The 576,716-nt window shown below is 35.1% G+C and overlaps 1 protein-coding gene, 1 long non-coding RNA gene and 1 other non-coding gene across 3 annotated transcripts; 1 reads left to right on the top strand and 2 right to left on the bottom strand.

Moving 5' to 3' along the window:
* Nucleotides 1-16,006: 16,006 nt before the first annotated feature.
* On the bottom strand, nt 16,007-295,290 carry LOC145673188 (uncharacterized). Its single transcript, XM_081742657.1, has 10 exons — nt 294,872-295,290; nt 123,597-123,702; nt 104,630-104,763; nt 75,451-75,563; nt 61,348-61,457; nt 49,068-49,146; nt 27,000-27,136; nt 25,461-25,613; nt 23,172-23,391; nt 16,007-19,299 (listed from the first exon to the last, which is right to left on the bottom strand). Exons 1-10 carry the CDS (start codon nt 294,956-294,958, stop codon nt 19,101-19,103), a joined length of 1,338 nt encoding a protein of 445 aa, XP_081598783.1. The 5' UTR covers nt 294,959-295,290; the 3' UTR covers nt 16,007-19,100.
* LOC145673189 (uncharacterized) lies at nt 216,719-226,459 on the top strand. Its single transcript, XR_014128729.1, has 2 exons — nt 216,719-221,065; nt 226,312-226,459. It is a non-coding gene; the product is annotated as an uncharacterized LOC145673189 (long non-coding RNA).
* Nucleotides 295,291-354,292: 59,002 nt separating the features above from the next.
* TRNAF-GAA (transfer RNA phenylalanine (anticodon GAA)) lies at nt 354,293-354,365 on the bottom strand. The gene has a single exon. It is a non-coding gene; the product is annotated as a tRNA-Phe (tRNA).
* Nucleotides 354,366-576,716: the final 222,351 nt, after the last annotated feature.

The following is a 576,716-nucleotide window of genomic DNA, read 5'->3' on the forward strand; positions in this document are numbered from 1 at the left end:
CCACATAATATAAGCACAAAACAATATGCAAATAAGAATTAATACAGTCAAAGTTGCCCAATATCCTTTGCTGTACTTCGTATACGTATAACTGATCAAGTGTTTTGAAGCAAGAAAGCCAATATACGGGCCTAAGGCCATGATAGGAAATAAGACAAAAAACGTAATTAAATCTAAGATAAGATTTCGTCGTTCTTCGTGATTTTCTGGGTTCATCACCCAAATACACACTGACTTCATACGACTGTATTTCGGTACTCTCACCGTTACATATTTGTAACCACATAACTCACAGGAGCTTCTTTTCGACTCTTCTAACCATTGTTCCAGACAAGTTATGTGCATTAAACCTACTGTTCCTTTACAATTACACGTGATAGCAAGCTGACCTTCTCCATCTTGACAAATTCTACAGATATTGCCTAGAGATGAAGTAAAAGAAGGTTGTATATTTGCCAATGTATTTACAACAATTGGCGATGGGGAGGGGATATTTTTAACGGAAGTAGTAATGATTTCAACAATCTCTTGGCGACTGTCCAAGGGAATGAGCTGTATGTAGTTAGGCTCCATCGCTTTACACTCCAAAGTAAGAATGCTACTTGTAGATATACCTCCGAGACTTTCATCATCTGAATCGTCAGTACCTTTGATGCACCACATTGCTGAAAAAGATTTTCAATGTAATAATTCTAAATAAATATCAAATCAAATATTTCTTTTACTGAACTGTAACGTGATACAAAACATGAAAGTGGAAATGAATATCCTGATACCATACAGTACAAGTACAAACAATCAATATATAAATTCTGTATTACACAAGGCTACTAAAAAGTTTCAACAAACTGCTATTGACAGTGGCTCTAATATATTAGGAAAAAAAAAAAAAAAAAAACAGTGGTGAATTTATTGTTAACAAAAACGTTCACAGGTACAACACAAAAAGTAAAGAAGACATTCATTTGCATGCACATAGAACAAATATATACAATAAATGTTACTCACAAAGATACTCTATTATACAATCTGATTTCATCATGTATAAAAAAATCAGATCTCTGCAAATACCTTTAGAATCAAACTTAAAAAGTACTTGATAGAACAATACTTTTACTCTGTTGAATAATATGTGCAAAATAATTTGTATACATAAAATTAAATGTATAAGTAAATTAATGAATTTATAAGAATCCATATGTAATAATAATATGTATGTTCATGTATACCGGTATATATATAACTGACATGTCCAGTTTCGTTGTATGATAATGAACAGATGCAATAAATTATGATTATGATTGTTCCAATATTAAAATAATCAAAATAATAGATCTTTCTTAGTTCAAATTATCTTTGTTTGTTTCTTTAAGTCTATTCGTTTATTTTTCACAGCAGTGTAAAGAAATCTCTAAGCAAGCATTGTTCATAATGTGTCAACAGCTGTTTCAGGCGACACAAATCGTTCACATATACCTTATTATTTTTCATGTGTAGAAGCAAAAGGAAGTCATTAGGTTTTAAATTAAGCTAGTACGGATAATGAATTTTGACATTTGTACTGAGAAAAATCAAAAGTCTGGTGTGCTGAGTAGAAACTAGTGTTGTTGTAGTAGTGAAGAATGATGCGACGATTTGGATTTACTTTACGTAATTCATTGATGATGTCTGGCAAACAAATTGTTGTTTATTACTCAGCGTTTACAGTCTGTTGATCTTCTAAAGATACAGTTGCCTCATGTCTGGTGTAATCGCCTCATGTCTGGTGTAATCTGCCTCATGTCTGGTGTAACAGCAATCTTTTGCTTGGCGGCATCCCTCGAACAAACAACTTTTGATGGTTTCGGTTCACTTTGAAACACGCAAATAGTGGATTGCTGTTTAGTTTTGGGTTTGTATGAATAACCTAATGTGACTTATCTAGGTTGAGTTTTTTTTTTTTTTTTTTTTTTTTTAAAATCATTTCTTTACTAATTGACACGAGCCTGTTTTTGAGTTTCAGTTAACTTATATGAGATCCAACGGCATGAAAATGTCCGTACGTTCAGGTAACCATGAAAATCGTATGTATTGCTTTCAAGTTAATGACCAAGAATGTCTGAATCTCACGGTCTGTGGCATACAGATCTCTCTCAATCATTTCACACACAGCATCAACAGTACTGGTAACAGTAGACGTAGATGGACAACCTTCACGAAATTTATCACTAAGAAATATGGAACCACTCTGGAGCTTGGAAAATCAGTTGTACACAGTCCTGTTAGATGGATGCTTCATCCCCAAAAGCCAAATGAAGTATCTTGGTGGGTTGTTTCGGTGGCAAAATACATTTCCATTTCTCACACAAAACTACTTCTGCAAACTGCTGTGAGATATAAACGAATGGGATTAAACAAACAATCAAAGATAGTTTAAATGTAATAAAGTCAATTTTTGCGAATTTTATAATAGCGGAACAGTAGCGCCACTGTAAGTAGTAGTTTGCAGAATCTTTTCCAGCAACCCTCGTATTATTATCCTAGCCTATCTTCGAAACAGTTTATTTCACAAACATTTCAATGTTATAAAATTATACTTCGGCACTTTGCTCCAGATACTGGCATGCTTTTTAAGTACTATTTGAGAATAACGTTTCTGATTTTTCTTAAAGCGTAGCGATTTTTTTTAACGCATTTTGAAGGTCTGCTCGAATGTTATGAATAGTGATTGAAACTATTTTCTGAGGTCCACATGGTTACGCAAAATATGCGAAAATGTTAGGAAAGACGGATTATGTTTGTTTATTGAGGATTATCACCAAGGCTATATAAGACATGGACCTACAGTTTAAGGTTGAATCCGAATCACCATAATGCATTCAATGCTCTCACTTGGTAATCATATCCGGGACTAGTGCACCAAAAACATACACTAAGAATTAGACCAACATGAAGGGGATAAGGTAATTTTTAATTTGATGATAATTGGTTCTGATTGTTCGGAGATAATTGATGGTCATACTATGTATACAGAGTTCCTTACGTGAGGTGATATTATATTCGGTTCTCATTATTGTACTATTGGCAATTTTGTTGTTGTTGTTTTGTTTACTGTAATGCATATTAAAACTCTTTTGTGGCTAAGCGCGGGTTCGATCCCATCCCCCGCGAAGTGAACTTTGTGGTGGACAAACACCGTGTGCGTGGGTTTCCTCGGGGTTCTCCCGTTTCCTCACACATTCTTCATTCCACCATTTCCTTCATTTATCATCATCACCGTCTCATTTAGCCTAACCGGCATAACTGTGGGACGTAAAACTCAAAAGATTTCACTTTTGTGGCTAAGCGGTTGGCGTATGTGCCTTTAACGTGGGAGATCCGTGTTCGATTCCCGGCTGGAGCTTATGTGGTTCGCATTCCATGTTAATTAGTAGGCCCATGTCTTATATAGTTTCGCTGCTGAAAGGGATGCTAAAATTAACTCAAACTAATGCATAGTAAGCATAGTAAAAATATATACAGAAGGTTATTTACTATGATTAAAGAGGTATTCAATGTACTTATTTGCACCGTTATTTCAATTATTTAGCAAAATTGACAACAATAAATTGAAAGGACCTATCATGAGAAAATGTTTTTTTCTGATTGATTTTGAGGTTTTCGATAAATAATCAGGAGGCATTAGGTCACATATTTTGAATGATATGAACTTACGAGATTTCCTATAGCATTAAGAACATGTTAGATTTCATGTATATATTTTACGATTATACAATTTATTCTCTTCGGCCATGAAAATATTACAATTCTTTAATATAAGCCGCAGAAGAAGAAGAAAAGATAATATTTAGTTTAAAAATGAAGTAAACGTTTTCTTACGTTTATATGTTATCGTTATTATTGCAAGAAATGAGCACACATCTTATATTATATATGAAAGATTATGGTATCATAATTTATCATATGTTGATATTTTTAAATAAATAAAGAAAATGATAAAATAGAGATTGAATTAAAAGCAATCGTGATATATATATATATATATATATATATATATATATATATATATAAAGAAAATATTTATTATACCAAGAATATGAATATTACAGATGCAAATAGCTATATTGCGCATGAATACTTCATGTACTTACGTAATATATTTAGAAAATAATATTCAAGATTGAGTAACTCATTTACCATGAACTGTTATACAAGATTCAATTGATATGTTAGAGCATAGTGATCTAAGTATTAAGTAGTGTGTTACTAACGTTACGTAAATTTCAGAATCCTTTGTACGAGGGAGAATCAAATGAAAACCTCAAATATTTTTTCACACTATTTTACTGCAGAGAGAAATGTTTGCTTGTATATTATTTTTCTACATAGTCCTCTCCAAGTTCAATGAACTTATATAATCGGATATCGTGTAGAAAAAATTGTTTTGGTTGATGCTGTAGCCGTTGAACTTCTGTCCTCTAAGCTGCTCCTTTAATGGATCAAAGATATGGAAATCTGGCGAATATAGCAGATGTTGGAGGCACTTTAAGCGTAGGTTGTCGATGATTGCACGAAAAGAATGAGAAAGAACGTTATTACGTTGAAGCATAACATCTGCACACAGCAATCTCCTTCGTTTTGTGTGTATTGCTGGCTTCGAATGGTCTTGAAAAGGTCAGCGTAGATGGCATTAGTCAATGTAGTACATGGGGTGTGTGTAGTGTTTCAGAATAGGACCTTTCTTATCCTAGAATTAAGTCAACATGACTTTCCCTGCAGAGGACTGGTTGCAGCTTCACCCCATTCAAGTCGAATAACTCTATGCTGCTCCTTCTTTGTGCAACTGCGTAGTGGTGTCGCCACATTGAATTAGCTGTCACTCAGATCCAACCTATCTACCGGCACGGCTTTGTACTACCAGCTCGAAAAGACGTCGAGGACTCTGTAAATTTCAAACGCCTAGAAAACAAAACAGATTTTTAATGGCATTTTTGTTGTTTTCATTCGATTCTCCCTTGTGCAAATTATATTTTGTAATCTAGCTTAAGATTTTAATAATACGCGTTAGTTCGGGAGCTATATACAGCAATACAATGTATACTGCTTGGACATAAATTTTATAATTTTTAACACAAACCGCAATATGAAAAAGGGACCAAAGGTAATATTAAGTTTTAAAAATAACAGAAAATAATTTATTTTTTCTCTCGTTATCGTTGCCATATGAGAATATATTTGATAATTAGTGAATCTATATGTCGTAGGAGATGTAGAGTGGGTTCAAAGTCTCTCAACAGTGGATTGTTGATACTTATGTTACTATAAGAAAAATATTAAAACATACACCTTTGTTTATGTGTATGTATATGTCATGTTATGCGAATGAACAAAGCTAGACTTCAATCTTCAACTCAACAGAAACCTATTGTGCAATAAAAACCGCATGTTAAATTGTAGCCGGAGTTTCCATGTATCTCTTTGTCATAATCCACTATAGAGAGCAGTGGCGTCGGAAGTATTTTTCAGCTGGGGGGCAAACTGCTGTCTTGAAAATAGACTTGGAAATGTCACATAGGTAAGATAATACGAATATATGTTCGTAATGTAACAATAATTGGATTTGGTTGAATATAATAATAATAATAATAATAATAATAATAATAATAATAATAATAATAATAATATAATGCAACTATAAACAGTCTCATAAGGTAAAATTTCCATGTACGAGAAGCATCTTGGTTTACATCTTTTAATCCAGTGCCAGTTTTGTGCTGGGTTTTGGTAGGATGCAGAAATTTTCAACCACTCAAATCACAGTTAAAAATGTTCAAAATAGTAAAAATTGTAGTACTTACAATGGCTTTTTGAAAATACAATTTTTTAACATTTTATATATATATAAACTTGTTGGAAATGGCCATACGGACACTATTCAAGAGTCTTGAAGCTAATTAAATCACTTGGAAAAGAAGAAATTAAAATTATATCTTTAAAAATCCACTTCTGGTGTTGCAGTACACTGTAATATGAAATTCCTATCAGAACTACAAACTTTGTAGTACTCTGTAGTGCAAAGTAGTGTAAACATTATAAACAGCCTACATAATCAAGTAATATTTTTTTTCTACTTACTTGACTTCGTGCCAGAAATGGGAAGATAGAATTTTCACCAAAAACTTTATAAAACTTATGTTTTATTGCACTAATTATCCAGAGCTACATGTACATTTTGTTACTACACTCACTTCAGTATGTCTAATTAATTATTACATTCACCTCTTCCTCATGTCATTATATTCACTTCACTTCACACTAATAAAGTACGACACAATTGATAAGGAATAATTCAAATTTATATTGAATTTTAAGTGCTAGTTTGCAATATAAAGAATTGGTTATAAAGCGCTTAACATTTTCACTTACTTGATTCTAGATATATTTCTTTAAAAAATTGGCCAAAACTGGCTTTCCTTTCGCTTGTCTCTGTGTAAATTTTCTTACAATGATGTTTAAATCTAACTTTGAAGCCTGGTCGTTATGTACATACAACAACAGCAGATAAGATATTCTTTTCTGCATCATGGACCTCCTCAAATATATCTTTAGACGACGCAAAGAGCTGAATGATCTTTTGCAAGATGTTAAAGAAGCTCGCACAGTGAGAACGAGAATCCCTAGGCGAACGACTTGGTCGAGAAGCTGCGAACAGTTGGGGTCTCAGCACTAATAGCTTTTAATATGCTGGTGGTCATCAAAGTAGCTTATGGCATAATCTATCCAGGTTAAAATCCGACGCATGAACTCCCAATTCTTGCTTCAAATAATCTCTTTAAGAGAAACTCACCACCACATACAGCTCCTTCACAAAGTGTCTTCTCGAGTTTTATGAGTTGTTTGAGGCCTGGCTGATTGAAACGACGCTGCACTTCATTCAGCAAGCAGTCAATGATTTCGAAGTAATTTTTTTTCGAAAATCTGATGCAGGTTCTAGGGTAGCTGCTTTAGAAGGATTATCAGTCTGTTCCAGCCTAACTTGTGTTCTCTTTGTTCTTGATGAAGTGGGCAATTTTAAGTGCATTCTATCTGCATTTTCCTTTGCTTTCTTATAGATATTTTCAAATGCACTGTCTGTTCGTAGGTTTCTCAGAGTATCCTCTAGAATCACTGCTGTTCTTTTAGCTCCAGAAGCAGAAGCTTCAGAATTTTGAAGCACTTTATCAGTTGTTTGCAAGGTGCAAAGCATGCATACTGACTATCAGAGAAAACATCATTTCGAATTTGTTCGAATACCCTTTCTGTACTACTTTTCGATTGTCATTTAGACCACTTCTATTACTGATGATTTCTTCAAACGTGATTTGAATTCGTTTGTAGTTAGATTGGAATCTGATTAGAGATTTTTTTCCCTAACACACCCAACAAGGGATATATTTTTCCTTTTCACTACAAAACTTACTGCACTATGCATATTGTTCATATGATCACTAATTTAAATTTATAGAAAATATATTTAAATGTCCTGTTACGAATTTAAACTATTATCTTTTTCAAATTTAAAAATCTCATTCGATGACTCGCTCATATTCAGACCTATGATTACTTAAACAACAATTCTTAAAGAATTTAGTGTTTTGAGAATGTACATCGATGGAAACAAAGAGAATTTTCAATTCTTTTTCCTAAATCTTTCTAACATGGAGTCAGAAAAAGCGTTCTGTCCCATGTCTCAAAGAGAAAAATGAATCTGGAGCAGATAATTTTTCACATTGCCATAAAATAATAATAATAATAATAATAATAATAATAATAATAATAATAATAATAATAATAATAATAATAATAATAATAATAATAATAATTCATATAATCACTGTTGTGTGACGTTTTTACATTCTGAAAGTGAGGGGGCAAAAGGAGTATCTTGCCCACCCATGAAAATTTCAGGGGGAGCAGCTGCTCCCTTGCCCCCCGCTTCCGACGCCCCTGGTAGAGAGACTTTCTGAACGTAGTGTATAAACAAGTTGTTTATGTCTATTTATAAGAGTATAAGATACACGTAATCTACGAGTATATTTGATCGAGCTAAAGATGTTGGTTGTGGGCTTTGTATAAGCTTTCCTGTGTTAAGAACTCGTAGAAGATATAAAAGAACATCGACTTGCGAATATAAAAATATAGTTTACATAAAGTTAACGTCGTATGTTTACCCGTTGAAGGATTATGTGGTCCATATATCACGCCCGTCTCGAAAATGTTAAATAGTTCCGCTCACGAGCCTTCAATAGATAGTTTTGAAGCTCTGTAGAAATTACATATTTACAATTTTTGGAACTTTTCTAATTATTGAACATCTGAAGAAACAACTTGTCACGAGTGAAGGACAAGGAAAAGAACAACATTAAGTGTGAGACGAATCTGACTCCCGTAAAGAACCTGGAAACTATCCTGATGATTAATTCATACAAATGTGTCCCATAAATATAAAGCTAACCAAGAAAGTTCTATCACTTTTTCACCCACCACCTTCGAACATCGATATGTCACCTAAGACGTACCTGGAAGATCAAAAATAGTCCCCATCAGCATCGACGACTTTCTGCCAACCTTCTGGAAGGCCATGGATTCCATCTCGGTAAAACTTGGTGGGCCGTGAAGCGAAGAATTTATAAAGTGGATTTTGCATCTCTATTACGGATTTGAAGTGGTGTTCTCTAAAATGATTGTCCAAGGAATGCAACAGGTGATAGTCGGACAGTGCAATGTCCGGGGAGTATTGCAGATGCAATAGTGTTTCCCATCCAACGCGTAGAATGGTGTCCCGGGTCATCCTAGCCACGTGGAGCTTAGCGTTGTCCTGTAACAGGAGGACCCCTTTACGATTCAGAAGTGCTGGCTCCAGAGTTTTGAGTTTTTCTTTAACACGGCTCAACTGCTGACAGTACACAGTTGCATTGATTCTCTGACCAGCTGGAAGCAGTTCCCGGTACACGATGCCGCGAGAAGTCCACCAAACACACAGGAGGACCTTCTTTTGGTGCAGTGATGGTTTCGGTTGCTTTGGAACCGGTTCATGGGATGCTAACAAGTGATGACGGTGCCGTGGAGCTTCGTACAGGACCCACTTCTCATCACATGTCAACACCCTGTCCAGAAATGGCTCCTTCCTCAGACGAGACAGCAAAGAAACATAGGTGTCTGCTCGCATTGCCTTCTGGCCCAGAGTCAAATCATGTGGGACCCATCGACCAACTTGTAGTGCTTCCCAAGTTGATGGAGGTGCTGCCGAAGAGTTTCTCCACTCACACTGAATTGTAGTCCCAGTTCTTCAATGTCTGGCCACTGTTCGCCTCAATTACCGCCTGAAGATCTACATTTTGTACACGTGTTGGTCTTCCGGCATGTGGTGCGTCTTCGAGTGTATTGTCACCGTCCTTACTTAAACTTGTTAAACCACCAGTGGTGCACTGTCCATGTGGTCACGACACCCACACCAAAGGCCTGGAATATCTTCCGTCTCGCTGCAGCGGCGTTTGACCCCAGTTTGAACTCGTACAGCATACACGCCCTTATAACTCTCTGTGGATGTCCCATGTTCACTCTGTCCTTACGCAAGTTCACAGTGTAACTGAACTGCCACAAGCAGGTAGTATGTTGGATATACCCACACCAACAACTGACCTTCACCTTATCTCCATTCGCGTTCAACTCATGGTGTGAGGGCCAATGGAATACAGATCTCCACAAAAAGCGTTAGAACTTTCTAGTTACCTTTATAAGTTGCAGTTATACATATTGAAACAATATATATATATATATTTAAAAGAAGAGTGGTTCTAGTGCAAGATGGCATTCTGAAAAGTGACAAATGTAGGTGTGAGTTTCCTGGGTCTCCGAGAAAAACAACAGAGAGATTGTTGAAACAGTTTAGCACATTTAATAGTACACAAAACTTCAGACACAGCAAAGCATAGAATAAGTGATCCTTTTATTTTTTAATTTATTTATTTATTTTACAAATTATTACAAATATGAGTATAAAATTATCACTTTTCCAAGAAATAAGACCGGGTCTTATATTAATTGTTACCCAAAGACGTATAAAAATGTAACTTCCTAGTAACCGGACAAAGAAAAAGTAACTAAGTTACTATACAGTAAGTCGTTTCGAGCCCTGTAACTATTGCGGCATGTTTCCGGGTTAACTCAGTCTTTGAGTGGTATTTACATTAGAAACAACTTGAAAAATTATGCTAGAGTTTGTTTTCTTACAAACACGGTATGTCCGTTAATGAATATACAACTTATCTGATTAATACAACATTGAGCCACTTTAAATTTCGTATTTATCGCCGAATTGAGTCATATAGCTCATGCATCTTTTCCAGAGAAAGTGGATCACGCACTTAATAATGTGCAACACTCCATTGCTGTGATAGAAGAAGAAATCTGTATCGGACTCACTGCTCTAAACCTGCCCATAGATGTTTGATAATGCTGAAGTCAGAGAGGTGTTGAAGTTCATTCTGATGTTTCTCCAACTACCTCTCAACAAGTCAGGCTGTGTGTGTTGATGTATTGTCATTTTGGAAGAGTGCGTCGTAGTTGGAAAACAACATCTGCACTGCAGGATGCACCTGGTAACTTAAAATACCCACATAATTACTGGTAGTAATCCGTCCTTTGAGGGTAATAACAGGACAAGGGAATAGTATAAAATTACGGTCCACGTCAGCACAGATTTCCCGCTATGTCTAACTCTACGAAGTAGACTGACTCATATAACCCTATTACTCTCTTCCAATCATATACAGTCCTTTTGTGATCTCGATAGCATCTGTTTCATGCTATGATATTACAGACAATGATCAGATGTTTAGGAATCGCAACACTGCGAAGTTAAGTTTATGTAACTCTCGTCGGACTGTGTTTGCAGAAACAGATCATTCCAGATGCTGATTGACTAATGCCACATTAAATCTACATTTTTTTTTTTTTTTTTTTGGCCAATTCTTTTTAATATTTGGTGATTCCTCTAGCCTATTCTTGTTCTGTATGTGATATTTTGCACGAGTTCTCTATGCTGTCACCACTTTGGGCACCGTTGCTCGCGATACCTCTAACATACTGTGTCTTCAATATACTTGCTCCAATTAACCATGCACCCACAATATACCCTCCTGGAAAATCGGAGACGTATCCAATTTTGCACCTTCAACGTCTAGCCTATTCGACACAGGAATCTGTACTACACTGCCTCGCATATTACTCCAACTCATTTCTAACAAGACAGTCGCAGAACGCGAATGTTCAGTATTACTAACTTACCAAAATTATACCTTGCAGCACGTGGATATTTCCATTATTTGATAACTCTCTCTCTCTAAATATCTAATGTGTGTGTGTGTGTGTGTGTTTGTACTGTTTCTATGAATCTATGTATGCAATTTTAAAAATTTTGAACTTTTGTAAAATTATAATTTTCTTTAGAATTTACATAAATAACGATAACATTCTGTACCGGCGCCAGATTGGTTATATATCAAGTTCCTTTCGTTCAATAAATGAATCGCTGATTTGAGAAACATCATAAGTCAATAATGTCAATAAAACCGTAAGTGAATTATTTGTGACGTTTCTCAACTCAGGAACACCTGTTACAGCTCGATATTTCACGAACTATTAGCGTGACTTCTGACATATCACAACCCAACGGTGTAGCTATCCTTCAAGAATCGGAGCCGCATGTAAACTCATTTACGATATATGGCTGACTTATGACGTTTCTCAAATCAGCGATGCAAATATAATTCCATCTTTCAAACATCTATGAATTCCTCTATCAAACTATATGTGCTTTCTAGCAAAAAGGAAACGAATTTTGTCTTATCACGATATAAACAATGTATCAACAAAGTTGTCCAATTTGGGGTGGAATCAACCCCGTAACCAGAATACTACGGTAGGGAAAGCCTAAGATAATTTTTTGGGGAAGGCTAATTGAGTTCACTTGACTTTCATAGCTTCTTAGTAAGCTATTATTATTAAATGTATTGAAATGTATTGAAAAGTTTTTGAAATGTATTGAACAATTAGCACACTTTAATGATTTTAAAGGTGTCTTAAAATGAAAAATTCAACTAAAACACTCTTGAAAATGGATAGGCAACTCTATTAAATGGATATAAAGCATGTCTCCTGACAAAGACAAAACTAGTTGGAACTTTCACGAAAAGAAAAGAAGAAGAAAAAAAGAACGAAATACTGGAACAGTCAAAGTAATACAACAAATGACGTACTGCTTCTAACAAAATACAGTAGAGCGTCGATTATCCGAACGTCGGTCAACCGAACGACCGCTTAACCGAACTGTGTACTCGCTCGCACCTGTTACTCTCCCACCCTACCGTCCATCATCCCCCTCACTCCCAAACCAAGTTTCCCACAGTAGTCGCCGCACTGAGCCACCACTGGCGGAACATTGCTTCTAATGGGGCCTTCATAAGGCGCTGCTGACCGGCCAAGCCGCCAGTCGCTGTGTTTCAACAATCAGCACACTTCTGTCGGTTTGGCACTGGCTGTAGAAGTAGCGGCAGTATCAAAGTTGTTCACAGCAACAGCTGCGCCAGCTTAGAGTTGAGGCGTGCCGCTCCGCGCATGGCAAATAAGCATGTACAGTTCGATTATCCGAACAAACCAGTTTTCCGAACACCCATGTCCCCCAATTACTTCGGATAATCGACGCTCTACTGTATTTGAATTTCTGATAACAAGAAAAACCTAAATATACCCCTTCTTCTACAATGCAACGAATAGTTGTCAAGTCAAGGAGGACAGAAACTTCCAATCAGGCCTAAAATACTATTAATTAAAAAAAAAAACTCCATCTTCTTCTTTCGGAGAAACATTGGGCCAGAAGTGCTAAATTTTTAAATTGGATTCTCTGTTCTGCCCAATTAAATCGGATTTATTTTCTTTACTTGCAATGAAATAGGGTAATTTCTTGACTAGTTATTTTTTGAACATACATACATTATTTATGTAAACAAACAACGGGAAATGTCTGGGGGACAAGTCCTCTCACTTGCCTCTAGATAAGGACCTGGGCGAAATGTGTTGAGTAACTGTTCATATTTTCGAATCGAGTCATCATCATTTCCATTTTACACACCGACAATTAAATAGGCATTATTGCTGTGTCACCGGATCAATTTCAAAATTGAAAAAAAGTACCAAAATGTACTGCATTCTGTTATATTTGGATGGATTACATTAAGTTACGTTAGATTACGTGACATTAGGCGTGCAGTTTTACTATACGGATCCTTAGTATAAGTAGTAGTACTAGGAGGAAGAGGAGAAGGAGGAGGAACGGGTTAGAAGCCCCACAGGGGTTGGTTGGGTTCTGTTCTCGACATGAAATGGGTAAATTGAAGACTTGCCCAAATTTTACAGTCTACAATCTATGTCACAGCCTTGACATACACGAGCCATTTCGATACTGCTTTTCGCGTCACTGTATCATAAAAAGTGTACCTCTCCGCGAAACAGTCCATCCGCCTCCACACACAGTGCCGCTTACAACAGCAAAAACAACCAACAAACACAACCATGTTCTTAACTTTTACTATTGCCCTTACTTAACTTTCACTCATTCTTCCTCATAAACTTACATAAATTCTCTAATTGACCCGGTAAATTTCCTAAAATTGATCCAGCGATACAGCACTTAACCCCTTAAATAATTAACTGATTAATGTTTTACATATTTTAACGTTCCATGATTATGCTCCGAGGTTATAGGAGACGGTAATGATGACAATAATCAAAATGCTGGAATGAAGAAACTGGGAGGAAACGAGGCCCGTTTGGCAAAAGCTGGGATCGAAACAGCGATCTCACACACCAGAAGTCATTGCTCTAACATTGAGCCATCGCAAACATGTAACTAATTGCTATTTAGAGTTTAGTTCCAAAGTTGGTCATCCGTTTCTAGCAAAATTTTGAAAATTTACCGTGAAGAAATTAATAATTTGTTTGTGCCTTGATAATGTATAAGGAGAGGGAAAGTTGCGTTTATTTTCTTATATAAACGGTTCTAAACACGGAACTATTTGCCAAGCGGAGGGGACTACTTAGCGCAGGGTTACTTCATGGCAGGATAATGGGAATGTAATGAGCATTTGTTTTGTAAACATAGCTGGTGATTATCAGGAAAATATATTAAAAGTAAGTAAAAATCATGGCTAAATAAATCTGAAAATAAATTGTAGAAAATGCAGTAAGCAAATAACTGTAAAGATACGTGGAAAAAGTTATACGTTTCAATGTAACAGTAAGTAACATAACCAACATGGCGGCAAGGTTCTGGAACAAGGTACCCCTTCCCATTTACCTGTAATAAAGACAGAAAACAACGTGCCCTACGGGCCTCTAACCCGTCTTCCCTCGCCAACGTTCGCTTGGCAATACTATGTGAATTAAATATTTAACTTCGGTACAGAAAGGAACCAATTATTAAGCTTTTAGTCCAAAACTAGGCGGAATAAATGTGTTGAGTAACTGTTCATATTTTCGAATCATCATCATTTCCATTTTACACACCGGCATTTAAATAGGCATTATTGTTGTGTCGCCGGATCAATTTCAAAATTGAAAAAAAGAATTTGTAAAATAATATCAAAAAACAATAATTAATGTACATGCTTATATGTATTGTTTATATATTTTACTCTGGAATGTAGTGAACAAACATACTTACTTGCGTTACTTTCAACTGATCAAGTTCTGTATATTAATTTAGCTTTTTGTAATAATATACAAATCATTAAATCCAACACGTTTTGTAAATTCCAAACAAGTGTGGTGTTTGTTTACTAAAATGAGCATAATTCAATTTTCTCAGCTCAAATTGTTTGTTTTCTTTATTTTTTTTCATAAGATTAATTTAAGTTTTATATCTTTTGATGCAAACCTAGACTCTAGTCACCTATGTAGCTGACTTTTGTTATTACGTTATTAATTTGTATCAGTCAATTTATGAGAATGATTGATAATGATAAAAGATAGCGGATGAGATCTACTGCATTCAGTGTGTAAATAGACGGAGGAATATCAGAAATTTCCACCCCTGACAAAAATTTATCCCGCTGGGGAAGATACTTTAATCCCTAGCAGGGATAACTTTTCTTCCTCTAGATTTTTTTTTTTAATTATCATGAAAATAGAAACAGAGAACAACTTTTATTTTGTGTATTTTTCTTTTAGCCAAATTGAAAGAACACTTTTATTTGAGTCAAAACAGCTTATAAAATATCTTGCTTCTTAAATCCTTTCGCTTTTTACATTTCGATGACGGGTTTCAGAAAAGTTTCATAAAAAAAAATGTTTAGACATTTTTGAGGTAAAGTTCACAAGCAAGCAAAAATTACTTCTATTCATATATGTGATGGCTGGGTGCTTATATTGGAAATTCCTCTCTCCTGGAAAAAGTACTCACCTCGCGTACGAACTGCATCCAACTACAATCTCCCACGATTGTTTGAATAAACTTGACTAATATTAATAATTTTCTTTTCTTCAGATAAAATTTAGGAAGTTTATAAATAGAGTAGGTAAAATGTAGTCATTGTGTGTGTGTGCATGATATATGAACGTTCAGACAATAGCGACAATTCGGAATTTCATTTTACTTTCTAGAAGTTCCTAATAATAATATATTGTTCGTAGTGAAAGTGTTGCTGGTTTACTTTTGGCACACCACTCAAAATAATTGTTGAAAAATTATAATTCTTTCACTAACTTCCTTCTTATTGTCAACAAAATGTTTCAAGTCGTAACATTATCATCAAATGTCATTTTTTATAATAATCATGGTATCATCATCAAGTGTTATATTTAATTACGAAAAACGTGCTCTGAAACTGTAGAAATTATTACTGAATAAAGAATATTGTGATTAATATAATGCATTAAAAATAACTTTAAAAATGTAAATGAAATCGGGAGTAAAAAAGTCAATTTCTTATTATAAACTTTTTGTGTAATTATTTATTAACACAAACATACAATCTAACACTTTAACTGACAATCCTTAAAATTCTAACAATTCTAGATTCTTTTTGTTTAAAAAAAAACTTTTTCCTTTTTAAAAAAAAGTTAGAAATTTGTATTATACATAGATTTTGTAACATATTCACATTAGGAAGACTTATTATTATTCTACATTACACAATTTATTTCAATTCTTCTTAGTCTTTATAAAAATAAAAGCTTAGTATGTACATATTTCGGAAATATATAATAGACATATCGTAATTCTTACATTTCATATGACTATGTAATAAAACACTGAGACGAATATCTCTGTTAGTTATGACACACATTCACACATAAATGTAAAATATATGTACATAAATTTGTTTCCTTATAGAAAAACGTATCAGTAAGTACAAAAAAATAATGATTTATATCATATTTTATTCTATCAAAGTTGATTCTTTATTCCAGCACCACGAAAGTAAGCATACTCAAATATTTTGAGTTATGTATTTAATATTAATTTTATAGTGTTCTGTGCTTGAGACCAGCAGCATTGTTCATTCGCACGTAAAAGATTCATCATAAACGAAGTTTATATATTTTTTCACAGTTTAAAGTTTATATTATAATTTCTAAACAAAGAACATTTTCAGACATTAAAGATATTACAGGGTGTACACAGATTTCCCAAGCACATGCATAAATAGAACCGAAGAAATTCACAGTGCTATTTATAAATTATTGTAATCTAAAACAATCAGGTTTAGACAAGCTTCACATGAGTTATTTGGATATTGTAATTATATTTACAACGATTATTCAAGTTAACAAATCACTAAATAATATTTTAGAACTTATCGAAAGCATTGATTACTTCACTATGTTTGCTCAATTACTCATTATAACAAGATCACATATATACCATAATTATTCTTTAAAATTTTCATAAAATTTTTAACTAAACATTCGATAAGCAAATATTACTAAAACCGGCGGTAAGTGTACTAGAAGATTTTTATGACGTAGGCTACCGCTCTACAAATCTGGTGACTATCTCGAAAATACTGTTTATTTTAGAACATACTATGCCATAAAAATCGTACTCAAAACTTCTAAAATTTTAAGTATCTTTCTTATTTAATTTTTTAAATATACATTTTGAAGCCTTCTCTGCTAAATCTTCCGGGGGAAAATAATCTGCATAAATGCTTTATCAACTTTGAATTGTACATTTCTCTTGGATTTTCATCTATGCTGCTTTATATTTTCTTGTTGCCAACGTTATAGAATTCCAAAGTAGATATTCGGCAGGCTACAGAAGACGAATACTTAATAAAAGCGATGAAAGAAGGTGGACGTGTGTGTATGTGTTAGGGAAAACGAAGAACAGTTGTAGTAGCATACCTTACTTTACTAATTGTATGTTATCGTCAAAGGTGCTATTAAAAAAAAAAAAAAAAAAAAAATTACTAAATGGAAGAAAACGCTTCTGACGGTTAAAAAAAATAACAATTTGATTATTTAATCGGATTCTGTTGAAGCCCTACAAATTAATACGTTCTGTGGGAACTCAGGTAAAAATTTAACAACACATGAAAATCCAAATAAACTGACAGTATCATGCATAGCATCACAAAGGTCTTATGTATTATACAAGATATCCATATAGAGTTGCCAACTCTGCAAAATTAAATTACCGGCACCCCTCTCAAAATTCCCTATGATATAGACCTAGGTGTGAAATATCTCTGTTCGGACCCATCAATGCAAAGGAAATGTACTATCGTGGACAAAAGTGCATTAGCATCTGTAATCTGCATATCTTTAGTACATTCACTAATAAGCTTAGTAGATATATTGTGCTAAAAATGAAAAACTAAAGTCGGTATTGATCATTTTATTGTATCTTTCACTAACTGCCACTTCTTTAAAATTATCTAAAGAGATGAACAAAAGTATGTTAATCCTTACGTGCATTTACAAAATGAAATTTATTCTTTAAACTTATACCTCAACTACAAACTTACACTTCAACATTGAAGATTTTGATGTTCGATGTTTTATTCTGGATTACATATTTGAAAATACCGGTCACAAAGGGACTGGTAAGAAGTTTGTACTGGTCACCGGCCTCAATCAAAATAACAACAATATTTCCGGTTAAGTCGGTGAAATACCTGCCAGTTGGCAACCCTATATCCATAGTTTAAGAACCATAAAAGTGAGTTTAAGTTTGGAAAAAGAAAATCGTCTGCATTTCATCTTTCTCACTAATGATAGTTTAGTAGTAAGCGATACTTGCCTATTAATAGTGACATACATAGAAATATCAATTTAAAGTCGATTTCATATAAACACAACCATTAATAAAGAGAATGGAGAAAAGTATGGAACATAAAACAGTTCAAATTACAAATAAAACCAGTCCCTCTTATGGTAGACTGTGTAGCTTCACTTAAAATATTTTGACCATATCTTTTTTCAATGTCTTTTTATTTACATCTATCGTGACGTCGCTAGAGCACAAAAAAAAAAAAAAAAAAAAAAAAAAACGGACTTAATTATATGTTTTTAGTACTGCATGCTTACTTTTAAAAAATGACAAATACTTAAAACACGTAAACACGAGGCACTGGATTATGAACTTATTGTCTATTTTACTTTATGTGTATTTTGAACACACAGTTAATCCGTTACGTTTTAGAATACACGTTTTGATTGCTAGTTGGTAAAACCTTTAATAAAATCAAAAACTATCACACATTCTGTGCGCTATTTATCACTTCTTTTTTTTTAAGTTTCTTCCAAGTAGCGAAAGATGGGTTAGTACCAGCCGTACGTCGGGTCATTGTTATTCTGAATTGATCCCAACCATCAATGCTACTTGGGTTGTTATTCAGTATTAGTACTTACATCTTACTATATATATATACACACACATTAGTTTAGCACTTAGGTTAACAGCCACAAATGTCAATTTGATCTACGATCTACATCATAATCGATGTCTCACATTGAATTCTTTTTAAATCTAAGTCTTTTTTTCATTGTGTTGCACACTGCTCTGATTTCTTTCAGCTTCACACTTTTCCGGAGTAGTGTGAACCCACAGCAGATCCTGGGCCCCGAGGAGCGCCTTTATGTGATCCTGGAGCTGAATAACGACTTCCTGGCCGTGAATGAACAATGGCGTAGTGATCGCTGTTCGTCGAAACGGATCGTGTAGAATTCATTGTGGATCCACCAGACGTGTATCCTGGTTTTCCATTCAAAGAATACCTGAAATTACGAATATAAGGAATCAGTGCGAGAAAGGAAAAAATTGAAGTGTCCTATAGTTAAAGTCAATAATATTATGATCTATCTATCTTTTACTACGGACATACTGTATATTTCATTTAAACTGGACTAGATCAACTTACATTTGAATTAATTTTTTCAGCAATTTAGAAGTCCAATGTTTCCTATAGCATAGTACCTAGGTATATATGGTGGATGTTGTGGATCCTTGTATTTGGCATCACAAATAACTTCTTTCAGTGTAGTGTGTGTTCCTTTTTGTTATGAACTTGTTATATGTTTTGTAAAGAAACTTTCATAACCTGTTAAGTATTGATCGAGTCTTTGGGAGAACGAATGCTATGTTAAAATTGTGCTTCCTGAATTTCTTTTTTTTTTTTTTTTTTTTTTTTGGTAATTTGTTTAAAACCGACTGAAAAAGGCATACCTATCCATTTCTTGGAATTATCTTGTTTTAATATATTTGATTTAATTAATGTTTCAACCTGATTAACCATTGTTTCAAAGTATCAATCATGTAATAACTTTTCTATCTATTTTTTTTTTAAGTTACGTCAAGTTGAAACATTGCTAAAATGGAAAGCATTAACAAAAAAATATAAAAAACTCTCAGCACGGGCGTCATTAAAAAGGGGGACAAATTCTACCTAATAATTTTCTAGGCTCACCTAGGATTCTATTTCGGTGGGAAGAGGATAATTTTTCAGTACGCATCATTTTCTTAAAGTATGTTTTTCTCATAATAAAATATTTTTGAACGTCTTTTTCGTATTTCGGGGAAGGGGGATATATCTCCCCACTGGGCTCGCCCCTGTGTATATTTATGCTTATGAATGACAGTTTTTGTGCACTACTTGAGTTACAAGAAATTATTACATTTCTTCTTTCAAATAATTCGCATATTTGAAATGTATTATGTCCCTCCCAAACATTTAAAAGCTAACGACGCCAGCGATTCCAAGAATCATAAGTCTATATTTCATTTGGTTTCGAACGAATTACAAAATATAATTTTAACACACCATTAGCGTCCCCAAAGAATATAGAGAAAAAATTAACAGGTTATAAAAACTTATTCAATAATTCGCTGGATTCCATACGTATCTATAAAGTCCTGTGTACGTGACCCCTTTTACGAAAATGAACATACACACAAGACTGAAAGAACATAACTACAACGATGCCCCATCATGGGATCTTTTAAAACACTTGAAAGATACAAACAACAACATCAGTAAAATAAAAATGATAAAAAAATAAATAAATAAAATCTTAATCGTTCATAGAAAGATAGGCACAGAAAACTTTTTCATTCGAATGAAGGAACCAAAATTAAATTTAGACATGGGCGCTCTGACAGAAGTTGAAATAACATTATGGACTCTGTCGTTACCAACCAAAAGAGTACAATGAAAGTACTGTGAAGCTTCAAAAGCGTAGCGAGAACTTTTCATATGGATGTGCACAAAGATAAGTTTTTTTTTTTAAGTTATTTTCTCTGTAATTAATTTCCAAAGATCCTATTCCCACCAAACTTTCCCTTCTTATTTATGTGTTGACATTGCCGATAGTTGACAGGTTGTTCACAGGACATATGAGTGGATATGTACTGAGTTATTATAAGATTGCTCTTTAAGCGGTTAACAATGTAATGAATCATTGTCTCTTTTAATTTATAGGAAACTATACTCTACGTGTTCCAGTTCATTTAGAAATTATTTGAGGATATCCACTTTTAAACACAAATTTACAATAATGTTATAAACAATGGCACATAATAGAAAGTAATATTAATTAATTCTAACTTGAAAGATATTATTTCTATGATACAACCATAAGTAATTACATAAGAATTGTAAAATAACAATGATTATTAAAAAAACTGTTATAATGAAAATTTCAAATGAAACAGTAAATATCTATTCTTATTGTGCTTCTTAAGAATTCACTTGAAAGATTATTTGTTGCATGAATTTCCATATATATTATACAAATAAATAAACTTTAAAATAATAATGTCATATTAACGCTGAAAAAGAAAGATAATTATATGCAATTTAACCTTTAAAAACTGTTGAACTTTTTGGACTCATAATAGAGATAAGTAATGGTGAAAAGAATATATAAATTATACTCCTCAGTTACCACTACTAATTAAAGTTATAAGCAATCTAGGAATTAATCTTTCAAAACTGTTAAACTTTCTGATCTTATAATAAGTGATAAATAATAATGAAATGGTATATATGTTATATTCCTTATTTATCTCAACGAATTAAGACAGCAAACAAATTATGGAATTTTAGAAACACTTGTACACGTACTTCATTGAAAGTTATTTTGCCCTGTTTTAATTGTTTCGTTCAGTAGTTTTAGAAAAAAAATGCAAATAATGCAAATTTTTAATAATGCATCTACGTTATATGTTTATTAATTGCATTATTAAAAAATTACTAGTATCAACAATTTCTTTTTGCACATACGAAGTTTTGATACCTGGGTAGTATTATTAGTAATGATATGATGTGTGAACGTGAAATAAAAGCAAGGATAGGAATGGCGAAAGAAGTCTTTAGGAGGAAGAAAACACTATTTTGCGGGACCTTGAATGAAGATTTGAGAAAAAGACTCATAAAATGCCTTGTGTGGAGTATTGTAGTGTATTGGTTACTAACATGGACATTACGCAAAAATGATGAAAAACAACTCGAAGTTTTCGAAGTATGGGTGTGGAGAAAAATGGAGAGAATTAACTGAATCGAGAGGAAAACAAATAAGAGGGTCTTAAAAATGATGGGGTGAAAAGAACAATTTCAGATATTATTAAAAAGAAGATAAAGTGGTTAGGACATTGGCTACGAATGAATTGTATCATGAGGAACGTGCTAAAGGTTATGGTGGCAGGAAAGAAAGGGAGGGGGCGAAGGAAACTACAATATCAAAACAGAAAAGTCATACACGAAAACGAAGCTGTTACTAGAAGACCGTGGAGCATGGAAACTTCTTAGCTGCGGCAAATGACCTGCCAATACTGGCAGAATACGTATGATGATGATGATGATGAAGTAGAAGTGCATAATTATTGTTGTAGAACATATGAACTGAAATGAAAATCACCAAGTTTTACAAATACATTTTACTTATAATTAATTTGATTTCCGTAAGCGATATTATATATATATATATATATATATATATATATATATATATATATATATATATATGTGTGTGTGTGTGTGTGTGTGTGTGTGTATGTATGTATGTATGTAAAAGAAAATTAAAGCCACAAAATAACCTTTAAATCCGTTAGCACAAAGGTAACGTGGTATTTAAATACACTCGGGGCCAAAGTGTTAAAGGATAGAAAAGTACAGGCATTTTAAATTGTCAGTTCAGCTTACCACCCTCATTATACGTATATTCGTTCAAAAAGTGAACAATTTGAGTGATATTTCTCAAAAAGAAACTTATATAACTTTCAAACAACTTTATACAGTATTCTCTAGTTTTTTAAAATTTGAAATAAGTTAATTACAATACTCTACATGTAAGTTATGAGTACTCCTATGATACATTTATATTTTATAAAGATCAAATACGAGGATATAAGTTTAATAGGGTCTTTTTATGACTGTAAACTTCTCTCTTTAAGTAATGATAATAAAGAAGTGATGGTTTTGGATTGAATAGAGATTTTTTCTGAATTGATTTCTGAGTTAATTTCGCTACTTCCTCTGACTAAAATCAAGTTTTACAACATTTTTAGTTCTTGGAACTACTAAAAATGTCAAATTCATTAGTAAGAAAATGTGTTAGAAATAAACATAACGTAATAATTAACGTGAACTAACCTTGATCCATATTGTGACCCATGCCAACTCCTATATGGATCATAGTCTTCTATGATGCTTGGTTCTTTCTCAATAACTTCGGTTCTACTACAGGAGCAAGTCATGGCAGAGCACAGGAATATGTTAATAATGAGCATGATCAGGAAAAGGATGCCGAATGCTATACATAAGTATAGTAGCCATGGTGGACGAATTCCTTCATCACATAACTCTAGGACGGCTGTAAAAGAGTATTAAATATTCATTTATTTAGTAAACAATAGAAAAACAGTATAAAAACATGAATTCTCTCATTATTGTTTATAACTAATATGTATTTATACAAATTCTTTCTTCATTCAAACTTTCAAATCTATCTAACAAAAATCTATTTCTGCATTGTTCTTAACGGTGTTGAATACATGCGCTATTTTTTTGGTCTATTGGCATATAAGGGGATTATTTTTCTGGTTTTCTTGAAGTGCAGCAGCGTAGAGTCAAATTTCGAAACATACATTATTTAATATCTTTAAATCATACATTATTTACTACTTTGAACATAGATTTTCAAAAACAGCCATTAAGGTCCAAAATCGTAACTCAGTATTTCATAAAATGATTTTACGCGCTTGAGAGTGTTAAGTTCTTACGCTTGATACAATAGTCGATGACCTTCTTTAATTAACGTAGACCATAGATAGTCCCAACAATAGTAGGCTTGAATTAAAACTAATAATTTTGTCAGCATAAATTCCTTTATCACTGAGTCAAAGCGTGATAATAGGTAACTTATGCTCACAAAAAAAGTACTTTCCAACGGTCAAAAAGTAATCTAAATTGATTGACTAGAGTCAGATTCTTCCCACAACAAGCTCACAAACTTCCTCTTTTTTCATAATACAAAATAGGCCTATATTAAAATGAAATTTTTAATAATTGATCAAAGGAATGAAATTGCAATGAAAGCTGCAACTATATCAAAGCTCAGTAATCTTTAATTATTTCACACCTTACTCCATCTTTTTACTGTTTGTCAGGTACGGTACCTGGAATTTTAGTGTGGATGGTAGCTGAAATTTTTAACGAAGATAGTGATAAAGATTTCATTTAAATTAGTTCAAAGCAAAATATACCTACATGCAGTGGCGGCTTTTCAGAGAAATCACATCGATAATAAATAAATAAAATACAGTTTATCGCTACAAACTAAGGTACGAAAGAATACCAAATTATTGTACTAATTATTAAATACAAGATCTTCCTCGAAAGACAGTTGTTAAGTTTCCTCCACTTATTAGAGTTTTATATAACAGTACAGCTAGATGATAAGGACTATTGTTAACTTTCTATTGCCAATACAACATTACTTAATTTATATTTTAAAGACAATTTTGACCATGCCGTTCATTTCTCAAGAGAATACTTAATAAAAAAAGAAGACAAATACCATAGCAGCACACACATAGTAGATTCTAGGTAAGTCAATGATCGGTATAACTGAGAATTAGTAGTTTAAAAAATGAAGTTGAAGAATAATTGGCCCAACGTATTAAAAAGTGTTGGTTGGCCAATCCACAATTTGCCATCATTTGCCCAACACTTTCAAGCTTGCTCTCCTAATCGCCATTTTATATATTTTATATCGGGTGCATTGGACCAACGTTGAAATTGATTAGGCCTACCATTCCCCATTCTTGAACCTACAGTCTGTACTGCTAGAGTACATACGTGTCAACACGTAAAAGTGTGAATAGATAACACGGCGGAGCGTTTTACAGATTTTACCTTCAAAGAGAAACTGAATGGACAATTCAAGATAACCAATGTATAGACTGCAAACGTTGAAACATTATGCAATGTCAACTTTAGTAGTAATTGTTCAAGAAACATTAATAACCAGTTGCAATAAATTGGTATAGCCATGTTTTGTTTCCTGTGAGTACTTCAGACAGCAATTTGTTGGAGCTTGTAAATTTTTAGGTTGATGAGACAGCCTATGATGGACTGCCGACTTGTCTCTGGTTGCAAACAGTTGTTATAAACTGTTGCTTTCAAAAGATCAGAGGATTCCTAAGTGCCTGTGAAAACTACTGGCGACTACGTCTACTTTGATACCACTCAAGACTCAGCTCCATGGTGAATGCTACTTCACGTAGTGTTTCCCAGATTATCCGAGCATGCAGACTTGTCTGGATAATAAGAAATTCGTCAAACATGAAACACAAATACACTCAAGTTGCAATTTGTATTATTGTTTAATAATGTTTCTAAAATTTAAGCGTATCTTTAATAATAATAATAAATGCTTACATGGTTGTTCTCCAGGATCCAAGACGAAAACACTTGTGCTTGCCATCAATACTCCTTCATCAGATTCTGAATATATGTCATTTGTGAGTGATCTTGCTTGAGCCGATGGTAAACGTTCTATGTCCGTATCGCACAACACTTCAGGACATCCTCCTGAAATATATAAATGAATAAGTAAATGAATAAATAAATAAATAAATAACAACAAAAGTATAATAGTATTACCGCAAAGGATGATATTAACAACGTATAACAGATTAATTTCCTGATTTTCTTTCTATCATGACAACAAATACAAAAATATTGTATATTTAGATTAATTATATATATATATATATATATATATATATATATATATATATATATATATATATATATATATATATATATATATATATATATATATATATGCAGGGGTACAAATGGATCTGAAAAGGTAGGGGGACGGTAGGTAGCGGCATGACGTCAAGCCGTCCCACTGCCTATCTTTGCCCATTGTAAATTTTTGGAAACTGGGGTACGCCGTACATATAAATATTTTTTGGAGGTGGGACGGCGTCACCCCGCGTTCCCCCGCACTTTTACCCCCTGTATATCTATCTATCTATATAAAGACCTGAATTGCAGAACATCCCAAGTCTACCGGAGTATTTTTGTGATTTTAGGAGAAAGACAAGATTATATTTGGCATGCTATTCTGTTTAGCTGAAATTATTTTGTATTTTTTTAATATTTTGATTTTGATTTACGTATTATGCACGTGAATAGCCCCTTAAAACATAGATGCTAACATAACAAACAAAAAATGCAAAATACGAAGAAAAACAGTGGACTTGGGATGTTATGCAATTCAGGTCTTTATATATATATAGTAATATTTCATATCATATTTTGTTAATATATATGAAATATTGAATGTTAAAACAGTTTCAAAATCACAATAGATTATGCTTTAGACCCTATACGTATGTTCGTGACTCAATATTCAATACACGGTACTGTAATTATTAATACATAAAATACTGGTGTTTCTGAATTATAGTATTTTTCTTTAATCAGATTTCATATTGGACAGTTAATAATTAACGTTTTGTTGATAATTCAGAATCACTAGTCAATAATATAACAGTTTCTTATCAAGCTCTTTTAAGATAAGGGGGTTAACCTATATAACCAAATATATATCGAGAATTATATAACTGGAAAGTTAACGTTATTTGAGGTAACCGTTTTGGAATTACATTTAACGATGTAAATTTTTTTGTGACAAAAACATTCAAAAGTTATTGTAGAAGGACTAGATATTAATTCTGTAAAATAATGTTAAAGCAAAATTTTCAGCAAAATTAACTGAAAAAAGCCGTATACTCTGCGCAGCTAATTGAGATAATGTAATCCAAGTAATTGAGATTTGTGATCCACGTATTTTTTTTTTTTTTAATTTAAATATTTGAGAGACATCACTTCATATATGACTAAGTTTTAAATTATTATAATTTCAATTCGAATACAACAATAAAAATCGATGTCGCAACCTACCTTTACAGATTGCAATGTCACATTGGAAATGAACCTCGTTGCTGTCAGGAAAACGGAACATGGACTTGAGTTCGGCATCGGCCGCTCCCATTTTCTCGTCATATTTAAACTGAGAAATAACTCGATTTACTGGACACCTGAAAAATGAAACGAAAAAAAAAAAAAAAAAAATCAGTATAACAACATGATATGAACTGCAGGCAGATTTACATTGTTTATTCTACGCGTATGGAAATAGAATACTCCTACCCCCCAAAAAAAAATAAAGAAAGAAAGAAAGAAAGAAAAAAAAAAAACTTTTATAAAATGCATTGAAAAGGAGATTCTATAATTTCTATGATGGGGTAAAATGAAGACTAAATGCATTGGACGCCTTTCCTAAGGTTAAGGGTTAAAGTTTTTACGGATATTACGAAAGTGGCTCGCTATAATTCATTATAATCATTAGCTTCCATGCTTAAAGCGATCATCATTGAAGCAGTTTAGATGAACAATAAATCGCCGCAATGCTTTTAGTCTTGGCCTCTTTTCTTCATATTACCTCAACAAAAAATCGCCTTTTTAATGACTCTTATAAAAGCATTTCTAAAAGTTTTTTTTTAAACAAACAAACTGTTTACTTTTTAGTCCTTATTCAATATCCTGGAATTTTCTTAACTTTATAATACTACATGATTTCTTGTGGAAGGCAATAGTACCTAACTTTTCCATTAGAGGCGTCACATAAAATCTCGAACCAGTGCTGAACCACTCTACTATCTATTGAAATAATGCTATATGAACTGAAGCTGTCTACGCACATAAGTAATATAAAAACATTTGTAATAATTTAATTCATTGTACAGCAAAAAAAAAAAAAAAAAAAAAAAAAAAAATTGAAGCTTAAAATATAAAAAACGATAATCATGCCTGTTGTTCTGTATGGTTGCGAAACATGGTCGCTTACTTTGAGAGAAGAACGCAGATTGAAAGTATTTGAGAACAAGATCCTGAGACGAATATTTGGACAGAAGAGGAACGGAAATGATGAATGGCGGAAACTGCATAACGAGAAACTACATAATTTATATTGTCTACCACACATTTTTAGGGTCATCAAATCTAGGAGGCTCAGATAGGCAAGTCATGTAGCCACAATGGAAGAAAATAGAAACGCTTTCAAAGTTTTAACTGGGAGTCCAATCGGAAAACGACCATTAGCAAGACCTAGGCGCAGATGGAAGGACAATATGAATCTTGCAAAAAGAGGAATGCAAAGTAGAAACTGGATTCAGTTGACCAAGGTAGGAAGTCAAAGGAGAGCTTTTGTAGATGCGGGATTGAACCTCCGGGTTTCATAGACCATAAAGTTAGTTAGTTAGTTAGTACAGCAAAGTAATGTGCAAGAGCGAAAATGTGAAAATATTGTACTCTCAGCAGGTTTACTTATCTGTACAAAATTTCAGACTTGTAGTTAGTGTGTCAGTGGGAGAAATTTAGGTTGCAAGATTTGAAAGTTACAAACAAACGAACATAAAAATAACACAGAACATTATAAAAAAATACCAAAATAATAGCAAGGAGAAAAATGTTAATTCAGCAAAGAACAAATTATTTATTATTTTAAATGTAACTAAGCGCGAAAATTTGATGAGGTAAAAGGGTTATCACCAACAAATACAGTAAGACTTTTTTTTTTTTAATTAAATACCTGATTCATAATTATCTTTCTCGAGAAAATGGGATTCTAATTACAATTCTGGTTGAAATTAGCTCAAATATCTCAATTATACAGGAAGGAAAACGTAGTTTGTTTCAGCTCAATGCGTTTATGTATACGTTTATGTATTTTTTCAGTAATGAGTCTACGTATATGAGACGATGCTATAATCTTACGTCAGATCTAACATTGTATTCCCACCAGAATCGAACCTGGATGTACCGGACCAAAACTCTTAACTCGTTAGCAATTACATGAATCTGGAGAAAAATTAAAGGTACGGTGTTAAATAATGGACGTAACTTAACAAGCTCTCTGGAACCATAAACTTCGAGCAGTTCATTTCTGAAGAACTTCACGCTTTGTTTCAGTGGGTCGGAGTAACAGGTGAAAAAGAGGGCCTTCTTTTGATATTAAAGAAGCATAAAACGTCTTCAAATGTTGAGACCGCACCTAACACATTAAATGCCATTGACTTAACTCGTAAACGAAAATGAACTTTAAAAAAAAAATAATAAATAAATAGAAATTGAAATAGTACACTATTAAAGGAAAAACAGAGCAAGTTTCAGAACTCAAACCGTTAATTATTTCAAGACAATAAATATCATATGAGTCTGTCTTTTAGTCTTTTAGTTTGAAGACTAAGTTAGGTCATTTGTTTCTCATTTGAAGACGACGAATAAGAGAACAAAAATGGACCCAAATAGACTAGTAGAATTATTAGAAAGAGTTGGTTTGCTTGAGAGCCAATTGTTGATGTGGTTGTGAAACGAGGTACAATTACACGCTTGCGATTAAATAAAATTCATTTGGACAACTCTTTCCTAACGATTTTCTTTCCTTTAATGGTGTCTCCTTAATCTAGGATTGCCATCCTTCCACAGTGAAAAGTGTGGAGACATTTGATACCTGGCAAAATAATAATAATAATAATAATAATAATAATAATAATAATAATAATAATAATAATAATAATAATAATAATAATAATAATAATAATAATAATAATAATAATAATAATAATAGGTCCTAATAAAATGACCATGATCTTTTAACTGTAAGATTACAAGACGTTTAGCAGTAGAGCTAGCTACAATACTGAGGAACAAAAACAAAAGAGATGGATTATACAGCTATAGATTTATAGTAACTTGGGAGCTCATCTGTGGCTAAGTGGTTAGCGTACGAGCCTTTGGCCTGGGAGACCCGGGTTCGATTCCCAGCGGGAGCTCATGTGGTTTGGATTCCACGTTAATCAGTAGGTTCCGTCTCATATAGCCTCGCTGCTGAAAGGGGCGTTAAACTCAACTCAACTCAACTCATAGTAACTTGGGGTTAATTTTACATTATACGCTCCACTTTGCTGTACTTTCGCATGGCGTTGTTGCAGCTTTATAAATAAGACATGCTAGGTAATCACTAAAACTGCATGTAATTCCGATTAGGGCAGGGTGAAGCAGGAGGATTTGCCCGGGAATGCGCGTAGGAAGAAGGCACACAAAGGAAGCTTTTTCTTTGTTTCAACATTTGCTAATGCGATCGTCTGTTCTTATGATTGAAAGTAATACCATTGTTTGAGCCTATGCAAGGATACCAACTGGAGAGGACATTGTAAAGTTAACATGTAATTTGAAAATATACAGAACTTTATACTATCGGATAGCGTCGATATTAGTGAAATGGTGATTAATAGATTCGATAAAAACTGATTACAGATGATATACTACAATAAATGAAGATAAGCTTGAGGCTAAAATTGATGAGTGAAAGAACATTATCAATGAACGTACAACAGATTCGAAATTGAAAATAAACTGGAACAAGATATTAAAAACTTTATATTTACGTTAATGCGAGCAATGTTTGCAGTAAGTAATATGTAACACGGTATCGATATCCTTAAACACATTCTAATTTTAATTTTTTGCGGAATGCTAGAAATTTATATAAATAAAAGTGAAAATGACTATGTTTGTGACTTAATAACTATTGGACCACCCCATTGATCTCGATCAAATTTTCAACATAGATGAGGTTCCGCCCTGTTTTTTTTTTTTTTTTTTTTTTTAATCATTTCGCTTTGACGTTGCAATTTAGGGGAGGAGGACTGGTATATATAAATGATCGAAAAATGACCAATATTAGAGTCGAATCGATAGTTTTAGGGGTCGCTGAGATGAACAGTGACATTTGTGATGCTGTTTAAATCCAAATCCAGTCCGGCAACTTGAGGGGGGGGGGGGATATAAAAATGATCGAAAATGACACATCAGAAAGCGCTTTAGTAATAGTAAAAAGTGATTGACTAACGAAACATATTACTAATTTTTTTCTTATTTTAACCCAGCGAAGCGAGAAATTGACGCTAGTACTGGAATAATCAAAAGGAAAGAATGCCAAAATATTTCGACACAAGATGAGACACGTTCGTATTAATTTTGAAGGAAACGCCAAAAAATTAAACGGATGGCAACCTTAACTTAAACCCAAGAGTATGTAAGACGAAAATGCGATACGTATACTTTTCTTTTTTTCAATGATTCTGCTTGTAGTCTGTGTGTAAAGTATTTGTAGTTTGTTCTGTCTGCTAAGAAAATAACAGGTTTCAAAGAAAGGAGAGTGAAATCGTTAATAGATATAAACAAAAGAAATAAAGAGTTAAAAGGGAAAGAGATGCGGAAAACTCGAGTTTTGAATGACTGTGAAATGAGTATCACTGATCTTAAAATTGCTTGAAATATATATATATATATATATATATATATATATATATATATATATATATATATATATATATATATATATATATATATATATATATATTCAAGGTCTCAAGGAATGATAGTGATTATAGCTGTCCTTGCGACCGATCGCCAGTCTTAATGAAACGAAATTACCGATAAATGGCTCCACAATTTAGACCAATCTTGAGAGAGCAACTTTTTATTATTTCTTCTTTCTTCGCAATTTTACTCATCGCCTATTTTTTTAAAATCTGATTTATTTGTTTCCGCGCTCACACAGATTTTTCATTCACATCACTTTACTGAATAAACGATGATATGAACGAGTTATGATGATAATACTTTCCCCATTAAATTTAACATATCGACACGCTCGCATAATAATTGCTACAGAACGAATCTTTATGCATATTTCATTTAAAAAAAATAGAAAAAGGAGGTAAGAAAATACGAAATTTCTTAAAGAAATTATTTTAAGGTTAAAATACAGGTGAATCCTTTGCATAATGCGGTTATTTGATTCAAGAATCGTCTACATTATGCAAAACCACGTTGTTCGAGATCGTCTCTTTATTTACAGGAGGTTTTAATTGAATTTATTCACGAAGTGAGCTTCATAAATACACAAACACCATATGCGTAGGTTTTCTCTGGATTTGTCCGTTCCTCCCACTATTCTCATCCATATCATCACCGTCACTCATTTTTCTCGGAGCATAATCATGGGCGCGTTAAGTTTAAAAAAATTCATCACAAAAATATAAGATAATAAACTAATCTTAAAATATAATAAAAAAGTTATAAACCTTTTAAATATATAGGTTTGAAAAATTAAAAAACAAAAACAAATGAAAATCCTTTGGTTGTGCTTTGTAAGCTGAAGGAAACGGGTGATTCATGAAAGTGAATGATTACGAAAGGAATTGGTAAAATGAGAATGTGCGAGGAAACAGAAGAATTCTGAGAAAACTCACGAACATGTTGTTGTCCACCACAAGCTTACATAACCTAGAATTGAACCAGAGGTGACCACTCTACCATTTTTTTTAAACTTCCTGACTCTCAGCTTCTCGTTTCCACACTTTGTAAGACTACTGGACTTGACAGAAACGCGAACACAGAAACTTAGAAGTCAGTTTAAAATTCAATCGTACTCTACAGAGGGGCTCAAGCCCCCAATGGGTTTTACATCGTGATGATCAACCTAATCCCTAAGACTACAGGATATCACACAGGCTACCACTGAACTGGAATTAATATAATCACATCAGAAGACAATACTCGATCCGACTTGCAGAGTATTTTCATCTATACATGCATATGTCTTCAAATAAATAAATTGGCAAACCTATTGCTTATTCGTAAATACGTGTAACGAGGGCAATTCACGCATTCAGCAAGGTCGCCGTAACTTGTGGAGGGGCAACTGCCCCCCAGTGAAGCTTCCCCCGTTCGAGAGGGGCCCACTTTAAGACAAAATTTTCTTACTCCATATAGGATACGAATATGAAATTATACATGAAGCGTCGAACAGGTTCACTACATTACATAAACAAAACGACACTCAAAAGGTAAATAAAACAAAAATGAGTCGTAAGCCCATTTAAGTAAAAAATGTTTACTATTAGGGGTCCTAGAAATACTATTTATTCCTATGGCTTTGAGATTTATCAATATTGTCCCCTTAATTAATTTGTCATATATGGAACGGGCCCAAGGGTGTAGCTAACGGCCCCGCAGACCTTGACGTGCGGGAGGGCCCACTGACTCCGGGAGGCCCTCAAAGAGTAAGAGAAAGATTGAAAGAAGGGGTTTATTTTCGAATTTTGCGAGGGAGGCATGCGATCATAGTTACGCCACTGAATGAACACATTATCCCATTTAAATAGAACTGAAAATCATTTAAGAGGTCTCTGTTGCCTCATCTAGGGGGCCCAAATAACCTTTCTTGGAGGGCCCAAATATTAATGCTTGCCGTCCCAGAAGAAAATCTAAGTTACGGCGCTGGTCTGCCGTCAAAGCGTTCGTCTTGTACATCAGTAAGTCCTTCTTTAAATTCTCTTCAGCAGTCGTGTACACATCAATCATTCGTGAAGTTCCCGCCGTAATTCTTATTCATCCGATTTTGAATTGCATTCATTCGATTTTGAATTGTAGTGTAGTATGCCCTTTCGCCTCGAAAAACCGAATTACATTATGTAGTTCCAGCAGCGTCATTTCAGATTTTGCTTGGGGGCACAAAACCCTAGATCTCAGTAGATTTTCAGGCTTTTCATTGGTACACTCATGTCCAAAATGATTGTCGCACATTTATAACTGTCTTCTTGTAAGAATATAATTTGATAATGATTTTGCAGGGTACTTTTAATACTGACAAAATGTGTATAATCGGGAAGTGTATATTTGTGGTAAATTTCACACGAAAAGAATTATAAATACGAAAATTAGAATGAGTAAAATAAAGTGTTGCTAAATGGACAAAAAAGTCTTATTTTCATTTTATTGTTATTTACTGCTCTTTTGACATGAAATTTGCCACATATATGTCTGTGCCGATTATACACATACTAACATTATAAGAAATACCGGACGAATTCGCTATCAAATTATATTCCTACAAAACATATTTATAGGCATGCGACAATAAATTTGGACATGAGTGTACATCATTATCTTATGGGTTAAAATGTATATAAATGTCAAATTCAGGGAGGATGGCAAAATTACCTACACTGAAGCCCCAAATGACATTCTTGTGTAGTTCATACTTGGCGGCCACTTCGATTACACTCGATATGTTCTCAAGCTCGCTACTCCACAAAGCCTAAACGGATCAGGTGCGGAGGGGAACGACATCTACTGACGTCATCTCACGTGGTTCTTTCCTTGATAGCGTAACAGGGGTTGCAAAAAATGATAGCCCTCGTAATAAAAACCGCATTAGAGCAAAACCCACACTGATTCAAACCATCTGTACTTTCATTAGCATACATGGAAAATATTTATAACTACGTTAATTGTACTGTGAAATGACAATATTTAAATGTGACCTGGTGAACTAATATATATAGTCTTAAAAGAAGTCATAAAAGGACGCATAGTGATTGAGGCTTTTTCTCCTTATTTCTGTCGGGGCATGGCGGTTCAATGATAGAGCATTTATTTTTCGTGCGAGGAATCTTTGGTTCGATTCCAGGTTATGTTAGTTCGTGCTGGATAACATCGTGTTTGTGGGATTTCTGAGGGTTCTCCCGTTTCCTCCCAACTCTCATTCCACCATTTTTTCATAATCATTAATTTCCTATCTTCTTTAGTCCGTAGGGCATAGCGAAGGAGGTAAAACTCGATATTTCGTTTCATTTCACTTTATTTCTGTGAATATTACCATGCGGTACACTTCATATAAGTTATTTTCTTTTCATTTGGTAATAATATATGTGTGTGTGTGTTCATGCATTATGTATGAATATGTAATGTTTCATTGAACTGTATGCACTTCAAAAAAAAAAAAAAAAAAATCACGACAAAGTTTCCTTTTATAATAAACACGTTCATCAGATGATAAGTCAACATCGTAAAAATAGGAAAGATGCATCATAAGTGCTGAAGTTCTGAGCAAACACCATAAAGATGTTATATGCTGCAAATCCACACAGAATAACATAAAGAAAGAATTCCATATGTAGAAACTGTCCTCTCTCACACACGCACTATTTTTTTTTTCTTTCTTGAAGTCGCCTAACAACTACCATCTCAACATCACACAGTTGAATGAACTGTAAGAGTGTATACGAAGCATAGAGAAAAAAATCTTTTGAGTAGGCTGAAGTGGGTGGGTGTCAGGGGAATAAAACGACTGCTTGGGCGTATATTAACTCCCTGGCTGAAGATAAAAGTGGGCGATATAAAGCCTTGTACTTTTAGAAGGAATACACGTACATCCAAAGGGAAGCTCTTAAATTGGCCTGTTAGAAGAAAACCTGCTACAAGCGACGATATTTCAGCCACCATCCATTCTCAAAAGGCCACTGACTGACTGACAACCCATTCTTCAATATCAGAGTAATAATACCAGTTTTCCCCCTGATAATAGGACTCACTTCACAAGATATATTACATGATGTAGCCGCAAACCTACTATACCAGCCACTTTTGTTATGCATAGGGTGACCATTAACAGCACAGTCATCCAAAGTCAACAATAATGAGTAAAAAGGATAGAACTTTGGAAATAAAGATTCTTGTAAATCAACTTCGTTAGTCTGTAATAATAGGGTACTTCTGCTTCTCGCTGGTATTCCTGAACCTAACAAATGTCACAAATATGTAAAAACCTGCATACAATGGAACACGCCTATAGTCAGCAGGTTCGACTCAGAATGCACGTTATGCTGTAGAAGTTTTTCATATACAGTATATATTTACTTGGGTTCTTCTTACTAGCTTTAACTGAGGCAAAAAACAAAGAAAAAAAAGCTAAGCACCCATTATAGGTGCCAAAATATACCACAGCGAATACCGAGACAAATATGTCTACATAACACACAAACGACACTTCATTTTATAAAATATTTATTAAAAATATATTACTATTCCTCTTATACTATATTGACGAATGTAAGAGTGAATCAAAATATACAAGGATATAACTATAAACAAGTAGACGCAGCGTTTACAAATCTAAAACGAGTATTAAACTTAGCCATTAGGTTTGGTTCTCGACTTGGATATTCGCCTCGGATTTGAATCCGAGTAGTGGTTCGGCCCCCATTGTAAACAATAAGTTCCGTCTCATATAGCCTCGGTGCTAAAGGTTGTCCCAAAATTCACGCAAGAAGTAATTTTGATAGAAAACACAGATTTATAATCAAAAATTCTAAATTTTTTATTGATTCATCAAGTATGCAGCATAGGGTTATGTATGGAATAGCATCTCGGGTAATCCTAAGGTGAAAACTAGAGACAATTCAGCTATTGTCACTGGTTACCACTGAACCATCATGCTCCCTCTTGAAATAGAATTTTACTTTCTACGATTATGCGTTGCAGAGAAAGGAAGACCAATGATTAACACAAATAGATTGGTATTTATAAGACGATGAAAAATAAACCCTCGAAGTTCTACGAAAAACCCATAGATTCATATTGCCTGGAATCGAACCAGGATTCTTTGAGCTAGAAGTGAACACTGACCACTAAGTTCCTACTCTCAATTCAGCTCAAATTACCAATATTTATAAATTATCTTGAAACACTGAAATTACTATTAGGCTTCATAATTTTACTGAGAGAGAGAGATTCCAAAAGGAAGATTATGAAAAACATACTTCAAGCTTTCACCTCAATAGTTATTGTGAAAGAACGTCATTTACAGTATTTCTTATTAGTAATATAATAACGTTATTTCAAATCTTAGTTAATGAAAAGGAAACACGAAGACAAGTTACGTATTTTCTTGTCAGCTGGCTTCTTGAAGCTTAAGTAACTTCTTTTTTCCTGCGCAGCGAAGGAAGCACGTCCATCTTGAACAGACATTGCAATTACGAGAAAATCCCGCCTTTTCTTGATTGAGTAATATTGCAATCTTTTTTTGTAATCTCCGGGAATTAAAGAGAGGAGGAGTCCAATGTGTTTTAGGAAAAAAAAGTAAAAACCGACTTCCTTACGCCAGGTACATATAAACTAATTAATATTTTGCCCAGAAGGAATGATAAGTTACATATGAGTACACAGTAATTTACAGTATATACGAATACCGATTTATGTATTTCCCGAAGGATATAAATTGCAACATTTAAACCAAGGAAACAAACTGGAATTGTTAGAAAATCGAAATTCACTCGGAATAATTATTTGCATGGCCGAGGAGAGAAAATGGCAGGTCATTTATTTTCCTAGCAACACTTATTTTGTAGGCTCTATGTTGGCTTCTGGTCGGCATTGTTTGAAATTGCAAAAATGAAGTTGCAAATACGTTGGATTGGCAAATGGTCAACAAAGTGACCAATTACAACGTAGGGCCAATGTTGGCTGGCCTACTGTTCAGCCTACTATCTATGTTGATGGGATTTAATATTGAAGGTTGTAAATATTATACAGTAGACCATTTGCAAAATCTGTTTTCAATTGAATCAAGGTGCCAGGATAGGGAAACCTGATGTGTATATAGTGTTGCCCAAAGAGACAGAATAAGGTTTTATCGTCTCGTATCATTTTGTAAATGTATGTACAAAATTTATGCCCTATTTTTTTTCTGAATTTTATCAAGAAATCATCAGAATCCATCCGCGTCACGAGAAGTTTACGAAAGGTGTGATTTAACAACCTGTAAATTATATTTATTAGTAACTAAATACATGGAAGTGCGTCGGGAACGTAATACGGGAAATTATGGATGCGTTAAAATATAAAATAATACTTTTGATAAAGTGGATACTTTCAAATATCTAGAATCAATATTAACAGACGAAAATCATATTCACGAAGAAATTAAATGTCGACTAAAAGCAGGGAATTCGTGTTACTATTTGGTTCAAAATCTCTTGTCGTCGCGAATTCTGTCGAGGAATTTGAAGCTTAAAATATATTAAACGATAATCATGCCTGTTGCTCTGTATGGTTGCGAAACATGGTCGCTTACTCTGAGGGAAGAACATAGACTGAAAGTATTTGAGAACAAGATCCTGAGACAAATATTCGGACCCAAGAGGAACGGGAATGGGGAATGGCGGAAACTTCATAACGAGGAACTACATAATTTATATGGTTTACCCAACATTGTTAGGGTCGTCAAGTCTAGGAGACTTAGGTGGGCGGGTCATGTAGCTAGAATGGAAGAAAGTAGAAACGCTTTCAAAGTCTTGTCTGAAAGACTAATCGGAAAACGACCATTAGGAAGATTTAGGCGCAGATGGGAGGACATTATTAAGATGGATCTCGCAGAGATAGGAATACAAAGTAGAAACTGGATCCAGATGGCTAAGAATAGAAGTCAGTGGAGAGCTTTTGTGGATGCGGCATTGAACCTCCGGGTTCCATAGGCCATAGATTAGTTACTTATAGTATATTTGTAATGACTTAGGTATTTTTAAATATAGATAAATGTTCTTCATTATGTTCGTAGAATAAATTTATCAATTTATACGTGTTTTTATGCTATGAATCATGTAACACGTAAACACTGTTTCAGATATAATATTTGGGTGAACTAGTCTTGCCCACGAAATTCGAGAAATTTCTAATCTCGTCTCGAAAACAAGACGATAATTCTCACGTTGCTCGTATCGTCTCGAATTTGAGAAAATACTTCTCGCCTCGTGAGGAACATTATTTATGTGGGAGAGGTCACTGTTTCGATCCCAGACTACATGAGTTTGTGGTGGACAACATCGTGTTAGTGGCCCTTCTCAAGGGTTCTCCCCTCTCCTTCTACATTCTCATTTCACCTATTCTTTAATTATCATTCACTTTCGTTAAACATTAGTTTTCTTTAGCCTACAGGGTGTAAGTGGGGAACCTAAACTACGAATTTCGTTTCATTTTGTCCAACTAATGCGAACAACTAAATATATCCTTAATAGCCCTGAATATTAATCTGCATGTTGATTTTACTATTAATTCAGGATATTCGGCATTGTGTATTATTATTATTATTAAATTTTTGCTGATTTGATTAATATGAGGTCTATTATGAACATTACCAACTTATGAAAATTTCATTAATTATGTGTTTGTTGAAGTTTAGTGTGCCTTTCCAGTACCGATTTTATATGAGACATGGGCTTACAATTTAAGGAGGAATCAAAACCATCACAATACGTTTAAAGTTCTTCCACGGGAATTGAACCAGTGATGCCAATCTGAAACGTTATAAAATTCCATCTCGACAGGCTGAAATTCCCATTGTTCTCTTGAATTTCCGACACTATATTACCGTAATATAAAAAAGGTCAAAACTTACATAAATAATGAAGCTAGTGTATATCAATCATTTTCTTCAATATGTGAGTGAATTATCCAAAAATTCAGATTCTCTGCGTTTATTGAACAGCTTATGAACACATATTTTCCTTGATTAAAAGACACAATGCAAACGCTGATGAAAATAAGCGCATTTTGTTACGTAAGCTAAGTATTTCCACCACGGTTTTGTGCCATGATCTTCTACTGAACGTAACAAAACTAGATACACTTCATTCTTCAGTCAATCGGTATGGAACGTTTAGGAAATTGGACTTTTTCGGCTTACCTTCTTCCGTTAATTCTGTTCTTTCTTTTTTTTAAATACCAAAATACAATTAACGTTAAACTAACGTGCATTTTATGGTAACAAAATTTGACAATTAGCATTATTTTCACGTTTATTGAAAATCCATTTGTCTACTCGCCCATAGACAATTTTGTTCGCGTCAACGGAATAGATATACGAAAAATCCCATAAATTATGTCAATTTTTTATGAAAATTCTCTTTGTCCCATTGCAAGAAATCATTGTCAAAAATTCCACAATATAGGATTTTCCCACGGGTTGGCATCACTGAATCGAACCCAGGACCAAGTACACCAAAGATCTTCAACTTCATTCTAAACACCATACTAGCAGGAAGGACCTATGCGCATTGTAATCAGTTAGTGAGATTCAAAAGTAGGACAGTTAAGAGTTTGAAAATTAAAATATAGAATACAATCTACGAGCAATTCAATGCCTAGTAGGTGTTTATGGCGAAAAACTTCCATCTTTTTAAACATGAACATTGGATTTTTCGAACAGAGAACGATTGAAAGAGTTACTTAACTGTACTTATATTTATAAAAGTAATTGAAGGTATAATTGCTTTACTATATTTTCCTTAAAAAAAAAAAAAATGAGAGAGGGAGAGAATCGTTACGGACCGCCACTGACACAGAGAACTTGGTTAACAGGACCTTTTGGGCCTTATGCAGAGTCGTTTCATTCTGACGCGTGATTAGTGCCATACTAAAGAGTTCGACTAACATATCCTTCCTGCAGTAGTCAAGCATTTAGTATGACGCTAATCATACGTCAAAACGACTCTGCATAAGGGCCTTTCAGTTTCTTTGTATGCCATCTCCGAAATTAAATTGCTAGCCCTGTCATTGCTATTTTCTATGAACATCAGTTTCTAGCTTGAGACTTGTAACTAAAACGAACTGATCAGAGAAAATTCCCGCACTCGTCAGTCATCAGTGACTCACGTTACACTTCATGGATTTCATAACAATACCACTACGAAAATTACATACATTTGACTCACTGTGATGACTAAACACATCCGCAGAATTTCACATTTTACATTCAATTAATGCTTTTTACATCAATTTGTTTTTCTATTTAAATTTACGATTGAAAACTGAACAAACTATTATATTTATTTACAATATAATATGTTTAAAATTCTTGAGGGGGGGTATTGGTAATAAGGGGAAAATGTTTTCACTGTAAATACTGAATCACACAGCAATGTAAACATGCGATGAGAAATGCGCATTTAACACATACGCAAGTTGATAGTATGCGGCAATCGCAAAATAATACCTTGTGCATCTGAAATGCACTTTGCGAGTGAGTGACATACATTCTTAGTTATCTCTTCGTGTGATCCAACGTGTTACATAATGCCCGGAAATCCTGAGCAACAATGCGTTCGAACTCGCTCTTTTTTTTTCCCCCATACTTGACCGGTCAGTGTGTGATGTAAATCGATATATTGGTACACACACGTATATATATATATATATATATATATATATATATATATATATATATATATATATATATATATATACAAACCTATATACGTATTGTGTATGAAAAAGTCAATGCGACTTTGAAGTAAATAGTAGTACTCTAAACAGCAAAACACTTCTGAAACCAAAAGAACTAAGTTTCATGTTTTTTCTTGTTGTTTATTCCCATCGTATGTTTCGGAGATGTTTCAACTTCTTTTATTTCTCATCGGAAGATGGAACTTTCAAGCGCCTTGTTTTGTCAGTGGTTTTCACAAGTTTAACTCATACTTACTATTCAGTTCTTCCTTTCCTAGTTTTTTTTTCTTTTTATTTCTTTCGAAAAAACTTAAAAAAGTGTTAGTCTTATGTAACTAATAATAGTATTTCAACATAAAAAAAAGAAACGAGGACCTATATATGTAGTATATGTTTACATGAAAAAAAAACTATGATGAAATAACTCATATGGATGCACAAAAAGGAGGGAAATATTTGTATTTTTTTCAGATAATTAAAAAAGAAAACTGGAAATTACTAGCTGGGGGTACATAAAGAGACTGAGAATTAGGACTATGGCAGGGCGCGAAATTTTCGGTCTCCAGATCGCCATTGGCGACCAAACTCTTTAATCTGGCTGCTGGATTGAGATCTGAATTAGGAAAACCCACATATGCAAGATCATTGTGATTATATCTTCATTATACAAGTACTGTAGTTACTTCTAGAGTTTCTTCCAATCAGGGTACTTTGCCACCCCTGACTTAGTCAATTGCTACCTCTCCTCTCTTCCAAAGCTAAGATAAATTAAATTCCGATTATGTCACACTTGTGCAAGAATGGAGTGCAATATTTCCAAAACAAAATGTAGGGCCAATTTATGCACTTAATGAGTTAGCGGGAAGAAATATACCAGCGGTACTTTTCCGTAATAATGTCATATAATCCAGTTTGCCAAAATTGAAATTCTGAATTACTGGGATTTGTTTTTCAAAGGATAACTATAAATCAAATCTTCCCAGTGAAAAACGAACTATATTTATCTAATTGATATAAGGAACTAAAGAACTTAAGAGCCTTTATATCATTTAAATGTACTAAAAATATGGCTAAATTAAATATGTAGCCTATGTATAGGGTTTATGTTGCCGGGCATATACTATCTAGCTGACTGCGTACCACTGTTGTGACGTTCCCTCTTATTATTTTTTAAGACTCTGTATAATACTGAAGAAGCTAAATTTCAAAAATAATGATAATAATCATCAACTTCATCAATAAATATTCAATTATGGAACATTTTCTAGTCCAGTCAGCGCAATCTCGAGACGCAGAATATTTTCCCCGACAAAAACGAGGCGGGAGGTACCCCATAATGTCCTACACTGCAGCCCCCTTAAATTTTGATTTTGACCTTCCTTGGACATTTTTTAAAAAGAAAGCCTGTATTACTTTCACACGTCAATTTATATTTCTCTTATGTAAAACACTCTGGTTTCGATTTATTCGTCAATTTGCTTAAATTCTAATTTCGTCTAATACTTTATTAGTTATCATTTACAGAAAGTTCATTTGGCTTAAGTCCAATTCCGCCTAACGATCTTATCAAGGAAGAAATACCTCGTACATAATAGCTCTGACAGTACTTTTATACATATATCAGGGCTCATAGTGGTCTGGTCTCTTGTAAATAGTTGAAAAGTGGCCAAAGCACACGAAAAAGTGACCAAGCCCGCATGCCCCCCCTTTTTTTTTGTCATTTTCTCCATCACCTATCTCTTTGTTTGTTGTTTTGTTTCATCTTTTCTTCTTTACTTCTTCTTTTTGAGCTTCCTCCTTTCTTAGGCTTTCTAAGTATGCTTTGTAGTTACGGTAAGCAGACTTAGCAGATGTAAGAAGTTTCTGAGTAAGTGGAACCAGTTCTGGCCTATTTTCGAATTTCTTCATCCCAGACATTATATTTTACTTAGCATTGAGAGTTCTCAAAACCATGAAATATTCAAATTCATTACCTACTAGTAAGAATATACAAGAAGCATAACACAAGACGAACATGATGAACCACACAAATACACACACTTACAACGTTGAGCGGAGCGTTAACTATTACGAGAGAAAACTAAAAGACTATTATGATAGAAGAAAGAATAGACACAGAAGGGCTCTCAACACCACATTGAGAGCTTAAGCATCCACCAACCATCCACTGTGCTTTAGAAAGAATAAAAGCTGAAGTTTCACATGTGGCAGCAAGTACTGAAGCTTTCAGAAGAGTAATGAGTAACAAGTGTTTGCCTTTTTCCATTTATTTTTATATTTTTCTTAGAAAACTGCCAATGCAAAACATAAATCACACGAAAAAGTCACTTTACCTCCCAAAAAAGTAACTTTTAGTGACAAATTAAAAAAAAAAAAAGTAACTCGCTATGAGCCCTGATATATATATATATAAACGGAGGAATGCGTGTGTGCGTGTATGTGTTCCACCTTAACTGTGGAGCGGCTAGAACAATGTTAACCAAACTTGGTACATATATTATTTACAGTCTAGAAAAGAATACTGTTGGTGTCAGACCTCCCTATACCACATCTAGGGGAGAGTGGGAGAGAAGACATAAAAATGATTTTAAATGACCGATATTAGTGTCGAATTCACAGTTTTCGGGGTCCATGAGCTGATTGGTGAGGTTTTGATGTCCTTTAAGTCCAAAATCAGCCCCTAGTGAAGGTAAGACTTCTAGCACACCTAGGGAGAGTAAGAAGGGTGACACATAAAACCGATCGAAAACGACCTGTATTAGTGTCGAAACTATAGTTTTCGGGATCGCAGAGATGAATAGTGACACTTTCGATGCCGTTTCAATCCAAATTCAGCCCCCATTAGCACTTTTGAGATAGTGATATGTAAAAATAATTGAAACTGACCGATACTAGTGTCGAATCCAAAGTTTTCGGGCTTCCTAAGTTGATTGGTGACAGTTTTGGTGCCCTTTAAGTGCAAGGTCAATTCCTAGTTGGAGTAAGACCTCCTCGCACTCCTAGAGGGAGAGGGAACATGTAAAATGATAATAAATGACCGATATTAGTGTCGACTCAGAGTTTTCGGTGCCGCTTAGATAAATGGTGACACTCTCCATGACAATTAAGTTCTATTTAAGCCCTCATTAGCACCGAAATGGTGACATGTAAAAGTATCGAAAACGACCGCTATTAGTGTGGAATCATTAGGTTTCAGCGTCGCTAAGTTTATTGGTGGCAGTCCTGATACCGTTTAAGTCCAACCTCCAGTGGGTACAAGATACTCTGAGCAATCCTAGAGGAGTGGGAGGGGCAGACATAAAATGATAAGAAACGCTCTGATATTAGTATCGAATCTATATTTTTCAAGGTTGCTTATATAAAGAATGTTACTCCAGATGCCATTTAAGTTCAAGTTTAGCCCCATTAATACCCTGGGAGGGGGGGGGGAGTGAAATAGAGATATGAGAAAATAATTGAAAATGATCGATATTAGTGTCGAATCCATAGTTTTCGGGGTAACTAAAACGAATAGTGACGCTCCAAATGACGTTTAAATACAAGTTATTTCCCATTTGCAGAGCGTAGGGTGGGGGAGATGAAAATAAAATGTCAAAAATTACTGAGATTTGTGTCGAATTCATTGTTTTCAGAATGGAACCCGTTTAAAATTACTTTTGGAAGATAGTAGGAAGTTCTTAAAAAACATATCAATTTGATTAAAGGCGTTTTGTGTGGGGTAGGATGTTTTACTAGACTCTATTTATATCAAAAGTAAAATATCTTCTGTATTTGAATCATTACACTTTCACTGAAATAAATACTCTAAGGAGAAAGGGGGATTCAAACAGTTTTATGAATGTATTCTCTCCGTGCAAAGAACGGCCATTTCAGCTACTCTCTCTCTCTCTCTCTCTCTTTCTCTCTCTCTAACAACACCGACAACGTTTGTGAGATGATTCCTGACACCAAGATAAGACAAAAAGTATAGACTAACTTGGGTGCACAAATGCTTCCTTTCGGAGTTATAGGCTGCTGAAATCATGAAAAATTGAACTTCAAAGGTCCATAGCTCCAATACTATGGGACCTACCGAAGTCGGGTCAAGACTTCACTTAGGAACTAATATGTGCCCATCGAAAAATCTATGTTTCAAAATCCTGCAGTACTTCCGGAACAGTTTCTGTAGAGGGAGTTTGGCTACGGGCATATAATTTTGAAGTACTCACCAACTACCTCTATAAATACTGTTCCGGAAATACCGAAGGATTCTGAAACATGGATATTTGGATAGGGAACATCAGGCCGTACTGTGGGGGGGAGGGGCAAGCGGGGCGACGGCCCCGGGCGTCCAAGTAAGGGGGCGAAAAATCGGGAGAAAAAGGGGCAAAAGAAAGGAAACATTACTTGGAATATATGTATGGGGGCGCCGTCGTATACTCTCGCCCCGGGCGCTGATTTTCCACGGCACGGCCCTGGGGCACATACTAGTTCTTAAGTGAACTCTTGGCCCGACTACGGTAGGTCCATAGTTTTGGAGCTATGGAACTTTAAAGTTCAATTCTTCATGATTTCTGCAGCCTATAAATCCGAAAGGAAGCATTTGTGTACCCAAGTTGGTCTATACTTTTCGTCTTTCCTTGGCGTTAATAATCGCCTGCCTTGTCGGTGTTGTTTTGAAACACTATATATATATATATATATATATATATATATATATATATATATATATATATATATATATATATATATATATATATAAACCAATGAACATCGTGACCAAATTTCTGTTTACTATCATCAAACGCATTTTTAAGCACCGTTGCTCTTCATACCTGAACCACGAAAAAGGGAATGCTTAAAATATTGTCACGTACAGGCTTTGCAGCACATCTAGCACTAATACCCGAATTACTTTTACTCAAATCATTCTTCTAGTATAGCAGCACGTAAAACAAGCTTTTCATTAATATGGGTTCCCGTTTTAGAATTTTCAGTATCATATTTCGAAGGATGAATGCTTTTACTTTAAAAAAAAAAACAAAAAAAAACGCAATGATAACTGTGAATAACGGAACTGTTGAAGAGTTGCGAGGCGCATTATTAGATAGCTAAAAGAAGAAAGGTATTGTTTTTTTAGTGGACCTCCCAAGTTTTGTAGTAATGACAACCCTCCTCTAAACAGAACAGAAATCATCTCACAGGGTTGTTATGTAAAAATCTATATTAACTTTAACCAAGAAAAAAAAAAAAAAAAAGAACAGTCTGATAAGCTAAGATTAATAATTATGCTTCTCTCGCAAATTAAGGTGTTTCTTAATCATATCCAGCTGGGAAGAAAAATTCTTGTTCATTTGCGAACTAATTTTCCGGGTTAGTTTGCCTTGAAAAATTGATGCTCTTTGCAATAAACAGAAGTATTCTCACCATGCATGAAGGATCATAAATTTTAAACGCAGTAGGTGGTCTTCGGACCTGCTGTACTTGGTTAATTGCGTTTTGTTTCCTTTAATATTCTTCAATATGATGTGTTTCTCTCCCTCCCCCCTCTTTTTTTATCCTTTTAAAATTCTCCTTATTTTCAAAGGAGTAAGCACCTTGTAAGACGACTTTTAGGTTAGATCAAAGACAACGAAAAGAAAAATGATTTTTCTTTTTATCTTTTCTTTCTTCCTTTAAAAAAAAAAAATGATTTATAAACAAGAGGAGAGAATTTCAAATGAACGCTTTATATGTAATTTACGATATTTGGAAAAATATATTTCATATTTTCTGTAATATGACTCTGTTAAAGCAATAAAAATGATTTCATGGACATTTAGGTATCTAGCTCCAAGGATGTCTCGATAAACTTAATTTACGGTGGTAGCATATTTGGTTCTAGCTTTCAGTATTATTAACTTAACAAAGCAATTTATATACAAAGGTTGTCCAGAATATGATCGTTCAGCTAATACCATGTTAAAAACAAATGATGAGTAAAAATATTATTGCCCGTACATACGAATAAGTATTCCTTACTTTACTTCTCTGCACAACTTCCTACACTTAAGCATTTGTTATGCCTATTTACGAGCTTGAAATCCCCATGTTGTGCTCAGTTACCACCATATCCTCACTGTAATCATTCACTCCTCATCACTACCAAAACTGTGTACGTCTAAGAACTCTTTGAGCTTAATAAATAGATGAAAGTCGCTAGGGGCAAGGGTCGGGCGATAGAGTGAAGCTGACCCAGCAGGTCGCGGGTTGCGGCAGTTGAGTGCGGACGGGCGTTATCATGATACGGTAAGAGCTTTCCACGCTGCCAATTTTGCATCGCTGGACATAGCGCGAAACGTGAAATATTTGTAAAATCAAGATGTAATTCGTTAAGGGTCATATATCTTTCTTGTACAATTTTGTCGTTCCCTTCCTTCTTCATCTGTGATGGGTGATGGGCGTGATCTGCGTGGCGGAAATATGCAAACGGTCATTACTTTGTGGATGGCCCTCGTATTGATGTAAATTATGTTCTCAGGTCAGTAATCTTTCGATAGGTTAACATAGCTTTCCTTTCTTCCCTACACTGAGGCCGATTTCGACCCTTTGCAACTCTTTTCACAGCCAATCGCACATCCTCCACGTCTGTTTATATTAACACAAATCTAAGTACAAAGCTCAATATCTTAATGAACTCACGGGAGATTTTTTCAAAGGAGGAAGAGGAAATAGGACAAATTTCCCACGTACTCTCTCTCTCTCTCTCTCTCTCTCTCTCTCTCTCTCTCTATATATATATATATATATATATATATATATATATATATATATATATATATATATATATATATATATATAGGGAGAGAGAGAGATAGTATATGGGAATATAGATAGATAAAGACACGATTCGAGGGGTTACATCCCTCCCTTTAAGTTCTATGGGGCAAATAACACATATTGAAGTTGAGTTAAAAGAAAATATATATCCATTTAACCAAAATACAAATTTAGAAATTTTTTATGTTATTACGACTTGTTTCACAAGTGAGGTTAAATGAGATTTGGATACATGGGATATAAATCACATGAACTCGAACTGGTAATCGAATCCGGGGTCTTCCGGGCAGAAAGTGTGTAAGCTAACCAGACAAATGACGATACTCTCAGAATTTTGCAAAACAATTACTAATTACCAATTGAAGAAGGAAACTACGGAATGTGATGAGAATTCGGAAATATACATTACGAAAACAAAATAAAATTCACCTTTGAACGTGGGAGCGCAGAGAAAGAAAAGAGCGCAAAATATTGTCAGTGGTAACATGCACCAGGACCGTATTTACCTTTTTTGACGCCCTGAATCATTAGAAAAGTGCCGCCCCCTTATCACCTGGGCCCAAGAACATTTTGCGCTTCCTTATTCAGTTATGTTAAAGTAAAAACAACACAAAAAAGCTAACAGAAGACAAAACATTATAGTTTAACACTACCAACTAATGAGCAATAGCCTAAATTCCTCCTGGCGTCAGTAGGTCGTAACCAGAAAACTAAGTCGCGTTGTAGTACTAACATTGTTTTTAAATATATATTACATATTACATTTCCCTTATATTAGATTTGTTACTCGCGCAAGCCTCTTTTCTCCGCATATCATATTTCAATCTCAATTTTTAAAATATGCAAACCCTGGAAATTTGCGGCCCAGTGCCTGGCCTCCCTATAGTCCATGGCCATGGGTAAATTGCAATACGGGCCTAGTAACAGGCCAAGACATTTGTAAGTTTTATACGGAGGTCAGTAAATTCAAATATCACTATTACACTGCACTGTTTTCATAAATATAGTTACAGAAAGTTGTAGTATTTTCGTACTTACCCACTGTCATCTATTAATGGAACACTGCTGTTTTTCTTGTTAAATGCAAAACAAGATTTCACCCGTATTCCATAGGTGCCTAAGAGAAAAACAACTTATCAGAAACATACAAAATCATAATACACATATTTCTGAAAATAACAAGAAAAATAATTCTTTAAAACTTACATTTAGCGTTTCAAGTAAATTAGAGACAACTTAAGTAATTAACTAAACATTATACACCAAGGACAAAATATTCTGAAACAAATTACGGGACGAACATAAACTTTTACATCTTCTAATTAACAATAACATTCTACACTTAAAACTTCAGTAACAACTTGAATGAAATTAATTGTAGTTCGAAAAAAATGTAACTTCTGTTTCATGGAGCTCTATCCAGGTCAAAGGACCAAAATCTATCATCTCAAGATGGAAATTATGTGTCACAAAGTATCGTAATTCTCTATACTGTACTTAGTAAATTGTAGTAATAACCAAATACTTGATTTGGAAGTCCTTCTTTTAAAAAAGCTGTATGACATTGAGACCTATCACAGCAACACTAAACGAGCTATTTGCCTTGTTATACAGGAAAACAGCATGCATAATTCAGTGAAATATTCAGTTTGGAGATAGGAAAGACTGAGTGGTCATAGATGAATGGGATCAAGTTCTGGGTCGACTGTTTTGTTTCTTTCATGGGTGGGGAGGGTTCTTCAGTAATCAGACAAATGTCAAGATGATACAGAAATATACATTTTTTTGAGAGAAAATATGATTATCTTTTCTGTGAAACTCTTAGGAATGCACAAACAAAAAAAATGTTTTGTAGTAGTTTATCGCAGATGAAAATTCTGTTGAAAATCGCATAATTTTCAAGTTCAGCAAAAAAAAAAAAAAAAAAAAAAAAAAAAAATGAACACAAAATTTGTGTTTTAGTTTGTGATAATAATCAGTAAATTTGAAAATTTGGAAAATAAAATAACTCTGTCAAAATGACGTACTCTGACTTGACGCTTCATTTCTGGAAAGAGAAATATAGGCCTGTCCAACTTCCTTTCAAGTATCTGAATCCTTATATTTCCAGTGTCAACTAGAATTTCGACAGCAGTTTATACTTAGTTAATATAAAAATTAATATGATTAATACATTCTTCAGATCATAAACACAAAACAAATTAAGTTCCGTTTCACATTTGATAGATTTCCAAACTAAGCAAATTTCAATATACTGAAGCCGGAACTTGTACATCTGTAACTTCCGGATGCCATAGAGGCATATGGTTAGAGATTAAACAAGTTCTTTTGACGCTAAACCCACATCAAAAATCCATTTCTCGTTATCCCTTACTGTTTCTGGTCCATAGAGATCAAAGTTCAAACCGGAAGTGGTAGGAGATCTCTTATCACTTCTGATTGCTATAGAGCAACAAGATGGAACCTACTCATGCGGACTGAGTCCATATCAAAACCTGTTTCTCGCTTTTTACTACCGTTCTATTATTATGGTGTTCAGTGTTGAAGCCGGAAACATATAGAGTTTTACTAACTTCCAGTTTGAATGGGTGGATAAAACCTCAAATGAAACTTATTTTTTGGGCTCTGATTCCGTATCAACAAGCAATTTCTAGCTATAGCTTACCAATTTTGCTCTAGGAGATAAATATCGAAACTACGCAATATGTACATAAAGTCAGAGAAGAAACCTGTCTATGTATTACTGAATTTATATCAAGAAACTGTTTCTTTCCACCTATTACCATTTTTTTTTTTTTTTTTTTTTTTTTTTTTTTTACTATGGTGATCAGTGCGGAAACTCGAAACCGTAAATTTCCACCACTGCCAGTTTGAATAGAAGGATAAATGTCGAAGTAAATCTTGCTCTTGTCACACTGAATCCATATCAAGAAGATACTTCTCACTATCTTTTACCGTTCTGCTCCATAGAGATTAATACTGAAACTAAAGCTGAAGAAGATTTCTACCACTTCGGGTTTTAATAGAGGAATACGGGTGGAGATAGAAATTGTTATCACGACGCTAAACCGATTGCACAGAACCACTTCTCGCTATCTCTTAACATTTTTATTCTGACAACATACTATATTAGACGAATCACAGATGGATGGTCATATCCGTTCTATGGGAATGTGGCGTAGGACCGAAACGGCATAGATCGAAATTTCACTCAAAAACCTGTTTTGGCCCTAGCAGCAGAGTTGCCTCTCAGCAGAGTTGCCCATAGATTCCATGGTCCCCAGAGAAACTTCATGGGCTCTCACTGCTGCCAACTCCGTTTTGTCACTAAAGGGTGTTTAGAGACTCACTAAATCGATATTTTACAAAATTTAATTTAATTTAATTTAATTTCTAGAAAAGTTATGATTATTTTGTCGCTATCAGGAATTTCAAAATTGAAAAAAAAAAAAAAAAAAACAATTCAATTATGAAAACTTAAAAATAAATCTTCATGGATCCCTCAAAGCTCTGGGCCCCCAAAAATTTGTTGGGGTTGCTCCTCCCTTATAGGTGGCCATGCTCTCAGTAACGAATGCCTCTCATTTACGGACAAACAACCATGTCCTATCACCGTCCGCTATTAACAAGTTTCACTGTATTTCAAAACGAAGCTGTGATGAAAACTTGATTTCTTCTTTATGGACCCCTCAAAGCCACCCTCAAAATTTGTTGGGGTTGCTCCTCCCTTATAGGTGCCCATGCTCTCAGTAACGAATACCTCTCATTTACGGACATATAACAATGTCCCATCAGCGTCCGTTATTATGAGATTTCACTGTATTTCAATACGAAGTTGTGACTAAAAACAGCCAATTACAATTTAACTAACGTCGTTTGGAACACGCGTTGAATGAAATGGAGGAATTCCATATTCACTAGGTGGCTCGAGAGATGGCAAATACGGCGTTGTAGATAAGGCGACCGGGAAGCTAGGACTAATTTCCGGAAAATTCACGTCCGGCCGATGGAGAATGATAGAGCGGGAGAGGTGCTTTCCTGGTTTCCGTTTCCCCATTGGACAACAGGAGCCAAGGCTTTGGCCAGCCGACCGAAACCAAAAATGCTAAAACATTCTGTTGATGTCATTCACAAATAATCGCTTACTTCCGTACGTTTGTAGTAACGAGGTAGGTAGGTGCTTGGCACTGCTTGATTCTCGCTGCCAATTAGTACTCCAAATGTTTCCGTTTTTCTCTCTCTTCAAAAAATGATTTCTTAACCCTAATAGGAAATTGTAACATATCGATTTCGATTCTTATCTATGCGATCTTATCTGTATTATTACTAAATTCAAAAGGCTTTTTAAAGTTCCTGATATCATTGATATCAAAGTTTTCATTAACGATATATTTTTCCTCTTGTAGCAATATAGCAATATTGCACTTAAATTATTATGAAAGATGGGAGAAGTGAAAGCTTAACGCACGCAACAGAGTCTAAATAGCACACATTTTACATTTATATATGAGATTCAATGTTTGATTTCTAGTAGAGTTAATGGAATTTTTGAGTTCATCATCGTGAGTAGCAGCGTCATTTCAGATTAACCCTTTAAGGATTTATGGTAACATTAGTTACCATGGCGTAATAGTGTTGTCTTTGACCGCTTATTTAGGTTCTATAGCAGGCTGGTTTTTCTTTATTGGTCAAGTCAAGCATGGACCAAAGAACACCCCGTGCATTTTGGAATCGATGGTCAACTTGGTGGTGCCAAGTGCGGGCAGAGGGGCGTGACTTTTTCTTTTTATCTTAAGGCAAATTTCAAAAAAAAATTCTCGCCCTTAGTTTTCAAGATATCATATTTAAATTGTGCATATGGATTGTGTGCATCTTTGAGTATTTCTAAATTTTTCGAGATCCCTACGTAAACTCGGGGCCGGGCCCGAGGGGCGCAACTGTTCCTAGGAGGTGTTTTTTTTTTCAGAATAAATTCAGGTTTTTCCCGAATTTCCCGGTTCAGGTGTATGATATGCATATTTTAGTCGGATTTAATTTTGATTTTAGCGTCCCTTTCAGTAGCGAGGCTATATAAGACGTGACTTATAGCTTAACGTAAGATCCAAACCGCATGAACCTCACCGGGAGTCGAACTCAAGTCTCCATCGCCAAGGGCACGTATACTAAACGTTTAGTCACGAGGGAGTTCATGTATATTTTAATCATTTGTATAGTAATTAAAAACGTGAAACTGTTGTGTGATAGAGAACCTTTCTCTCACCCTCGCACCTCAAACTTAACCCTTTTAGAATTTCCACTTTTTGAGGTAAAATTTTAGACCTTCAGTCAAACAGCTATATATATTATTCCCTCCCTAAATGACACCTCTGATCTTGAGGTCGATCTGGTGTTGATTACTAGGAGATCGGCGCTGGTGTATCAAGTAAGAACGAATCTACCTATTACAGTGTCCTGAGAAATCCTTACATTAAGAAAAACATGATAATTTAACGTTATTGAATACCTAGCTTGATTTACTGAACTTTAATGGTTTTATTTACTGATTCCAAATGTCCCTTTCTTCGCGAAAAGTAAATTATGTGTGTATGTATTATATAATTTTAATATTTAAGTAGCTGAACCTGCGCTATCTACGCAGCGCATCATTCTAATATAGCTCTCCTTCCCACATCTTTGTTATATCTGAATATGTCTCATTATAGACACAAGTGAGGAAGGGTAGGATTCACAAAGGGAGTGAATTCCTATAGATAAACATATAAACATAGCATTTTAATATATAGATGTTCGAGTGAGTTTTTGACAAAATCGGAGAAGTGATAAATGACGTCAAGTGCAAATATTTCTTCTTATAAATCCATATCCGGGTACTCATCACTGCGGCTGTAGAAGTTTTTGAAGTTGCCAGCATGCAATAGGTTTTCGCATTTCAATTAACCACAGCGTCTGTATTTCCGTCAACTCGCTATACGTAGCTCTTGTACTGGTTGCCTAACATAAGGATATTAACCTTAGCAACACCCCAGTGACGATGTTAATCTTATGGGTTGAAAACGATCCTTAAGATGTCAAATAGAACAATAATGGCGTGTTTCTTGAAACGTTAAACGAGAAACGGCAAATATGCACGGAACTTGGAACCGACCAGTGAAAACGGCCACCTTTGTAAACTTTATAATTGTCGAGATCTCATTATGGAAAAGAATTGACCACGAACACAAACATAGCATTTTATTATATGAAGACGTTAAACTCAGAAATTAATTTCATTCTATTTTTATTATATAGATATATCAGTAAAATTACAATGGATGATTGGCAACTGCCGTACCATCAGTATTAATGTACAAATTAGCGAAGTACAAAGGATATAATTAATATTACAATTAAATTAATGTATATGTAACGATTTTTTATCGAAATAACTTTCAAAAATTATTTAATATCTGCTATAATCCTTATTTAACGCCTCATTGTAATTTAACAACGTGAATATCATCACAGTAGATATTTGTCAGTGATCTACTGTGATTTTACTGACAAATTTTACATGATAGAGGTTTTCAGCATTGCTAATGTATAAATTCATTGGCACTATTTCTACGAACAAAAAAAAAAAAAAAAAAGTGTTAATATAATATGTTCATTGATAGACTACTTTTGGGCAAGTTATCATAAGCTCGGAAGCTAAAACCAGAACACTAAATAAAATATCCGGAAGCTGAAACCGGAATTCTCACACTAGAGATGGGTACTCTACTACGGTCTCACTGTGTCACCAATTTTTTATTGCTTTATTATTTGAGGTTAGGGTTGGCAACCGGCCGGTATTTAAGTCAGGCTCAGCTACATACTTCAGGATGTAAAATGCGGCTCTATTCTTAATGCGTTTTGATATTTATAAGCAGGCGATTTTATTTTTCAGAGTTGGACACCTAGTTGAGGTTTAAATCTCTTTTTGACATAGAGGCTATTTCAGACGGGATCTATTGCTTTAAAATGAGTTCCGAATCATTAATCACATTTTTACTGAGGTAAGTAACCCCCACAGGGAATTGAACCTGGGAGTACGCTTAGAGAACGCTCGAACACAACTTTGCTATGAAGCTACACTACTCTTTAAGAGTTCTGTGCTTACTTCTTATGCCTTACACGTAAAAGGTATGTAAGATAAAGTAAAGATATCCTTTCTATTCCATGGAATCTGCCACTAACAAATGTACTATTAGATTACAAGAGCGAGGGCTGGCTTATTAGATATGGAGAAAATCGATTTTAATTCGATTGGGGAATCGATTAAGTCGCTCCAGAATCAAATACGGACTCGATTCTAAAAAAATGTTTGATTTTCCCTATCTCTACAATTTGTAACAAAAAATTACCTTAAGTGATAAAAGTAGCCCATTATCAAAAATCTTGAAATAAAATTAAATGAAGTAGTAAATATTTATTAACATAAGTAGTAATCTCAAAATAGGTACATATAAAAGGAAATATATTTCTTATAGTCAGGACAGTTGACCATCCCGGACAACTCTGTCAGACACAGGGACAGTGAACTCAAAAACCGGATTATGGCGACCCTCATCTTGGAGACATGGTTCTTTCACTGTCAGAAAATATATATCATGATGCACGAAATGCATTCTTGTGTCGAAAGCGAAACATCTCTTAATCCTTGAAAGTCATGTGTGTTCATTATACCATCTCATGCATCACCTGCCATTGTGCATTCATTATCCATTTTTTTATTTACATCATAATAGAGTATGCAAGTCTGATTCAAGGTCGTTAGGCAGGAATTTTGTTATGCAAAACACGGACAATAATAATGAGTTAAAAAAAAAAAATCGTAACACGTTCTGCGTTTTGTACGCATTGTTATTGTTAAGCTTTTTTTTTTTTTTTTTTTTTTTTTTTGCGTGACTCGTTCTCACTTATTGTGCCTTTGTCCATGTTAATGTGTATTTATGTGACTATTTGATTCATTTAACTCGTTCTAAAGTAAACAATAAACGAATAATCAAAAAAAAGCATGAAACCTTGACCTGGTTTTTGAAGAAGATACATATTGTGTGGAATGCACCTAAGAATAACATGCATGATATGTTTCTGGTGCATAAAACTCCTTTCGCTTTTGTTATCAATATTTATACATCACGTTATTTGCTTATTAACTCATCTCACTCACTCATTATATTGTGATAACAGTAATAAGCTATTACTAGGTATGAATTAATTGCAAATTTGGAGCGAAGCGAAAGGCCTTTATTGATTATTCACAGAGTTTTTTTTTTTTTTTTTTAGTGTATCAATTGTTTTCGTGAAAGAACAGGATGTGCAAATAGGCCTAGTTGAAATTGGCATATCAGCGAAAAACATAATGGCTTTGGAAAATTGTATTTAAGAGCAAAACGAAACGGGCTTCGCCTTATTTCTAATGCTAAAAAAAACATTTTCCATTGTTTACAATGAGAATTCACGCGCCAAATGCTTCACCAAGGTTAAGTCTATGGTTATCTCGTTTTTCGGTGATTATTCCTTAATGGTATGTCCGATCGGGATATGCAATTTCGGTACAACACTCAGCGCGTGCTCTCGAATCACCATGTCAAATTTGGTTAAGAGACTTCATCCCGGCGAAATTAATATATACCGCTAATTTTACAGTAATTAAGTGATATCTCCCAATAGATAAAATATAATCGAAATGTGGAACAAGAGCGCCCTAGACAATATCATTTTACATCAGATACCGTTATCACGACTCACTTATCTGCTTTCGATTTCGAGCCATTTTGAAAATCGGCATTTATTTTCGCGTTTCTAAACGGCTGAAAACAGAAAGCCACTAGGTGACTTGTGATAACGGTATCTCATGTAAAATGATATTGTCTAGGGCGCTCTTGTTCCACATTTCGAGTATCTTTTATCTATTGGGAGATATCACTTAATTACTGTAAAATTAGCGGTATTTTAATTTCGCTGGGATGAGACCTCTTAAGAACGGTTCAGGCATCCCGGAGGAGTATCTGGACAAACGGACACTTAAAGTCGAGTAAAGAGGAGCTTTGCTTTTAAAAAATTGTGTTCGCAAAACTAAACGAAATGGGCTTCCGCTTATTTCTAGTGTTGAAAATTCGCTAATTACAATGAGAGTTCGCGCGTCAAATGCTTTTTCAAGGTTGTCTATTGGGATACAGGTTTTCGGTTATTATTCCTCAACGATATGTCCAATCTGAATATTCAACCTCTTACGACATCACCACGTCAAATTTCGTTAGGAACAGTTCATGCATCTCGAAGGAGTATCCGGATAAACGAATGCCTAAGTCGAATAAAGAGGAGCATCGCTCCAATTATTATTATTATTATTATTATTATTATTATTATTATTTAGTAAATATCACAAAACAGCATTTTAAGCTTAACGTCCCACGATTATTCACCGAGGCTAAGGGAGGCGGTGACGATGAGAAGATGAATGACAACGGTGAAATGAAGAAAGTGGGAGGAAACGGGAGAACACTGAGGAGCAAGGGACTCAACACACCAGAGGTGAATGCTCTACCAATGAGCCACCGCGGCACCAGTATAGATAATCAAAAAACATATAGGGCCTACTATATACTATATAAAACTCTGTTTATCTTCATCAATTAAAGTTGCAACGCTTAACAACAATGTTTCTTCAGCAGTGTTAGCAACCAACAATAAACGACATTAACCAATGAAAATGAAATATGAGTAATTGTCTCACATTGTCAGAATAAAAACTGTGACACCTATGGAAATGTATACTGAAAGCAGGGACACCCTATGAAAATTTACAGTATAGTCAGAGATGCATTTATTTTTTTGCTGAGAAATCAGAATGAAAGTAATAATAGGTCAACACCTACCAAAAGTGAGTGACAGAGAGTAGATTAGTCCTATTAGTTGAATACCCAGATTAATAATTTTAAAATTCGCACGAATGATATTAGCTTACGTTTTGGAGAAAAACCGGGATATTTAGAGTTTTGAACAATTTTCAGAGACGGGGAAGAATGATATGAATCCGGAACTTTCCAGGCTAAAACAAGACGTCTGGAAGCCCTAGGTATGAGCAATAATGTAATTGCGTTTAGTTAAGAAAAATCCATGTAAAAGAAAAATCTATTTTGAGACAAATCAAACTAATCTGATTATTATTTAATTCTTCAAAACAGACACGCTGAGGACTTCTCGAGCCCGTGCTACCATATCTGTAGTTAGAGTTTAATATAACATTATAAAGGTTTCAGTACTTTTGAAATGATACAATGTTCTCTTCGTTTTCGGTAGCATTTGTTTAACATTGCTTGACAGGAAGTGGTGCGGGCGACCGTCGATGTTCTTCTTTTTCCAGTTTCCTCCCCTCCCAAAATCCCGACTTCTCTGTTAATTTAATTTAATTTAATTATAGAAGCGTATAATTAATTTAATTTAATTATAGTACAATTTTTAATATAGTTTATCCCCATAGTGAATTCAGACCCTCCAAAAAATCTTTGGACCCTTTCCAAAATAAATTTCTGTGTACGTACCTGTTGCTTAACACGCTGCCTGATTCTTTGTTCTCTGTATTTATTAAACAATTATAATGGATTACTACGTTGCTTCGATATTTTGTTCCTTGTATTATTAGAACGTTTAGTTACTGTAGCACTACGTCGTTCCACTTTTATTCTTTGTGTTGGAAACGTTTACTTACTGTCTTATTCCGTTGTTTCTTTATGTGAGCAGCTAGGGCGAACATAACAGTAAGTGCAACTTCCGATGGAATTAAGTTATTAAGTAGAATGACTTGTGATCGAACCACAGAGGAGTACGTAAATAGTTTAATTTTGGAAATGTATCTACATATTACAGAGGAAGTTTGTTTGGTATGTGTAGTTGTATTGCATCGTATGGGAATGGTCAACTTCTTATAGGGTTTACTCAAAAGTTAGAAAATTAGTTACATACCATTATCTTCGCCCGAGCCGTTCACTTCATTCTTTGTATTGCTGGAAACGTTATTGTACTTTATAGATTTTTTTTACTTTATTTCTTATGAAGTTGTATATAATTAAATTAAGTAAGATCATTGCAACATAAATTAATTGTATCAATATTATAAGAAATATGTCTGACATTTCAGCAAGCATTATATACAACTTTACAAAAAAGTCTTGTATCTGGTCTTGATAGTTATTCATTTTTATTGTTGGAACTGTTTAATATGTAACAAGAGAAATCCAAATGGAACCACAGTTCCATTTGGTTTCGAAACTTTGTATAGTCACAATCATAGATAAATAATTTTGTTAGTCTGCTATTTAGGATATTAAAAGTCTAAAAGAAATCAACGTCTCATATTTGTTACAAGATCACTGTGCTTTGCTATTGATTCGTGTATAAGTGATATTTTCAAATGGGTAGACAAAAGTTAGCATGTTATTAACTCCCGGCATAGGCATACGGGAGCTTACAGTTTCACTCCAGGTCGTATATGTGTGTATATGTGTGTTTTACTTTATCTCTCGTTAACTACTGGCCAGATGTGTGAACTAAATTTCATGGGCAAGCAGCTCATGGTCGTAAGAAATAAAGATCCTATATTTGGTGGCCGAGCTCGGCCTGGGATAGATTTAACTCGGCTCGACCTGGGATAGATTTAGCTCGGCTCGACCTGGGATAGATTTAGCTCGGCTCGACCTGTATGTAGTACTTCATTTCTTGACAACTGCTCGTCAGCCCTGAAAGAAATTTGGTGGGGAAGTAGCCCATCGTCTAAGAAATTAGCCACGGACAGGTTCGCCTTGGGTTGCATATGATACTTTATTTCTCGGCAACTATTGGCCGGGTCTCAACCAAATTTGGTGGACAAGTAGCCCATCGTCTAAGAAATAATGCTCGCTATATTTGTTGACTGAGCTCGGCCAGGAACAAGCTCAGCTCGGGTTGTATGTGGTACTTTATTTCTCGGTAACTACTGGCCGGATTTGAATCAAATTTGGTGGGTAAGTAGCCTATCAACTAAGAAATAACGTTCGCTATATTTGGTGGCTCAGCTCAACCAGAGACAAGCTCGTCTCGGCAACAGAGATTATGTTCCACAGCTTTGCATGCCGGAAGCTACTGAGTCCAATTTACCTAGGCTTGTTTTTCATTGAACTTGAATAAACTTGCTTTAACACACATTTACTAGGGTGACCAACCGTCCCGTAAAAACGGGATTGTTCCGTTTTTTCACTACCTTTCCCGGTGTTCAGAAAAATTCTCCCGAGACGACAAAAGGTCCCGTATTTACGTACAGTGGGTACAAAAAACCTTTCGAATCGCTAAAATTTCCTAATTTATATTGTTACTTTCTAAGCTACGTGATTTTATATTGGAATATGTCTAATTACTGAGCAACGTCATTTCGACATTTGTGATATTGGATGTGGTGGTTGCACTGTTTTCCCTCCTAGGCCTCCCCACTCCGCAGACGACAGTACAAGGGGCTGAAAGGCTTATGAAGAACAAATGTAACCTGCGTTTCCTCTCTGTTTTGGGCGATAGAAGATTGAGGCGCTGTCATCAGTACAGTACAGTGTTTCCGTGATTTGACTAAGATGTAATACCCTACGAAAGGGGAACAAAGGCAAGGGCGCCGATCCTGGGGGGGCGGGAGACCCGGGCCCCCAAAGCTAATGTGGGCCCCTTGTTGAATATATAATTTTATATGTATTTTCTCTTGTTACATATATTGTTATATGTATTTTTTATGAATGCCCCTCCCCAAAGTTACAGAGAAATCGGCGCACTTGAACAAAGGTGCAGAACTGAAAGTAAAAAGAAAACTAGCTGTAAGTGAAATAATGTTTAAAAGTAAGAAAATGCAAATTAAACGAGTTGGAATCCAATGCTGAGAGTAATTATAAATCCTGTCGGTGACAGATTTGAGCGCTCATATATTTTTAGTAATGTTTTCAAACATTTCATTTTTTGTTAGCTGCTGATAGTTACTTGTTATCTAATTAATTCCACGACTTTTTCAATAGGTTTTAAAACGAAAAAGTGTAAATTTGTCCTTTTTTGGTGAGAGATACAAAAAAAGAGAGAGAGAACAGAGGCTAAAAGATATATTTAGGGTAGCAACCTATCGAGAAATAAAAGGTGATCCGTTTTTTCTAGTTGACGATTTGGTCACCCTAACACATACAGACACACACAAACACACAAAACTTTAAAGATTAATATTCCTGTGCTACCTTCTATCTTGATTTGTTCCTGAAACCCTATATAATTATTATTAAAAATTACTTACCATCTGGTCGCGAGATATCAGCTCTGAGAGTGTATGAATGGCCGTAAACGACCTCTTGAACTCGCTTTCCCTTCTCCAACAACTTGAGGGACACCAATGATGTCTCGTTTCTGGAATAAGAAAACAATAGTAAATTATACATATTAAATTTCATGTGTATTTTCTATTTATTAAAAAAACTACAATATTAATAGCATTAACTAATAAAATGTGGAAAGGTGAGAGATATACCAATTTGATAGCTCAGTAATTTTAACGAAAGAGACACTGATCAAAGCTTAAAACCCACTTTATTTTAAACCATAATTTGTAACTGTTTCGGATATCTAGCATATCCTTCTTCAGACACTATCGAAAATAAATGAAAATACAGACATTTGTTAAAATAATCAATCCAAAGCCATGAATAGTCTTACTCTGTAATTTAATGATGTACGTGAATTTAAATTCTCATGCATATCTCTGATAAAATCAACAAAAAAGAGTTTAGATAAAGCTAAACATTGATTATGTATTTATACAATAACCACCCCATCTGTTAAAAAAAATGAAATCTTTGAGTTTTACGTCCCACGTTATGCCAACTAGGCTAAAGGAGACGGTGATCATGAGAAATGAATGAAAATAGTGGAACGAAGAAAATTAGAAGAAACAGGAGAGCCCCGAGAAAATCCAAGCACACGGTGTTTGTCCACCATAAAGCCCACTTGTTGCGAGCTGGGATCGAACCAAGGACTCCATACACCACTAGTGAACGCTCTACCACTGAGCCACTGCGGACACACCATTCGTTAAAATAAAGCTGAAACTATAGCAGTGGTTCTCAAAATATTTTGATTGGCGACACACTTTATTGAACTCCCACCACATGCTAAAACACTTGTTTAATTTATATATGTATACCAATAATAATATAAATTATAATAGTCTAGCTTATATCATGGGCGGATCCAGGGGGGCGATCGGGTCGATCGCTCCCCCAGAAAAGGAAACTTTTTAATTTTATATATAAATATATAGTTTATTTTTGACGCTCTTAAAAGTAACTCTAAGTAGCAGTATTAGAACCCACCGCCCCCCCCAGAAGTCCGTCCTGGATCCGCCCCTGGCTGTAAAGTAATGACTGTATGTAGTACTAAGTTTGTTGTTGTCGCTGGAGACATTGGCTGGCACGTCTGTCACAATATTGATTTCTGTTAATTACTAAATGCTTGAAGATATTTAAATAAAATTTCGTGACACCCTTATGGGACTCTGCGACTTCCCCTATGGGAATCAGTATACTTCATTAACTTTTTCATTTTTGACTCTGGCATAGGGCTCCCTGTTTGAGACTTAAAAAGCGGGACAACTTTTAGAAATGTACAGTATAGTCATAGTTGTCATAGTTCTGCACTTACTTTTTGGTGAAACATCAGATTTAATTTTACAATAGGTGAACACTCACCAGAAGTGAGTAACAGAGAGTATATTTTTTATTTGTTGGGTATCGATGACTAATAAAAGTGGTATATTTTTTTCTCATATCGCATGAATGATATTAACTTATGTTTTAGTAAAAACTGAGATATTTGGAATCATGAACAACTTTTGAGGAGAAAGGTTATGCAAATCCGGGACGTCTACACAGCTTTACACTAGAAGACGACAGTACACAGTATAATTAATGAGGTAAAATCCCACTTTAATTTTTACTTATATATATAGGGTGTATCAAAAGTTCTGGACCATAGGCCATCTTTCCTATGAGTAAAGATACGAAAAGAAATGGGAATAGAGGAAAATGCTTGGAAATAGATGGTTTTCAGGCTAAAATGGTTCATTTTTTTAAATCGCACTAGTCGTTTGGGTTTCACATTGGTAAGGCCCCTATGTTAAATGAACAAACAACGTTGTCGCTTTAACAGGTTGTTGGCCTTGGGCCTTTAGCATACCAAACAACACAGCGTTATCGGGAACGGATTCATGTTGATCTACTTTCACTCACGTAAGAATGTGCACGTGCACGTTCAGTATGTCATTTTGGCGTGCTCTTACGTTCCTTTCGAACAGCCTAATGAACTGAAAACGTCGCATTTTCGATTAACATTCAGCGCTTTACCAGTGTGGAGCCCAAAGGGCTGATGCGATTTTAAAAAAATTCACTAATTGAGATTGAAATGGGAACACCGTAGTCTAGTAGTTACAGCGTTGGACTCCTGCCTGCGTGGTCCCAGATTCGATTCCCTGCTTGTGCCTTCCAATTTTCAGTGTTCACCCAGCGTCGTAAGGCAAACTGGGGAGTCACGCGAATAAAAGACGTTACGGTCACTAGATCTAGGAAACTCTTTAAGAGTCTTCATCCCGGCGAAATTAACCGGTTAACTTACCAATTATTTCCAAAGAAGCGTTTCAATTTTTACCTATTTTTTTTATTGCTAAATTCTAACATTCACTTAGGAACAAAACGAATGGCAACAGTGTGATTATTTTTACTGAAGGCAACAATGATTTACGTAAGCCTAAAATGTGCTTTCAATAAAACCTCGAATATACTCGTTATGGTTCTGAAAAACATTTATTTACCGAAATCCATGTGAAATACAAAAACTATTGTTATAATATGACATTGTAGAAGACTACAAAGAAAAGCTCCGGTAAAATATGCTTTAGCACTGTTAAAATATGCTTTTACTGAATACACGACGGTGCTCTGCAGCTACATCGTATTTTAACACTACAGGAGAAGGGGAAAACGACCATTCAATACTAGCGCTGCCAAATCTGAATGAGCGTTTTCCCCTCTTGTACTGTTGAGATACGAGGTAGCTACAGAGTACCCTGTATTCTGTAAAAGCATATTACGTCGGTGACGGTACTCTACATCTACTTCGTATCTCAACAGTGCAGAAAAGGGGAAAACGTCAATAGTACAGGGGAAGAGAAAAACGCTCATTCATATTTGGCAGCGCTATTCTGAATGATCGGTTTTCCCTTCTGTACTGTTGACATACGAGATGGCTGCAGAGTACACTCTCATATGTATGTAAAAACTGACTGAATATCATTTTATATGTTTGTTGCAGTGTGATAGGCTCTAAAGCAAGGGTCAACGCACAAGGCCACATTACAATCTTTACACATGTATCTTGACTCTCGCCGTATTTTCTTCCCTGTCACGTCACGTACACTGCTACACATTCGACACCATCTTGTTGGTTTTTCTTTCTTCTTGGTGGGAGGAACCAGCGAAGGAAAATGGCGACCAACAAGTCGCAATGGGGTATGTTTTGAGGACGGACGACCAGATGCCTTAGGAGAAAATTCTCGCTTGTGATGGTCTTCAATCATTTTCTGAACATTTTCCATAAGAAATTCGAGTGGATTCTTCTCTCCTCCGTGTTTCTTGTATAGGACAAACGCATTCCAAATTGTGAGTTCCAGAAGATGGAAGAAGATCTTTTTGTAGTACTTCTTACCTCTCTTGCGGGGCAGAGGATTGTTTGCTATGTGTTGATCCACCTTATCTACACCCCCCATCGTATCATTGTAATCGAATACAGCAGTAGGCTTTGTAACATCCTTGTTCTTCTTTCGGCGTGTTTCAGTTTGCGCATTGTGGATAGTGGATAAGAGGCAGACATCCCTTTTATCTTTCCACTTAAGTGCAAGAAGTTTGCCTCTCTGAAATGCTGCGATGTCACCTTTCTTGAGTTTTGTGCTGTGAAACGATGGTGGCATGTCTCTCCTTGTAGGTCGCACAGTGCCATACATGTCTGTTCGGTTTGCTATTAGCATGTCGGCAAGTTCTGGAGAAGAGTAATAATTGTCCACAGTAAGGCAATATCCCATTCCAAGTAGTGGTTTTATCAGCGTCATAACTATTTGCGAGGATTGTGGAAGGTCCTTATAGTCAGCATCGAATTTCGTATCTTTACCTGTATAGATTACTAGGGCATAAACATACCCGCTTGACGATTCACACAGCATGAAAGTCTTGATTCCAAACCTCGCACGCTTCAGTGGCAAGTATTGCACCCAACCTAATCGACCTTTGTACAGCATGAGACTTTCGTCAATTGTCACATCTCTTTCTGGGGTACAAACATCACTAAATTTTGTGCATAAAAAATTTAAGATTGGCCATATTTTATTCAATTTTGGCTGGGGATGAGTATCAGGATCAAAGGTATTGTTGTTGGAAAAATGTAGGTTTCTCTTCAAGATCAAAAACCTTTTATACGGAAGAATTTCACGAAAAATGGGTGTTGCAAAATACGGATTCTTGGTCCAATACATTTGATATGTAGGCTTCTTTACTATGCTCTGCAATAACATCACTGCTACAAAAATATACATTTCATCTCTTGTTGTGTCCTTCCATTGCACTTCATGTGTATCCCTTGCATATCTGTTAGTTTCAGTCACCAAAATATCTATGAATTCGTCATTTATAAACTGACTAACATAGTAAGGAATATCATCAGTATGTGTGTCGATATTTATTGCAGGTTTTCCTGTGAAAGGAAAGCGTGGTGGGGGCGGCAGAATTGGTCTCGATGTGTCTATTTTACACCACTGTCTTGCACTTGCAATATCAACGCTCGAATCCGATGAGTCGCTTTCTGATTCGGCACTTTCTGCATAATCTTCATCACTAGTTCCACTCCCACTAATTTCAATATCAAATTGTTCGCTTTCTTCGTCGCTGTCCATTGTTGCTAGAAAGAAACGAACTTTCACGACACACAGGCTACTCGTACACTGGCAACACAGGCTCCTTCTTTTCTTTTTCTTCTAAGCGACTCAATGAGGGTTGCAAGGCAAGCCCATTCATGTCACTGTTTATACACGTAGTAGTTAAATAATAAGAACTTCACTTGCAAGTTTCCCCACCAGAATGCGCTGTACTGTCGATACCAGTCTGTGCATTACAGCGAATCCTAGCGAAAACACTGAAAAACATGACAAATGTTGCCGAACGAGACTATTCGAGCTTGTAAACTTTGTACCGTTCAACAGTGATCAATTGTAATAATGCCGTATGATGCCCGAATATACTCGAGGTTTTAAATTATTTGTAAAATTAAAATCTCGAATATACTCGAGCTTTTCAGTTAACCGGTTAAAATACCGCTAATTTTACAGTAATTATGTGATATCTTCAAATAGATAAAAGATAATCGAAATGTGGAATAAGAGCGCCCTAGACAATATTATTTTGCATGAGATACCGTTATCACGACTCACTTATCTGCTTTCGATTTCGAGCCATTTTGAAAATCGGCATTTATTTTCGCGTTTCTAAACAGCTGAAAACGGAAAGCCACTAGGTGACTTGTGATAACGGTACCTCACGCAAAATAATATTGTCTAGGGCGCTCTTGTTCCATATTTCAATTATCATTTATCTATTTGAAGATATCACATAATTACTGTAAAATTAGCGATATTTTAATTTCGCTGGGATGAAGACTCTTAATATGCCTGTTAGAGACAGGGCGACACAACTCGCTGATTACGTGCTCGTCGTTAGGCTGGACATAGTTAAATCGGTCGCTAACAGATGGCGTTGGAGCGGTTCAGGCCCACAAAGGCTAAGTGCTTTCGTTTAGATTGAAAACCAACCACCTATTTCCAACAACCTTCCTCTTTTCTTCAATTTTTTTCGTATCGTTACTTTGTAACGGAGGTGGTCTATAGCCCCGGATTTTTTATACACCCGGTACGTATATGAATTGATAGATCCCACAACACGACCTAAAAAAAATTAGATGTTTGAGACAGTGGCGGCGATTGAACGTTAAAAGTAGCGGGCAAGACATGATTTGAAAATTTGTATATCAATAGTAGTTTCCCTGGTTGTATAACTAATAGGATATTATCTTCTTAGGTTAAAATACTGTATATCGTATTTCATATTTTATAAGTAAATTGACAAGAGAGACACAAGTATGTACTAGCCGTTTGTACTCTTAAACAACGAAGATGTAAGAAGAGATTTGATTTCTTGCTCATGAGCATCTTAAAACTCTGTTTGGAAAATTGTGTGATCAGATTATTTAATAACAAATTTGCAAAACAAACAAATAGAAAGAATAATATTAATCATAGTAATGAATAATGAGGCTTGTTTTGCAAAAGTTATATTCAAACTGGGGATTAATGAATAAGTTAATTTTTAATTCACACACATAGGCGTGCGCAACGTGGGTGCCATGGGTGCCTTGGCACCCCCATTAGACAAACTTTTTTTATGTAGAATTATTACAAACTGAAAAGAGAATGATCTACATTCTACTTCAGAAAATCACATTTAACTGATACGTACCAAATATGGCATGTTAATTTTATAATAGTTAACAGTACAATTATTTTTTTGTGAATTAAGAAAGATAAAGAATGTATGCGCTATGTTCGTAAGGTGTAACGACTGGATGTCAGATACCATTGAATGTCAGAAGAAGTGTTTACAAAATAATTACGTGTAAATTATTTCCCGTCTGCATGTGTGCCTTGCGTTGCCGAGGCAGCATCGGGTGCAATGACGCTATCTTTTCTTAGGTTAAAGGGGGGGGGGGGCGGACGACATTCCACATGGTGGTACTTTAGATCTGGCACCCACATTCCCAATGTCCTGCGCACACTAATGTTCATACATGTTATTAAATGTATGTTATTACTCTCAGAAAATTAAAGACAGATTGAAATGAAATTCTTAATGTGCGTACACGTATATTTACTTTTGCAGCTTCTCGAAACATGTTCCTTGTCGTTAGGTGCAGTTTTCACTTTCTTGGAACACATCAAAATACTTACAATCACTCCACACTCCAGTTATAGAAAATAATCCTAAAACCTAGGATTATGTTGAATTCACTAAATTTATTATATATGCACTCGTACACCCCTAAACGCACCACTTCATTCGTATATTACACTGCAAAACAACGGGAAAAAGTAGAAGTTGTTTCTTGTTACTCTCTTTTTAATAAATATTTCTTACTATTAGATAGAAGAAAAGACATTTCAGGAATTGTCAATTTTTGTACAATTAAAGAATAACTTGTGAAAAACTTCTTTTTGTACGAAATGCTCACTCAATTAGTTCCAAAGCATCTGACTTACGTATCGCGCCCTTGTAAGGAGAAGTGAAAATATGCTAGAATTGTGCTCCAATAGGTTAATTTTTGGGTTATTTTCCGTGCCAATTAAAACGCAATTCCTGTAGATTTCTTAACTCAACGGGAAGACAACCAGTACGTACTCACACAATGGCAAATATTATATGGCACCATTTTTTCTATGAACCAGTAATACATACAAAAGCTTTACATTTCCAAATTAAACTGTATACATTAATGGGTTGCTTCAAAAAGTGGGGGGAAGCAACTGCCCCATTTGCCCCTCCTAATCGGCACCCATGGTTTGAGGGAAATTCTCATACGTAGTTTTCGAAAAAAAAAATGAAAAAAGTAACTTTTATGGCACTAAAAACTGTCGTGTATTGCTAATAATTAATAGTTTTTATTCAATTGCAACATATTCTTTATTTATGTACTGTATGTAAAAAAATATATTATTAGGTTATTATCTGTTCCTAACGGTGACACATAGTGCCCACAGCAAGATATATACTAATTGTAATAATTATGCCATAAGCTAGACATAAGCCCTTATAAATTTGTCACGATTGCGGCTTTGCAGGATTTATTTGTTTCCAGTCCACACTAGGCTTCCAGGTATTTATTATTCTTTACTCCTTTGTGAGGTCCTCGGTGGATAAACGGTTAGCGTACGCTCCCTTGGCGTGGGAGACCCGAGTTCGATTCCCGGCGGGAGATCATATGATTTGGATTCCACGTTAAACTGTAGGTCCACGTCTCATATAGCCTCATTGCTGAAAGGGATGCCAAGCTAAAAATTAAATCAAATCAAACTCCTTTGAAATGACAAAGTCGTTGCCCCTCAAGTTTTGACATCTAATCGCTGCCATTGTTAGAACTCGACACAGACCTCTATCCACGGGCGAGGGGGGGGGCGACTCACCCTAATTTTTTACTGTCCCCTAAAAGTTTCACGGTAGGCTTGAAAATCAATTTCATATGGTTAGATCGGGGCCCCCCTAACTTCTACCGGCCTAACTACATTTTCGGGCTGGCTGCGGACCTGACTCGACATATAAATACTTGTTAGAGATAGCTTTTCGTAATCTATCCACTATATCCACAACTCAACAATTTACAATGTTATGTTAGATAAACTCTTTTCTTTATCTTTTTAACTTTCATTATATAAGGAAAAAAATCAATTTGATAAGTCTGTTTGAAAAGTAGCGGAACCACTCTATAATAACGCATTAATACATTTTTTAAAACATGTAACATAGTTATCCTTATCACATAGCGTGTGACACTTTCCCTTTCACCATGATATTTAACAACAAAAAGGTAAAAATGGCAATGAACTACCGTTATTTTTTATTTCATTCCTCCCTTTACCCCGTTCTGCCCATGTGGACAGAATTTTTATATACTATATCAGTCTCGAAGGTCAGTGACTCTCCATAAACATAACAGGTACATGTGTATTCTTCAAAACATTCATGCACACCGATTCTTGGTATTAACACACGGATGTCTCCCGAGGAAAACAGAATGAAACACGGACACATACTTTTCTGTTTTCTTTCGTAACTCTTTCTCAATATGCTAGGTAGTATTATTATTTACCAAGATCCGAAAAATAAAAAAATAAAAAATAAAATAAAATAAAATAAAAAATAAAAAACAATGACGCGAGTATATTAAATTAAACATTTGGTATTTTATCTGTGTTTTATTTATTTGAACTAATGTTTCAGAAGCAACTTATTGCTTTTATCATCATCAATGTTACATTTATTTGAACTAACGATTCAAAGGCGACTTATCGCCTTTACTACTAATTGGTGTTTTATTTGTTTGAATTAACGTTTCAAATACAACTTAATGCTTTTATCGTCTATCAGCGTGTTTTTGATTTTGAACTAACGTTTCAGAATCTGTATTTAACGTTTCTTTCAAACGTTTCAGAAGCTACTTACTGTCATTTCGTGTTGTATTTATTTAAACTAGCGTTTCAAAGGCGACTTCGTGCCTTCCTCATGAAAGCGTGTTTTCTTATTTGAAGTAACGTTTCAAGTACGACTTACTGCCTTCATTATGCATCCGTGTTTTATTTGTTTTGAGTTTCATGCGATACTTAGTGCCTTTATAATCATTCCGCATTATATTTATTTGAACCAACGTTTCAAATACGACTTATTGCTTTTATCATCCAGTGTTTCGTTAATTTTGAACTAACGTTTCATACTTTGGATTTTTGTTTGAATTTTGAGTTTAATGTTCCTTTCAAACTAACGTTTCAAAAGCATCTTACTGCCATTATAATCATTCCCGTAATGTATTTATTTAAAGTAGCGTTCAAAAGCGACTTCCCCCTTTACCACCTATCGATATTTTATTTATGTGAACTAAGTTTCAAATACGACTTATTGCTTTTATCATCCATCGATGTTTCATTTATTTTTAGTTTCAGACGCGACTTAGTACCTTCATTCCGTGTTACACTAATTTGAACTAACGTTTCAAATATTACTTTCTGCCTTTATGATTCTTCCTTATTTAATAGCTATATTTAAACTAACATTTCAAAGGCGATTTTCTGCCTTTAAATCGATCGTTCAAACAAATATAATACGGACACCACTACAAACGTTTACCGTAAAATATTTTAAACATGTTCATGAAAATTATGTGGAATATAGCCTATAAGGGCAAAAGTGTAGAAAGAAATCATTAGGATTAAGAAAGCATGTTTTGTGGTGTATCGTTAAATTCTGCAGTATTATCAGTAGAATACTACAGTATTATATTAATGATCCAAAGATGACAGAGCTGAATCAACTAATTGTAAATCGTCATGCGCAGTTTTTGAAAAACTCGACAAAAACTAATATTTTCATAAACCTAAAAATCGATGAGCGATAACCACGCCATCTATTAAGATCAAACTGATGCTGAGGTATACACTAATCAAGTTTTCCATTATGACACTTGCAAGAAAACACTACACAGTATTGCTAATGTGGTATATTTATTTCTGTTGGAAAAGCCCTGTCTCGTCTCATATTTCGTCACGAAAATTATCTCGTCTCGTCTTTCGGAAAACAACAGTCAATACTAGGGTTGCCAACTTTTGAAAATACCGGACACCCTCCTCGAATACGTATGGCTACCCTTAAAATTGTGACATCATTGCTAGTCAAAAATGTGAACAACCAGAAAGTGGTTACTTCACATAAAATTGAGGGATTCGGAGTTCCAATTTAATAACTTTAATTACTTTTGAATCATTTATTAGACGTACTTATTCCAGTTTTGGTTGAGTCGGGATATGTGATTTTTGTATTCTACCACCAATAATACATTGTATTTAAAATAAAAGCAAATATAGTTAGGAATATAATTATAGCATGCATGAATTATACTTGAAAGATAAGTCTTACTAGCTTCGCTGCGGCTGGTAGTGTCTCATAATGCCTACATACCATTTACTGTATCTCAGTAGCGTAGCCAGGAATTTTCTTTGGGGGGCTTAGTGATATATATATATATATATATATATATATATATATATATATATATATATATATATACAGAGCGTTCAAAAAGTCTCTATACACCTGAATCGTGGCAAGTCAAAGTTTGGAGGATCATGGGGGACATTTCCAACATTTGCTGTGAAAATGTGTGTGTATATGCTACACCCTGTACGTAGTGCTTTTATGCCATAAAATATATTAAATTTTGAGTAAAATAATTTTCTCGTTGGTTTGTATATCTGACAATTCATGTGTATAGAAACTTTTTGAACGCTCTGTGTATATATATATATATATATATATATATATATATATATATATATATATATATATATATATATATATATATATATATATATATATATATATATGTGTGTGTGTGTGTGTGTGTGTCAAGGAGGACAGGTTCAGTTTTAATAATAATAATAATAATAATAATAATAATAATAATAATAATAATAATAATATCTTTCTCTGAAGTGTTGGCTTCTTTAGATATTTCTTACTTGGTTCTCGATTGCTGTTTTTGGATATTTTCTTCGCCAAAATTACTGTCTTTTTTTGTGTGTTAGCCATTTTGCTAAAAAGTTTTTCGAGTCTTTCTCTAAATTAATATTTTGTTTAGATCTTTCTCCATTGTTTTTTGGTTTCTTTGTTTAAAATTTTCTAAACACAATTGTCCCTCTTCCGCTTTAACTGCTTTTGTAAAACGTCTTCCGACATTTTACAATTGCAAAGTAAGTTCTTATTTTGACACTCTTAACACGTATAACTCAAACAAATCTTCTGAATTGATTTAGTTGATCAAACATTAGAGATTCCTGTGACATAGTCACACGCTACACGTCTTTACTATTGTTCTCCACCCTCTCGTGTTAAAATCTTTTTCCTCAAAAAATTTTTCATCTAAATGAAACCAAAACAAAAAAGAAAAATTTTTATTTTTACTCTTTCTTTCTTTCGTTTTTTTTTTTCTTCCTTGCAGGCTAAGGAAACTAGCTGCTGAAAATTTATCGAAATCAATTGATCGCCGCTTTCTTTGATGCCAATTGTGGCCCTTGAACTAAGGTAAAGATTATTATTTTTTTTTCGGAATCTCTTTTTGTTATTAGAATGGAACTGATTCTTTTCAGTATTGCCTGGCTCAGTCTCCAAACTTTGGCTTTGGGTCAAAGAAGACACATGAAAACTGTGATCATTGCTATATCAAACAGTAGAACACTAACTGCAAGGTCAGCATATGCATATAGACCCTCATTACCTTTCGCTTTTCTTCCCTTTGAACAACAGGGATTCTTGGAAAATTTGATTTCCATGCCCTCCAAAATGCAAACATTTTTAAAGAATGAAGAACGCAGCTTGTCTAGGAACTGTTTAGTGACATATTTTGTTTTTTAAATAAAGTACTTGAAAGGTAACTGGTGTTTGTTCCAAAAACATTACAAACATCAAAATACCAAAGTACATTGTCGGAACTCTTTGCGAGAGGGGGCTGGGCCCACACCTTCCCTACGACACTGCTGCATCTGGATGCATTATTTAATTGGAAAATGTAGCAGAGGATGAAGCAGTGCTAGTTGCATCTTGGAAATGTACTTTTGTTGACCTTCAGCAATTTTGTTAAGTTCAGTAAATTTTCCTGCCTTCAACTCTTCAGCAAACTCCGCGCACGACAGGTCGATATCAAAGCGAATTGTAAGCTCTGCTTTAACCATGTTCACTGACAAACGATTCCATCCTCCACTCCAAAATAATCTGAATAGAACAGAGAATATGACTTAGAAGGGGAAATGTTACCGGACATTTAACGTCTGGCTTTGAGGTCGTACCGGACACCGGATAAGGAGGTCAAAAACCGAACTGTCCGGTAAAATACCCGACGGTTGGCAACCCTAGTCAATACTACAAAAATGCTTTATTATTATTATTATTATTATTATTATTATTATTATTATTATTATTATTATTATTGACTATATAGTCTAATTCTAAGTAACGATTCATCTTCCATTCACTTTCTTTATATTTCTTTTTCTTTCTTTTTAAAAGTAAAAGCTCCCTTTATACACACAGAGAGATGTAGTGTCTTCTGATCCACTTTTTTCCTCCTTGTGTTTTGTCTTGTATAGACACATCCAGGAGAAAGTTAAGTTGTTTTGCAGAAAAAAGATACACGCATATACCTGTTAAAACAAGAAACTGATTTTAAGAACCGTTTTGAGAGATCCTATCGTACTCTCGTAATAGGTTTTCCTTAAGTAACACCAGAGGTGTTTAACGTGCTTTTAAAAAGAATCCCAAGGCCATATAAACCGTCTGAAATACCTACATTCCACACAATTATGTTTATATGTCTGTCTTTTCCTTATATTAGTCATTGTTATCTGAGAAAATGAAAGTTAACCTACTGATGTGATGTAATTAGCTGAAAAACAAAAGTTAATAACAAAATTTGTTACTTTTGTCCTTCGATTTATTATCTCGAAATTTTCTTTGAAGACTTGAGCTTGACTATTGGAAGATATACATGTAGTTTGATCTTAATTTCTAATTTGACATTGACATTTCATTTATCTTGACTGGATCACATTTCACAACATCCGTTTTCGGAAATGAAATGAAATCTTTATATAAGTTTTACGTTCCACGTTTATGCCGCTTAGGCTAAAAGAGACTGTGATGATGAGAAAGGAATAAAATAGTGGAATGAAGAAAGTGGGACGAAACGGGAGAACTCCGAGAAAACCCATGCACACGGTGTTTGTCCACCACGAAGCTCACTTGACACAAGCTAGAATCGAACCAAGGACTAGAAGTGAACCCTCCACTACAGAGCCACCACGGCCTTTCCGTTTCGGATATTTAAAAAATCGAATAGATGCAAACTACTTTTTGGTTTCGGTTAGAAAAAAACGATTTTTCGATTTCGATTTCAAAAACCAAAACCGAAAATTGAAAATCGATTTTTTAAATAAAAAAATCAGCATTTGCAAAAATCAGTTTCTCGAAAAAATCGATTTGAACATTAGTAAAAACGCATATTAAACTCTGATTTTTTTTTTTTTTTTTTATTGTTCGCAGACAGTTTCTTCAGCAGTGACAGTATGAAACTCGATTTTTTAAAATTCTAGACCCACACTATATGCGTTCAACTCACGTGGATTTACAATGTGTAGAAAGGAACCGAAATGAAACTAACAGTTGCGTATGACCCTATCTTAGGTATTTTGCCAAAGAAGAAAATAATCCTATCAAGAAGATAATCCCATCCAATGCACTTGAACAGGAATGTTCTTCATGATTGCAAATGGCCCCAAATTTTTCAACAGAATGTTTGAAGAGTGTTGTGAATAATACCATTCTTATCTACCTATCCGTTTCCTCTAACTTCTTAACCTTCCCATTTGGTTTTAAGAAAAGAAATTGAAATATCAAAGTAAAATGACTTGATAAAAAAGAAAGAATTATAATAGACTTACTTGGCATTTCTGAACCCTGCCTTTCCGCAGGTTATAACATAGAATTTGTCGTCTGCCAATTCCAACGTCCTATGTATTCGAACTGCTACAGGAACAGACCTTTCTTCGGTTTTCTGCAATTAAACACAAAGAAAATCATTAGACTATGCAGAAGAATATAAACCTTTCTATATGTCATAAAAAAATACATACAGTGAGATTTGAATTGCACGTAGCTAACAATTCGTGCATGCGCATATAGAAGGGAACGCACGTACAGAAGGAATTTTGTATAATTGAATGCTGAATGTCCAATATGGTCACTGTACTATAACAGACAGTTTCTTCGAATTTATTTTCAGTTTAACGTCCTATGGTTGTCTTTTAGGGCTAAGGGAGACGAATGATTAATGAAAATGAATAATTGTGAAATTAAAAATTTTTCTGTCCTCTCCCACTGGAAATCGAACCCGGGACAGAAATTCATTTCAAAAAAGTAAGGAATATTTAATTAGACTTGGAAAAGAAATCAACATCAGATCTTAAAAAAAGAGAAAAAACTAATTTCATTTCAAAGAAAATATAAAACTAATTCCTCATATAACTCAATGAGCTAAAAAAATGGAGGTACTAAACGCCGTTAATGGGATACATAGTTCGTCTGAAAAATACAGTACTTGATACCTATATAGTTCCACTTGAGTGCAAGTTTTCATGAAAGAGAACTTCACATAATGCAATAAGGTAATGGAAGATCAGAGAAAGGTCTTTGTTAGACAGGCAACAAAAATTCCTAGTTGGAAGATAAGATTCCATGCCGGCTTTATTTCTACACAGCTGAAATCTCCAAGTTAATTAAGCAAATTGAACAGTTTTTTTCTTCAAATATCAGTTCTCCTTAAAACCGTGCATCTAATCAATACTACTACTTTTCTGAAAGAAACATTTTAATTTTTAAATCTTTCGTACGGATGAGTAACTCAACAAATCACTTTTTTTTTTCGCTGATATATACAAAATACAGTGAAATATATAAATTATGCGGTGACATACTTTGTAATTTATTTGCACAAGACTCCCATTCAAATACTACGAAAACACTGTCTCCGTCCGTAATGAAACCGTAACCTTTCGTTCCTCAGAAATGTCACACTTTCTGCTCAAAGACAGTAGGTTACTGAATACGTCGGTGAGCGGAAATGAAACTGCGAATTTCCATTCGATATTTCGGGTTTTCCCTTTCGTTTTTGAACGGTCGTTTCTTTTATCGTATCACGAAAAGTCTCTTCAGTTAGAAGTGAAACCCTTTTATTGCGAAGAAAGTGAAATTTTTGTGTATAATGATTACAGTATTGCTTGTAAAACTCAATCCAGTCTACTTCGCAACAAGTGGTATCTTCCGAACTTAATTCAAGTCCTGCATTGGTGAATACGATGATCTCAAGTTCTGCGGAGACAAGATCTGACAAAGACACAAAATCCCTCTGGTACAAGATTTTTCCTGGTACAAAAAAATCGTGGAATAATGATTAATAAGCGAATATACTTGCAAAATCTCATCTTCTTAAAAAAAAAAAAAAAAAAAGTTTGACATTTCAGAGCCTTTTACTAATGCAATCCTAGTCCTGAGTAAGAATTTGTAGAGTTTCCCACAATCTCAGGCTACGTCAGTGGCGTATATAGGATTTTGTTTCGGGGGGTTATGCACAACATGGGGAAGCAGGGAGACAATTGCCCACCTGAGTTTGAGAATTAAATATATTTCAATCGGTTGTTTACTAATATACTGGGAAAAAACGTGGAACTCTTATTTTGGAGGAGGATCTTTCGCCTAGACAAACCTAAAATGACGCTCCTGCAAACACACGTTGAATATTTGTAATCTCATTTCAAGTTAACTGACTTCATTTTAGAAGAACGTGGAAATATTCAGTTTTATCTGTGTACGTTTTTACCTGAAAGAAAATGTTGAGACAAGTTGATGCTACAATACAGTATTAGTTGGATTGGAATTTTAGTTTGTGTAAAACACCAACCGTACCAGCTCCTCTTAGTTTTTCTGTTACTGACGACGCCCGACTTGAATCACAACTAACAAAGGTCGAAAATATGACATAAGAAACGAAACAAAATAACAACTAAGAAAAAGAAACAGAAGAGTAGAAGGACGAAAGAAAGATAAAACAACGCAGTTCTTACATGGAATAAAATTTGATAACTACAGTATTATTTTTGATCAAAGAGCATAAGAAAATCAATAAAATTCTTAGAAATGGTAAGAAGGATTATTGTTGTACGTGGAATGCGAAAAATAAATTTATTTCGGGGGAGGGGCTTGAGCCCCATAGCTCCGTAAATACGCCACTGGACTATGTTAACATAATACTGCTTCTGTCTCTATACCCTTCTTCAATTGTGAATTGATGGTTTCCATTGATGCTATGATGCAAACAAGATTAATATATAATTTATGATTTTCAACTATGATTCGTTGCAGTTGTCGGATGCACAGACTATCATTCCAGACTAACCCTCACAGTACAGCACATTTTCCACCACACAATCTCGCCTTCAAGAGAGCCTGGTCCTAACATCATAATAACGGCTCCGGCGTCTTAGACCTGAATCTAACAGTATACTATTCAACCAGCTTATTTTAAATCTGTTACTTTTGAATATGTCCACTCTATCAGAGATATTATAAATTCTCTGGCGCTTGTTGCGGAATCTGAAAAGAAAATCAATAAGATGTTAAAAAACTTGAGGAAAGGCTGTGAAAAGTATGGGATGAAAATGATTGTTAAAAAGACAAAAGCTAAGATGATTAGAATGAAGTGGTCGGTGTGAAATATAGAAGCAGGAAAGGAGAAAATAGAACAGGTGACTGGTTTTCAATACCTAGGTAGTATTATTAGCGATGATATGAAGTGTGAACGTGAAATAAAAGAAAGGATAGGAATGGTGAAAGAAGCATTTAGAAAGAACAAAAGTATATGTTGTGAATAACGAGTTGAGAACAAGACTTATAATATTGAATATTTTACTGTATGGGGCAGACATATGGACATTATGCCGAAGCAATGAAAAAAAGACTGGAAGCTTTCGAAATGTGGGTGTGGAGAAGTATGGAGAATTGGCTGAGTCGAGCTGAGTGATTGAAAAGGGGAAGAAACTGGTTGGAACATTGGCTGAGAAGGAACAGTACTACGAGGGATGTACTAGACTGTATGGTGACAGAAAAGAGAGGGAGGGGACGAAGGAAGCTACAATTGATGGACGGTATCGAAACAGAAAAGTCGAACGTAAAGACTAGAAGGTTAACTGAAGACCATGGAGCACATAAGGTTCTCAATTGCGGCAAGTAACCTGGCAGTAATGACTGTATGATGATGATGATGATAACCTTTAGTTTTATATTTCATTAACTGAAATATGCGTTCTATGCACAAAGATGATAGAACTATTAAAAGTATTTAAACCCTCTTTTCCCTTTGAATACGCATTTCAATGAAATTGTACACGTATAGTATATACAAATAGATTCCAACGGATCCCCGAGTGTTCATTAAAGCTTGAAAGAAATTGACATTCTGGTTAAATCAATTATTCTATGTGCAAAGCAAGAAGAGATGCCGGTATTCACTGATGAAGCTCAAGAGACTCAGTAAGGGTGCCTGTAATAATTAAATCCAGATCTTACGATTACAAACGTCTATGTCTCTAGTAACTAAATCCAGATCTCAGGATTATAAACGTCTATGTTTCTAGTAACTAAATCCAGATCTCATGATTACAAACGTCTATGTCTCTAGTGACTAAATCCAGATCCTACGATTAAACGTCTATGTCTCTAGTAACTGAATCCAGATCTGACGATTACAAACGTCTATGCCTCTAGTAACTGAATCCAGATCTCACGATTACAAACGTCTATGTCTCTAGAAACTGAATCCAGGTCTCACGATTACAAACGTCTATGTCTCTAATAACTGAATCTAGGTCTCACGATTACAAACGTCTATGTCTCTAGTAACTAAATCCAGGTCTCACAACTACAAACGTATACGTCTCTAGCAACTGAATCAAGGTCTGACGATTACGAACTTCTATATTAATATTATCGGAATCATAGATATTCCTTAAATTTATGCTCACAGGTAGAATACAAGCAAATCAGATATTTATATTACTGACAAGTGTGAGTACAGTTTATGCCATAATACCATAACTCACTAACTTCAAGTACTAATTCAGCAACAACGTCTAACAATAAATCTTATTTATAGTACTTGAAGATATAGGAAAGGAAATTACAAACTGTTCGCTTGTATTGAACGTATGAAACATATTTTAACATAGCTGAAACTCTTAAATCATACTTTTTCCTGGTAGTCTTATAAGTCAGTCCACTTACACATTTCATATAGGTACATTTAATTGTAGTTTTCTCACGTTTACACATATCAGTATGCTTCATGGAATAAATCTGAACGGTAAACTATTTTTACAATAAAAATAACACACACATAGTTACTTTTAAACTCTCTCATTTGATATATTTGTGTACGTCTTTTTGCAGCAACATTTTATGCGTTTTTTTCGAAGGCATTTCCGTTTCCTCCAAACTATTATTTCATCAAGTTATTTCTTCATTACTTACATCCCATTGTCAACCTTTTGTTCGTCAACAGCTTGCATGCGTATGCGACTATTCATAAAAGTAATAATAGTAGTAACAGTAAATTTGTCCCCTTCGAAACAATTAAATGCATGGAGTGACTATGCGTAATTTTGGAGTCATCTAAATTTTTACATACATTTATAATTGGCAGCATTAATTTTAATGCATTCTGTTTTAAGAAGTGTGTGTGTATGACACACATCAGATTGAATGTTATGATGCTTAAGTATTCCACTTCCGGAAACATGTTGGAAGATATTCCTACAACATAATGTTTTCTGACATCAATTCTTTTGTGCAATCATCAGAAGAACACGTTTATAATAAGAAGTCAATGACTTTTATAATCCAATTAGACACACAATGTTTTAAGCTTAGCTGACACACGACACAGCACATGACTTCTCAATCGTGACTCAGAGTAGGCTTGGCGGGAGGTGGAATATTAGTCATTTTTTGAAGTTCTAGAAAGTATCTTTCCATATAAAGATATATATTAAAGATTTCAGATTTGCAACTAGAACTGTCAACCTACCTTGTGAGGTTGTAGGTACCTTCTGAAGTATGATCTCAGTGCCCTCAATTGCAATTCTTTTCAGTCATAAAGTAGCGACTGTTTTAGACTTAGGTTCAGTTAATGCTGGAGTCTTGAAATTGTGTTAAGTTAACATAAAGTGAGATTATGATTAAGAGGAAGTGGGATTGATGATTAATCAGTAGCGGCTCTTGAGGAACGTCACATCGGTAAAAAAAATATCGTTACAAGTTATGGGAAGAAAACTTACCTAATGTCCTAATTCTTAATTACGCAACAGTGGCGGATCTATCCCGGAACCAGGGATCTAGGCCCCCTGTTTTTTGAGTGATAACAATAATTTAAGCTATTATTTATATATATTTTTGAAAGTTAATAGTAAACTTTGTACCTGTCACAGTCTAAGTTCTAGGATTGCCAACTGGCCGGTTTTTTTACCGGCCTGGCCGGAAATACAGAGTGGCCCAAACGTAGGTATACAGTCCCATACTGCTTGGCTCATGACATTTTATATAATTTACTTATTGTTATCCATACAGGTATTGACTTAGTTTCTTTCTTATCTATTCTTAATTTATTTTCACTTATATCTTAAGCTCGGAACAAACCAAAGCAAATAAATTCATTATCTTAATAAATTAAACTGTCATACTTGATCGATGCTGGTCTCTATACATACTTTTGGGCCATCTTGTATTGCCGTTATTTTGATTAAAGCCGGTAATCGGAACAAACTTCTTTCCAGCCTCTTTATGACCAGTTTTATTTAAATTTGTATCTAGTACGAAGCAATTTAATCTAGTTCCAAGTATAGATTTAAAAAGTAACTTTCATTCTGTAAATCCAAAACTGTCACCCTCCAGCATCTATCAACGATTAATTTATTTTGTTCATCTGTTTTGGATGATTTTAGGCACGACAGGGACTGAATCAGGGAAAATTCGAAATTTACTTGTAAGGAATTTTATACATTTATTGTAAGTGAAAAACGACTTCTTAAAAGTAATTTCCTGTAGTTGAAGCATAAGTTTAAAGAACAAATTTCATTTTCCAAATCCAAAATAGTCACGTAAAGATTAAAATAGTTTTGTTCATCTGCTTCGATAATTTTAAAGAAGTGGCAGTTACTGATAAATTCAATAAAATGATCAATGCCGATTTCAGTTTCTCATTTATGACACAATATATCTATTGAGCTTATTAGTGAATGTACTAAGGCTATGCAGAATACAGGTGTTAATGCACTTTTGTTCACGATAGTACATTTCCTTTTCATGGATGAGTCCGAACAGAAATACTTCACACTTAGACCTATATCATACGGAATTTTGAGAGGGTACCGGTTATTTTATTTTCCAAAGTTAACAACCCTATTAAGTTCTGGCTGACCCCCAGGTTTATATACCTTCTAGATCTCAAACTAATACGACAATTATAACGTCAGGCATTTTCCCCCCTTAGCTTGTAGCGATTAAATTTCAATTTTTACCCATGGAGGGGTAAACCTCCAAAATTAAAGTCATACCTCATTCTCACTCACCCTCATTCAGAGTCTCCAACATATGATATAAGACGCACTGGAAGAAGCTAAATAGAAGTTAAAATATTACTGAACTACTTCAGTTATGTACACTTGTTTAAAAAAAACTGATTACCAATCTAAGTTGGGATTAAATCAAACAAATATGAATTTTCTTTGGCTAATTGAGATCTTTTAGAGCCAAAGTATCAAAATTTCCAACGTACGACTAAAGCAAGATGGGTGGCCACGATCTTTTGAACAAGACAGTACTGTATATGAAAAATGAAATACTTCATCATAAGATTTTCTTTCTTTCTTTCTTTTCTTTTTCTTTCTTTTTTCTTCTTCTTTTTTTGCTGGATCTGATATAATATAGAGGTTAATATTCTTCAAGTTCTACACGTAGTAATAATATTACTAGGAGCCAAAGTCAGAAGCTGGCTATTTTGAACACCCGAAAATTATTTTTATTATAAAAATGTTTACCGGTATATTACGAACTAAAACATTGCAATAATGTTAAAGAATTAAGTATTAAGAATAGTCTCCACAAAATAATGTACGTAAAAAAAAAGTTATCAGAAAAAAAAACATCATACGGTTAGTAACATAATAGAAGAACATGTTCGTCTGTGAATAACGTTAATTCCTAATAATGAACAGATAGCACTACTTGCGCTGCTCGCCTGATGCCAACAGATGCCGCTAATTTGCAGATTTGAAACTATTGTGATGATTTAAATTAATTGCAACTTAAAAACTGCATTATTTCAAAATAGATAAATTTAAAGTGTACAGCGAGCCGAAGGTTTCAGCTCAACAATTAGTATCAATAATTTTAAATTTGAATCAATGATTTCAATGGATCTGTAACAACCAATAATACTATCCATAGTAAATGTGACCTACTGAGAATCTAAATTACCAAAAACTTGAATTTAAAAAAATATATCAGATTTGTATACTCTGTATGTAGATTACGTTTACTTTTACAAGTTAAAAAAAGGGTAAAAACTAAGAGATAGCCAAAAATTTTCCGGAATCAGAATTTTCACTTTCCGAATTCCAGAATTTTTCCAAAACCGGAATTTTTTTAAAATTCTAGACTTTCTTCGAATTCCGACATTTTTTCATCGGAATTATTACGATTTTATTTTCCGGATACCGGAAAGTAAAAATTCCGGAATTGGCTATCTTTAGAAACATTGTACATACTGTAATAATTTTAGGCGCTTTAGTATAAAGCAAAATTAAATACTGGTATTGTAATTATAACAACGTATGTGGTATGTCTATAGAATTTGAAGAGTTATGAAATCTCCACTTCTTCTTCTTCTTCTCGTTATTATTATGATTATTATTATATTATTATTATTATTATTATTATTATTATTCGGTACACAAATGAAAATCATTGATTGTTGCTTGTTTCTTTCGTTTCAGCGTAAAGTGTTTCAGATTAACATCTGTACAGACATAATACGATTATTTTTGTTGGTGAGTTCACCGGAACGTTATGTATATGACGTTACATCTTTGATCATTTGCATCTAATAGCAGGCTCAAACTTGCAATTTTGACCTACCTCTTGATTTTCACGCTACATATTCAGATGTTTTTTCCTCTTTCCTTATTTTACAAGAACCAAAATTTCACTACATTAACATCTACAGCTAGTTTATACTTTTCTGTGTTACAAAAATTGTATTCTATAATATAAGAACACTAATAACTGTAAGTATCCATTAACAATATTTAAATATGCTATAAACTGAAACCTTAAAACAACTGAATACCTGCGCCATCTTTGCTCTTAGTCACAGATTTATATGATGATATTTTTTCCCATCTTATTGGAAATGAACTGGAATTCTAATATTTCTATGTTACTGATTTGTGCTTTAAATCTATTTAAATGTGAAAATTTAATTTGTTATAAAGTTTAAAATTTAATGAACAAATTTAATTTATGCATCATTAAATTTTTGTATAATGTAAATTTATTCTTAAAAAAACAAGGGACATTTAATAAAATCACAAAATTAAATTTGTTGTATATAATTTTAATATTTAATAATCAAATTTAATTTATGTATCATTAAATTTTTGTATAATGCAAATTTATTCTTAAAAAAACCAAGGGACATTTAACAAGAAGATAAAATCAATAAAATCACAAAATTAAATTTGTTGTACATAACTTTAATCTTTAATAATCAAATTTAATTTATGTATAATTAAATTTTTATATAATACTAATTCATTCTGAAGACCAAGGGATATTTAATAAGACTTGAAAATGAAATCAATAAAATTACATCATTAAAATTTCAGTTCATAAAAAAGACACAAAAAATGCACACATAAATTAGTGGTCAAACAAGTAAACGTAACATAGTATTCAATACTATTAATATCAGAAATTTATTACTTTTATCTGAATACTTGTATACGACATACATAATTGTATTCAATTAAGTTTTGAGAATAGGTACTCGCATTAGATATTTTATTGGTTATTTTTTTAATCCACATCTTTACTGTATTTTCTTTAGCAAGTAATATTATTTCATATTTGCAATAAATAAGCATTTAATTCTTCCCTTTAATCCTGCAGAGTATAATTAACAAACCTTACTCAAGTACTTTCAGTACGTAAAATTTGATTTAATTATGCTTTTTAAAGTAAAATTTTTTAGTGCTCCCATTAATTCTGTATTTCCATGATTTATTTTTTAAAAAATGGCCGCAAAATTTGGACCACTTTCTGCTAAATAAAAACTTACGTAATTCCTAACACACATCTAAGCGTACTTTTTCTGTCGAATTTAATAAAATCTACTTAAAACCATGGAGGTGGAGACTTTTGTAGCAACAAGCGATGGGAAATACAAGTGCTTGCTTTAAAATCATGAGGTCATTTTCTCAGCGCTTACGACAATAATAGATAAAAAATCACCAAGTAGTTTGCAATGTTCCTGGATTTAGTAATTTCACAGTAATAAAAATAAACTGTTTAAATTGTGCGTACTATTTTCCCAACGCAAGTTCCCAGAAATTCACCTGGTATAAACAACTTAATATCAGAAATGAGTATAGATTTATATCATGTGTTCATCCATTACATGAGGTAACTCAAAAATAGACATATTTTGTTTGTTTCAAATTGTGTCATATTTTAGAAACCCCATTCCATTTTGGTTCTTTATTTTAAATTTAACGACATGAATACACACAATATTATAACGAAAAAATCTTACGTAAAGTGTTTTCAGTAAATTATAATTTTACTACCTACTGTAGCGTCACGAAATAGATAAGAGAAACATGAAAATCCATTAGGAGATATAAGTTTCTTCAAGGATACAATAAGAATTTTACCCATATAACTTTTCGTTGAAATGTTTCACTTCTTGTAATTTTACATTATTATTATTATTGTATACATATCAACTACTAACTAAGCGTATTGACAAATAAATAAAATAAATTTTCGCATTTCTCTTGTGTATTCTTATATTAGTTTTAAATAAAATTTTGTCGTAATTTTAGATTCTAATCTGGCAAAAATTAATACACGGAAGTATATGTTTTAAGTAATACTATCGGTGAAGTGATGTTGTTAATCAGTTAACGTAATGAAGCCAATATTGTGCAAGAAATTAATTGCACAATGTAATTTTATAACATCCATATGAGGCATCTTGCATACAAAACAACATGAGAACGCAAGTCAATACAAGTATCATGAACATAGGTAATACGTATAAGCAAGCTTATAATTATATAAAAAAAGTTTTTAATAACCTCTTCAGTGTGTTATTACCCTTATTTTATTCTTAATAAATTTGTATTTCTATTCAAAGCATGTATGAAACTTGAAAATGGAATAAAGTTAAGGCAAAACTTCATCCGCCATAAAATATGAACATGTAATTAAATGAAAACTGCTTGAGAACTTTATTCTTTTGTTGTTTAATAAAGTGAAAGTGACTCGTTAACTTCATTTTTCTTTCTACAAACATGAAAAAAGCTAGGCATATACTCTGTATATAATACTCAACAAAGAAATTATACACGCTTTAATTTATTATATTCATTTTATGACTTGTTGTTTAATGTATTATTACTAAATGATAGTTCGTAACCATTTTAAGTGTATTGACATTTTCTGTTTGTTTCTAATGTCTATCAATTACAACAACTTAAGTATTTATTCATTTTCTAATTTTGTTTCTGATATCTACTAATTACAATAATTTTAAGTATTTATACATTTTCCAATTTTGTTTCTCATGTCTATTAATTACAACTTAAGTACATTTTCTGCTTTTATTTCTGATGTCGAAAATTACATCAACTTAAGTATTTACAAATTTTCCGATTTTGTTTCTGATATCTATCAATTACAATAACTTAAGTATTTATACATTTTCTGATTTTGTTTCTGATGACTATCAATTACAAACTTATAATGAAGCAGTGTATTTATTCCCGTGAAACTAGAATTAATATGGGCAGTTCTAAGGAAAGAGAGGTGTCAGTTTTTATGGAAATATTACAATGTTGCAGATACAGTTAATAAACCATTTCACCCTTTCGCGTGGGAGATCCGGGTTCGTTTCCCGGCCGGAGCTCATATGGTTCGGATTCCACGTTAACCAGTAGGTCCCGTCTCATATAGCATCGCTGCTCAAAGGGGTGTTAAAATTAACTCAACTCATTTCAGCATTTCAAACCATACTATTTCAAACAGGAGCCGTAGAGAATGGAACATAAGAAGGAATGTTTACAACAAAGTTGTTCAGAAGCTAAATATTTAAGAAACCATTCTAACAATCACGTGGTAATAATGAGAGGAAATAATATAAAAAACCCACAATTGGAATGAAGGAAGGGGTAGAACGGCTACTCAATGGTATATGGAGTGCCCTGTGAATTTATGATGGACACAATGTTTTCTGCAAGTTTTCGTTTCGTCCCCTCTCTTTCATTTCCTCAACATTCACTTGAATTTATTATTCACCTACCTCCTCCCATCATTCCTACAGGGACTAAGGGACTTTAACTAGAGCTCTAATTTAATTTTCCGGTCCCATTGATTAGAAATTCTAGACTACTAGACTAGGAGGGAAAAATGTTAATTATGCAACTACACCCTCTTGGTAAAGTAGGTGAATACTTGTATTTTCCGTCACCTCATACTTGCTTTTCTAGGTAGAACGGGAACACATAAACATACCACAAGTTAATAAGTGTATAAATATATATTCATAAATAACAATTGGCTCTTATTTTCCAATTCAAGTACCATGACCGTGATTAGTTTTTCATATGTTGCTACATGTATGCTATCCTATGTGTGTGAAATGAAATGTTTACATGTTTTCACTTACATGTCACAATTTGACGTCAAACGGAATACACCCATGTGGGTGCGGCAAAACAATGGTTCGTGTACGTAATACATCGGTGTTTCGTACGGATAATAACATAGCAAAACAACAACAACAATAATGAAAATATTCTTTGAGGATGAGGCAAAGTTCTGAAATAAATACTATTGTTTCTTTATAGATGTCAATCTCAAGTCATAAGTAGTGGAGCCACATCTTTAGAAGACAAAGTAAGATAGTTTTCCTGCCGTTTGTGTAAATAATTCAAATATGGCTACAAGTACGAGTGATTCTTTCGTAAATATATTCTGTACATTTAAACGACGTTCAATATTTTACAGCTAAGTAAAGGACTATTCATAACTTTCTTCTGAAAAACTCAGACAAAGGTATAGAAGACTGAACTGGGCAGACTGCCGCTTCCCCTTCCAAAAATGAGGATATGTTATTATACATTTCATACTCTTTAAAACAAAAATGATTGGGGAACATAACCATTACATCTACTGATTATCGTCTGTTTTCAGTTTAGTAACTGTAATTTGGTAACTGATGGTTCGATTGAAGTTTAGTCTTCCCTTTCTGCACCAGGAGCGCACCCATGGGGAGTCCATGGGGTCCAGATCATCTCAGTACTTCCTAACTCAACATACATTTGTACACTTTCTTAATAAGACTATACTTGTTTAAGAGGGAAAAGATTTATGTACACGAACAGTTTACTTTACAGTTCATCTGACCTCTTTCTCTTAAAAAAAAAAAAATCTAGTTCTATCATTTTTCTGAAAGTATAGGAGGAAGTATTTTACAATTACTTATCGCGTACAGAATAATACCCATTCAATACTACGTAGACATAGTGGTTTGTAGTATTGAAACCTCCCACCTCCCCCCGAAAAAAAACTTGGACCCTCAACAAAAACTTCTGGGTGTGCACCTGTTCAGCACCAAGAGTATATGAGACGTGAACCCATAATTTTAAGTAGAATTCGAACAACAATAATGAGTTCAAAATTCAATACTCTGTAATCGAGAATAAGATTCCGGGTCCCAATTTAGTAAACGTGTTTTAAAGTTTCTTATACTAATTACATGTTTAGAAGTCACATTCGAGGAGACTTGAATAATCGTCACCACACATAAAGTTGTAAACTTTAGAGGAATTTATGTGGTTCATGTTGCAGTGAATGTTCAATAAAAAGCCCTAATGAGTGATAAACTTAACCTAGTTCTCTTTTCAGTCTATTGGACACTTTTATCGGTGAAATCATTCTTTTGATACCAGTATTATGGCCTGGTAGAGAAAACTGTGTTATCTTCAGAAGTTTCGAATATAGCTCTTCTGAAGCGCAACTTAAAAGAACTACTCACTTTTTCATGCGGCAACAAAATATAAAACTTGGTATCTGCTTATCATTAACAAATATCTTGGGTTCCGAAAATTCCCGTTCTGACGTAATTTGCATCAGGTTAGATTGATTTTAGCGTCTCTTTCAGGAGCAAGGCTACATAAACGTAGACCTACAGCTTAAAGTAGAATCAGAATCACATGATCTCCCGCCAGGAATCGAGCCCGTGTCTTCAGGTCTCCGGGAATCCAACCGCGGGTGCGTTATCAAAGAAGCCACATAGGAGCTTTCGTTCTGTCACAATAAATCTAACACTGTTCTGAATTATGTTTGGCACGGTATTGTGAATGTGTGTTCGCGGTGAAAGAGAGAAGACGTAATAGAATAAACGTAATAAATAGATTTCTATTGAACTAGCTCGTGCATCCCGGTTTTTCGGGACGTATGGCAATCTAAGTACGTATCGTACACACACACATTATGATTAGCAGTGATGGACTATCTGTACTTCCTAATCTTTTGTATATTGTGTGTATCTGCAGAGAATGTTTAGTCTTTCATTCCTGACAAGAAAAGGTAAGAGCAGAGTAGTGTTTATTCGAATATACACTGGTGTGCAAAACTTAAGGACGAGATAGATAAACATAAAATATTGCATAGTCGGCCCGGAACGCATGTTGCCAGAGGTCTTCCACACGTGCACGGGAAGCAATACGTTGTAATAGCGTTGAGTCACTGTGACCGTAGCGTCGAATGAGCCTGCTTCCCTAACAACGAAGCAGTTAAATGAAAGGAACCAGAGAGTATGTGTCAGTCGGAGAGCTGTTAGGGACTGTAGTGGTGTTACTCATAATAACCATGCCCCAGAGACAACATTTGGGTGACTTCACCGAGTGAAGAATCGTCGGGAAACTGAAAGAAGGACAACGTGTGCCAAAGCATTGTTTCATGTGCTTGAGGAGCATTTTGAATCATAGGCAATGCAGTGCGAAGGAGAAGTGGTGGTCATCCGCTACACAAGTGTACATCAACTAGAACTGCAAATCGATCGATCTCACATTCTACAGGAACACGTCGACTACATGCGGGTAGTCTTTTTGTCCGATAGTCGTTACGTTGTATTCTGTTGATACCTGGACATAGGAGGCACCGTTTGCGCTTGTGATAAGAACACCAGGGATGGATCGCAGAAATGTAGAATAGTGTTCTCTTCTCAGGTAAGAGTATATCCAGTCTGAATAGAGATTTTTGGGCACTCATCTGGCGAGAGACGGAAACACGTAATGAATGTGATCAGGAGCATAGTCGAATATGATCATTTTGGTGATTGGAGGCGCAATGTTGCATAGACATACTGACTTCCCAATTTTTGAACGGTACACTCACATGTGAACGTTATTGTGACACTGTACTCCTCCACGTGAGTCTTTCCAGAAGTGCAGTCAACCTCAACTTATTTATTAATAATAATATGCGACTGCACCGAACGGCGCAGGTGGAAGAGCAGGAGCTATTGAGACGGGAGCATATTCGGCGAATTTGCTTATCTCCCTACTCTCCCGACTTAAATCCCATTGACCACATTTGGGATGCTGTGGAGAGACATGTTGCAGCACGTCCAGATTTACGAAGGACCATCCAGCAGTTGTCAACAGCGCTGATGGAAAAATGGAACTCTATACTACAAGAACTCATTACCAACCTTGTGAGCAGCATGGGAATATGTTGCAGAGCATGTATTACTATCCATTGATCACACATCCTTTAAAAGATCACCTTATGTTTTCTGTAATGTCAGTAGAGTATCACGAGTCGCAGTGCTTTCAAAGTAAGATAATGTATCTGTATAAAAGTGCCATTTTTGTTCTTTTTAACATTTTTTCTTTCATATCATACTGCAACACTACTCTTTATGTATGGTTCAAGTTTCACCAATCAATGCCATTTGGGAGTGACATAACAACTTACTTTCGTCTTTAGATTTTGCACACTAATTTATTTAGTCAATCTTAATACAAATAATAGTTACAATGTTTATATACAAGCATTCTATAGTCAACTTTCCTGGACTGGCGCCATTATTAGTAAGTGATAATATGAAGGGAACGACACTTTGGACCTTCCTTCATTTTCAAGAAATGCTATGATTATGCTTACTAACATTTTTATTGCAAGATTTTCTTCTTAAGGCAGGGCAGGAAAGACACAATATAATCATTAAACTAAACTTTACTTCTGTGAAATTATCTATAGAAAGAAACCTGTATTTGAAGACTTAAGGAAAGTTTCTCCGTGAAATTGCTAAATTACTAACAACTTCTTAAGTCATAAAGAGAAAATAGACTGATTATTGGTTTCAATCTAATAAAACCAAGTATTTTTCGATTTTTCAAAAATGACGGATTGTGTTTGCATGTGATGTGAGTGAATCTTTGGTTAGTGTTGTTTGTTAGAAAGCGAATGCGTGATGCACCAGTTTATCTCTCTCTCTTTTTCTCGCGAAAGAACACGTTCACCTCAGTCACTGACTTTGCATTGTTTTTTTTATTTCTGTTTCCTTCGTGCGTTTGAAATCAGTGACATAGTTTTGTGTGTTTGTTTACTGTTTGTTTTCTTATGTGAGAGAGTGTGTTGTAGCAGAGATATAAATAAAACAAAAAAAAAAAAAAAAAAAAAAATGCACTTCGATTTCTGTGGAAACAAACACCCGCATTGTAAACATATACATACACAGACGCGTGGTTCATAACTGATTTATGTTATTACAAAGTTGCGCTTTTTGGAGTTTTCCCATAAGGACTTTAAAAAACAGCTATTCCCAAGAGAATGTATAAAACAATTCACTCACTTATAGAAAACATTTTATAGACGTTTAAAGAAAAGTATACGTTATTTACTTTGTTTTGTATGTAAACTTGTCAATGTTATTTTAACACACATTTAGTAGTTTTATAGTCGGGAGAGAAAGCAATCATTTTTTGAATTTATACTTAACATTTTTATATTTCGTAAAATGTGAATCGTGATCATAAAAAGACTAGTAGAGAACATGATAGTTAGGAAAACAATAAAACTCCTTACGATCTCCTGCAAATTTTATTAAATATTCCTTTTAGCCCACATCAGGGCATAATTTTACAATGAATATTCGCACATAAAATCACCAATACCATAGATATACAGTAGGATCAGGCTACAGTTGACTACACACAACACAGAAAGTTCTTTATAAATACGAGTGTAGGTATAATGATCTATATATTAAAATGCTAGGTTAATATGTTTGGGGTCGAGAATAGTTTATATGTTTGTGGACATTTATATGTTTGTGGTCAATTCTTTTGACAATATCTGGGGAACCACAAGCTCTAGAAAGATGCCGTTTTCACTGATCGATTGCAAATCTTGTGTAGATTGTTCAGTTTTAATTGAATGTTTTTTTAAATGGCCGTTATTTCTTCATTACATTTTTTAGGGATACACTGGATGTATTGAAATTTTAAAAAGTAACGCATCATATCCTACGAGTTATATATTTCAATACCATATATTTGTATACGGGGTTAGTATATCTCTCCGGCGTTTGTTTCATGGAAAAATGGTAATGAAAAACGAAGGATAACTATTTCTCCAGTCTAAGATGAATCTTTATTGTTTGGAGTGTTTTGCCCAATGAACACCATATATCATTGACATTATAATTAATTGTGTGTGTAATATATTTGCTTATTACATATACTGCATGCAAGAAGAAAGAAAACACTGATCATACATGAATTAGAAACTCCAACCGGAAGTATGCTCAAATATTGAAAACGGTGCAAGATATTGAAAAAAAAATCTCCCTTTTATGATACTCCTTGCCGATTTTTACCAAGATGTCCCTCATTGTATCTGTAAAAGAACATGGACAGATGTGAGGAATGACAAGGAGATTCATTCTCATATGTGAAAGATGCGCTGTGTAGAGAGCGCAGATTCAGCTAGTATGCTAATGCAATAACTAAAATCTATGGTTTAGCTTTCGCTTTCTATCTGGGGGTCATATCGCTCCCCAATCTTCTTTCCTCGAAAACAATTGAGTTCTAGGGTGATGTTGCTTCCTTAGTTTTCTGATATGCTCTTCCTGCATATACTAAGTGAATTGGTTGTATGACCGATGACATTGAAATATTGGTACGCGCCATCGATACGAGACCTGCGGTCTTTTGATTGATTCTTGTAGCACTTGATGACTGATACCAGAAAGTTTTAAGCCCGTGTTCGGAAACATAGGGTAAATCGGTGTTGAAAATGGTAAGGGGGAAGGGAATCCACACAGCGCACAACCATAGAGATGCTATCCTCGGGACTCTGAATCGATTCCAAGAAACTACTTGTTGCTATCTGTTCCCGTGTTTATTCTATGATGATCGATGTCGAAGTCGAAAAGGATTGATTTCTACAACATCGATTTCAATAGAGAGTTAACGGAGAAGATTGAACCTATATTTTAGTTACTGAATCGATTGCAGAAAATCGATTGTCGATATTTCATACTGTTTTTGCTCTAATACCTGTCGACTGACGGACATAGCCATTCTATAACTTTCGACACTTACGCATAGCATAGTTTGGGAGTCTAAAAAAAACACACACATATATAAATAAAAAACTGAGATTTTCTCCTACGGATTTGGTGTAGGAAGATACAATCCTAAAGTAGATTCACGAGAAACACATCATCACTGTAAGACTATTTTAAAACGGACGAGGGACACCGATCCTGAATTTGTAAATTTGTAAATAGTGGTCAATTTCAGTTCATTTCTTATTACTATGAATGTGACTATGAATAGCGATAAATGAAATACAAAAATCTCTCAATATTAAAGAAGTCCTGAGTGACTGACTGATCAACGCCTAGGCCAAACCGCTAAAGCTAGAAACTTTAAATTTGAATTTGTGACGTAAGGTACCACTAAAAAAAAAGGAGTTTTCGGAAATTCGATGAGGAAGGGGGACAGGAAAATAGGGGTCACAATTATTATAGTAACATGTCCATATCTGAAGGGTAGAGACATGAAATTTCATATATTGACTTCCCATTTAAAATAATTAAAACGCATTTAACCATTTTTTATATTTCCCCTCGAAGGAGAAAAAAAGGCGAGAAGAAAAAAGTTGGACTTACAATTGTTATAATAAGATGAGGTATACGATATAAATTCCTTATTCAAAACAAGTGGGCATATGCCATAGTGTTTCCGGAAATTACCCCACAGCGTTTCTGGAAATTCCGCAAGAGAAGGGGGCATTTTCTCAACACATAAAAATGATTTCGAGTTTGTCAGTCTCAACATGAGGGGAAAACGGGTGAATCATTTGAAATAAACTTTTGAATACAGTTAGCACTTGGGTCGACATAAGTTCTTATCATTTGACTTTGATTGTAATGCCTATTCTAAGGGAGAAAGGCGTTTAAATGTTTTGCAAAGCATAATACCAAAATACATATTCTTGCCGTGCGCAGAAGGGAAGTAAAGCTCGAAATATGAGGTGGGAGGCCGTAGACTGAGTAAATGCGGAAGTCTGGGGCTAAGTCCCCCCTACTCGAAGGCTAGTAAATAAATCAATACAAAAAATAAAGAATATAGAAATGAACAAGAAGTTCAAGTATGAATTATGTCAGTACACAAACATATTATATATATATATATATATATATATATATATATATGTGTGTGTGTGTGTGTGTGTGTATGATTTTAGATAAGCATTACGTCTTACATTATTGAGCTCGGATTTCATAAATTTTGATATCCTTGTTTGTCTCGTCGATTACTACAAGAACATGTCAAAACATTACGGGCCCCTACTGAAAAATTTTGAATTTTTTCTTATGCGGTCGGAAAACTCCCAAGTAAGCAGTATGTTACCTTTTGTTTTTCAAGTTACATCAAGAACAATTAATTTTCTCAACTGGAATTTATACATTGTATTGTTTGTAATACTTTTTAAAAAGACAAATTATTTTGTTACCAGTAGAGCTTTGACGAAATAGATGATAATATACATTTTAGTCTCTAAGAAGCTCTTGAAGATGTAGATGATGAGTGTGATGATGGACTATAATTATCATTAACTGTAATGGATACTGTCATCTCCCTAGTGTCATAGTGAAAAGCTTGATTACGGTATGTATACTTTAGTATCAATTTCATTTTGATATGTGACGTGGTTATCGCGCAGTATCAATATTTAGGTTTACAAAAATTCGTTTTTCTTGAAAACTGCACTTGAGGATTTACACTCGTCTATATAATTTCAGCGATTAGATCTGTCGGTAGGAATATGTCTCATCTTTGGACATTTTGTTAACTTCATTAACCAGTAATAGCATTGTAGAAAATCCTTTCATGACTAATTTGTTTTGCGTGAACATTCCTATTCACATATTACTCTTATCGCCCTTGTAACACACTAAAAATGGCAGGTAAAGTGGCCCTGCCCGTTTCACCCATATGGGTGGAGTCAAGGAGAAAGTTATCAGGGTCAAAGATCAGAGAGGATGAGCGATTTCAATTGCGGAGTGGGGAAGGAATGGAGAACGGAACAACCAAATTTAAGACAATTATCCTCTGTTTGACTGAAGCTTTCGTGTATTGGAAACAATGATTGTAAATTTCTTTCCTGTTGTATTATCGTGTCATGTTAACGTTTAAGAGTCATTTTATGTGTTATTGGAACATAAACAGAAACGGTGATGGTGTGATTTTCAATGGAGATTGGGTGTTAAGACCTCAAATACCTATTCACCTACTTTTTGCCTATTAGTATACCGATCCACAACAAAGTCATAATATTGGCTATACGATGTTCATTAAGTACTATTTTACTAAACATAATAAGGCAAGCGTATATATAAAATGCAGATACGATTTTGATGCATGGATATTATAAAGTCTAGAACCAATGCAGTATTGTCTTCTCATTACAGGTGAACTATAGTACTGAAGAAAGAGAATCGAGTGGAGATAACGCGACATGGAGGACAGAAAGTGGAAGATCTATGTAGTATTGTTTTCTCATTACAGATGAACTACGATACTGAGCAAATAGGATCAAGTATGTGATAACATTATGCGGACGACAGAAAATATAGCACCAATACGTGTTCTCATTACAGGCGGACTCTGGCATTCAGGAAAGAGGATCGTGTGGTGATAATGCGGCGTGAACGACATGAAGTCTATAATAGATCAACTGAAGTGTTATTTTCTCATTATAGATGAACTACGGTACTAATCGTGAGAAAAAAAGATTCGAGTGAAGTTAATGCAACATGAACAACAGATTGTCTAGCACCAATGCGGTATTGTTTTATCATTAAAGGTGAACTATAGTGTTTTGGAAGTTCAATGGACAGGAATAACTTAATGTCATATCTTGCTCGTTGCAATGGTGATTACTATGTTTTTCTTCCCATTTATACGTGCTAAAGATACTAAATAAAGCGACTGTTGTGAAAGCAACTATAATATCTACGAATAGTACCGCCCACGAGACAAAACTAGATCAAAAGTAAGGTTTTCTCGTCTCTTAAATTTTATAGATGTCTCGTCTCGATTCTCAAAAAGCTTTTTTCATCTCTTATGGCTTCGTAAATTATGTACGTGATTTCCGGAAGTAATCTTCGTGGAATATTGCACTTAGAAAATGATCAACCTAACTTAAATCTGCAACATAGCGACTGAAATAGCACCATAAATAAGTGAAAATAATAACTCCAATAATACCAGAAAATACACTTTACAAAATCATTGTAGAGGCAATCATTACGTCAAGTGAGGAGATAAACAGGTAAACCACTGACGTGATATTTACGAAGTAAAAATGAAATCTGTGAGTTTTACGTCCCACGGTTATGCCGGTTAGACTAAAGAAGACGGTGATGATGAGTAATGAATGAAATGGTGGAATGAAGAAAGTGGGATGAAATGGGAGAACCCCGAGAAAACCCACGCACACGATGTTTGTCCACCACAAATTTCACTTGGCGGGGGCTGGGATCGAACCCGGGACCCCAAGCACCAGAGGTGAAAGCTCTACCACTGAGCCACCGCGGCCCTATTTTTACGAAGTATGTATAAGTGATGGGATACCGTTCTTGCTTCGCAATCGGGATATCCCGAATTCGAATATCACGCTGCAACCTTAACTGTGATTTTGCAAGATATTTGCTCAATCTAATCAGGCAAATGCTGGGATTTACCTTCAAATTCCACCCTTTAAATACCAAAGGCCTTTATATTTAAACATAGCGGATTTTGTTTCAAAATTCTGCCGATATTTCATTGCTAGTTATCTCCAATACAAAGTAGTTTCATACGTGTATTTCGAAATTTAATCCTCGTATAAATAAATCCTTATCCTTTTTTTTTTTTTTTTTTTTGTGGCAATGCTAAAGAATTCGTCTAAGGCAATGATAGTCAATGTATAATGCACCACGGGCCGTGAGTAAATCCTACATTTTCTGAATATTTGTGTTGTATTCTGGATATCCTGTTTCCTGAGTCTAAGCCCACTAGGGCCTGGCCTACGAACATTTGAAAACATCTATACAAAATATGGATTTTTCTAAACATCGGCTCGGAACTATATTTTCACAGTTAAAAGTCAAGCCTTGATTCATGTACATTATGATGGGCCTGCTATGTTCTTCCTGTTATGCACGGAATTGAAAAGAGGAACAAATCATACACTTTTTCATTTTTATTTGCGGATCGGATTGAAAATACCCGCAAAGGGCCATTGGTCATCTTTAATCTAAGGTATTAGATCCAAAAACTTTGATACCTTAATTTGTTGTCTGTCTTCCTGTCTGAGAGCCGCATAACAGAAGAAAAAGGTGTCAGACACTTCTTTTTCACCACAGATAGTTGAAGAGCAGTACCGAAAATAGGTCTATACTGGGAAGTCGTTTGGTAGGCTACTAACAGTTCTCAATTGAAGAAAGTAGTAATATCTACTTGACGTAAACAATACGGTATGGTGTAGTTCGTCAATCATGTGTTGTAAGAAGTGATTTTATAAAGAATTGAAATCTTGTCATATTTGTAATTAAGTTTACAATGAATAGAAAGCTATCGAAGGATAAAAGTGTGTTTATACTTCAAAAGTGGTGGTTACAGACTGCAATTACCAAGACTTAATTGAGTTATTTGTGCGGCATTTTTCGAAGACATGCCTCCATCTCGACAAGCAATCCATAACTTGATTAATGAACTGAAAAGACTGCGGATCTAGAACATTTAAAAGAGTGAATTACTTTTGAATTTGATAAATTACTATTACCTAGCAACAGTAATAATGTAATATGTTTCTCTGTACTTAAAAGATGTGCATTGAAGAAGGTGGAGAACATTTAGAAAAATTGATTAAAGTAACCTAACTTAGTGTTACGATACAACTTGTAATAATTTCACAGTTTTGTAGTTGATAAATAATTCATTTCAAATGCACTTTTGTGACGTGGCTTATGGTCAATCCTCTGTACATCAACACCATCGTTTAACCAACATCTTCAATTTTGAGTACATTAACCGCTTTTTGATAGTTAGCAAAGTATATTAAATTATTTCATTTTATTTTTCTTATTCTTTTTACCCCGCTAATATGGCACTGCAGGGAGAAAAAATGCTGTGTGTAGGATGTTTACTCCTGGATACAAGGTAAACTATAATACCTACGTACAACCTTGAAGTATGATTACAGTTTTAGCTAAGAGGCAACACGGAGAGTTTTTTCGATTACTTCCACATCTCATCTGTTAACATTACGTATGTAAAGCAACACTGTAAATGGGCAGAATGCCTGTTGTGTTGTTACAATAAATAAATTATTATTTTTTTTTTAAAAAAATAGAGACTAATCTTTGATGTACCTGCATGGTCATCAATTAAGATTCACATATTGTACGTGAACCTTCCTTTTCCGCCTAAAATCACGTGATACGCGTGTTTAATAAGAAGGTCTCGTTTCTAGGAGTGTTCTCCGTTTGTAGGCGTACGGCCAACTACCAATTTACGATTCAAGTCTTTCGTTTTAACGATGGATGACAATAATAATAGTAATAATAATAAAAAGCTTTCCTATGGATATTACTGCACGAAGTTCTTTCGCAAGCGATTCTTGTATGCAGTAAAACTACCAATTTGCAACCATCCTGAGCAGTCCGCCAATTTGGACGCATCTTTCGGTCCTTGGAGAGTACAACACATACCATTGTCAAAGCATGCAGGGAATTGTAGTTCTTTTAAATCGGTTTCAAGGTAGCATTACATTATGGATACCTTAAAGGAATCACGGTTAGTTCAACTACCGTATTTCAAGTCACTTACTGCAATATGATATGCTGATATTCATTTAGTATTTTCTATGAATATAGCTATATGAATATTAATATCTATGTAAAATGTTATATGAATATAAATATAATGATATGAATATTATCTTATAAAATTAACGGTGTAGAACACCTGCGGAATCTGTTTCTTTTTAGCCCATTAATTTATATGGGGAATTATTTTTGTTTTCTTGGAAATGAACTAGATTTTTTATGGTTTGATTTTTTTTGCCGATTTCCTCTTTAAATCTATTTGGCTTCGAGAAAAATTTAACTTTATACACAATTTAAATATCGTATTTAATAACCAAATTTAAGTAAAATTTATAAATCATGCAAATTTATATTGAAAAAGCAGCGAACATTTAAACAGGAAAAGAAAATGTTTCTTTAAACGTTGATAAATTCTTTACTATATTCGTACAATCACTATAAATATACAGATTTTTCTACTACGAATCATGTAACACTCAAACAGTGTTTGAGACCTAATACTTGGATAAACTAGTGTTGCTCATCACGAGATTTGAGAAATTTCTCATCTTGTCTCGATTCTCATCTCGAAAAGTAACGAGAATGATCATGTTTCTCATCTCGTCTCGAATTTGAAAATGCATTTCTCGTCTCGACTATCGATCATTTTCTAGTTGAGACGAGAAATGTTTCGTCTCGCGAGTAATATTAACCATAACTGCACCATACAAAAGGTTTTGAAAAAACAACTGTTAGTTCAGTTAATATAAAAATTCTATAATCATTACATGACCTTGTTACCAAAATTGTTAGCCTGTTTGTTCTTATAGAATATCTGCAAAAAAAAATAATAATAAAAATAAAAATTAAATAAATAAATAAATAAAATAAAATAAAATAAAATAAAATAAAATAAATTATGAAGAGTGGAGGGACAGCTATGATTTCCAATTTCTTGGCTAAGACATGTAAAAGGAAACAGTTTGTTCCTTAGGGATTGGCTCAATTACAACAAGGGAAAAATTTCGAAAAACCAGTAGCACAATAACGTCCCCAAAATTTTAGAGAATGTAATCCGGATGGGTGCCTGATTCTCAAAATAGGATGTACGAGGGCCATCCGGAAAGTGGTACCATTTGTGCAATAAAGACACAGTAGCACATTTTAACAAATATACACATTTTTATTGGAAAGAGCATACTTTACACTACTTCTCCACATAATCACCAAGCAAATTGAAGCATTTGTCATACCGTGTGACGGGTTTTTGTATTCCAGCGTCATAGTCCTCCGCCGCCAGCGTATTGAGAATTGAGATACGTAGTCACGCCTCGTTTAAGTTCTTCATCGCTGTCAAATCTTTTTCCCGCCAGAAAGTCTTTAAGCTTCGTAAAGAGATAAAAATCCGAAGGGACCAAGTCCGGGCTATACGGTGGATGGTCGAAGGTTTCCCACTTGAATTACTGCAGAAGTTGTTGTGTTTTCGCAGTTGCATGGAGCCTGGCATTGTCATGAAGGAGAATGACGCCTGTAGACAACAGACCTCGCCGTCGATTTTGTATTGCCCGCTGTAATTTCTTTAATGTTTCACAATACGCATTAGCATTAATTGTGTCTCCACGGGCCATAAAATCAATGAGCAGTACACCTCGTCGATCCCAGAATATGGCTGCCAGGAGTTTCCTGGTGGACGGAACTGTCTTGATTTTTTTTTTTTTTTTTTTTTTTGGTTGGTGAATAAGCGTGATGCCACTCCATGGACTGTCGTTTACTCTCAGGTGATGCATAACAAACCCATGTTTCGTCCCCCGTAATGATGCGATTCAGGAAAGAGTCTCCTTCATCGGAATAACGTCCCGGAAACGTCAGTGCTGCAGCCATAGCAGCTGGTTTTGTGCTCATCTGTGAGCATGCGAGGGACCCACCTTGCACAGATTTTTGAATAATGCAGATGGTCTTTGACTATTTCATGAACAACTGTTCGATACACATTAGGAAAATGTTCACAGAGTTCATAAATTGTGACGCGCCGATCGTTCCTCACGCATTCGTCTACTGACATCAGCAGTTCGTCTGTAATGACAGATGGTCTCCCTGAACGCTCCTTGTCGTGTGTACTCCCCTTCCCCAGATTGAAGTTGCGACACCAGCGCCGAACAGACGACTCGTCCATCACATTGTCTCCATACACCTCCTTTAATTGGCGATGAATTTCACAAGGTCAAACGTTTCGTGCATTAAGAAATTTAATCACGGCCCTCACTTCACAACTGGCGGGGTTCTCAATTCGTTTAATCATTATAAACGAGCACAGACACAACACAGGCACTGCTAGCGTCACGCAACCTCGCACAGAGCAGGCAGACAAGCCACTGACGCGGTCTGACCTTGCCCAGCGGCTCCTCGAGTCGTCAGCGCTTCATGCGGCGCAAACGGGTACCACTTTCCGGATAGCCCTCGTATATATCGAAATCGATTTCACCCAACATTTACAGAATGTATAAAGAACTGATGGACAATAAAATGATTCACAATATATATCCACAAGGCATGAAGTGCGCCGGCCACGTCTTCTAAAAGCAGCAACTGGAGGCAGGCTAACAAAGTAGAGTTCAATAGTGGCAGAATATTGTGCTTGTAGGCTCGAACAATGCTTCTTCGTAGAACACAACAACAGTTCCAACAGGTTTTCACCCATTGATCGCTGAAAAATTGTGATAGGCGCAACTCGTGAGGAAAGTCACATCAGCAAAACTTTAAGTTTTAGTAATATGACATTCCTCAGGAGTTATCTTTTATTGACACACAAGGAAAAGTACACAGAGAGAGAATCAATGGTACAGTGAACAAAAGTGCGATATTGCTCAGTTTTTCGCTTCCTCGTAACTCGTTTCCAGCTCATTTCTCTGTTTTCAAGAATCTAACGTTCATGACTTTTCCAGCGTATCTACTCTGCACATCCCTGGCAACGCCACTGAATAACGGGAATGAAAACTTGAGATTACTCAAACTGAAGAAAATAAGAACTTTATTAACTTATAAATTAATCCGTTAGAACTGTCTGTTTGCTTAATGCGTAACTCTGCCCACGCATATGGCCTGTCGATTGCATAAAAGAATTTTCACCTCCACTAACGCTATCTAACAAAGCTCTTGTCCCATTTACTGATATTAAATAAAGAAACACACCTTATTACTAGTCGTATAGAGAGATAGGAAGAACTGAGAATTTCGCTTATATTAGCGACACTCAATGAGTTGCATAACTCACAAAACAAGCTCTCTTCGGGGAAGTATTTATACCATTAAAAGTTCATGAATTATGAAAAAATATTACGTCATTTCTAAGGATGAATACATTTTCTCATTAGCATGTTGAAACGGAAACAGAATGCGAATTGTCTTTCATCCATTATATTCCCAAGGATAGTGGCTACTGTGTGTATTAGTGTATTGATGGTACGAATAGTAAATATTGTCTTCGCTACTGCCTGAAGTGACTCATTTCCAGATCCATAAATCTCTTCGGGGCCCGGGTGCATAAGAGTATTTGGGGATCCGAGTTGAACCTGATGCATCAGGGAATTTGGGGACCCCCAATCAGCTAGTTGTTTTAAGATGTAACAGTTGACACTTGATCCCTTGCTAGAAGCCATAACAAGGGGCCACCTTGAATTGATAGGGCCTACTCTTATTGAGGCCCTTTCCTGCAGCAACGGGTGGCCCTTTCCTTCTAGAGGCCATGACAGGTAATACCATTAAAATGAAACAAGTTAGCCTACTAGGTCTGTCGATTTTAGCACGTAAAGATTTGAGAATTACCGTAATGACCAGTTATTCTGTGGAGGTGTAAGGAAAAAAAAAGTTGGTTGGATTTGGGATCGAACCAGGGTTCCCACTGAGCAACGGCAATTAACAATTAGGGAAGAAGGGAGTAATTAAAGGATAAAATTTTATTTCACAAGATATAAAATAAGAAGTACTTTCTAAGGGAACTCGATGTTGTATAAATGTAGGTCATGTCTGAAAAGGCAGTAGGATTTGTAACAGAACGCTGTGCAGGAAAAAGTAATAGACAACAGAAAACATCAAATGGTTTTCTGTGTACCAAAGTCAATCACAGCTGGAAAAGAGATGTGTTCCGTGCTTGTAAAAGCAGGAAGGAATGGGGGCAGAGGTAACTACCTGTAGACTACTGATGTCAAAGACATTGCGTCTGTCACAACGAGATTTATGTGAAGTACGACTATTTTCTACATTTTCCTGTCCAACCGTGCTTTCTCATTCCTGTCAATCTGTCTGTATGGTTCAATTTTGTTGTATGATTCATTCTCCCCAGATACATTCTGTTTATACGCAAACTGTCTATACCAGCGTTTCCCAACCTTTTTCAACTTGCGGCACACTACAGGTGTAACTTGAATTCTCGCGGCACACCCATATTATATATATATATAATTACTACTATTATTTGTAAATATAAAATACCGTGGTATTTTAATGTGATTACTGATCTTCTTACAGAGAAGAAAGCTCGATCACTGATTTTCCCCCGTGGTAAATCATTATGTTTATTTTTCATTCTAATTTTAAAATAGAAAACAATTGCAATGAAATATAGGACTTGGGTTTTAAAAAATCCACTTTCTGTTTCGAAAACTGTATCTAACTTTTTAACTGAAAGGGAAGATCACTAAATAGCGAACAAATAAACAAATCTCATATACTTTTAAAACACAAATGTAGGTAATTTGTATGCTTTGTTGAATTTATTGAATGATATGTTAAAATTTCAAGTTACGAAAGTCTGCAACAATAAAGAAGCAATAATGGTCATGACAATGTTAAATACGTTTTTCAACATTAAAAATGTACAGAAAAGTAACACAGTATGAAACTTAAAATTGTAGATTTATAGTAGAGGTTCATAGTAATGTGAAATACAAATATACATTTTCCGCTATGTCTTGCAATTTGCTTCCTATAGAATTAATAATTTGTTTCGACTTCCTCGCGGCACACCAGCGGCCCATTCGCGGCACACCACTGTGCCGCGGCACACCGGTTGGGAAACGCTGGTCTATACCAACAGAATACTGGTTAAACCTCACATCTACTGCAGCTACATATTGGAAGTCCCTTCCCATAAGGTGTTGTATACACACAACATACTATTCAGAGTGTTTTCAACAGAAATTTACGTTGTTCGTGTATAAATGTTTCCTAAGTCAAGTCAGAAGACACGATTTATCTCTCTGTATAAGATATGTGATTAACGCGTTAGTTTAGAAAAGTACCTAAACACATTAGTAACAAAAATGAGCAATTGAATAGAATGCATAATGAATTGTACTTACATTATTAACTAGAACACCACAATAATCTGGCGCTCCTACGCTTGCTAAGAGATTAATTTCTAACGTTGTAATATGGCTTCCATTGCCAAATGTCATACAGTTCGGCGTTCTGTAGTCTCTCGCGTGAATGGCCCCTGAAAAGATAATAACAAAAATAACTTACACATTCTTTAAGATATACATACTACATTTAACATTGTTACCCAAAATTTTAAAGAATTTTCCAGAATATGCCTGTATTAAATATTATACCTATTAACTTTTCTTTCTTTTTCATTTTTTAAAGTAGGTCTATCTAGAAACAGAATCTTCAATTTTTACCACATATAAAAAGTGTACAGATATTGAAGAGATAACTACGGAGAAAATTTTAGGGATTTTAGGATGAGATTTCTGGGCTTTCGGCATCTAAGGCCATTTAGCCCTTCACGATTTGAGAGATGACGTCCCTCGGCGAAAATACTATCCGGATAAAGGGAAGGAAGGAAGCGGCCTGGGACCTATAAGTTAGGTACCACCTCGGCATTTGCCTGGTGTGAATGAGGAAAACCCAGGAAAACCTCATTCAGGGTGGCTGGCCTGAAAAAACGTGTTAAATTTTATTTTTCAAGTCAACTCATTAGAGGCACAGTGACTTAGTGGAAGAACGCTTATCTCTGGTGCGAGAGGACGTTGGTTCGATTCCAGTCCAAGTAAGTTTGTGGTGAAAGCACAATGTCTGTTGTTTTCTAGAGGTACTCACGTTTCCTCCCACATTCTCATTCCACCTAATCTTTCATACTCATTTTCATTAATCATCCGTCTCCTTAAGTTTATAGTTCATAACCGTGGGACGTAAAACTAAAATATTTACGTTTTTCATATAAGTTTAAAGGCAAGTGACAATATCGCAGAGGATCTCTTGCCAATCCAGACTCTAGGAAATATATAATGAAATCAGTGGCGTATTACTGGTGGTGAAGAATTTATAGCGAACTTGTGTTATATTTTATGCAAATTAATGTGTAACTGGAGTTTACGATGCGCTAAGTTAACGTACGCTAGATCAATCAAAGACATAAAGGATGGAAGATTAATGGCTAATGCTTTACCCAGCGCGATACTGAACTGAGATGAAGCTGATAATTAATCCTGAATAATTTTCAAGAATAAAGAGGGAAAACAGTATGTCCTTAAGTACATTGCATAATGCTGTAAACCACGCAATCTATCTTTGGCCTCGTTCAGTTATTCAAACAAAATCTTCTTTACTTTCTGATGCGGTTTAGTAGGATAGTTGTGCAGAAATGCTAATCAAAGATAATTAATTTGCTAATTGCTACGGAAGGCCAACGCTCTTACACATCCTTCTCATTACCTATGTTACGGGGTTTACGGCATATACTTAATCCGCTAGGCGTGTTTAGAGCTTACAAAGTGTATGAGCAAACAGTACTGAAATTACCTAAGTGCTGTAAATACACGAAAACAATGTATAAGAGGTTAAATAATAATAATAATAATAGACTAAATGCAGGAAAAACTTAATTACCGCGGTTGTTTTTTTTTTTTAAAAAAAGCTATTATCGGTAGTGGCGGATCCACGATAAAAACTGAATCCACGATAATCGGCAGTGGCGGATCTAGCCCGGGGCCGGGGGTCCTAAGCCCCTCAGTTTTTTGAGTGGCAAAAGTAATTGAAGCTATTATTTATATTTTTTTTAAAGTTTATAGTAAACTCATGATCCGTATCTATCATAGCATGGGGTCTGGCTGCCCCTTCAAGTATTATCTTTTAGAGCCGCCACTGATTATCGGGAAAAGTAATATGCGTAAAGTCGGTGTTCATTGTAAATATTTTTTAAAATCTATTGTTCTGTAATCTTTATATATCCACGCTAACAAGTGTCTTGACAACTATGGCGATTACATAGAAAAATAGACTTAAGGTCCTGTGGGTTTCTGAACGAAGTTTTGTGCTGATATCTCTTGTTTTTAGTTAACTATGCCAAAACATTCTTTTCGTTCTGTACGACCCACGTATTTTTTTATTATTGTATTAAAAAGTTGTTTTATGATGAGATTAATTATGATTAAATTAATAATAATCAAAAACCTATGTAAAATTGCTAAAAATTAAACAAAACTAAATCCACAAGACCCTTTAAGGTATTGTTTAGGCTCGTACACATTTTACATATTTCTTATATGAATTAAATTACATTTCATTTTCTTTTTCTTCTACCAAACTCACAGACACACTGGTATTAACTTCTACTTATCAAATCAATATAACAGTGTTCTTGCATCTCACTACTTAAAAGTAGCTAACGTAAGAAATAATATCCTTAAAATCAAAGTATTGTATGGACATCATCATCATAGGTATACTGCCATTATTGAAGGTCGTTTGCTGTAACTGAGAAGCTTCCATGCTCCACGGTCTTCCGCTAATCTCTTCGTCTTCACGTATTATTTCTCTGTTTTGATATCGCCCATTAATTGTAGTCTCCTTCGCCCTCCCCTTCTCTTTCCTGCCACCTTACCCTCTTGCACGTTCCTCATGATAAGAGTTTCTTGTTAGCCGATGTCCCAACAAGTTTCTCTTCGTCTTCTTACTAATATATAAAATTGTTCTTTTCTTCCGCACCATTTCTAACACCTTCTCATTCGTTTTCCGCTTGATACAGCTAATTCTTTCCATTCTTTTCTACACCCACATTTCGAAAGCTTCTAGTCGTTTTCCATCAATTTTGCGTAATATCCATGTCTCCGACCCATACAACACAATACTCCACACGAAGCATTTTATAAGTCTTTTTTAAAACTCTATATTCAAGGTTCCACAAAATAGTTTCTTCTTCCTCCTAAAGGCTTCTTTCGCCATTCCTATCCTTGCTTTTATTTCAGGTTCACACTTCATATCATTACTAATAATACTACCAACCCATGCTCAAGTTATATTGAAGTTAAATGTCTATTGATTATCAAATTAGCACTTAAAATTAGAAATTTAAATTTAAGAAAACTCTCATACTTCGGAGTTACATTTTAAAAAGGTATAGAATTATGTAAGAAAAAAAAATAGTGAACGATTTGTCACCTTTTGTATAATATAATGTAAGCATTGCTAATGGTTTATAGCGTAAACTCTTTACGAGGAATGTCCAATAGTTAACGCATTATAAATAATATGTGGACAGAGTGAAAAGGTAAACAAACAAAAAGGAAACAGTACTTACTTATCTTTTAATTTTGTTCTTTGTTTTCCTCTAACGTTTAACTACTTAACAAGTGTATGTGCGTACAATAGAGTCTTGAGAGTGATGCCACCCAACTGTTTTATGATTGTAGAGAAAGAAGAAAAAAAGTATAAGGAGATCTAAAACTGTTAGACGTCCTTGTAACTGAGAACACAGCACATATTACGTCTACCGTGAGAACATGTACCACTGGCTTTCCCACTAAAACATACTGAACTATAAATTTTTATGTTTTAAGAAGCCTTGTTTCAAATAGCAGAATTTTACATTTCAACCCCCTTCATCGTAATATTCTTCTTAGAGCTCCTTTTTGGTATTTCATTCAAAAACATTTCTGGATATCAAAACTAATTTTTATTTTACTATTATAGATGCAATATGATATGTTAACCAAAGGGTTAGTTAGTGAATGTGGTGCCGAATGGATACTCGACGTGAGCTTCAAATCTTTCGTAATAACTCAATATCATGAGCGATAGGGAAAGATGCTTGACTTAGGAGATAACAAAGTCTGATTACAGAATTAACGGCGAACTCAGATCGTCAGTTCAGGAAGAGCAAGGAACTGAGAATTTCTTGACCCTAAATTTGAGCTATAACATATATATTTTTAATTAGTTGTATAGTAATGTATTATCGTAAAATGTGAAACTCTGCTTACAGTATATTGGTGAAAAAATCTCCCTCTCTTCCAAGTCTACCCTACTATAGATATTATTGCGTTCAGGGAGTTTATTATAGCTTCAACACAGTTAGTGCAATAGACTATGTGTTTACAGCACATATTTTCAAGTTTTCATTACTAACAACACAATCCTATACGTTCCACAACAGGGGAGCACGTTGGCGCAGTGGTAGAGGATTTACCTATGGTGCATGCGGTCCCTGATTCGATACCCGGCCATATAAGTTTGTGGTGGACAATATCGTGTTCGTGGGTTTTCTCGGGGTACTCCTTTTTCCTCTCACATTTCATTCCACCAAGTTTTCCGCCATCATTCACTTGCTTTAATCAACCGTCTCCGTTACCCAAAAAGACATAATTGTGGGACGCTAAACTGAAAAATTTCATTTCATTTTATGTTCCAGTATAATCTGTAGACTGATTTCTTTTTATTGCAAAGTTACTTTCGGCACGGAAGTTGTTCATAGTTGTGAATCTTGCGTGTGACCTTGGGAACACATTTTAAAATTTTCCAGCTCGTCAAGTGTGGCACATGATGCGGCGAAGTATACACTGGATTTAAAGAAATCGAATGTTGTTGATACTGAATGAGTTCTGTAAACTGCATATGATATACGATTATCTTGGTGATTGTTTTTTTCTTTTAAAAAAATCAAATTAAGAACGGGAGAAGAAAACTACTTGGGGCAATATTTGGGAAGAAATTGCTTCCTGGGAGTTGTGATAGAAAAGTTATGGCAGAAGAAAAACAAGAATCACAGTAGTGTCATGTGTATAACATGTGAAGGAGTTGTTTGTATAGCGTGATATTTTAAGGATTTAATATTGAATCCGGAAGTTGTAGTAAGTTTCTTTAACGATCGTCACTCTATAACGATCAAATTTAAAACCGGAAGTTGTTAATTTCTGCCATTTCCGGTTTTAGTAAATAGATTAGAGTGGCGATAGAATATATTCTTAAGATGCTTCATTTGTTATAAAAAATACTTCTTGCTATATGTTACAATTTTTATTCTATTGTGACAAACGTTAAAACAGGAAGTGGTTATTTCTTACTACTTCCGGTTTGAATAAGGGGTTAAGAGAGAAAATAATGGCTATTCTTACAATGTTAAACTGATTCTAGAAAACCGCTTCTTGATATTTCTTCGGTTTTGGCCCTTGTAGTCAATATTAAAAGCGGAAGTTATAGTAAATTTCTATTACTTAATCGACGTAGAAAATCAGTTTTCGCTTTCTATTTTCGTTTTTGCTCTATAGTGATCACTTTGAAAACAGAAAATGGTTGATTTCTAGCACTTCCGGTTTAAATATTATCTCCATCTACGAACTCAGTTCTTAACTTTAGTCCCTTTACATTCTGACCAAATTTGGTGGTAATTCATCAAGTAGTTATTGAGATCTTTTTGTCTCCCAGACGGACGGACACATGGACTGTGTGAATATATAAAATCGTTTGGGTAAACCAAAATTATTAAAAAAAAAACTCGAGAAAAGGAAAAAACCGCAATGAACGAACGACATTTTAAAAAGTTGGGTTTAGCAAGGAACCGCAGTGGAAATTTCTCAATTCGAAAAGCTAATGATGGTTCCTTTGTTTTAATAATAATAATAATAATAATAATAATAATAATAATAATAATAATAATAATAATAATAATAATAATAATAATAATAATAATAATAATAATAATAATGGTGCATTTTCCAGCCTCTTAAGTTAAAAAGAATTGTCAATAAATATAGTTACTTATGACTTTCCACTTCTAAGTATGTTTATGAGTAACACAGTCTCTGACACACTAAGATAACTAAATTTTCTCTACCTAAGGATACTTAGATATTATCATAAAAATGCTGTTAAAAGTGTATATATATATATATATATATATATATATATATATATTTGTTTTAGCTCTGAGAAACTTCCAAACTATACTACAAAAAAAAAAAAATTGCATTTTAATTTTGTTCAATAGTCCTTATGAATTACAACATTCACTTTCCATACATTTGTGAAGCATTTTCAATCATACTCTTTGTTCACTGTTGTTGAAAGAAAGGGTACTACATTCTCAAGTACTTCTAATAAGGGCTTTTAAAATACAGTTACAGAAATCTTTAGAGAGTATTACATAAAAAAGACGAATATTTTTACCACGTTCTTTTTCAAATGTAGGACTTTGTGAAATAGAAAGGAGACTGCAGCCTCCTCTTTGTTAAAGCGTATGAGCAAATGTTCTCGAGATTATAAATACTAAAATGACGGACGGGATATTTGCTCATGACGCAAGGAAAAAGAAAAAAAAATGACTTTAACCATAAGGAAAGTAAGCGACCATAACTGTTAATTAGTTTTGTCTTCTTTTTAAAGTTATGTAGTGGTAGTTGAAGGCCACGTGCTTCAGCGATTGTAATTTCCTAGCCATGAAAGGTAATTATTCCGACCTGCTTCGTTTTCCAACCGTTGGATCTTCTATTTAATATACGTATATAAGATACAGACATACTTTTGCTTTTAGGAAAGAAAAGATCCTTGCACCAAACAAAAACAGAACAACTCTAAATCTTTGCAGCAATTTTTTTTTTCGTGCATTTCACTGGATGATTCGTTTGGTGGAGAAGTGTACTTACCTACCATAAGTAAAAGTAATTTCTCGGAAGGAAATTGTGTTGGCAGAAACAGCACATTAAATTTAAAGCAAAAGCTAATTTCCTCAGACATTCTTGGTAATTTGCCTTTTCCTTTCTTAAGTTTGCTTTAATTGTTCTAAAAATTACAGAGGAGGAGTCACAAGAAATGGACTCTTGGTTCGCACCAAAGTTAAAATTTATGTTGATTATGATTTTTTTAAAAGCATTAAGTATATGTAATTCTAGCATGGAAAGTTTCTTAGTTAAATAACTGCAAAATGCAAAAAAAAAAAAAAAAAAAAAAAAAAAAAAATCAGAAGTAGATACATTTAATATGGATTAAGAGCTTCTATTTAACATGGACCACAGACACTTTCCACTCTTATACACAGGGTGTACAAAAATATGTCTCAATTTTTTGGGAAGACATATCTCACATTAAAATTTAAAGAAAAAAGTTCATATGGACCTGTGCTCAAAACTGCATAGTTTCGGAGTTATAGAGTGTCGAAAATATGAAACAAGTGAGATTTAAAAGTTCATAGCTCCATTACTATGGAATCTATCGTAGTCAGGTCAAGACATAACTGAGGAACTGGTATGTGAACTATTCAAATATCCATCTTTAAGAATGTTCTTGCACACTAATTTTTTAGAGCGGTAGGTGAAGAGTGATCAAGTACTCTCAACCTCTCTAAAAATGACTGCAAGTATCGGAGGTTCTGAAAGATTTATATTTGGATAATCGAAGGGCTTGGTGGAAGAAGGGCCAATCTCACTCCTCCACGAAAAATGAATTTTGTGGCTGAAGTGTAAGTTAGTGTTCTAGTCAGCTAGTCTTACTCATTCAACCAAATTCATTGAGGAATATGCAATAGTGTTCTATATCTACTCCTACAAGCTAAAGTACCTACATTACTTTGATTTTTTTCTACATCAAAACTTCTTTAATTGCATTTCTCTTCGAATTACAAAATTGTGAGATAGGCCCTTCTTCCATTGACCCCTTCATTTCAAATACTAGTTTCTCAGTGATGTCTTGACCCGACTACGATCGGTCCTACAGTTGTGGAAGTTCATTTTTTCACGTTTTCGACCCCGTATAACTACGAAACTATGCACTTCCAGCCACAGGTCCATATGAACTTTATTTTGATGTCAGGAACCTATTCCTAAAATATTGTAACGAATTTTTGCAACACCCTGTATAAAATCTTCGTGGGGAAAAATGGTATAATAATGTAAACGACAATAATACGAATGTATCGATGTAAGCTTCATGGACATATTAAACTTGTAATTTATTTATTAGTAACCAATTTCGTGATAGAGTTTTTTTTATTATTATTAACATAATAAATTACAACTTTAATACGTCGATAAAGCTTCCATCGGTACTCCCACATTACCGTTGTTTACATATTATACCATATTTTTCCATGAAGCTTTATAAACTCTGTGTATAAGAATAAAAATGTTTACGGTTTATGTTAAATCAAAGCTCGTAACCCATATTAGATATATCTATTCCTGATCCCTCTTAAAACCTATCTCAGTCTATGTAATTCAATTTCCAGGTCTTTTGCAATACTTTTGCAATACAATTAAAAGCTGGTAATTAATATTGTGAAACAGATAGCAGGTTACTTCCTGTAACTTGAGCTCCCCTGCACTGCGGTACTCTACTAACTTGTTTGTCATACTGCACACAATAGGAATTATTAGTTCAGATCTCTTCTTTTCATTTCCCCCTTCTTCTGTCAGAATACCAATCCTCTACTCAAATAGTGTTCTACTCAATTACTCCTTCTCTTTTTAATTGTGTCCAATAATGGCGTTTCGTCTTTAACTTCTTACAACCAGCAAATTTCCTCCTTTCTTCTTTATATTCTCATTTCGAACGCAATAGTCGTTTTTAATCTTTCTTTACGTGCAGTTTAACACTATACACAATACTTTCCAAACTAATACTATACAATATTTTAAAATAGAGCTAGGATATGTAGATATCTCGGATATGTTCTCTTTCATATCGAGTAACAAACTTTTCATTGATTCTTGAATTTTTCGCTTCTTTCTTTTTACTCTTCAAAATATATCAATTAACTGTTATTTTGTGTTATAATGGAAAAAGAAATGTAGAACGTATTCTTCAATAAAACCGAAATCTTTAAAAAAAAAATCCCACGCAAGAAAAATCCGTGAAAAAACTTAGTTTTTTTTTAAACAAAGCCGTTTTGTTTCTAGCTCTTACATCCCTACTACAGACGGACTAGAATTTTGATCCTAAGCGTTATACTAACCTGATAATCTCAACAGTACTGCGAGTAGTCTATCACGTAAGGATGATATCTATAACTAATCCATAGGAATACATGGATAATTGATTGTTGATTGTCCATATCTTGGGATCAACTGAATGAATCACCTCCAACAATGAGCTTGATTGCTTGCTTTTGACCCCTCTAGTTCCTGGTCAAAATTTGATGGGGATCCATTAAGTAGTTCTTGAGATTTAGTGTCTCCCGGACGGACACATGGACAGACAGCGTTCATAAATAAAGGAGTTTTTACTAAATCAATCTTCTTAAAATTAGTCATCACTTCAGTAACGAAATTTCCGCAGCTGATATAGCTTCTCTTGTGACTAAGTAAATCCTTTCTTTTACTTCTCGATCATATTTAGATACAATTAATACTTCATCTAGATCACGATTTCTCAACCTATTTCATATCACGACCCCCTTTTATCACAACTTGTTGTCAGTACCCCTAATATTTTTTAAAAAATTATTATTACTACTGCTTATTATTTGTGCAGTTTAGTGAAATTACAATGTGCCCAGGCTTCACACTAGCTTTCATTTTGAATTGTATTTCAATGTGTAGTTTTTCTCGTTCTATTCCTCTTTCATTCCAATCTCTTTTTTTTAAATCTCTTCATTTGTTTCTTATTCTTTGCTGTATTTGACATGGAAATAAAATTATGACGCTTCTATATTATTATTTGTTATTAATTAAAAATATATATATTAAAATGCTGGGTTTATATGTTTGTCTCCAAAGAAAAGTTTATATGTTTGTCTCCAATTCTTTCGACAATGAGATCTCGAAAACCGCAAGTGCTAGAAACGTACCGTTTTCATTGATCGATTCCAAATTTTGTGTAGATTATCCAGTTTTAATTGAATATTAAATATATATATATATATATATATATATATATATATATATATATATATATATATATATATATATATATATATATATATATATATATATATAATTTCTTTATTACAATTTTTACGGTACACTGAAAGTGTTGAAATTTTAAAAAAGTAAAGCATCATATCCTACGAGTTATACATTCCAATACCACATAGTTGTATACAGGGATTGTATATATCTCAGGCGTTTGTTTCATGGCCAAATGATAATGAAACACGGAAGATAACCATTTCTCCAGTCTAAGATGAATCTTTATTGTTTGTCTGTTTTGCCTAATGAACACCATATATATCACTGACATTATAATTAATCGTGTGTGTAATGTATTTGCTTATTACATACTGCATGCAAGAAGAAAGAAAACACTGGTCATATATGAATTAGAAACTCCAACCGGAAGTACGCTCAAATCTTGCAAACGGTGCGAGATATTGAAAAAAATAATCGAAAAAATCTCCCCTTTATGGTACCTCTTGCCGATTTTTATCAAGACGTCTTTCACTTGTGTCTTTAAATGGACATGTACAGATGATGTAAGGAATGACAAGGAGATTCATGCTCATATCTGAAAGATGCGCTGTGTAGAGAGCGCAGGATCAGCTAGTGACTATCAAAATAAGAAGTTCAAAATAATATTTAAAAATATATCTTCCCGCTACTAGATCCTAATTACCTATAAGTATATTTACCTTTATCACTTTCTTTCGCTACCTCCATTAATCATCTCGAGAACTCGTAGGGATCTCGATTCCCAGGTTTAGAAACTCCCATCTTGATAACCAGAAGTTGTCCACTTGTTCGGATTCTTTTTTAACGCTAAACTTCTACAGTTGACACAACTGCATTTGGTATTGCTTTACCTTTTCAAGCAATTATGTTCGTTCTTCAAGCTTTGTACTCCTCTCTAATAATATGTTCAATCCGCAATCATAAAATGAAACGAAACCTTTGTTTCGTGCGCCCGATTGTACCTTGTAGGCTAAAGGAGAAGGCTGATTAATGGAAATGACTGACTATGAAAGAATTGGTGGAATGAAAATGTGGAAGGGAACGGGAGAAACTTGACAAAACCTACAGACTTGACGAAACCAAAACGAAACCTTGTCCAGAATAAACCAATATGCTCTGGGATGAACTACAGACTCGTCACTCCACAGCTGACTTTTTTTTTACCACTGAGCTACCGTGCCCTTAAAATCCATATCATTTACAAAGCATTATGTTTAAAACTAAAATATGTTGTCGAGATAGAATATTAATCAGTATAAACAGTGATTCTGAATTTTCCTATAATTTATTTATAATCACTTATATTAGATATCCTAAAGGGTGATAAAGATTATTTTCTTTAAATGTAGTAAGTGCTACCCGATGATGCGAAAGGCTACCTCGATCCTTGGTCATATGAAGACATAATTGACAAAGCATCAAAACCATCGATTTTCTTGTGGTTCTTTCATGTCTTTCTATTATCGTGGCTAATATTTCCATCATGCTTCACTTTCGTTAATCATATGTCTCCTTTAGTCTACAGAACGTACAAGTACGGCTTTAAACTAAAGATATTATTATTATTATTATTATTATTATTATTATTATTATTATTATTATTATTATTATTATTATTATTATTATTATTATTATTATTATTATTATTATTAACATTATTTTCCACTTAACTTTGACAGAAATTTTCAATAGAAATTAGAAAACGTGGAGCGAACTTCTTGGAATCTAACAGAGTAATTTCACACATAGCTTTTACTGGATCAAAAGATCCAATATATTTCAGGCAAAAATTTTCTTGCAGGCCTTATATCTGGAGAACTACATATAGTGTACCCAAACTATCACTTAACTCAGTATGATGTGCTTATTCCGTATATATAAACGAAAACTCGATTTAGGGACCGTTCAAAATTTTGTGGCCCCTGATCTAGAAATGCATCAAAAGATCCAATATACTTCAATCAAAAATTTTCTTGTACGCTTTATATCTGGAGAACTACATAGTGTAGCCAAACTCAAACTATCACTTAACTCAGTATGATGTGCTTATTCCGAAAAAAATAAAAAAACTCGATTTAGGGGCCGTTCAAAAATTTTGTGGACCCTGATCCAAAAACTAATTATTGGCCAAGATAACAATCTTTTGATGCATTTTTTTATCATTCCTAAAATTCTTGGCCAAGGTCGCAATCTTTTGACCTTTCAAAACTCTTGTTTCTAACCTTTCAAAATTATGGATATTTATTGTTTTAGTACGTTGGGGTATACATTTTCTTCAAGCAATGCAGATGAATGTATCAGCGCAGTTAAGAATGCGTATTTTTTTTTTTTTAATAAATTTGTTGCAAATTTCTCCAGAAATGATTAACACAATTCTTCCAGCTAACAAACACCTTCATACCTGGAATTGCGATCAAAAGCGAAATCAATGTTCGTAAAGTTACAGAGATAGTGATATGACATTACAAAGCACAAAACAAACGACAGTTCTGCAACTCACAGGAAATGAAGTCACATTTCTAGCAATTATTGTCATCCAAGAGATATGATGTTAAGAGCCGTGACAAGACAATGAATGTTGCAAGATTTGTTATTCTCAGAACAACTATTCACTTGAAGCTCTTCCATTACGCTTTATTTTTTAACTTTTTAATTGTAACATTAAAGCGTCATTCTAAGGTCTTCTAGAAGCTAAAGGAGAGAATGTTATGTTATGACCTTGCAGACATTCAGCCACATTCACCTGGAAGGAATCTGATCTTGCTCTCCGCCCCTTGAATTTATTCAATCAAATAAATGCCTGAGGCTTACCACTGAAAAGCTACCCTAAGTTGTAAGACACCCCACTGTGCAAGAAGTGCATATTGAAAGAGAATAATCTATCATGTGTCACTGGTTTCTTTAGTGTAGTGGTGGCGGCCTTTTGTTGCGACATCAGGTGCGGCTCTAATGATGTCGATGATCATAGCGATACTGATAATTAACTCTTATTGTGTAGTAGTTATTCAAGGATGTTGAAATCATATAAAAAAACACTTTCTAAAACAAAATCAGCTACCTTCAAAGGTCATTACCGAATCATTAACAACATACAGGGGGCTACTGGGAAAGCATTTAATAAATTCTCAACCACAGAATACACACATACGCACACTTATTAAAAATTAAACATTATATGCTCTAACAATAAGAATATACACATTATATCGTTCAACTGAAAACAACTGACTTTTAATTATGAAAATTAATTTACGACCTTTAACATATTTACAAAGGATATCTTTGCAGGGTTCCTCTCTGGCTTAATAGCCTGAAATTCACACGTTTGATACAGGAGATTCCTGTAGCTATGATACTCGGTGCAAATAGATGAAATTCGAACTTAATGCTAAACTTTACAAACACTTCTTGTACTATAGTCTCGTACCTGACAAAGGAGTTTTAACTTCAACCAGTCAACTGGGACCGCGGTGGCTCAGTGGTAGCGTTCACCTCTGGTCCATGGGGTCCTTGGTTCAATCCCAGCTCGCATCAAGTGAACTTTGTGGCGGAGAAACACCGTGTGCGTGGGTTTTTTCGGGGTTTTCTCGTTTCCTCCCAGTTTCTTCATTCCATCACTTAATCCATTTCTCATCGTCACCGTCTCCTTTAGCCTAACCGGGACGTAAAACTTAAAGATTTCGTTTTCACTTTATTTCAACCAGTCAACTAATTCATAACGAAAAAAATCGTACACAACCCCAAATACAATTATGTAATATGTCGATTTCGATTCTATAACGTCAAATTTAGTGGTTTAGGTCTTGAGTTAGGAAATTTGGGTGTACAATGAATTATTTAAATCAGTAGTGTAGCAAAATTTTATCTTTAGGAAGGGAGAGGGAGCTTGACTACAGGTTTGTCTCAATGAGGTTCCTTCTTTATAGTGATATGTGTCTAATTGATGATTCCATTATTATTATTATTATTATTATTATTATTATTATTATTATTATTATTATTATTATTATTATTATTATTATTATTAATGATAGTAGTGATGATAATAGAAAGATTGAAATAAAGGAGAACTATTCGAACAGTTTTAAATCAAGCACTCTTGTCTGTCACTGTTAAATATGGTAGATTCACTTTTCTCATTAGATAATGTTGACACTGTGAATCAAACGTTGAGAAAGTACGTATCAATTACGCTGAGAAACGTTGAGAAAATAAGGAACCAAATCTACCTTACTATTTACAATTGAAAAAACGTAATATTTTCTTCCTTCAGGTTGGGAGTTTCAAAAAATTAAATCTTCTTGAAAAACTCGTAAAACGAACGATTTAGGTAAGTCTATATCTGGAAACTTTTACTTTAATTACTTTGGTCTGGTCTAGTAAAGCGAAGTATTACTTCTGTTACACAGTTCGCAATGTCTTTGGTTTGAATCTCAACCGAAGAATGGTATTAACCCTACTTTTACAAGGTGTCCACAAAATTTGGCCCCCAAAAAATCCCTGACTTTCCATAACCAAAATTCCAGATTTCCCTGATCACTGAATAATTTAAGAATACAGCCTCCACCAGCCCCATAGCTGGCCTTCTTCTCTCTCAACTTCTGTTTCTTTTTCTTTTTTTTTCAATTTTCTTTAATCGAAAAGAACGTAAATTTACAAACATATGCATTAGACCGATATTGATTAAATCTTATATATAAAAGAGAACGCACAAATCCTTTGTTCCCTCATCACGCTAATACGGCTGAACCAATTTCTTTCATTTTTGGGGGGTTATTAGGATTAGGACCCTAGATGGTTTTTATCATATCACTTTAATTTTTAATTACCAGTGTCTTGAGATAATTGACCATTCAAGTGTCCATAACGTACAAATCCTTTGTTAGTTCATCATAGGTAAAAATAAACGTATTTATATGCAACCCGCATGACCGTGTCACTCGGCGGGTTAACATAAATGACAGGCGATATAATGTTAACATTTACTGCAATCTACTATGGTTTTTATCATATCACTTGAAAGCGAAAAAGTAAAAATTATCTAAGTAACAAAGTTTATTGCGTTCCGGGGTGACCGCAGCGAAGCGGGGTGAACGCTGCTAGTGTTACATAAAATGTAAAGTTACAAACAATAGTGTGCAGTATACAGAGTACCTAAGATATAAAAAAAAGTACACATTTAATTATTCAACGTTATAAAATACATGCTGGAAGAACCTTAAAACAAGTACACTCTCACAACCTCCCTTCTCACTACTACCTATTCTTAAATTAAGAATGAATGTACCGCGATATTGTAAACACGATACACTTTTAACAAGGTGCTGAATATAAAAACAAATATGCCAGGTCCCAGTTAGATTTGTTTTATCAGAAAATTAGTTTCAACAGCTATTTCAGAGAACACTGTCTCCCTGAATGCCATCATTGCGAGCGAACACCACTTTTTGCATCCAGTAACAGTAAAGAAATTAACACTTACTATTTCGTAAATTCAAAAATTGAACAATGGGCCTAAATCGATTTTTCCCTGATACATTTTTCGTTCCCTGACTTTCACTGACTTTCCAGAATATGAACACCCTGTTTTATCAAGCGGGATAACTCAGTTAACTCAGAAAACTTAAAATATACATTAATTCTTGTATACAGCTTGTAGTGATAAAATGTAGCTATAGTAATTTTCTTAGTTTATAGAGATACATTTTACTTTTTTATGGATTTGGTTTAGCTCAAGAGCCGCCACCGGTTCTAACAATATTAAACGTTGTAATGGCACAGGAATTTACAAAAGTGCATGCGTAGGTACAAGCGATAACCTTTTTCCTTTCACCTGCCTGTAGTAGGATACGAAACATCGAGAATAATATTTCAAGAGGGGCACAATTAAAAACAAAAGGAATGTATACGTTAGAGAGCTTCTATGATGATCAATTCTTATCAATGCCGAAAAACAAACTTTGGAAACATTTAGTAAGGATGGGCAATGTTGTGTATTGAAATATCAATATAGTGGATTATCGTGTGTTTTTTTTTTTTTTTTTTTTTTTGACTAAAAGTGCTGTCCTAGCTGTAAATATTCATGAAGATGATGAGATGTTTTTGTGTATAATCGAAACTAAGTAATTGAAGAAAAGAGAGGGTCCATGATAATAAATTATGAAGCTGTGATTGTAATAATTGTATGTAATACGATACACTGAGAAAAAAGACTAGGATTTCCGTGTGGATACATCGTATTTACGCGGGTACGCTCCTTAAGTAATGTAATTTCATGTATAAAAGTACAGCAGGTGGGAACACCATGTCAAGTCTGGAGTTCAGCGTCGAACTAGACTCGCTGTGATTGGATAATTTCATTCACATGATTGATTTCGTGTTAAAAACTATTACTCTCGTAAGGTAGGGAGTCACAGATTTAGAAAGAACCAAGAGGAGACATTCGTAGGAAGGTAGTAACAACATTATATACCTAAGTTACCACCGTCGGAATGGGTATGGCGTTAATTCTAGATTTGAAATGGTGGTCCCACAATACAAAATTTTCGCTGGACGGTGGTGTAGATCGTACTACTGATGAAACATTACTTAATGTGATGACGCGCGTAACCTGGTAAAAACAGCATTTACATGCCGACTGGATTATACATTTTTCTCCGTGTAGATAATAAGCTGGCAGTTGTTTTGGAATAAAAGAGCAGATGTTGTGTGAAATGTATTGACCAGTGAGCTGTGCTGGACTTAATGAAGTCAATTAGTAGTTATTGATTAGTTGATAGTCCTAAGAAGTTGATGATGTTAATAATTCTTTTAGTTGTAGAATTGTTCATTTCTTCATTTACCGATATCGACCACTTAAGTCGAAGGCTACATCATTATTATATCTATATAAATAATCTATGTAAATAAAAATGAAAGTGACTGTGTTTGTGACTTAATGACTCTTGAACCACCCGACCGATCAAAATTTCAACATAGATGAGGTTCGGACCTAGGATAGTTTTTATCATTTCACTTTGACGGTGCAACTAAGGGGAGAAGGAGGCGGGAGATATATAAAAATGATCGAAAATGACAGATATTAGCGTCGAATACATAGTTTTCGAGTCGCTGAAATGAACAGTCACACCTCCGATGTCGTTTAAATCCAAATACAGCTCCGCAACTTACTATTTCAAAATTTAAACTCAACAGCCAGCTTGGATCCACTTGCAACGACCTATCACTTGTTGCACCATATGGACTAAGTGTGTCAGTGCAACTATTCCTCAGTTAAATACTAATTATAAACTAAACCGTGAGAGCCTGAGGAAAGCATTTGTTACTCCAATTTTTTGTGCAAGTTCAAATTAGGAAAGAATGCTGTCTGAAGTAACTTATTAACACTTTGCATTTGCACAATTTACAGTGCTAACTACTTATATTTATCTTAGTTTGAGTAACGAAAACCCAAAGATTACGTAAGAAACATAACGTCATACAGGTATTTAATGAAAACCTATAAACACTACCAATCTACCACAACGTTTATGTTATAACTGCACCGAATCGTCATTGTTATTATACCTATAGTTATTCTATGAAAAAGTAACTGGCTGTAAATATAAATTAAATGCACTACCATCATAAGTTATTGTGTTATGTTCGGTCTAATAATGACTTATTTTAACATTGTCCACAGTTGCAAATGAAATGGAACGAAACTTACAATTTTACGTCCCACGATTATGCCATATAGTCTAGAGGAGACAGATGTCTAATTAAAGTGAATGACTATGAAAGAACTGATGGAAAGAAAATATAGGAGAAAACGAAAAAACACACGAACACGATGTTGTGCATCACAAAATCGCATGACCTGGAATCGCACCAGAGGTGAGGACTCTACTACTGAGCCATCCTTCCTCCCGTCAAATGCCTACATTGCATTGACACGTTGTGACAATCCTATTGAAAACAAGCTTAAACTACTTTAACACTCTGTTTCAATTTAAATATAATCTGAATCAGTGTGGAAATTGAAGCACTTGTTGGGAAGTTAGTGTGTGCCTAAATTGTACTTGTACTAGGAGAATACTCTTACTGACTAAGTGTTAATTTCTCAGACCATACCAAAATAAAATTTACTCGCCGTAAATACCCCTGTACAACATGGAAAAGGTTATGATTTCTCAGTTCACAGTATTTTTCTCACAAAAGACTTGAAAAATCAGTTTTTCTAATGTATATAATGTATAAAGGTGCTTGGGTACAATCTGTGAGATCGTCTCCATAAAGTATGCTTATAATTGTAATTTGTGTAATCACTAAAGCACCACGTTAAAATTAAGTTACAAATATGCATAACTGTAATTATTATGAATATTTATTCAAAGTAGTTTACATTCTAGTTTAAAAAAAAGAAGTACAAAAGGTAGAACAGATACTTGTTAAAAATTAGGTATAAAGTTGAATAACACAAATAAGCAATTAGTAACACAAGTATACACTATTCATAACTCATATTGTGTCACCTTAAAACAAATCTGAAATCGGGTTTCTTTCCTGTTGGCCTCCAGAAGATTTTCGTAGTAAATCATCCGTACCAGAATTATGTCCATCCTTCAGCAAGAAATAATTAGCTGGTCTACTTTGACTTGTCTAACAGTGGGCCATTAACATTGATGAACAAGTTAGACAATGTTCGAGAAATTAGTCTATTTCTAATATCAGTCATCTGTAAATCCATAAAGAAAAATCCCCGTTCGTACTCTGCCGTTCACTGCTCAGGAGATTTTACTTTTCAGCGTTTCGGATAACTCACTGTACTAAAAACTTGGTACATGTCTTCTCGGAGTAGATTTCATTTCGATACAGATTCCATAGTACTCAGTTGGAAAACTGATGATTTCTTATTTGTTTATAAATCTAATAGCTGTAATTACACATGAAGATTTGATGTCATTACCAAGTTTCCCCCCTAGAAAGCACAAGGGGAACGAGGTTCCAGGTAAGGTTCAGAAGTACCTGGGAATTCCCCCCCCCCTTTCTCCCCTTCAACTACCACACTGATCTGAATTATTTTTCTTATATGGCTTTTACTTCTTTCCTTAACTCCGAAAGTCTACCTACCCTTACGTTCATATTTAAATACAAATTATATTGCTAAAAAATTAACAGTTCTACTTACCTACGAACGATTGATTTGTAGCAACTCGAATGGTCATGTGACCCGCTTTACACGTGGCTGTTACTGTCGGTGAAAATTCTTGTTCTACCAGCGTTTGACATCGAACCTGGAGCAGCAAAATAGAAAGAAAATATTAAGTGCACATTTTCGAAGTATGTTTATTAAAATGTTAAATTTTTACCTTTTTCACAATAATAATAAAATGTCTTATCTTTAGCAAACAGCTTCTTGTTTTAAAAACTCCTTTTGGTAGTTACAAAATACAATGCTCACACAGGGAAGTTCTGTATATTCAGATTTCTAACTTTTGAAGTAAAATTAAATGCATTAAAGCTCTTCAAACGCAGCAAGATCAATACAATGTACCATAACAGCGGCTAGTGTACCCCCAGTGGTACGCTTACCACAGCTAAGAAACCCTGCTCTAAACCACAAATGCTACTTTACTACATTCATTCCTGGACTGGAGGGTGAATGTAGATATAATAGGGATAATGATGATAAATAATCCTTATCAGAATTCGAATCCAGGGTCAAATGCCAAATACATGCATTGTACTTGACTAACAAGTAACAACAGGATATGGAGTTCGCAGGACTTACTAAGAGAAGCACTAGATTTAAAGTTTGGAAACCAGGCCTTTGCTGTTTACGAGGTCGGTTTCACAAGTAACTTGGTTCGCATACTAATAGATGGTGCTAACATAATCTTATATGTAGTCAGGGACGGATTTAGGGAGAAGGATGTACCGGTGCACGTGCACCCCCTTCGTTGTAAATATACATTATCTAAAATGAGAAGCTAGCAGTGCAAATAGCAACACTTTTTCCGGAACATCCTGCCATTATTTTCCCGTTTAGGGCTTAAGAGAAAACAGAGCTTTGTAAAAGCAATAGTTAATTTTCTGAAGGTTGAAGGAAAAGAATTCACCAACTAAAACAATATAACATTTGTCAAGTAGGGAAGAAAACAAAAGCCAATAGGAAAGAACATTTTTTCCTGCATATTACTTGCGACCCTCTTTAGAATACCCTACTCTAGAATACCCCCTAGTTCTATGTAACAGCGTTGTCAGGGGTAAAGAATATTGTATCATGTTACTTTGAAGAGTTTCAGTATGATTGGTTATTATGGTAGTTGTTGGTGCACCTCCTCAGAAAATCCTGGATCCGACCCTGTATGTAGCCATAATGTTTGTATTTCTATGAATAAATAATTTGTGGTCTCAAGTAATTCTGACATTAATTCGTTGTTTGACAGTTGCTTAAACAGATTTGTGGAATGATTCAATTCTTTTCTCTGGAAGGGAAAACAACGAAAGAAATTCAGAGAGGATTTTATTTACATTAAGTGACTCGTGTTCTTGAAACTGTTGGACTTTGGGAAAATGAATTTAAGCGTGAAATAATAAACATTGAAGATACAAAACGCCTTGAAGCCGTGAAATCAGCTATGACATTGATAAAATCTATGATTTGAATCTAGCCGACAGACGAGTGAAAGTTCGTAAGTTAGTAGAAGTCACAAAAATCTCAACTGAGTTGGTTCGTTTTCCGTAATGAATTGCACATGAAATATATCGTTGAGCAAAAATTGTCCAAACTGCGAATTACCTATAGCAGATCTAACTCTCTCTTTGACTATCAACTATTCCAGAAGCTCAAAATTTTCGTGGCAGGACGAAAAATTTAGTCAAATGAAGGGGTCATACAGGAAGTAAACAAGTATTTTGAAAGCCCCGAAGAAACTCATTTCCGCCTGGGAATCACGAAGCTATGAAACTTTGGAGCAAATGCGTTGACTTTCGAGGGTACCATGTTGAAAAATAAAGTACGTTAGAAAATTCAAATTGTTTTCTTTAACATCAAATCAAGTTATTTATTGATCCACTCTCGTATCATTACAATAATTAAATGTATGTATAAATAATAACTTTTTCATTCGTATTTTTGCAATTGCAACCAACATATTATCTTGTTCATTTTGTGTCTATTTTGATCTCCTACGGTTTTTATTTACCAATTTTTAAAAAGTGATTTTCTTTCCACACGTTGTAAGCTTTTAGCCAAAAAAAAAAAAAAAAAAAAATGTTCTATTTTCACCTCGACCCAAATGTAACCATAAATTCATTATAAATGAGAAACGAGTTATTCTTTTATTTTCTTAAAAATATTTCTTTTGGTACCCTGACTTACCTGCACTACCTACTACCTTTGGGGTAGAAATACGAATTTGAATCAACATTTCTTGGTTGGATAGGAGCTTACCTGGATGCAAACCACATGCTGGATCTGACTCGCCGGGAATCGAACCCGTACCTCTCGCAGCCACGCAAATACGCTAGTTGTCGCCCGGGGCAAGAACTCATCTTAGCGCCCCTGACCAACCAAACCAAAACGCTCCCCCAAATATTTGTCCAATTTTTCGCCCTCCCAATCTGGCGCCCGGAGAACAAGCTCCGTTTGCCCCCTTCCCCCAGTTACGTCACTGGTCTTTCGCACCGAAGTTGCGTACGCTAACCATATAGCCACAAGGAAGCTCTAATAAATATTTCTGTTGAAATTAAAAGTTATATTTTGTAGTTGTTGATGTCCCCATTTAAGACAAACATTCCTATCTTGAGCGAGAGTGTTTTTTTTTTTTTTTATCTTGTTCCAACAGCAAAGAACAGCTGTTACTAATTAGCTGTGCTGAAGAAGATATTTGTCACTTAACATAATTCTTTTTTACAGGTAGATCTCTTACCTGTCGGTTATAATTAGATCATTTTCAACACTCATCAAGTAGTGTAATTGCTCTTTATGCAGTATATTTCAATTACTAGGGTTTTCCCTCCTGTTATGTGCATTTTCTTGTACAGAAAGACAAACTCTTTTACGAACAAAAGGAAAGAGAGAAAATATCTTAACAATAGTAGGAAGCTGCTCTATTTTCCACATCTCCGTGTTGTTGTTGTTGTTGTTGTTACTCGTTGTTGAGTGCCAATATAGTGTTCTTCTCATTTGGTGTTGTTTCTGTTTTTAATTAGCCACAGCATGCAGTCATTCACTCATGCAATCTACTCTGTTCTTCGTTAAGACCGAGAGTTATGTACTGTACATTGGCTCCAGCCAGAGAGATATCATTTTTTCTTCCTTGGTTGAACGTACTGCTCGTTGTTTTCCATTATAGAATGCTTCCGGTGAAAGTTGGCACAAGAGGAATCAATTGTAGCATATGCGTGACTCAAAGATGGTATTTCTTTTACCATTTAAAAGAGAAATATTTATTGATTTATGTATACAATGAAGAAACTCTGTATCCGTAATTTCACATCCGTCACATTAAAAGTCTCCTTTTAAGGTTTCAAAATACGTAGCTTTAAATTAACAACTTTCACAACGTTGAAGACAATTGCAAAGCCATATTGTGATGAACAAAAATAATTATTCTGATTAGTTCACGTGTGCATCAGAGGCATCCTTCCATTTCATTGTTGTACTTAAATGGCTGTGTACATTATGCAATCGTTGCATGCAATTGTATCGTATCGCATCGCAACAATCACCCGGGTTGTCCCGATTCATCGGACTGCATAAATTCAACACGAAATATTGCACATATTCTATATTGTTTTCGAACTAGAGCAGGTTTTATTCCAAAGACAATTGCTCAATTTCTGAACTCTTTGCCTCCAGTGAGATTTGTCGTGATTATTCTCGTTATCTGCAATGCGTGCAGACTTAAAAGAAATGATTAAATATTATAATATAGTCATAAAACTTACTAAATTGGATGCTAAAGTATTTGTATATATTTGTTAAATATGATCTTAAAAAATATCTGTATTTGTTGGTTGTTTCACATGATCTGTATGCTTTAATAATATCTGTAAGGTCTGAATCCATTTGAAGGTAGCGTTTTTGATTACAAGTGAGTTGCAGCATACGTACTTGGATCCTAAGAAAGTGCATTGGAAATGTAGGGGATACATCGTTGCTCGTTTCTTTTAAAAAAGCAAATATATAGGATATGTGTTTGCGTCTTAAACAACGAATTGGGAATATAAATGCACGCCTTTAATATCTAAAGGATACGTAGTCTTAGCATACGTGCTTGTTTCCTTAAAAATGCATTGGAAATCCAGGGAAAACATCCTTGTTTCCTAATACTAGCATCGGAATATGTAGATATGCTTGCTTCTTTGAAAATAAATAAATAAATGGAAATATAGGGCATACTGTACGTGCTTGATCACAGAAAAAAAAACGCATTGGAAATGCAGGGGATACTTTCTTGCTTGCTAATATGTGCATTGAAATATAGGTGATGCGTGCTTGTTTGCTTTCAAAAAATGCGTTGACAATATAGGGATAAGTGCTTCCTAGAAAATCAATTGGAAATAGTATATAGAGTATAGGTACTACTTAAAATGCATGCTAGCTACTTAAAATTCATTGGAAATACGGGGACACGCATATTGGAAATAATTTTTTTTAAATGAAAAATATGTACAGAATACGTACTTGCTCTGTGAAAAACATGCATTGGAAATTTATAAGGGACATGAGATTCCTTCCTAATAAAAACGCATTGGAAATATAGAGGATACGTGATTGCTCCTTTAAAAACTTCATTTCAAATACAGGCGATAGGTATTTGCTTCCCAAAAAAATCACTGGAAATATAGGGAATAAATGCTTCCTTCCTTCTAAAAGGTGTACTGGAGATATAGGGGATAAGGGCTTGCTTTCTAACAATAAAAAGTATCGAAAAAAATGAGATTCATGTCTACTCCCTTAAAACAGAATGAATTGTAAATACAAGGAATACTTGCTTGCTTTCTAAGAAAATGCATTGAAAATAAAGGGGATTCATGCCTGGTCACTTTAAAAAGAATTAATTATAATACAAGGGATAAGAGCTTAGTTTCTAAAAAGTGACCAGGCATGAAAAATACGGGATTCATGTATGCCCCTTAAAAAATAATTAATTGTAAATACAAGGGATAGTTGCTTGCTTGCTAACAAAGTACATTGGAAATAGGCCTATAGGGGATTCGTGCCTGCTCCCTTAAAAAAGAATGAATTATAAATACATGGAAAAGTGCATGTTTCCTAAAAAGCATATTGGAAAAATAGGGGATCGATGCTTACTCCCTTAAGAAAAGAATTAATAAATTAATAGCTGCTTGCTTCCTAAGAAAGTGCAGTGGAAATACAGGGGATACGTGGTGCCATTTATTCACCATTGACACTATTTTTACATATTCCTTAAGAGAAAAATGAATGGTCTTCACAAAACGTGTCGCCGTCTTTGATCCTTTGAAGTGTATGGGTGTGCATTCATTTCTCATTCTGATCTGTAGGTCAGTAGTGGATGTTTCCACATAGATACACACATGCATAAACAGATACACTCTAATCTCCGCCATGCGTATAGGTGCGTTGTGTGTCTGCTGTTGTTTCCCCAAAACGCATGTATTTAATCTTGTTACCATCAGTGAAATGAATCAGTGCACATCAAAATGTGTCTGCCACAAGCCAAGAAGAGAAAATCACGAAATGTTTGAATGCATGGCTGAGCCACAGGCACCCAATTGAACATGCGCGCGCGCGCCCGCGTGTTTGAGTGCGTGATTCACTCAATGAGCTTGCTCTTAAATTATATACAGACATCCTAACCTAATTACAAAGTAATTGACATAATATAAAAATCCATTTCATTTATTACTTTCATATAATACGTAAGTATGTTTGATTTAGTTTGAGATAATGCATATTGACAGAACCTCTTGAATTATTACAAAAGCTCTTGTTATGAGTGAACGGAACACTTTCGTTATTTTAATGTTTACAATTCTTGGTTTAGATTTCAAGTGTGATTTATTATTATTATTTTTTTAATCAGTGAAACTTTGTTTCTAGAACAATAAGCAAGTGATCACTAATTGTTTATCGATAATCAGAGTGTAATATTAATTCTACAATAATAATAGTACAATGGGAAAAAAGTCAAATATGAAATGCGTAAATCGATAGAACTCATTGAACTGAACATAATCACATGCTTGAGCGTAAATTTTCATGCGTAATCTCCGAGAAATTCGACAAAAACAAATTTCTGTGGCGCTAAAATAGGTGAAAGTTATACTAAAACTTACCCCCATCCAATCCTTCATTATGACTCCAGTAAGATGATGGTATATAAGATAGGTGCAGGTAAATACGCCATGTTAAGAGTGTTTGATTTTTTTTTTACGGCCTTAATTTTCATGGAACACAAAGAACAAGACATGTACGTTGCAGGTTAGCCTTTCCCGAGTGTAGAAAAAAATATGGCAATGATGCGACTCACTTCTAGTTTGTACCCGAGGTAAAAGAAAAAAGTGTTACAAAGTGGCGTATTTACCAACACGTGAAGGTAATTACTCCAAGTTTAAGATACTACTAGAAACCTGTCATATATATCTTGCAACTGCTTACATCGTCTGCATTATACGAACTCAAATATTCCTACACATGGCTGAAGCAAAAAATAGAATAACCAAAGTGCAAGATGAAGATAAAAAGATAAAATGTAAAAACGATAATCTCCAAAGTTGAAATGAAGTTCCAAACTGAAAAGTTTTAGTCCATAAGAAAATAAACAAACAGTGTCACTGTACTATGATTTAAAAAAATGTACATTGATGTTATATGGAATATGTTAGAAAAGTGAAAACATCTTTGTCTTCTGCAGTCAGTCCTGAAGAGGCCCTGGCGTGCTTTGGTGCACCATGCTTAGTATTGATTTAGTAGCCGTGGAATCACAAATACTGAAATTACACTTACAAAACAAAGTGTTCCTAGACGGACATTAAATAAGGCGTACACTGCTGCAAACAATCGGCAATGTTCTGATTTATCACGGTACTAATAACGGATTCTTACCTCTATTGAAATAATAACGTCCTTCCACGAAACCTTTCCGAAGCAAACAACACTGCACGGGGTGGCGGTCTCAGCGCTGTCTCCCGGAGTATTCATCAAATTGGACTTGTCCAAGACCGTAGCACATATTGGAGGCAGATTCTAGCGGATTTCGTCGGAAACATCCTAGTACTGAACACTTGGCGCATTTAGCTGCACTGGCGTATATACTTGCAGTTGTCTTTTATTAGAGTTAATAAGATATAATACCCTAAAACTGTCAATAGCTCTAAAACTTTTACGGACTGCGGTGCCTCAGTGGTAGAGCGTTCACTTCTGGTGCACAGAGTTCTCCTATTTTCTCGGGGTTCTCCTATTTCCTTCCACTTTCTTCATTCCACAATTTCCTTCATTTGTCGTCATCACCATCTTCTTTAGCTTAACCGGGACAATCGTGGGACGTAAAACAAAGATTTCCTTAAATTTTTATTTTAAATATCGTATATTTCAAATAAGGTATGATGTACGTATTTTATCCGAATACTAATAATAAATAAATAAATAAATATCTTCATAGGTGCGGATCCAAGGGATTAAGGAAATGTACCCTCTCTAAAATAGACGGAATAATTCCTCATATGGAATTTCAAACTATATCTCTCTTTTCCCTCTAAAAAATTATTGTCTGTGATTTCCACCAAAATTAAAGGTAAGGCAGGGTGGCTCAGTGCTACAGCTCTCACTTCTGGAACAATGGTTCACGGTTCGACCCTCGGTCAAGGAGGTTTGTAGTGAAAGCATCGTGTGAGCGGGTTTTCAGCGATAATTTCATAATCATTTACTACCATTAATTCATCTGTGTCGTTTAGCTTAAAGGAGATAATCGTAGGATGTTAAAAAAAAAAAAAAAACTACAGCAGTGGGCTCCAGCCTGTTGGCACGCCTTCCTAAGGATGTGTAAAGAGCAAGTAGGTAAGGGGAAGGGAGAGTTACTGACAGAGATAAAATGGAAAATTGTTAATAAGACACCACTTGTAATGCCCATTTACAACTTAGCTTTAGCAAACTTTAAGGCACTGCATGTTTTATATTTTATCTTTCCTATTATTATTCAAGATTTCTACGATCCTGGAAACTAAATAACCATACAAATTAAAATTCTTTACAGAATTATAAACAAGCATTTCAGGAACGATCCATAATAATAATAATAATAATAATAATAATAATAATAATAATAATAATAATAATAATAATAATAATAATAATAATAATGATAATAATAATAATAATAATAATAATAATAATAATAATCATCATCAAAAGATTGCAATCTTGGCCAATAATTAGTTTTTGGATCAGGGGCCACAAATTTTTTGAACGGCTTCTAAATCGAGTTTTCGTATTTTTTACGGAATAAGCACATTATACTGAGTTCAGTGATAGTTTGGGTTTGGCTACACTATATGTAGTTCTCCAGATATAAGGCCTACAAGAAAATTTTTGATTGAAATATATTGAATCTTTTGATCCAAAAATAAGTACAAAATGCTATTTCAGTGTACAATATGGACTTCAAAAACTTATTAAGGTTTCATTAAAAACAAAGCTGATGACAAATGTAATGCAGTATAATGACATGCAAAGTTTTCCTGGAAATAAATATATGAATTAGTGAGTATATTATTATTATTATTATTATTATTATTATTATTATTATTATTATTATTATTATTATTATTATTATTATTATTATTATTATTATTATTATTATTATAAGATTTGAGAATTCACAGCTGCATCTGACATCGCAGAAGGGGTCGTCAAACAAAATAGCATGCATGACCAACAAGCAGGAAGAAGAGGGGCGTGAAGTGAAGTGAAATGAAATCTTTAAGTTTTATGCCCCACGGTTATGCCGGCTAGGCTAGAGGAGACGACGATGAGAAATGAGTGAAATGGTGGAAAGAAGTAAGTGCAAGGAAACGGAAGAACCCGAGAAAACTCACGCACATAGTGTTTGAGAAAACTCACCTGGCGCGAGCTGGGATCAAACCAAGGACCCCATGCACCAGATGTGAACGCTCTACCATTGAGCCACCGCAGCCCAAGGGGCGTAAAGTATGCAGAGTTTAACGAAGAAGAGCGCCAGTTAAACAATGTTGGGAACCTCTAAACTAGAGAGTTCATTTCATAAAAGGTATGTATAAATCTTCTTATAATGTATGAAAGGCTATACAGAGAGAGTACAGTAAAAATAAAAATATTATTAAAAGATAAATAAAAATAAAAAGCCAATGATCCACCCCATTGCGGCCAAGTTGCAAATTGGAGCAAAGAGGTTTCGGTATTTTCAATATACATGCTAATTGTAAGTAAACCTACCATTGAGCAACACAGCGATAAAAAGTAGAAGAAAATTTTAAAACTATAATTAAACAAAACAGGGAAAAGAAAAGTCCTGCTAAAACACTCATTACGTAAAACAAGATTTTCTTTTAACTGCTATTATTTTTATATCTCGCAAACAGCAATAAACAATCTCATTTTCCCAGCCTTGAGAATAGGAACTTCTATTGTTAATACCACACATTTGTCTTCAGCGTACATTTATATTTTTTGATATAAAGCCAGAACAGAGAATGTTTCCGACGTTTTCGCTAAGAATTTTTGGTAATTTGAAAGTAATTTACAACAGGAATGTAGGACACAGCTCAAGAGTCTGGTTTTGGAGCAAGGAGATCAACTTCACTTGAGAAATAACTAGAGGTGTGAAGGCCAATATAGCTAACCCTGGACTGTTAAGTTCCTACGTAAATCATAACAAAAAATGCTAATTTTTGCGGCAAGGATGAAATATTTTAAGGTCATCAACATATGTTTTTCGCTCATTCCGGGAAGTAATAACAACAATAATAATGAATTGATGTGAAAATGCTAAAGAACATGCATGTGGGCATGTTGGTCGTAAAAAAAAACTGTAAGTAGGATGATAACTGAATGAAGGAGAGAATGCTGAAAAACTAAAGCTTGATTTCTTTACCTATCATTACATAGTTTTTAGCCAGAATAGCGATTGGAAAGTAATGAAGGAAAAAACCGATAAACTTGTTTATCGAATGTAGATAATAGCATAAATTTGATTTATTTTCTTCAGCAGTGTCGGTAATTTCGTTTAATTCATTCATATTGATTTCATACTGTACGCCAATGGCGATTCGTGATTTCGACGTGTTAAGAAATGTACCGAAGTATATAACTTTTGAAGTACAAAATATCCGATGCTTTGGATCTGCTGCTCTGAAAAATCCAGTTCAACCTATAGTAAATTATAGTATGTGAATTCTATGTCAGGAAAATTGTGTTTTAGTTTAATGTTGCAAGGTTATGACCTGTAGACTAGATAAATGCAAATGAATATTGGAGAAAAGAATTGAGTCAATATTGACAACTTCATATTTTTTGTTCATCGTAAGGCAAATATCCTGGTATAGAATGTGCGAACTTTCTATCGAAAGTAAGTGTTTCTCTCTCTCTCTTTCTAAGTTACAAAGAGACTACCTAACGCACTCTACGAATAAAATAGAACACATAAATATAATAAATGATTATACAAAAGTTCAGAGATAGACTTGTAGTGAAAGTGAAAATACTAGCCATACCATGAGGAACTACAGCGCGGACAAAACTTAAACAATCCAATGGTTAATAAGTGCAATATTACAAGATGCAAAGCTTCAGAAAGACTGCCAACCACGGGTCATAAATAAACTATTGATAAATACTACATTTTTTTTATAATTTTAAATAACGATTTTTTAATAATAAATTATTTTAAATTAATTGTTCACGACTTCTCTCTTACGCGTATATGTTGTACTTACATGCAGTTATTTGCAAGAATTTCTTTTCATTGTTGCGCTTTATTGCACAGCAGGCAACAATACTGTTTTCATTTAATAATTTGACAGAGGTAGGGGTGAAATTTAAAATTAGTTTCCATGGAAATGAATTTTACGTGTTCTTAAATCTACAATATCAACATTTAATAGAAAAAAAATAATAATACAAGTAGAATCAGCTATTGTGTGCTGTTTTTTTTTTTTTTTTTTTGAAACCAGATGCACCACCAAACTTGCTTAAAATAATGCACTATTCTCGCTATATTGGTCAGTAATAGACATGTCGAATGATGTTTAGTGTAATGAAGTTGTCAGAAACAGAACAAATGTCAACATAACTTGTAATGACCAAAATTTGGGATGATATAAACATTACCTGCCAATTTTTTTCTCAGAGTGGTTCCGGAAAAGAGGTGCAGTGAGGAGCTCCACTGGAAAAACATGGATAATAAGGTACGCGTCTGTAAACACTGATTAATTTTCATTTAGTTCGAACAGTATACATTTGATTAATATAGAAATGTTAGTATTAGTAGTTACTAATAGTCCTTGTAAAAGTTAGAAGTAACGGTGGTATAATGCCAAAATCTTGTTTCAGATTTGCGTCCTCAATTACACAAATGACTCTGCTCTCCAGCGTTGCTTTCGGTTCAATCTGGAAATCTTAGAATGATAGGCTAGAATAGTCTTAATGGATGGGCCTGATGGGCATTTTCCGGAGGGCCCATGCTAATCTGTATGTCAAGTGACACGCCATAAATAAATACTAGTACACAGCGGTCTAGACCAGTGGTTCTCAACCTTTTCGGAACTACCACTTGGAAGAATGGGATTGTCCTGAGCGTCCCTGTCATCTTAACCCTTTCCACCCATGCACAAGGCTGAACGTAAGAGTTGTACGAAGTACAAGAACGAGAAAAAGACCTCAATTCTTAAAATCAGCCATGAAGAATGTGTATATATATAGTTAAACGTCCCACAATTATGCACCGAGACTAAGAGAGAAGATTATGATAAAGGCGATGATAATGGTGGAATGAAGGAAATGAGAGAATCCTGAGAAAACTCATGCACATAGTGTGAGTCCATCACAAAGTTCACTTGGCGCGGGTTGGGATCGAACCAGGATCTCCACGCACCAGGGGTGAGTGCTCTACCACTGAGTTACCATCTTCGCCTCTGATGAATATATATATTCTTCAAGGCTGATTTTGAGAATTGAAGCACTGATCTCGAATGTTGTTTCTTTAATCAGCCCCCGAAAAATGCATTTTTTAAAGTTTTTTAAAAATAAAAACCACGCTTCCGCTTCTCACTTTCCAAAAGTAAGGTACCAATGAACGTTTCTTTGACCAATGTTTTTAAAGCTATAATAACCGAAATTTATGTCGGGTAGATATCTTTCACCATTATAAAATAATAATAATCATTATTATTATTACTGTATTTCCCAAAAAAATCTAAACTTTCTATAATTTTTAAAATCAATAATGCCTTTCATCAATAGTAAGAAAAATCTAACAGGTCACGATATCTGAAACGCTCCGTAAATAGTCTATTCCCCCCCCCCCCCAATCAACTCTTTTTATTGCAGTGTCCCCTTGAGAAACGAGAACGCCCACGTTGAGAACCACTGGTCTAGAGACTATACTAAACCATAAAATAATGTATATATTAAAATGCTACGAGTAGGTTATATGTTTGTCTCCAAAGAAAAGTTTAGATGTTTGTCTCCAATCCTTTCGACAATGAGATCTCGAAAACCGCAAGTGCTAGAAACGTGCCGTTTCCATGGGTCGATTCCAAATATTGTGTAAATCGTCCCGTTCTAATTGAATATTTATAAAACGTGGCCCTTATTTCTTTATTACATCTTTTAGGAGTACACTGGAAGTGTTGAAATTAAAAAAAAAGTAAAACATCATATCCTATAAGTTACACATTCCAACACCACATACTTGTATACATGGGCTGTATATCTCTCAAGCGTTTGATTCATGGACAAAATAATGAAAAACGAAGCATAACCATTTCTCCCGTCTAAGATGAATCTTTATTGTTTGGAATGTTTTTCCCAATGGACACCATATATAACTGACATTATAATTAATTGTGTATGTAATGTATTCGCTTATTACATACTGCATGCAAGAAGAAAGAAAACACTGATCATACATGAATTAGAAATTCCAACCGGAAGTAGGCTTAAATCTCGCAAACGGTGCGAGATATTTAAGAAATAATCGAAAAAATCTTTCCTTTATGGTATCCCTTGCTGATTTATCAAGACGTCTTTCGCTGGTATCTGTAAAGCGACATGTACAGATGTTATGAGGAGTGACAAAGAGATTCATGCTCATGTGTGAATGATGCGCTGTGTAGAGAGCGCATGTTCAGATAGTATTTACTTTAATGTTCTTGTATTGCAAATGGACATCGTGATTTGTCTTTGATTTGGTAACTCTGGGTTAGTATTGAGTCACTTCTTTCATAGTGCCACCTCACATACATAAAGGACCATTTATGTTTTATTGCTCATAGAGGTCCCAACATGCTGGTTTGTCCAGCAGGGCCCCACAGTGCTGTTAAGACAGCACTATAAGGCAAGTATACTTTGCTTGAAAATTAAAAGCGAGATTAGTCCCTGATGTTTTGACCTTTGATTTTGAGATTTAAAACAGTTTCTTGTATATATAAATGTGTTTTTTCAAATCTTTATTTAATCTGCAACACGTTGAATAAGATAAAAAAAAAAAGGATAAGAAATAACTTGTGCTAACATGCTCCTATAACAACGCCTTTCATCCAACTGACCAGTAAGATTTTATTGTAACAAATCAGGTTTTAAATTCTGGTATTGCAAGCTTGATTTATGCGATTGTGTTTCCGAAAGAAGAATAATCCAGTTGTGTGGAAACAAAAGACTAAACCCAGCGCGGGAAAAGGGAGAGACGAGAATAATGGAACAGCCAACATGTATAATCGTGATAAGTGATCTTCCTGCTCCAGTTTCACGTTGACGTCGTTCCATCTCACTGCCAGAGCAATTAAGTGTTACGGGCAAAAATTCCAGCACAAAGAATTTCAATGCTGGTTGGCATGGCGTTCAACAAATAAACGAATCAAGGAACATTTTTACAAAGAAAGACTTGTTGCTCTTATGATGATTGGAGCTTTAGAAGATTCTAAAATATACAGAAAACAGAAGAGGAAGAAAAGAAAAGAATTCAATTCCTTTTTTGTTTGACTTCTTCGTTTCTTCTTTTTCTCCACCTTTCATCATGTTTTGGTTTGTTAAGTTGTTGGTGAGTAGTTTCTAGTTCGACGAAACCGTTCGTTTTATTAAGTTCTGTGTGCTTAAAGAGCAAACACCAAAAAAACTGGATTCAATGATTGAAAATATTTTTGTTTACGTTCTAGTTCGTAACGTTGGTTGATGTTTTTATATATTACGAGAATCAAACACGTTGGTTTGTGCTCTAATTATACAACGTAAATAAAGAGAGAATAATTATTTTAATATTTTGAAACTATTGCAAATTTTAACAAATTTTGTCACAAATGCAAGAACCAACATAATCTTAAATACAATTGTAGCTGACAGTACATTATTTTTAACTTTGAAAAAAGAAATACTTTTAATTTATAATAATAGATTCAACTATGTTTTTTACAAAATATGATAGCAAGACGATTTTCACACAACATTTTTCAGTGCTATAAAATAAAATAAGTTATTTCATACAAGTTGTACAGTTGGAAGTTTACAAATCATCCAAGTAAAAACAAGAATTTTAGGAAAACCAAAAATTGATCTTGGCCAATAATTAGTTTTTGGACAGGGGTCACAAAATTTTTGGCCCCTAAATCGAGTTTTCTAATTTTTTACGGAATAAGTATATCATACTGAGTTAAGTGATAGTTTGGATTTGGCTACCCTGTACATAATTCTCCAGATATAAAGCCTACAAGAAAATTTTTGATTGAAATATGTGGGATCTTTTGATCAAATAACACAAATGGTAGAAAACAGATGACAAGTATCTTAAGGTAAAAGGTTTTTGACTAAAAATTTTCAACTCACGTAAATCTTTGAATGAAGTCTTTCTTAAAAGTTCAAATATATTAGGTTTGCCTGGATCCTGCCAGATGTGCCACATTAGTATGAAACTGTACTCGAATTTAGTTTCAAACGAAATAGATGGAAAACGCTCATTAATCCCTGTAAGTATTAAGCTACAAAATATAGTGCAAGACAAGAAAGACCCAACCACTTTATGTAATAAGGAAAGTTCACAGACTAATAGAATATTGCAAAAAAAGTGGTAGAAAATATAAAGAAACTTCTGGTTATTTAGTGTGTTATGTAGTCTTCTGGTGTGAGTTGTGTAGAGTACACTGAAGGTGTTCACTTTGGACTAACTTCATCCCACGCTCACACCATCATTCTACAATCAAGTTGTCAATATCATTCTAAAATCAAGCTCACAACATCACTTCAATTACGCTTGTAACATCACTTCGACATTCTACTCAGACAACCTCGCACTCACAGCATGAATCCAACATCACACTCACTCAACTTCACACTTTTGAGTGACTGTTTTAATTCTGAGGTTGAGGAACTTTTTAAAGTTGAGGTCAAGTAAGCATGAGTTCCGAACTTGTAAGCGTCAACATCATGAGTCTGGGCTTGTACAGACTAATGAAATTCACTATGATGTGATTTTTTAAACTATTTCTACTTTTTTCTATGTATTATACTGTACTTCTTTTGTTAATTACACATATTTTTATGTTTTCGTAACCTTATAAAATAATTATACTTTGTAAATGAGGTGGCAAACGGTCAGGGTTGCACGATGTCAAGGAACAATTATAACAAACATAACTGAAAATTAACAGTAGTGCTATAGTTGTAACAAAACAAAGGAAATATTTTGAATATGATAAACTAGAGTATCTAGGACGTGGGCAAGTAATCCTCAAGGACTCCTTAGATTAAACACTAGTAAAAAAGGAAAAAAAAATAAAATTAAGTGACTTGCTATTATATATTGTAGTTGAGAATCTCGAATAGGTATAGATTTTAGTATTAGATTACTATACAATTTCATAAGATGAAGATTATCCAACTTGTAATAGTTATATAGAGGGATTGATATAAAATATTCTTGGTAACTTTCAATTATTAAAATTAAAACTAGCATGTATTTTCTTCTATTAAAACCAATAAAGAAATAAGGGAATTTCAATCAACACTACTTTAAAAATACATGGTTACTGGTATAGGCTCAAACCATTTAAAAAAATGACAAATTTGTTTGGAGAGGACAAGAGTAGTTTCAGAAAACATTCTGACTAATAGAAGTAATTCGCCATTTGATAAAAGTTTGAGAAATGCTGTGTTAAAAAGTCTGAGACAATATTTTTCTAAAAGTAAAAAACCTGAATAAATCTATCCCGTGAGAACCAACTCAGAAAAGAAAGACCGCGCTTAGAATAACACACATACCTTGTACTCTGACATCAAAGCCAAATTCCCTTATAACCTTGTAACGTCCACATAAATTTGCCACAAAATACTTGGAATTTGTAAAGACTTAAACTATTAACCTAAGAACCTGTATACTTATACGTACATAAACTTGTATATACATATATAGAATAATTGAGTAACGAACTTTTGTTTTAAGAAACTAAGCAAGGAATGTAGTCGTAGTTTTCCACATTTGATTGTCAGCATAACTCCCAAGCAAGTAATGCTAACATAAATACTCCTTGCCTAACACACTGAACCGCAATTTAGAATTATAACCCGAAAATATCATCAGCGTATCTTTTTCATTACAAAAATTACACCAGCACGTGTTTAACCTAATTTTTCTTCCTTGCTGATTTCTTTTTAACAGTTGCAAGTATGCATATACTACAGTATCACGCTGGAAACGTTGAAAGAAGTTGCTAATGACACTGAATGCCAGACAGTTCTTTATTATTATTACTATTCTTGAACATACATTGCTTATATCTAACAATATGATTAAGCAATTCCATGTCAGTGTTTCTGACAGACCATTATTTTTTTTTCTTTATACCTAGGTATATACGTGCTCTACATTAAAACACTTTCATAATACATTTTTTTATGACTTACCAGTCTCAGCAAGATACAGTACATAACATACGAATGTAATTTGATGTGAGTAATATAAGTAATATTTGCTTCGTTTTCTGAAGGTAATTGTAAAATATTTTTAACGCATGCAATATATTGTCCCAATATATTGCACATACAAAACAAATAAGAGTCAGAAATTTGATATATTTTCATTTACTATTATTCATAATCACATCGTTCTATAATTGAGAAACAAATATGTATCATTACAAGATGAGCCATAAGTCATTTGACAAACGCATTTGAAATGAATAATTTATGAACTGTGAAGCTATTAAATTATTCTAGGTTTATCATAACATTAAGTTAATTAAATCGAATGTTCAAAGTGTCGTATATCATTCTTAATGCAGATCAGTAACGTTGTTAGATGATGATTTATCAAATTCAAAAGTAATACACTTTTTCTAATCCTCTAGATTCATAATTATTTTAGTTCATTATTGAAGTTATGGATTGCTCGTCGAGTGTTGAGCAATATGCACTTTTGGGGAAGCAACGTATATGATTTTTTTAAAAGGAGGTTATTCTGATATATACGATGCATGTTAGATTTGACTTTAAACTGTTCTATATAGTTAAAGTTTATAACAGTTTTAAATGGTTGATTACGAAAAATATCTGCTGGGCTTGGTAAAAGCAAATTATAACAACGAGATGGAGGCATAGTGTTTAAAAAAATGCTGCACAAATAAGTCAATTACATCTTGGTAATTGTGGTCATCTAAGTAGCATTTTTTAAGAACGAACACACGCTTATCCTTTGATAACTTTCTATTCGTTGCAAACTTACTTAGTTACAAATGTAAAAAAAATAATTTGAATCCCTTATAAAATCATTTCTTTTAAAGTATTATTCACGAACCACAATTATAGCATATTATTTATGCCAATTGACTACTGCTATTCTAGCCAGTGGAAAACTGAATGACCGTTAGCACCAAGCGACTTATGGTCCACCATGTACAGATACACGGCTATTCACACAACTGCCATTTTACTACCAAGAAAAAATGAAAGAAATTAGTAGCAAGATTTCAACTTTTCTTCTAACAAAATTCAGTTTAACATTGATAGAATTCCTATACCATAGAAAGTGGAAAACATTCAAGAGAATTAGCCAGACAAAACGTTTGGCAAACTCATAATTGTTATACATTAATTTTAATACACGAATTTTTATAATATGCCAAAAATATTTAATACTTGGATCAGTGGCGTATTAGGGGGTGGCTGTCGGGCTCAAGTCCCCCGAAATATGTAAATTTATACATAGCATATATAATAATTATATACCTATATAGAACCAGTACATATACACCCACTCAGGAGAATGTGCATAGCACCCCGAAACAAAATCCTAAATGCGCCACTGACTTGGATACAAAAAAACTAATATATAAGGGCGAAACATTTTTAAAGAAACAGAAGTTAGAGTTATACAAAGGCTCTACCTGATAATAAATGTCTCGTTATTTTAAACTTGATTACTAAATCTACGTTCAGTTTCAACTTAGTAATTGATCTGCACTGATTTTTAATTTGACATGAAAATTACAATGACAACTAAAAATTCGAAATTTTCTTCAGCGGCAGAAGAGGTATGAGTGGATACAGATAGTATGGATTAAGCGATTAAGCGATAGGCCATACTTTTCATTATATATAGTTATCTAAGGTTTATAAAGTTAATTATACAAATGGCGTTTTATTATATAATTATTTAATTTCCTCGGAATTTTCGATTATTGATATAATAAATTACAAATTTAATATGCTTCAAGAAGATTCCATCGGCACTGCTGCATGTGTATTTGTCGTTTACACTTAAATATTGTGTCATTTTTAAAGGAACACTTCATATAGAGGATATTAATGAACTTTACCGATACACTTTAAGAGATGATTCCTCACATCAAAATAAGGGGGAAAAATCCTGTGGGCATATGGGGAGAAGTGCATAGTTTCGGAGCTAGGGCCGTTCAAAGAGTGAAAAAAGACAACGCAGCACGCGCTCTTCCAAATATGAATGAGGAGCTGGCGGTTCCTAACACGTGCGACTTTCTGCTGAAGTGTTCCATGTTCACTGCTGTCAAAGCTAACTTTTTGCCTACTTTGGTCTTATTGAAACTCTTTATTATACCTTTAAGTCCATGCATATCTAAGAATTCCGTTGGGTGCGTGTCTGGGAATAAGTATCTTGTGAGGAATTCGTTGCACACCCCATACACATTACTAAAATACACATTTTTTAATAGTGCATGTGCGACTTCTTTTATGCTGATATGGATCGAAACTCCACGGTTCCTAATTTATTTATTTATTTATTTATTTATTTATTTGTCATCAACACAACAGACATAAAGTCTAATTATAGTGTTGATGTATTACAAAATAAATTTACAATAGTTTTCTTAAACATAATAGTTCATATTACAGATATAAATTTCTTTGTGTTCACTACACTTCTGTTATAAGAAGAGCATATTCTCCAGATTGGTGACATCAATATGGTGGTCCTTTTGCAATAGAACAGGACAGAATTATCACCATGAGTTTTAAGTTTCGGGACATGAATATTTAGTGTCGATCACATCCATACAATTAAACGTGTTTTGTACTATTTTGTGGAGAAAAATAAGATCTATCAGGGTTCGCCTTTTCAAATGTAGAGATACAAAATTTGTCTATTAATGTTAAATAGTTTACATAAGATGGATAAATTACAGTTCTCTTGTATGCCAAATATTTGAAAAATTTAAATTGGAGATTTTTCCAGTTGATTTCTGTATTGCTGTTGCGATGAGTTCCATATCACAACAGCGTATTCCAATTTTGATCGGACATAGGAGTAATACATTTTTGTTAGTATGGTAATATCGTTGAACTCCAAATAATTCATGTTCGAAATAACTAGTACTGCAATTTATTATTTTTCAATACTTTTGGATGGCCCTAGCTATGAAATTATGCACTTCTTCCCATATACTCACATATCCATTTTTCTTATTTTGATGTGAAGAATTACTTCTTGAAGTTAATCGGTATAGTTCATCAACACCCTTTATAATGAAGTGTGTATTGCTGATGTGAAATCAAAGCTCTTAATCCAAACTAGCCGTATCTCTCCTACTCCCTCTTAAACCATATCCATTACTTGTATATCATTTCTTGCAACATTGTTTATGGTCTCTGTGAACTATAATGCACTTTTACTGACATTTTCTAATAATAAAAAACACAGATACTTGTTCACAACTTATAACAATGTATTTTCCCACGCTTTTATTAATACCTCTGCACCGAAAACAATTCAAGTTTGTATGAAATGAAAAATATTCATTCAACTAACAAGGCTGTTTCCATGCAAGCCACATCCTCGCTTTTGTATAATTCAACTCAAACTCAAGCTACCATGACTGTGATTTTTGGTGATATGTGTTAAGACACACCTACATATCCTACTTCAAAGATACATATCAACATTTTAGTAAAGACAAAAAAATATGCTAGTATATTCCGTAGAACAATATTAATAATAATGCAGAAAAATATTTGCAAATATACGAGTTTCTCCTAAATGTAAATACAGTATAACCAAAAGTGAATGTTTCTGCATTTAACGAAATACTTATTTGGCTCTGAAAAATAATGCTATACAGGGTTAACAAAAAAATTTGTCACGATATTTTGGGAATAGATTCCTCACATCAAAATAAGAAAAAAGGTTCATATGGACCTGTAGTCGGAAGTGCATAGTAATGTAGTTATAGGGTGCCGAAAACGCGAAAAACATGAACTTTAAAGGTCCATAGTTCCACTACTATAGGACCGATCGTAGTCGGGTCAAGACATCACTGAGGAATTAGTATGTAAATTATGCAAATATCCATCTTTCAGAACATCCGGTACTTGCACAATTATTTTTAGAGAGGTTGTTTGATCACTCTCCACCTACCTCTCAAAAAATTGGTGTGCAAGTCTTGTAGCATTCTTAAACATGGATATTTGAATAGTTCATATACCAGTTAACCAGTGATGTCTTGACCTGACTACGATAGGTCTTATAGTAGTGAAGCTAGGTCTTATAGTAGTGGAGCAAGTTCTGTTTCACGTTTTCGGCACCCTATAACTCCGAAACTATCCACTTTTGAGCACGGTTCAGATTAACTTTTTTTATTTTGATGAGAAATCTGTTCTCAAAATATTGTGACAAAATTTTGTTACACCCTGTGTACATAATGTACTTATTTGAATCCGCATTTAAGGAGAACCATTTAGTACATTTTCCGCATTTAATGAAAAAAGTGCGGAGAAAACATCATTAGTAAATAAAAAAAAGTATTGATATACATGTTTTGTTTATGAAAAACTGTTTTCTTTGTGTTTGTGTTTCTTTTAATGTCACTGTTTGAATTTTATATTAACTGAACTCTCTCATGCAATAGCCTACCTAAGTTGATTCATATTTGTATTATTGTTCTGAGCTCAAAAACGTTTATCTTAACAATTCTTGTTCTTGAGGTTTTCGTTAGTTTTCACTTTGATATGGTTGATCATTTTTGCTCTGGATTTAAGAAGCCATTTTCAGATGTTGGAAAAAGTTAAAACATGGTAGTGTACATATTAGAAACAATAGTAGGTTAGATTCAATGATTTGTCATTTGAAGCAAAATATTTCCTATGTTAATATACATAAGATATTTTTTGTAATCTTTTTGAATGAATAATCCTTAAAACGGCAAATAAAAATCATTCAGATACTAGAGATGCAAGGGCTCGGAAAAAAACCGGCTTTTTTGGAAAAAAACTCGGTTTTTTCTGCTTTGCTTGGGAAATTTTGGGCTTTTTTCAAAATTCTGCTTTAAATCGATAAAGCAGACTTTGTTTCGCTTCTCTATAAGACAGAAAGTCATTTAATTAGTGGTTGATGCCGATAATAATATAAAACCTCGAAAGTAAACCATGAATTTCGAAAAGATGTTTTAAACAATTTTACTTCAACATTTTTACATTATGAATTTCAAAGGATTAACCAATGTATATAATAAACACATTTTAACCTCCTATATACAAAAGTAAGCAGAGCTGGCAAGAACCATGGTTGTTTCTGAAAATGCCAAAAACCCGTTTTGGGGGGGCAGTTTAAACCAGGCTTTTTTGGGGTTTAAACCTGGTTTTTTGATTTAGATATTTTACTTTATGTATTTATATTACATATTCACAGAAATAAGTTTGTTTCGCCTTGGTGTTATTATTCAACAACGTGGTTATGCTGGAAGAGGTCCCATAAGCTTAAAGAAGTCCGGTCAGTAAATTTCTTAAATTGAGAAACTCCCGCCCTAGCCATCGGGAAAATCCCGTCATTCTTTTAAATGTAAAACAATAACGGGAAAATCCTGTAAAATTTAATTTGCATGTAAAATTTAAAGGTCAACGCATTATAATCAGTACGCTAAAACTGAGTGACACACAATCATAGTCAACGTCTTACGAATAAAATCAGAAAAATAAACACACTGCTGAACAAAACTGCACTTATCTTATATATAAAAGAGAACGCACAAATCCTTTGTTCCCTCATCACGCTAATACGGCTGAACCAATTTCTTTCATTTTTGGGGGGTTATTAGGATTTGGACCCTAGATGGTTTTTATCATATCACTTTAATTTTTAATTACCAGTGTCTTGAGATAATTGACCATTCAAGTGTCCATAACGTACAAATCCTTTGTTAGTTCATCATAGGTAAAAAATAAACGTATTTATATGCAACCCGCATGACCGTGTCACTCGGCGGGTTAACATAAATGACAGGCGATATAATGTTAACATTTACTGCAATCTACTATGGTTTTTATCATATCACTTGAAAGCGAAAAAGTAAAAATTATCTAAGTAACAACGTTTATTGCGTTCCGGGGTGACCGCAGCGAAGCGGGGCGGGTTAACATAAATGACAGGTGATATAATGTTAACATTTACTGCAATCTTCTATGGTTTTTATCATATCACTTGAAAGCGAAAAAGTAAAAATTATCTAAGTAACAAAGTTTATTGCGTTCCGGGGTGACCGCAGCGAAGCGGGGTGAACGCTGCTAGTTTAATATAAAAACACATTTACACGTGACGTTTCGATCTTCTATCCAAGATCCTCATCAGACGTGAATGTACGTCTGATGAGGATCTTGGATAGAAGATCGAAACGTCACGTGTAAATGTGTTTTTATATTAAATAAGTGCAGTCTTGTTCAGCAGTGTGTTTATTTTTCTAAAACTGAGGTATTAAATTACAAATTTAGTATGTAGGTATCATTGAAAGTCCAATCCAAGCTAGTGTTGGAAGCTAAGTAGGCAATCGATAAATTTTACCAATTTTAATCAATATATTTAAGCAATCTTCGCTTCTTTATAAAACAACAGGCATGCAGAAATATATAATTTGGTTTCGTTTTGTATGTTTAGGCTTAACATCCTTACGTAATACCGAGGTTATCAAGGAGAAGACTTACGCTTAAAGTGACATCCGAAAGAGTACTTGGTTTACACATGAAAGAAGGGTTGTGGTTCGACCGAGAATTGAACATGGGACACCTTAATTAAAAGGTGAAAAGGAAATAAGACTAATGCAGATGGTTTGACATGTGAAACGTCACCATGAAGTTCACACGATTCGCATTTTTGTTCTTTTAATTTTTTTAGTTTAAACAGTTATTTAAAAAAAAACAGCTGGTGTAAACGAGCCAACCCTAAGAGTAAAAACTTCTTTCAAAAAATACACAATAACTAGCAAAGTTGTATGTAGTATTTTTACTTCAAAATATTCCATACCCTCTTTTTGAAACAAAATAAAATTAAAATAAAACATAAGAGAAATACTTAGATTTGTATGATACAATTAAAGGCTGCACATGGTTCTGTATATTCTTGAAATTCTACAGTCAAGTTTTTTATAACCACCATCAAGGGCGCCCATCAGGGGGGTTAAGGGGGCGCTTGCCTCCCCTAGAGGAAAATGTACTTCAGAATATTGAAAATCCAATAGGATTTTTACATTAGTTACAGCAAAATTTGAAACTATTTTTGAAACGTCGCTTATACTTGCCCCTCCTTGGAAACCACAACATGGGCGCCCTTGATCACCATCACGGTTTACCCAGTCCTCAAGTTTTCTGAATTTTTAACAAGAGGGATTCAACATATCATTACGGAACAAAAAAAAACTACGGAATATATTTAAGTTAAGCTAAATACAACTGCACAACAAACGTGACTGAGTGGTTGGCTTTTGCGCTTCTATCGGGAAGTCCGGGATTCAACCCAGCATTCGACCATTCTGACAAAGCCTTCCTTCATTCCATCTGAGAATGTAGAAATAGTGCGTGTACTGGCCGACTAGGAGTGTAGGAGTTGGCCGACTTCCTTTCTTATTGTTTTTAAATGGTTATTATTACTAATTACCAGCAGTGACGGTTTTGCGAAGGTTAGAGGATCGGTCTTTCGGACTGAAGCCTGTTCCCCAAAGTTGTGGAATGTCTAAAACGAACGAAATATCTATTAGTTATGCCTTTACTCATAAACTTTAAGCTCCCGTCAAATAAAAATTACGAATGTTTAGAAAAACTAAACATTAGTAGCAAGAAAAACCCTCCCAAAACACTTTTTTAAATTCGCCACTGATTCTCAGTATAAAATGATCTTCAAGGTTGTATCGGGAAGATTATTGCTAAACATATAAACGAAACGAAATATTAGTTATGCCTGTATTCATAAATTTCAAACTGCTCCCAAATAAAATTAGGACTTTTTAGAAAACGAAACAATTAGAGAAACCCCTCCCAAAGTACTTTTCTAAATCCGCTATTGATTATTTGTATAAATTGGTATTCAAGGTTGTATCTGGAAAATTATTGCTAAATCATTGCACAACTACAATATAACAGAAATGTGGAAACACGGTTTGACGGACATATTGAAAAACGTATGCTTTGACGGATATATAGAAAAACGTAAGTTTAACTTTCGTGCTAGAAGCTGGAGTACTAAGCTCTTAGAAATGAAACACGGATGACAAACTAAAATGATCTAGAGAAGGAAAAAAATGTCGATAACTCAAAAGTTAAAATAAAGTTAAATAACCTGTAAAATTGCCCTCAAATACTACATTCTTCATGTTAGCTTTAATTCGTAAAATATGTGCTCCATCCATCTTGATGGTGAATTACAGAGCTAAATATGGCATTCAGGTCGTGGAAATCTTATCTAACTATAGAATATACTATAAGAAAGCTATTTGGATAGAAAAATCATGAAAATGAAAAAAGCCAAAATTTCCAAAATTCTCGGTTTTTTTCCAAAAAAGCCGGCTTTTTATGTGAAAAAAACTATCGATTCAAAAAAGCCGGCTTTTTTGCATCTCTATCAGATACACTATTTTAAAAGCACAAACTGTGTTAAAGTATAAAATATTATACATTTTAGTAATTTTTATTTTACAATGCGCACTCCTTTTAAGTTAAATCCATATTTAGTGGTTATTACAGTACATAGTAGTAATATACGCCACTGAAAATTGCCATAGACAGGGTCAGTGGCACATCACAAATGCATCTTGTTCTCCACGTACGACCCCAATCGTCAATATTATTATTTCGATGCATCAATTTCAAGTATAAAAATAAATTATTTCCAAAACTGCAGATGTTTTTCTAATATATAGGATACCCAATTTCAGTTTTCTAATAATAGTTCTTACATGACATACAATAAACACGAAGTTGTATAAAGGATGCATACACATACCTTAAAACAAAAGATATATATTATTTTTGGTGCGTGTTAAACTTGAATGGACAATGCTAACATTAGGATAATCCTTAACCTACGGGCTGAAGAAGTCACGACTCTGTATAGGTCGCAGACTATGTGGTGTGCAGAGGGCAAATGGCCAAGAGAAGAGGGCTTTCCGACATACAAGTAAGGTCACTTCTTGTTTATGTTTCTCAGAAAATGCACGTAGAGTTAGGAATTATTTTTTCCAAGGTTTTTTAGATGTAGGACACTCTCGAGTTTGTCCTTGCAATTTAGTATAATCAGAGTTGCATCTTTTCTTTCTTAAAAGCAAGTTCTTTATGCTCAAACTCAATAAGTTTGTGTAAGTTTATTGATTATGTATAAGTTCAATATTCTGTTTTGGTTATCTAAGAAGTGACAACTTTTTAAAAAATTCTTGTTCACCTGTAACAAGTCAGTACACTTATTCCTATTCGTGTAACTGTGTATAAAATTAAAAGTAAACTGAACAACTCGTGAAGCCATTGTGACACTCATGCTTTTGGGGTGATGTGTGGTCAGAATATCGGCTCCCCTCACACTTAATGCTGACTCTCTAGACCGAATTCACTACTTCTTAGTTTTCGAGTAGCTCTCTAATTGTCGTCATAACGTTGGATGGGCGCCTCAATTCCAACACTATTTGGTGTGTAAGGCCATCACGAGAAGCGGTATTCTAGTAGGACTAGTGCATTGGTTGTTATTTCATGTGCCGTATTTAAAAATAATTTGATAAATATGAGAACAACGAAGAAATGCATCTCCAATGAGCAAATCTTGGTTTTGAATCTCAATCATGCCTCTTCGTGACCAAGTGACTAACTGCCAGTGCTTTCGGAGCAGCTGGTTCCGGATACGATCACGGTGGAGAACATTTTTCTCGGATAAAATCTTTAGCAGTAGTTCAGATTCCGCTTTAAGACGAAGCTCTTACTTCATATAACCGGTGCTTACAAGGGATGTTGTTACTCCAATCAATCACTGAATCGCAGTGACCTTAATTGTTACTAATACTTTCTTTTTAGGGCACTCATATCAGTACACTGCAAAAATAGAGATTTTTTTAAATGCAAAATGTTTCTATGCAGTTATTTTGAGTCTTCGTGTTTTCTCTTCATGTAGAAAGACAAATAAGTTTCTCTGATTCTCTGCACATACTGAACATAATTCAAGCAGTTATTGTGCATCTCTTTTGATGATAGATATTACATCATGTTGATATAAGAAAAGTTGATATAAGATATAATCATATATTTATTAAACTTATTTTTTTTACACTTCTCAATCAATAGTAGAATTTTGATCTAAATAGAATATATTTACTATACTTCTACGAAGGGAGTCTGGTTTTATTCTAGTCATGTGAGTTTGTGGTGGACAAGATCACGTCCGTGGGTTTTGCTGTTTCCTCCCACAGTCTTGTTCTATCAATTCTTTAATAATCATTCAGTTTAATTAACAATCCGTCTTCTTTAGCCTAATGAGCACACTCGTGGGACGTTAAATTGAAAACACTGAATCTTTAGAAATAAACATGATTTTTTAAAAAATCATATATTCATCTCACATTAAATATTTAAAGTGAGAATGTTTAGACTGCTTCAGCAGTTTTTCAGTTGACACATGTTTCGCAAGTATTTTTACTTCGCTATCTTTGTGTTTTCTGACCACAACATTTCTTGATGCTGATCTTACTTTTATATGTCATTAGTTTCATATTAATTTTTGAAGTATCTCTATTTTATCTTCGTTTGATTCCAGACAATAAGAGAAAACAAAAGGGTGTTGTGTTTACAAAGAAATACGAAACAAATTTATCATCCCGAAGAATATGAGATGAAAATAAATGTTAGAAAGACAAAAGCCATGGTGATTAGAACGAAGCGGTTGGCGTCAAACAAATAAAATAGGGACGAAATAGAATAAGTGACTAGTTTTCGATACCTGGATAATATTATTAGTGACGGTATGAAGTGTGAACGTGAAATAAAGGCAAGGATAGGAATGGCGAAAGAAGCTTTCAAGAGAAAAAAAATCTATTATGTGGGACGTTAAAAAAAAAGAGTTGAGACAAAGACTCATAAAATGCTTTGTGTGGAGTATTGTACTGTATGAGGCAGAAACATGGACATTACGGAACAGTGATGAAAAAAGACTGGAAGCCTTCGAAATGTGGCCTACAAGTTAGCTGGGTCGAGCGTAAAACGAATGAGAAGGTATTGGAAATGTTGAAGGAGAAAAGAACAATTTTTAGATGTTATTGAAAAGAGGAAGAGAAACTGTTTGGCACATTGGCCAAGAAGGAACTGTATCATGAGGGACGTGTTAGAGGGTATGGTAACAGGAAAGAGAGGGAAGGGGCGAAGGCGGCTACAATTGATGGACGGTATCAAAACAGAAGAATAGCACGTGAAGACGAAGAGATTAGCTGAAGACCGTCCTTCGATTGCTATCTCACCGGAAAGCCCATGGAAGCTTCTCAGTTGCGGCAAGTGACTTGTCAATAATGGCAAGAATACCTATGATGATGATGATGATGATAATGATGATATAGTGTAGTTTTTACTACATACAACATCACTTTTTAGGTTTAGAAGTTTGTTTTTCTCACTTTTCTCGAAAACTATGCACGAGGATCTATACTACTCACCAATATAACTTTGTTAAATCTCAGTGCGCTCTATCGATCTCAGTGATCTTCATTCACAAACATTTTACTCGTTAAACATTAATGATATTGTAGAATTTTAGAAAGTCTCCTGAAGTGATGGAAGAGCTCGTTACGCAAAATTGGAATATTCTTCTTTCAAATAAATTTGATTCTGCTTTCAAATAACTGTAATAAATAATTATCGTAACAATAGTGTTAAGCAACTAAGATATCATATCTCTATTATCTAACTTTATCTTCTTAACACTTTCTAATAAAACATTCATTAATTATAACAAAGTTGAAAGCAAAAATGTATGAATATGACACAATACATGCTTTTAACTCTTTCAATAATTTTACACACGACAATGTCGGTGCATTTTTCAGCCTCAATGCTTTGATTTTTCTTCATGTTTTCGTTATAGCTTTCAGTTGTGTGACCTCTTGAAGCAGTCAACCAACCGAAGTACGTATCCAGCAGCTGCTTTCAGTTAACCACTTTCAGGTGGCGGGAAAAGAACTCGACCGTCCCGTCCCTCGATTGCTATGTCACCGGAAAGCTGATAATGTTTTTAGTCACAATGTAAGACAAAGAATACCCAGTTTTTTAAATGGCAGGCTATATGTAGATTTTAAGAATGTTTCAGTTTCGGAATGATTGGCAAAACTTTTTGCTTTGATTGTGTAGTACGTATCGATTATTTCAAGTGAAAAAATAAGTTCAGGGACTGTACGTATTCATTTGTTACTTGCACGAAAAACTGCAGATGTAACCAGAAAAGCCAAGACATACGGATCATTAAAAATCAGGAATAGTAACAATGAAAAGGAAGACGAATAAAGTCGGCCAGGACTTATATTTAACGCTTTATTCCGGCATTCGCGTGGCAAAATTAGGAATAACCTTGCGATACATCATCAGGCAGAATTTGAATCTGGAACTTTCCGACTTCGAGCAAAAACTGCTAACCACTAGCTAAATCGAAAAGTACAACACTCAACTACGCCAAAGTTCAAAGAGTAGATGGCCTGTAGTATGAGGTAGGTGGGAGAAAACGACTTCACCGTTATTATGATATGATGCTAAATACTTGTGACGACATCTTTCCAGCATTCTCTTCGAACATTCATATAAAGATTTTTCGAGGATACCCGTTTAAAATGTGTTTGGATTTCACAAACTGTTCCATAGAACTAGAGGAGATATTTCGATGTATTGATGAATCGTTAAATATTTCCAAATATCAAACATATTACTAATCGAGATATAGACATTTTTAATATTTCGATACATCGATTAAGGTTTGGTATTTTATCGCTATAGATTTTCGATATTCAATCAAGATTTCGCATAGCTTTATGATAGAACCTGAAAACAAGTTTTAGAAATTAGTGAACGAATACTTCTGTTAGGGAACGAGAGTAGCCACTAGAGAACATTTTCCATCCATTTATGATGTTGTTCACCATTAGATCACGTGACCTGGGATCGAATCAGGAGCTCCACGCATTTAAGATGACAAATTTATCTCTGCTCATTTCTTCCTAAAATTACTGCTATTAGTAAAGATTAATTATGTTAATTAGGTGTCTTAAACATCTAATATTTACACGTTTTATTATCATATGTAATTGTGTTTAATTAATTAAATTGAATGGAATAAAAAATTAAAAGCTTTTCTCTTTTTTGGTTAGCGGTATTATCATATATGTAATCTTTATGTAGTGAGATTCTGGTGAGGTTTGAAAACTGTTCTGGTGGGGAAATTTTCATTACGTGTTTGTAACACTTCAGGAGATGTGTAATCACAGACAATGAGCACGAGAAAATAGCTGCAGGGAGGAGATTCTGCAAATGTACAAAAATAATATTCCATAACAAATATCAGTCAAGAGTTTGTTCAAGAGCAACAATGTGTGAAAGCGTCGATAGGAGTGCACTCTCACAAAATCAAATTTATAGGGTTAGAATTCTAGCTGAAAAATCGGAACGTTCGAACTTCAAATTTTGAGGCTGGCCAATTCTTATTACATTATTTCTATGTCACCTTCAAATAAATATCTCTAGTAAGTAGCATTTCCAATATTTGATGTAATTCATTTTTGACATTTTCTTTAATGTAATATTCCACGGTTATCCCTTGATACTCAAGCAAACAGATGATAATGAAATCATGTAAATGAAATGAAATTTAAAAAAATAAGTACCTGTTTCAATTTAAAGTTCTACGATTATGCCCTTTAGGCTAAAGGAGACGGTGATTAAGGCAAGTGAAGGATGGAAAATTTGGTGGAATGAGAATATAGGAGGAAACGGAATTACTCCGAGAAAATCCATGGACACGATGTTATCTATCACAAACTTACTTGGCCAGGGATCAAACCATGGACCCATGCACCAGAGGTAAACGCTTTACTACTAAGCCACCGTGCCCCCTAATGAAGTAATGTGAAGCAAGAAGAATGAAGGGGAAAAATGGAGAAAAGCCACGAAAACAATGTCGTCCATAACGAACTCATATCGTCTCAAACTGAACAAGAAGTCTCACACAGAAGAGACGAGTGCTTAACCAATGAACTACCATATCTTCCCATTTGTTAAAATATAAAATTATGTGAATTCTAACAGTACTAGTCAGGACACTAACTCTAATTATTTCAAAATCGCTCCTAACTAAACTCCATACCTAACAAGCTTGAACGTTTATCATAGCAAATGGAGGGGGAAAATCTAATAACTGATCGTATCCTGTGTCATTCGAACCAAATCTGATGATTATTACCCACATTTCTTTCATCCTCGTTTGTATTATTCTTCCATCTTCTTCGCGCCTACCCAAACGACTCCCCATGGTTGATGGAAGATTAGAGCCTCTTTTCAGCATAGAGAGTATAGAACGCGTGGACCTCTTCACTTTAAGATGGAATTCAAACCACCGTAACGTGTTCAAAGTCCAAGGCTCTCCCACTGGGAATCGAACCCGGGACCCAGCGCACAGGTGCATGTGCTAGCTAGTAGACCATGGGAAGGTTCGAGGATAGTTAGCGTTGCCCAATTTTAGAGAGGGTGGTAATAATAATAATAATATGTATACAAACACCTAAAATTATATGAAGTTAGGAGCTTGAATCCTCCTTGAAGTACTTCTGCGTACGCCACTGCATATATATTGATATAAACTTTAAGAATGAGATTTTATCTGCATTTTCGTACTGAAGTCGCTAATTTACTGCAATTCTTTAAATATATATATATATATATATATGAAAGATATGAACTCACGGATTAAGTCAAATCGGAGGACGGAAAAAGTTTTAAAATGTTCCAAATACGAATGCTCCTGTATAATAATAAGGAGAATTCAATTCTAACTGTAATCGAACCCAGGATCACGTGTCTCAAAGTTTGCAATTGTAGCAGCTGAATAACTTTTATACTCCTAGCGAGAAAAACTTAAATTACAGCAATTTTGACTAAAACAGTAATGAAACATTTGAAAATGTGTAGTTCAGTTCTGGAAATCTACTGTAAAGTTTAATTTACAAACCAGTATATTAGAGTTGAGGTATTGCACTATACTTACACTATGACGTGCGTGAAAAAATACTTCCTTATACTACCGTATACGATAAATTCATATATTTTTTGTAAACACGTAAAACACGGAACTACTAAAAACGGTGACATACTTGAGAACTAATGTTGCTGATGACCGACTGTTACCTCGGTGTCCCCTTCTCAACTCCAGAATCACTCCTAGATGACAGTTAACTCTTTCTTATAATAATAGTTTTTGTAAGTGTGGCTTTCATTCTCGTGAGGACTATAGATAAACACATCTGGTATATCATTTCAACGTGTCCACACATGCCGCTCGGGACTTTCAGGGTAAAAATTAGGAAAATAACAATATTTTTCTTACCACGAATAGAATTTGCATAACCGCTACCTGTTGTCACGCTATTGCCAGGTGAACTTCACTAATTGTTGGTGATGATATTTTAATTTCTCTTTCCCCAGAAATAGAAAAAAAATAATCAACTGGCCTTGTGAAATGGCCCGTGAAACCCTTTAGCAAACTCCTATAATTTCTTAATATAACTGAACAGAATACCGTAGTGTTTACTACACACATAATATCAAACAGGAAACGTTTGTACAACCATTGAGGTAATGTACATATATTAACGGATAGGGATTTCATTCGAACAGTTGAATAAGCTGACTTTTGCTACTGGGCATGCTGAAAGAGGTTTTACCAATGAATTTTTTCAATTGCATACGGTCAAGGGCGCCGATTTCTCTGTAAATTTGGGAGGGGGGCCTCCATTCAGATGCAGAAAGCATATATGAGCATTTTAAGACAAATTGCACCGAGCGAAGTAGCTCAAGTGGTAGAGCGTTGGCTTCGCATTCGGGAGGTCGCGGGTTCGATTACCGCTGCCGTCCATCCTGACTGAGGTTTTCCAGGGTTTCCCTCAGTCCTAGCAGGCAAATGACGGGGTGGTACCTACTAAACAGGCCCTGGCCGATACCTTCCCAAATCCTTTCCATTGTTATTGTTGTTGTTAGATATCCAGTGTAAAATGGCCCCGGAGCTTTATCTGGTGATTGTTAAATAAATAAATAAATTATGCCATATATTGTAAATTTACAAATACAATGAGGAGGCCTACATGAGCTTTGGGGAGGGCCTCGGCCCCTCAGGGTCGGTGCCCTTGTATACGGTAAGTACTCGTATCAAACATGCCAGTAACTCAGAATAAACACTTCATCAAAGATATGAATATCAGGTATGCATCTTATGATGAGTTTTTTTTTTTTTTTTTTTGCTATAATAACCGTAAAACGAAACTTCAAAAACGATGCTTTAATAAAATGCACTAAACAGTGTGTGTGTCGGGGGGACAGCGGATGATGGGGTAAAATGAAGTCATGGGACTAGCAAGAAGCATTGACGCTCTTTTTAAAGTAAAGGACTAAAGTTTTTATGGATAAAACATTAAACCGCGCCGAATGATTTTAGTCTTAGTCATATTTTTCCATTTTATCCCTCAAAACAGTCATGTTTCTCCATTTTATTCCTCAAAAAAGAGTAATATTTCTCCATTTTACACCTCAAAAAAGCTTTTTACTGCATTTTATAAAGTATTGTTTTTGTAAAAAAAAAAAAAAAAAAAAAACGACTTTTATTTACTTTTTTCTCAGATTTTACTTAATATCTTTTAATCATTCTTTACTCCTACTCAGCCGCGCAGATCTGTCTTCAACATTGGAGGGAGGGGGTAAGACCCTTCCCATAATCTTTTTTCTTTCTCTTGTGATGTACAAAATATTTATGAAGTTGAAAAACAATGTTGTGGAGCATCAAAGGAGCAGAGTTATCTTCAACGTTGGCAGGCGGGCAGATTTGAGGATTATTCTGGGGGACATCAATTTCATCTTACGTTTCTTTGTGGTAAGCGGACAAAAATAATCAAATTTCTCCCCAAAACCATATTTCAAATCGGATTATTGGGGGGACAGTCCCCCCTCAGTTCCACGATTGGAGGGGACATGTTCCCCTTATCTCCCCGGGATATGCGCCAATGCTCCTACCTCACTTGGCTTGGATATACTACATAATTTTAATGTGTTAGTATACATATTTTATTTTCTAAAAACATTTTACAAGACAAAACAGTTTATTCAATATTTTTTTTTGGAAAGTAAAAGGCAATAGTCCATAAAGGTTTACCTTTAAAGACGCCACATAAAGGTCTCGAATCAGCACTAAACCACTCTGTTATCTATTAAAGTAATCCTTAATTAACTAACGTTGTGCACCCATATACTAGGGTGACCAACCGTCCCGTAAAAACGGGATTGTCCCGTTTTTTCACTACCATTCCCGGTGTCCCGAAAAATTTTCCCGGAACGCCAAAATGTCCCGTATTTACGTACATTGGGTACAAAAAAGATTCCCAATCTAAAATCTCCAAATTTATATTATTATTTTCTAAGCTATGTGATTTTATTGGGATTACTGAGCAATGTCATTACGACGTTTGCGATATTGGATGTGGTGGTTACACTGTTTTCCCTCCTAGGCCTTCCCCTAGGAGACGACAGTGCAAGGGGCTGAAAGTCTTATGAAAAACAAACTGTTTTTACTCTCTGTTTCGGGCGGTGAAAGACTGAGACGCTGTCATCAGTACAGTACAGTGTTTCCGTGATTTGACTAAGATGTAACATACTGTCATTTACGAAAGGGGGACAGAAGTATAGAACTGAAAGTAAAAAGAAAACTAGTTGTAAGTGAAATAATGTTTAAAAGTAAGAGAAAGCAAATAAAAGGAGTTGGAATCCGATGCTGAGAGTAGTTCGTTATAAATTCTGCTGGTGACAGATTTTGTTGATTGACAGATATTGATGAATGTTTCATATATTTTTAGTAATGTTTTCAAAATTTCATTTTTTGTTAGTTGCTAATAGTTACTTGTTATTTAATTAATTCCACAACCTTTTCAATGGGTTTTAAAACGAGAAAGTGTAAATTTGCCCATTTTTTGTGAGAGAGACACACACACATAGAGAGAGAGAACGGAGAGGCAAAACTATATATTTAGGGGAGCATCCTATTCAAAAGTAAAAAATTGTCCCGTTTTTCCTAGTTGACGATTTGGTCACCCTGCCATATACAGAATCTAAATACATTAATTCTAGAGTTAAAAAACTATGACCTAGAGCTAAAAATATTATACTGCCATCGGACCTACGTATCTGTACAATGACAGAGCTCTAGTTCGTATGAAAATGCATGAAATTTAAGTTGCGAGGTGAACTCTAACAAGCACAAAAGCAACCTAATAAAACCATCCTAAAAAGAGGGATTTGAAATTATGAGTTTAGTAAAACTTTCATGTATATAAAATAATCATTTATTTTTTATTTTTGTTTTCTTTAAAGATGGGTTCTAACCCATTTTAACGTATCATGTGAGTAGTTAGGAAAAAAATTAAATGAAATCTTTAAGATTTACGTCCCACGATTATACCGGCTAGGCTAAAGGGAAAGATGAGAAGTGAATGAAATGGTGGACTGAACAAAGTGGGAAGAAACGGGAGAACACCGAGAAAACCCACACATACAGTGTCTACCACAAAGCTCACTTGGTGACAGATAGAACCAAGGACCCTATGCACCAGAAGCGAGTATTTAGATGGGAGTACTAAGCTCAATAGGGCGTTTAGTTTCTTTCCTCTGTGGTTCTAAAGGGTCCATGAAAAACATAGAAATTACAGGGCCTGATTACAATACCTGAGTAATAATGGGTTCTTTACTCAGATATGCGTTTGTATATGTCCATTAATATTCTAACGATTTTAAACTGTATGTAGACAATAAATTGTGAACTAATGTAAGTGACAAATACATGTGAAAGTGCATTAAAATACTCTTATTTGTAATAATTGGACAAGCATGAGTAATATTTTAGCTGTCTGTCTTGTTTATTACGTAGTTGCCGTATTTCGCTTGAACGATTTATTGGTTTAAGTATTTCATGTAAGTTTCTTTGCCTCACCAACGCCTTTTTTCTTCAATTTTCAGTACATTATCTCTTCCTATGTCCAGGTATTCGGTGCCAGCAGCAACAAAGTTTAACGCAGTAAAATGTATTATATTACCGAATGACTGTGGATGTAGCTCTCTCCGCTTGTCTAGTTGCTAGCGCGTGCGTCTTTGATGCACGTAGTCTCCGGTTAGATTTTCGGTCTAATTTAATTTCAATCCTAACAAATTTAATTTCACGATTCTTCACCGTCATTAACCATTTATTTCCTTCAGCCTAAGGGACATAATCGTGGGACATTAAACTAAAATTTCAGTTAATCATAAATGAAATATTATAGCTTTTGTTCTGCATTTCGTAGGACCAGATTTTGAATCCCATAACTAGCAATTCTATTTAAAGATTTACAGTTCTCTTTCAATCCTTACTTCAAAATACTGCTATGATTTATGCATTCACTACATTATCGATCTTTCCAGTGTAATACAGCGTTACTGCGTATGGAAGGTGAAAACAAAATAAATACAAGTATAATTTATAGCGATGTGTCAAAATTTAAGTTTCAAGCACTTAGTCTATATAAATAAAAATGAAACTGACTATGTTTATGATTTAATAACTCTTGAACCACCCGACCGATCTCGATCAAATTTTCAACATAGATGCGATTCGGGCCTGTGATGGCTTTTATCATTTCACTTTGACGGTGAAACTTAGCGAAGGAAAAGGGGAAAATATATAAAAATGATCGAAAATGAATGATATTAGTGCCGAATCCATAGTTTTCGGGATCGCTGAGATGAACAGTGACACTTTCGATGCCATTTAAATCCAGATTCAGCCACGCAACTTGGGGAGGGCAGAGGAAGATATACAAAAATGATAGAAAATGACCGATATCAGACAGCGCTTCAGTAATAGTAAAAAGTGATTAACGGAACATATTAATTTTTCTTATTTTAATCCAGCGAAGCGAGTAATTGACGCTAATACCCATATAAATGAAATGAAACAAAGATCTAAGAAATAGATACATCTACCGAGACGAGATGTGATTTCTATGACACCTCTTGAAGACGAGAAAGCCATAGCTCTTCTCTTGTAGGTGACTCTCTTAATGGTGTCTAATTTGTTAGACAAATTTATCATACTACTCTATAAAATAGATAAAAACAGTTCTTTAAATCCCCAGAATATAAATATACATTAGTAAAACTTCTACATAAATAGGAAATACCTCTTGACCGTCATTACAAATGTCTCTTAAAGAGATATAAAAGCATGCAAACCACGAAATACTAGGTAGTAAACATAAATGAAAAATTTTATCTCCCAGATTTAAATAGTAGGAACTTTCTCACAATACAAGGTTGTAACATAACAACATAACAGTGAATGAAGATGTACAATCCGGAAAAAGGTACAATCTTCAATGATTATTATGTATTACATTACCGAAGGAAGTTCACTCAAACATAAATGAGAGGAATCCGTTGGTGGACTTTTCAAATATATTTGGAGAAACTTAACTTGAAATTGGAAGGATAATTACAGGATTAGGCTTCCTTTTCTCATTTATTCGAATTGAAATTTGTGTTCTTTTTAACGCTTTTGTTTTGTTTTTCCGTATACAAAACAAGATGCGTGTGAACAAGAATCGTTCTGTTTATGTACTAACTGCTTTAAGGATTCACATCTTTGAAAAGACGAGTTAAAAAAAAAAAAAAAAAAAAAACTTGTCTGGCAAGTAAATAATATTCCAGCAGCATACGTGAGCCATTTCAATGAATCTGGAAGTTTCCAGACACGGTACGGAATGTGAGTAGCTTCCTTCATTCTTCAATATTCCTGTTAACATAATTTTAATCCTTTTAACACCTCTTCCTGTCCCAAGAATAAGAGGAAGTACCTGTCTTCTCTGTCAGAGTATGCCTCCTCAACTACGATGAGAACGTTTTTCTTATATTGTATTTGATCAGCTGTGTTAAGCACGGTGATATCAAACTACAAAACGTATACATGATCGACAAAGTTTATATATATATATATATATATATATATATATATATATATATATATATATATATATATATATATATATATATATATATATATATATATATATATATATATATATATATGCAGAGTGTTTCAAAACAACACCGATAACGTTAGGCAGGTGATTCCTGACACTAAGATAAGACAAAAAGTATAGACCAACCTGGGTGCCCAATTGCTTCCTTTCGGAGTTATAGGCTGCCGAAAAAAAATAATGAAAAAATGAACTTTAAACGTCCATAGCTCCAAAACTATGGGACCTACCGTAGTCGAGCCAAGATTTCACTTACGAACTGATATGTGCGCTATCCAAAATTACATGTTTCAGAATCCTGCGGTACTCACGCAACAATTTTTTATAGAGGGAGATTGGCTACGGGCATGTAATTTGAAGTATTCACCAACTATATATATATATATATATATATATATATATATATATATATATATATATATATATATATATATATATATATATCGTGAAAAAGCTAAATTTCAACAGGCCCTATTTCGAATTCCAGAAACTGTCGACGGTTGTCCTTATCAGCGTAAAGAAAGTCACGCATACACAATCCAAAAATACATATTACATCAATTTTCAATGGGTGTGCAGGGTATTCCATACATGGTACAATTCTCAAATATCTTCTCAATAGTGTTTTCAGATATACCTTGATTTCAAGGAGGGTCCGAAGTAGGCAGGAGGAAAGCCTTGGCAACAATCGACATCCAGTGCAGGAGGAAAGTCGGAAGTGTTAGGAACCGGCAGCTCCATGTTTTTTTTTTTTTTTTTGTATGTGTGTGTGTGTGTTCGGAGTAACGTATGATGCGATGTATTTCATCACGGTATATTTCACGTTTTCTTCACTTATAAGCGTGAAAGAAAACATAACAGCATGCTTTTTCCCCGAGTACGAGAGACCGTGCTGTTGACAATTCTTAACACTTCCGACCAGTGTTCGAAGTGGAACAAAAGCAGAGGCGATACGTTTTATTACGATTTTGACTCGATATACCGGCTATCTACATGTTGAAATACAGCGAGGGTATGCTGTCTAAAAAATTGCATTTCTATTCGCATAATGACTGAAAATCATTAGAGAGCTTCTCTGTAATTAAAACAGGGGGAGTGGCATGGCGAGACTTTGATCCCCTGGCAACAACTTCCTGAAAAAATGCAATATATATATATATATATATATATATATATATATATATATATATATATATATATATATATATATATATATATATATATATATATCCTTATGTTGTATTATAGAGAATTATACACGAAAATGCTCAATATTAATTTCCTCGAGAAAACTCTCGGAACTTCCACTCGACCGAGGAGTATTTCAAATTCCCGGAAGATCCGCCCATGCTCAAAACACATTTATATGCATTAAGATGGAAGACACACACATATACATAAGAAAGAAACAATTCAATATGGCACATCAAAATATAAACTAGGCGAACTTCTTGGAAGGCACCTCATTTTAAAAACAAAAGGTAGGAAAAAGAAGATAAAGATGTCTGCGTTGTCAACATGGAAATTAGTTCCACATAAGAAATAAAATATTTTAACGTGCTAAGCTATTCGTCAATTACCGTGTATAAAAATGGATTTATTAAAGCTATTTAGCATCTACTCTCCAGTGACGGTATGTCATAATCATTGAAAAACCAGAGGCGGTATGTATTCATCACTGAAAAACCAGAGACGGTATGTCATACCGCCGCATACCGTCTCACTTCAATCACTGCTTCGGACATCGCGCCACAGGATTCCGTGCTCACGGCTGCCAAGTCTTATCGTTTGTCTACTGTGAACCAATCATAAAGTCAGAGCATATCTCAAAATTAGGTTGATGGCATGTCTGGGAATTTCACTCTGCAGGAAGTACTCTGCACACCCATTAAACATTAATGAAATATTGCGCTGATAAGGACCACACTTCACAATTTCTCGAATTCGAAATAGGGTCTCTTGAAATTTGGCTTTTTCGCGATTTTAGACAGCCCTAGCTCTGAAACTATGCAGTTTCCCCCACAGGTCCATCGGAACTTTTTGCCTTATTTTGATGTGAGGAATCACCTCTTACAGTTTGTTGGTATAGTTCATTAACACCCTGTATATATATCATATGAGAAAGTTTGCTAGAACCTACATCAGTGATCTGCAATCATTTTAGACTGACAACACACTCTACTGAACGCGTACGGCGTTCGCGATACACTTGTTAGTTTATTGTTATTATTATAGATTATAATAGTAAACATTATTATACAAATTATAATAGTAAACATATAAGTTTATGTAGAGTAGTGACATTATGTATACTGAGTATTGTTACAGCTCCTGGACACGTTGACTGGCACAGTCTGTCTCAAAATTAACGTTAACTCATCATTAAATGCTTCATGATTTTTAACATTCAAAATTTCATGACACATCAGTGTTTCGCGACACACAGGTAGGGAACCACTGGCTTGCACATGTTAGTTATATTGTATACCCCTGATAACCCACTTGTATGTCCTTTAGGATGATATGGAAGGAAACGGGAAACTAGGAGATATAAGAGTATTATAGTATTAATTTCGAATCTTTTCTGTTTCTTAATAAATAGATAAATAAAATTAAAAAAAAAATACTGCATATCTGTTTCAAGTGAAAATTTTACAATAATATCAGCATATAATGCAAACAATTTTTTCCAAAGATAAGAGAAATATCAATCGATAAATATCATTGCGCTTAACAAAATGAGATGTCTGAGGATAAATTCTGATGCGTAATTTTCGAAGAAATCGACAAAAACAAATTTTTTAAGGCGCTAAAAAGAATTTTTATTTGTGGCCAACAAAAACAGGCTCAAAAACACGTTATTCATAAAGGTAAAACTGATACTAATGCATATTCCCATCAAGCCTTTTATTATAGCTCTAGAAAGATCACAGTCGTACACAATGATTAATTAGATAAAATAAACCTAAATCTATAATTAACTCTTACACTTAAACTCAAAATATTCTCCCATTAACATTTTTAAAGTTTTACATTTATATTATAATACATTTGCTGCTTAGAGAACAATCAACCACGAGGTTGCCAACCTTTTTAGATTTGAGGCCTACTTTTCATTTTTGAAATCACAGGTGTCCAACTTTTCTGTCCGCTAAAGGGAATTACATATAAAGCAATAACAGTGATCGAAACAGACAGTACGGCAAAGACCACTGCAGGCTACATTCGCATAACTTGTTGATTGACTAGGAGACCGCGAGCCACATGTTGGCAACAACTGCAATATACTATATATTTGTTGCTTTGTATTTTGTACATTTGTAACTGAGTAAATTGCTGATTGAGAAATGTCAATAGATAGCTTTCTTCATTCGCAATCTGTAGGTCCTAGGTTTGAATCCATTATGATATTATTTTTTTCCGTTTTTCCTCGGACAAATGTAGGGATTTTACCTTTAAATATAAATCCTAACCTGCTTTCTTGCAAAATCTCTTCCAATCTTTCGTTGTTAGTAACTTCTGGTGTGGCTTAATAAATGTTTGTAAAACTTTGTTAATAAAGAAATAAATACTTGTAAATACAATAAATAGTAAACAAATAGTGATAATTTCTTAGTTAACTTTGGATGGTTTCCAATTTAATAACTTATCTTAAACAATCTAACACTAACCATGATCAGAAAAATAACGTGTTTAAGAAGACAATAACATAACGGACATTGTATGGAATAGTTTTATGATCAGATTAGCATATCGTCAACGAATAATATACATTCAAGTATATAAAAAGCATGTAATCTGTGCAAACTTAAGAAATACAATACGTGATAAAATGATTGAAAACGAAGGAAATTTTATAACAATGTTACAGGAAAACAGGTTAATGACTAATATGCTAAATTTATTACCATTCACATATGAGATCAACGGAAACCACAATTAATACAATACCGTATAAATCTTTAGTTGGGTGGGAGCTGAACATTAAAATACCGTATTTTACACTGATTGTTTCCAATAATTGCATTATTAGAACTTCACATACTGAACACGAAAAGATATTTATAAAATTTGGAGTTGGCGTACACACATTTTAGGCTTTGGGTTTCGGACTTTGCAGTTAATGTCTTTAACTGCAAGTAAATGTATTCTATATGTATATGTGTTAAACTTATTGGAGAATTACTTTGCTTAAGGAGCTTCAAACTCCAGATTAGAATCATAGAAATAACGCCAAAAGAACTAAATTTACTGACTAGATATTACATATTTCCATAAGTCCTTGGCCGGCCAGAGCCCTCACAGGTTTTCTGTAGTGTTAATCCCGAGATAATGATTGATATTATATTACCTGACCATGATAGTGCTGATTTTGGCTGAGGGATTATTTACCACACTTACTGAGCAAGTGCGGTGAGACGTGGGAGTGTAGATTGAAACTGCTGCAATATATCCAATGGTTTTCCAAAATTGCCGTTTAGATGTAATAAGTAGCCTGATCTCTTTGTGCTTAATAAAGAATGTCATATATATAGTTCTTATTGAATGTAGGAATGGTTCATCATTCTTACAATAATGAAGACGTATTATCGATAGCAATATACGCATGTAAATTATCATTGGAAGAACAACATCGGACAACCGTCAGTTCAGTGAGCTTCTATCGTGCATTAAGCAGGTTTTATTTTTTAAAAAAATGGTTTATTTTTTACTGGATTTCATTATAAAACAGGAACAACCTCTAAACTGCAGGAATGACGGGATCAATGACTGATAGATTAATTTAGGGTTGATAATTTAGATAATTGCACGAGATCTTGTATAGTAAGTGTGAATTTAAATCAAGTTAAGTTTAAGGGTATTCACTCCAGCGAAATTAAACTACCGCTAATTTTAGAGTTTTTCTGTAATATCTTCAAAGGAACAAAAACATTCAAAAAGCAGAATCGTAGTGAACTAGACAGTACGATTTTGTATGTGATATAGTTATCACAACTCATCTATCTGCTCTCGATTTGCAATTGCAGATAGATTTACCATTTTTTTGCGGGTCCTGTAAATAGCGGCATACTAAAAGCAGATAGGTGAATTGTGGTAAAGGTATCACATGCAAAATCGTATTGTCGAGTTCACTACGTTTCTGTTTTTTCGAATATTTGTATTTGTTTTGAAGATATTACAGAAAAAAACTCTAAAATTAGTGGTAGTTTAATTTCGCTGTAGTAAAGACCCTTAAGGCTGAACAAATTTTACGATGTTTCCGTTTGCATTTTAGAAACATATTTATCGGTTGACACAAATTATTTTCTCGAATTTCAGCCAGAAGGGAATGTGAAATTCAGTCGAGGAATGTTGAACTCTTCTGTGCTGGTCTAGTGGCTAACGCTTGTACCTTTGGTGCACGTAGTTTTGGGTTCGATTTCAAAAGGAGAGCACAAAAATAATAATAACCCACTTTTATTAATTATTCGTATGCTTTAGCCTATAGAGGGCATAATCATTGGACGTTAAACTAAAAAAAAAGAACATTTGACATTTTCGAGGAACAGAAATGAAAAAAATGTGTAGAGTACGTTTACTTTTTTTTTTCAAATGACAACTCCAAAAAAATTTTTTGAAATTATATTTGTCTTAACTTAAACATAAGGTTAAGGTGATTTAATTACGAACAGGCAATAAGAATTGTGATAGGCTAATTATTATTACAAGTTAATAGGTTGGGAACACTGTTGTTTACATTTTAGTTACAAAATTGTGCGTCTACATTCGTTTGTTAGTCGTGATATAGCAAATTTAAGATAATTTTATTTCATTATCTTTGGACTCAAAACAGCTAAAGAAGAATTTAAGTGTTTAAGATGTTAAACAAAATATTAAAGGTAGCTATGCAGAAAGGAATTTTCAATAGATGATAATTAAAGCAAGCCTTATTTTTCCATATAAAATGTAATAAAACTGTGGTAATTACAGAAGAAAAAAAATGTTAGAAAGCCGGAAACGCAAAGTAATAAAGATAAGGTGGAGAACACCTGGTCTAATGATAAGATTCTGTGTTAATGTATACATAACTTAGGTGGAGAAACACGATAACACAGAAGTCAATGAACGTCTAACTAAATAGAGATATATATTTACTTTTAAAATTTTTTTATCGTTCCGATTAAGTAAATATCATCAGCTATTTCATGTCATTGTGGTCTTTCATGGAGTTATCTGAATTCTGTACTGTGCATACATAATTACGGCAAAATTTGTAAATAATAATAATAGCAATAAACTTTTTAAAATCAAAGTTTTTAGAACTAGATTGCTACTGACAGTAAACAAAAGGGGTAATTTGTTTTATAAAAACGAACTCAGGTCAATTTCTGAACAATAGCGTAAAGTAAGTACAATTTTTACTCCTGAACAGTGATAACGCTAGCTTTAATTTCTTGGGGGAGGGGGAGGAGGAGACGCAATCTTTTGGGGGAAGCTATTTTTTGTATATACATTGAAAATGCTAAATTTATATTACTTGACCTACATTACAACACAACATGTCTGGTGGTAGTTGAGGGCACCAGGTAGTCGAGGAGGAAACGATTTTTTTTTTAAAGTGTAAAATAAATTCATATTATTTGGAATTGAACCAGAGACCTTCTACACCAGACATAAGTACTCTATTATATTTCCACAATGATAAATGTATTTTCCTTAAACATGTATTAGAGAGAGAGAGAAACTTAAAGAAATGAACCAGGTAACAAGCTCTTAAAAGAAAAAAAAGTGAAGAAGAATGCATAGCACTTTAAAGTAGGACGACAGTGCGTTCGTTTTCGTTAACCTTGTGGGCTAATGAAAGTATATTTAATATTCATGCTTCAAGCATGACCACACGTTCCGAACATTAACGCAGTTATAAAGTGCTGGGTTAATAAAAAAAATAAATACTACTGTTTTAGTGCGGTGTTTTTGATACGCCACTTAATTTAGAAAAAATACATTCAAGGACATAAAAATACTATAGAAGGTCGATTTTTAAAAGAAAGATACGTAAATGAAGCATACTTTTCAAGGTAAAAATGCGTACAAGTTAGAGTATGTCCACCACTATAAAGCATAAGATTGTTTAGATTAACGTGATCTGAAATACAGATAACTGTCATGTTCTTGAACATTAGTATTTAATTTGTACGGATTTCCATCTAATATCATAATACAAAGATAAAATATGATTTTATATGCATAGATTGTAGATGCCCTAACTCACAAGCTCGGTTCTTAGGCATCGGCCTCAAGCTCAATAATTGAGCGAGAGAATGTGTGAGGACAAGAGCTCTAAGTTGACAACGATCCAGAGTCTCAATTCGAGCAAGAGTGAACTCCATTGAGGATAGTGAGCCCGAGCCCTTAGTGAGGCCGAGCCTAATGAGGTAAGTGGTCCTGAAATCGATCTATAGGACTAGTCTCATTAAGGAAAATGTTCCAAAGCTTGCGCATGCCCGAGTGAGACATAATTGCATTATACAAGCTCGTACTTGGAGTCTTCTAAGATAAATTGCCTGACATATAACTTAAGAACGGCTCTCGACGGTTAATTTGGTTAAATTAGGTTATATGTGGATTACACATGATGGCTCTCACCACCACTATGTTAGCTATCTACGGGAAGTATCTAATCGAAGGGTATCAGGTTTGATTCCAACCCACGTGAGTTTATGGTGGACACCATCGAGCCCTGGATTTTCTCGAGCTGCTTCTGTTTTCTCCCACATAAAAATTCCACCAATTCTTTCATATTACAGAATAATTCACTTCTATTAATTAGTAGCTTTACTGTGGGACGTTTAAAATTTACTTTAATTTAATTTAAAACAGGGTGGATTGATTTAAATCAGTCTCATTTAAATCACGATTTTAATCAAGATTTAAATAACTTGATTTTTAAAATAAAAATCGTTGATTTAAATCAAATTCCGAAATGAAATAATTTAAAGTGAAACTAAGTAAAATTCCGTTTCTCTTCTGTTATTTCGATTATGGAAGATAATAATCATAATACAATGAGACTCAAATGTATGTAAGCACAGTATGAAAACGAGTATTATGTAGGGAACGATCAGGGAAAATCTCGTTTGAACAGGTTACGGGTGAACCCTGCTTTCTTCTCTTTGTAACACAGGGTTTTGAAATTTCTATTCCAACGGGGAAATCACCATGGACCACGTCTATTTGTTTGTTTCCAGATAATAGGGGCGTTTTTAGAGGGGTCCGATCCCCTCTCCTAAACAAAACCAAAAAAAAAAAAAAAAAATAAATAAATTTTAAAATTTTGGGCGAAATTTATGTACTAAATACATAGAAGTTCCTCGGGATAGTAATACGACAAATTTTGGATGCGTTAAAATATCGAATAATACTTTTGATAAAGTGGATACTTGACCCCATTGCAGAACATGCCGCGATCTGCGATGTGATCGCAGAAAATTTGCCGCGCCTGTGCAGGAAAAATTGTCAGAGGAAATAAAATAGCCAACAGAAAAGTATAAAAACGTGCCTGCTATGTATAGATGTCTTAAATGCACGTACAACTCGCATTTGAACTGTTTTTCACGTCACATAAAGCATATTTTTAATAATCACAAGTGTTGCTTCTGCTGGAACTGATCTTGATTTCTTTTTTATTTTGGAATTCCTGCAGAAAATTTTTGACTTACAAAAGCTCATCGCATAAAGACAAAGAAAGTTCTGCCATCGGCTAATGTATAGGATCAGAAAACGATATTCACAAAGTAATTAAATATCGACTAAAAGCAGGGAATTCGTGTTATTATTCAGTTCAAAATCTCTTATCGTTGCGAATTGTGTCGAGGAATTTGAAGCTTTAAAATACATAAAACGATAATTATGCCTGTTGTGCTGTATGGTTGTGAAACATGGTCGTTTACGCTGAGGGAAGAACGCAGACTGAAAGTATTTGAGAATAAAATTCTGAAACGAATATTCGGAACCCAAAGGAACGGAAATGAATGGCGAAAACTTTATGATGAGGAACTGCATAATTTATACCATTCACCAAATATTGTTAGGGTCATCAAATCTTGGAGGCTCAGGTGGGCAGGACATGTAGCGAGAATGGAAGAAAGTAGGACCCCTTTCAAAGTTTTAACTGGAAGTCCAATCGGAAAACGACCATTAGAAAGACCTAGGCACAGGTGGGAGGACAATATTAAGATGGATCTCGCAGAAATAAGAATACAAAATAGAACCTGGATTCAGTTGACTAAGGATAGAAGTCAGGAGAGCTTTTGTGAACATGCAATTGAACCTCCGGGTTCCATAGGTCATTGGGTGAGTTAGTTAATTTTAGGCGAAATTTATGAACTTGATATGTATTTCGTGCCGCTAGCTAGTTCCAATTGTTTAAAAATATGACCCTGCCAAATATCAGTAACTTTCGTGAAAAGAAAAGTGTCATGTTGATATACATTGCTGTACTTTTTCCTTAATGCTTAAGGAACATTGTTTGGGATTGAAATAGGTTAACGATTGGGAATTAATTCAAAATTAAAACCCAACACTTTCACTTAAATGGCATAATTAACATTTAATACTAATTCCTAATGTTTTTTTCTTCAGTTCGCGACTTGTATTATACGAAGAAAAAGATTTGATTTAAATCAAAAAAATCGATTTAAATCAAAAAATCAACAAAAATGATTTTTTTGAAAAAAATCATGATTTTTTCCACCCTGATTTAAAATTACCGAAGATGAAACTGTGTCCAGGAGACAGTTTTCCTTCTTCCGTTTGCACCTTCTGTACAAAATTAGTCTGTATTCGATGTTTCACACAAAATTCGAATACCTTGTATAAACATCTAAGTGAACTACTCCCAACCTCTTTCTTCCTCTCAAGTATTAAAAAATGCTGAAAAACATGTTTACATATTTTAAATAAAGAAGTCTAAATACAAAATTTCATTTTTCTAAACTCAATGAATTTCGAGATATGAAAATCTTACTGAACAATTCCTATGAGTTTTTCCTTACTCCTAGGTCTATTTTTTTTAATGCTGAATCACATGTTTAATTATTTTAAATGAGAAGTCCAAGTAATAAGTGTCTATAATTTTAAGGGATTCTGAGATATGGATATCTTATTAATAATCACTGCTACCACTATTTCTCCCCTTCTAGTTCGAATTTCGAAAAAATCCTTCTTTAATGGTACAGTCAGTCAAGGCCTCTTTTATATAAAGATCCTCTTCCATTGTCTTACGAAAACAACATTGTGGCTCTATCAGAAATCGACGCCACTACCCTAGTTACTTAGTATTATAAGCCAAGTGCTTATAAACTCGTTTAAGAAAGGTTTAACTATCATGTGGTACGTCACCAGGGGTTACTCACTTATTTTAAACAGTAAGCCTCCAACAGTAAAGGTACCAGCAGTAAAGCAGTAACAGTAAGGTACTAGGCTATGGTTAGCAGAAATCTCCAACTCCGAAGTGTTTCCGAAAAAGCAAAAATGTGAAATTAATTTCAACGCAAAAGTCCATATATATCCTTCGCATGTCTTTATTATGTATAAAATTAAAATTTCCGTTACATGTACTGTATATTCCATCTAAAAATAATAATGAATTTATTTCCAACACGTACATAATGCAATTTTGAAACAAGCGGCCTTGGCACGTTCTAGCAAAACACAATCTGAAGATTTTCTACGTGCCTTGAAACGTATTTATGCAATCGAATGTAACAAAGGACGTATACAGAAACATACACAGCTAAAATATAGGTTCTTTTCATCTGAACGAAAAACATTAATAATAATATTTTTTATTAATTATAATATTTATGTAATAGAATGATAATGGTAGGCCCATATGTAAGAATGGTTGAAGAGAAACGTGCTCCGGGAACCCTACAGCATCGAGACAACACATGTAACAAATAAATTACAAGCTGAATCATTAATGAGAAAAAAAAGAAACATATTTTGTGATAAACATTTCGAAAGGGAACACATTTCTACACTAATTTGCTTCAGCCAGATGATTACTATTACTAAATGCTATGATATAAACAGGGTTACTTTATTGCAAATCTTTCAGTTTAAAGTACTATGATTATGTCCGTTAAGCTGAGAGAGACGGATGATTTAGGCAAGTGAATGATGATGGAAGAATTGGTGGAATGAGAATGTGGAAGAAAACGGGAGTACCCTGAGAAAACCCACGAACATGATGTCTACCACAGATTTACTTGGCCGGGGAATTGAACAACGGACCCCACGCATCAGTTACTTTATTGAGGTCACACGAATAGCCTAAAAAAAAACTTACTTTAAAAATCCAAAAATAACATAACATATATAGTAATCGATACATTTTATTGAGTTCAAAAAAGTGCAAATCCACATGCATAGTTTTTGAGAAAAAAAATATTTTTTCGTAAACCTAAAAATTGTGACCCCGTGTGCCGTAGTCGCTAACGCTCTCGCTTTTGGTGGGAGCGGTCCCGGGTTCGATTCCCGGATGGGGACACTCGGTCGAAAAAGTGTAACAGCATTTTCAGGGCAGCCCTATTGAGTGAGGTTTTTCCTGGGTTTCCCAGGCCGCTTCCTTTCTTTCCTAATCCTTTTTTCCTTCCCTTTCCTCGGATAGTGTGCTCGCCGAAGGATCATCCTTTATACGTGACGGGCCAAATGGCCGACAGCTCAGAAATCTAATCCCTAATCCGTAAACCTAAACATTGATGTATTATATTCATTCTACTTCTACATTAATATTGAAGTATTCTCTAATCAAACTTTTTACTACGATACTGACAAGACGACAAGAAATAGTACGATCCCTCGTAGCACCAAGACTAACAAGTTCCGTTAAACACCAAGGCAGGGTTCAGGTGCAACCTATATGAAAATAGTTTAATACTTATGTAACAATGTGCTTATACTTTATAATTACGCTTGAAATTAACAAATAAATGTATTTAACATATTTTAGCCTATTTTAATTGTATTTAGGCGCCTGCAATGTATAAATTTATGCACAAAAAATACGGGAACAGTGCATAAAAAATTTAAGCTGGGGTGCATGTGCACCCCCTTGGTTGTACAAGGGTTAATGGGATCCAAAATTGTAATTAACTTTTTCTTAAAAAGTTTAATTTTTGTTCAACTATAATATTGTTCAAAATTAATCGCTACATGACATTGAGCTAAACAAAATGATTGAGGGCAAATTATCATGAGTAGTTTTTGAGAAAACTAGCTTTTGGTGCTAAAAATTGTCCATTCATTGTCAATAATAAAAAGCTTTTATTCTGCTAACTATATTATTTATGTATTTATTTATTATATATTATAACTATACACTGTTAGTAAGTAGCAAATTGTATCTATTGTTGTTTGAAAACTCCTAACAGTGACGCACATATTACGTGTAATAAAAGTGCTTCTTGCCTAATAAACATTACAACATAAATGTATGAAGTTATTTTGTTCTAGGATTGAAAATTTGTAGGATTTTTATCATTTTTGTCAACTAACGTTGGCAGCAGAGGTTTTAGCTGTGTGTTTCATAGACTGACAAAGTTGTATAATCAGATCGAGCGCAGTATGGAGTACAGGGTGTGTATTTAAAACATATCTGAAAAGGAAACCTACTTAACTAACTTCAACTCTGCCTTTCACACATTTTTTTTTTTAAATTCGTAATTGAATAAGATCTGTCTGTAATATATAATGTTACGAATAAAACAATCTGACACTAACAAATCACTGACTATAGAAAAGGTATAATCTGAAACCAGTCCTTAAAAAAAAATGAAATCCTTTAATAATATGGTATATTCGTGAAACAGAATTACAAATATTTTTGTTCGGGACAATCATAAAATTAGTAAAATCTATAGTCAAAATATTAATAATTTAAAATTTATTATTATTATTATTATTATTATTATTATTATTATTATTATTATTATTAGCTAAGGATAGAAGTTGGTCAAGGGGTTGGATCCAGTTGGCTAAGAATAGAAGTCAGTGGAGAGCTTTTGTGAACGCGGCATTGAACCTCCGGGTTCCATAGGCCATAGAGTTAGTTATTATTATTATTATTATTATTATTATTATTATTATTATTATTATTATTATTATTATTATTATTATTATTATTACTGCTGTATCTTCGTTTTAACCGGTAATAGTTTAATAACTTGGCGATCATCTCTGTCAAGTGCTGATTATTTGAAGAGTTCTTCTCCAAAGGACTTTCTGACTACATGACAAGTGTCTAGTATTATTGATTTTTATAGATTTGTTAGATGTTTTGCCTTTATCTGTTCCACCTGCGTCGCAGTACTTTTAGGGATAATTGTTGTAGCTGAGATAATGATTGGTCTTACTGTAGCTCTCTGACATTTACATAACTTTTTGATTTCGTCTATCAGGTCTTTATATTTGCTAATTTTCGCACTAAATGTTGTACATATGTTGTGAGTCAAAGGTACTGCTACACTTATGAGAGTTACTTCTTGGCCCGTTTTATTATTAATTAATAATAATAGTTGTGTCAGATCTGTTTGCAGCTACCATTTCATTCGTTCTGATTTCTCGATCCCAGTAGTTTGTATTTATCGTTTTTAAGCACTGTATTTGGATTATATTTGTAATATGGCTTGATATCGCTGCTTAATTCCATGTTATGTGCCAAAACATTGGTGCATGGTTTTTGCAACATTGTTATCTTTTCAGATAGTCTGTGGCACCCATTGTACGGAATGAACCAGTGATATGTTAAATTGTTTCTGATGTGCTTCCGCATTTTCTGCATTTTTGATCCGGTATTTCTTGCTTCCATATATTTACTGCAGTTTTGGGTTGGTATCACTCTGTCTTGGATAACCTTCATAGAGTCTACTGTTTCGGAAAAGAGTAATGTTTTCTTTAACCATGCATTTGATTACCGTTTATCTGTGTTCATGCGCGTCGACTACGTGGGTGCTCCGGGGCTCAGACACCCACACAAATAATCTTGTGGGTGCGGCGCACCCAGAGGATTTTTAGTTTGGACCTGGGTTTGAACCCGTTTCTCTGCGTTTAAGTCAGTCGTGTTACCAACTGAGCTAGGGCAGCTCCAACTTATTCTTATAGTACGGGTATTTTTACTTTATCACAGCACAGCCCTTTATGGCAGTATTAATAAAAGATTTTAACTAAAAATAAATCGATCGAAACTGAAAGCTTATAGGCTAACAAGTCTCGCCATTGATACATGTTTCACCCACATAAATTTTGGAAAGTCGGCGCCGATGTCTGTCTTACTGTTCTTTAGGTTCTGTGGAGTTCTTTCCCTGTGCTTTTGTTGGTCTGATTCATAGTTTGTGGTAAACTCTGTGATGGCTAGATGGAGTGGTATAGCTTGTGTCTGCACAGCATAAGTTACATGAAATTGATGGTTGGTTTCTTTTCTGTTGCTGAAATATTGGCGATCTTCTATTTATTTTATTATTATTATTATTATTATTATTATTATTATTATTATTATTATTATTATTATTATTATTATTATTATTATTATTATTATTATTATTATAATATACCATCAATCATTACTTATAGAGAGATGAATTAGGTACTCTTAATTTATTATAATTTGTTGTCCTTTTACCATACTTATTACAAAACAATTCTTGTTCGATCTAATTTAGGACAACATAATGCCAAAGGCCTTTAAAGTGAAAATAATTACTCTGCAAAGCTTTCCTTGAATTAGAGTCTTTCCAAGCCAGTTTACATCTATAATTTGATCTTATTTTTCAGATGCACTTAATAAGCGACTTCAATTGCACTGGAAATTGAAAACAATCTAAATTATGCGTCTTCCATTAGATCAAAGTAAGATCTTGGCACTGAAAAGTGAAATTAGTGTTTGTAAAACATCTTTAAAGTGTATACTTGATCGTGAAACAACCCGATTAATTGCTTAATACGCAAACGAAATGCGTTATTAAACTGTTAACTGCACTTATATCTTATTTCTTTCTTGTTTTTCCTGCTCTTTGGAAGTTGATCGCTGCCCGCTCCAATTTCAGGTCAATAACTTCTAATAGCTCACTTGTAACCCTGTACCAATGTCACGGTTTATTATGGTGTTCTTTACAAAAAGTGAAAACAGCATGTAGGTCACGTCACATCGTCTCTGACTGCTCAAGAACGCCCATTAAATAGCCATTAATGAAAAGTACTTTTTTACAAGTTATCATATCTTTGTCAGGGTAAAAAAAAATCATTAAAGTGATATAACATTTTAGAACTATAAAACTGCACACACAAGTAACATCATTTCTACAATATTATTGGCGTTTAACGAATAATAATAATAATAATAATAATAATAATAATAATAATAATAATAATAATAATAATAATAATAATAATATTAACTGACCAAACATGAAACCTATGTCAACGATACATATTGTTAAGTTGAAATAAAAATGAAATGAAATCTTTAAGTTTTACGTCCCAAGGTTATGCCGGTTATGCTAAAGGAGACCGTGATGATGAGAAATGAATGAAATTGTGGGATGAAGAGAATGGGAGGAAACCGGAGAACCCCGAGGAAGCTCACGCACATGATCTTTGTCCACCACAAAGCTCCCTTACCATTAAGTTTAATTATATGATATGGGTAAGTATAAAAGCTCATGCGCATTTTGGGGTGGCACAGTGGATCAGTGGTAGGGTGTACACTTCTGGTGCATGAAATCCCTTGTTCGATCCCAGTTCGCGCCAAGTGGACTTTGTGGTAGACAAACACTGTGTTAGTCGGTTCTTTCGGGTTCTTCCGTTTTCTCCCACTTTCTTCATTCCACCATTACATTCATTTCTCATCATCGCCGTTTCCTTTAGCCTAGGCGTGGGACGTAAAACTTAAAGATTTTCATGTGCACTTTCCGATGAAATCAAAGAAAAACAAATCTGTTTCTGAACGTAAAAATTGATGCTGCGTAGGAATCATGTCATTTATGAAGATGAAAAGATACTGAAATATACCCTCATTAAGCTCTTTATTATGACACTAACAAGATAACAGTGTATGGTATGGACATAAGATATCGCTCAAAATTACCATTAACTCTTTAAAGTTTAATTTTTGATTAACTAAAATACTATCCTAAGTTGATAAATATATCAGTCAATAGATCAGATAGAGCTGAACAAAATTATATGGTTCAGGGTAATATCCCATGTGAAGATTTCCAGAAAATCGAGAAAAAATCATTCTTCTCCAGGATGAAGTAGCAAACTGTATCTATTGTTGTTTATGTTCTCCTAATGTATTTATTGTTGTTGTGTTCTCCTAATGTATCTATTATTGTTTGTGTTCTTGTAACGGTGACACTCATATTCCTAGCAAGACACAGATATTCCTAACTTTTATGTACACTCATGTCCAAAATGACTGTCGCATATCTATCACTGTCCTCTTGTAAGAATATAATATGATAATAATTTTGCAGGGTACTTTTAATACTGATACTATGCGTATAATCGGAAAATGTATATTTGTGGTAAATTTCATAGGAAAATAATTATAAATACGAAAATTAGAATGAGTAACACAAAATGTTGCTAAATGGACACGAAAGTTTTATTTTCGTTTTATTGTTATTTACTGCTCTGTTGATATGAAATTTGCCACATATATGTCCTTGCCGATTATACACATACTAACATTATACGAATTACCGGGCGAATTCGTTATCAAATTATATTCCTACAGCAACATATTTATAGACATGCGACAATAATTGTGGACATGAGTGTACCTATAGATACTACTTGTAATATTAAGAGGAAGCAGGAGTGGAGACAATTTTGAGTTTTACGTCCCACGGTTATGCCGGTTAGGCTAAAGGAGACGGTGATAATGAGAGATGAATGAAATGGTGGAATGAAGAAAGTGAGAGGAAACGGGAGAACCCCGAGAAAACCCACGCACACGGTGTTTGTCCACCACAAAGTTCACTTGGCGGGAGCAGGGTTTGAACCCGAGACCCCTAGCACCAGAGGTGAACGCTCTACCATTAAGCCACCGCGGCCCCAGGAGGGAAGACAGCTGCTACTTCGACTTAACATGAGCCAGCCATAAACTCTTCATTTGATATCTCGGATCTATGAGGGTTTTTTTTTTGGGGGGAAGGGGAAATGTCACAATAGTTGAATGTAAACGACAGATAGTTAATGCAGCTGTACTTAATATTATTAAAGTTGTAAATTGTATCAAATTAATAACCGGAAACTTTATATGGAAAACGGTAATTAATATTTTTCTATAATAAATTACAATGTTTAATATGTCCATAAAGTTTCCATTAGTACAGCTGCCTCAACGCATACTTTAGTGTTACTCACAAGACGGTCTCATCTAGTAAAATGTTGTAAAAAGTCTCGTCTCGTCTCGATTGTTGGAAAGCTTTTCTCTCTTCATCTCGAATTTTTTTGATGTGCAACATTTGAAAATTGATGTGCAACATTTATGCGTATTTTTTATTTTTTATTTCATCTAGAAGTTAACAGAATCCTTTCGCGTCACGACACGTTCATGAAAAGTGTAATATAATAAGATTTAAATCATTTATTATTGGAATACTTGTTTAAACGTTGATAAATGCTCTTCATTTTATTCGTAGAATCACTTTACCAATTTATAGTTTTTTTTTTAAATATATTATGTATCCTGTAAACACTAATACAGTTTTGAAATTTAAGAGTTGGATGAACTAGTGTTGTCCACGAGACTCTCGAAAGCGAAACGAGAATGGTCATGTTTGTCTCGTCTCGATTTTAGAAAGTTACTTCTCGTCTCGGAACTACGCTACTAACGATTATGTTCCGTACACTAAAGGAGACGATTATTATTAACGGAAGTGTATGGTTATTAAATAATCAGTAGAATTAGCATGTTAGAGGAAAATGATGGTTCGATCACGAACTCATATGACCTGGGATCGAACGAAGGTCCCCATACATCAAAGTTGAAAGCAACATAGTTCGAGATAATGCTGTGAAGACATTTTATAGAGGTTAACAATTAACAGTGAAAAAAATGAAATCTTTAAGTTTTACGTCCAACGGTTATGCCGGTTAGGCTAAAGGAGACAGTGATGATGAGAGATGAGTGAAATGGTGGAATGAAGAAAGTGGGAGGAAACGGGAGAACCCCAAGAAAACCCACGAGCACGGTGTTAATTAACAGTGAAATATGAGGCGGCCGAGGTAATGTGGTAATTAAGATCTGTTCGAGGATTCATAGAGATCTTTTGTTTTGAGGAGGGGGAGGCTTACAGGTGGAAAATGTTCGCAATATATTCGGAGGGGATTCGAATATGAGATCATCTAATAACGAAGCAAAACGCTCTAATACTGTATTTCATCTATACACAGTCACTTACTCTTTCAGTAAGGCAAAGTGAAAATAAGATGTTAAAAATCGTTTCAGAAGTGTTAAAATATCCTAAAGAGAGAGAGAAAAAAAACTATGTTTTGAATGGGAAGAACAAATACATTGAAAGTGAAAGTACAAAACCAATGTAAAGAAAAAAATGCAATGTGTGAAGGGAGTGCTAAAATGAGTGAAGTCATTTTACATAATTTTAACAAGTTAACAAAATTTATGGTGAAATAATTCTACATAGGCGTTCATTCACATATTCATACGAAATTTAAGCTTCAGTCGTACTGCTCTCATAACGCGTCCCTTCACTACATTCTTAATTCAACTTTCTTTAAGTAGTAGACCACATGAAGGGTTGAGGGCCATTTCTATTTCTTCGAATAAATAAATGTATCCATCATGTGAATTCGCAAAGGTATACATGTTGGTTCTGTCATAAATTACACCAAGATCTCTACAGTTTGATTTACGTAACTGAATGCCTTGGATTAAGTATGCACAGCTGCGTGAATACTTGAGTTCTGCGAAGGACAAAGCTTTGCATTTATTAACATTTATTACCAAATTACTTTTCTCACAATATTTGGCAATATTGTTCAAGTAATCTTGAAATTCGTACTTTTACAGTCTACAATGGTGAGAAACCTTGAAATAAATTTTTAAATCATCAGCGTTTAACTACATTTTAAGATTTATAGTGAATTATTAACACACATTAGAAATAAAAATTGTCCTAAGTATGATTCACGTTACATGGCTAATCTTACACCTTGTTTTGATATGAATGAATTCTTTGTAAATGACAGACTGTTTACTGTCCTATAAATACAATGTAGTGAGCTTTATTAAAGTTTTCGTAAAAATGGTAAGAGCTTAATCTCTTTTCTAATGTACCATGGGTTATTGTATCGAAGGCTTTGGATAGATCTATAAAGATAACATCAAATTGTGCTCATTTCCTTAATGCTGACGCTACAATTATAATAACACATATTTTTTAGATTCGTAGCTGTAGACTCTTTGCACTAAAATGAAATGAAATATTTCAGTTTAAGATTATGCTCTTTAAGCTAAAGGGGACGAATGATTAAGGCAAGTGATGGAAGAATTGGTGGAATAAGAAAGTGGGAGGAAATGGGAGTATCCTGAGAAAACCCACGGACACGATATTGTCCACTACAAACTTATTTGGCAGGGGAGCGAACCAGGGACCTCAGACTAGAGGTAAGCGCTCTACCACTGAGTCACCGGTACCCCCATTTTTTGCGTTAAGAAAGCTTTAGTAGAGCAATGATTTGAAATAGTCTCTATATGAAAAAAACAATCTAAAACTTTAGAGCTAGGTAAACAAAGAAACAATAAATCGAAAAATGTATAGAAAATGAAGTGCGAAAATGCATCATTCAATCAATAGCACAATGTTGTATATATATATATATATATATATATATATATATATATATATATATATATATATATATATATATCCTCTAATAAATATCAAACAAATAGTATTTTTTCGATACACTCTTAGTTTTTCGTGGTTGATTGATTTGTACTACATCTATTTCAGTAGCAAGGCTATATAGCATGAGACTTGCAGCTCACGAGGCGAGTAAATACCCTATTGCCTAGCTCTATAGTTTAAAGAACCTACAAGTTCAACGCCGCAGAAGCAAAACCCACTGGATCGTATCTTGCTAACACAATCCAGCCAGTTCGTTACTACCTGCATCAAACCTTAGCTCATATTTTCTTCACCCTGGCTACCAAAAGATCTTTGTCCTATTAAATTTTTAATCCAACACTCTATACACTCTTATGATTTTGTATACCACAAGCTAACTAACACTATGGCCTATAGTACAGGGAGGTTTGTTCAATGCCGCATTCATAACAGTTCTCCATTGGCTTCTGCCCTTAGCCAACTGGATCAAGTTCCTACTTTGTATTTCTATTTCTGTAAGATCCATCTTAATATTGTCCTCCCATCTGCATCTAGTCTTTGGTCGTTTTCCGATTGGATTCAAAGTTAAAATTTTGAAAGTGTTACTACTTTTTTTCCATTCTGGCTATATGACATGCCCACCTGAGTCTCCTAGATTTGATGACCTTAACAATGTTTAGTAAACGGTACAAATTATGCAATTCTTCCTTACGAAGTTTCCGCCATTCCCCTTCCCGTTTCTCTTGGCTCCGAATATTAGTCTCAGGATTTTATTCTCAAATACTTTCAGCCTGCGTTCCTCCCTGAAAGTAAGCGAACATGTTTTTCAACCATGCAGAACAACAGGCATGATTACAGCTTTATAAATTGTAATCTTTAAATTCCTGGACAGAATTCACGACGACAAAGGATTTTGAACTGAATAATAACACGAATTTCCTGCTTTCAGTTGACATTTAATTTCTTCGTGAATATAGTTTTGATCTGTTAATATTGACCCTAGATATTTGAAAGTATCCACTTTGTCGAAAGTATTATTTGATATTTTGACGCATTCATAGTTAGCAGTATTACGGTCTCGTTGAACTTCCATGTATATAGTTTCCTTTGCATTTACTTCTAAACCCATGTACCTGCAAGTATTTAATAAGACATCTGCACCCATGCAAGTTATAAACCATGTTTATGTTAGACGTTTCGCTTTGATTACTCAATGATGAATATACACTAGTTCTATTAAAATAATTGGAATAATAAATTATACAAATAAATTATCTGCTGCACCCGAATATTAATTTCTAAAGAAACTACGAAGAATATTCGAAGACTCTAAAGCACATATATTCTTTCATTTACCCAGTTTGTTTCGTCTCATTGTGTCAAAGTCTTTGAATATTTTTCCAAAGGCTTTTATTTTGTAATAACTTCAGGCTTTGTTCATTACTTATCCATACATTACAACAAGCACGCTTTTTTTATATCCATACATTACAACCACTGACCTACAGTGATACAAACAAACAAACCGAAAAAAAGTTTTCAAAAACGCTATACAAAGGAAACACATTTAACTCAAATACCACCGAGTAAGAGTACAAGTTTTTAGTATTTTTTTAAAAGTATGTGGTCATTTTGTTCGGAAAGACGAAGACGAATTATGACCTGATTTTTTTAAATATATTTTTTAAATTCTCTTTCTGAGATCATAGTGAAAGCATATAGGCTTTGTTAACAGCAACATGTTTAACAGGTATAGTTAACGGTTAACTGTAGTAATGCTCATAATTCAATTCTACCTTAAACTGATGTTAAACTGTATTTTTATATGTAAAAAATATATATCTATTAATCATAACGTAGAACAGCAACAAAAGTTACTGGATTGCATCAAAGTTTAAACTAACTGGTCATACTTGATTCCATACATTCTTGTTAACTTTTTTTCCTTCTGTGTGAGCGAAAACTTCTTAACAAAGTTGCATGTATGTGTATAAAGCGTGAAATACGGGTGGAGTAAAAGGGTATATTACTAGTACAGTAGGAAGAATGGAAAAGGAATGTTGTGTATGAAGTATATGAATTACATCATCACGTTCTCTTCTATACGTAACACTGATTTCCGGTGCTTTTTCCATCTTTCTTTCTTTCGTTCATTTACTTTCGTCTCCCAAGCAAATACACATAAAAGAGATTACACAACATTTTCGTCTTAGTCAACAGGTCGTTTTCGACTCTATTCATTGAAAAAAATACTCTCAGTTTGGGCGGTCGAAGATCAAAAAGCAAAAATACATATTTTTTTCCCTTTCTTAATATGACAAAAGAAATTGGGTTTGGTGTGTCTTTCTTCCTCGAAACCTGTCAGGCTTGAATGCCTTCTTATACTTACCGTACAGTGTTTAGCAACGAAATGACATGTTTATAATAGGAGAACGCTTCATTCAAACAACATCGGCTTCTATTGGGAAAGTTTTACTCTCTTTGTATCTTCTAATAAAGGTTTTCAGAACTTTTATTCTATTGTAGTTCTTAACTGAATTACGTGTAATCGTGTGCGATACCTGTTTCTTTATTTGTTCCACATTCAATATAGAATAAGGTTTTCCCCACATGATTTCAAAACAGGAGAAGGAACAGACATCACACAAAAATCAACTGCTGCTATTTCAAGCTACAGATTGTACCACACTTGCGTTCTGATATGCAGTTTGGTTTACCAACCAGTTTCCCTATAAATATACGGTAACTACTCTGTCTATTCATGGGTTCGTCCGCATGGAAGACCAAAAAGAATCTCAATAACTTCTTAATGGATCACTATCAATTTTGTTTAGAATGCAAAGGGTCAAAGGTTAAGAATCGAGTTCATTGATGAAGGTGCTCTATCCAGCACGAGTGATAGAAATCAACCATTTCCGGTTTTAACATTGATCACTATAGCGCAAAATCAGTAATATACAGCGAAAAGCAATTCCCTGCTGTTCATTAAGCATCCCAAGGGTACATTTCATCACCATCCTGAACTCTTAAAACTGGAAGTGAAAGAAATTTACTACAAGTTATGGTTTCAATATTAATCTACATAGAGCAAAAATAATAAGATATAGCTAGAAACGGTGTTTTTGGAATCGATTTAGCGTTCTAAGAATACGTACCTTTTATTCAAACCGAAAGCAGTTGATTTCTGGAACTTTCTGTTTTAATGCTGGTCACTATAGAGTAAAAAACGGTAATATATATAGATAGCGAAAAAAAACTTTTCTGTAATGAATTAAGTATAACAATATATTCCATCTCCATTCTAATCTCTCTACTAAAACAAAAAGTGGTGGAAATCTACTACCACTTCCGGTTTCAATATTAATTCAGACAATATCACGTCATACAAAGCAAACTACTTCACGTAGGGTACACGTGACACAGCAGCTTGTTTAAAGAATAATCATCTAAACGCAACGAGCAGGTAGACACGAGACCAAACTAAGAGTGTCATTTCAAAGTTTGTTTTGAGGGCATGATTTTTCACCGATATCAATAGAGTTTCATTTGAAATATTATAACTATTAAGAATTACAAAGTGCATTATATTTTAACAATGTTGTCTTGGTTAGAAAGATGTGGATTAGGGTAGAATGACAAATAGATCCCTCCCCCAATGTGGATCTAATTCAGGCTGTTCGATGGATAGATAGACCGATTTAGTGACTATACACCCATAGCTCTAAGAAAGATTAATGTATATCAAAGAATTATTTTATCATAATATGAAATAAGTTATTATAGGGCCCCAAAGTTTTGTTTCAAAGAAGAAAGCGCAGATTCTATTGTCGTACGGAATGCTATTAACTAAACTTTTGTTGAGACAGGTTTACGATATTGTTATCCTGGATTATTGAAGAAGAAAATAAAGATAGCTCAAATTTGTTTCGTCATCCCTGCTGGTCTAGTGGCTATCGCGTGCGCCTTTGGTACACTTAGTCCTGGATTCGATTCCTAATGGGAGGCACTGAACACATTACAATATTTCGGATTTCACCTAAAAAGTGGAGGTATACATTTCATATCGCCTCAATACTGAAAGAAGGTTCTAAACTTCATTTGTACCATTACAGAGCAGTGCTTTTACTAAATTATATAGAACATATTTACTTAGCTAATGTATTAATTACACATAAAACATATATTTTGAGGAATATACGTACAATTTATCCTTGGAGAAAACTGGATTCACTAGAATAGTGCTTACGGACATATTTACCTATTGTAAATAACTTACTATTCAGCACCTAACTTCAAAAAGCTGACATAATAATATTTATTGTTGTTTTTCTATTCCCTTTAGACATTTCAAAAGTGTTCAGAACTTCTTTTAGGTACGCTATTGCCGCTGCGCGGTGTTTTTTCGAATCCTGCCATGCGATACTATAGACAAGTATTTTGTTTTCTAGAGACATAATTACTTTAGAAATCGAGTTCAAAATCAAAATGATTCTATATATTCCATCTTGCACAAGTTTCCCGTATACTAAATAAACTCAGTACTTGTGTATACACTTTTGACATTATTCTACTACCAAATACCCCACCCAAAAGCACTACACAAATACACACTATTTTGTACGCAAAAGAACATCACATGCAATTAGCATAACTGTACATTCGTCCATGTACTTTTTTTCCTCTATGATTTTTTGTTTGATCATGCACTGATTCGTTTTCCTGTGCAAAACCTGCAATTCATTTTCCCATATTAGGGAAGTCGTGATATGTCCATTTATGGTAGATTCACTATACATTGGGTTTGTAAGAGTTTCAAATAGGATTTTTATCCCTCTTATAAGCTTGTTTATTTAATAATAATAATAATAATAATAATAATAATAATAATAATAATAATAATAATAATACAACGGAATTCTTAATACTACTAGTACTATAAATGATTTAGATGTAATATACGATACGAAATTTACATTTGGAACTCGTATTAATACCATAATAATGAAAGTGAAGAGAAATCTTGAGTTCATTCTAAGGGGGTTCAGTAAGCTTAACTATTATAAACCTCTCTTTAAAAATTGTATCAAACTTACGTTTATTCCAAGCTTGAATATGCGACACAAAAATTAAACAAAAATAAAATTATCGAAATGAAATGAAATCTTTAAGTTTTATGCCCCACCGTTATGCTGGCTAGATAAAGAAGACGGTGACGATGAGAAATGAATGAAATGGTGGAATAAAGAAAATGGGAGAAACGGGAGAACTCCGAGAAAACCAACGCACACGGTGTTTGAAAAAATATCGAGTTCGAATGTTTTAGGTATCATATTTACAAGTAAACCTTCTTTTTCATATAGAACTGAAAACTGTTATTCATTAAATAGAGATTTTGAAATTATAACCCTTAAACAAAGAAGAACATTTACATGACATGACATTCTAGTATAAAAATGCTTTCTGCAACTGTTCTCGAACTTTTAAATAAACGTACTAAATAGAAAAACATGCATAGAAAAGTATTATACTATTCTTTTATTGTACAAAGCAAGGATGAATATGTTAAGTAAGTCACAAACTCATATGAAGGTTGATTGTAGCTTAGAATAGAATCACAAAAATGGCAAGTAATATAGATATTTATGTTGATTACTTAGCAAGGTTTAATAGTGAAATTATGAATATATTATATCAGTATGATGAGCAGGGCAAAGATTAGCACTGTACAGATCTTCTACGTCTACAGATAACATCTTTACCTGTATTTAAGTATAGAATATTTAACGAATACTGTGTATATTTTGCTATATTTAACATAATAGCATAAAATCGATTTCAGATCCTGTTGGTGGGGTAATTTTACATTGAAAATATTAACGTAGTAATGGATGGTAAATGCAAGAGAGTTATAATGAGACAGTGAAAGTATTGAATATCGTGAAATTTTGTATGTATACTGTTCACTCGATCAAGAAGTGCACACTCCAGGCATGAACCAAATAGATTCTAAACTTAGAAGGACATACCAAAATAGACCTAACATAAGATTTTCCATTTATTGACTTACTAATTCTACATTCATTTACAATAGCGTAAGATGATATAAAGTTTAATAAATCTTATTTATTAATTTATTATGTTCTATAATGATCTAGGAAGAAAAAAATAAGATAGCGAATTTCGTATATTTTATTGCTTATTTGAAATTTAACGTTTCTTTTCCGCACTGAGGCTAAATGACGTGACCTCACAAATAACTGCACGATCCTAGCGACATACAGAGGCGGCTCATGAGAAAGATACACTGGGATTTTTTTTCGCAAGAATATAAAGAAAAAACATTTTCCTAATGAACTAATTGTTGTACACAACTATTAATATATTAGATAAAGTTTATTTCTTTAGTTTCAAGCGATAAAATTTTAATTTTTTACCAGTTTATCTTCCCTTACATGTACTGTCATAAGATTGGTATTTTGGTTAACATATAAAAAGCTGAACCTCTGAGTATATAATCTTAGTTTGTGAAAAAGTAGTTAACAAACTTACTTTCTTTTCGTCTGGTTCGTGTTCGATCCCCGATGAGGTACTGTCTTATAAAAGTCCAACTAGTGGATCGAACCCAATATTAAACAATATGTTTAATGCTGAAAAGGGAAGTTAATCAACTGAAATAAAGATATGTAAATCTGTCTTCTGTGCTCTTTATATGCCTGTCCCCACTATACGAGTCTCAAAAACGTTTTGTAATATGTTTTGATATTAGTATTTCAAGAGAAATACGAATGTCCAACTCGTACATTAACTATATAGATAGCCGTGAATTTTAGAGTTTGATTTTATGTCACTTAAAAAATTAAGTTCATTCTGACTCTTGAGAGAAGCCAGATAGTTAAATTTTAAAGTTTTATCACTACAAACTACGGGGAAATTTTACCTAATGTACTACTCGTAATTCTTGTATACATTATGTAAGTGCATTAAGTAAGTTTTATTTCCTTAGTTCCTAGCGATAAAATGAGTTTCTACATGATTTCACTAATGAGCCACCAATGACTTAAATCATTTTGAAGGAATTTGGTTCATCAATCAAAACTACTTTATATATTAACTCTGTCTGTCAGTGTGTCCGCCCGGGAGACACAACATTCCACGAACTACTTGATGGATCACCATTAATTTTGGTCAGGATGTAGGGGTCAACAAGAAAGAATTGGGTCCGTTGATGGACGTGAACAATCCAGTTGCTCCCAAGATATGGACAATTAAGAATCTGTTCCCCAATTATTTTTTGGGGGGGAATTATTATGGATATCATCCTTGGTTGATAGACAACCCGCAGTGTTACTGAGGCTATTATAACGCTCAGGATACAAAATACAGATTTATCCATGGAATACAATGCTAAAATGAAACATAATGACATTCTACTCGACGAATCTTAAAACTTAAATATAATTTGTATTTTCAAATATTAATTCATCTTACTAAAATTTTTGAGTGGTGAATAGAGGGTGAGGTGAAATTCAAACTTCAATTTTCACGTTGTCTATACTGTTACAAACCAAACTCCTTTACGTGGCATACATGAGTTCCGAATTCAGGACTTATAATGAAACATTATGTTTTCAGTTAATTTCTTTCGTACCAAATTCGATTTGGGATTGGCCGACGTAACTGGAATTCATAACAAAAAATATTAAGAACGACTCCAGATAAAAATCATTCTTCTGGAATTCACGTGATCTTCATGGAATTGAACAAATGCAAGCGAAAGCCATCCCTAAAATGGAGATGAAGCATTGGTTTCCTGGAAATAGAAACACATTACTAGCATCAGAACAATGCTTTCTCTTACTCAACTCCTGGAAACGAACACTACACAAACCTGTTTTATTTGACAGGTAAATATCGACCATATGGGTGAAGCACTTTACAGAATTACTTCACAAGTTGTAAGGACAAAGCAATACTCAAGTGCTGATAAAAGTAAAAGAATTTTGAGCGTTAATTAGTTTCTTGAAAAATAAATACTACTCTTAACCTTTCTTGCCATTGAAAATAAAAGCTTACATAAATCGTAGTAGTATTACAAAACAACCCAAAACATGTATATTTTATAAACTTCGAATGTGAAATAAAATAACTTTGTAAGTTGTCTTCATAAAGAGTTAATTTAGATTCTACCAGCTACAAGAGTTAAATGTTATCTATGTTACACGTCGTTATGGGTAACTTAAGAATAGTTATTAATATATAATTAGCTCGTCAAGATTTTTTTTTTAAAGAAACGTTATTGTCTTGGACTCTTTCATCGGTTAGAGTTACCACAATTTATTAGATTTTGAATTAATCTTATCAAGATAAAACTCGTTTCTCTTAAACACTTAATTTAGTTCTTCACAAAATACACTTAATTATATATTCTCAAATTAAGTTATATCTGAATACTAAACATTAGTATTTGTTATTGGGGTCATATCATTGCGTAGGGAAGGCAGCTCGAACCAGTAGGTGCATGATGGAGCTCAAAATCGACTTTATTCCCACATACCACAAATATGTCAATTGAAGATCAAGAAACATCAGTTCTAGGATATCGGTATATCCACAGACAATCCATGTATCACAGACATGCTGTGCAAATTCATATGCTGACTTATGTTCTGGAAACGAGACTTCTTGTGTGATTCGTGTGGGATGTTTCTAGGATATTTGTGGGACAACCACAGGATGGCTTTTGGACACCCAAATATTGTCCCATGACAGCCACACTCCACTGAAATTCAAGGGAAATCCCGCGGATATTTTTATTATCGTCAAAATTTCTACGCCACCTTGAATGTGATGGGGCATATTACTTACTGTAGATATGTTACGTTTGAGAGTTCCTTTTTAGAGGAAGTTTTAAAAAATCAGAACAAAATCCTATATTTTAAGATTATTATTTTAATTTATACTAGTTTTGAAGTACCGTTCATTTTGATGTTGCAACCTACATAAATATGTTATTGTGGATTTCAGACGCATTGACTTATATTAATGTTTAATCCACTTTAATGACTAAAGTAAGTTTTTATTCAATTTTTTTAAATAGAAATAGTATTTATTGAAAGCATTAGGAAAATAGCAAACAATTGCTAGAGACAATGCATTAAAAACCTATATTAATCTGTGTGCTATTTGGAAATAGAGTTGCACACGAAACGAGACGAGAGAGAAGTTTCGTGAAGAGGCACCCTCATCTCCTATCTTGAACGCATTTCTACATAGGAACCAGGCTATCTAATTTGCTTGTTCTTTGTTTATAGAAATTTAGCGCTCCTTTCCAGCAGCGCGACTATATGAGGCGTGTATCTACATTATCAGGTAGAATCTCAATAATCGTAACGCGTTCAATGCTCTCCCACCAGGAATCGAGCCCAGAACTACCTAGTTCGGTTGCGACTGCATCCAGTGGGAAGGGTAACGGCTACTTAATTAGAAACATTAGGTAAGGTTAATTTGTAACGGACAACTCATTGTATTCAACAAAAAAACTTTTAGAGCTAAGAAAAAAATAACAAAAGGTTCCTGACCTTGGTCTCAGATAATTCGGTTACTTATTTTAGATACGTTCACTGTGTTGTTTCCGTATTGGGGTTTCCATGTTTTGTGATCGCCAGCTAGCCACATAGGTGGCCTAGCTGTTATGGTGATGAGCTAAGAAGCATCAAAAAAGACAGCCGTTTTTTCATGCATGAATGTAAGCCACTAGAACAGTCGTGAGAATTTACCACAAATCACAACCTTTAAAGTGCTTTTCTTAAGGACAGACAAGAGAAGATTAAGAGAAAGACAGATAAGTACCGTGAAGTGTTCCGTTCGCTTTTGTTTTTTCTTAACACTCATCTGTCAGTGTAAATCCGTATAAATCCGACAGTTCTGTCAAAAGTATGTAAATCCTTTTTTTAAATTTTTTTTATTAACTATGACCTTGCGTGCAATGACCTCTGTAAAACCGAAAACTAGGACACTGGACGACGGTATCAATAAGATTTTTTTGAATGTTACTTTTATACCGTGCAATTTTTTTTTTTGGGGGGGGGGGTATTCCGAATACGTTTTAAAACACATTTCCTAAGATTACAATGCAATTTAGGTCCTACTTTGATTGAAATGACCAAGCAACGAAAAAAAAAAAGGAAGATAGCCCAAGTAGCTAGCGTCCTGAAAACCCAAGTGTTGAGACCAACGTGTCAATTTGGAGAATACGTGACTTCAGCAGAACATTAAGACAGTGATATCTTTTCAAGATTACTGGCATTGAAAGGTCATAACACACTACAAGTTCCAATAATCTCTAAACAGTTTCTTAGCTGATTTTATCAACAAATAATTTAACAGGTAGATTTTTCTAAATGTAATTTATAAGATTGCAAATAACCATGCGTATGTAAACCACTATGATGGGATAAGCATTTTCTGCACATTACATTGCAACAACAATCTCACACCATAGTTTAGCCCTCCAACCTCATTGCTACTAAGATTGTAGTCAGACCTCAGTCTCAGTGAATAGTGTTATAGTTAGATACTAAACATTATGTAACACTAAAACAGTATTTGATATCTAACCGTAAGACATTGGTCAACTAGTGTTGCCCATGAAGCTCGAGGAATTTCATGTTTCGACTCGATTCTTATCTCGTGGGCAACGTTATCAAGTGAATAAGGTTGCTCGATTACGGCATATATTAACAATAGACTTCACAGCGAAAATATTTTAAGAAGTAGTTTGGAAGAAGGGCTACGTCCCGACTTCGAACACAATCAACTTCAACAACTTCTCATAATCCTCTAACTTCCCAACTTTAGACCTTCCTACTAATTTACTGGGTAACGTATGTGCCTTTGGTGTACAAGATCCGGTTTCAATTTCCGGTAGAAGAGCACTGGACGCATCACCATTGTTTGGAATCCATATTAAACTTTGGGTCTACATCTAACATAGCCTCGCTGCTATGGAGGAACATTAGTAGTTCAACAATATTCCTCAATCTAATCTGATTACATTGAAAGTGAAAGCTGTAGAAGTTAGACATCATAAGAGTGCTCTGCTGCTTTGACATATATGTTATGAGATAAATTCTGAGCTACTAATTTTACACCGTAAAGAAAAATAATATAAAAAATAAGTTATAAGTTTCTAAGGCATTTCCGTATAGATGGTAAGCAAATGTACACTCATGTCCAAAATCATTGTCGCATATCTATAAACATGTTGTAGGAATATAATTTGATAACGAATTCGTCCGGTATTTCTTATAATGTTAGTATGTGTATAATCGGCAAAGACATGTATGTGGCAAATTTCGTGTCAAAAGAGCAGTAAATAAGAAGAATAAAACGAAAATAATACTTTCTTGTACAGTTAGCAATATTTTGTTTTACTCATTCTAATTTTCGTATTTATAATTCTGTTCCTATGAAATTTACCCCAAATATACATTTCCAGATTATACACATAGCATCAGTGTTAAAAGTACCCTGCAAAATCATTATTATGTCATATTCTTACAAGAAGACAATTATAGATATGCAACAATCATTTTGGACATGAGTGTACATGATCATGGGTTCGATTTCTGTTAATGATTACAGATATTTTGTAGTGTTGACTCAACATGAGAAGCAATCCAGAAACTACTCGAATTAAGATGTAGCAAACTCCAGTCTAAAACGAAACAAATATTAGTGTTTTTTGAAGGCGATGTTCTTCTAATCATGCACTGGTTAAGTTAAACGTGTGCCATGATCTTGGCATAATTCATTGTTTGCAGTAGTGACAAAGAATTTACACTTGGAAGGCAATTCTTGCTTAAAATATACAGTATTTTTCTTTTCAAAGCTCTAGGACTTTTCCAAGGACCTAGTCACCCACCTCATTTTCAAATGTCTTAAGTTTATTCATAGATGCAAAGCAAATCAATCAAATGCGAATATTCTGAGGCCAGTTGATAACTTTAATTAGATCATCAGATTTAAGAAGGGAATGAAGAGCAAAAAATGGTAAAATTACATTTTGTACTCCATTATCTTAAAATGAGTGGTATAGTGAATAGTTCTCAAGTTTCAGTACAATCTTGATGGTTACCGAATGAGAACTTTACCATTTATATAATTTTTCTTCTTTCATTCTTGGACATTCTTGTTTCTTTAATCGGATGATTCAATTGGACTCAGGTAGTAATATTTTCTACTTACGGTTTCAAGAATTTAGCATTAAAAGAAGAGGGATTGTCCAAGTTGTTTTTTCAGCTTGAAATTAGTAATTTATCAATTTTTTTCAAGACTTTTCACGGCTGTGAGTTGATATGTTTTCTTTTTAAACATCTTTTGAACAAGAACATACATGACAATATACAAAATCCATAGTAAATATTAAAATTATGATATACTAAACTTATTTTTCGGAAATGAAACTGTTTCAGTTTTACCTCCCATGTTTATGCCCTATAGGCTAAAGCAGAAGGAAGATACTTTCCAGCATAAACTCATATGGCCTGGAAATTGAACCATGGGCTTCTAGCACCAGAGATCAGCGCTCTACCATTAATCCACCTTGTTCTCAGTTAAATACTAACATTGCGTTGTAAGTATGAACGCATTTGGATCAAAAGATTCAATGTACTTCAATCAAAAAATTTTTTGTACGCCTTATATCTGGAGAACTACATATAGTGAAGCGAGACGCAAGCTATCACTTAACTCAGTCTGATGTGCTTATTCCGTAGAAAATACGAAAACTCGATTTAGGGTCCGTTTAAAAATTTTGTGGCCTCTGATTTAAAAAAAAAAAACTAATTATTGGCCACGATCGCAATCTTTTGATGCATTTTTGGCTCATTCCTAAAATTCTTGTTTAATTTATTTATTGATATCTCACATCAGTATCAAGGAATTCTTCTGTGAGAACTTTTCTTGTACACTAGTTATTCAAATAATATCTGATTAAATATTGTTAATACATAACATACTACATTATTTTTTAGAAACTCTACCGAAATTGAGCATTCTGGAAATTTTTATATCGAAAGTTAATATTTTGAGTATCACTTTTGATGATATTTAAGAAAGATTACTTGTCACAAAGTAGTCGTTAGAGTGAAAAGGCAATAAAATCTAAAAGACAACACACTGATATTAAAGATAAGACATATTTGAAATCAAACTTCGTGAAGCGTAGACAATGACAGTAGATACTTTCTGATTTTCTTCTTCATAATATATTAGGTAGATTACATTCTTACTTTCTACGCTTATAATCATATTTAATGATTTTGATTAGATTCGTTGAATAAATTTCATTCATATAACTTGGCCAACAACTTATAACATAACAGTTTTAGTGTTGTAAATTATTGTGCACGTTCGCATTACGGAACAACATGAAGTTAAATCACTATTATCATATGTACGGTAGCTTAACGTTAATCACTAATTAACTGTAAGAACTGCAAATAACATTTCTTGTAGTAACAATATGCATAACATACTAAAACAACAATTAAACTTTATGCATTATAGCAAAATGATTCATTCAAAGAATGACATAAAAGCCGGGGCGGATTGGTTCATTCGGCTACTCGGCAATCGCTAGGAAGGCTAAGATGATAAAGACGAAAGTGTCTATGTCTTGATGGACTAACTCTCATGGTAGGCCGGCCAACTCTGTTGCTAAGTGGGGTGGGCCAGAGTTCACCAGCCCACTCTCGATAAAAGGACAATCAATATTATTCACTTTACTGTCTAGTATGAAAAATAGACAATCCTATCTTCATTTCCCCTCTAAGACAAAATGAAAACAATTTAGTTGATGTTGTGAATGATAAAAGCAAGGTAACAAAATTACTCGTAAGTTACAAAGAAAATTGTTAAAATTGACTTATTAACAATAATCTTACTGAATCTCTGCTAGAAAAATTCTACACAAAGAAATTACAATTGAAATCACTATGAATAAGATGTTAGTTATTAAATCTGAGGCATTCAATCAAAAAATAATACAATAAATACATTATTGATTATTTTGCAGTGCGTTTGGGATTTATTTTTGTTATTGTAGCTTAGCGAAGAAATAATTATTTTATTATTTCACTATTATTTATGGTTATTAAAGGACAAGAAAGCATTAGTATTTAACTCAGCACAGAGATCGTTGATTCCAAGAAGAAAATTAAAGCAGGAAAGGAATTCTAAAAGTTATTAACCCTCTCTTCAGTTTTAATTTTTGAAACAAGAAAAATAATAGGTAATGAATATACCTTAATTTATGATGAAAGAAAAAAAAGTTAACTTCAGGCGCTATATAGTAACTTTATTTAGCTCGACGTATTTCGTTAATATTCTGAGTAAGGAGTATAGGCTAATCAAACAGTTCCCAATAAGTGTATCTCGCAGTCCCATTAGGGAGTGACTCAAATTTTTAGAATTAAAAAATCTTGTAGTATTTAATAATTTGTTAAAATTAATTTTGAGACAGAGTGTACCAGTCAATGTATTCAGTCAATGTATCAAGCAACAACGCTCAGTACTACACCCAATCATTCCTTCATAGAAAATACTATCACCACCATAATTTATATTATTATTAATAAAAGAAAGTCAAGTAAGTGTTTAGCGATGTCGTGGGTGGTTCAGTAAAATGTGTTCTCAGCCAAACAAAGTTGGAAACCATTGGGGCAATGCATTATAGAAGACTAGAAAAGTGAACAGATATGAATCGACAGCGTTTCTTGACTTATTAGAATGCAATTTATTATATAACTATTTCATCATTACCTACCACAAAATGCCCTTCATCTAGTGCTGTGGCATGTAACTTCATACGGTTAAGCAACACTAATAAAAAAAAAAAATTGGTGGCCTTCGATAGATAATAAAACAGGAAGAGTTTTATAGCTGTTTGAAATGCTAATTGCATTAGTAATAGGTTGCTTGTCATTGCAAACTGTCACATTAAATGAATCTGAAAAAAAAAGAAGTCACAAATGCAAATTGATGTAACGCTGAAATGGACTTATTTAAAACATTTTCCAAACAGTATGTGCGTCTCTGTATCCGTGTCACTGTTAGGAATATGTATACATGGATGTCATCGTTAGAAGAAGAAAAGTCAACTATAAATACTCTCTACTACTTAATACTGTACTTTAAAGACATACACTTGGGATTGCTACATTTTTCGGAAAAATGGTAAACGGAAAATATCTTTTTCGAAAACCGGAAAATTTAAAATGGAAGACGCAAAATTTTCCAGAAAAGTGGAAAGGGGGAAAATTTTCCGGAAAGACGGAAACGGAAAATTTTTACGGAGAAGCGGAAAACGGAAAATTCTACACTAAAAGTAAACAATTTGTTGCAGCAGAATGGAAACTATTATTATTCATAACCGAAAACCTAGCTTTTAGCACCATAATAACTTTAGCAAAATATAGAAATTTATATGGCATTTTTTTTTCAAATAAAAAAAAGAATAACCAAAATCGGTGCACCAATATCGAAGTTATGCGTGAACATACCCAGAATATAAACCAAATTGAAAACCTCCTCCTTTTATAACGTTGGTTAAAAAAAATCTTCCTTTTCTAAAAGAAATAAGTACGTCAGCTCGACGTGATCTATCGATTAAAATACTTTTTTTTTTACAATATTGTAGTTAAGCAAAAAGTTTATCATAATTTTGGTTAATCATTAACCATATTTTGTATTGTCATTTTGGTCATGTCTAGAGACGCAAAAAGCCGACATTTTAGGATGAAGTTTTTTTTTTCATTAAAAGAGGATGTATCTGCGAGGAAAAAACTTCACATTAATTTTTGCTTTATTGACTTTTTATATCTTTCTTGTTCAACTACCACTTTTTTCTCACTGAACTGGATTCTATAATTAAGAAAAAGCGTTTACAACACCCAATACTTGCGAGTATTATGTTCAGTCCGGAGCTGGCTGGCTTTGCTTGCTTTCTAAACTGTCATTGCAGTTGTTTGTAGGAAGTGTACATTATGCAACCACCATATCCCAAATGTTTTGGTTGCCTAACCATCTTCTCAAGTTAGGAATTTTACATGTTGATATGCATTTTATATATTTTACTGGTTGCCTAAATTCAATCTGGCAGTAAAAGAAAAGGTACCATAAACCAAGAAACAGAAACGAAACCAATTTTGTTTTGATATAAAATCTTATTTACATCCCGTTCTCTCTTCGGGCAACAAACATTTTATCCTGCGAACTTCAGACAGTTCAATTTACAAAATTAAAGCCATAACTTTTTTTTAGGGGAAAGCGGAGATGATGTTAGTTTAATATAATTATTCATAAAATTTCTTCTTTCTTTACTGTTACATCGTGTCGAAATTCTCGAAATAAGACACATGTAAATAGCGTTTTAAATGTTCTTCCCGTCACATTTTAGCGGCCTCAATAGTAAATAGATGGATTTGAGTTTAGCACCCATTTCGGCAGCGAAGTGGACGTACATGAGAGGTGGATGTACAGCTTAACGTAGGACCCGAACCACATAAGCTCCCGCTGGGAATTGAACTCGGGTTTCCCACGCCAAAGGCGTGTACGCTAACAATATAATCACGAATGAGCTCAGAGGCTTCAATAACGGATATATATATAGGATATATAGCGAAGTTTTCGTTTATTCATAAATTTTAAATGATATTTTTTCCCACGAAATTTAATACATTTTTAGAACTCTTATTGTTAACACTACTAACCTTATTGCTTTGAACGTTAATCTAATAGTTTTACGTACAAATCGTTCAACTAGAAAATTCATTGCATCTACAACTTTGTACATTTAATTACATTAATTTACAACTTTGTTCTTCTTTTTTCTTTTAATCGAATGAAGATTTTCTTTGATTCTTGAATCTTTTCAAGATATTCTCTTCACAATGCAGTAATTAAACATTTTTCTTCTTGTAATGGAAAAACAAAGTTTGGACGTAATATGATATCTATAAAAAAATCGAGTCCTTGTATCTCTACTCCTGTCATGATAGAAAGTTTGATGAAGAAATATTTCAATATAAGTTTTATATTAATAGACGGTGGGGTTATCATACACCATCAATTTTTATGTTTACAGAATAATTAGTTTTTCTCGATTTTCTCGAAAATAGCGCATGAGGATTTACACTCAGCTACGTCTTTTTATACAGTTTAATGAGATTTATCAATTGCTGTATATTTCATTTTTGGACTTTTTTTCTTGTTAAACACTATATGATACTGTAGAATTAATTTATATGTATTGCTAGTCTCAGAAAACTTTTTGGTATATATTTCTTGCTGGTTCAGCAAGAGCTGCAATACGTCAGAATTGCACTTTTTTCTTTACTAGTATCATCAACTATCGTTTGTCCTGTATTTGCCAGAAAGAAACGTTAAACTTGTGTGGCGTGCCGAGGGAGTATAGTAAGATCTTTCCTATAATGTATTTACTCAATTTTAGAACAATCAAGTTATTTGTAGAAATGTCACGTACTCTATAGACAAGTTTTGGTTGCCCTGTAAGGAAACACGAAAAAAGTACCACTAGACATATTGCAGTTGTAACTTTCTCGCACGTCCAAATGATATTCGACGCTGTCCGTCTGGTTTCGCTTTCAGTGTTCTGTTTGCATTTAACTGGGCCCATAAATTAGCAGTCATTGAGCAATATGCACTACAAAGGAGTGTGACCAACAGCGTAAACTTATAAAGGGCTCTTCCGTTTCTTACAGACTAAAGAATGACACTCAAGATTATATTTGGGCTCAGAAAGCTTTTATCCACAGTTTGACAACCAAAAAGTCTTAGAGTGTACTATTTAATATGATGAAATTTTACAAACAGGTTTAGTATTCTGTCTTGGACCAAATTACTTGATCTCTATAATAGAAGACTGATGGAGGCGTTTGATACAGATTCAAATTATTAATCTCTATAATGGAGTACTGACGACGCGTTGGATACAGATTCAAATTACTTATCTCTATAATAGAGTAGTGAGGACACGTTTGATACAGATTCAAGTTACTTATCTCTATAATAGAGTACTGAGGATGTGTTTGATAAGATTCACATTGCTTATCTCTATAATAGAGTACTGAGGATGCGTTTGATACAGATTCAAATTACTTATCTCTATAATAGAATACTGTGGATGTATTTTCAACAGATCCAAATCATTTTTGAAAGCTTCATAGACAAGAGTATACGTAAAAGTGGTTAAACTTTTATTCGTCAGGAGTATGAAGTGCAAAAAATATTAAGTACTTTTACATTGTTAGGTCCTTCATCGAAACTATCATTGGTTAATTAGTCGCTTTAGTTGAAATAAAAAAATCAAATTGTCTGATTGATTCAATCAAGTTTAATATTTCAAATCAACAGCGGACGAAGTATAACTAAAACTGAGTGAGCAAGAATTTCAGAGTAATGTTTGAAGCTTCAAGTTTTGTATTTTTCTGCAAACACTGAGATTATCAACAAGAGAAAATACTATTAAGGGTCTCTGGGTTAAGGATGTTCCCCACCACATTATCTCGCCTTCAAGAGAAATGATGTTTGGAGTCTTTAAGGATAAGACCTACACAAAATAATAATAAAAATATCCGCAAGTTAAAATTAGGTTCAATTCGCAATGGTAAGTTTTTAACCTGGACCATACGTTTGATGACCTTCCTTCTCTATCAGAACAAAAGTAGAAGAACATGGACGAGTTAGGTTTAAAAACCAACCAAAAATGCAATTGTACTTAAATGGTAGTTACTATCTAATTTAACATGGGTTATAACCATTTTTCGTTATACAGGGTGATGAGTTTTTTTAAACTTCAGACTGTAAAATATCTGGAGAAATAAGTATCGGACGAAAAAAAAAGATTCGAAACAAAAAAATAACATCTTGGAGAAGGAAATTCACCTGTGATAAAATTAGTTCCCCTGGGGGTGGGGTTGAGGACAACTTTGAAAAATTAAACGGAGACCTCTATTTTTTATTGCACATTCGTATTCTACGGGATAAAATAAGTAAATTTTATTGTAAAAAATTTTCCCATTCGTGATAGATGGCACTGTAATCAATGAAATTAATTTCACTAAGGTTTCTTTGAATGGGAGCCACCACATTTCATTCTAGAATATATTAGCGATAAACAGTACCAACCTTTTGTCTTAAACGTTTTCTCGACTTGTAATAGGTGACGTGGAAGATTGTTCTGCAGTTGACGTGAATTTAGATGATTCGAATGTTGTAGTGTAATCGGGTGTGCAGGGTGCGGTGGTATTTATAGTTCCCTACCAAGTATTTTATCGACAGCATCTCTCCGTGATCACGCCTATGATACCTTAGCGGCTATCTGATATTTCTTTTATACCTGACACTCATTTCTTTAATTGACAAAGATGTTAGTCTAACTATTCAAGAAGTTTATCATTAACTAATCTTGTATTACTTTTGAATGTATTTCATTTCACATTTTGGATACTATATGTAATTAAGCGTAATATTGCAAGCAATTTAAAATGCATGCCAAATCTTATTTTTACTAAATGAATGCTAACCGTCAATCTTCATTTCGCATACCTGCCACACTCCTCATGTCATACAATTTATTTTCACTTTCAAAAGGAACTTTCATTAATACACCCGGTTAACTGCCTTTAGTCAGGCAGACTTCTATAGTCCATAACGGTGTTACGTTACAATTGCATACGCTTTAGCAATTTTCTCTTGTCTTTTCTTTCCTCGACATGTCTTGTTTGTGTACAGTGTTGCCAACAAGTGCTTTCAGAAAGTAGCTATATCATGCATAGACTTTGGCTAAAATTTACCAAAAATTTAAGCTACATTTATAGCTTAAAAGATATAACAATACAGTAATCTTAAGCTAACTCATTAAAATACTAGATATATTGTATTTTTTAGCCTGATATTCTCATAACTTTCCAAACTCTTTTATCTTTAATTGATATGTGTTTACAACTCTTTTAACTTTTTCATTTACGATAGGTACCAACAACCCCTTGAATTTGTTTCTTCGTTTTCAGTTCTTATGAAAATGCTAGTTATATTTTGGTGGCATTATTAATATAATGCAACACTAAACTATTACAGCCCAAGCTGGAAATACACTCGAAACTAGTTTTGTTAAAAATATTTGAATAACTAGAATGTTCATTATTGGAACAATTTTTTTGTTGCTAGTCAAACATCCGAATATTCGTTTCTAATATTCGAAATAATATTTGAATCAAATCGAATAATTATGTGATATCCGAATAATTGTTTGACTCATCATCATCATCAATATTGGCAGGTCACTTGCCACAACTGAGAAGCTTCCATACTCCACGGTCTTCCGCTAACCTCTTCGTTTCCAAGTACGATTTTTCTGTTTTGATGTCGTGCATTAATTGTAGTCTCCTTCGCTCACTCCCTCTCTTTCCTGCCACAATACCCTTCAGCATGTCCCTCATGATACAATTTCTTCTTAGCTAACAAGTACCTCTTCCTCTTCTTAATAGTGTTTAAAATTGCTCTTTTCTCCCTCATCATTTCTAAGAGTTCTCATTCATTTTCCGCTTGACCCAGTTAATTTTCTCCATTCTTCTCCATACCCACATTTTCAAAGCTTCCAGACGTTTTTCATAATTTTAGCGTGATGTCCATATTTCTGACCCATACGGAACAATATTCCACACAAAGCATTTTATGAATCTTTTTCTCAATTTTTTATTGAAGGTTCTGCGAAATAGTGTTTTCTTCCTCCTAAAGGTTTCTTTCGCCCTTTCTATCCTTGCTTTTACTTCACGTTCACACTTCATATCATCATTAATAATACTATTCAGATATCGGTCACATTGTTCTATTTTCTCCCCTCCTACTTCTATATTTGACACTAAATATTCGTTATTCGAGTAACTAATTAAACAGTGAATTTTATGGAACCCGATTAACGAAAATAAAAGTTTCACTCAGTAAAGTTTATTTTGGATAATTGGTAGGCACGTCACGTACTAGCTGCCGAGATGAAGTGATCCTTACACGCTTGGGAATCGGACACTCTCACTTCACTCATTCTTACATATTTAGTACGTCGCGCTAACTATCCTTATTGTGAAAAATGTATCATCCCACTAAGTATTTGGCACATTCTTGTAGACTTTCTAGAATACTCAGATGTTAAAAAACGTTTAGGGATATCTAAAAATTTGAATTAGGTCTTAGGGAATAATGCTGTATCTAATTCCTGTATGATCACTTTTATTCGTGGAATTGGAATAATAAATGCGTTCTGAAGTTTTCATTTTATAATTTTACTGGTATGTCACTTTTATTGCTATATTTGTCTTACTTCTAAGTATACAGGGTGAACCTGAAAGATGAGCACAAACTCTCGGAGGTAATTCGTGACATAAAAAGAAGACAAAATGCCACTTATATATTGTCGAATTTCGCGTCATGTACGAGTGACAAGGGTGCCAACTTGGAATCGACAATCGAATTTTGATAATTGGAACGGAACAGAAAGATATTCACAAACTGCGAGAGGTGATTCGTGACATTACAAATAAACGGCGTGACAAACATCTTGGCATTTGAAGGAGGCGCTCCAAGTTCCCTTTAAATGCTGCTAGCAAATGAGAGGCCAGTGGTATTGCCACGTTTATTTTGCACACATCCACGTCTATCCCCTGTTACCTGATCGCGCTGTAGTTTGTCTGCTTACCCATAGCCACACCCCTTTACCACTTGGCAATGTCACGCCAGAGCTTGCGTTTTATTCGATTAGCTGAAATGGCAAGATGTTTGTCACAGGCCTTAGTTAAATGTGGCTATGAACATCAGCAAAATGGTGCACTAGGCAGTTGCGCAGACAGAGGTAGTTTGTGCACGTCTTCCTGCTCCGTGTCAATTGTCAGGATGAGACTGTCGATTCCAAGTTGGCACCCCTGTCACGACGCGGAATTCGACAACATGCAAGGGGAGTTTTTGTCTTTTTTTTTATGTCACGAATCACCTCCACCAGTTTGTGCACAACTTTCAGGTTCACTCTGTATATTTTATACAGTATTTTGTTCGCGCTCACTCGTGGCTAAGCGGTTATGGTATACGTTTATGTTGTGAGAGACCCGGGTTCGATTGCCGGGTTCCATGTGGTTTGGAACCTACGTTAAGTTGTAGATCCACGCCTCATATAGGATCCTTACTGCTGAAACGGACACTAAATTCAAAATCAAATGATATTTTGTTGTTTTGTTTTACTAGTGGTCCATTTTAGTGGCATATTTTTTACGTACTTATATTTTATAAAACATCACGTTTTTAAGTCTTATTTTGATTTTTTAATGCACAGAATGTATCGGCCATTATCCATACAGTGGTGGAAACAAATATAACAAAGACAACCAGTAATCAATGAATCAACGAATTTTCGAAAAATTCATTATTCGAATTTTAACAGCGTACTCGAAACATGTCACAGCGAATTTGACTTAACAATGGGAAGATGAGAGTTTCCGGATTTTTGTTTCTTCCGTAAGACCGTAAATCATAGGCGCGAGAATGATACAAATAAGACACCTACTATAATATAGCAATATAGACATTGCTGCAAGCGAAAAATATTTAAGAAATAGCAAGTAACACTTTGTTCCAATTCGTTTAATATTTTCTAAAAGAAGCTTCGATTAGAAAAGAAATTTAATTACTACTCTGAACAAATGACTAGAAATTGGCAATTATTAACACAGAATTAGCCAAATCACATTTTACTACCCAATCAATGTATGAAAATGACTAGATTTAGCGATAAACTGACTACATTGGCAACACATATACATATATATTATATCCACACGCTATTCACACATTCAAAGAAGGTTGACTGTGCATGACCAGATGTTGGGCGTCTTCAGAAAAACGAAAGGAGTCGGCTTCGCCAGTGGGAGGATGAGCTACTTGTCATGCTAACAACTTCAGTTTTACAGCGCATAACAACAACAAAACTCCTTTTCTACTTTCTCTCCTCAAACTACCCACTGCGCTTTCGTAAGCACACCTAATATGGTTGGCCATGAACGAACAAGTCTAGTATAATAAGGGTGTGTACTGTGTGTTTATAATATTTAAAAAGGTTTAACCACACCATCTGAATAGTGGGATGTCAATAGAGGAATTTTTTAGTTTGGAAATTTTTCTATTGTCACTCAATTTCACGGTCGAGCAAGAATTATATTTGCACTTTTTTACTACATATTGTAATAGCCAACATAATGTGGTTACAGTCTTTATTCTTAGAAAAAACTCAAGATATGTTCAGTTTTATGATTTATAATGAAGTATATATACACACACACACATACACACAAATATCTTTTGTAGTAATGTTTATGGAGCTATTTCTTCTTTTCTTTCACAACCATTAACCATAACCAGTAAAATAGAAGCCAAAATATGCAACAAAACACTCTGAAGAGAGAAAGAAAAAAGGAATTTCAGTTTCACGTACCACAAATATGCCCTGTAGATTAAAGGGAGACGAATAATTACTTAAATTAAATGATTATGAAATATTTAAGGGAATAGGAGTGTGAGTAGAAAGCGAGAGCCCTGAGACAATAATAGGAACACAACGTTTTCCAACACAAATGACCCGGGATCGAATTACTTTTAAGTAATGATTTATTTATTATTGAATGATCCATGAGAGAACGTTGAATGATCTCTTGAACAGTTTCTACAATAATCCAAATACAATAATAATAATAATAATAATAATAATAATAATAATAATAATAATAATAATAATAATAATAATAATAATAATAATTCATATGTGACTTCTTCTTTCTCATGTTTGGTTCATGATCTAGAACGGTGGAAGTCCCGGGTTCGATTTCCGGTGGGAGCTCATGTGTGAATTCCACGGATTCCACGGTAATCCGTAGGTCCACGTCTCATATATCCTCGCTGCTGAAAGGGACGTTAAACTCAAAATCAATTCAACAAGGATATAGAGAAAAAAATTCAGTTACATGTAAGTCAATATTTCAGAACCACCGAATTCTATTGTGTCATTCTGTATGCTATCTGAAAGGAATAGGGCAAAAGAAAATAATAACTATTGGAATTTGCATGCCTCACTAAACCCACATTATGTCATTCTGTGTGCTAACTGAAACGAACATGGATTAGGGTTAAAAGAAAAGAGTAACTATTGCTACTGGAATTTACATGCCTCTCTAGCACCAAATTCACATTGTGTCATTCTGTGTGCTGCCTGAAACGAACATGGAATAGGATAAAAATAATAATTATTCGAATTTACATGCCTCTTAAGCAGCGAACCCATATTGTGTCATTCTGTGTGCTAATACTGAAACGAATATGGATTAGGATCAAAAGAAAAGAGTAGCTATTGCAGCACTTTTCCTGATCGCGTGCCTCTCTAGCTCCGAGCCCATATTGTGTCATTCTCTGTGCTGCCTGACAAATAAATATGGATTAGGATCAAAAGAAAGTAAGAACTATTAGAATTTACATGCCTCTTTAGCACCGAATATATATTGTGTCATTCTGTGTGTCACCTGAAACGAATATGGATTAGAAACAAAAGAAAAGAGTAACTATTTTAATTTACGTGCCTATCTAGCATCGGATCCATATTGTATCATTCTATGTGCTAACTCAAAGGAATATGTATTAGCATTAAAATAATAGTTTTATTGGAATTTACGTGCTTCTCTAGCAATAAGCCTATATTGTTGCACTTTGTGTGCTGCCTCTGAAACGAATATGGATTAGGATCAAAAGAAAAAGAGTAACTATTAGTATTTTGTAAACCGTTACTCGATGATAACCTACTAAAATTTCGAATCACTAAACTTTAATCTTTTAATTTTGTAGATCTAAGACAGGATCTGGCTTCCGTATGCCATGACATGAAATATAGACACAGATAGCTTATACATCATTAGATTTTAGTTAGTATGTACGCTATGTAAAATATTAACAAGAAAGTCTAGTTTTAGTTGACTGAAAAACCTCAACAAACTCAGCAGAGTCTAGTAGCAAAATGATGGCATTTTCTGTAGCATTTCCAAGAATAAAATACTTGGGGCAAAACATTTTAAGAAATTGTCTGAATGCTTTTTCCTTTGTTGCGTGCAGAGAAATATGGCAGAGAACTGGTTTAAAGAAGCTTAGTAACCCACTGATCTCACGTGTACGTACAAAAGACTACTATTTATTACATTCGTTAAAAAAAATACTTAGCACGAATTCTTTTCAAACAGATCCCGAAACTGTAACTCAACAAGGAGCTGGAGCTGAAATACTTGTATCTACTTTACTGGTAACAGTTTTGTGACATCATGATGAGGTGGTACAATTTTGACGTTATCTTAGTCTATCCTTTTGTAACGCCTAGATTACTCTAATTACCATAGAAACCTTCTTACCTTCTTCTTACCAAATTAGTTTACCTAAGGGATTGTCAATCTGTGGGGCGCAACCCATTGGTAGGTTCCTAGGGAATGAATGTTGTGTCACGAAATATTCATATTGATTAAACTCTTACGTTCAACTTGATACCTTTTAGGGTACAATTATAGGATAAATAATTTGAATTTTCCCGTATGATAATGAGTAGCTTATATCGCTATTTTGCTGTTGTGTGTTTCGGTGGAAGACGGTGGGTTCAACCAGTATTAGGCATACATATATCCTTTCTTGGATTCAAATAAAAATCAACTGAAAATTCATTGTAGAAAACAATGTAAGTGCCAAAAACAATAGTTACTGTAACAGTAGAGACAAAAGATAGTAACTTGTGCCCAAGCGTCACAAAATATAACATATTGTTTAGAAATACAACCAGCATATAATGAAGTGAAGCTATGTATGAAAATCTAAATAAGGCATGAACGTATGAAAAAAAAATAAACAAGTGAAACAATTGCAAGGTGACACATTGTTTTCTACAGCGAGTCTTCAATTACTGACGTAGGCTTCAGTAGTATTGCCCACGAAAGGAGACGAGAAATAAGGTTTTCTCGTCTCGTAAATTTTGTAGAAATCTCGTCTCCCTACGATTCTCGAAAAATTCTTTCACGTCTCGTTGTTATTCTCGAAAAGCTTTTCTCGTCTCAAACTGTAAATTTATGTACAAAATTTAGGCCCTGATTTTTTAAAGAAGTCAAAATCCTCCCACTTCACGAGAGGTCCACGAAGGGTATGATATAACAACATTCAAACCATATTTATTATTGGAGTATATTGTGTAAAGACTTGTATGTATATCCTTAAACGTTGATAAATGCTCTTCCGTATTCTCCTCTAATCACTTTATCAATGTATATTTTTTATACTATGAAGCATGTAACAATAAAATACACTGTTTGAGATCTAAGACTTGGGTGAACTAGTGTTGACCACGAGGCTCAAGGGATTTCTCGTCTTGTCTGCAAAATGCGACGAAAAATGTCACGTCTCGTCTCGAATTTTAAAATGTACTTCTCGTTTCGACCATCGTATCGTTTCCGAGACGAGATAAGCATTACAAATCTGCACGAAAAGTAGACTATCTCAATAACCGAATATTCGATAATTAGGATAAATAATGTGTGAATGGATTATCATTGGCACGGCTTTCCCCAATTAAATTTTATACGAGTATATACATGAGATGAAAAAAGTAACATATTAAGTAAATTTAAAAGTCATTATATGTGTGTATGTATTAGGGATGGCCAATTCCGGAATTTTTACTTTCCGGAATCCGGAAAGTAAAATCGGAAAATTCCGGAATTCGGAAAAATTCCGGAATTCGGAAAAAATCCGGAATTCGGAAAAATTCCGGAATTTAGAAAAAATCCGGATTTCGGAAAAATTCCGGAATTTGGAAAAATTCCGGAATTTAGAAAAATTCCGGATTTCGGAAAAATTCCGGATTTCGGAAAAAATCCGGAATTCGGAAAAAATCCGGAATTCGGAAAAAATCCGGATTTCGGAAAAAATCCGGATTTCGGAAAAAATCCGGAATTCGGAAAAAATCCGGAATTCGGAAAAATTCCGGAATTCGGAAAAAATCCGGATTTCGGAAAAAATCCGGATTTCGGAAAAATTATTTTTTCTTTTTGTAATCCTAAGAATTTTGTTCAAACGCAAACGAACAAATTTCCTTTTTGTAATCCTAAGAATGTATGATGCAAATTAAGCTGAAACACATCCTAAAGTATACACTACTCAATCTTCCCATGGTTAATGAGATGTAGTCCAAAAGTACGATGTACTTCTAATATTTAATTTTTGTTTTACTGTGATATTGTCCAGAGGTAAGACATATATCACACTGAGATAAACAACTTGACATAATGAAGATGTTATCATACGTAGTTTTCCAGAAAATCGTGAGAAACTAATTTTTGTGAAGTTAAAATATGCGTCTCTTGTTGCCAGTGGGATGCAATTGATAACTTTTATGCTGGGATAGTCTTCTTCTTCTTTTTCTTCTTCTTCTTCTTCTTCTTCTTCTTCTTCTTCTTATTATTATTATTATTATTATTATTATTATTATTATTATTATTATTATTATTATTATTATTATTATTATTATTATTATTAATCGTTTATGTACTGTAAAAGAAAAATGTGAACCGTTAAGTAGTAGATTTTATCTGTTGTTTTTTGATATCTTCTAACAGTAATAACAAACTGCTTGTAAATACGCAATGATTATCAAGGACAATGGCATATTAATGTAAGGACTACTCTGCAGACTAGCAATAAACAATAACAGATAAACAATAGTTGCAAAAAAAAAAAAAAAAAAAGTAACTAACTTGGGCACGTCAGAATGTTCGCGAGAATATAGGGACGCATTGAGACTAGCAAAGAGCGTGCTATTATCATTACTCATAGGGCCGTACGATGGAGGCATTAATGTTAATGGCTCTAATGAGCACTTACTTGCTCTAACGGTTAACCTCATTTTTGAGATGATTCTTAGAAGGGGCGTGTTGGCATGCAGTTAGAAGACCTATATCCATTATTTAAAAAGCACGTTATCTGTGGAGTACTAACGATTTGCGTCACTATCGAACACTAACGTAGCACTAGCGACGTTTAAAGTCGAAATTGGAGTCTGACATAAGTGGCTTGTCAACTTCACGGACATTATATTTTCCTTGAATGAGAGAATTTTGCGCCCAGGAAATTTGCGCCCTACCACAAAAATAGGAAAAAATGCGCTCGCAATATATTTGCACTGGGATGTTTGCGCCCTACCCCAAAAAGAGGGGAAAATGCGCCGGCTATATATTTGCACTGGGATGTTAGCGCCCTACAATTCAACTTATTTTTGTATTGTGTAAAGTAACTTCCACTCACACTTGAACTAGGCTTGCCTATCATCGTCTCAGTGAGTTACTCCATCCGTTATAATATTCCGAACAAATGAAAAAAATACAATTTTAGTTCACTAAAGGGCAATCCATACAAATACAATTTTTCATTATACTACAAAATTTACAAAAAAGTATAAATGACTGATATATAATTATTAATATAATCAAAGAGTATAATTTAATCTACAAAAGGTTGTTTGGCTCTACCCAGATATCTCTGTTCACAATCCTTGCGAGTTGTTTGGCTTTTCAGGACACAAAATATAGAAAAGAAAATGTAAAGTGAATGTAAAATCAGTTCAGTAATATTATCAAGAAAACTATGTACAGTGTGTTTACTTGCTGGAATTCAAACACACAATTGCGTTCAGTTGTTCTTTCAGAAAAAAATGTTCCGGGGGGCACACTTAGTATTCCGGAGGGGGGTCACTGCTGGTACTATTCTATTTATTATTATATTATAGACGTATTATTTTGATCTCCTCCGAGGGGGCACTCTGAGAGCTCTGGGGAGGCCAGTGTTCCCCAAAATCATCTCTGGAAGAAGCAGTGATTGCTTTGATCCGTTGTGTTCTTTTGGCTTATATTGAAGTTTATTCTCCCCTTATATAGTCACAATGAAAATAAATCACAAATGGCATGGTTGTGGGGAAGGATTGTTTATGCTGTAATGTCAGCCCCTCCGAGCAAATGCGTAAGCTCCAATAGGTTCTTTTATTTCGCAGGGCTCAACTTCCCGGTGGAGGTACATCGCAGGCGCAATTTTCCCTGTTCTTGAGGTAGGGCGCAAATTTCCCAGACGCAAAATTCTCGACACCGTTCGAATGACCTCGGAAAACTATATCTTTTTCAATACTTTTTTATATTCTTTTACTCGAGATTTCTTCATAGCTTCTAATTAAAATACTTACTAATATATCCTCATTTTATTGTCCTAACCAATCAATATGGGTATGTTGTCAGTAAAATATTTAGATTGATCGAGCCTCTGGTGTGTAACCACAGTATTTCATATCATCCCCCCATTTAGAAATCTTGGCTAAACGAACCAATATATGTTGCCAATAAAATAGTTTACAATGATTGAGCCCCTGGTAAATAACCACAGTATTTCGTGACAGACCCCCCGCCTTCCTATTACCATATTCTAGCTACGTGCCTGACTCAGCTAATTCTCTACATTCTTTACCAAGCACACATTTTCTAAAGCGGAAAATGCTCTCTAAATACCTAAGCTCATTATTTTCAGCAGATGCACAAATTGGGTAACATTCTATCTACATGAATGTTATATATATGTCGATTACTGGAAACCGCTTCTCGCTATCTATTACCATATTTACTATATAATGATTAACGTTAAAACCGGAAATGGTTGATTTGTACCGCTTCCGGTTTGAATATTACATTCATCAGGGAACTCGATTCTTAACTATTGACTCTGTACATCATGGCCAAAATTGATTGGTAATCCATCAGATAGTTCTTGAGACTGTTTGCTTCACTGACGGACAGAATGAATATATGGCTATAGAGTTTTGATAAACTAAATTCGTTAATGAGTGATGATGGAACAAATATAAGAAAGGTAGGCCTTCCACCGGGAAAATTTTCGAACACAAAATTAGCCATCGAAAACCCACATGTCCTGGGTTAGAATACCATAGATGAAAACTCTACCACTGAGTCATCAATCACCCGCTTATTAGTTTTATTAATTATTATATTAATATAAATTAATGAATGCCTGCTTATGTTAATTATTGAACAATTACATTGTACACTTCGTAAAGTCAAAAATTATAAATTTGTATTTACTGTACATACAGTGAGCGCAGAAAGTGTTCGTACACCTATGCTATTGAAACGAGAATGCCTGCGAAAAAGAAACAGAAAATTTAAGAAGTGTAATAACACACACAATGTGAATAATGAAAACTAAGCTTTATGAATGTATCAATAAAGAACCACAAAGACAAGTTTAATGGTCAGAAAGTAAATAAATTCCGTAGAAAGTGTATAGAGTAAACGCAAAAAGTGATCGTACACCTGACGTACGAATACGAAACAAAGATACCACAACTGGGGTTCACTAGTATTCACCTGAGTATACACCTCTGTATAGCATGACGAGTAACAGAATGAATTTAGTTGTGAATAGAAGTGAAAAAACTGCACGTTGGGCTGTCAAAGTGGGAAGCAACCGAACAGAAACAAATGAGGAGACAAGAAAAGTAATTATTAAATTGCATAAGAAGGGTAAGTCTTTGAGAAAGATAGCAAACCTTGCAGACAGGCCTCGTACAACAGTACAAACAATAATTGCGATGTATAATGTTTCTATCACTGTGCGAAAAAAAAACAAAAAAAAACTGGAAGACCAAGACTGTTGAGCGAACAAGATAAACGTTACATTATTAGGGAAAGAAAAAAGGTTCCAAAAAATAGTGCTGTGCAATTGGCAACGGATCTGGAAACACGCGGTGTTAAAGTATCAGCCAGTACAGTGCGGAATATTTGCAAGGTATCATGGTTGGATAGCCAGGAAAATGTTCTGGGTGAACAAGACAAATCGTATAAAGAGACTAAAGTTTGAAAAAGAGTATAAAGATAAGGGATCAGGCTTCTTTCTGGAATAGGGTCATATTTTCGGACGAAAGTAAATTTAACTTTATCAAATCCAATGGGAGGCGTATTGTATGGCGCAAGGTGAATACAGAGATGAATCCTCAAAATCTCGTCCCGAAAGTAAGACACGGAGGAGGGTCCGTGCTCGTCTGGGGTTGTATGAGTGCCTCAGGGGTGGGTCGTCTCCACCTTATCGATGGAGTGATGATCCACAAAGTGTATATTAACATATTAAAGGAAAATCTCCATACTAGTGCGCAGAAGATGGTTCTTGAAAACAATTTATTGTTCAGCAAGACAACGACTCCAAACATACAGCGGAAAATACTCGATTGTGGCTACTCTATAATACCTTGAAACAGCTTCGCACACCTCCCCAATCCCCAGACATGAACCCCATAGAACATCTATGGTCTGTTCTGGAGACAACAATCAGAAGGCACAGCTTCTCTACTCAGGGCCGGCGCTAGCAATTTTGCCGCCTTGGGCGGTGCTTTCACATGCCGCCCCTTTAATCCGCAAACCTTATTTTGACAGATAACGTTCAAGTGTCATTTAAAAACATGTATAAAATGGAAAAGTAAAAAAAAAAAAAAAAACGACCTTTCTGGAATGTTCACGTAATATTTAAACGACTCTATACTGACACAATATTCAGTATGCTCGATTTCGCTGTATATCTGTAATATAGAGCAGCGCATACAGGAAATAAAATTTTAAAAATATACTTTAATCATGACTAAGAATTTTAATTTTTAGGCTTATTTTATATCAAAAGGCGTTTTCAACAGAGTATGGAGCAAGAAGATAATACAGTAAATCAGATATTATGGTAAATGTAAGTGATTAGGTTAAGCCTTATAATGTACTAAAACACAATAGACATACATAAATTTAACATATCTTAATTGAAAGAAACTTTTCTTGCTTTGATATGAGCAAATTCCTTTATCACATCACGTAGTCCAATGTTTTAGCCAATTTGTGTTCTATTGATATCGTCGCTAGACCACTCAAGCGTGTTTCAGACATAGAAGAGTGTAGATAGTTTCTAATAAACTTAAGTTTCCAAAAACTTCTTTCTCCACTTGCCACTGTTACAGGCAAGATTAACAAAATTCTACGTGCAATACTAATATTGGGAGCAAAGTCATGTTCCTTTATTATTATTATTATTATTATTATTATTATTATTATTATTATTATTATTATTATTATTATTATTATTATTATTATTATTATTATTATTATTATTATTATTATTATTATTTTTGTGAACTTTCACAGGCTTAATTATAATGGATAACACTTTCAGTTTGTCTTTCAAATCACTGGGATTAATATCTTTCAATTCTTCGTGTGTTAAAATGGTGGTAAGTTTAGTACACTTTTCAGACAAAAAGTTCAGGTGGTAGGCTATATCTTTACGATTACTTATATCGCAAAGAAAATTGAAAAATTCGCTGTGATGTTTAAGTTGCTCAAATCTTTCTCTTAAAAGCTAACACAATCACTTCTAGAACTTTGTAATAAATATCGATCTTGTATCTTGTTTGTGGATGTTTTCAGTAGCTTCATCCTCTGCCTCGTACTGAAACTGTCTCTTCTTTCGACTTCGAGCTTGCACTGTATTACGTATCAGTGGATCACCCGTATCTAATGCTGATGCCAAGTCCATCGTATCAACTAAGTAAGATTTAAACTTTGCATAATTTCTGCTCCTCTCAAAGTACCCAGATATATTTTCAAGAAATCCTACTGCATCCAACACATGAGAATCAATGCTTTAAAGTCATATCAGACAACGAGTGAGTAAAGGAAAGAAAAGTAACTCAGCTGGTTTGCTATACACAGAGCATTGTGGACGACCATTCTATCGGTTCTATTGTCATTACTTATTTGAAGTAAGGCATCATAAACTTCCTATATTTGATAACTGAGTCAGAGCATCAATTCGGCTCTCCCACCTTGTGGTGGATTATGATTTTAAAGTGAGACTACTAATATGTTCCTTTAGTATGGCCTAACGTTGAACTGACGCAGAAAAAAAAGTCATAAACTTTTTTTTAGCTATACAAAAAATGAAACATTTCTCAAGAAATAATACGCTGTACGATTTACTATATTCGGAATGAACAATTTGTAAATTGGTCAAAAACTCGCTATTAGAACCTAAATGTCTCTAGATGCTACCAGGGGCGAATCCAGGGGGGGGGCGATCGGGCGATCTCCTCCCCAGAAGAGAAAACTTTTTTATTTTATATATAAATAAAATATATAGTTTATTTTTTGACGCTCTTAAAAGTAGCTCTAAGTAGCAGTATTACAACCCACCGCCCCCCAGAAGTCCGTCCTGGATCCGCCCCTGAATGCTACAGGCTAGAACGGCCTGTCTCAAGTGGGAGTGTACCGTTTGCATACTTGGAGCGGAGCGTTAGAACATTATTGAATAGAAAAAAATATAAAAAGACACCGTGATAATCTTATGCACTCTAGCTCAAAATCCTATCTACACTGCTGCAAGGGAAATATTGAACGAGATACCTGTGGCTAGTAGTTTGATAATTGAAAACGAGGAGGAATGCTCTGAATTTCCTGAGAGAGTATTTCTTGAATGTGAGTGAAGTAAGTTCAATTACATTCTCAGGTTAACACAATCTTATTTTTCCATGTGAGCCTATTACGAAGCATTATATTTTGATAATATTCTTTTCTTTTTCAAATTTTGCCGCCCATTAGACTTGCCGCTCTGGGCGGTGGCACGGCTCGACCCTCTCTCGCGCCGGCCCTGTCTCTACTAAAGAAGGCCTAAGAAAAGCTATTCAAGAAGAATGGGACATAATCAGTCCCGAAGCTACAGAACTACGAACTACTACAGGTGAAATCAATGCCACGAAGACTACAGACAATCATTAACGCACAGGGTAATCCCACAAAATATTAAATAACGTAATATACTTTATAAGCACTAATTCAAGCATAAGTGTACTGTGACATTTTGCGTTTACAAAAAAGGAATTCTCTCTTTTCTTCTGAACAAAACAGTGATTGTGTTTGTTTGGCCTTTCTCTTGTATATAGAAATAAAATGTATGAATGTGTAGTCTTAATTCTGGTTATATATATATTTTCCACCTCCCGTTCTCATGCTAGCTGTTTTCAATATAAAGTATGCACGGTGTACGAACACTTTCTGCGCTCACTGTAGGTATGTTGACAATAAGCGAATGTTATTAGAATATTTGTTGAGATTTCTTTTCCTCCACTGCCTTTCGCCTGGTTACAAAGTAGTTTGCAGTGCTTTGGAGTAGCTGTAGGTGGGAAAGCGATAATGTTTGAGACATACCGGCGACTTTTTTGTGTGTGAAAATAAGACCCTTATAAAACAGTAAATAACTGCAGTAGCAATTGTCTACGTAAGTGATAAAGACATATCCAACTACAAGAAACTAATACAGTATATATATTCATTATTGTGTTTCTCTTTTAACAGCTACTAGCTAGGGATGGCCAATTCCAGAATTTTTACTTTCCGGAATCCGGAAAGTAAAATCGGAAAAATTCCTGATTTCGGAAAAATTCCGGATTTTTTCCGAATGTCGGAATTTTTCCGAAATCCGGATTTTTTCCGAATTCCGGATTTTTTCTGAATTCCGGAATTTTTCCGAAATCCGGATTTTTTCCGAATTCCGGAATTTTTCCGAATTCCGGAATTTTTCTGGATTCCGGAATTTTTCTGGATTCCGGAATTTTTCCGAATTCCGGATTTTTTCCGAAATCCGGAATTTTTCTGAATTCCGGAATTTTTCCGAATTCCGGATTTTTTCCGAAATCCGGAATTTTTCTGGATTCCGGATTTTTTCCGAATTCCGGAATTTTTCCGAATTCCGGAATTTTTCCGAATTCCGGAATTTTCCCGAAATCCGGAATTTTTCCGAATTCCGGAATTTTTCCGAATTCCGGAATTTTTCCGAATTCCAGAAAGTAAATTTTCCGATTCCGGAAAACAAAATTTCCGGAATCCGGATTCCGGAAAATTTTGGCCATCCCTAGTATGTATATATGTAAGGAGTACATATAAAACGATAATCACGCCTGTTGTTCTGTATGGTTGCGAAACATGGTCGCTGACTGAGGAAAGAACAAATACTAAAGGTATTTGAGAACAAGATCCTGAGACGAATATTCGGACCCACGAGGAACGGAAATAGGGGAATGGTGTAAACTTCATAACGGGGAATCACATAATTTATACGGTTTACCGAACATTGTTAGTGTTATCAAGTCTAGGAGGCTCAGGTGGGCAGGTCATCTAGCTAGGATGGAAGAAAGTAGGAACGCTTTTAAAATCTTAACTGGAAGACCAATCGGAAAACTACCATTAGGAAGACCTAGGCGCAGAAGAGAGGACAATATTAAGATGAATCTCGAAGAAATAGGAATACAAAGAAGTTGGATCCAGTTTGCTCGGAGAGAAGTCATTGGAGAGCTTTTGTGAACGAGATGTTGAACCTTCGTTCCATAGGCCACTGTAATGAAACCATGAACTGAGAATTAAAAAAAAAATAATTTTTTTCATAAAAATTATAATGGCAATTTGGTAGGTGAAGATGGAACTAAGTTTTCTGTAATATTTTAACTTTTGGATATATGCATCACATTATTTTTAAAAACTCACAAGGACAGGACTTGTAATCAAGAAATCGTTGGAAGCAGAAGCAAAATAGTCAAGAATCACCTGTAGTCAAATAACATTGCTTGTCAGTAGTAATTAACAATTCGGATAAAATCACGAAAAAGATGAAAGTAAACCTCAGGGTAAATTAAAGTTCAAAAATACTTATTTGTACATCATTAGATAACAATAATATTTTTCAGAAATTGTAATTAGGACTTTCCTAAGATTTTCTAATTTTTATGGTGGCTTTTGGCAAAGTTAAAAGGAAAAATAATTAAAGTAAACAAGGACAATAGTCCATATAAAATGACCAAGTTTGCAACTAAAAGGATCATTCTGGATTCTGCATTCGGGATTCTGCATTCTGCATTCTGGGTCCTGTATCCAGAATCGCAATGGAATGGTCTATACGAAATTACAAACGCCGCAAAAAGGACCATTGTCCAGTCAAGCAATAAGGTAATGTATGACTACAGGGAATTTTAACTGTCTATTTTGCATGTGACATGAAATTAGAAGGTCTCTGAAAGTGACAGGCAGATTTGAATGTTTAAATATTTAGCTTATTTCCGTTTGGTTAAGCATTGAGTAAAATTATAATGATCTGCTATACAATTAATCTGACATACTATGTCTGGTTGTAAACTCAAAACTCTTGATTGTTCACAGTCAAATACAAAAATATCCACTATACTACCATTGTAAGTCAGTTGTTTCATTAATAAAATATTGTCTTTTTATGACAATAAGAGATTGCAACCATTCGTGTAATTGCACTCTTTAATTGATTTAAGAATTTACTGTCCCGTTAGTTAATGATTCGAAACAATTTATTTTGATTTTTTATTTAATTTTTTGACTTACGGTACATAGCTCCTTAGGCAAACATATGCTATCATGTGACATGCCAAATAGATATGTTGTTTTTCCCTGTGTCATAGAAACAATATCGAATTATTTTCAATTTTTTGTAACAATTTTGTTATCAGTTTAGCATAGTGTTTGTTTGCTAGTATACATGTTTTCTTATACACAATCGCTCACAGTAGACTTAATTATTTATCTCAAACTACCGCCTGCGTCTCTCGTTTTCGATCGTATAATACTAATATAATTATAGACTTGCTTATTTCTCTCAAACTATCGCCTGTGTTTCTCGTTTTCGTTCAGATTGTACTAACATAATTAACCTTGGTACTCTCAACATTTGTTTCTCGTACTAAAAAAACATCTCACTAATGATTCTCAGGTGAATCCTATTCATTTTTATAACAGGTATATTTTGCTTAATATTTCGTTCAGTTTCAAACCATAAACCGTACTGACAAAATTGAGTTGAAACATACTCACTACACGTGGCGTTCTGGGGAGTCTCGTCGCGAGGGTTTGTATTTGAATTTCCTCTTTTGTCAGTAAATCATGCTTTTACAATAGACCGAGGTAAAAATATTCCTGGAATTGGGGTGTGCAGGAATATTTTACCGCCCTATATTAGTCTTCTTTGTGGGGGGAAGGCTAATATTCAATTCCTATGCTCAGATGATATAGCCAGTATCTACGTTAATTTCATTATTATAGGACTTACCTGAGACATCACAATCATATCATTCTAGACACAAAACAACAATACGAGAAATCACTACATCAGCACAAGTTAAATCACTAACAATAACATTTACGCACAGGCAATCGCATTCTCACGAGAACATAACATCATAGGACACTTTTCACTTTTCAGAAAAACACACTTTCTTCCGCTAAAATTCTAATCATAACATTCCATCTAATAACGGTTGGAGTGTCATTCTTTCGTTTCTGGGTCATTAACCACAAGTAAACAAACACAGTTGCTGCGAAAGCTTCCTTGTTCTTATTATATAATATTTGTCCAAAACAAAATATTTCTCAATAATAATACTAATATAAACTTTAAACATATCTCTACCATAAATTTTCGATATTGTTCGACTTTACCTTACATTGCAATACGACAAAAACACGAAAAGTTTAAAAATAATAATAAATATAAAAAAAACTAATGCAATTTCTTTTGTCATTATGCAACTGCAAAGAGATGTCACTGCAGGAGGCCAGTTCCTTCTCCAGCAAAATGTAGTCCACCAGCATGGGCACATCCTTCTTCGAGATGGTCCAGTTCCAGATGCTACGTCCAGCCTCTACAAGGGTCATCTTCCATACGTTCCCGTACCAGCATTGGCCTGCCCGCTTCTGTTTCTCCAGCGCCTCTCACATGCAGATCCAGCCATCTTTCTCCAGAGCCAGAACACCTAATGGTCAACTAGTCCTTGCAGTTATGCCGAGCTTCTACGTCAGCGGTTCCAGAATCACCACCACAACAGCCAGCATCTCCTCCCGTTCCTGTTTCACCACGGATACATCGTCACTTTCATCATTCAGCAGCACCTTGTCTCCAGTTGTTGTTGAAATGTTCCAGTGCCACAGCTGTCCCATCATCATAAAGGTCCAGGGTTCGATTCCAGAATTCGGAAAACCAATCACCGCAGCTTTAGCTCGCCTCCAGTCCACACGACGGACACCGGGACGCAAAGCTGTTTTTCATCCGTCATCAAGGGTCCTTGGTTTGGCCAGGACATCGTTAATTCGCAGCTCCCAGCAAAAGGTGACGCCCAGATGCCACACCAAATGCGTAGCTGTTCATCATCCTTCACTACGGTCTCGAGTACATATCAAGAAGAGGACCATCTAAGGAACCACTATCGGTTGCCTACTGTCAGTCGCAGCTCTCAGCGTCTGCATTTACAGAGGCACAGTTGCAGTTCACATCATCAACCATTTCATTCAGTCTTCACTTCGATTTCTGTGGAGTGACTAGGGACATTCTTCGTTTATCGATGGCCACGATAAGGACAATTAGAAGACCCCGTTTTTCACCTCCCAGTGTTCTGAAGTGAGACCACAATCATTCAAGTGGACATTATGTTCACCCCCAGTGTTTTTCACAGTGTTTAGTGTTTGTCAATTTATTCAATGTTTATTCGAACTGAGAATTTAAAAAACTAATGACATACGCTAAAGGTACTGTTCAGGAATTTTTCTTCCAGTTGGTGGGGTAATGTAATGAAACCATGAACTGAGAATTAAAAAAAAAAATAATTTTTTTCATAAAAATTATAATGGCAATTTGGTAGGTGAAGATGGAACTAAGTTTTCTGTAATATTTTAACTTTTGGATATATGCATCACATTATTTTTAAAAACTCACAAGGACAGGACTTGTAATCAAGAAATCGTTGGAAGCAGAAGCAAAATAGTCAAGAATCACCTGTAGTCAAATAACATTGCTTGTCAGTAGTAATTAACAATTCGGATAAAATCACGAAAAAGATGAAAGTAAACCTCAGGGTAAATTAAAGTTCAAAAATACTTATTTGTACATCATTAGATAACAATAATATTTTTCAGAAATTGTAATTAGGACTTTCCTAAGATTTTGTACATTTTTATGGTGGCTTTTGGCAAAGTTAAAAGGAAAAATAATTAAAGTAAACAAGGACAATAGTCCATATAAAATGACCAAGTTTGCAAGTAAAAAATCATTCTGCATTCAGCATTCTGCATTCTGGGTCCTGTATCCAGAATCGCAATGGAATGGTATATACGAAATTACAAATGCCGCAAGAAAGACCATTGTCCGGCCAAGACCAAGCCAAATATGCAATAAGGTAATGTATGACTACAGAGAACTTTAACTGTCTATTTTGCATGTGACATGAAATTAGGAGGTCTCTGAAAGTGACAGGCAGATTTGAATGTTTAAATATTTAGCTTATATCCGTTTGGTTAAGCATTGAGTAAAATTATAATGATCTGTTGTACAATTAATATGACATACTATGTCTAGTTTTAAACTCAAAACTCTTGATTGTTCACTGTTAAATAATTTATATTGTTACAAAAATTTCCACTATACTACCATTGTAAGTCAGTTGTTTCATCAATAAAATATTGTCATTTCATGACAATAAGAAATTGCAACCATTAGTTTAATTGCACTCTTAATTTGATTTAAGAATTCACTATTTCTTTTGTAATTTATATAACACAATTTAGGATATGATACAATTTATTTGATTTTTATTTCTTTAATATTAAATTTTTTTGACTTACGGTACACCACAAAGTTAGGTAGTTAGTTTAGTACATAATGGAAATGAACTCTTGTAAAGATAGTGAATCACGTGAAACACGTATTCATGAATGAATGGGATATGGATAGCCACTGTTAAAGTGAGAGCTAATCGTGAAGATATTAACGGAATGACTTCACTAATGAACATCTTTGGACATTTTTTTTTCGTTAAACGCTAATGATTATCTTTGCATTTCAACCTGTCCTTCGCAAATTTGCATGCATTCTATAATACTTTACTGTAATTTCACGACTAGATTCAAAAGTACGATCAATTCTGATTGGCCATTTCGACGCTTCTATCGACGGAACTTATATATTTGAGAAAAGAATTATTTGTGTCATAAGCTCGTTTTCCACTAACCTTCTGAGCAGTCAGTATTAAATTCAATGATATGTGCATATCGCGAAGTTCCTAGTTATGCAACCTTCTCCAATTATCCGTTTCTTGGTTTCTGTTTTCTTTGCTCTAAATATTTCTCTCTTGAAGAACTCTTTATTTAAAAAAATATATACTAGTTTTCTTATCATAAATTGGACATGGTTTAACTAAATAAAAAAAATTAGTATCGAAAGAAATTGAGAGGTTCGATATATGGTAGTCGAAACGTATTTTTTTCTCTTTTGTGCCTGTTCTATTTGTTTACAAATATTTAGATATTCAGAACTATTTATCATTATAACTGTTAAAAGTCAGATCACTTCTTTCAATCGAGATGTTTCCACCACTAGTCTGCACTAATCTCTTCGTTGGTTATTTGATTAGGAGTTTAATTTCACTTTCAACGCTGAAATGTGGTCTTACAGCTTAACATGGGACCCTAACTACATGAACTACAATCAAGGATCGAAACTGGGTGGGGACCGCGGTGGCTCAATGGTAGAGCATTCACGTATGGTGTATGGGGTGTCGGGTTCAAACCCTGCTCAAGCCAAGTGAACTTTGTGGTGGATAAACGCCGTGTGCATGGGTTTCCTCGGGACAAGCTTCAACAGCAATTGTCATAAAGCTGTGATTCGCCCCAAAAATTTCTGAGCATTGACCAAAGAATAGGCCCGCGCGTGTAATATGATTCTCCCGTTGTCTTCCACTTTCTTCATTTCATTATATCATTCATTTGTCATCAACGCCGTCTCCTTTAGCCTAGCCGGCATAATTGTGGGACGTAAAACTCAAAAATTTCATTTCATTTTCATTTTTCAAAACTGGGTCTTCTGCGCCAGAGGAAAAAGAGTGTTCAGAAGATCTAAATTGGAAATTTCATAAGAAGAAATTCTGAAGTGTTTGCGTTTATTCTTTACTAGCTGAAATACCGATTGTATTTGAAGGTAAATAAATCAGTGAAATAAATGATTAAGAAGTGCCTGTCAATATCACTGAAAGATATAATTAACAAACAGCAACGCCGTTGGCGTTCCTTTTGTCAATATGAGTGTAATAAATAAATAACGAGTAACAATACATTTAACGTTGCACCTATCAATATAAGGGAAATAAATAAATACTGAAGCGCAATTGCTTTGGCGTTGCTTCCATTAGTTCCCGGATTAGCTGCTATGCCTCTTCTTACCTAAACATGACCTCAAATGTCATCTGGATTGTCACCAATCAGCTTAGCGATCCCTAAAGCTACACTGTAAAAAATTTCATAGGTAAATTTACAAAAAACGGTGGCAATCTGTTTGCCACTCCTATATGTAAATCAATTTACGCCCATAAAGTAAAATTACTAATATGAAATGGTGCAAAATTACAGTTTTATCAATAAAAGTATCATACTTTCTTATAAATTTACTGTAAATTTGTAAAAATATCCAGCAAATTTTGTAATTTAATCTAAGGAAATGTACATCAACTTAGAAAAAAGAATAGTAAATGATTTTACATTGATGTTTGGCAATTTAATTACAATTTTTTTCAGTGTATGCATTCAACACTAATAATATCAGTCATATTGAAGATGTTACTTTTCACGCCCACCAAATCCCCAATGACAATGGGGGTTAAAGTTGGACTTGAATGGTGACTGGAGTATTACTATTCATCTCAGCGACCCCGAAAACTATGAAATTGACACTAATATCACATATTTCGTATATTTTGTCCTTCAAGCTATCCATTCCCCCAGGACAATGGGAGCTAAAGTTGGACTTAAACGGCGTCGGAAGTATCACTATTCATCTCTCCGATCCCGAAAATTATGAATTTGACACTAATATCCGGTGTCCTGGCTATGTATCTTCTCCCCTTATACATGTATTTTGCCACCATAATTCCCCCGCCCCCTCGTGCAGAAATTCAAGATTAGATCTCGTGAAGCTATAACCGTGTACCAAATTTGGTGGCTCTTAGGTTACTTCTTTCTTTTCGAAAAGCTGATGACAGCCAGACAAATAAATACATTATTTTCTTATTAGTAGAGATTATTATTGTTATCACAATTCACTCAAAGAAAAGGCGAACCTAGCCTGCACACCTTCATATAGAAGAAAAGGGGCACGGCGACTCAGTGATAGAATGCTTACCTCTGCCGCATAAGGTCTCTGGTTCGATCGCCAGCCAAGTAAGTTTATGGTAGATAACATCGTGTTCGAGAGTTTCCTCAAAGTACTCTCGTTTCCTCCCACATTCTCGTTCCACTTATTCTTCCATCATTCACTTGCTTTAATCCTCCGTCTCCCTTAACCTAAAGGGGAAAATCATGGGACGTTAAACTGAAAGATTTTCATATTTAAAAAATGCATAATTAAACTTTTCCCCTTTATGCTGAAAATGTAAGGCTTCCTCAGTTGTAATATATAAGACTATAGTGATATAATTTTATTGCATGCCAACTGAATTAACTTGCCTGTTTGAAAAATATGGGAGGAACATATGAGTTACTGTAAATACAAAAATATCGAGTATGTGCCCCGATTTTATTTTATTTATTTATTTATTTTTTGTTAGGAGACTGCTTTTCTGTTAATTGACATTGGATTAGTCAAACATAGGCCCCAATGGTCGACTTTCGATTCTGTATTAATGATTTTCGAAATTAGGAAGATATTTTCAACTCAAAAATACTCTGAGTACTAACACAATGGCGCTTGAAGTACGTGCTTTTGGGCCAGAGACAGAACAACTACACTGGATACGTGGAAGTATTATACAGAAAGCAACGTGTTAATATGTATAGTATGCCAGGTTTCACCACAACATACTGTGATATAACCTTTTGCTTTTTATAAAATACCGATCTGTGGAAATCAGCGCTTTTATGAACAGCGTATGAGCACAATAAACATTCGCAACATTCACACAAAAAAAGTACCTACTGTTCGATTTAAAATTTGCACCTAAGCAAACGAAGAAGAAGAACAGATGCAGTCTAATCCGTCCAGGAAGTGCGTGTTGAACACATTTGCAGCAACATACAATAACAAGTGCATTAAGACAATAAATAAAGAACATACAATCGAAAAACTTTCACAAACATTTTATAAGATGCCTCTCATGTTACATAACATGGTCCATGTAATTTATATACACTGTATATAGAATAAAAAAGGCCAAAACTACTATTTGGGAAACTTTCAGTACCTTCAAGTACGTACCGACATAGTAATTTGAGTTCAATTTATCTCTTGTCATGTTATATGATGAGGAAACGCCTTTATATACATAAATATGGGAAGCATCCTTGAGTATATCATTCGACCCCAGCATGCATACTCTTTTTACTAACTATAAATATCATATTCCAAAAATTGTAATTTGCATTCCGTAGTTAAGGTTAAGAAGTACTACTAGAGTATGAGTGTATTCATGATATTTCTACACGTATACATAAAAAAAAGGAAAAAAAAACACGAGAACTAGGAAACAACTGGGAGCTTTCACTTGTCTTTTGTGAGGGTTATGTCAACAACACAATTGTTAAAACAGGAAGCTATGGTAAAGCCCTGCACGCAATTGCAATGAAAATTCCAAAAACAGAGGGAAAAAAGATATACATATATACATGCATGAAAAAGGGAAACTAGAATGGCTCAGAGAGGAGTCATAAATTAAAAGAGCGGTATAAATTGATACTAAAAGAGAATATTAAATCGTACTCATCTCTGATTTTACTCTTAATGTGAACCCTAATACAGGAATACATTGAGATTTTTTATTACTACACATAATTACAAATTACTAATGGGTATGCAAATTGATTTTTTTTAAAAAAATAACTAAACACACATATTAATAAAGGTAGTAAATACCAGGTATGCATACATAAATGAAAATAATGTACAAGTCCAGTTGAGTATTGTAATGATATGGTGATGGTATTTATGAGTACAATTAAAGAATGGAGACGTGGTGACTCAGTGGTAGACTGGTCACCTCTAGTACTAGGGGGTCTTTGGTTGAATCCCAAACCATGTGTTTGTTTTCCTCCCATATTCTCATTCCACCAACGGCTTTATAATCATTCCCTTTCAGTATTTATCATTCCCTTTAGCATGCAAAGCATAACCTATGTGAAGTAAACTGAAATATTTCATTTCTCATTTGCAATTGAATATTTTTTTTCTTGTTTGAAAGGGTTCCTTGTATTATTTACCGTAATTTATATTATTTTTTCATTTTTAAATTGTCTATTACCCAAAATTTTTGTGATCAACTAGTTCAATCAACTGTAAATAGACCTCCAACATTTTGCATAGTGCTGTCATTTCCTGAAACCAATTAATCGTGCTTATTTATTTATTTATTTATTTATTTATTTATTTATTTATTTATTGAAGGAGTTACGTACAAGGGCAATGGCAAAGAAGTTAACATTCTAATAGCTGCTGAAACAACGGACGAAGTTTCACGACGAACTAACATGTAGAAATAACAATTAATGTAGTAGGAAGACTTAATAAAAACTTGATATACAAAACGCAAGAACTTAATATGATAGCTTCACACAATACTATTAATGTTCCTTTATCTTAAGAGATCCTTTTATTTAGTGCGATGGGTTTGTTATCCTTGTGTTTTGTCTCTCAGGAAACACATTTCTAATCCTTATGTAAAACATTAAAGCACATTTGACGTAGACATCCTTGTAAAAATCGCATTTCCGAACAAACAATGGTTACGAAGTTAGAACACACTCCATATAAAAATTACATTGATTGTGTTTGAGTAGATATCGTTATTTCACTACTTGTAAATAACCCTATTTGCAAGTTACTGTTAGTAAAAGTGTGATCAAAAAAAGATAGCTCACTCTTGAATTAATGTCACTTTTCGTACAATAACAAAGCTTTTAAGTATGGATTTTCTGCAGTTATTTGCTACTTCCACTCTATACAATTGTTACGAATATACTTAAGTATATACCTAGGTACTATCAAGTCAGAACTGTATTAGACGAAAGAAACAATATTCTGAATTATTACATTCATTACAATGAAAATTTAAACAGTACAGAAGACTTCTTAAGAAGCCGAAGAAAAAAGTAAGTTGTTGAAAGTTTGATAACAACTGCAAAAAACAACCTCAGGAAGAGTGGCCAATGCTTTTAGTCTTAGTTCCATTCCTTCATTCTACGATACACACAAAGTTTAATACACTTTATAAAAGCATTGTTCTTATATTTTTTCATACGTATTATTGCAATATTCGTATTGTAATACGGTTGTAACAATAACTCCAAACATATTATTACAATGTTTTATGTAAACAGAAACTAAAAAAGAAATATAAAGTAGAAACGCCGATTTATCAAATAAGTAGATGTACTAACTATAAATTTAAAACAGATATAAGCGTACAATTATTATAACTGAATCAACATATGGAACGTTAGTACCTTTGAAATTGGTCATTTCCAACCCTACAAACATTTTGAACTAACGTTGATCAAGCCAAAAGGATGATTATTTTCTATTCTTCTAAGAAATATAGAAAAAAACGTTATGTGAAGCACAAGAAAATCTGTTCTCGGAAAACATATTCCAGAAATTTGATGACTAGGAACATCAATGCTACTACGCTAATGAATCTGTGGTAGACACATAACCTCGGTATTCATACTTCTTTATATTAACTAAACATGGCATTGGGTTTTTTCTTCTTGTAAACCTTCAGGGCTTAAGAGCGGCGGAGGTTGTTGAAACATTATAAGCTGACCTTAGAAGAAATATGAAACCAAGACTTGATTTTCAATTAGTGAAAGGTAACTACAACACATACCGGTCCATGTCTTTTGTCTTTTTTATTTACTTAAAAAAATCAGTTAAACATGAGTTAAAGTTTCACTTCAGAAACATTATCAAGGTCCATTGGATATATCGTTTACATACGGCTAAAGCTAAGAAATGCTAGGCATATACTTATTTCTCCCCCTCAGATATCGTCGAAACTTCAAACTGAATTGCAGATAGAACATAAAGCATATCATACCATTATCATATGCTTAATGCTTAATCTAATGCTTTTTAAGATTGCGGGGCTTATAAAGATTAACAACCCCGCCCCCACAACAACAACAACAAAATTATTAACTATTTGAAATAACCTTTTTAATATAGTTAGCATCTGGGTCGAGGTTTGTTTTGTTCGATAATCAATACATAGTGTTCCATTAAAATTAACAACACCACACATATCAAGCTAGAAAAATGGAGACTCAAATGGAAAAAAAAAATCCCTTTCATAGTTTCAATTCCTTTCAGCTAGTTTCTGGCGAAACAGGAACGCTTATCTTGTCCCCGAGAGTACAGGAAATTATTGGGTACTTTACCGTATTGTTCCAATTTCAAAGTCCTAGACCATTTTGCTCCTCTAATATTCGATAATCTGTACATACCTGTAAAACATAAAACAAAAGCAACATTTAATATTATTAACTAATTAGATATTAATTGTTGTTACATTCATCTAGTTTCATAATTAATCATATTGTTTTCATTATTTTTTGCCACAATGTTTGATATTTAATTTTTGAATGTCGAAGGTTATTGGCAAAGGTAATACAAATAAGACACATACTCGTATATACAAGTGATCTAGAATGATAGGCTATATACGTCAAAGTAAATCATGACGATAAATTTGTTATTCGATCATCAATGTATATGGACAATTAGTGTATTTACAGCACAAAGTATATAGAAAAAAAGCTTTATAGTGGCTTTTTAAAAAGTTATTTTTGGAAATTTATATTGTATTTTAATTTATGATTATTCTATTACTCGCCTCAGGGATATTACAGCACATAAAACATACTATGTTTATTTGTAATTAAACTCTTATGGCCTTATGCAGAGTCGTTTTGACGTATGATTAGCGTCATACTAAAGGTCTGACTACTGCAGGAAACATATGTTAGTCGAGCTCTTTAGTATGGCACTAATCGCGCGTCAGAACGACTCTGCATAAGGCCTATAGTGTATATCGGTATACTAAAAATTTAAAGTCCTAATATACTATTGTCTCGGAAGCTAACAAAACGATTGTGAAGAACATTTATCAATTAAAATAACCACATAAATTTTCCCACTTGAATAGTAAACATGACTTCATACAATCGAAGTGAAAATATAACAAATATTTATGACGGCTGGATTTACAAATAAATTTTTAGATCTACACGGTGTAGGTCTAAATATTTGTGTCTGTGTTAGCATGTATATATATATTAGCTTTATACGAATTGCCCATCAAATAGTCATACGTATCTACGTATCTACTACAATTTGGTCAACCATTTATTAGTCAATATGTCAGAAGTATTTTCGAAAGACTACTATTATCAGTATTATTATTACCAACACGAGCATTCGGTGTCAGCTGTTTTGAATATGGAAACAATGAAACCAGAAGAAGAACAGGACAAATTTTAACCTGATAGTAAGTACGGATAATCCTTTTCTCTTGTACTACTTGAAATATACCATAAATTGTACATATATTGCCTTAATATTTTGTTTATGTTTTTAGAGCAACGTAAGAAAGTACCTACGATAGTAGTTGGGGTCAGGGAAAGACAAGTGGAAGGTCGCACATGTCTCGAAGCCGTTTGTATCAGTGTAATTGTAATGTATAGAAAATAACCAATTGCATAATACATAAGAGGTACATTATGTATTTTTGTTTGTTTACGTAGGCGCATTTCACGCTTTTCTTCTTTAATGACTGACACTGAGTTTAAATGAATATAAATATGTTTAACATGAGCAGAATTCTTATTGAGATACCTTTGTGACTGTATGATTTACCAACTACTCTAGCAAATATGCAAGGTTGGTTGCACGAATAGGTACACAGTAAAGAACTAAGTCGAGATGTTATTGTTTGATGTATAGTCTGCCAGAAATAATAAATATGGTATTCCTTTGAAATCTCAACAAAGAAGGTAACATTAATATCAGTATTTCTTAAAATCCTATACACACTTCAATCTGTATTGTCTGCTGTGCGTTATATTTCCTTTGGATATTTTAAAAGTATAACACTTCTGTTTTCACGGATAACATTATTGATTGACGAATGGGATCTTATGTATTTTACAACATAATCTTTTTGTTTATAGAGATTTTAAAATGCTCTTTGGGAATTTCTCTCATGCAAATGTTGACACGGTAAAGCGACTATAATGGTCGCCTTAACTCTTAACTTTCTTAGCCTTCAGCCACCACAAATGGTTGCTAACACTTATGTTTATTTTGAAGAATCTATTTTGCCGTCATTCTTTCAATTGAAATATTCATAAGAAGGTTCACTAACTTATATATGTATAGTGGTAAGAGTTTCTCAGCAGATTATTTGGCACTGATCACGTATGATGTACAGAAAATCAAAATAGAGTCACATCTAATGTTGATAGTTATCTCTGCCTTTAAGAGTCTTTATCCCGGCGAAATTAAAATACCGCTAATTTTACAGTAATTATGTGATATCTTCAAATAGACAAAAGATAATTGAAATATGGAACAAGAGCGCCCTAGACAATATTATTTTGCGTGAGGTACCGTTATCACAAGTCACCTAGTGGCTTTCCGTTTTCAGCTGTTTAGAAACGCGAAAATAAATGCCGACTTTCAAAATGGCTCGAAATCGAAAGCAGATAAGTGAGTCGTGATAACGGTATCTCATGTAAAATAATATTGTCTAGGGCGCTTTTGTTCCACGTTTCGATTACCTTTTATCTATTTGAAGATATCACATAATTACTGTACAATTAGCGGTATTTTAATTTCGCCGGGATGAAGACTCTTAACATTTGCCAACATATAAAATTCAACTCATATGCGTAAGATACGATTATGAATAAACTCCAAGATATTTTTGTACTTGATTTGTTATATAAATAGTTTCCTTTTAATTTAACAAAATACAAGGTAACCCTTTTTTAACAAGTAAAATAAACATATAGGAATTTGTATTATGATTATGTTATTTGTTCTCTTATCACTATATTGTTAGTTATGATATTAGCACGTCTGGAAAAGGAAATCTTTAGTTTAATGTCCCATGATTATGCCCTTTAGGCTAAGGGAGACGATGATTACAGCAAGTGAATGACGATGGAAGAAGTGGTGGAATGATAAACTGGGAGGAAACACAGTACCCCAAGAAAACCCACGGACACGATATTGTCCACCCACAAACTTACTTAGCCGGGGATCGAAGCAGGGACCCTACACACCAGAGATAAGCGCTCTACCACTGAGCCACCGTATCCCTTAGCACCCCTGGAATGTATTAGCATACGTATAAATGTCACACTTTAAATAATATATTTTACTATGTCAGAATAAAAATGAGTAAACATAAACTACCGAAAGTTATATTTCATATTAATAATATCGATAAATTGAGTCATTTTAAGCTCATAATGAGCTATGGCCGATCAGATGGCGCATGTGCTCAACTGGTCGATGCACGTTCAATACATCCATTCCTAACACCATCATTTTTTGATCCATAAATTTCTGCTTCTTAATCCATAAACAGCTCTTTAACTGCACACTGTATGGTTCAACACAAATTTCCATAATGCGGATAGTCTTTCCACGCCAAAAATCGAACACATAACGTTTGAAAAATGGCCAATTAAGTTTCAAAAAATTAAGAATTCCAATTTAAAACTAAATTTTGATTATAGACAGCAGTGAAACTATAAGATTTCAGGAAGTAAAATTTGAATATTACAATGTAAATTATTAAGTTTTCTTTATTGTAAATAAAGAAATAGGTAAAATTGTTAATATATACGATACTAAATAACTATCAGCTCAAGAGTTGAAAGTATTCTTTTTCCGGGGGAGGAGATACAATACCGCACTATGCAACATTCTAAATAAATCACTTTCCTAAGAAAGAAATTCCTCACAATTTCTCATCAAATACTGTCACGTAATTCGTCTGCAGTAAATTCTACAGAAAAACAGATCTCACAATGTACAGCCATAATTTAGATCTCGAAAAAGCTAGGAAAGAAATCTTTATAGTTTCAAACAGCAGGTGTTAGAGTTTATGCCTGTGGAAAAGATGAAGAAACAAAAGCCACTGTCATAATAAAACTTCCATCAAGTGACTTGGTAAGTCGGCATTTGTTAGTCAGTCAGTAAAAGATTTGATTTAAAATCCCTTTATGTGTATTGCCCTACCATGAGGAATCTTATCTCAGCAAGACACAAGAATTAAAACATTTTAAGCCTACCTTTTTGCTTTTATATTACTTTTAGTTTAGTTGAAATTGTTACAGTGTTCAACAAAGGAAAAGCTCTGTAGCTCGAGTGCTTTTTTTTTTTTAAAAAAAAACTTTACTTTTATACCTGTTCCAGGTAAAGAATCTATCTGTTCGTTTCTATAGAAAAACATTCAAATGTAAGTTATTTTCTGAAACCGAAGACAGAGAGAGAGAGAGAAAAAAAACTTTCAAAAAGGCAACCCCGACAATCAGATTGCCTGGAAATTAAGTCAGTACAAACATGGGAATGTACCATTCACAACGAAAGAAAAATTCCCTTGGAGGTACATAATAGAGTGTGTGAAATTTACAAAGAAAAGAAGTGAAACCTGTTGCTGAAAGCTTACAACTGCAAATGAAGATTGCAATGCTCTACTTCGCTACCATCAGTGTTACTATCACATACACATACACTAAAGGGATGAAAGTTAAAAAAAAAAAAGATTTTAAAGGTGATAATAGATTACTATAGCCTACCTATAATTTAAATGATAAATAAAGTAGAAATGGTTTAAACTTACTCATAATGGTTGCATTTTAAGTTAATAAACACTCTGACTATTGTAGTTACTCATATTCAAATCAGTTTCTAGTAAATTTGAATTTGTCCCTTCTACTGTACACTGCAAAAGCTAAATTTGTTTGGGGCATTTTCTTTTAGAGAGGACGTTTGGTCACTGTTTAATATGTCCAAAAATGCCCTGAAATGTTCTATCAGAAAATTGTAGAACAAAAAGTGTCTAGAATGCATCTAACGATGGTTAACAGGAACTGCCATAAAATGTTCAAAATGTGTATGAACTTCTGACGTGCTGAATGCGTATACGATAACAGACGAGTTGTAAATGTGCAAATGGTAATGTGTAAAGTCTCCGAACTCCATGTAAAAATCGTTCTGTGCTCATATACTCATTGGACGCATCAGAAGTTCAGGTATGTTTTGAAAACTATTATAACAGTTCCTATTACCATTGTTATGATACATTCAGACACTTTTTGAAGACTGATAGAACACTGGACATGTTAACAATAACCAAAAGTAGTTTCTAAAAAATGTCCAAATTATGTTCAAACACTATTTTATTTTTGGCAGCATGTATACTCACCCAGTTACTCTTCTTAATTACCATAATATACGAAGAAAACATCCTACATTGCTTTTAAGAATTAATCTTTCATTTAGTAGTGAGCCAGATGGAAAACAAACCTTTAGCAAGTCCAGAAATCAAACATAAGAATTTCCACCAACTTAACCGTTTTCTATGAGGAATTATTCCCTTTAATACCACCACCACTAGCAAAATGTATCTTTCTCTCTCTTCCTTTTTCCTTCATTCACGTCCTCTTATATGGTGTAAGATTTTCTTCCTTTAATTTATCTTCAATAGAGCTATTATGCCCTTCTCTCAGACTGTTTCAACATTTCCTCATTGCTGTTTTCCTTTCACCAGCTAATCTTCTACAATCTTCTCCATACATTTCGTACGATTATCTTGCCTTATCTGAAAGTTCCATCCATCAACAAGTTCTAGCTTACTTGGCTAGTTGGATTGACATAAGCGTTCCTTTTAATGCCTAGGCTATAAAAAATATTAGGCATGGACTTAAAGTTTAGGATGGTATCCGAACTACTGCAATGCGTTCAAAGTTCAAGTCTCTCCCACCAGGAATCGAGGATCCCTTTAACCAAAGGCGCGCGCTAGCCACTAGACTAGCAGCTTACTTATGTACAGTAGATGAACTAGATGAAAAAAAAAACTGAAATAAGGAACGCAATTAATTGATTGATTGGGATTTTAATGAAGGTTATCAGTAACAAGGATATTTGTCACTATCACAAAAAGGCTAATTGGGCAACGCATGTCACTCATAAAATAACTTCCAAAATATTAAAAACAGTCAACAGAGACAGAGGAAAAAGAATAAAATTTCGATCGAATATAGAATGAAAGAAAATAATCTCTCTCTTACATAAAAGAAGACCTGACTGATTGACTAACTGATTCATCAACACCAGGCTAAACGGCTTAAACTAAAAACTTGAAAATTGGACAAGGCATAGGATTTGTGATTTGAGGTCTCACTAAGGAAGAATTTTTGGAAATTCGATAAGATAAGGGGAAAGAGGGGTGGCAATTATTATCTGAAAATGACCATATTTCGGAATCTCTGAATGATAGAGACATGAAATGTGGTATATGAATTTCTCATTTAAAATAATTAGACACGCGTTTTCTGATATTTGACCTAGAAGGGAAGAAAATTGGGTAGAAATTACAATTGTAGACTGAATATAAAATCTGTGCTAAGTGTCAAAACGAAAATATTGACTAAACAGCCGAGATGTTACTTCAGAACTGATGGGACATATAGACACGTGCGTTTTCGTGAGGATTATTTGGACTACTTCCACAGTGAATACTAGATAGCCAGTTTTTCACTGAGTATATTAGGCACATAGGCCACATTTTTAAAATAAACCCAACTTCTCCATTTTTGGCACTTAGCACGGATTCTATATTCAGTCTACAATTATTATAATAAGATATTCACATCTCGGAATCTCGTAAGTTTAGAAACATGGAAATCAGTATTTGGAGTTCTTATTTAACATAATTTAGACACGTGTTTAACCACTTTTTTTTTAATATTCGCCCTAGAGGGGAAGGGAAAAGTGGGAAGAAAAAGAATGGGGTTACAATTATTATAATGGATGGTGATTATATTTACCATCCATTATAATCATAATAATGTTACAATTATTATAATGGATCTCGAAATTCGTTAAGGTTAGAGACATGAAATTTGTTATTTAGTTTCTCATTTAAAATAATCAAAGACGTGTTTCAGGGTTTTTCGATATTTCCCCTACATTGGAGTGACCTAATAATATTTGTCTTTAACTCGCTGCCATTAAAAGAAGCCCCAGTGCCATACATATAAAAGAAATATTACTTGACCTGTGCAGATGAATATCTATGTGATGAGGTCGTTAATTACTCAGCTCTTGTATACATTAACTTAATTCTTAACCTAATCCTTCACTCCTGCTTCCTTATTCCTTTTGAACTTCTGAACTACGTAAGGGAAACTACTTGTGAGTATTTATTTGCATTCTGCACCTAAATATTTTAATTTTCAAGGAAAAACGATAGGATTCTTGCTTCATGTATAAAAATGAGAAAAAAATAATACTTTAATAATAATAATTGCTTTATAAGAACGTAAAATAAAGATAATTTAATTAAAAAGCCAAAAAGACTTAACTGACAAATAGGTTGAGGACGTGTAGAGTGGTGCGAGAGAGGAAGTTCTCTGGAGGACGAACAGAGTGGGAAGATTCACAGCAAAATCTTTACAAGTACGAGGTTGAGGTCGAATGACGTGATGTGAAAGGGAACTATCACTAAGATCTTATCTAAATTAGAATTCTAAAGCAGTCAGCAGACTAATTACTTACTTTTATTTTATTTTTATATATATTCATTATACTTAGTCAATTACTGAACATAATAGCGTTAAGCACTTCCTGTAGATCTTGACATTCTATATACATTCTTTTCAGACAATATTTAGAACATCTGATGTTTATTAATTTAAGAACAATTCTTCAGAATTTACTAGTAAAGAACTCTTTTTACACTAAAATTTAAATAATATCAAGTGAAAAGGAACTTTTACAAGGAGATTACTGTACAAACATCTTATATATTTAAGTGTTGATCCTGGTACTCAAGCTAGTAGACTATCAGAATGATCTACTGCGGAAATCGAACATGGATTTTCTGATTATAAAACAATTTATTTATGCTCGATATCTATATTTTTTCAGATATTTTAGGATTTGAATGCAAAACAGAATAAACTGCATTGTTTTTAATGAGTGAAATTTCCCTTAACTGACACCTCTCAATGCGAACAGGATTTTCGTCCCGGCAAAAGTATTATTATGAGAAAGAACCCTCCCTTTTACGGACGACACGGATATGGACACGGACACGGAGAGTCTTCATTTACCCCCAATCTTTTTTTTTCTAAAAAAAAAAGAACTATAACTACGCCACCTATTACATAAAACTAATACGAAAATATACATTAATCAAGCGTTTTATTATGACACCAAAAGACAACAGTACAGAATATGCTCAATGAGATACAGGTCAAAATTAACACCTAAACTTTAATTTTTATTTCACTGCAATAAAAATTAAAATATTTTCCAACGATAAGACATTATATCAATCGATAAATTATATCGATCTGAACAAAATGAGATACTTTAAGGGTAAATTTCTATGTATTGAGATACTTTAAGGGTAAATTTATATGTATTGAGATACTGTAAGGGTAAATTTCTATGTATTGAGATACTTTAAGGGTAAAGTCTATGTATTGAGATACTTTAAGAGTAAATGTCTATGCATTGAGATACTTTAAGGGTAAATTTATATGTATTAAGATACTATAAGGGTAAATTTCTATGTATTGAGATACTTTAAGGGTAAATTTCTATATATTGAGATATTTTAAGGATAAATTTATATGTATAGAGATACTTGAACGGTAAACTTCTATGTATTGAGATACTTTAAGGGTAAATTTTTATGGAGTGACATACTTTAAGGGCAAATTTCTATGTATTGAGGTACTTTAAAGGTAAATTTCTGTGTATTTAAAAAAACGAGGAAAATAAAATTTTTTAACACGTTCAGAAGTAAGTTGTTTGTTGCGAATCTGATGTAGTTGATAGTACTTAATCTGCTGAAATTGGGTTATTTATTTATAGTTGTACAGTATATGAAAACTTCACACTGTTAGATAGATCTACTGAATCTACTGTTGTTCGACTTCTCTTAACGGTAATACACACATACTCCTAATAGTGACACACATACACCATTCTAACAGTTACGCGCATATTACTACTTGTAATTGGTATTTTACATAGTCAAGGGAATATAAATTAGAAAACATAAAATTTCTCAGTACACTCCAGTCAAAAGAGCAAGTACGAGGACATTACTTAAGCTGATTAGGAACATGAATTATTTCTTTCTTCCTCCAAGAAACAAGAGTGTAAACCTTGTAAGTGGTACGTATATTAAATGCATTGTTCCTACCTTATAATTAGCCTTTATATGACTTTAAAAGGAAAAAAACTAGAAGAAGCGTATTATAAAGAATACATGATTATTTAGTTGTTAACCGAGAAGGACACTTCATTATTACTTAGTTGAAAGCTTGGTGTTTCGGTACAAGTTGATAACAGCGTTTGATGTGCGGCTGTTATTCAGGAATTCCGAGCACTTCCGTGCTCGCTGATGGAGAGTGTAGTTAGATATACAGAGACAGACGCAAGCACTACGTTCCGATCATGAATGAGCCAAGTACCAGAACGACCCCTTCGCAATCTCTCGCGTCCATCTTAGCCACAGGCCTTTTAACAGAGGAAGATCGCTGACTGGAAAAATTTTACAGGAAAAAAAAGTTAAAGAACTGCTTCTTCCCCCCTTCTTCTTCTACTTCTCCAGCAGTTCCACTCTTTCTTTCTTTTCTTCTCTCAGTGTTTTCCAGTGAGTGAGCATCTTTGTAGGCGAGGAGTCACTAACAACAGAAAGAAGGAGTCATCTCTTTGTAAACCTTTTACGATAACTCAAGATCACGATAGAATCATTGCCGACGTTACAAACAGTTGCGAGAATCTTAGTATTTTTACGTAAGAGATTCGTTTGCAAATATTTGTCTAAAAAATATTTACTTGTTAACCAAGTTCCTGATATAGATGCTAAGGTCATTTATATACTGGGTGTCTCAAAAGTCCCCTGAAAGGGTAACTCTGTTATTATCAGAGTTACAACAAAATGTAAGAGGGGAAACCGTTTCCAAATATGATGTTTTCAATCTAAAGTGAAGGATTTTTTTTTTTAAACGGACGAGCCGTTTGGGTTGTACACTCTTTATGTGTCCAATGTTAAATGAAAATGCAACACTGCCATTAATACAAGGACTGGAGGAGGGGAGGGCGTGGCAGGAAGTGGATAAATTTTGTAAGAGTGTGGTGAATGGGGACATGTTTGAAATGGGAGCTGACCATCGACACGTTAGTATAAAAGATAGTAACCTCATTCACTTATGTTGTGGGTCCACGTAAATAGTATCATTGCATTTTCATTTAACATTGGTCGCATAAAGAGTGTACAGCCCAAGCGGCTCGTCCGTTCAAAAAAAAAAAACTTTCATTTTAGATTGAAAATCGTATTTGGAGAAGGTTTCCCATCTTACATTTTGTTGTAACTCTGATAATAATAGAGTTACCGGTTATCAGGGAACTTTTGAGACACCCTGTATATCCGCGAAATGTTAGCAAGAAGTGAAAGGCAGGAGAAAGAATTTTTTAACATAATAAGAATTTCTTATTTTTTTTTTTTAAATTGAGATTGGCAAACTTTAGTCAGGGCTAACTGGGAAGAATATAAGGTGAAAACCAAGACTATAGACCATATAATCATTAGAAAGAAAAAAATCCACGATGATTGGAACGAAGCGATTGGTGCCAAATATTGAAGTAGGAGGGAAGAAAATAGAACAAGTGATTAGTTTTCGACATCTTGGTAGTATTATTAGTGAAGACATTAAGTGCGAGCCGGATTTAAAAGCAAGGGTAAGAATTTGCGAAATAAACCATTAAGAAGAAGAAACAGTCTATTTTGGGGTCGATGACCAAAGAGTGAAGAAACAAAATCATAAATTGTTTTTGTGTTAAGTATGGTATTCTATGAGACCGAGCCATGGACATCATGCCAAATTGATGGAAAAAGACTATGTTTTCGGAATGTGGAGAAGAATGGACAGAATTAGCTGTCAAACGGAAAGCGAACGAGCAGGTGTTAGAAATAATAGGGGGAAAATTTAGATGAAAATAGAAAAAAAGAGGAAGAGGATTTGATTGAGACATTAGTTGAGAAGAAACGTAACGTGAGGGGTGTGCTAGAAGGTACGTTAACGGGAAAAAGAGATTACATATGACAGACAGTGTTGAAACAAAAATTTCCCATGTGAAGATGAAAATGTTAGCTGGAGATTGTGGTGGGTGAAGGTTTCTCAATTTGTGACATGACCTTCCAACAATTACAAAAATACCTATTGTAATGCACTGACGTAACTAAGGGGGGGAAACGGGGCCTGTGCCCCGGGCGCTGGATTGAGGGGGCGCAAAAATGTGCAAATATTTGTTTTCACTATCAGGCAAGGAAAGGAGTTTCAGCAAACTAAAGATTATAAAAGTTACCTTAGAAACTTAACAGAACAACAACGACTTACCAACTTTAGGATTATATCCATAAACCGTAAGTTAGCTTGAAAGCTATCTTTGGAGGACATTGTAAAACCCTTTGCAGCCAAAAGAGCCCGCAAAGTTAAATTTTAGTTCCAGTTTTTTTTTATTATTATTATTTAACTTGCATCGATTTACGAGATTTGCAAAATGTCCGAATATAATACTCGAGACAACAGCTTGACTGTTTGTCATAATGAAATATTCTATTCTAAGGCAACAGACTGTTGGTTCATTCTACACATATGCACATCCCGATATAATTTCAAAACGTTTTGATTTGCAGTTATTATGATAAGACTATAAGAATATGTCAAGCATGCTACATTTCTGGCAATCAAATACTAATTAGTTTGGTATTTTATCTTGTTCTAAAAATAAATTACGTACTGCAATTTTGAAATCATGCTTGACCACTTGAAGCAAAAATGGAACAGAAAACTTACTGTGTGATGCTAATATTAGGTGTGGTCGGAGAGCGTTTTGGTATGGGGGAGAGGGCGCTAACGTGAGTTCTTGCCCCAGGCGAGAACTAGCCTAGTTGCGTTGTTGTGATAATGAGGATGATTGGTCCTATTTTTTCTTTTACAGTTAGAATTAAAGCCTATCTTTGATAATATTCTTATAGTCCAGCCATCTTAACCGATCCGATAATAGATTTAAAAATCTATTAATGAATAGCTGCATAACCGATATTATTTTTTTCTAAACAATATTTTTCAATAAGCCACGTATATAAATAGTACACAGAATTTTCATTTGAGTTTTGAGAATCTACACATACACATCCTTAACTCAGAATTATAAAATTTTCCAGTGTTACTTCTTAATTATAAAAGCCTTTAAGTCACGTTTTCACCCTCAAATAGATTTTCGAAGACCTCTATTGAAAATCTACGTAAGGATTGTAATTTTTTTTTAAAAAAACGTGACTGCACAAATAACATCCAATATTCGAAACATTACGTTGGAACTATATATATGCCACTCACAGAAAAATAATGTAAGAAAAAAATTACCATATTATGATAAATTGCATTGCTACTAATACCAGCAATTGCAGAGTAGATAATAATAATAATAATACTGGCTTATAAAAGTTTTCGTTGGCATTGTTCTATACAAGAGACAGAAACATGAATATTAACAGAAAAAAAAAACGATTCCCAGCAATCTCATGGCTAGAGTATTTGGATTCGGTGTTCATCGGTTGCAGATTCAAACCTTGCTGGGACTACAATCTTCGAATACAGATTCAAGTAGTACTTCTTTAAAGGTAACGTCCTTCGTTTCTTTGGTGCTGCATAAATGTATAAAAACAAAAAAAAAGTACTAAGGAAAAGCGGTTGATAATTGTTAAAAATCGCAGAAACGAGAGTGTAGCGAAGAACTAACTTTGAATTCTTGTGAAAGGAGAGGACCAACTATTAGCACAGGCACAGAACTATAGCCGGGAATTAAATTCAGTGCATTTGACGGATGTACAGATTATCATGTAAGAATAATCCTCACAGTAGTAGCCTTCCCCACCACACTTCTCACCTCCAAGAGAGCTAGATTATAGGATCAGTCAGCAAAGAATTGAGAAAATAACTAACTAATTCTATAGCTTATGAAACCAGGAGTTCCATGTCGCGTTCATAAAAGCTCTCCAAATGGATTCAGTTTCTATTTTGTATTCCTATTTCTGTGAGATTCATCTTAATATTGTCCTCTTATCCACACTTAGGGCTTCCTAATGGTCGTTTTTTTTTTTTGATTGAATTTCCAGTTAAAACTTTGAAAGCGTTCCTATTCTCTTCCATTCTGGCCACATGACCTGCCTGCTTGAGCCCCATAGACTTGATGACTCTAACAATGTTTGATAAACGGTATAAATTACAGTGGTGCCCACCCCCCTTATGTCGATGACGCACCCCCCAATTGTCTATCCGTAGGTGTTCTTCCATGAAAAAATCTTCTTTTCGATTAATTTTACCCCCCCCCATCAAACATATTTATATAGATTGTTAACCCCCCCAAATATTTCAATGACGCAGTTTGCGTCATAGCCCCCCCTTGTGGGCACCCCTGTAAATTATGTAGTTCTCCGTTATGAAGTTTCCGCCATTCTCCACTCCCGTTCCTCTTGGGTCCGAATATTCGTCTGAGGATTTTATTCTCAAAAACCTTAAGTCTGCGTTTTTTCCCTCAGAGTAAGCGACAATGTTTCGCAACCAGACAGCACAAGAGGTATGATTATCGTTGTGTATGCTTTAAGTTTTAAATTCCTCGACACAATTCGCGATGACAAAAGATTTTAAACTGAATAATAAAACGAATTCCCTGCTTGTGGTCTACATTTAATTTTTTTCATGGATATGGTTTTAGTCTGTTATTAAGAATGGAGAAATATTTGGGAAAAATAGAAAGAGAAGCAGACTTGGTGGCTACTAACAGAGAAAAAGAAACTGACTAAGATGCCACTTGACAAGAAATAGTATTGGAAGAAATATGACATGCAATGAAAGTAAAAGAGGAAGAAAAACTTGGGATTGCAATTTGTAGATATTTCTAAAGAAATACAATAATTACGTCAAAATCAAGAGAATAACAGGAAAACTGGAACACCAGAAACTGTTAAGTTTGCAGTAAGCAAACTACCTATAATTGCAAAACACTTATGAAGACACTTTACATTCTTCTACCTACAGAAACGAGTGGGACGCTCTTTAATGCCTTTGCATTAAGTAGGCTACTACACCGCCTTTTAAGACAAACGCACATTACGTCACCTTGATTTTTTCCTGACATACGCCATTATTTTAAGGGTCAATATCGACAATATAATTAGTCACTTTTTGATCTGAACTTTAGCAACTTACATTTAATGTACAGTACTTAAGTAAAATTCCGGAAAACGGGAATAAAGGTTATCTTTTAACGAACAATGCTCAGTTAGATAACGGATCACATGAAGCTCTGATACATAATGTGATTAGGTTATCAGATTACCTTTATATACACATGAGCAACTAAAGGAACACTTAAACTCAGTGAAAACATACTCGAAAAATTCCTAAATGTACTGTAAACCAAGAGTAAAGAAACAGGAAAAGAAAAGTACTCGGGAGGTCTTGTGGAAACATGAAAAAATTGCGCATAAATCAAATGCTGATACACACATAATAGTTGGAACACACAGTCCTTCTTTAATGCACTCCCATATGTTCCATCTATGCCTGTTAATCTTCAAGGTTTACGAAATCCAAAAGCCGTGAATTCAGTAACTAGAGGAAAGTTAGCATGTGCTACCTGACAGAAAATTAACAGCTATTTTAACTTTGCCGCGTAATAATGGGTACTCATGTTGAATCAATGGAAACTAACAGACCGTAGGACCAAACATTGAACTTTCCTGTAGCAAGTGATTTGTGGAATATATTTTTGTATTATATTTGTATGAAGTACATTCTTGAACTCTGTTGTAACACTCGGTATATGGTATCGAAAATAATGAGTATGTTCATTTCGCATCCCTTTCCAAACATTACATCATAACATACTTTCAAAAATTGCCATATTGCATATTATTATTGTGTTATATACTTAATAGTAGGAAAAAGTGGTGGTATGAATAGTGAAGATGTAACTTCTGTAAGGGATGGTGCTAGAAAACCGTACGTGAAGGGGGGAATGGAGTGTAAAGTAAATATTTAGGTTACAGGACATCTTTAGAGAGTACTTTTTTTTTTTTTTAAAAAAAAAGAAGTTATCAATATCTTACCTGAGGCACAAGTTATTAATTTATTGTTATTCATCCTGCTAAAATGTATTATTTGTCTTGCGATATTACGTAATATGAAACTTCTCTTCTAGTCATGAAAAATTTATAATTACACACTTTTGACAACTGATAACAAAATTAAAACAACCATACAGATAATATTATTTTAATCTTACACTAACTAACTGAAAGGATTACAGTAAATTCTCCTAAGCATTATGCTGCTTTAAGAAAAAGTAAGGAATTTAAAATTAATAGAACATTGAACTGTTTGAAAGGAAAAATAGTAAATTCGTTATATGATTTCAGTGCAATAATAATAACCAAAATATCTTTAAAAAAGAACGCTTTTACAAAACGAACTAAAAAGTATAAAATAATTACTAGGTGGGGTAATGCAGTGTTTACTATCTTATTAATAAAAGTTTGGAAAATGTGCTAAAGGAAGAATATATATATATATATATATATATATATATATATATATATATATATATATATATATATATATATATATGTGTGTGTGTGTGTGTGTGTGTGTATGTGAGTGTGTATGTATGTTATTACGCTTTTAACTGTCAATGAGCTCTGTGGTGGACAAACACATGTGGGTTTTCTCGAGGTTCTCCCGTTTTCTTCCACTTTCTTCTTTCCACAATTTCATTCACTTCCTCATCATCACCGTCTCCTTTAGCCTAGCCGGCATAATAATGGGACGTAAAACTTACAGATTTAATTTTTCACTATCTTAGTTCCGTCTCTTCATTTTGTTCCGCCACAAAATTATTTTCTCCTGTTTACTTTATTTTATAAAAGAGTCGCTTTTACAAGTTTTTATGGGCATTTTTTTATTTTTTAGTCTTTATTTAATATTTTTATTGCATTATATGCATCTGTTTACTCTATTACGAAAAAAAAATGCTCAACGTTATTCATACGAAGCCAGCCTATCTACTAGTCATATGCAACCAACCAAACTTCTGAGAGTTTAGGTTGCATAAGCAACAGGCGCTTGATGATTATTTCAAAATATTTGTAGTTAGTAAGTTACAGCGTATATATATATATATATATATATATATATATATATATATATATATATATATATATATATATATAAGAATATGAGACTATTGAATTGCATCTGTATAACATTTAAGAAGTCTAGTTAGAATGGAAACGGGTAGAAATTAAGTTGCAAAATTTGAGTTTAATAAACAGAATAATTCCTTCCAAAAAGCGTTGTACATAAGGAAAAAAAGGATAATTCTTGCTTCATCATAAAATGATTTCACCATAACCTCGTACTGATTAGACAACCAGCTTTCTATGAGAATAAACTTCTCGAATGAAGCTTATTTCGTTTTATCTGTATGGCTTACGCGAGGTACAGAAGAGCATTCTTGCATTCGTATCACCATTTTTGTAGTCAGTAAATTTCCAACAATTCATGTAAACAATACTTAAAATTGAGTTTTGTATTTATGAGTAAAAATAAGGTGATTATGAGTTTCCATTTCCTAGAAACAGGGACCACTTTACACATAAGATTAAAGAAACAGTTACGTTTTTCCACTTATTAGTGCCAATTTCTGAAAAAAAATCTTTACGTAACTTTACTTGAAACATGTATATCATCTCAAGTGTAACAGTTACCTTTCTTGTTTTCACGCTTTATGAGTAGATGTATCACTCATAAAAATTTTACGGTGACGTATTTTCAGTGGTCATTCTGCGTTGGTAGAAAGTTTTCTTTAAGAAGCGGATGCATGCACCAGAGTATGGTATGGGCATTAGCCTGTGTAGTGTCTTGTTTACACACTATGCGAAACGTAAGAGTTATATATATATATATATATATATATATATATATATATGTTTGCCTTATGATTTTGATTTACAGCCTTTTCTGGTAAAGGAAGTTACCAAAACTTACACACGCAATGCACGTAGATTGGATCAACAGTACTGTGTAAAAATTAACGGAAATAACACAGAAACAATGAACATGATCTCGTTTCGAACTTCGTTTTATATTCAAAATATTTTCCAACCCAAGTACATTGTAATACTTACATGTAACACTTCCCAAGTGTAACACTCCGATTTTGATTTTAAAAAATGGCTGGTAGATATTAAACATTAAATAACCAAATATGTGTTTTTTTATTTTCTGCGAAAAATCGGTTTTAGAAGCAAAAACCCCCACTCAAAATTTTGAAAGTTGATGACCGAAAGGCAAGAAGTGGTCCTAAGTGAATGAAATTGTGCACAGAGATTGTAGACATAAAATAAGGGAATACGTGTTCCGGAAATAAAACAGTTGAGTGGTTTACAGACCCTTCCAAACATTTGATTACGAAATATCAAAAATGCTAATAAGTATACGTCAGAAGTGCCTAAACGATATGGAGAATTGCAACGAAACATTATGTAGGAGCAATACATAAAAAACAAGCAAAGCCAAATTTGAAGGAAATCGGATGGGTACACTTGGGAGACAAAATTGCCTTATTTTACATATACAGTATCTACAAACAATTTAATTCGCCTCGGTTCATTCCTTCCTGTGATTTTACGGTAATATTTACTTTTTTCGGAGGGGCCTTTGACCCCAACACGCACAAATTAGACACACATGTTCTCTTATTTTTTGTGTATTGTCCCTAAACAAAAGGGGCATTTCATTCCAATTCTCCATATCCTTTAGACACTTCTGACGTATACTTATTAGCACTTTTGATATTTTGTAATCAAACGTTTGGAAGGGTCTGTAAACCACTCAACTGTTTTTTTTTTCAGGAAAATATAAAACATGTATTCCCTCATTTTACGTCTACAATATCTATGCACAATTTTATTCACTTCGGTCCATTTCTTCTTGCCCTTAAGGCGTCAACTTTCAAAATTTTGAGTAGGGGCTTTGCCCCCCTAAAACAGTTTTTTCGCAGAAAATAAAAACACATATTCATTTCTTTTATGTGTAGTTATCTACTTGCCAAATTTTATCAAATCGGAGTGTTATACTTGGGAAGTGTTACATGTTAAAATTAGAAATAGTTTACAACACAGACTAAAATTTAAGACTTTTTGTTTTACATAGTGTTGCCATAATTCTTTTATCTAAAATACGGACAAGCTTTAAAATGACGACCCATCAAAGATACGATACTCAAACAGAACAAATAGTTTGAAATTTCTCACCTAAATATCACCTTTTCAGGTTATCACACAATTGTTTACTGTAATACTTAAAACACTATTGAAAACTAACATGTTTTATATTTTTTTCATTAACACAAATATAATAAATCATGCCATTAAATTACATATATTAAATCTAACTAAAAGAACCCTGGAATGGAAAATGAGACAGTTTTCAGAAACCTAACCTACTTTATTAATAGTAACTAAAATATCAGTTATATGATGAAAACACAATCCTTTTAGCCCGAGATTTTAGCGATTCCCGACTCGGAAATTTCGGGCAGCTCCAAAAACTTGTCAAATACGGACATTTTCCTATTTCATGCTTTGTACGATACAGGCACGGACATGAACCCAAAAATACAAACTGTCCGTACAAAATACGGACATATGGCAACCCTAGTTTTACATAAACGGTAGTAATATATAAAATCTACAATATTCTTAGCGTTTTACACAAAAAGAATGTCCAAAAGATTAGACACATACCAATTGACAGATCTCTCTGAATAGAACAAAATGATATGTGTCAGTGTTAAAACTCATGCACAGTTTTGAGATAAGTGTAAAATGTCATTGTTGTACTATTATTACTTCTTTCTTGCTATATTAACTAAAAATATTCTTTTGTTTATTTGCAGGTTTTGTTGATTTCCTACGTTGTTGGTCTCTCAGTTTGCTAATAAATGTAGAATTTACGCATTGATTTGGAATATTAAGAAGCTGTGAGCGATGATGAAAAATATTTCAGGCTAATCATAAATGCACGAGAAGAGCTTTAGTGGTAGAGCGCTTACCTCTGATGGTTGGCGTCCCTGTTTCGATTCCCGACCAAGAGGTTTGTGGTGGACAATATTGTATCTCAGACAAGGTTCTCTCGGGATACTCCTTCCACATTTTTCATTCCACCGATTCTTCCATCATCATTCATTTGCTTTAATCATCCACCTTTCTTAGCCTAAAGGGCATAATCGTGGTACGGTAAACTAAAAGAGGTTATTTCATTTGAAAGCGTCATAAGTGAAAATTGTTATGATATCAAATTATAACTCCCTTGAAAGAAAGTATTGGAAATGTAGGTAAGAAGAGAAAAAATGGTGAGGGGGAAAAGCATTGTGGAAGTCTCCGACAATACAAAGAAGGAATGATAAATAGTGGACATAATTAAAAGAAAATGATTAAGAGACCGTTTCGGAAGAAAAGTACGTCCTTTTTTTTTATCGGAAAGGGAAAAATGATATAAGAAAAAGACAACATTTAATGAACTGTATTAAAGTGGATGATTTCTAAATTAAAACAGTTATTTGGTAAAAATACAAACACATTGATGGGAAATAATTGGAAAACACCGATGCTGATGGAATATACAAAATTCAATAATAACAATCCGGATTCAACTAAGAAAATTGTTATATTAATTAAAACTATTTATAATTAACGGGCAAACTCTGTAGAAATTAGATGATTTGCCTTACTTTAGTTAGCTTTAACTTGCATAGCAGTGTTCACTTCTTCATTTTAAATTCAACTAGCCTTATGAAAATTGTTTTTCTTTTCTAGCTGGTAATGTTGGACGTTCATTCGTCCGTTACTCCACACGATAATTCTTCAAGTCAACCCATTAACACTTTTAGGGATAATTGTGACGTTAACTGTGGCTATCTATATCCCGTTTTAAAATCTATAATATTTCTTGGCTTTTATGTAACCTGCATAGTAGCAAAGGAATGTTAGTTGCCTATACTAAGAGCTTACGGAATCGTATGGTCTTCTTTACTATCTCTAGCAAAGTTAGTAAATATCGAAATTTTATACAGCAAAATTCAATGTTCATAAAGTAGTATTTATCATCATCATAGGTGTTCTGCCATTATTGCCGCAACTGAGAAGCTTCCATGTTCCACGGTCTTCATTTAATCTCTTCGTCTTCACGTACGATTTTTCTGTTTTAATATTGTCTATCAATTGTAGCTTCCTTCGTCCCCTCCCTCTCTTTCCTGCCACTGTACCATTTAACACGTTCCTCATGATACAGTTTCTTCTCAGCCAACGTCCTAACCAGTTTCTCATCCTCTTCTCAATAATATCTAAAATTGTTCTTTTCTTCACTACAACTTCTAACACCCTCTCATTAGTTTTCCATTAGATTCTCTGCATTCTCCTCCAAAACCACATTTCGAAAGATTCCAGTCGTTTTCCATTACTTTTGCACAATGTCCATGTTTCTGCCCCATATAATACAATGCTCCACACGATACATTTTATAAGTCTTTTTCTCAACTTTTTATTCAAGGTCCCAAACATTAACAAGGTCTATTAACTATTATTATTTGTTTAATCGTCATAGCTATTTCAACTCTTTTTTCCATTTTCTTCATCCTAAAGGCTTCTTTCGCCATTCCTACTCTTCATTTTATTTCACGTTCACATTTCATATAATCACAAATAATACTATCCAGGCATCGAAAACTAGTCAGGGACATTTAAATAGATTTGAAAGAGAAATCAGTAAAGGCAAACCATTAGAACTTCAAACCATCAGTTCATTAAAAAATTAAAAAAGGAAAAAAAGAGAGAAATACTCATATAAATCAATAGGGTTTCATAAAAAAAAGTCAGGTGTTCAGCAGCGTTAAAACTAGGATTTGATGATCAGGTTTCATTTAAATACAATTAAAATAACTCTTACATATAAATTTTGGGTGTTTTAAATAGACAGATTTTTACTAAATTCTGACAGGATCATCAATAAAAGCTTGACTTATGTATTGTAAATGTAGATGAAGTGGGCGTGAAGAAAGCAACGCTGTCGAACTTCAAATATGGAGTCTTAAATGAACTTCAAACAAGAGGACTGACGTAATGGAATTATTAGTTATGTTATTCAGGTTCATTCTGTTTCCAATTATGGTAAGATGCAAGTGGTAAAGCTGTCTGAAAGTGCCTTTACCATTTTCGATACTTGAGAAGTAACAATACGTACATACTGTATAAAAACCAATCATGCTGCCTTAGAAATCAATGAATTTTTGATTAAAAAATGAATACACTTTCTACGTAAATAAAGCATTATTTACGAACGATACTTCATTTCCGTAACTTTCAGATTGTTTTTCTTTTAATACTGCTAATTATGTCATTACTTAATTGAAACTGAAACATTAGACCATTTATTTACGTGTATCCGATGGACTCTACACTATTAAAAATACATTCCTAAATCTGAGAAAACGTTTCTTATCTGTGCACTGAGAATATCTTTTCTTAGAAACAAGAGTTTGAAACTCTCATTAATGAGAAATGAAGAAAAGTAGATAAGGTTGTATAAAGCGAAACGAGAAAATATACTGTTACTTTCCTTATGAATGAGAATTGCCAAATCTTATTTCTAAGAAAATATTGTCTCGGTGCTCAGATAAGAAACAGTTTCTCAAATTTAAGAAATTATTTTTAACAGTGTAGAGACTATCATTTGAATAATTCCTATTTCAACTTAATATTTCATATCACATTATATCTTATCATATAGGGTCATATTTAACACTTTTACCACCTCAGCCTATTGGAAAACGCCGCCCCTTAATATCAATATTTGTCACTAAGTATTTGTAATTTCCAGAAGCGGACTATGAAAAAAAGAGGTCTGTGAAAATTTACCGTCCTCCAAAATTGCCACCCTGGGACATATTGCGGATGCGTGAATGTGGTTCTGGTATGATAATATCATATACATCAGTATTCATATATCAATATTATTTCAATTCTTGTCGGTCGCCTTTCCAGTAGACCCTCAATTCAATAAGGATAACAAGTATTAAACATAATACTCTTCAGTTACGTATTACCTAAGAATTTAAATCAGATTTTCAGAAATCTTCAGACTTTCTGTGTGATAATCTAGGACGGGATAGTTTTGAGAGTTTATCAGAATAGTGACAATATTACTTTACCGTATTTAAAAACATAATCAATAGTAACCTATAGATAAAAAATGTAACCTTCTAGTATCTGGATATAGAAAATATTAAGCTACTATACAGTAAAACAGTTTCGAAGTGTGCAACTACTGGAGCATATTTTGCGGATAGGGTTCATTCTTGTAGTAGGGCTTATATTCCGTTAAATCTGAAAAAAAAATTAGACTTATTTTCTGGTTAGAACTTATTTTTAACGAAACATTGTATTAAAGAAGTGAGTTTTAACAAAATTGCCTGTTTTCCTTGGCATAGTACCAGATCCAAAGAAGGATCTTCCATCAGAGGCGGATTTAACCCGTAGCCAGGGCCAGGTCCCCCAGTTTTTGACTGAAACAAAATTAAAGCTATGAAAGTTTATAGCAAAAAGCTATGAAAGTTTATAGCAATCTCATGATATACCTATCATACTCTGGGTTCTGGTTGCTCCCCTCCCAGATTTTACCTTGTAGATCCGACTCTGCAGTTATTTATGCCAAAATTAATTGTATTCTAGATTAATATTTGCCATAATATAACTTTTTCTGTCTGTAGTTCGTAAGGCTAGAAAAAGTGAAAAATCCTTTACCATTTCGAAGCATGAAGTTATAAGAGAAAAATGTTTTATTTTCCAGTTGAGATCTCTCCTGATTTCTTCTTTTCTGTTGTTCATCTTAAAATACGTGATGCGGCTGATGGATGGTCCATTTGTATTCAAGTATACATTCGATCTTCTAGTACAGAAATTACAGGTAAACTCAGGAAGCGTTACTCTCCCGTATAACGGGTAATGGAGAGAGCGCACTTACTTAGGATGGAGGGAAAAGAGAGTTATATGACCTTTTCCGTGTGGCTGAATCGTGGTTCGGACCAGTCTTGCAACCACTGCCTAGCTTTTTAAGAGATGAAAGGCACGCCCATACCACCAACGGCCTTGATGCTGCGAAAAGCCGTAAGAAGCGTTAGCAAGGACGACGAGGGTATTTCTTTTATATTTTACGTGGGATTCAATCTACCAAAAAAGAAATACTATGTGGGCCTTGTATTTATGTATATACTGTATTCCATCCACGTAAAAATTTAACAAATATGGTACTTCAGCCTCTTTTCTAAATTGGCTTTACGTGAAAAACGCACATAAACTTTTATTTACAATACGGTCATCATGCTACGATTTGAAGGCAAAAACTAAACACATATTTCTATTAAGATCTCAAGAATTAAAGGACATTTTGAGAGATTTAGAAAATTTCCCGACAGAACATACACGCTACTGTTCAAAGTCATCACGCAGGTACGCACAGTAAATATTCCAAAGGACAACGTAAATAAGATGCATAATTTACGTGCAAATTTAGGTGTGTTCCACAGATGTTCAAAAGTTCTTACTTTTATTTATTACTCACGATACGCCCATTTGTTTTTAGCACTTCAACACATTTTTTTTTTCAATAGAAGAGTCACAATATTATAAGAACACACTGAAGATGATAATTTAATACTGTACATTTTCAAATGAAAACAAGAGCAAATGTTCTTATTTTCAGAAGTAACCTTCACTTATTCATACAACATTGAAGGTTTCTTCCTGTATGATTTTAAGTCTTACCATCGACTTTCGAAAATCTATCTATCTATCTAATATATATTCCTCCCCGCTACACTAGTAGCTAGCATGTATAGCAGGATAGATAAATATAGGTAGAAAGATCTCTCCTGTATACGCGAACAAGTGAAAAGAAAAAGCAAGTTCATAGTGTTAGTCACGAGACGAGATAGACGGTGAACTTCCACGACATATTTTCGAGTCGAAACAGCTAAATGTCTTGTCTCGTGGGCAGTACTTGGTTCTTGCTTTGAGTCAAACAGGAAGTTCAAGCATATTTCAGTGTTTGGACTTGGTCATCGAAAGAACATGTCTAAAAATATATTGGTATATATAGGGTGTTCAGAAAGTAACTATGAAGGGTGTTCAGAAAGTAACTATGAAGTGCATAACTTGCCATATTTTATTTTCCATTAAAACTTCAAACAACTGAAATTAACTCGAAGCTAAACTCTAATGTTATGGAAGTTATAAGAGATGCTGGAAGTGATCCCCTTGCACTTGAAGACACAGTTGCACACGTTTTTCAATGGAAAATGTCGTATTAGTAATTTACAATCATATCAGTCATCACTTAGCACACCAGAACATGGCACTGCATAGTTACTTTCTGAACACCCGGTACTTGCATGTATATTTGTGTAATTGTGTTTTTAAACATTAAAACTAGGAAATCAATTTCAAAGTCCACTATTATTCTCTTCAAGATTAAATTTCAGGTAACTGGCCAATAGCGTAAAGGAGACATTGGGAGAGGATAAAAGAACAGGAACTCCACTTCTTCGAGAATCTGGATGGGCCTCAAGTTTATTCTATTCAAGATTTGCCAATACTTCATAGTTATGAAAATGTCAATCAAAATGGTGATTGAATTACTGTTTCTACTAGGCGAAAGTTGATTTTTTTTAAAACTTATTTTAACTCACATACATTGGTGGTCCTAGATCTCGTGAAAGAGATTTTAACGGATGAAACTTTTGAAATTATCCCATTGATTTTCGCAGTTATACACAATACATGATGAACATTTATGGAAGTATTTTCCACTTCTTTATTGTGTTCTTGCTTCGAAGCGAAAAACAACGTACCATCATATAGACCATTTGTAATTCTAGAAGTGATTAGTACGAATAAATTACAATAGAATCTACAAAAGGTGACAATCAATTTTGAAAAATTCAGTTGTCAATTGAGTTTCAAAATATTTTCCAAATGTAAATATCCAAGGATGTTACTTTCAATATTCTCAGAGAATTTGCAGAAAAGTTCATGGAATAATATTAGTTTAACTGCTTTGTGTATCGAGAAGATTAGAATGCTTGGAAACGGATCAAAAGAGCTGCTGCACTACCTCTTTTCCCAGAAAACAGTGTCCGATATTTTCATTCATACTACGGAAAACACACCGAACGTATGCTTAATCTTAACTGGTACTGACCGAAGAATTTTACTTTAGGCAGTATAATAATGTACTCAAAATATTACCGTAAAAGACTTCAACACATGGTCATTTTCGTGTGAGAAATACTGTATAACTTGATCGGTTGGTTAATTTGGAGCTTAACATCCTGAACGTAGATATAACTACATGTACTCCTCCTAAAATTGAACTCGGGTTTCCCGCGTCAAAAGTGCGTATGCTAATAGGCAAGAAACAGATCTAGAAATTTTACTTGGTGTACTTTGAATTATGTTTCCTTGGGGAAAAAAATACTACTGTAGATCCCTTACAGCAGAAAGATCGCAATCTGTTTCAGTGCAGGTTTTTGATATCTAATATCTTCTTCCTTGAATACTTCATCTTCATACCTATCGTTGTTGTCTTGATATACGAAATTCCTAATAAATCTTCCACTCTAATGCTATCTGTAAAGAGTCTCTCATTACAAAATTTACCATGAGATAAATCAAAATGAATAAAATTGCACTGCTGCACACACTGCGTACATTTCCACAAGAAACCTTAAACCCGCTAGCAAAGAGTTGTTCTGACGCTTGCATTTGGGTAATTGCAGCACCCAACGTGGATACGTGAATTCTTCTACTTGCATGTAGTATATTATATCCTCCTACATGCTTCCTGTTCAACTGCGGGTCTTGACCTAGCAACTGCACAAAGGTGGAGTGACAAACACTTAACACAAGACTTTCAAACTCGTTTCCATACTTGCTTATTTATTTCTTCAGGCAACTCATACATGCAATGCAGTTCATTTTACCAGTGTCAATGTTTGCATAAATAAATCAGTAGAAATATTTAGAGGAGAAAGGAAATTAAATTATTATGAGAATCGAAAAACAAAGATGAATAGAATGCAAGAGGAACGAAACATATTCTTATCTCATGAACAGAAGGGCTCACGGTGGCTCAGTGGTAAAACGTTTGCCTCTGGCGCCAGGGGTTTATGGTTCCATCCCAGGTCATGTATATTGATGGACAGCAGTGTGACCGTGGATTCTATCGAGGTTCTCCCGTTTCAGTCGAAGTTCTCTCGAGGTTCTCCCACATTTTCACTCCTCCAATTCTTTCTTAATTATTTACTTTCATTGATCATCTGTCTCACTGTAATGATAACGTTTATGTATATTTAGTTATAGGCAACAAGGACAATAGTCCGGTACCTTATGATAACAAATCTTGTGGCCAGACTTGTTTAAACTTGTTTTATTTATGCTGTTAAAGATATAATAAGTGAGGAAGCCATAGTTGATTGAAATGTATTTTTAATTTCTGTGAAATGAATGATAAGTATTAAGGAAATACAAAGTTTAAAAGGAATAAAAATAGTTTAATTTATTAAAATAATTATCGTGGTAAGTTTTGGTGGATACTAAAGTAATTTTAAAACAAACTGGGACTGTAATATTTAATTATATATGTGTGTTACATCCTCTAACCTAAAGGGCAAAATTGTGAAACGTAAATATATTTGATGAACAGAACATTGTCCCTTATATTCGCAGTCGGTTACGGAAGACCAAATGCATACAGTATCTGGTTGGTATCAAGTAAGAATGATCATATCAACAAATTGAATTTCTACCATTGAATAAACATATTCAGCCGATTTACAAACGAGTTTAAGCATGATTAGCATCGTACTAAGAATCTAACTAACGCGCAACTTCTGTATTTAGAAATACGTTCGTTATGTTATACAAATGTTTTTAAGCACGATTAGTATCGTACAAAGGGCTTAACTAACGCACAACTCGAACGTCCGTATTTAGAAACACTGATTATGTTATACAAACGTTTTTAAGCATGATTAGAGTCGTACTAAGAGCTTGACTAACGCACAACTCTAACTTCCATATTACGTTCACCTCTGGAGCATGGGGTCCTTGGTTCGATCCCAGCTCGCGCCAAGTGAACTTTGTGGTGAACAAACACCGTGTGCGTGGGCTTCCTCGGGTTTTTCCCGTTTCCTCCCACTTTCTTCATTCTACCATTTCATTCATTTCTCATTAACACGTCTCCATTAGCCTAGCCGGCATAACCGTGGGACGTAAAACTCAAAGATTTCATTTCATTTCAGGGCAAAATTATAATTAACTAACGCGCAACTGTAACTTTTCTATATTTGGAAACACAGTTCGTTATATTATCCACGGGAAACATCGAAAAAAGGCCAGTAATGACGTTTGCGCAAGGTTGTTCAAACACATAAGAAAAAATGATAAATACCGGTACATTATACAAAGCTAGAAATGTATATTTCAGTGGAAATCAAGCAAATAGGTGGAAAGAAGACTTTGATTTCTACTGATATACCAATGTCTATCGTTATATTCATTAAATATTCTCCCTTACATTACATGCAGAAGGATTTTGATAACTTTTAAATGAAATTAAAGAAAAAAAGCATAAATTTTGTACGAAAATTTACGAAACGAGATGAGAAAATTATTCGAGACGGGGCTTTTACAAAATTTACCATACGAAATGAAAAAAAATACTTATTTCTTGTCTTCTCTCGTAGGCAACACTAGCTCAAGAATATAAAACCTTTATTATAAAATTACAATACCTAAATGGATTATGCAAATACTAGGCCCAATTTATTGTGTGAACTAAGCAACAGTGTCAGTCAATATTGTAGAATATACTGAGAAACAACAAATATTCTTTTTAAAAGCTTTAAGAGTCTTCATCCCGGCGAAATTAAAATACCGCTAATTTTACAGTGATTATGTGATATCTTCAAATAGATAAAAGATAATTGAAATATGGAACAAGAGCGCCCTAGACAATATTATTTTGCGTGAGGTACCTTTATCACAAGTCACCTAGTGGCTTTCCGTTTTCAGCTGTTTAGAAACGCGAAAATAAATGCCGATTTTCAAAATAGCTCGAAATCGAAAGCAGATAAGTGAGTCGTGATAACGGTTTCTTATGTAAAATAATATTGTCTGGGGCGCTCTTGTTCCACATTTCGATTATCTTTTATCTATTTGAAGATATCACATAATTACTGTAAAATTAGCGGTATTTTAATTTCGCCGGGATGAAGACTCTTAAGGGCAAACCACTTTGGCAACAATTTGAAGCGAATGTTATTACGGAAAGATAGTCCCACGCTGCAGGAATTTTAAAGGGCATTCGATGCGAGGACGCCATCCATATTATAAAATTACAATACCTAAATGGATTATGCAAATACTAGGCCCAATTTATTGTGTGAACTAAGCAACAGTGTCAGTCAATATTGTAGAATATACTGAGAAACAACATTGACATCCCATCCCATCATTGACAATCTCACAAAACTGGCTGTTATCCTTGGATCCTACTGCAACCACACACACACACACACACACACACACACACACACACACACACATATATATATATATATATATATATATATATATATATATATATATATATATATATATATATATATATATATATATATACTTCGTGTCTTGTTTTCCCGACAATGAACATACCCTACGCACACGCTCGCACACACACACACACAAGACAAGAGCACACGCAATGAAAATTTTTCTCGTGTAAAAGTTAAAGAAGTCGGAGACAACGAAACAACAAAAGGCATCGTGCGAAGATGAGAAAGACACTTGAGGGACAGCAATACGAGAGCGAGGACGCAATAAGAGTCTGTATTGCGTGTCTAAAAGTAGGGTACAAAAAAAAAAAAAAAAAGTCTGGGAGGCGGGTAGGAGTAAGTGATTGGTTTGATCTGAAGGTTTATGATGAGGTATTAAGAGAGCTTTTAACAAGAAATCGTGTTAAGAAGGTGGTGTTGTGTATGTGCGTGAGAAAAGAAGATATTTTCATCCAGTGAGAACTTATGAATATACGAAATAACAAAAGATACAGGACGAAAATGAGATTAGCAAAAGTGACAATTAGCATTTAGAGAGAAAGGGGGGAAAGAGAGATGAGAGACAGGAAAGAGAAAAAGACAAGAAAGGGAGAACACAATACAATTGAAAATAATATGAGGGGTTCCAGGGAGTAAACGTGAACTCAGCAAAAGTCACGTGTAATGTGATCGCTCGGAAATTACATTTGAGGTGGTACTAAGAGTAGTAATGCCAAACTATTTTGTAGCAGCCAGTTTTCGTGCCTCCCAGAGTTTGTGGAAGACATTCATCATCTTTCCCTTAGAAAATACAGTTTCAAAACAAATGGACGTTTAAATTATGATTGTTCAGAGTACATTTTTTGGGAAACAAGACTGCTAAGTTCGTCCTTACTACTCGGAACGCCACATATAAAGTACTAATCAACAGACATTTGACAACAAGAATTTACATGTGCATTATACACACATATTTATGGTTCACACAATAAATATTATTCACATAATATAGGTTTCATAAACTGCGTTCTGCTACACCTTGGTTAACTTATAGGAACTGCAATTTTATTTTAAATTTCACTGAAATATGTTGAATCTCTCCTTGCCGGCTAGTAATATGCACATTTTGAAACTTGAGGTTCATCCATTCCGAAATAAATTCCATGCAGTTTTACTACTACTACTACTACTACCACTACTACTACTACTACTACTACTACTACTACTACTACTACTACTACTACTACTACTAATAATAATAATAATAATAATAACATATTTTTTAAAATTTATTCAAATATGAAATTGTATACTATTAGGTTAATGCGAATGAAATGTCACGTCTGGTCGGAAACTCTCCTCAGCAATACAACACAGGGATGGCCAAAGGTTCATCCAACGTCACAAACTCTTTCCACGTCTAGCAAACAGGCTAGGGTACCCAGAGAGTCAGAAGGTAGTCTGTTGTAGACGTGATCGTATGAAAGTATACTACGGAGAATATACAACTGCGAGTGATTTTTCTTGAGAATTCTAACTGAGACATTCTGAACAACAAACCGTAAAAACTGAACAGTGCATTTGGGCCAAAATGAGTGCACCATTCACCGTTGGTTTCTTAAATTTTGTTTCGGTGACACAGCATTTCAAAATGAGCCCCATGGGCATCAACCGACATCATGTTCGGATGAGTTTCTCAGAAATACCGTATAAGCGGACCCTTGGAAAAGTATTCGTGCCATTGCAGACGAGTTGAGAAATACACCATACCACCGTCGTTCAATGACTTCGTATAATCGCTAAGGTTAAGAAGATATGTCAATGATGTGTGCCACATGAGTTGACACTGACGGAGAATAGCAGTTTGAAATCGAATTCCTCTGTGTGTAAGGAATAAAACCGGGAAAGTTTTCTGTATCGAATTGTCACTGTAGATTAAAAATGAATCTGTTATGATAATCGTAAATGGTCAAAACAGTGGTTAGGTTGTAATCAACGTTCAGAGCAATGTTCCAAACAACCCTTCCACCCGCAAGTATTGCTGCTGTTATAATGGGTGTGATTCATTATGTCTTTCAATGTTAAGACAAATTATCTGTCCCGAATTCCACGAAATGCACCATAAACTTGTCTGCAAGTATCTATCATAGGTCAATAGACATAAGTCAACATTATGTTGCGTTGCACGACAATTCATGTCCACATGACGCTCAAAGAGCGGTGCAGATATTCCATGAAATCCTTTCTCACCTATCATATTCTGCTGATGTCTCTCCCTCCAACTGCCACCTCTTCCGGTACCTCGATTATTCTTGGGAGGGAAGACCTTCCCTGATAATCAGGTGGTGCAACATGAGGTTGAGGATTTCTTCGCATCGCGGATTCCATACTTCTTTCGCCACGGAATTCCATTGTTGGCTGAGCGACAGCAACAATGTGTGGATACAGACGGCGACCATTTCGATTAACCAATTCAGTTTTTTGGCCTTTGGAAATGACAGATCTAGACAGAATCATTCGCACCAACATAATACATAAAAGTTCACATATATTTTGTGTATAAATTTTACCCGGTACAACTCAAATCAAATAGTACCCAAGATTTGGAAAGTAAAATTGGTGAATACATTCACCATAATACATTTGTGACGGGTAAATATAATCACCACAATACATTTGCTAAAATAACTTTGATAAAAATATGATAAGCTAAGATCACTTTGTATTCCTGTTGAAATTAATTAAAGCAATTACCTTTCTTCTGGTGATCTGTACGAAAGAATGAAAATTAGCATCTTATTAAAAATGTGAGAAACGGACGTCGAGATTCTATAGAAAAAATTGAAGTAGTAATAATAATTACTACAACTCTCTGGAAATTAGTAATTCAGTGTAAAATTATTTCATAATGGCTGATCAGTTAATGAACAATTCGGACTACGAACAACTTTGTGAAAGATTTTTATCGTCAAACAACACATTCGTAGAACGAACATTTCACAGGATAAGCACATGTAGAAACGATGCTATTGCACTGTCTCCTACACAGTAAACGGTTTCTGGAATGAGAATTTGACAGATGTATACTAACCTTTTTGTGCGCAAATAGCTCTACCATTAAAAAAATAATTAAAAAAATATATTTGTCTAAAACGAATACTTTAAATATGTATATAATTTTTCATTTTGAAGCTTAAAATATATAAAACAATAATCACACCTTTGTGCTGTATAATTACGAAACATGGTTGCTTACTCTGAGGGAAGAACGTAGACTGAAAGTATTTGAGGACATGATCCTGTGTCGGACCCAAGACCAACAGGAATGTGGAATGGCGAAAACTTCATAACGAAAAACTGAATAATTTATACTGTTTACCAAACATTGTTAGGGTCATCAAGTCTAGGAGGCTCAGTTGAGCAGGTCATGTAGCCAGAATGAAAAAAAAAAAAAAAAAGAAAAAAAAAGAAAAGAAAAGAGGAACGCTTTCAAAGACTTAATTGGAAGTCCAATCAGAAAACGATCATTCGGAAGACGTATGCGCAGATGGGGGGACAATATTAAGATGGATCTCCCAGAAATAGGAATACTGAGTAGAAACTGGATCTAGTTGGCTAAGGATAGAAGTCAATGGAGAGCTTTTGTGAACACGGCATTGAACCTTTGGGTTCCATAAGCCATAGAGTTATAGTTATTTTTCATTTACGTATTTTTAGGGTTACAGAAGAAAGTAATCAAATTTCCACAAAAATATATGGCAAATCGATGATCAATAAACGAACAAATCGGGTAGTGAACACCGTTTTTGAATGGATTATGTTAACCGATCACTCAATGTATTGTGAAATTGGAGAAAGACAAGAAAAATGTACTAAAATTTTCTACCATCACACAAAATTTTGTATAGAAGAATTACTGTAGCTTGAAAAATTTTCGTGACTTTTCACAATGAATTTAAAGAGTTGGGTTTGTATTTCGCTTACCGTATATATATACTTTTAAAAGATTATTCTCAATTCAAATTAACAAATAAAAATGACCTATCTCAAAAACAGTATCGGATTTCCTAACAATCTAAATACAACATATAAAGAATAACGACTTTCAACTAAGTCACATTCATGTTTAAATGCAAAATAACTATAATTTATTTTCCACAATGAGCGGCAGAATAATAATAATAAAAAAAAAGTATTAGTTTGTAGCTTGTATAAAAGAGTTCCTCCTCCTTTAACTCACGTGTTGTTAGCTTTCACTTCGTTCAGTGCGTGGTAATTAGGACAAAGCGAAAAATACCACAGCCACAAACAGACCGCGGCTCCATCCACGGGTATTGCCCACAGAACAATAGACTACAGGAGGAAATGATATGATGTTCAGGGTTGCTAACTTGTATTCTGGACTGCTTGACGTTAGTTAATGTGTACACTATACATGCTCTTCATCACACTAGTGCTGTCAGTCGAGAAGCAAATATTTAGGTGGTCAGATACACGAAAAAAAAAAAAAAAGACATAGTATTAATACAAATTATATGTTATTTGATAATAGCATGTTATTTGATTTCACAACAACACAGGATATATATCTTTATTAATTTGTGTTCTCATTTTTGATGAGGATCTGTCTTCGATACCCGGTAGAATTACAAGATTGGATTTCAAGTCTTGTCTCATATGAGGCGGCCGGGATAGTAAATCGAACTCTTTCAGTTTAACGCCCCACGATTATGCCCGTTGGGCTAAGGGAGACGGATGATTAAGTCTTCATCCCGACGAAATTCAAATACCGCTAATTTTACAGTAATTATGTGATATCTTCAAATAGATAAAAGATAATTGAAATATAGAACAAGAGCGCCCTAGACAATATTATTTTCCGTGGGGTACCGTTATCACAAGTCACCTAGTGGCTTTATGTTTTGAGCTGTTTAGAAACCCTAAAATAAATGCCGATTTTCAAAATGGCTCGAAATCGAAAGCAGATAAGTGAGTCGTGATAACGGTATCTCATGTAAAATGATGTAATCTAGAGCGCTCTTGTTCCACATTTCGATTATCTTTTATCTATTTGAAGATATCACATAATTAATGTAAAATTAGCGGTATTTTAATTTCGCCGGGATGAAGACTCTTAAGGCAAGTGAATGATGATGGAAGAATGAGTGGAATGAAAATGTGGAAGGAAACGGGAGTTCTCCGAGGAAACTCACGGACACGATGTTGTCCACCACAAACTTACTTGGCGGGGCATCGAACCAGGGACCCAACACCTACCAGAGGTAAGCGCTCTACCACTGAACCACTGTGTTCCCCAATCGCGTTCGGGGTAGTAATGGCGAACTAAACAACATGATTTTTTATATGACGAAAGTAATAATAATAATAATAATAATAATAATAATAATAATAATAATAATAATAATAATAATAATAATAATAACTGATAGAGGAGCGTTTTTATTGAACTGGCCCTATGATGGAAGTTTAAAATGCATTTTCTACAAAACAAGTCTTTGTTGGTTCGCCGTTGCTATCGGAAGCGGCTTATTTAACCTCGATACTAAAAATAAACGTTAAATTGATTGATTGGATTTTAGCGACACTTTCAGTACCGAGGCCATATGAGACGTGGACCTACAGCTTAAGATGGAATCAGAACTACCATAGTGCGTTCAAATTTTTCAACGCTCTCCCACCGGAAATTGAACCCGGACTCCATGCACCAAAGTCGCGCGCACTAACTGCTAGACCAGCAGACAAGAAAAAGGGGACATTAAAATCCAAACTGAAACTAATCCAGTACTCGTAAGAGATCTTAGATATAACTTGTGGCAACTGTTTTGTAGGGTGAAATTGTACTGAGCTATCCTAAGTCTGCTTTAATAGTGCCTTTGTATAGCTAAAGGGCTAATGTAACAGGTCCATGGTTTGATCCCATGTGGTGTTGATCCAGCATCATGTCCAATGGCAGTATATTTTAATCAAAGAAATAGGAAAAAGCAAACTGTGTTATTGAAAGCCAGATATACCATTCATAATAAGTGAAACCTTTAATTAACGTTCCACGATACCTGTACACAAAGTGGTTCGCCAGTACACAAAATTTAAATTAAAAGCAAAGAAAAAGAAAAAAGAAAGAAAAGAAAAAGAAAAACGCACCTAAAATGTTTCGAACATGTGAAAAGAAAGGCATAAAAATGTGTCAACTCATTTTAATGCATTTTTAAGAGTATATACCTAATTATTGGATTCACCTTAAACAGGGTATATATTATGCAGTAGATATAAATCTTTATTATTATAACTTTCATCAAATGCATGATAAATGGAACAAGCAAACAGTTTAACAAGTGACGAAATTAAGATCTTACAAGGAAATGGGAGAATCTACCAGAATGATATAACCAGTGACTGTGATGAAATGCAACAGAATTGAAAAGTTTACCAGTAAGTCGTCATATTTTGCGGTAAATTACTTAATTCTCATCACTTGCAGACTTTTTCGTGTGTTAATATCGGCTTTATCTCGGTCAAACAAATCATTGGCATTTAAAAAAAAAAGACCCGCTTTATACATCTTCTTTGTACATCAATTGACACAATTTTTGTATCAATTATTGTTTGTAGGCGTTAAATCATTGTTTGATGTACTGCTTTACGCATAAATTACATATTTTGGTATTAAATCATTGTTTGATGTACTGTGTGCACAGAATCTCTCTCACTCTCTCTCTCCTTTTTTTTAAATCCATTGCTGCCATTGTCTGCAAATCGTCCTACCTCACTTGTTTGAAGACTGATTTCGTCTTGCATTTAAATTCAAAGTAGAAAACAAAGAACATTTCACAAACTTTTTCTTTACAGCTTATTCCCTTCTCTATCCCTCTGTTTCACTTCCACAAATGCTTTATCATTAACTGTTTTTGTCTATCTTGATTTTCCAAGGTGCGAAATCATTCTTTTTTCCATTGCACTCTCGTTACCTTAAACACTACATTTCTAGGGACATTAATTCTATCCTGACCATTATATACGTAGAAGATAAAAACCAACAATGGACAGTGATTTTTCTTGCACTCATGAATGTGCATTGTGCTGTCACTATTATTGATGATTCTCAATTGTTGCACTCACATAGACACAGCCTGTTGTTTACTAAGTACGGTTTTTATAATGTAAAATACTCATCAGATTGAAACCTCCTGTTATTTTTGTCTTTTCTCCGCGTCTTGTACCCGAAAAAAACAGTGTTAAAGAATAGGAAAAACAGTTATTATTCCGTGATTACTTCAACATACTTGTTAGTATTGCGAATATATGTGAAATATGTCAGGGAGATTAATTATAAAGATGCATAATGGAAAATGGTAGGTCCAGCTGAAAGTTCTGAAAGAAAAAAAAGTTCCAAAACATACACCTAGGGTTACCATACGTCAGTATTTATGCGAATATGTCCACATCTTGGGAATAAAAAATTTCATCCTCATACATTGTCCGAACATCCTGTTATATTGTTTTGTGGATTGTATTTAACAAATATTCAAATGATGAAATCTAGGCATAGTATTGTAATCAGAGGCGTGAAAACTGTTGGGCTAGCTAGCTAGAATCCTGATTATGGTAGATATATCATAGATTACTCTAAATTTCCAAATATATATAAACTTTACGCTTGCAGGGACATGGGCTTAGAAGTAAATGCAGAGAAAACTAAATACATGGAAGTGCGTCGGGACCGTAATACGGCAAATTGTGGAGGCGTTAAAATATTAAATAATACTTTTGATAAAGTGGATACTTTCAAATATTTAGGATCAATATTAACAGACGAAAATCATATTCACGAAGAAATTAAATGTCGACTAAAAGCAGGGAATTCGTGTTACTATTCGGTTCAAAATCTCTTGTCGTCGCGAATTCTGTCGAGGAATTTGAAGCTTAAAATATATAAAACGATAATCATGCCTGTTGTTCTGTATGGTTGCGAAACATGGTCGCTTACTCTGAGGGAAGAACATAGACTGAAAGTATTTGAGAACAGGATCCTGAGAAGAATATTCGGACCCAAGAGGAACGAGAATGGGGAATGGCGGAAGCTTCATAACGAGGAACTACATAGTTTATACGGTTTACCCAACATTGTTAGGGTCGTCAAGTCTAGGAGGCTTAGGTGGGCAGGTCATGTAGCTAGAATGGAAGAAAGTAGAAACGCTTTCAAAATCTTGACTGGTAGACCCATAGGAAAACGACCATTAGGAAGACCTAGGCGCAGATGGGAGGATAATATTAAGATGGATCTCGCAGAGATAGGAATACAAAGTAGAAACTGGATCCAATTAGCTAAGGATAGAAGTCAGTGGAGAACTTTTGTGAACGCGGCACTGAACCTCCGGGTTCCATAGGCCATAGAGTTAGTTAGTTATATATATATATATATATATATATATATATATATATATATATATATATATATATATATATATATATATATATATATATATATATTATTTTTGACACTAAAAAACTGGGGAGGGGGCTACGCCCCACCGGTCCCGGGCTACATCCACCACTGACTGTGATTCCATTTCTTATTATTGTGCTTATTCTATGCTTTCTGGCCAGCATATCAGCCATGTAAGGAGAACAGTACATTCTAAATAGAGTTAGCTTAGAAGAAGTATGTCGGCATTTTGGTACTTCACAATATCATAAGCTTACATATACACCAATTGATGGATATTATTGGGCTGAACAAGGTGATATGACTAAGTGTAAAATCCAAATGGATAGTTTTCAAAAATATCTAAGGGAAAAAGGAATGGTTTTTGTAGACCTAAAAAATCGATGCTATTGACAACCACATCACCATCTTAATATATTAAAATGAAACCAGGGGTAAAAGTGGATCTGAAAAGGTAAGGTGTCTCCCGTGCCTATCTTTGCCCATTTAATTGTAATTTTTAGGAAGCAGAGAGGCATCATAGATATTTTTGAAAGTGGGGGTGCGACGTCCCCTGCGTTCCCCCAACTTTTATCCCCGGATGAAACTGATATTGAAATATACTCTCATCAAACTTTTTATTATGACTCTGGAAAGACGACATTATACAGTATGGTTCATGACGTGTAGCCCAAAATTATCACTAAATCTTAAACTTCAATTTTTTTCTTTTCTAATGTTAATGTTCAAGATTTTATATATATATATATATATATATATATATATATATATATATATATATATATATATATATATATATATATATATATATATATGTACTATTACTAGATCACATTAAACTGCGTAGTTTACGAGAAAAGCGGGATAAACAAATTTAATGGCGCTAAAAATTATCTAGATCGTTGCCAATAATAATGAATATATTTTTTATCCCGCTGAAACAGATCACTTATTTATTAATGTACTGTGTATGTATAAAATACGGTGTTAAATAGCAAATTGTATCTAATGTTGTTTCCTAACGGCGATCCTAACAGCAACGTACAAAATCCTAACAATGACGGATATATGCTTGTAATTATTTGTAACTTAATAATGGGACTCTCCTCACTATGCCATGTTATACTGTGAAAAATTCTCCAAAACTCTTCTGTTCTCTTCATTGGTGTCAAGATGTATAGAGGAAAACTAACTTAAGAACTCACAAAGTTAATAGTCAAAAATTAAATGTATAGAAAGTATAGCTTCTTCATACGGATACAGAGTATAATCACTGTCTAGATAAGGTGCCAATGCAGAATCTAGGCCCAAATATTTGTAAAATTTACAGAAGAAATGTATATATTCTGATTTATAAACAGGAATACGTAAGTAATCAAAATATATGGGAATCTTACCTGTCAACTATATAAAGCAAGTGCACGTTTCTAACCACGCAATTAGGGATGCGCTCAAGACTAGTCGAGACAGAATTTTTCTGACAAAATTCGAGTCGAGACACAGCTCTTCGAATAGAGAAGAATACATTTTTCGAGTCGATACATCACTTTTAAATGTGCTAACTCATGATGCATGGCCATAGAATTCTCTCAAAGCTGTCCCATAGGTAAGGCATCTCGAAGCAATCTAGTGCCTCTTCTGAGATTACAGCGAATCTATAGTCACACTTTAATGTTCTTCTCTTGCTATGTTGAATATAAGGACAACTTAATGTCCCTTCTGACATTATAAGTAGTCTATGGACATAATCTAGGACTCCTTCTGATATTATAACTAATCTATGGGCACAATCTGGTGTCCCTTCTGAGATTATGACTAATCTATGAACACAATCTTATGTCCCTTCTGAGATTATGACGAATCTATGAACGCATCTTTGCTATACGGTTTAGCTTCTACATAGGAACAATGAAATTTACAAACTGACGTAAAATGGAATATAGCGCTCGCAATATTAGATTATACATGTCGTCATACATTTAATGTTACTCTTGAGACTACCGGCAGTTCATTCATCGAATTCTATCATACTGTTTGATTTTACATGAGAAGAAATTTACAAACACTCTCTCATCACAAATAATTTGACTCATCTATACATATACAGGTAAAGAGCAATAAGCATAACTGTTCCTATCGTTACCAAATAATAATAATAATAATAATAATAATAATAATAATAATAATAATAATAATAATAATAATAATAATAATAATAATAATAATAATAATAATAAATAAATAAATAAATAAATAAATAAATAAATAAAACGAGTTGGCGAAAGTACTCCAGAATTGTGAAATATGGCTTTTCACATAACACGGGCACTATAGTGGGATACATGAAGTGCGATAGGTTTCGCTGTTGTGAACAAAACTGTTACTTAAACGTAAATTTCGATTAACATTAAAGAATTGTTGAGGATTTGAAGGATTGAGAAAATCGAATTAAAAATTTCATTATCCATAAAGCCTGCATGTCGAAAACCTATTTTTCTTGCGCTTTGTTCGTCTGTTCGTATGTGTAGCGATATACAGGTTTGGGTCGAAACTTGTCTGAAATCATAAAACTTCATTTTTTTAATAGTATATACGGCTTCCTTCTAATAGTATATACGGGTTAACAAGTCTATGGATTTGAATATATCTATCCTTATGTATAACAAAACATTGGCCGAAATACAACACAATTTACTATCATGGTTGGGTGAGGAAGTTAATGCGGGGAGGAAATATCTATTCCTCTTTTATTGAGTGAGACCATTAAGTCCCTATTTAAAAGATCCTGCAGCAACGGAATATTCAATTACAAATATGAAAGTTCCTTTAAAATACGTCAATGTCCTTTATTAACACAAGTTTTCATATTTTGTGTTTACAAAATGACGTCATACACACACAAAAAAACCTGTCGATAATACGTATGCTTCAATTTCACTGCAGAAATTTTGAATGAAACTATAAAATAAGATTTACTATAAAATAAGATAACTTTAAATATATCTAACATATCTCATGTTCGTTGTATTCAATATAGCTATACAAAAAAAGGAAAACTATACGTTTTTGTCAATTTTTTCATATAATTATGAAGATAATGCCCTGAAGGAATTGGTGAAAATAAAAACAGAAGAGAAAGTAGTTATAACATTGGGTTGTTGTAGTCTCTCAACTGAAAAAAAAGTACAGAAAAAATAATAAAGAAATGCGGAAACGTGTGAACTCAATTCCCACACCCATCCGTATAAAAGATACATATTATACGATTTTTTAAATAATATGTGTGACTATTCTTAAAAATATATATACATACACACATATAATTAAAATGTATCTTAACTTTATAGTGGGAGGTTAAATCGAGGTAAATGACATGCGTGTAGCCAAAAGTGTTTTTTTTTTTTCACTGCAAAACTGTATTTAAAATAATACATTTGACATCACACGAGGCAATGAGTACATATACTTAGATATAAAGTAAGTTGCTTACACGTATCTAAGGGAGTTTTTCGTAACACGCCATCTTGTCACGTCATTATGCTTATTTAGGATGTTAACGTCTTTATTAAAAGTTGTGCCATAATTACATGATTGGTAAATGAAAAATAAACATGAGTTGGATACAGGAAACTGTAGTATATATATAAAGAGTATAATTTTGTTACCTTACAACAACTATATGCAGTTTCTAAACAAATTTAAACATTTTCCGCTTAAGATAGCAATTATAAATACTTTAATATGCTCGCAGTTCGATCATACAAGAGCTCCTTCGTGGCTAAGCGGTTAGCACACGCGCTTTTGGCATGGAAGACCGGGGTTCGATTCCCGGCGGGAGCTCATGTGGTTCGGATTTCACGTTAACCAGTAGGTCCCGTCTCATATAGCTTCGTTGCTGAAAGGGACGTTAAACTCAAAATCAACTTGATCATACGAGTACAATTGCATATAATTAAATAATTTTATTACCCAAGATGCAAAATCAGTGGTGTAACGATAAGTATACGGGCTCGCCTGCAAAAATAAATTTCGGTCTCCCAAATACCGTGTATATATATATATACCGTGTATATATACTTCCAATAAAGAAGTCATTCCTTTCCCCATGTGGATAAGTATATACTACAGGTCGTGCACATTTCCTTAACATCCGGAAGTGTCGTAATGTCACACACACGGTAGGCCAAAAGCACGAATGGTTACAACAGTGATTTTATTTATAATTAGTTTCCATAGATATTTCACAGACTTGAAGATCAAGGATGGAAGATTATACTTATGTGCAATATATAATCTTAGATAGGTGTCCGCCATTATGGGCTTCACAGATATGGGCCCTGTATAGCATACGAATCATTACAGAGGTCAACAGTTCTGATCAGACTTCCCGTGTTTCTGCACGAATATAAAAATGTACAATAAAGACGCACGCGCTAGTAACTAGACTAGTGGAGACCTTTATAAATTAACCCTCCTGGACACACAGAGATCATTGCAGTTCCGAGATTTACGAAAACTAAAATTGAGGAAAGATTCAATGCGAACGAAAAGGTTGCAATCTCTACTAACACCTTTCGATACGTCACTGGATGAGTAGAATGTGGCAGATTCTTCTTAGACAAGGTACAGCTGCTAAATTTCGATACGTCACTGGATGTGTAGAATGTGACAGATTCTTCTTAGACAAAGCACAGTTGCTAAATCTAAGATATTGAGAGTAAATACTGTCAAAATTTAATGTTATGCCTTGATGCATTTCTTCAAAATCTTTTTATTTTTCTCACGGCTAATAAAACACTTTTCTCCTTAGTCAGTCTAGAAAAATGTTAAACCTTTCTTTCAATAGAAATTAGAAGAGAAATATAACACTTTATAAAGGTTCTCGATCTTCCGCGCTTTGAAATAAGTGCTTTTAATAGCATTCCAACAACCTTGGAAGTGTCAAAAGTCGTTAACAGTAAATAGCTTACCGGGTACGGACAATGCAGGTAAGGTAAATGTTTTGAAATTGAATGAATATATCTTTTTTTATTCTTCTCTTCTTGACTTCTGTTAGTATTCTCACCGTTAAAGTTAACTTCCGGTCATAAAGTGTTTTCTCACGTGTTGGCGTCGTTGCAATGCACAGAAGGACTGACTGACCTCTTGGGATAGAAAGAAAGATATAAAAAAAGTATATATATTTTTTCATGTGAAGGCTGCCGTTTTTATGGGCTTTTTGTGCTTTTAAAAAGTGATGAGACAGACTTTGAGAAATTTCCGACTAAAAGCAATTGTCATGTGATTTTACTCTAAAGAAAATTTCTGAAATGATTTCCAGGAAGAAAATCAGCAATTTCCTTTACTGACACATATTATATTATATATACAGTCATTAACAAAAGTACTGCATATACGTACCATTTTTGTATATTGTCACTTTCTCTTGCACCGAAATGAGATGCAAATTTTGGGGCGATACCCTCGTTTCATTGCCTATTATTAGAATTCCAGATTAAACAGTATCTCATATAGCCTCTTCGCTATATACATATACTAGCAGAATGCTCGTTCTTCGCACGGGAAGAATACGTTTCATTGTGAACATAAAGAACACAAAAACTGTCACCAATCAACATAGAGACTCCGAAAACTATGAATTCGACAATAATATCGGTCATTGTCACTTATTTTTACATATCATCATCCCCTTTAGGAGTACTAATTTCGGGCTGTATTTGGATTTAAACGGTGTCGGAAGTGTCACTGTTCATCTCAATGACCCCGAAAACTATGGATTCGATACTAATATCGGTTATTTTCGATCATTTTTATATATCTCTACTCCTCATCTCCTTCAAGTTGTGCGGATGAATTTGGATTTGAACGGCATCCGAAGTATCACTGTTCATCTCAGTGACCGCGTAAACTATGGATTCGATATCGGTCATTGTCGATCAATTGTAAGGGATACTTTTAGATGGTACACCCATATGGAAATTAGCAACAATTTTAATCATACCATCAGCAAAGCATGTGTCACCTATTACCCGATACCGTCTTATTTTTAACCTTATAAAGGTTATCTATGGAAATGTATTCTATAGTTGTAGTTCTTCAAGTAATTTCTAACTATATTTTGTCGCCAGCTCAAAAAGAGATTGGCTATCTCTGTTCTGGTCGAATAATCATAATGAAGTACACCAAGTTTCTTTCTTTGAAAGTTTCAGAGGTACTCTTTATCAGCAACTTTCTAACCACCTATCAGCGAAGAACGTGTCACACGTTACCGATTAAATAGATCTATACGAATGTTATTAATCATCACCATCCTAAGTATTCCACCATGATTGGTAGGTCACTTGCCGCAAGTTCACGTACTGTATCATGCGTCTCCGGTAATCTACTTCCTGTGTCGTAAAAGTTCCCATCTTCAGTATAGGTCATTGCTTGGTAATCTTCTTCCCCTCCTTCTCTTATATTCTACCATATCTTCTGTTGAGTATCTAACCAGTTTATTTTCCTACTGCTATTCTATCTCCAGCTTTTCGAAACATTTCCTCATTGAATTTTATTCCCATCCAGTTTTCTCCATTCTTTTTTTACGCCGACACTTGATTCTCTTTCGATTATTTTTTATCGTTCTTCCATAATGTCTAGTTTCTGACCCCTGTACTGGAATATATACTAACGAAAAGAAAGAATTATTATTATTATTATTATTATTATTATTATTATTATTATTATTATTATTATTATTATTATTATTATTATTATTATTATTATTATTATTATTATTTTGGAAATGGATAAAGGTATTTTTTTTCGAAATTGGCATCATAAATGACATTTCTCATATATAGGGCTACCTAATAATCCATTCTAACGCAGCTCTCTAGAGACATGAACTAAGACATGAAAATGAAATGAAATATTTTAGTTTAACATTTAACGATTGTGCCCTTTAGGCTAAGGGAGACGATGATTAAGGCAAGTGAATGATGATGGAAGAATTGGTGGAATGAGAATCAGGGAGGAAATGGGAGAACCCGAGAAAACCCACGGACACGATGTTGTCCACTATAAATTTACTTAGCCAGGGACCGAACCATGAACCCCAAGCACCAAAGGTAAGTGCTCTACCACTGAGCCACCATGTTCACTTTTTTAAATAAAATTATAACTGGTTAACAGGAAAACGATTGATGTAGCATGAAAATTTGATCTTATACTTCACCTGTACTCTTTTCCTTATAAAAACAATCTAGTTCGATCATCAGTGGTGCCCCCCCCCCTTATGTCCATGACGCACCCCCCAATTGTCTATCCGTAGGTGTTCTTCCATGAAAAAAATCTTCTTTTCGATTAATTTTTACACCCCCTCAAACATATTTATACAGATTTTTACCCCCCAAATATTTCAATGACGCACTTTGCGTCATAGCCCCCCCTTGTGGGCACCCCTGCTATCATTATTTTTGAAAATATAGGTGGAAGTATTTTACAATTACTTATCGTCTTTCCGGGTGCAGAATAATACTTGTTCAATACTACATAGACGTAGTGGCTTGTAATATTGAACTCCTCCCCCCCCAAAAAAAAAATCTGGGTGCGCGCCTGCATCCATATCATATTGTTTACCTTGATAAGATCTCCTGATTGGTGGATGTCTCATCTTCGGACTTTTTTTTATTTTTCGTTAACCACTAATAATAACGAAGAATTTACCGTAAGTAGAGAACTATTTTACCAGTTATGAGATTGCTACTTGTTACCACCAATAATCTTCCTCCTATTTTTGCATTGGCAATCGTATTTCACATTCTTTGAGGATACTTCAGATATATGTAGCTTACATAGCTTTGAAAATTACTGGTTAAGCTAATTACTTGACCAATACGTCACTTTTCGCCTTTTAACTTTTGCACCGTTAACTTGCTCCGAAGCTATAATATTTTAAGCATTTTTTATTTTTTCTAAAAAGAAAGAAATATAAGAGGAACAAGCTCTTTAGAACAAGAAGGTAGACTTGACTAGTCCCGCTCTTATTAAGTACAGTACATTACATGATCATTGTAGAATGTTTCTCACACTATATTACGCGTACAATTTTTGTAATTAAACATCTTTTAACACAAAAATTTTGAACTTGTAAACTGGTAGCCTAGAGAAGAATGCGACAATAATTGCTGGTTTAGGTGTATGATGAAGAGAGAAGGAAAAGAAAAGGTAAAATAAGGGCAGACATTCTTAGACGAAAAAGAAATCAAGTTTACACTGCTTTTATCCGCAAGGTAAGAAAGTTTTTTTTTTCCTTATCTTTTAAGAAAATATGAAAGAAAAGAAGTAAAAGCGAAAGCAAATAAAAAGTCTTTACAAACAGGAATGTAAGTAAACAAGTCCCTCTTGTATTTTGCTAACTCATCTTATTGTTTTCAATCTGGTAGCGTATCAGTAAGCTTCGGGGTTCGATCTTAGACTTACCCAGATGGACTTCTCTTTAGTCTAGGTAAAATTCCTGATAAATAGCCGAACAGTGATGCACTGAGGGTGGACAAAGATTGTTAGCTGGTGAGTGTTCAATATATTGTCTGCCATCGCCAATTAGCGAAGACTTGTCATCATCATTGGTATTCTGACATTATATCCAGATAACTTGCCGCAAAATAATAATCATAAAATAAAATCCATGCACCATGGTCTTTCAACTAATCTCTTCGTCTTCACGTAGGAATTCGTCTTCATTCGTTTTAATACCATCCACCAACTGCTTCACCTCTCCCTCTTTTAATTGCCACCATACCCTCTAGCATGCTTCTATCGATACAATTCCCTCTCAGCCAGTGTTCTAACCATATTTTGTCTCTTTCCAATTACATCTAAACTTGTTCTGTTCTGCTCCACTATTTCTAACACTTTCTCATTCGTTATCTATGCAAGCCAGCTAATACGGTACTCTTACAACGATAACGTGTATATATCCGACTTTATTCCATATTATTTTATCTAACATTCTGGGTAAAGATGCTATTTCAACAGACACTAGACACATTATAGAAGAAGAAGAAAAAATATTACTGTCATGAAAATGTTAATTTTGCTATTATATTTTTCGGTTACTCGAGTAGAGGTGTTTGTTTATTGTTTTTGTGACGACATTGATCTCGTTACTAAGGCAACAGTTTAGTCGCTAAGTACCTAATTAACAGATAGAACAAGGAGATACGCCTATATAAAAGACGTATATATCAAATTACTGTGAAGTAATTAGTAGTTTAATCGAAAATATATTGATATACACAACTAAAATTGGTATGTAATCATTGGAATTATATATAGTGTGTAGTTATTACTACAAAGATTAAATATTTAGACGTTACACAATATACGTTAAAATTTGTTATAGGTTTATGTTAACACCTGAATAAAGAATTCAGAAAAAGACTCATAAAATTATTCGTGTGGAGTATTGTACTGTATGGGTCAGAAACAAGAACATCATGCAAAAATCATGAGAAACGACCAGAAGCATTCGAAATGTGGGTGTAGAGAAGAATTTAGCGAATTAGCTGGGTCGAACGGAAAAATGAATGTGAGGTTGTCAGAAATGATAGGCGAGAAAAGAACAATTTTAGATATTATTAAGAAGAGGGAGAGAAACTGGTTGGGACACTGGCTAAAAAGGAACTTTATCATGAGGGACGTTTAAGAGGGTACGGTCGCAGGGAAGAGAGGGAGAGGCACGGCGAAGGAGACTACAATTAATGGACGATATGATAACAGAGAAATCATACGTGAAGACGAAGAGGTTAGCGGAAAACCGTGGAGTATGGAAGCTTCTCAGTTGCAGCAAGTGACCTACCAATAACGGCAGAATACCTAATGATGATGATGATGATGATATTAACAGATTTTTTCAAGCACTATAGATCTTTAGTATGTCATATGATAATCCTAATTGTACACAACCCACACCCGTGTAAGCAGACACGTTAACGATTCGATTATATGGAGTACCTGTAGTACCTACAACTCAATATGTATTATGTGTCAATAGATCTTAGTAACTTAGGACTTTTAATTGAATATTTTACAACAAAGCATTACGTCAAATTAGAATGATTTTCACCTTTTCCTTTATATATATATATATATATATATATATATATATATATATATATATATATATATATATATATATATCAGTCAAATAACAATTTGCTACTTCCTATTATTCTGATGGGGTACTGAAGAAGGCACTTTCACTTTTTAGTTGCTTCTTTCATGCGTATGAAAATTGTTAATATATAATTTCAGAACTACCGGACTTATTTGAAATTCAAATTGAGATGAAAATAAACTGTAAGAATAAAATTAATACTTATATTTATTGTACGGAAGATAGCACGGACTTACTGATATTTTTGCATCACCTACCACATGAACTTATACTTCCTCTCTGAAAAGTATGTTTCACAAGTAAGGATTTCCTCGAAAGCAATATTTATAAGTACGAAAACAATCTAATCTGAAATATACATGTTAATTATTCGTGATCGAATATGTATAGTAACTCCCAAAAATATATATGTGTAATAATTTATACTTCTACGTTTATCCTTAATACTTTCCCAATGCTTCTGCCGATCATGATAGTGCTGCGCGCACTGGTAGAACATTCATCTGTGGTGAGATGGGTTTCGTGGTTCGATCACAGACCGTGTGAATTAGAAGTGTACAACATTAAGTTCGTTATTTTCTCGAGGTTCTTCCGTTTCTTATTTCTCCAAATATTTTATTTATAATCATTTATTGTCATTAATCATTCATCTCCTTAAGACTTCGTGGCATAAATATAGGACATTAAATTACAATTTTTCAATTCATTTCTAATTTCCACTGTTCTGCCTCATAATACATTTTCTCTCATTGGGTATCGTAATCATCATCATTATCATCATAGGTATTCTGCCATTACTGGTAGGCCACTTACCGCAACTAAGAAGCTTCCGTGTTTCACGGTCTTCCGCTAACCTCTTTGTCTTCACGTACGATTTTTCAGTTTTGATATTGTCTGTTAATGGTAGTCTTCTTCGCCCTTCCTTCTCTTTCCTGCCACCATACCTTCTAGCACGTCCCTCATAATATATATCCTTCTTAGCCAATGTCCCAACCAATTTCTCTTCCTCTTCTTAATAATATCTAAAATTGTTCTTTTCTCGTTCATCATTTCTAACACCCTCTCAGTCGTTTTCCGCTCGCTTTCCATTCTTCTCCATACCCACATTTCGAAAGCTTCCAGTCATTTTTCATCATTTTTTGCAATGACCATGTTTTTTTCCCTATACAGTACAATACTTCACAGGAAATATTTTATGACTCTTTTTCTCTACTCTATAGAACTAATTAATGAATGTTGTTCCTGCATAAATTATTATTAGACCTATAATATTTTAGTTGATTTAAAAATTTTTACTCAATTGTTCTTAACCTACTAAAACAAGTTTTGTTGTTGTTTGATCCCAGGATACGTTAGTTTGCGGTGGATAACTCCTGTGCATCAATTTTCTCCTACATTCTCATTCCACCAGCTACTTCTATAATCATTCAGTGCATTAATCATCCATCTACTTTAGTTTAGAGGGCGTAAACAGTATATGAGATGCACAACTGAAAGATTTTCTTTTTCATTTTTCCAATAACATGGAATTTTGAAAAATGACATGAAATCATGCCCCATGATTATGCCTGCTAGGCTAAGGGAGACGATGATTAAAGAAAGTGAATGATGATGGAAGAATTGGTAGAATGAGAAATGGGAGGGAATGGGAGTACCAGAGAAAACCAACGAGAACGATATTGTCCGCCATAAACTTACTAGGCGGGATCAAACCAGGGACCCCACGCACCAGAGATAAGCGTTGTACCACTGAGCCACCGTGCCCCCCACATGAAATTTTAGTTAGTATGGTTGTACTGTACATACATAACAACAACAACAGTCTTTTACAGCTTTACAATACTTGCTCAACAGATTTTTATATCTACTGCTAAAATCACTGCACTAAGCATACAATAAATTGCATTTTTAATAGTGGACTATAGTTAAAAACAAGATAAAACTGATGATTAGAACTCATTAATTGACCCTCTTCTTTTAAAACCTAACACGCTATCACCTGCCTTAATTAATGTTTTGTTGGTGTTCACTTCCTATTATGCAATTGCGAACTGCAAAAACACGCTACATTTGTACGTATCTACGAATTGTACCGTGTTTGATCTCTATCTGCACAGAAGACCCAAAAAATAAAAAATGGAAGTGTTAAAATGAGTTTGTTTTGAAGGTACTGTTGTCACTGTGTATTATAGTATTAAAATAATCAATTAAAATAATCACTTGAGAGTTTCCGTGTTAGAACGTTCATCAAAACTAATACACATAATTACAAACAGATTGGCTCACTCATTGTGTAAGAGCATGTAAGATTTATTGAACCTTTACATCGTACTCTTACATTCTCCGCAGCATTCCCAAAATGGATTTTTTTTTGTTTGTTTTACATATACTAAACTATCATTTATGCTCTAGTAACTGATAAATTACCTCATTAGCATCCTCTTTTGAGCGGTGATTCAATATATATATTTATTGATTATTTTTCCATTATACTCTTAATTTCCCGTTTCATCTTCGTGAATAGCTAAGTTATGGCTGTTTATTATCTTTGTTCTTAAGGCTGTTTATTATACGACCCTTACTTGACGAGTTCAGTTGGGAATTTGTTCGATTAGTTAGAGGATTTGTCTATTTTAGCGTTTGGGGATTTGTCCAAACTGAAAGTTGGAGCTTTTGTCCATTTTCGCAATTGGAGATATTGTTTATTGGGTAGGGTTGCCACCTGTCGTATTTTGTACGGACTGTTTGCAATTTTGGGCCTGTGTCCGTGTCCGTATCGTACAAAGCATGAAATAGGAAAATGTCCGTATTTGACAGTTTTTGGAGCTGCCCGAAAATTTCCGAGTCGGGAATCGGTAAAATCTTGGATGAAAAGAACCGTGTTTTCATCATATAACTTACATTATAGTCACTAGTAATAAAGTAGGTTATGTTTTTAAAAAGTGTCTCTTTTTCCATTCCAGGGTTCTTTTGGTTAGAATTAATATACGTAATTTAATAGCATGATTTATTATAGTGTATTTGTGTTAATGAAAAAAAATGAAACATGTTAGTTTCCAGTAGTTATTTTTTTTTAAGTATTACAGTAAACAATTGTGTGATAAGCTGAAAAGGTGATTTTCAGGAAAGAAATTTCCAAAATTTCAAAATATTTATTCTGTGTTTGAACACCGTACCTTTGATGGGTCGTCATTTTAAGGCTTGTCCATATTTTGGATCAAAAAATTGTGGCAACCCTACTATTGGGAGATTTATCCTAGACCCCAGTGATGATTTCAGGACAACGCTCGGAGGAGAAGGGGATTTTATTCCAGCTACGGAATTCCCTTCGATCATATCTACAGTACAATCGTACTGATTGTGGATTACCACAGCGATAAAAGTGAGGAAGAATGCGGGGAAATGTTGTCCCCCACTTCCAAAATATATCTGTCTTCTAAAAAATTACAATAGGCAAAGATAGGCACGGCGCGACGTCATGTATTCACGTACATTTTCAGACCCACTTTTACTCCTGGATTATCAGTATTTTTGTAGCACTACTTTTTGCCCCCTGTATATTTTAAGTTACTCACGGGAAGATTTGAAATCATCACTGACTACGGGCTAATAGAAGAAAGTTTTATGTAACTTTAGAAAGCTGCATATAAAAATTTGTGCGTTAAGTAAGCTTTCGTTTCTTAGCGTATAGCAAGAAAATTTATTTTGGAATGTGACCTCTCTCAAGAGCCGCCACTGGTAATACAAAGATTTTGATGTTCCATGTAGCTGCATAGTTAGTGCTATATGACTGGTTCCGATCTCAACCTTCGCTCAGGAAAAAATTTAGGGTTGAATAAGCAGCTAAATCAGGGAGCAATTGGAATTAAGTGGTAACATATAACGGTCTAGAAAGCAAGAAGATGTGCTGACTGCACACCATTCAAACAAAATGTAGTGTTTAGTGAACTGCAGTGACGTACGCATGAAGAAGGGTTCTGGGATTTAAAACCACTTTGAAGAAGATATTATGGAGAATAAATACTTACCCTATTAATATATATTATTAACCATAAAATATTGCTGTCATTTTACAGACAAAGCACTGAATAATAGAATGAACGTAATCTAACTTTGGAATCACTTTCTTAGAACTAAAATCAGAATTCGAATGAGATTACCATACTGCTACATTATATAACGTTTTAGGCTATATAATAGCCTAGATTTCGTTATATTAAAATTACGGAAATATTTTAAAAATAATCCATATACCAACTGTTTAAATGATGACACACGAAATCGAATTTATTTGAACTATTGTATTTTTCGTGGATTTTCTGCATTTAACTTATTATTTTTTTTTATAATTAATCTTCTTTATAAACAAACTTAAAAACTATGGCTTTCTCACATGCTATATAAAGGACTATCCAGATAGAACAAGTTTCTACATGTTTGGCCACAAAAGAAGGAGATGATACCATACAATACAGACTATACGAATTGATATCATAAGATACGGACCATTATCCTTAATAATACATGCATATTTCTACAAGTTATCGTTACATTTACATTGAGTGTTCAATACTATGATTCTCCCCCTACTACATTTATTCTGCATGTACTTCTGTTTATAATACTTCAACAAAAAGAAGAAGAAGAAGAAGAAAGGAAAAAATCGTCACCATAGATATTCAACCATTATTGACAGATCGCCTGACGCAACTGAGAAACTTCCATGCATTGTGGTCTTCAGCTAGCCTTTTAATCTTCACGTACGATTTTTCTTTCTCTTTTTCTTTTTTTTTCTTTTTTCTTTTTTTTTTTTTTTTTTTTTACATATACTGTCCATTAACTTTAGCACCCATCACCCCTTGTCTCTCTCTTTCCTCCACCATACAGGTTTCCTCTCTCATAGCTTTCAGGGTAATTCCTTCTCAGCCAACGTCCCAATCAGTTTCTCTTCCTCGTTTCTATTACAGCCGAAATTCTTCTTTGCTTATTATTTTTAACATCTCATTTACTTTCAGTTCCACTCAGTTAATTCTCTCCATACTTCTCCACACTCACATTTCGAAAGCTGCCACTCTTTTTTCATCGCTTTTGCGTAATGTACGAAAATTTAGGAAATATTACATTTTGGTATTTAATAAGTAAGAAATAACTTTCTTTACCTCTTCACAAAGTTCCGCTTTATGCAATTTAATCATATGGAATTAGACAAGAAACTCCACAGAAGACTACATATTCTTTTCAGTTAATTCAAGGTTCCACTGAGAATACGGTTAGTTAAATACAAGTTTTTCTTTAGTTTTACGTCTCACGATTATGAACTGAGGTTAAGGAAGATGTAGCGATGATGCGATTGATGATAATTGTCGAATGAAGAAAGTGCGAGGAACTGGAGGATCGCGAGAAAACTCGGGATGGGGTCGAACTAGAGACCCCTAAGATATAAGTTTTACGTATTAAAATATTTGTGAAATTGAAAATATTGCAAATATCTCTCTTTATTGATTTCGGTATGTTTTCGTATCTGACTTAGACAAGTTTATGTTAATTGCTTCTTGTTATTATTCAATTCAACGATATCACTCGAGTCAAAAAGTGAAAGAACTCTAAAGAGAAGGCCGCGCTGGGTTAGTGGTAGAGCATTCACCTCTGTGAATGGGGTCCTTGGTTCGATCCTAGCTCGCGCCAAGTGAGCTTTGTGGTGGACAAACACCGTGGGGGGGGGGTTCTCGGGATTCTCCCGTTTCCTGCCACTTTCTTCATTCCTCCATTTCATTCATTTATCATCATCACCGTCTCGTTTAGCCTACCAGCACAACCATGGGACGTAAACTTAAAGATTTTCTTTAAAGAGTAAAGTGTACCAAAGGAAGGTGGTGTCGATACGTCAAATCAATATTCGGTGTATTTTCTATCCTGTTTGCAGTATCATAAAGACAAAGAATTGTTTTATCTGAATATACTTCTGTAAGTGTATGCTAACTCTTTCTTTATATAGATAAACGTGTCAACACAGTCATTTTTATATATTATGATGTAGCACCTGTGTAGCGGGTGATGAATAAAAAAAATAAATAAATAAACAATTGTAAACAATAACAAACAAGATGACACGTTGAATTTAGAAATGAAGTGTTCATTAACCGCTAGGTAATGGTGGAAGTGCTTTCGCTTGTCCTGTATGAAGAATACTTGTGATTTAAATGAGGTTATGCGTTGTGAATATGCAGTAAAATGTTGTTGAATCATTCATTGTTAGAGATCGTAAAGGAAAGGGAACACTATGTCAGTCGGACACTTTCTGATGATTATCTTGTCACTTGTTTTTACATGGAAACAGATGCATTCATCAATTATAATCTTACATTCTGTTATTTTATCATTACCTAAGTGAGAAAAATGCATGTAAGATTAACGTTTTTAATTTGCACTTATGAAAGGCTCAAAGTGTTACGAATTGTGTTTTAATGTGAGGCAGTTGCAGACACATACTCGCGCACATCATTAAGGAAGATTGTGTGAAATGTTGAATGAAAATAACGTAATACTTTTATATTAGTATGCATTGCTCTTCATTCACATGTCCATATGCACTACTGGACGATATGGTGGTTCAACGGCTGAGTACCTACTTCCAGTGCGAAAGACTCCTGGTTTGGATTCAGATCTTTATATATATAATTGAAAACACCATATCCTCCCAGTTGATTATTCCATTAATTGTTACAATCATTATTCAACTGCATTATCGTCTCTTCTACCCTACTAGACATAATAATGGGACATCAACCTTTAAAAAATATGAATCAGGATTTGGTGCAAAGGTGTAGTCAACGTGGGTTATTCAAAAGCTTCAAGTACTTCTTCCGAAATACGTAATTTGAATGAGTAAATTGTAAGTACCGATAACGATGTTTTCATAAATACTTCTGGTTTAGTAAAACCAGTCCTACTGAAATAAAATCATGGATTTCCTACGGATTCAGTTTATATCAACCCACCTCGAGAAGAAAAAAAATTAAAGGTGGCAATGTAAAATTTAGAGAAGCACACCGTATCTTTCACAACGTTATTGGGTAATTTGGAGTGACAGGAAAGATTTAATGAGCCGATTCTGTTTACCCGGTTCTCCGAAGTTTTCTATGCCACCCGAATTTGTAATCAAATCTTCATTGATGTCATGTTAGATTGTATCTGATAACAGAACTCATGAACCCTTCCAAGTTTTACAGATATCAGCGCCGCTGGATATAAGCGCTAAGCCTCTCTGGCTACAGTCTTCACAAATTACATCAAATGCAGCCCTCAAACATTTACATACAAGAGCGCAATAATTAGTGAACCAATTAAAAAATGATACTTGGTGTGATTATCAACCTTAGGCCTCACAAGGACCTTATGATATTACATTGTTAATTTTTGTCGGGTGGCCTGTAAAAGTAATCGAAAACGACTTCAGTATCAATTTATAGATTTCGGAGTCACTGAGATGAAAATTGAAGCTCTCGACGTCGTATATGTAAAAGTTCGTCCCAATAGGCATTGGGATGAGAACAAGTGGGGGTGGACAGGAGTGGCATTATGGATTTTTTGTCATTAGACTTTTATTGAAATTTGTATCCTAAGGGAGGAAGGTGTTCAAATATTTTCTACAAATATGTTCTCTCCCTTCCGAAGAAGAGGCATTTCGGAGAATAAGTTACCCCTCAGTCAGATTGCTTTTTCATTCAAGAGATAATAAGTTACCCCTCAGCCAGATTGCTTTTTCATTCAAGAGATAACAAGTTACCCCTCAGCCAGATTGCTTCTTCATTCAAGAAATAACAAGTTACCCCTCAGCCAGATGGCTTTTTCATTCAAGAGATAACAAGTTACCCCTCAGCCAGATTGCTTTTTCATTCAAGAGATAATAAGTTACCCCTCAGCCAGATTGCTTCTTCATTCAAGAAATAACAAGTTACCCCTCAGCCAGATGGCTTTTTCATTCAAGAGATAACAAGTTACCCCTCAGCCAGATTGCTTTTTCATTCAAGAGATAATAAGTTACTCCACAACCAGTAGCTTACAGTTCATACAGTTTTATGATCAGCTAAGTTAATTGGGTGAAGCGTGGTGACTTCATCGTTTCTTGGCTCCATTATTTCTGCCTTTCTGTGCTAAAGTCTGTTACTTCTTGATTAAGGTAGCTCCTATGTTGTATTAACGTGCAGTGACCACTGAAAGAGCTGTTCTGTAACTTGGAATCAAATATGAACTAACTGCCTATAAAAAATACTGTACAAAACAGTGACACTACGTCTTGTTAAAGATTCACGCATTCATTTAGATAATGCGTGGTCATTGCACTTAGTTCTCTACGCCAATATTTCTATCTTTCTTGACCTACAGTACTCTAGTTCCTTAAAAGTTCATTATACTTCCCACTTGTCATAATGACACTGACTCAACGCCAAAAAATCTTGGCCCTCCTACCAGAAATGAACCCGGAACAAAATGTGAAAAGAAGGCGTGCTATTCATTCAGCGCGCATGCTCTGAAAATCCCGCTGTGAACAGGTTAGATAAATGTTATATTAATACTTAAAATGTAAAATAAAAATAATATTAATTGTAAGGAATAACATGAGACAAGAGGTGAGTACGGTTACCAAACATTCTCATTTATCCAGACATGTTCTCTTTCACGAACCCTGAAAATGGTCCCAGCAGGTTTTTAGGAAAATGGGGAAATGTCCTCTTTTTCGGAACACACACACAACTGCTTCATTCGTAAACAATTTACTGTATACAACAAATAAACTAATGAAAATAAATTAATAATATAATGAAGTAAATTAATGAAAAATATATATTGGCACTTTACCACCTGGCAAGGAACTGGATGAGGTTTTTATACTCTGAGAAGAATTGTCTTTGTAGAAGAACGTAATCAGAATCTAATTGCTTGATATTGTAAAGATTTTAAATATATTTGAGATGACAGGATAAATTTGTAAATAATTGTTAATATTGTTGCAGTGCTCAATTTCCAAGGAAACACAACACAATCAAGTGTTAAGTGCGGAGGAAAGAAACTATTTTTTTTCCGTAACCAGTACTGTAATAAAAGTTTTGAATAAATAATATAGATAGTTGCGTACTTAGGAGGCTATCGGGCTCAAGCCCCCCTCGAAATAAATTTGTTAGTTTTTGGCATTTGACGTACAAGAATAATCCATCTTACAATTTCTAAGAATTTCATTGACTTTCTATTTTCTTGTCATCTTTGTTCGGAAATAATACTATATTTGTCAAATGTCATTCCATGTAAGAACTGCCTTCTTTTTCCTTTCTTTCCTCCATTTTACTCTTCTTGTTTTTTTTTCTTAGTTGTTACTTTCTTTCGTTTCTTCTATCATACTTTCGACCATTGTTAGTTGAGATTCAAGTCGTCCGTGGTCAGTAACACCAAAACTATGAGGAACTGATAAACGAAACCGATGTTCCACACCAACTTGCACGGATATCAACATAACAGGACTTTGGTTATTATAGCAAAGGAATATTTACATGAATTAGGTACAAAGAAAGGTAAATGTTTGAATAAAAGAAAATCAAGAGAGGGGAAATAAGTAGCCCAGGAAATTAGGTAGGCCAAGAGGATTCTTCCTTTTTCTTCTATGAATAGAATAAAATGCTAGGTTCACTGCCAAATTTTTGTGTGTATCACATCTGTATCATCTATTATATAAAAGAGAACGCACAAATCCTTTGTTAGCTCATCACGCTAATACGGCTGAACCAATTTCTTTCATTTTTGGGGGGTTATTAGGATTTGGACCCTAGATGGTTTTTATCATATCACTTTAATTTTTAATTACCAGTGTCTTGAGATAATTGACCATTCAAGTGTCCATACGTACAAATCCTTTGTTATTAGTTCATCATAGGTAAAAATAAACGTATTTATATGCAACCCGCATGACCGTGTCACTCGGCGGGTTAACATAAATGACAGGCGCTATAATGTTAACATTTACTGCAATTTGAAAGCGAAAAAGTAAAAATTATCTAAGTAACAAAGTTTATTGCGTTCCGGGGTGACCGCAGCGAAGCGGGTCACTCGGCGGGTTAACATAAATGACAGGCGCTATAATGTTAACATTTACTGCAATTTGAAAGCGAAAAAGTAAAAATTATCTAAGTAACAAAGTTTATTGCGTTCCGGGGTGACCGCAGCGAAGCGGGGTGAACGCTGCTAGTATCATATAAAACTCTCTAGTCTACAATTCTTGCCATTAAAATTTCAATTTATGCATAAATTAAAATATGTTTAATTCTCAAACTCAGGTGGGCAATTACTCCCCTGCTTCCCCGTGTTGTGCATAGCCCCACGAAACGAAATCCTACGTACGCCACTAAATATAGGTATAGCTATTTTCTCACTATTCCATTAAAGAGATCTCTTGAGTAGTAAAACTGTTTTGTTTTCTTAGTGTAAAATCTAAAAGTATTCATTTTTTAAAGGTCTGTTATGTGTTAACCTTACTTAGAAGAGATATGTCTAACTCGAATCTCGTCAAGAAAATTCTGTTTCGTCTGGTTTCATATTCAACCCTAATAATATGAAAATACTTAGAGCAAGATCCACATAGTCTACATTTATTATTATTATTATTATTATTATTATTATTATTATTATTATTATTATTATTATTATTATTATTATTATTATTATTATTATTGAGATATTTTAGCCTAAAAATATTAACTGGAGGGAGAGCGGCAGTGTGAAAGGCAATTGTAGAAGAAATATTGTAAAATTCTTTGATTATAACCGACTATATAATGCATGACTGAATGTTTTCCATAAAGCATTAAAATTCACACTCTACTGATCTGCCGATTCCTTACATTAAAACAATAACAAAAGAAAATTTTTCTTTTAAATAATTCGCTCTGACTGGTAAGTAGAGAAATAATAATAATTATTATTTAGAGATATAAATCGTAGTTTCCCCCTCCCTCTTTTTGCTTTTTAATTTATGCGACCTGAATGTGTGGACAACTGATGCAACTTTTTCTTTCATCTTTACTTGGAAAAGAAAACAAAGGAAAGATGCCGGCCGACACATTTTTTTAAAACTAAAAATCAGATCATCAAAATGATCCAACAATGAATGCTATCTGTTATGATTTTTTTTAAAGCTTTTATGATTGATTTAATAACCATGCATTTTCTTAAATGAAGTATTTATACGGCTATTGTACAATTGAAAACTCTTCAAAAGCTGAAATTTATACTCTGCTTTTAAAGGCAATTACCTTTTTCCGCACTCTGGTTTTATAACATCAGATTTGGTAGTGAGCATTGGTTCAGTTGAATTATACGACAGCGTGAACTGAAGTGGGACGAAAGACTAATGAAACAGTAATTCTACAATATGCGTATCACTAGCGTGTAACGAATGATAATAATAATAAGTCTAAAAATGACACATATATCCAGAGAGGTATTGAACATTATTACCATCACTGGCCATTAAAAAATGCCACCCCCTTATCAATACATATCAATGTAGAAGATTTGAGACGGCGAAATGAAAAATCACTATTGAGGTGGAAGTGGAAAAAATATATGTGTATCTATATATTAAAATGCTAGGTTTCTATGTTTAAGGTTAAGAAAAGTTTATATGTTTGTGGACGTTTACACGTTTGTGGCCGATTCTTTTGACAATATCTCGGAAACCACAAGCTCTAAAAAGAATCCGTTTTCACTGATCGATTACAAATTTTGTGTAGATTGTCCATTTCTAATTGAATACTTAAAAAAACATGAATGTTATTTCTTTATCACATTTTTTAGGGGTACACTGGAAGTGTTCGAATTAAAAAAAAATAAATATATCCTACGAGTTGTACATTCCAATGCCACATATTTGTATATAGGGGTTGCATATATCTCTGGCATTTGTTTAACGGCCAAATGATAATTAAAAAAGAAGGATAACCATTTCCCAGTCTAAGATGAATCTTTATTTTTTGGACTATTTTGCCCAATGAACACTATATATCACTGACATAATAATTAATTGTGTAATGTGTTCGGTTATTACTTACTGCATGCAAGAAAAAGAAGAAAACAGTGATCCAACATGAATTAGAAACTCCAACCGGAAGTCGGCTCAAATCTTGCAAACGGTACGAGATATTGAAAAAAATAATCGAAAACTCTCCCCCTTATAATGCACCTTGCCGTTTCTTTCTTTAAATCAAGACGTACTTCACTATGTCTGTAAAGGGACATGTATAGATGTTGTAAGGAATGACAAGATGATTCGTGCTCATATGTGAATAATGGTTGATTTGGTTGCTCACAAGTAGCCTATAAGGTTATTGAAGAGGTTTCCATTGCGCTTTCTCTTGGCAAAAGGCGTCGATTTCAGGATCAAAATGTATGTTTCTCAAAATATTGATTTCGATAAAAAGCAGAGGAAAGTGATATATTTACAAATGAAGAAATCCGTGTTGTAGGTCTTTCATATGCGCATGTATAGTAACTAAAACTAACTCTACGGCCTATGAACCCCAGAGGTTTAATGTCGCGTTCACAAAAGCTCTCCATTGACTTCTATCCTTAGCCAACTGGATCCAGTTCCTATTTTGTATTCCTATTTCTGCGAGATTCATCTTAATATTGTCCCCAATCTGCGTCTGGGTCTTCGTAATGGTTGTTTTCCAATTGAACTTTCAGTTAAAACTTTGGAAACATTCCTACTTTTTTCCGTCCTGGCTATGACCTGCTCAGGTGAGCCTTCTAGATTTGATAACCCTAACAATGTTTGGTAAAGGGTATAAATAATGCAGTTCTTCGTTATGAAGTTTCCGCCATTCCCCATTCCCGTTTCTCTTGGACCCGAATATTCCTATCAAGATCTTGTTCTCAAATACTTTCAGTCTACGTTCTTCCCTAACAGTTAGCAAGCATGATTCGCAACCATACAGAACAACAGACATGATTATCATTTTCATATATTTTAAGCTTCAAATTCCTCGACAGAACGTCGATGAAAGATTTTGAACTTAATAATTAACACGAATTTCCTGCTTTCAGTCCACATTTAATTTCTTCGTGAACATGGTTTTGGTCAGTATAATAAAATCCTGAAATTTCCCTAACTATAAAGAATGAAATGTTATTTCTAGCTTTACGTCTAGGGGCTGCGCACGAGACGAGACGAGACAGAATTTTTCTGACAAAATTCGAGTCGAGACACATCTCTTCTAATAGAAAAATATACATTTTTTGAGTCAAGACATCATTTTTATAGCATATTTTCGAGACGAGACATCCTCTAATCTTGTCTCGTGCGCATCCTTACGTCCCACAATTATGACCTTTATGCTAAATACATATGATTAACGAAAGTGTGAATGATTATGAAACAATTGGTGGAACGAGAAAGTTGAAGGAACTGAGAAAAACCCTCCCTCCAAAAAAAAAAAAACACGGCACAATATTATCTACCACCAAATCGTGTGATCAGGATCGGATCAGAGGCTCCTCCACCATAGGTGAGACTTCTATCGCGAAGTCATCGTGCCTGCTTTCAGGACTAGAACACGGCAACAAAACTTTTAGACGAAGAAAATTCCTCCCTTCCTCCAAATAAAGGTTGCCACTTCGTGCTATTGTCCATGCTCCTCTATATATAGCTGTCGATAGATCTCATGAAGCTGAACATACTGATATAGCTGAGTGGAAATCTGCAAGGATAGTTTTCGGCAAAAACGAACTTTTTGGTAACCCTATAAATTGATAACTACACTACCTATTAGGGCGAAACTGATATTAAAGTATACCCTTATAAAATATTTCACTTTTCATAGCAATGCTCTATCTGAAATAGCTTTCAAATCATTTCATAATACAGGTTAAACCAACATATTGTTTCCCCATTTGGAATCGAACACAAGACCACACGCATAAAAATCAGACTACTCACAGAACTGTGGGAATATTCTATTAATAAGATATTTATATTCATGTATATAATGTAAGCTTTGGTCATTTTATTGAGTGACAAATGGCCATTAATAGCATGTAGTGATTTCAACAATCGGATGAGTAGTGAACCTTTAAACAAATTATTTATACAACGACGGTTCTCCAAAATATCACAACTATCTAATTAACATTATGGATTAAGGGTGCTGAAGCTGAGTACCAGGGCCATTTTTGGTTTATAAGCCATTGATTTTTACAATGAAATATCAATTCTCTTTTCTTTCAAATGAACTGAAATTTTAAAGATTTGGTTTAATTGATTTCTTCTTTTAATTTTTCTAACGTTCCTTGTTTTGTGAAAACAGATTGGTTGACGTGCAATTTTAATATTTATAAACCAAATTTAATTTAAGAAGTATTAAATTTAAATATAAAATAGTGTTAGCACATGACGAGGCGAGAAATTTCACGAGTCTTGCAGACAACACCAGTTTATCCCAGTCTTACATTACAAATACGATTCACAATATAAAAACAATAAATTGAAATAGTAATTGTATGAAGAATATTTATCAACGTTTAAAGATACACAAGTATTCATTACGCAATATACTTCATAAGAAATAAGGTTTAAGTGTTGCTATACCACACCTTTCATGTACCTCTTGTGATGCGGAAAAATTCTGCCAACTTCTAGATGGAATTAAGAGAAAAGATAAGGCATAACGTTTGTACATAAATCTACAAAGCGAATCAAAAAATCGAAACGAGATGACAAAGAATGCTTCGAGAATCAAGACGAGACACTTTTACAAGATTTACGAGTAGAGACTAGAAAACCTTACTTCTCGTCCCATCTCGTCTCGTGGTCAACACTATTAAGTTGGATAAAAAATTGGCAGAGTTACCCAACATCCGTACGAAACTGCAAGATTCATCACCGCAGGACTGATATGCTACGTAATTCTGTACCAAAAGAATGCTTCTGCAATCCATTGAGGATTGCAATTACCAGTGGTAAAGCGTGCTTTTCTACTTTGGAGGAAGCTGTAACTCTTTTCTTTTGCATTATTCTGATCTAGTTGTTTCCACAAGCTTTCTATTTGTCTACAAATTGCCTGCACGCTACCAACTTATCTTGGCGTCAAGTAGGAGACAGCGCTACTAGCTACACTTATTAGTCTGATTGTGAACTATTGTGAATTAGCGTGACTGACAGACTGAGGTATCTTGCGTTGATAATAAGGATTAAGAATGTCTAAATATCTTCGCCTAGATCTTTTTGTACCCATAACTCTTAAATGTTTTAAGGTTTGCGTATTAGCGTTAACCACAGACTGTTTTTGCATTATAAATAGAATATTTAATGTATAATTATGAATATTTAATGCATTATTCTTAAATCATTATTGCTTAATTTACTTTTATGTATCATTCCGTTTACTCAAAAGAAGCGTCGCTTCAAAGCTACCATTCACGCTACGCCCCTGGAACTTATCTCCAGGGGCATAGAAAAAGAGCACACTGTTTTTTTCATCATCTTACTATTTCTTGGTCTACCCAAATAATTTGTTCCCAGTAGGCATTGCAACTAGAACTACGTTCACCTTTAAACAGGTCAGAAAGTGGGGGAATAATAAAAACTAAGCTCTTTATTAGGATGCAGGTGGTGTTGCTTATGAGATAAGACGAGACGAGGTTATCTTGCATCGTGTCGTAAATTTTATAGAAGTTTCCATTTGATTCTCGGAAACGGTTTCTCTTCTTGTTTCATAAATTTATGAATAAAATTTATACCCTGATTTGTTCTTAATATCATGTAGAAGTTATCAGAATCCTTGAGTATCAGGAGAGGTCCACGAAGGATGTGATATAACACTATTTAAACCACAACATTGACGTATTTATTATTGGAGTATATTTTGCAAAGACTTGCAGATCATTAAAATTTGATAAATGCTCTTTACTATGTTCAGACAGTCACCTTATCAATTTATACTTTTTGTACTATGAATCGTGTAACACTAAAACAGTAATTGAGATGTAAGACCTGGGTGAGCTAGTGTTACCCACAATACTCGAAAATTTCTAGTACCATCTTCTCTAATAGCAGAGACAACTTGCAAACCGCTTGCTGTAAGCTTGAATTGCAAGTCGGCCAAGCTTGCATCTAGCTTCATTGGGAAACGTGCAAGCATGCCGCAAGCTAGATTCCAATAACGAAGTTACATGGGGGCGACCTTGCATTCAGTGCTCCAATCAAACTTGACACAAGTCTTTTACAAGTCACGTCAAGTCAATACCCAATGAACGGCCAGTGATGCTATGACGCTCTGCGGAGGATCTAAAGCATCGCTTGCAAATACAGTAAAAGGCAGATTGTATGAAAGCACGCATTCCAATGAAAGCGTAGAAAGCCAAAAGCCAAGCATGTTCAAACTGGCCGAAAACTTTCTTGCTACTAGAGTTGATTCTCTTTAAAAAAGAACACGAGAGTTGTGATATTCCCCCTTTTGTCTCGAGGACAACTCTACTATCTAAGGTATATCCAAACAATAAGGTATATTCAAAACGAATCATGTAATTATTATTATTATTATTATTATTATTATTTGCAGGTGTAAAATTTCACGAAAATCATGCAGACTGCGATGTATGAAATATTCTGACAATGGTACACTTTTCTATTGTTCCCAAACAATTTCAAAATGAAATCTTTCACAGTAACAAAAGTTATGTAATTGCATTAAAGGAGTTCAGATGGGGAGAAAAATCCCATCTTTTAATACAAATTCCTACCTTATTTCATTACAAGTGCAGAACACAACCCTCCCGGCTCAAGCACGAGGTCCTGGGTTCGATTTTCACTAGGAGAGCACTTACGTGCTTCGGATTCCATCTTAAATGGTAGATTCACGTCTCGTATAGCCTTTGTGCTGAAACGGGACGCTAAATTTAAACAAGTGCACAAGATAATTAGATATTCGACGTAGAGAAAAAATACCAATATTGTACATATATTTTGAATAATTTTAATAAGTCTTGGTATTGGTATACGAATGATGAAGAAACATAAGAAAGAACCTACGTAGCAGTCAACGTTTCTCCATCGTAAAGACCTCGGAACAAGAAAGAATTTAGGTTTGTATGAACCTGTCTTCCAGAGATGAAGACTCCTTTGCGTTACAGGCAACAAAAGGCAATGCCCGACCATATGGCTTTCAGTGTGTAATGTGTGGTCAGTGTATCATCTTCATGTACGTTCTTTCTGGTTTTATAGACCTGAATTCGCTATCTCATAATTCAAAATCTCTCCGATTGTCTCACATGCAAGAGTTAACACCAAAAATTAAGCGATCTTACTAAGTATCAAAACTATCTGGTCACAGATAGGATAGAAAATTAATTCTCATCACAGCAATCTGCATTGAAAAAAAATCAGTATTTGAACATGATTTGGACATTTTTCAGAAATGACTTTTTGTCGTTGTTTAACATGTTCAAAAATCTAGAAGTATTCTATCAACAATCAAAAACTGTAGGTATCTAACAGTGGCTGATGAAAACTCCCCTTAAAGTGTTCAAAATGTATCTACACTTTTGACGTGTCCGTTGAGCCCACACAAAAACTATTTTTAACGAGTATTACGGCACTTTACACACTACCATTTACAAATTGTTTCTCACTGTATGCTTTTTGGACACATTTTGAACATTCTTGGGATGGTTTCCATTAACCACTGTTAAGATGTATTCTGGACCCTTTATGTGTCCTGATAGAACACTTTAGGACACTTTCAGACATGTCGAACAATGATCAAAAGTTGTTTCTAAACAGCTTATGGGAAAACATGTTAGATTGGGTTTTCTCCATGCATTTCTAGCTTATAATATTGCAACACACAATTCATATAAGATGTAAATAATTAGGTTGGGTTCAACATTGAAGCATATATCATTAGTAATCTTTTGTTCGATGGGTCAGTTTATTCTTTTACGAAACAACGTCCCAAACCAGTTTTGTCCAAACACTGATTTACCGGTACTTTTGCAGGGCACATAAACATTAAGCATCGTGTTTTTTCTTTTTATTTTTTATGGAATAAATTTCGTAGGACTGAACCAGGGACTTGTAAGGAAATGAAAAACTTGTGTTAGCTTAGTTTACATGTTTATTCACATAGTCAATTGCTTGAATATCAACAGTAAAGGCGTTTTTTATCCCCGGATTTTTATGTATATTATACAAACACTACTTATATTGGTGGAGAATTCCACTGGAGTTAAACTCTTGAAATGGCTCTACAGTGTAATGTGTGAATGTCTAAAATGCCTCTACTGGGCAACAAGTACGATAGAATAGTACTATAGGCATTTACTCTGATAAGAAAGGCTTCTGCTTCGATTCTAGCTTATAAGCTTGTGGTGGATAGCATAGTATACTTAGTTCTCCCTTTCTTGTATCTTAAAGCCACCAAATCTATCGTCATTATTATTATTATTATTATTATTTTAGCCTAGGCGTATTGGCATGGGATGATGAACAATTCATTTTTAAACATGATAAAATAATGCCTAGTATGTAATGGGTGGATTTCTATGGTACAAAACTATGATAAATTATCAATATTTTTCTAGAAAAAATGTTTACTAGTTAAATATCTCCACGATCGTGACAGAAGTACGGTAGACGCCATATCTTGAACTTAAGAGTTTAATGGGTAAGGTTACTTCTTTGACCGTTCATTAAAATTTTCTCTTCACAAGGCTTTCATTAGCCAAACGTCCTAATCAACAAGTTCCTTTTGACAGGAATCAAAAGTCTGTTTACGAATAAGATTGTCATTTATTTTCCTAGTTTACGAATATACAAACCATTTTTCCTAATCATAAATGTTATTTAGGAAATATTCATGAGACAAGGATTATCAGTATTTCTCTTAAGAGAAACCACGTGCGCCATTATAATATGCAATTTATTAAGACAAGATTATGCAGCTTATAGTAACGTGAGGTTGGATTCTCTCTACGCATTCTAGCTTATAATATTGCAACACACAATCCAAATAAGATGTAAATAAATAGGTTGGATTGAACAATAAAGCAGATATCATTTGTAATCTTTTGTTCGGTTGGGTCAGTTTATTCTTTTATGAAACAACATACCAAACCAGTTTTGTTATCTTTCCCAAGAACTCTCTCTGTGTCATTACAATCCAATACGATCAGAGTCTACAGCAGTGAAAGTTGTTGTTGAAGAGAGAAGTTATTACAAAACATGCAACACAAGATTTACAACTTAGACCTACCTGTAACAAACTGGTAAACAATATCAGTGTTATCCTCATGACTGTCATTTCTACAATTTTTTCAGTCCTAGAAATCGGCATTTTCATATTTTAAAGTTCTTCCTAAAACAACATACACAATCTCTCTCTATCTCTTCTCACCCACTAACAAATATATCCTATGTTATAAATATATATCACGTTTCACAACATAACTGGTTACAAATAACACAACCACACTACACTGTTCACATAAGAGAAAACAAAAATATTATTTTGTTCTCGATCACACGACTCGTTCGCTCCCTATCCGTACACTTTCACAGCAACTCACGTACTGAAACAGAACTTCTTGTTACACTGTCGACCTCTAGTGGATGTTCGTTGAAACACGTTGGGATTGGACGTTAGAGGGGAAGGACAACAACTCACAGAAGGAGAAACTTCTTTCTGGAAAGATGGGGAGAGAAAAAAGAAAAGAAAAGAGAAAACATGCAGGTAAGTTGTTTCTTTCAGGTGCGTGACATCATCGAAGTGAAGTTGGTCTGCCATTGGTCGTATCTTCTTCCCACCAGGTAACTACGTCATAAAACATGGTCGTCAGCGGCGCGCGGATTCTCGGTAATTTCGTTCCGTCATATTCGAGTAAGCTTAACCACCTGTTGCTCTTCGTAATGCAATCCGACTATTTAGAAAAAAGGTAGTTTGCATCACGGCGACTCATTTGATAAACATGCGAAAGATATTCTTCCTAATTGTTATTAGTGGCGTAGATAATGGGGGATCCCCAGACTAGTATTCTCAAGAAGAATGTCAGATACAGTGTTTGAACTGACCATCATCTTCATAAGTATACTTCCATTACTGTTAGATCATTTGCCACAAAATAGCACAAAATAGAGAACTCTTTAAATACTGTAAATTAATTGTATCCCCTTTCCCTCATTTTCCTTCCACCATGGCTTCTATTACGATTCTCAAGATATAATTCCTTCTCAGCCAATGCTCCAAAGTTTATAGAGAAGCTATCATGCACCATAGTCTTTAGCTGACCTCTGTACTAACGTAATATTTTTTTCTTTTTTTAAAAATAGAAATTAATTGCAATCTCTCCATTTTTTCCTTACAACCATGCCTTCTGTTGCGATTCTCTGATACAGCTCCTTCGTAGCTAATGTCCCAAAGTTTATCTATGTCATTCTAATAACATCTAATATTATTATTTTAGTCCCTACTGTTTGGAACATTTCCTTATTGGTTTTCCGTTTCGCCTAGCTGATCTTCTTCATCTTTCTCCACACCCACATTTCGAAAGTTTTCAGCCTTTTTTCATAACTTTTGGTTATTATTCATATTTGTACCTTATAGAATATAATATTCAATCAAAATATTTTGGAATTTTTTTCTCTTTATTCAAGGATCCACAAAATAGACTTCTGTTCCTTCTAAATGCTTCTTTCGCCATTCCCTCTAACAGCACAATTACATAGCAGGTATATGCATATCATGTTTCCCCAGGTACATGGGAATGTGCCTTGTATGTGCCTTATGTAACTATGAGAGAGAAATCACATGGTTGGCAAGTGATAGTCACAGTCTATGTCCGCCCCTACGCACATGCCTGACATGTGCCTGGAGAACTTACCTAGTATGTTCTAGGTATGTTGTTCCCCATAACGTAAGCAAAAATTACTCCTCCAAAATATGTTAAATCGCCTTTATACATAATTTGTTTACATTAAGGTGAGTCTAAAAAATACTTTAAAAAGTATTTAAAAATGGATGGGCTGGGGTTGGGCACGAACACCAAACCCTTTGATTACTAAAAGCGTGCTCTTCTGTCTTAACCACGAAGGCGATGAAGTAAACGTCGCTTGTAGAGGGATAAATCCTTGGGGTATTTTAATTTGGCTTATCAGAGTGCTTTTTTAACACTGTATATTCGACGATAACCGTTTGGGATCAGATAAAATCCGCTCGCCATGTAAGTTTATAACAAAATGACGCGTATCTCTTTATTTCATGGTTCTTCCATATTCACTTTCAAATGATCGTGACAGTTGCCATCTAACAAATACAATTCTTCATCCCTAACTACGTAAATAATTAACAGTTCACATATGTATGAAATATTCATCTTAAATTTTATTCATCAGTTATGTCATTTTCTTCTAAATTCATTTCCCAAATTTGATGCATTTGTTGCTTGTTTTTCTAAGCGATTGTGTACTAGAAGGACAGAAATTGGAGAAGAAAGCGCGAGATACCGTTGCATGTTACTGCACATGAGCAAATGCAAACAGCTGACTGTCATTCGTGCGTCGTTGCAGATATCAATTATGTGTCATAAGTATCCGAAAAATATGCACCTGAAGGATGTACCTCGAACACGAAAGATATATGTCTCAAGTGACAACATAAAAACAAATTACTATCACAGTGCAAAACTGACAAGGAAAGCTATCCAACTCCTCGGCGAGTATTACATTGAAACTTGCACAAGTGGAAGCACATATTGAAAGATGGAAATATAGTTACTCTTACGATTCGTAACGTCGTAGAACCGGAAGTAAAATGATCGTTCTCCCATAGCCCCTGTAAGTTATGTACTCTGGTCATACATGTCAGAATGTGATAAACTGGAACCTGTTTTCTCACGAAGACAAATATTACAAACTCAAGATGATAACAGTCCGTGGTGATTGGGATCTCTGGTACGACATTAATGCGAATCGATGTCAAATGGAATACGATACACGATCCTAAATTCCAAACGAAGACGTTTACCCGGTGGAGAAAAGGGACACGCTGAAACCACAGCGTAAAAATGGCTTTCTATGATTATTATTATTGTTATTAGTGTGACTACTATTACAGTATTATTATTAGTAGTACTTGTAGTAGCAGTAGTAGTAGTAGTTGAGCAGTATGATTAGTAAAAATAATAATAATGAGAAAAAGAAGACAACAAATGTATTGTTGGGCCCGTTAAGTAACCAAGGTATTCGGCCCGCCTTGATTGTACTCTAGCACTGCTATAAAGGTTTTAGAATCCACGAACATCCATGTCTCAGCCGGGATTCGAATTCAGGACCCTTGATTCGCTGGCTTGATGCCTCAACCCACAGGAACAGAGGTCTACAAGAAGAAGAAATAGTATAGGACAGGGTTTCTCGACCTGGGGGATCCCTAAGATAAGCGAAAGAGAGAAATATAATTAGAATCTAATATGCAAAAATATTTTTAAATAATTACTGTTTTGAATTGTGTTCTAATAGACAATTTTTACATATTTGTATTCATACTGTCAAGAAAAAAAAATGATCTAATAATCATTTTCAACTGGTGCACAGTTGGTTAAAAATCAATTTAAATGAAAGAGGTACGATATGAAACTAATGAGAACTGCATATTGAAATACCAGAAGAATGCAAATGCACTTTATTTTTTTTTATCATTTGACCCAAAATTAAGGGAGTTATGAAGTTTTAAAATTTTCAAACGGCCTCCATTTTGAAACAGTATAACGGACCGGATTCGATATTTGTAGTATGAATGAACGGACCTAATTTGGTTTTAATCCATTCGCTTTTAGGGAAGTTACTGTATCCACTATATACGGTACAAGAAATGGATTCTACGATTATAGAAATAATAGTGAGATCTCCGCAATAGGTATATTAAAAATAAGACACAAGCTTATTACAAGCCACAAATTATAAGGGAGTCGTTGGCAAGAGGATGTGATAATATAAGGATTGTGATCGGAATTAGGTTGAGAACCACTGGTATAAGATTATTATTATTATTATTATTATTATTATTATTATTATTATTATTATTATTATTATTATTATTATTATTATTATTATTATTATTATTATTATTATTATTATTATTATTATTTCTTTGTCGTCTCCTTCGTCTTATTGCCGACCTCATGTTCGTGTTGGTTGAGGCGTCAAGCCAGCGACTCAAGGGTCCAGACTTCAAACCCCGGCTAGGGTATGATTGTTTGTGGATTTTGAAACCTTTATAGCTGTACTAGAGGACACTCAAGACGGGCCGAAATCCTTCGTTACTTAACGGGCCTAACAATATAGCCTATTTTTTGTCTTTTTCTCATTATTATTTTTACTCATCATACTGCTCATATTAATAATGGTAATCATACTACTACTACTACTAGTAATAATAATAATAATAATAATAATAATAATAATAATAATAATAATAATAATAATAATAGAAAGCTGTTTTTGCGTTGTGGTTTCATCGTGTCCCTTTTCTCCACCAGGTAAAGGTCTTCGTTTGGAATTTGTGATCGTGTATCATATTCCATTTGACATCGATTCGCATTAATGTCGTACTAGAGATCCCAATCACCACCGACTGTTATCATCTTGAGTTTGTAATATTTGTCTTCGTGAGGAAACAAGTTCCAGTGTATCACATTCTGGTATGTATGAGCAGAGTACATAACTTACAGGGGCTATGGGAGAACGATCATTCTACTTCCGGTTCTACGACGTTGCGAATCGTAAGAGTAAGCATATATCCATCTTTCAATATATCCTTCCACTTGTGCAAGTTTCAATGCGATACTCGCCAAGGAATTGGATAGCTTTCCTTGTTAGCCAGGTACATAAATGCTACATTTGTGGCACATAGTCGCAGATATCAATTAGGTGTAACAAGCACCTACAACTTTAGGTAGCTAAAGAACATACTTAGCACATGAATATCATATGTACCAAGTGTCGGGCACCTAAAAAAGTAACTGGGGATACCTAATGCAACATACCTAGCACATCTTGTGCTGTTAGGGCCCATGCTTGTTTTTGTATTCGTTTGAAATAAAATTTCATCTCAAAATAAATTTTGTAAAGATGACTTGTACCTGATATACAAGAGCCGAGGTTTTTGCTAATTTTTTATATATATTTTTCTATTTTTTCTTTGGATCTTTGAATGTATAAATAAAAATATTAAATTTATATGAAATTTCTGTAGTTTCAAATATGATTAATAAATTAATAGGTCAAACGACAATAAACTGTTTAAATTTTAACATTTTCATGTCACGTTAACAGCGAATCGCTAGCAAAGGTGCTGCTAACCGTTGTTGTTAAATTACAGTGGCAATTTAACAGAGTAAATGCTATTGATTGTATTGATCTCATCATTATTCATCTTTATCTTAACGTAAATCGTATCAGTTCAGTATCAAACTTTAATTTTCGTATTACATGTTGCTCTAATTTCACAATTAAGATGCGGCAATATTAATATCAGGGTTTCATTGTAATAAAATATTTCAACACACTTGTTCTTGGGTTTATACTTAGGTATATACTGTATTTATGTAAATTTTAGTTCCCTATCCTTTTATTGAACTTTTAAAACATGTATGTAAGGTAGTAAATAAAAGGTAAGCATACGAAAACGATGAAAACAACATTTATTAATATTATTGCGTGGAATCGCTAAAATCAAGGGCGCCCATGATGTGGTTTCCAATGGGGGGCAAATATAAGCGAGGTTTCAAATATAGTTTCAAATTTTGCTATAACTAATGTAAAAATTCTATTGGGCTTTCGATATTCCCAAGTACGATTTTCTCTTAGAGGCGAGCGCCCCACCTTTCCCCCCTTGATGGGCGCCCTTGGCTACAATATTAGTGTTTAGCGTTGAGTTTAATTCATTATAATATGATGAAGAAGAAAAAGAGAAACATATAGTGGAAAATGTGCAAAGTTTATTTGCTATTGTTAACTTTAGGTGAAACTGTTACTACAGTGTTCGCTGTTTTTATTCTTCCATTTCTATTCCTTCATGCATTAATAGAGAAGAAAAGTAAAACGTTCTCAGCACAAAACATTCATCTACTGCAACCTTTCCTAACCTGGGGTCCGCGGATCCCCAGTGGTCCGCAAGACGATCTTAGGGGGTCTGCAAGTCAATCTGAGAAAGGCACACACAGTGGTGAGAAATACACTATTTTAAGTTAAACGATTGAATTAATAATGAGAAGTCAATTTGCGTGAGAAGTGATATTCGATCTACAAGAAGTTGCCAATTCTCCAACATTGACTGAAGTCGTGTACCTCCGTTAGTCGTACACTTATTTTCACGTTAACTTGTTGAAATTATTACATTTTATTATTATTATTATTATTATTATTATTATTATTATTATTATTATTATTATTATTATTATTATTATTATTATTATTATTATTATTATTAAAATACTCTTTCTATATCTAATGGGTATGCTACTGTAGTTTAGTTGCAACATGTTAGTCAAGGTGTCCGGCCCCAGAAAAACAACAATAAACAACAACAATATATATATATATATATATATATATATATATATATATATATATATATATATATATATATATATATATATATAGATAGATAGATAGATAGATAGATAGATAGATATAGATATAGATACATATACATATATCTATCTATCTATATATATATAGTTGATAAGGTTTTGATTTTCCTGCTTATTCCCCACATTTGTATATATATGTGTAAACCCTATGTAGTGATGGGAATAAGTTTGACATTAAGTATGAAAATATGCCTATCAAAATAATCTTTTCCTCATTAGATCCTAATTACATTATTTTTTCATCTTCTTCGCCACCTCCAATGTATTCCTATTTCTGACCTCCATAGGGTCCCGCCCCCTAAGATGTAAAACGCCAATCTAGTGACTGTTTGTGAGCAAAGATCAATCGCAAAACAACAAAACTGTCAACACCTTTCAGAACACAAGAAATCTTCACAATTTCAGTGCAAGATGTCTAGCGAATAATGTTTTTATTTAGGTGAGAGCTCGAATAAGTTTTCCCTACAACTGAGAACTGGTCATCACCGGGGGGTAAGATATCTGCGAGACTCATACGTAATGGCCGAACTAGACTCAGGTTTCGTAGGCTGGGATTAGAAAAGTACGGTAATCCAAGTTCTACTGGGGATTAGGATTGAAAGTGTCTATTTAAATGTCCCATAATTATGCTCTTGTTGGTTTGTGGTAGCTCAAGCTCTCTCTAACACTTGTTAATAATGAGAACTCAGTCTGTGTGGAGAAGGATGGAGAGAATTAGTTGAGCCGATCGGGAAACGAATGGGAGGATGGGGAAGAAAAGAACAATTTTAGATATTACTGAGAAGAGGAAAAGAAACTGGTTGGGATATTGGTTAAGAACTGTATCATAAGGGACGTGCTGGAGCGTATGGTGGTACTAAAAAGAGGGAGGGGCGAAGGAGACTACAATTGATGGATGATATCAAAACGGAAAATTCGTACGTGAAGAAGAAGAGGTTAGCGGAAGACCGTGGAGCATGAAAGTTCAGTTGCAGCAAGTGACCTGCCAATAATGGTAAAATGCCTATGATGATAATGATGATGAATGTATTGTAATTGTACTTTATAGATTAATGTTTTAAATTAAAAACATGAAAGAAGTATGTAGTATGCATTACAATAAATTAATAAAACATGCAGTGTACATGGTTTACTGGACGATCACCCAAATAAGCCGATACAATTTATTGAAATCATTCTAAACGAATTGAGAGAGTGAACAATAATTTTAGATCACATTGTGTGAACCTATGAAGATTCTTTCAAATTATCCGGTCATATTATTATTATTATTATTATTATTATTATTATTATTATTATTATTAGATTAACTGACTACCAAGTACAGTTTAACAATTATTTTCTACTGGAATCAACAATTTAACGTGATAGGAAGCAAAAGAAGGCCAGTCGTAACCTGTACTTAAAGGTACCAATTATAATAGTGTAATTCTAGCATACAGTTCACCAAATTTGATCAGATTGCACTTTGAGCGATGTGAACTGCAATGAACATTCAGCCGCGATTGAAGTCTTGAACTGTCAAAAGAAAGCACGCTAAATTGCGAAAAGTACTTAAGTAGGGTAATTTTACAGGTCTAAAAATGGACAGCATACGAAAAGCACTGTTTAATAATTACAGATTTTATTTTTATAATAATTAACTTTATAGTTACATTTGCTTTATAAATCCTATTTTTGAATACCTTTTGCTATTAACAAGTATTACCTGAGATTTATAAGCAGAAAGTGTGATTATATATTATCATGTTATTCAATAAAAATATAATTGGAAAATGTAAAAAGATTATATATATATATATATATATATATATATATATATATATATATATATATATAAAATCTTTTTACATTTTCCAATTATATTTTTATATATGAAAGTGTGTATATCAACTCTAAAATCTACAACAGACACACTGGTGTTACAGAAGCTTTATTAACTAATTCAAAGTTACGAAAATTACACAATTTTGACAAGAACCAATTATAACAATAAGCGAGATCAAACACTTAACATTCATATAATAGGCCTACGTTGTATTATTGAGTTAGTATCAGTCATTTTTATTATAGTCAATTTTGTTGCTTTCTTTACCTCGCAAAGCATCTTGGAATTTTTGTCTTAGTTTTCAAACTCTTGCTAATTTCAAATTCGATGGACAAAATTGCCAAACTGTTAAAATGTTCTTAATGAATTGATTAACTCAACTAAAGTTTCATCAATTTAAATGTGGAAAACCATGTGCGGAAAGCGATGCTATACAGGACGAAACTTAAAGCTTAAAGTGTGTAATTTGAAGCATTACAGTGTATTCAGTGCTCTGAACCTCAATGCGCAAAGGCTCGCGCGGCAGCCGCTACATAGACGACTAGGATTTTCGAACATATCAAATTCGTTTTAATGATAAGTAAGATAATGTTGATTTATTTTAAACTTTCATGGATAATTTAGGATTTTATGGTATGTTAAACATCCCATAATATTGTTTTCCTTTGCAAATAATAACAATAACAATAATAACTAGTAAATGAATTTAAAATAAAATAATTTAAATTCATAAATACAAATCTTCCAAAGAAGGGTTGAATGAGGTTTGGTTTGAAGACTTGCGTTTCTCTGATTGTGTCTCTATCCCTATGTGTTTCACTCCCACTGTATTGCTGTAGTTTGCTTTACACTTCCAGGACAAACTAACTGCTATTCTTAACATTCATTTGGGTATTCCACATGGCTCGAATTACTCGATATGATGTCAGAAGTTTCAAATTGGCAATACTGACGTTATGATGCTTCCTTACTCACGATCTATCTGGCAGTTTACCAGAAAGAATGTACCTTTACAAGCTAATTGTACCGGCAACATGCTGATAGTATATTTGTCCGGTAGGACTGAAGAAAACACTATAAAGACATCAGTCGAGAAACCTGCCGCAAGCTTGAATGACTGCGACAGAAGAACGCTATTACTTAATCTTCGAAGAAAACTAGGAGTGAGAAAATGCTGCAAAAATATAATAGATATAACGTTTTTCTGAATCTCTATTTTCCTCATTTTAAAATATGACCACCCTAAACTATTCTTCTCAAGCTGTAACTAAGAGAGATCATTGAGAATGCACTGCTGTTGAATACAGTAGCAATGCTAATGTACTTGTACAAAAACAAAGTTCTGGAGACTTCAGCAGTAGAAGCAGATATGCAATTCCAGGTACGACTTCTGGAATTTCCGGACCAACTATATAGCTATGGTAATGATAGCGTTTACAAGGAAATGTTCTGAAGAACGAAGCAACTTTTACTTATGAACTTACAGAATGTCGGCTTACTACAAAGACGAGGATTGAGGTAAGTTTTTTTCCCCCCTTACCTTCAACTCTAAAGAAGTGTTGGATTTAGACTTCGTATTTCAAATTGCAATGGCCAGAGTAGTAACTTAAAATCAAGATATTCACAATTCCTCTTTTGTTTGAGAAATTCCTGTTTTCGCTAGTAACCTACAAAAGGAATATGATTCATGCTAAGTGAACTTTTTGATAGACAAACAACGTGTGCGTGGGTTTTGTCAGGATTCTCCCGTTTACTCCCACTTTCTTCATTCCACCATTTCATTCATTTTCATAATCTTCTTTAGCCTCGGAGCATAATCATGTAATATTAAACTAGAAATTTCATTTCATTTTTAAGAATTACTAGCGTTGGTTACCCGCTTCGTTGGGTTGAAATAAAAACTTTATATGCACAATCCCTTATGTCATGTGTTTGGTAAAAAATTACAGTAAAAATTAAATATTACTATTGTGGGCTGAATTGGATTTAAATGGAATCGGAAGTGTCACTTTTCATCTCTACGACACCGAAAACTATGGATTCGACACTAATATCGGTCAATTTCGGTCATTTTTAAATATCTCTCCCTCCCCTACGTGGCCGTCAAAGTGAAGTGATAAATATTATCCCAGGCTCAAACCTAATCTATGTTGCAAGTTTGATCGAGATCGGTCTCATGGTTCAAGAGTTATTAAGTTTTACTTATTTGTATATATCTCCTCCTCCTCCTCCTCACCTACATTGTACCATCAAAATAAAATGATAAAACACTCTCAGGCTTGAACCTCATTTATGTTGAAAATTTGATCGAGATACGTCGGGTGGTCCAATCGATGCGACGTCACAAATTAAGTCACTTTCATTTTTATATAGCTGCAGATTTCTAGCACCTGTTTTCATGCAAGAACGAAATCTTCTGCATTTAAAGTGCAGTAAATATATCCAGTTAATTATGTAACACTATCGATGCTTTTTACAAACCTGGTACCTAAAGGGTCGTGATCTAATGGGGGTGAGCGGGGCAGTTGCCCCGGGTGCTGATAGCAAGGGGGCGCCGAAGGAGCAAGGAGATAGGAAAAGTATTGGAAATTGGTAAACGACGCGACTCCGTAAAATATTGGCGCCCTATTAAATCAATATTGTTGTCGGTTTGTAAAGAAATAGATTTGTTAAAAATTTTGTTGCTCGCTCCGCTCACAACTCCAATGTAAAGTGACGATAACTCCAATGTGTCGATAAAAGACACAAGTTTTTTACTTCTTACTTAAATTTATTATATATGATTTGTTAATGACGATGTGATATACAAGGTGCCGAGTAATGACTTATAGTTTACACAGAAGTGATTTCAAAATCAGAAAAGGTCAAAGTCTGAAATACGAGCTCAGGGTTTTTATGGTGTTGAGTTTGCTTAGCTAATCACGTTTTTCTACCCAATCGGGTTAATCACGTTGGTGAGAATAAAAGTATGAAAATGAGAGAAATGAAGAGAACACGCAAGCTGCTGTTTGCGCAGGAATATTAAAAATGAAGGTAAAGGAATAGTAACAACATTTTTGAACTTGAAGCAGTTGTACAAGAAGGGCTTAAGAAGTCACAACTTCACCCAACGAATTTCGTCTTTTCCAAAGATTGATCACTACCAGCAGTGGCGTATCTACGATTTTGTTTCAGAAGGGGCTTTGCTAACTTTCGGGGGGGGGGGTGCTTTGCCTGAAAATGTGAAAATTCTGCAAGATATTTTATATACTTTACTATAGTAAGTAAGATTTCGGGGGGAGGGGCTTAAGCCTGGAAGCCTCCCCTAAATACGCCACTGACTACCAGTGATTTTTAAAATTCAATTGACTATGAATTGTTTCCAATTTGAATGAATTTATTGGGATCATTTCTCCATGGATATTTTTTGTGTATACGTATCTAGTTGTGAGATATTTTTTTCTATCTACACCATACTTACATGTGTACGAAATATACACACATTATATGTGTATATTCCGTTACATTTCACAAAATATTATTTTACCGTAAAAGAATCGAAATTAAAATGCTATTGTGTGGTCACATAGTGAATAAAATTACAAAAGTTTACAATTATTACTGGAAATAAATGCTGTCACCTATTTCGAACATTTTAAGAGAACATAGTTTCTAATGTATTGAAATTTCATTTCTTATGAATAGTATAAAATGTTGTAAATAGTTGTAAAGAGCATGGAGAAAATTCCATTAAAATCCTCCTACGGCAGCAAAGCCGTGCTAGACGTGGAGTTAGTGGACGCAGTTGGTGGTGTTGGAAACTTCCGGGTCTCCTCAGCACAGTGGTGATGTCAGAAGTCGGGCCCCGGTCATGAGTACCCAGAAATGGGGTTCCCGAAGTTTTGGTCACGGGTTCTTTTTATACGCCTATTAAACATGAAGTTGTTGTACGTAGGTGGTAGTATTGGAATGGTTTAGATCGTCTGAGTGCAGCGGTAATGTCAGAAATCGGGTCATTGCCTTGAAGCCCCAAAAATGGGGTCCCGAAATTTTGGGCTCGGGTTCATTCTATTTCTCTTTTAAGCATGGAGTTATTAGATGCAGATGGTGGCGTGGAAAAGCTCCGGTTCCCCTAAGCACAGTGGTGATGTCGGAAATCGGGTCTCGGCTATGGGGCCCGAGAAATGGGGTCCCGATATTTTGGGCACGGAACCCTTCTATACGCTTATTAAAAATGAATTGTACGAGGGTTATGGCATTGGAAAATTTCGGGTCGTCTGAGTACAGTAGTAATGTTAGCAATTGGGTCCCCGGAAATGGGGTCCCGAAATATTGGGTTCGGGTCTCTTATATTCGGCTATTAAACAAGGTGTTTTTGGACGCAGGTGGTGGTATTGGAAAGATCTTCCTCCCTTGAGTATTGCGGTGATGTCACAAGTCAGGTCTGGGCCCTGAAGTTTTGTGTTGTGTTGTAAACCTTTGGTGTGGCTCAATCTCAATACTTGATTAAGCTAGATAAAACCATCAATTCAGCTACAAATATGGTTGTATCTTGCGCAATCTGGTATTGAGAAAAAATTTACGATACAAATAAAAAAAATGGGGGTCCGGAACCGATTTCTGCAACAACACTGTGTTCAAGGGACCAAGACTTTCCAACGCCACTACTTTCGTCTTACAACTCCATGTTTAATAGGTAAATAAAAGGAACCCGAGCCAAAGACTTCGAGACCCATTTCTAAGTCTTCAGGGTCCAAGCTCGATTTCTGACATCACCGCTGTGCTCAGAAGACTCGGACCTTTCCTACTTTACCACCTTCTTGCAACAACTCCTCGTTTAATAGGCAAATAGAATGGATCCGAATTCAAAACTTCTGAAAGTTTGAGACCAAGGCCCGATTTCTGATGTTACCCTGTGCTCAGAGGTCTAAGACTTTTTCAATGCCACCACCCGCGTCCACAACTCCATATTTAAAAGGAGAACAGAAGGTACCCGAGCCTAAAATTTCGGGATCCTATTTCCGGGGCTTCAAGGTCAGGCCCCAATTTTTAATATCCCACTATGCTCAGACGACCCGAACTTTTCCTACGCCACCTCGTCTAACTACTCCACGTTTAATAGGCAAATAGAATGGACCCGAATCCAAAAATTTCGGGACCTCAGTTTTTGGGTCTCGGGTTCCATTTCTGACATCATCGATTGCTAATGGAATCCAGACCTTTCCGTTGGCACCACTCGTGTCCAAGAATTCCATATTTATTAGTAGAATAGAAGGAACGTGATCCCAAAATTTCAGGACCCTATTATTATGGATTCGGGGCCCAGATTCGATTTCTGATATCACCGCTATGCTGAAGGGACCAAGACTTTTCCAATACCACTAACTCCATGTCTAACAAGGGTCCAAGAACTTCATGTTTAATAGGTGAATAGAAGGGACCCAAGGCAAAAGCTTCAGAACCCCATTTCTGGGGCCTTGAGTGCCTGATTCCATTTCTGACATAACCGATGTGCTAAGGGCACAAAGATTTTTCCAACGCCATCACCCGAGTTCAAGAACTCCATGTTTAATAGTCGAATAGAAGAAACTCGAGCCTAAAACTTCGGGACTCCATTTCTGGGGTCTGGGCTCGATTTATGATATTACTACTATGCTCAGGGAACCCGGATATCTCCAATGTCACTACCCGCGTCCACCAACTCCATGTCTAACACGGTTTCCCTGACGTAGGAAAATTGGTTCCATACTCTTTCCTTAACTGTTCACCAAATGGATTTGTAAACAACCAAAAGTAGTTTTGTCAAGTTAAACAGAAAGTTCAAAATAAGTATCTTGAAAACAGCTCTTATACGTAAAAGAATACGTAATGATCGCTTTTGGCTGTTGCAGTTGTCTGTCCAAGAAGCTTCATAAAAAGCGTAGCATAACAACAAAAGCTGCTTCTTTTATTTTGAAAAAAAACTTGGTAATGTAAGCGTAGAGGGGGACCGAATTCTACTTCGCCCCGTGCGCCGAAATCTCTGGTCGTGACGGTTTCCTGGAACGAGGAATTAAGAGGATTAAAACTCGGACAGCTAATTACTGTGGTTATATAAGTTTTAAGTACATATATTTTCTATGACTATTCATCACGCATATAGCTTAACTTGTGAATGAAACAAATTGCTTTATGAATGGAAAGGAAGATAAGGAAAACATGTTAGTTGTTTACAAGGTCAATTATTATAACATACAAGGTTAGCGACAGAAAGAAAAATATATCTATCAATCCCAGATGACAGGTGAACTTAAACTTTTATTCTTAGTAATTAATTTAAGTGACTTGTATGTTTTATTTGAAATAGATTGTCTTGAAACTCTCATAGGACAAAAAAATAATCGAACTTATTTAGCAGATTTTTTTTGCTAAGGACTTGTGCAGAGTTAAAGGAGGAAGAACGGATTTCACTATGAGCAGGGCCCGGATTTTTATGTGCTAAAAAGCTGTAAAATATTTATTCTTCATGTTCTAAAAATGAAAAAAAAAATTTGCTATACTTTAAAAAAATAATATTTAACAAGAATAACAAGGATAAGTATGGAAAAACACTAAACATAAGAAAAATTAATACTGATATTCACTAATAGCTCCTATTCATCAGATGTCGAAATTCCATGGGCATTGCAGTGACTAACAACGTCTTTTCCAAACTGTTCATCGTAATGCCATGTCTATTATCACGGAATAGTACCTTATACGTACGCGGAAAAGAACGTCCTACATCATATGATGTTAGCTTCTTGTATTTAGAATGGGGCATATCACGAATTTTCACACCAACTACACTTGTGTTTTGGCCTTCAGATATTTTACATAGAGTTTTATAGCCAACGTTTTTCTCAAACAAACCCTTAATTTTTTTTGCTTACTACTTCTGCTTTCGAAGCTGAAAGAACGTTCAGCTTTCTTTCAACGCACTGCACTTCTTTAACCAAATTACTCAATAAATCTCTCATAGTTTCTGGTTTCTTTATAGAATGAGTCAAGAAACTGAAATTAGCAAATATGAAAGCCAAGCCACATTTCAAGCCATTGTCACTTACTAAATTTTGAACAATTTAAATGGATGAAGTATCGTCTAGGTTTAGTTTAGTTACTACAGATACGAATGCTTCAAAATTCTCCGCATAATATAGTACTGCATTAAGCCAGGTACCCCACCATGTGATTACGGGTGTTGAAAGAGATGAAAGATCGGGATTTGTTTCTTTGAAAAGTTCAATTCTGGGCGGCGATTTTACGAATGTTTTTCCCTATTTGACACTAATTTGCCTGCTTTAGGGCAAAGGGTTCGGATTTTTTCACACAATCGATGTAAGGTGTGTACGAAACATGTCACGTGAGTCATAGACCTATTAGGGTAGCATACAGAAATAACTGCACCAGCCTTCCTCATACAAGGAGTACCACCAGTCAGGAAAAAGCAAAACATTGTCAAATTTCACACCATTCGGCCATAAAATATACAAAGATTCATTGAATAGCCTGACAAGTTCTAATTATAGAGGCTAGCAATAAATGTTTGGAAATTATTTAATCATTTTTCAGTACACCTACTATAACATTTCCCACTTCTCTAACTAACAGAATCACTAGTTTCATCAATGCTTATCCAATTTTTTTCGTTTTTACATACAGACCTAATGTTGTGTTAATGTTTCTTCATAGCACTTAGGTAGATAATTTTTCCGAAGCGTTTTCTCAGCTGGAGAACTTAAGTTCGTATATTTGGTAAGAAAATTCTGGAGCTCGGGATTGCTTATCTCATACAGGATATGTCAGCAGAAACAACGCTTTACACAAATCTAAATAGTACTGTGTATTTGTTGTGACGCTGGAAGATGAGGGTGTGCTAGATTCTCTGATGGGAGCTTGCCGCGATGAAGCACATGACGCAGCAGCGATGTGTTCATTACATGACAAGTGTTGCATTAAAGGGAACGTTGATCTGCACTTACACGTTTCGAACACGGTTGACAAAATAACATTTTACTGTCAGTGGTAGAAATGTTATTAAATTCCAGTATGTTGTTTTCTAAACGTTCACGCACACTGGATTTCACTTTGGGTATCGTTAATTCACAGATCCAAAAATATGAACTTCATCAATGTATACACGACTCCAAAAGTGCATTACCACCTGCAATTCTCCTTTTCCTGCAATAGCAGGCGACCCAAAAAGCTCGGCGGTTGGGTTGGTTGCGAATTCGAAAGGCGTTGGACAAAACCTCAATTTTGTCACAAATATATCAGTGTGGCAAACTGCAAATAAGGGAATAAAACAAATTGTTAAGAATGACAATTTTATTATTGTGATGGAGTTGGATGACATCAAAAGTTACAAAATGACTTACTTAAGCAGTTGAAACAAGATGAATGGTAAGAAACAGATATCAGAAGAAAGCATTTCTCTCTTTCCCCCCGCCCCACCCAAAAAAAGAAACTCATAATAAGAAAAAGTTACATAATATAAAAGTTTCATATAAAAGCCTAACAGCACAAAAACAAATATCTACACGAAACGAAAAAGAGACAAACATAGAATAGGGGACACCAGTGGCGTAGCAGACTTGCGGCCTTCCCATGCAATTTAAAGAGACAAGACCCTAGTTGTAAACCCCTTTGTTATAATAATAATAATAATAATAATAATAATAATAATAATAATAATAATAATAATAATAATTATTATTATTATTATTATTATTATTATTATTATTAAAAATTCGTTTCATTTTCTAAATCTCTGACTCTGCCTCAGAGCATAAATGCATATAGCGATCATGTGTGCACGTTTTGTCAATTAGCGGTCCCAAAGGCCAAAAGGGATGGAAATCTCCAAGGAAGAGAAACAAGAAAGCTTTCTTACGGTAAATTCTAGTTCAATGTTCGAAGTACTTGCTTTTCCACGTGATTTTTTGTTTCTTTCTTCAGGGAACAAAAAAGTTCTAGCTCCTAAGAAATTACATCATATAATATTGCAAATTTGCAAGTGGATGTATTTACATTGCAATGTTTGGTAATAAATATACTATGATTAGAAAACAATCTTGCAAAAAGTAAGTAATTTCTTCATCCATCGCAAGTCTTAGGGGACCTTTATACCTCGCATCCCCACTCCCCAAATATCGATATCGAAAATTTAGAATGATTATATTCATGTCCATATATTTGCTATATCGAATGTTGATATATGATAATATAGATATCGATGATAGCGATATATGGACATATCACAGGCCCAGATTCCGAGAAGTCATGCTTGAAATATACTGCAATCAACAATCAAATTCTAAATAAGTTTTTCATTTCCGTATCCAATGTTGAGGGGGAAGGGTGGGAGTCTACTTAGCTACAGAGGCCATATCAATTGTGTTCTCAAACCAGCCATTACACCAGCTATTAAAAAAGTGTTAAGTCAGCCATTGTCTGCGAGTTACCCCAGTTCCATTTGAAGTTTGAATTGAAAACCTGAATTACAAAACATCCCAAGTCCACTCTTTTTCTTCGTATTTTTCGTTTTCTGTTTTTTATGTTAGCATCTATGTTTCAGGGATATTCACTTGCATAATACGTAAGTCCAAGTCAAAACTTTAAAAAAAAATCAAAATAATTTCAGCTAAACAGAATAGCATTCCAAGTATAATCTTCTTGTCTTTCTTCTAAAAACAAAAAAGTACTCCGGTGGACTTCGGATGTTCTGCAATTCAGATCTTCAATTTTATTTACAGTCTTTAACCATCTTTAACTCGCAGGCTCCTTGCTTTCATAAAAAGCATTTGTTGTGTAGATTAAAATCAAAAATGAATTAATCTATATTCTTGGGAATTTATTGTTGCACCAACACACATATATACAGGGTGTAACAAAAAGGTACGGCAAAATTTCAGAGGTGGATTCCTTATGGGTAGACAAGCAAAATCGTCCATATGACCATATGTCGGGAAATGTATCATTACAGAGTTACGGCCATTGAGCCGCCTAATGGTGGAAATAGTCATATTCTGGTCGCTCTTTAATGTGACTCAATTTAAACCTCAATAACTCAGACCCTAATTAACCTAGGAAGATATTTTTGATATCTATGTATTTCTAAAGGACGATGCTTTCCGCCTATATATATATAGGGTGAGTCAAAAGTCTTGGACACCTGCATAAGTTTTAAAATCGACGGGAAAAGTAAAAAGTGATGATGGGAAAAGAGGTTTGATGAGGGGCTGCTACTTTTGGAGTGTACGTCATTCATGGCCGCCATCTCGAAATCCACCATTTTGGATTCAAGTCTTTCTTTAAATGGGAAAGTGTATGTCACATCAAATAACACTAGCTTGAGCTAAGAAATTTAGTGGTGTAATTTGTTTTTTTTCTATCTTGTACAGTTTAGAAGTTATTAATGTTCAAAAGTGGGAAATTACCTTGATACTGACCCAGTTCTCTCTGTTCCAGGTGATCTAAAATAGGTCTGACACGTGAACAGAAGATCGAAATCATCCTTATATCAGTGGAACGCAGCTACCGAACAATAGCAGCTGACTACAACCGACGGCACTCAGACAGAGAACCGGTATCGCACAGCACGGTGGCTCACGTGATCACCAAATTCCGAGAGACGGGCTCAGTTCAAGATAGGGCACGTAGTGAGCGACCAAAGACTGCCACCAATGACGAAACTGCAACGGCGGTTGTTGCGTCGTTTGTGAAAAGTCCCACTCGAAGTACCCGTCGTGTGTCCCTAGCATGTCCAATAAGCCAATCCTCCGTTATCCGGATATTGCACACCAATCAGTGGCATCCTTACAAGCTGCACATGCAACATAAACTGAACGAGGATGACCCTGATCGCCGGTTGGAGTTCTGCATGTGGGCTACTGAACAACACGAACTGGATCCTGCGTTTGTCAAAGGCATACTGTTCAGTGACGAGGCGTATCCCACTTTGAACGGGGAGGTTAATCGGCATAATTGTCGACACTGGTGTGACGCAAATCCGATCTGGGTTGACCGGAGTCGAGAACATAGTCCAGCGAAGGTGATGGTTTGGTGTGGCATATGGGACACCCGCATCATTGGGCCATTTTTCAGTTACAACACCTTAACTGCACCACAGTATCTGATGCTGTTACAGGACTTTGTGTTCCCTGCCACACTGAACGCGGACGGCATTTTCCCATCTTATTTTCAGCACGATGGACCCCTCTACACTATAGACTTGGTGTCCGTCAATGGTTGGATGAACAACTGCCACGGAAGTGAATTGGTCGCCGTGGTCACGTGGAATGGCTGCCCAGATCCCCTGACTTAACGCCCCTTGATTTTTATCTATGGGGACATCTTAAGCAGATAGTGTATGCTGAGACAATCCGTGATTTGAGACACCTGGAGGAACGCATCCAACAAGCCTGTGACCAAACTTCAGGAGACATCTCCTCCGTGTGAGACTCCAGTCAGAGTGGTTGCAGGGACTACAGTTGTGTATTGCACGAAATGGATAACACGTAGAACATGTGTTGTAGCATTCAGTATCAAGGTAATTTTCCACCTTTGAACATTAATAACTTCTAAACTGTACTAGATAGGAACAACAAATTACACCACTAAATTCCTGAGCTCAAGCTAGTGTTATTTGATGCGTCATACACCCCCTTCCCATTTAAAAAAAATGACGTGAATCCAAAATGGCGGATTTCAAGATGACATACACTTCAAAAGTTGCGGCCCCTCATCAAACCTCTGTTCCCATCATTACTTTTTACTTTTCCCGTCGATTTTCACTTATGCAGGTGTCCAAGGACTTTTGACTCACCCTGTATATTTTATGTATGTGTGGGAGTACCACGGTGGACATGGGAGGGTAATTACTTGTTTTTTGTTTGATTTTTGCATCAGCATTTTGGAGATGGCATTCCTTGGGGATACACTCATAAAATGCATATCAGCGGAAAGCTTAATTTTTGCAGAACACGTTGCTACTAAAATTACCTTCCTATCTTAATCAGAGTTTGATATATTGAGGTTTAAATTGAGACACATTAAGGAGCGACCAGAATGTGACTATTTCACACCAGTAGTCGGCTCAAAGGCCGTAATTCTGGAACGATGCATTTCCCGACATATGGTTATCGGAACGTTTTTGCTTGTCTACCAATAAGGAATCCACCCATGAAGTTTTGTCGTACCTTTTAGTTACACCCTCTATATACAAGATCCGTTTTGTTGATTTACGAAATCACTCTTTTTTCCTCAAACAATTTACAAAAAGGGTATTGAATGAGGTGGTCGCACTAGTAATGACATCCCGTAGCGTCGTTACGTAACACACACAGTATAAATAAAGCTTCAAAATCACAAATTGCAAGTTCTGCCGCAGATAATTCGGTAAGGTGTCTGCTTGTTGAATGGGCAACCCAGATTCATATCACGGCTGGTACGGTTTGTTTTTTTCCCTTTCAAAATACGTTTCTATATGTTTATATTTCTTCTTAATGATTACTTTCTTGCAATCTTAAATTAGTCGGGGTTAAGTAGTCAGAAGATTAAAATACATGTATGACTACTTTATCCGTGTGTGTGTACTCATATATGTATCTTTACATATTTGTTTCTTTCTTGGGGCCGCGGCGGCTCAGTGGTAGAGCGTTCAACTTTGGTGCTTGGGGTCCGGGTTCGATCCCAGTCCCCGACAAGTGAACTTTGTGGTGGACAAACACCGTGTGCGTGGGTTTTCTCGGGGTTCTCCCGCTTTGTTCATTCCACCATTTCATTCATTACTCATCATCACCGTCTCCTTTAGCCTAACCGGCATAATCGTGGGACGTAAAAGCCAAAGATTTCATTAGTTTCTTTCTTTCAACTAGTGTTGCCACTAGACCAGACAGAAACCTTTGATACGAGACACGAGACGAGACAGACTACTTGTCCCGTCTAGTTTTCGAGACGAGACGAGACGTCTCTTGAAATGTCTCGTATCGTCTCATATCTCAAAAATGAAAAGACAGTTTCTGAAATTGTTTAAAAATTTATTAACTCGGAATAAATTATTGCCTTCGAAAGTATACCAGCGTTTATTATTTCAAATGAGGACTATCCTAAAAGAACAAGGAAGACCTAAAGTTATTTTTTAAATGATTCTTACAAACAGCTTTCATTTCTATTTTCCAACCGATTCAAGTTTAAATATTTAGTGATACTGTTCCAGATTCAAGTAAAATGTTAAACCATTCTTTGAGATCAGTGTTTCAGAATATTTCATTCCGAGGGCTGGTGGTTATATCTATGTATAAAAATCCTTTATAGAAATACAAGTTCTCTTAATGCCAGTTTCATCAGCAACTAACCATTGTTCATGAGTTTTGTCGTTCCGAACAAAGACAGAAACGTGTAGGCCTTTTCCTGTACTGAGTTTGAAAGGATCCTGGATGACAATAAAATTTAGCTTCGTTTTATTGTTTTGTGATGTTATTCGAACCAAAGTCATTTTTGAAATCAGAAAGTCAATGGGCCTTCTTATATTTTGAAGTGGCGCCAGATGTTTTGAAAAAAGGATTTCAGAATAAGTGGGGAAGGCTTGCCTTTCGACTGTACCGACGATATTGACAAATATTCTTGTCGTAATAATTCGTTACTGGAATCCATTGGCGCCCGAAGAATTTTTAAGGGGGTCATCTCCTTGATTGCTATATTACGCCTGATATTTAATATACGTAGTTTGCTATATTACACATATATTTTCGTGAGCAAGGGCGGCCTTGCCCCTTCCCCCTCCCTTCGGGCGCTCGTGGTCGAAACTAAGTAGTCGTTGTTTTAAGCAGTGTTTCTTCCAGACATGTTTTTGGGGTGCTGCCCCCTGGAACTCTAAGAGTACCCCCCACGGGGAGACCAAAATAATACATCTATAATAGAATAATACCAGCAGTACTCCCAGAATCCTAAATATACCCTCCCAGGAACATTTTTTCTGAAAGAAACACTGATTGGAAGATTGTAGTCGTGTTGTGTGTTGTGCTGATAACCAAACAAAAGTGGTTAAAAGCTGTAATTTTAACCACTTTGTATAACAGCTCCTTTTTGTAGGCCTAATCCGCTCTAGTGTTGCCACGAGACGAGACAGCTTGAAGTCTTCTCTCGTCTCATCTTGTGGAAACACTACTTTCGACCATGCGGGTTACTGCCTCGATCTTGGAAATGTCCTCGAAGGGATTGTGCTATGAATAACAGATTTTATTCGAACTAATTGACTGACTCCGATGCAACATTGTTCCAATTTCGCCTATTCGCAATGTAATGGAATAGACAAACATACGTTTATATGGTTACATGAAGGCGGTCCCGTGTTCGATTCCTGGTGGGGACACTCGGTCGAAAAATTTAAAAGTTTTTCAGGCCAGTCACCTTGAATGAGATTTTCCTTGGTTTTCCACATTCACACCAGGAAGATGCCAGGGTGATACCTTAGGTTTCAGATCACTTCCTTTCTTTTCCAATCCTTTCTTCCTTCCCTTTCCCCGGAAAGTGTATTCTCCTAGAGAAGTCATCCCTCGAACGTGACGGGTTATATGGTCTCAGATGCCGAAAGCCCAGAAATCTAAATCCTAAATCCTAAATTTACAACGTTACTTCTGGGAAATATTGTTCTTTCAAAATATATTTCTATATATTGATATTTATTATTATTAATTGCTTTCTTGCATCTTTCCTACATTATTCTAGATTAGTTACCATCGGTTAGTTTAGTCACTTTATGTATAGTTAAATACGGTTACGTATGTTTACCGTTTCTTTTCTTTTTTTCAAAATACATTCCTATCTGATCACATGTATTGTTAATAATTTATTTGTTGCATTTTTTAATAATTTATTTCATACACACAACAGATAAAACAACTCATACATTTTAATTACACAGCAAATAGTTCTTTGACATGGAGGGAAATCTCCTTTGGCTATAGGAGCATATAGTATTACCAATGGGGATTTCCCTCATCCCCCTTGTAATTCGCACATCGTCAACAGATATAAAACATTGTTGAACATTTCTTGAACCACTTCATCACACTCCTGGCCTTGTGACATGGTGCATTATTTTGTCGAAAAATGCCACTACCGTTGGGAAACATGGTCGTCATCAAGGGGTGTACGTAGTCTGCAAGCACTGTGCGATACGCGTCGGCTGTCATTGTGCCTTGCTCGAGCTATACTAGATACATGCTCACGTGTATGTCCCCCAGAGCATTATTATTATTATTATTATTATTATTATTATTATTATTATTATTATTATTATTATTATTATTATTATTATTATTATATTTGAAGTACAATCAAATATCACGACATTAATTATTAGTTTTAAGTAACGGAATTGAGCTGAAAATTAAATCTTGATTTCGAAAGATTAACCATTAAGTTTATGCGTTCGGTACCTTTCTACAGTAATAAAAACTGGAATTGGTTTCAAGGCTGTTTCTCACTGAATACTTTCTTCAAAATAATATTAAAAATTATAGAAAGATTTTCGACACATTCGAGTCGAGTCGATATTTTTACAAAAAGTCTCGACTCGACTCGTGTCTCGGCTCGAAAATTAGAGTCGTAAAATAAATTTGTCTTGACTCGTCTCGAATTTTACAAAGTGTGTCAACTCGAATTACTTTTACATGTCCCTGTAAACATCTCCTGAGACTTCATGGTTCGATTTAAAAAAACGCTTCGTCTTGATCCGGAACCTGGGCCAAGGTACCCAAGATCAAAATTTGGTAACTCTCGGTCCTCTTGTCTGGTCTCCAAGCAGCACACAGATACATACATACAGACAGACAGACACACAAACAAATTTTTATTTTATTTATATTAGATTAGGTGTATTTCAAACAGTGCTTCTTCCAGAAGTGTTTTTAGGGGTACTGCCCGCCCGGAGCTCTGAGAGTGTCCCCCGGAAGAGACCAAAATAATACATCTATAATATAATAAAAATAGAAAGTTATCGATAGTGCCCCCGGAATACGAAGTGTGCCCCCCCCCCCCGGAACATAGTTTCTGAAAGAAACACTGATTTCAAGCACAACAGATAGAACCAACGGCTCCGACTTTCCAAAATGTATGTGGGTGCATATAAATGGCGGGACGAGTTATATGTTTTCAGGGGTCTCGATTTTTTTTATTGATTTCTTTTTAGTTAAAATCTTTTATGAACACTGTCATAAAGGGCTGTGCTGTGATAAAGTAAAATATACCGGTAATACACGTGTATAAGGATAAGTTGGGACTGTTCTAGCTCAGTGGGTAACACGGCTCACTTAAACGTAAAGAAACAGGTTGAAACCCGGGTTCAAGTTTAATTCTTGTAATGCATATTCCCAACATATATAATCGTGGTATTTTGTGTATATTTTCAACAACTTACATGATGCACAATGAGTGCAAGAGGCAGTGATATTATCAAACGTTACTAAAAGAAAATACTACATTCATACAAATTAAAATGAAAATATCATAATAAAAGAAAATAATTTTAATGGTATTGCAAAAAGAACTTGCAAGGATTTTGAAAATGAAATCTTTGAGTCTTGCGTCCCAAGGTTATGCCGGTTAGGCTAAAGGAGACGGTGATGATGAGAGATGAATGAAACGGTGGAATGATGAAAGTGGTAGGAAACGGGAGTGCCCCGAGAAAACCCACGAGCACGGTGTTTGTCCACCACAAGGTTCACTTGGCGGGGACTGTGATCGAACCCGGGACCCCAGGCACCAGAGGTGAATATCCTACCACTGAGCCACCGCGCCCCCTGCAAGGATTTTGTTGTGGACATAAAGTATAAAGTGACTAACTTAGTGTGTTCCTTGGTTGCCTTTGTAAAAACACATTTGAAACAATCAATTATGTTTTAGAGGTTAGAAATTTTAACTCCCATCTCTATGTTTTAATTGTTTATTTTTTAATAGTGTCAAGCGAGAAATATTTATTTTATTATGTTCATTATGTTTCGAAACTAAAAATCTTGCCTGCAGCGCCCTGACAAGATTATTTGTGTGAGTGCTTTAACCAGGGAACACCAAGGAGGCGGCGCACATAGACAGAACAACCCCTAGCATTTCTTACACAGTACAACGTTGTTTGGCATATAACGTTGCTCCTGCACTAGCGAGTTCCAGCTAGTTAAGCCTTTTATTAACAGCCGGAGGCAGCATTCTGTTATATCGTTGTAGTGAGTGGCGTGTTAAAATACTCCTAGTATCAGTTTTTTCATTGTTCGATTGACCTTGAAGGACCAACAAATGCCTTTCGAGGAATACAAGTTCCCTTTAATTCATGAAGTTAATATAGAAATGACCTTCAAACCTATGCTGTGCATAAATGCTGGAAGTCTTATAAAACGGTTTTATCCGTGTGTCTGTAGACCAGAGCCCTGCAAAGCCAGGCCCGAAGACGGCCCGGTTGGATCTGTATTCTGTGTCCGTCTCGACCCGATCCGGCCCGAATCTCGAGCCGGGCAGAGAATGGGCCGGACTCTAAACTGGCCGGGCACAAAGGAGCCAGGCTCTAAATGGGCCGGCCGTAACCGGCCTGAGAACAACCAAGTTGATAAATCAAGTCAATCCTTCAATATGTAATGGAAAATGAGAAATATGTCGTCATAATATTGCACTGTCTATTTGTCCTTCTCAAATAGGAAAATCGTGTGAAAAGTTACCCAAGATTTGTTTTCTATATCCCTATACTGTCTGTCTATTTGTTATTTGTGCTTGCTCTGTCCAGCCATGTTTATTATACAATAATACAGCTCATGGACGTAAAAGTCTTATACTACACTCATTAATGCATTACAAGTAACAGAGAAGATATGCAAAACTTCTACACCGTATGTGATACTAATACTACAACTACTACTGCTAATACTATTATTACTATTGCGATTACGAATTCTAGTGCTAATTCCACTATTGCCGCCACTGCTACTACTGTTACTATTACAACTACTGCTACTACTTATTACTATACTAATACGACAGCGAATACCACTACTGCTATTACTAGTAATACGAAAACAAAACAATGCAAATGAAATCTTTGAGTTTTACGTCCCACAGTTATGCCGGCTAGGCTAAAAGAGACGGTGATGATGGTGGAATAAATGAAATGAAATGGTGGAATTGATAAAGTGGGAGGAAACGGGAGAACGTCGAGAACCCCCACACACGGTGTTTGTCCACCACAAATTTCATTTGGCGAGACCTGGGATCGAACCAGGGACCCCATCCACCAGTGGTGAACGCTCAATCACTGAGCCATCGTTCCAGGAACACCTAATCCGCCCTGGCGTCTTGGTGATTTATTTTATCATAATATTTTGTTATATTTGTAGTATCATACTATGATATAAAGAATACAGGAACATGTAACATCATTTGGTATTTGGCTTGCTAATTGAACATAACTACAAATTGCACTGATCTTATGACCACGCCAGTTCACGGTTTTGGCCTCCGTGGTCTAAAGGAGCGTACCAAATTCTACTTAGTAGGTCAAGTACTTGACTTTGTCATACGTTCTTTAGGTAACTACGGCTCAGGCTATATGGATGATGATGGGATGAATTGGTGGAATGAAAACAGTGGGAGGAAGCGGGACCACTCCGGAAACTCCCACGCACACGGTATTTGTCCACCACAAAGCTCACATAGCATCTGGGTGGTAGTTCTGTACGGATCCAATGAACTACGGAATAACGTAGCAGAAACTCCCTACTCTGTAAATATATACTGCTAATATTCGTAAGTTTCAAGCTTGTAAAAGAACGTAGCTGTTTTGTCTTTCTATTAAGGTTTACGATATTTCTATCGTATCTTGTCTGAGCTGCAAAACGAGAGGTAATACGCTTATCAATTTATGGTTAGGGATTGGTCCTTTAAAACATTTAATTAAATCGAGAGGTGATAGAAACATACTATCCCGCGAAAAACGTACATTTTCTTTTGTGACAGATGATAACACTACTTCAAGTTTCACTATTGAATTCATATTGTTTGGAAATCTTCGTTTCATACTGTGAAACGATACTCACTTCTTTTAGTTTGGTATTGGAACTGGTAACTCCTCTAATATATGCAACAAGTTGGAACTCTTCGTCATAGATTAAAAATGTAGCAATACACGTTCAAACCGAGCTTGGCTAACTTCAGCTACTTCTTTTTTGAATAGGAATTGGTGGAAAGTATTCTTGGGATGCTGAATTCTTGGAGGAACATTTCCTTACGACTCTGATATATTTAAAAAAGCCGTATCTTGATATCTCCTATTGTTTTGATTCCTGGAAACAAGAATTGAAATAGGAAATGATAGTTAATTGGAACCACTTCCTGTTGATCGTAAAAAAAAAAGCCGTATCCTGATATCTCCTATTGTTTTGATCTATGGAAAAAAGAATTGAGATTGGAAGTAATAGTTAATTTGAACCACTTCCTGTTCCGGTAGGGTGTTGACAATAATTATGGTATGTTGCCTAGAGACGGTAAATCGTTTGGACAAAAATGTTCTATCTGTTACTGTTTTTGCTCTATGGCAAGGAACGTTCAAACAGAATATGGCTAATTTTAATAAATTCTGCTTTGATCAAAGCTGCCATGGAGATGGAGGAGGGTATTCTTGAGACGTTGAATCGATTGCAAAAAGCCACTTTTTAATATCTTTTACCATTTTTGCTCTACGGAAATCAGTATTGGAACAGGAAGTACTAGTAAATTTGAACAATTTCCAGTTTTAGTAGAGTTATATGGATAGTAACGATATGTTTGTTGAGAGGCTGAATCGTTTGCTTAAAACTGTTTCTAGCTATCTGCTGCCGTTTTCATTCTATAGCGATAAACGTTGAAGCCGTTATTGAAACCAGAAGTTATAATAAATTCTAACTACAGCCGAATTTAGTATTGTAGATATTTGTCTTTAGACTCTAAATCGTTTGTAGAAACCACTTCTCACTATCCGTTATCATTTTCTTTATATATCGGCAAACGTTGAAATCGGAAATGGCTAATTTGAAGCAATTCCGGTTTGAGTAGAAGGTTAACGGAGGAAATAAAATATATTCTTTGGATACTGAATTAATTACAAAAGACCACTTCATGAAGCATTTACTATTTCTATTAGGCGGAAATTGGAAATTGATAATAGTAAATTTCAACCGGAATTAATAGTAAATTTCAATAATTTATAATTTCGGTAGAATATTTTGTGTACCCATGATGTTGACTCTAGATGGTAACTCGTTTTCAAAAATCAGTTCTCGCTATGTTACCGTTTTATGCTGACGATGAAAGTTGAAACTGTTGTTGAAACCGGAAGTAATAATAAATTTTAAACATTTTCAATTTTAGTAGAGATTGTGAATGACCATGATATGTTGCCTATACACGCACAATCGTTTACAAAAAAAAAAAAAAAAAAAAAAACGTTTTCATGTATGTTACCGTTTTCATCTATGTTAGAACCGGAAATTGCTAATTTGAACCACTTCTGGGTTCAATATAAAGTTAACGGATGAGATCGAACCTATTCTATTCATTGGATGAAGAATCAATAGCAGAAAACCATTTCTCTATACAGGGGCGGATCCAGGACCGACTTCTGGGGGGTGGCGGTGGGTTGTCATAATGCTACTTTTAAGGGTTCCAAACTCTGGGATGGATTTTATTTATATATAAAAAATAAGAAAGTTTCCTCTTCTGGGGGGGCCATCGCCCCGATCCCCCCCCTTGGATCCGCCCCTGTCTCTATATCACTTTCTGTCTTTGCTTTGGTATCTGTCAACAGACACACGGATGAAACCACTCTATAAGATTTCCGACTTTATGCACAGCACAGTTTGGTAGTTTAAAACCTGTCTTTGGTTCCATAAATATTATTAACACTAACATATCAATGATACTCTTGTGTATGATTCAAAAAGTTAGCCGTGAAATTTAATCTAGATTGGAAGTAGTGTGGAAAGGCCTCTTGCTATAACAGATTTGCGGGTGTTCAGATAAAACCAACATAATATTTCTATTTCACAACGGGTGAGTAATGCATAGGTCATTTCTACTGTATATCAACTTCACGGACCAAAGCGACTTGTGACTTGATGTGAAACCATTTGTTAGTTCTTCAAGGTCAATAACAACGCGACCCATTACTTCGATAGAAGAGGCAGATTCAATAGACGTGTTTACGTATAAAAGAAGCCCTCCGGCACTTAGGATGGGTGGAAGCAACAACATTCTATGCGAAAGAACGCTATTTGCTCTATCTGTTCGAGTTTGCTTGTCTGTGTGTCTGTGTGCGGCCTGGGGACCAGACGAGTTGACAAAAAGTTACTAAATTTTAATAACGGATACTTTTGTCCAGGCCCCAGACCAGGACCAAGTGGTTTTTATTTTAAAAAAATTGAACCAGGGGTCTCAGGGGAGGGGGACGTTTACCGAGACATGTAATAATATTAGAAAATTGCCGATATTTGTGTCGAATTCATAGTTTACACGGTCACTGAGATCAATGGTGACACTTAAATTAGCGATGACTTTCAAAATCAGCTACCATTGCGTGCGGGCCGGGGTCACCGGGAGGGGGGAGATGTACAAAAACACGTAAAAATAATCCAAAATAACCTATATTAGTATCAAATCCTTAGTTTTCACGGTCGCTGAGATGAATGGTGATTCTTCCAGAGGCGTTGAATTCTAAATACAGCTCCCATCGCTTGGGAGCCAGAGGCGTTCTTTTTAAATTTTGAACCAGGGGGTCTCAAGGGGCGTTTCCCGCGATATGTAAAAGTAGTAGAAAATTACCGATATATTTTCATTTCGTTGTTCAGTTTGTTTACATAGATATTTTATCTGACCCATGCGAAAAGTGGTTATTTTCAGCTAGTTATTATTAAATGCAAGAAATAAATTATTAATAATATACATGGTGGCCCAAAAGTACGTATACAGTACCGTAATGATCAGCTCATTGCATTTTATATAATTTCTTATTTTTATCCATCAGGTAGACTTAGTTCCTTTATTATTTGTTCTTAATATGTTTTTACTTACATCTTAAGCTCAGAAGAGCCGAAGCAAATAAACTCATACACTAGAATGTTATAGTTGATCAATACAGAGGTGTATGCCTACGTTTGGACTACGTGAACAGATAGGAGTGTATTTTGAAAGAAAGAAACGAAAATGTAAACATACATAACCGTATTTGACTTTACATAATCTATCCTAAACCGCGGTCACTAATCTAAGATAATGTAGGAAAAAATACAAGAAAGTAATTAATAATAATAATAAATATGAACATATAAAAATATATTTTGAAAGAAAAAAGTTCCTCTGGCAGAACTTGTTTACTCCAGACGCCGAAACGTTAACCAGAGTTGGAGTGGGTGAGTGGGTCAGTGGGTCGAGTTTTCTGAGTGGGACGTGGGTCAACAGCATGTGACCCACCACCCACCGTGACCTACTGCGACCCATCACCCACCATGACCCACTCTGCTCACTGCATTGTAAACAGCATTTTCTGAACAGCATATTTTTTTCACCCTCGACTCTAGCCATAGAAAGTAAAAACTAAAAAGGTGAAAAATATTGAAGAAGCAGTTGAAGTTAAATTTATATCATGGCAGTCACGGTGATTCATATCAAGGACTGCCTAATATCAATATTAGGCAGTCAACAAATATCGATCGTTTTCGATTATTTTTAGAAATCAATCCTATATATAGAAAATGCCCCCCCCCAACAAAAGGGAAAAAATGAAATGAAATCTGTGAGTTTTACGTCCCACGGTTATGCCGGTCAGGCTAAGGGAGACGGACCCAACAAAAGGGAGTTTTAAAAAATGATATTGAGATTAGGGCCTAACTATGTATATGCCAAATGTAATTTCAGTTGACTTTGATGTTGATGATCACACATACATAGTTATATTAATTTTTTATATAATAATTTATACATTATAGGTGATTCAAAATAAAACAAGTAGTTAGCTCCTCTAAAAACTCTTAGGCTGTGTCTGAAAAGTCAAGAAGTAAGTCCTATTGCTATTATTACAATTGCAAATATGATCAATTTCCTAAAGTTCTGCAAGAGTGCCTGAAGTTCTTTCTTCAATAGAAACAAATGAAAAAGAAAAAAAAGGAGGCCTTGAAAGTAAAACGTAGACAAATTCACCAGTGCTCAGAAGCTGTCTACAATGCACTGAGCAGAATGGGTTGGTGAGTCACAGTAGTTCGGTGGGTCAGCGTGGGTCAGAACAGATTGTTTGGTCAAAGTGGGTCACGGTGGCTTGTGTGTCGCAGTGAGTCATATCCTGTTCACCCACGACCCACTTAAAAATCTTAATCCAATTGACCCACTGACACTCCATTATTTCAGCCATTTTTACCGAAATCCAGAACATCAACATTTTCAATTACTTTCCAAAATTGGCCCTGTAGTGGCGAAACGGTCAGTGAGTAGTGGTTGTGCCTATTAAATCCTTTTCTCAGAATCACAATATCTACAACATATCACAGTTTCAGTCATTTTTAGCGAAATCCAGAAAATCAACATATTCGATTACTTTCCAAAAAGTGGCCCTGTAGTGGCCAAACGTTGAGTGATTAGTGGTTGTGCCCTTTTCTCAGAATCACAAGATCTACAAAATATAACAGTTTTATTTTTTCGAAATCTAGAACATCATCTTCGATTACTTTCAAGAAAGTGGCCTGGTTGTGGCCAAAGGTCAGTGATTAGTTTGTGTGCCCATGGAGACCTTACAAGATCTAAAACATATCACTTTTCAGTCATTTGTACCTAAATCCAGAACATCACCATGTTCCGTCCCCATTAGGAAGTCGCGGTCAGAAAGAGGGGTTGCCGCCGTCGACGGCGGCGGGCCGCCGGAGGCAGCCGGCACCCTTCCGCGGCGGCACGACGATCTACTTGTTCAAAGTTGCCGACCTTCTGCCGAGGCGGCAAGCGGTCGAAAATCGTCAAGTAAAATTCCCTTTGCCGACTCTTTGCCGAATGTTGCCGACCGTCAGAGCCGGCAAAACAATCAGAAAGGCCTCTTTCCGACCCTCTGCCGACTCCTTATGCCGGCCTCTTTTCGACGGCGGCGCCGGCGCATTTACTGCGCCTTTACGGTTGTTTGCCAACTGCTCGGCAAGACAACTTTCCGACGGCGGTGCCGGCGCATTTACTGCGCCTTTACGGTTGTTTGCCAACTGCTCGGCAAGACAACTTTCCGACGGCGGTGCCGGAGCATTTAATGCTCATTTCCGGCTGTTTGCCGACCGCTCGCCAAGGCAACTATTCGTCGCGGTCGAAAATCGCGCTGAAAGATGCCGGCGTCCGGCGCCGGCAATCCGACCGCGGCATCTGGTCGGCATGGATAAATTGTACGACTATAGGCGGCAGAATCCTGATGGGGGTTACTTTAAAAAAGTGGCCCTGTAATGGCCAAACTGTCAGTGATTAGTGGGTATGCCCATTCAGACCTTTTCTCGGAATCACAAGATCTACAACATATCAGAGTTCCAGTCATTTTTACCGAAATCCAGAACATCAACATTTTCGATTACTATCCAAAAAGTGGCCCTGTAGTGGCCAAACGGTTACTGATTAGATGTTGTACCATTTTCTCAGAATTACAAGATCTACAACATATCACAGTTTCAGTCATTTTTACCGAAACCAGAACATCACCATCCTCGCTTACTTTCAAGAAAGTGGCCTGGTTGTGGCCAAACTGTCAGTGATTAGTGGTTGTGCCTATTAAATCCTTTTCTCAGGATCACAATATCTACAACATATCACAGTTTGTCATTTTTACCGAAATCCAGAAAATCAACATTTTCGATTACTTTCCAAAATTGGCCCTGTAGTGGCGAAACGGTCAGTGAGTAGTGGTTGTGCCTATTAAATCCTTTTCTCAGAATCACAATATCTACAATATATCACAGCTTCAGTCATTTTTACCGAAATCTAGAATGTCACCACCTTTGGTTACTTTCAATTGGCCTGGTTGTGGCTAAACGGTCAGTAATTTTTTGGTTGTTCCCATTAGGACATTTTCTCATAATCACAATATCTACAACATCTCACAGTTTTAGTCATTTTACCTAATTCCAGAACATCACCATTTTAGCTTACTTTCAAAAATGTGGTCTCGTAGTGTCCAAACGGCCAGTGATTATTGGCTGTACCCATTAAGACTTTTTCTCAGAATCACAATATCTACAACGTATCACAGTTTCAGTCATTTTTACCGAAATCCAGCCCATCTATATTTTCGGTTCCTACAAGAAAGCGGCCTGCTTCTGGCCAATGGTCAGCGATTAGTGGTTGTGCCTATTAGGACCTTCCCTCAAAATCAGCAATCTACAACATATCACAGTTTCAGTCATTTTTACCGAAATCCAGGACATCAACATTTTCGGTTACTTTCAAGATAGTGGCCTGTAATGGCCAAACGGAAACTGAGTAGTATATGTGACCATTGAGACCTTCTCTCGGAATCACAAGATCTACAACATATCACAGTTTCAGTCATTTCTATCGAAATCCAGAACACCACTATGTTCCGTTATTTCAAGAAAGTGGCCCGGTAGTGGCCAAATGGTCAGTAATTATTGGTTGTGCCCATTAGGACATTTTCTCAGAATCACAATATCTACAACATATCACAGTTTCAGTCATTTTTAATGAAATCCATAAAATCAATATTTTGGATTACTTTCCAAAAAGTGGCCCTGTAGTGGCCAAACGGTCAGTGATTAGTGGTTGTGTCCTTTTCTCAGAATCAAAAGATCTACAACATATCACAGTTTCAGTCATTTTTACCGAAATCCAGAACATCACCATCTTCGGTTACTTTCAAGAAAGTGGCCTGGTTGTGGCCAAAGGTCAGTGATTAGTTTGTGTGCCCATGGAGACCTTTTCGTGGAATCACAAGATCTATAACATATCAAAGTTTCAGTCATTTTTACCTAAATCCAGAACATCACAATGTTCCGTTACTTTTAAAAAAAGTGGCCCTGTAATGGCCAAACGCTCAGTATTTATTGGTTGTGCCCATTAGGACATTTTCTCAGAATCACAATATCTACAATATATCACAGTTTCAGTCATTTCTATCGAAATCAAGAACATCACCATGTTCCGCTACTTTCAAGAAAGTGGCCCGATAATGGCCAAACGCTCAGTATTTATTGGTTGTGCCCATTAGGACATTTTCTCAGAATCACAAGATCTACAACATATCACAGTTTCAGTAATTTTTACCGAAATCCAGAACATCATCATCTTCGGTTACTTTCAAGAAAGTGGCCTGGTTGTTGCCAAAGGGTCAGTGATTAGTGGGTGTGCCCATTGAGACCTTTTCTCGGAATCTGAAGATCTACAACATATCACAGTTTCAGTCATTTTTACCGAAATCCAGAACATCACCGTGGCCCTGTAGTGGCCAAACGCTCAGTAATTATTGGTTGTGCCCATTAGGACATTTTCTCAGAATCACCACATCTACAAAATATCACAGTTTCAGTCATTTTTACCGAAATCCAGAACATCACCATGTTCCGTTACTTTAAAAAAAGTGGCCTCGTAGTGTCCAAACGGCCAGTGATTATTGGCTGTGCCCATTAAGACTTTTTCTCACAATCACAATGGTTACAACATATCGCAATTTCAGTCAATTTTACCGAAATAAAGGCCATCAATATTTTCGGTTACTTTCAAGAAAGTGGCCTGGTTGTGGCCAAAGGTCAGTGACTAATGGTTGTGCCTATTAAGACCTTTTCTTAGAATCACCACATCTACAACATATCACAGTTTGTCATTTTTACCGAAATCCAGAACATCACCATGTTCCGTTACATTCTAAAAAGTCGCCCTGTAGTGGCCAAAGGACAATGATTAATGGTTGTGTCTATTAAGACATTTTCTTAGAATCACCACATCTACCACATATCACATTTTCTGCCATTTTTACCGAAATCCAGAACATCACCATGTTCCGTTACTTTCAAAAAAGTGGCCTAACAGTCAATAATTATTGGTTGTGCCCATTAGGACATTTTCTCAGAATCTCAATATCTACAACATATCACAGTTTTAGTCATTTTACTGAAATCAAGAACATCGCCATCTTCGGTTACTTTCAAAATAGTGGCCTCGTGGTGGCCAAACAATCAGTGATTAGTGGTTGTGCTCATTAAGACCTTTTCTCAGCATCACAATATCTACAAAATATCAGAGTTTCAGTGATTTTACCGAATTCAAGAACATGGCCATCTTCGGTTACTTTCAAGAAAGTGGCCTCGTTGATTAGTGTTTGTGCCCATTAAGACCTTTTCTCAGAATCTCAGTATCTACAACATATCACAGTTTGTCATTTTTACCGAAATCAAGAACATCGCCATCTTCGGTTACTTTCAAAATAGTGGCCTCTTGGTGGCCAAACGATCAGTGATTAGTGGTTGTGCTCATTAAGACCTTTTCTCAGAATCACAATATCTACAAAATATCACAGTTTCAGTGATTTTGCCGAAATCAAGAACATGGCCATCTTCGGTTACTTTCAAAACAGTGGCCTCATGGTGGCCAAACGATGAGTGATTAGTGGTTGTGCCCATTAAGACCTTTTCTCAGAATTACCACATCTACAACATATCACAGTTTCAGTCATTTTACCGAAATCCAGAAAGTGGCTATCTTCGGTTACTTTCAAAATAGTGGCCTCGTGGTGGCCAAACGATCAGTGATTAGTGGTTGTGCTCATTAAGACCTTTTCTCAGAATCACAATATCTACAAAATATCACAGTTTCAGTGATTTTACCGAAATCAAGAACATGGCCATCTTCGGTTACTTTCAAGAAAGTGGTCTCGTTGATTAGTGTTTGTGCCCATTAAGACCTTTTCTCAGAATCTCAATATCTACAACATATCACAGTTTGTCATTTTTACCGAAATCAAGAACATCGCCATCTTCGGTTACTTTCAAAACAGTGGCCCTGTAGTGGCCAAACGGTCAGGGATTAGTGGTTGTGTCCTTTTCTCAGAATCAAAAGATCTACAACATCTCACAATTTCAGTGATTTTACCGAAATCCAGAACATCACCATCTTCGGTTACTTTCAAGAAAGTGGCCTGGTTGTGGCCAAAGGTCAGTGATTAGTTTGTGTGCCCATGGAGACCTTTTCGTGGAATCACAAGATCTATAACATATCAAAGTTTCAGTCATTTTTACCTAAATCCAGAACATCACAATGTTCCGTTACTTAAAAAAACAGTGGCCCTGTAATGGCCAAACGCTCAGTATTTATTGATTGTGCCCATTAGGACATTTTCTCAGAATCACAATATCTACAATATATCACAGTTTCAGTCATTTCTATCGAAATCAAGAACATCACCATGTTCCGCTACTTTCAAGAAAGTGGCCCGGTAATGGCCAAACGCTCAGTATTTATTGGTTGTGCCCATTAGGACATTTTCTCAGAATTACAAGATCTACAACATATCACAGTTTCAGTAATTTTTACCGAAATCCAGAACATCACCATCTTCGGTTACTTTCAAGAAAGTGGCCTGGTTGTTGCCAAAGGGTCAGTGATTAGTGGGTGTGCCCATTGAGACCTTTTCTCGGAATCAGAAGATCTACAACATATCACAGTTTCAGTCATTTTTACCGAAATCCAGAACATCACCGTGGCCCTGTAGTGGCCAAACGCTCAGTAATTATTGGTTGTGCCCATTAGGACATTTTCTCAGAATCACCACATCTACAAAATATCACAGTTTCAGTCATTTTTTACCGAAATCCAGAACATCACCATGTTCCGTTACTTTAAAAAAAGTGGCCTCGTAGTGTCCAAACGGCCAGTGATTATTGGCTGTGCCCATTAAGACTTTTTCTCACAATCACAATGGTTACAACATATCGCAATTTCAGTCAATTTTACCGAAATAAAGGCCATCAATATTTTCGGTTACTTTCAAGAAAGTGGCCTGGTTGTGGCCAAAGGTCAGTGACTAATGGTTGTGCCTATTAAGACCTTTTCTTAGAATCACCACATCTACAACATATCACAGTTTGTCATTTTTACCGAAATCCAGAACATCACCATGTTCCGTTACATTCTAAAAAGTCGCCTAACAGTCAGTAATTATTGGTTGTGCCCATTAGGACATTTTCTCAGAATCTCAATATCTACAACATATCACAGTTTTAGTCATTTTTACCGAAATCAAGAACATCGCCATCTTCGGTTACTTTCAACAGTGGCCTCGTGGTGGCCAAACAATCAGTGATTAGTGGTTGTGCTCATTAAGACCTTTTCTCAGCATCACAATATCTACAAAATATCACAGTTTCAGTGATTTTACCGAATTCAAGAACATGGCCATCTTCGGTTACTTTCAAGAAAGTGGCCTCGTTGATTAGTGTTTGTGCCCATTAAGACCTTTTCTCAGAATCTCAGTATCTACAACATATCACAGTTTGTCATTTTTACCGAAATCAAGAACATCGCCATCTTCGGTTACTTTCAAAACAGTGGCCTCTTGGTGGCCAAACGATCAGTGATTAGTGGTTGTGCTCATTAAGACCTTTTCTCAGAATCACAATATCTACAAAATATCACAGTTTCAGTGATTTTGCCGAAATCAAGAACATGGCCATCTTCGGTTACTTTCAAAACAGTGGCCTCATGGTGGCCAAACGATGAGTGATTAGTGGTTGTGCCCATTAAGACCTTTTCTCAGAATTACCACATCTACAACATATCACAGTTTCAGTCATTTTACCGAAATCCAGAAAGTGGCTATCTTCGGTTACTTTCAAAATAGTGGCCTCGTGGTGGCCAAACGATCAGTGATTAGTGGTTGTGCTCATTAAGACCTTTTCTCAGAATCACAATATCTACAAAATATCACAGTTTCAGTGATTTTACCGAAATCAAGAACATGGCCATCTTCGGTTACTTTCAAGAAAGTGGTCTCGTTGATTAGTGTTTGTGCCCATTAAGACCTTTTCTCAGAATCTCAATATCTACAACATATCACAGTTTGTCATTTTTACCGAAATCAAGAACATCGCCATCTTCGGTTACTTTCAAAACAGTGGCCCTGTAGTGGCCAAACGGTCAGGGATTAGTGGTTGTGTCCTTTTCTCAGAATCAAAAGATCTACAACATCTCACAATTTCAGTGATTTTACCGAAATCCAGAACATCACCATCTTCGGTTACTTTCAAGAAAGTGGCCTGGTTGTGGCCAAAGGTCAGTGATTAGTTTGTGTGCCCATGGAGACCTTTTCGTGGAATCACAAGATCTATAACATATCAAAGTTTCAGTCATTTTTACCTAAATCCAGAACATCACAATGTTCCGTTACTTAAAAAAACAGTGGCCCTGTAATGGCCAAACGCTCAGTATTTATTGATTGTGGCCATTAGGACATTTTCTCAGAATCACAATATCTACAATATATCACAGTTTCAGTCATTTCTATCGAAATCAAGAACATCACCATGTTCCGCTACTTTCAAGAAAGTGGCCCGGTAATGGCCAAACGCTCAGTATTTATTGGTTGTGCCCATTAGGACATTTTCTCAGAATTACAAGATCTACAACATATCACAGTTTCAGTAATTTTTACCGAAATCCAGAACATCACCATCTTCGGTTACTTTCAAGAAAGTGGCCTGGTTGTTGCCAAAGGGTCAGTGATTAGTGGGTGTGCCCATTGAGACCTTTTCTCGGAATCTGAAGATCTACAACATATCACAGTTTCAGTCATTTTTACCGAAATCCAGAACATCACCGTGGCCCTGTAGTGGACAAACGCTCAGTAATTATTGGTTGTGCCCATTAGGACATTTTCTCAGAATCACCACATCTACAAAATATCACAGTTTCAGTCATTTTTTACCGAAATCCAGAACATCACCATGTTCCGTTACATTCTAAAAAGTCGCCTAACAGTCAGTAATTATTGGTTGTGCCCATTAGGACATTTTCTCAGAATCTCAATATCTACAACATATCACAGTTTTAGTCATTTTTACCGAAATCAAGAACATCGCCATCTTCGGTTACTTTCAACAGTGGCCTCGTGGTGGCCAAACAATCAGTGATTAGTGGTTGTGCTCATTAAGACCTTTTCTCAGCATCACAATATCTACAAAATATCACAGTTTCAGTGATTTTACCGAATTCAAGAACATGGCCATCTTCGGTTACTTTCAAGAAAGTGGCCTCGTTGATTAGTGTTTGTGCCCATTAAGACCTTTTCTCAGAATCTCAGTATCTACAACATATCACAGTTTGTCATTTTTACCGAAATCAAGAACATCGCCATCTTCGGTTACTTTCAAACTAGAGGCCTCGTGGTGGCCAAACGATCAGTGATTAGTGGTTGTGCTCATTAAGACCTTTCCTCAGAATCACAATATCTACAAAATATCACAGTTTCAGTGATTTTACCGAAATCAAGAACATGGCCATCTTCGGTTACTTTCAAGAAAGTGGCCTCGTTGATTAGTGTTTGTGCCCATTAAGACCTTTTCTCAGAATCTCAACATCTACAACATATCACAGTTTGTCATTTTTACCGAAATCAAGAACATCGCCATCTTCGGTTACTTTCAAAACAGTGGCCTCTTGGTGACCAAACGATCAGTGATTAGTGGTTGTGCTCATTAAGACCTTTTCTCAGAATCACAATATCTACAAACTATCACAGTTTCAGTGATTTTACCGAAATCCAGAACATGGCCATCTTCGGTTACTATCAAGAAAGTGGCCTCGTTGTGGCCAAACGGTCATTGTTTAGTGTTTATGCCCATTGAGACCTTTTCTCAGAATTACCACATCTACAACATATCACAGTTTCAGTCATTTTACCGAAATCCAGAAAGTGGCTATCTTCGGTTACTTTCAAAATAGTGGCCTCGTGGTTGCCAAACGATCAGTGATTAGTGGTTGTGCTCATTAAGACCTTTTCTCAGAATCACAATATCTACAAAATATCACAGTTTCAGTGATTTTACCGAAATCAAGAACATGGCCATCTTCAGTTACTTTCAAGAAAGTGGCCTCGTTGATTAGTGTTTGTGCCCATTAAGACCTTTTCTCAGAATCTCAATATCTACAACATATCACAGTTTTAGTCATTTTTACCGAAATCAAGAACAATACCATCTTCGGTTACTTTCAAAACAGTGGCCTCGTAGTGGCCAAACGATCAGTGATTAGTGGTTGTGCTCATTAAGACCTTTTCCCACAATAACAATATCTACAACATATCACCGTTTCAAGCAATTGCTATGAAATCCAAAATAACGTTAAGTTCTGCTGTTGGCAAAAATGTGGCTCTGTAGTTACCAAACGGTTAGTGATTGGTGATTGTGCTTATTGAGACTTTTTCTCAAAATCACAACATCTACAACCCATCACAGTTTTACTGATTTTCATTGAAATTCAGCCTGTTTGGCTGTTTTGAAAAAAGTAGGCCTGTAGTGTCCAAATATCAGTGTTTGGTGGTTATGGCCATTAGGACCTTTTCGGAATCACAATATCTACAACATCACGGTTTTTGTATTTTTGTCCAAAATCTCGAATGTTGTTTTCTTCGGCTTTTTTTAAGAAAGTGGCCTCATGGTGTCCAAACGGCCAACGATTTTTGGTTGTGTCCATTGAGACTTTGTCTCAGGAACATAATATCTACAACATAACACGGTTCCAAGCAATTCCACCGAAATCCAATTTTCATAAAGATTGTTCGGGGTCCTTTCTCATTTCGAAGGAGCATTGCCTCTGCAAAACTTCTCTGTGAAAAACTTCAAAACCCGTATTTTGTACTTTGAAGTCATCTTTGCATCGGCAGAGTATCGTTCCTTTAATTTGGTCCTTTTAAATCAAAGGTACCCTTTTTAAAAGGTACCCTTTGCCTCCTTTAACCTGTTCTCCGAAGGAAACAAAAAAAAAAAAAAAAAACATGTGTGCATTTATTTTCGGTCTAGTATATATGTGCCAAGTTTGAAGAAAATCAGATGAATAGAAATCCTTGTGAAGCTATCTCTTTATAGTTTCACTTTTTGGACTTGACAAGTCGTTTGTCCCGAAGTCCTCAATTTCTTTATTACCTCAAATTGCATTGTAAATAAATGCACTTGCAAATTTGCAATATTATATACTGTAATTTCTTAGCCGATACAATTTTCTGTCCCCGAAAAACAAGAAAGCACCCGTCAAAAGCAATTCCTCGAACTTTCCCCTAGAATTTATCATAAGAAAGTTTTTTGTTCCTCTCTCTCAGAGATTTGCATCCCTTTTACCTTTAGGGCCACTCATTGACAAAAGGTACTCACATGACCGCTATATACAGACACGCTCTTAGGTAGGTCAGAGATTGGGAAAGTAGACGATTTTTAATAATAATAATAATAATAATAATAATAATAATAATAATAATAATAATAATAATAATAATTATTATTATTATTATTATTATTATTATTATTATAACAATTAGGTTTACAACTAGGGTCCCATCTCTTTATCTTGTATGAGAGGCCCGCTAGTCAGCTAAGCCAATGATGTTCCTTATTCTGTGTTTCTCTCTCTTTCTGTGTCGTGTGGATGTTTGTTTTGGGGTATTAGGCTTTTATATTAAACCTTTACATTATATAATCTTTTTTCTTTTTTACGAGATTTTCTTTTGGAAAAGGAAAGAAACTGCTTTCCTCTTATGTGTGTTTCTTACCATTCACCTTGTTTGAACTGCTTAGGTAAGATGATTTTGTAACTTTTATGTCATCCATTGCCATCACGATAATAAAATGGTAAGTCCTAACAATTTATTTTATTCTCTTATTTGCAGTTTGCCACACTGATATATTTGTAACAAAATTGAGGTTTGGTCCAACGCCTTTCGAATGTGCAACCAACCCAAGCGCTGAGCTTTTTGGGTTGCCTGCTATTGCAGGAAAGGGAGAATTGCAGGTGGTAATGCACTTTTGGAGTCGTGTATACAACAATGGCTCAATTAACAAGAGTCCCACAGCCTGGTTCTGTATATAGGACACTGGCGTACGGAGGAAAGACGTTTGGCACCAAAAACGAAGCTCCTGGTAAAGGAGCGACAATGAGGCTGGGATTTTGAAGCCAGACTGGAAGTCCTAGCGTCACAACGACTGACAAATTCCGTGGTGGTGAAGGCAATGATAACGCACTGCAATGAAACCCTTCTTTTTCGAGACGAGAGATTTCTCGTCTCCTGCGTAACATTAATATCGGGTATCAATATAAAGAACTGTAATATACAGGGTGGCCTAAAAGTAGGTATATAGTTTCTTACTGATCAGCTCATTGAGTTGAGTTGATTTTGAGTTTAACGTCCCGTTCAGCAGCGAGGCTATATGAGACGTGGACCTACTGATTAACGTGGAATCCGAACCACATGAGCTCCCGCCGGGAATCGAACCCGGGTCTCCCACGCCATAGGCGCGTACGCTAACCACTTAGTCACGGAAGAACGCTCAGCTCATTACATTTTATATAATTTCTTATTGTAATTCATCAGATAGACTTAGTTTCTTTATTATCTGTTCTTCACATGTTTTTACTTAATTCTTAAGCTCGGAAGAGCCGAAGCAAATAAACCCATAAATTAGAATGTTATATTTGATCGATGCATGGGTGTATACTTACTTTTGGGCCACCCTGTATAACGAGAAACGTTTCACACACGGATTGAGCGTTCAAAAAAAGAAATGTTTTCTGCGGCCATAACCCTCTACTGATATCGGTAATGGCAGAAATAAATTACAGCTTTTTTCCCCGCACAGATCAAAAATGACTTGTGTACAGGGCCGCATTTACACATGAACTAACATGGACCATAACCCAAGGTGGTAAATCAGGCCCGTATCCATGCGGTCTAGGGGGGCCAGGCCCCCTAAATTTTTGCTGCCTCCCCTAAATTTTCACAGTAGGCTTCCAAATGAACTATAATACGGTGATGAACTATAATATGGTTGGGTCAGGCTCCCCCTGACTTCGGCCGGGCCCCCCTACATTTTTGGGCTGGCTACCGGCCTGGTGGCAAATTATATTGGGGCATTTTTTCATACTCTAACGGTATTCCGCAAAAAAGGGTTGCATGTTGGCTCAGTGGTAGGGTGTACTAAAAAATTGACTGTCTCCTAGAATACTCTGCTCGTCCATTTCACACCTTCCTCCCCAAAAAGGTCAGCTGACACCGTCACTGGTTGATACCAAGTTCTTTTGTTGTAATTTCGAAACATTTCTATTGTTCATAAACTAGAATTCCCAGCCAGTGCAAGAAAATTATGAATCGCCCCATGTCGATTATGATACAGGGTGGCCCAAAAGTAGGTATACAGTACCGTACTGATTAGCTCATTGCATTTTATATCATTTCTTAATGTTATTGCTTAGTTTCTTTATTATTTGTTCTTAAAGCATTTTACTTATACCTTAATCTCAGAACAGTCGAACCAGGTAAACCCACAAGCTAGAATGTTAAACTTGATCAATGCAGGGGTGTATACCTACTTTTGGGCCACCCTGTACATCAATATGAGGGAATGCTGCACTATGGGGATTATAGCGCAAAACCTTACCACAGAAGTGGCAAACATGGCAATGCTAGATCCATGTGTTTAGTTTTTATAGTAGGCGTGATAGAAACCGTCAAAAGTATCAAACCAATGCGAGTCTTACTTGTCACTTTACAAAAATTCATGAAATTTGATTTTTGATCTAAGCAGGGTAAACTTAAGAATTAGGAGAAAACTTGTAAATTTTTATTGTATAATCATTACTGTAGGATTAAAATACGTACTTAAGATTGATTTTCCTGTAAGGTATATATAATTTTTGACAATTCAAATTATGTTGGAAGAATAATGGCTGGTGTAAATCTGACCATTTACCGTGGATAGAAAGAATATTTTCAACAAACATAAACTTCAAAAGTATTAAAATAATTTGAAAATAACGTGGAAAGGGATTTTAAGTACTGTTTTATGAAAATTTAGTTTTTTATGGCAAAGGAAATTCATAATATATGTCAGAGTTTGGCAACTACAGTATAAAGATAACCGAGAAAGTTCTGTCGCTTTTTGCAGAGGTTTGTGTTCAATTGGCTTTCACGCCGTAAGTTGAATGTGAATGGAGATAAAGCGAAGGTCAGTTGTTGGTGTCGGTATATCCAATATACTACTTGGTTGTGGCACTTCAATTACACTGTGCACTTGCGTAAGAAAATAGTGAATATGGGACCTCCACAGAGCGTCATAAGGACCTAAATGCTGTGTGAGTTCTAACTGGGGTCAAACGCCACTGCAGAGGGGCGGAAGATATACCAGGCCTTTTGTGAGAGTGTCGTGACTACATGGACAGTGCAGCGGTGGTTTAACAAGTTAAAGGACGGTCACGAAACACTCGAGGACGCACCATGTGCCGGAAGACTACACATGTACAAAATGATGATCTTCGGGCAGAAATTGAGGCGAACAGTGGTCAGACATGTGAGAAACTGCGAATACAATTTAGTGTGAGTGGAGAAACCATTCGGCAGCAAAACAATCAACTTGGGAAGTACTACAAGTTGGGTCGATGGGTCCCACATGATTTGAGTCCGGGCTAGAAGACAACGCGAGCAGACACCTGTGTTTCTTTGATGTCTCGTCTGAGGAAGGAGCCATTTTTGGACAGGGTGTTGACATGTGATGAAAAGTGGGTCCTATACGAAACTCCATGGCGCCGTCATCATTGGTTAGCATTACATGAATCAGTTCCAAAACAGCCGAAACCAGCACTGCACCAGAAGAAGGTTCTCCTGTGGACTGCTCACGGGATCGTGCATCGGGGAACTACTACCAGCTGCTCAGAGCATCAATGCAACCGTGTACTGCAGTGTACTGGCAGTTGAGCAGTGTTCAAGAAAAACTCAAAACTCCGGAGCTAGCACTTCTCAGTCGCAAAGGGGTCCTCATGTTACAGTACAATGCTAAAACCAACGTGCCTAGGTTGACCCGGGATACCATTCTACGCCTTGGATGGGAAATACTATTGCATCCGCCATATTCCCCGGACATTGCACCGTTCGATTATCACCTGTTCCATCCTTGAACAATCATCTTAGATTACGCCAGTTCAAATCCCTAGTAGAGGTGCAGAATGTACTTGATACCTTCTTCGCTTTACGGCCCACCAAGATCTACCGCAATGGAATCCACGGCCTTCCAGAACGTTGGCAGAAGGTCGTCGATGCTGATGGAGACTATTTTTGATCTTCCAGGTACGTCATAGGTGACATATTAATGTTCCAAGGTGGTGGGTGAAAAAGCGACATAATTTTCTTGGTTACCTTTATAACACGAAGAATTGAATCAAATAGTACCAGAGAACAACATTCAGAAATACTGATAATCCAATTAAGACGAAACTACAATCTAACAGTAACAATAAAAAAGAGAACGTTGTCGTCAGCGAAACGGAAGGATGCCACGATTGCAGCTAAGCTCTAAACAGCAATGAGCAAAAAGGAAAGGAAAACATGGGAAAAGAAAGGCGATAGTAGATTAAGATTTCGAATTTAGAAGATTATGATTCTAACAAGTAACACTTCACATCGTTGCTGCCGGTCTGACGCTAAACTATACATTTTCGGAAAGCACTAGTCCTAAATAGGATAACTACACAGTGCGACGGTCAGACGTTGCCGCGTTCAGGACTTATGGAGCGTCAAACATTAACATGGGGTTTATGAGAGTTACAGGAAACGAAGAAGAACACAAGGTTTGTGACGTTTGAATCGACGTTGTCTGATTGAGCACTTGTTTGCGTAAGTTAAAGGGTACAATCAATGTGCAAATCGTCGAACAGAGCATGAGAGATGCAAAGAGTGCGCTCACAGTGTGCACACTTGACGAACGGTAGTTCGCCGCACGTGAAGCACACGTCACCTTCGTCGAGGGAGTCAAAGCAGTACTCGTGCGGAGAGATCCACATTCCCGGCTCCTCGTCCAGATAGCCAGCCTTGTGGAAAGCGTACCGGATCAGGTTCTTGAATCGGGGTGCGCTGAACTGGTAGAGTGAAAACGACTGTAGTGCCAGGAATCGATCGCGATGCCAGATATCCATGACACTGTCCATGGCCAGTGTGTCGGTCACAAAGCGTACAAAGGACTTGTACTGACGGAAGAAATGCACATCTAAAGGCTGAATCTTTCCAGTGCAACCACCAGGAATCAGTCTCTTGTGCAACGCAACGTCGGCAGGCTTCAGTGCGTTCGATAGATTGTCGTCCTTGTTCAGAGTCCACGAGTCCAATAGCAAAACGATCTTCTTCCGATCATCAGGCATGCTTGGCCAGAACACTTGCTCGTAGAAGTCCTTAAGGTCGTCCCTGTTCATGTTGGACGTTTTGCCAGCAAATGATTTGATGTTCGGTGGATCTGCAGGCTTGTTTCCCGGAAACTTTCCACTTGGTTCCGACACCAGTACATACATCGGCCGCAGAATCTCTCCGGCCATGGTGATCACGGGCATGATCATGTAGCTGTGGGTTGTTGCGCTCATGGATCCCACAACCGCTCGCACGACTGTTGTTCCTTTGGTACGGAGAGTGCGAGTACTCTGCAACAACTTCTTGAAGCTACTCTGATCTGCATTGGCAACCTGCGTTGGTGGGATGCTTTCGCTTGCAATGAGCTCGCGAGTCGCTAATACGAAAGCATCAGCCTGCTGCTGCAAGTCCAACTCTTTCAGTTGCCAGGTCCTGCCGACCCTGTGGGTGATTGCACGGTCCACGATGTTGTTGCGCTTCTTGAATCTGTACACCCACGACGGTGATGCCTTGAACTTGAGACTCTTGTTAGGGTCCAGTTCATTAGCTGTTTGCCTAGCCCAAATTCGCAACGTTCGATCGTGAATGATAGCAGTGTGCTGTTTCTCCGCGAACATGCCCCGAACTGCCTCATTGATCTCTGCCATCAGCGTCTTCTTGTCATCTTTGCCTTGTGTTGCCCCAAAGTGACGTAGCACGCCAATGTTCCGAATATACCTGAACTGATTCTGCAGAGTCGAGTGGGTAGCACGACCGGTCTTTGTGTTCCAAGGCCTACCTGTTTTTGGATTTACCGTCCAGTAGGCATAGGCTTTTGCCTTGTACTCGCGCCACTGCTCTGGTGTCATTTTGGAGTCTTCTGGAGGCTGATCCTGGAACTTCGGCTTCTTCACAGGAGAGGGCAGGTATTCTGACGCTGATGAGCCAGATGCGGAAGACGTATGAGACTGCTGCGATGACGAAGGCATCTCTGCATCCTCCTGCTCTTGGTCTTCCTCGTCTCCAAAATCCATGTCTCCGTCCCCCTGGTCACCATCACTGTCACCGAAGCCGAGCGTACGAATCTCTTCAACGACTTCCATCCCGCTGGTCAAAAGAGACTTGATGTGTGCCACCATCCTTTGCTCTTCCAAATTTGGATTGCGCTCATTTGTCCCGATCTCGGCCACCAGAGCCCAAACGACCACTTTCGGATCCATCTTACAACGCATACCTAAAAAACACAAAAACAACACAAATGTTAGCACAGAGTACAAATGCAAGACGAATTAGCATGAAATAATACGACTGCTACAACACAAATGTTAGCACAGAGTTCAAATGCAAGACGAATTAGCATGAAATAATACGACTGCTATGGTTACTCTCATAAACCCCATGTTAATGTTTGACGCTCCATAAGTCCTGAACGCGGCAACGTCTGACCGTCGCACTGTGTAGTTATCCTATTTAGGACTAGTGCTTTCCGAAAATGTATAGTTTAGCGTCAGACCGGCAGCAACGATGTGAAGTGTTACTTGTAAGAACATAGATTAATAACTGTTGTGTCATGATGAACTGGAAAATGAAATAAAAACTTTCAGATTTTTGACCCACGATTGTGCCTGGTAGGCTAAAGGAGACAGTAATGATGAAAAATGAATGAAATGGTGGAATGAATAAAGTGGGAGGAAACGGAAGAACCCCGAGAAAACAGACAGACAATGTGTATGTCTACGACAAAGCCCACTTGGCGAGAGCGAGGTGGAGTCAAGGACCTCACACCCCAGATATGAACACTTCACCACTGACCCAAAGCAGTCCCCTTAAAACCGGCAATTCATGCATTATCTGTAACAATTTTGGAAGAGACAGAAAGTTGAAGTATTCTAGTTTTATGTAACCCTTAGTTGTACCAATAGCTTTGTGTTTCAAGATAATATCCATGTTCAATCTTCAAGAATGTATTTATTGAAGTGCTTACAATTCTGGCGAATTGCACGGTATTACCCGCCATTGTGCGCCGTATCACCCGATATACGGCAACTTAACAAAATTATTATATTTGTTCTAATACAATTAAATTAATATTTTCATCTTCGTATAAAGAGGAGATAATTTATGTATTTACTTATTTATTTACAAGCCCCATAGATCACAGAATACCTTCGTAATTTTGTGTCATTCTTAGGCGCGCGTCGTTTCCCTACTTTCCTCTAGAAGTTTCTCTGCAACATCAAGATTATTCGATTTGAAATTAAGTGTCAAAGCATTGCACTGAAATATAACTACAAGGTCTATAAGAGTATAAAGCCATAGGAATCTCAGAAATATGAAGCTTCATCTTTCTCACATGAAGAATCATCAAAATTTGATCGAACGAATCTGTACAACTTGTAGAATATGAGAAATCCCACTGTATCGAAACAATATCTAAATCTTTTTTGTACAGTCTCTGCTCAAAGCACTGCACTACTTTTTAGTATGGGAAGACGAGTAACAGGGCAGGCTTTAAGCCGATTGGACCGATTGCTTCCAATCGGGCCCCACGCCTAAGAGGGCCCCGGGCTGGTGCCGTCTACTCTACTGTCCAATCTAATCTACTCTCCAGTCCCGTTTTAACAGCATATTAGGCCCCAGAGCAAACAAGTGTGTTTGTTGTCCCAATCTGACCCTATGATTAAATTTTGCTCCTAATACGTGTAATTAAGACATGCCATTCTGCTTGCGGGGCCTCCGACCAAGTGGCTATGGTACCGTTAAGATGGTTCTGGTGCTCTCGGTTGTTAAGTACACACAACAATATATTGCAATACAGGTACACACGGAAAATAAAGTATTTGACAGTTGACAAATTTTCTTTTGCCAATAACTAGGAAACAAATCAATTAATTTGGATCTTTGTGTTGTTATCCTTAGAATAGTTATAATTTGATAGCTTGCCAAAATCGGTACTCTAATAGATTAATTTATTGTTTAGATATAAGGAAAATAAATTTTGTCAACTGAAGAATTCTTTCGTGACTGTACATGGACTCCACAAGGGAGGGCAAGGCCTCTCCCTAACAAGTAAATGAATAGTTTGTGTTAAGTTTCCGGGCATAAACATTTTTTTTCTGAATTTAATGCTGCAGTAGTTTATTTTTTATGTTTACAACTTCTGTTGTAAAAATACATATGTCCAGGGAGTACTCTGCACACCCTAAATTTCCTTACATACACCCCTGGCGTAAAAATATTGTTTTCTTTGAGTTTGTGTAAAAATGTATATCATTATTCTGGGTACACATCCTATTTTATTTCGAACACCCCACTAAGAAAAGTTCCTGGCGTTCTTATTGATTATGTCATGCGATACTACCATGAATACCAAGATGGTATTAAATAAATCAGTCTCAGTGCGACTTCTTTGCATATCCTTTCTCTTATTATAGCTCTTGTATAAAAAATACAAAGCCGGAGGACAAACTTTGCCCTCTCCTGCGAAATATTCCGTAGATATAGGCCTATATTTTTAAAAATAAAGTCTGGAAAACCTAATATATACTAGTGCGAACTGAATAGGTGGCTGCTTATGAAGGTTTGTCTTCTAATTCGAATAATCCAATGGAAAATATGTCATCCATCTTTCATTAGTTCCTTATGGTTTTGATCGTCTTATCACCATTTCATTTTGTCTGCAGTCGATAACGATTTCAAGCTGATCATACCTTTCATAAGTAGCTACCTACGATGTTCTTACTAGCGTACATTAGGTTTTCCTAACTTGAATTCCTTTCAAAAAATACAGTTGTTAAGAAATCTTAGAACCAACGAATTCATATCAATGTTCATTTCATTATGTGTTACAAATATAAATTATGGAAACAAGACTTCACCATTGTATTTCTCGTAAAATTCTAGCCCAATTTAATATATTACATGACCCCCTTCCTATTTAAGTCGAGCGAGATACAAGATGGCGGCCATGATAAGCATAACCTCAAATAGATGTCTACTTCCTCCTGATGTCAGTTAATGTGTTTTTTCACCCCTTTACCTGTTTTACAAATAAAATGAAATTTTCACCACTTGAAACACACTATTCTGCATTATTCTGATCAATCAGATTTTGGCCACTTTGCCCGTCTTTATGGACGGTACAACGACTCACCAAAGGTAGTCGTCAACCCTGGTTCGGCTAATAATATAAGTATATCCTTTAGTGGCAATACTCATTTACACCTTAAAATATCTTCCGTAATTATATTCACTAGTATTATCACCTTTTATACTGAAATTACAAGTCCATGATAAGTATTAGATAATTTATTCGTTGATTCTCTTTTAACGTATATTCACACAAACTGTCTTGCAATCACACATGTTAATTATGTATCCATAAACAACTACATAGCAACCAACTATACAATAATAATGTATATTTCTTACATATATTAAAACATTCTTCTTTTGTTATTTTTAGTTAACATTATATCAGGTATAGTGCTTGTGTAGAAGCACTTTCTGCCCAAAATACAAGTAATTATCAACCGATACAAAGTATCTCGTTGTATAAAATGTCGCCCGATGATGGGACTAGATATAAAAGTTACAAGGTAGCTTGGCTTTTATATTTAAGAACCACTGGTCCGTTTATAATAATGATATTATATTAATTATGTACTTTACATTTTGATCGACCCTCGTATCTAACTTCATTAAGTTTCCTTCATATAAATACATTTATAATAAGTCTTTTATTCCTTTAATATTTATCTTTTATTATAAAAACGTCGTCGCTTACTAATATAATCAACGAAGGGTGCGAAGTCAAAAACGTAAGAAATAATTTCATTTTAAAACACATTACAATGATCAACAGTTTCAATCATTATTAAAAACGGTGATGTTAATAATGTTTGATTTTCCCAGGGCGCATTATATAACAGCTACGTTAGATGATATTTTTAATGTATACATCGTATCAATAAGGCGTCAAGATATAGAAGAATCTTATTCGAGTAACATATAAGGTGGCGCATGTAGACAGTCGTCGAATAACTAGCTTAATAGAATGAACCTTATATTTAACATAATCCTTGATAATTAAGTTCCAACACAAATCAATATAATATAAATAACCTTTGCTTTTAATCAATTATGAATTGAATTATAATTCTTCACATTAACAAGAAAGAATTGAAATCATTTGAAAATTATCATTTGTTGAAACAAACGTGATAAAGTATCTAAAAGTCATAAGGGTTGTTTTCATTATTGACAATAACACATAAATTTGAAGATAAATGTTCATGAGAATCTATAGCTGATATGGGTTTAACCCTTACTACATCAACTGCAGTCAGTTTAAATTCGTACTTGCATATGATTCTAATAAAGTACATTGTACTGCACAATCGTGATTATGTTCCGCATTATTTTGTACATGAATTGCGTCATTGTTTTGATTTTGATACGGAGTGCCATCTCTTGAATTACGATTACGTCTATCCATGTAGTTTACTGTATTTCTGGAATTTCGCCATGTATTTCGACTATTTTTGAGTCTACTTCGATTAAGTGATCTGACATAATTATTGTCACGATTGGTTAGGTTAGGTGGATTCCCATCATATCTTTGCCTATTTTGATCGTTCTGATTGTTTAAATTTGTTCGACTTAGGTTATGTTCGGTATTGTTCACATTACGGATATTTAGATTCCGAATAGGTACAAGGTGATCTGAATTGTTTTTAATTTTACCTATTCCCGCTTGATGATTCAGTGTCTGGTATTGAGTTTCATAACATTGGACAAGCATTAATAAGTGATTAAAACTCATGCACTGCGTAGAAAACAGGATCTGCTGTAATTTAAACGGTAGTAGATTTCGAATAGATGCAATCACTCTAGATTCCGATTGCAGTGGATTTACGACTTTTAATTCGTTATACGTATTTACAACAAAATCAACAACAGATTTGTGCAAGCGAGGATTAAAAGGTTGGTTTCTAATCGTGGCATCTCCGTTTGCAAGTAAAAAGTCGTTTTCGTAATTTACAATCAGCGCGGCTTTGAATTCCTCATATGTATTGACATGATCTCGTACTGCTTTAAACCATAAAGAACATGGTGGGAGTAATAAATGAGGGATTAGTTTCATATATTGCGATTTATCTATACACATTATACTGCACTCATCCTGAAATTTTTCTAGGAAAGAAGTAGCATTTTCATTACATTTACCACTAAACTTACTCATAGCACGTATTTCGCTCATCTTTACACTTAACTTTACATTCCTTTCACCATTTCGTGTTCGCGTTGAGTGACAATTTCTACCTACTGCGTTATGCGTGGTTCCACCATCTCTTTTCCGCCCATCTGTATTCCTTGGATGAATTCTTTCCAAAATAATGTCCTCATCGGATGGATTACTTGAAGAAGAGATAACGTAAGGTCCACGTTGATCTGCTGCGGGTGAATGCGAGGTCATCTCTTGTGAACAAGGGAACTCCAAACGATCATTAACCATGTTGTTGTGGTATGCGTTGTCCTTAATCTGTAACGTCCTAATTTCCTCTTGTAAGGTAGATATCAATTGAGTATTTGCACGTATTTGGTTAGAATTATCTGTGACCTGAATCTTTTGCTGACGAACAGAAGATTCTATTACTTCCAAATCCTTTTTTACACCATTGACTTCTTGGATTACATGGTTGTAATTATCCTGGCAATCTTCAGATAATCTTTTTAGCTTTTCATCAAACTGTAATGTGATGTCTCTCACCGCCTGGATAACAGATTGTTTCGTCTCTTCTGATTTTTGATCTATTTGCTCTAATCTTCTACTCAATTCTTCTGACTTTTGATCTATGTGCTCTAATCCTTTACTCAATTCTTCTGACTTTTGATCTATGTGCTCTAATCCTTTACTCAATTCTTCTGACTTTTGATCTATGTGCTCCAATCGTCTACTTAATTCTTCGGATTTCTGCTGTACCGTCTGTTTTAATTCGTTGGACATCTGAGCCAAATTTTGCTTCATGGCTTCTAAATCGTCTTTTCGGCTTTGTTCCTGTCGCTGTAATGCCATTAAGATTTTGTCTTCTAATGTAACATTTCGGGTGTAATGGGAGCTATATTTTGCTCGTTGTTAACACTGTCAACAGTTTCATTCTCTACTATTTCACCGATCATAATTTTTCTTGTGATTACTCTGCCACTTCTGAGAATAGTTGAGTTCGTATTCATGAACCTTCTTACAGAGGTAAATTCACCCTTACTTTAGACTTCGGGATATGAATTTACAAGATTCCCGGGTTTCGGCACCAAAAATTTTACAACGACTCACCAAAGGTAGTCGTCAACCCTGGTTCGGCTAATAATATAAGTATATCCTTTAGTGGCAATACTCATTTACACCTTAAAATATCTTCCGTAATTATATTCACTAGTATTATCACCTTTTATACTGAAATTACAAGTCCATGATAAGTATTAGATAATTTATTCGTTGATTCTCTTTTAACGTATATTCACACAAACTGTCTTGCAATCACACATGTTAATTATGTATCCATAAACAACTACATAGCAACCAACTATACAATAATAATGTATATTTCTTACATATATTAAAACATTCTTCTTTTGTTATTTTTAGTTAACATTATATCAGGTATAGTGCTTGTGTAGAAGCACTTTCTGCCCAAAATACAAGTAATTATCAACCGATACAAAGTATCTCGTTGTAACGGAAGCAGTTTAAATTTTGCTTACGCTCGTTTCTTGATATTCTACAGTTCTCTGCCAAGTTGGGTCAAGCAACTAGATTTCGACATCGATGGGTTTACTTGTAGGAGAAGAAAACTACGAAATACATGTACAGAACCTTCTTGAAAAATTGCGAGGCACAAGGATGAAATATATATTTTAAAAATCAATGACTGTCTGCATTTCCATTTGAGTTGTTTCTTTGAAAAATTATCTGCTATAAACAATGAACAAGGTAAGCCTTTTCACCAGAACATTTTGCCGATGGAAAAACGTTATAAAGGAAAATGGGTATAAGCACTAGACCAGCAGGGAGAGCCAAAGTGTATATATATATATATATATATATATATATATATATATATATATATATATATATATATATATATATATATATATATATATATATATATATATATATATATATATATATATATATATATATATATATATATATATATATATATATATATATATATATATAGGGTCTACAGACCTTGGTGCAAGTTAGTTGCAAACCTGGGGCCCTGCAAAATGTTTCCAATCGGGCTCCGCACCACCTAAGGCCGGCCCTCACGAGTAAACATAAAATTATATTTCAAATAGTCAAAAGACATGGTGCCTTGGTTAGAAAACATCACACTGGCAATCAAACAGGTAAGAACTCGTGCTTGAAGTTTATTAATCCAGTATCAAATTAGATATTTTAGTTGGTTTAGGGCCAATCAGATCTGTCCGAGTCACCGGGTCTGAAGAAAAGGGACGAAGACCCAGTTGACTCAGACAAAAATCTTGACTCATGACTTGCTATCATTGATCATAAATTTAATGAGCATTGAACATATTACAAAAATGACTTTGATGACCTATACATAAGCTTACATCAAAATGTAAAAACAAACAAATAAATAAATAAAAAAATAAAAAATAAAAAAATAATACTTTTGATCCTGGGCTAATCTGACCTTGTTTATTCCAGTATCCTGAGGTTTTTAGGCCTGTTTAAAAAAATTATAGCACATTGCTAAATAATAATAGACGCACTAAAATCATTGCAAACAAGTTTTTGGACTTTAGATTTTATTATGAATGTATAATTTGGTGATGTAAGAAGAGGTAGTTCGCTACACTGCTGTTTGAAATATGTATTTTTTGAACAGACAAAAAAAAAAAAAAAAAAAAACAATAGATAAATAATACTACCGCTACGCAGGTCCGTATCGAAGGGAGGGTCTAGGGGGGCCGGGCCCCCTAAAATTTTTACGGCAGGCTTCCAAATGAACTATAATATGGTGATGAACTATAATACGGCTGTATCGGGCCCCCTAACTTCTACCGGCCCCCCCTACACTTTTGGGCTGGCTACGAGCCTGCCGCTACGTATGAAGTGCCAACAGTGACAACGGTGTGTATTAAGGAGCGGGAAATCTGCGGGAACTGACCGCTGAGTTCCGTTATTGCGAGGATTCAGGAGGAAAAAGGAAAGATATATATACAGTGAAACCTCTACTAACGGACACCTCCCGTAACGGACATATTTTGTAATCCCCAAACACTGTAATAGGAAAAATCATATTGGCAAACCTCTACAAAACGGACACTCTCTAGTACGGACACAGACAGTATTTTCTGTCTTTTATAGGTATTATTTACCTCTGTATTACGGACACTTTCTCTAGAAACAAGTTGAAAAATACAGTAAAAATTCATTTTTAGTACCGGTACTTCATACACGTGTCACCAAGGAAGCATTGTGACAACATTTTGCCTCCTCAACTGTCTACTCAGCAATCCAGACGAAGCATTATCTGTTTAACAACACCCTCATGCTCGCTTTGCTCGCTTTTCACTCCCACTCAACCTGTTTTAGACACAAAAGTGATTGACAGTTGCCTGCGGACACATTATTCTACTGTCCCTCTATAAACTCTGACCAACAGAAGACAAATTTAGTATCTTCTCTCCTCGGGTACGCATATTGTCTAAAAAAAAGAAAAAGACACTACTGGACTGCAATTAACCTACAAATTAAAGGAACATACTGTAAACTTAGTAAGTAGTGATAAGTGTTAAGTGCAGAAAACTATAACATCTTATCTCCATGTTGTATCTAGAACATAGAGTATTGAATGGCAGAGGATAATGCAGGTTCAGTATCATTTTGGTAATATTCTTAAATACATGATTCATGCAATTATTTTTTTTTCTAATTGGACATTACATTGTTTACTACTTTACGTAAGGAAATATTGATACCTCTCTAAGGCGGACACCTCTCTATAACGGACAGATTTTGATTCCCCACGGCTGTCCGCTTTAGAGAGGTTTCACTGTATAAGATGGAAAGAAAAAGTAATAAAAAGTGCTCAAAATCAAGGAAAAGCAGTGTTTATTGATCAAAATTTTCTCGCTTCCCATCAACTTGGCGCTTTGCGGCTGGTCTGTCGACTTCACTCATGTACAGGGATGAGGGTACCGTCGTCTACTCCCGCCCCGGGCGCTGATTTTCCACAGCACGGAACTACTCATGAACTCACCTGCTTTTTAAATTTCGAAATCAGGATCTAAATCTGCATCGTCAATTTTACCTTCCGAACGGGATCTAAACTGTACTCTTCTAAAATCTTTCATACTTCTTCTATATTCATTTTACTTGCTTCAAAGAAGACAACTGTAAAATTAAATAGTTTTCTAAACAAAATAGTATTCCACTATATTATCGAGCGCGTTGCAGTCAAACAAAGAAAGTTAATCACAACAATCAAGCTGCAAAAGTTCATGGGGTATACTATTACTTTAGGTTGATAGTATTTCATTGAGAACTGTGTCTCAGTATTTAACACGACCGACATTCGACCGGAACCCATAATAAGTGACATAGGGGCTATTACGTAAAAAACGATTTGGACTCGAGCTTCGTCGTTTTTTTTCTTTTTTTCTTTTTTTTTTAAATAAACAACCAACCCTAGTCTGACGGACTTACGATCGAAAGTGTTAAACGTTAGTTTTGGTATGAGAAACGGAAGTATGTGGGACAAAGAAGTAAATCCTTGTTTTATTTCTACTCTGGATATTTATTTATTCACGTTAATACTTACTAACAAGTAAATGTTAGTGCAAAACAAAATTGTGCTCTATAAACTGCTATTTGGAGTTTAATATTTTTCAGCATCAAAGCTATTTGAGAAACGTGGGCCTTAACGTAGGACCCAAACAACACGGAAAATTCACCCGGGTCTCTGCAACAAAGGCGTATACGCCAATCACTCACAATTGGAGTGATTCACAATTGGAAAAATGAAATGAAATCTTTAAGTTTTACGTCCCACGGTTATGCCAGTTAGGCTAAAGGAGACGGTGATGATGAGAAATGAGTGAAATGGTGGAATGAAGAAAGTCGGAGGAAACAGAAGAACCCTGAGAAAACCCACGAGTACGGTGTTTGTCTACCACAAAGTCCACACGGCGCGAGCTGGGATCGAACCAGGGACCGGAGGTGAACGCTCTACCACTGAGCCACCGTACTTTCAGTTTAGCATTCATTTCAGCAACGAGGCTATATAAGATGGGGGCTATACTGTGGTGCACCCACGGCGGCCCATCTGGTCCGGACCCCCCCTTGAAACTTTTTTAATAGTACTATACTTGTTTAACAGGGAAATAATTGATGTAGCATGAACGTTTGATTTTACACTTCCTTTGTACGCTTTCTCTTATAAAAACGATCTAGTTCTATCATTTTTTTAACATATAGGCGGAAATACTTTACAATTAGTTTCCGGGGATATAATAAACCCGTTGAATACTACATAGACGTAGTGGCTTGTAGAATTGAACCCCCCACAAAGCTTGGACTCCAACAAGAATTTCTGGGTGCGTGACTGGACAACTTAACGTGGAATTCGAACCACATGAGCTCCCGCCGGGAATCGATTCCGGGAGGAGACGTAATAGATTCAGCATTAATTATACAAAATTAAACGCAACACAAAATCACTTTGCGTAAACTACGATAAAATTAACACATTATTTTTTATCCAAAACAAACTTTCTGGTGGGGGTCTTCCTCTCTAGTTACGTGATATGTGGATAGTGTTTTCGCTTTCGCTGCAGGGGACAGTGTTCGATTTCTGAGAGAAGGTTACGAGGTTCGAATTTATATTTCATACTATTTCAATGCTCTGAAAACTCCAAGCAAATCAATAAAACCAATTAATAAATTCTAAGGACGGAAGGGGTGTAGGTTTTCCACCGGCCTGCCCGGAAATATTGCTGTTATTTTGATTAAAGCCGGTGACTGGTACATACTTCTTACCAGCTCTTTTATGACTTTTTTTTTTCAAATTTGTATCTAGTTCGAAGTTTAGATCTAAAAAGTAACTTTCATTCTATAAATCCAAAACTGTCACTTTTCATCATCAACGATTGCTGTATTTTATTCATTTGTTTAGATAATTTTAAAGAGATGACAAGAACTGTATCAGGGAAAATTTGAAATTTACTTGTAAGGAATTTTATACATTTATTGAGAGTGGAAAAGGATTTCTTAAAGCAATTTCCTGTACTTTAAAGAATAAATTTTGTTTTCCAAATCCAAAATTGTCACATAAAGATTAATATACTTTTGTTCATCTGTTTCCATAATTTTAAAGAAGTGGCAGTTACGGATAAATACGATAAAATGATCAATGCCAATTTCAGTTTCTCATTTACAGCACAATATATCTATTGAGCTTATTAGCGAATGTACTAAGGATATGTAGAATACAGGTGTTAATGCACTTTTGTTCACGATAGTACATTTCCTTTCCATGGATGGGTCCGAACAGAGATACTTCACACTTAGATCTACATATATCATAGGGAATTTTGAGGGGGTTTCTTTTTTATTATTTTCCAGAGTTGGCAACTCTAAAGGGGTGGCAGTCAGGAACATTCTCATACAGAAGAATCAAGTCTAAACAAATACCAAGCAATCACTTGAAAGAAAATTACTAAATACGTAGAGAGTATATATAATCATGAAGTACAAAAAACACACTTATAAAAAAAATAGATTGCCGAAACCCGGGATCGAACCAGGGACCTTTAGATCTTCAGTCTAACGCTCTCCCAGCTGAGCTATTTCGGCCATGGCTTTTGCACCCTTCCGTATCTCTAATACACAGGAAGTGTAAACAGCCATGTTGCGCAAGAGTAAAGAAGCTAAAGAGAATAGGTATATGTAGTTCTCGAAATGTCCACCAGATAGCAGCATTAAGCACTGCTTCATCTTGTACAGTACATGTGGCGCCTTAGTTGGCGAAGTGGTGAAATATGAGAACATCGTAACAGTTGTCTGTAATTTATTCAAGAAACAAGAAATCCCGTTCAAAGCTTGGGAAACTGAGGAATTATCTACGTGCAAGGGAAGCTATTAAAAGACAGTAATTATCGGAAAATGGATCGTTAGAAATATATAATTTACAACGCCATATTTAGATGCGAAAGGGAAAAGATTGTAGCATTTCACTCTCTGTTCGAATCAGAATACTTCTTTCGTTTCTCGATATACCTAGGTAAAATCACCCGTAGAAAAACAGACAAGTAAACTTCTTAATATGGAATATATTTCCCGTTGTGAACATTTCCTAACGATTACTGTATCGTACCTATCAGTTTCGTATTCCTAATATTTCTTTTTGTACTCAGTAGTCACATAATACGTATGAGTATACTGTTGGATGGAACAAAACAACAAAACAAAAGATGGAAAGTTAAATACCAACTAATCGTACGTAAAGAAGACCGAAGATAAGCACGTAGATTTGCGTACTAAGTCGTACGAAGTTTTTTTTTTTTTTTTTTTTTTGACAACATAGAGGATTAGCTTAATAATGCGTTGATCCAAACATCAGGGAAACATTTTCCATTTCAACGCTAAAAGGGCACGTAATAAAATCACTACGTGAGAATCACTGTTAGAAAGAAAACATATAGTTTAAGCTATAATTATTGTTGAGATAGGTGAAATTGAACTCTAAAATATTAATAACTGGAAGAATAACAACTAGGGGAGGGGCAGCAAGAACCCACACTATGAACGTATATCATTGAGTATACTATAAACATTGAAAAAATATATAAATAATAGTCTAAATTATTTTTGTCACTCAAAAAAATGGGGGGGGGGAGGCTAGGATCCCCGACCTCGGGCTAGATCCACCACTGATCTATTTACAGTCGCTCACATTACTATTAGGTTTTTATTAGGTATTGCCAAAAACAAATTTGATTTGGATAATAAACGATGAAGTAAACGTAATTTGTAAGGCAAAAGATACATGGATACGTATTGAACTCTGAAAGTAAAAAATGTGACACAAAATGCAAATCAACGCTTGGTAACAAAATGTGAAACAGATAATGGTCCAAAAACACCTCCCATTAATATTCGGTTTCGTTAACGCCAACGGTGTTTACTCGTTTCTGTACTACGTAGAGGGCATGGTATGGTGACAAGACATGTACTGCAGATGACAGAAGAAGAGAGGTCATGGCAGAAGTGCGTAAGCAGCACTGAACGTTGTGAATCAAACAGGTTACATGGACTATGTCGAATATGGATAGAAAAGGTAAAAATACAAGTCTTGAGCAATGGCAATTGGTGATCTGTCATCATGCAAAAGGGCGTAAGTACGATAAAATATCTGAAATATTACGCATCCGGCATCCCCAAGAGTACATTGTCAGAATGTATAAAAACGAAAATAGAATAGAACCCATACCTCAAATTGGACAGCCCAGGAAATTGTCAGAACGTGCTATTCTTCGCAAAATTAACAACAATCCCAGACTAAGTACAGTGAGTATTATGGCATCGATAAACTCCGAGTTAGGCAAGAACGTTATCGCAGAAACAGTCAGCAGAGTGTAGAGATATTCCGTCTTTCATGGTAGGGTACCAAGTAAGAAACTGTACGTAAATATAGTCAATAGAAGAAAATATTTAATTTCGCACGAAAATATGTGGGTAAGTGGGTAAGTCTTATTCGTGGACGAAAGTAAATTTGAGGTGTTTGGTTTAGACGTTTTCCCACCAGTCTTCCGACTTACCCATATGCTCTCGTGCGAAATTAAATACTCGTATATTCTCCTATTGACTTTACTATTGAAAATGGGCCTTCTTCGCATTTTCTGGATAGTACAATTTTATTCTTTAGTTTATTTGAGTAGTACAAAATGGTATAAAATACTCAGCTAGTTAAAATGATCCTTCTTCGGTTTTTATTCTGATTGTTACAAAATTAAATAGCTCACTCAAATGCATTCCTTCGTTTATTTGAGTAGCTCAAAATGATATAAAATTCTGAGTTAGTTAAAATGGTCATTTTCCGCTTTTTTTAGGTCACTCAAATTTCTTCCTTCGTTTATTTGAATACCCCAAAATGGTACAATATTCTTAGTTTGTTAAAATAATATTTCTTTGCTTTTTCTCGGAGGTACAAAACTATATACTCTATCGTTTATTTGAGTAGTACAAAATGATATAAAATACTCAACTAGTTAAAATAGTCCTTTCTCGCCTTTTTTTAAGGTTAGTACAAAACTAAATAGACCACTCAAATTTATCCCTTCGTTTATTTAAATAGTACAAAAGGTATAAAATTTCATGCCAGTTAATAATGGCATTTCTCGTTGGTACAAAATTAAATAGGTCACTCAAATTTATTCCTTCCTATATATTTAAATAGTACAAGATGATATAACAAACTTAGCTAGTTAAATTGGACGTTCATTTTTTCTCGCTGATATAAAAAGTAGAACACCCAAATTATTTCTTTCGTTCATTTGAATAGCACGAAAAGGTACAGAAATTATAAACTTGTTAAAATGGTCCGTCTTCGCTTCTTTTCTGGTTGATATAAAAAAGAACATTCAAATTTGTTCTTTTGTTTATTTGAGTAGTACAAATGTTACGTAAATTCTGAGCTAGTTAAAATAGTCATTTTTCGTTTGTTTAAACAGTACATAATGATATAAAATTCTAAGCTCGTTAAAGTGGCTCTTCTTCACTTTTCCAGTTGGTACAAAAGAAAATAGTCCGCCCAAATTTTATTCATTCTTCACTTCTTTTTCTGGTTAGTACAAAACTAAATACTCTAACCAAATTTATTCCTTCGTTTATTTGAATGGCATAAAATGGTACAAAATTCTTTGCTTTTTCTCGGTGGTACAAATTTATTCTTTTGTTTACTAAAATAATACAAAACGGTATAAAATATACAGCTAGTTAAAATGGTCTTTCTTCGGTCTTTTTTCTAATTGGTACAAAACTAAATACTCCATTCAAATTTATTCCTTCGTTTATTGGAGTAGTACAAAATTGTATAAAAAGTCTGAGTTAGTTAAAATGGTCTCCTTCGCTTTTTCTGGTTAGTACAAATTTATTCCTACGTTTATTTGAGCAGTGCAAACTTATATAAAATTCTGAGCTAGTTAAAATGACATTTCTCGTTGGTATAAAATTAAATAAATAACTCAAATTTATCCATTCGTTTGTTTAAATAGTACAAAAGTATATAAAATACTCAGTTAGTTAAAATGGCATTTGTTAACTTTTTCCTGTTTGATACAGAAGTAAATAGGACACCCAAATTTATTCATTATTCACTTTCTTTTGATTAGTACAAAACTAAATAGGTCATACGAATTTATCCACACTCTGTTTACAAGTTATTAAGGCTTAAATATTTGATCTTTGAACTCGATGGTCAATACTTTTGGGACATGTAGCAATTGATGACCTATTGTTAAATATGGAAACAGCACCTCAATATGTCGCTACGTTTAAGACTTATTCGGGTTTAATTATTTGACCTTTGACCTTGATGTCAGTACTTTTGGAACATGTAGTAGTTGATGACCTGTTACTAAATTTGGAAACAGCTCCTCAAAATGTGGCTTCGTTTACGAGTTAATCGGGTTTAAATATTTGACCTTTGACCTCGATGGTCAGTACTTTTGGAATATGTAGTAGTTGATGATCTGTTACTAAATGTGGAAACAGCACCTTAACATGTGGCTTCGTTTAAGACTTATTCGGGTTTAATTATTTGACTTTTGACATCGATGGCCAGTACTTTTGGGACATGTAATAGTTGATGACTTATTACGAAATGTGGAAACAGCACCTCAATATGTTGCTTCATTTACGAGTTATTCGGGTTTAAATTTTTGACTTTGGCCTCGATGTTCAGTACTTTCGGGACATGCAGTACTAGATGGATGCTTGTGTAATTTCTGCTATGTTACATAGGTGTTGATAGAAGGGAACGAGTGCATTCCTGCTATTGGTTCATATTCTATGCTGTATTAAATAGAGGTTGTAATCTTTGCTATGTTAAATAGTGGTTAAAAATTAGGCCATACTCTTTTATACATAGAGGGTTGCAAAAATAGATGTTGGTAGTCTCTGTGTAATTTCTCCTATGTTAAAATAGGAGTTGAAAAAAGTGGGCATAAAAGAGAACGAGTACACCCCTAAAAAATGTGTCATAAAAACAGTTTACTATACCTAGTCAAATCTCTGCTATGTTATGCGGTATGCCATCGATGTGTTTATAGTCTTTGCTATGTTACATAGGAGTGCTGCGTTCACAATGTTATGTATTCTATGCTATGTTACATAAGGGTTGATAAAAGGGAACGAGTACACTCCCATTATTCTCTGTTATGTTAGTAATATTTGGTACGTTACATAGGAGTGCTGTTAAAATATGTGTTCGTGGTCACTGTGTTCATTGTCTTACGTAATTTTTGCTATGTTAAAATAGGAGTGGAAAAATAAGTCAAATTGTTTTATTAGATCTGCTACGTGTTCGTAGTCTTATGTAAGTTCTGTTATTTACATAGGGGTTGGAAAATGTGATCACAGCTCTGCTATGTTCGTAGTCTCTGTGTAATTTTTGCTATGTTAAAATAAGGGTTGAAAAAGTGATCATAAAAGGGAACGAGTACACCCCCATTATTCCTTGCTATGCTACATAGGAGTGCTGCTAAAATATGCGTTCGTAATTTTTGCTATGTTAAAATAGGGGTTGGAAAATGTTGTCGTAAAAGAGAACGAATACACCCCTAAAAAGTGGTCGTAAAAGGGAACGAGTTTTCGGGTTGTTCGATTTTCCATGGTTGGGCGGTACGGGGGTCATGGCGTATCGTGCGACACTGGAAAATTGAGTCCTTGCTCTTGGGAGGCCCTGGAGAAAACAGCAATTTTTGGGTAGTGAGTCAAGTGCCGCACACCTTCTCCCGGGGGAAGGGGGCCTGTAACACCGATTATCCCGTCCAGATATTTTCTTAGGAAAACTTGGCAACACTGATTGCCACTGTAATAGCGTGTCTGATGAAGTCCATGTTACGCTGCCGAAACTATTATGTAAGTATTATTAATATATTTTTTTGTTTTATTAATATTTTAATTAGAAATACAAATCGCTGAGCAAAGCAACTTTATTTAAAAATAATAAATGTGGAACACTTTCGCCAACTAAGCGAACATATTGACATCATGTAGCACTGTTAAAACAAGACAGAGAGCTCTGTATGGTAGTTCTATGTACTATCCAAGTAAGAGTTTATTTATAAAATCACATATACTGCTCTTTGACTTATTAATAAAATTTTATTCTTGTATGAACAGTAATGGAAAAATTAATGGCAACTCCATGTAATTTTATGCGTTTACAAGGTTTAATAAGTTCCTCCATAATTAAGTATAAACATAACAATAAAATATACATCAGTTTAAAGGAAATTTTATGCAAAATGCAAATTAAGTTACAAGTTACCTGTATCTGTAAAAATGGGTTATATTTACAAAATATGACGTAAATGAAAAACAAATCAACCTTTCGGAATGTTTTTTTCATGGCCGACACGACCATGGTCTATCTTATTGTGATGTCTGCGCTCGAATATTTAACCCCTTGCACTGAAATAACGAGTCTAGCTCGTCATGACCTCCCGGTGTCAAATCACACAATGACGAGATACACCCGTCATAAAATTTAAACTATTGTAGCATCACGTAGGGTACTATATTGATGTTTTGAAAGTTATACAGGGTGGCCCAAAAGTAGGTATACACAACTGCATTAATAAAATATAACATTCTAGTTCATAGGTTTGTTTGCTTCGGCTCTTCCGAACTTAAGATATACCGGTAAGTAAAAGGACATTAGGAACAAATAATAAAGATACTAAGTCTACCTGATGGGCAACAATAGGAAATGATATAAAAAGCAATGAGTTGATCAGTACTGGATTGTACACATACTTTTGGGCCACCCTATACATTAATAAACCTTCTATAATACTCTTTTATAACTCATATTTCAAGAATTTTGACGCAATGGAAGGAGGGACAAGAAATTCTAAAATAAATCGTAAAAAAATGAAATGAAATCTTTGAGTTTTACGTCCCACGGTTATGCCGGTTAGGCTAAAGGAGACGGTGATGATGAGAGATGAATGAAGTGGTGGAATGAAGAAAGTGGGAGGAAACGGGAAAACGCCGAGAAAACCCACGCACACGGTATTTGTTCACCACAAAGTTCATTTGGCGCGAGCAAGGTTTGAACCCGAGACTCCAAGCACCAGAGGTGAACGCTCTACCACTGAGCCACCGCGCCCAAAGTAAATCGTAGTGGAAGCGGTTAATCAACTCCCCAATTGTGCAGTATCATTCGTTTGTTCGTTCCAAAGTTGCCAACCCAACGCTCCAAAATATCAGTAGCATGCACTCTAAACTTTCAGTAGATTGCAGTAGACATCTTTAAAATGAGTAAAACATTGTTGAACAACCAATCAATGGATATATTAATGTAATTTCTGAGCTATTTAATTAACCCTAGGAACACCAAGGGAAAGAGAGAGTTCTGAGGCTCACACCCCTTGGTTTTTAATGTAACCCAAAAATATATTGTTGTTTCTAGGGTTACAGAAATTTTCAAGATAATATACAAACCCATTGGATTAGTTTGTATATTTTGTTCTAAACTAAAAACACACACAAACTCTTTTTGTAAGTGAATATTTAGGATTTTAGGTTAAAATTTTAAGGAAAATAATAAAAAAGTTTTCTTAATTACTTGTTATTCTTATCATTCCTCTCTACTACTCATTATTTTTATCATTGCTTGTACTTGTTTAATTTTTCTTCTCCACCTGCTTTTCCTGATTGCCGTGCATGTCAACTTTTACCCTTTTTCACATTCAACTTGTAACTGGAAACGAGTAACAGTTGGAATTTAAAAACAGTCTGTTGATATGTAGCGACTATTTTCCCATGTTTTAGTTTTCAGCAAGCTGCCTGCACAAAGTACACGCTTCACCAGTGCACTTGAATGAGGAATGCTTAAAATGCACCAAATGATTTTAGATAAAAACAGAAAATACTGGTTTAGAATAACCGCAATTTTATTTCTAACACCATTCTAAAAGTCTTGTGTGCTGTTACCAAGCATAATGTTAGCTGTTTCCTAACAATTGCCACTCAGATCAATCTGTTGAAATTGTTGATATCACTATGTTTGGACATGCTGTTACAGAAATTATAATGGATTTAAATGACTACATATTTGTAGGATCTAATATTTCAACATCTCTCATGCTACTATCTTCTAAATTAAACCTTTAAAGAATTTGTCTGACCTACTACGATACGTAAAAGTCTAAACACCTTATTTTGAGAAGTTTATATCGTATGTTGGGAGCTTTATTCACAGTAGCGAACAGGCCCGCAACCAGCCACAAAGGTTTGGGGGTGCCATAAATAAGTTAGGGGGACTAAGCCATTAAAAATTCTTTTACAAATATCTAAATTGTGTTTTTTGTATTAATAATGCTATTTTGTATTGAAGTCTGTTGAGCACGAAAACTTAAGTGGGTAGGCCCCCACTAGCCCCCCTCTAGTTGCGGGCCTGATAGCAAAGCTCCTAAAATCACCCTAAAACATATTTATTCCAGAAGCAATAAGGTAAAGGGGTTTCAATAATCCACCCTTTCAATCTCTGAGCTCAGATTTTATGTAGCAATCAAGAATGGTTCTCAAAGATGCAGGAATATTTGTGCGCAACATGAAAATCCGGGGTTCTTAACGCTGCATCTGTGTGTCTAAATTAGAAAATATAGGCAACACAAAATCAAGAAATTGTGTGAGTCCACGAGAATCAAATGGATTCAAGATTCACGAGACTTCTTTTGTAGTTGCTGCTATTTATATTTGAATACATTTTAAGCATAAAAATGGCAGAAAAGCCACCTGTTTTGACCTTCCTTTATTATAAAGGTAACCAAGAAAGTTCTGTAGCTTTTTGTGCAGGTAGTATGTGTTCAATTGGCCTAACTCCATGAGTTGAATGTGAATGGAGATAAGAGGAAGGCCAGTTGTTGGTGTCGGTATATCCAACCTACTACCTGGTTGTGGCAGTTCAGTTACACCGTGAACTTGTGTAAGAACGGAGTGAACATGGGACCTCCACAGAGCGTCATAAGGGCGTATATGCTGTACGAGTTGAAACTATGGTGAAACGCCGCTGCAGCGGGGCGGAAGATATGCTAGACCTTTGGTAAGAGTGTCGTGACTACACGAACATTACAGCGTTGGTTTAACAAGTTTAAGGACAGTCACGAAACACTCGAAGACGCACTACGTGCCGGAAGACAACACATGTACAAAATGAAGATCTTCAGGCAGCAATTGAGGCAGACAGTGACCAGACGTGTGAGGAACTGGCAATACAATTCAGTGCGAGTGGAAAAACCGTTTGGCAGCTCCATGAACTTGGAAGCACTAGAAGTTGGGTCGATGGGTCCCACATGATTTGAGTCCGGGCCAGAAGACAACGCGAGCAGACACCAGTGTTTCTTTGGTGCCTCGTCTGAGGAAGGAGCCATTTCTGGACAGGGTGTTGACATGTGATGAAAAGTGGGTCGTATACGAAACTCCATGGCGCCGTCATCAGTGGTTAGCATCCCATGAATCGGTTCCAAAAGAGCCAAAAACCAGGACTGCACCACGCACCACCACGCACCAGACGCACTACGTACCGGAAAACAACACATGTACAAAATGAAGATCTTCAGGCAGCAATTGAGGCGAACAGTGGCCAGACATGTGAGGTACTGGGACTACAATTCAGTGTGAGTGGAGAAACCATTCGACAGCACCTCCATCAACTTGGGGAGCACTACAAGTTGGGTCCTACATGATTTGACTCCTGGCCAGAAGGCAACGCGAGCACGCACCTATGTTTCTTTGGTGAGTCGTCTAAGGAAAGAGCCATTTCTGGACAGGTTGTTGACATGTGATGAGAAGTGGGTCCTGTATGAAGCTCCACGGCCCCGTTATCATTGGTTAGCATCCCATGAATCGGTTCCAAAACAGCCGAAACCAGCACTGCATCAGTAAAAGGTCCTCATGAGCATCATTTGATGAACTGTTCACGGCATCGTGCATCAGGGACTGTTACCAGCTATTTAGAGCATCAATGCAACTGTGTACTGTCAGAAGTTGACCGTATTCAAGAAAAAGAGCCAGCATTTCTGAATCACCAAGAACCTCCTGTTACAGGACAACGCTAAGCCCTACGTGGCAAGGATGACTCGAGACACTATTCTACGAAGTGGATGGGAAACACTATGCATCCGCCATACTCTCCGGACATTGCACCGTCCGATTATCACTTGTTCCATTCTTTGGACAATCTCCTTAGAGGACGTCAGTTCAAATCCCTGCTAGAGGTGCAAAATGCACTTGATACCTTCTTCGCCTCACGGCCCACCAAGTTCTACCGCGATGTCATCCATGTTCTAATAGAACATTGGAGAAAGTCGTTGATGCTGGTAGGGACTATTTTTGATCTTCCAGGTACGTCTTGGGTGACATATCAATGTTCGAAGGTGGTGGGTGAAGATGCAAGAAAACTTTCTTGGTTACCTTTATAATACCTAGGTATAAATTACTTTTAGTTATGTAAAAAAAAAAAAAACCTGCCTCTTTTAATAGTTTTAACTAAAAGTAACAAGTTGTAATAAATAGAATACTTCAAAGGAACAAAAATGTATTCTTTGTTCTTATTTCATACAGATTCGTCTCGTTAGGGAAGCTATACCGGTAAAAATAAAAAAAGATCGCTTGAAACTAAGGGAATAAAGATTATCTAATATATTAATTGTTGTAAACAATAATTGGTACATTAAACAACTTTTCTTCTTTTAGATTCTTGCTGGAAATTTTAATCTTTACCGGTCCGACTTCCCTTACGAGCCGACTTTGGAAAATTATAATATTAGTTTTACGAGGAAAAATGGAATCTTGTGCATATGTCTCCAAACATGACATTTGAAGCCCCTCGAAATAAATTCCTGCGTAGTCCCTGGGTGTAGAGAAGAACTGGAGATACCTTTATCCAGCAGTGAATTGATAATAGTTGATTATACTTGATTTAACTAACGTAATCACTATTGTGGAAGGCAACATAAAAGGAGATATTCAATTTTTCAAGGCTGTGGTCGAAATTTTAGTTTTCATTCGTATTGCTGTTAGTTTACCCATACGATTTCGACTTCTGATAAAAAAAAAAGAAAGAAATGCGGTAATTGTCTTTGTAAATATTGGATTCTTAGTATGTATAGATGTAATTTTCTTGGGTTTATGATGTCAAAATTCGAATATATAAAAAGTGAATCACAAGACATATGACTTAAACACCAATAATAATAATAATAATAATAATAATAATAATAATAATAATAATAATAATAATAATAATAATAATAATAATAATAATAATAATAATAATAATAATAATAATAATAGCGTATAAAACCAGCTAACATTTTTAAAAATTATTTTTCTAATAAATGTAGTATGTGCAGAGCAAAGAGTTGTTCATATTTCCTCGGTCTCTTCACTGAAAAAGGAAAGTTTTTTATCTCCACAGGTTCTATTTTAAAGCAGAAAGAAGGAAGAGAAAATGGATATGTGACAAAATATTACTTCGGTTGCTCGTATATCTTCTCCTATTTCAGCAAGAAATAGAAGTAAAAAATGATTTCTACCAAACATTTTATGTCACTGTAGGCAAGAGTCTATAATTCACTTTGTCCTCAACAGCTGCTGCGTTTCAGTTTTTTTTCCCCTTTTGTAATAAGCAACATACAATTAGGATAGAATCCAACCATCTAACCATTACTGTAATTACTGTTAGAGCATGTCTACATACTTTACCATAAACTAAAGACTCAGTTCAAAAGTTAAGCGTGTTTCTTGTTATTAATTCATCTTGTACAGTCAGCGACAAAAGTTTTTTCCGTTGGGTAAAATTTATTTTGGGAATAACAGTGGTCTGGGTGGTATTTTGGAAATAATGGTGGTGTTAACGTCCAGAAAATTATATTCTTTTTTAATTTACTGAAAACTGTATTCAACTTGTTCTTCCATTCTAAATTTATTTACGAAATGGAATGAACTTTTGTCGCTGACTGTACAGTCACATTCAAAATTTTGTTCTCACTTACTTGTCAAGAACAATATACGTTTCCAGATGTCCCTAGTTTTCATGGATCTATAGATACAATTGCTTATTTTATTAGTACTTATAATTCTCTTAAATCTTGAAATGTCTTGAATTTCATACATGAAATGCATAATTCCACATATTTCCTTAGATTTGCAGTATCTTCGTAAGATCGATATATGCTATTTTTCCATTAAAGACTGAACATTTGTTAGCAACAAAGTGAATATTCTCGTTTTTATCGTGCTATACACACAATACTAATTTTTCGCAGTTTCAATCCAAAAACTTTGTCATATTACACGTTCAATGTTCATTAGTTTGAGAACGACGTGCAATCAATTAGCATATCTATCTGTTTAGAAATATATTTTAGAAGGATTTTTAAGAATACATTTTATGTAAACCATGTTCTAACTTGCATACTCATGTACAGATGTGAATTTAGAAGATTTCTTCCCGGCGAGGACTTTCAAAACACGTGGAGTGAACAATAGTACAGTGAAACCTCTGACTAACGGACATGATTATTTGTCCGTAAAGGAGAGATGTCCGTTACTGAGACGTTACACAAACTAAGACTATTCACAGGTCATGCGGTAATTGTAATGAGTACACGATAAATATTGCAGTTTACCAACATTTAAAAGAAAAAAATCCAAAATTATTGTAAATTATGAGTATTTTGTGTAAACAATTGTAGACTGGCTTGAGTACAAAATACTAACTGCCTGAATTGAATTAATTAATTCAAGGCTGTTTCCAAAATCTAATCAAGTCTATTGAGGGAATCCAAAACTTACTTTATGCTATTAAAAATACACGTGGAGCTTTCCAGACAAGGAAATATAAAAGGTAGCGGATTTAGAAGGTGAAAACTGGGGGAGGGGGCAGCCGAAGTCCTGACCATGGTACGTAAATCATGAGTTTACTATAAACTTTCAAGAATATATAAATAATAGCTTCAAATATTTTTGTCACTTAAAAACTGGGAAGGGGGGACTCTAGGTCTCTCCGGCCCCGGGCAAGATCCGCTACTAGGCATGCGAATTGCATTCCGCACTTTCATATAAAACGACCTTCTTCATTCAGTCAGTCATACTTCACGTCTATAGTTCAGTTCTATAAATTGCTTTTATAAAGTACACAAGTCGAGAAGAGGCTATTATAGATTTACGCAAGTCGAGAAAAGGCGGAGCCTTTGAGATTGACTTCAAGTACCACAGGAATCCAATAAAAGTGCCTTTTCGTATTAACCTTTTATGATAGCCTCAGATTCCTTGCTTCATATCTCAAGCACAGCCTTTATGCACGTAAACTAATGCACAAGTAATTAAATTGAAAACTCTTTATCACTCAATTATCAGTTTCCTATTCTTTTCAATTCATTTTTGTCTCTCCCTCACACACAATATTCTGTGAGAAAACAGCCTAAGATTCAGATAGACTGGGAACTTACAATCAAGGGTTCGATTCTCAGTTGACACTTCGGTATTTAGTGTTCTTCATGAAATAATAATATAGTGTATAAGTTATGTAACGTATAAAAGGCTAATATTAGAATGATATACCGTACTCAGTGGTCGAATTACTGGGGGAGAAAGGTAAAAGCTCCGCACTTTCATATAAAACGACCTTCTTCATTCAGTCAGTCATACTTCACGTCTATAGTTCAGTTCTATAAATTGCTTTTATAAAGTACACAAGTCGAGAAGAGGCTATTATAGATTTACGCAAGTCGAGAAAAGGCGGAGCCTTTGAGATTGACTTCAAGTACCACAGGAATCCAATAAAAGTGCCTTTTCGTATTAACCTTTTATGATAGCCTCAGATTCCTTGCTTCATATCTCAAGCACAGCCTTTATGCACGTAAACTAATGCACAAGTAATTAAATTGAAAACTCTTTATCACTCAATTATCAGTTTCCTATTCTTTTCAATTCATTTTTGTCTCTCCCTCACACACAATATTCTGTGAGAAAACAGCCTAAGATTCAGATAGACTGGGAACTTACAATCAAGGGTTCGATTCTCAGTTGACACTTCGGTATTTAGTGTTCTTCATGAAATAATAATATAGTGTATAAGTTATGTAACGTATAAAAGGCTAATATTAGAATGATATACCGTACTCAGTGGTCGAATTACTGGGGGAGAAAGGTAAAAGCTCCCTCTGTAAGAAACAAAATTCCCACTGGGGAATGTGAGAATAGGGAGTTTTAACTTTAGGCGAAAGAGGAATTAATTTGTCAGGAAAGGGAAGGAGTCCCTTATAGATTTCCCGGCGACACAATCAATCCTCCAAGATTGTTTCAGTTGTTAAAGTTTCTTTAGGAGTTCCGTTATAAAACAATTTATTGTAGGCTTAGAAAAAGGGGATTTTAATCAGGGCCGTAACTTGTGGGGGGGGGGGGCAGGCGGGGCAACTTCCCTTCCCCCAGGGTAGCTTCCCGCCGTTCGAGGGGGGGCCATTTTAAGACAAAATTTTCTTACTTCATATACAATACGAACACGAAATCTATATATATAAAAGAGAACGTACAAATCCTTTGTCCGCTCATCACGCTAATACGGCTGAACCAATTTCTTTTATTTTTGGGGGGTTATTAGGATTTGGACCCTAGATGGTTTTTATCATATCACTTTAATTTTCAATTACCAGTGTCTTGAGATAATTGACCATTCAGGTGTCCATTACGTACAAATCCTTTGTTAGTTCATCATAGGTATAAAAATAAACGTATTTATATGCAACCCGCATGACCGTGTCACTCGGCGGGTTAACATAAATGACAGGCGTTATAATGGTTTTTATCATATCACTTGAAAGCGAAAAAGTAAAAATTATCTAAGTAACAAAGTTTATTGCGTTCGGGGGTGACCGCAGCGAAGCGGGGCGGGTTAACATAAATGACAGGCGATATAATGTTAACATTTACTGCAATCTTCTATGGTTTTTATCATATCACTTGAAAGCGAAAAAGTAAAAATTATCTAAGTAACAAAGTTTATTGCGTTCCGGGGTGACCGCAGCGAAGCGGGGTGAACGCTGCTAGTCATAAATGAAGCATCAAACAAGTTCACTACATTACATAAACGAAACAGCACACAAAAAGTAAATAAAACAAAAATGAATCTTGGCCCCATTTCGATATATATTAGGGGTCCTAGAAATAATATTGATTCGTAAGGCCTTGAGATTTGTCAATATTGTTCCCTTAATTATTTTGTCATGTATGGAACGGCCCCGCAGACCTTGCCGTGCGGAAGGCCCCACAGGCTCCGGGAGCCCATAAAGAGTAAGAGAAAGATGGAAAGAGAGGGCTCAAGAATTAGGAAAAACTTTTTCTAGGGGGCCCAAATAAGCGTATTAATGCTTCCCTCCCAGGAAAAAATCTAAGTTACGGCGCTGATTTCAAGTTCAACTTACAACAGTTCTGTGTCAAAGTCATTGATTTAAGACAAACACTACGTGGGGAAGAGATTTTCTGTTTCCTATGTTTGCAGATTTATTTTCAGATTGCAGAAAATATTTCCATTTCCAAATATGTATGATCTGAGAATCATTCATGTCCGTTACTAAGACGTTTATGGGAAAAGAATACTGTTCGTTTCCGTATCTGATAGTGTCCGTAAAAGGAAGGACTCTGTCCTGTAATTATACTGTAACGGGTGTCCCGAAATTCAGGCAAGAAGTAATTTTGATAGAAAAATACAGGTTTATAATTAAAAATAGTATTTTTTTATTGAGTCATAAAGTATACAATATAGCCTTATGTATGAAATAGAATATTGGGTAAATGGCCTGCACGGCTTTGTTGGTGCAGCCACGAACATAAATAAGTAGAGGTTGGAGCCATAAGAAATAAAGACTCTTACCTCTACTTATTTATGTTCGTGACTGTACATATGCCCTTTTAATGAGATTTTTCACGACCGTTTTGCATAAATGTGGCTGAATTTCGTTGATAAGATGCTCAATTTTTTCCTTCAAGGCGTAAGTGGTTATGGGCTTGGCATAAACCTTAAGCTTCAAAAAACCCTAAAGAAAAAAAGTCCAACGGCGTTAAATCACATAATCTAAGTGGCCAATTCTGATCACCCAAACGGGAAATTACATGACCAGGAAATTACTCATGCAGTAATTGTGTTTAAAATCAAAAATTGATCCAGTTTACCTAAATTTTTAAATTAATCTCTTTACACTTGATGAAGTTAAACCATTATTTCGATCACATTTTGTAACAATGAAAATGCGTTGTTTTTCCATGTAGCACTCTATTTTTAATAATCCTGAACTGTCAATTGTCATCTTTCCGTGGGCAACATCTTATTTCCCAAATGGCGCAATATTCAAGTCTTGATTGACTTTCGAAACACCCATTACTTTTGCTTGGACAAAAAATGTCCTTATTATGGAGGTGACGTTAAACTCATTGCGTCCTCTTGCAATTTTTCGTCATAGTGCAGAAATTCATAGATTGGCATTGCTGGTTTTAACCGTGAAGTAACTTTGGAGTTTGTTTCGTCATAGCATCGTTGCATTTTCTTTATATGATATATTAATAGGAATAAGCACTTTTTTTTTGTACAATGTGTTTTGAGGAGAAAGACTAAACTGGATTTGATTTGAAAGACTCCCCAGAAGGAAGGATTGAAGGTCTGTAAAAGAAGGATTGATTTGATTTTAATAGTTATGTTTTTGCAGTTTTTTTTCCCTCAAAATTGTAACTTTTTAAAATGTTCCTTTTTTTTTTTTTTAGATATGTATGTGAATGTTGGCAATTTAAGTTGCTGGGCTAGAAAACAAGAAAAAAACAAACATTTTTCAAAAATATTCTAATATATATTTTAGAGTACTATTAGGACTAAATAGGAGAAAAAAAACTTTCCAAAATACCAGTGGGGAATTCTGGGCACTAATGGGTGGGAGGTTTCACTCTACAAGTATGGTGAGTGTACTGGGAATTCTCATTGAGCGTGAAGGGATATATATATCCCCCGGGCCACCCCCTGAAATCATCATTACTTGTATATAACATCATTATTATAGTATATTGTTACTGTTTGTATCTAACTTCAAAATTATTTTATTACACTCGTGTTGATTCTGCACTCTTTGTTCACTTTCAATATAAAATATCATCAAAGCTGAATCTAATTTATTCCTATCTGTAAACAAATAAAAGGGACTTCACTAATTTATAGGAATGCTATTTTTGGTAGTTGGTAAGCAGGAACCAGGGAAACAAACTAGATTAGAGACTGAAGATTTAAAAAAAATATTAAATTCAACTACTAATGTCAGAAAATAATGAAATATTATTGTAAATTTAAGACCAGCAATAACATTTTGTTATTGACATGATCTGTTGGTTATCACTAGACTTCGGATTTTTGCTTATTTGCATGTTTTTTTTTCCTGATGTGATATTGATATGCTCTTTAAACAGAAATTCGTTTGAGGTGTTTTAGGGTAAAAGAGCAGAGTTTTATAGTGCATATATTTGCATATTTCGGAGGTTAGTGCATGTTTATGTCGTTACTGCATATAAATGCATATTTAAAGGAAAGATCAAATTGATAATTTTTAACGTCCACCACATTTCCTCATAAATGGAATTTCAGGTTTCTAATATAAATAGACTCAATTATGATATTTAAATGGTTCATTGTTGTCGGTTTAGAATATCTTCCAAGGTGATGCGAAAGAATAATAAGAAAAGGAGGAGTGATTCATCTTCGCGGCAATGATGCATGACTGTCACCTTTTTGGAAGATATAAAGAACGGTGCCAAATCGCCTACAACAAAATTTCCACGTCACCCATATCGGAAGTTAGAGTTGCTACCAATGTGTGTGTGGATTTGAAATTGTGTGGTCCTGTAGCAGTATAAGAATACCAAAAGAAAAATCTGGGTCCATTTAGTTGTAGTGTGACATCTTCAAATTTCAATTTTAGCTAGCTCAGAATTTTGTCCATTTTGCCGTTTTTGTCCACTCAAGCAAAAATTTTGTATTATTCAAATTAATGAAGGAGAGCCATTCCAAAATTTCGGCCACCCCGATCATATGAAGGGCAATGTTTTCAAATTCGAATTTAACTTGCTCAGAATTTTGTCCATTTTTGTCCACCCAAGAAAAAAATTGTACAATTCAAATAAACAAGAGTCATTTAAAATTTCGGCCACTTCGATCACTCATAATGCGACATCTTCAAATATGAATTTTAACTAGCTCAGAGTTTTGTCCAATTCTTGTCCATTTTTGTCCTCCCACTAAAATTTTTTGTACCTTTCAAATAAACGGGGGAAATCCATTTAAAATTTCGGCCACTTCGATCACCTGTAGTGAGACATCTTCAAATTCAAATTTTAACAAACTTAAAATTTTGTTCAATTTTTGTGCATTTATGTACCGCCAACAAAACATTTTGTAACATTAAAATAAACGAGGGAGGGTCATTTCAAAAATTGGCTACTTCGATCACCTGTAGTGCGACATCTTCAAATTCGAATTTTAATTAACTCAGAACTGTGACGATTTTTAAAAATATTTTTGTATTGCCAAGAATAAATTATGTACCATTGAAATAAACCAAGGACGGTCATTTAAAAATTTTACCAATTGGATCACCTGTAGAGAGACGTTTTCATATTCGAATTTCAACTTTCTTATGGTACAAAAGTTTACAAAAAGTAGGGAAAATTCTAAGTTAGTTAGGATTCGAATTTAAAGATGTCACACTACTAGTGATCGAAGTGGTCAAAATTTTGAAATGGCTCTCCTTTGTTAATTTGAATGGTGCAAATTTTTTTGATGGTACAAATATGTACGGAAATTGGACACAACTCTGAACTAATTACAATTCGAATTTGAAGATGTCGCACTACAGGTAATCGAAGTGGCCAATTTTTGAAATGACCCTTCCTCGTTTATTTTAATGTTACAAAATGTTTTGTTGACGGTACATAAATGCAAAAAAATTGAACAAAATTTTAAGCTTGTTAAAATTTGAATTTGAATATGTCTCACTACAGGTGATCGAAGTGGCTGAAATTTTAAATGGATTTCCTTCGTTTATTTGAAAGGTACAAAAAAATTTCGTGGGAGAACAAAAATGGACAAGAATTGGACAAAAGTCTGAGCTAGTTAAAATTCACATTTGAAGATGTCGCACTATGAGTGATCGAAGTGGCCGAAATTTAGAAATTCCCCTCCCTCGTTTGTTTGAATGGTACAATTTTTTCTTGGGTAAACAAAAATGGACAAAATTCAGAGCTAGTTAAAATTCAAATTTGAAGATGTCACACTACAGGTGATCGAAGTGGCCAAATTTTGAAATGATCCTCCCTCGTTTATTTGAATGGTATAAATTTGTTCTTGGGTGGACAAAGGTGGACAAAATTCTGTGCTAGTTAGAACTCGAATTTGAAGATATAACAATACAGGTGATCGAAGTGGCCGAAATTTTGAAATGGCCCTCCTTTGTTAATTTGAATGGTACAAATTTTTTGTTGGGTGAACAAAAATGGGCAAAGCTCTGAGCTAGTTAAAATTCAAATTTGAAGATGTTGCACTACAGGTGATTGGAGTGGCCGAAATTTTGAAATGACCCTCCTTTGTTAATTTGAATGGCATAAATTTCTTTTTGGCTGGACAAAAATGGACAATAATTGGACAAAGAGGTCGCATTACAATTAAATGGGCCCGCAAAATCTTCTAGAAGTTATCTTTTGTAACAATGGATTGAAGTTGAGAGACGTTAACAATTCAAGAAGAAAATATATTTTACAAAGTGTATATTAAACTAGTATTATTTTCAAAGTAAGTAAGTTTGTTTTCAGAAGAAAACATTCCTATTTTGTTCGACAGCAAAAGCTCAAACTTCAACAGCGCTTTATTTATTTATTTATTTATTTATTTTTTGGCTTTCTTGTACTTTCATAGTAGTTTCAAGTCTGGTTAGGAATTAATACAACTATGAAAGAACTCAGATGTGGCATTTTTTGCATACTCGACAGAGTTCAATTCAAAGAAACCGTTGAAAAATGTATTTCGGGAAGAAATGAACAACCCTTTTTAAAAATGAGTTCTAAATTAATTAAAATATTTACTTTACAAAACCTAAAACTTGTTACAGCAGTTACTTTCTGAGATAAGGAGATAAGTTTCCAAGTTTTCCTTTGAGTTCATGAGAGTATTTAAATATGCGCTTGTGTTGCTTTGATATGCACCTCGGTCTCTCGAAAGGTAACTTTCCTACTAAGTCTTCTGTTATGTGTTCGATAACTTTACCTTCTTCCCATTCAGGTTCCATGTCTCGCTCAAATCATTTTATTCCATTTAAAGTATCAATATTATACATTGTAAATTATTGCTGTTTGAAACGGACAATGTTACACTAGCAGAAAATATTCTAGAATTTACACATAATTGGATATGAAACGTAATTTCAAGTTGGTATGTTTTCTTTTAAACAAGAACATAAAGGTTTTTGAATACAGGGTTTCAATACAGTAAAAACGGAATTCAACAGGCCCCTTATTAAACGGAAATTTATTTTAAATGGAAATATTTCACGGTCCTATGAATTTAAAGGTTAAAAAAAATTGTGTTACATTCTCTTGATTAGGTGGAACCTGGTTATGTTAAAACATACTTTTTATCGGAAAGTTTAAATCCGATAAATCCAGCGTTTAGAAAAAGTTTAGACATTTAGTGAGAGGTTAGATTTATGAACTGCGTTGTCTGTAAAGATCTTCGTTTACTTGCTACCTTACACTTTTAACCTTTAGTCCACTGCCATATAAGGCTCTAGATACTGTGCGAGATTTTGAACGAAGTGCAATATGCATAGTTATTTCCAAATACCAATAGCTTGTTCTCTAGCTGGTCTAGAGACATGGAACGAGGAGCATAATATACACAATAGATCGAAAGGGAGCTAAAAGTAGAGGGAGGAGCGCTAAAAAGGGCATAGCATCAACTTTTTGTCTTGGCCTTTGAAACCGTATATAGGCTTTTTTTGTTCACTGTAAGTTTTATGTGTATTAATTCGTAGCATAAATAAATACTGTAATTGAATACGGTAGATCTTTGTACAACATTTTATTTTATCTCACTATGTCCATTATATGTATATACCTTATTTATTTTTTAAGCATATATCTATCTTCGTTAACTTTAAAACCTTTAACGGAAATTATTGCGAGTCCTGTTAATTTCGCTAGGCAGGTTTTATAATATGCTTATGCCAGAAATTTATATTTACTTCTCTGAGTATATTTATTCCTATTTACAGATACCTGGTGCATTCTTTTTTATCTGTACACCCCCCATATATATATATATATATATATATATATATATATATATATATATATATATATATATATATATATATATATATGTAGTTTATATAAGTTGACGTATTTTTGATTTTACATACTGATTGTGAGCTGTTTGAACCCGAAGGAGCCTTGTACGCTTGCGGAGCTGAAATGAGTGACCTTGCGTTCAATACTCATTTCAGTTCAATTTCAAAGATCATAACGAGATTAGAAGAGCGATGATTAGAATTTTGTGGTGCATTTGAGCTGTTTGATTCAATAACGAAACAGACGCCACCAAGACCAATCAGAAAAGCATTTCTGCGAAAGACACAGACAATAGACGCGAAAAATCCTAGCATAAAATTGTCTAATGTAAATCAAGTGTTCCTGGGAACAACGACGCACGAATTTCAGATTTGAAGGCAAGTAACATTGCTTCTTTGAAATACTGTCCCTTAAACGACCCGTGGCACGGAAGGAACATTTTTCATGTACAGTAATGTTTTGACTGATAAATGGAGGTTTTTGCTAGAAAACACCGATAAACTACATAGTTGTGTATTAGAGCATGAATGCAGCATAGTTATACACCAAGTATGATGTAGTTCAAGTAATACAACTTTTTTCTCTAAGGTAATAAATTTCTCATTTAACTTTAGGTTTTGATTGGTGCATATTTACAATTTTTAATGCATATTTGCATATTTTCAGTGCATATTTTTATGATAAAAAGGCCTTGTGTCCATCTTAAACACAAACTAAATACAACTTTCTTACAAGGCTGTCTATGATCTTAGCTATAAATTTTTCTAATTGCCTTCTAGTTCCTTTCCATACTCCAAAACAATCATCCGCATACCTACAAAACAATAGTGATTCCTGATTGGTAGAGATAAAAATGATGTAATATTATTTATGATTTCAGTTGGAATAGTAGTCTGAAGAAGGAAGTGATATACTTCCGAAACTGTAACATTTCTAATTAATTTATAATAAAGATTATAGACAGCCTTGTAAGAAAGTTGTATTTAGTTTGTGCATATTTTTGTGATTTTTAGTGCATATTTGCATGCATATTTTTCCAATTTTTAGTGCATATTGATCCGAAGTCTAGTTATCACTTGTGAATATAAGAAGTAGCCGTATATTTATCAAAGTTATCGAAGTTAACTAAGCGTTAATCTCAAAACTTTACTAGGATTACTAAGTGTTCAGTTCTTTGAGAAATAACATTTCATCATTTTGTGGACTAGTGATCTAATCCAGTAGTTTTCACCCTTTTCGAGTCTAGTACCCCATTGAATAAATATTATTGTTCTGACCGTACTCTGTCATCTTAACCTAACTCATCTATGCACAAGGGTAAACGTAAGACTAAGACTAAGAACCAGAAAAAGGCTTCAATTCTCAAAATCAGTGTTGAAGAATCTACATTATTCTTTGTAAAAATGTCTAAACTTTTGATAATTTGTAAAATGCTTAATGACTTTCGTTCAATAAGAAAAGTCTAACTCATGAAATCTCAAATAGGCGACAATTATATATGTAAATATAGAAATGTTTCCTGAGCTATTAGTAAGATAGCATTATGAAAATTTCAGGATATACACCATATGCGTTGAAGTTTACAACGACTATTTCTACACAACATCTATGAAGCTCCCAGGAGACACTCGAGGGCATATAAGGGGATTTTAATTTTTTCTACATATCCTTCTTTACTTGTACGAGGCTTACCTTTTTATGATTTCACCACACCACCCTAGTCATATTGCTGTATCCGTGAGTTAAGAAGGCATGAGATTGTCATGGATGAATATTTTACAAATAACGAATACAGAAGTTGTTTACTGCCAGGAGCTCCATTTACCTTCTATACAACTTTGGATTTCTGCCTCAGTATTGCGTGAATACAGCAGTTTTAAAATTCGTTATACAGGGTGTTTCAACACAACACCGATAACGTTTAAAAGATGATTCCTGACACCAAGATAAGACCAGGAAAAAAAGACCAACCTGGGTGCACCCGAAAACATGAAACCTGACTACGGTAGGCCCCATAGTTTTGGAGCTATGGACCTTTAAAGTTATTTTTTCTCTTTTCGGCAGCCTATAAATCTGAAAGGAAGCATTTGTGCACCCAAGTTGGTCTATACTTTTTGTTCTATCTTGGTGTCAAGAATCACCTTCCAAACGTTGTAGAATTGTTTTGAAACACCCTGTATACAATAAAAAGTTTTGCAATCAGATTTATACTAACAGGCACTTTCTAAATAGAGAATTGGAAATTTGAATATTATAGGAATTCCCCAATTTCTTCCTTTAGGAACAGAATTTCCGATAGCACTAGAGTACATGTTCCCTTATTTTTTTTCCAACGACGATCAGTGTTAAAACCAGAAATATTTGGCGTAGTGCCTTAAATACGGGAAAACCCGGCTTCGATTACCTGTGAAAGTTCATGTGATTTATATCTCATATTAAGCTATAGGTTCAGGTCTCATACAGCTTCAGTACTGCAAAGAAGGGTAAACTCTAAAATAGACAATCAATTTTTCGCTACCTATTAACCATATTTCTGATACTTGTAGACAGACAACGGACTGATGAATATGTAATTATTTAAGAATTCCCATTTCTGTGTGCAACATAGTTCAGAAGACTAATAATAAATATTTTATGTTTATTCATAGTACCAGTCTAGAGCTATTGATGGAGCCTTTATCGAGTATATTTAGAGAGTTTCATGTGCAATTAAGAAAATTGAAATTCAGACTTCATAAGCAAAGTGTTGAAACTGCTCTCATAAGGATCCCTTGAACGTTTCTGAATTATTGAGGCACCTTAATAGAAATGTAAAGTTATTTCCGCTACTTTCGTTCTTCAGTTCACACTAACTTTAAGCTCTAAATTAGGAACAGCTTATCCATGTGAGTAGCAAAAAACAAAGTACTCGACAAATGTCAGACAGGATGCCATGAATACATATATATATATATATATATATATATATATATATATATATATATATATATATATATATATATATATATATATATATATATATAATGTAATCTAAGCAAGTATACAATTCGTTTATTTTGATTAACATTTGTTATCGTCTTTTAATGGCGGATACAACTATCACGATGGTTTAAGGTAACACGGAAGTTCATCGTTACAGAAACAACACCTATTTAAGACCTCAGTCTTGTCAAGACCATGGTTTTACAATTGTTATTACCAGAGTTAGAATTGTTTAGGAGCAAAAATGAAATGAAATGAAATGAAATCTTTAAGTTTCACGTCTCACGTTTATGCCGGCTAGGCTAAAGGACACGGTGATGATGAGAAATGAATGAAATGAGTGGGAGGAAACGGGAGAACCCCGAGGAAACCTACGCACACGGCGTTTTGTCCACCACAAAGTTCAGTTGGCGCGAGCTGAGATCGAACAAACGACCCCATGCACCAGAAGTGAACGCTCTAGCACTGAGTCACCGCTGCCCACTCTTTAGGAGTAGTTTCAAAGCAAGCAAAGGAGGGAAAATGTTCTAAAGTGACAATGGCCACAGAAGGTGATATTTCCCTCAATTACTTCAACCTTTACTCTCGTTTCTAATCGAAAACAAATTAATAAAAAAATACGTACATTTCTATAATTTCTCTCTCTGTCTCACTCGCTATATCTATTTATAAAGAGAGAGAGAGAGAGAGAGAGAGAGAGAGAGAGAGAGAGAGAGAGAGAGAACAGGTTATACACCTACTTGTTTATTTCATTCATTTCTTCATTTACAAGAAAGCGTGGGAACGGGAACACCAAAGGCGCTGTATTTCGTTATTTATTTCACACATGTCTATTGCCAAAGGGCTAGTGCAGAAGGTGTTAACTCTTCATAATTCGTTTCACAAAGCTATAGCCGGGAATTGAATTGACAGAGGCTATGCCCCAGGTGTTGCTTATTATTTATTTCATTCACTTTAACTTTCGAGCGATGGAAGAAGAGAGGAAATTTTGATGATCGTGAAAAAAAAAAAATCAAATTCGAAATTTCAACGAATTTACACGTTTCATAGACCATAGACTTGAACTTTGTTCATTCCAATCCGATGTCGAGTCACGCTTGGACATGCTTTCTGCATTTGACTTCGTCCAATGTCAACGTTGGTTTCTTGATTAATTTGATTTCTGGAAGTAGCAGTAGTGAACAGTTTATACCCTCGACTTTATATCCTCGACCGATCTCGATCAAGTTTTTGACGTAGTTCCGGTTTTGGTCTGGGAGTGTTTTTATCATTTCACTTGACGGCATACATTAAAGTTTTTCCAGGAACACGAACTTTGTGGCGCTCTCTAAAGAGGGCAATGCCATCGCGGACTGACCGCGCACTCTGTGGCGTTTTTGAAAAGTTTTTCAAAATGTCTTAGGAGTAAAAAGCTAAGCGTTGCAATCTTGAAATCTTTGCACCAACACGGCGGATTTCTGAAACAACATCTATTTCAAAGTAATTTGTTTTCCCACTCCCTCTCCCGTTGTTGGGAAGGAGAACCGCAACCGGTTTCTGGTTTCAAAGCATGTGGTGAAGAATAGGAATACTGTTTGCGGTAAAAGTATACGAATGGCATGCGAATTGTTACGAACTTATGGGTCTTGTATTGTTCCTGTGCCACCGCCCAGCGAAGAGGAGAATGAGTGAGTCCTGTTAAGAGAATGCATAGTGCATAGTGCCTGATAAACATCGTTGCCCTGCGATGATGTACACCACAAAGTAGATGTTATTGGCAGTATTACTTATAATAAATACGAAATGAAATGAAATGAAACTTTAATGTCCCACGCTTATGCCGGTTAGGCTAAAGGAGACGGTGATAATGAGAAATGAGTGAAATGATGGAATGAAGGAAGTGGGAGAAAACGAGAGAACCCCGAGAAAACCCACGAGCACGGTGTTTGTCCACCACAAAGTCCACACGGCGCGAGCTGGGATCGAACCAGGGACTCCAAGCATCGGAGGTGAACCCTCTACCACTGAGCCACTGCGCCCCTTTATAAGAAAAACGAGTCATAAAAAAACTTTCGATGCACATAGAATTATTGAATATGGAAACTAACATTAATATCTTCATCTTCCAATGTAAATCACATTACACAGAGTACCTACCTATATGTGCAATATAGGTATGCGCGCGAGACAAGATTTGTGGCTGTCTCGTCTTGAAAATGTGCTGTAAAAGTGATGTCTCGACTCGAAAAATGTATATTTCTGTATTGGAAGAGCCGTGTCTCGATTCGAATTTTGTCAGGAAAATCCTGTCTCGACTCGTCTCGTGCGCATCCCTAGTGTAATACTTACGTCAAGATGGCAAGAATAGCAAAGGACAGAAATGCATGAAAGGTCCAGAGGCGTAGCCAGAAACTCGTCAAGGGGGATTCACAAAGCATATTCTCTCTCTCTCTCTCTGTATATATATATATATATATATATATATATATATATATATATATATATATATATATATATATATATATATATATATACCCAAACACTGTGGGGGTAAGACACCCCAGTCATCTCTACGGGAGTTACAGGGGAATGACAAGTAAAAATAAAGTATGTATATGTATATGTCTGTATGTATGTAGGGGAGACCGGGGTATTCACGAACACTTAAACTTTGATTATAAATAACTCCTTTGTTTTTAGAGATAAAACATTAACATTTCTTGTGTATAGAAAGCTTGGAGCTTTTCCTTTCTACTAAAATGCAGAGGAAAGTCAAAAGTAACATTGTTCAATAAATCAGTGAGATGTTTTAAAAATGTTCCTATGTTCGGGATTGCCCCAATGGTCGGGGTAATCCCGAACATACTATTTACTTTAAACTTTCCTTTACGAAAGAAGGGAAATGTATTAAAATACATTAAAATTATACTGTAATTTAGTATTTAAATCTTTAATAGGAATTATAATTACAAACATAACTCAAATTAATGAGAAACGTGTCCAGACCTCATTATCTTCGAAATTATTACCCATGAAAGTTAATAAATAATAGGCTAAACAAATGCAATTTTATGAAATAAATTCAGAAATAACAGTACATTAAGGAAAATAGTCATTAAAATGAAAACATTATTTTGAACTGTAGAAATCACATATATACGCATTTATGTTTTCTCCCAAGGACAGTATTCGTTATTAGTCCAGTGTTGAAATGCGGTTAATAGGCTGAACAAAATTAGCTAACTGCTAATGAATGTTACTAGGCTAAATACATTTGTAAAACACTCTGTGAATCACACACAGAAAAATTGCAGCCTATGATGAAAGATCAGATATGTAAAATAGGATTACGGACTATGAAACAATGAAGTAATAATTCTAAAAATAATAAATATAGCAAACTATTCTAATTAACAAAGCTAATAACGCTCTATACCAAGACATGATGTATTTCCCAAACCAATTTTATTAACTTATTACTTACATTTCAATAAGGAAAAATTATTAAAAATTTTTGATAATTTATTTCACACCATTGGGCAATCCCGAACACTCCAGGTAATGGTGAACATTCTGTCTGTCGTTTCTCCATGAGGCGTCATTTTATTGTTAAATTGAAACTAATTGTTGTAGTAAGAATTCAAAAAACTAATGCTCAAATATAGGGAAATATATAGCCTTATCTGTAATAATATAGATAAGAGAAGAGCCAAGTTACGTTGCGCAGATTGTTGAATCAATTTCATAAGTGAATCGAAATCGTCTCTTTTCTTTCCTTCGGTGTAAACTTGGGTGTTCGGCATTACCTCAGTGTTCGAGAATACCCCGGTTTCTCCTATTCAGTCATGATTTCAGGGGGTGGTTCGGGGTGAATTTCCGTTTTATTAGAGTTTCCTTCTCTCTCTCTCTCTCTCTCTCTCTCTCTCTCTCTATATATATATATATATATATATATATATATATATATATATATATATATATATATATATATATATATATATATATATATATACGAGAGTCACTAAGAAAGTTTTGAGATACGCATTGTTGTGGTACAGTATTTGAATTCCTACAATTGCCTTCGGTAGTGGTATCCAGAGCGAAGAAGCGTAGCAAGTTTCAACTTGCCTTGCTTATCGGCGTGGCCGTATTGCCTTCACTTGTTTGTTGATGTGAGCAGTATTCGGCTGTTTAGAATGGAGCTCGAAAGGGAACATTTTCGGGCAATGATCCTTTACGATTTCAAAAGTGGTTTGAACGAGACACAAAGCCTTGACCGTTTGCAGGGGACATTTGGGGACCTTGCTCCTTCCCGTGCTACAATTTTTCGGTGGTTTGGTGAATTCAGAAGAGGACGGACATCGCTTAAAGATGAAGAGAGAGTTGGACGTCCGGCAACAGCTGTGTCAGATGAAAACATTGCCGCTGTGGAACAAATGATTCAAGAAGATCCTCAAATAACTTTCAGGGACATTGAATCTACAGTGAACATTGGATCGCCAGCAGAAACAAAAATTCTTCATGATCATCTTCGGCTCAGGAAGGTTTCATCTCGTTGGGTGCCTCACACTTTGACTGAACAGCAGAAACGCATGCGTGTGAAATGGTGTGAAAAAATGCTTGCAAGATTTGATGGAGGCAATTCTCGACCATCTCTGACATTGTTTACTGGTGATGAGACTCGGATCTATCAATTTGACCCTGAAAATAAACGCCAGTCTACAGTGTGGATCTTTCCAGACGAAAATCCACCCACGAAAGTGAAGCGACCGCGAAGTGTGGGGAAGAAGATGGTCGCAACTTTCTTCTCCAAATCTGGCCATGTTGCAACTGTTCCACTTGAAGAACAAAGGACTGTTACTGCTCAGTGGTACACCACTGTTTGCCTAACAAAAGTGTTCCAGAGCTTCGGGAACGGCGACCAAGAAATGGATTGCGGGGGATCCTGCTTCATCACGACAACGCGTCCGCACACACGGCCAACATCACAATTCAGTTTTTAGAATCTACGGAGGTCAAACTTATGACTCGTCCGCCGTATAGCCTTGACCTAACACCGTGTGATTTTTTTCTGTTCCCCAGGATCAAAGATCGCATGCGTGGGAAGAGATTTTGCAGCCCTGAAGAAGCTGTAGTGGCTTACGAGAATGTACTTTCAACACTTGAAGAAAAAGACTGGCAACACTGTACCGAACTGTACCGTCAGATTTCTTTAATATATAAGCACGAGGTTGATAGGCTTTCTTAAATTCGCTGATCCCCTTATACATGTCCCGGATGTTTTTATTTTTACTATTCTCTTCAAGTTCCTTAATTTTAGCTTTAAAAAAATCGCGTTTCTTTGTTGTAAAAGTTTTGGAAGTTTCCCGCCTGGTATCTGCGAAATTTTGTGTAGTTATTTCATTCGGATTTTGTAGCCAGCGTAATTTTACCTGTTTTCTCTTCTCTGCTAGTTTAATGCATTCCTGGTCGAACCAAGGTTTGTTCCTACGTATTTCCCAATTTTTCTTTTGCTGAAATTTTAATACTATCTCTAGTTTCAATCCAGATATCCTCAACACTAGTGCACTCCGAATCTTCTAAAACCGAGAATCTATTCGAAACTTCAATCTGGTATTCCTCTCTTACCTGGCTCTCTTCTAATTTCTTTAAATTGAATCTCTCCGTTTTCGGACAATGAATATTACCTTTAATCAACGATAATCTCTCTCTTATTATCACTGCTACCAGGTAGTGATCAGTGTCTCAATCAGCCCCTCTAAACGACCGGACATCAATTATGCCAAATTGCCTTCTTGTATCTACTAAAACGTGATCAATTTGATTGTTTTTCCGTCTGGTGATGTCCAAGTGCATTTATGAACGTTGCGATGTGGGAATTTTGTACTCTTCACGATTAGATTTTTGGATGTTGCAAAGTTCACGAGTCTAACACCGTTGTCATTACTTTCCTTATGCTGACTTTCGTTCCCTATAATAGGTTTGAAAATATCCTCTCGTCCTACCTTCGCATTGAAATCCCCTAATAGAATTTTCATGTGGTATCGCGGGAGTTGGTCAAATATATCGTCATCCTTATCTTTTATATCGTCATCCTTATCTTCAGTTGGGGCATGTACAACAATATCATCATACAACCGTCCATTAAGAGTAATAAAAGAAAGTCTGTCAGTAACAAATTCAACCCGTTTAATTGCTGGTAATATTCGTTTGTGGACGAAAAACCCTGCTGTTAATTGGTGGTTTTTTATTTCCTTCCCCGTAAAATAACTTAAAATTTCCGGAATTCACAGCTCCATTTCCTTCCCACCTAACTTCCTGAACTCCTACTAGGTCCATCCTGTATTTCTCTAACTCACTCGTTACGGATTTTAACGCGCCTGCCCTATAAAGACTTCTAATATTCAATGTTCCAAATCTCATGTCCATTTTCCTTTGCTGAGGTCGTGCCATGCTATCAGTCCCTGTCCAAGACTTTTGTGAATATTTCCGAACAAGTTTTTTTTTTTTTTTTTTTTTACAGGATAAGGTTGTTAGCCTTACCCAAACCCCCAAGCTGGAGGACCACTCCTAGTCGGCTGTCCGCGACTGCTTATTCAGTATATTCGCAGCTAACCTCTATATCTAGAGGCCTTCTCCTCGATCCGCAACCTGAGGACGCGCCATGCCGTGGTGACAGGAACCCACGTTACACGGATATATATATATATATATATATATATATATATATATATATATATATATATATATATATATATATATATATATATATATATATATATATTGTGGCAATATTTGTTTTTAAATTAAAATATTATGTATAATAATTTTATTTTATTAATTAATGTTTATTTATTTTACAAATATTGCATTTTATAAAATAATAAAATAAAGGTAATTAATAGTTAAAAGTTAAAATTAATGCAAGCTGAGGAAAAGTTATTATTTAATGGTTAGCAAAATTATGTAAATAAAATGTTTTATTAAAAGTTTGCCAATGCAAAAAACAATGCATATAATGCGTTAATTTTTACATAAATTAAATTTTGTAAATTATAAAAAAAATTGTAAGCTTTTATAAATATTTTATACATTTATAGATATAAAAAAATTGCTTAAAATTAAAAAATTGGAGTGTGTTAAAAATAGCAGTTTTTAAATTTTAACACACAAAAAAAATGTTTTTTTAAGTGAAAGGAGGTTACACATGCTGTTTAGCAAACAACCAAAAAAATTTTAAAAAATCAAGTTAAACAAAACCAGGAGATGGGAGGTTTTTAAAATAAGTTAATTATGAGTTAAAGAAATTAGTTAAAGTAATTAGTTAAAGCAACAAAAAAAGCAAAACAGTTAACAAACAGTTAACCAATAGTTAACTTAATATTTAATTATGTAAAATCACTTTAAATAATTTAAATAAAAACTTTAAGTTATTAAAAAGTTTTAATATTTTATTTACAAAAATCATCAATTTATCTATAGCATTTGGGAATAAACTAAACTCAATGCTTATTAACAGCAACCGTTTATAAAAAATATTAACTTAATAATACTAAATACAACACCAAGGTCATCAGCGAGCATCATTTAAAAAAATAAAATATATATTATTTCTATTCAAAACTCAAATACTCAATGCTCAATAAGCAATACTCAACTAACAAAATTTTCAAATATTCATAATCATATCACAACACTTACATTTACTACCTTTTATCAAAAAAATATAACTATTATTAAATAATTATAGTAAATATTTTATTACCAAAATTTAATCCCCAATTAATATATATAAATTTAATAAACCTCTCGCACATATATATAAAAACATACCCACTCATTCTAAATGGTAAGTAAAAAACGCTCAATATCACTCAATTAACATCCCCAAATTAAACACAAAATAACTAAGTTGTCATGGTGGAGATGCTTAGGGTTCGATTCCCGGCGGAACTAACCAAACTCAATGCTTATCAACAGCAACCATTCATAAAAAATATCAATTTAACAATACTAAATACAACACCAAGGTCATCAGCGAGCATCATCTAAAAAAATAATATATATATTACTCCTATTCAAAACTCAAATACTCAATACTCAATAAGCAATACTCAACTAACAAAATTTCCAATTATCCATAATCATATCACAACACTTACATTCACTACCTTTTATCAAAAAAAAAAAAAAAATTAAAAAATTATTATTAAATAATTAAAGTAAATATTTTATTACCAAAATTTAATCCCCAATTAATATATATATAAATTTAATAAACCTCTCGCACATATATATAAAAACATACCCACTTATTCTAAATGGTAAGTAATAAACGCTCAATATCACTCAATTAACATCCCCAAATTAAACACAAAATAACTAAGTTGTCATGGTGGAGATGCTTAGGGTTCGATTCCCGGCGGAACTAACCAAACTCAATGCTTATCAACAGCAACCGTTCATAAAAAATATCAATTTAACAATACTAAATACAACACCAAGGTCATCAGCGAGCATCATCTAAAAAAATACAATATATATTACTCCTATTCAAAACTCAAATACTCAATGCTCAATAAGCAATACTCAACTAACAAAATTTCCAAATATCCATAATCATATCACAACACCTACATTCACTACCTTTTATCAAAAAAAAAAAAAATATAATTATTATTAAATAATTAAAGTAAATATTTTATTACCAAAATTTAATCCCCAATTAATATATATAAATTTAATAAACCTCTCGCACATATATATAAAAACATACCCACTTATTCTAAATGGTAAGTAAAAAACGCTCAATATCACTCAATTAACATCCCCAAATTAAACACAAAATAACTAAGTTGTCATGGTGGAGATGCTTAGGGTTCGATTCCCGGCGGAACTAACCAAACTCAATGCTTATCAACAGCAACCGTTCATAAAAAATATCAATTTAACAATACTAAATACAACACCAAGGTCATCAGCGAGCATCATCTAAAAAAATACAATATATATTACTCCTATTCAAAACTCAAATACTCAATGCTCAATAAGCAATACTCAACTAACAAAATTTCCAAATATCCATAATCATATCACAACACTTACATTCACTACCTTTTATCAAAAAAAAATATAATTATTATTAAATAATTAAAGTAAATATTTTATTACCAAAATTTAATCCCCAATTAATATATATAAATTTAATAAACCTCTCGCACATATATATAAAAACATACCCACTCATTCTAAATAGTAAATAAAAAACGCTCAATATCACTCAATTAACATCCCCAAATTAAACACAAAATAACTAAGTTGTCTATATATATATATTACAGGAAGTAACTGAAAATTATCTTTTCCCACATTCTTTTCTTTCATGTAATACACGTTGAGCGTTCGTAATATATTCTGGGTCTCTGCAATGCATGTTGCGTGGTACCATGGGGTCAACAATCTCTGGCAACATGCATTCCTTAAAAAATCTTGACAATTTTGGAACCATTACATTACTCCACAAATCTTCATTTCTCTCCACAACCTCAAGGTGCAATGGTGTGGCCTCATCAATATAGACAACGAGGTAACACTTACTGATTTCTGAAATGTTTAACTGTCCTTGGATCTGGTAATAACAATCACTGTTCCGTTTTAACCTCAAGCTACCCTCATCGGAGATCTCTAATAGGAACAAACCTTTCCTCCGTCTTATTTCTTCTTCCATATTTTTGCCCCTAAGGGAAGGAAGACATTTTACCTCCACTAGGGCATTCTCTTCTACAATGAAACCTGAAGAATACAAGAATAGGATAAAGGATTAAGCACAGATTCATACGAGAGGAGATAGAAAAAATAAAATAAAATGAAATGAAATCTTTAAGTTTTACGTCCCACAGTTATGCCGGTTAGGCTAAAGGAGACGGTGATGATGAGAGATGAGTGAAATGGTGGAATGAAGAAAGTGGGAGGAAACGGGAGAACCCCGAGAAAACCCACGAGCACGGTGTTTGTCCACCACAAAGTTCACTTGGCGGGGGCTGGGATCGAACCCGGGACCCCAAGCACCAGAGGTGAACGCTCTACCACTGAGCCACCGCGCCCCCATAGAAAAAATAAATGAAACATAATAACCAGGGGCGTCATTTCAGACTTCGCTTGGGAGGGGGGTGGCAAGAGCACCACCGACATAAGACTTTCATGTTTTGTACTAGTATATTAGTATACAATTGATTAAAGTATATGTGTTCCTCAAACTCTTGGGGGGGGGCAATTGCCCCCTCCTGCCCCCCTAAATGACGCCCCTGATAATAACTCTTGAACAACCAGACCAATCTCGATCAAATTTTCAACATGGATTAGCTTCGGGACTGGGAGGATTTTATCATTTCACTTTGACGGATCAATGTAGGGGAAGGGGAGGATGAGGAGATATATAAAAATCAATATAAAAATAAAAGTGACTAGGTTTGTGACTTAATAACTCATGAACCACCCGACCGATCTCAATCAAATTTTCAACGTAGATGAGGTTCGGAACTGGAAAGCTTTTTATAATATTTCACCTTGATGGTAGAAAATAGGGTTGCGGGAGGAGAGGTAGGATATATATGGAAATAAATAAAACGTAAAAACTCTTGAACCACTCAACCAATCTCAATCAAATTTTCAACATAAATGAAGTTCGGTCCTGGGATAGTTTTTATCGTATCACTTTGATTATAGAACTTGGAAGAAGGGAAGCAGGGATATAGATATATTCCTAAACTCATTGTACAAAAGCAGAGAGGTGATTCCTGAAAGTAAAACAAACAATAAAGTTCTAATAAACATAGGGCAAAAACGGCGTCATTTACGTGTTACAGGCTGCCGGACTGCTTGGGAAAACAAACTTTAGGGTTAAATATTTCACTAACTATTAAGCGTAGACATGATGCGGGGTGATATCATCAAAGCATCCTAACCTGCTCTATCCAAATTTGCAGTTTTCATATTTGTGCAGTGGCGGCGCAAGGGATTCCCCAAAGGACGTTAGGGATTCCCAGACATTTTATGACGTAAATTGATTTGTAAAAAAACGCCTCATTGACTGGAAATAATACTCAGTATTAATCAGATCAGTATTCATACACGCAGATTAAAAGATGGCGGATGAGGTAATAATCACTGTGCGTGGTTGCATACCTCCTCAAAAAGTACTAGTAAAAACGTTGTACAAGAATTCACTGGAAACGTCACATGACTACAATGTAAAAATGCGTACAACACAAGCCGATAGGTAACAGAAGATAAAGAAATTCCGATTGCTGATGTGCTCATATTAATGACATCACATCGCTTTTAATGACGATCTGTTACTAATGCTAATGTCGTTTAGTTTATTTGTGTTTCGTAATGTACATACTCGTCTGTCATTCTTCCCAATATCTTTTCCAACCCCTTCGTGGCTAAGCGACGTTAGTGTATGCGACTTTTGCATGAAAGATCCGGGTTTGATTCCCGGCGGAAGGTCATGTGATTCGGATTCCACGTTGATCAGTTTGTTCAGTAGCTACGCGAACGGCATGTTAATACACCTCGCTTCATGTTTCGTGTTCTCTTCATAGATGAAGCTACGTTTCCCGTGATGGAGTGTTCAATACTCACAATCAACATTTGTGATCTGAGACAAACCCACACGGAACGTCAACTCTTGCCCATCAGAAACGGTGTTCTCTGAATGTTTAGGCAGGAATCGTTGATAATTATCTCATCGAACCGTACCTACTACCACAAGGCTTGACCAAGTGGGAGTATCGCATATTTTTGAAACAGGTTCTACCTGAACTATTAGAGATTGTGCCACTGGCTGTTCGTCGAAACATGCTTTTTTATGCACGACGGTGCTAAAGCACATTTCGCTGCGGAGATGCGAAATTTTCTCAACGCATTCTTTCCGAACAAATGGATCGGCGTAGAACGACCATTGTCTTGGCCACCTCGCTCACCAGATCTTAACCCCTTTGATTTCTTTTTCTGGGGGGGCCATATGAAACAACTAGTCTATACGACGCCTGTACAATCAGAGTAGGATTTACTTTCTCGAATTTTTGGTGCTGCCTGGAGCATTAGGGAAACGCCAGGAGTGTATCAACGCGCCAGCCGGTCCCTTCACCGCTGCTGTAACTTTTTCATTGAAGTGGCGGGTCGAAACTTTGAATACGTTTTGTAGTGACAGTTCTGACAACCATCCTCTTTTAATTTTAACAAAGACTCTTCTCTGTACCTTGTTCTCTACAATTCTCTTCGGTATGTAGTCCCGTTATACGATTTGAGACAAGAAACATCAGCCTCTGTTACAACAAATATCGCAAGTGGAATGAATGTGTTGTCACGTCAGTCAGTTTAGAACATTAATTGAAAAAAAAAAAGAACGTATGGTAGTCGCATTTATGTGATATACTGATCAAAAGAAATGTGCTCAAATAGGTATGTGTATAATAATAATAATAATAATAATAATAATAATAATAATAATAATAATAATAATAATAATAATAATAATAATAATAATAATAATAATAATAATAATAATAATAATTATTATTATTATTATTATTATTATTATTACGAGTTCTTTAGTTGTCTCTTAATAGTAGTTCTTGTTCAGTTCCTGTAGTAGTAAAATTGGAAGCGTTTTCAAAAGCGTTGCGCTATCATTAATATGAGCACATCAGCAATCGGAACTTCTTTATCTTCTTTTACCTATCGGCTTGTGTTGTACGTATTTTTCACATTGTAGGCACGTGACGTTTCCAGTGAATTCTTGTACAACGTTCTTACTAGTACATTTTGAGAAGGTATGCAATCATGCACAGTGATTAATACCTCATCCGCCATCTTTTAATCTGCGTGTATGAATACTGATCTGCCACGTAGTATTATTTCTAGTCAATGAGGCACATTTGGATAGAGCAAGTTACGATCGTTTGATGATATGCCGCATCACGTCTACGCTCAATAGTTAGTGAAATATTTAAGTCTAAAGTTTGTTTTCCCACACTTTCGGCAGCCTATAACACGTAAACGACGCGGTTTTCGCCCTATGTTTATTAGAACTTTTTTGTTTGTTTTACTTTCAGGAATCACCCCTCTGCTTTTGTACAACGAATTTAGCGCCATACTATATATATATATATATATATATATATATATATATATATATATATATATATATATATATATATATATTCAGACCTGAGATGGTTTTGTCTTATCACTTAGACGGTAGAACTTAGGGGTGGAAGGAGGGGAAGGAATATTTATAAATGATCGAAAACTAACTACCGATATTAGTGTTGCATCTATAGTTTTCGGGGTTGCTGAAGTGAACAGTGACACTTTCGATCCCGTTTACATCCAAATTCAGCCCCGTAAATTAGGGAATGGGGAAAGGTAAATACATAAAATTGATCGAAAACAATCCATATTAGTGTCTCTGGGATGAACAGTGACAATTTTTATGCTGATTAAATCCAAATTCAGAACCGCAAGTTGAGGGAGGGGGAGGAAGGAGAAATATGAAAATGGTCGAAAATGACCGATATTAGTGTTGAATCGAGGTCGCTGAGATGAACAGTGATCTTTCGACGCCACTAAAAACGAAAACAGTATTTCACGCGTATCAAACACATGAAATACGGAGTTGTGCATTTAAATTTTCATTTTAAGCCAGCAAAGCGGATAATTGATGCTAGTATTAGATAAAGTTGCACTTATTATAGAAGGTTACTACCCTGAAATGGGCTCAGATCACATTTTTGTTTATTTGAGTTTATTGTTGGTATTTTAATGTGGTGAACCTATTCTATGCTTCATTTTTACATTCATGCTCGTAACGTATCATATGGAGTTTCATCTACAAGTAGGTCCTCTGAAACGGCGGGGAGCTTATGTAGGAGGGCAGTTGGTTGTCTGCACCCCCACAAGTTACGCACTGGCTCAATTTATTGGCTACATAAACAACAGGGTAAACAGAAATATGGGTTACCCCCCAAATTATGGATCAAGAGGAAATGTTGCATTTTAAGGTGCACTTTTGTATTTAGCTGGAGAGAAACAAAGATTGTGTTGTGTGTAGTGACAAGAAGAAACGGAAGCAAGCATGAAGACAGATTAATACTGTGAATCAATTTCACGTAAAGCTGGATTATAAGTAGATATTTGTCTCATACTTCAAAACATATAGAATGGTAGGTTTACTTTTTTAGATATCTTCAAGTAGCTATCTATTTTTGTACAATATTTGAAATACAAATCGATTTATATCATGTTGTAATTTGACAAATTAATTCAGACTTGTTCAGATAAACTCGGGAAATATAAAAGGAGCCCACAGGATTAAAGAAATATACGAATATTTCATTAAAATGAATGAGAAAGTAACGATGAGCTTGTTTCAAATTACCGAAGCTGCTTCGGACCTGCATGCATGTAATTAAAGAGCTTTCTTTCTTTAAGTATTAGTAATTCTGTCTTACACTAACAGATTGATAATTACAAGAATTCCCGTCGCTACGAGTTGTAAGTCGTCTTTGATGAAAAGAAAATTTTAAAAGTTAACATGTCGGATAAGTTCATCATAGTTTCTTTGTCTCGTGGGTATTTGCAGTTGGGAGGACAGTATTTCGGTTACTTGGAGCGAAGACACAAATTGTGGAATGAACTAATATTTAAAAGTTAAAGAAGAAGAAAGAGAATAAGGAAAGAGAATAAAGAAAAAAGAATAAGGAAAAGTTATCTTAGTGTCTATTCTAAATTACCAGGAAGTTTGAAATTTCTCAACATCCTTTCTATCGTTTTCTAAGCATTTTTAATGACATACAAGCTTTGTTTTTTGTAATTTATTTGCTCTTATTATTTTTAATAAGAGTATAATGTTTTACATAAGCACACCGAAATAAACAACAACCCTCTAGAACTAACATTGGCTCATTATTATTATTATTATTATTATTATTATTATTATTATTATTATTATTATTATTATTATTATTATTATTATTAGGCCTATTGTTTAAACTATATTGGTTATCAAATAATAGACTGTGTCTTACTGTTAGTCCGTATCTTTAGGGGGCATGGGAGCAACCGCAGCTCCGATTTAAGAGACCTAATCATTGCTAAATTAAAATACCGCTAATTTTCCAGTAATTATGTGATATCTTTAAATAAATAAAAGGTAATCGTTATGTGGAACAAGAGCGCGCTAGACAATATTATTTTTCATGAGGTACCGTTACCACGAGTCACTCAGTAGCTTTCCGTGTGCAGCCATTTATAAATGGGAAAATAAATGCCGAATTTCCAAATGGCTGGAAATCGAAAGTAGATACGTAAATGAGTCGTGATAACGGTATTTCATGTAAAATAATATTGTCTAAGGAGGTCTTGTTCCATTTTTCGATTATCTTTTATGTGTTTGAAGATATCACATAATTACTGTAAAATTAGCGGTATTTTAATTTCGCCTTGATGGGGTTTGTTACGATCCCTACGATTCGAGGGGCTCACCTCCAGAAAAAAAAATCACCACACACACACACACATAAACAAACAAACAAACAAACAAACATAACAGTGATATCGGTCAATTTAAATCGGTTAATATCTTCATTAGAATTCCTAGAAATAATACATATTTCTTAAGGTTTTAAGTTGTGCTAAATTCTGTCCCTTCATTTTAATTAGTTAAGCATGGAAGGCCTCATCGTATATTTTTTCAAAGAACTGAAAACAATTTAAGGAACTGCTGCTGTCTTATCATCTGAACATAATACTGTCTTTCCCTTTCCCTAAGATGAAGCATAAATGGAATCTGAGTCTTACTTTAGTAAAACACCAATTGGGGCTCCTAAAAGCAATAAAAATGTTTATTAACGTTTTAAATTTTACGAGGGATCAAATTTTATACTTTCCAAAAAGAACAATTTCATGTTTTTTTTTGGGGGGGGCAAATACTAATGTTTGCTGCCCCTCCCCGTAGATAAAGTTCCAAGTTACGGCTTTACCGCATCTTAAGTTATCAGATACGTAAGCTTATATTAACTTTAAGTTACTATTTGCGAATGCTCGATTTTAAGAAAAGCTATTTTCGAATATTTATTTATTTCATAAGGACAACACAACAGACTTAATGCCTAGTTATAGTGTCGTGTACATAATTAGGTAACATACACATATATTATACATACATTGTTATACGTATACAAATATACGTCGTTTAATTATGTAGAAGTAATTGCCTGACAATTGTTTTGAACTTGTTTTCGGACATACTAAATACATCTACTACATGAAATCTAATTATTTCGTTATATGAAACACACATTCTCCACAGAGGAGACTTGTGTAATATGTTAGTTCTTGCTTTTCTACAATAGAATATCCAAGCATTCCCTGTTGGGTCGCGTAATAACACTTCTGAAACTAATTCTGGACAATCAATTTAACCGTATAATAATTTATGTAAGAACAACAAATCAAAAACCGATCTCTTTTTTTTCTGCTTGAAAACTAAAATTCGTTACTAATAAGTCTTCATAGGAGACATAATAATGAGTATGTACAGAACGAAATGAATATTTGATTTCCATGCGATATAGAAACGGGTACAGCACAAACCATCTAATCGCTAAAATAGATTCTAACATAAGATTGTATGCATGAATACAAGATCCCATTGTCTTTTATTCAACATGAGTACCTTGAGAAACTATCCTTAAATTTTTGATAATATACATTTTGCTCATCCTTAAATTTTGAAATTGTCAAAAAAATCGTAATTGTCCTCTAGGACTCCGTTATATATATTTTGTAAATTTGGAAGGTCTCACTTGTTTCTAGATAAAAAAAGTCAAAATTCAAATTTGAGAATTTCGAACGTCTTTATTTAATTTTTTCAGATTTTAATATTTTGAACTCATTAAGTTTTTGAAAATTTCTGATTAAAGTTTCTATTTAGAAATTGCATTCATTAAAAATTTCGGAGAAAGCAATAATTACTTTCAAATTTAAATTTTAAAGTAGTTTTTGAAAACTTTTAAAATTTTTTAAAAGCCAGGTTTAAAATTTGGTTAATCATTTTTGTTTAAAATATTTTCAAGTTTGAAATTTTTTACATCATTGCGATTTTTAAACAGTTCTTGAGTAAATGTTTTTATTTGAAAATTTTTTGCACTTGCTGAAATGTTTTTGAAAATTTTTGATTGAAAATTTTAGTTTGAAAAATTTGTTTGAAACTATTCACTGATTGAAATTTGGAGCTCACTTAAAAATTTTACAAGTGTAAGGAAAGAATTGTAACAGTTTAGAGTAAAACAATCTTGTAACACTGACTTTCTGCCCTTACCAGCTGGTACGTGTGTCATAATATACACTGTATCACATTAATATTGAGATTTTTCGAATTGTTTTTAATATATATAATTTGTAACAAAACTGAAATACATATTTAAGACACTTATAAAAATAATAATTAAATGAATATAAACTATAAGATAACATATGAAAATAACATACACTAAATTAAATTTTCATGTGTCATCTCACACGAACTTCGTGTTTACCTCATCACATTAATATTCGGACATCATCAAACAAACTACTTTAAAATGTTCTCAAGAGTTATTTTCTCCCTCCAAACATTTAATAGCAAACACACGACGATTTATAACTTGTTTTAAGCTTTTCAGCATGGATGTTACGAATTCCTTGGTATAGTGTGTGGAAATATTGTCCCACGTTATGTGTAACACTCATTTCAAATCTTCTTTCACCATAACTCGTATATATTGATTTTACATTGCAGTTCGTTCCAAAGTTTCTTAATGGGGTTAAAATCGATACTCTATGGTCGGATTGTAAAAGAACCATTTACTGACAACATACACTTTAAGTTTGGAACCAATATCTTGATAAAACACAAGTCCTCTTCATTCCAAATCTTCTTCATTTTGATGAAGATTTGTTCAGTTGAGTTGAATTTGAGTTTAACATCCTTTTCAGCAGCAAGGCTGTATGAGACCAGACCTACTGATTAACGTGGAATCCGAACAACAAGAACGTTAAGATATATTTCTTTTGTCGTGCTCCCGTCAACACACATTAATTTTCCAATACCTGGTGAACATATTTAACCAAACTAATGCAGTAAGCTGGAGGTTCTTGATATTTAGCCCTGTATTTACTTGAAAAACTATTATTCTACCATTACATCCATTAAAAACTATTATTCCAGGGATGCAAATAACCACTCGCCCACTCGCCCGGGGCGAGTGGATCATGGGTGCGGGCGAGTATTTAATATCATACCGAAGGTAAGTAAGTTATTTCTGTTGTGGGATGTGGGCCAGAAACTTTTTTCTTGGGCTAGTAAAATTTTGCTGCTTACTTGCATCCCTGTATTATTCTATCATCACGTAAACAACACATATTCTCATCCATTTTCGAATTTATCTACGAAAGCTCGAGCAAATTTTAGAATGATATGTTTCTTAATTTGGATAATGTGTGGTTTCTTTCTAGCTATTCTACCACTATACTCCTTCTCTATTAACCCCACACAGCACAATATACTGACTAGACGAAACGTTGTCATAACCCGCTACTGTTTGAACGAAGTCGCTGAGCTCTAGTGAATGTTCGAAATTTTGCATATTAAGAGCATTCTATTGTTTTATAGTCGTAAAGTAACAATTAACAATAACAAATACACTTACTACTAAAGTATGGTTACATTAAAATATATAACTCACTCTACAATATTTTATAAACACAGACAAACGAATTTCTTCTACAAGAAACAAATGTCAAACGTAGCACACGCTATCTCGTAAACGAATGGCAGTCAATCAAAAATCATTCCAGATTCTCGTTTGTAGGAAGATTCTAGCCTAAATTGGTGTGACACACATTTTTCTTTCTATTTAAAAATATTGTGTGAATATGCGGAATTCAAGAAGGCTGCCATGATGTACACACAATCATTCAATAAAGTTTTTACACCAATACCAACCAGCAACAATTGCTTTACCTCTGTCCACGCGTATCGTCTCTTTGTTGTTTCCTGTTCCAATACTTTTTTTCTGCTAGATACAAATGTCAAACATATCACGCCCTAACTCATGAATGGATGTCGATGGATAAAACTGGGTTCATATTCTCACCTCGTGGGAATATTTAAGTCTAAATTGAAGTGTAAAATTATACTTTTTTCCGTTTGAAAAAATGTACAATATGGCGGGATTCAAGATGGCTTCCATGATAGCCACACTTCCTATTAATGCAGTTTTCTCAATAATACAAATTGCAACATTTGCTTTTCCTTCGTCCATGTGTGTGTCATTATTGCTGTCCTATCCCAAAAGCATAACAAAATTAAACAGGACCGTTCCTCAGAATATTTCTCATATTAGTAAGTATTTTTATGCTTGATCCAAGCGTGGAAATGAAATACCAGAACTAAGTGGACAGTTATTTATAGATATAGACTGATCGAGCTATGTCACTGGAATACAAGCCCTGGGAGATGGGGCTCAAGTAAATTTTCAAGGGGAACCGACTTAAGCGATAGCATTTATTGTAGAACAAATAACCAAACAAAATCAAGATCACCATTCAAGTCTTTTATTTGTTACTAATATCATTGCCATTCTTCTTTTATTTTGGATAAACACTTCGTCTTACTAAGAGGACGCCACCTTTTCGTGTCTCATTGATTCCTATTCCTTCTTTGATGTCAGGCATTTGAGCCGTGAAACCATTTTTATCCGGGCCCTTTAGTGCGCGGGATCTTTTCGACTCGGGCCCTTTTGACATGGAGTCCTTTTGCCTCGGGCTTTTTTTTCGCGAGAGGTCCCTTTGACTCGGGCTCTTTTGATGCGGGGCTGATTTCGTTGTGGGACTCTTTTGTCTGGGACCTTTTGGACTCGGGTCTTTCTGTTCTCACTCTTTTGTTCGGGCTGTTCTCACATGAAATCTCAGTTTCCATCTTTGGCTTCTGTCGTCGTGGATGTCGGTAGTCATTCTTCTTTAAGTTTTCTGGAGCAGTCGTGCACAGAGCGAGAACTATAAAGTTCCTACGGTAATCCTTGCTCATTCGACTGCTAAATTATAACTGTATTATGCTCTTCCGCCTGGAGAAATCGAATTACATCTCGTAGCTTACACTTGGCGGACGCTTCGATTGCAGAATACGGTTCAATTCGATATGTTTTCACGCTCGATACTCCACAACAAGTTAACGGGATAGACTGTCTATCAGTATGTGTATGTGTGTGATGGGGAACGTGCGACATTCAATAAACGAACAGCTTTATCTTATCTCCGTTTTGTAATCTCCTTTGTTTGGTTAACGGAGATTTAAAAAAAATAGTCCTCGTATTAAGACTCGCTTGTCTACGTTATTCAAACGTATTACAACTCAATTTAAATATTGTTATGAGGTTAATTGAAATCTGGTAAATAAAGGATATCACTACTAATAGCATTTATCCTGAACCGTTGTTCTATTTCAAGGCTCTCAAACAAACTGATTGAACTCAAATTGCAATCAAGCTGTTGACCATAACCACAACAATAATTACAACACGTTCAAACGCTGCTACGACTATAAACCAATAATCAATCAAAACAACCAATTTTCGTATTCAGTCCCATTCACAGGGCAAAGGAATTGCTCAACCGTCACGCGCTCTGTGTTTTAATTAATTCTCAGTCAACGGTCGCTCAGAGAAAGCGCTTTCCCAACTGTCCATTAAACAAAGATTTATTTCAATTAAATGAGGGCGACACGGGGTTTCTAGAGTGCTCAATCAAGAAGCAATTCTCACACGAAAACCTTTCACAGAGTAATTAAATCTTAGGAAATGTCTACATTCTCAACACTTGAGGTATGTTCAAATTATTACAATGTACTAGTAATGTAGCTACTTTGGCAACAATAACATGTATATAGCAAGAAAGTTTAAAATGCTAGTGACAAGATTACTTTCTTAAAGGAGTCCGGCTTACTTTTAAAAGGAGCAATTTTTTTTATATATTTCCTGTGTCCGTCCATCCGTTCAGGAAACAAAAGAATAAAAAATCTCAAAAACTACTTGAGTTGTTGTTGATTTCAGTTTAGTGTCCTTTTCAGTAGCGACGCTATATAAGACGTGGTTCTATAGCTTAACGTGGGATCCGAAGGACATGTGTCCCGCCAGGAATCGAACCCGAGCCTCCGAAACCAAAGGCGCGTATGCTAACTGTTTAACCACGAGGGTGCTCTCAAAAACTACGTAATGTATTACCACCAATTTTAGTCTGGATGAAGAGCAGTAGTTTCCAACCTGAAGGCGTGAAGAGCGAGCAAGAGGACGCAAGCTATGACAGAAAAAAAATGTGAAATTATGAATAAGACACAACCATTTACGTTTTAGCTTTAGCAAACTTCAAAATCTTACATGTTTGAAATTTTATCATTTCTATTCCTATTCGGTGATTGACATTGCTTTTACTTCACAAGTTTCTTAATATTCGGCGGTTCGCGGGAAGAGCGATACAGTGCGTCTAGACAGAAAAGGAAATTTGAACTTTAAGTAAAGTATGTATTAAGAACTGTAACATTATCTAATGTTGAACAGCTACTACCACCTTTAATTAGTCCTAATTTTGGAATTTTTCCTTTATTCTATGATTTCGAATGGAAGTCGTGTTAAAATTGTAGTTTAAATGTGTTTATAATGTATATACAATATATAACTTTATGTGTTAAGAAATTGGAGGCAAAGATTATTTTTTTTTAATACAGTAGAGCGTCGATTATCCGAAGTAATTGGGGGACATGGGTGTTCGGAAAACTGGTTTGTTTGGATAATCGAACTGTACTGTACTGTACTTCTACAGCCAGTGCCAAACCGACAGAAGTGTGCTGATTGTTGAAACGCAGCGACTGGCGGCTTGGCCGGTCAGCAGCGCCTTATGAAGGCCCCATTAGAAGCAATGTTCCGACAGCGGTGGCTCAGTGCGGCGACTACTGTGGGAAACTTGGTTTGGGAGTGAGGGGGATGATGGACGGTAGAGTGGGAGAATAAGAGGTGCGAGCGAGTACACAGTTTGGTTAAGCGGTCGTTCGGTTGACCGACGTTCGGATAATCGACGCTCTACTGTACTATAGATACCAAATAGATGAAATTGGAATAGTGAATTGAAATGGAATAGTGGCTGGACAGAAGGTCGCTTTCGGGTCTCTGGCTTTACATATCGGTATGGCTAATAAATTTCTATTCAGACCATGCATAATTCAGTGTTCAAGACAGTGCAGAGCCAGTGGAGAAGGGACTGGAAGTGTATGATTTGCCTATTGGCATTATTATAAGATGAAGGTCAGATTTCATGCCGGGCCATTTTTATATTTTTAATCATTGAGTTTCATTTAAATGGCAATACGGAAAGAAATTTCTCCAAATTCTCGGTACATAAAATTATATGTATATTGTACACAGTAAACCCTTTTCAATTCTTATTAATATGACTTTGGATTGAAATAATCCAATGAGGATAAAACCTTAAAAATTATGACTACTAGGACATAGTTTTGCATTTTGAATTTTATGGGAAGTATTTATCATAGCTTCGTTTTTTAAATTGAATATATAAATAACACATCCTCTGAACAAATCACAATGCTTTTATTAAAATATCGATGTATAACAGTTCCGCCATCAATACCTTAAATAGTGTTTCTGATGAAGCCAAATGTTCAGTTAGTTGGCGAAATTGTTATACATCGTTATTTCAATAATAAACATTGTGATTTACTTAGATACTGTGTGTTATTCCTATTTCCAAATATCTATGAATTATATAGAAATGCTGTACAGACACAGTGCTAATGTTGGTAACTAATTTTGGTAAAAACCTCTACCTACTACTAATTTTGGTGAATACCTTAGGTGGATGGTTACAGCGCTGGCGATTAGGTACATTTTTCTGCCAGTGACAACAGATGTCGCTGCAAGCGTGGTTGATACGCTCGCTTTTTCACGTAGCTACCAATCTTACCGTTCCGATATATGATCTGTACTATCAATTTCTATTGTGACGGCGGTAAATAACAAACGTCAACTTTGGTTTCTGGTGACATTTTTTCCTCATCGTTATGGACTAGACGCCTGATCTCACATGTTGTAAATATCTCTTTGAGTATCGTAGTGTGGTTTCCATTGTATTTTATCCTCACTGAACTATGATGCCAAAAGTTAGGCCTATATGTATATTTCTTTTTCTTTTTTTAATAAAAGATCCAGTACATTCTTATTCATTTTTCCATCGAAACACCTTACCCTTTATCAAGTGTACTTTTCCATTCCATGTTCAAATATATGTAATTTGGTAAATAAGCTTTGTTAGCACATTTCATTGAAATTAGGCCTACTTAAACTACAATTTGCATATATATATATATATATATATATATATATATATATATATATATATATATATATATATATATATATATATATATATATATATATATATATATATATATATATATATATACAGCGGACTCTTTTTAATTCGAACTTGGATAATTCGAATTATTGGATAATTTGAACAAAAGCTTATTCCCCTTGAAAACTGTATTAAAAATAATGGTAAAAAATCGTGGGTAAATCGAACATTTGAACTTATTGTTTGGATAATTCGAAGTATTTACAGTAGAAAAATTTGCAGTGTTCGACAAATTGCAAATAGAACCATGTAATTTCAACTGCTTTTTATTTATCTGTTATCTTATCCAGAAGCAACCGTGGGAAAGAGAAATTTTGCTGATACCACCTCAGCTCAACTCCCTCCCGTTATAGAGAATCCGGCAGAAGATGGTTGGTACACATCTCTCCACCTCCTCAATAACCTGGAAGTGTCCATCCCTTCTGTAGAAATGTCAATGACCTTGAACCCTGTCCTTCACTAGCAAATGACTTGCAAGAACGAGATATTTGTGCAATTCTTTTTAACTGAACTAAAACAGTGACAAAAAGATAAGCAGATTCGTTTGTGATCTATTGGCTTGCATTATGCACAATGTCGAATCGCGGCGCCTATTTTAATTCCTTACGAAAATGTGATGCTTTATAGCTAAGGTGCATTGCATGTTAATTAGTTTTTCATATACAGTATAGTTATTTTGTTCCCTTGATTTTATTTAAAAATGAGAGTTTTTGGTTAATTCGAATTTTGGATAATTCGAATTTTTTTCTTGTCCCCTTGGACTTCGAATTAAAGAGACTCCACTGTATATATATATATATATATATATATATATATATATATATATATATATATATATATATATATATATATATATATATATATATATATATAGGGTGTTTCAAAGCAACACCGACAACGTTTGGGAGGTGATTCCTGACACCAAGATAAGACAAATGTATGGACCATTCTGGGTGCACAAATGCTTCCTTTCGGAGTTATAGGCTGCCGAAAACCTGAAAAAATGAACTTTAAAGGTCCATAGCTCCAAAACTATGGGACCTACCGTGGTCGAGACTATACTTCACTTAGAAACTAGTAGGCCTATGTGCCCTATCCAAAAATACATGTTTCAGAATAGTATGGTACTTCCGCCACAATTTTTATAGAGGCAGTTGGAGAGTACTTCAAATTACATGCATGTAGCCAAACTCCCTCTATAAATATTGCTTCGTGAGTACCTTAGGATTCTGAAACGTATTTTTGTATAGGGCGCATATTACTTCCTAATTGAAGTCTTGACCGGAGTACGGTAGGTCCCATAGTTTTGGAGCTATGGACCTTTAAAGTTCATTTTTTCATGTTTTCGGCAGCCTATAACTCCGAAAGGAAGCATTTGTGCACCCAGGTTGGTCTATACTTTTTGTCTTATCTTGGTGTCAGGAATCACCTCCCAAACGTTGTTTTGAAACACCCTACACCCCCCCATATATATATATATATATATATATATATATATATATATATATATATATATATATATATATATATATATATCGGGTATTGCAAAATAAGTGTTACAACTCTTGGGAGGTGACTCCTGTCACTGAGGCAAGAAAAACAGTTCTCTTGAACTTTCGGCTATCGAACATACAGGGTGGCGCGTATTGTATCTACCAACTTCAAATGAAAATACAAAGGTGTGTTATGCAAGTTTTAATGCAAAACTGTTATGGAATATAAGTATATGGACTGGCAATTTGTACACTGTACAACACTTGTCGAAGGAGCTCACTAAACTTTAAAAATAACGTCCTGTAAATGTCCGCCTTTTTCCTGGATGCACTGCTGCAGGCGACGTGGGAAGGCATTCATCACACGCATTAACGTATCCTGTGGAATGGAACTTATCACATGACGAATGGCAGTCTTCAGTTCGTCAATTGTCTTCACGCGATTGGCAAAGACCCTTTCCTTAACATATCCCCAGAGGAAGTAATCAGGAGCTGTTAAATCTGGGGAACGGGATGGCCATGAGACATCGCCAAATCGGGATATCACGCGGTTTGGAAATGTTTCTCTGAGTATAGACATACTTTGGCGTGCCGTGTGTGCCGTAGCACCGTCTTGCTGGAAATAAACGTTATTGATCACACCCCTTTCCTGCAATTCCGGAATGAGAAACGTCTGTAACATATGGCAGTAGCGGTCGGAATTTACAGTTGTTGCATGTCCGGCGTCATCCTCAAAAAAATAGGGACCAATAATGCCACACATTCCAACTGCACACCATACCACAACTTTTGGGCTACCTTGAGGCTTTTCATGTAATGAACGATGATTCTCCTGAGACCAATACCGGAAGTTTTGCTTATTAACATACCCAGTCAGGTGGAAGATTGCTTCATCGGACATCAAAAGTTGTTGGAGGAACAGTGGATCTCGGTTAATCAACTCAAGAATGTTCTGGCAGTTATTGAGTCTGTTTTCCTTATCAATGGCTCTCAACTCTTGTACCACCTGCAGTTTATACGGATGGAACTTCAAATCACCCAGCAAACGACCCAATGAACGTCGTGTCAAATGTAATGTTCGTGCATGTTGCCGTGCTGAACGTTTGGGACTGCGTTCCATCGCTACGCGCACTCGTTCCAAGTTTACATTTGTTCGAACACTTCGTCCACGACCTGGTGATTTCCGGTTCACAACACTACCTGTGGCCCGCCACTGTCTCATCCATCTCAGAATACTGTGTCTCTCGGGTATAGCAACATGGCGATCATCACTGTTTCGTCGCAGTGCCCGCTGAGCCTCACTGACAGAACCGGTTCGGATAAAGGCTTCCACCGCCGCAATTCGCGTCTGCACAGACCACCGCTCCATGGTAAACTAATTGCCAGAGGCCCTGCTATTCAGTGCCGTAAGCATGCGCAGCATTCGTACGCGCATTTGATCAGGGTTGCCAACTGCAACTGGTAGATACAATACGCGCCACCTTGCTCTAGAAAAACATCTGGAGTGTCGGTAGGGAACAACAGATGAAGCAGGGTGATTCACATGTGTGGAAACACGTAACGAAAAATACCCAGAAATGCACTCATACTCAGTAAACGTGAATTCAAAGGAAATGTAAAGATTAGCATCAAGAACATGAAAGCCATTACCGATTCAGCAATAATATTTTCTCAATCCGGTGCAATATGATGTGTACGGTTGCATACCAATAAGGATGCAACAACTGAGGCCAAGTTGAAATTGAGCAAGGGACTCACAAAGAAACTGGGTAAACTAAATAATGTCACTAGTTTGATCCCATGATCGATGTTGAAATGTGGCCAATGTGTGTGTGTTGATATAACATGTAGATAACGGACAAATGTCAACATGTCCCACTATTGCTGGAGCTCCGATACTCCAATCTTTACATTTCCGATACTTTGAACTCACGTTTACTGAGTATGAGTGCATTTCTGGGTATTTTTCGTTACGTGTTTCCACACATGTGAATCACCCTGCTTCCTCTGTTGTTCTCTACCGACACTCCAGATGTTTTTTCTAGAGCATTTGAGAACAAATTCGCTACAGTTAATACTCAGAACGTCACTGTTGGCCAGCATGCGTACCTGGCGATTATGCAACCACACACAACGGGCATGAAAGTGTCCGCAATTTTGTATTTGTTCCAGATATCGACTTAATACAAACGAATTATTGTTACCTGGTAGAAACGCTATCAATTCATATCCATTTAGACCAATTTTCATTTGGCAGAATATCCGGGACGCCCTACGTTCCTTTGGGGAATCCCTAGCGCGTGCATGGTAGGATTGTGAAACATGCAAAATTCAATACAGCAGGTATGACTTCTTCAGTGAATTTTTTACTCCCCCCTCTTTACGTTGGATAGTTTCCGAACTATTGGCGTCCGAAAGTCATTTTCCCACGTTTTCGGCCCCTTGTAGATCCGAAACTATGTCAGATAGCCGAAAGTTCAAGAGAACTGTTTTTCTTGCCTCAGTGGCAGGAGTCACCTCCCAAGAGTTGTAACACTTATTTTGCAACACCCGATATATATATATATATATATATATATATATTCAACATAAAATTATCTCAAGTATGTACACGACTCTTACAAATTTGATTAGGTTCAACTTAACCTTGTTTTCATGAAATACTTATGCACATGCTAGAAATTTCACATAAATGTAATACCTCTGGCAATATTGCCATATGTTTGATGTTACTTGTAAACAACGATCTTGCCATCTGCAAAAATATAAATCAGACGCTTAATGAATAAGAAATTGCGTTTTTTTTTTTTGAGTTTTAAAGTTTTTCTTCAGATATATATAAATTTTTATACAATATTATTACTTTTGTAATCTAGTGCATAAGGAAGTTTATTCCCCTTTTGAAATCAAAGTAATTTCGTTTTGAATGATGTCATTCCTAGTCTTTGAAAGCAAAGTAAAAACTATTTTGAAAAAAATACAAGCATGTATATTAAAATATGTAAGCAAAAGGAAATAAAAAAATTTTATTTACCTCGTGATTAATAAAACTTTTTCTGTTTTTATTACCTTTCTGGTTTCCTTTCTTTTCTTTTCTTTTTTGGATTCTTTTCAAAGGGACGGAGTAGTATTAAATATTATGAAAGATGCTTAAAAAAAAGAACCCTTCTTTTTACCAAAAACAACACGTGCTTTTCGTAATGATGAAATATTTCTTTGCACAAAATACTGATCTAAAAGAAACCTCTACCTGTGCATTTCTTTTGAAGATATAATGCAGGACTATACTGTAATTATTCCACTAAATCGCTCAAAATTAACACACACACACACACACACACATATATATATATATATATATATATATATATAAGTGCAAGTATATAAATTAGTGTAGTACAGGGCGCCAAATTTCAAAGTCAGGCGCACTCGCCAATCCCAAAATGATGGTCGCCAGTACCTCTCACGTACAAATTATGAGACCCCCCACGGCCTTTGATTTGGCAAAGAAAGTCTTCACATCCCGTGTTTTCTCTCACTCAGTGACAATTATTTTCGTGCGAAACTGAAACTGCGCAGCCCTGCGACTTTAGGCAGAAACTACTCCTACTAAACACTGTTCGTCAGCTCTAAATTTCAAGTCGCCAATGGCGACCTGGCGACCTGACATTTTGAGCCCTGCTTTAGTATATATCTAGGTATAAAGATTACAACTATAGTATTGCACAAAAAATTCTGAAAGAAATGATTGAATTTTCTTAGGTATATTGAAGCTTTCACAAGGAAGATAGGTTAACAAAATTCACATTTCACAGTGACCGGATTATTTGAAAATTGCCCTAATGTCACTCTACGGAACAATAGTTTATTCATTACGTGGTTTGTCCCCAAAGTGGAACATTGGTCACAAAGATCAGTAATTACATAGATAAATAGAAATACGTTCCTATACAAATGCCAGTGTTTCTCAATTGCTTTCGAGTTACCGACCACCTTTTTCTTTAAGGCAAAGCACGAACCACGAATCACATACCTTGAAATTTTGGTATCTGCATAGTAATAGTAGTTGAGAAGTAAGTATCAATGTTAGCAAAAATTAAATTACAAACATTTATTTAAGTTATAAACACACAACATACAGTACATACTTGCAGGTGTCAATGGCATTGTTCATTTTTATTTATAAATTATGAAATATAAGTAACCTTATCGTCTCCCTAAATTTGTTCCACGGACTCGTAGGATCCGCAGACTACCTGGAAATGACTACGCTATAAATTAACTAACTTACTAACTCTATGGTATATTATATGGAACCCGGAGGTTCAACGCCGCGTTCACAAAAGCTCTCCACTGACTTCTATCCTTACCTAACTGCACCCAGTTTCTACTTTGTATTCCTATCTCTATGAGTTTCATCTTAATATTGTCCTCTCATCTGCGCCTAGGTCTTCCTAATGGTCGTTTTCTGATTGGTCTTCCATTCAAGACTTTGAAAGCGTTTCTACTTTCTTCCATTCTAGCTACATGACCTGCCTACCTAAGCCTCCTAGACTTGACGACCCTAACAATTTTGGTAAACCGTATAAATTATGTAGTTCCTCGTTATGAAGTTTCCGCCATTCCCCATTCCCGTTCCTCTTGGGTCCAAATATTCAGGATCTTTTTCTCAAATAATTTCAGTCTATGTTCTTCCCTCAGTGTACACCCCTGTAAGCGACCATGTTTCGCATCCATATAGAACAACAGGCATGATTATCGTTTCACATATTTTAAGCTTCAAATTCCTCGACAGAATTCGCAACAAGAGATTTTGAAACGAATAGTAACACGAATTCCCTGTTTTTAGTCAACATTTAATTTTTTCGTGGATATGATTTTCCTCTGTTAATATTGATCCTAGATATTTGAAACTATCCACTTTATCAAAAGTATTATTCAATATTTTAACGCATCTATAATTTGCTGTATTACGGTCCCGTCGCACTTCCATGTATTTAGTTTTCTCTGGATTTACTTCTAAACCCTTGTCCCTGCAAGCGTTTAATAAGATCTCTGCATTTCTTTCTACTGTTCTCCTATCATCCCCTATTAAATTTACATCATCAGCATATGCCATTTCCTGGTGAATACCGTTCAACTCTAGGCCCTGGTTGCTATCTTTGATTTTCCTTATAGGGTATTCCAGAACAAAGTTAAATAATAATGGCGACAACGCATCTCCTTGTTTCAGTCCATTTTCGACGTGAAAGCTCGTAGACAAAAAATTCCTACCCGGACTTTACTTTGGGATTCATTTAAACATATCTCAATTAATTTAATTAGCTTTCTCGGTATTCCAAGTTCTGTAAGAACGTTGTATAATGTTTCTCTCCTAACCGAGTCGTACGCCTTTCTAAAATCAATAAAAAGTTGATGTACCGGGGTATTGTATTCCGAGTATTTGGCGAATGGTAAATATTTGGTCGATAGTTGATCGATTTCGTCTAAATTCGCACTGATAATCTCCAATAATCCCATCTGCGTATGGGGTCAATCTTGCTAATAGAATATTTGAAAGGATTTTATGAAATGTTGACAAAAGAGAGATGCCTCGATAATTATTAGTCAGTTTTGTCGCCTTTCTTGTGAATGGGAACAATGATTGATTCTTTCCATTCTTGTGGCAATTCTTCCTTGTTCCAGATAAAGAGGATGAGTTTGTGTATCTTGTTCCACAATTTTTCGCCTCCAGCTAAAATTAACTCAGCCGGAGTTTCATCTACACCCGGAGATTTGTTTTTCTTTAATTTCTTTATAGCGGTTTCTACTTCTATTCGGTTGGGTTCTGGAATATACGGTTCTGTGTTGTGTATCTCCTCTTCTCCACGCCCACTAGTTTTTGGTTGTTTGTTAAGCAAATCGTCAAAGAAATCTTTCCATCTATTTAAGATGCTATCAGTGAGAACTGTACCATCAGATTTCTTTAATATATAAGGACGAGGTTGATAGCCTTTCTTAAATTCGCTGATTCCCTTATACATGTCCCGGATGTTTTTATTTTTATTATTCTGTTCAAGTTACTTAATTTTAGCTTTCAGAAAATCGCGTTTCTTTGTTCTAAAAGTTTTGGAAGTTTCCCGCCTGGTATCTGCGAAATTTTGTGTAGTTATTTCATTCGGATTTTGTAGTCAGCGTAATTTTGCCTGTTTTCTTTTCTCTGCTAGTTTAATGCATTCCTGGTCGAACCAAGGTTTGTTCCTACGTATTTCCGCGTGTCTCAATTTTTGTTTTGCTGAAAATTTAATACTATCTCTAATTTCAATCCAGGTATCCTCAACACTAGTGCACTCCGAAATGTAAAATTATAAAAAAGTTTCAATTTAAATTCATGTTTGTTTTTATGGTTTTAGATTTGTATAAATTGTTGATGAAAGTCCCTACTATGTTTCTAAATAGTACTCATTAATATGAGAACGGCAGTGCATAGTCGGCAAGGCCTCTACCTGCCAACTTGGCTATCCGAGTTAGATCCCAGTGGGGACGGAAAAAATTTCTCCTACCCTTGTTTCAATGCGGTCAGTGGTTCACCCAGCCTCTTTAAAATTAGGGAATCGAGGCACCGAAGTGTGACCCATGACTACATCCATCGGCGCAAATCTTTCTTCAACATGGGAGGGGGGGGGGTAGACCCTTCCCATATTATATATATATATATATATATAAACGATGTTCAAAATATTTATGAAGTTGGAAAACAATGCTGTGGAGGATCAGGGGAACAGAATTGTCTTCAGTGGCGTATTTAGGGGCTCGGGCTCAAGCTCCCCCCGAAATAAATTTGTTAGTTCTTCGCATTCCACGTACAACAATAATCTTTCTTACTATATCTAAGAATGTTATTGACTTTCCATTTTCTTATGCTCTTTGTTCAGAAATAATACTGTATTTGTCAAATTTCATTCCATGTAAGAACTACGTCTTTTTGTTCTTTCTTTCGTCCTTTCTACTTTTCTGTTTCTTTTTCTTGTTGTTACTTTCTTTCGTTCCGCCTATCATACAATATCGACCGTTGTCAGTTGTGATTCAAGTCGGCCGTCATCAGTAACACCAAAACTGACAAGGAGAAGGCAGACTTTGGTAAGTGAACTTCGGGGCCATTTTTTGCGAGGAGATAGTGCAAATTTAAAGAGTTAATATTACAAACTGGGAGAGCGCAATGGGCAAAAATGAGGGAGAAAAACCGTCTTCAAAACTTTTCTATTCGCCACATCTGTTCGACGCGCAAATTTATCAAGTGACGGCGTGGCAGAGTCAGTAAAGTGTGTAACTTAAATGAAAAGGGTCCCGGGTTTGATTCCCGTTCGAGTCAATCCTTATTTTGTTTTTTGCTTCAACTAATAAAGTAATCATTTGTAACTATAAATACAATATTAATTCACCACATGTTTATAATGAATAAAACAATAAACATTTTAAAATTACTTGTAAAATCTTTCAATGTTCCATGTTAACTAGCAAGAAAATTGAATCTATTCTGTAAATATACTGATATCATGAGTTGTATTATGGTTACGACAGTCAAGGGCGCCAATTTATCTATACACTTGGGGGGCATTCATAAAAAACTACATACAACAATACATGTAACAATAAAAATACATATGAAAATACATATTCATAAAAATACATGGAGCCCACATGATCTTGAAGCCGACGGGCCCCCCATGATCGGCGCCCTTGGCGACAGTCGTTGTGTAATAAATGTTCTTGACGCTTCGTGTCTACATCTGTTGACAGTGTGCGATTTACAAAGGAGTTGAGGGGGGAAGTCCCCTTTTCCAATACTGGATGTTGCTATAACCAAAGCAGATTTCCCCCTCATTCCCCTTGTAGTTCTCACACTGTCAACAGATGTAGACACGAAGCTTCAAGAACAATTTTTACAGAACGACTGCAGTAAGAATAATATTTACGAAAGAGATTAAGTTTTGTTCCTAGTTAACAAGGAAAATCAAAAGAATTTACAAGTTATTGAAAATTTCTATTGTTTTATTCATTATAAACATATGGTGAATTAATATTTTACTTATAGTTACAAATGCCTACTTTATTGGTTGAAGCAAAAAACAAGAAAAAAGTTTGACTTGAACGAGAATCGAACCCGGGACATTTGCACTTGAGTAGCTGATTTTTTTCACTCTGCCACTTAGTCACTTGATAAGTTTGCGCGTCGTACGATATTGTCGAGTAAAAAACTTTAGGACGGTTTTTCTCCGTCATTTTTGCCCATTGCGCTCTCTCAGTTTGTAATATTAACTCATTAAATATGCACTACGACCTCGCAAAAAATGGCCCCGAAGGTCACTTACCAAAGTGTGCCTTCTCCTTGTAAGAGGAGTTGATAAGCGAAACTGATGTTCCACACCATTGCGCGGATATCAACATGACGAAACTTTAGTTATTATAACAAAGGAAAAATTATATCGTTTAGTTATTTTTAAAAGAAGGAAATGTTTGAATTAAAGAAAATCAAAACTGGGAATTATTAACCCTGGAAATAAGGTAGGCCAAGAAGATGCTTCCTTTTTCTTGTATGAATAGAATAAAGGGTTAGATTCGCTCCTAAATTTTTGTATCATATCATATAGGATTTATCGTTCTGCAATTCTTGCCATTATAACTTCAATTTATGCATAAATTAAAATGTATTTAATTCTCAAACTCAGGTAGACAATTGCCCACTTCCTTCCCTGTGTTGGGCATAGCCCCTCGAAATAAAATCCTAAATACGCCATTAGTTGTTTTCAACATGGGGAGGTGGGTAGATTTGAGGCTTATTCTAGGGAAGGGAGATGAAACTCATATTACGGTAGATGAATCTGATTTATGAGGTGAATCTGTTGTAGAGTATATTACATATCAGGCGATGTAGATGAAGTAGTAGTAGATATCAGTATTACAAATAGCTGCCGTGAACCTATTCTGAAATCTGAATACATGCATATTTATAATTGGTATGTTTCTAATTAGGCATCTACAAAGATCCACGTTAAATTGTTTTATAATAATATACATAATGACTTCCCCAAAACTATGAAGAAAGAATATCAATTATGTATGACGCAACAATACTCTTATTTGAGCAAAATGATGATAATCTCAATAGCATTATAGGAATCGTTACAGAAATCTGACGCATGTCATATACTCTTTAGTTAACAGATGTAACCTTAAGATTATGGAGAAAAATGTTCCAGCAATTGAATTCTTTTGTTTGCTTACGAAGCATCCTCTCTCAAAAGAAAAATTGGGACACGCGAAAATACGTAGGAAGAATTGCCACAAGAGTGGAAAGAATCAATCATTGTTCCATCCACAAGAAAGGCGACAAAACTGACTAATCATTATCGAGGCATCTCTCTTCTATCAACATCCTATAAAATCCTTTCAAACATTATATTAACAAGATTGACCCCATACGCAGATGAGATTATTGGGGATTATCAGTGCGGATTTAGACGAAATCGATCAACTATCGACCAAATATTTACCATTCGCCAAATACTTGAAAAGAAATGAGAACACAATGTCCCGGTACATTAACTATTTATTAATTTTAGAAAGGCTTACGACTCGGTTAGGAAAGAATCATTGTACAGCGTTCTTACAGAATTTGGAATACCGAAAAAGCTAATTAGATTAATTAAGGCATGTTTGAATGAATCCCAAAGTAAAGTCCGGGTAGGAAAGTTTTTGTCTACGAGCTTCCACGTCGAGAATGGTCTGAAATAAGGAAATGCGTTGTCGCCATTATTATTCAGCTTTGTCCTGGAATACGCTATAAGGAAAATCAAAGATAACAACCAGGGCCTAGAGTTGAACGGTGTTTACCAGGTCATGGTGTACACTGATGATGTAAATTTAATAGGGGATGATAAGAGAACAACAGCAAGAAATGCAGAGGTCTTATTAAACGCTTGCATGGACATGGGTTTAGAAGTAAATGCAGAGAAAACTAAATACATGGGAGTTCGTCGGGACCGTAATACGGAAAATTATGAATGCGTTAAAATATTAAATAATATTTTTGGTAAAGTGGATACTTTCAAATATCTAGGATCAATATTAACAGAGGAAAATCATATTCACGAAGAAATTAAATGTCGACTAAAAGCAGGGAATGCGTGTTTTTATTCAGTTCAAAATCTCTTGTCGTCCCGAATTCTGTCGAGGAATTTGAAGCTTAAAATATGTGAAACGATAATCATGCCTGTTGTTCTGTATGGTTTCGAAACATGGTCGCTTACTCTGACGGAAGAACATAGACTGAAAGTACTTGAGAACAAGATCCTGAGACGAATATTCGGACCCAAGAGGAACGGGAATGGAGAATGGCGGAAACTTCACAACGAGGAACTACATAATTTATTGTAACGTTATATTTATGTTACATTCCAGCCCACAGTTCGCGTAATTTTTAGCTATATCAACACAATCAAATTGCATTAAATGAGACACTTCAACTTGTGTGATTATTACCTTTTATTCCTTTTCACTTAACGTCATTAATAATAATAATTTTCCTTGTTAGTTGTCACAGCAACTTTTAAATAAATAACTATCTGTTGTGCGGTAACAAAGATAATCGATTATACACATAAATCAACATATATCTTCAGCTACTACGATTAAATCTTATTTCTTTCTATTTAGAATCAACAACATATATATTCTTTTCTTCTTCTTCTTCTACACAACAGATTGTGTACTTTTATGCACCGTTGCTCAAAACCAAGATATAAAAATAGAAGAAATTCACAAAATAGATATACAATATCGTTGTATTATATGGGTTACCAAACATTGTTAGAATCATCAAGTCTAGGAGGCTTAGGTGCGCAGGTCATGTAGCTAGGATGGCAGAAACTAGAAACGCTTTCAAAGTCTTGACTGGAAGACCAATCGGAAAACGACCATTTGGGAGACCAAGGCGCATGGACAATATTAAGATGGATCTCGCAGAAATAGGAATACAAAGTAGAAACTGGATCCAATTGGCTAAGGATAAAAGTCAGTGGAGAGCTTTTGAACGCGGCATTGAACCTCCGGGTTCCATAGGCCATAGAGTTAGATAACGAAGCATGAGTAGATGTCTAGGCTAATACTACAAACTGTCCCTCTCGAGACAAAGGGGCGTATCTCATTTTCTTAATTTTTCCAGAAGACAAGTTTAAACCTTTTCTCATTATTTATTATATCGTCTTCTTTTAAAATTTATTTTGATATCCTTTGTTCATTTATATAACTTACGAGATCAAACTAAATTTTAAAAGAAGACGATAGAATAAACAATGAGAAAAGGTTTAAAGTTGTCTCCTGGAAAAATTAAGAAAATGAGATACGCCCTTTGTCTGGAGAGGGTCAAAATAGATGAAATGCGCATTTACTGGAAAGATGCGTTCTACTGTCATTGGGTAGTCTATATACTCTTCGTGTGCTATGGTCTATAGGAAAGGAGGAGATAAGATTTCACATCAGGTTACGTCACGTGCAGTCGCATACCTTCATTTTCTATAAAAATGGAAAAGCCAAGATAAACCAATTTCATCTCACTTTCCTTTGCGGCAGTCGGACACAAATCATCACAGTTATCGGCAAAAATCACTTTTCAAATCGGATTATTGGGAGAGCCTCCAGTTCCAATGTTGGGGAACATGTCCCCCCCATTTCCCTGGGATTTGTGCCCGTCCTACAGTTGAGACAATTTTCCAACATGAGGAGAGGGACATAACCTCCTATGCCATTTAGTGCAACTTGTGCCCACGTAGGGGAAGTCGAATTAATACATATTGATGAGACTACTAAAAGCACTACAGCACGAAGTTCAGTTTGAAATACTACAGAATACGAATATTTTTTTTTAATGGGAAAGCCAAGAGAAATCAATTTCATCTTACATTCCTTTGTGGCAGTCGGACACAAATCATCACATTTATCCCTAAAAGCACTTTTTACTTCAGATTATTGGAGGGACAGTCCCCTCAGGTTCAAGATTGGGTGGGACATGTCCCCTTCGTCCCCCGGGATTTGCGCCAATGACTACATCACCTCCATGTGTGCCGAAGTCAAGGAAGTGTTGAGTTCCACGCATAACCTTTGGACCTTCATTGCATGTCTCGAATATAGAGTGTTGTGACATAGTGCGGACAGAAAAGTACTATGAAATTATCCACATACCATTCTGTAGCCATTGTTAGGAAGATATCCTGTAGGATGTCGAGATTTAGAAGGATCAACAGGACTATTAAGAGGTATTTAATGTTATGTTGAAAGATTATTGATTATATAGTATTTAGGAGAATACATCAACCAAAAGACACATTGAGAAGAGATTTGCCTATATTATTGAGATTTGATTTTCAGTTAAGCGTTCTTCACAGCAGCGAGGCTATATGAGACGTGGACCCACTATTTAACGTGGAATCTGAACCATATGAGTCCCGTCGGGAATCGAACCCGGATCTATTATGGAGATTTGTATATACCAGATAAAAGTATAGAATAAAAAGTTGACTTCAGTTAATGATAGCGTTCCTGATTTTGACAGACTATATACTAACATACGTAGATATATAGTTTTCTCAGACTAAATAAGTAATAGGGGGCACATTTTTCTTTACTTTTGCATATTAATGTGAGAAATTTCGAAGACATATTAACATTCAAATATCATATACTAAATTATATAGAAGTGCATTAGTAAATGTTTCGTAATACAGTGATGTCCACCCACCTCATGTCCATGACGCACCCCCCTCAATTGTCTATCCGTAGGTGTTCTTCCATGAAAAAAAATCTTTTCGATTAATTTTTACACCCCCTCAAACATATTTATAAAGATTTTTAACCCCCCAAATATTTCAATGACGCAGTTTGCGTCATAGCCCCCCCTTGTGGGCACCCCTGCGTAATAATAAGCATGAAAAATTCAAAATACCCAGCTAGTATATACAGTAAATTAGACTTTCAAACCATGCTACGTATAACTATGTGAAGTCTGTCTGTCAACAGGTATCAGAGCAAAAGTGGTAATAGCCCTTAAGGGCTATTAACGGTTCACTACCTTTTCTGTCCGCTTTCGTAGAAGTCAAATAAGTTTCTTGATCAAATCGTAGTCCCTTGTTCCAACATTCTCTCTTGAAGCTTACTTGTAGTCCTGGACACTTAAACGTCAAGTTTTCATTTCTTGTGGCGGAAGCAATAGTAATTTCCTCTTCATACCTAAAGCAGATGTATTCTATTCTGGATTGACCAACTAACTAAGTCACATGGTATTCATGATACACACGTCTATCATTTCAGTAAATAAGAATAATCAGAAGTACAATATTAAATCTTATTCTGTGTGAAGAAAATTACTTATGCAATAAACCTATTCCTTCCACAGCTGCATAATAGTCTTGTATTACTATAGTTTTACCATTCGAATTATGAGACTTTGTTTCTTTTTTGCGTCAATCTTTTTCACGGATGGTTGCACTATACTAAAATGTATGTCTACGATGACCAATGTATTTTTTCTTTATAACCAATAGTTTATTAAAAAAAAAAAAATCAAACCAAAAGTCATGTGTCCTATTTCAGTTTTCTTATTTGAAATTATAAGAGGACAGAAACTGGCTGTCACTTGTGTAATTGTTCCAGTTCATGTTAGACTTTTGTTATGAAGTATGTGATCGGGCGACACCACTCTGCGTCAGAAAATCAGTAGAAAGACATGATAGCAGCATCACAGGATGTATTACGGAAGGAGATAAAAGATGGCTTGCAGTAGTTTATAATCACTGGACATTTTATCTGATTATGATAAAACTCATTTAAATGGTGGCTATTTCGGAAAGGGTGCCCTACACAGAAAGGTTTTGCTTTCTTCAAATGTTGTTTGTTTTTTCATATTTTTTTTCAATAATATTTAAGTGGAGAACGAGACTATCATGAATATGCTAGAATTAGCAACGGAGTGTAGCTCAGAAAAAGAAGTGGAAGATAGTGAATGATCGACTTGATGTTTTAAAAGACAGGCTGAAATTAGTTTACTTTTGTATCTCGATGCTGTCATACATGCACGACAGTGCATAGCAGTTATATGTTTTACTTTTAGATTACTTAGATGGCTAATTTACTTGTTGACTTGTTTATTTTAATGGATGCTTAATTTGTTCGTTAATTCATTTTACATAATGTTTTGGGAAATAAAAGTAACATTCATTCTTTTTTAAAAAAATACGTTTATCATTTTCATTTAGTTAACCTGTTAAAAATTGAACTTCCCACAAAAAAAAAAAAAATATATTAACCGCGGGTTAATGTAACATCAATTCTTCACTAGTAGGAAATTTTCTCTTATAATTTCGCTCTAGATGAATTTATGCGATTTTTTTTTTTTTACTATCCTCCGTTTTAGACGTAATGAGGATTAGACAAAACGAGGACTTTTTTTCACCTAAAATAATGGACACAAATCATATCGTTTGTCTATCGTAACTAAATGGGATAATTGGTAAGACGAAAGAAGTATTAGTCCAAACGATGCAAGATCAAATTAACTGCATATTGCCTGAGATATCTACACCTAACTTTCCGAATGGGAGTAGGAGAACAGAAAGTATCGTTGTATATAGAATACAATGTAAGACGTTTGTGCACTTATATACATGACTTCGTTATACGTAGCTAGCACAACGTTGTCATTCACAATCACCCCGACGACGAACTAAAAGGTATGAGAAAACGATTACAAGTGATAACTATATAGGGTAATAAAATAGTTAAATTAAGTGGGAGTAAAAGCCGAAGAATAGAAATGTATATTGAGGTAGTTATCAGAAGCCAAAAGTAAGCAGTTCATGTGTTTCATTCCATAAAACAGCTAGCATGAACGGACAAAAACCACTGGACTTTGACAATACACTCAAACTTGTTCATTTTTTTAAATCACTAAATATGGTTTGGGAAGAATATAAACATCCCCGGCAGGGATGGTTCAGTTATGTGGAATGTGTCAAAATGTGATTGAGGAGAAAAATATCTTTCATTCCCCCTGTAACTCGCACCATGCTGTTTTCCGTAAAAACATTAACAGTATTGTTATAGAGTTTTAATATTTTAGTGACATTTGCTGTCAAGCGACGAATTTATTCTATTCATCTACTGTAAAAACCACTAAACTACAAGCAACTAAGAAGACAAATGTTTTTATAAATACGTCTTTAGTTTTCATTATTTTCTCTAAGCTTAATTCCATCAACAATAAAAAAAAAATTAAAAAAATAATATAAAAGAACAAAGATTTGCAACGCGGTTTCTTTGTTTCTTTTGTTAGTTTTTCTCTTTGCGAAAATTACCGTCACGCCCCACACAGCTTGATTATTCTCCGAGCACTTTCCAACGAGGTTTCATATTTTTCATTTTGTTTCTCCAGGGGGTATTTCCATAAAACAAGCAAATTGGAACATTACTTGCGGAAAAAACAGAATAAAACAAACTCATAATATATACATCTACGTGTTGGTTTAAGCACAACTGAATATACCTAGGTTATATCAAATTTATGTATTTTTAACCCCATAATATATGACTTATATATTTATCCTAGAAACATTCTCTTATGTTAGACCTCTGTTGAATTTCCTTAAACAGAGCGTTTTAAAAAGGAATAGTAAACATTTTCTTTACTTATAGCACTGATTATTCATTTAAATAAAAGTCTTGATAAACATAGTTCAGTTCTGAACAGGAGATACAGGATGTTCCATGCAAAAATAATGGTTCCAAAGATACGTGAAAAAAGACTGCAAGAATTTATTCGCAATTTTCGTTACACTGTGATATACGTATGAAGTGTTTACGTATATTTGCATAATTATTGTACTTAATCAAAATAACCTGTGATTCTTCAGTTTGAAGCTGTATCTTTTAATGTGTATCATTGTATCAAAGGAAAGTAGCAAAGGCAAACTAATAGATTACTGTATGTTGTTGCCTAATCTGGTTTTAAAGACTAGTTATACCCATTAAAGCCTGATCAGCAGGGCCCGGATTTTGTTGACAAGTCAACTTTTCTCTGTTACGCATAAGAGAAGGCAAATTCTAATAAAAACGTTATCCATCAACTCTAGGTTCTAAAAATATATATTTTTAGGGTCAACTTTTGGTCACTTCTTGCCGTTTTGAAGTTTCAGGTCATTTTTTAATATTTTAAGGTAAATTTTAGGTCACTTATGGTCTTTTTATTCTTTTTCTTCTACATAAGGAAATCTTAAAATGAACACTGTTTACGGATGTGAAAAAGACGAAGTTAAATAATCTCTTTTCATGCCTCCTGACTATTCGGGTGGAAAAACTGCATTCTTAACAAACTAATGAAAACTAAGCTGTAGCTGGTTGACGAAAGGTGGAGGTTGGTAGGTGGCCGAACGGATACTTTTGGGTTGTTGACCACAAAGGATGTGATCACATGAATAACTAAAAATGAATTAGAAGGCGTACAAAGATTTTAAACAGGGTTTTTATCTATTATTCTCATATAGTCTACACTTGCGAACTTTTAATGTTTAAGAGTGCTTCCTAGTTTCAACTCGGGAGTGAATTGACGCTTTCAGTACGTACAATATCGTACAATGGACTGATCAACGAACATAAATGATCAATGGATTGCAACTAACTGAAACAAAACTTTTTGAATATGAGTGACAAACGTTAATTAAAATCCAATGGATATTTAAAAAATGTCAATGTTTTATGAAATAAACACTTAAGAAAACACAAGTTTTAAGGTCAATTTTTGTGAATTTTAGGGGCATTTTACAGGAATTTTAGTGTCATTTTATAGGTCACTTTCTAGAAAATTTTAGGTCAACAGATCCGGGCCCTGCTGATCAGTAACGTTAACTATAAGAACACTGGATATTCCTTTGCAGAGAATCTTTTTGTAACTCAAGAAAAAATCTGTATGAACCGTCACAAGTAGTCTAGTGGCCAGCGCAAGAGATTTTAGTACGCGGAATCCGGATTTGATTCCCGATGGAAGAACCTTAAAAAAATTGATCATATTACGGTGGTTTGGATTCTACCTTAAACTGTAGTCTACATCGCAGCGGAGACGACAATTTTCAACTCGAGACCGAGACCGCGCTATTTGTCCATGGAAATGAGATTGACAATGAACGCAGCATCGTCTCGTGGCCTCTCGATTTTATACCCATAGATATTGTATATACGTAACTGGACGAAGATCACTTGATACAACACATCCACAGTCAATAAACAATTGTCAGCTAATCAAAGATTCTATTCCAACCAAACTTGGTCCCTTGCTACATAGGCATTGCTTCTGTCTTACATCATTGCGTTGCTGGATTGTTCAGCTCATCTGCGAAAGTTTGGGCTAAGTAGTCACAAGTTAGTTTTACTCAGTATAAGATTTCGATCATGCACTAATGGTTATATGGATTTATGTCATATAGTAACGCACGCATCCCAAATAAAACAAAAAATCTAGAACTATTACCATCATACCATACCAGACGATAACCATTAGAAATACTGCAACAAGAGTATTTCATACATCAACTTACTTCAAATACAATGTTGATCTTAGTATATAGTGGAAGCGCCTATAGCACGAAGTTGGCTATACACTTAACAAACCTTCTAAGATAAGAATAAAGCCCTGTAATTCTCAATGTAACGTCAACTAAAAGTTGAACTAGACATTTAATAATTGATGATAGTTTTACTTATTCCTAAAACATTTGCTTTACTTTTGTAGTTGGGGAGACGAATCGGTGTTAATGTGAATGTGTACAGCTTAAGGCAATGAACTACATTGCCAATATCTGATTTCTGTAAATTCTCAGATAGGCCAAGCAAATAAGATTTAAAAAAAAAGCGATCATCAGAGGAACTTATTCAGAATAGGCTGATTTTTTGAACAGATACTCAGATTAGGTTTAGAAACAATGCTGATAAACTTTATTTATGTCAACGGTGGAAAATGGCAGCCATTTTAAAAAAAATTTTTAAGTTTCCTCTGTATCAAGATTTTTTGATCCTTGCGCGAAAACCACATGAGGTAAGAAAAAGTGTCACTGAACCGTTCGATGTAGAGCGTTAAAATTCTAGTTCAGTGAAGACACATCCAATACTATGAACAAATCTTTTTCTTTTGCCACAAGTTTTCTAAAAATGTTGCATTTGTCAAAAATAATAACCATTATTTTATACATACAAATTTAATATATAATTTTTCTGTTTATCTTTTACCACTCTACTATCAAATAAAGCGAAATTGAGTTAACAAATAACTCGAATGTGGCCGCCAAGTCTAATCTACAACAGTCTCTGCCCCCTTAAGGTAGGCTCTCTCAATGCAACGGGTAGGCTGAGGTTGACTTGCTGGGAATAGTCTATGAGAGACACGTCATCCACACACGAGGATCTTCTTTTGTTCTTCACAGTATACATAATGCAATATCGTTAAATCTTAATCAACTTGAATATGGCGAGACTCGTTTCGAAAGAATTTCCTTATAACTTTTGATAAACTAGGCTTATCAGGATTGAACACCACACGAATAAACATTCCCTCAATGTTCAATGCAGAGTAGTTCTTAGCGAGTGATTTCTAGAATTGATTCACCATAACATACTGGCTATTCTCTCCCTACTTCTGGCATTTAATACTTCTTCAGCCATTGTCCTTGTTAAGTGTTTAATAACTTTCTTCTCAAAAATGCCTGCCTGTGCCTTCTCAGATACCATTCCATCAGTAAGTACGTCAGAAATTTTTACTTGGGGGGTGTTCAAAATAAAAGGGGGGGTGTGCTCTTAGAATAGTGATATAATTTTTAAACAAACTCAAACAAGGAAACAGTATATTTTGTTACGCAACTATTGCAATACTACTACTACTACTACTACTACTACTACTACTAATAATAATAATATCAGCTCTTCGCAGTGGTAGGTTCAATAAAGTAAGTTCACACATTTGGGCATTTATTATTATTATTAAACTAAGTAATACAGTGAAACCTTTCAAAATGGACATCGGTGGAACCGATTATTTGTCCGTAAAAGGTGTCCCTAAAAGGAAGGGTTCTCTCTCATAACACCACACCACACATATTTATGGCATGGAAGAATAAGTTTGTCCTCTTATGAAAATGTCCACTATTGAAAGATGCCCGTTAAGAGAGGTTTCACTGTGGGAATTATCCTACACTATTTTCCCCAGTAATTACATGTGAATTGATTACATACGAATTATTGTAATTATTTTGCAAAATTCTGGTATTATTTCAATTTATTCACCCCCAGCAAGTTTTAGTGGGTGATTTTTTTTCCAAAATATTAATTGGGAAAAAAATCCCTCGTCCCATGCTGAAATCACATTCGTTTAGTAATTAATACTGTACATAGTTCCAATTTCATTATTTTAATATTCTAACCCTGTTGTTAACGTTAATTGTAATATTTTTGACTTCTTAATCTCCGTTCCTGCCCCTTCCTGGCTACGTTTTTCGCTCTGAATATCTTTTATAAGAAAATTATTCATTGATTTAGTTGTTTTCCAGAAATCCAGTTTTTCAACTTACAAATATTTTGTATCTTTCTGTTTTGTCTTCTTTAATATACCCCAATTTTAATAATCTCAGGGCTCATAGTGGTCTGGTCTCTTGTAAATAGTTGAAAAGTGACCAAAAATGGCCAAAAGCACACGAAAAGTGACCAAAATCTAATCATGCTCCTTTTTTCCTTTGTCAATTTCTCCATCACCTCTCTCTTCGTTTGTTGTTTTGTTTCTTCTTTACTTTTTCTTTTTGAGCTTCCTCCTTTCTTAGGGTTTCAAAGTATGCTTTGTAGTAAGCAGACTTAGCAGATATAAAAAGCTTCTGAGTAAGTGGAACCAGTTCTGGCCTATTTCCGAATATCTTCATCCCAGACATTATATTTCATTTCGCATTAAGAGTACTCAAAAACGTGAAATATTCAAATTAATCACCTACTCTTAAGAAGAACATACAAGAAGCATAAGACATGACGAACATGATGAACCACACAGACACACATACACAACGTTCAACGGAGCGTTAATTATTACGCGAGAAAACTAAAATATTATTATGATGGAAGAAAGAATAGACACAAAAGGGTTCTCAACCCCACCTTGAGAGATTAAGCGTCCACCAACCGTCCACTGTGCTTTAGAAAGAATAAAAGCTGAAGTGAGAATAAAGCTGACTTTTTCACATGTGGCAGCAAGTACTGAAGCTTTCAGAAGAGTAATGAGTAACACGTTTCTGCCTTTTTCCATTTGTTTTTATATTTTTCTTAGAAAACTGCCAATGCAAAACATAAATCACACGAAAAAGTCGCTTTACCTCAAAAAAGTACCGGTAACTTTTAGTGGCAAATTTGAAAAAAGTAACTTTTAGTGACCAACTTGAAATAAAGTAAATTTTAGTTTAAAAAAAGTGACTCGCTATGAGCCCTGTTCCACTCAATGAATTACGTGAATAAAAATATACTTTACAAAACATTAAGCTAGCGCCAAATGCGTTCCTGCATAACACAAGACTCAGTCTAAAATATATATAATTCTTAATTCGACCGATCTTTTCATTTTTAAACACGTTTTGACTACACCCTTCTAACATCCGTCCGTTGATACACCACTTGCAGAGCAGGCTCGAAACTAGCCATACAGCTTTGGGGGGCCATGAATATGTTAGGAGGGGCCAAGTCATTAAAAATTATCTTACAAATATCTAAATTGTGCATTTTGTATTGAGGTCTGGAGGGAACATGAAAAATTTAGGGAGGGACAGGTCCTCCCTAGCTCCCGTCTGGTTGCGAGCTGTTGCAGACTAAATAACTTACCAACTGAATCTGGTATAGATTTATTACTATATTGTCACATTTTTCCTTATTGAGGAGGAGGTAGGTGAATGACCCCTGAAGACGTTGCCAATGTCAGTAATCTGCATTTGTCCATCAATCTCTTTTCTCAGAAACGACCGCGGAGCGCAGAAGGGTAGATATCAATGGTCTGTTTTGTCAATTGTTTCGATCGAAACACCGCCCGAAACAATGAGGTCATGTGGTTCTCGAAGTTGTACATGAGAACGAGGTCGCTTCGTACTGTTCTGAAGAGAAATAAAATAAATAAGAATATTGCCTTCTTTCCTAAACGCTAAACCTTTTTTAACTTGACCCGGCGGGAGTTCAAGTGGTTCGGATTCCACGTTAATCAGTAGGTCCACGTCTCATATAGCCTCGCTGCTGAACGGGACGTTATACTCAAAATCAACTCAACTCAACTTTTTTAACTTGATGTAATAAATAAGATATGTGATACTGATTGATACAATTTGATTGTGTTGATTGTGATATTGATTTGGGGAAGCATTCCTTTTCCATCCAGGGGTGTGTGTAAAGAAATTTGGAGGGGTGTTAGGGGGTGTTGGGGGGCGTAGATTACTCCCTGCATTCCATTTTCTTCTTCATAGAGGACGCGGTCTTCAACTTCATCTAATATGTTTTCTTCTTCAATTGACGAAGAAAATATCGAGTATAGGTATCTTGATCTAGTGGGAACGAACACGACAAGCCAGGTTTTAACAAATGAACTCTAAATAACCTTTTGAACACTTACATGCTATTAATTTCAAGAGGTTTTTGGGTGCCAATGGTTTTAACGTAGTGATTGGAACCAGAGAAATCAAATTTTCTGTCTATCATATCCACTTTTCGATCTAACACATTGCCCGTTATAGTTGCACCTGTTATAATACTTTAAGTCAGATGTGTTCAACAAGTGGCCCGCGTGCCACACATGGCTTGTAGAGTGCATTGCCTTGACCGTCGCCCTTTTGAAAAATTAACATGAAAACAAGAAAATTCGATTTAGTGAGCTAGTTGCATAGTATTATTTATTTATTTTTTACAATATCAGTGGGAAACTTGACAACTTTCCTTGACTAGCTTGTTGGCATCAATATTAGAAGTTGCTATGAGCAAAGTATTCTCGAGGTATGGTTGTAAACTTATTTCGTTTATTGGAGTTCACATTATTCATTTAGCAGAAGAATTGCTCAAATAATTACATGCTTCCTAACGAAGTATGTATTTTCAAAGAAGACATACTTTCACAGAAATGTAATTTTCGTGAAAGGTAATTACGGTCACATTGAAGAATTTCTGGTATTTATGGAGGTTTCTGTATCTCTAGTTCTGTGAATGCAGAAATTCTTCTCCCTTAATCTGTTTCGAGCGAGGTTGAGCTGAGAGATCATTGAAAACTGGAAGTACACTATTTAACTCAAGTTTTGCTTCAAGAAGTTAGATTCTTTCCTTTTTTCAGCATGAATAGTAGCTAGAAATAAAGTGCTATCACAGCCACTTCTACACGTAAGAACGAAAGTTAGCCTTTGAGTGTTAGAAGTTAATTAGAGTCTTTATTGAAGAATAAACTTTATCAGGAATAAGGACTAAACTTTGTCCTAGCTTCAATAAGTAGATAAGCATTTTGTCTGGTGTTAACGTGTTGACAGTAAATCTACGTCTTCTCTCACTACAACAACGGCTGGCCTAGCGGTATTTCTGCGAAACTCCGCGATAGCTGTTTCAACTATGAGTACATCATTTACTTAAATGACAGTAATAATTTTGTCTTCAAATTCCCTTGACAGTTGATGAATGAAAAGAGACTTATTGGCCAAATTCGACAAAAATGTCTTCTGTTACACCTTTACGGTCATAGGTTGTTTGAAAACATGTAAGGACAAGTTATGTTCTAGAGCCGTCTCAGTCGTTGACATTCTTGGTAAGTGACGTACTCATCAAACACTGCCATTAATCCCTTACCAACATGCTTTATCACGTAACTGCTGTAGGTTTTATATATATTTTCATAAATTGTTTGAGTGTGCCAAACCACTTTGTGTAGGAAATGGCCTCCATCAATTGCATATTAGCAGATTTCCAGATGTGAATCCTCAGTTGATTTGAAAAGAGAGTAAAGTGAAGATTTATAGTAATTTCTCATGATGTTCTCATCGAAGAATGATGATAATATTATAGGGAGGCTGAGGTAAAGAGGGATAATATTGTTTACCAGCGGGGGCTGAGGTATAGGGGGAAAATTTTCAACAATTTTTCTGCCTGACTCTTGCAATACTCCCTTACCCTCCTTCTATATGTCAGCGTTGCCAGGATTAAAAAAATATCACATGAATGTTATTCTGAAGAGTTAGTGTGAGTTGGTTATTTGTTGTGTGCTGTTTTGTTGCTTATTATTCATTTGGCAATGGCTTCACAGTGTAAGAGAGGGCAAACTATACACAGCGAAGCTAGAGAAATAATAAGGAAGGCCATAGTGCAGTGCGACGAAGAAGCGAGGGAGAAAAAACTGAAGCATTTGTTATCACAGCCTAATTTGCGTATGTCCACGTATACAGGGATCTTCGATAGGGATTGCATAATTACATAAACTCTTTGAATTAAGTGAGTATTAGCTGATTTTTTTTGACAACGCACTGGCAACCCTGCCCAGGACCGTCGAGTGACCGTTTCTTGGTGACAGGGTGGGGAACCTGCCAATCAACTCTGAATTCCTCAGCCTCGCATTAAAGCCAGCTCCCTATAAGCGCTAATTCGTAGTTAAGAAAGTTAACAATTCAATTTTGCTTTCTGAAGTTCTAATTCTTTGATAAAGAATAGTAAGAGATGTTATTGGCAACAATGTGTCATTTATCCTAGTGTATTTATTTACAGCACGAAGCTGCATACTTTAGATTTTTCTTATAGGCGACATCATGAAAATTCTTTCCAGCAATTCTTTCAGGAAGTTCTGTTCCAATTTTTTTCACTGAGATGGTAATTGATCTTGTCATTCCCAGCAATGTCTGTTCCAAAGAATATGATATTGTGGTTTCGAGGAGTCAATGGCTGGCAATCTCGAAATCACATTTTTGGAAACCTCCACATCTTTTATATTACGTACAATAGAAGAATTACGTGCAGAAGTATGTTGAACTCGGACGTATTCATGACTAACGAACATTTCTAATCAAGAACAATCTTCAATACAAGCAGCATTTCTAAAACCTATTGTGGCTAGCGTAGATGGAGATACTCCTATGCGATGAATAAGTCCCCTGAAGAATTCACAGATTGCATCAGCATCTGATCAATCAGTCCATGTTCCTGCCTAGGCTTTCTCCGTTCTACAAATTCAGAGATATCATTTACCGAGAAAGTGTTCATTACTCATGAAGTTTCAGTCTTCTCTTTTCAGATCAAGCATTTCTTGCAACGCTAAATGGCTTGTTTTTGCATAATACAAATGACCAACCACATACAAGAAAAGAATTCTATGTCACATATATTGAAGATAGAGTTCTCATTCAGCCAAGCACTCAGCTTGAATAAAAAGAGGGATCAATGATTTCATTTTTAAGTACTAAAGCCATAGCTTTGAAGTAGCACAATTTTTATCTACGTGGTTGAATTCTAGGTAAAAGGTACTTATGATTTTTTTTTTAAAGTTGGTAAGGTCCTGATTTGTAGGAGAATCAATCCGAAGAAGTTAATGAAGAATTCTTCTTTAACTCTATGGCACACTTCAGACAAAAGTCCTATCTCATTTATTATCAACATTCCCAGAACAGTTTAGGTCAAATTCGGTTATCCTTTGTAATATTAAATTTCATTGCTTCACAATAAGGTTACAACGCGGGTGTAAAACATGTCTCCAAATACACGCGATATAATGGGCTTCAACTGTATGTTAAAGATATCAAAAAATGATCTATTCGAAAGCTTAAGGATCGCATTATTTTCGATTTCAACTTCTTCTTCAAATGTAAAGTGCTGGACCTTTAACACACTTAAACTATAGGACTACTGTTGTTGGTCGTAGGTGATCTTGTAAATTACTGTAAGACATTTTTTGGTGCTTGATTGAATCGATCTGCTTAAAGAATGAAAATGAAATGAAATGAAATTTTTGAGTTTACGTTCCACGGTTTTGCCGGTTAGGCTAAAGGAGACGGTGATGATGAGTAATAAATGAAATGGTGGAATGAAGAAAGTGGGAGGAAATGGGAGAACCACGAGAAAATCCACGCACACGGTGTTTTTCCACTACAAGGTTCAATTGGCGGGGGCTGGGATCGACCCCAAGCACCAGAGGTGAACGCTCTACCACTGAGCCACCGCGGCCCATGCTTAAATAATGAACCGTTCGAATGCCAAATGGCCTAACTTCAAAATTGAAACTTTCAATGAATGAAGTTTGAAGTTCAATATGACACGAACAATTCATATTTCTATTACGTTGGCCACAAAAATCGTAACCATGTAGGTTATGGTTTTATAATTTACTGTAAAACAACTTTTTTTTTACAAAGGTATCCATGTACAGAAATGAATGAAAAAATTAATCCATTTTTAAATTTTTTTGGAGGTAGACCACATGGTATCCAAGCGCTCAAGGAAATATCTTCTTCATTTTTGAATACTTTCTTTTTTTTTATTATGAAACAAATTCCGAAACGAATTACACTTGACATGATCGTGCACTTTCCTCATTAGAAACTTTTTTTTTTAACTTCTAAATTATTTGCTGATGCAGCGAAACTGCCTGATACAACTAATTTTTCATTTCATTGATTTTTCCCTCAACTCTCGTCTCTGTCAGGGCCTCGTTCTCTATCTCTAGGGATTTTCTACTTAACACTCGAGCTGTTCATTTAGAATGACCTTGTGACCATAGAAACAGATGACGCTTGCGGCTGCGAGCATCAGAGAGGTTTTTTAAGCAGAAATTAGAGTTTTAAAAAATAATTTCTTTCTTTTTTTTTATTGCGAACGAGGAATAAGCCTTTAGGAACAAAGCAAAGGTGTATCTTGTGAAATATCAGTATTTCGTATGGGAATATTCTACTGTGTGGGCTAGATACGTGAATGTTATACTAAAAAGGGCGAACGAAATCAAGAGAAAGCGTAGAAGATATAGATATTGTTTGTTTGTTGATTTCTGTTGAAGTTCACTATCTCTATTCCGTACTGAGTGGTGTTCCTTACGAGACGAAGTACATATTTAAATTCCAGACGAAACAAGAAAAATGAGAATTCTCGTCTCTGTTTCGAGACGAGACGAGATATTTCACGAATCTCAGGGCAACATTACTTCATCCAAACTTTAGATCAAAACACTGTTTTAGTGTTTCATAATTCATGGTACTAAAACTGTAAACTGAAAATAAAATGAAATCTTTGTGCATAAGTTTACAATTCCACGGTTATGCCGGCTAGACTAAAGGAGACGGTGATGATAAGAAATTATGAAATGGTGGGAGGAAATAGGGGAACTCCGAGAAAACTCACGCACACGTTGTTTGTCCACCACAAACCTCACTGGGAGCGAGCTGGGATCGAACCAAGGACCCCATGCACCAGAGGTGAATGCTTTACCATTGAGCCAAGGCGGCCCCAACTATAAATTGATAAAGTGATTTTAGGAACGAAGTGAGGAGCATATATTAATGTTTAAAAATGCGTCAGTCATTACACAATATACTCTAATAACAAATATAGTATAAATGTTCTTATATCATATCTTTTGTGGATCCCTCGTGTCGCAGAAGGATTCTGATAACTTCTAAATGAAATTAGAAAAAAAATGTCAGGACTTTTGTCCAAAAATTAAAAAAGAGACGAAATGAAAATGAGTTTCCAAGGAATCAAGGTGAGAGAGAAGAGACAAGAAAGCCTAATTTCTAGTATCGTGGGAAGCACTGGTACCAAGGCTTGCGAGATTTAACAATTTATACAGTTTAAAATAATGTCGTAACCACAGTAACATGTCCAAATTTTAATGCTGTCCGACTGGAAATCGAACTCGAGAGCACGTAAAAATATGGATATGAAGATCAATCGAGACCAATTCGAATGTACAGTAAAATATCCCTTAACAGATACCTCTCAATAAGATGGACAGTTTTTTTTTGTGTCCCAAGAAAAATGTATGCATTATTACAGTTACTTTTAGGCACGAACCCCCCCCCCCTTTAGCAACTTCCTCATAATGAACAAGAATGATTGTCAGTTCATACGTATTTACCACAGAGGGAGGCGTGGTGGCTCAGTGGTAGAGTGTTCACCTAAGGTGCTTGGGGTCCCTGGTTCGATCCCAGCTCGCGCCGTGTGGACTTGTGGTGGACAAACGCCGTGTTCGTGGGTTTTCTCGGGGATCTCCAGTTTTCTCCCACTTTCTTCATTCCATCATTTCATTCATTTCTCATCTTCACCGTCTCCTTTAACCTAATCGGCATAAGCGTGGGACGTAAAACTCAAAGATTTCATTTCATTTCATTCTCCCGTTTCCTCCCACTTTCACATTTTTCCAATTTTTCCATAATCATTCATTTGCCTTAAATCATCGTCTCCCTTAGCCTAAAGTGAATAATCGTGGGACATTAAACTGAAATATTTCATTGTATTTAGCAGAGAAAGTACTTCGTGGAAATTGAAAAATACGGTGTAAATCTGAAACGCAGTATAATAGACGAAAATTCATTTCACTATGATACGTTATTGACGAAAATCAATGGTCTTATTGAACCACCACCACTGAAAGTTTCAAAGCTGACCTTAAAATTCTCCTCTTCTCTGTCCACAATAAATTGAATTCTGGTCGAAATTGTAGGAAACTTTTGATAAAGGAAAACATTCGCGGAGAGCCAGTCGTTTTGCTAAGAATTCTATGGGGAATTTCTTTCCTTCTCTGACAAAAATTTACTTCTCTTTTCCTTGGAGATTATATCTTTCCTTTGTACAACTACAAAGTCAAAGGAGAAAATATAATTTGTTTTACGATTAAAATCCAACAAGGAATAGGAATATTTCCCTCTCCCACACCGAAAAAAGAAACGAAATAAGAACAGTAATTAAAATATTGAGTACAGTAGGTATATCAATATTAGTCGATATTTACAAATAACATATTTACTATTTGCTGCATATAATTACTGTATGAGCCATAACATATCTAAATTTGTGTAACTTTTCAATAACGGACACCTCTCGCTTACCGACAACTAATCATGTCTAATCGGTGTCCGTTATTCAGAGGTTGCGCTTTATTTGCAAATGCTAGGGAAAGAAAAGCAATTTCAAGAATAGTTAAAAAAAATGATTAGAACATTGTTTGTGAAGAAAATGGTAGTAAGAGGCATAATCACTGCGAAATTAAAATACCGCTAATTTTACAGTAATTATATGATATCTTCAAATAGGTAAAAGATAATCGAAATGTGCAACAAGAGCGCCCTAGACAATACTATTTTGCATGAGGTACCGTTATCACGAATCATCTAGTAGCGTTCCGTTTGCAGCAATTAAGAAACGCGAAAATAAATGCCGATTTTCTAAATGGATGGAAATCGAAAGCAGATAAGTGAGTCGTGATAATGGTATTTCATGTAAGATAATATTGTCTAGGGCGATCTTCTTCCACATTTATATTATCTTTTATATATTAGCAGATAACATAATTACTGTAAGTTTAGCGGTATTTTAATTTCGCCGTGATAGGCCTCTTAAAGAGATGTGATAAAGATATGTTGGGAAAGTAAAAGAGGAAGAGTGCGAAGAGATTTTAATTTATGAAGTACTATAATTCTTACCCGAAAATACATACACTCCGTGTAAATTATGCAACTAACACCACTTTCCTAGGGCAAATGACGATTGCTTTGATTTGAACTCTTTTTGAATGCTACCAACACTGCTATTGACGTTGTTTGGTCAGTTGCCGTGCATGGGTTTCCTGATTTTGGTTTGTTGGCCACAGCCCTGTTTCCCTCAATTTCTTGTTAAACTTGCTTACTTTGTATGGGTAATGGAAGCCCTATCTAGATGATGGTTGTTAAAATCATCAGCAACAAAGCCTTGCAGTTTGCTCTCGCTCATCTGTACTACTAACTTCCAATGTAACTTTTGCAATTCTTCTAAAATATTGCCTTTTATTTCGGACCACCCTATATATATATATATATATATATATATATATATATATATATATATATATATATATATATATATATATATATATATATATATATATATATATCGGGTGTTGCAAAATAAGTGTTACAACTCTTGGGAGGTGACTCCTGCCACTGAGACAAGAAAAAAAGTTCTCTTCAATTTTCGGCTATCGGACATAGTTTCAGATCTACAAGGTGCCGAAAGCGTGGGAAAATGACTTTCGGACGCCAATAGTTCGGAAACTATCCAACATAAAGAGGGCGGGTAAAAAATTCACTGAAGAAGTCATACCTGCTCTATTGAATTTTGCATGTTTCACAATCCTACAGTGCACGCGCAAGGGATTCCCCAAAGGAACGTAGGGAGTCCCGGATAATCTGCCAAATGAAACTTGGTCTAAATGGATATGAATTGATAGGCTTTCTACCAGGTAACAATAATTCGTTTGTCTTAAGTCGATATCTGGAACAAATACAAAATGGCGGACACCTTTATGCCCGTTGTGTGTGGTTGCATAATCGCCAGGAACGGATGCTGGCCAACAGTGACGTTCTGAGTATTAATTGTAGCGAATTTGTACTCAAATGCTCTTAAAAGACATCTGGAGTGTCGGTAGAGCATAACAGATGAAGCAGGGTGATTCACATGTGTGGAAACACTTAACGAAAAATGCGAAGAAATGCACTCATACTAAGTAAACGTGAGATCAAAGCGTCGGAAATGTAAGGATTAGCGTCAAGAACATGAGAGCCATTGCCTATTCACCAATAATATTCCCTCAAACCGATGCAATATGATGTGCACGGTTGCATACCAATAAGGATGCAACAACTGAGGCCAAGTTCAAATTGTGCAATGGATTCACAAAGAAACTGGGTAAACTAAAGGAATGTCACTAGTGGGATCGCATGATCGATATTGAAATGTGGTCAATGTGTGTGTTGATATCAACATGTAGCTAATGGACAAATGTCAACATGTCGCACTACTGCTGGGACACCATCTCAGGTGCGAAAACTAGGAAAATAACGTTGTACATTCTGCTATTACATCTGGTGCACCTTTTGGTAGAACGTAACTAGAACACGATTGTATCAATGTCCCTCTTTGTTTGGGACATTGTCCCACAGTCGACACATATGAAAAGAAATCTCTTAATGCATGGTTCAAATTCTGATAGAGCGTGAAAATAATAAACTTGTATCATGTCCCACGTCTTCTGAGTCATACGACGTACTCGAAATATAGGAAAATGCCTCCAGAAATTCGTATCTTACACACAGTGCACATGCCAAGACAAAGACGAAAATGAACCGATCGGGCACATTTAACACTCCAGCTGGAACACCATACATATGGAAAATAAAACGACATGAGAAATAGGAAGGAACGTCTTAAAGCTCTGATTGTTTACAACTGTGCAGTAGGAGTAACAAAATGAAAAACACAAGTATGTCGGGAGGCTGTACAAGAGGGCTTGCCAAACAAAGTGGGTACTCCTCAAAGAAATGAATACAGACAAAGTGAGGCTCCTTCGAACCTCAAGGCTAGAGCGCTCGCTTTTGCCCGCGTGGTCGCAGTTTCCAATCCTACTGGGAGCCCACGGCCTCAGATTCAAGACCCGAGGAGTTATTTTCCTATTTTTCGCACGTGGGACGATGTCCCGGCAGTAGTGGGAGATGTTTACATTTGTTCATTAGCTACATGTTGATATCAACACACACATTGGCCACATTTCAATATCGATCATGCGATCCCACTAGTGACATTCATTTAGTTTACCCAGTTTCTTTGTGAATCCATTGCACAATTTGAACTTGGCCTCAGTTGTTGCATCCTTATTGGTATGCAACCGTGCACATCATATTGCATCGGTTTGAGGGAATATTATTGGTGAATAGGCAATGGCTCTCATGTTCTTGACGCTAATCCTTACATTTCCGACGCTTTGATCTCACGTTTACTTAGTATGAGTGCATTTCTTCGCATTTTTCGTTAAGTGTTTCCACACATGTGAATCACCCTGCTTCATCTGTTATGCTCTACCGACACTCCAGATGTCTTTAAAGAGCATTTGAGTACAAATTCGCTACAATTAATACTCAGAACGTCACTGTTGGCCAGCATCCGTTCCTGGCGATTATGCAACCACACACAACGGGCATAAAGGTGTCCGCCATTTTGTATTTGTTCCAGATATCGACTTAAGACAAACGAATTATTGTTACCTGGTAGAAAGCCTATCAATTCATATCCATTTAGACCAAGTTTCATTTGGCAGATTATCCGGGACTCCCTACGTTCCTTTGGGGAATCCCTTGCGCGTGCACTGTAGGATTGTGAAACATGCAAAATTCAATAGAGCAGGTATGACTTCTTCAGTGAATTTTTTACCCGCCCTCTTTATGTTGGATAGTTTCCGAACTATTGGCGTCCGAAAGTCATTTTCCCACGCTTTCGGCACCTTGTAGATCTGAAACTATGTCCGATAGCCGAAAATTGAAGAGAACTTTTTTTCTTGTCTCAGTGGCAGGAGTCACCTCCCAAGAGTTGTAACACTTATTTTGCAACACCCGATATATATATATATATATATATATATATATATATATATATATATATATATATATATATATATATATATATTAGGGATGGTCAATTCCGGAAAGTAAAATACGAAAAATTCAGGATTTCGGAAAAACTCCGATGTCGAAAAATTCCGGATTTTTCGAATTTCAGAACTTTTCTGAATTCTGGAATTTTTCAGAAAAACGTGAAACTGAAATTTCCAAATTTTCCGGAATCTGGATTCCGAAAAATTTTAGCCTTACCTAATACATGTTGAAGTGTAAATTGAGTCACATTGAGGATCGTCCAGAATGTGACTATTTCACGCCGTCTCAGTGGAATAGTCATATTTACTCAGGCGGCTCATATATATATATTTCGCGGATCCAATGGGAGGACTATAAGGGCTAAAGCCCCCATGACGCTCAGGTATACACTGGATAAAATGGGCTACAATCTTACTTGTTTTTACACTGAATAAAGCAGAAAACTATGGTTTAGCCCCTTCCTGGATCATATCCTGGATCCGCGGATATATATATATATATATATATATATATATATATATATATATATATATATATATATATATATATATATATATGTGTGTGTGTGTGTGTGTCGGTGTGTCTGTGTGTGTAGAGAGAGAGAGGGAGAAGGCTATATATATCAGCAGTGAATTTTGTTTCGTAAGAGGCGAGAGAACGAGTAAGAAACATTTGTGTTGTACACGCAATGCGAAAAAATGATTACAAATTTATTTCGGGAGGCGCTTGAGCCCGATAACCATCCCCTAAATACACCACTGTACATAAATTAACCGTTTCCATATTGTCGAACACAGTAAGAAAATAAATTTTTAGTAAAGGAAATTTTAATAGCTATTAATATTAATATTCGAGACGAGAAAGAGACTTTCGAAACTGAGCAAATCTCGTCTCGATTTATAGAGGTCTGTCTCGGTCTCGGTCTCGTCTCGGTATATAAAAGCCCGTCTCGGTATCGGTTTCGTTTCGGTATATGAAAGTCGGTCTCGGTCTCGGTACCATCCCTACTGAGAATTTATGTAAATAGCAAGGTACTATATTTGTGGTACTTCGCAGCCATTTTGATTATTTCATTCTTCATTCTATATTGAAGTGATGTGAAAAAAATTAAATAGCAGAGAAACTGAAGTAAACAAAAAATCCAAATACAGGAAAAGAAACAAGAAAACACAACGCCTTGCCACTCACTTGCTGTAGCTAGATTGAAGAAACCTATCAGCAAACCGGCTCCAGCATTACCGGATGTGTGTGCATCCACGTATAAGAAAGCATTGCCGCCGACAAAACCGGAGAAGGAGCCGACACTGACATTGTCGGCGGCTAGGCCGACTGTATTTGCCGGTCCCGGGAGTTCCACCAGCTTTTTTGCCGGGTCGGAAACCGTGTGCAAGCTACCATTTGATTACATTGCCGCCGATTTTATCGCCGGCTGCCGGGGGTCGTGTGCAAACGCTGCAAGTCTTTCGCTACCTGGGGACTATGTCACCAGACCATATTTTCTCCATCTATGGTCTGTAAACAAAGCCTGTAGAGATCATTATGAGGGGAGGGACACTTTGACAAACCAAGCTTACAGAAGCTCTCTTCATAAATATAAACTAACCTTGCAGAAACAAAGCAAGAACCCCCTCACAGTGCATGGGGCACGAGTTCCAACCAGTAGGAATTGAATACTCAATAATAACAACCCACACATACACGAAAGCATAAATAAACAGCATATTGTTCAGAAATTGAGACAATCTATTTATTTAAAGTGGATTTACTAACCAGTATCATACCATATCTTCTTAACTGCAAATAAATTCCATGTTTCTTGCACAGCCTGGCCTTCCCGCAGTGCTCTGTTGTATTTAGATGCTACTTTGAAGGGAGACCAAAACGTTTCTTTTTTCCGAGAAGTAAGCCATTTTTCCCTCACAGTAGCAAGGCTTCCATTACCTTCAAATTCAACTACTCGATACATGGTTCCTAAACGAAAAGAACAAAAGGAAGAAGATGTACGTCAACATCAATTGCAACCGGTGAAAACATTTCGATTTTGAAATATAAGAAGCTTTAAGTTAATATCGGGAAAATCGAGCATACAGATGCACAACTTTTTTGCACTAATGCAGTCCTTTAATAAACTTTTTGAATGAATATTTTGATCATAGACAAAGAAAACTGACTATTTTGGATCGACCTCCAAGGAGGCCTGTCAAGCTATTAATCTCCTGTACCGATGATATTCTCCTGCCTACAGTTCACCTCACATACAATCAAAGTGGCTTAGCCTTGCGTGAATTTGTCTCACGATGAGTCAACAACAAACTAATCAGTCGCGTAAATAATCTTGTGTATTTTATAACGATTCAGTAACCTCCATATTAGAAACTGTGGCCTATATCTTCATCACAGCTTAGATAATAGTTTCTCGAACCATGACTGGCCCAATAATTAGCCAAATCAGCAAACATGTTTAATAGCCCTTCCTTGAGAGAAAGCCTATCGCAGGGGGTACATTAAAGTTTTAATCGCGTTCTAGCATGGGGTACGCCGAGGAAAAAGTTTGAGGAACACTGGCATAAACTAATGTTTGTTAAGATTAGCTTCTTCTGTTATACAAGGTTGTCTATGGCGCAAATCAGTGTTTATGCTTACTAGTAATGTCCACAATCGTAATCATCAAGTACAACCACCATCAAAGTAACTTACGGGCCCCCTCCCCGGCTCAAGACGCCCAATAATAACACCTGGCCATGTTCTTTTGCGTGCTTAATCAAGGGCAGGGGTCCCCCCAAGTGTTTTTGAGCATGGTTGTACTTAGGCCCCCTTCCTTGTTTAAGCGTGCAAACGACATGGCCAGGTGTTAGTATAGCGCGTCTTGAGCCCGGGAGTCGGGGGGGGGGACTCCCTTAATCCTTGATGGTGGTTCGGGGTTGTACTTGATGTTTACGATTGTGGACGTTACTAGTAAGCATAAAACATTGATTTGCGCCATAGACAATCTTGTATAACAGAAGGAGCTAATCTTAACAATTACCGTTACTTTATTTACAATTTCAAATCTGAAATAACCTAAATTTAGCTAACCTAAAGTCACTAATGTGTAGAGCGGACCAACTAAAGTAACTCTTCATCTTTTCGTTCGCAAATGTACTGTTGACCTTCTTTGGAAGTTCGGTTGGTCCAACCATTTGCCAACGAAAAAAATGCTGCTTGGGAGCTGCGTTGCTTATATATCATCATTCAACCCATTTTGAATTCTATAACCCTTATACCAAAATTTATCTACTTCTATCCACTTCTAGAGTGTACGAATTCGAATTTCGGTATTTACAACATAGCAGTAACGCTAATTCATTACTACTGGCATACTATGGACAGATCGGTTGGTCCAACCATTTGCCAACAAAAAATGCTACTTTCGAGTTGCGTTCTTTATTTACATACCGTACAATTCACTGGAGAGCCGATCCTGAGTTCTACAACCCTTACATCAAAATTTATCTACTTATCTTCACTTCCAGAGCATGTTCTTAGGTTACCAATTCGACTTGCAACATTTCCATCACAGGAGTACCGCCAATTTGTTACTGTTGGCATACTGTGTATAACTCGGTTGGACGAAACTATTTGCCAACGAAAAATGCTACTTGAAGAATATGTACAAAATTTCCACACTTCAAATCTTCACCAGTTTTAACAATTAATAAAGAAATAAACTGATCTCATGCGACTTGTATCACGGTGTAGAAGATCTACCAAATCTGTGAAAACAGAAACAGTACCCATATCGTATAGTAAAACTTTTTTTTTATATGTCAGGTTTTCATTTTTTCTCTCTGACACAAGCTCAGCGAACGAGTAGTCTAACTCTACCATAATTCTCTAGCAATCCAAGTTTTCCCCATTCTCTCGTGAGAGAACCTCAATCTCGTGTCACAATCATTTAATTTAATAATTCATTATTATAATATCACTTTACTGCCACCAGAGTCCCTTGGAGTTCCCCGCCAAGTGATCTACTATCCCGGTATTATAATTATAATTGTGTTTGACTATATACAATATGTATACTCTTTTATTTATATATAATTATCTTACCTGTGATTTGTTTTGTCTTCAGATTCTCGTGATTACTATACACACTATGCGACGAACATCTACTAATAGATAGCTAGCGATTCAGCCCGCGTCGACCATTACTTCAACCTTCAACTTCGCTGCACGCATTGCATCCTGGGAAGTGACAAAACTAACTTTCAACCCTCTTTGGGCCAACCGCTTGAATTTCAACGAAAACGACGTTACACATGTTACGGAGGACTGACATATGAGCACCGTTTGCAAATCGCGCGTCCAGCCCTTCGGTGCTGTGTTAGTTTTAACACAGAACGCCAACATTGTGACAACAAAATAGAACATCATATTTCGATGCGTTGCCGAAACAAGGTTGCACCTACGTTGAACCACAGTTTTGTTTTCGCTTGTTGGCTTCGATGGTTGATGGATTGTCGAATTTTCCGTTGGCATTATGATAGTGGCTTTGCGAGCGATGCCTACAGATAGACAATGGTTGGCACACCGTTTGACAACGAACATGTTACTTGGGTTGAAACTAAAGGGGGGGGGGGTAATGTCCACTTCCGGATCATCCTGTACTGTTTAGCGAGTTGCTGCAGCAAAGATCTTTCTTAAGATAGATATAGGGAATCAATTCGGTTTACAGATAATTCTTTACTTACAAAGAAACATCTATTCATACATAATACTTAGGTACATAGACAGTAAACACTTTCTATAAACTCATAAAAGCTACACTTGAAATCTTTAATCTAATATCCTTCTTTTCGGTTAAGTTTATATCTCATTTGATATAGTAATTTGAAACAAGCAATTAACAGGAGAGAAAATGTTCGACACAATTGAATCTTTTCCCCAAATAACGCTGTATGATAGATTTTCGAATTTACTAAGTTACCAATGGAACAATGCTTAACAGGACATGACTGACATATTAAAAGGCTCTTTACAAGCCTAGGGGGTCTAGGGGGCCGGACCCCCCTAAAATTTTACCGGCCTCCCTAAAATTTTCACGGTATTTTTGCAAATGAACTATAATATGGTAATGAACTGCAATATGGTTGGATCGAACCCCCGTAACTTCTACCGGCCCCCCTACATTTTTGGCTGGTATCGGCTTACTCGTTTATCCATTGCCCAATATATATCACCCATGATTTTAATCTAACAGCCAATATTCTTTCAAAGTGCTATGCAATCACATATAACAATTTCTCCCCTCAAATAATACTTGTTGACAACCATTAGAATTTAACATCAATCTTTGATTATAATTTCGTGATGCTGTTCGAGAGCATATTTCTTAATTCGTTTCTGTCTGCGCTTGTTTCAGTTGTTACCGGTATATATATTTGAAGTAACTTGAATGATAAATAAAATATGCTAACGCTCACAGAGTCGGAATAGTTAGCGCTAGTTCGATTTCTGACGCCAAAATATAATACTCTATGCTGTAACCGGTATGTTACGCAATACATAAATACTTTAATTAAGAGGCAGGAACCTCCAGATCTAGAAAGTCAGAAGCAACAACCATTGGAGCCGATGCTCTAACTACACATGACCAAAATAAAGAGCTATATTGCAGACCAATATTTTTCTTAAGCTGTAGTGTCAACGAATTAAGATTCCTTGTAATTATTCAAAACTGTTTTTCCAGTATAACATGCTGAAATGTCTATTCTTTGGACAAGAAGAATGAGTTCATAAAAAAGACAAAGTTATTCAATGGTGCAATTCAACCGATTCGTGGTTCGCTAGAATCGAAATGAAATGAAATGAAATCTTTGTTTTATGTCCCACGGTTATGCCGGTTAGGCTAAAGGAGACGGTGATGATGAGAGATGAGTGAAATGAAGAAAGTGGGAGAACCCGGAGAAAACCCACGAGCACGGCGTTTGTCCAACACAAAGTCCACACGGCGCGAGCTGGGATCGAACCAGGGACCCCAAGCACCGGAAGTGAACGCTGTACCACTGAGCCACCGCAAGACAACCCAGAAAGTTACACATGGTCTGACTCCTTGGAAGATGAAAAAATTTATGTTCTTTTCAAGACTATGTTAACATGGAGAAATATTGTAGGATTGCAAGATGTTTTTATGTCATCTACAAGATTCTTGTAAAGTGACAACCCAGCTTTAAGAAAAGGATTCAGGTAGGTACTATGCTCCAAAATGGTTGATCCGTTTTATCGTGATGATGAGACAGATAATATAGATTTCATTTCTATAACGTTATAAATTAAAATTTTAAAACAAATATTTCAGTTTAACACTTCAAATAATAGTACAAGACAAATTCATTTTGAAATAAGCAATTAATAAAGTAAAGAAGGTAGACAATACACTAAATTGTTTGAACATAACTTTTCTTTAACTTTATTGTCCTGTGTAAGTCACCAAATACATGACCTCTCGGATAATAAAATACAACTTATTTCAACAAATGGCTTCAAAGTTTAAGAAAAGATTTGGTTTCTTCTTTGTGGCTATTCCCTGAGGAAAGTGGATTCTCTTGGCTTTGCCAAGGATTGACCGCGTTGATTGGCAGCTGTGATTGAGGTTTTCTGTGAGGTTTCCTTCAGTCCACAGAGGATAGAACCACAAAAGAAGGGCAAGCGTTTTTCTAAGGCTATTTAGTTACAAAACGAATAAAACGAGAAAAATAGAAAAACTTCTCCAGTGATTAGTTATATCGGAAAGTTCAATTTTCAACCCAGAATTCTGTACTTTACGTATGAAATGGGTGATTATAGAGCAAACTAGTTTTTGGAGTTTAGCAATTCTAATGCTTACACTAATAAAAGTTATCTTTTAATATAATTATGTATATGTTGTATTAACGTTTTAATTGACAAGCATTCATAGCATTACCATTAAAATATTTAGTTTGCTTTTATGGTTGAACCATGTCTTTCTGATCATAATTTCGTAATTTTTAAAGTATATTTGTACTTTGGTTACAAAATACAGAATGTTTATTTCAAGGAAACATAGCCATAGAATAGGTCTTATGTGTTGCTACTGAGCAGCATTGTCCTATTATGTTCAAATACAAGGTGACCAGAATTTTCACTTGCGAAAACGGGACGCATACGAATCGGCTACGGAGGAGGGGGGGGTATCTGACTTCCAGATTGCATTTTGCGACTCAGCAGTGTTCTCAATTTACAAAATACACAAGTAAGAGTGATAACACACCGTTTCTAACTTTACGTGTACCACACAACAAATAATGGTTCCCTATTGCAAGTTCTACCCAACAATTCTTTTAACTAGTTGAACACTCAGGATTCCCACTCAATTCCCACTTGAACCACGAACACTCAATTCCCATTTGAAAATTCAGAAGTTCTAGACACGGCTGAACCTTGGCAACGAGTGTTGGTACGGAAGAGAGTAGAATTTGCATTGACGATTTATATTTTGAATAATAATTACGGGACACCTAGGTTACTTTTACTTAAAAACGGGACATTTAGGTGTCCTGTTCGAGAAGAAAACGGGACAACGGTTGGAAAAAAGGGACTGTCCCGGCTAAAACGGGACGTCTGGTCACCTTGTTCAAATATCATAAGAGTATTTTCAGTAATTAGCAGCAGTTTCGTTGAAATAGCTTCCTACTAAACAACAAACCACAAATAAAAAAAAAAAAAAATAAATAAATAATGAACTTTCGCGGAACGTAAGAAATAAAGCTACTACAATATTAAATTTGACTGTACCCTGTTGACGAAGATTAGAAATATCTAAACAAGTGATCCGCAAATCACGTATATGAATATTATACGAAAGCAATAATGCCAATTAAATGATCACTGAAGTAATAATTCGTGCGTATGACGCAATAGAATACGATGTTGCTTGAAAGCAATCGTGCCAAATAAAGTGTTAACTACATATTGTACGATAGACTTGCTCTCCTGTTGAGTCAATTTACGGAATTAAAATTGCTTTTACTGCTGCATTTGAAACATGTATATTGCTGAAGCATTGACTGTCTTAGTTCTTCAAAGAAGTTATTAGCTCTAAGACAAGGACAAAATACGACGCAACTCTTCATATGCTTCAGAAGGTGTGGATCATGTAGTAGGTTGCATGGTTGCGAAACCGGCTATTTTTAACCTCAAGGAATGTTTCCAAAGTGTGTAATGGACCCGTTTGTCTCCATTACACTTTCTTTTAATGTTACCTTTTGTGAGTACTTATTTTGCGTTTATAGGTAATAATTCTATTATCATATGTTGCTGTTATTTAACTCGTTCATCCACTAACAGTAGCTTACTGTTTAGTTAGAATCGGGACATTCTGAATCTGCGCCCTACAATGTACTGGCGCTAACGGCTCGGAATTTACAGCCTGTTTTGTTCGTTTTCTTCGACATGATAGATATAACGATTTTAGATTAAGATTAAAAAAATTCAATCTACAAATATATTCAATATATTCAACATCTACAAATATATTCGATGTAAAATAAGTAGTCAACATGTGACTTTAATATTATAATTTGGTGAAATATTAGAAGTATAAATATTGGTTTTCTGTGCGTGAAATGTAATTGTAAACATGATGTACTAATCATTATAATCCAAAATCCATGATAATTCTGCGACTGGATCTATATTCTTCCTTCCACTAAATCTATAATAAACATGTCAGGATACGATGGCTTAATGTATTGAAGCAATACTCGTTAGAACTATTCTGCATTTATATGTCCAGACAAATGGTGCGTACTTTAATAGGCTTTTAACTATATTAGTAATATGAGTCTGTACTGGTGACTAATATCCCAGCGAAATAGTGTATGACAAAACAGAGAATATATATGAAATACTATTATTTAAAAATAATTAAGTTAGTTATGAAATACTAGCATTTGTTTTGTATTAATTATGACTAATATTATATGCTTGGGAATCGGTCTTCTGTGGAAGCAGAGCTCTAGATGATGAATTGGCCTCAGAATGTATACCATGATAATATGTATGTTAATATATGAAGTACGTTACCTAATTGTTTGTGCAGTTGCAGATGTGAACTGACCAATGTCAACATTTGGAATAAATATCTAAAATAGCAACGAATAATAAAGGAAAATATGAATTAAATTGTTATATCTAATTGTGTTTATAACGCATTGTGCTCCATCATTCCTGATGTCATATGGCTATCTTCACTTTCCTTTCCTTCGATGGCTTTCTTACGTCATGCACCTTACCAGCAAATCTGTAGTCCGATGATCATCCCTCTCCGTACCGTCACGTGTTTGTATAACACGAGAATGGCAACACGTGATTGAGCGTATGCAAAAGAGGAGCATTACAAGTGTTGGAGTAATGATTGTGTATTTTAAAATCTAAATAACACCATATCCGAAATCAACAGATCAGGAAGATGAAACACGATCTGAACAATACAACATGAACAACAAAACATGTAAAGTCAATGACTCCTCTTAACCATATTAGCTATGCCTTATCACTTTCCTAGGCATTCACGACTGCACCTAGCGTATTGATCAATGCTCCTGTTTCAGGGGTGCCCATTCCCCCAAGGACGGGGGCGCAACTTCCCCAAATGCATCACTTTTCACCTCAAATATACAATTTCCCCCAAAGTTTATAATTCTTCCCACCTAGAGATGCAAGGGCTCGAAAAAAAACCCGGCTTTTTTGAAAAAAAAAAAACTCGGTTTTTTCTGCTTCGCTTTTTTGCTTGGGAAATTTTGGGCTTTTTTGAAAATTTCGCTTTAAACTGATAAAGCAGACTTTGTTTCGCTTCTCCACAACAAAAAACTCATTTAAATAGTGGTTGATGCAGATAATAATATGAAACCTCGAAAATAAACCATGAATTTCAAAAAGATTTTTTAAAATTCTTAACATATTTACATTATGAATTCGAAAGGATTAACCAATATATGTAATAATATTTTAACCTCTTATATACAATAAGTACTTTAAAAAATGATACACAAATAACTAGCAAAATTGTATGTAGTATTTTTACTTCAAAATATCACACATCCTCTTTTTGAAACAAAATAAAGAAAAACATGAGAGAAATTTGCACATCAAGAGCTTTGTTTCGGGTGGTTCTGTACATTCTTGAAATTTTTCAGTTAAGTTTTAACTTTCATATACATTGTATGAATATTTCGAACAAATTTTTCACTGATTGATCACATATGTTACCACCTATCAGGTGCTTCGGATCTGCAAAATCGGTAAAGCTCCAAATTCTGTAATGCATTGACTGTTCTTTAAGCTTGTTCAGAATCGGGAAAGTATCGAATTTTCTGTTCGTGGATCATATACGTAATAGACGGTTCACCTGAGCGTATGGTTTGCTAGGCTGTAGAATATATAACCACCATCACGGTTTACCCAATGCTGAAGGTTTCTGAATTTTTAACAAGAAAATTCAACATATAGTTACGGAACTTTTTTATATATATATAAAAAAGAAAAACTATGGAATACATTTAAAAAGAGTTGAAGAATCAATCACTGTTCCAATTCACAAGAAAGACGACAAAATTGATTATAATAATTATCGAGGCATTTCTCTTAACATTCTATTAATAAGATTGACCCGATACGCAGATGAAATTATTGGAGATTATCAGTGTGAATTTAGTCGAAATCGACCAGATGTTTACCATTCGACAAATACTCGAAAAGAAATGGGCATATATTACCCAGTACATCAACTGTTTATTGATTTTAGAAAGGCTTACAACTCCGTAAGGAGGGGAACATTGTACAACATTCTTACAGAATTTGGAATACCGAAAAAGCTAGATTTGTTAAGTGTTTAAATGAATTCCAGAGTAAAGTCCGAGTAGAAAAATGCGAGCTTCCACGCCGAGATTGGTCTGAAACAAGGATATGCGTTATCGCCGTTATTATTCAGCTTTGTTCCGGAGTACGCTATAAGAAAAATCAAAGATAGGAACCAGGGCCTAGAGTTGAATGGTATGCACCAGGTTATGGGGTATGCTGATGATGTAAATCTGATAGAACGATCGAAAGAAATGCACAGGCCTTATTAAACGCTTGCAGGGACATGACTAAATGCAGAGAAATCTCAAATAATGAATGCGTTAAAATAGCAATTACTAATAATACTTTCGACACAGTGGATACTTTCAAACATCTTGGATCAGTATTACCAGACCAAAATCATACCCACAAAGAAATTAAATGTCGACTAAAATCAGAAAATTCTTGTTATTATTCAGTTCAAAATATTTTGTCGTCGCGAATTCTGTCAAGGAATTTAAAGTTTAAAATATATAAAATGATAATCATGCCTGTTATGCTTTATGGTTGTGAAACATGATCGCTTATGCTGAAGGAAGAACGCAGACTGAAATTATTTGAGAATAAAATTCTGAGACGAATATTTGGACCAGTGGCGTATTTATGATTTTGTTTCGGGAGGGGCTTTGCTAACTTTCGGGGGGGCTTTGCCTGGAAATGTGAAAATTCTGCAAGATATTTCATTTACTTTACTATACTAAGTAAGATTTCGGGGGGGGCTTAAGCCCGGAAGCCACCCCCTAAATATGCCATTGATGTGGACTCAAGAGGAACGGGAATGGGGAATGGCTGAAACTTCATAAGGAGGAACTACATAATTTATACGGTTTGCCAAACATCGTTAGAGTCATCAAGTCTAGGAGGGTCAGGTGAGCAGGTCATGTAGCCAGAATAGAAGAAATTAGGAACACTTTCAAAGTTGTAACTGGAAATCCAATCGGGAAACGGTCCATTAGGAAAACCTAGTCCCAGATGGGAGGACAATATTAAGATGGATCTAGCAGAAATAGGAATACAGAGTAGAAACTGGATTGAATTGGATGACAGAAGTCAATGGAGAGCTTTTGTGGCCACAGAGAAAGAGAGAGAGAGAGAATACATTTAAGTTAAGCACAACGGCACAACAAACATGAGTGAGTGGTTAGCTTTCGCGCTTCTATCGTGAAGTCCGGGATTCAACCCCGCATTCGACCATTTTGACAAAAGTTTTTCTTAATTCCATCTGTGAATGTAGAGATAGTGCGTGTACTGTGAGTCCTGGCCGACTTACTTTCTAATCGTTTTTAAATCTTTGTTATTATTAATTACCAGCAGTGATGGGTTTGCGAAGAGGGTTAGGGAGCGATGTCTTTCGGATTGAAGCCTCTATTTCGAAATTACGGAATTTCTAAAACAAACTAAATATTAGCTTTGCCTTTACTTATAAACTTCAAGCTGTCCTCAAATAAAGAAATATGAATTTTTAGGAAAACTAAGCATTAATAAGAAAAGACCCTCCCAAAATACTTTTCTAAATCCGCCACTGATTATCAGTATAAAATGGTCTTCAAGGTTGTATCTGGAAGATTATAGCTGAATATACAAACGAAACGAAATATTTGTTATGCCCGTACTCATAAACTTAAGCTCCTCTTAAATAAAAGTTAAAAATTTTTAGAAAAAACAAACATTATTCAGAAAAAAAACCTCCCAAATATTTTTCTAAATCTGATACTGATTATTTCTATTAAATGGTATTAAAGGTTGTGTCCGGAAGATTATTGTTAAATCATTGCACAGTTACAGTATAACGGAAATGTGGAAGTACGCTCTGACAGACATATTGAAAAACGTACGCTCTGATGGATATATTGAAAAACATAAGTTTCATTACGTGCTAGAAGCTAGAGTACTAAGTTCTAAGAAGTGAAACACGGATGACTAAAAAGAAGTGATCTAGAGAAGAAAAAAATGTCGATAATTCAGAAGTTAAAGCTAAATAGCTTCTAAAATTGCCCTCAAATACTACGTACTTTATGTTTACTTTAATTCATAAACCATGTGCTCCATCCATCATGATGGTGAATTCCAGAGCGAAATATGGCATTCAGGTCATGGAATCTTATTTAACTTTAGAGTATACTATAAGAAAGCTATTTAAACAGAAAAATCATGAAAATGAAAAAAGCCAAAATTTCCAAAATTCTCGTTTTTTTCCCAAAAAAGCCGGCTTTTTATGTGCAAAAACCATCGATTCAAAAAAGCCGGCTTTTTTGCATCTCTATTCCCACCAAATTCACCATCCCAAAATTATCCTTCTACTTCCCAAGTTTACTATTTTTTCCCAAAATTTACCATTCTGCAGTTCTATTGTACCAATTTCAATGCAACATGTGACCTAAAGTGCACCTGTGGGCACCCTTTGCTCCGCTAAATCGGAGCGACTTCAGCATTACATATTAATAAATAAATAAAATCAATACTATTGAATGGAGGAGTAAAAGTGACTTATTCACCAATGTGCAGGTCATGTTACGTTAGGCCATGTTCCAGCTAGGAACGTTAAATTTGGACAGAATACCCTTTTGCCACGAAATCAATAGATAAGAAAGGACTTTTTTTTTAATGTGTATCCGAAGAGGGGTAAAATGAAGTTCTATTTTTTTAAAGAAAAACAAAGAATAGATTATCTCATGCAATTCCCTGAAGTTAGGGGCATGAAACTTGGCATATAAACTTCTCACTATTTCAGCGTTTTCGAAAAAAACGCTCCTAAGGGGGAGGGGGAGAATTCGGACATTTCTTTAATACTTAAATTTTCCGTTCCTTATTTAGGAAATGCCCAATATGGGGACTGCCTTGCGCTGGAGGTGTTGTGAAATTTGGTTATATAAAATTTAAAAAGAAAGAGAAGGCGATATACATATGTTCTAGCATTTTGAAAATCCCGTTCCTAAAGGAGAGAAAAAGGGGATAATTTTCAATAATATTCAGAATATTGGTATTATATTCATTAAATCTTACTCTTGCCGTGTAAAGAATAAGGATTTCTGCTATAAAACTTTACATGAAATCTTGCTTTTACTGGAGATATGGTTAACCAAAAATCAAAGAATGCTTGCAAGGATATTAAAAAAAATAATGTATTCTTTAAAAAAAATAACAAATTCAGGTTATTTGAATACTACTGAAAGATTTTGTTGAAAGAAAAAAGTACACAGAAGTTTTTCAACAATAAAAATTTATAGCACGAATATTCTTAATACTTTCATAATTAAAAAAAAAAAAAAAAAAAAAAAAAAAGCGTTATATTTGCTATAGTAAGACTGTGATTTCAACACACATTCAAATGATTTTCACTTCGGGGTTGAATGTTCACAAACAAATAATCTTATACATTATTTAACTGCTGAATTCATTTTATAAAACAAAAAATAAGCATTACGGTGCCATCTTATAAGTTTAAGTGAACAATTTACTTTAGGGTATTTGGAATTCATACTCTTTTGAATCAGAGTCGCTATAGTCTTTTGACATTTCAGTCACAAGCTCAGATTCAGAATCAGTCAGACTCTAAATATCCTTCGGATCGTTATTCCCCAAGTTGTCACCACAATCAGGCAGTGTATTTTTAGAGGTCCTGTTGGTATGATTATCTTCTTTAAGAAGCGGTTTCACTTTAACTCTTCTTTCAGCTCTCACTTCTTGAGCCAACTCAAAGTATGGTCTTTTCTGTTCAAAGGTCATCGATCTCCATCGTTCACTGGCTTGCCTTGATAGCTCTGTGAAATTCAAGTGTTGATACTTACGTTCTTTTCGCATTTCAGCAGTGAAGATTAAAAAAGGTTGGGCATAACGTGGTTTCTCAGACTTCTTTGCTTGATTGGTCTCAGTGGGAGCTTTGCTTGCAGATGGCTGGAGTGATTCAGGTAAGTTTCCCATTTGATTATTGGTGCTGTTTACCGGTAAATGTGATTGAACGCTGTTTGCTCCTTGGGAATTTGGTGGGTTGTGGGTCGAATTGTTGTTCCCTAATGACATTGTCACGATTTCGGCTTCCATTGAGAGTGAGTCAACAGATTTGTTAACAATTTCAATTGATGTTGTCACGTTACTTGTGTCATCTAATGCCATTTCCTCAATAGAATTCATATCAGTATCCATTTCTCTTGTGTATAAGGTTGCCTAGCAATATTATTATGGTAATCTTATTTTATTCAGTTTAAAAAATATGTAAATTCAAAAAGAAAAAAATAAATTTGCATTGTTGATGCCAAACTAGTAAAGCCCATCTAACGCATCATCCAAACTATTGGATGGTTAGATAAACCCATTCGTTAGGTTTTTTAATGGTAATTGAAATAACACGTAAAGCATTTAATCAGGGGACTCTCGATTCAGCCTTTCTGCTCTCATTTTTCCCTAGATACTTTGCGGTCGGTGACGTCACGTGGAAGTATCGCCAAGGATGTTATAAAATAGAGGATCTGGCCATACCACAAAATCGTAAGCCCATACGTATCCTATGGTTGGTGATTTTCTTACCTGTAAAGGGTTATTCCGGGTAATTTCTTCTCAGTCCTAATTGTAAACAACAGACAAACTACATATCTACATAAGAGGATCGCAATGTTTTGAGCCAACAATTATGGCGGAAACGAGTCTAGCCAATCAGACGTGCTATGCTAGGCTGGTTTTCAGCTTCATTCAGTTAATAGAATGAAGATACATATGGTCAGATCCTCTATTTTATAACATCCTTGGGTGTCGCTAGGTATCGTTTAAGAAAACAAGTAAAATACTGAGTAAGCAAATACGCTAGTTGGTACACTGCTTTAAGGTGGGCAAAAATCCCACCACATGACGTCACGGACAGGAAGCTAATCAGAACGCTAAACGCGAACTGGGACTACCTGTTATTTTATATACCTTGCATATACCTTGTTTTTTTTTTTTTTTTTTAAGGATAACTATACTCTTCTTTACAACCAGGTGCGTTATTTGGGAGAGGTAGAGATGTATATACATTTTAATCAATAGTATAATGATATACTAATGACAAACGTATAATTTAGTTATATCGAAGAATCTTACCTCCGAGCAATACCTGAAATGTCACACCTACTTACAACTTTCGTTCATTCGTCTGGAAAACTGATTTTCTTTCTTTACAGGAACATGACTGCAGAATGTCAAGTAAACAGAAAGAAACACTTTCGGCACATGATTATCTTTTCTTTCAGTAAATGAATCGAAAAAATTTGTGCAGTGTTCATAGATGGCTGTATTATTGAAACCAACATTAGCGTAGGTATTCTGCCATTATTGGCAGGTCACTTACTGATACTGACAAGCTCCCACTCTCCACGGTCTTCCGCTAACCTCTTCGTCTTCCCATACGATCTTTCTGTTTTGATATCATCCATTAATTGTAGTCTTCTTCTTTCCCTCCCTCTCTTTCCTGCCGCCATACCCTGTAGCACGTCCCTCATGATACAGTTCCTACTTATTCAATGTCCCAACCAGTTTCTTTTCCTCATCTTAATAATATCTAACATTGTTCATTTCTCCTCTACCATTTCTAACACCTTCTCATTCGTTTTCCGTTTGACCCAGCTAATTTTCTCAATTCTTTTTCATACCAACATTTAGAAAGCTTCCAGCCGTTTTCTCATCATTTTTATGTAATATCCATGTTTCTGACACATACAGTACAGTACTCCACACGAAGCATTTTATAAGTTTTTTTCCCAACTCTTTCTTCAAGGTCCCATAAAATAGTCTTTTTTCCCAGCTAAAACTTTTTTCTCCATTCCTATCCTTGCTTTTATTTCACGTTCGCATTTCATATCATTAATAATAATACTACCTAGGTATCGAAAACTAGTCACCTGTTCTATTTTCTCCTCTCCTACTTTTATAATATTTCACACACGCCACTTCGTTCCAAACACCATGGCTTTTGTCTTTCTAAAATTATTTTCGTATCATATTCTTCACGGTTCAAGGTTAAAATCAAGCAAACAATAACAGCGATGGGCGAAAACAGCGCGGACAAAAACAGCGCATGCAAATATCGGGTGGACAAAAACAGGACATGAACAAAAATCGCGCAAAGACAAAAGTAGCGCATACAAATTCCGCATGAGTGAAAACAGCCCATCCACAAAAAAAAAAAAAAAAAAAAAACATAGATGAACATTTTGCACTAGGCTCGCTCGCGCTCGAGCTCACTTCTTTCAACTGGGTTCGCGCTCACTCGGGCTCGCGATCTTTTTACCTCAATTGGGCTCGCGATTCCGACCACTTCCCTCGACTGTTCTCGCAATCACTCGCGCTCGCGGTTACTTGAGCTCGCACTCACCTTTCTCGACTGGGATCATACTCACTCGGGCGTGTACTCACACGAATGGGTTAAGATATGAATTAGGTTGAGAACCACTTCCACAGACTGTTTACAATTTTTATAGACATCCTTATGAAAGATGAGTCAGGAACAACTACAGCAGAACTCACTTAAGTTTGACAACCCAAATGTCTTTAATGTGTTTCAGGTTCCATAATTCACAGGCACTGTTCCTAGTAAAGTAGATATAAGGACAAAAACAGCGCATGGACAAAAGCCGCGCAAGGACAAAAATAGCACATGAAAATGACGAATGGACAAAAAGCACGCAAGGACAAAAACAGTGCATGCAAATAACGCGTGAGCGAAAACAGCCATGGACATTTTGCTATGAACCATAGATGAACATTTTGCACTAAGCTCGCTCGCGTTCGAGCTCACTCCTTTCAACTGGGCTCGCGCTCACTCGGGCTCGTGATCACTTACCTCAATGGGGTTCGCGCTCACCTCTCTCTACTGGGCTCGTACTCACTCGGGCTTGAACTAACACGAGCTTGCACTCACTCTTCTTAATTGGAATCGCGCTCATTCGGGCTCAAGTTCACTTCACTCAACTGAGCTCTAGTGATGAGCAAATGCAATACTAAGACGAAGACCTGGGTGGTCTTGGTCTTGGTCTTCGTCTTGCTCATGCGGTCTTGGTCTTGGTCTTGCACTGGAACCCTTGGTCTTGGTCTTGCTTGCAAGAGTCTTGCAAGTCTTGCTTTTAACAAAACTTTACGCTTTTCATAGGTAAATATTACGCTGGATATAAGGGATAATAAATTCTACATTGCGTCAACAGTAACGGAAATACCACGTGTTTCTAAATATAAAATATTAAAATTTTGTTTTACTGATTCTAATATGTACTCTATGGGGCAAAAACAAGAACATTACGCAAAAACGATGAAAAAATTAGAGATTTTTGAAACATAGGCATAGAGAAAAAAAGGAGAGAATCAGCTGGGTTGAACGGAAAACGAATGAGGTATTATAAATAATAGCAGTAGGGGAGAAAAGAAGAATTTTAGACGTAATTAAGAGGACATTGGCTGAGGAGGAACTGTATTATGAGGGACGCCCTAGAGGGCAGGATGAAAGGAAAGAGAGTGAGGGTGAGGGGGCGAAGGAGACTGTAGTTGAAGGAAGGTATTAAAACAGAAAATTGCTACGTCAACACGAAGAGACTAGCTGAGGACCACAGTCATCAAAGCTTCTCAGCTGCAGCAAGTGACCTGCCAATGCTGGCAGAATACCTATTATTATGATAACGATGATATGTTTTGCAATATTGACTAAAAACAGAGAAGAAATTTAAAAAATAATTATTAAACCTCTTAATATTTTACAATAATTTGAGTGAAAACTGAGAACGACTCAACTGTCTATATCTTTTATATAAACCTAATTTATGTAAATACTTTTGACTTATATTAGAAGTACAAAATAACGGCATCAATCTCCAAGTTATTTAAAATAAGTGTACAAAATCACTCTCAGTTGTGAATATGAATTATTTATTGTTGTATAATGTTATATCGCTGAAACCTCCATATGCTGTATACCTAAAGAGGCTATAAGTTACATTGATAAACAATTATTCAACGTATAAGTATCCACCTATGAAATGAAACTTGCGGTCACATGCACTAAGTTCTTGTCAATGTCATGAAAATGTTATTTCAATATTACTTTTATGAGCACATATTAAATTTCAAACGGATGCTTGAGCATCAGAGCCAAGGCTATACATATGTAGTTGGCACCTATGTTGTACTCAATTACCGATGTCCAATACTACATTTCTCTTTAATTTTGGAAGAAGAACACGACTGGTGTTCTGAAATGAAATGAAATATCTACTTTAACGTCCCACGATTATTACACTAAGGCTAAGGAAGACGGTGATGATAAGAAATGGTGGAATGAAGAAACTATGAGGAAACGGGAAAACCCACGCACAGGGTGTTTGCCCACCAAAAGCTCACATAGCGCAAGCTGCGATAGAAGTAGGGACCCCATGTACCAGAGGTGAACGCTCTACCACTGAGGAACCGTGGTCATAACATTTTCTAGTTTACTTTTGCTTATCCGCTTTACTATTCTTCGTAAGATTTCCCCAAATCCAATCCTGAGCCCTTGTAAATGACCAAATTATGACCAACGTAAATTAGACACTGAAGTTCTCATAGCTTGTAAGAATTCATAGAATAATGCTGTCGGTCGTCTCGCAAACAACCAATTCAAAAAACGACATACTGTAGCTATATGTTACAGGGTCAGAACGACTCACATGGATTGCATAAACTAGGGAAAACACATTCACTCCAGCGGTATTTTTACTGGGGCCAAGTTCTCGTGAAAGATGTAATGATTTTTCCCCTTCCTTTTTACATTCTGTAAAAAATCAAATAGTACCGTACCTGTGCAAGACACTTGCGCAAGTCTTGGTTTTGCAGGTATGGTCTTGGTCTTGGTCTTACACCCGTTGGTCTTGGTCTTGGTCTTGCATCGGAATTCCTGGTCTTGGTCTTGGTCTTGCATGCAAGACTCTTGTAAAAACTGCAAGACCAAAGACTCTTGCGCTCATCACTACTGAGCTCGCACTTACTCGGGCTCGCGGTCATTTCCATTAACATTGCTCAAGCTCGCGATCACTTCTCTCAACTGGGCTCACGATCACTTCCCCAAACGGGGTTCGCGATCACACGAGCTCACCTTAAATTCTCTCGAGTGGGCTAGCGCTCAATAATCGTAAGTAGGCTCGCGTTGACTGGAACTTGCGTTCACTTCTCTCAACTGAATTCGCGCTCACTCAAGCTCATGCTAACTTCTTTCAACTGGGCTCGCGCCTGGGATAACTTCTCTCAGCTTAGCTCGCGCTCACTCGGGCTCGCGATCACTTCCAGAAACTGGGCTCGCACTCAATTCTCTCGAATGGCTCGCTCTCACTAATCCTAAGTGGGATCACGTTCATTCGGACTCGCGCTCACTTTCCTCAACTGAGCTTGCGCTCACTGAGGATTGTGATCAGTTCTCACAACTGGGCTCGTGCTTACCCGTGTCCTGTCCCTCTTTTCTTTGCGTCGTCCACAGCAGATCGCGCAAAATAAGACAGGGGATCTGCAGCTTCCTCTATACCACTCTCAAGAAATACGGGACTTCACATCGTCGGAAAGGTAGATACAAATCATTTTATGCGCAACTTGAATTTTTTATTTTGATAAATTCAGTTCCTCGTAGTACATCATGAGATATCCCACAAACAATCAAACCTAGTTCATTCGATAATCATAACAAAAATATGTTCATGCACTAAACGTTAGGTGCTATGGACAATGGAATAAATCCCTGGAGTCTATTAATCCTGTTAGCATAAAAAAAATTGTAAACTCGCAGTGAAAAATATATTGCATCAACACTGTTCATTGAAAAGTCATGATTTATAGTTCATTCTCTTCAGCATGAAACAAGTTCTCTAAAAGTGCTATGTATTGGCGCTCATAACGTATTTGAAAACGGAAAATTGGGAAAAATTCCCTCCAAAAATACCTCCCAACAAATTTGACCACCTCTGGAGTGTCCCCAGATAAAAGCGCACAATCCAAATGTATCTTGAAAAATACTACAGGGGTTAAAAAAGTAGTGTACCAAGTTTCGTTTTGATAGACGGAATAGATATAAAAGGAAAGGTTGTATACCAATACGCTACGTATATACAAAACCGAACCGATGACTTGACCTATAAAGAGAACACAATATAAAAAGTATAAACGCAATACTATTTATTGAGATATCAAGAATTATACAACGTTTGCTTGGGAAAGGATGTGCATTGAGGGCCATGCATGCGCTGTTTTTGTCATAGGTGTTCAAACTCACGAGCCCGACGCTCGCGAACTCGGCACTCGTGCTCAGCTGGTCTCGGGCTGAATAATTGAGCGCGAGCCTCAATTATATAAGTGAGCGCGAGTACGAGTGAAAGTGAAACCAGTAAAGAGATGTAAATGCAAGCGCGAACCCAATTTGGGGAAGTGAAAGAAGAGCCCGAGTGAGCGCGAGTCCAGTTGAGAGAAATGATCACTAGCGAGAGTTCAGTCGAGAGAAGTGAGCCCGAGTTCGAGTGAACGCGAGCATACTTAGAATTAGTGAGCGCGAGCCCATTAGGGGGAATTGAGTGCGAGCCCGTGTGATCGCCAGCCCAGTTTGGGGAAGTGATCGCGAGTCCATTTGAGAGAAGTCGCTAGCTCGAGCCCGGTTGAAGGAAGTGAGCGCTAGTCCGTGTGAGTGCGAGCTCAGTTGAGAGAAGTGAGCGTGAGCCCAGTCGAGAGAAGTGAGTGCGAGCACGAGTGAGCGCGAACTCAGTTGAGAGAAGTGAGCGCGAGTCCGAATGAACGCAATCCCACTTAGAATTAGTGAGCGCAAACCAAAGTAAGCGCGAGTCCGGGTGAATGTGAGCTCGCTTAGGGTTAGTGAGTGCAAGCCCGAGGGAGCGCAAGCCCATTCGAGAGAATTGAGTGCAAGTCCTTATGAGAGCGAGTCCAGTTTGGAAAGTGATCGCGAGCACAGTTGAGGGAAGTGATCACGAGGTCGAGTCCGGTTGAGGGAAGTGTGTGCAAGCCCCAGTGAGTGCGAGCCCAGTTGAGGTAAGTGATGACGAGCCCAGTTGAAAGAACTGTGCTCGAGCGCGAGCGAGCCTAGTGCAAAATGTTTATCTATGATTTTTGTCTACGCTGTATTTGCATGCGCTGTTTTTGTCCATGCGTGTTTTTTGTCCACGCCTCATTTTCATGTGCTGTTTTTTGTTCTTGTGCGGTTTTAGTCCATGCGCTTTTTTGTTCTTATATCTACTTCACTAGCAAGAGTTTCTGTGAATTATGCGACCTGAAACACAGTAAAGACATTTGGGTTGTCAAACTTAAGGGACTTTGCTGTAATTGTTCCTGATTCATCTATCCTCAAGATACCTAAAAACATTGTAAACAGTCTGTGGAAGTTTTTCTCAACCTAATTCATATCTTGACCCGTTCGTGTGAGTGCAAGCCCGAGTGAGTATGATCCCAGTCGAGAGAAGTGAGTGCGAGCCCAAGTGACTGCGAGCGCGAGTGATTGCGAGAACAGTTGAGGGAAGTGGTCGGAAGCGCAAGCCCAATTGAGGTAAAAGATAGCGAGCCCAGTTGAAAGAAGTGAGCTCGAGCGCGAGCGAGCCTAGTGCAAAATGTTCATCTATGGTTTTTGTGCATGGGCTATTTTCACTCATGCGGTATTTGCATGTGCTATTTTTGTCTTTGCGCGGTTTTTGTTCATGCCCTGTTTTGTCCACGCTGTATTTGCATGCACTGTTTTTTTTCCTTGCGCTGTTTTTGTCCATGTGTTGTTTTGAACGGATACCATTCTTCACGGCCCTTCTTCACGTTTTCTAACATCTTATTGACTTTCTCTTCAGATTCTGCTACAAGCGTCATATCATCTGAAAACCGTATACACCGAGTCATTCTACTTATTACTGCAATGCTGTCTTTATTTTGTAGACTCTTTTTCACTATCTCTTCTAGATAGATATCAAATAATATAGGCGAGAGACAGTATCCCTGTCGACCTCTCCTTCCAAGTACACTCTCCTCTGTCACTTTCAAGCGCACTGGCTAAATTACTGAAATAACTACACAGAATTGGTTTTTCTCTATCCAACAAGAACAACCTGATATCGCACACTTTCCGTGTTTAGCCATGTGGATTAATTGGGCGAACTCATCCATAAGCATATGAGTAAATGCACTAGGGAGTTATCCAAGAAGATCGAAAGCTCTTATAATACCGTCACATGTCACTTTCGTTCGAAGTGTTGATAGCTTAAAATCCAATGCGTAAGTGCCACAAGCTCAGAACGAAAGACACAAACTCTGATGATCCTCTATCGCTAGTAATTTGCTCGTTCGACATCAGGCTAGCGTTGACACAGATAGAGGTACTTTCATCTTTTCACCTTAGAATGGCTGAGTTCCAATTAACGACAACACCTCGAGCAAAGATAAAGCTGCATTCATGAAAAATAATGATTAGAAGAGTGTAATTCATTACAGTCTGCTTGAAAACTATACTGTCAATATAGATTTCCATGTTACACAAATGTATCGGCTCAACTGAACAAACATTTTGAAATACTTAATCCAACCAGTGACAAAGCATTTTTTTCAATGCAAAACCGCTCATCCTTATAAATGTTAATCTGATTGGCTTTCAAGAGTTCTATTGAGAAGTCCAACTGCATCCACCATACTCTCCTGATCTATCTACGAAGGGTTATCACTCCTTCTACCCTTTTACCCAACAATTTATGAGGCGCTTCGCTCAGGAGCAACATGGAGCTAGAAACTAGGATCAAGGATTTCTTTGATTCAAAACTTAGTGAATTCTGCCATCTGCCAAGAAGCTGCAAATAATGGAGCATAAGGAAAAAGAATAATTAGTGACTGAATCTTAACAATTAAAAAGTCTGAACGATCTTATCTGGCAATCCAATTAGATAAGAATTTGGACGTATTTATTAGCTTCTTTGTTTACTATGGGTTTAAAGATAACTTTCGAAGGAATGGGTGTATTACACTAGCTTTTTTTTTTTCAAACGAGTTTCTTAAAAATGACTCAGGCGTTTTGATCAAATTTCATAAATAAATATTTCATTTATATTATGAGAATTGCATAATGCATTTGTTCAGAAAAAATCCACAAGGGGTAGTTTATTCTTGGAAGTGAATTATTTCTGGGTGATTTCCTCGAACATTATTCAGTCGATTTTTTTTTCGTATTTCATTAGTAGCCCTAATATATTGAAAAAGGTCATGAGAAAGTACACAAACTACTTTTGAGAGGCTGAGCTTTCCTCCAATGAAATTTTGTCCGTACTTCATAAATAAAATGTTTCGGTAGTAACTGCATCTTAACATGATCTAGCTTAAGAAATTTGAGAGACAAAGTTTAGTGCAGCAGTCCATACCATTTATTAAATTTGAATATTATTCTAATTTTTGTAGTGAACAAATTAATATTAAAACTTTTGTAAACAGATATCGTACATTATGGTTTTACATAACGCGGACATTTCATACAATTCGAAGGCTGTATGAAATGTCTGTTTATAGTTTAAACTAATAGGAGAGTCTTCTATTTCCCGTGGAAACCAAACCCGAGTTACAAACGGAAAAGACGCGAATCTTAATATTCAGCCACGACAAAGAAAATGAATGAAATGAAGGCTTATGTCTCTCGGTTATGCCAGCCAGGCTAAAGGAGACGGTGATGATGAGAAATGGATGAAATCGTGGAAGGAGAAAAGTGAGAGAAAACGGGAGAATCCCGAGGAAACAAGCGCACACGATGTTTGTACATCACAAAGATCACTTAGCGCGAGCTTGGATCGAATCAAGGACCCCATGCACCAGAGGTGAACGCTCTACCACTGAGTCACCACAGCCTCTTCAGCCACGACAAAGTGCTATAACATTATATATACCGGTATTCGGTAATGTATCTATTTTCACTATTATAAAGAGAGAGTCTATAATAACGTTCTTGAATTTACTCCTTATACAGGGTGTTTCAAAACAACACCGACAACGTTTGGGAGATGATTCCTGCCAGCAAGATAAGACAAAAAGTATAGACCAACCTTCGTGCACAAATCCTTCCTTTCGGAGTTATAAGCTACCGAAAACATGAAAAAAATGAACTTTAAAGGTCCATAGTTCCAAAACTATGAGACATACCGTAGTTAAGACTTCACTTAGGAACTAATATGTCCGCTATAAATATATATATATATATATATATATATATATATATATATATATATATATATATATATATGTGTGTGTGTATGTGTGTGTGTGTCAGAATCCTAAGGTACTCACGCAACAATTTTATAGAGGAAGTTTGGCTACGGGCATATAATTTGAACTACTCACAAACTACCTGTATAAAAATTATTGCGGAAGTACCGCAGGATTCTGAAACTTGAATAGTTGGATAGGGCACATAGTACTAGTTCCGACCACGGTAGGTCCCATAGTTTTGGAGCTATGGAAATTTAAAGTTATATTTTTTTTTTCATGTTTTCGGCAGCTTATAACTGCAAAAGGAAGCATTTGTGCACCCAGATTGGTCTATACTTTTTGTCTTATCTTGGTGCCAGGAACCATCTCTCAAAGTTGTAGGTGATTTTTTGAAACACCCTGTATAACCATACGTATACATCAATATTGGAATGACTACAATACTTTGTACAAAACATAAAATCACTGCATTGTTTCTTCAGTAAATTCAGCCCCTTCTCAGGGCTTACACCTTGCTATGTGTTTATATTCAAAATAAAATATTTACTATATTCAGGAGTGCATACTTCATATTTCATTACAAGTTTCAATTATTTATAACTTGAACTTTGAAACTACTTTCCCTTCGAAGTTAGGATTTTCTCTTTTCAGTAAACAAAATGAAGTTGCAGTTATATAAGATAATATAAAGTATGCCTGGAATTTGTTTTCGTAATCAAGTAAATGAGAAGAGTTTTAAAGACAAACACCGCGAAAGTAAAACAAGGAAAAAAAAAATACACGATGACGTCAATTCAAACTGAAGTGTTTTAAGATAAAGTAGAGAACTTAGTTGTTTCATGTAATGCTTTAGTTTTCCTTCGGAGAGCCTAAATTTTACTTAAGAATCTACAGAAAACAAGATGTTAAGAAGTCAATAATTTCACCTTCAATTCTAATTAATTTTCATTTTAATTAGAAGAACAAGGAAGAGGAGGTCTTGAAAACATTTTTATACCTATTTTTTACAAATGAAAAAATGTCGAATCGATGATACGTTTTATGATTCTTAAAAGAGTTATTTAACAAGATCTTAGAGACGACTCTTAATGACAAAATCTCTCTTTACAGAGGTTAAAACTGTTTCAGTTAACAGATCTGCAATAAAGCAGAACACTTGTTTCGCAGCAATGCTCGGTCTGCGCATGTTCTTGAAACATAACTAGCTATTTTTTAAACTTTGTAAGAGTGACATTAAAAAGGAAAGCTATGTGAGAATTAATGAATTAATTCATTTGTTAATTGATTGGGAAAAGGTATTAAAACTTTCTTAATTTCTTATTCATTTCATTAGTTTGATTTTTATGAATACTTTGTTATTTTCTATTAGCAGTACGAAATCAGCTATTTTACCATATTTTGAATTTTTCTGACAAACGACAATTTTTGTTTTAAAAACCGACCTTAAAGTTACATTTTTTTTTTTAGTTTTTTGAAATTTTTGTAAACTTTACATAGAGCGGATTTGAAGGATGATGTATGTCGACAACATTAGAAAAATGCTATACATTTCCAAATAGGCATATAGCGATATGTCAGATGCATATAATATTGTTGTACAGCTACAGGAAAAGTATCTCCTTCCCTGACTGCTATAATTCCATTGAGTTGGGCCCATACTTTCGTTGTTTTCACAAACACCTGGACAGATGCAACCCGATTTACACCTAACATTGAGCCAGAAGATGACAATTGGTAAATCTGTAAAGCGCTGAAACAGGTTTTTGCTGTGGAGTAAGAAATTTCTCCATTTTGAGATTAAGCTCTATCGTTTGGAGCAGTGGCGGATCCAGGATATGATCAAGGGAGGGGCTAAACCATATTTTGCCGTTTTATCCAGTGTAAAGCAGGATTGAAGCCCATTTTATCCAGTGTATACCTGAGCGTCAAGGGGGGGGCTATAGCCCCTATAGCCCTCCCCTTGGATCCGCCACTGGTTTGGAGCGTATTGTCCCATGAGTGCCATATATCAATATTATAATTCGTTGTGTGCATAATGTATTACTGCACTACATTCTTCATGTGCATATATTCATTATTCACTTGTAAGTATTCGTTTACTTTAGTAATTGTAGATTGTATTCTTATATTTCCTTTCTAAATTAACATTTATTATCTTACTTTGATTGATATAGATTGTTTCATTCTATTCCATAGTTATAACATGATATGAATATATCGCAGAATCCAGAGCAATAGATTGTATATACTCTTTATTTCATGAACGACAATCAGTATATGCTGTTAGTAAATGGTGTCTTATTAAGCTGTTCAACGTACCTAAAAGAAGAAAGGAGTGATTGCACTTATACTAGAATTTTGGCGTCTTGATTTTATAAATTTATGACATGGTTTCACCGAAACGAATGAGCAACCTGTGGAGGAGATACTTAGTAATTTGTTGTGAAACTTATATTGCAATCATGATTACATTGCCAATGATAATCACGATGCTTACGCCTGAGTACTTATGCATTTAATTATGCTTTTAGTACAAATTTTGAGGACGTTGAATACAATGAAACTATTTCTGAACATTTCCATCCATGAAGTCACGAGAAGAATAATCTTAAATTTGAAGTGCCATTTATACAATGTTGAGAGTGCCCATGTTTCGATACGTTTCTAATTGCCATTCTTATATTAGTTTGAGCATGCTGAATCCAACAGAAATTTTTTTGAACGTTTCCTTCCTTCAGGTTACGAGAAAAATGATGTCATGCTTGGGATATAATTAAATAGCCCGCATTTGAGATTATTTTTCTTGTGATCCCATAGATATATATGTTTTAAAATAGTTTAATTGAATTCAGTATTCCTAAATTAGTATAAAAAGTGCATCTAGAAATGTATCCAAGCGCGGAAATTTGTATAATTTTCGTAAGCGGTAGTTCAAAGATCCTAATTTGAGATAATCATGATCGTGGTTCCATGAGTGAATGAGTTTAAATATAGTTCCATCGAATTCAGTATTCCTAATAGTATATAAAAAAGTTCAATTTCTGTCTAATCGTGAGTTGTTCTACAATTTTCATATGCGATAGTTCAAAGATATCAATTTTGAGATAACTTTTCTCATGATCTCATGGATGAATATCTTGAAATATAATTCTGTTGAATTAAATATTCCTAAATTAATAAACAACCATGCAAGAGTTCAATTGGAAAAGTATCCAAGTGCGGGTATTTTTACAATTTTCATAAGCGATACAAAGATCCCAATTTTGCGATAACCTTTTTCGTGATTCCATAAATAAATAAGTTTAAAAAATAGTTCCATTGAATTCAATATTCAAAAATTAGTTTAAAAAGTTAAATTTGTATCTAATCGTGACACATACAGTAGAACAACCATACAACAGTTCTAACCACCCGATTGTAAACATGCAAAAAGTGTTCGAATTTTTGTAATGAAATGATGGTTGTATGATACGGTGAGGATGACTGATCTTTCAACAAAACTGCATTACATTTTACAATTTAATTTCGATAAAGCCGCAAATACTGCGTCAACTCACGTAGAAATTTGTACTTTTTTATAGGCAAGATAAATTATTAAAATAAACAACCTAAAGGTCATTCAGTCGCTTTCGTTCTGGAAATTTCGATGTCAAAGATCCTAAAGCAAACGCCAAAAATATAGGCGGGTTGCGCGCGCACCTTACAGCTCGCTGTTGTCAACTCTCCCTTGTCATGTGCCATCTCCTTCCCCTCCTGTTGCAGGAGTAAGCAGACGATAGCCGTTTACATAGCCACAGATCAAAGCCTGCGTTCTGCCGTAACCAATCTTCAACACGCGCGCGAAACATGAAACCTTGACAGTGACTGAGCAAGACAAATGTAAATGTGGCAAGTGCATAGGTTGCTAGTTGTCTGTTGCTTTCTCCACCCACTTTTTATTGCGCGCGCAACCCGCCTATATTTTTGGCGTTTGCTTTAGTCACTGTGAACGACCAATCACAGCAAAAGTGAGTGATATTCTGTCAAAAATCAAGCAGAAATGGAATGTAAGCAGTCGTGACATCATAGTTGACCTAAACATCAGCAAACAGTGTTAAATCATTTGGAGAAACCTAAATTCAAAGAAAGCTTGAAGCTTGGGTGCAACATGACCTAACTCAAAAACATTTACTCGATTGAATTTCTAACTGTGAATCTCTACTGAAACGTAACGAACTCGAGCCATTTCCGAAGCTGTTGATCACGAATGATGAGACCTCTAACAACAATGTGCAACAAAGATCGCGGCTTAAGCTAGGAAAAGCTCCACAGTTTGTTCCAAAGCCTTCTCAACTATGGGTTGACCCTTTCCGAGGCCAAATATTTGATACTACGTCTATCCACAATAATTTATCTGGGGTGACTTAAGAATCGGGAACATGCCTGTTATCAGACAGATTGAGACTTTTTTGTTACAGCTTAAATTATCAAATTAGATTTCTAAACATCACATAATTAGTTTTATTGCTATTGATATTTTGGAAACTCCTAGATCTGAGACTTCATTTTTATTGCATAACTGTATAAGAAACGTACTTCCATAAAAAATTAAATTTTGCAAAACATCATCATTGTTACAAACACACACACAACAGGGGCGTAATTTAGGGGGACAGGGAGGGGCATTTGCCCCCCCTGAGTTTGAGATGTATATAGATTTTATCAATAGAATAGTAGTAAATGAGTGAAAAACGCGAAATTTTACTAACATCAAGGGGTCTTGCCCCCAAGCAAAATCTGAAATGACGCTCTTGAAACACAAAAAAATCTACTTTTAGTTATGGCATAATCCACTGAAAGGATGTCCTAGCGTCGTACTTACTGGAATAAAAAAAGTATGGTTTTCAAATCAGTTATTGAAAGAATGTCTTGTTTCTAAAGGATTTTTCGTGTCAAAAAGAAAAGAAACTCCTTGAACATACATAGAAACGACAGAAACATCAATTACTTTTCTTACAACCACTGCTGCTGGGAACATCTGTCAGTCATCGTCACTTCAACTGAACTTTTAAATCAGTAATTTTGGCGTGACTTGTAATTGAAATAAACATTGCGATTGTAATACTTGTAAACTTGAACTTTATTTATTTGTTTATTTTTGTAACCAACGTAACGTATATTCATTATTCAAGAGACGTAAGATTCAATTTCAGAATTTTAACGGTTCCAGTGAACAAAATAAGTCTTCCGGAATAAAACGTCGAGTTCCTAGTTAATGCCATTCAAGCCGGGAATGTTGGAAACCCTAACTGACGCCCAGGAAGAGTTAGGCTGTGCGTTTGGTGGGATTAGAAGGTCATCGTATATCACGAGCTGCTGTTGCCGGATAGAACGATAGACATGGACCTGGACTGTTGTCAATTAACATGAGTCTACGTAGCAATTTAATACAAACGGCCAAAACTGGACAACAGAAAGGGTGTCATTACTACCCTTACAAACTCCAAACTGCATACATCTTTAACGACCAGTCAGAAATTGAGAAATCTTGGCTGGGAGGTTTTAATGTATCCATCATATTTTCCGGACCTGGCATCGTTAGACTACCATTTGTTTTGTTCTTTGTATAGCTCCTTAACGAGTATTATTTTCAAAAGAGGCATCTGAAAATCCCGTATCACAATTTTTGACCAGGAACCAGATAATACGTCTGGAAGTTCTTTAACGATGGAATTGTGGTGGTGCCAGAAAAAGGACAGAATGTCATCGTACAAACTATGCATATATAGTTTCGTAATTAAGATATGTATCAGTGGTTCCCTCATCAATAGAACACTCAGTTCTATTCGTATTCGCCGGACATTCTTAAGGGATACTTAATTGCTTCAAAGATAGTATGAAACCAAGATAATTTCTGTTTCTATGGGTGAAAGTGATTTGAAGAAAGAAAATAGACAGAAATGAGTACGGTACAACTTTTGTTTCTAGTCTTTTGCATATGTATACTGTATTATGTAATACTAATAAATAGCAACATATAATGTTTTTTACTAATAGATATTTAACGTTCCATTACTTAACAATTATAATTAAAATTGGGAGGATTAAAATGAAATAAAATCGTTTAGTTTTACCTCTCACGCTTATGCTGGCTAGGGTAAAGGAGACAGCAATGATGAGAGATGAATGGAATGGTAGAATGAATAAATTGGAAGGAAACGGGAAGAACTCCGAGAAAACCCACGCAGACGGTGTTTGTCCACCACAAAGTTCATTTGGAGCGAGCTGGGATCAAACCAGGAACCTCATGCACCAGAGGTGAACGCTCTACCACTGAGTCACTCTAGCATCGCAATTAAAATTAATCTTACACTAGATTTCGCGTCCTCAAAAATAGTGTCGTAAAAAGTAGCAATTGGAAATTTATCTAAGAATTGGTATTTTTACCATTGGCATAAGTAATAGTTTCTTCTTCATTACTTCTTTTAGCTTTTTCTTCACTTTTCTTCATACTATAATTTCGAAGTTTCTAGTCGCATCTCATTGGTTTTTAGTGTCTCGCATTCTTATTTGTATTACACTAAATTCAGCAATTCGCATGCTCATTGCCATAATATGTGATGCATCAAAAATATAACCAAAACCGTGTATGTGAATTGTGTCAGGTTGTATAATAAACTTCCTATGTACTTGAAGAATATGACTTATGTTTCCGTTTTTTTTTTTTTTTTTTTTTTTTTTGTAAGACGTTATTTAACTTACTTGCTGTAAAGTGTTATTATACTATTAAGGAATATTTAAATGATTCATTGAATGAAGAGTTGGTAACAGATATTTACTCGTGAGTACATGCTTGATGTGGTACAAACGGTTACCTAGTTACGATGTAAATGGTCATGTTTATATACTTGATATATCCTATTTTATGGTTTTATATTCTAGAAAGATGCATAGCTACATCATGATGTTATACCTCTGCTACTTGACAATATTGTTTTTTTTTTTTTTTTTTTTTTTTTGGACAATTGTAATGCTTACCTGAGAATTTCTCGTGTTTTCTAAGTTAATGAAACAGACAATAAATGAAATGAAATAAAACATTTGATCAGTTCTTGTTTACACATTCTTGATAAAAGAAACATTTTCTTTTCAGGAGCTGCTTACTAGTCTTTAAGTAGTTTCATCTCAACTGTATTTAAAAATAATTACGTTTGTAATTTACCGGGTATTTACTTTATTATATTTTCACTAAATAAACTGAGGATGTTTCCTGTATTCTTCACGAAAAAATCAGTAATTACATTTTAATCCGAGAAAACATTGACATTACTTTTTTTTAAAAAAATTGAAAATTATTTCTTTGGAAATAGGTGGCTTTACCAAGGTTAATTTTGTCATTAACTTAAACGACTACAACAAGGAAACCAAAACAAACGTAGAAAAAAAAAGAAAAGAAAAAAGATAATTGTATGTAAAAAAGACGGGTAAATTCGCTTGTATTTTCCCTCTTCTACAAATAATTACGTGCAACAGTCGGCTCCAAATCCCTAACAACGGTGTAAAAACAATCCTTTTCCAAGAAGAACGGAACCATGGAAACAACACTCGTACTGGATAGCTTCAGTTAAAATTAAACTTGCTGTTTTTCCGAAACATTAAATGGCTATTTTTGTCATTAATATAATGCCACTATACTCACAAATAACACAAAAGCAGTTTTCCTGCAAGTAGTTCCAATTTTTTGGAGCAAAGTATAACTATACACGTAGAAAACGAATAAGAAGAAGAGAAAAAGATCAATCAAACAGGAAATAAACCTGACGCAAGCAGATCTAAACCAGCAGGTAAAGCGAGAAAACCGCAGGATGATAACATGTAGGTGGGAGAGAAGGCCAAATATCACATCCCAACTTGAAATCCTGATGCTATTCTAGTTCAGGGATACAGACAGGAATACCACAAAATAAACTTTAAACGTTTGGTAAGGTAGTCCAGATCGGTTAGGCACTCCTCTACCTTTCCGGGGATGGTAAACCGATGCGCTATACCTAGGTATATGTATGTGTGGCACAATATTTTCTTGAATTGTGAATTATTCTTAAGATTAAATTCATCTTCAATGTAAGGAAAGGAAAAAACATTTCTTGTATAATAGATTGTAATATAGTATAAAGCTTGTATGTTACTATTTATTGTTGTATTTTAAAAGTTTTGCAATATTAAAACTCATGTTTTAAAAAACACTTAACTTAGAAATAGTAGAAATCTTAGGACAAAGTGACAAATCCACAAACATACTTAAAACTACGTTAATTAATTATAAGTCAAGAACTAAAAGATCTATTCTAGTGAATAAACTGCAATGAATTAACCACAATCCCTGTCCTATCCAGCATTTTATAACTATTGTCCTGATTCTAACATTATACTATCTTGTTGAGCCACACAATGAGTAAACTAAATTGACACAATACAAAATGTCGTTTATTGTATACCTTCCTTTTATAAACGTTGTGATTCTTAAAAGGTAGTTGACATTATGTCTAACCTGACTTCTGTTACCATAGTAATATCTAAATATATCGTTTTGGTGATAACAACAACACATTCATTGATTTAATACATTGATTTATAATATATATATATTTTTCTTCTTCTTTTTAACCTTGCTGGCTAGTGTATATTTTATAGACAAGATCACACATTTTGCCCAAAGAATACAAACAATTAAAAATGAAACATATCGTTGTAACCTCCTGAAATTATCCTAAACACTCTTCAATGATATCGTAATTATTGAAGAGTCTAATTCCTAATTTATGTACTACTAGCGTTGATTATCCGCGTCACTGAGTTGAAATAAACAACTTTAAATGCACAACTGATATATATATATATATATATATATATATATATATATATATATATATATATATATGTTCCTGAACATCAACAGTTGGTAGGACTGGCCGCGCGCTTCTGCTTCCACATTACTTGGATCTGAGCTCTATGAAACTTTTGATAATAATGTTCATATTTTCTTAATTTTAAAACTTAGAAAAGGACTACTCTGAACAAACATCCTTAAGATGAGTCCTTACACACTTTAGGCATTCGAAAGATGAAGAAAAAGAGTTCGCGGGGAGGTTGATGTTTTTTTGCGAGCAGAGGCTCCGGAATCACACTTGCAGTGGTTAAACAGGTGCGTTTATGTATGCAGAAAAACATGAATTCTGTCATCCTTTGGGTAAAAAAAAAAAAAAAAAAAAAAATACAAAAAAAAGCTGGAGATCTGGCCGATAGCCAGCCCAAAAAATGTAGGGGAGCCCAGTAGAAATTAGGGGGAGCCGATCCAACCATATTATAGTTCATCACCATATTGTAATTCATTTGCAAGCCTACCTTGAAAATTTTAGGGGGCCAGCCAAAATTTAGGGAGGTCCGGCCCCCCTAGGCCCCCGTTGGATACGGAACTGCTGGAGGTGATTTTTTTATCGATTTATAAAGCGACATCTCAATATTTTGTTAAAGAAACAAGAGAGTCTTTCCAAGACTAGGAATGGGGAAATAAATTCACTAGGACAGGATACATTTGACTCACATTGCATAATTACTATAGATAATGATCCTACTATGCTTGTTACAGCAGAAAATATACAATGTAGAAGAGATGTTTTTTATTAAACAACAAATGATAAAAAAAATTGTAGAATAAAAGAGAAAGTGTGAAATAATTAGGATTACAAATCTAGAAAGAAGTGAGAATGTAACGCCAGTAATATGCTGTATATACATCTGATTGTTTTATTCCACCATTCATAATTGTCAAGGGAAAAGTGTTTAGAAAGGACTTTTCTCCTTGTTCCATGGTAGAAGTGACAGACTGTGGCAAAATAAATGAAGACAACTTTTTTATTATTGCTTCAGCATTTGTAAAGAAGTCACGTGTAAGGAAGATGTCTTGATTCGTGTTAGCATGCTTCACATTTTCTATGCAATGATCTTTGCACAGAGTACGACACAGATCGGCTTTGTCTCTCACCGCATATCACAAAATGCCTTACAATCGTTAGATAGAATAGATTCTAAACATTGGAAACATTTTGCTATGATACTATAACACATATCTTCACAACCAAGCTGAAGCTACAATCAACGAATTTGTGTTTGAAAAAAAATTACAGATGCTTATGCTAGTAAACAGTTCTACACCAGAATAATAATTTATAATCCAAATGGCATTCCTCAGTACAACTTTTTGCCATCAATAAACTTCAATGAAAATTGTAGTCACCACAACCTAATGATAGGTCTAATTCTAAGCCTGTTCCTTCTACTGCACCATCTATCGTTCAAAGGGTCTCTACAAATTTACCAAGCACACCTCTTCCACTTCATCATTCTCTGAAATATTGGAACTCTCAAAAAGCCAGAAAACACAGAACAATATAGAAAGAACATCTAACGAGCATGCGTACTTAGAGAAGAATCTGAACAAACGCAGAAAACTAAGAACGTCGGTAATACTGAAGAAAATATGTCTTAAGGTTTTTTGCGATCAGTAGTACTACTCTAAAGAAAGTGCTGTTAAAGGTGGCTGGATTTGATGTAAATGATGCAAAACTTGGTTTCTCGGAAAATGTGAGGAGGCTTTTGGGAAGAAACAAATCATTTGTGGAAAACATATCTAGATAGATACATGGTTTTGCAAGTGATCACAATTGCTCATCAATGATTATAATTACCCCTTTGTTTCGGCAAATCTTGCAATGTGAGTGTTTCAATTTTTCTATTTTTACAACACTCACTAGTCAGAAATATAGATATAATTTTCAAATGTGTACCTTTGTAGGCAAAAGAATATTGTTTCAGAATAAGTTAACAGTTTGGGGGGGGGGGAATTTAATCATGTTTCATTTACTGTTCTATGTGAAATGATCGATAGAGCCTCAGAATTTTTGATATTTATTAGTATTATGAAGTAGCATAATATAAATGGATTGGTAAAAACTTGTGTTAAAGTTACTTTCCAAGCTTATTTCTTATACTTGTTAATAATTACAAATTAGTAAAACATTGTAGCGTCCCGTTCAGCTGCGAAGCTATACGGTACGTGGACCTACAGCTTAACGTGGAGTCTGAAAATGAGCTCCCGCCGGGAATCGAATTAGAGTCTTCATAATCGTACGATAACCATATAGCCACTAGGAACCTCGTATCCTGTAGGGAATTGGTAGTATTCGTTTTTCCTTGGGCAGTTGTAGAAATGTATTAGGAATTAGATTTCTGGATATTCGGCATCTATGGATATGCTAACCGTCAATACAGGGAACGATGTCCCTCAGCGATCATAATGCCTGGGAATTGGGGAGGAAGAAAAGAACGGGAAGGAATGAAGTGCCTGGAATCATTATGTGAGGTACCATACCAGCATTTGCATGATGCGAATGCGGAAAACCAAGGAAAACTTTATTCAGGAAGGCTAGCCTGAAAAGGCTTTTACCCTTTTTCGACCGACAGTTCCAACCGGGAATCAAGAGGGGGTCACGGTGGCTAAGTGATAGATTGCTTACCTCAGGTGCATGGGGTCAAGGGTTCAATCCTCGGCCAAGTAAATTATTGGTAGGGCAACGACGTGTCCGTGGGTTTTCTTGGGGGTGCTCCCATTTCCTCCCTGATTCTCATTCCATTAATTCTTCCATCGCCATTCACTTACCTTAATCATCGTCTTCCTTAGCCTAAAGAGCATAATCGTAGGACGTTAAACTGAACGATTTCATTTTATTTTTTCCACCAGGAATCCAACCGGAGTTCACTCGCGTTATACGCGAGAGTGTTAGTAACTAAGCTAAGCGGGACCATGATTAATAGTTGAAGTTGGTTTTAAATCTTAGGAGTACGAAGGTTAAAATGACTGTTGCCTTACCCTGCTTGTATAACATTTCTGCAATACTTATTCGTTGTTCTTACAACGAATTCTAGCAGTTACACACTTTTAAATATAATAACAATATCTAACAATGTTTTTTGTACAGTCAGCGACAAAAGTTCTTTCCGTTTGGTAACATTTATTTTGAGAATAACGGTGGAACGTATATAATTTCACCGGGTTTCATGACTGGAATGTACAGAAAATTCTATTTTTTTTAATTCACTAAAAATGTACTAAAATTATTCTTCCATTCTGAAGTTAATTAAATTAATTTCATCAAACGGAAAGAACTTTTGTCGCTGACTGTACAATGAAATTCTGTTTATGTATGTGTGTGTGTATATGTAATATTTAGTGCCCGACAATCATGCTCCAAGGGAGACGGAGATGAGATGTGAAAAAACGGGAGAACTCTGTTTCCTTGGTAATTTTTCACCACAATGTATATACTCTTGGCGCGATCTGGTATCGAACTAGGGACTCTACGCATCACAGATAAGCGCTCTACCACTGAGAGGTCGTGGTCCATAATTCTGAAGGTGTTTGTGAGTTCGTTGAACTATGACCTCTTTTGATGTTTTCATCTTACAAAATTTCATATATATATATATATATATATATATATATATATATATATATATTAGCATATAAATTACCGCCGAGAGAATTTGAAGATAAACGGTCCATCCTTAGGGGAAATCAACTTTCCCCTGACGTCCTTTAAGATGCCCTGGTTATTATTATTTCCGTCTTTAGTGTATGCTGTATGTCATCATGCAAATTTCTTTTCTGCAAAAGATAATAGACCATGCTAAAATATCAAGATACCACTTATAATCAGAAATATTTAAGAGATGAAGAAGACGAGACAGGAAAATTGTTTTTAATATCTTGCATTGTACTCACTTGTATCTTAATGCTTTTTACCTTGTTCTTATCTTTATTAATATTCGCCTTCCTGCCATGCTTAAGAAAATCTAGCAAAATGCACACTCATCTTATACGTTTCTGTGAATGCTTACAGAGCACCTAATACAATATTCTGCACACACTCATACAACTTACTCTGTTGCACTTGATTATTATGCGATGCTGGTAGCTACATGTTCATTATATTACCTCAAAAGCAGCCGTATATGATTTGTATGAGTGCTTTTGAAGAGAGCTCCTGATACTGGGTCTTCAAGAGGTATTTCGGTGGATTGTCCTTTAGGCTTATGATAATATGTATCCCATCCTCGTAAATCAATACTCCATTTAAACATCAGCCAAAAGGGATAACTTCAAAGAGACTGTTGTTTTACTTATCTTCCAATGTGCTTTCCAAAACAAGTAGACTGGAATACTAATTTCCTCTCCAGAGAAGTGTGTTTTGAAAAGCATTACAAAATGGGAACACCGTTTTCAAAGTGCATGGATTATTGCTCATTGAAGTGCAATTTAAAAACACTATTTTCTTTTGTAAAAACTCAGAAGTGTACAAAAATACAGTACCGCTCAAAAGTTTTGAACACGAATATATTTGAGTGAGCATGTACTGTAGACCTATTTACTTTGGTATGAGAATTTTGCAGTCTTGTGTCTGAGGTATTTCTGTCTAATGCATAAAATTTGGAGATAGTTGATAGGTGAATTTAGGAGGTACCGCTGCTGATACATTTTAATTATAAATCTTCAAATGGCCACAGAAAAAGTGAATTTGTAATATGTATTGCATAAATAAAAGTGTGGAAGACGAAGTAACATATTAGTTTTGTTTCATATGTATAATACGTTGGCAAATATTGTGACAGAATTTCGAAAACAAAAGTTTTTCAAAATATGTTATGTAGTTCTTCGTACTTTATTGGAATGACAACGTTTTAAAAGCCAAAAATATCATATTTTGAAAAGTCGTTACGATGATTTCATATGCCTAATATTTGATTGTTGGAATAGCCGAGACGAATGCTACATATACATTCCCATTGAGCGACAATTGACTACAGAAGACCGTATAAAGGTCGTCGTAAACACTTTTCAAAATGATAGGCCTATGTTTTGGCCTTTTAAACGTTAACGTATGAAAAACGTATAGATATAGAACTACTTTATAATATTTGTTTTCATTTCGAATTTTGGTCACTGCATTGATTCTGCATGTCCATATCTTTCAAAAGTATCTAATATGTTACATCACTTCCCTCATTTTCGTTTATACGTAGCGATATATATCTGTATGGACGGGTATAAGTTATAAAGGTGTAAATCATATCTTCTTGTCCGAATAACACTACTTTTCTGACAAACGAAACAGTTGTTTCCTTTATCACTAGAGCTTTCATAGTCATCTGTTGAAATTTTCCATCTTTCAGAAAGGAGCTCTTACTTCACATTTTCTGTTAACAGATTGACTTATCTGGATCAGGATTTTATATCTAAGTTTTTTTTATGAATAAGGTGATTTACAGCTCTTTAACTTTCAAACGTCCATGTATCAAATAATAGTCTTCTGTGTTCATTTTAAGAATTATAATTAGAATATAATATATAGCATTTCTCTGATCCTGATCCAACTGTAGTCAAATTTTGTGCTTTAGACAGGAGTCCTTTTGAGCTTCGGTCAAATTGTGTGGGATCGAACGGTTTGAAAGTTTCGATACGTTCAGATGACAATTCAAAGTCGTATGAATTGCTTTCTTGTCAATGGTTCAGGGATCCCCAAATCTCATGGTATGTTGCATGACGATCTCTCTCAGTCATTTCACGTATAATATCAACATTAATTGCAACAACATGGAACGAATGGGCGAACTTAACGAAATTCATCACTAAGAAATGTGCGACCACGCCGAGATAAGGAAAACCAATTGTATGCATTCGTATTGGATGGTGCTTTACTTCCAAAGTTAAATCAAGTCATTGAAGCATTTATCATAAAAGAACATTATCCGAAAATGTTCACGAGAAAGTTCCATTTTTTACACAAAACTACTTTGAACTACTGTGAAAAGTAAACGAATAGATTTAAACAAAAGTAATTTAAACACAGAAATATCTATTTTATCGATTTTAAAAGTAGCGAAACATTAACGCCACTGTTAGTAGTAGTTTGCAGAAACTTTTCTAACAGACCTTGTATTACTGCTGCACTGCGTTGTGTCCTCCAGTCAAAAAGATGATTTCTACCCTCTTCTTATGAGGAAATATCTTGATGTCTTACCTGCAAAAGTCAAAGTGAAGGACAGTCAGTTCGTGTCATACACCTGTCACATATGCACGGGGTCATCATATATACGAACGTAAAACATGCGAAAATGGTGTGGGAAACTGCTTAGAAAAGAACAGCGACCATGTGGAACGTATCCAGTGACGATGTTTATCTGTTGTTTCTGTGATTCGCATATGTTCTTCCTAGTGATGAATGTGCCTATTATATTGTTACATGGTGCATATGACACGTAATCCTTCCTTTCAGAATTTCCGCTGGGTCCAATCTCTACCATAAAATCATTAGTAATTGCAACATGTTGCAGTTATCGTAAAAAGAATTGTAAAATTAGATTTTTCGTTCAAAAGAGGGCATCATTTGATATTTCTCAAGACAATGTTGCCATTTAAATGAACGAAATTGAATCCAATATTGCCACCACCATGATAGTGGACGTAAACTGTAACCACATTTTATCGTTTACCTCTTTCCCCAATGTATAGTGCATACATATACCTATTTTGCATACTAACTTTTTGCCTTTTTTGCATATGGAATATTTAAATTTTCAGTTACATATTTACATTTATTTTTAAAATAAAGGATTAGGAGTGGAATCATTAATTAGATTTAAGTTTATTTGTATATATAATTATGTCATTTATCATGAGGTGAAGAATATAAATATGTATATTAAGCGTTCATCAATTAATAATCGTATGTATCATGCATTTTTATGGGAATACATAGCTTCAGTCTCTCGTTCTGGGAGAACGTAGAGCTTAAAAAAAAAGATGTCAAAGCAGAGTCTTTGTGCAGCATAGGAGCTATGCGTTCTGTGGGAGAACAGTAGGGTATAGTATCCATCTAATTTTGCAATTTATAGACACACCTAGACGCATGAAGGATATATCAGGATATGGATTTATATATTTAGTCATTTCTGCATGAGGGAGAAACATTTCCGTTCGGAGTCGGAGTGTTGCAGAAATCTATTGGTACTGGAAGGAGCGGGAACCTAACACGTACGTACATGTCGAAACCCAGCATACAAAGACGTGTGATTTTTGTAAACCATGCCTACTATTCGCACATATTAGTATGCAAGCGTCTGGATAGCAACGGACGTCTTCCGCTGGTCAAGCGGACCTATAATTTCAAACTATACTCGAGAAGCTATGATTCAGTGCTATTCGTTTTAGCAGTCTTCACACCCTTTATGTACAGATGTTCCACACATAATTCTTTATACATCTGTTAAAAGTTCTCTTGATATATTCGTTACAGATTTTTGTTTTACTAAATTAGGTCGTAGCTAGTTTTAGCATTTATAGTAATGAAATAAAGGCTTATATTGAAAAGGGTGGCAGCTCTCACAGTACTTGAATGAGATAGGATACACGTAAGAGCCTAGCCGCCATGTTTGTAGCAGAAGTTTTCCTGCTGAGGGCCAAGATGATTGAAAGGAGAATTTTCAATTGTAATATATTAATTATCAGATGACAGCACTAGGTATTCAGAATATATGTATGTTTTTACTTGTAAATTTATTTTGTAATGAGTTTTAACAAGTCTTGTGCTGCAAAACTTTCTAAACAGGAAAAATCAGTGCTTGGAGAACCTCCCTCACCCCTCGCGTACAGGTGGAAACTTTTCGAAGTCACTCACCAAGTGTCTCCCTGGGATGGACACAAGACAGGGTGAGAGAGGCAAGTGTTTTTAAAAGTATCAAAATGTTTACAGAATGTTTTACGTTGATTTCTAATAGCAGATACCAAGTGTTTTACATCACTGGAAAGCTGCATGTTCATACCTTCTAGTGATAGCAGCAACTTCCTAATTAGACATTACAGTGAATTACAATTAAAGTAGAAAAGGTGCAAAAGTATGTTTTTGTAAGGTAATTAGGTCACAGGGGTAGGTAAGCACGCCAAACCGATCCCCCTGTACCACACTCTTCCCCGTCATAAGAAAACCTGCTATATGTGGCGCGAGCCTATATTTTTGGCCAGAAATCGCAAAAGATAAAAACAATTGGAAGGGAAGAGACAAGGCAGTTGACTTTTAGACGCGGAGCAAGAAAGCGGTTGTTTACTAGACGCGTATAGAGAGGGTTTCTCTCTAGCCCGTATCGCGGCAGTTTGCTTGGACAGTGCGTACTTTGGCGAACTCCAAGTGTTGGTTAGTTTGATAATCAGTATGCAAGACAATATTATAGGTTTTATATAGTTTCTTCGAAACTTTCATACTTAATCGGCTCTGGGCGCGAGCCCTTGCCGACGAAAAAAAAAAAAAACATTAAACTTCTTCGTCTGGTCAAAATAGTAAACTGTCTTCGGAAGCTAGACAATGGGAGTAGTCGTGCATCCCAGTTTGTAAATACTTGTATATATATATTCATATTTATCTACGTTTATTTAAAGTGCTTTTCGTTTGTATCATGTGTGTGAGACGCAGTGCTTAAACTGTTTCATTACTAATCGCAACAGCGGACTCATAAACACGCAAAACCATGGTGCAACGAGTATCTGCGTTATAATGCAAGGCAAGTGTCCGTCAACAGCCAGGCCATTTACGACCGCCACCTAGAAACCTCCAGGTGAGACAACGACGGCGGTTGCGAGATCTTCAAGACCAACAGAGACCATCTCAGCCAGGTCCAGTGAGGCGTTGGAGGATCTACCAGAGGATTTCTACAAGCAACAAAGCATGCCAGATGGGAAGAGGTATGCCAACGCGGGATGCTGACTTACATGGAGGACCAAGGATGCTGACGACGGACTTCACAGAACACTAAAATACGTGCACGAGCTTGAACAATCTTCGATAGAAAACATAAAAGGCCTAAAGAGAGTGCACATTCAAACGCTTCAAAATTGATTTATTTTAATATCAGAAATATTAGTGTGAGTGCATATCTTGTACAGTGTGATTTCACTGTGCTATTGGAAATTAAATGGTTGTTACAAGGATCCCTGTCGTCTTTCTTGGTCTTCTCCAGGAGAACATAAGATATGTGCCAGAAATATATAAATGTACCCTGTTTTATTTCAGCTGCTGGGAGCATGCAGAGCCTATAAGGCATGAAATTCAGTAACTTTTGTTGTTGTGTGGGTAATCTATTTGGAAATTTCACCCGGAGTTAAAACTGCATAATGCCCTGAAATTTAGAGTCTTATGCTCACAAAAATTTAACTTATTATTTTTGTTTGGCTAACCACTTTATCTTTTTGATTAATTTTTTTGCTCTACCGATTCATTTGAATGTGAGAAGTATCTAAATTTGGGCCTTCAGCCATCTTATTAATATTAATTATTCATAATCATCTGCCCCCTCACTTCTCATATTCATCCTCACATACCTGTGCACCCTACACCAATATTAATGCCATTTGCCTACACATCGAATCAACAAGCAATTTGCAAAATATTAACCCCGGTCCTGACTTTTGGCCACGTATAAAGAATAATGTAAAAACTTACAAATCAGAATCATTTAGAGCAGAGATGACCAACGTTTTAGGTTTGTGGGCTACTTTTCATTTCAAAGATCAGTCGTTGGGTACTTATTTGTTAACTAACCTGCTAGAAAGAATCATAAAACAATAGCAGTAATCGATACAAACAGTATGACACAGGCCACAGCAGGCTACTTCTCACGACCTGCTTGGCGACTTGTAGACCCCGGTTGACATGTTGGTCACCCCTGACTTAGAGCAATACTTCATTCAAGTCTTACATTTATTCATTTTCGAAAGACACTTAAATTATACATTCTTTGTAACTTCATATTATTATAAGTATTTTCAACAGTATCTTTATTTAATTTATTTCATGTTTAATATTATATAATTTTCCGGAACTCAATATTACATTGCTTGTTTGTTCACTCATCGTTGTTGTCATATGTTGAAGTTTTAGTGCCCCTTTTAAGCACCGAGGCTATGAGATGTAGACATACAATTTAAGATGGAATCCGAACCGTAATGCGTTCCAATTTCAATGATCTCCCACCAGGAATCCGACTTAAAACCCCGTGCACCAAACGTGCTCGCACTAGCCACCAGCTCAATGGTGAGGGCTTGTGCACTCATAATCATACTTCTATTGATGCCATTCTATTTCTAATATTCATTACTGTTTTTATTTTTTCGTCTATTTATAGTAGTATCTTTGAGCATTTTCCGCCGCAGACTATTTCACCTTTTACAACTTCATGATTCTGAAACAACAACAACCAAAGTTATGTAATGTACTGTAAATGCTTAATAAACATAACCGGATCCACAATATAGCAGGCAAGTTAGGCCCGTTACCTAACGTAGCTAGCAGGGATCATTATAAGAATGGAGTAAAAGAAGGTGACCAGTTTATTTTCGAGTTGTTCCATATAGCATGTGAAAAATTCGCAAATATAAATATATTAGAATTATAATTTGATACATCACTAAGTTACAAATTAAGAAAATGTGGTTTGGTTACATAGATATACAGTTGCACACATAAGAATTTCAGTTCTTATAGTAATAAGAAGTTAATATTCATGGAATACAAAGTACTTTCAATTCTTAGAATGTTAAGAAATTAATATTCATGGACTATAAGCCATTTTCACCTATTATAATTTAAAAAAAATAATATCCATGGAATATAATATACTGTAATTTCTTATAGTGTTAAGATAACTAATATTCATGGCATTAAGACATTTTCAATTCTTACAATGTTTAGAAATTTATGATATAAGTTATTTTCACTTACTTTCACTTATAGTATCACCAAATTAATATTCATGGGATATAAGACATTCTTATAGTATCAATAGTTTTATATTCATGAGATATGAGAGATTTTTGTTACTTATAATGGAAAGATTTTACTATTCATGCAATATAAGACTCTTTCACTTGTTATAGTATTACGAAATAAGTACCCATGGGTTATAAGTCATTTTCACTTGTTATAGTGTTAAGAAATAAATATTAATGGGATATAAGACACTTATATTTCTTAACAAATTAATATTAAAAAAATATGTCATTTTCACTTCTTATAGTGTTAAGAAATATTCATGGGATGTGAGACATCTTCACTTTTTATAGTATTAAGAATTGGATATAAAACACTTTCGCTTGCTATAATATTAAGAAATAAACGTTCATGGGATATACGACACTTTCGCTTCATATAATATCAAGAAACCAGACCATTGCCAAAAATCTTTAAACATTTACGTACATTTTAAAAAAGAAAAAAGTAGCAATGTCACGTGTACATCACGTGATGGAGTTTGGTTGGAACATTGAAGGTTACTAAATTGTATTCAACCAACCTGACCATAAGTTACAGGTGAGTTGCAAACTTCAAAGATCAATTAATCTATAATAACATCCTATGGGAATGTATTGGGGGCTATATCTTCGAATCAGTTGGATGGATACCTCTATCAAGAAAGTTTATTTCTAACTTTTGATTCTTTACAACATGTCCAAAATTAGTAGTGATACATCACATAGTTCTTGATATTTTTGTTGGTCGGACGGACACACGGACGGGCAGGTTAAGCATATAGAGTAGTTTTGGTTGTTAAACCAAACTTCTTAAAAATTGAAAAAAAGTAGCGTAGGAGTAAATAATTCACTGCTTCTTCGTTTCAGTTACACAAGTAAGTAAAATGTTGAAATTTTAAAACAATTCTAATTCACACCATTTTCTGATGTGTGAAATAATAAATTTATTGTAATGTACTTCTCTCGTTGTAAGAAATAAAATCGAATATATCTTCTGTCAACATAATAATAAATAATCAATATATGACAACACTTTTTTTTCTTCTTTGCAAATCCATCGTGTGGTATTTCTGATCGCTTCGCCGCAGTAAATCTGGCTCCCATGTAACTGACCCAATTATTGCAGCTGCGGTATCTCCGATCGGGATGTTTGCCAAATGCAAATCGAGGTAACGTTGTAACGGTACAGTTGAGCCATGAGAGAGTGTATAAATATGCTTTAGTGACTTATACCTCAACTTCAAATACCCGGTTCAATATATTTACCGTATTGTCCAATAAAATCGTGATTGCCATGTTCTTCTTCCTCTGTGTTTGCACTTGTTTGGATCGGTTGAACGTTATGTTAAAATAACATTGAATGAATATCATTTGTGGACATATTAAGTTAAAAATATATGGTGTATTATAGAATACTTTTTTTTTGTCAGTCAGTGAGTCCTTACTTAGCATATGCAAACAGAACTTAATAGTACGAGACCTTATCGAAAACTCCTATTTTGCACATACAGAGTGATGGAAAAGTCGATGAATGGCTCCAGCTGAGCAGTTGAGTTGATTTTAAGATTAGTGTTCCATTCAGCAGTGAGGCTATATGAGACGTGGACCTATTGATTAACGTGAAATCCGAACCACATGAGCTCCCGTCCTGAATATTCAGCCGAGCAGATGTTAATTGAATTATATACGGTCAGCACACTTGTTCCTAACACCGTTGTTTCTAACTTTCTTAACCGATGTTCTCTCTTTCTTATTTGAAGTAACTAATTAATTGTATCGTCACGTTCTTGATAGTCTGCATGTCTTTATCCTTATTATACATAAGTGAAACGAATGTAAAGTTTACATCATTTTTCAGTAGTTTTCCCTGCAAGTGATTTACCAAAATAAATACAGAATCTCTCGAAAATAACAAGTAGATATTGAGTCCAATCAAGCAATTATATAAGAGGAAAAAAATATTCTGTCAAATTGGACAATTCTATAACAGAAGAAAAGAATATGAAGATAAAGGGAAATGAGTACATTGTTAAATATACGTACATTTACAGGAGTATGACTTCTCAACATTAAAAAAAATAATAAACAACTTTCGTTCACATTTTTAATAAAAAAATCAACCTTACCTATTTACATCTTGTCGGTTAATATATACTTATGGTTATCAAATTAGTGGAAATACAGAAAATGCAAATTACCTCACTAATGCGGCATGGGGTCACTAATGCCGCAGAATGGTAGTGGAATTGAGGCATATAAGCCGTGGGTGCTTTCCACAGGAATATTACGATTCCTCATTCAGTGCAGCTCTGTCAGCGACGACGGAGAAAGATATATGTACCAGAACTGACCACCACAGGTGTACAATAACGTTGAGGTCGAGAGACTGGGCAAACCAGGAAAGATGTTCCGGTTTACCTCGGTGTGATCATGAAATCCGGTGTGCTCCAGCGGTGTGAATTTTCGCATATGCGTCTTGAAAAATAATGTTATTGGCCGAAAACAATATCTAAATCATAGGATGCACGTTGTCACCTAAAAAGTTCTTACAATCGCCTAATGTACGAGTATAATTAGGGAACGCATAGAACACCAGGAAAGTGTGGTCACCATGTTACACATTTTATATAAACGTATATTTTTTCGTTGCTAAATAAAGAAATCAAGTTTGAAATTTCAATACATTTGCAAATTCCATTGCTTCTACATACCAGAAGCAAGCAATGCCACGTGTACACCACGTCCAGGATTTTTTTTTTTTTTTGCATGACGTTATATTATTGAGACCACTTTCGGTTTTAATAAAGATATTATAGTGGAGATGGAATATACTCTTGGGACACTTAATTGATTACAGAAAACCACTTCTCGTTATCTATTACGGTTTTTATTTTATGGCGATCAACGTTGAAACCGGAAGTAGTTGCTTTCTGCTATTTTCGATATGAATACATCGTTAAGAGAGAAGATGGCACCTCTTCTTAGAACGCTAAATCGGTTCCAGCAAACCACTTCTAACCATCTGTTATCAGTTTTGCTCTATGTAGATCAATATTGAAACCGGAAGTCATAGTGGATTTCTACTACTTCCAGTTTTAGTAAAAACTTAAGGGTGGAAATTGTATGTATTATTGGAATACTTAATTGCAGAAAACCGCTTCTCTCTGTCTATTACAGTTTCTTCTCTATAGCGATTGTCATGAAAATCGAAAGTGGTTATTTTCTATCATTTTCGGTTTTAATAGAGAGATTGAAATGGAGGTGGAATATATTGTTCGGAAGCTTAATCGATTGTAAAAACTCACTTCTTGCTACCTTTTTCGCTCTATAACGATTCAAGTTAAAACTGGAAATGGTTTATTTCTGTCACTTCTTGTTTTAGTAGAGATTTTAGAGTGAAAATGGACACATCCTTGCCTTGTAATGCTTCATTGATTACAGAAAACCGCTTCTAGTTATTTATTACGGATTGTATTCCATGGTGATCAACGTTAGAACTGGGAGTGGTTGATTTATGCTATTTCCGGTTTTAGAGTGAAGATGGAATATATTTTTGGATTGAATAATTAATTGCAGGAAACAATTTCTCGGTACCTATTATGTTTTTGTTCTATAGTGATCAACCTTAAAACAGGAAATGGTTAATTCGTACCAGTTCTAGTTTGTATAGAACGAACGAACCCAATTCCTAACCTTTGACCCTCTGCATTCTGAGCAAATTTGGTAATGATTGGCCAAGTGGTTCCCAAGTTATTTTTTGTTTCCCGGGCGGATGGACAGGGAAAATATGTATATCAAGGAATTTTGGTAAACCAAACTTCCTAAAAAAAAGTAGTTATTTTTGAATTCCACTGTCTGTTCACCCTTTGGTATGTTTACAGACTTGGAAATCGTACTATTGCTTACATTGAGAATAAATTTTAAGACTTTTTTTTTTTTTGCGGGATTCTTTAGGAAGGTTTTTACATGATCCTACTCGAAACATAAGTATAGTTCATTAGATCGAAACATGTTTTCCTCGGAAAGCGCCCTTGGAACTAATGAAAATTTCTTTAACAGTTCTATAAATGCCTCTCTGTTGTAAAACACCAGAAAAATTGTTTCCTAGTGTGGGATTTTTAAAGGACGTTTGTTTTAATGTTTAATTTTACAAGTAAACACGTTTTTCGCACACAAAGTACATACTGGAACTGGCAAACTCCACAGTACTTACATGATTTTACAAAGATTTATTCAGTTATATTGAGCCGAATTCAATGTGCTACTGTACCACGCATCGCCGTGAGTTTGTCACAAGGTAAGCAATAGTATCTCGTTATTGACGCAGTAGAGCACTGTAGTTTGATGCCACTCAAACTGAATAGATTCTGGAAGGGTACATTGTGCCTCTCAGTTCAGGGCATCGAGCATCGTAGACTGTGTAAAGCGAGCAATTTTCGTGTGGGTAGTGTCACTGTGTATCGTATTATATGAAAATATGCGGCACAGAGTCTTGGGTCTATCACACCGATGCGAGCAGCTAGAAACCGGCCTACCGTGAAGAACATCCAACCGCTATTGCATGTGGTTCAGTGGTTTTGCGTATGGAGACCTCCGCAAATGCCCCACGCACAGCGTGCGATGACCAGCAAGTGCCGAACATCGCAGGTGACAATCAGTTACTTCATTCAGAGAGATTTACATTTCATAGTCGTTCGCAAGAGTAGTGCGCGCGCCCTAAAACCGTGTCATGTGGCTGAACGAAAAAGGAAACTGTAGGAGGGTGTATGAATATCATTTTGCAAGTGATCGGGGAAGTTTGTTGTTACCCTTGATGAGGCATGGATTTACCTCACAGATTGTGGAAATGTTCATGCATTAAATACAGGGAGGGTTTCTCAAATGCGTTCATAATTGTGGCCTATATCTCGTACAGGGGAAACTGCGACTTCGAAAGGTCAAAATCAATGCTGCGTACAACCAGACTTATGTCCTGATTGAAATGTACGAGCATGAAATCCCAGCATTGTACAGACAAGACGTGAACCAAATTGAACTGCACCAAGACAATACATTCTATCGCCGTATGGAACAGAAAACTGGAATTGCTGCAACTCCCATCTCTGTCAAGAGTCCATATGCCAGCCGAATGGACTATTGTGCTTTCGGATTACTCAAGTGGCACCTGTCCCATCACCGAGTTCACACCGTCTTCAGTCTGTGGAAAACCTGTAAAGAGGAGTGGGATGCCATACCCATGGTCTAGCTGCAACGGAACCTCCTACAATGCTAGGCAATAGTCAGTAGAGATAGCCTGCAGATCAAATACAACCGATGGTAAAAACCATGCCATTACTAGGTAAGAGACACGTTCAAATTGGGCTCAATATAACTGAACCAACCTCTGTATACGTAAGATATTGAAAGTAATCAATAAAACTGTAATAAATCTGTAATTGGGATATGTCTTAGTGTAGGAAGATAGTAAGTAGGCAGTTATTTCTAGAGCAGTCACGTGCATGTCTATCATAGATAATCACAAAGGAGGCCTAGATGAGTGTTTGATTCCAAATATACCGAAACTACACTGCGGAAGACATATGTCAGCAGACATACTGCTCGCAACATTACTGCATACACACATTTGAAAAGATTTAGTCCATATACAAATCATAAATAACGTTTTGGAATTTCGTCTGAGTCTGGAATAACGTTCTGAGTCTGGAATTTAATGTACATTAAGTCTCTCAATGAGTCTGGTAAAATTAATTCACAGCATAAATTTTTAATCTGGCCAAGATCTATAGACTCCAATGTGTACTTGTAGAGTTAAAATGCTTAGAGAATTTTATCCATATTTCATAAATATATACAATGACATCCAGTTTACGAACCCCTTCCTTTATGAATGAGTTTTAGGGATAATTTTTCCCTCAGCTAATGAACAATATTTCGGGATACGAACACACACATGCCAGTACCGACAATTCCACGAGACTAGGAGTGCTTATCTGCATTATCTATCAGAATTCTATGTTCATAAACTACTTTTTGTTCTTTTTTTGCACTTTTTTTATTTTCTAGCCCTGATACTGTTTTGTTTAATTTAATGGTACTTGTATTTTAGATGATAATGCTGTTTTCATTCAATAATGTTCATAATGTAAAATGTAAAAGTTACATACATTACCATTTTCTGTGACTACAACGCATTAATTGTGTTTACATTTCTTTCATCCGGAAAATAATTTCCGTTCACAAATTGCGTTACGAAACGAATTAATTTCGTAACCCTTGGGTCCACTTACTGGTCCAAAGCCCGGGGGGATGAGGGAGACGTGTCCCCCAATAATCCAATTTGAAAAGTGCTTTCTGGGAATACGTGTGATGATTTGTGTCCGACTGCCACAAAAGAAAGTGAGATGAGATTGATTCCTCTTGATTTTTCCATTTCATCTTAATGATGTAAAGATTTGAAACTTTATTACATTAAATTTGTCATTAATTATTGTTAGTCTATTTCGAACTATTTGTTTAACTCCTGTAACGATTCCTACAACGATATTGAAATCATCATCATTTTGCTCGCGTCATACATAATTGATTTTCTTTCTTTGGGGAACTCATTATTTATATTATTATAAAACAAGTCTCCTAAAATTTTAATGTGGATCATTGCATATATTCAGATTTCAGAATGTGTTCACGGCACTGATATGAACCACTACATCTAGATCGCCTGAATTATAACTGATATATAATACAACAGGTTCAACTCAGAAATCAGATTCATCTACTGTAATATAAATCTCATCCGCCCCCCTCCCAAGAATACGCCTCAAATCTGCTCGCCTCCCAATGTTGACGACAACTGTGCTCCCTTCATCTTGCACTGAGTACTGTTTTTCAACTTGAAAAATATTTTGAACATCTCTTAAAAAAAAATGAGAACGTTCTTATTCGCCCCCCCCCCCCAATGTTGAAGACAGATTTGCACCGCTAGGTCCACTGTATTTCATTAACAGCTCTACCACGGTGCCTCAGTGGTAGAGCGTTTACCTCTGCGGCCCGTGGGGTCCCTTGTTTTATTCCAGCCTAAGTTTGTGGTGGACAACATGGTGTCCGTGACTTTTCTCGTTGTGTCCTCCCGTTTCCTCCCACATTCTTATTCCACCGATTCTTCTATTATCATTTACTTTCCTTGATGATTCGTGTCCCTTACCCTAAAGGGCATCATTGTGGGACGTTAAACTGGGATATTTCATTTCGATTTCATTACAAGTCATTTGTCCTTGGAAATCCTGAAAGTTCTGTTCTCGGACAAGTTCACGTGTGGTAAAATTTGGTGTTTCCGGACGAGTTTCTGTGTTAACTGTGGTAAACTTTGGTGTTTCCCGACGAGTTTCTGTGTTAACTGTGGTAAAATTTGGTGTTTCCGGACGAGTTTCTGTGTTAACTGTGGTAAAATTTGGTGTTTCCGGACAAGTTTTTCGGAAACAACCTTAACAATTTTGTTCAGAATATTAAATTTACATCCTAGATTCAATTTTTTAAACAAAATTTTAGAAGCAATGGTTTTCTGATAATATGAGTTTGTTGAGTTGAGTTTAACGTCCCAATCAGCAGCGAGGCTATATGAGACGTGGACCTACTGATTAACGTGGACTCCGAACCACTTGGGATGATATGAGTTTGTTGAAATAGTTTTGTAGATCATCATTATAACTATTCTGCCAGTATTGGTAGGTCATTTGCTGCAATCAAGAAGCTTCCATGCTCACGATTTTCTGCTAACCTCTTCGTCTTCATGTAGGGGAGGTAGGGGCATAATGGACACCTTAAGGTTGAAATAGAAATAGCAACGTTGCTAAGAATGGAAAGTCGATGATTTTGCAGTGCAATATTCTTTCTTCTTTCTTCTACATATGTAAATAGGTGGAAGGCGTGAAAATTTTACCAAACCAGTTGTATGTGCAAATAAATGGACCTATTGTGAATGACAGTTTTACCCCAACCCCCGGAGTAAAACGGCCCCATCCTTGAAAGATATACATATTAACCAAAATTATGTTTTGTTTCGATAAGAAAATGCTAGTTTCCTTATTCATTGAAAATGTTAATGAAACAATTAGTTGTACAACTATAAAACAATTAGCGGAAACTATAAAAACGAAAATAATATTAAAATAAAATTAAATGAAAAAGAAAATACAAAGTGGAATAAAGAGGCTATCAAAAATTTCGAGACTAGGTCTCTAACATGCCAAAAGATGACAAAACAAGGACACACGCTCGATCACAGGAAGCACTGACTTCATACTATTTACGGGATATTTTTCTCCTTTGTACAATTTTAAGGGACCATTTTGCCCCAATCCCGATCTAACTTTCAAAAACCCTTTAGCTACTATCCGTCATCTTCCACAGCGAAATCATGCATGATTGTTTGATGGCCAAACCTTTCTCCCTATCTATGTATATACCACGTTTTATTCAAGTAATTGCTTTTTTTCAGCAACAGGTAGAATATTCACTCTATATCTATATCGACGTACCATGAAAATGGTTTTCTATGCTTATTTCACACGCTATTGAAGGTAGCGACTTCTACCTTTCTAAACACTTCGTACCACACTAACTACGGCTTGTGCAGTAGTACCATTTCTCTGTCACCAGAGGAACACCGTTATATATCGGGGTGACCTTCTTGCCCCGGGGGTCATTATACCCCCACTTCCCCTACGATTTCTCTGTTTTAATATCGCCCATATAACCCCTTCTTCACCTCCGGAGCTTGGGGTCCCTAGTTCGATCCCAGCTAGCGCCGTATGGACTTTGTGGTGGACAAACAGCGTGCTCGTAAGTTTTCTCTCGGGGTTCTTCCGTTTCCTCCCACTTTCTTCATTCCACCATTTCATTCATTTCTCATAATTACTGTTTCCTTTAGCCTAACCGGCATAACCGTGGGACGTAGGGGCATTTTCTTCCTGTTTAGTACAATCAAATATATTTGTACGTTTACACTTCTATAAATTGGAATAATAATCTATGAAGGCTAGTTGGGAAGATTTCTCTTTGGAATGATGATTTTGAAAAAAAGACTGAGATAATTTAGTTCATATTTGATAATACTGCTTGGTTGAGTTTTTTTTTTTACATCCCTATGGAGTATCAAGATTATGTAGGACAGGACACCATTAACGTGGGTCTCCAACTAAGGTAACAGCAGGTATATGCGCCAGTGCAGCTAAATACGCGAAGTGTTCACTACTGGGACGTTTCCGATGAAATCCGCTAGAATCAGCCTCCAATATGTGCCACGGTCTTGGACAAGTCCGATTTGACGAATACTACGGCAGACAGCGCTCAGACCGGCATGCCGTGCAGTGTTGTTTGCTTCAGGTAGGTTCCGTGGAAGGATGTTATTATTTCAATAGAGTTAAGAATCCGCTATTAGTACCATGCTAACTCAGAACATTGCCAATTGTGTATAGCAATGGCCGCTTTATTTCGTGTCCGTCTAGGAACACTTTGCTTTGTAAGTGTATTTTCAGTATTGGTGATTCTATGGCTACTAAATCAATACCAAACATGGTGCAGCGAAATACGCCAGGGCTTGTGCAGGACTGACTGCAGAAGACAAAGATGTATCATTTGTCCCACATGTTCCATGTAATATCAATGTAGTTTTTTTTTGTCACAGTACAGTGACACTGTTGTTTATCTTCTTATGGACTAAAACTTTTCAGCTTGGAAACTTCATTTCAACTTTGAGATTATCGTTTTTACATTTTATCTTTAAATCTTCATATTTAAGAATCCGCTATTAGTACCATGCTAACTCAGAACATTGCCAATTGTGTATAGCAATGGACGCTTTATTTCGTGTCCGTCTAGGAACACTTTGCTTTGTAAGTGTAATTTCAGTATTGGTGATTCTATGGCTACTAAATCAATACCAAACATGGGGCAGCGAATTACGCCAGGGCTTGTGCAGGACTGACTGCAGAAGACAAAGATGTATCATTTGTCCCACATGTTCCATGTAATATCAATGTAGTTTTTTTTTTGTCACAGTACAGTGACACTGTTGTTTATCTTCTTATGGACTAAAACTTTTCAGCTTGGAAACTTCATTTCAACTTTGAGATTATCGTTTTTACATTTTATCTTTAAATCTTCATCTTGCAGTTTGGTTATTCTATTCTTTGCTTCAGCCATGTTGTGTAGTAATATTTGAGTTCGTATAATATAGATGAGGTAACCAGTTGTAAGATTTATTACAGGATTCTAGTAGTATCCTAGACTTGGCGTAATTACCTGCACGTGTTGGCTAATACGCCACTTTGTTAGACTTTTTTCTTTCACCTTGGGTACAAAATAGAAGTGAGTTGCATCATTGCCACATTTTTTCTATACGCGGAAAAGGCTACTCTGCAACTCACATGTCTTGTTCTTTGTATTTCATGAAAATTAAGGTCATAAAAAATCCAACACCCTTAACATGATGTACTTACCTGCACCTACCTTACGACTGGGGATTGAATCCGGTGCAGTTGACGGCAATCTTCACAGTATAGGCAATTCCCCACCACACTGTATCGCCTCCAAGAGAACTTAATTACAGCATCTACTCTATAATTGTATATTTGATTAGAAGTCCTGTAATATAGTATAAATTACTTGTATAAGAAAATTCAGAAATAGTTTACGATGTGTGTTTTATTCAGTTATTTTCCAAAGAGCTTTAGTAACTTTGATTTTCACAAATACGTATATAGGAGGGTGATTCAAAAAGTAATATCCAAATTACGGGCAACACACTTGCGCCAATGCAAAACAAGGCTTTTTCATGTCGTCGGTGAAGAATTGTAGTGACTTCTGGTGACCACCTGCGTGTCACAACTGTAAAGTTTGGGGAAGAGCCAAAAGTCGCAGGACGGAAAATCCTAACTATAGGCAGGATGAGGCAGAATATTACAAACTTTGCCAGCAGACGAGATAACTTTGAATTGTTTTGGCGGAGAAGAGGTATGGCGGTACTTCATCGACTGATGCCTTGTTTCTGGGTCGCAAAGGTTTATCCTGGGGAGCCAGAGATGAATATTACTGGGCGCTCAACTTTCCGCAGTCAGAAATTGAATGAAATCCCGCTGTTTCAACCGGACGTCACCACTGGATGCAATGGATTGCACCATTACTCTGGAACGAAAAGAGATAGGAAGGTGAAACAAGGGACATTCTATAGCTTAAACATCAATGTACTAATGATAAGCAGTTCAGAATGTTTGTAGTACTATTGGCCAATTAGTAGGCTTGGGGGCATTACTTTCTGAATCACCCTCGTATTTGATTGACGATCGTACAATATGTGACAATTAATTTTCTTTTAAAAAGGATAAAGCTTAGCCAATTTTTCAGCCCATTTTGTTTCAACATAATTTTGTTCTCATTCATAAATGAAGAATTCATTAACAACCTTGTAACTTGGGATAATTCATTTCTCCCGGATACAAATACATAAAGGATGACTTATTAGAGAAGTGAATTCTGTTTGAATGATTTTTCTGGATAACAGTAAAGTGGTTTTGTTTAGACATCATAAATTATTATTGTATGGTAGTACGAGTATAATGTGTTCCTTGTACGAAAACATAAAAGAACTTTTTTATGACTGGAGGAAGAATTGTCTGAAGATTTTCTCGAAAGCCATTCTAGCAATTGTTTTCATATTTCATAAATGGCTACTTAATTAGTTATCCCTACAATATAGTATAATTTATTTTTATCACAAATATTTTTTCAGGGTGAGTTTTGTTCAGTAATAGTAATCGCAATAGCCACATCTTTTTATCTTATAAGGTATTCGAACATCTTTGTTCAGAGTACAAGATTGACATGAGGACATTACAAAAGAAGATTCAGAAAGAAGAACACAACCTCAAATAAACTTGCATAAAATCAAATTACCACTTTACTTCTTATACGGATTTAAAAGAAGGAAAAAATCAACGAAGATTACTAGAGATAGTGAATGTTTTTTTCAGAATCCGGAAAGTATACTTTTCGCAATCAGAATTCGAAAAAGTGAAAGTAAATTAAAGAAAATAATTGAGTAATAGATATTACTTTTCCTAAAACTTATATTAAAAGAACACCTATTGATTATGGGTTGCTGATTTCTAATTAATAACACTGCTCAACAACGAAAATGTAAATTGAACAAAATCAGCTAATTCTTGTTGATTTTGTGGTGCTGATCACGAATTTGAAAGTTATTTTCGAATATTAGCTCTACTTTTCGTTTTACAGGCATGTCTAATAATAACGCTTTAAAAATAAATATATTCGCTTCGTTTGGGGTAAAATGTTACACTGATCCGGCAACACTGGAGAAACTATATGAACGCTTGGTTTCATTGTGTTCCTTATCTCAGTAGTGTTCTGCTATTGTTAGAAAACACAGGTTTATTGCAGTTATCAGCGTTTTGGGTGTGACGTTTGTGTAGTGCAGGACATAAAAATACAACTACAAGTACGCAAAAATACTGGTATTTCGAATGTATATTTTTAAATAGTTGCCGGAACTATTTCAAGTGACATTTTGAGGATTTCAATAAACAAAAATGCCGCGAAATTGTGTAAAGAGTGCGGATAGCTTCTGCTACGTGTGTGGGGAAGTGACATTTTCCTCACAAAAGCAGACTATAACACCACTAATAAGAAAAGCCTATCAATATTAGTTTGGTTGTAAAATTGGAGACCAAGATAAATCTTGGTCATCCCACATTGTGTGTAACACTTGTGCCAGCAATCTAAGAAATTGGATTAATGGGAAGGGGCGCTCAATGCCTTTTGCAGTGCCCATGATTTGGAGGGAGCCAAGCGACCACATCAGAGACTGTTATTTTTGTATGGTTCCTTCCGTCAAGAAGGGAATTTCCACGAAGAAGAAGCGGGCCTTGATCTATCCTAACATTCCTTCTGCAATATGCCCTGTTCCACATGGAGAAGGACCACCTGTTCCTGACCCACCTAAAGAATACGATCTTTTTTCTGATGATGATCAAGAAGTTGAAGCTCATGAATCAAGTACTTCGAAGGACCCTACGTTTGTTGTAGAAGAACCTCCATGTGAACCACATAGACTTACTCAAGAGGAACTAAGTGTTCTAATCAGAGACTTGGACCTCTCGAAAAGCAAAGCCGAAATTTTAGCGTCACGCTTAAAGCAATGGAATTTATTGCAGTAAAAAATAAATATTTCAGTGTATCGGAATAGGGAGAAGATGTTCACTTCATTTTTTACTATGGAAGACACACTTGTGGCATGTACAGATGTAAATGGTCTCATGAGGGCACTTAAAATTAATTACAAACCTACGGAGTGGAGGCTCTTTATAGATTCGTCCAAGGTGAGTTTAAAGGCAGTGCTTTTACATACTGTATTGGAAATGAACTTCCTTCAATTCCTGTAGGTTACGCAGTTCATATGAAGGAATCTTATAAAAACTTGAAACGTTTACTTCAAGCCATTAAATATTACGATTTTCAGTGGCTCATAAAAACTTGAAACGTTTACTTCAAGCCATTAAATATTACGATTTTCAGTGGCTCATTTGTGGTGACCTTAAAGTAATAGCACTGTTGCTAGGTATGCTTTTAGGGTATACAAAGTATTGTGAATGGGACAGTAGAGATCGTGGATCTCATTACCGCAAAAGTGATTGGAGTACCAGAGTAACTCTTCAGCTGGGAGTGAAAAATGTGCAGCATGAACCACTGGTAGATCGTAACCGAATTTTGCTTCCCCCTCTACACATTAAATTAGGTCTTATGAAAAGTTTTGTTAAGAGCATGAACCAAGAGGATGAAGCCTATAAGTACCTAAGAGGACAATTCCCTCGATTAAGTGATGCCAAAGTTAAAGAGGGTGTTTTCATAGGGCCACAGATTAGGCAACTATTCAAAGATCACAAGTTCGACGAAATACTCCAAGGTGAGGAGAAAGCTGCGTGGGAAAGCTTGAAGAGTGTTTGTTCACAGTTCTTGGGAAGACACCGAGCAACAAATTACAAACAACTGGTAGCAAAGTTTTATTGTGCTACGAAAATCTTGGTTGCAATATGTCTCTGAAACTCCACTTTCTTCATTCACATCTGGACTTCTTCCCTGAAGATTGTGGAGCAGTAAGTGACGAACATGGTGAGCGTTTCCATCAAGATATTGCAGCCATGGAGAAGAGATATGAGGGAAAGTGGAGTTCTAACATATTGGCCGACTACTGTTGGACTATTGCAAGGGATGCTCCAGATGTAACCTACAAAAGGCAAGCCAAGCGAAGTCTCTCAAAATAAAACTAGGAATGCAATGAGTGTACCCGATTGCAATGAAATGAGCTGAGCGAGCTTAAACTACGTAATCATTCCTGACCATTATGCAATAATAAATGCCATTTTTAATTATTGACAAAAAAAATCGCGTGAAAACTTTTTCCCCATGTTAAGTCTATGCAAGCGTTTTTCGGTGATTATTCCTCGATGGTACATCGGATTTTTGATTTCGACCTATGTTGTCACTCAGCACGACATACTCTATCAGCGTGCTAAGTTTTCTTGAGATCGGCCAAACGGTCTAGGAGGAAGCGTTTTTCGGTGATTATTCCTCGATGGTACATCGGATTTTTTATTTCGACCTATGTTGTCACTCAGCACGACATACTCTATCAGCGTGCTAAGTTTGGTTGAGATCGGCCAAATGGTCTAGGAGGAGTTCGCGGACAACCAAACGGCTAACCCTAGTATAAGAGCTTCGCTTCGCTTAGCTCAATAAACATAATCCTGCACAAGGGATCACTTGAAACTTTTGTCTACATTGCAGTGTAGTTCTTGCACAAAAAGATATTTGTACATATTTTTCATGTTTTGATGTTAATACTGATTTTTATTACGGAATTGTTAATGTTTAACTTGACCACGGTTACTTTATTTTCTGTATCGCTGTAAAACTGGTATTTGCGCAATTTTGAAAAAGGAAGTACAAGGGTATAGAAAGCTATAGGTTAGGGTACTTCGTAACTCCCCAGCTTATCACATCACAGTGAAATGTAGGTTTTTACAAGTATTTTGCTTAAATGTTCTATAAATATTAATACATTTGTATATATACAGCTACTGTTGTACAAGGGCGTTTATTTTTCACAACCTGAGCTAAGAAAATTCTTCTATTATCATTTCCTTTCATATTATGCTTAAATGAGTGTAAAAATCGCAATTTCAAAGAATTTACATATTTTCGATCAAAATTTGTTGAACAGTGTTATCGTAACTTGAAAATGTCAAATATGGAAAGGATAAAAGACGCTATTGGAATATAATGTGTTTATACTTCTATTAAAATATTACTTAAACAAGGCATATTGTAAAAATAAGTATTTGCATGTGTAATTCTTATTCTCATAATATCTGACTGATAAGTTCAACTTATAGCACTGTTAGGGGTTTAAAACCCCCCTTGAGTAAGATAATCGTTTCTCCTGAAAGACACGAAATTAAGTGCTGACCTCCCTTGATGAAATTCTGCGTACGCCATTGGTATATAGTATATTATGTTGCATTCTTCATATAACTACATGATTCATTGCACTAATTCTTAAGACTAGTTAAAATTATGAACTCCATTCAACTTACAATTTTGTGATTACTTATACACCTTACTCGCTTTTGAACGCGGCAAGCACCGGACGATTTCATAGAACGTAGAGTTATAAGAAGCCTAACTAGGGAATTGGGATGAGTAGTGACCTAGAGTATTTTTAATCTTTCTTCGTGTGCTGTTAACGTGTGTCATTAAGACTGTGCCCATCATCTGGGATATGATAAAACTTTCGTATATAATAATATAGCATGTTTCTTTCAAAAGTATTCTGAAAAGCATATAATTTGTACATTTCGAAATTCATCCAGACGTTTTTATATTAATTATGCTTTATGTTCACGTGTTCTTTTCTCACTGCATAACATTAGAGTGTATTAATTAAAAATAATAATTTTCTCCGTTTGAAAACTGTTTAAAACATGGCCTGTATTTGGCAACGGTGCAGTGCCAATGAAATTCATCTTCAAGCTAGAAGGCTAGTTTCTTGGATTTTCTTTCTCTGCAAGGCCACGACCCTGGGCGTTGGATTGCCCCGAAAACAATGATAGCAAGGAATGCAGTTTGTCCAATGATAAAATCAAAACTTGTTTTTCGCTTTTCAAAGTTTTTCTCTGTGCAATGTAAGCACCGAGAAGCCGTATGTAGACCTTAGTTTGAGAAAACTTGGCTAACGATGTTCAGAAGTCTCAGAAAATCTTTGTCTCTATTACTCGCAATTCGTTTGATTTATGCAAATTGTTTCAAACTGTATATGATTTAGAGAAGTGGAAATTGTAATGATGCATTATCAGTGAAAAATATATGAAGTCGAAAATATTTTATTTGCCTACCATTACAGTTACTTACCTTACCACTTCCTAACACATTAGTGAAAATACTATATTCATATAATGATTCTTTATAATTTGGTTTGATATTTTTAACCCTTTTGATACAAATTGGCATCATAGTGAATCAATAACAGTAACAATAATAATGATATTCTTAAAATGTGTATATTAGCAAATAGCGCACGCTGATGCCATGTGGCACCAATAAAGTTAAGCTTTCTGCCACACAGTTTTCGTCTAGTGGCATAGGTCGGACAGAGAGTGTCAGAGAGCGTCAAAAAGCATATAGAAAGCACAAAACGTGCACGTTTGTTACTTGTAATATTTTTCACAAAACTTTTTTTGTTCTCTTAACATTAAAAAAATCATTGTTTCACCATCTTCCATACCACATGGTTTGTGCGTCTATTGACACTAAACTCTATTTTCACTAGTGTAGGAGCTAATACATTTATCCTGTAACTTAATGCCTCATAAGTAAAAACATAAAAAACATATTATTGGATATAATTCACATTTACGTAATTCACAAAGAAAGAAAGAAGAAAAATAATTTCAACACGACCAAAATTAATTCGTGCAATAAAGGGTTAAATTCTCTTTCCTTTTAAATCTAGTTTTTCCGTTAACATCAACAAATTGAATCATGGTCATGTGATCTTTCTCATATAAACTCAGTTCTCGGGATGACAATGTCCTGTCAAAATGACCTGGGCACTCTGAAATATTTATTTATTTATTTTGTATATTAGCTATTATGCACTCGCTTGAGATTCCACGTATTCTTCATTCACTTGTCCAAAAGTATTTTTAAAGTTATATTTGTTACTTTGGCAAGAGAAATATTATGGATGTTGAGTAAATTTTGACCAGATCGTGGCATTTCCTGTAAATTTGCAAATTTTAAAATTTTCAGTCAATTATTTTTTTGGGTTGTAGCTTGATATAAATGCAGCAACTTGTTTTCTTTATTAATTCTTAATATATCATGTGACAGCTCAGTCGTACAGCTTTTACTTCTGGTGCGTAGGGTCGCTAGTCCGATCCCAGTTCTTGACAATTGGGTTTTGTGGTGGACAAACACTGTATGCATGGATTTTCTCCCGATTCCTCCATTCTCTCAAACTTCTCTGAATCCACCATTTCGGTCATTGTCAACATTACTGTCTCCTTTAGCATACATAGCATAACTATAGAACGTAAAACGGAAAGGTTCAATTTCTTTTCGTTTCAAAATAAATATTTAAAAGCGATGTTTCCTTTATTTTTGAAACCAGTTTCATTTGATAGGAAAATTATGCATGGGTTATGAGGACCCAATCCTGGAATTCGGTGTAATGGAAGTAATCTTAACATTCTGAAGGTTACTTTTCTCTCCAAGTCTGTTTTCAGACAAGTACTGGTAGTACTGCTGACTTCACAAAATCACGTTTTTCTTCTATTTCTCTTCTGGTTTTCTGCATTACTATACATTTCATTATGTGCAATGATCCGGTGCAGGTCATGAAATGTAGGTCTTTTGCCAAAATTCCATAAATTCCTCCTGTAGGTATTACATCGTAATCTAGTTGGTATGGTTTACCCTTTATTAGTTTATTTAGAAAATTGAGAATACAGTGCCTCCTTAAGCACTAGTAAGGGAAGTCCTAACCTTAGCTACTAAGTCTAAAGCTGTTGACTTGCGAAATTGTATTCACAGTACACATTTAAGAATGCATGACTGACTACCAATTTCGTGTTCAATCCTGGGCAATGCTATATGACCACGCTGCTTTAAAAGTTACAAAATGTTTATAACGGCTAAAAGATTTGAAAATAATCACGTATTTTCCTAATTTGTAACAGAAGATTACATTAGTATATCGTACTTTACGTATCACGTCAGGTGATGTAACGAAAGCCTTCTCTCATTGCTCACAGGGAAAAGATAGTTTTCTAAGTAGTAGCACTAAACTACAATAAATATTGGGATCGGGAATGCTGTCTTAAGGTAAAACTAAAATATTGCAACACGTTTTACCTGTGTTTGCCATTTTTAAGTAGCCAGAGTATTCACATATAACTCTTTCAGTGTTAAGTGATCGACATTTAAAACTTTGCCCAAAGACAAATTAAATCAATTTAGCGAATAATCCGTGTGCTTTTTGCTTCTCTCGGTAATGAAGAAAGTAGTATCAACACCTTCTAAACGGGGAATGATTATCATTTATTTATTTACTCAATTTGTCCAGAAGAATTTCAAAATGTATCTCTTGAAACTGCCAAATCATTGTGTATATCGCATACAACATTAATGTTCGATGCTTGTAAACCAGCAGCATGATTTCAGGTTTTCCTTGGGACGGAGTGGGGACAGAGCCTGCAATTTAAGTACAGGTTTAGGTTTTCCAGTTGATTAAAATGAGAACATTTCTCAAACTAAAGGACGTAATTTCCCCAAAACCCAAAATAACACCCCTGTTGTAAACTAACCTTAATTCTCATTTGTTTTTCTTTCAAAATAATCCTAAGATAATATTTTCAGTAGACAAAATTTTCTGAGGAGAAAGTGGTGTATTTGCTTAATGGAAAACAAGTACCATTATTAGCTTGACTTGAAGCGGAGCTAAAATGCATTGTGAGTGGATGTGAGTAGCTGAGAATTTGTGGAGAAAACTATCAGCCCTTTCGAAACGGCCTTGGCACTAGCAACAACTTTGTCTGGCTATTTACCACGGACAAATTGAAATGCGCTGGAGTATTCACGACTAACGTTGTCATATCTTAAGTTTTCTTGATGTGCCATGACCATTAGTGTCTAGTCACATTAGGCTAATAGTGCTTTCCTTGGCCAAGCTCCATCTAGGTCTCTCCAAAATGATTCTGTCTAACACATATGATGTCCCCCACTGTTAATTTTTTTTTCTTGTTTGCACTGCTAATTTTATTCGAAGGTTTGTGACTGAAAGAAATAAATGTAAGAAATACTTAGCATATTTAAGAAAATAGAAATACTTAAAACAGAAATTATGTAAAAATATATCAAAATTATATTTTTTCAAGTCCTTGTGACGTTTGCAACAAGAGATACATTTAAAAGAACTAAAATTACACCACTCTTGATATTAAGTTCTAAATATCCTATTAATTTATGAATTTACAACCGAATTGATTTTTCTAATTCGAAATCATTCATATACCTTTTTAAAAGTTATAACCATTGTTTTAATGATAAATATTATTCTATTAGTTGATATTATTTTAATGATACAAATAAATCACAGTAGAAAGTCCCAATCCGATTGTAAAATCATCAATTGAAGAGTTTTTCACCATCCCTTGTAGCATTTAAATATATGAATGTTTCTGCATCTATTACTTTTAACAATTAATTTCTGATTTTTTCATTTTATACATTGTTTAACAAACTTAAGTTAATTTATCCCTTCCCCTGGTGAGGCTTGCACATCACTTCGAAATCAAGGCAGTGTGCAGTGATGAAAATTTTTCGGAAAATTTTCCGATTCATAAAAACATACTCCACTTATTCCTACATCATTGTTTAGCATTCTTTAGCGTGTTGATGTGAGGTGAAAAATTTTCTTCTATATTTTTCCGGAAAATTTTCCGTTCTAAAAAAATGTCAGTAATCAAGTAACAATTCCCCAGTAATCATAAAATTTAGTGAATTCATGTATAGAAATGCGAAAAAGTGAAAGATCGTTTAAAGAATCTGAAAATTTTCACGGCTCAGACAATTTTCAGTACTAAGTAGGAACAAGAGAAACAATTTTTCATGAATCAAAATATTTTCTGTCTTCTATGGAAAAATTGAAGAACTTTTTATGAGTCGGAAAATTTTCATCATTTTGAAGCAAAATGTAAAACAACTTTTTGTGAATCGGAAAGTTTTATTGCTCTGTAGAAACAAGTGAAAGGAATTTTCATGGATCGGAAAATTTTCATTGCGATGTAGAAACAAGTGGAAAAACTTTTCATAATCCAGACAATTTTGGATATTATGTATAGTGATGTTAGGTGGAAAGTTTTCCACTATATTTAACTCCACATTGAGCTATAAAATTCAATTCTTGTAGAGGAAAGTTAGACAGCAACAAATTATAATTACACAGTCTCTCTCTCTCTCTCTCTCTCTCTCTCTCTCTCTCTCTCTCTCTCTCTGTGTGTGTGTGTGTGTGTGTGTGTGTGTGTGTGTGTGTGTGTAAAGTGCAGGGAACATATATTGAGTTCGTAGAGAACAAATATCCCATTCCAATATTTAAAATGTTACAATGTAGTCTCCTTTATTTGCTTACTACATTTAAAAAAAAAAATTAATCTAGGCTGTTGCCGTAATCTTTCACAAGATGATTTTCATGCCATTAAGACAGGAAGGAAAGAAAAAAAATCAAAGAAATTCTTATTTAGAGAAATTCACCTTTGTTAAACTTCGCTATTTTATTTAGATTTTTTTTTTATTTCGATATTGTCACGTAATCAACAGTCATAAATGTTGGCTATAGTGTTTCACTGTTCTTTCCATAGACCAAATAATTAGATTCAGTAATCCTACAAATTTCTTATATTCGACATAAACATGCTATAATTTAGTATGCACAACGATTATTCATTTCAGAGAAAAACTAAATTGTTTACCTGTATATCCAAGAACTTATGGCAATGCATTCCAGCGAGAAGTATAATACGTCTTTAGAATTTTGTCGAGTCATCCATGCATACTTTTAACTCAAATGTTATTGCTATTGTTTTGACAATAAAAGAGTGAATTTTCGAAGTTTAGTAACCAATTTATTTCTTTTATTAACAGACAACTGAGACTCTAACATCAACAATGACAAAGAAGAGAAGAAATAAACAAAACCCGTTTCTATCGGTGGAGTTAACTTCAAGAGGAAGATTTTTATGCAATATTATTGTTAATCTTGTTTTTTTTTATTAGTAATTCACAGGTGTATTGCTATGTATATGGAACATTACAATAAACGATGAATACTGTACGTGTATAGCTCGAATCATTTACGTAGTTAGTTGGAAGATTAGAATATTTATCGTTTACTCAGTCTAGATATCTTTTATTGAGATATTCAACATAATTTGATCATGCAGACACTATGAACGTCTAGTCGCATTGTAAAAGTTCACGGTAATACCCACTCACAGATTGCTTCATCAGGTTACATTTGTCAGTTAAGCTGTTCACCTTATTCAAATATTTAATCTTATTCAATATCTAACAATTTGAATATGTCTGTAATACATATTACGTAGTTAACAGGTGCTTCACATATATATAAACAAACATATCATCACATTTCAATATACGTAGAGCGCTCATTTTACATATGATTCGGATATTTGAGCATACGGACACATTTCCGTATTCAAATTACTATTATCCGTACATTTTATCACAAAAGATTACTAATATAAGAAAACCTACCCTAACTATCCTACTCTAACTTAACCTAAAAACATTATTCAAAATACTTCACTTTCATAATACATTCAAACTATTATATTTCCGTGAGGTATTAACCGTGAATGAAGGATAATATTGTTATCTAGACTGAAGCATATGAGACAATTACTATCTCGGCTAACAATGAGTCATTGCTCAAAATCAGTGATTATTCCATTATAGCATATAGCTAGTATAATGAGTATTCACTGTTTGTTTACTGTCAGAATTTTCATATCTACGATCAATAACATGGATGACTATGTGGAAAGGACACTCATAAATCTTTCAGAACACGGTTGCGATAAGGTTAATTTTTGCTCCCCCATAGGCCTACCCGGGTTTGTGCAACTACAGGTATTTAGCTTCGCATGGTCAAGAATTGAGATTTCCTTTGCAAAACTAACATCACTATAAACAGTTTAAATTTCCAAGGTAATTGTTTTAGTTAAGCTCCCCCATGAAATTTTATGTTTAAATTTTTATATCACTTACATAATTGGCGAGTACCTCGATTCTACCAAAACACTTTAAGGTTAGTCCGAATTTGTTTTTTGCTTAAGGTTTATATTTCCAATTAGCGTTTTTAGCAATAATTTCTAATTATCGGGTACCGCACTACATAAACTCACCACCGTTAACTTACTACATTTTTTTTTCACTGCACCGGAAATCATAGCTCCCTCTAGGACAACTACTATTATTTTAACATATTTCCATAAATATATATATATATATAATTTATTATTATATCGTATTATTTCACCTCCTAAATTTCCAATTTAACTTCTAAATTCCGCTTCAGTCCCTTTTCTGTACATCCACAACAAATTTTATACTTAATTTGAACTACTGCACTTCCCGTTTCCTACATCCGGAAGTAAACAAAGGAGGATTTTGATTTCTTGACAAGCATAGTTACTGTCATTTAAGACAGATTTCAGCAGTGGTTGGTAAGTTCCCTAATCTAAGGTACATTAAATTTTGTTAATTTTATGAAAATAAACCCAACTTACATAATTACTATACGTTTAACACAGATAGGCCTACTTTATTCACTCAGTTCGTAAACATGCATATTATGTGTTTCTGCTCTGCATGTCTAATCAACGCTATAATTATCCTCTTGAACGTTATTTACATGCTATACAAAGGAATTTGTTTTATATTATGAGAAACAGGCCTAAATACCGGTAGTGTAATACATAATCATAAACATAGTCAGCAGCTGTATTGTGTTCACCAGCTGTTGCAGATTAAGGATATGCGGACCATAATACTTCCTCTCGAAAATAACCCATAGGTTTATCAATGTTACTTAGTAATATAAAATCTACGCTTTTATATATATACGAACGCATGAAATAATATTGTTACTGTTTACGGTAACAGTGAACTGTAACAATGTTCCCCGACGATTGGAGAAAAAAAAATGTTTTTTAAATATTTTTTTTAAATTTTTTTTATGTGGGATTTTGTAATAACTCTCGTTTCTTTTCCGCCGAACAATCGAACAATTTGATATTCGACAGATTTTGACTTGGAACTTCTTTCCCATGTAAATCTGTTAGAGCTACATAGTTATTTTGTTTTCTTTTTACAATATACGGGCCGCTATATGTCGGCATATATTTATGAATCATTTTCTTATATGCATCAGATAAGAAGTGAGTTTTAACCATCACCAAGTCTCCTATCTGTACTTCTACTGGGTTTACCAATTTTAACTGCTGTTTGCGTTTTCGTTTTGTTAATAATCTAGGGGTTACCTGGATAAATCTCTTCGCGTCATCTACTCTTACTAATTCTGATGGCCATGGGAAATTCTCTTTAAATTTTTGAGTTGCTGAGAATGACATAAATATTTCTGCCGGTGTGCTGTCAATACTACTATTGTAGGAATAATTAAGGAGATCTTGAGCCGTCTTCAACACTTCTTTCCATTTTGTATGATTATTCTGACACATTAGTCGGATTATACGGTTAAGTTCTCGATGCGAGCGCTCCACTATCCCGTTTCCTTTCGGGTTGTATGGGGTGGTTAAAACATGTTTTATTTTTCGTTCCTCACAATATTTCTTCCACTTCTCCGAAAGAAATTGGGGGCCTTTGTCCGAGACGATTTGATTGGGATATGGAACAAGATAAAAATAATCTTTTTCTAAGACTCTAATAATTTCTGTGACTGTAGACGTTTTAAGCGGTAAATAACATACAAAACGGGAATATACATCAACAATAGACAAAATGAAATAGTACCCAAAACTACATGGAAGTTTCCCTACCAAATCGATACACAGCTTTTGATGTGGTCTATCCGCCTGGATATGAACATCTTCTCGCGCTAAAACCTGATTAGAACATTTTGTGCGAGCACATAACTCGCAATTCTTGATATACCGCGTATACATCTGTTTCTGTTTTCGCCAAAAGAATAGAGTTCTCGTTAGTTTCATACATTTGTTTATTCCAAAGTGTCCAACATTATGGATATATGATATTATCTTATCTGTTAATGCCATAGGGATCACAAGTAACCAAGGTTTAAATTTAGACCTTCTTATAAAAAGTACATTTTCTACCACCCTTATATTTTCGCAATTTGGATTTTCATTAAGGTGTTGTTTCAACTGTTGGCAATACCCATCAGACGCTTGTAAATCAATTAATTCCTGATGTTCGAAACAATCTTTAGCATCATATGATACGAAATTTATATAATAGTTACTTGGATCACTATCCGCTTCTGGTGTATTCCGGCTCAATATATCGGCTATTTCGTTATCTTTCCCTTTTATGTGCTCAAATTTTAAATCAAAACGTTGTAATTTTAGCAATATTTTCGTGGTTCTATAATCTAGATTTTGCAAAGTGAAAGCAAACATTACAGCTCCATTATCGCAATGCACTACCACTTCCCGACCTAATATATAATATGAGAATTTTTCACACAGAAATAACACTGCTAGTAACTCCAATTGGAAAACCGAATATGAGATTTCATTTACTTTTAATTTCCTACTAGCATATTCAATAACTAGAATATCTCCGTTGTCATTATATTGCGCAAGATATCCAGCGAGATTCTCCAGTGAAGCATCTGTAAACAAATGAAACGGCCTATTAAAGTCCGGTTGACTTAATGCTGGTGGCTCACTTATTAATATTCTCAGCTCTCTGAATAACTCTAAAATTTCTGGTTTTAATACAAATTTTTTCGTTTTTTTCAAGAGATCAAATAGAGGTGATGTCAAAGCAGCAAAATCCGGAATAAACTTCCTTCTCCAGGATAATAGCCCAAGAAATGATCTTAATTTCTTCTTAGTGGTTGGAATTGGGAAGTTTTTAATGACTTCATTTTGTTTAGGATTTGGTTTAACTTCTGTCCCATTTATTATATGACCTAAGAATAAAATTTCTTTCTGAAAGAACTTACACTTCCTGAAGTTTAGTGCAAAATTACCTAGTTCTAAAATTTTGAAAATTTGTTCCAAATGATTAAAATGATCACCAATACTATTACTAAAACACAAAATGTCATCTAGGTATATCACTACGAAATTCCTAGTATCTAACCCGAAATAAGAATTCATTATATTCTGGAAAACACTAGGACTTGACTTCAGCCCCATTGGTAAAACACAAAGGACGTATTGTCGCCCTAAGTAAAGAAAACTAGTATATTTATATGAGTCAGGATGCAGCTGAATCCCATAGTACCCCATGGTAGCATCCATAGAGCTGAAGATTTTTGAACCCGCAATTCGCGTAAGGATCTCATTAATAGGCTCCACCTGGATTTTTGGTGTTATTACTTTTAAATTCAGTAAGCGGAGATCAATTACCGGTCTAATGCCTCCCGATGGCTTTCTTACACAATGAATGGGGTTGCGATAACTGCTGGGACTTTCTTTGGCAATACCTAAATCAATCCATTTTTGTATCTCACACTCGAATTCCGCTTGCATCGCTTGTGGTATTGGATATAACTTTCCAACAACGGGAATTTGATCTGTCAGTTCAATTTTGTATGGTTCGCAACGAATGGGCTTTGGGTATTCACAGAAAAGAAATTTATACTTAAGCAACAACTGCAATAGTTTATCGCGCGTATCCTCATCTAAATCATAACGTTCTTTAACATAATTTCGCAACTCTTCCTCAGAAATTTCTCCATAATTATTAGATTTCGATATATTTTCCTTAGTTAAATATTTATTCTCCTTTTCAATAGCTACCGAATTTTCTTTACCTAGATAGTTTTGGGATTCATCTTCTATACGCACTAACAATATTTTCGGATACGAAATATCAAGTACAATAGTTTGTAAATTGTCACTCTCTAACACTAACTGTTTATTTTTATTATCCAATATTGCTTTAAATTTTACAAAGAAAGGGGATCCCAGTAGTAAATCAGCCTTCATATCTTTTATCACAAATACAGGAACTTTAAATAAATTTTCTTGAATATTAATAGTCAGCTCTGTCGATCCTTTCACTGTAAAGTTTTCTTTTCCGGCGAATGCACTCAACTGCATCCTTGACACTGGCTTCAATTTGGCCGAAGGATACAAATTTTGTAAGGATAACCATATGTTATAATTTAACAGATTCAGTTCAGCGCCAGTGTCCAAGATACAGTTTAAATGCATTCCTCCTATGTCACAACCGACTATTGGCGATGGGAAAAACTCCACATTTAACTCATTATCCTGACCATTTTCTTTTAGCACAAATCGCGTAATAAATTTCAAAGGCTCTGATTCAGATTTTAGATCTTTTATTTCTAAATTATTTTCTGGTTGTGGGGAGAGAAGTTCCATTAAGCAGACGTCGTTCTCCCCTAAGGACGACTGCTTACTATGTTTTCCGATCGAGTTACAGTTCCAGCCGACGAGTTATAAGAACTTCCCGAGTTTACGCCGATCGCAGAATATGGAGGATTTAAGGCTGAAGTTACCGTGGTAATTACAGGAACCGATAAAGGCGGATTAAACATTGTTACTGTTGGAAAATGACCGTAAGGTGGTTTAAATCCATAAACAGTAGAAGGTAAGTATGGAGGAGGAATCATAGTGTAATCGGACACGGATACAGGAGTTGATCCCCCAGTAAGGAAAGGATTACGGTTTTGACAAGAATTGTCAATTCTAATTCTACCATTCCCATTTCTATAATTTACTCGATTGTTACCATTTCGGTTGGGCCCAAAATTTCGATTAGTATTATTATTAAAATTACCTCTTCTGTACTTATTCCCCATTACAGGTTCTGTTTGTACAGCATTGTCCATTTTTACTTTCTTTGCTTGTTCAACACTAGTTTGCCTAATCATAGGTTTCTTCATCGCGGTTTTGAAATAGTTAAAATTTTGTTTGTCCATATTCGAAGGATGACCTTCCATGTCTTCCAACCTTAACGTCAGTTCCTGAACTGTATTTACACTTCCTAATTTAAATATTTTAGCCTCTTCCGCAGGTAAACAATCTAAAATTAAATCTTTGAGTTCTTGTTCAGAAGGATAACTAACCACGGAATGGTAAGTATCAATTATGTACCATACAAAATCGGACAACGAGGCAAACTTTGATTTATCATATCTTAGAGAATAGAGCCGACGCTTTTGTGCCCTCTCTACTCTCGAAGATATGTATTGGCGCTTAAAAAGCTTTAAAAAATCTTTGAAAGTCTTAATTTTTTCCTCCACACTCCTATACCATGTCTTGGCGGATTTTTCCAAGCACCTATTTATGATGTATCTCCTATCTTTCTCCCTAAGCTTGTACATTTTCATTGTTTGTAATAAATCATCTAAGAAGATTCTAGCAGCCCCCGGGCTTTTACCATCAAATTTAGGGAAGTGATGTAAATTCTTTAAATAATCCCCACATCGTCTTCCTGATGCTTTATCCTCCGAATTACTCTCATCCGTACTCTCATCATAATTCTTTCTACTCTTTCGGTTTTCTTTTCTTTTACAACCGGAATTACTATTTTCTCGACAACTTACACATCGGTTCACTGTTAATTTTCGCGTTTTCTTTGAATTCCGAGATACTTCATTATTTGAATAGCAAGTGTTTTCATTATAATTGCTCTCGTCCTGTTCCGTACTATCTACAGAAATAGATAGGTCACTATCATGATCACTCGTCTCCGAGACTACTCCTTTAACACGTGTTTTACATGCATTTCGTCTTTTAATCGACTTCCCGTCATTTTGCCTCGAGGTCGAAGCTATCGGTTTACTAATAGACGGAAGGCCGATTTCCCTATTTAGTCTCCCTTCGGTTCCGTCCTGTATTCCCGGCTCGGTAGCATATTTTTCGAACTTAGCATTCAGTTGACTTATATTTTCTTTGATAATATCTTCACATTTAGTCTGCACTTCCTGAACTTTCCTATCCATTATTCGATCCCATCTCTTTTCTCTTTCGGCACATTTCTCCGAATTAATTCTAATTTCTTTAACCGTTTCCTGTTCTAATAGTTTTACATTGACCGAAATTGTCTCATTTGCTTCTTTCAGTTGATTGTACTGTTCCCTAACTTGTCCTAAATCTGTTATACAATTTTCCTGAAAACTATTTACCTCCACTCTTAACTTATCAAAATCATTTGCTAACACATTCATTTCAGTGCCAATATTTTCCGAAATCGATACAATATTTTGACCTAATTCTTTTTCCATATTTGATAAATTTTCTTTAGTTTTGTCCAAATCACCTTTAACCTTATTTATACCTTCAGCACATTTAGTTTTTGTTTCATTTAAACTTTCAGTCAATTGAGTTTTTACCATTTGGATTTCCGATCTTACCGCTAATAACTCAGTGGACACCTTCTTATCTAAATTACCAATGGATACTTTCATTGAGTCAATATTCGAATTTACTTCAGCTTTGACTGCTTTCACTTCTGAATTAACCGATTTTATTTCCACTGTCACACTATCAATCTTCGAATTAACCTCAGTTATCATTCGATTTTGATTAGCTATTAAATCTTTTAAAGTTTCGAGAAGAGGTCCTCCTCCAATCTCAATCTCCGGTATTTGCTTCCGATGGCCAACTTCAACCCCCCTTATAGAAGCGTCAGGGTTGCAGGATTCACCGACCATTTGGGATCTTCCGTCACTAATGATGCTATTATTAGCATCATGACCAATAGACTGAGCTATTTCATGTGATCTATCACTTACTCTTATTTCTTTATCACACGTTGCACATAACCATTGTCCACCATTTTGTTTGATCAAATCAATGTCGTCTTTCGACATCCCAATACAAGTTACATGGAAGAGTGTGTCACATTTATCACACCCCACTGATTCTTCCTCATTTGCATTTTCTTTACGCTTACAACACTTATAAAGTCTTGGATCAATATTACTAGCACCGCCAGTAACAATCATTACTTCATAAAATATTCAGTTGCACAAATCCCAGGCAAGCATATGAAAGGATTAACACCATAAATTGAACATTTTATTATTATTATTTTTAACCTTATCGCTTCTCACCAGAAATGATCATCCCACCTTATTGTTAAATCCTGGCTAAAGGGTCGCCACTTTATGTAGCCTCCTTTATTTGCTTACTACATTAAAAAAAAAATTAATCTAGGCTGTTGCCGTAATCTTTCACAAGATGATTTTCATGCCATTAAGACAGGAAGGAAAGAAAAAAAATCAAAGAAATTCTTATTTAGAGAAATTCACCTTTGTTAAACTTCGCTATTTTATTTAGATTTTTTTTTATTTCGATATTGTCACGTAATCAACAGTCATAAATGTTGGCTATAGTGTTTCACTGTTCTTTCCATAGACCAAATAATTAGATTCAGTAATCCTACAAATTTCTTATATTCGACATAAACATGCTATAATTTAGTATGCACAACGATTATTCATTTCAGAGAAAAACTAAATTGTTTACCTGTATATCCAAGAACTTATGGCAATGCATTCCAGCGAGAAGTATAATACGTCTTTAGAATTTTGTCGAGTCATCCATGCATACTTTTAACTCAAATGTTATTGCTATTGTTTTGACAATAAAAGAGTGAATTTTCGAAGTTTAGTAACCAATTTATTTCTTTTATTAACAGACAACTGAGACTCTAACATCAACAATGACAAAGAAGAGAAGAAATAAACAAAACCCGTTTCTATCGGTGGAGTTAACTTCAAGAGGAAGATTTTTATGCAATATTATTGTTAATCTTGTTTTTTTTATTAGTAATTCACAGGTGTATTGCTATGTATATGGAACATTACAATAAACGATGAATACTGTACGTGTATAGCTCGAATCATTTACGTAGTTAGTTGGAAGATTAGAATATTTATCGTTTACTCAGTCTAGATATCTTTTATTGAGATATTCAACATAATTTGATCATGCAGACACTATGAACGTCTAGTCGCATTGTAAAAGTTCACGGTAATACCCACTCACAGATTGCTTCATCAGGTTACATTTGTCAGTTAAGCTGTTCACCTTATTCAAATATTTAATCTTATTCAATATCTAACAATTTGAATATGTCTGTAATACATATTACGTAGTTAACAGGTGCTTCACATATATATAAACAAACATATCATCACATTTCAATATACGTAGAGCGCTCATTTTACATATGATTCGGATATTTGAGCATACGGACACATTTCCGTATTCAAATTACTATTATCCGTACATTTTATCACAAAAGATTACTAATATAAGAAAACCTACCCTAACTATCCTACTCTAACTTAACCTAAAAACATTATTCAAAATACTTCACTTTCATAATACATTCAAACTATTATATTTCCGTGAGGTATTAACCGTGAATGAAGGATAATATTGTTATCTAGACTGAAGCATATGAGACAATTACTATCTCGGCTAACAATGAGTCATTGCTCAAAATCAGTGATTATTCCATTATAGCATATAGCTAGTATAATGAGTATTCACTGTTTGTTTACTGTCAGAATTTTCATATCTACGATCAATAACATGGATGACTATGTGGAAAGGACACTCATAAATCTTTCAGAACACGGTTGCGATAAGGTTAATTTTTGCTCCCCCATAGGCCTACCCGGGTTTGTGCAACTACAGGTATTTAGCTTCGCATGGTCAAGAATTGAGATTTCCTTTGCAAAACTAACATCACTATAAACAGTTTAAATTTCCAAGGTAATTGTTTTAGTTAAGCTCCCCCATGAAATTTTATGTTTAAATTTTTATATCACTTACATAATTGGCGAGTACCTCGATTCTACCAAAACACTTTAAGGTTAGTCCGAATTTGTTTTTTTGCTTAAGGTTTATATTTCCAATTAGCGTTTTTAGCAATAATTTCTAATTATCGGGTACCGCACTACATAAACTCACCACCGTTAACTTACTACATTTTTTTTCACTGCACCGGAAATCATAGCTCCCTCTAGGACAACTACTATTATTTTAACATATTTCCATAAATATATATATATATATATATATATAATTTATTATTATATCGTATTATTTCACCTCCTAAATTTCCAATTTAACTTCTAAATTCCGCTTCAGTCCCTTTTCTGTACATCCACAACAAATTTTATACTTAATTTGAACTACTGCACTTCCCGTTTCCTACATCCGGAAGTAAACAAAGGAGGATTTTGATTTCTTGACAAGCATAGTTACTGTCATTTAAGACAGATTTCAGCAGTGGTTGGTAAGTTCCCTAATCTAAGGTACATTAAATTTTGTTAATTTTATGAAAATAAACCCAACTTACATAATTACTATACGTTTAACACAGATAGGCCTACTTTATTCACTCAGTTCGTAAACATGCATATTATGTGTTTCTGCTCTGCATGTCTAATCAACGCTATAATTATCCTCTTGAACGTTATTTACATGCTATACAAAGGAATTTGTTTTATATTATGAGAAACAGGCCTAAATACCGGTAGTGTAATACATAATCATAAACATAGTCAGCAGCTGTATTGTGTTCACCAGCTGTTGCAGATTAAGGATATGCGGACCATAATACTTCCTCTCGAAAATAACCCATAGGTTTATCAATGTTACTTAGTAATATAAAATCTACGCTTTTATATATATACGAACGCATGAAATAATATTGTTACTGTTTACGGTAACAGTGAACTGTAACAACAAGAAATCGAAAAGAGACCTTTCTGAATTTATCAATTATTTCAAAAAACATAAAATTCCACTATTTCTTCACATATAAGCTTGCCTATGTAATGAAATAGCTACATAAAAGTTCCTTATATTTTTGTAACAGAAAATAAGAAGAGATGCTTTGATTTTATTATGTTTAACACTCGTAAATCGTAATTTCAATATTGGAATTTTGTATAATCAACATCTTAGAGCAGATATTTGTATTGTAAAACTACCATTATTATGTATAAAAATGCATTAAAAAATGCATTAATGCGATTTGATAGAACAAGTATATATATATATGATTTATATTATCTCTACTTATTTATAAATATTGTAGTATATAAATCTAGAAAAGTAGTAAAGCTATGAAAAACCTTCGTCTTACGCGTATCAAACTGACGAAATATAATTTTGTGAGATCAAAGGTGGATTCTGAGTGAAGTGCAGTTAAATATAGTGAAAAATTTTCCACCTAACATCACTATACATAATATTCAAAATTGTCCGGCTTACACGGAGAAAAAAAAATGTAGGTGGCATACTTAAAAACGTAGGTTACATTCGTAATTCCTGTAGTTTCTGGACTTAACGTACAACCGTAAATAACATCCTGCAGCAAACGTATAGCTGAGAAAGCATGTATTATACGCACTGTCTGCATAAGTGCAATGACGTCATTCGTGTGACGTCATCTGCAGTAACAAGTATATACGGAGGTGATATCTAGCTTTGTGACGTCAGGACCATATACAGCATATTAGTTAATAATGATGACACACGCTGACTCTCAGGACAGAGCATAATTTCAAGTAATATGTATTATACGCTATGTACGTATGTTTCTTGCGTTCAACCCCGAGACAGCATCTATATTGTACTTATGCACCGTACGTACGACTAGATACAGTGTAAGTATTGTACGTATGTATTATACAGATTTTCCTTATGTCGCACACAGCTTGTCCAGATACAGCATACAGAATATCCGTATGCACCATACAGAGTGCACATATGTAGCTTACAGACTGTCTGCATGCAGCATATAGATGATACGTACGTCGCGTACAGGTTGGCCATATGTAATGTATGGATTGGGTGTATGTAGCTTATATGTTGTTTGTTTGAAGTATACGGATTTTACGTATGTCGCATACGTATTGCCTTTTTGTAATATACGGATTGGACGTATGCAGTATATAGATTATACGTATGTTTCTTGCGTTCAACCCCAAGACAGCATCTATATTGTACTTGTGCCCCGTACGTACGACTAGATACAGTATACGTAATGTACGTATGTATTATACAGATTTTCCTTATGTCGCACACAGCTTGTCCCGATACAGCATACAGAATATCCGTATGCACCATACAGAGTGCACATATGTAGCTTATAGACTGTCTGCATGCAGCATATAGATTATACGTATGTCCCGTACAGGTTGGCCATATGTAATGTATGGATTGGATGTATGTAGCTTATAGATTGTCCATATGAAATATACGGATTTTACCTGTATTGCATACGTATTGAATTGTTGTAATATATGGATTGGACATATTCAGGATCTAGATTGTACGTATAGTGCACCATTATTGAAGTGCTACAACATACTGCAAAATGCATGATACATTCTTACTGTAATGTTGTCGCATATTGTTTTTCTCTGTATGGAAACAAAAATAGTTTAAAATATGGTTGATCTCCTTTGTGCCAATAATAATAAAATTAACAATACTACACTTTTCAAATCTTAGTTTGGAGCAGTGAAACTGTCAAAAGAAATGTATTTACCTGCAGGGTGTCCTGTAAGTTTGGGCTTCCTGCTAATTCGTTGGAAAGCTACTGCAAAGCCAAGTGTTGAAAATTGACACAAGCGTTAATTTTAAAATTATGGGCACAAAGAAGGTTAACCATATGTTAAACTATTTTCGTTTTCATACAGAGTAAATCAATATGTGATATATTACTGTAAGAATTTATCATATGGTTTGCAGTTAGTTAGTTGCAGCACTTCAATAATAATGCAAAATGCACAGCCATATACAATCCTATATTCAAACTCAAACAAGATTTACGTACAATCATTTATTAAGCTGTTATCATCCATTGCTTGTACGATATAAAGATTATTTTACCTCATTCTTTTCCTTAATAGTATCTTCTTCTAAAGTGCAGTTGTTACCACAAGAGGCCTGAATAGAATTTTCCAGAAATAACTTCTCTGTACATTTTAATTAACAGGTATGTTTTTTTTGTTGTTTTTTTTTAATATCGCAATAATTAAAAGTATGCTGACAGCCGAAAACGTGTTCGCTCACAAGATGATTCCTACTCAGTACTCGCCATTAAAAATGCGACACCAAGAAGGAGACTGGGTAGCTGCACCAAAGTTCCCAGGCCGATACCTAATAGTAAGTGCAGAATATTCTTAACCGTCCGCTGTATTCGCTGTGACAACGTGGTGACAGCGGAGGCGTTGTGCAGCCATCGACTAATCATATTTATCCTTCCCTGCTCTAGACATTCTGCAAATTTGGACTTTCCGGGATGCATCCTTCTTAGTGCAACATTTTAAGCAACGAGCAGTTTAACAGTCTCATACATTGCTTAAAGAAAGAGCAATGATTCTCAGAATTACTCAGAAGATATATATGCAATAATTTAAAACGGTTATTTCAATCTTTGCAATTCAGAGCACGAAAAGAAGTATAGCTAAAGGAACACTGATTTTAGCCAGATAGTAAACTCAATCACACTCAGTACCATTAGTTGCTTGGTGTTATCCGTAAGTCAGAGATCATGGTATCTCATTTCGTGTAGATTTTTACATTTGTTTAATGCTAAAAATGTATTTTATCGCTAATTGAACCCAGTACCATATATATACCGACAGGACGTACCTTAGTCACAAGGTGACATGAGTGAAACACTAAACTGTTCGATTGACACCTGCGGCCTTGTCAACCCTAGAGAAAGTTACAAAGTGATTAAGTAAATACGGAACATAGTTCATACAAAGTATAGCGATGTATGAAGTCTCCGTTTCATATGACTTGGATAAAGGACACATCTGAAATATCAACAAAGAAATATATAATGATTTCTCTGGATAATTTGGATTAGTCCAGAATTCGAACACATACGTTGGTAAGTCCAACTTTTTTTTTAATATATATATACTTCTTTCTTCGGATTCCCAATAAAGTTGACTACTGAAAAGCTGAGTTATAGATTCTATATTAAAACAACTTCGCTAGACATGTTCAGTATACACATTGCCTTACATACAGAACAATACATTAGTTCTTAATGCATGTCTGAAATAATAGTGCTTCGTATAGAATTTTACTTCATCCAATCGTAATAGCACAAAGATAAAAAATATTGCGAGGGATAATATTCTTATTACAGAGAAAAAGACTTGAAATGACTTAACACTAACATTTTCTTTAAACAGAGATAATATTTTATTCTAATTTATGGAAGAAAGAAATAATAATTTGTAGTACAGTATTTTTATTAGGGTTATATATTCGTACAAAAGAATGTAAATACAATTGGGTCTGTCTTCAGAAAGAACGTACTTTTAGCCACAACCTACACTGCTTCTTTTCACTGTCTTCCAAGCAGAATCCTGGTTTTGTTTTGATGCACGAAATACCTGAAACAAAAATCAGAAAATATTTAAAATATTAAATTCAGTGTGCTTAACTTGGTTGTACTTAACAATACAAAGTATCTTAACATTTGAGATTAAATGGACAAAATCTGTTCGGTCAGGTATGGACTTTTGGGTTGCACGTAGAAAAACTATGAAGTGTTTATTGATGCTGAACAACAACTCAAAATGTATTACTATTCAAAAGTAAGTGGGTACCCCAATGGTGTTCGAGGTACCATGGGGTATCTAATGTCTGTATTTTTTAGATATGTGGAAATTTATGTCTCTAAAATGTAGGGAACTGACATTTGTTTACCGAAAACCACAACTCGGTAAGCCTTAGGGATATTGAGATATGGGAAAATAAAGAGCGACACCATAGAAGTGTGGGGTTTGCGTACTAGGTGGTGCAGTTTTGGAAACGTAATTACGAGGGCTTACAACAACCTCAAAAGTAGTTTCAATTAAATACACTACACACACGCCCTGATGGGGGTTTTCGGGTGTCATGATATTCGCAGAACTCATTTCTAAATATTCTAAAATATGTCTTAATAACGTTTTAAATAACGTTAGAGGTGTGTGTTTACCGAAACCGCAAGTCGGTACGCCTAACAGTTACCGAAATATGATGAAATAAAAAGCGACACCATAGGTACGTGGAGCTTGCATATTAGACAGTACAATTTAGAAAATTAATTAAAATATGACTATCAAGATATTGTCAAATAAAGAGAGGATCCATACAGTTATGGGGTTTTCGTGTTAGGTGGTAAAATTTCCGAAACCGGTCATGGAAAGTTAATAAGCATCAGTATCAATTTCATCTTAAAATAATTAGGTATTTCCATGGAGTTTAAGAACATCATGGGGTCTACCAAGATTAAATTTTAAAAGTTTTGGAAAATATATTTTGACATTTGTAAAGAGTACCGTATTAGAAATATGTATTTACCTAAAACTTCCAGCTAGTACATCTAGCAGCTAGAGAGACACCATACACCATCTTGAAATTTCAGAAAACAATTATTAATCCTAACAAAAGTTAAATAAGATGGTACTTATATGGGTTAAGTGAGTACCTCAGACTCGTCAGTACAATTTCGATCGAAAGATTAATTCAGCTCTAAATTTTCTTTGGACAATTCCAAGCGTTCATCGGGCTCTGAAATAAAGTGAACATTTTTTGTCAATATCTAATATAGCAAGCGAGATATAAGGAATTATGTATTTTATGACGTCGTAAAAATAGAGACCCACATGGATTTGTACTTTTGAGTATTTGCTGTAAGAAGAAGAAATTTCAGAAAACAACCGTATATACCTTAATAGACAATTAAATGGGCGGGGGCACAGTGGCTTAGTGGTAGAGTGCTTACCTCTGGTGTATTGGGTTCTTGGTTTGATCCACGGCCAAGTCAGTTTGTAGTGGACATCGTATTCGTGGGTTTTCTCGGGGTACTCTCTTTCCTCCCACCTTTGCATTCCATCAATTCTGTCAACAACATTCACTTGCTTTAATCATAATCTCCCTGAGACTAAAATGCATAATCATGGGTCGCTACACTGAAATATTTCCTTTTATTTAATTTTAAAATTAAATAGGGAGTTAAGTATGATCGTATTTCTATGGGTTAAGTGAATACTCCAATAGTTTCTGCAAAAAAAAAAGATTAGTTAAATACCCTACCACTAAGCTACTGTGTCCCCGCCCACTGAATTGTCTATTAAGGTATATACAGTAGTTTTCTGAATTTTTTTCTTATAGGAAAGACCCAAAAGTACAAGTCCATAAAGATATCTATTTTTACGTCATAAAATATATAATTCCTTATATCTTAGTTACTATCTTAGATATTGACAGCGAATTTTCATTCTTTTGCACAGCTCGATGAACCCTTGGAATTGCCTGAAGAAAACCTAGGACTGAACTAATCTTTCGATCGAAATTGTACTGAGGTACTGATTTAACCCATAGAAGTACCATCTTATTTAATTTTGTTGCGACCAATAATTGTTTCCGAAATTTCAAGCTTTTATTTCACAGTGTTTCTCCAGATGTTAGATGTACTAGCTGGAAGTTTTGGGTAAATACATATTTCAAATACTGTTTACAAATGTCAGATTATATTTTCAAAAGCTTTTAAAACTTAATTTTGGTAGACTCCATGATGTTCTAACACCCCATGAAGATATCTAATTACTTTAAGATGAAATTGCTACTGGTGTTTATTAACTTTCCATGACCGATTTCGGAAATTTTAGCATCTAACACGAAAACCCCTTAACTGTGTTGGTCCTCCCTTTATTTGACAACATCTTGATAGCCGTTAGTCATATTTTAATTCAATTTCCGAATTGTAGCGTCAAGTATGCAAGCCCCACATACCTATAGTTTATTCCCCCCCCCAAAAAAAATCAGTTCCTTACATTTTAGAGACATGTATTTCCATATATCTAAAATGCAGAAATTAGGGACCGCATTGGAACCCCATTGGAGTACTCACTTACTTTTGCATAGCAAGGTAAAAACGCCAGTGGTTCTCACTTTAAGTTTGAAAACATACTATTTTGTCTCTTCTCTGAGCATCGTGAATCTGTCGGAGCTGTACCATAGTTGGAAAGACTCACTGATCCTTCCTATAGTGACCATGTAGTCAGAATTCAAAAAGGAGTAGCCCTTGAAGGAAAAACAATATTTTAAAATCCTTGCACCAGTAGTCGTCACCTTAAAATCACAATGTTCCAGTAGTAGTCAGGATTTTCTACCAGTGTTCATCACTCAAATAACTTGACAATTTATTCAAAAACGCACTGTGTATCAGTTTAGGGTTGAGAATACAATATAACGTAGTAAGCTTAATAACTTTGCATCACTTTTAGCACTCAAGGAAGAAAATAAAAACGTTTTTACATACTTTTTAAAGCAATTTCAGAAAGAAAAATGTTAACTAAATTCAAAAGTTAACTGTATATCACTTCCACGTTGAGTACAATATTAAATACTATGTTTAATAACTATACGTCACTTTAAACTCTCGAGAATGAACATCAACGTTTGTACATACATTTTAAAAACAATCTGAGAAACAAAATAAGTTAACTGAATTCAAAATTTAATTATACATCACCTTAAGCTTAAGAATACACTATAAAATGCTGAGATTAATAAAAAATGAAATCTAAGTTTAACGTCCTACGGTTATGCCGGTTAGGATAAGGAGACGGTGATAATGAGAAATGAGTGAAATGGTGGAATGAAGAAAGTGGGAGGAAACGGGAGAACCCCGAGAAAACCCACGAGCAAGGTGTTTGTCCACCACAAAGTCCACCAAAGAAATATCGAAAAATACAGCAATATCGAAATATAAACAATATCAAAAATCGAAAATATAGAAATATGAAAGAGATAATGTTAAAAAATATGGATATATCGAACAAAAATGGATATATGATCTTGGAATACGATTTGGTGGAATAATGAGGGAGAAAAATAATCATTGATTAAATATTAAATTGAAAAGAAATAAGAGCCTGACGCTCAAATACTTATCTATCCGGCACCCATCTTGATCCCCATAAAATATCATGAAGTGCTTCATTGATTCTAAACCCAATAATAGTAATTTAACAATAAACACAATATATAATTTACTACGCACCTTGAAATGTAGAAATTAATGATTGTAATCCCCAGCTTTCCAATAGACTTTGATTTCTCCAAATGAAGATTCGGATATCTTGTTTCTTCTCAAGCAATAATGGGTTACAATAATCAGTTGCAGTCCAAAGCCAAGTCACTAAGTTAAGCATAAATATAAAAGAATTCATTAGTTAGATGCATACAAAATCCTACGCATGTAAATCCGAATCTACTTGTATTAAATTGTAAATTTAAACAAACTAAATTATACTACAGTTATAGTGACATCAAACATACATTAAATAAGGTATACAGGGTGTCTCAAAAGTCCCCTGACATAGGGTAACTGTTATCAGAGTTACAACAGAATGTAGGAGGGAAAAGCATATCCAATTATGATGTTTTCAATCTAAAGTGAAGGAATTTTTAAAATCGGATGGCCCGTTTGCGCTGTACACTCTCTATGCGCCCAATGTGAAATGAAAATGCAACGTTGCCATTTACCTGGATCCACAACAGAAGTGAGTGAAGTTACTGTCTTTTACGCTAACATGTCGATGGCCAGCCCCCGTTTCAAACAGTAACTTCATTCACTTATGTCGTTGGTCCAGGTAAATGACAACGTTGCATTTTCATTTAAAATTGGGTGCATAAAGAGTATACAGCACATTCATCTTGTCCGATTTTTTAAAAAAGTGTTCACTTTAGATTGAAAACGTCATATTTCGAGATGTTTTTCCTCTTACATTTTGTCGTCAGGGAACGTTTGAGACATCCTGTATACATCATAAGAAGTTCCTTTCTAAATTCTACACGGATGTGGTTTCATTGAATGTGAGGTGGGTGATACACATTAGGCCTTTTGGGAGTACGTCACACGGACGACCGTAATTTTGTGTTCAAAATTTTTATGAACTGGTGGGATATGTGATACATATGGCCACGGGCTAGAATTTTCTCAGTATGTCAAATATGCAATCAGATTTCATGCAGCTTAATTTGGTGAAAAGCTATTGCCAATTGAACGTTACATTTACCTCTTTCTTGCAGATGTTGAACCATGCCGTTAGCACGTGAGGAATGGATCGAAATAATCAAACTGTGGGGCGGGAGGAGTATATGTGCAGTGGTTGCCGATTGCAGAGTCATCCACAATGTGACTCTGTGTCACATGTTTCAGTGTCACAGTAATTAACTAAATTTGAGAAGACGGGCACATTCGTGAACATACATCGTAGCGGTTCAAACTCGCGGGACCTTGTTCCTTCCCCATTTTGAACCGGTACATGAAAATGCCATTTACTCCATGTTTGCCTGCGCCGATTTTGAAAATTCCTTCACTAATCGATTTCTCCCGTCGAGTACTACAAGAATCAGTTAAAATCTCGCGGGCCCTTTTTTCTTCCCCATTTTGAACCGGTACATGAAAATGCGATTTTCTTCATGCTTGCCTGCGCCGATTTTGAACATCCCTTCACTAATCGATTTCTCTCGTCGAGTACTACAAGAATCAGTTAAAATCTCGCGGGCCCTTTTTTCTTCCCATTTTGAACCGGTACCTGAAAATGCGATTTTCTTCATGCTTGCCTGCGCCGATTTTGAACATTCCTTCACTAATCGATTTCTCTCGTCGAGTACTACAAGAATCAGTTAAAATCTCGCGGTCCTTTTTTCTTCTCATTTTGAACCGGTACCTGAAAATGCGATTTTCTTCATGTTTGCCTGTGCCGATTTTGAAAATTCTTTCAGTAATCTATTTCTGTCGTCGAGTACTTCAAGAATCAGTTAAAATCTCGCGGGCCCTTTTTTCTTCCCCATTTTGAACCGGTACATGAAAATGCGATTTTCTTCATGCTTGCCTGCGCCGATTTTGAACATTCCTTCACTAATCGATTTCTCTCGTCGAGTACTACAAGAATCAGTTAAAATCTCGCGGTCCTTTTTTCTTCCCATTTTGAACCGGTACCTGAAAATGCGATTTTCTTCATGTTTGCCTGTGCCGATTTTGAAAATTCTTTCAGTAATCTATTTCTGTCGTCGAGTACTACAAGAATCAGTTAAAATCTCGCGGGCCCTTTTTTCTTCCCCAAGCCAATATTTTTTGTATATTTTGAATGTATTCAAGTATGGAACAAAAGTATTATATAATTCCCTTAGTAGGCTTCTCAACTTAATATTTTTCAACTTAAATTTTATTTATTTTAATTATTTATTTTCTTGTGACTCAATATTTAATTGCAATCGTTCATTGGGGAGAAGGGTGGCCATTCTCAAATATATAAATATAGTATTCTTAAAATTTATGTGTTCTCGTACTATTAGTTTCTTCCACTAGACCTGGAAATTGCAAAATTAATACCTGGAAAACCTGGAAAATTCAGGAAAATTGAGTTCCATATTTATCTATGAACACTGCTATTTACAATTTTTTTCGAATAGGGAGAACTGTACAAAAGGGTGTTTTGGGAATGGTATAACAATAGGTTTCTGGGAGTGTTGTTCGAAATGAAATCTTTAAGTTTTACGTCCCATTATTATACTGGCTAGGCTAAAGATAACGGGGTGTTGTTCGGTGGGGGTCAATGTTGCCAATTTTGGGTAAAGTCGCTAAATAAGGGGAATTCGACCTCAACGATGGCGTAGGTTGACCATAAAATTTTCAGTTAAAAACGGGACAGGTTCTTGCAACCCTAGACTTTTAGATCTACCTTTGTTCTTATCAGTGCCTTGATATCAGATTTCCTCCTCTCTCTCTTTGTTACAGAGCGGGTACTTATCAAAAAGGAAAGACACGTTGAAATTTGTTCAACACACAACCAACTGCTAAAACCTCTGCTGCCTTTCGAGCAGTACTGCGAACTATAGAGTATGTTTAATATAGGGAATTTCAGTTCAATTTTTGCCGCTTTGTTATTATTTATACTTTTAAAAGGAGTAAAGGTATTGGGTTTGTTATTTACTTCTTTCATTTACATAAAACGGGACGAATACTACTTTTTTCCATCTACTGACGGAACGGCCGCGACAGGCCCCTAAAACGGGACTGTCTCGGTCAAAACGGGACGTATGGTCGCCCTACGATAGCGACAAAAAAAAATTCCGATTGGAGACTTTTTTGGGTGATTTTTAAATGACGATTTACCTACTTACACATTTAGCGACTTTTTGCTGCAAACAAAATGTTCATCTGTAGAGAAGCATTATTAGTTCAAAACAGTTTTTTCTGTTTGTTTGTTTTAATCAGCGCAAGTGATGAAGAGTTTGGAAATACAGCGTCAGGGCCGGCGCGAGGGGGGATCGAGCCGTGCCACCGCCCAGGGCGGCACGTCTAGTGGGCGGCAAAATTTGAAAAAGAAAAGAATATTATTAAAATATAATGCTTCGTAATAGGCCCACATGGAAAAATAAAATTGTGTTCCCTGAGAATGTAATTTAAACTTACTTCACTCAGATTCAGGAAATTCAAAGCATTCCCCCTCATTTTCAATTATCAAACTACTAGCCACAGGTATCTCGTTCAAGATTTCCCTTGCAGCAGCGTAGATAAGATTTTCAGCTAGAGCGGATAAGATTGTCAAGTGTCTTTTATATTTTTTTCTATTCAGCAATATTCTAACGCTCCACTCCAAGTACGCAAAAGGTACACTCCCACTTGAGACAGGCGGTTCTAGCCTACAGCACCTAGAGACATTTAGGTTTTAGCAGCGAGTTTTTAACCAATTTACAAATTGTTCATTATCATGTCTTATCAACAATATATATAAATATATATATAATTGTTTTTATATTTAAGCAATACAAATCATGGCCGAACACATTAAAAGAACCATAGGAGGGCAAAATAAATGCGACCATTACTGAGGAAAAGATGTCCAAAATTTTTTAAATTCCTATTCTTAGTGAGTAAATTGAAAGTAAAATACTGTTTTTGTTGAGAGCTGCAACATATTATACTATAGTGCTAGACTGTACACCAGATATTTCTGGTACAAAGGATCGTTCGTTTTGTACAAATCACATACAATAATGGAGAATGGCTTACAAAAATTTGCGAACACTTTCTTGGTTTCGTACCAGTAAAAGACATCACTGGTCTAGCTAGAACTGACAGAAGTAATAATTAAACGGCTAAAAGAAATGAACTTCTATCGAAGATATGAAGGGCCAAAGATATGACAATAGTTCCAATATGAAAAGAAAAAATAAATTCTCAAGATTTACATGTTTCTTTACTAAACTTTATCGTTAACGATGTAGCCACAACATCTCAAGTCCACCGTTTCATTTTTTTTTTTTTTGTATAGTTAAAAAAAAGTTTCTGACTTCTTTTCTGCGTCAGTTCAACGTTGGGCCATACTAAAGGAACCTATTAGCAGCCTCACTTTAAAACCATTCAGCACCACAAGATGGGAGAGTCGAGTTGATGCTCTGACTTCACTTAGATATCAAATAGAGGCTTATGATACCTTACTTCAAATAAGTAACGACAATATAATAGAATGATCGCCCATGATGTTCTGTGTATAGCAAACCACCTGCGTGGCTTTACTTTCTTTACTCACTCGTTATGTGGTATGACTTTTCACTCCACATAAACATAGTAAACAAAAGTGTGTTTGATCCAGTAGGGTTTCTTTAAAACAAATCTGAGAACTTTCAGAGGAGCAGAAATGATGCAAAGTTTCAACCTTGCTTAATTGATGCGATGGAGTTGGCATCAGCATTAGATATGGATGATCCATGGATAGGCAATACAGTGCAAGCTCGAAGTCGAAAGAAGAGACAGTTTCAATAGAAGGCAGAAGATGAAGCTATTGAAGATCCACAAACAAGATACAAGATCGATTTTTATTACAAACTTCTAGACGTGATTGTGTTAGATTTAAGAGAAAGGTTTGGGCAATTTAAACATCACAGCGAGTATTTCGATTTTCTTTACGATATAAATAATCTGAACGATATGCCACCTGAACTTTTGTCTGAAAAGTGCCTGCATTTTAATACGCGAAGAATCGAAAGATATTAACCCGTGATTTGAAAGACGAACTGAAACTATTAACCGCTATAATTAAGCCTAAAAGTTCATCAAAAGAGACTAAAATTAATCAAGAAATATGACTTTGCTCCCTATGTCAGTGTTGCAGTTATGATTTGGTTTATCTTACCAGTAACCGTGGCAAGTTGAGAAAGAAATTTTTCGAAACTTACTCTAAGCTTATTAAAAACTATCTACATTCTTCCATATCTCAAACACGTTTAAGTGCTCTAGTGATGATATCAATGGAACATCAATTGGCTGAAACATTGGACTACGCGAATGTGATAAAGGAATTTGCTCATACCAAAACAAGAAAAGTTTTTTCAATTAAACTATGTTAAATTGTGTATTTCTATTGTGTTTTAGTACATTATAAGTCTTAAGCTAATTACTTACTTTTGCCGTAATATTTGACTCACTATATTATCTTTTTGCTCCATACTCTATTGGAAACACCTTTTGATATAAAATAAGCTTAAAAATTAAAATTCTTAGTCGAACTAAAGCATACATTAAAAAAAAAAAACTGTATGCCCTGCTGTATATCACGTACAGCAAAATCGAGCATACTGAATATTGTGTCATGTATGGAGTCGTTTAAATATTAAAGCATTCGAGAGAGGCAGTTCAATTTTTTGTTTACTTTTCCTTTTCATACATGTTTTTAGATATGGTATCTTACTTTTTCTTAATATCTGAATGTCTTCTGTCAAAATAAGGTTTGTGGATTAAAGGGGCGGCATTTGAAAGTACCGCCCAGGGCGGCAAAACTGCTAGCGCCGGCCCTGTACAGCGTACTCACTACTCCACAATCCTGCATTGTTATGTTACCCTTGCCCTCTAACGAAGAATAACTACAAACTTGATGTCCTTTAGTTCGCAGAGTTTCCGTTGAGAGACACACGTAATACATCATTACCGATAGCAACAAGATTAGCTATAGATGCGTGAATAAAGGCGAAGAAGGTGTTTGTTATATTTGTCCTCTGGGGTCTTTTAATTATTCTGCAAGTTTTCTTTTACAAAAAATTGCTTAACGTAAGTACTGTAGTGTTAATTATTTCGGAACTATTTTGACCACAACATGAACAAAAGTACCCGAAACAACCTGAAATGATCCCTGAATTAAAGGATTGGTTGCGCTCTGTTTACAAAGATGTGAATAGAACCAGCGGCGCAAATCTGTCTTCAACATTGGGGGGGGGGGGAGAGGGTAAGACCGTTACCATACTTTTTTTGGCGATGTCCAAAATACTTATGAAGTTGAAAAACAATGTTGTGGAGGATCAGAGTTGTCTTTAGCGTTAGGAGGCTGCAGATTTGAGGCTTATTCTGGGGGACATCTATTTTATCTCACGTTCCTTTGTAGCAATCGGACAAAAATCATCAAATTTCTCCCAAAAAACACATTTCAAATCGGATTATTTGGGAGAAGTCCCCCTCAGTTCCAAGATTGGAGGGGACATGTATCCGTCATCCCCCCCCCGGGATTTGCGCCAGTGAGTAGAACATATTGTTTAGTTTACATCTACAACTTTTACAATGCTTATAGACAATGAATTTCTCGATTATTTCTTATAGCGACTTTTCACCCAAAATTGGAGTCGTCACCTCTCGTTTCGCAAACTTATTGCCAACATTTTAGAAACTGGTTGCGGGGAGAGCTACAATGGATGATTCAAGTTATTTCGTCGCTTCCGCTGTGAACCTAAGTACAAGATTCCAAAAGTCACATTTTTTTTGGTTCCAAACAATATGTCTGCTGGGTGAAAGCATAGACTGGAATGTGTTGCCTTTCCTACCTTATCTTTAATCCCATAGTAGCTTCTTTCCCAAAGTTAAAAAAATGCAATTCTTCCTTTCTTAATAGTACTTATTACCCAAAGTATTACGTAAGCATTGTATGTTACTTATGTAGCTCACAGAGCCGCAGCTATGGGCGAGCAAGCAAAGCACGTGTCCCGGGCGCGTGGTTGGAGGGGCGCCTAAAAGAGAGGTTATATATTAGTACTTTTCCTGGCGGTATTTAATACTTTTCATCAGAGTGCGAAATCATGAAATCAAAGTGAGAGGAAAACATGAAATGAAATCTTTGAGTTTTACGTCCCACGGTTATGCCGGTTAGGCTAAAGGAGACGGTGATTATGAGAAATGAATGAAATGGTGGAATGAAGTAAGTGGGAGGAAATGGGAGAACCCCGAGAAAACCCACGCACACGGTGTTTGTCCACCACAAGGTTCACTTGGCGGGGCTAGGATCGAATCCGGGACCCCAAGCACCAGAGGTGAACGCTCTACCACTGAGCCACCGCGGCCCTAAAAGTGAGAGGAGACTGGAGGAGTGAAGAGAGAGAGAGAGAGAGAGAGACAGAGAGAGAGAGAGAAGAAAACGCTCGCACTTTTACACTTCAAAGTAAATTAAGTCATTTATTTTTTCTGTCCCCCTCCTCCCCCTCCCCTAAGTTCTACTGTCAAAGTAAATAGCTAAAAACACTCCCAGGCCAGAACCGCATCTACGTTGGAAATTTGATCGAGATCGGTCGGTCGGTGCAAGAGATTAAGAAAAAATGAAATGAAACCTTTGAGTTTTACGTCCCACAGTTATGCCGGTTAGGCTAAGGGAGACGCTGATGATGAGCAATGAATTAAATGGTGGAATGAAGTAAGTGGGAGGAAATGGGAGAACCCCGAGAAAACCCACGCACACGGTGTTTGTCCACCACAAAGTTCACTTGGCGGGGGCTGGGATCGAACCCGGGACCCCAAGCACCAGAGGTGAGCGCTCTACCACTGAGCCAGCGCGACCCATGATTTAACAGAGAAAATACATATATTGTACATTATAATTACATTACATTACCAATCTTTCGCAATTAATAAACCACAAGTCATTACACAAGCGTGGTTGGTTCGAAGTTTAGCATCCAATTCAGGTCCGAGGCTATCTGAGACTTGGTTCTAGATCTTTAACGTGGAATACGCACCACATGAGCTTCCAGAAGATTCGAATGAACGGGAGGATGAGGAAGATTTCCCCTCTCCAAGTAATTTAATAGTGTTCACTCTAAAGATAAACCGTATATAACTCTATAACTCTCAATCTTTGTCGTTGCAGGGCACTAGTTTGAAGTGAGGTGATCGTGAACAAAAATTGACCTGATGAGAGAGCATTTTCGTATTATGATTTATTACGATATTCGGCAAGGGTTAACACAACAACAATGTGTTCATCAGATAACTGTTACTTTTCCTGATGAAGCCCCATCTCAGACAATTTACAGGTGGTTTCAGGAATTCACGTGTGGTCAGCTCAGCCTGACTGATGGAGATTGTGCAGGTAGTCCATCGACAGTCATTGTGCCCAAAAACGTTGCTGCTGTTCGTGAAATTATGAACACTGATTGGCATGTGACTTATCGCGAAATTCAGGAAATCTTAGGCATTGTAATGAGCCAAATACAAATAATATTGCACTATTATTTACGTGTAAAAAAACTTTGCACTCGTTGGATCCCACACAATTTAAGTCGCGCACAAAAGACGCCCGTGTAAAGTGGTGCAAAGTTATAACGAAACTGTTCAAGTCTGGATCATCTAATTCGGTGTTTAACATTGGAGCAGGTAATGAAACTTGGATATATACGTACGAACCGGAAACAAAGCGACAATCTGCTGTGTGGGTGTTCCGCGAGAACCTAAACCAATCAAAGTTGTTCATGCACACTGTGCCTCCAAACAAACGATTGCATAAGTTTTTGGTAAATCAGGTCATATTGCAACTGTACCATTGGAGAATTGCAGAACAGTCAATGCAGAATGGTACACAACCATATGTCTATCAGAAGTACTGAATGTGAGCAAACAGTTCAACCGTCGTATCATTCTGCACACGACTATACGAGCTCGCACACAGCAGCTGCCACAAATGATTTTCTGGACCAGGAAAGCGAAGTCATGACATCCGGCTTATTTCCCTGATTTAGTTCCCAGTGATTTCTTTTTGTTCCCAACAATAAAGAACATGTTGCGTGGGAAGCGCTTTTGCACCTCCAGAAGAAGCCATCGAGACATACAAACTGCAGGTTTCACAGATACCAACCTCGGAGTGGCATATCTGTTTCAAGATTTGGTTCTATCGCATGAAAATGCACTGCTTATCATGGGGAGTACTTTCAAAAGCAATAAAAAAATGCACTTTCATGTTCTTGCGTTCTATCATTTTCCCGAAACTTTCAGTGCAACCCTCGTATTGCATCACTGAGATATAAATAGCTTTGATTGTATATCTAGAAAAGTCACCCTCTCGTAAGAAGCTTCATTTGAACCCTTCGAGTTACTGCACTTCCCACCTGGATACAACAGGGTAAACGTAGTCTCAAGCAGGCCCGAAACCAGCCACATATGTTTAGAGGGACCATGAATATATTAGGGGGGCAAGTCATCAAAACTTCTCTTACAAATATCTAAATTGTGTTTTCTGTATTGAGGTCTGGAGGGGCCATGAAAAGTTTAGGGGGCAGTTGCCCACTAGCCTCCCCCTCTACTTACGGGCCTGGCCTCAAAACAAAACACTAGAATGTGCGCAACTGGGGATCAAAACACAAACGGAATAGGAGAAATAATTCAAGTGAATCAAAGCCTAGCATAGCGAGTTTTTGCGTATTAGTTGCTTTGTTAATACCTAATTCCTTCTAGAAATAGTGAAACAATACTATGAAGAAAAACTAATAACCGAATGAATCTCAAGGAACCGGAATAATTTCTGACTGATTAAACTAGTTATAAATTCTATAACTTACTGTTCCGTTGAAGGTCTCAACTCCAGCAAGTAGACCTACACAAAACCAAAACTAGGGAATTAAAAATTATTTTTCTTTTTTCATGTCGCACAGCTACGACCTTAGGCCAAAAGAGACTGACAATTAATAGAAGTGAACGCGTTTATGGAAGTAATTTGTTTCCACTCTCCCACCGAGAATCGGACGAGGGGCCACGTTTAGCAAGGCCACACGGAAATCACTAGACCAGTGGGGAAGACTACTAAAATACAAAGTAACAATATATTTAATGTATAGTAGAAATCAAATTAGTGTAAAGAATTGAGAAGGAATCTTATTCTAAATGCCAACAGGGTATATAGTATGCTATTTAACGCAGTTTATCTGAAATCGTGAACTGTGCACACCAGTGGCGTATTTAGGGGGGTGGCTTCCGGGCTTAAGCCCTCCCCGAAATCTTACTTAGTAAAGTAAATGAAATATCTTGCAGAATTTTCACATTTCCAGGCAAAGCCCCCCCCCCGAAAGTTAACAAAGCCCCTCCCGAACAAAATCGTAAATACGCCACTGGTACACACCAATATCACGGAACGATTTTTATGACGGTGCCCTTAAACTATACCAACTAAAGAAGTAGACCCAATTATCTTCGTGACATTAGGGAATGCAGGCAGGCGCATTAGCCCAGGTTGGGCACAGCTATAAAGAAAACGCATGGAAACAAAGTAAAACATCTTTCAGTTTTACGTCCCGCTTGTAACCAGAGTCTGATCTAGAAGGTAAAAACTGGGGGGGGCAGAACCCAGACTATGGTAGGTATATCATGAGTTTACTATAAACTTTGAAAGAAATATTAATAATACCTTAAATTATATCTGTCACTCAAAAAACTGGGGGGCCTAGCGCCCCCGGCCCCGGGCTAGATCCGCCACTGCTTGTAACGTAATAAAATGTAATACAAGTACTTGATTGATCAAATCTGGTTATCAAACCGTGAACCACCACTCGTAAAACAATGAAAATACAGTTACCAACTACTATGTGGTCTTCACGTTGCTGTTAGTAACCACATTATATCTTTACTATTACTTATCGATATATAACATGCTCTGTCTCATAACATCTATAGCATCTGTCCAAGTTAAAATTCAGTTGTTTTACGTTTTTACCAAGCACAGAATATGAACCCAGTCCAATCCTACAATAGTCTCACTGTGAAAGGTGAAATTAAACTGCCTGGCATTCGAACCCATGTCAGGCATTTGCTTTAACGTCCGTTGCAGACTCTCGTGGCGGCTTGCGTGCATACCCATGGCTTTCAACTATGGTTTAGTAACCAAATCAAGTGCCAAGACAAATACAAATAGCAAACACGCCAACTCTCCATATCAAGTTAACGCAGATGGGAGGGGAGGAATGTATACCTAAATTCCAAATTTATGTATCCAAAACAATGAAAACATGTTTTAATTTTGAAAATTATGTTTTCTAGACCAAATATGAACTAACCAGAGATTTCAAGGAACCAGTTCGTCATAAGCTAGAACCATCGCATATCACTAACTATTCAAAATTATATTACTAATTTCTAATATTTCAAACTACTAAGGCAAGGGAATGAGTTAATTTTTTGTGGAAGCTAATTTGAGCTCATTTTACTTTCATATATACATACCAATAAGCTGAAAGTTTCAAGAAGGCCTGAAGATGGTCAAAAAGGGTTCTCAAGCCCTCTCTCCTGGCCTACATCCTAGCTACGGACATGACCGTGTTATACTACTCTATGTGAAGATACGTTCCTCAACCAACATAGGACATTTTTATCGATTACTTACGTAAAGAAAAAATATTTTATGCAACCTATATACACCTTTGAGTAATTTCAAAATGCTCCAAGATTTCAAATGACTTAATCCAACAGTCAATATTGTATGATATTTAAGTTATGAAATGAGAGCTCGGACCACGGTGGCTCAGTGGTAGTGTGGTCACTTCTGACGTGAGGAATTACTCCCTGTTCAATCCTTGTTCCAAGGTTAAGTACCATAAACTCCGTCGGTCCAGACCTACTATGTAAGTGAACCGGTAAAAATGCACTTTAAACAGAACATTCATAGGAACCAATACTAAACCGAGCCCTGCGGGGTGTCTAACCCCGTTCGCTTGCTGTCACTCGCTCAGTTATATTTCCCTTAGTAAGTAACACTGGAGATCTTATATTTGCAGGATTGGGGGAGAAACTAAAAGATACCCAAAATCACTTGTTCTGCTCAAAGTGCACTCTTACCAGTGAACGAAAATTAAGCAAACCTAACCAAAATATATTTATACGTAATTATGCCAGTTTTTTTTTTCCTTTTTAATAGAACCACTCAATCGTAATAAAATAATCACCCTGACTACTAAGTAATCTTGACTCGCTATCGCTCACTTGGCATTACTATGTGAATTGAATATTGAGCTTTGATGAAGAAAGTAACCATCCTGGGTACCAACTCTCTTTACTTATATATGCGCACCAGCATTCTAGAACCTTCCCCGTAATTACTGTCAAAGTTGAAGAGCTATTGGGGCTTAACGGAATAAATAGGTCTACACTGTTCCCAAGTGCTTTGTGATGAACAAACACCATGGCCCTTTTTTCCACAGAGTTCTCTCGTTTCCTCCCACTTTCGTTATTCCAACATAATCATTCATTTCATAATCAGTCTCCCTCAGCCCCAGTGCATAATCGTGGGACATTAAACTTAAAAAAAAAAAGAAAAGAAAAGAAAAGAAAGATTAACGTAGTCTACACAAACTGCTACTTCTATAAACATACCTTCATACATTTACGTAAATAAAAAACAAACGAGCTTACGGAATCTCGCAGCACTGAGGTGAAAGTAAAACAAAACTAATTGAAATGTAAAATAGTAGATCTCCTAGTGCAGGAAAACCAACTTACTTGAAATCCTAGGTGAGTGACCACGATCAAAAATGCTTCCACTCTCCTTCTTATACTAATTTTGCACATCAAATGTCAAGCCAAGACGAAGCTAAGTCGCTTCTATGCTACTGAATTCTGGGTATTACAAAAATAATGACAACCCGCCCGCTAATGCTACCAATGAAAAGGATCCACCACTTAGTAACCCCTACGGGCAATTTTACTATTGGGCAATGGAAATAAAAAAAAATGCTTTTTACGTCAAGCAACTGATAGCAGACACTGATATATTACTTGTTTTCTCTGTTGTTTTTTAAACCTTTCAATACCCACGTATTTTTTCTGTAGTGGGACTGGGTTGTTAGTACACAAGATATACATGGAAAGATACAGCAGGCGGCGCGGTGTCTCATTGGTAGAGCGTTCACCTCCGGTGCTTGGGGTCCCTGGTTCGATCCCAGCTCGCGCCGTGTGGACTTTGTGGTGGACAAACACCGTGCTCGTGGGTTTTCTCGGGGTTCTCCCGTTTCCTCCCACTTTCTTCATTCCACCATTTCACTCATTTCTCATTATCACCGTCTCCTTTAGCCTAACCGGCATAACCGGGGGCGTTAAACTTAAAGATTTCATTTCATTTTCAAAGATACAGCACCGAGGCTACTAGGCTATATTAGACGTAGATCCGTAGCTTTCATTCAAACCACATTAGAGAGCACGGTGGCTCAGTGGTAGATCCTTGTCTCTGTGGCGTGAGGTCCCTTGTTCGATCCTCGACCAAGTAAGTTTGGGGTGGGCAACATCGTGTGCGTGGATTTTCTCGGGGTACTCCTTTCCCTCCAACATTCTCATTCCATCAATTCTTCCATCATCATTCACTTACTTTGATCATCGTCTCCCTTACCCTAGCGGACATAAGTATGGGACGTTAAACTGAAAGATTTCATTTCAATTCATTTCATTTCTCAAACCACAGTACCTACCATCGAGAATCAAACCTGTTCTGCATAGGCAGCGAAGTTCTAACTACTTGGCCATGAGGAATCCCATCAGGGGTGTCATTTAGAGAGGGCAGGGAGGGGCAATTGCGCCCCTGAGATTGAGATTTATATAGATTTTATCAATAGAATAGTATTAAATCAGTAAGAAAACGCAAAATTTTACTTATATCAAGAGGTCTTGCCCCCCCCCCCCAAGCAAAATCTGAAATGACGCTCCTGAATCCCATCGATGTATGTTTGGTTTGGTCAACAACATATTTTCCTCCTTTGCTTCTTTCTTTAGTGGTTGAATAATAATAATAATAATAATAATAATAATAATAATAATAATAATAATAATAATAATAATAATAATAATAATAATGAGTTTCTTCGTGGTTAAGCGGTTAGCGTACGCGCCTTTGGCATGAGAGACCCGGATTCGATTCTTGGCAGGAGTTCATGTGGTTCGAATTCCACGTTAATCAGTAGGTCCCGTCTCATATAGCCTCGCTGCTTAAAGGGACGTTAAACTCAAAATCAACTCAACTCAATAATAATAATAACATACATCCAGAAATGCTTTAGAGGTGGCTGCAAATCGGATGATTAATATGTATGCTTCATATACATAAAACAAAACGTAATAGACGACTAGTTAGCTTCCATGGGCACGTTGTATTACAGAAAGATCAGTATTATAAACGTAATTTGGAAGATGGTATAAATATAAAGAAGGCAACAATGTAATCCTGGTATCTTATGCGTTCATCACAGGGATGATACTGCATTGTAATATATATAGAATATAGGAATAGTCTATAGTTGTTTTAAGACATCGGAGAACTCCAGTATGTGACGTAAAATAAAGTGATAAACAATTCCGCTTTTTTCGCCTGTGATCAGTACTCCAACTAAGATTTTTTTTTTTTTTAAAAAAAAAGGTACATTGGAAGCTTGTACGGTGGCGTCAACTGCCGTGTCTCCGTACGAATCCTTCCATTTAACACAATGCTTCTTCACGACTGCCGGGTACGAAGAGTTGCTCGAGACAGTTGTTCTAAAGCTAACGGTGGCGGCGACTGTTTTAGAGGAAGCAACTACAGTTGCCCCGTACAAAAGCTCCAATTTAAGCAATACTTCACAAGCAGTGACATAACTCGGTGGTTGCGTGTTAAAAGGACATTAGAAGAACTAAAACACGTAAATGACGTAATCGAATTTTCCGAAGAAATAAAATAAATTTCGATGATTTTTTCCAAACCAAACTTTGACTTTCCGCTGAATAAAATGAAATGAAATGAAATCTTTAAGTTTAACGCCCCAGGGATATTCCGGTTAGGCTAAAGGAGACGGCAATAATGAGAAATGAGTGAAATGGTGGAATGAAGAAAGTGGGAGGAAACGGGAGAACCCCCGAGAGAAACCAAGAGCACGGTGTTTGTCCACCACAAAGTCCACTCGACGCGAGCTGAGATCGAACCAGGGTCCCCAAGCACCGGAGGTGAACACTCTACCACTGAGCCACCGCCCCCACCCCCGCTGAATAAAGTCGAAGTCACTACTTCAAAAATGAAATGAAATGAAATCTCTAAGTTTTACATCCCACGTTTATGCTGGCTAGGCTAAAGGAGACAGTGATGATGAGAGATGAGTGAAATGGTGGAATGAAGAAAGTAGGTGGAAACGGGAGAACCCCGAGAAAAAACATGCACACGACATTTGTCCACCACAAAGCTCACTTGGCGCGAGTTGGGATCGAACCAAGGACCCCATGTGCCAGAGGTAAAGGCCTTACCACTAACCCATCATGGCCTCTATTAATAAAATTGCAAACTTTTTTTCATGTTATAAGTGTACAGCATACAGTACATATATACATTGTATTATTTATACCTTTTATAAACCATGAGTTGTAAGTAACAGACCGTCTAACGTCGTAAATATATTTCACGTGAATTACTTTTCTATATTGAAAGTATTTATCACGAAAACCTATCAACATAATATTTTCAGATTTGAAACGTCAAAAACTGGAATGTTACGCGCTTACAAGTAGGTCAGATAAGCTAGTAAATTTGCATGCATAGTAAAACTAAGTAAAGTTGACTGATAATAATTTCCGCCCCATCACATTTGGTGCCTTAACTCTCTGTGCTACTCGACTATTTTTACAAATTGATTCCCTCCCTTCACAGTGTTTCACGAAACAAATCTTGGACCCGGTAGAGTTCTCACCTCTGACGCCTTGGGTCCATGGGTCGATTCCAGCTACTGTCAAGTGAGCTTTTGGTGGGCAAACACTGTGTGCGTGATTACTCTTAAGATTCTTCCGTTCCACCCCACTTTCTTTTTGCAACCATTATCACCTATCTCATCATCACCTTGGTGGATAATCGCAGGACGTTAAACAAAAAGCTTTATGTGAAAATATTCTAGCAAAAATGGCTAACAGTCTTTCAGACTACACGAAGACGATATTCGCGCTGAAAACGGTTTCTAAGCAAACATGTTATGAAGTTATGAGATTTACTCTATGTTATAGTAATTCTCCTCCGAGGAAGGGACCGTCTAAAAAGAAATAAATAAACACAACATTTACTTTGTGCACCTTGAAATGTAGAAAAAGTTTATAAGCGCCAATGTTCAAAGAATTCTCAAAATTCAGATTCGCCCATTCTTTCTTCTTAACTAACGGGTTAAAATAGGAAGAGTTGCAACCAGAAGTCACGTTAACATGTTAGTGATTTATTAAGCTTAAAGAGAGTTATACTAAAGTAATCGGTAATTAAAGGAATATTTAATTAATGTTATAGTTAACTATTGTACTTACTCAGGCTTTTGTTTCCTTCCTTTGTTCTTTTTAGCTGTAAACAAACCTAGTTCAGTAAATGACTCTTCTTCTTCTTCTTCTTCTTCTTCTTCACCAATTTAATGCCCGAGGCAACAAATATCGTTGGATAGTTAGTAAATATATGAAGCGTATAATAAATTAATAAGATCGTGTTACGTAGTAAAGTATTAAAAGTATAAAGTAGAAGATATAGAATGAAGGGTGTTACGACCTCCCACGCCGTGACACGATATGCATAAACCGACCCGCAAGAAAACGACAGTTGTTCTTTGTTCAATGACGTCACTCATGATGAAAGAAAGAACTGTCCATGGGCGGTCAGAATCTCACATACAGATGGATGTATGAAATATATAGCTGACGTATATAATATACGTATACATATGTAATATACGGAAGTTTGTTCGATGTCAGACATCCTGCAGCAACATGATGTAATATCTAAGTGAGAAAAAGGCAGTAATTATGTAGTATATGGATAACGTATGCTCCATACAGATTTCCGTACTAAACGTAAGGATTCCATATATTTGTACAACATACCGCTGTCCGGATAACGGATTTTTCTCAGTGTATGAAAAGTTTTTCCACTTGTTTCTACATTGCAATGAAAATTTTCCGATCCATGAAAATTCCTTTCACTTGTTTCTACAGAGCAATAAAACTTTCAGATTCACAAAAAGTTGTTTTACTTTTTGCTTCAAAATGATGAAAATTTTCCGACTCATAAAAAGTTCTTCAATTTTTCCATAGCAGACAGAAAATATTTCGATTCATGAAAAATTGTTTCTCCTGTTCCTACATAGTACTGAAAAATGTCTGAGGCATGAAAATTTTCAGATTCTTTAAACGATCTTTCACTTTTTAACATTTCTATACATGGATTCACTCAATTTTATGATTACTGAGGAACTGTTAGTAGATTACTGATATTTTTTTAGAACGGAAAATTGTCCGGAAAAGTATAGCGGAAAATTTTCCACCTCACATTACTAGCAGTATGCGACCACAATAAATATCCATAATATACTTCTAATGAGGAAAGAGCCTTAAACATTATTTAAACGTTTCTTTTTTGTCTCTTATGTTCTCGTATACGGTTACGCGCACACAGAGAAAAATACGTTCTTCGGACAGCGGTATATTGTACAAATATACGGTATCCTCTTGCTTACTATAGAAATCAGTACGGAGCATACGTTATGCATATGATACATAGGCACTGCTCTTAGATGTTACATCATGCTGTTACAGGATGTCTGACATCTAACAGTTTTCCGTATATCACATGCATATACTTATGTTACCTTCGTGAGCTATATGTTATATACATCCATTTGTATGTGAGATCCTGACCGCCTACATTGTTTCATACAGCAAGTACGTATAGATGGAACACTTATACAGAAAGTATTATAAAACATGCGTTTTCAGTTATACGTCTGCTGTACGTTAAGTCCAAAAACTACAGGAATTACGCATGTAACCTATCTTTTTAAGTACGCCATCTACAATTTTTTTTCTCAGTGCAAGACTGGAAACGAAACTCCACTACTAAGAGGAAAGTCATAAATAAATACAGTTTGATCTGGGCGGGCTACTTCAACAAAACACAATGCTGAGGACACAAGCAAAATTTCGTGGGCGACCGACTATAATAATAGCATTTATGCAGAGCAAACAACATCCAAACAAAAGCTAACCATTCAATTTCCCCATTATTTACCAATGACAAGTGATATCCTTTTCTCTTTGAGTAAACACTTCAGATTACGAAAGGATGGCATGCCCTCGCGTCCCCCTCATTTTCACTACTGGTTGCACGTAGTACAGAGTATTCGGTAGTTTTTTTAAATTCTATATTTTAATATATTTTGAATCGCCTATGATATTTATGAAATTAAATTTGATAAGAAAATACAGTTAAAAAGAAACACGGTAACAATAAAAATGGAATTATATCACGTGTTACATGAGAAAAATTTATGTAAAAAGGAAGATAAGAAAAGAAAAATGGAAAAGAAGAAAGAGAACGTAAGAAAAATACAATTTATACAAGGTAACGGAAGAGTTTAATATATTAGAACAATAACAGCTGTATAATTGTGGTGATTTGATCAGATTTTTTTTTAAATATACATACATGTCGAAGATGAACAAGAAAGTTAATTTACTTATTAGTACAAAATTATTGACCGACATGTATAAAATACAGAGTGGCCCAAAAGTAGGTATACAATGAAATGAAATGAAATCTTTCAGTTTTACGTCCCACAGTTATGCCGGTTAGGATAAAGGAGACGATGATGATGAGAAATTAAGGAAATGGTGCAATGAAGGAAGTGGGAGGAAACGGGAGAACCCCGAGAAAACCCACGAGCATGGTGTTTGTCCACCACAAAGTCCACACGGAGCAAGCTGGGATCGAACCAGGGGCCCCAAGCACCGGAGGTGAACGCTCTACTACTGAGCCACGGCGCCCCCAAAATAGGTATACAGTCCTGTACTGATCGGTCATGACATTTTATATCATTTACTTATTGTTATCCATATAGGTATTGACTTAGTTTCTTTCCTATCTGTTCTTAATGTATTTTCACTTATACCTTAAGCTCAGAACAAACCAAAGCAAATAAATTCATTATCTTAATAAATTAAAATGTCATACTTGATCGATGCTGGTCTGTATACATACTTTTTGGTACATCCTATGTTGAGTAAAGAAGAATAAGAAAGTTGTTACACAATATTAATATAAAAATAATGATATGCAGTCTTTGATTGATATGTAATATATGTTGACTAACGAGATCTGGATGTTATTTTAGAATTTCTAATTTGCTGAAGCAAAATAATAATAATAATAATAATAATAATAATAATAATAATAATAATAATAATAATAATAATAATAATAATAATAATAATAATAATAGTTATTATTATTATTATTTTATTATTATTATTATTATTATTATTATTATTATTATTATTATTATTTATTATTATTATTATTATTATTATTATTATTATTATTATTATTATTATTATAACCAAATGAACCAGGATAGTGTTGTCTGAAAATATGTACTCGTTTTCATATACTATCAACGGAACAAGTAACGAAAAATGTAACGAAAAATGAAATATCCATAGGTGGGACATATATCAACCAATAGCTCTTATTAAGCTAAACAAAATGATATGGGTGAGTATAAATCTTGAAGTGTAGTTTTCGTGAAAAACGATATTTTGCGTAAATCTAAAAATTGATGTTGCATAAATAAGCACGCCATCTATTAAGATAAAAATGATAATGGGGCATATCTTCGTGAAGTTTTTCATCATGCCCAAACGAAGACGACAGTACATAGTCATAGTTAATGATATATATCCAAAAATTAGGATTAACTCTTGAACTTTAAGTTTTGTTTATTTGTAATATTTTTCAAAGATAACACATAGACAGAGGAAAAACGTATAGAAAATGATATAAGATACAAACCATTATATCCTTGATAACATATATGTACGTATTTCTACAAGTTATAGTTACAAGGAGATAAGGGTCTCACATACAGATGGACGTATATGACATATAGCTTAAGTATGTAACATACGTGTATCATATAGGGAAGACTGTTAGATGTCAGACATCCTGCAGCGGCATCTAAGCGGGAAAAAGGCAGTACGTGTGTATCACATGGATACGTATGCTCCATATAGGTTTCCGTAGTAAACATATGGATCCCGTACAATGCACCGCTGTCGGGATGACGGATATTTCTCAGTGCATATATTTGTCTATACACGACTTTGAGCACAACAAAATGAGATTCTTAAGGGAAAATTTTCATGCGTAGTTTCGGAGAAAGTTGATATAAGCGCATTTTATGGCACTAAAATATTTATCACTTGTTGGAATAATCATTAACAGCTTTTATTCTTCTTAAACACATTATTTATTTATTTATTTATGAGGTGTAAATGTAAAAGGGAGGCACGGTGACTCAGTGGTAGAGCGCTTACATCTGGTGCGTAAGGTCTCTGGTTCGACCCCGGCCAAGTAAGTTTGTGGTGGACAACATCGTGCCCGTGAGTTTTGTCAGTATACTCCTGTTTCCTTCTACATTCTCATTCCACAATTTCTTCCACAATCATTCACTTGCCTTAATCATTCGTCTCCCTTAGTCTAAAATTCATAGACGTGAGACGTTAAAGTGAAATATTTCATTTCATTTTACTTTTGTACTGTACATGTAAAACAATGTACCGTTAAATTAGAAAATTGTATGTAATGCTGTTTGTCTTCTCTAACGACTGCTGAGTGGTAGAACACTTACGTCTGATGCTACGCATCCCTTGATTGGTCCTAGACCATGACATGAGTTTGTGTGTTGATAACATTGTCTCAAGGGGTTTTCTTGAGGTTGTCCTTTCATAAACATTCACTTTCACTAATGGATCATCCATGTTCTTTAGCATAAGTGACATAATCGTCGGACGTAAAACTAGAAACTTTATTTCGTTTTGTTATCTTCTCTTAACGTTAACATATAAGTCATAATAGTGACACACATATTACTTGTAAGTTTAGTTAATATAATAATAATAATAATAATAATAATAATAATAATAATAATAATAATAATAATAATAATAATAATAATAATAATAAAACTTTATTTTCAGTGCTGTGAACAGCTCATTGGATACAATACAAAACTATGTTAAAACCATTATAGAGTGATTTAAAATAGACCAGAAAATTTGTAGCATAGAATAAATATTAGGAGGTTGAGGTCCTTGTCAGAAGGTTAATACATTCAAATTAGAAGTTTCAGGCTGTTTGTAAAATAAGATTAAAATAGAAACAGTCAATATCATAATATACTATTTACAGAACTATGGAAATTAAACCTTCATTTAACTGTCATTTAAAGAATGAGTCAACCTCCCTTAAAATTACATGTCCGCCATGCAAAAGATTCTAGTAACTTATTATCATATTTCCACATAAAAGAGTGATTCTTTGAATAAAAAATTATAATTAAAGATGTTCTGAAAATACATAATAACAATAAAATCAAGTCCCTTATCATAAAGTTAAAACAGTTTCATTTTTGTTATATAAAAAAGCAGTTGTATTGTTTCTCTCAACATGTGTTCATTTTTACATTGTTATAAGACATTGCCGCTCTTCTTAATAGCTACAAATGTCGACCGACTCTTTACACTATAACTCGGCATTCTTATTTCTATATTTTTCAAGCAGTAATCGCTACTATATTTGTTAACCAATACAATTTGAATAAAGTATTTATCAATAAATTTCCTTCTTCTGATAGAGATTGAAGTCTCCCAAAAGTTAACCAATATTCGTACTCATGTGAATAGTAATCCTTTTTCATTTTATAACATAGTAGACGTATAAAACATTTCTTCACTGCTTCGATTTTGGCAAGTATATTAGATAAACTGTTAAAGACGATTGAACTAAATTCAAGTTTGGATTTAACAAGTGTCTTATATAAGTACTCATAAGAACAACCATTTATAAAATCAGATCATTGATTCTCGTTGATTGCACTTTATCTTTTATATGATTACCAAATTTCAATTGCCTGTCATATATAATATAAAGATCTTTAATTTGTTCTACTTCGTTTAATCTTATCCATTAATTTTATATTTGCTGACAAAATATTGAATTTTATTAGTAAATGTTATATATTTAGTTTTTTCAGAGTTAATCGTTAATAAATTATTTTCTTACCAATGATTAACTGCATCTAAATCTTTGTGCAGGAGACAATTATCATACTCATTATTAACTACTATAAAGGGGCTTTATGCCGAATGCATATAATAATATTTTTGAGTATTTGACTTTTTCTGGTAGATCATTGATAAATAGCGAAAAAAGAAGCGACCATACGGGAGACCCTTGAGGCATTCCCTTCCCTATTTGACCTTGACTAGATATTAAATTGCATATTTTTATTTTAAAAGTTCTATTTGATAAGTAACTTTCAAACCATTTAATATAAGATGGTAATAGAGCAATGTTCGATAATTTACTTAGAACTAATTTGTGATGAATGATGTCAAAGACCTTTGACATATCGATATATATAACATCAACCTGTAAATTACTTTTAAGTGCATAGTATATAAAATCTGTAAAATGGATAAGATTTGTTGCAATTGATCTACCTTTATAAAAAACCATGTTGCATATCACTTACAATATCCTTTACACTGAAATATAAATGTTTGTGTACAATTTATTCTTGCAATTGATCTACCTTTATAAAAAACCATGTTGCATATCACTTACAATATCCTTTACACTGAAATATAAATGTTTGTGTACAATTTATTCAAAAATCTCAGGGAATACACTTACTAAACTAATAAGATTTCAATTTTTAACATTATGTCTGTCTCCAGGTTTGTATTTTGGCACAACATATATTTTCCTCTATTCAGAAGGAAATACGCGTTCTTTAACGATGAGTTACATATAATTGCTAAATTTGACGCAACTTCATTACTACAGGCTTTAATGGCAAAATGTGCAATGTTATAATAATAATAAATATTTGCATCTAGATTTCATTGAGTGTTGGTGCAAATATTGAAAAATAAGTATAATCTTTATGAAAGTTTTAACATTTATTATTCTCCATTTTCATTATTTTTCATTATTCAATATTTTCCATTTTCATCATTACAGTAGGGCGTCGATAATCCGAACGTCAAAAATCCGAACGCGGTCCTTAGAAGCTTTTTACATTTTGTCTTAGCGCCAGCGATAAACAAACAATAGGGTTGCCCTTCGGCGTTGTGTGAAGTCAGGGTTTTTACAAAAGCTCATTCATATGTAATTATTTGTCATACAAATTTTTATTTTCCCTTAGGCAGATACAAATTAAGTTTTAAGTGTGAGTTATAAGAAATGTAATTTAATGTACGAGCAGGTTCTTAAGTTTTAAGTTTTCTTCTTAATCAGATTCTTCAGAAACATTAAATGTAAGTAGCCTTACGTAAGGTATTGTAATTACTGTATGTGCTGTATAACCACTGTATCGATAAAAGAGCATACTGTACAGTATATGCCTAAATGCAATTGTCTTGATCATTTTCGAAAATCCGAAGTACCTGTGGTCCCAATTAGTTCGGATTTTCGACTTCCTACTGTATTAACAAATTCTTCTCTGAATCTCTATGGCTTTTGAGAACTAATAGGATGGAAGCAAACTACCGCCCAGTGTAAGTACCTAGCTTCTAGTGTAAAATAGAGTGAAACGTTCACCAACAGTATATTAATCTATTTTGTACGAAGTTTCTATAGATTGAGTAAACTACGTACAAAAAGGTGGTAGTCGAATGATACCAAACAAATACCAAACCACTTTTCTTTAAAAAAAAAAATAAAAATAAAAATCGTTCAATAAGAGAAAAAAATTTCTAACAAATTGCTTGACATCATTTGTCGATTTTATCATATATCAAACCTTATCGGAACAGTATCGTTGATTACTTTTGGATCCAAACAAAAAAATATTCGCCAAAAAAGTGTCCAAATTTTAAGGTAACATGGACTGGAGTTCTACATATTTCCTGTTTCATATAAACATTGCCCTTTAAAACTGTGGTAGTTTCCTTGGTGCGTTCTTTAATCAAGTGTTTTAAAAACAGTGGGGCACAACTGCATTTGTTTTTCTTGCAAGAAATATAAACTAATTTATGTTGATTCCAATATTTTTTGAAGAAAAACTGATTAAAAGTAACTAATAAGAGAGTGATCATGTTTTTGTTATACTACTTAAAAGTAACATTTCCTACAGTTATTTTGATTTATATAAATTTGAAAACGAAAACTTGCAACTCTTTGATTGTGACACTATATATACTATTTAAACTCGTTGCCCATGTACTTGTGTTTTCCACAGACTACAGGAAATAAGAATTGACTACCTATGATTTAGTTAATTATATTAAAGGAAATGAGTTACAACCTGACCTTAAGAAGACAAATGAAGTATATCATATTATGAAAGGATCAAGTAGTTCTTGCCATTGTAGATGACAACTAAAGGGCAACGCTCCGAAAATTGAAACTTGGTTCCAAAGATGGCTGGTGGATACAGAAAGCATAGATCAGTATACAAGTAATATTTATTTTCATGCAATATTTTCCTTACTTTCCTTATCTGTTTTTTTTTTTTAATGTTTGTTGTTTCTAAAATTTGGATAAAAACATAATTCTCTCATCGCTTATAGTGTTTCATGTAAACCAAACATACACTACAAAATACTTGGAAACGACTTTTAGACACAGTTCGGACACTTTACACGTTACTGACTCTGTTTGAACATATTCACCCCCTTTTAGATACTGTTTTTTTCAACAGCTGCCAGGTGCATGTAAGTAAAAGTTTTATCATGATAACTTCAAAGTTTCTTTTTCATTCTTTTCAGGAATTGCATAATGTAGACAGATCCTTAACATACCTTTTGATGCACTGAAACATCAGCAATGTTGCCAATTCAAGAGTGTTAATTTATGAAAACTACGATTTTCCTAGTTCCCCCTAACAGAGGCCTCACCTGATTAGTTACCGGTAGAAATGAAAAATTCTTTTTTCTCCTCCATAGTTTCCAAGCAACTCCAACTAAAAAACTGAAAATTAACATCCATACGTATGAGTTATGAGTCAATCTACATGTTTTGTACAAAAAGAAATACACCTTCGGCTACATCTGGCAACACTCTGTCGACACCGGTGTACTTCAATCCTTGCTTCCTAGTTTACAAATATATGCATGAACAAGCCTTATTTTGGTATAATCATTATTTGTGTATCGCTTCAGGTTCAAAAGTTCTACTATCCCAAACTCCGGGTTGCATCGTTTATTGGACACCCTGTACATACAATTATATAGCTGTTCAAGGTCTACCACCATGACAAATTTGATCCACATGGGATGATTTACATATAGAGGTTTTTGCGTTCGAAAATATGACTAAAATTTTGCCGTATTATTGGAAATGAACATTATTACATATACAGTGTTGAAAATTATGAATAGAAAATGAAAATATCTCGTCAACTAACAATGACAGAATCATAATGTTTCTTTTTTTGTGTACCTCACTGCAAAGAATTAGCTTTGCATGTGAAACAGTGATACTTCACATGTTACGCAACATCTGAATGGAGTATCACTTTACATTTGTCAAGCGACCAAAGGAGCGCACGTGTAATTCTATTTAGATGAGTACAGTAATTTTCTCACTCTCAATGAGTTTCTACTTTAAAAAACTGATACTAGACGATGCTGCCACTATTAGTTGCCGAAGTAGTTTTACTTCTCTTTTGTATATTTTCATCTGGTCACACTATATTTAAAAAAAATGTTTAGATGTTATTATTTGCAAACAAATAATATTCTGAGGTAGTACAAGGTATACTGAAAGGAAAACAGAGAAAATAAGAGGAAGATTGAAGTTGATGTATGAAGTTAAAGTGGATTTACGTCAATACGAAGGGATTGACAGAGAGCAATATTACAAGAAAATACTCCAACAAACACGATAATTGACTTTATGATTATGGAGTACATAAGAGATAGCGTGTTGCACACCCTCCAAATATCATGTATTGATTAGATGGAGTAAATAAATAATACGTTACTTTACAGATATCTAATACTTATCATAATGAACAGAATTTACTTTATTCTGTTCATTATTCATTATTTTTGAATTAAATCAGAAACATACTTCGCTCCATTATAGAAAAAAAATCCACGTTTATTACCCTACTTTCATTCTTTTCTCCAAAATTAGCGTTTGTTCTTCATTAAACTTTATTCTGTAATGCACAGCAACGAGTAGTCGGAACATCTTGAAGGCATTCCTTCGATGTCCATATTATGTTTGTAGTACAATTAACTTAACGAACGATGTATATTATGGTAATCGTGTAACACTTTAAAGCAGGTAACCCTTCTTTGAAAAGCAATTGGTAATTCTGCAATGTTCAATGTAACTAAGTATCATCACACGGGAACTTTGAACTGTGTTTTCAAGTTTCATTCTGCATATTTGTCCCGATCATGGAATGATTTTTATTTGTGAATTGAATATGAAAATATAACTATATCTAATGTTTAAACTATAGTTTTCTTTCCATATTTTCTGGACAGTTCACGTAATTAGTTTAAATATGCTTAAACGTGGAGTAGTAAACATGTTAATTTGGTTTATACTTTTTAAAACACTATTTGATGATATACATGCTCTTTGATATGAGCACTGATAATATCGTACCTATCATATTTAATCAGTGTATTCCAAGTTCCTGATTTCGTGGATTCCAAGGTACTCACTGAATTCTAATTTGCATCAATGACTTAGCTTGAACTCAGAACTTAATTATAACGATTGTAACTCAATCGTTATAATTGGGAATTGGAGAAAAAAATAAGATGATATTTAGCAACATCCTAAATTCTTTATCACATATATATTTGTTAGAGTGAAATCTCGACGAAATCTAATCAGTATGTAATACAGCTTATGCTATCTCTACAATATAATTTGAAAAGAAACTATAATAAAGATCTCACCTCAGCCTTGTGTAGTATTAGTATATATATATATATATATATATATATATATATATATATATATATATATATATATATATATTAGGGTGTATCGAAAAAAACTTTTTTTCGAAATTCGGTTACGGCTAGTGCGGATTTTTGGCCAAATGGCATCAATAAAACGTATAAAAAATTTCAACTCGATCAGACAACTCCTTCTGCTGCCGAGTAGAGCCCAAATATTAGAAAAATCAACAAAAGATTCACTTTTCAACTGATTTTTAAAAAAAATATTTTTTAAATATTTCCTATATTTTTCGGTCTTTTAAATTATTGAAATAGCATTGAAAAGGAGAAATAAGTGCATAAAACAAATTTATTACGGTTATTTCTGTACACCATAAGCATAAAAACCTAGTTAATTATTTGTAAAAATGCACTGATTTTCTGGCGTATCGTACAATTAAATTTTAATATAAAATTATTGAAGTCTCTTGAATAACGAAGAAAACACTTTAGTGATAAATTCTAAGAGCAGTAATAGTATAAATAATTTGCTCCCAATGCCGTATGCATCTGCTTATTACACTAGATCACCTGCCGCCCACCTCTTCCCGAACGCCTCTTCTCTTGTACTTGCCCAGCTGAAAGGATCGGTCTTATCAGTCGCCAGTTAGTGCTGTAGAAAATTTTAAATAAATAATTTGTTTTCGTGTGAAGTGCAGTATGTAGAAGTGAGAACAGTGTTTCAGTTGTGTTAAGTACTTTTTATTAGGAAGAGAGTGACAGATACGCTGACGTTATGGCATCGACAAGTTTGTTACGGTCTGACGTTAGGAATAGTATTATTGGGACACCCAAGGAATTGGGTAGAACACAGCTACCAACCGTTGAAATGTATTGAGACAATACCTATAGGAGCGAGAAGAAAAAATGAGAATTTCGGGATCCCGGAAAGAGCCTTCAACAAAGGGTTTATCTTCTATCGTCGCCAGGAAGATTGTAGAAAATTGAGATTACGCCTCAATCTTGTGGTTCTTTGATCTAGAAGAAAAGGCGCCTCTAGCAGTGGTACTTTTCTTCCTTTTTCGCAGTTGCAGGCAAGAGGATCGGAACACTTACAAAAGGCTATATCAAATGAAATATTTTTGGCAGGCTGTTGAAAATCAGCAATTCGTTTCGGAGAAGTTTGGAAACCGGACTTTGCTGAGTTTTGCAAGTCACGGACAATATTATGGTACTTCAATATCATTGCAACAATCCTTCTGACACTGAAAATTGCTTCGCTGCTGATTGAGGCGTAATCTCAATTTTCTACAATCTTCCTGGCGACGATAGAAGATAAACCCTTTGTTAAAGGCCCTTTCCGGGATCCCGAAATTCTCATTTTTTCTTCTCGCTCCCATAGGTATTGTCTCAATACATTTCAACGGTTGGTAGCTGTGTTCTACCCAATTCCTTGGGTGTCCCAATAATGCTATTCCTAACATCAGACCGTAACAAACTTGTCGATGCCATAACGTCAGCGTATCTGTCACTCTCTTCCTAATAAAAAGTACTTAACACAACTGAAACACTGTTCTCACTTCTACATACTGCACTTCACACAAAAACAAATTATTTATTTAAAATTTCCTACAGCACTAATAAATAACTCAAGCAGCGACAATCACGTTCGACACAGCTGGTTGACTACTGGCGACTGATAAGACCGATCCTCTCAGCTGGGCAAGTACAAGAGAAGAGGCGTTCGGGAAGAGGTGGGCGGCAGGTGATCTAGTGTGATAAGCAGATGCATACGGATTGGGAGCAAATTATTTATACTATTACTGCTCTTAGAATTTATCACTAAAGTGTTTTCTTCGTTATTCAAGAGACTTCAATAATTTTATATTAAAATTTAATTGTACGATACGCCAGAAAATCAGTGCATTTTTACAAATAATTAACTAGGTTTTTATGCTTATGGTGTACAGAAATAACCGTAATAAATTTGTTTTATGTATTTATTTCTCCTTTTCAATGCTATTTCAATAATTTAAAAGACCGAAAAATATAGGAAATATTTAAAAAATATTTTTTGGAAAATCAGTTGAAAAGTGAATCTTTTGTTGATTTTTCTAATATTTGGGCTCTACTCGGCAGCAGAAGGAGTTGTCTGATCGAGTTGAAATTTTTTATACGTTTTATTGATGCCATTTGGCCAAAAATCCGCACTAGCCATAACCGGATTTCGAAAAAAAGTTTTTTTCGATACACCCTAATATATATATATATATATATATATAATATTTCACAATATTTAAGTAAATGTTTAAACAATGTGCTATAAAGGAAAAAAGGAAATATACCTTAGTTTAAATTTGTTGCGCGAAGTCATAGGGACAAACCTATTTCAGTAGATTTTACGATATCTAATTTAATATTACATTTTAACCGCGTGAGCTTCCTTTTTCAATGTGAAAATACAGAACACCTTCTAAAACTATATAAATTTAATACTTAAACCGTAAATAGTAGCTCCATAACTTCTGGTTGTAATACAGGGTTCAAGATCAGAGATGGAACTTGTTCTTCGGACGTTCAATCCATATCAAAAGCAGTTTCTCGCTATATCTTAATATGAATCAATATTGAGACCGAAAGCTGTACTATTTTTTTTTCTACTTTCCGTTTCAGTAAAGATTTAGAGTTGAGATGACATTTTATTGTATCCTGAATCTTTATATCTATCTATCTATCTATCTATCTATCTATCTATCTATCTATCTATCTATCTATCTATCTATCTATCTATCTATCTATCTATCTATCTATCTATCTATCTATCTAAGGTGTGATCAAAAAGTACGGTGCACAGTGCAATCTATCGATGTTGTATACATTTCAGCTAGTAAGCTCGGTAGGCTAGACTTTTGGTACAGTTAGTGTCGAATTTGAACGAGTTCTGATGTGTTAGTTGGCTTTCAGATGCAGAAGTATCAGGATGTGTTAACAGTGTCTGTCGCGCCCCAACATTAAGTTTTATTCTAAGCTGCAGAAAAGTGCCAAAGAAACTCACGAAATGTCAAAATCAAAGTATGGCGATGAAGCGGTGGAATTGAAGACTGATCAGAAGTGATATGAGCGGTTCAAAAGTAGCAAGGCAAGGCGTCAGTTGAAAACGAGCAAGGATAGAGATGTCCTCCGACGTCAAAAACATATGAAAACGTGCACAAATTTGCACAAACGATTCGTTCAAACACATGAATGACTATTAGAGAACTTTCCGAACTAAGCATCTCATATGGGGCCGTGAAAAGCATTTAAACCACCGATTAAATGGGCAAATGGCTTCTTTCTTCACCGCGAAAACTCACCGTGCCACACCTTACTTTTGATCCGCGAGTTTGTGGCCGAAACAATATTCCTGTCTGTCCATATTCGCTGTGCTCACCAGATATAGCACCACGTGACTTGTGGCTCTTCCCAAAAATTAAAACCGTTCTTAAAGGAAACAGTTTTGACACTATTCTTGACATTAAAAGGCCACGACAGAACAGCTGAACGTCCTTCCAAAAGAAGAATTCCAGAAATGCTTCCAGTCATGGATTCAACGTTAAGATACGTGCATTTCTAGCCAAAGACAGTACTTTGAAGGAGGTTAAATCAAATTCCATATCAGCTTATTACTTTGTTTCTAATAAAATTATTCACGTATTTTCTGATCACACCTCATATATATACAAAACTGATAACTGTTTGCTACCTCCCAAGTTTCCGCTCTATAGAGCAGGGCCGTAGCCAGCCCAAAAATGTAGGAGGGCCCGGTAGAATTTAGGAGGGGCCGGTCCAACCATATTATAGTTCATTTGCAAACCTACCGTGAAAATTTTAGGGGGGTCAGACTAGGTCTGGCCCCCCGTAGACATGGGCCTGCTATAGAGATCAATGCTGATACCGGAAGTGGTAGTAGATTCCCACCACTTCCGGTTTTAGTAGAGAGGTAAGAGTGTAAATAAAATCTTCTTGAAACGCTAAATCGATTCCAAAAAAACTGCGTTTTGCTATCTATTACCGTTCTAGCTCTGATACCTGTCAACAGACATAGCCGTTCTATAAAGATTTCCCATTCTTCTGCATAGCATAGTTTGAAAGTCTAAAATGCGTCATTAATAATGTAAAAAATAATGGAAGTGCTAAGGAGAATATATAATCTATGTATGTCTGTGCATATAAATACGCACTAATAAGTGATAACTCAACATGATAGAAGAGATCCAACAATTGTAATTATACGAAGAACATACATGTTCATTCTTGCCCAGTTAGAATTATCAGCTAGTCAATAGATAAACTGAAAAAAAATCTTCCTTTTTTCCATTCCTTCTCCACTTGGCCAACATGCAAGTTTCCACCTCCCAATTCCGATTTACATGTTAGTAATGATTAGATCACGATTATGAGCAGCATTCCGGTTTTCCCTTAATCTATTGATTTTGAGACAAGTAGTGATTTCGTTCGCCGCCAGGAGGCTCTGCTAGACTCGGGAGCTTCCTATCGATTTATAGAGGGAGCAAAGAGTGTGTTTGCTACTAGGTGTGTGCTGTCGCAGGATTGTGGTGAGTTTTTACTATTTATTTTTGTTATATATTTTTATATCTAATGTCATGTAATCAAAGTGATAGTGTTGTTGTGTAAAGATAAAGCACAGATATAAATGATAAATCAGGGAAAAAAATTTGGTTTCCCTACTATGTTCGTATTTCATCGTGAAACTTCGGTTATTAATTATCGTATCTGGATTTCCATTCAAAATCGTTAACAGTAAAGCGAATATTGACCTATAATTTTATGGCGGTAGTTTACGGTTTTGTCGTTAGACATATTTTGGGGTACTTTTTCTGAAGCTTCTTCTTGGAGCATAGTCCAATTTTTTTGGTGTTAGGTTTAGTAGATTTAAGATATAAAATATCTTCAAACTTTGCAGGCATGAAATGAAGAAATTTGTTCTCAAAATATACTAACTTTTCTTGAATGAAACCCTGTGAGTACGGAAATGTTATTTTTCTGTCAATCGTGCTTGTCAAATACGGATAAATTTTCTGAGACAAATATGTGAATATTCGAAGTATCTTATGAGTACATTAATGAAACGTCGTACTATTGCCGGCCTAGTATTGGGTTATGCGTGATGAGTGGGCGTGTACCTCGTGCTTCAGTGGGAAGTTCAAGTGTAGTAAAACTTTGTATATATTGTATAATGGTAATAATTCCACTGTCAGTATTTTCCTGTTAGTTTTACTGTGTTTTTTATGTTAATTTACAGTTAACTCTTTACAGCAGAATGACGCTTACTAAAATACTTTATTTGCCAGCGAAATTAATTGCAATTAAAGATTCTACTATTGCTATTCTGACATTTGAGAAAATTTGAGCAGGGGTTCTCGGAAGTGGTTGCTTTGAAAAGTCGATACTAGCGCTTTGTTGCGAAGCTATATCTTCTGGTGGTCCAATACTATGGGGGTTGTGGATTCGCAATTCGGACGCGGTGTCGAGTGTAGGCGTGGGTGTATGGCTGTGTCGCATATTTCCACCGCTAGGTGGATATTCAACCCTGCTTTGTTCTGTTTGTGCTTTCTTGATGTAATAAGATCGGATAGTGGTTGCTCGAAGGAAAATACAGTAGTTTGACTGAAACTAAGTGAGTAAGCACAGGTAAGAAAAGCACTTGAAATCGTTTCTTTTCTTGAAATAGTGTGGAAAGTTGATTCTTTGTATTCTAAACAATTAAGGTATCAAATGATACTAAGAAATTCGAATAGTGGTGCTAGGAAGTTCGTTATATGGGAGTACTACAGTGACAAAAAAAATGAAGCTCTCGGAACAGAAGCTAGATTTTGGAATAAAATTCTCTTTCTGTTTACTAGGTTTGTAAAATCTTCTATTAATACTTAGGGTGAATCAGACGTTGATCCAGAGTTTGGAGTCTGGTTTGAACTGCGTATGTCCTCGTCAGGAATTGAACTTAGAACCACGCCCGCGTGCTATGTAATTATCTTCTCGAGATATTTCGTATGTTCGAATTGACTGAAAATGATGAAAGTTTGGAATTGAGTAGGAAGTAAAATTAAGAATAAGAACGGTGAAACAAATATTTATAAAGAGGTGAAGTATGGAGATGAATGGAAAAAGTGGAGTAATAGTAAAATAATGGGAAAGTGCCGGGAATACTGGAATTGAATGAATAATATTCTAGATATTAAGGCAGATGTAAAGAAGAAGATTGTGACGACTTTTTGAAAAGAAAATATATTAGGAATGTGATGGAAGGTAAAGCAAAAGGTAAACCTGAAAAGTATAAAAGGTTACTATTGATAAATCCTATGTCAAGAAGATATTAACTGAAAATTGTAATGCGTAAAATCTTGTCAATTTGCGACTACGATATACCAGCGGTGAGAAAGTTATCATAATGATGATAATGTCAATATCGATTAGAATTAGGAGAAGATAGATTTCTTAATGCTTTCCTTTCTAATCAAACTTCAGGAGGAAAAGGAGCTAGTCAGGAAATGGATTCTGACTCGCCCACAAGTCTACTCAACTCTTTCCCTGTGTGTGTTGAGTGGTTGCATACCCATGAAATTAAAGTCATAATTAGGAACGATAAACGTGATTAAAGTTTTAAGATATTAAGTTGTTATGCATTCAAGGAATATCCATTATCTGAATCCTTTTTTTAACATGCATCTTTCACTCATTCCTATAAATATACATCATGCCTTTGTGAACATACATGATGCTATCTATGGTACATGGTAACTGAATGGTACAGCGCTCACTCTGATGCGATGGGTCCCTAGATCGATCCCAGGCCATATGAGTTTGCGATGTGCGACATCATGTCCATGGGTGTTTTCAAAGTTTCTCTGTTTCACCAATTCTTTTAGCATCATCCACCGTCATTAATCATCCCTTTTAATCTACAGGGCATTACCATGAGATGTAAAATATAATCTTAATCCAATGTTCTCGGAATTGCTGCCAGAGTAAATGTTGCTGTGCTGAGCTTTCGTTACCATACAGCGTCAGCATCTTCAGAGCTCTGAAGATGTTGCCGCTGTATGGTAACGAAAGCTCAGCACAGCAACATTTACTCTGGCAGCAATCCCGAGAACATTGGATTAATAGTAGACGCCAGCAAAGCTTCAAGATCATAAATATAATCTTGCTTATGTCTGAGTGTTCTGTTCAAAGGCAGGCTTCAGTCCATTTATTTGAACGTACCTCGGTAGATAGGTGGGGGAACAAAGCCAGTAGGGCTACCAGTTTATTTTTCCTGCAGATCGAAAAGGAAATTAAGAGCTTGAATGGAGGAACTGGTTGGGGATTAGAACTAGGGATAACACATATACAAGAATTGTCTAATTACGACTTCTTACACAAGTAGTAGTCATTGTACACATGTCCAAAATGATTGTCGCATATCTATAACTATTTTCTTGTAAGAATATAATTTGATAATGATTTTACAGGTACTTTTAATACTATGTGTATAATCGAGAAATGTATATTTGTGGTAAATTTCATAGGAAAAGAATTATAAATACGTAAATTAGAATGAGTAAAACAAAATATTGCTAAATGGTCAAGAATGTTTTATTTTTGTTTTATATTTTTTATTTACAGCTCTTTTGACATGAAACTTGCCACATACATGTCCTCGCCGATTACACACATACTAACATTATAAGAAATACCGGGCGAATTCGTTATCAAATTATATTCCTAGAACAACATATTTATAGACATGCGACAATAATTTTGGACATGAGTGTACATTTCAAAATTCCTCCGAAATAAAAAATTCTGATACCCTATAACTCAAGAATTCAAGACGAAAGAGATTGTGGATGTTGCGTGTTCTGCTGGTAATTAGCCAACGTCTGATCCTTACATACAAAAATGTTATATGGAATCAGACCGGTAGCCAGCCTGATTTATTAGGGAGGGCAGAAATGAAGACTGAGCTGGCAATGACAAAGACATCAAAGAACACCACAAAACTGTATATTTATTTATTATTTACAGAATCTGTATTTTAGTTTTGAATTATCGAAATCGTAAATTTATGTTTCATTTTTGTGTGCTTAATACAAGCTTTTTGCGAGATACTTTGTTTCACATTAATAATTAAAATTGATATATTTATTTGTTAAACATTAGAACCAAATTATAATACAGCAATTTTAGATTATATCAATACAAAATAGAAGTATATATTTTATTTAACGTTTGCACTCAATTTTCTACCGTCCAAACTAAACGAGACACTAGAGTTTATTAATATTCACAATTAACGTTGTGCAGTATGATACTGTTGGTTGCAAGTGCACCTGATATGCTTGGATGCTTGTCATGGTTGCAGTAAAGGGTACGGTTTGAAATTCTTGAAATGGGTAAAGGCAATGGAAGATGCTTGGTTCATCCAGCAAGAAACATATAATTTTACACAGTAATGAGTAGAATTCGAAATGTTGAATTTAATTGGGTAAATAATTACAAGAATTTGATTGGTTTTGAGTCAGTTTAAAAATTATCTTTAGCGATATTTTTAGATGGGCAAAAATAATTTAGGGGGAAGTGCCCCTTCTAGCCCCTCCGTGGCTACGGCCTTGTTTAGAATTTACTACTACAATTGCTAGAGTAGCCTATATCAAACACATTAGCTTGGGATCCTGTTCAATTTTATACAGACCTCAAGTCTGTTGTTTACTATCTTTAGCACTATTTAGAACCTGTAACCATGTGGAATTATTTATCCACATTTCAAAGATATTTTACTCCATATATTCCATCACGTAAATCAGTCTACTCTGTATGATCAGAAATATATGTTCCACAGGAATAATAATAATAATAATAATAATAATAATAATAATAATAATAATAATAATAATAATAATAATAATAATAATAATAATAATGTTGCAAAAAGTGTTCTTCAGTTTTTGGCACATAACATGGGATTAATCATCCATACTAAACCATACTACAAATACCAGCCAAGTCCAGTACTCGAAAACGATAAATACTATTGGGATCGAGAAATCAGAGCAGATGTAGCTGTACCTGCAAATAGATCCGACATCACTATTATCAATAAAATAGACAAAGAAGTAACCCTCATAGATGTAGCAGTACTACTGACTCATAACATACGTACAATATTCAGTACAAAAAATAAGCAAATATAAAGATCTGACAGATGAAATCAAGAAGCTATGGAAATGTCAGAAAGTTATAGTAAGACCAATCATTATCTCAGGTACTGAAATTGTCCCTAAAAGTACTGTGACGCAACTGGAATAGATAAAGGCAAAACATCTCATAACAAACCTACAAATATCAGTAGACACCTGTCACATGGTCAGGAAATTCTTTACAGAAGGACTCTTCAAATGTAATCTGCGCTTACCAGAGACGATCATCAGATAATTAAACTGAAACCGGTTTAAACTGAGAAAATAAACAATTAATGTATTCCAAGTACTAAGGGCGAAATCAACAAAGGCTTGTTTCCTGAAATTGCATTCTGAACGATCAAAATAATCATCCGCTTTGTTTGAAACTAGAATTTCTAAGGAAAAGAGGAACGTCTTCCAGGGACTATGCATATAAGGACGAAAGCTGGCAACCTCACAACAGTTTGCTATTACTACTCAAACACTTCAAATGTAATTTCCGAGCATTCAAGTTATGCGTAATTTTTGTGGGATACGGACAAAATCTCGCGGCCAAAACCTCGCCGCCCAAAATCTCGCCGGCCAAAACTTCGCGGGACAAAATCTCGCCGGACCAAAACCTCGCGTGGCCAAAACCTCGCCGCCTAAAACGTCGCGTGGCTAAAACCTCGCCGCCCAAAACCTCGCTTTGCCAAAATCTCGCCGGGCCAAAACCTCGCCACTCAAAACATCGCGTGGCCAAAACCTCGCCGCGAATGAAACTTTTCTTTAAAATTTAGCCAATGAATTTCTTAATGTGCAATTCCACATTACAAATAATAATAATAATAATAATAATAATAATAATAATAATAATAATAATAATAATAATATGATACAAAATATAGTGTGCGTGTTCTTTCTCGGGTTATTCCCGTTTACTCCCACTTTCTTTATTCGATCATTTCCTTCATCCTGGTCATCTACGTCTCCTTTAACCTACAGGACATAATCAAGGGACGTCGTAAAAACTCATATATTATTTCATACTTTCATAAATGTTATTAGATTTTTGTTAAAATTTTAAGTTTTTGGATGTTCCAAAGTTCACGAAACTAACCCCGTTAGTTTTCATTACTTTCCTTATGCAGACTTTCTTTCCCTATAACCAGTTTAAAAACATCCTGTCGCCCTACCTTCACATTGAAAACCTCTAATACACAAATAGAATTTTCATATGGTATCGCGGGACTTGGTCAAATACCCGTGATACTTCTTCTGAAATAGCGTCTTTTATACCGTCATCCTTATCATCTGTTGGAACATTTACATTTCGGTCAGGCGAGATTTTGGGTATGGCGATATTTTGGAGCGCGAGGTTTTGGTCCGCGAGGTTTTGGCTCCGCGAGATTTTGGCCCGCGACGTTTTGGCCAGGCGAGATTTTGTCCCGCGAGGTTTTGGGCGGCGAGGTTTTGCCCAGGCGAGGTTATGGTCCGCGAGGTTGTCTCCGCGAGGTTCTGGCCGCGAGGTTTTGTACCCAAACCAATTTTTGTAGGGTTTGTCGTTACCACCCGGAACGCCTCAGTTGAATAGGAATTTTTTTTTCGACCAATCATATTTACCAGGAATTTCATGCTCAACAGTATATACATAATCCCCTTTTTCTAAATACTTAATAAGTAAATTAAATTAGTGTAACGAGATTATTATTGCCTTCAGAAATGAAAACGTAATTTACACAAGTGGCATAATGCATGATAAACTAAATCAACGTAATAGCTAAAGTATCTTAAGATAAAGTGCAGCAATATATATGCCGACAGAGAGAATTTTAGGCGCAAAATTTTAGTTAACAAGGCCTAAAATTTTGGTTCCAAAATGTGAAAAAAGGCGTAAATTTCAAATGTATTGATTTAATTTCTTTAGATACACATACTTCTTTCCATTGCCGACATCTACGGTGTTAAGCCTATCAAATATATGGAATGACGTATTTCAACAAATACACTATCCGCGAAAGAGGAAAGGAAGATAGGAATATGGAAGGAAGGAAGCGGCTTGAGATATGTACGTTAGGTACAATCCCGAGATTTCCTGGTGTGAATGAGAATACCTAGGAAAAACCTCACTCAGGGTGGAAGACCTGAAAAAAAACTGTTACAACTTTTCGACCGAGTGATCCCTCCAGGAATCGAACCCAGGACCGCTCGCATTAAAGACGAGAGCATTAGCAGCTACGCTACACAGAGCCACGCAAATTTCAAGTGTTAGTATTCAAACGAACTAGTAATATGTACCACGTGATCAAATAAAAGGACTAAAATACACTAATATATTAAAAAATCTGCCTAAAACTAGTTCCAGAACTATGTTATTGAACTCATAAGTTCAGGTTGTTGAAATATATACCATTTAATATTTCAATGTTTCTCTCAGTGAGGCTGCATCTTTGGTCACTAAGTAAGGCTCATAGCTATAGTTAGCGTGCCTGCCTTCTGCGTGGAACAACCGGATTCGATTCCCAGTCGAGGCTCATATTATTCAGATCCCACGTTAAGTTGTAGGTTCACGTCTCATGGCTGCAGTTCTAAACGGGACGCTAAAGTCTAAAATTGACTGACAAATCAACTCACCTAGCCACTAAGTAATTTCAGTACTTCTATGTACAAAATAACTCAACAATACCGATTGGTGATAGCCGTGATTGGTCAGTTTCATGTTGCCGCTTCCCTTCCCTTTTTATTAAGTAAGTTTCGTCTAACAGGACTGTACTGAAGCGAAAGTAATGTGATGACACACACGCTCGAGTTCCTGCTTACCTATTATAAGAATAAAATGCAGAAAAGGAGAGAAAAAAGTTTTTCTAAGAGCACAAAGGTGATGACATTAAAAAAGTGCAAACAAGTGTTTGCATTGAAAATAAAAGTGCAAAAAGGTGTAACCTAAACATAATTAGTGTTTTCTTTGTAAGAGAACCTACTTTGGTCATTTCAATAGTCAAAAAATCTTAAGGTGCAGCAAATACAATTCCAAGCTCTCTCTCTCCTGGAACAAACTGGGTGCACAAATGCTTCCTTTTGGAGTTATAGACCAACCAAAACATGAAAAAAATAACTTTAAAGATCCATAGTTCCAAAACTATGGAACCTATCGTAGTCGGGTCAAGACTTCACTTAGGAACTAGTATGCACTCTATCCAAATATCCATGTTTTACAATCCCTGCGGTACTTGCACAACAATTTTTATAGAGGTAGCTGGTGAGTACTTCAAATTATATGTCCGTAGCCAAACTCCCTCTATAAAAATTGTTGCGTGAGTACCTTAGGATTGTGAAACATGGATTTTTGGATAGGATACATATTACTTTCTAAGTGAAGTCTTGACCCGACTACGGTAGGTCTCATAGTTTTGGAGCTATGGACCTTTAAAGTTCATTTTTTCATGTTTTCGGCAGCCTATAACTCTGAAAGGAAGTATTTGTGCACCCAGGTTGGTCTATACTTTTTGTCTTATTTTAGTGTTAGGAATCACCTCCCAAACGTTGTCGCTGTTGTTTTGAAACACCCTGTATATGTATATTAATATAACATACACAGTGAACGTCAATCCATCCAATGAGCTCTCTCGCTTCACTCATTCTCATCTTCTGTGTATGTTATCCGTCATTTATGCCCAATGATAGGTAATGTACTTCGGTTATCATATTAAGGTGTTATGTAGATCTCATATTGCCTTTATTCAGGGAGTAAAATTTGTGACTATTTGCCAATTCGTTAGAAGCAGTTCCTTCTATCTCTATCTGTAATAGAAAGCGTCATTCGAACCCTTGTTCACCAAATGTTATAGTTTAAAGTTGTGCATCCTTACACAGTCAACTTACGATCGTAATTAATAATCTAGTTCTTGTAACTTCTACAACTAGGGAGAATAATACGAATGATTACCTAATACAAATGTTAGTATTAAACCTTACTATAAGCGACTAACTCGATTCTTGATGCTTTCTTTTTAATGGGTAGTTAACCAGATATAAGTACACCTTCTGATATTAAATTTGAATAACTTTCAGGGCCGCTGTGTCTCAGTGGTAAGCCAGTGGGTGTAGCCGAGCGGTCTGAGGCGTTAGACTGATGATGGTATCGTGAAGCACATTGGGGGGTTCGAGTCTCTCTGTAGTAGCAAGGATGGAATTTTAACTGTCCTCCATGTTTCTGTGTTTGTGTCCCTGTCATGTCTAGTAGTCCTATACAGTGGTTGAAGTAGAAAATAAGTCAGGGTGTTTTTTTAGAAAGAGAAACAGAAAAAAATAAAAATAAAAACGTGGTAGACCGTTCAACTCTGGTGTATGTGACCCTTGGGTCAATCCCAGCTCGCGCCAAGTGAGCTTTATGATAGACAAACACCATGTGCGTGGGTTTTCTCGAGGTTTTCCCGTTTCCTCCTTTCGGAAGCCTATTATTACTTAACAGATGCACTATTTAAGAAAATCAAGAATGTAGCGTCCAACCAAGCGCCACAAAAATGATGGTGGACCTAGCGGTAAAAAAGGTTGCAAACCAGACATCCTGTACTCAATAATTTAAATTCATGAATGATCGGCTTAAGCCTCTCTGAGTTTCATGTTAGGGAATTTAATTTTAGTTTAGGTTGACACTTTCGTAATATCAAAGGGGAAAACACAAATATTCCTGAGGGATCATTTTTTATTAAATAAACAGGATCACATGTTACACTGTGCAGAGATACTGTATTTTCCCCTTGAACCATCCGATAATTCATACACCAACTATGTTGACATTAAACGAAATGGAGATATCACTAACCACAATATAGTAGCCTCTTAGGTTTCCAACAATCTAACAGGTGAGAGTATTTTATGTGTAATTAACTACGTATAAAACTTATATTGATATATATATATATATATATATATATATATATATATATATATATATATATATATATATATATATACTGAATAAAGTTCTTTTTTAATGTATAAATTACTTTTACATATAAAGAGAACCTATTAAATTTAGATTTATTTCTAAAGGTGCAGCTGAAAGGCCATTTTACAGCGAACTACGTATTAAAAACGGGAGAAAGTCAAAACCTACACACTCACAAAATGTTAAAACGCCCACACAAATGGTCAAAACCCCTGTTCGTGCATTTGGGAGATTTATTCATTTGTGTGAGGGCTATGACCAATTGTGTGGGTGTTTTGACATTTCTTGAATGTGGGTGTTTTGGCTATGGGAGTTTTGACCTAGACCCTTAAAAACAAGGTAAAAGAAGATAGGCTAGTGTGTGGCCTTTTCTGCGCATGCGGTTTCAAGCTCAATGTACAGTGTTTACTACTTGATGTGCAGTACTACAAAATTGCATTTAAATCTGATAGTGGTTCGTATCACACTTTATAAATAGTAGGTCCCGTTCCATATAGACTCGGTGCTAAAAAACATGGAAAACTACTATCAATCTAGGAGGAAAATTTAAAACGAAAGCCGGATAGTATCTGTGAAATCGGAAGCTTTAGTCTACACTCTTCCTCTTACATGGTTTGTCTGGAAAGTAGTAGGACTGATTTTTTTTTTAAAGTATTCACAATTTTGTCACATCGACTTAATAGTTTTCAAAATATGCCCCTTCTGCATCAACACAGCGTTTCCCGCGACTCTGCCAATCACTGAAGGGTTCCTAGAAAGCAAAAACCGCAATGCTCTTCAGCTCCCTCGTCATGGTCTCTTGAATGGCCTGGACTGAGGCCATTTCTTGAATGGAATGGACTGGATTGGCCTGGTGCCGTCTTTTCATGACTTTCTTCAGTCGGGGGAAATGGAAGTGGTCTGCAGGAGCTACATCTGGGCTGTAGGGTGGTTGGGGAAGCTGTGTGATGCCATGTTTGGTCAGGAAGTCCATGACAGCAAAAGTGATGTGGCTCGGCGCATTGTCGTGATGAAGTTTCCATAATCCAGGAATTGTTGGACGGACACGGGTGACTCGTTTTGTAAGTCTTTCAAGTACTTCCACGTAGAATGCAGCATTCACAGTCTGACAAAGCGGTATAAACTTTCTGCTGACCGTTGCTCATTTTCAACTTGCTCTCTTCCCTCCTGAAACAATTTGTGCCACTCAAAAACATTTGACCGACCCATGGCATCACTCCTATAAACAATCTTGATCATGTCATGGATCTCACTTGTAGTTTTACCCACTTTGACGCAAAACTTCGCCGTGTAATGCTGCTCTAAAAAACGATTCATTTTAGAGATGGCAAGACATCTTGAGAGAAGTTCACTTTAAACTCGATCTACACTCTATGAAGGTTTGGAGACGGCTGGCGACTGGTGCGCTGGTAGTTAAGACCCACCACGACCAAACCAGCGCAGTAATATCATCCTTCTTCACCGCGTTTTGGCGAGAAAAATTCAGTCCTACTTCTTTCCGGACAAAGCCTGTATTATGACTGTTTGGGAAATCTACTAATGTTACACTGCTAAAAAAAAGTTTATTTATTTTAGTTCACCCATCAATGTATTATGAGGGCACGATGGCTCAGTGGTAGAGTGTTCAACTCTGGTGCGAGAGGTCTCTTCAATTCTAGGCAATGTTAATTTTGTGATGAACATAATCGTGTCCATGCATTTTCTATTTATTATCCTATTTCCTCCCACACTCACACCCCAAAAATATTTCATAATCATTCACTTTCATTAGCGCCCTGTTTCTTTTAACCTAAAAGGGCCTAAAGTATAATCGTAAGAATTATTTCTTTAGTGTTATGTTTATGTTTAAAACAGGATTGACATGATTTCAATTTATGGATCGATGACTGATGATGGTAGTTTGTTGTTCTTGGACTTTAATTTCGGTGTGCACAAAAGCATTACATTTCACATCATTTGGGTGTGTTCTTTCGTGTAATCAGCAGACAAACCACAACGTTAATTGAAACATTAGGGAGGGTTGTCAACGTACTTCTTAATCGTGTATTAGCAGTATTTTCTTACAGTGTTCTTTTGCAACACAAGCCCTTAGCTACAGGTAGCCATTGGGGCTCAGACTTCTCAGCGATCGCCTTCATTCCCCCTTAAGCTTTGAGTTGTTTCTTTAAATAAATATATGTTCAAAAATAAATTGTCAAGAATATAAGATGAACGAAATTTACCTCCATAAAATTATTTTGTTCCTATTCATGTTCTTGCCACAGTAACTGTATATCATTCGTAAGTGTAATGTTTATTTAGGCCAGCCATCCTGAGAGAGGTTTTCCTGGGTTTTCCTCATTCACACCAAACAAATGCCAGGATAGTACCTAACATACAGGTCCCAGACCGGCTCCTTCCTTCCCTTTCCTCGGATAATGTGATCGCCGAGGGACATCCTTTCTCATACAAGTCGGGCTAACATGGCCATAAATGCTAAAACTCCCGGAATTTATTTCCTAATTCTAATCCTAATCAACCGTATAACACATCTCTGTTCTGGAAGTTCCAAGTTGGACTGTCATGCAAAATACTGGCTGTTAAGAACAGTTCATACGCATATATGCTAGAAAGCTAGCGCACTTATTACTCTGTGCTCTAAGTTTCAAGCAGATAGATAGTTTATATGCTCAATTTGTGCGCAATCAGTTTTTTTTTTATTGTGGGATTGTATAATCAAGAATTAGAGATTACTCTTGCATTTCTGCGACAAAACAGAGTGGGACGTATTTGATGATGCGCGACATCACGGATAATGTGATCCGTGGTAGACTGATAGACTGGATAGAAAATCAATGAACTCAAACTGTTCACTGGAGCTCCTCTGTGGTTAAGCGGTTAGCGTACGCGCCTTTGGCGTGGGAGACCCGGGTTCGATTCCCGGCGGGAGCTCATGTGGTTCGGATTCCACGTTAATCAGTAGGTCCACGTCTCATATAGCCTCACTGCTGAACGGGACGTTAAACTCAAAATCAAGTCAACTCAACTTAAACTGTTCACTGAAGGAGCGCAAATTGGGCTACGTTTTGATCGTGATAAACTCGATATATGTGATGAAATAGAGAAGACATGGTATTTGATCTAAAAGCGCTAAGCTTAGACCTTCTGTGTTGTTCTGAGCGAAATGAATGTGTAATGAATTGGTTTCTATCCATGAAAATATGATGTCAATGTGTATGTAAACATCTTCTACGACGTGGTCACACATTTTTTTACCCACTGTAGAAATAAAGTTCAGTGTAAATTTTGATAATAATAATCATTCACATCGTCCACGAGTTTAAATGAGAAAACACCTTTTACAAAAAGTGTAATTTTTAATGATAGACTGGCCAGCGCATTCACCTGACATGACGTGCGTACCAAAAGTTTAGACTTCTGTTAAAATGAGCAATTTCCAACCACCATATTCACCACGAACTCTGCAGCCATATTGAGGAAATTGATGCTATTGAGGAAAAGAATAATTTGTTGAAAGTTGCTTCAATAATCTGAAATCGTACGTGTCCAGTTTCATTCAAGAGTTCTTTAGGGTTCGTGGATAGCTAGCACAATATTGACTTTCCTCATTCGATCCAAAGCTATTTTTAATTGGCACGTTCAGAGCAGAAAGGATGTAGTTTACTTTCAGTTATTCTGCACATATTTCTTCTTGAAGATCTCTGTCTGAAGCTCCTTTCAGAGATTAAGACATTCATTTCAGATATTGTAAATAACTCTTCTAATGTAAACAACGGTGTTAACTATTCTATGTACTTAAGATTCTGTACAAACTTCATGTAATTATTTTGCTACGAACTTTAGTAATTGGAGTTCACTCTCTTGTACTCTGAACGCTTCTACTGTTCCAAACAAGAGGATTTCGTTCCACTATTGTAAACTTACTCAGACATAATCTCTGTTCTATTTTCCTCTGTACCCTGTAGCCATTTTTCGTACATCATAAAATGTTACTGATGCGAGTACTCCGTATCTTTCCTATACCGTTTTATACTGTGTTCTGACAGGATTACGTTACCTACTGTAATGGTAGCCACTCTACAAGGTCTTAGGATATACCAAATCTTTCTTTGATCAATATTTCGAGTGGATGTCCTAGAATCTTCAATTTAGAGTTTGTTTACATTGAATTGTAATCGCCACGTGCAAGGAAAGATCGTCTAGTGCTGATCAAGGTCGTTCTCGTACAATTCGAAGCTCAAAGGTGGAGAAACTTTTTTTTTTTTTAACATATCTCCCACTACCATTTCTGAGGTAGCGTTTTAAGATTTCGGAGATAATGCATGAAAATTCATGAGATAAGGCCAAAACAATGACCTGTGCGTGTTGCAACGTATGCAAGTTACAGAAACCTTCTTTCACCTTTACGTGTCACAAAACGTGCTGTGAATAATCATCAATATTAATATTATAGGACTCACTTTGAAATAAGCATTCAACTGACATATTTCTGCAATTGAAAGTAATACAGTAAAACTAACGTTACCTAAAGAAAATGCACGAACATCTTGCATAATGCAGTTTCGAATAACGTGGGTCTTGCTTTAACGTGTTTTTTTGTCTTCCAAATTATGCTATGCATGAGTATAAGAGGCCTTACGGAACGGCTACCTATGTCTGTCTGTTCGTTCGTCCATGTATCGATAGGCATCATACGATAACCTTGGAGGAGGTAACGAGAAGTTTTTTTTTTCAATCGATTCAGCATCCGATTACAAAGCAGCGGCGATTTGCAATTGATTTTCTTCATTGACCCTCTATTCAAAAAAAAAAAAAAAAAAAAAAAAGTAGCAGAAATAAACCACTTCTAAACTTTTTCAACTTTAATCACCATAGAGTAAAATCGATAAGAGATGGCGAGAAACGACTTTTTGATATGTATTCAATGTTCTAAGGTTAAGTAACATCTAAACCTTTGAAACCAGAAGTCAAAGAAATAAACCACTTTCGGTTTCAATGTTGAGCTCTTTCGTGGCTAAGAGGTTAGCTTACGAGCTTCTGTATTGGGAGGCCCGAGTTCGATTCCCGGCGGAATCCCACGATAAGCTGTAGGTCCACGTTTTATATAGCCTCGTTGCTAAAAGAAACACTACACTGAAAATCCAACCCAAATCCAATCGGTTTCAACGTTGATCACTATAGAGCGAACAAATGGTAACAGAATCGACAAGCTGTTTATTTGTTAATCGATCCAGCGTCTCAGGAATATAATTCATTTCCACCCATTCATCTCTACTAAAACCGGGTACGGTAGAAATGTACCACTTCAGGTTTCAATATAGATTCCTAAATAGCAAAAACGGTAATAAAGAGCGACAAATGACTTTCTAATATGAAGGGTAAGGGGAAAAAAGAAAGAATATCACAAAATGTATTTTCGAGAAATCGTCGTTTTAATATTGAAAACCGCGTATAAATTAGTCAAATCTTTTGCCCCTTTCCTTGGACATTTCTACATCTACGCATGCATGGCATATACAATGAAATAGTACCAAGTCATCAACAGATAGGGCAAAGCACCCGTTAAATCGTAAACATGAACATTCCTTGTTTTTTTTTTCCGTTACCCTTCATATGGATTCCAAATCCAATGAATAGATCTCATCTCGACTCCTTTTATTCTACTGAAATTGAAAGAAGTAAAAACGAGTGAAACAATATGAATTTAAATCAAGAAATCTAGTGTACACTATAGGGAATACAAATTAAAATGATTTACACTATAAACCCAGTTATTTTGAACTGGCCAATGTATGACGTAGAAACAGGCTCTTACAATATGAGAAAATCAGAGAGAAAGTAGAGTAATCACAATGAGCAAAGTAGGGGCGGAGATAAGATAGCGGAAGAGAACGAGGACGTGTTTTCAATGTTCGCTTAGTTTGTCGTCAAAACGATCAACTTAGATATCGATGTTCTTGTTTGCCTGTCACCATTGTATTGTTTTTTTTTTTTTTTTTTTTTAAATCAACGCCAAGTTACCTGCCAGCTTCATTCCCCTATACGTTTAGTTTGCTTTAATTGGAGCAGTAAAATATGACTTCACAGAACATTCAGTTGAGAGTGATTGCTTCACCCATTTTTTAGATAAAAATAAACATTGAAACATACCGACATTAAAAACGTAATGTGTGATATAGGTTTCCCCGAAAAAGTAATAAAATTAATATAAAAATAAGAACGTAAATAGTGTCTTCATAAAGAACGAACCACCATATTTGTTTTAGTAAATTGGCTGCACTGAACGTTACAAAATTTTCATCAGTTTTCTTTGTGGTTAATAGTCACAGAGCTCCGAATAGTGCATGATCTTTATCTGTTTTCTGTACAGGTAGGAATGGAGCTTCACTATGGGACAAAGCAGCGTGTTGTCATGTTGGAAACTTATTACAAAAGTTGTGCAGGGACTGTTCGCAAATTCTGTGGGAATGTTTGGTCAACGTTATGCACCGAATAAGTCGACTGTGATGAGATTGATTGTTAAAATTGAGAAAACCGGTTCAGTTACGGACATTAAACCCTCAGAGCGTCCTCGTGTTAGTCTTTACGCTGAAAACATCGCCATCGTGAGTGATAACGTTGCTGTAAGTCCCGTGAAATCTATTCGTCGACGTTCACATCAATTGATATTTCTAGAAGCAACATGTAACGAATTCTGAAAGAAGGTCTGTACCTTTGGGCCTATAAAATCCAATTGACACAAGAACTGAAGCTAAACGACCCCGAAAAGCGGAGCATTTGCCGATTGGCTGCTTCGGAAACAAAGAGCGGACAACAATATTATCGAGAAAGTAATGTTCAGTGATGAGCCGCCGTGAACGAACATCATTGGAGGATTTGGGGCTCAGGAAATCTTCGACTAATTATGCACTCAAAAAAAAAAAAAAAACCGTTCTTTATGGGACATCTATTATATACAAAGATAAATGAGAAAAGAGGGAAGTTAAACTAATCAACACATATGTCATCATACAAAATTAAAATAGTTATTAAATAGTGATGGGTCGTTCATGAACGAACTGACTCTTTTGAACGACACCTTCATGTGAACTACTATGGAACTAGTTCATACATTTGGAACTGTCCGTTCAAAGTAACGACAGCTCCGCAGACGACACCAGCAGTTGAATAATGAGAGCACCGTACACAATTTCAGCAGTTCAAAATAACGACGACTCCGCTCCGAAACAGCCAATAAGAATACACCAAACTACCGCACACGCCTACCGACACCGATATAGCCAGAAGCTAGTAAGAATGCATACAGGGAACTCAGTGAACGTAGTCGTTACCTTTTGAATGACACAACACCAGTTAACAAAGAACTGGCACCTTTGAACGACGACTCCCAACCATTCAAAAAGAGAACAGGCTCCTTTTTGAACGACAACTCCCAACCGTTCAAAAAGGAACTGGCACCTTTGAACGACTCCCGTATCGGTGCCGGAGCGAATGAGCTAGCTCCACCAAATGAACTGCCTCGACCCATCACTATTATTAAAGAACTAACGCTAATGCCACTGGTAAAATGTGCCCACGCTTGTATAAATTTCTAATTGCGTATTTTATACTAATTTGAGGATGCTGAATCCAATGAAAGTAGTTTTGAAACATATTTGTCTATGGAGTGACGAGAAAAATAACCTCAAAGTTGGGATATTTATATTTGTCAACCTCAAATCTAACATCAATTTCATATTGACTCACATGGACGCATGTGCTTAGAAATAGTTCAATTAGATTCAATGTCCTCTAATTACAATAAAAAATGCAATAAGAAATGTATCCATGAGTGGGCACTTTCACCATTGACATAAGTGGTAATTCAAACAATTCAACTTTGAGAACATTTTTCCCGTGATGTCTTGGAGAAATATGTTTTTATAATACTCCCTTATCGCCCTGAAATTGGTACGAATATCGCAGTGTGAAATGTGCCCAAGCGTGGGCACTTTTAACGTTGTATAAGCGGTACTTCAAAGATTCCAATTTTGAGGTTATTTTTCCCGTGACTCCATGGACAAATATGTTTAGAAATAGCTTCATTGGATTAAGTGTCCTCAAATGAGGGTAAAATTTGCATTTAGAAATTTATAGGAGCGTTGGGTATGTTTTACCACTATCATTAACGTTTGGCTTATTCTAATTGAAAGTATTGTATACTGAGCTGACTACCTTTGTACACTTCAAAAAATACAGAAACTACTTTCAGACACAGTAGGGCACTGTACACATTACCGAGAATCTTTGAACACCTCCAGGTGATACATATTAATCCCTTGTAGATACTGTGTTGTCCAAGAATGTCCTAGATGTATGTACAAAATGTGCAAAATGTGTCATCACTTCGTTTTCGAACTGTTTGCCGGAGAAGTGTTTTAAATATGTCATACTAGATACTGTATTTTCGGAGAATGACGCTTTTGGCTACACGAAGCACACTTTATAAACACACACTTTATATATTTCCCCCCTCAACATTTGTACTAAAAAGTGTGTAAATGCTGTTATATTTTTTACAGTGTAGTTCAAGAGGTATGTTTGGTGTTTACTATTATAAAAATTTATGTCTACCATAGGATTGCTAATGATTAATTTATATTAAAAAATCGTGTCCAAATTCTCCCTCCCCCTCTTCCCAAAGTTTAACAATCTGTTCACCAAGCCACAATGTAAATTATTTTACCTAGCTAAAACAAAAAAACAAAATACACAGTTCATAGTAAAATATTTCCCTATAAACATCTAATAATCAGATTCTCTGCCAAATATGTGAACTTCATATATTAAATAATAATATATTTAAATAAATAAGAAACTACTTTCATTTCAATCAATTCTTTTTCATCAATTAGTATCTACTTAAGAGCGCCGTGGAAAAGCAAACGCAATGTTTGATGTATTGCTAATATAGATTGTTTACTGTATTTTACTGTTTATGTAACATTTATGCACCATGAACATATGTCTGAGGAGATGCTACGTGATGTATGTTTTCAGATTCTACTGGCATACATGAATCACCATGATGCAATGTTTCTATTGACCTTTTTTTTTATTTGTATTTGTTACATTGCGGTGTTTAACAGAGAAAGACAGTGTAAAAGAATATTATACAAATTTTGTAAATCTCTAGTATGAAATGATGTAAATTTACAATGTTGTCAATAAAAATACCAGTATTTCTTGTAATCTTTTTATAAATCAGATAGAAGACATCAACTTCTATACAGTAACGTAAAAGTATAGATCAACTTACTAAATGAATGGTAAAATGATCTTACGTAGGAATTTTCAAATATGGATTTTTTTCAGTTATTTTCTTTACCAGGAAGTGAAATTGAAAAAAAAATGTGCGGAGAGTTTGATGACATATTTCCTGTCAGCAGAGTTCTAGTTCAATAGTTTTAAAAAATAAGGGAAGGGGGAAAGTGCATTTAACATCGGTTGAAAATACGAAAGAAAATGACATATGATTCCAAAATATGATATTGGCATCTTGTCTACTGCAGAGAACATTTATTATCAGAAATAAGTAGTTGAAGTATGATTTTGTGGTTAATAAACTTTCTGTTCTCCATTCTTGTTTGTCAACGTTTCTGGGTATAATACTTAACATTGGTTTCCTACGGGATGTTTAACGAGACACATACCAAAATTACTTTTAATTTTCTCGTAACTCCTACAGGTTTCAATTTTCGAGTTATATACAGCGTGGGCCATTTTAATCAATCCACGGAAATATCTGAAAAATGATAAAACATAGAAGAAATGTTTGAAGTACACGTTATATATTGCTATGGGGGAAAGCCAATTCCGCCAAAAGTACCCCTCTCCGCCCCCCGTAAATGGGGGTAACGGGAGTAACTCTGAAATGTCAAATGGGAACATGGGTCGAGTAATACCTCGTTCGAAAGGTCTTGAAAAACTAAGTAACTCTGTACCAAAAGATGTTTCATATAGAGTACCAGTTTCAAAATGGCGGCCATGATATAGTTCGGAAACTCCAGTACCCGTAGTATGAAAACCATGGAAGGTAAATGAATGGAACAAAATTGAAATACGTAAATATCATAGGGCATATCGAATGGTGTGATCCCTGTGATCCCAGTGGCCTCCCTGAAGGGGTCTTGTGGGCTAACTTCAAAATTTCAAATAGTAACGTGAGTCGAGTGGTACCTCCTTCGATAAATCTTGCAAAATCAAACATCTTGCAGGAGAAAACGATTGAGGTAAAATGGCAGTGTCCTCAAAAGGCCGCCGAAACATAGTATCCGTGTCAGAGAAAAAGTTTAGTACCCGTAGTATGAAAGCGATTGGAGATAAATCAACAGAAGAAAAACTGCAGTTGGTAACTGACGTAAGGCACATCGAGAGGTGTTGTCGGGGTGACTCCAAGGACCAACTGAAAGGTATCCGGGGCCAACTTGAAAATTTCAAATAGCAACTTGAAGCGAGTAACATCACGTTACATAGACAAGTGAATATCAAACAGCTTCTGTAAGAATATTTTCGACATGAGACATCGTTTTCAAAATGATCGCCAAGACATGGTGACTGTGTCTAAGAAAACGTCTAGTGCCCATAGTATGAATATGGTTAGAGATAAATGAAAATAACAAAAATTAAATAGGAAAACCACGGAGGCGTTCCAAGGCTTGAGAATGATACAACAGAGATAAAAATGTTAGAGTAAAATTACCATAATGTATAGAGAGAAATCCAAGTCCTGCAAAACAATCTCTCCCTGCGCTCTGTATATGAGTGGGATGTAAAGTAACTGTGAAAGTTCACATGATAACTCTACTTTAATTCGCAAATTAAGGCTACGCTACAAATAGGTATGGTGTGGTTGAAACATTTGTTTGTAAGGATGACGCTGTAGTGAGTAAAAAAGGTGAAATTTTATTTGAATGGTAACGCATATCTGTATGGCTGAGTATGATTTGATGCGAAAACAGAAGGAACGTTATACGAAAGAAGTTATCGAATAATGCAGTTGCTGGAACTTACAAACGTGTGAATTTGCTAATCTCCGTCGCCACAGAAACTTTTATGCAATGCGTGCTGGTTATTCGGAAAGCATTTCGGGGATATACGTACACACTGTTTCGTCCCTCAAGCTCACAATATGACATGAGTGCTAATAGTTAATCAAAATGTAAATGTGGCCATCCGCATTAACTCAGTGCACCAATTCTCTATCCATGAAGTCTGCCTTCCAAACAGCATTGGGTAAGTCAAGCGTACGCCCGAACCGTTGTCCGGTCGGACATTGAAATTTTGAAGTTAGCCCACAAGACCCCTTCAGGGAGGCCGCTGGGATCACAGGGATCACACAATTCGATATGCCCTATGATATTTACGTATTTCAATTTTGTTCCATTCATTTACCTTCCATGGTTTTCATACTACGGGTACTGGAGTTTCCAAACTATATCATGGCGGCCATTTTGAAACTGGTACTCTATATGAAACATCTTTTGGTACAGAGTTACTTAGTTTTTCAAGACCTTTCGAACGAGGTATTACTCGACCCATGTTCCCATTTGACATTTCAGAGTTACCACCCGTTCCCCCATTTACGGGGGGCGGAGAGGGGTACTTTTGGCGGAATTGGCTTTCCCTCATAGCAATATATAACGTGTACTTCAAACATTTCTTCTATGTTTTATCATTTTTCAGATATTTCCGTGGATTGATTAAAATGGCCCACTCTGTATATATTTGTCATTTTTCAACACAATCCTTCTTCACATCACCACAATCTTTGTATTCTACTATTAAAAGCGTCTGAGAAGTCCTTTTGTGGCAAGGTCCGTCGACCCTACTGTTTCTTTCCTCTTTTAAGGTAAAAGCGCGGAACAGTAGGGTCGACGGACCTTGCTTTTGTGGTGCATGTTTTTAGACACCGGAGAATGACACTTCCGGATTCAAAACCTTTCCCTTCCAATGAGTCCTGAAGATAGACCGAGGTCATTGGGGGATACTTCTTGGGAGTAAAATGAATTAGGGACCTCTTCTATGTTCTTATTCTGTATGAAGTTCTTTCCTTATTTGGGAGACCTTCTACTTTTGATCCAGCCGTCTAGGGTTCTAACGTGAACCGACCTTGGACTTCAAATAGTTTGACAAAATTATTTCTGGGATGCAATCTTGTAAACTTAAGATAGCCTCATCAGTTAGCTTTCTGTCCTCCATGACCAGGGCCTGAACAGTATCAATGTCTTCTGCAGCAGTTACAAAAATTAAGCTTCTGGATTGGTGGGTTTTCAGTTGACCCCACCTCTTCATAAATTTTGAGGCACACTCCTGCAATGAGGATGTCCGCTCAAACATTCTTCAACATGATGAAAATCAACATTTTTTTAAATAACATTTAGACAGAAACTACTTAGTCACCTCTACGGTGAAATCTATCATTTCAGGTCAGTATTAGGAAAGGCATTGCTTCGCTGGCGAATTTATTAAAAACGAAAATAGACGCTTGAAATTTTTCAGACGTAAGTCTTAAAGTCTAAAACTAACTCATGTGTAATTGCATTTATTCACTTTTATCACTTTTTTTCAACTATGGTAAAAACGGTATGTAATTTTGGAACGCACCACGTACTTCGAACGTTGATGAAATTCCTTTCGTAGAGCGCGTTCTAAAACTTAATTCTGTGGTTCATCATGGATGACTTGGAGGAACTGCTGACAAGTGTTGGTAGTTTTTACGAGATAAATTTCCCACCAACAAAACGAAAATTTCCCTTTCATAGTTAAATTTTCCTTGTGCTCCTTGTGCACTTATAAGAGTATTGAATTTAATCAAGAGACCGTCATTTGATCTTAGGTAACCCATGTCTCTATTCCCTTTCTCATTATTCTCATTAGAAGGTAAAAGGAAACCAGGGCCATCAAATTCAGTTTGCAATTCAACTCGACTATTTCTCTGGTTTTCAGCATTTGTCTTAAAAGTACCTATTAACTAAATTTCACGGCTCAGTGCTAGAGTGATTACCTCTGGCGCGTCGGGTTCTTGGTTTGATCCCAGGTGAAATAAGTTTGTGATGGACAACATTGTGTCCTTGGATTTTCCCGGGGTACTTCCATTTTTCCCACTTTCTCATTCCACCAATTCTTCCATCATCATTCACTTGCCTTAATTATCGTCTCCCTTAGCCTAACAGGCATAATTATGGGACGTTAAACTGAAATATTTCATTTTTATTAACTAAATTTTGCTACCAAAATTCCCTACACTAGGGAAATTTTCCTCAACATTCTGCTTAAAACCTCAGGATTGCCGAAATGTGTATCTATCAGGATATATTTTTCGATCTATTTTTACTAGAAATTCTACTCTTCATATTTTCAAAGGGAATTCTAGGAGTTTCTTGGTATTATGTATCTTTCTAGGGTAGCTTCTATTCTCTGTTGTGTAACTTGGTAATACTCACTTGTGTAATGTTACCTAAAGAATCGAAGCAATGAAGCAATGAGAACTGTTGTTGTTCGTTACTCAGAAGAGGGAATATAATATACGTGTGTTGTACAGTTGCTCGGAGAACTGAGTATCTTCTTGAACATATTATCGCGTCAGTAATATCCAAATGAATGACAATATTGGTAATTTTCTATGTATGAGTTGAGTATAGGTGGAAAAAAGGACTTCACTTTTGTCATCGACTGTACCGTGTGTTGTATTAAAAAGAGAAAATTGCCGTGACTCATGTTTGTTTCCATGTTCTCACCGTGAAAAGGCAGCTATGTGTTGAAACGAATGTAATATACAGCGTCTCAAACAAAATCGATAACCCATGACTTATGTATGTACGTACACTCAATTCCAAGGAGGGAAACCTTTCTTTTGCTTCAACTGTTTCTATTTACATATTCAGCTGTGATCTTTCTTATCTATTCATTGTTCTTACTCTAATTTTTTAAAATAAAAAAGCATAATCGTTGATGTTACATTCTTATCTTCCATAAGTGTTTAGTGTAACTGATTTATTAAGAGGCCCATCATGGCGAAATTAAATACAGCTCATTTTACAGTAATTAAGTGATATCTTCAAATAGATAAAAGATAATCGAAAAGTGGAACAAGAGCTTGCAAGACAATATTATTTCATATGTGATATTACTATCACGACTCACTTGCTTTTGATTTCCAGCCGGTGGTTCAGCGTTAGAGCGTTCACATCTGGTGCTTGGAGTCCCAGGTTCTATCCCAGCCCCCGCCAAGTGAACTTTGTGGTGAACAAACACCGTGTGCGTGGATTTCCTGTAGGTTGTCCCGTTTCCTCTCACTTTCTTCATTCAATTCATTTCTCATCATCACCGTCTCTTTTTAGTCTAACCGGCATAACTATGGGACTTAAAACTCAAAGATTTCATTTTTTTGATTTCCAGCCATTTTGAAAATCGGCATTTATTTTCGCGTTTTTAAATTGTTGCAAACGGAAAGCTACTAGATGACTCGTGATAACGGTACCTCATGCAAAGTAATAGTCTAGCGCGCTCTTGTTCCACATTTCGATTACCGGTATCTTTTATCTATTTGAAGATATCACATAATTACTGTAAAATTAGCGGTATTTTAATTTCGCAGTGATTAGGCCTCTTAATTAAAACACTAGCATGTGCCCTGCGTTTTACTGTAGACTATTTTTCTCATCCTTTCCTTTACCTGCGTCCAATTCTTCCTCGCCTTTGATATTAAATATGTGTAAGTCAAGAGCTCCCTTACGGCTAAGCGGTTAGCGTACGTTTGTGGTGGACAACATTGTGTCTGTCGTTTTTCCCGGGGTTCTCCTCTTTCCTTCCACATTCTTATCCCATCAACTCTTCAATCATAATTCGTTTTCCTCAGCCTAAAGGGCATAAACATAGGAAGTTAGAAGGAAAAATTTGATTTTTATTTATATATACAGAGTATTTCAGAACAACACCGACAACGTTTGAGAGGTAATTCCTGACAGCAAGATATGACAAAAATATACACTAACCTGGGTGCTCAAATGCTTTCTTTCCGAGTTATAGGCTGCTGAAAATATGAAAAAATGAACTTTAAAGATCCATAGCTTTAAAATTATGGGACCTACCATAGTCGGGTCAAGATTTCACTTCGGAACTAGCATGTGCCCTATCCAAATATCCGTATTTCAGAATCCTAAGGTATTCGCACAACAATTTTTACAGAGGTACTTGGTGAGTACTTCAAATTATATACCCGTAGTCAAACTTCCTCTATAAAAATTGTTGCGTGAGTTCCGCAGGATTCTGAATCATGGATATTTGGATAGCGCACATATTAGTTCCTAAGTGAAGTCTTGACCTGACTACGGGAGGTCCACTAGTTTTCGAGCTATGGGCCTTTAAATCTCATTTTCCCATGTTTTCGGCAGCCTATAATTCCGAAAGGAAGCATTTGTGCACCCACGTTGATCTATACTTTTTGTCTTATCTTGGAGTAAGGAATCATCTCCCAAACGTTGTCTGTGTTGTTTTGAAACACCCTGTATATTAAAATTTCAGAGTTAATAATTATTTTGGGCTATATCTCATTTAATAATACTATGCACTATCATCTACTTACTAGTTAGTGTCGGAATAAAAAGATTAATTAGAATATATTTCAATATCAATTTTATATTAATAGATGGCGAGGTTATCGCACAGCTTTATTTTTTAGGTTTACAAAAAAAATAGTTTTTTTCTTTTCTCGAAAACTACTCATGAGGAATTACATTACTTTTATCATTTTATTCTGTTGATTGGTTTATTATTCATCTTTGGACAGTTTTTTTTCGTTAGACACTAACAATAGTAAAGAATTTAAATATAAAAATCGAAGTTTGTTGCCTAGCGACATTACTTATTTGGGTCTCGCGTTCTTTATAGTCCTGAATAATCATGTAACTGCAAATTGAAATCTTTCTGTATTGAAATTCATGTTTAAAATCTACTCTACTTTTATTTCTGTATAATGTCACAAATGAATAAACATATACTAGTTTCTGTCTATCTGTACCAAGAAGAGAAT

Source organism: Thermobia domestica, chromosome 16 (genome assembly GCF_964235325.1).
Source record: "Thermobia domestica chromosome 16, izTheDome1.hap1.1, whole genome shotgun sequence".
NCBI classification, from domain to species: Eukaryota; Metazoa; Arthropoda; class Insecta; order Zygentoma; family Lepismatidae; genus Thermobia; species Thermobia domestica.

Excerpts from the sequence above, each read along its gene's own strand:
- LOC145673188 (XM_081742657.1), bottom strand. The coding sequence starts at position 294,958 with ATGAAAATGCCGATTTCTAGGACTGAAAAAATTGTAGAAATGACAGTC. Across the intron at positions 27,137-49,067 it reads CCATTAATAGATGACAGTGG|GTGTCCAGTAAATCGAGTTA; the intron begins GTAAGTACGAAA and ends TTCATTTTTCAG. Across the intron at positions 25,614-26,999 it reads TGACATTGCAATCTGTAAAG|GAGGATGTCCTGAAGTGTTG; the intron begins GTAGGTTGCGAC and ends TATATATTTCAG.